This window comes from Chaetodon auriga, chromosome 7 (genome assembly GCF_051107435.1).
Source record: "Chaetodon auriga isolate fChaAug3 chromosome 7, fChaAug3.hap1, whole genome shotgun sequence".
Taxonomy (NCBI): Eukaryota; Metazoa; Chordata; class Actinopteri; order Chaetodontiformes; family Chaetodontidae; genus Chaetodon; species Chaetodon auriga.
Genome location: NC_135080.1, coordinates 7,948,417 through 8,361,309, shown reverse-complemented (window position 1 = coordinate 8,361,309; position 412,893 = coordinate 7,948,417). Strand labels below are relative to the sequence as shown.

Sequence of the window (412,893 nt, the reverse complement as noted above, 5' to 3'; positions counted from 1 at the left end):
AACAATGGAGCAAGGTGAGCTAACCATAAGCCCACCACCGAGAACCAAAGACACTTACAGGAATATTATAGTAATTTTCTTTTACGGTTATAGTCTGTTCATGCGTCTGAGACCAACTTATACTCAACTGGCTGCACCGAAGCTCAGTAATACTGAACTAAAACTGCATTTAGTTTATGATTATTGTGCACAGCAGTCAGAGCAACGGCGGTGTAAACTGCTGTTTGATTGTCAAACGGACTGTGTATGAAGAAATAATGCTGCTTCTTTTTTTTTTAACTTTTTATCAACATAATTTAAGTCAAGCTGTAACGTGCTGAGTTGAAATGCATCCACTGAGGCTTTGCGGCTTCACGTCGGTGTTTAAGCACGTGCAAAGCTGTGTTTAATTAAAGGAACGATCTGTAAAGTTTGGCGAAACTCCGTGTCTCCAGCCTCTTTGTTCAATGCCTACTCGAAGAGCGCCCCCTTTTCTTTGAATGGTGCATTACACTTTATAATTGCGGTTGACACTTGGTGCTGGAGAGGTGGCATGCTCCTCACGATTGGAAAAAAAAAAATCACATCAGAGTTTCACATTTTAAAATCACACTGCTTGAATGGAAATGAAATACTAGAGATTATTAATAAGTGTGACCAAGTGAACTCTCTCTTCCTCTCTCTGTGTGGGCTTTATTATATCCGGTAATGTTTCAACCCACCCACCCCCTCACACACCCAACACACACACACACACACACACACCCGAATCCACAAACTTATTCTCACCTGAAGAAGTACATTTGGAATATCTTATGGGAATCATAGAGCCACAGAGAACCGTGCATGACAACGTTGAATCTCATTTCCCTTTTTCATTGTGTCAAAACAGCACAAAGGCTGCTAATTGCACAATCTATTCTCTGAGCCTGCGTGTCAGTCCTCATTCCATGGATGAGTAGATAGCATTTAGAGCTTCACTCTAATGCTGCAGCCGTCCCTATCACTACAGATTGAATTCCACACATCAAATTTATTTCAGATGTTATTATCTGTGGCAGCTTGCCAGTTCTGCCTGCCACTCACACAATGTCTCCACAAGGTGTTTTCTCCTCACAGCACCGGCCAGGCTGCTTTATTTTCCAGCAGCATTGCTGGACATCAGTCAGCACCTGGTGGAGATGCAGTACACTCAATAAGTTATATTTCCACATTTTGTATTCCTGTTTTTCACATTTGTAACTTGGATCTGTAATAATTTCATTTCCAGTACGCTTAATTTCAGTTCTCGTGCACTCACACTCCCAACTTTTGTTTTCACTCCCTGGTGATTCACTGCACTATACTGCATGGCATTTCCTTTGCTCATGAGAATAGATGGGGTTCCTGGGTCTCTCTGAGAAGAGAAGCCCAGCGTCTCTGTCTCCCCGAGCGGGATGAATAATGGATGGGAATGGATCAGATGACTGAACTGCTTCATCTGGATCCTCTGTAGTAATGCCCAGTCATAGATTCTCAGTATGTCAGTGTATGGTAGTTTGTGCTTATGTGTGCTCAATCTGTGAGGAGTGGTCATGCGGCTCGCAAACAGTTAAGCAGTTTATTTAGTTTATGAGCTGGTCACACACTGAATACTGGTGGTGCCATTTAATGGGGCAGCCATCAGCATTTTATATTCAAATTAGTGGGGAAAATGGAAATAAAAGATTTTCGCCCAGGCCTCTTTCTCACTTAATGTTTGATTAGAAATGCAATGGTTTTAAATTAAGACACCCCCCCCCTTTGGTATGAAATCAATCAAATTAACGGAAATTGAATTATTTGAGATGGTAATCTATTTAAGCAAACCATTCACCATGAAAATGTTTTCCTCCTGTTGTGAACGGAAGAATAATTGAATCAGACCCTTGTAAGTGACCCCCAATGGCTGAGCAAGAACAAGGCTTATTGAAATGAAATGTAGTTTTTCTCATGCTGGGACCACATCAGTGAGCATGCAGAGGTATGTAAAACTCCATTTACCACACATAACACGTACATATTTTCACGTGTGGATGTATGTAATGTACAGTAGCAGGATAGAAACCAGAGTAGAATAATAAACCGTAATCGTGTGTGTGGAAATGTGTGTGTGTTTGCAAGCCTCCCTTGAAGCCCTGTCCATATATCCTCCAAAGCCATGTTCACTTTTTTAAACTTATTTTAGCACAACAGCATTTATAAAGTACAATAGTACTACTGCACATTTCCGCCCCCCCCCCCCTCCCATAGCAAATTATTACAGGAAATGATATTCCAAATATATCACCACAGGTCATCAATTCTTTATGCCTCGGAGGGATGAAACATGTGCGCTCAATTGGTTTCCTGCCTCTTTTTTGTCACACTTACATACATGTAGAAACTGCCTGTGAATTACATTTATACATGTTTCTCAGAAAGGAAATCCTGTATTTGCTACAAGCTGTAAGAGAATTGTATCTTGATGCTTTGGAATATTTTCTCGATCTATTTTCTGATCATTTAATAATTTAGTTACACTGAGTTCATTATTTGCCATTAATAAATAACAATTTGAGGGTGTTTTGTGGTCAATTCAGCTCACTTGTTTGCTAAAGAAAGCAAACAGACCTGCACAGAGACATACTGTATTCTGTCTGTCTGTTTATCCAGTGTTTTTAAAATCTCAGTAAGTGTCTGTAAGTGGCACACAGCACACCATCATTCACCTAAAACATGCAAATACTTAATGGTTAGACGCATGCTACACATTTTATCAGCCAATGCACGTACAGGCAATTTTGCACCCACCAAGCCCACAGACATACAGTATAGTAGGTGAATGTAATAAATCATGAGTCACATGGCACCTTACAGAGGCTTAATGGTAATAAATTTGTCAGGGTGTAGTGTATGTAAAGCTGGCTGGATGGGCCTGAGTGGTCCTTTATCAATACAGGTGGAGGAGAAATATTGTTCCAGTCCTCCCATTCATATAAGTCTGAACTCTGAAACACTCAGAGTGGTACTCTGCATTTTTTGGCCACTTCAACCCTTTTCAGAGCTTGAAAGGATGGTATTGACCCACTTCCACCTTTCTGCTTGCTTCAAGAGGTCCATCTAACCCTACATATATGGGGCATCTTATCTGTCTGATGTGCGCCACAGATCGTATGCACTTCATTATTATTTCAACCATTTATCCATTAAACATGCATAGTTCTATTGGTTTTCCATTAATTTTAACTATTTCAGCCATTTACTTTGAGCTAACTATTCATCCATTGCTTTTAGCTAGCTAATTCAACTGTTTATCCATTCCAGTATTTTGAGCATTTATCCATTACTTTTAGCAATTTGAACTGCTTACCTAACCATTTCAGCCATTTATCTATTACCTTTATCCCTCTATTTGAACCGTTTTTGAATATCATGATTATGGGTAGTAGAGACACACTCATCATCACACCAAAGAACCACCTCTGATATGAGCTTTAATTAAAAAATTAGCAGCACATGTTCGGTGTATTTTCTTCAAATTAGTACAAAAGCGTACAAAAAAAAACATATATCAAAGCTCTATGGTAATGTACTGGCATGGCAACTGCAGATGTATAGCTAGCTATGCTTTACTGCAATTATTAGCACAGCTGGAATGTCTGGTTGAAAATACCTATCTTATATACAGTAGACTGAACAGCATAATAGAGCCAGGGTCATTAGCATTAAACTGTCCATGACTATGCCTGCTGGGAGCCAAACGGCTGGTGGCTACCTGCTGTTAATGAAGAACACCATGCCTATAATTTTCCAAATTGGATTGGGAGTGAAATCAATAATGAAATACCAGTAGTATCACCATATCACTAAACCTATATGGAACCATATGTTTTTTTTTTTCCACTTAAAACCATGTTTAGCCATCAAAGAATGCAGCAAAACAACAGAATTTTAAGTGGGGATATGATACTGAAAATATAGACTGCATGGTGCTTCAAAGCACTAAAACAGATACGAACAGTTTATCTGATTCAGTCAGTTTGAGGACATTGCAGCACGTCTTCCAAATATGTAGCATTAAATCGCATAAGGATTAGGACACATTTGCATATTAATTAACCAGAAAAAATCCAATAAACACAGCATGTATCTTCTAAAATCCAGATGAATGATTAGACACATAATGCCAATTTGGTTTGTGGGACAAGTGTTTTTTTTATAGAGGCCATTTCATTCTGAAGACCTACAGTACATGGGTTTGAGCCCATGTCAGCAGCAGTCACCCAGAGGTAAATCCAAAAGTCCCAGAGGTGCTGTTCAGGGACTAAACCTGCCCGAGATTTAAGATCAGGGGTCGAACTCTTGATCTGCTTGTGTGGGCATTAGTTCATCTTGTCAGACACTTAAATCTCAACAATAAAGCAAAAAGCAAATTCATTATATGCTGTTTTTCACTATTCAAAACAAACTAAGCCAATGTTTTCCCAAGGTCTGTGCTGTTCAGTTCCAATGATTACACCACAAAATACACACCAAAGACCAACCGAGCAGGAATCAAACCTCAGAAAATCCAATAAAATGCTTTAACCTTGACAGTGCATGTAGCAATCATCTGTAATCCTATTGGAAACGCAAATTAGTCTCTAGACTATGCTTTCACACATCAAAATAATTTCATTTTTCAATTACTGAAATCAAAGAGACAATAATATGGCTTAGGAACATCCAATAACTTCTTAATATTTTTTTTTAAGCCGCAAATGCATTGGAAAACAGAGAGAGGTTAATGTCTTTCAACCTGATTTCTAGAACTGGTTGACTAGACACAGCAGATACTGGTAGAGTCAAACCGCTTGGTGAGTCGATTGAAAACAATTAAAAATATTCCTAAAAAACTGCCTGTTATCAACTGAGTGAGCAGCTTTGATTTACTGTAAAGAAACAAAAGGCTTTCAGCTGTAATTGACAAGAGAGATCCTATCGTTTTATCTGCTCCACTGGCTTGTCGTTGATTTCGTATGGATTTCACTGACTGCTATTGAAGCCATGACCGTCTGACCCCACATTACATTACAGCTATAATTGAACCTCAGATCCAGAAAGCCCTCAGGAAGATCTTCCTGCCCTAAAGACAAAGGTGATGGAGCATTTGCACTCGAGGGCCCTAAACTAAAGATAACCCATCTCAAAAGACAATCTCTGTATCCTCATTTAAGAATCAGAGTTGTTTTTGTCTTTTACATTTTGCTGAGTAGGCCTTATGAAAGCAGGAGTTATTGTTTCATCTTTCATTTGATGGCTTAATTAGATAGTTAGTGGCCTGTAAACTGTTAAGTGGGCTTTATAGTGTCCTAATTTGTATGTAAATTTTCATTGTTATGATAATACTACACAACAATGTCTTGTGCTGTCTCTGTTATGCTGAGCAGGCCGGAATTATAGGCTCTATTGTGCTTGATATTTTGGTGATATTAGCATATATCTTTTATTTTAGAATATTTGTTTTTACATTTTATGGTCATGTACCTTTTTTTATAGCCAGACGATCATTCATTAACCCTCGTTATCCATTCACTAGTCTTTCTGCTTGTTAAGCGCTGTCTCATATGTTGTCTTTGCGTATTTACCTGGTGTCATCGTGTTGCATTTTAAATGATCTATCGATCTATTTATCTATCACTCTGATTCCTTGTGATAGAGCCATGTATGTCAATGCATATGAGGTCAAAAAGTGCCAAAAACGCATGCTTTTTCACATGAGCACAATCTGTTGATTTTCCCTAGCTGAGATGGCAAATGAGCTGCAGCTAGATGCCCTGTGTTGCATTTTCTGTGTAACCATCCTTATCTGTACTGTGCTCATTAAATGAAGAAAAGTTTTTTTTTATCGTCGCATACAATTACATTAGCACAACATACTGAAATTTGTTTTCTGCATTTTAACCCCTCCCTGATGAGCAGCCACTGTGAGGCGCCCACCGACCAACTCCAGCTCTAAGCCGGTGCCGCGGTAAAGGGCACCGACAGGAGAAGTGACCTAAGATACATGTTTTGATAGTGGGGGAAACCAGAGCCCCCCGCAAGACGTCCAGGCAACCAGAGGGAACACATGCTCCACGCACAGGCCCTGCCCCAGCCTGGAATCGAACCATGCTGCCATAAATAAGCTAAAATATAAACAAACAAACAATATACAACCCAGTTTCAAGAATCCATCCCGTCCTATAAGGCTACTGTTGTTGGCTTTTTAAACCCGTTCCTTTATGTGGAGGACACAGCTCATCGAGCAACAGTCTAGGCATTACAGATTACTTTTCCTCCCCTGTGTTTAAAAAGTTCCCGTATTTAATAAATGAGTGCGAACTGCAGTGTGAGGGTCTTTATGAAAACAGACAGGATTTCTTCAGGTGTGAAAAGCAGTGTTTCAGCCACGTTTAATTGGCTCTCATATTTTTATTTCCCTCTCCCTCCCTCTCTTTCCCTCTCTCTCTTTGGTATAAAGCATTTAGGTTCACTGACTGAAGTGTCATTACTATTTTTTTATTTCAAAACTTACTAAAGCTACTCATGGTCAAAACCCTGAATGTGTCTATTTCCTTCCTCTCTACAGTAGAGCCGCTGTAATTTACCCAAACTATCATTATTTATTATTGGAACCAGAGCCAGAGGAGTGTTGAACAATAATACTCATATTATAATGATATCCATATTTGATTGTTCCCATGCTAAGACATGGAGTTTTAATTCTTCATGAGAAGGTCAGACATGCAGTGCAGTGCTGCAGTCACAAACAGGTATGTGCTCTTTCCAAGATGTCAACAGAATAACTGTAAGCTTTTGACACATTGATGATATATTGCATTTTTAGCTTCTTGGTTTATTTAATGACATTTCTGCTGCTGCCACACTGATCAATATTGGTCACTGTGCCTGTAAATTAGTGTAAGAGAAGCCATACTGAGGGATTTCTAAGGCATCAATAATAACTCATACCATAGGTCAGTGACATTATTATGCTTGTCGATAAATCTGAATGTAAATAAATTGTATAGCAGAGTAATGTTTGACATACTGTTTGTGGACTGGTGAAAATATTAGATGTAGAATAAGGATTCTGTGCTTGAATTTAAGAAGTAGTCAACAGACTTTAGATTACAATAGAGCAGATGTGATGCTGTTTAATGCATTTGATGTCCTGTAACTGAAGCTGTCACAACGTTTTATGAGTGAAAGAAGGTTTTTGGGATCAGAATCAGATTAAAAGGAATTTGCCCTGATGTTTTGGTGTGTAACAGCAAACATAGCAAGTAGAGAAATATAAAGAAAGATTAAAAAAAAAAGTAAGTACTTCAAGTCATGAAGATGTGCGCTGCAGTTGAAGGTAGTTTCGAGTGACCTTGGATAAAATGAAATCATTCTGTAGGATATTTAAGACGAGGCCTTGATCTTCAAAATGCTCAAATCTCCACTGAACAAAGACTGAATCAAGAGCAAGACTGAATGCCAGCACTTCTCTTCGCATTTGAAACTGATTTACCATTTTAAATCTACATTAAACTGACATCAGTGTATTTTGGGAGGATTTTCCCTTTTATTTGTTAAGCTGGATGAGTGACAGTCAAGAGCACCAGAAACACATGAGGACAGAGAGGAAAATGGCAACAAAAGTCTGTGCCAGATTTGAGCCACATCATAGTTAAGTGGCTTACAATTAAGATCTCAAGGCCACTGAGAAAACCACTGCTCATTTCGCATTGTGTTCATTTCTACAGATGCTCAAAGCACAGCCTTTGTGTCCTACCAATCAATGCTTTTCACAGCTCAGGAGTGCTGTACCATAAACAGTAGTTTTCCAATCACGGGACTCATCTCCGTCTCCACCGAGAACAGACGTTTTGTGGGATTTCTATTATCAGTACAGTGTAATTTTTCAAACTGAACATTTCAGCTAAATTATGTTTTTGACAGCATATACGGTCTTTCATTTATTTCAGAATTTCACACCTTTATCCAGAGTATCCACTCAAGATGAAACCTATTCAACTGGAGATGATGTGTCTTCAATTAAACTCACCGAGTTTACATTTACGGCATCAGCTAATGCAAGTGGACAATGTGAACTGTGGTTAAAGAGAATGAGGCCATTTTAAATGAAAGAGCTTCATTCCTTGACACTGCAGCACCTCAGATGCTGTTTTCATACTTTCGAACATTTTAAATAGAGTGGTGACGCATGGAAGAGCTGCTGCCACGCTGCTTTGCTGTCCTTGCTGTAAAGCTCCAAATAGGGAGACTAGTCCTAAAAGAATAGTCATTGCACTACAGTTGTCTCTCCATAGGCTGAACCCAGCAGGCTTGTGTGTCATTTGGCCCGCAGTGCACTGCAAAGAGGCACTGACGCATATTGTAAGCAAAGAGGATCCAGCAGCCAGCCCAAAGTAAGAGCAGCAAAATGTAGTGAATGAGTCAGCCCTTAGACAGTGGAGCAGTGTTGATGTTGTCATTTCACGCTGTGTACCGTGGGTAGTTTCCACAGGTGAATGGGCTCATCCTGATATGTATGTGTGAGCAAATATTCACTCTGCAGACCGAGTTCTGTAAAGCTTCTGTGCATGAGAACTGGATCATGAAAACCCACAATAAGTTGCTAACACCAAAAGTACAATGCTACACACTGTGCAATGAGCCAGACAGCAAATCATTGTAAATTAAAAGAGGCCACATTTGTGAAGAGATACAGCAGGATGAATCAGTGCAATTGGTTTCATTAACTAATTTGCATACGGAATTATTCAAATCGCAAACAGGGGAGACTGATGGCTTGTGTTTACACAGTGACCCTAATTATCAAAATAGTTCATTAGCAACATGCACTGTCCTGGTATGTTGGCCTCATAATGTTTGTCATGTCGGTAAGATAAACACTTGTGAGGCCTGTCAGAATAACATCATGTGGAATGCTCCAGTGTTTGACTGAGCACACACTAATTAAGCATCTTAAAATCGTGTTCACATATTTTCAGTATTCCCAAAACTCAGTCGTTTGGTCATAATCCCCTGGTAGACATCCACACATCATGGTGCTATAATGAAGACATAATATCATATTTAAACCTCTAAAGAATCTGTCTCTCTCTCTCAAACACGCAGTCAAACATAATGTATACGTGAGTGTAGAGACACACACAAACACACTGTGAAAGCCAGTTTGTCTAAAATTATGATGCAAGACATCTGTAATTAGCTGAATGAGCGAGCTCCTTTGCATAATATTAAAATCTTAACTGTTATTAGGCTGCTTGATACTGCAAAGGTTGTGCAAATGTAAGTATTAATTTAATTCTTTGACAAGATCTAATGATTGAGGTTTAATAACTAAAACACCAATGCATTTAAAAAAAAAAAAAAAAAATGAATGAAAACAATAAAAAATGAAGAAATCGAGGTCAAACTTTTAAGCAAACTTCTCCCATTCTTTACTCTCAATGTTCCAGCGTCTCAGTATACATTTTTAGGGTTTAACAACAGGCAAAAAAACCCACCCTGCTCATCTGTGTTGACATGAATGGTACAAAAAACATCCCAAATTCTTGTGACTCCATAAACATTATCATCAATATTAATAGAAAAACAATCTTTGCAGCTCCATTTATTAAGTGTAACTACAGTACAAAAGGAGGGGAAGGGGTTTCAAGTCTCTGACAAAATCCCTTTTTTGTTGTTGTTGTTTCATTGCTCAAAATTATTCTGTGCAGAATTTTAGTCTCAAACCTCCTAAATACTTAATTGTTGTTTTTCTGTGCTCATGAGTATTTCCCAAAACGCTTCCTTTTGAAGAATAAAAAACTCTGGAGCAAACATAAGGAGAGGCCATCTGCATTGTCAAAGTGAGACACGCTGGCCTCTGCTCAGTTCTCCGCCCTGCCCTCATCCTCACTGGCCTTCAGATACCGCCTCCGCCTGACCTTCAGTTCACTGTCTTCCAGCTGGATGTCCAGTGGCAGGCTTAAACTGTGAGATAAAGAAGTGGATGCTGCTGCAGGACATGAGTGAGGAGTATATCTTCTCAGGCCCTGCTTGCAATGCTGTAATGGAGGTTTGTGCAATTATTCCATTTCATCGTACTTTTCAGGTGAGTGGGATTGATCAGACATCAAGTGGATTCACACTGATGAGGTGCAAAGATACACTCCTGCAGTATGTTTTGGTAAAGATCATGATGAGTCACCATGAACGTAAGTCCAACTATTAAAATATGTATGAATACTGCTGCCGTATTAAAAAAGAAAATGACAGCGTTATATTGGTGAGTAATAGACATACAGTGACAGCAGTGCCGACCTTTACTTAATAAGAACAGCAACAATTAGCTGCTGTATAGGAAAAAGTATAAGAAGCACAATATCTTATCTATACCACTGACGATATGAGCACATCCAGAATATGTGACAGTGCCAAACAGTGTAGAAAGAGTCTAGAAAGTGCTTTGAGCTGAACGCTCACATACAACAGTGCTAACGTGCTGATCTTGAGCAGGTATACAGTAATATTTATCCCGTTGGTCATCTTAGTTTAGTTTTGTTAATGCTAACAGTTGCTAATGAGTGCTAAACACAAAGTACTGAGACTGGTGAGGATACCACTAGTTTTTCAGGTATTTGGTCATAAAACAAAGCGTCTGACAATGCTGCTGCATGTATGAGACAACGCGTAATAACACTGCTAGGTGAAAAGTCAAAAATTCAACTCAGCAATCCATATCATAGTTGTCGTTATGTTTCACTCAGAACCACAAATGCCAGCCTCAAGGTAATGAAGTCACATGCACAGCATGTCTGAAAACAACACTGCTTTCACATCTACAGGACTTGGCATCTTTCTTGTCCAGCTTTGTTTGTTATATTATTTCACCGTCAGTTTGCCTATAAGGTCTATGCCTCTGGATCTGACAAAGAGAAAATGAGCTAACCTGTTCTAATCTACACTAAGTGAGAAAATGGAATTTAATTAAATATGCTCTTCCCTCTTCAGTGGAACTTAATAAAACCCATCGCTATAGCTCACACGCCATCAATGAATGTTCAGCTGGGGATGTATTCTGCTTTATATTTCCTCTGTGTGAAATAACAGGTCACTGTGAGAAATAATGATGAAGGCAACATACCCATTTTATTCTCTGTTGAAACATGCACGCATCTGTCTTGGTTCATGGATGATTGATAAGCCAATTACTTAATATCTGCCTCAGAAGTTGCCCTTAAATACTACTTTGTATTAGTTGCTGTAACTATCTGTAAGTATCAGTGATCTCAGTGGCAAGTTAGAGATTCAGGCCTTTAGTGGCTTTATGTACAGTCAGCTTCACAGAATATCCACAACGCTAGACTACACTTTGCAAAACTGATCGTCACAAATCCCACATTATTATTCTGAAATGGTTTATATTCCTCCCGAGACACACTACAAAAGCTCTCAGGCTCTCGAAAGTATCTTTCATCCCTACACTGTGCTCAAAGATACTCCAAATTACTTTACAACGCAGGTTGCACTGAATGGCCAGAGTTACATGGGTACTTTACACGGCTTCAATGAGCCAGACCAGGACAGCTGGGTTATATCTGCGTTTCCTAAAGTGGGGGATCGGTCCCAAGATAAATCTGATGGGTAACAAGTAGAGAATAAAGAGAAGAAGAATTTCTGTTACACAACATTGTTTATCTATTCTGACTTACATTTTTTTCTTGAGAAATACCACATACTATCACCCCCTCAGGCCTTGAGAAATCCTTTCAATGAAAGAATGGAGGAAAAAATCCCTTTTTGATTAAACTTCTCAAGACTCATGTCCATACTAAGGCCATAACATGTGGTGAGTCACAAGTAGATATTGCTTTATTTCGAAGGAATGCTTTCACATTTTCAGAAATGTATTTATTTGCTTTCCTGGTGACAGTTAGATGAGAAAACTGATACCATCCTGTAAAATCTGCACCTTTAGTTTGGAGCTATAGCCAGCCAGCAATTTAGCTTAGCTTAGCACAAAGACTGGAGACAGGGGGAAACAGCTAGCCTCGCATTAAAGTAAAGCCGCCCCTGAAACTCACCCATTAAAATGCTGTTTGTTCGTGTGTAAAAGTGTAAAAATGCTAACAAGCTACTGGCTCATAATGACTGTGCAAACACGAGAGTGGTATCAATCTTCTCATGTAATAATAGGAAAAAGCGCATTTCCCAAAATATTAAACTATTCTTTTTAGGGGTGACAAGGAAAAATAGTTGGAAAAAGGAATAGGACTGGATATATTTCCTTGTGCTGCAATTATATTTCATGTATTACAGCAAAATAATGAATTTGCCGGCTCATTCATCCATTACAAAGGTGCTTGCAACAGACTGCAGGTATTATCACTTTATCTGAATGGCTGAATACCGACTAATATCAGATATCTGTATTAAAACATGTCCAGGTCTACAGTCCAGCACCTGCCTATTTAACAGTGACATGCTGTTCATTAAGTCTCCCTTTTTTCTGTCAGTCATATCTCACCCTGGCTATAACTCAGCTGGGGACATGACTGATAACAGCACCATCATGGCCCTTTTCAATTAGTTTCTGAGATGAAAAATATATAATCCTCATCCTTCATGCCAGGATGCTTTCCAGATTACAACACAGTCTGTATTAATCATAAAATTTATGAACGAGAAGTCTTTGCTTGCATAGCGCTACGAGTCATATTGTCTGGCTCTGGGCACCGATAACTACTCATGCACAAGCATAACAAAGACAATTAGGGAGTTTAAGTGTGTGTTTATGTGCTACTTGTTGTGGTCTTTTATTCTAAACAGAAGGACCTAAATACTAAAAATGTCTCATAGCACTCCAAGTCCTGGGGTTGTTGGCTAAAGACGTGCAGAAAATAAGAAGCTGCATTATGTTTGTTTATGCTAATTAATCTTCACTTGACTTAGCTAAAGGTAAAGGAATTTGACGACTGTACAAAAGAACAAGCCACACAGCCATATGAAAGAGCTCCATGATTATGGGATTTATTTCTTCTATGTTTGGAAATTGTCATGTAGCCTGATACCACTAAAAGAACAAGCAAACAGTCATACAACAAAGCCACGTAGCCCTTAGCTTGCTGAATCACGTTATAAGTCAGGCTCACATTAACAGTTTAAAAACAAATTGTCATTGTACTGCGAGGCTGTACATTAGCACCAGTCCATATATATGTACTGTTACCATATTCTCATTCCCAGAGCATCATATGCGGATGCTTTGTCACACCCTTCTACAGTGAGACACACCAGGCTTCCACATAACTCTGAATTAAACCCAGCGCCCAGTGCAACTTCTCCAGCTGCCGAACATGTTGTCATTCCAGGGATGCACAAAACCTACCTGCCTGAAAGCCTTTCTAACACATGGTTAATGCTGTGAAATGGTTGCAGTTTGGTTAGTATAGGCATTAAAACTACTTGGTTAGGTTTAGAAATTAAAACTATGTGGTTAGGTTAAGGAAAAGATGGCTCATTTTTGGCTTCCTGCAGGACACGAACCCCAGGCTGCCGGGTGAAAGCGGTGTGTTTGTTTGACCCATCCATCCACTCCACCTTCCTCCTCCCTTTGCAGACTTTCTTGCTCTTACACGACGTCGCCTTGCTCTGAACAGTTAATCTTGATGCAGAGGGGTTTACACTGGAGTCAGTTGAAAGCTTGGTGCAGTCTGTCTCTTCTGTCTCACACAGAACTTAAAGGGTACCTTGTGTGTCTGTATGAGACGCAGAGGGGCGTGACAAAGTGTTGGTATTTGACACTCTGGGAACAAGAGTCACATTGTATATCGCAGCTGATAATAAGGGCACACAGTATGCATGGATCAGAAAGACGCATAAATTAAAATAACACAGATGACATCTTATAGGAGGAGCAGCTCTGAAATGTCTTTATGTATCAGATTTACTGGCGCTCACTTTGTTATGTAATGCTCTTAAATTCTCTTGCATGTACTCACATAACAGTAGATGATTGAAACACCCCTGATTCACAGGTTATTTTGACAACTTTTCAGAAATTCACTTCACACAGCAGATTAACGCAGAGTTTCAAACTGTGAGGCCAACATCTCATGAGGGGTGGAGGGATGGTGGGGGGGGGGCAGAGACATGAGGCAAAAATACTGCTTGATGTGAAAGGCACAGGTGCATGATGGTGCTCTAAACACAGGAAGTTAGTTATTGTAGTGTGGCCCCCTGATTTAGCCCACTTATTAACATGGTCTACAGTTGCAGCAGCAGTGGCTGTGACACACAGCTGATGGAGACAATTCAGGCAATTTTCAACCCTCAGCTCCTGATTGCTGCAATTTTTGTAGAAAATGCTCAAAACTGTCAGAACTCAGTCAAATCTGAACACACAGACATGATGCACATATTTTTAGATTCAATGTGACTTACAGCTTTTCAAGGATATCCTTCTCTATGATGTCCATTGGGAATAATCCAGTGATAGCTCTCTGTGCATCAATGGGGACACTGCAAACAAGAAGTGCTAATAGCTAATTCAGTATACTTTTAATGGCGCCCATTTGACAAAATATAGACAGATAAAGGATAGAAAATAGGGCTACAGTTGTACTGTACAGGTTAACACACTGAATTCTTCCCACTTGTACCCCAAAGCATTAGGTGAACTGTGCATTTCCCTGCCTGCATTGGTAGTAAATAAGTGAGCAACACTGCATGATGGCTGTGGCTGGGTTAGTGAGTTTTTACCCCAGTGGTGACAAGTATCTGAACATAGCCGCTGCCACATTGTGATGGCATAATGAAATGGAGTGTCGTTGTCATCCGAGTTAAACACCTACACATACTGTCCCTTTGTTCCACTTTTTTGCAGAAATAAACATGACAGTTGCTTTCTGGCAGCTTCACCGGCTTTCACACGGAGCACAAAGATATAAAATAACGAAAAATAAGATGAGCATTGCTTTAAATGAACCTGAAACTAAAGCCTTTAATTAAGTTCAACATCATATAAAATGGATTGAACTGTGGCTCAATGTTTTTGCCACAGTTGCTACTTGGGAGATGAGTCTTCTGTATATTTTCTTTATTTGCAGCCAGTGGAATACATTCTCTCCAGCTTGACAGACAATCTCTGATTATTTTGTATTTATCTTTGAGACAAACAGATGCTTAACTCTGCAACTCTAATCAATCATCAGTGTAGAAGTCTCAGCTGTAAACTCTCACTATGGCAATGAGTTATAGATGTTGCTACTTATGTAAAGAGTGACAATCAGGCCGTTTTTTTTAATTGTCTTCCTATTTATATCAGGGGTCTGTGTGATCACACAGCTACTGAAGGTATCCTATGAGAATCTGATATGATACTGCACATGTTTACTGAACTTAAATGATTTGTTGCAGGAAAGCGGTCTTAAGTGGATATTTTGTAAGTGATGTGGCCCTGAACATGACAGCTCACATACCCTTGCAAAGGTTGCCTGTAAAATCAGGTTGGCCTTTTCTCTTTTAAAAAAAAAGAGACACTTGATTGAGTGATGGGCAGCACAAAACTATGCAACAGCTAAATTTAGGCCCGTCAGCTGGGTTATTTTTCACTTGACGTATTTCATGTCAGTCTCTGATCTGTTGTGTATTAAGCATGACTAAAATGTAACTATCTGGCAAACAGCACCCAATATGATAGTTCTGTCTTTTCCTCTGGTGATGAATTGAATTAGGCAGAAGCGGCATGCATATGAACGCTGTCTGAGCTCAGGCAGAAATTAGAGGCAAGAATGGAATTGATGAGGACTCACTAATTTCAACCCACGGCATCATCAAATGAGCTTAGTAAAAGAGCTCAGTATTGACTAGCTATTGCAGGGGTCATTTCATTTTTTTGATTTTTAAAAAATGCAATTTAATAGCTTAATGAGGGCAATCAATTTCAAGAAATGTCAGCAGAATGAATTGAGAAGTATATGTCCTGACATTTTTAATTGTGGAAATGGTGTGAAAAATCCGCTCCCTGAATTGAAAGTTAATGGGCCAGGTGGATCCATGCGGACAGCTGAGTCATCAGACAGTGCAATTAATTAGCAGACTGCATTTGCAGCCCTGTTTCTTCTCTGTCAAAAATGAGCAAAAGCATGACAGGAGGACATTTTTGCTGTATAAAATGGGTAGGAAGACAGATATCACACAACAGCAAACCAGGGGGATGCCACTGTTATGCACAGAGCCCCACGATCTCAGACCATGCTCCTGTCAAACTGGAAATGCAGCATAAGGATTCTACACAATATGTGCTGGATAACATGTTAATTAGTGAGCTTTAGAGATGCTGGCGTTTGGGCTTTGTTACATTTGTCTTAACTTAATTGTGCTTTTCCAACAACATTCAAAGAAGTTTAGTTTAGCTATGTAATTTCTTCAGGCACTTACAGGTTTGTAGTTTTGCATGTTGTCCCTAATTTCCCTAATGTGCCAGCAGCTACCAGTATTGACCACTTGTCGACACCACTCTGAAGGGCATGATCTTAGTTTTGTTTGGTCTCATCCACTTACTCTATCAAACCATGTCTTGCTGCATAGAATTGAAACACCATTGGAGGATGTGTTATATCTTGAAATAGCAGAGGAGGATTGGGTCGAGTGTTTGCATCAGGTTCACTCTTTTTTTCTCTGTGCTTGGCACAAGCTCGTACAGTGTAAGATTCTTCTCTGCTATCACTTCACCACAGTCAGGATCTTCATCCTGTCTGAGGTAGAGGTGGTCAGTTTTCTTCTGTCTATGTTCATATGTTCACAATTTGCACAATTTGTGGATTTATGGAATGCCCTCACACCTATGATAACAAATGATCTGATGAAACATTAATAGCTTTTGTAACTATTTAAGTTAGATGCCTGCATCTTATCAGCTGGAAATTTCCCTCTCCATCATTCTTTATAACAGACGTTTTCTATTTTGTTAAGCTTGAAAACATTTGATTTACATTAAAAGGATTTGCAAGTTTTTGGAGACTGTATACATACTGTATGCCAGTACCACTGTTTTTTTTAAGGCAATTTGAATTATTTTCTCTTATTGTTGAGCACTATATATGCAGATAAATGTATGTACACATAGATATATATTTCTGTACAACCCTGATTCCAAAAAGTTGGGATGCTGTGTACAACATAAATAAAAACTGAATGAAATCATTTGCAAACTACCAATGGATTTCCATTAAGTTTGACTCGGACATTCATGTTTTTGTTTTAACTGAACCTCCAGCAGCATCATCAGGTCACAAAGAGCTGCAAAAATATTGGCATTCTCATCATCCTCAGCTGGACTATTTAATTCAGTACTAATTAGCAAGAATTAGCATGCTAGCATGTTAGCATTGTCAATGTTTGCATGTTACCAATGTCATGTTTGCATTTAGCTCACACAGAGCTGCCAGCATGCCAGACTCTTATTCATGTTTCTCCTGTCCCTCTAACACAGAATAGCTATTTTACGGACAATAAAAACATAACAAAGCATCTCACATTGAGCAAACATGACTGGCTGGACCAACAAACACACTCAAACATAGCCATGACACATATAAATGACACATAAAGTGGAATTCAAAAATAAACTGATGGTTATGAGCTTATCTCAAGTGACACTTATTGGAGTAAAATATAACATGACCACTTCAAAGTGCAAAAGAAATAATGTTGTAAAGACGTTCTCTGTCTACTACCCTCTCACCACATGATAGAGGGTGTAATGAAGAATGGCATGAAAAATTTATGGAATCACTTCAAAGATAACATATGCTTTCATGATTTTCAAATGGTTCTTAGATAGGTTGAAAATTGATGGGACTGCTATATATCAACCAATTCAAGTCAAATCTCCATCAAAAGACTTCACGCTTTTTATCATATAAACACCAGATTGCTCACTTTTTTCACTGGTTGCTGGAGACTCATTTCCTGCGTTGGGCTTTAAATGCTGAAAATGACTCCAAGAAATTCTGTGACACTGAGGGTGTTGTTGAAATGCGTTGTAGTTTGGATATTGAACAAAAAAACGTAACATTTCTGAGCTCAGATTAAGGTGTGGGAGTAAAGTCGTTCAGGTTCTCGGCTTACTTTCACATGACAAGCAAAGGCAAGAAATGATTGAGAGGCTGTGGATTGTGAATGGGGTCAAAGGAAATGAGCAACGGGCAAAACTTCTTTGTTCTTTCACGCAATCAATAGAAGTGAAAAGGGGGAAAAAAAATGAACACCTCCCCTTCAAAGTCCATCTTATTCTGTTTGAAGTCCATAAGGTACCTCAAAATGAGAGTAATGCCAAAGGTACCACTCTGCCCTTAGCTCCTGTTAGACTCTGATTTAGAGTAATTTAATATTGTATTAGCACATGAAGAAACCTGCTTTTGAAATATAAAGAAAAACAAACAGCTCCTTATGGAGCAGTTACATTCCTCCAGTTTCTAAATATGATTAAATCGCATCTTTTCTTGTGATAATAAAAACACATAGTATGCCAGTTAAAAGGGTTTAGTTATGGATGATACATAAATGACAAATTGTGCAGTATGTTACGACAGTATTTGTTGCTGTGCAGACATGTAAATTGTGCTGATATACATATGGTTACAATTTATAGCTCCTTTGGCAGAGGAGTGGGTGGCTGGCTTTTTTCAAAACCAAGCACAGAGTACAGTCACTGAACACAGTATTAAACTTGTGTGTCTCCGTCAGCTGTGTCTTTCCCTTAGTAGCCTCCAAGCTAATGAGCAGTGCAGTTTTGAGTCCTCAAATCCAGACTTATTAAAATTCTTGAGCCATGATTTCCCTCAGTTGAAAGAAAATTAGGGTTTGAATGAAATTTGGTTAACATGTCATGAAGAAGAAAGCAAATATTTGACATTATTTGCTCTCTGGTTGAGAGTTAGATAAGGAGATTAATATCACTCTCACTAAGGTTGCAGCCAGGAGGCAGTTAGCATAGCTTAGCACAAAGACTAGAAATGGAGGGAAGCAGCTACAGCAACAGAGCACGGCTAGCTGTTTCCTCCTATTTCCAGTCTTTGCACTGAGCTAAGCTAACTGTCGGCTGGATGTAGCTTCATATTTGACGTACAGAGGCAAATAAATATCAGGCTTGAAGCTCATCCTTGCAATGCAAGCTGTAAATAGCTGTGTTTGAAATTCAACAAGGAAACACTACATAATAATTCAGAATGAATTAATTCCTGTGACCTTTTAAAAGTGCACTCTTTTTAATTCAATCGAAATAGATTTTTTGGTGTAGAACTCCAAATTTGCGTATTTTCCAATTTTGTTTTAGCAGATTAAGATTTGCTGGCACAGCACCATAGCCGAGCTTTGTGTTGGTGACACAAAAGCAGCTTTGTTGTATTTGAACTGGTGTCTGCCTGTGTTTTACACACACCTTATTTTCGGCATCAATCTGGGGCCACATTCAGAACCCCACTGAAGTTATAGCGGAGGTCGCAGCCAACGAACCGTGGCAGAGTTAACTTCCAGGTTGGCTTGCAGGATAACAGCCCTACTGAACTCGAGGCCATAACATTATTCACATAAACACTGCACATTGAAAAAACCTGTTGAGGACTGAATGAACAAACACGCTGAGCCCAGCTCTTTTTCTCTGGGCTCCTACTGTGGACACCTAATAACACCAATAGTCCCCAAGTAGGTAGTAACACATACAGTGAAAATAACACATTGCTTTTAAGGTGCAGCACTTATATGCAGGATGCACATAGAAGCAAAGCAATGACCTATTTTAGTTTAAATCAAATTACACTTCTACTACGCTGTATTCCCTGTAACCTCTTGAGGTATACTCAGTGTTTGTGCATTCATTTTGTTGATCTCATACTGTTCATGTAAAAGATTAACCTTTTGATCAATGGCACATTTCATGGATCTCTCATCTTTTGACTTGAACGTTCTTTGGTGTTTCAGTATAGCAGAGAGCGTCTTGAAGGCAGTGCGATGACTGAGAGCATTGTTCTGCATAGCCCGGGGTTTGAAATGAGGTTTGAGTATGTTAGAGGCTTGTCATACATCTTGAGTGAAATCCAAAGTGACAGGCTTCTTGAAAGACCGAGGATCTGATGCGAACTGTCACTGCACATTACAGAAGCTGGTCCGTGCTTAGCTCGGTTTATCGGATGTTTGAGTGCAGCGAAAGTCTTAAAATGAGTCTGTTACTCTAAGTGTTAATACCCTTTATAAATAATAACAAGTGCATTTGGAGAGGATGCTGTTTGATTGTCTTTTTGGTGGATTTAGAAAACTAGACAGCGCTTTGCCACCTGGGCTGAACTTATTTCAAGTCATTATCAGATTGTAATTTAGGTATATTTCAGGGATCTATTATTATGTGGTATGTAAATGAGGCATGGTGTCTGTGCAGGCTGATGGCGATGACAGTGAAGACTGTTTTTAGAGCATATCACATGACTACTGAGGTACTAAAAATAGAGTGAATTTTCATTTACTGATACAGTTATCACATATAATTGAAAATGTTACATTTAACACAAATACAGTGTAGAGTATTTTGTTTTATTGTCTTCACCAGTTTGGATTGGATTCAGACAAAATAAGTAATTAAAAAGTAAGAGATGGACATAAGTGATATTGGAAAATTTAAATGGAAATCCAGCTTTGAAAGCCTGCTTCAAACTGCCTTAAGACTGGGATTAGACAACTATTATTTGATAGAGCGCAAGTGAATGCAAACAGCCTCATGTACCTCTGATGCCAGTTTAGAATTAGTTAAATGTGTCTGCACAGTGAGAACCCCAAGATGCTGAGCGACGTGTGAAAAATAGTGTGAAAATATCACAAAATAAACCCTGAAAAAAAAATTATGCAAAGTCCTGAACTGTGAGGGTGAGATTTTTAAATATAACCAAGAGGAAACATTTGCCTACAAATAACATAGGAAGAAGAAAAAAACAAAACAGCAACCACACCAAATTCAGTAAATTTCATTTGGTTGCGTTTGCCTGTGCGGTAAAGCTCCCATCCAGCTGGAGTGTAGGGTCAGAATCAGACAGTCAGGTTGGGGCCAGACACCATGGGCACATGATGAAAATCTCTAATCTTCTATTTTCCAAATTACACCGCTTTTACAGTGGAAAAGTGATCAACATTAGTTCTCATTAGCTCTTAAGTGCATTTGTACACTGTCCATGCATGAATTATAAAAGCAGGAGGAGAATCTGCTGAGAGGATGCCATTTAAAGTAGAGATATGCTGCCCCCACATGTCAGACAGACCCCATTACGTGTAAAGTACGGCTTCAGGTTACGTTGCCATCTTGTGTACGGCTCCATTTCCATGCTGCAATGTTTTTACATCCCTAGGTGGCAGCAGATATCCAAGATATCCTCACAGTTACATCTGCTGGGTGAGGTTTGTTTGGCTCTGTTGGCTCTTAATTTGATTTAAACAGAACTTCAAAACCTGGAAGAATTAAGATCTTTTCAGAAGTGCACTTGTACTTGTTTTAGAACGTATTGCAGACAGGAGGTGAAGAAAATAACACTTGTGTAATCTAATGTGATAGAATGCATGGATTTATGAAGCACATGTGGTTTAATTGTGTTGAGACAGAGACAGAGAAAGGTGCGGTTCAACCCTAATTGGTGATGCTGCTGCAGTTTGTGGTTCTTGTATCTGGATTCCATTATTTCATCCAACAAGGCCAGAAATAATGTGTTTGGTTAACTTCACTTTGGCTCCAGCAGAAGGACATTTTAATATTTAAGCAACAAAAGTGTTAACAATGTCAACTGAGGGACTCTCAGTTAAGACAGTTTTCATTTGAAGAATTTATGTCTAATTTAAGTGAACTCTTTGTGTGACTCAGTTGACTCTGTCGCTGCATGGTCAGAGAACATTTTCCTCGCTCTCCTGGTTATGCCGATGAGGCAGAGGTAAGTGTTGTCACTGGTCTGGCAGTCAAACACTGAACTCAATCAGTGGAACTAAGCCTTCTTTGTGCTTGGTGATGATGAGCATTGCAATGACATCTTGCAATGACACCTTATGTCTACAGCGGTGACGACAAGCTTGTAGTCTGAATGTATTGTGTAAATCATCTCAAAAGAATGAAATCCTTATGATGGGGGAAGCTGTATTAGGACACTGCATCCTCTCTTTCTGCTGTTACATAATGAATATGCATATGGCTGAGTCTGTGTGTCTCTGTGTGTACTGATGTGTGTGGTTGTATGTGAGCTTAGTCAGACTCCTCCAGATCTCTGCCTACGCAGATTAATATCTGCAGTCCACAAAGGAGCCCTGTGTGCCTTGCAGGACAGACTCTCAGGACAATGAATCCACTGTCTGACAACACCGTCTCCCACTCAAGCAAACTGATACGGGCCTTTTAGTCCTCAGATGGAAGCTCAGTCTTTATGCACTAAAGGTGACACTGAATGACAGAGCCATGCTCCAAGCTTTCTCAAAGCTTTTCACCGACTCATTCATCTCAACTGCAGAACATTGAATTAGAGTCACCATTAATGTTGACACTTGTGCCTCCGCTTGTGACTTTTGAATAATGGTAGGCAACTTTCAAGGTTGAAATAAAACCCTGATTCCAAAAAAAAAAAAAAAATGAGATGCTATGTGAAACTTAAATAAAAACAGAGTGCAATCATTTGCAAACAAACTGGGTTTACTGACAACATGCAGTAATGTCCTTTATCCAATCATGTGATCACAAAGTGGTCAACCTCGCTCCATCCTTGCTTGTGAATGACTGAGCCTTTCCCGGATGCCCCTTTCATACCCAATCATGATACGATCACCCGTTTCCAATCAACCTGTTTACCTGTGGAATGTTCCAAACAGGTGTTCTTGGATCATTCCACATCTTTCCCAGTCTTTAGTTGCTCCTGTCCCAACTTGTTTGAAACGTGTTGCTGCACCAAATTCAGAATAAGCTGATATGAATGAAGCTGATGAAGGTAAAAAGCTAAGTATATTGTCTTTATAATGTTTTCAATTGAATATGTCAAAAACAATTAGCAAATTCTCACATTCTGTCATGTTTTACCAGCAGCATCTTTTTTGGAATCAAGGTTGCACTGGTTTCTTTTCGTTCCATTTCTTGAAAGGAAATACTGCACGTGCTATGCAGCAATAGAAAAATGTGCTTGATTCAAATCTGCTGTTTTTCCAGGCCGTTATGCTGCATTTCCACCAGCCTGCTAATCCACAAATAAGACCACACTGTGCTTTTGTTTGATTTTCTTTCGCCTGATTTGAAATTGATTATGTGATATACACTGCAGGAGTCAGTAAGAGGGAGAGGATCTTCCCCAAACAAAGCAAACCATTATGGCTTTCCTGTTTTTCTTCATTAGTCACCCTGAAATCCACTGAGATGTAGTAAACATACCCTCCCCCAACCCCCCACCCCTGCACAACTGACCTCTACTTTTCTCCCATGACCTGGAAATCAGTGTTCATACCAGCACTGTATGTTGCCTTCTGTTACAGTAGTGGAGGAGGTAAGGGAAGCTATTTTAAAACATCCTACAGTGGAGGATGTTCACAGGAAAAATGCTAACAGTATGGCCATCAGATGATAGAGAGATAGAGTTTGACGTGATAATTAATAGAAAAAGTAGTCAGTAGCAATCAGCTCTGAGAAACTAGATGTAAATGTGCTGCACGTGTGTGCGTGCATGTAGGCGTGAGCTCAAGAGAGTATGCATGTGTGGTCATGGCTCTTATGGGTGAAAGAGGATGAGAGGAGGCAGGAGAAAGAGGGCGAGATCTGCTGCACAGAGAGAAACAGAGAGATAGAGAGCACAAAATAACTTCAGGCAGGCTGGTGGGTAATGAAATGAACGTTTGAAGCTTCAGAGTGTGGTACATGTCTTTAAAATGACAGTATACTCACTGCTATGCTTCTCTGTAGACTGAGGACAAGGAAACAGACAGAGATTAAATTTATCAGCGTGTGCAGTCTTACTACTACTCCTGCTAGTACTATTATCATTGTATGTGACTGAACTTGAGGAAGAAAGCCAAAAAGATCTTTGCAAAGATTCAAAAGGGATTCTGGGTGATTTGAGTCGATGAAAGAACATAAGGAAAGAGCACATGGACAGCGTATTCAGTTAAGAATAATGCAGTTGACGGCTCATGGAGGACACATTAATACAGTTTGTTGATTGCAAAATTAGTTTTTAGAAAGAATATCAGGGCATGAGGCAGTCCATCTATACTGCTACACAATAGATGTTGTGCTACACAATAGATGGTGATGATAGATGATATGATTTTGTCATTTTTTTAATGCTGACTCCAGTTAAGCCTCTTATGAATTAGCACCAAGGAATTTGGCTGACAAGACCTGTGAGATTTAATAACCATAAATAATTACACTTGAGCGAAAGGATGTATACAGTTAACCTCATTTTTATCCTTTAAAAACTGACCACTTGAACATTTCTTGGAAATTCAAATGTTAGTGAGTGGCTACACTAACAAGATAATCTAAAAATAAAAACAAGCTACATCAGCTTTTCGGCTTCAGTGCACACTGAATAAAACACTACAGTATGTTTTGGAGGGCATTTATATGTATGAGTCATCAGCTGAGTCATACTTTTCCTATCTGTGATGCTGAAGCACAAACGCCAGTCGAACCTCCCTTCTCTCCCCCCTCCACCGTGCCCTAAACCCACCCTGTTTGCCTCTCTGCTCCCCTTCTCCCTCCTGCTTTCTCCAGTCACTGCTTAGCAGATGAGTGTTTAAAAGACGGAGGGAGGATAGGAGTGTCTGTGGACATTTTTCCGGCCACACTCCCTGTGGTGGTATGTTTGGAGGGAATCGCTGGAGAAAGATGGGTTGCAGAAAATGTGCAAGATTTGACCACAATACATTTTCAGCCAGTCCACAGATTGATTTGAGTTTATTAAATTTTGGCCCATTGCCTCTCTCTGCTGGCCAACAGTGCAAATCAAAGGCAAACCGCCCTCTCAGGGTGCCAAATGTTACGCTTCCTCCCTGCTGTGCAAGCAAACAGCATTTTCCTCCCTTGCATCCGTGTTCTCTCAGGTACTATTCACTTTGCAGCCTGAATGAAAGTGCATTGCACAAGGCTCTCTTTGGTCATTAATGGGGTTGAGGGGGTCAGGGGGAGTGACTGACTCACAGCAGTGCTTTTCAAAGGCATGAAGAGGCGATGACTGTGGTTTTTGTTTGTGCATTTTTTTAAGATTTACATACTGTATTTCAAATATAATGTGAGACTCTTTGACAGTATTTCATTATGAATTGCAGATTAAAGTGTATTACGGTTCATCTGTGATCTGACTCTGAGTTTCTGTTAAAGTACTTTACAAATCAGATTATGCAAAATGTAAAATCATGAATATTCAAGATAATAATTTATCTAAAAAAATGTAACTGGCACAACTGGCAATTCATGGTTGGAAAATGTTTTTACAGCGAATAGCATTTATCAATAGACTTGGCATCAGGGACACAGAGGTCACACCCACTTGTTTTTAGGAATGTGGAGGTTTTCACAAGTCTCCATTTTACAAAGAAACTGCACATGCACAAGCTGGAACTGACGAATTGATTAACAAACTGTTTCAGCTCTACTGCAACCCAAAAGTGGTTCTTATTAATGGTTTACAGCCGATCTGTAACTACAATTCTGAAGTACTTCACTTGAGTATTTACATTTTCTGCTGCTTAACACTTGTACCCCACTACATTTATTTGACATCTTAGTGACTTTTCAGATTTATATTAATAATACAAAATATAAGGAACATATAAATTATGATGCATTATTATGGATAAAGATAAATATTAGATACGCTACCAGGCAAAACACTGGGAAAAACAAGCTCCATCTTTACCGATTGCAACATTTAAGTACACATTAATGCATTGATAATTACAAAATAATAATAGAAAGTAAGACTGAATGAATAAACTGTAATGTATACAGGTTGTGCAGCAGTAAATGTATATGTTTAAAGACAACCAAGAAGAGGATGGTGACAGTTAATGCACAGAAATTTCTATATTGTTGTGATGGTTTAACTCCTTACAAACAGGCTGTAAACTCAATTGTGTATGTGTGTTATATATACACACATTATATAATATATGCATGTGTATATATATAGTGTGTGTGTGTGTACATGTATTTGTGCATACACTGTATGTTGTTCAGAAAAGGAAAATTATCTAATTATTATTTTCAACATACAGCATGGCAGAAGTACATTTTTGTTGCAGAAAATCCAGCTTTAAATGAATATCTCTTTTGAGCTTTAAGGTTAATTCTCTCCTTCTACAGTACCTCTTTTGTCTGCTACTGTCAAACAGATATATTAATCACGTGTAATACCATTATGCAAACCGTACTTAATCCATTTATTTTCATTACCACGATTATTTCAGGGGGTTTCCCCGTGACGCTGGTTCCCTTTGAGTCCCGCGCACTAGTTAACGGGAGCTCTGTCATTCCGCCTGTGCGGATTAATCCGTGTGTGTGAGAAGGCTCTGCTTGTCAGTCAGACTTTGAACGGGGCACTGGCGCTCATCAGTGCTAATCTCCGGCCGTTGCTTGTCATCAACGACGCCGCTGCTGACAGTTTCCACCGACCAACTCAGAAATACATAGATTAGGATGAACAGTTGCTGAAATAGGAAGGAAACCCGAGGGCGACACCGGAGGGACCGAGCGGAGATTAAACGTTAGCTGCGCCGTTTAACGTTCACCTTTCTCGGGAGTTGCGATGGTCCAGTTAAGGGATATTTTTCTAGCCTTGCTTCTCGTGGGCTGTACAGGTAAGACTCTCTTATTCAGCACTCCCACACGATTTCAGGATAGAAATTGCTTTATTTTCCTGTGAATATCCAATTCCTACCATTTCATAGTCATAAGCATCCACTCGCCTCCCGGTCGTCCCTCTCCCCCGCCCGCACGCGCGCTGCTTGGCAGGTGCAGCGGTAACGGTACTGCGACTGCTGCTAATTAGCTTACTGCGAGCTCGGTGATCTGTGTTTTAAGTAAAGGCAGCTTGCTGCTAATGTGTTTGGGAACCATTTTCTCTGGACACACACACACACACACACACACACACACACACACACACAGAGTAGGCTACACAACGCCGCTCTTTGCGTGACCAGCCTGTGGGCTGACTTGGCGTTGTTGTACATTAAATTAAACATGATGCTCAGGACGGAGAGGCTTTTTAAATGGCGTAAGTATGATTGTGGATGTTTTGTGAATGGAAACGTGGCTTGTGGATTTATTTTTTCCTCCATCTGTAGTCGTGCTGGCCGTCGGTCTCAGCCTGGATGGGACGTGTTTGTTGTTGATAGGGGGTGATGCTGGACTCACTGTATTTGTATACACGCATTCTCGCTCTCTCCCTCCCTCACACACACACACACACACACACACACACACACACACACACACACCCTGCTGGGTTGAGTCACGGTCTCCCAGTTAAAGGTACATTTTGCAAAATGAAACACGTGGCAAAGCCAAACGCACCTGTCAGTGTGCACAGGTGTGATGGCATTGAGGAGGGGTTCCTGATGCCTGATTGCATGCAGGGCATGGGGTGGTCTTCCATGGGTTATTTGGTCTCTCTGGCACACTGATGCATAGCAAGCACAACTTCTACTCTGAATCATCTGTTATGTAATCTGATGCTAGGATAAAGGCTTTGAAATGAGATCCTCTAAGTTGGTAAAATGTAGCGTTATGTAAGTCTAATTGAGAGAGTTTTGTGTCAAATTACATTTTTAATAGCCTTTGCACGCCCATTTTTTTGTGTGATTAAAATCAGTAATTCGACATGTGAGGCGCTTATGGCTGGAGTAGTACTCTCAGCTACAGTCAGGATCAGGGTTTTCGTGGGATAGCCTTTTAATCCTTCATGTACAATCCAATATGTGCAGGGGTGTTCCTCGGGCAGGAGAGAACGCAGAGGGAGTGGAGCCCTCACTGCATTGTAATGGTAATGCAATCTCTCTTGGGTTTATTGGAACATTATATGTAGAAATGGGAAGACCCTAATGATTGGATTCAGTCATTTCTCGTGCCATAATTTAACGCAGGCATCATCTAATGAATTTCACACATTTGTTCTGGTTAATTTCTGACGTATCGAGCAGTTACACTTAAATATATTATGTCGGAATACAGCCGAGTCAATTACTGGCTGCTTGTGACCATCGTGAGAAAACGCTCTCATTTAATGGAAGGATTAGATGAGATCTAAAATTAATAAAGAAGAAATGGAGCATCTAAGGCCTCTGAAAATTCTCTATTGTGTTTGAGAGAGAAGTCTTTGTGTCGTTTGTAATCTTTGTGGAACATCTGAAGCTCTAAGAACGTGGACTAGAGATATATACCACTCCAATTGAAGTTCATAATGCAGTTATGAACCAGTTATATAATTTAGCCATCCATCCTGTTTTTGAGGCTGATATTGATATTTGAGAGTTTTAAATTGCGACTGTGTGTCTACTGAACGGGACATTTTGTAGTTGGAAAAATAAACTTGCACAAACTATGTGATGGTGACGCTGTTTTCTAAATGTCCCCAAACATTTCTACACATTAGTTTCTTATTACTTATCAGCTTATACAAATCCTGGTTAATATATCAGCCCAAACAATTGAACTTTACACATATTTATGAGGAAAGAAGGAAGGAATTTGGGGTTTGATTTTGGTTTGAATCATATATGCAAGCATTGCCTTAAATGTACAATTATGTGTATATAATATTGGATAGTGTAGACAGTGATACAGTTATGTTGAATGCAGCTAGAACAGAGACAAGACTGCATGATTCTAGTGTTGTTGAGTCTATCATCCCCATTCTGATCTCGCATTAGGCAGACTACCTTTAATAAACTGATCACTTTCCTCACACAACTCGTGTGCCTTCACCGAAGCTAAAATGAAAATGTTTGTTTTGTCTTCCTTTATTGAATTTACAGTGTTTGCTATGCTCTGCACAAATGTCAGAAATAGCACTTCTGTAAATGTCACTTTTGTAGGTGAATACAAACCAAAGAAAAATGTGATCTTTTCGTAGATGATCATGTGGCATAGTTGCAGTATTTATGACTGAAGTGAGATCGGGGAGGGATTAAGCATCTTTGTTTTGCCTTTCCTCTCTGGCTCTGGATACCTACTCTATGGGCCTGTTGAGCCTCTTGACATAATTATTAATTCATCCTCTCAAGCTGATAGCTGGAATGTGGAAGGATTTTAAGGCTGCATTTCTGACAGAAATGAAATATGGCCTCCAGAAATCAGAGTGAGAGAAAAGAAGCAAAATTGGGCAAGATCAGCAATGAGTTCCAAATGTCCTCAACCAGTGGGACTGATGAATGAGTTGCAACTCTGCATCTCACCATATGGCTCTCTTGAACCGCAAAATGTGGCTCTCTAGTTTACATCAGGGTTGTTTCACTAGCCTGTGTTACATCATGAGTCAGATCACGTGGGGATGATGGCGTAGCTCCATGCTGCTCCATTTACAAAGATGGAAGCGTGGCTGTGACTGCAGGCCCGACTTACAAGAGCTTCAGACTTCTTTACGTCTGACTTAGCTTCATGAGGATGGAAATCAACATTGCCAAAAGCAATGGCTGCCAGTCCAACAGCTCCAACTTGATAAAACGATTATTTCAGAATAGTGTGTTCACATCATGTACTGCCAGCAGTGTTTCCCATATTTAGAATTTATTTGGGAGGTCCACCAAAATAGATATCCCTCCCCCAAAACAAGAAACAGCAAAGCCATGTAGAAAGTGACGCATTCTCTTCAGTCGCCTGCATGATCACAGCCAATCAGTTACACAATTACAAAGCTTGATTAAGTGCAGAGACCTTTTCAGTAAGTCCCTACCCTAATGAGACCAATAATGTGTCATTTCAACAAGGTCTGACCTTCCAGAGAGGCCACAGTGGAAATGCACATGATAAGAGCTGCTCTTACTGTGCGTTCACACCAAAAGAGGCAAAAGAGGCAAAAGAGGCAAGGACGCCGGAAGTTAATACATTTTCAATGAGAGCCCGGCGTCCTGAGCGGCCAAAGCGTAGCCGCCGTCAGCCGCGCGTCTAGAGCGTCCAAAGCGGCTAAAGCGTCCAAAGCGGCACCAGATGAAAAGTTGAAATTCGGTTAACTTTATGGTAATTAGCTATGACGCGGTTCAGCGGCAACCGGCGGCAACCAATCAGAGTAGAGGTGTCCTTCGCTCGAGCGAGCCCCAAAGAACAACGCATGTAACTTTGTTTCCTAGTTCCGTCATGGATGCCGAGAAATTGATCACTTGTGTGCGGGCACAGCACACATCACAGCGATGTCATCCAAATCCATGATGAGTCGATATGATTTTGAGGGTTAAACGCGCATATTTATAGTCGTCGCAGACCATGTTGATGATACAATAATAACAATTATGAGCGGGAGTTAATTTAATTCGCTAACGGCCTCACCCCATTTTCCCCGTTCTTCCAAAAAAGGAACACTCTTTGGCCACACACACACACACACACACACACACACACACACACACACACACACACACACACGAACTTGACGAACTTGTATGACACCAAACGAAAGACAAGCAGACAACACCACATGCGTAATTGTGCACAGAGATGCTGCAGCTGAGACGTAAGGAGCGCGCATTTGCACCCGTGTGTGTGTGTGTGTGTGTGTGTGTGTTAATTAATTAACACAAATGTGTGTGTGTGTGTTAATTAATTAATTAATTGCTTCCTCCTCAATACGTCAATCCGCTCGTGACTAGATGGTGATTTTGATTTATGTTCATGCTCAGAGATTTTTTTTTTCTTCTGTATTTAATGACACACAAAACCTCCCATGCAACTAGGCATGCTTTAAACTGAAGGTGAACAACAGCAAGCAGCACTATGCCGCTGTCAAGAAGTCTGCTTTGCGGCTCCTTTAAATGACTAGCGCGATTTAACTTTGACGTCAGTCACGTGAAGAGCGACCAAAGCGGCTAAAATATTTTGCCGCTTTGGAAGCTGTCCTGTTTCTCGCGCAGCCTCGGGCGTCCTTGCCTCTTTTGCCTCTTTTGCCTCTTTTGGTGTGAACGCACAGTTAAAGTTTATTTTTATTCACGATAAGTCTGTTATGATTTCTTTTTGCGCAACTAGCAGCCAAACCCGAAGATAATAGTTTACAGTTATATAAAACAGAGAAAAGAAAGCAGAAACCAGCAAATGGCATTGCTGCTTAATAAATGACTCAAACAAATAATTATCAGCGTTGTCAGTTTAAGTTTCGGTTGGTCAGTTCATCCTTTCAACACTACACATCATCACAGCTTGGAATGCCATGTGGCTGCTAAAGCGTGCTGTATTAGACAAGTAATGCAAAACATTTCAGCATTTGATTAAAACCACCACAGAGGGAAGGTGTTTTGTTGTGGGAACCAACCGTAATCTCTTATCAGAGCAGCGGCGGTGATGGTGGTGTCGAGTGCATTTGCAGACTTCGACTTTGAGTGTCAAGCAGTACTCTGGAAAATGGTATTAAAGTCAGACGTGTGCACATTTGAAGAAAAGTCCATTAGGCAGATCCAGCCAAAGCAGGTAAAGGCCTAGTGTATCTTTTCACCTCCATTTTCTGTGATTTTTGTTTTGTCTTATCAAATAACTAAACCTGCCAAGAGCAGCGCATCTACTGACAGGCCACTGCTAAGCTTTAGAGGATGTTTATTGAACCAGAATTTGTTTCAGAATGGAGCTGATGATGGAAAAAGACGACTGGTGTATTGGGAGACAGTTTCTGGGAAACAACTGTCAGCCATGCTTGTTTTAGCTATTGTATCTATTCAGACTAGTAATTTCAACAAATTCATAAGCTATCTTATCCATGAAACAGTCAGTGAAATACTCACTTTTTATAAATCAGACTGTGGACCCTATGAAGCTTTAAAGCTCCCATATCTCTTACACGTCTCTCTTTTTTTTTTTTTAAATCTCACACATGCTAAGGTTTTTGTCCAGTATTAGGGAGCAGACGTGAGAGAGAGGCTGTGTTCTAGCTGGGACTACTTGACTCTTTTGTGATGGAGAGTAGATCAGACAGATCCAGGTCTGGCAGAGTTGAGAGGAGATGCATTGCCTAAGGACGCTAAAAAGATGACATTACACATGCACGTGACCCCGTGAAGCACTGTGGGAGGAACATAAACATCCTTTCCGTAGGGTTTCTTCACAGAAGAGACACAGGCTTTGGGTTTAGTGGATGTTTTTTTGAGTGATTAGCTTCCGTGGTGGTAGCATCCTTATGGTTTAATATGGTTAGTATTAATCAGGTTTCATTTAAGAGTATGAAGCAGGTCAGACGCAGCACTGAACAGAGAGACATGGCGAAAAGCTTGTTTCCTGGACAAGAGCACTGAAAACTTTCTTCATATACATTCCTTTTTAGCAAAAGATTGCAATCCTGCTAACTACATACCACAGTATGAACATGCTAAGATCTCAGAGCTATCAGGAAATTAGAACAGTGTGTCCTTGTCATTCATCAAATTAAAAAAAAAGAGGCCAGCATTGTGAGCACAGGATCCCTGTGGACAGGGAACCCTAGATTGGCAAACCTTTAGGCATTATGTGTTCTCTTTGAAGCATTTCCTCTGTGGGACAAAAGAAACCTATGACAGGGTGTTGCAGACTTTATCAAAGTATTAATTATCTGATCGACACAGACGAGACTACTTGACACACTGATTGCACACTGAAGTGATGCTAAAAGCAGGAGATTTTATAAATATCTCTTTACAAACAGCTGAGTTTGTCTTTGATTAAAAGATTTTGGCATTTGGTCTCTAGTTCAGGCTACAGACTCCTCTTGACAATGGTGAAAACAACTTAGAGCCATTTCCACATGGCTGTTTTCTCTTTCATTCTCATTTTCCCTCACCAGCCACCTTCAGCTATGTAAATGCTCGGTGCACTGTGCAAAATGTACCACCTTTCCTCTCTCGGCTATTCACTTGCAAATAAAGACTGATTTCACCTTTTGCTTTGGCTGTTATGAACCGAGAGCACCTCCTCGCTCCCCTTTCTGCCTTTCTTGTGTGTCGTATTTGTCTTATTTGGGAGGCACAGGGAAAGACAGGTCTCCTGTGACCCAAAAATAAGTCATCACAGCCCTGTCTATGGTCCATGTAGTCCCTGAAAGAGGAAATGAGCTTACAGTCGTGCCACTGTCCATGCTGAAAAGAACTGTGTGCCATTTTACAAGAAATAAAATGATCCTTCTGAACTCAAACTCCTAAAAGCAAGCTTACAGTATGTCTGATTTTAGAAAATGAGTCCATGTGTCATCTTACTGTAATAAAGCAGTATGCTGCTGGCAAGGATTTAGCTCTCAACTTCTTTTATGCAGTGTGAAAGGAAGCAGTGTGTGTGTGTTCTCATGCATCCATGCACATCATGGTGCATTCATTATTGAAACACTATAGGATACATCACCATGCACAGAGCAGGGAAAATTTGGATTGCCATGCCGCAGGCTTTCTTTTTATGCAGTTACCATACTGTGTCACACTCTCAAACATTATACTTCTCTGCAGGCTTAGTCATTGCCTGGCAACTTAGAGATACCTATTCACACATTCATGACATGCATTGATATTATTCTGGAAAAAAATCAATTATTAAAGTAGTAAAATGACACTCATTCAGCAAAAAAAGCTGTTATTTTTAATCTCTAATTGGATCACACTAGGAAGGCACTATCTCCAGGGGAGCATTAACAGCTATAGCTGTGATCCATTCAATGTGCAGGATCCACTTTGAAATGATGTCAGTGATTCCCACAGATAGGCTGTACTTGGGCAGCCTGCAGAAGCGTTTTAACAGTCTCTTTAGTATATTTTAACCATTCAACTATTTAACATGTGAAAAGGTTTGTCTGATGTAATGCCAAGCAGTGGAAAGCAGTGCACTTTGAGTACTTTATATGTAACCCTGCACTGCACTGGTGACCCTCTCATTTTGCATACAAACTGCAAACTGTTTACTGAAAGACTCATTAATCAGAAAAAAATGGATATGCACAAAAAAGGTAATATATAATAATCACCTTTTTTAATATAAATTTGTGAGCCTACAGCTACAGAGATCTCTTACACTAAGTGTCACATTATTCTCAGGTTGATGATATTTTATGGGTACATGTCTCAGCATTAGGCTTTTTAGAGGACTAGAAGGAAAAGAAAAAATTAGAAAGTGATAGCACTGGGGATAGGAGTTAACCTCATTTCATCCTCAGTCAAGCAGAGTAATCTAAAATTATGTAATAGAAAAGTCCAAAGATAGAAAGAAACCTACATGGCAACATGGCACCTCTTTTAATTTTGCAGCAAAACTGTGTTGCTCCCACCAATACAAGTGCATGGATCGTTTTATAGGGTGTGCTAAATCTGAAATATTTAAAAATATTACTTTGCATAGTCTAATTGATCATTATTGCTGTATTTAGCTAGTGAACAATTGAGTTTGTTTTTTGATTAATTCCTTCAGCTTTCTTAACTACTCTTCTCAAGAACTTGCAATGATAACAATCAGCTGTTAAGGGTTTTTTTCTCATTAAAATTTGAACATCATACCAGGGTGATAATTCAGACACGGTGCAATCTGAGATCTTAACATCTATTTTGACCTTTTTTATCTGGACAGCACATGCAGGCCTGCGGTGATTGATCCCAATGAATAATGAATGAGTAATGGAACGGACATTACGCCATCCCTTAATGACAGTTGCCTCTGCAGTCCATGGAGAAATATTGCTGCTGTTAATGGACTTGTGACGGATGGCATTGTGACATTAATATTTTTTGCATGTCTGTAACTGCTAAGTGGATTGTATTTAGTCTGGTATTTCCTCTAATACACATGGAGTCACGACAACTCTTTTTTTTTTTTTGTTCCTTCGACAGAGTGTAGCTTCACCAGGAGGGTGTAACACACAGAGAGATTCACATTATCTACCACAGACCACATCTCTTTTCATACTCCCCAACCAATCAGATGTAACCACTGAAGCCTGTATGTGGAAGGAATTTTGAGAGGCTATAAAGGATAATTTGAAGATGTTTTCATTGAGGGCACTGCATGACTGCATTAACAGTCGATATTATCGAGAGTTAAACGCAGCACTTGGAATTCCTGAACCCAGCAGACACACCCACTGGACAGGGGGTGTAGCTAGAGGATTGGAGGGGATTAGAGTCCATCTCTGAGTCAGAGGTCACTGGAGTACTACAGTTAACTCCTCAGTGGTAGAGTGTCAGCAGTGGATGAGATTTGTTCTGAAAGGCTCAAGGCTTGTGAACAGTGCACGTTGTTTGGTACACCACACCACCTCCCCATTGCTGGGGTGTTTTCTGACTATTGTGTAAATGCACTGTTTAGTACCTCTTGAGACCCTATATCAAGTGGCTGGGAGGTAACTCCAACCTGTTGTTGAACCTCACATTCACCGTTGTGTGAAACAGTTGGCCAGTTGGACAGATTATTGAGGGAAAAGCTTATGACAGTGTTTGGTGATAGTAGCATGATGTTAGATTTACATCACAGAACTCAGGAGTTTACTGCTCAGGTTTCACCTTTGGTTACACGCTTTGGGTATTGATCCAAAGATGAAGTTTCTCTGCAGGGTGGCTGACTCACTCTCTGTGATACAATGACTTAAAAGGGTGTCTTCGCTTTGATCGATGGATCTCCCTGGCTGTCACACTGCATGGTTAACACACCTCAGTTACAACTTTTTTGCCCAGTTTGGCTACAATAACTGACAGATGTGACAGTGGAGTATAAACTCAAACAGCCTTAAAACATCCCTAAGGCTCAACTTAAGAAATATACTGAAGCACTGGGGTTTTGCTCCAGCTTGTTTGTGCATTCCATCAAACAGAAGCTGCATGTTTGCAGGTGGAAAACTGGGGAGGGTTTTCATCCTGATTGGTTGGAGTGCCTGTCCAGTGGAGGCGGAACTGGGAGGGACAGTGTAAACCTCCAATGCTGTACTGTTGAAGCGCATCAGTGCACATGTCTATCTGCACCTTTCCACAGGTTAAGAGTAGGGTTAGCACCGGGCATAGAGCTTTCCATAATAATATAAAAAAGGAAAATTCTCAAAGAAGGTTTATGTAGGCTTTTTAAAAATTCATTTCCCAAATCTTTCCACCACAAAACTGGTGAAATTCTTCATATTTCACTTCCATATGTGCAAAGTTCCCTGTACTTTGTTTGGATGACTGAACTGATGCCTCATAGATTACTGAGTGTTTGTCTGTGATTATGATTATTTATTATGGAACTGCTAAATATCGTGAACCCAATCTGTATGTACTGAACTGCTTAATGCAGGTAAAAGCGATTAGCTGTAAAAGCTGAATTGGAAAAAAACTGTTCACCTCTGAGATAATTGATATGAGACATCCCATATTTAATTGAATAGCCAGGTCTTTTAGATTGAATGAATTAAACTTTCAGATGAGTTGTAACAGTTCCCTTGAATTTCAGTATTTAGAGGAAGTATTGGTATTGATCCTGCCATTGATCCTACCTTTAAATTTTGACTACTACAATCTTAACAATAGCCATTCCTAGATAGTGTGCAATGGAGAGTAAGAAGGTAAAAGGGGAGGAAGGACAAGAGAAGACTATGAAGGTTACTACATATTGGTTGTATTTTAAGCTCAGCATCTCACTTTGTAAATCCCAGACTTTTCTGGTTTTCTTAAAAATAGCAGAATGAAATTTCAATATCCCAACAAAACTTTTGTATATAATACAGTGACATCTTTTTGAATCTAACTTTTCTGTGTACGCTGTATGTTTGGCATCTTGTCTGTCTCTCACATTCCTCCCCGAAGGATTTCCTCTCAGTATGACACACTGACTTCCACAGCCTGAAAGCCGTCTTGCTCTCTTTGCCAGCAGAAGCCGGATGTGTCATGAACCCCATTGTGCATCTTTTCCATGGATGTCATACAGTGCAAAGGCAGATGACAGGCCCTCTGAAGCAAATGAAACTATCTCACATCACCAGTCATCGTGACGAGTCCTGCATAGACAGAGGGTATCTATGCATCCTTCAAATGTTTGATATGGTAGCACAACATCTGGAAGAACCACCAATGAGAACCACTGCAGTTACCTTCACTGTTACCGTCATTCTAGGTGGTATTTACTCATTATTGCTAAACTGCAATCTGAAACAGTAGATTTGTGTTCATTGTTGTGGTCAAAATGCTCACAATGTGGTGAGCTAGTAGTTATAAATTACTCACCCAAACCATGGTACGCTTTCATGGTGCTTAGACCATATTCCTTACAGCTTCTTTCTGGTATCCAGCCTTTTTCAAGGTCATTTTGTAAAACATCCCTTACATTCTGTATTAACATTATTAGACACACAGTGCGTTCTGATCTCAAAATCTAAGTACTGCATGTACACTGTTCGCAAACAGTAATAATCTCCTGTATTCTCAATGGCATACTGGTGACTTGCTTACCTACTCCCACTGGAGATTGCTTCACAAACAACCACCATTAGTGGTGAGAGAAGATCTGTGAAGGGCTGTTCTCTGCCTTATGACAGCACATGGCCGCTCTCTCTGCCTGAGTGGCTCCAGTAACACGCAGTTAAAACACATTTTGACTGAACAGGGTCAGTGCGCTGTTTCACTAGCGGATGGAAACCACCATGGTGTAGCATTAAGGATGTTTGACATCAGTTGTTGTGGGGCTCAATATCATTTGTCTTTCTTACTATGCCATATTGGAAAATGTGTTCCCACAGAGTTTCTTGTGTATTGATACAATGGAGTGGCTGGGTGAGACATAGCAGCATCCACACATACCATATGTTCTATATTTTCTTGCATTGTTGGTTGTCTGGACACATGTCTGCATATTCATGGAAACGTGTCTTCCTGTTACTGTCTGTATACCTGATAGGGCTGAACAATTAATCAAAATATTATTGAAATCCCAATATGGCCAAGTGCCATATCCAAATCGCAAGAGGTGCATTTTTTTTTGAAAGAGGTAAAATGTGTCACACCATATCATTATAAATGAAGCAATGTGGTGCTACAGTAAGGTGGGTGACAAAGACAAACGCACTGCAACGGCCCAAAACATTTCCATTAGGAGAAATGTGCTGCAGCCTCATGAACGATGCCAATTCAGAAACACATACAGAAAAACCAAAACAAATACAACATCGGAAATGTGCTACACATGATAAAACATCCTGCAGAAAGCTAAAAACAAATACATTAACAACAAACACACGGGAAATGCAGAAACGATACACACAAACTCCAAAAACAAATGCAATGGAAAAACAACACAACGGAAGTGTGAGAGAGAGAGAGAGAGAGAGAGAGAGAGAGAGAGAGAGAAAGTGTTTTTGATGCAGGAAGAGAAAGACTAAGGCCAAATATAAAAAGCCGTATGTCAGTGTAAAGTCTTTATGTTGTCACCTTGTTGCTCCACTTTTTTCCCCTGCTGTTGCAGCGCGTCAGCGCTGCCGTACTACAGAGATGCACTGGCCTACAAATCATATTCTCTAGAAATAGGGGAACTTTGGTACAGACCCCAGCAATCATCATCATTTTTATGTTTTTTAAGTGAAAACGAAATGCAAAATTTTTCCATTCCTTAACGTAAATTGCGACGCATATCACAATCACAAGATCTGTCAAATGTAAATGTAATGACATTTTTTCCCTGTCTTTCCTGTATCTTTGCTGCATTTTGCACATAGCACTGGTGCTACAGAGTTTGAGAATTTTATAGCATAGGCCACAAAATTGTAGCACGAGTATAAAACATCTGTTGCCATCTCTAAAAGCAACCACAAGTAGTGCAGTTCATCGCTTAAACAGGTTCGTGACTGGCAAAGGACATTGATGTTGCATACATGGCACCATTCAAACCTTAATGAGAAATGTTCTCAGACAACGTTTGCCCATAACGGTAAATTTGAGGGACAAAACACCTCCTGCTGTAGAAAACGTCCATTTATTAAACTTAAAATTAGCGGTACAAATCTCAGTTAATTTCTGTCATCATTCAGTATCATTTATATTAAATTCATATTGATTATTGGTGATTTATACAAGCAGAGTTTGGAAACAATGAACAACTGAAAACTAGAATCAACAAGATTTCTTTGTTCTATAACAGAATGCAACAGATTCAAGTCACTGGCCACAACAAGGGTCTGTGAGCGGGCATCACTTAATTAAAGGACTTATTATATAAGGGTCGTCTCCTCGAATCATTTCTGGAGCCTCTCTTCATCAGCAGCAGAACAAGGGCTGCTGTTCCTCGTCAAACCCAGAGAAATCCTTCTTCACTTGATGTTTCGCCCTTACTTTCATCTGTTTCTTAATTTGCTTTTTCATTGTGATCTTTTTTGGGGTTTTGGCTCAAACCACTCAAAGCATTTTACATCACAAGCCAGCATTCATACACCGGTGGCAAGATGCCACCCGCTCGTCACGAGTAATAACCATTCACACACAGTCACTCCCTGATGGCATAGCATTGGGAGCCAGGATACTTCGATCCTTCATGTAGATTGCAGCACCAGGGATCGAACCACCGACCCTCTGATAAGTGGATGATCACTCTACCTCCTGAGCCACAGCCACCCCTAAGATAGATCTATACATAGATAGATATAAATGCATCTCTGCCGCCATCATCTTTCAGCAGTGTTCTGCCCTGTCCAAATAGTAGAAATTGCCAGACTTATGTCAGAGAAGATGAACTTTTTTATTTAAAGATATTAAGATGCTGAAAAATGATATTTATCAATCATCAGTCCTTTTATACATTAATGTGAGATTAGAGGTATGTTTCTATTGTTCATCTCCCGTGTTTAAGCAATCTTTCTTAAGTTGAAACTGTAAAATTGGTTTATCACAATGTCTAAGTGTATTTTGGTATGAAATCACACATTTTCAATTTCAACAAGTATCCTTTATCATAAATACACATCTGACATTTGCAACAGACCAAACTGCTGGAAAATCAGCAGAAAATCAAGCAAGTTATGATTCTGATTGTGCCTTGATTGATTTACATCCATTAGGAGGCATGCCTTCCCTGTACCAATATGGCGGTTGTGCACTTGGAATTGTGGGGATTGGTGCTCAGTTTTTGTACTCTGCATACAACATATATGTTGCACCAACTACTGGCTGAAATAATGGTTGTGACTGGCTACTTGTGAATGTAGTGTGCATTCCCTATCGATGAAGACAGAACAAGTCCAGCACCTTCAGGTACTGTATGTACTCTAAGGGAGTGCCCTCATCAGATCAGAGATTACTGTTTTAGTATTGATTTGTCTCCCTAAATGAAGACCACTAATTTAATATAGCAATGGTTATAGAAAAGAAGCATTTCAATTTCAGTTGGACTGCAGTATCTGCAGTATGTTCAAATCAGGACATTGTAATGTGTTGTGCAAAATATGCAACCATGTTTTCAAGATTATTTTCTTGAAGAACTTTATTAGAAAATTAGCTTGGAGGAGTGCACTGTTGAAAGTGTTTTGCAACATGAGACATTGTGATTGGAGGGTGTCATCTTAGAGCTGCCGTATTACCTTAGGTTTTCCCACAGTGCCAGCATGCTATATGCTGCGGCAACTATGGCTGGTTTGCAAGTGTTGTTCAAATGACTAGAGGAGAGTTTCTATTCTTAACAAGTGGCAACAGTGTGGAGGTGAAATGAATGCTGTGTTTATCTACACTGAATAATTGGGCTAAGGTCTTTTCAAGTGATCTGTTTACGTGCACCTTTTATAGTCTGTGACCATGTGTCTCTGTTGCCATCAGTAGACTAATATCTGCAGAGTAACGTCTACATACACAGTGGTGAGCATGAAAAAAGTGTAGCCACCAGCTTCCCAAGTTGTAGCACTAGCAAGTGTACTACTGAAGGAGACTTCACAAGTGGAATGTTATGGCTTGATTGAAGAGGAGTAGTTGAAGTAGTGGTAGTTGAAACAATTGTTACACTTGCAGTTGTGTCAATGGATGATTGTGGAAAGGTGTTAATACCAGGGGCATTCTATCATGCCAAGGTCAAAACGACTTCTTCATGCAGACTGATTCCTAATTTCCTGTGACTTTTTAAGTCTTGCTTTTGGAAGAGGTTCCTGTGTCCCTTGGAGAAATCATATATTCAAGTGGGAACTTGTTCAACATTTTTTTATTTTACAAATTGCAGCTGTCATATTGCTGGCAAAGAGGGCAAATTAAAATCTAGATGGCAAACTAAAATTATCCAGACATTCAGTCTACATTTTAAGAAATGTCTTCAATGTCCCTACTGCAGTTTGTCATTTACTCTCTGTGTAATGACCTTTTGGCATCAACTTGTTGTAGAGTTTTATATCTTGTGCACTGGTGACACATGTACATAAATGAGAACCTCCACTAAATGCGTTCCCCCTCTGAATTCAGTGTCCCAGTTTAAAAAAAGGAATTTCTCAAATGCCTTAAATCGACTTTCTCAGATGACTTGAAATTCTGACTTCTGAATTCCCCAGGTTTTTTTTTTTTTTTTTTTTTTTTTGCTCCTGACAAATTTATTCCAGTCGTGGAGCTCACAGGATTTGTAACAGAACATTAAACGAACTGCAGCTCAAACGTGCAGTGTATAATGCCTTGGATCTACCTCAGACTGAATTTAATGAATTTTAAGGCAGGTGAATCTGCAGTAATGAGCTGACTTGACTGGTTGTTATAATCTGAAGGTCAAACAAATGAGATCCATCAATAACCAACAATAAGAAATACCTAAAAACCACCAACAGTCAATGTGACCCTTAAATCTATGTACCACTGGTAATGAAATTAGTTTAGTCCACTTAACTGAAACTGGCATGTCCTCCTATATGTATATTGAGCAGCCATAAAATGAGAACAAAGGCAATACCCCACTCTAATACATCACAGGCCTGTTTTTAAGTCCCAAGATTAATGCCGATAGTCTTCACTCTCTGTAGATCTCTCCGGAGATTCTTAGCCCTGAGGAACAGAGTAGCCAACCCTCTGGAGGCTAGCCTTGTCCCAGTGTCTATTTTTACAGTCCAGCTTCTGATTGGCCAACAAGGTGTGTGTGTCTGGAAGCTCATGTTGTGTCATAAGGTGCCCCTGTGCCATCTGTCGCCCTCAGTGGAGCCGTTGTGAAGACAGACCACGCCTAGCAAGTCTGTCTCAGGGAATGCAAAACACAACCTTGGGCTTTCCTTGCTCTTTTGTACTGACAGCTATAGCAAGAACATGAAGGGAATGTGGGATCCAGCTTCCCAATTAGTGCTTTAAACGAAACTAAAAGTCTTTTGCAAGTGAAAAGGATTGCTTTTGTTATTTTTTCAACTGTATGTGATGCAATCATGCGCATTGAATTTTGATGCTTTGTATTTCTTGAATATGCAGTGGATTTGTGGAGAAAGGAACACCTCACATGAAACATATAGACATGAACAGATTTGCTTAGCAGGTGTAGTGACAGGCTGTTCATGAGTCATTGCTTGTCTAATCAGAGTATGAATTTGTTGTCTCACCAGAAGTGCTAACTGATTGAATCACAAGATTTGGCCGACTGAAAGATAACACAAAACAGCATTATTCTTCAGGTTGAATGAACTTTACTGCCCTTCTGTCTAAACCTTATGTTCAGTACATAGAATGTTTTCAACACTTTCATAACCCACCTGTCTGGGTTTCCTCTGGGTGTTGTGGTTTCTCACTGCACAATTCAGACTCTCTAAATTTTGCATAGGTGTGCGCATCCGACTGTGCTAACCCATTGATAGACTTGCCTGTCCTGGCCCTTTTGTCAGTGCATGTTGGGAAAGGCTTATTGAAGATTTTACAATACTGGTCTCTCTTTAAAGATGTCGAATACTCTCAAATGCCTTCCACAAGTGTCAATGTGAACAGGGCAACTTGATATTGATACACTCCACAGGTCACAACTGAACCAACACAAGTTGGTCTGAGAAGCTTGACTAATTTTACTCATACCCGTCTAGCCTGTCAGAAGCATTTCCAATTAGTCAACGGCAACTGTAAAAATTGTGGAAGAGCATGGCGCTGTTGCTTGAGAATGCAAATGGCCTGCTGTTATGGCTTAGCACAATTAGATGTGGCATGGATTAATGAGGGATATCAGCGATGGCCTTGAACAACACAAATAAACCGGAGTATGAAGCATGCACTTGTCTGGAGAGCATTTCCTGACCGTCAAAGAAACCTGACAATCTTCATTGAAAGTTTTTACTGTAAAGAGACTTGAGATGACAATTCGGAGTATGAAGCTGAGCACAAACATTTAAAGCACAGTGCTGCTAAAGTAATACATTTATACAATATGAATAGGAATTTTAAACTGAAGATGTTTTTAAGATCTCAAAGCTTGTTTCAAGCTACTCACGCAATCAACTGCTTACTCAAGTGTTTGCTTTATGTGAATGTGGTTGGCACTGCTGCCTCACAGTAAACAGTGTAGAGTTTTTATGTTTGAGTGTTTGCACAGTTTCCTCCGGGTGCTCTGGATTCCAACCCCAAAGACATGCACATTAGTTATTGTACGCTCCTGCTATTGCCCCTTCCCAAGGCGCTGGCCTCTGAAATGCATTTAGTCCCTAGGCACTGCATTGTGGGTACTCTGCACTCCTAAATAGGTAGGATGGGTAACAATGAGGGGACAAATTTCCCCATGGGGACTTCTAAAATATAACTAATGTTAAATAGGAAAAAGGAGCTTCTTAGTGAAGTATAGATGACTCTTTTGTTACAATCAAAGGGTTTTAGTCTCATATGGTTGGCAAGAGGCCGATTTTCCAGCAGGGAGATGCACTGCACGTACAGATCAGAAAGATGAATTGAACTGAAGGCATTTGATGATGGCACTTGTCTGGTTAGTTAGATAGAAAGAGATCCTGTGCATATAGATTCTCTAAGAGGCAGAAACTGTGGCAGAAATGCAGCATACTCCTCAGCCTGTGAGGTCAAATCAGTGTGCTATATTTTGCAAGAAGCATGGCCACTTGTATATAATTAACATTGAGTTATTTTGATGTTGTTTGGTGTTTTGAAATTACAATTGATTATAGTAGGGTCTGTGTGGTGTTGTGTGCTTCACTAATTTAAAATCAACATCTACAAAGCAAGAAAAAAAAAGTTTTTTTGCATTGCTATCACAAAAGCCTGAAATGTATGATTTTGTCTTTTACTTATTGAGCATATTGATATCAATACAATAAGGAGCACCAAACCATGTTTAAAAGTTCACCATCATCACACCTTTTGTCAAAAAGTTCTCAGACTGCAGGTAAGACTATTGCCGCCTATTGTTTTATGACCCGTCTGCTTGATGAGACCCTGAGCTGTAACACAGACATACTCATTTTTACTGCTGTTTCATGTTCTGTATTAAGTCTGGAACATTGTGAAAAATTCAGTGAAGAGATGAGAAGATAGAGGCTTTGATTTCAAAGTTGGTCTCTCAGTTCTACAAAAGATCTATTCGTTGTACTGGTAACTTGTATGTGGCTGTCTTTAAAGCAGTGTTAGGCTCGTAAGCCATTTGGTCAAATGGGAAATAACAGTTTAGCAGTTTCTTATAGAGCCAGAATAAGAGGCAGCTCATCAGAAACCAGTTTGATGCACAGCCACTGTTTTGCTTTGATTTGATTGGCTTACGGATAGAGAGAGTGTATAGTGGTCAGCAGGGACAGAATCTGTGGACAGGAAAAGACCAGCTGAGGCATCATCATCTTGGCCACTGTGGTGGGTGACCCTTGTTTATTTACTGGCAAAGGCAAATTTTACTGGCATTTGATACTTGGCAGGTGTTCATTTCAGACTCTGTTAGTATGGGAGGCGGGACATCAGTATGTGATTGACTGCTGGTGGATGATGTCCAAATGCTCAGCTGCAGCCGCCAACTGCTTCCATGCCAGCGAGCGAAAGGAAAAGAGATGGCCATGGTGAACATTGTTCAACACTTCTCCGGTCATAGGATAGGTTTGGGCTTCTGGCGACCGGTTTCTCTGCCTGCATTCAGCGCGTTCACACGATTATCTCTGTCAGCTTCGTAACCTTGACGGAGACACACTCATGCCAGTTTTTATTTTCATTAGTGGTTTAATCCAATTACTACTCCGTCTGCCCTAATCTCTGATGGGTCTGCATCGTCTTCCTCCATTCATAGACGACTCCAGAAGTGGCTGCACACACTGTGTCATCCTACACAACATAATGAGTACTCAAGTGCTGCTCTGCCTCTCTGCCCTGCCCCTGGCTCTGTCTGGCTGTATCTGAAATGGTGCATTCCCTCTTATTGATCCTCTTCCTGGTGGAGTCACGGGCAGGCTTATCCGGCTCGTCCCAGCTTGTCTGCCCTCTGAATGGACACACAGAGAGAGCTGTGTGCATGTGCCAGGCTTCGGGGTTCTGTGTAGTCCCAGGCAGCTTGTGGCTGAGTGGTCATTGTGGCTCCCTCCCTCCTGCCCTCCTGCCCTCCCGTCCCCCCTTTTCTGCCTCTTTGTCATTACAGTAATTATTAGAGATGCATGAAATTCTGCACAGCATTAGCGTATTATATTTCACTAAACCTTAATGGCTTTCTCGCTAGTGGCAAGAAGGCAGTTGCTTTGTGGGCTTTTTCATGGGAGCGTGTCGTGACTAGCAGTAACAGGGAAGCCACTGGAGAACCACTGTTATGATTAATCGGGAAGAAAGAGTGTTATTTTGCAACAGTCTGTGGTGATTCATTGTGTTCACAGAGATGTTACCATTTCAGTCATTGTTCATGCCACACAGACTCCCTATTCTTGTATGTAGCTGCCACATAGGATTCAAGTTGAGAATAAAAATCTATGCACGGTCCTGAGAATTCAGCCTCCAAGAATCTTTCCATTTCACTGATTATGCATGTCTTTTTTAGACATGGTGACAGACTGCTCTCTCTCATTCCTTGCACAGGTTGTACAGCTCTACTGGAGTCCTGAGCTGGATCAAAATCAAACCAGGATTTTTGGCGTAATTATTATTTCACAGCATCACATATCTGTTTGTCGTCAGTGACAAAACATATTTATCCTGGACTGCGGTAGTTCCAGCTTGTGTTCACAGAATTGCCATTATTATTATTATTGAATTATTTAATAAGCCACAATTAATCTCTTTCTTGTGATCTTCCAGAGGCTTTCTTTCCCCTATATTTTAAGTATCCCTGCCAGCACAATGTCTGCATTTTCAGCCTTCTAAATACTGACTCATTACAGGAGTACACAGCATGGCATGATGGACCACAGACACTCAGCTCTCCGCCTCCCTGGGCTTTTGTTGTGTGGTTGCACAGCTGAGGCAGATGCTGAGGGGCACTCACACTAAATTGCCTGAATGAGGGCAAATTCTGTTGGCCGCTGAAGTGGAGTGCACTGTAGCTCATTGAGTCACAGATTATCTTCAGGAAAGAGAGGAAGAGCAATGTAACTCACAGAGGCATATACCCATTAGGAAGTGTTCACTTTAACTCATATTTTGGCTTCAGTTTGAGTCATGATGTTACTTTAAAGATGTTATGGTGCTGTGGCAGTATTTCCCATTTGTAGAATGTATTTGAGAGACTCAGCCAAATATATTTATCACAGCTGAAAATTGCATGTGTGCTTTGTATTTTTCTTTTCAGTCCATAGAACTGCAGTTGAGGGTGCCAAGTCTGGGAGAATGGTGCATTCATGTGCAATTGCTTGGACTGGAAAATATCTTCCCTAATCTGAATTTAGCTTGTAAATGCAGTTTTGTTTTGTAGCAGACTCAAGTGAAGCACACTGGACTCACGCACCATGATTAAATTCTCAGGTTGTGAAGAATCTCCTAAATTCAGGTGACTGACACTATTCAACAGAAAATAAACCACTAAACTGTCTCGATACTCGAGGACCTGTTCTCTGTGCTCTGCTTTTAAGAAATGTTGCATTAGGGCTAGTGATTATTTTCAGTGTTGATTCATACAACAGTTATTATATTGGCTAATCAATCGTTTTATCTGTAAAATGTCAGAAAGTACTGACAAAAATCTGACATAATCAGATTGCTTTTTTTGTCTGACCAGCAGTCAAAGTCAGCATGTTATCGTGTAAGACAAAGAAAAAGAGCAATGAAGTAATAGGATAGTAGCAGATTCATTTTCTGCTGATCAGCTGAAGTAACTGATTGATCGTTTCACCTCTTGTCCACTTGCCATTGTTTGTCCAGTCACATCTGTCCCTGCTGACAGTATCAATAAAGTCTGCTCAGAGCGAAGCTAACACACTGAAGTGGCATGTGTTACACTGTGACTGGGGTTAAATGTATCAAAATCAAGTTTTGCAGTGGCCAGATTAATAGCCATTTTTTGTTACTGGATTCGAGACCTTTGATTTGGTTACGGCTTGGAATCTCGCACCTCTGGTGCACTGAGAAGATGATAAAAATTCCTGTATCATAGACAACTGAAAACAACAGGTCATCAAGAGCAATGTACAGGATAAGAGCTTCTGTTTTTAGCACCTGTGGTCGGGCTGCAACTAGTGTTGGGTGGTATGATGGTATACTGTGCGATGATAGAAATGTGTATCATTAGAGATTTGGCAATACTGTTTCCACCACGGGAGCTGTCCTGTCATTCAGTGTGTGCACTGCTCCACAGAGTCGTTGTCTTTTACTCGTACAGAAATATACTGCTTGCCTGTATATTGCTTTCCACTCTTTCGTTGATATTGTGTGTATGTCCAAATATATTTAGTACTGATGTGATATCAACGCTAAAACAAGGCCATGTTGCTCACCCCAAGTGTGAAAAGTGGTGAAAAACGTCCATTACTGTGTTTCCCAAAGCCCGAGATGTTTTGTCCACAACACAAAAATATTCAGTTTACTCTCATAGACAAGTCAAGGAACCATAAAATACCCACATTTAAGAGAATGAGATCAGAGAATTTTGATCTTTATTATTCATAGAAAATTATTCAAGCTGTGATCAAGATAGTTGGGGTCAGTTAAATCGTTGAAAGCTAATGGAGTAGCTGTTGTAGCTCTAGCCTGGCGGTTGTCTCTGAACATTTTCTCTCACTTCAGCTTTTGTTGCAAAGTTTGTTGTTGCTGTTTAATGCTGCTAGCTATTGGCAAACTCCTTGAACTCTGCGTTGTGTTGATTCTTTAGATGTTTTATCAAATTGCTTTTTAAAGGACCCTCTTTTCACTCTGTGTCTTGACAATTTAGAAAAGCATAGTTTGTAGTCTGCTCTAGTTTTGTCATCATATCTCCAAACTGCTGTCACATTGTTGCCACATTTTCATAAAGTGGTATCGGGTGCAGTTGTATTGGAGAAGTTTTGATTACAATTACGAGTAAGTAAGAGTCATGATATTGGACCTGATAACAGATACTGGTTTCTGTATCGGCGCATCCTTTGTCAATGTAAGACAGTTACAGATTTCAGTTTTTAAGATTAAAAAAGAAAAAAAAAAACAAAACACAGCCAGGTGTTTTACATGGGTTATAATTGACTTTAAGTTGTATTTATATACTTGATCTCAAAATAGTGATGTTTTGATTGGTGTGCTAAATTTTGTTTCTGAATTTTTGTGTTAAATCCCTTCTTACAGTGATGCACATCAAGCTGCACTGCATGGGACTAAAATGTTCCTTTTGGTTTATGACAAAATGATAAATGTAATATGGCATGAAATATGACATGTTTTATGATACTTCAGTATCGCAGCCAAACACCTTTCAAACGGCCACTTTCAACAACAGATAGAAGTCTGAATCATCTCCACCGTGGCAGCTCAGCTTCTGCTGCCTCGACCTCTTATTCTAATGTGTGCTGCCCTATTATGTAACCCATAAATATGACCATTACGTCAGTATTTGAAGTGATATTTTACACCCTCGTTTTTTAACATGTAACATTCTGCTGCCACGAAACCAACCCTGTTGTCTGCTGCCTGTGAGTGCAGAACGTTAATTTTCACATGTAATTAATCATCTATAACTTAAAAAAAGGATTTAGTGTAAGTACATATGAATTACATTGTAAGCCTCATTTTGTGGTGAAGATGCCACAGAGAGAAGATTTGGGATTAAGATTTTACAAGAGTAATTTGGACTGAAATACAGTAGATTGAAATAGATATAAAGGCAGTTTCTCTGTACTAGTTGTTCCTTTTGGTTTGGCACATTACATTTCTTTTGAACCTAATGCACAGAGATTTACTGTGAGCTTCCGGCCATCTGTTGTGCAGTCTTATCATGTTTGAAAAGCAATGCACAGATGAAATGCCCCAAGTGTTGAAAGCCTGGCAGATATTGATGCCTCAGCTTGGGGCTATAATAAGGGAAGCACCAGCTGAGTGTCAAATGAATTGTTAAAATGTGCTCTTTAAACATCACATGCTTTCACTGAATGATACTGCACCAGGCTTTCATTCATAGCTTTTATGTATATACAATATGTGGATAACTGGTGCAGACGTGAGGGCATCATACCACCGATCGCTCAGCCACTGAAGGCAATCGTGGTGATTGGTCGAGGTTGTGAACTGTGTTTTGACAACCTCTTCAATGTAAATAGTCACTCCTCGGAGGTTGTACTGCTGCATCCAATCAGACGGCCGTGAGAGCCAGAGAGAGAGCCAGAGAGAGAGACTAAGAGAGGTGATGTCAAAATATGGGGAGAGGGGAGCTGGGAAACACGTTTCCATAGCAACTGGTAGAAGTGAGTATAACTGTGGTTGAGAGGCATGAGCAGCAAGCAAATACTTGTTTCTTAAAAGTAGTGAGTCCTGAATACGACCACCTTGGGTATGCATTGTCCCTTTAAGACTGGGTTCTCAGTGTCCTGTTTGTTCTAAATTAAATGCTTTCTTGTTAATTTCTAGTCATAGTTTTTATTTCTAGTATGTAAGAATGGAAATGTGTAAGGCTCGTATGAGGCAAAACATCTGAATTATGTGTCTCTTTTTTAAGAAAAACATTTTAATATGCTTTAGATGTGCTTTTTTACTGTAGTTAAAGTCTTTTAATAGGCAAAGTTGGTGTAAGCTTGCCACAGTGATGAATATGTTTGTGTTCGTAATAATAAATCAGCGCAATAAATTGGTCTAAGTGGGGGAGTTATTGGCAGTTTTTCTTGGCGAGAGTGTGTGAGACAAATAACATTGTGATATATTGTGAGTCAGACTCTTGCAATACATTATAAACACACTGGCACCATTACTGATGCAGACACACTTCATTCCTACAGACATTTGAAGTCCAAACCGATTTGCTTTCAGGCAGTTCAGACACGACCAGTAAAGGCTGTTTGACATTGAAATAGGGGGTTATGTTGCTGTGTTTGTGTGTGTGTGTGTGTCCTCAGTCCTTAGTCATTTTGGTTCACACTTATTCATCTCAGCAGTCCATAAAACTCTATGAAACGGAAAATGTTTAATGCAGTGAGTAAAGTATAGCTTTGGCTCCTGCTATGGAAAGACTATATTTTTGCTGGTTATTATTTCTTTTTGGTTAGACAGATATCAGACATATCGTTACCATGGGCAAAATATAAATATATGTCAGGAGTTAGTCAGTGATTCCCAATACTAGTGGCTAGCAAACATTTCATCTGAAGGACAGATCAGATTCTTCTGTTTATTTTAGATTACAGATGGGGCCTAGTTAAGCAGAGGTTTATAAGTGTGACTGTCAATTTGGCAGGCTTAAAGTTTAAATGCTTGTGTGTGTGTGTGTGTGTGTGTGTGTGTGCGTGCGTGTGCGTGTTTTACACTGGCAGAATAGATAATGAGCATAATCCCGCATAGCAAGTGAAGCGAGTCATGGCTTGGGACGAGGCTTACTACAACATCCAATAGCGCACGCAGTAGCACCCGAGGTGTTGTTTTAAGGTAACCGCAGAGGCTGGAGGAAAGAGGCCGAGCCCCGCATAAATTCTCATTAATATGGTGTTGTTTCTCTTCATGTCTTATCAGTTACTTCCAACATAATGTAGAGAAGTCAGTGAATTCCCGTGGGGAACTTCAATTTATGATACAACCCAAGCTGGAGAAGATGGGTTTAGGCTACATGAGGCTATTTAAGGATCTCAAGCTGCAGCCACTGATTACTGTAGCCCAAGGACATCAATATACATCATTTTCATTCATGAAATAACCGCCTTCCACCACCATCACTACACAGAAAGACATTAACACACCAATACACGTGCATGCACATGTGTATGCAGTGGTATTAAGTAGGATAATCTCATTGCTGTACTGAAGAATTCATGAACATGACATGGAACATCAAGACAACTGTAGGCTGAATTGAAGAATTTGAAGTAATTCAAATAAATGGCACAAAATACTTAGCATTTTGCTGCATGATGCTGTGACCTGCATTGAGAAGCAGCAGAGACATAAACTCGTTACCATTGTAGTATTTTTACTCCATGATGCTCTGAATTTAGTTAGATTGCTCCAAGATGACAAACACTAAAGCTTCATCAGTGACCTATCAGAGAATTGAATTATTGACACTGCATGCTGTCTCCTATAGTCTTGATCAGCCTGCATCCGAGTATGACATTGTTCACAGCTACAGTGAATGTTATATCACAAATGAACTGCTAATGTCAGAGCCACAGTTTCTGTATTGAATTCAAATTCGCCTGGTGCTTTCCTCTTTACGGGCAGGAAAATAGACCAACAACTAGATTTATTGCTGGCTTATTCTTGGTATTTGTCTCGGTATTGTGGTAAAAATTTAGGCAGACCATGATTCTCTGCTCATATGTCATCTGTCAAGTTGAACACATGGTGCGATTGTGAATAAGACTTAATTTGCTGCTCAGATTTTGGGACAGACCGGCATTCTTCATCCATTTGTTGGCAGCTGATCTCGGAATTCCAACCATATTCTGCATCCATAAATGGCAATGTCTCGAAGACAGAGATTATAAAATCTAATTGTCCTCCTTGGTTTATGTCAGTATGTCTTTGCTCTTCAATCTGAAGAATGAAATTATTCGTGTGAAGTGGAATCTAAAGCTACTAGAGCCATACCTCGTCTCTGACTGTTTGTGGTCAGTCTCCTCACATTAGGTTGTTGATGGAAAATTCCACTTGGTCTTTTGTCCATGTCTCTAAGATTCTTCCAAGCGTCTTTGCATTCTAACTTCACATTCTGGGTTTCATTTATTGTTTTATAGGTGGTTTGGTTGGGGTTGATTTTGATGGAGAGGCGACTGAATTTTTTAATCTTGGTTCAGTTTTTGTCAAAACAGAATTTTGGGAGGAAGAGCTGAAGTCTGAAGAGGCATTTTAATATAAAATGTTAAGTTTAACTGCAGGGAGGTTTACCCTTATTTACCCAGAACTAGGTCGCACTTATCTACTCTGTTGGTCTCTCAACCTGTCTACTGTTGAGGGCTTTAACGACAAGGAAACACAGGTTTGGGCACATTACTCTTGTTTGCATGCAAGTTTTATAAGCCTGGGGTTTGGTTTGCCAATTAGTGGTACATAGCAACTTCTGATGCTCTTGGGCCCATCTTCCTTTACTTCCTTACTCATTTTTAAATCCTTGTTCCAGTTTTAATAAACAGTCATCCAGTGAGTGTTCTTTCATGGAACATTCTCTTAAGGTGTAAGGTAAGTTTACAGTAGGTTGAAGAGCTTGCACTCTATGATTAGCGGTTCACAGAAATAACTGCAGTTTATCTGCAGGGTTTTCAATATGACAGGAAAGAACAAATCTGAGAATATACTCAGCCTTTGAATCTTCGGCTTTTACGCAGCAGTTCATTATGAATTCAATTTGAAAACAGGTGTGTTTTTCCTGTGCAAATATGTTTTCAAACTTATTTATATTTCGGTCTAATTCTGCAAACTTACACTATTGCAGAAAGCAATGCATTATGGTACATTTTTTGGGCAGCAGATGGACACATGCTTGATATTGATTGACGTATGGAATCAATTGCTCATCAATTTTTCAGCAACACCATTAAGACTCTACATCCAGACAAACATCTTGTATCATTTGGATACACTGAGAACCATGAATGTCTGAAAAAATGTTTCTTGTTGGATAAGTGAAACCTTGTTGATGCCACTATAGTAGAAATGAGCAGGTAGTCAGTAGAATTGATCCTCTTTGGACCATGAATGTCTTCATGGTTTTCACTCTTCAGACCTCACGGCAGGCTGTTGTTGTTGGAGAGGAGAAATGCACAGTGACACTTTGCATCTACTTTTCTTTTGTTGGCAGCTGCCATGAGGCATTGATGTATTATCAACCACTACGTGTGTGTTGGGTTCAGGGACGACTTGGAAGACCGAGTTAGTCTGCTATTTTATGTTATTTTCTTTGGAAAACAGTGATTGTGTGTGTGTGTGTGTGTGTGTGTGTGTGTGTGTTTTTTTGTTTAATTTTTTTGTATATAAGAATTGCCTCAGGGGCTGGGTCAAATGGTCTTGCCGGCTATATACGGAGGTTGGAGTATCTCCACCTCTGGTCTACCCAGTAGTTGTTAATATAGTTCAGTCTGGACCAACAATGTTGGACAACTAACCAGTAGGCTACATTGCCATCCCTAGAAACATGCTGCTACCGTGAAAAAAATAAAATATGTAAACTTAAGAAGTAGATGATCCTCCTTCTTCTCAATTATTGTATTCTTCACTTATCCACAGTCCATGCTCCATTAACTTCTATGATGAGGAGACGTCATGTAGTCTCAGCCTACTTGGTCTCATGCAGATAGAATTTCTATGACACACAGTTGCTTCTTGTAATTTGGCTTCCCCCTTTTTGCCCTTTAACAGGGCTTGAGCTACAGTGGCTTGTTAGCCTCTTAAATACATGAAAAGTGAGCTGTTGGTTGGAGAGCAATTACCCTGTCTTGTTCATAACTATCTGCGAAGAGGAGCCACAGTTCTGCCTTCGATCTGAGAGAACCAATTAGTGCCTGGGCTACAGAATAGTTTATATTGGAAAACTCCCAGACTGTGCAGGTGTGTTGTGCTTGTATTCTAATATTCTACTGAATAAGGAGAAAAACACTTAGTGAGAGACAGAGAAGAAGATGAGGGATCATGTGATGGAAATTCCCTGTGGAACCTTCATCCCTCTGAATGTCAGCTTGCTTGGAGGAGGGATATGAGAACGGTTTTGCATTGTTGGTTTTAATATAGGAAAGGCAGTGTCGTGAAGTATACTGACAGGTTTTACGATCTGGCTTGCTGCTTTCTGACTTTGTGACATTAATTCAGTACACACAACTGATCCAGTTAGATGAAGGTTTTTGATCAGTCATGAATTTATAGTACCTGTTCCTCCATTATTTAGCCAGCACACTGTGGACTCAGTTTATGAGGTACACCCAGCTAAAACTAATGCAGTCCAATAAAACAGCCCGATAATAAATCATACTTTCATGAAGGTTATAATGTTCAGTTTTGTTGAAACTGTTTTAGAGAGGTGTTGATTTAATGTTATGGTCATTTTTGAGGTTGTAGTTTGCCCTGCTGTTGAATTGCATTGTGTTATTCTGAGAGGTGTTAAGTCTACCTTCATTGATATAAATGGGTTGGTAGGTGGGATTGATCACAGTGCTGCTTTTTTAGACTGTTAGTTTAAGCTAGGTGTACCTAATAAGTTGGCAACTACAGTGAGTGTGTAATATATACATAGTATTATTAGCCATCTAAATTCTTTGTTTTTGCATTTAATTTGCTCCTCAGATACAACGCTATGGCAAGTGTTCAGTATATTTCTGCAACATTTCTGCATTTTCGGTCATGTCACACAAGTTGCAGTAAATCCTGATCTAACCAGTCTTTCTATCTATGGATCTTCCCATCATAAGTGTCAAAGGAAATGAGCATTAGCTTTTATACTCCAGGATGATAAAATGCAGAGAAGCCAGCTATTTCAGTCAGTATGCATAGCACTATTCCACCCTGGCGCTCATCTGCCCCTCGTTTCACCTTTCTCCCTAATTGCCACTCCACCTCCCTGCCCCCTTGGAACAGAAAAGTATGAAGAGTTGATCCTGGATCTGTTCATGGCTTACTTAATTTGCCCTTCATTTAACCTTTCTACTTAATTGGACTTTCAAATTCACATTCTAAATCACTTTAGTGTTGAACTTATTGTATTACTGCTGCTGCTGTTGAACTGTGGTGTAAGGGTTGTATTTTGTGTTTCTATTACCACTTTCCGTTCCATTTTTTTTAATGTGCTTTGCATGTTTTGAGGATTTTTCTTGTCTTCTTGGATAGCTTTGGCAGGGTGGGGAACCACTGCTGACGAAAAGCTCTTTCAGACATTGAATGTGATAATGGGCTTTACAAATAAACTTCACTTGACTTGAATAATCGTCATCATCATCATGCCTGCTCTGCAAATGAGTTGCTTGTTAGTTTGACTAAATGAATACTAACCGTACTTATTTCCTCTGTCCAATTAAAACAAAATCCTTATCCATAAAATTAGCATAACATTGCTTCATGCAGTAGTTCATATGAAAATAAAATGAGTGGGGTTTTGATGCCTGGTTTTCATCTTCCTTCACTTTGAACATCAAATCCTGCTGACAAAATTAAAAAATTTGGCTCATTTAAAAATAAAACCTTCAAACAGCTGTCATGCACGCAATCAATTGTACTGTGCTTTGTGCTACTATTTCACAAAAATTAGGATAATCTGACAGCAGAGACTGCAAACTACAGTGATTTTCATAGCCCATATTCAGTTTCTAGGTAACACTGCCTTTCTGATGGGATGACGGCTCATACTCTGAACGCCTACTTAATATCAATCGCTGGAAGATAGAGAAAAGATTGTTTGGTGGATTCAAATTTGGATATACTGAGGAGGTTTTTCAGGGTTTAAACTCATAGGATCCTACCTCTGATAAAGCTAATATGAATGATGGGAACAGTAACTGCGCTTTTGTTTTCTGCTTGTTCTCATGAATCCCTTCTGCATTGATTGATAGTGACATCACCGATCCTAGAGAGTCAATAGAAATATAGAAAAGAAGGGTGACATTTTTACTTTGTTTTGTTCAGGTTTACCTTTTCAGTATCAGTAATTATGACCTTGTGTGTTTTGGTGAGATGTTGAAGTGATCAGTAAATTAGTCAGTCGAGAGAAAAATAATAATTGATCAGTTGTTGAAATCATTTTTTAAGCAAAAATCCCAAACATTCATTGTTCGAGCTCCTCAAATATCAATATTTACTGCTTACTTCGTCTTCTCTGATGGCTAACTGTATGGCTTTAAGATTTGGACCATTAGTCTAAGCATTAAATCATTTTAGTCAGTTTTTCTTTGTTTAAAACAAGCTAATCATTTCCAGCTATTTGTCCCTAGTTATATCCGTTAGTACTATCACTTTTAATGCCCAGTATATGAGCCCAGTAATTGTTCATCTTCGACACCTTTAGAAAGGTTTATTTACAGTTTATCAAGTGAATCCAAAAGGAGGAATTAGACAAGACTTCTCATTAAAAATCTAATTTATATTCTGATTAAACTCAGAGTAAAAAGATTGACAATGTGTAAGTAGTTACATGGGCTCATAAATTTTATAGCTCTGATCTACTACAATTAATCTGTTGTCTTCAAGTAAACAAACATGAAAGGAGAGAATGTTAGAAAGGGATTTGCCACATCATTTAACCTTTAACTGTATTTTGATTCAAAGGTTGAATTATTGTTACATTTTCACATTTGGGGGAATGTCACTTACAAACTGTGACCAAAAGCAGTCAGTCATTTCCTGCTCACTCCATGTGTTGGCATTACAGAGAGCATTCTGCCTATTCGCTCCAGTCCATCGTCACAAGACATCACCATCTTGTTTCCCTGTGTCCCTTGACAACACTGTGTGTCCACTTCTGCCCTGACCTCAAGTGTGCGCTTGCGCACTGATGGTGGTACATACACATTCGCACGGTCTCGCTCATGCGTAATATAGAGCTGGATTTTGGGCCAATTTAGTCACACTTCTTAGTCAACCACAGGAACCCTTCACTTCTCCCTTGGGAGATTCTGCAGGAAACAAGGGAAGCTTTGTTCTAATTAAGCACAAAGTGTTTCAGGCCATACTCCTGTCTGTCAAATAACAGGAATCTGTCTTTTTCATCTGGTCTTTCATTAAGTGCTCTGAGCGACTCACTGCGTTTATCTCTCTAGACAGACAGCATGATTTCTGAAAAGTTTTTAAAGCATCTTAAATGGAATTTCTCTCAAGGTATGTTGGCAGCACAGCATTGGTTCTTACAGCTGCTGAATGTTAACTGAGTAATTGCAGCGTTGGCTGGATGCTATATCTCTTGAAAGAACAGGAAGACTGCAGGCGAAAGAGGAACAGGAAGTGTCCATGTTTTTGGTAATAAGGCGGCGAGAGCCAAAACTGGCATAGTCAATTTCTTGATGTGCATTAGTTTCCACAGATTTCCTGTACCTGCTGCCTTTTTAGTTACAGTAAAAATACTGATGTACGTACGTACATGCAGATACTGTATGTGGGTGTCAAAACCTACAGGGAGGGGAGATAAAAGCTGCTGTAATTTGGACCACCTGCAGGAAATGAGTCACCTCGAGTTTTTCATTATCGTTTTAACTGCCGTTGACTTGATTTTGTGTTTAAAGTTTCATATTTAATAAATGTAGCAACTGTTAACTAAAATAAAGAAATCATAAAAACTAACAAACTCTGTGTCACGTCAACCTCCACTGGGTGTTCAATAATCAAATAGAAATACAATTCTGCTTGTGACTTTAAAACTGCAGTGAGGTTCTCAGTCCTGTGGGAAGAAAGACACATGATGAAATCATCGAAGTTCATGAAATACAAAACATGAAAAATCCTGCAGTTTGTAGCACTGATTGCCTGCGGGTGGCTGCCTCTTTCTTTGCCTGTAGATGGCACACATTGATATGTCTACATCTGCAGGTCTTAGTGTGCCGTCACAGTTTTCGGTGACATTTACAATTACTACAGTAACTGTAGTACCCGTTAAAGCCGAAGTAGTGCTGAGGATTTCTGCATTACTGCAGTGCTTCATTAATTGTTACCAAATTTCTGATTGTGTACTGATTGCTTTCTTTTTTCTGTTGCAGTTTCACTGGAAGTACAGATCACACCAAGTCAGGGTGAGATTAGTCTTGGAGAGTCCAAGTTCTTCATGTGTGAAGGTAACTTTACCAAACTGTCTTACATGTTTTACGTTCTTCTAAAGACATGGCCTAAAGTAACTGGAAAGAGAACGAGGTCAACAGAGACAGAGGTCTGCGTTTGTGTTTATATTCTCCTAAAAATAAGATAATAATAATATGTTCCGATATCAAATCAACAAAAGCAAAATTGGTACTTCTCAAAGGAAGTTGCCATGTTGGCAAAGTTGGCATAAGAGAATACAAGTACTTCCCATTACTATCCATGCCTCCTACTTATTGGTAGTATAGTGTAAAATGAGACTGCTTTGAAAGCCATCTTTTAAAACCATTTAGTTACGTCCTGGTGATTTAGAAGTCTTGGATGTATCGTGTATTAATGTGGCTGAAATGCTCTCCACATCTGTTCTGGACAAAACATGACATAGAAATTGAAGAAAAACTTTTGAGGACAACTATTGGCTGATATTTCGTCATTTTACTTTTACAATATTTTGATAGTGTCAAACAGCTAGAATGTATAAACCACAGGCCTCAGTCCATGCAGGCGTATGAGCAACCTACAATATTCAGTGTGTGGGCACTGGTGAACTTCACCGATGTGGAATGCATACATTTTAGATGACTTGTTTCTAACATACTGCTCTTTACTGTACTCTCAGTTGTAGGTGGTGCCAAGCAGATAGACTGGTTTGGACCAAACGGGGACAGGATAGAACCGAACAGACCAGACATAACAGTAACTCGTAATGATGAGTCATCTTCCACCCTCACGCTTTATAAAGCTGGCACTGAAAATGCAGGGACGTACAGGTGTGTCGCTACCAGCGGTGACCAGCAAGGGGAGTCAACCGTCAAAGTGAAAATCTTCCGTAAGTATTTTCCTCACTCTCCAAATTATTGAGTGGTATGAGCACAAAGGAAAAAAAATCCTGTTTATTGAACTCACAGTATTTTATTGACTGCTCAAGGGCAACACATTACTCTTTTTCTTTTCAAGTGAGGATGGATTTTTCATCAGTTCAATAAACGGTCGGAAGACCATTAGAGGGCTGCTTAATGATGCTGTCTGTTGTTCAGTTCTTGTGAGTAATGGCTTTTATTTCCCATGAATGCCAAGCATCAGCAAATGTCCATCAGAGATGAAATCCTTTGCCGAACACAACTTTTCCTGTTATTTCAGTTACTATTTGAGGCTATTATTAGAAGTGTTCACCCATGTAGACATGGCATATTAAAATCAATATACAGTGTCAAAGTGAGACTGCAGTTTCATTTTTCCCTTTGCAGTTTGTTAAGATGAGCATTCTTCTTGACTGAATGTTCAGGACATTGGAAAGCTGTGTTTTAAGAAGGGAAACTGAACTGTTCGTAGATGTGATGCACCTCGTCGAACTGGCTTGTAAACTCACAAACTCAAACATTCACATTAAGTAAGCTACTGTTATTTTAGGAGCTACATGCGAGCTGACGTCTGCCATCTACAGGAAAGCAGCAGCAGTTTAGCCGACGTAATGCAACGTCGCCCCCTGCAGTCAAAGAAAATGACAGCTGCTGCAAATTCAGTGCTTGTGATGAAGCTATTTATTATTGTTTTTGTGTGTTTTAAGTTTTTACATTCAAACTTTTAGCACTTGTTTCAAGAAATGAGCTGCACAGCATAGCTGAAAATGTCTTCATATGTTCGAATAGTGTAGTTTTATAGCCGGGAAGTATTGTAATGTTTGGTCTGGGTCAAGACTGTAAGGTAACGTTGGCGCTTCACTCCATGCGCTGTCGAACTTCTAGCAAATTCCATTCACCAGTTTGTTAGTTCAGAAATGCTTTAGTTCTGGTAACTTATAAAAAAAGTCAGTCCAGGGAGCTGCCTTAGAGTGATAATAAGCTTAAGGTAACATAAAGCACTGCCTGATAAAGGAAGTTTGAAGGAAAGAAGGTCCTTTTCGTTGCAGTTATAAGGAAGTTGGTGCAGCTCAGAATTTGATTGTGTTTTTTTCTTATGTATAAAAAGTGCTGATTGGTTAAATTGCCAAATTCTGTTTCAGCCTTGCCATCTTTTCACAAGAAAATTGGAGGAAATTGAAAAGAAATTGCTTGCTTGATATTGAAGATTATCTTGTTGTGTGTGGAACAATATTAAAAAGGAATTCTTATGAATGTCTACGTCTGTAATAGTGAATAGAAATATGTTCCTTCCCAATGGGCAAACTAAGTGAAGAAGATGGAGTTTTGATGAGATTCATACTTTAATACCAGTGGATGAATACGTGTTTTGTATGTTATGTTCCAGAAAGAATCACCTTCACGAATGCACCCTCACCCCAAGAGTTTACCGAAGGAGACAATGCCAACATTGTTTGTGATGTCATCAGTTCACCTCCACCCACTGTCCTCTGGAAATATAAAGGAGCAAAAATACAGATGGAGAAGGATGGTAAGAGTTCTCTGAACAGCACGGAGCGTGTTTCTGGTACTCTTGGTTTGGTGATTATCTCCTGTCATCTGTTTTAACTCAGCACATTCTTTATATTCCTGGTTGTGAGTGTTTTGTTCAACTGCAACTCTTTGACAGACATTAACTAATGAATGTAAATAGTTTTAAATATTTGTATTTGCACAGTCTAGTTCACACAATTGTTTGCATAAAATCACTTTGAGGTCCATATTAGAGGGGGGAAAAAAAATCAAAAAGCTGCTAGTACTAAATATTGTGTGTTCCTTGTTGCGTTGCTCTCCAAAGTGAAAACTGCAGTCTTAAGCTCAAAGATCAGGGAAGTATTTATTAATATTTATTATTTGATGTATAACTACCCATATTAATAATGTACAGACTCTTACAAGTTGATTTAATGCTTAGTCAAGTCAGGTTTGAAGTACAAACTTACATAAAGCCTTTTTTCAAACAAACTAAATCTGAAAATGTGATTCATTTATTCTAAATGTAATGAACATAAACTAGTGCATACTACAAGACTTCAGTGTTGAAACACAACCACAGACGCAGTGCTTTCCCAGTATTAGACACTAGATATTGTCGATGCCCTGCTTTTGTTGCCACCAGGGTTTATCCCGTGCTTCGAAAGGAAAAATTCATTTGGCTTTGAATTTGAAAATACAATTCATTCTCTGTTATTCACCCCTGACACTGAGCAATATCATAATGTGTATGGTACTGTTGGTATTGCTCTCTGGGAAAATAATAACACAAGCTCATGTGTGGGTTGTAATAGTATTTTGAATTACTACGTGATTAAATTTATTCGGGTCACATTTCATCTCAAACTGAGGGGGTTCTTATGGGCTTTGGTCCTATTCCTCTTCTTCTGGTGCTGGTAGAAGGAGTATTGGGCATGCTCACTGAGATGAATTTGACACAGTGGAAATTCCCTATAATCTGTTGTATTGTCAGTTGTTTTTTTTATGGTAACAGTATCCCCCAGACAGACAAAACGATTCCTAATGGAGCTTGAAGAAAATGCATAAATTCAACGTTACGTTTGTAATAACACTGCAGAGATTGCACTGCCTAAATCAGACACCAGTGTTAAAGTGTTGATAAGTTGTCAGCCAGATACATCAAAGTGAATCTCTGTCATGGTTGACTTAATCAGGCAAGTATATGTATGCAGATGTATATATGTATGTATAAAGCCTCTTCTTGGTAGCACAACAGCAGCTGTTTATCATCAAACACTTTTAAGTGAGTGATTTGTGCCTAATTCCAACTTGTCAAACGTATAACACACCTGAGAACGCATTTGTCTTCTGCTTCCTTTCAGTTCGGTTTAAGGTACTGAGCAACAATCACCTTCAGATCCGCGGCATAAAGAAGACAGACGAGGGCTCATACACCTGCGAGGGTCGCCTCATGGCTCGTGGCGAGATTGATCTGCGGGTCATCAGGGTCGTTGTGAATGGTTAGCAGGATTTCCTCTTTGCTTTTTGTTCCTGTGTGCATGTTTTCGTGCGGCAGGTGTCCCATGATGCTTAAATAAGCTGCAGCTCCTCAGAGGTGACCAGGCCCAGCATCAATATGGAAACAGTTGCCCAGAGCAACCGTGTATCAAAGATATTCCATGCTAATGAAGTCTGTTTCCTGCAACTTCTGAGCCTCGCAAATGAGTGAGCTTAAAATAAACGTTCTGAATTTGTCACGGCATCTTTCTCTGTTTTCCCTCCTACTGTCTGTCCCTGTGACATCTACGTATGTATGATCTTATCTACCAATTTATTTTTCTTTATATTGCATTATTTATCTGTTCCTCCGTGTCTCAGTGCTCCCGACCATCAGGGTATGGCAGTCAGAGGTGAATGCCACAGCAGATGTCGGGCAGCCTGCCATGTTGACTTGTGCTGTTGATGGCTATCCTGAACCCATGGTGACCTGGACAAGGTAAAACTCTGCTAGCAACTGGGGAGACAAATGCTTTCAACATTTGCAGCGGCACTTGTCAGATGCCAACACATCAGCCGAATGATTTGGACAATGTGTCTGTTAGTTTTCAGAATGAACTTTGCACCAGGCTAAACATATAGACTGAAAAAATAATTAAGATGCCAGACTTTATCTAATAATAACATGATTGCTGTTGTGTGTAACTTAGTCTTTTCACTTTTTATTTATTATTAGTAGTATTAGTATTATTAGTAGTATTATCCCAGTTGTTGTCAAGGCATTTCATTGTGAACCAGAAATGTCAACGAGCTGGTGGCACTAGAGTAAAAGTCAGAGGATCACCAAAGTCAATGCAGTTCAACCTTTCAGGGCAATCCATCCAATAGTGACTGACCAACAGAAAGACAGACCAACAACGCCATCCATTGAACCCCGCCGCTCATGTGGCTGAAAATGAGTGTTTAACAGTGTTAGTGCCAACTGTTGTTAACAGCTAAAGTGGTTGTTGGCACATAATGTCAGTAGTTTAGATTAGATTAGATTAGAACAGATTAGATTAGATTAGATTAAAGCTATCTGAGGAGATGCTGAGCCTCGCATTGTGCACGCACCGCCATCTTGGCATTATATCATTATGTCCGTATTGGTAAAAGCTGGCAGCAGCGGATTAAAGAAATGGGGTTAATTAGAAATAGTAAGCTGTATGGGTTGTACGTGTATCAGCTATATATGAGCTCATATCATCTTAAAAATGAGGCAGTGGTTCTCATACATGCTTAGATTTCCCTCTGGTAGTATTTACAGTAGTTTCACAGAATCACTGTCCTCCTGCATAAGAACTAAGTGTGAAGTTCATTATAGCCTATTAGATGTTTGTGTTATGAAGGTTGTAAATTTGTAAAGTACAGCAGGAAAATTTTACTCACCATCCATAAATGATAGCTGGCTTTGCATTATTTACATTATTATATAACATTATTCACACTATTATATATGGTACGTTATTATATATGATATTCTACGAGGATGTAAAGGGTTTTACTGAACAGAGCGCAGAAGACGATATTACGCCCTGTTTGCTCAGTTTGCTCTCAGAGGGAAGCATTCTGCGGCTCCTCAAGCAAAATGTTTTTGGACTGAATATCCTGTCCAGAGCTTGTCAAAATAAAGTGCCCACCAGACACTCTGGGAAATTAAGGACATTCTGCTAACTGGTTTCATTTCAACAGGATACTTAATCACAGGGTATCAGAGGTGCATGTAAACAGTGAAACCTGAAGACTGGGGTGTCATTAATAGCCACAGTATTCAGTGTATCTGAATACAGTCATTGATAGACTCCTGCTTTGTTAAACTGTTCCTGTTCCTGTTTCCAAGACAGCAGTTCGCTGAGTAGACATCTCAGAGTGGAGGGTGCAAACAGCTCCGGAGCCACTGTTGGCCTTGTTTTTTGTGTTTTGTTGCCCTTGAAATCATTTTTTTATACTTGTGCAGTTAGAGGGCACCTGCAACTTGTTGAGAGCTGTGTTGTGAGCAATCTCAGACAGTCAGAGGCCAGAGAGCATTATCTCCTCTACATGGCCGCAAGTGGTGGCAGACAATTTATACTGTATGTGGACAAAACGAAAATATGTGAGCCATTTTCGGTCAAATTGAGTCTTAACAGTGAATGTCAAAAGGCTTGAAGGAGAAAAACATCATTGCCCTCATTTTGTGAAACATTTTCTGCTCTGAGATTTTGAGCTTTCCCCTTTTTCTTTTTCATCATTATGCTTCCACTTGATCGTTTGATCTTTCTCACTCGACCATTCAAAGATATAGGAGAAGCACTGCTTATTTTCGATAGACCTAAGGGCAGCAAAGAGTTAACTTTTTAAAGAAAACCTTGTAACATGCCGCAGTGTCAGAATAATGATTGAAACTGATTTGGATAGATGGATATAATGTTCAACACTCACGTTTTCCACAGGAACGAAGTGGTTCTGGAGGCACGAGAGAAGTACAGCTTTAATGAAGATGGCTCCGAAATGACAATAATGGATGTGACCAAGCTGGATGAGGGAGAGTACACCTGCATTGCCAAGAACAAGGCTGGGGAAAGTGAGCAGGAGCTCAGTCTGAGAGTGTTTGGTAAGGCATATATGTACTAAAGTGACAATATAAATTGTTCCAAGTGCGTGGGAATGAGGTATACGAGCGCGTAGGTGGGGGAAGAACAATAGTATGGTTATGTGTCTGTTTTCTAAGGGATACAAGATGAGGTGTCGTTTCAGTGTGGGCTGCGGTTGTTTCATGTAAAGCTGAATCTTAAGGATTTAGAGAGCTGGCCTAGTGGGATGAGCTCAGCTGAACTCTTTGAAATCTTTTTCTTTTTTCCTGCACTTTCGCTCCGTAGACTGTTGTGTTTATTTTGTCACATAACAGCGAACATAATTCCAGTCACAATCACAATATCAGTTCACGCAGTCTCTCTGTCAATTAAATTTACAATGACTTAGCTGGTGCAGTTTAAATTTCCGAACAACAGAGGTGGCCAGGGCCTGATTCTTTAGAGCTCAACGGGTAAACAATTACCATTAAATTACTGAAGACAGCTTTCAAAGCACATTGCAATTTAGCAAGATTTACCTCATTATCTCAAAGATTTTCTCACACTCACCAAGCTTTGGTCTCCTTACATCAATGTGGGAACAGCTGCAATCATGCATATCCTTACAATCTCCCACTTCTACATATGAACGCCGTCTCAATGTGTTTACCAGATCGTGTTTTTTCCCTGATCCTCATTAGAGTGCTTGAATATTGATACCAAGTCTGATTAGGTGTTTATATATTCTTACATATTACAGCTGCACAGTGCAGCCTTAAAGCCCGTGAAGATGTTTCTCTATAACATTCACTAATCAATCAAAAATTAAATGTTATGTTCAGAGAAAAACAGTTGTAAGCTGCATTCGGACTGGGTTTATTTCTCTAGGGGAGGTGGGCTGATTTTAACTGCACTGGTCAGTGACTTTAATACCGTCCACAGCGAATATGTGGCAGATTTTTCACCCCCATCCCAGCTCCAGTAATAATTGTAGCCACAACTGCCCGCTGTCTTTCAGGGAACTCACCGGTCCTCCTTTAATTTAAATCCTGCCCGAAGTGATGTTCTTACCTATTAAAGTGGATCTGTGTTGTTTGTACATGACGAGCAGTTTGCCGCTCTACTCTTTTTTTTTATCAGCTTGGTATGAAATTTGACTTCTGTGTCAAAAGGGAGTAAGTTAAAAATGTTTTTGCTCATCGGATCGATGGAAATGTGCCAGCACAAACATACAGGCCTGTTGGGGAACCAAAATCATCGGAAACTGACCCTGTACAAGGTCATTGAATGGACCGCTGTAATGTCAGCTGCAGCTACTGGGATTGTCTTTGAGCGCTGCGTTTTTCAGCCTGTTGTTGTTTACATTTTTACATGTTTTACTTTTAATACACCACAAATATCAAAGTATGCGGTGTTAGCTGTCCATGTTGGCAGTGAACACATGAATATACAGACAAACGTAATTGGACGACTTTAATACTAAAGGAATCGTAAACATCTGAAAATCTCAGGCAAGTTTGGAAGTCCTTTTTTTCTATGACTGTCTTTGCGTCATGTCTCTCCCTCCACCCCTGAGGAGGCTTTTGGCTTCTGCAGAGTGTCCATGTCTCTACTACAGACTGCGTCCTGTAATGTCCTGATGGTCAAAATGTTGTCTGGAACGATGCGTTAAATTACTGAGGAGTGCCGTCTGAGTGAGGTTTAGGTACTATTAATCAAGAGTTTAACACTCAAAACCCGGCTTCATCAGAATTGCGTGGCTGTGTTTTGATCTGTTTGATTGACTGTGCTGGCGATATGCTGCTCAGAAGTATGTAACAACACTCTTCTGCTCCTGATTAACCTCATCCACTTCAACCCAGTGAGGAGAGTACAGACAAAAAAAAGAGAGAAATGCAGACATCACGTGAAATAACCAATAGTGTCCTATCTGTAGAAGAAGATTTTGTGTTCATGTGATCTCAAAGTCTGATGGAGAAAATTGATTTCCAGAGCCTTTGAATAGGGCTGCACTGAAATTGGTAGAGCAAATTCTTTGAACACTGAAAATAAGCATCACTGTCTTTGGAGAAAAGTCTGTGTGAGTGTCGGTGTGGAGCTGCAGTGGCAGCAAGGTTTAGGCAGGATTTCTTTCTTTCTTCTCTTTCTCTCCAGCATGAACAAAATACTGACGTTTAAATTCAGCTGTTAGACAGCAGCAGAGGCTTTTTAGAGGCTTCGTGCACCTGTGAAATACTCAAAGCAGCTCCACTCACTTCACCTGCTGACACACATCACCAGTATGCTTGCTGTTATTGTTAGACTATTGGTTTGTTTGTGCCCGTTTCAGGTCCAGTCGTTCACAGTGCTGGATCCTAGAAACTGGTTTTAACGATTAGAATGGATCCGAAAATGGATCAGGGTTAACATAACTAATATAATACATTTAAAAAAATAATCATCAGCTCTGATCCCAAGCCTGCCCGTCGGTTTTTGAGACCCCCGACTGTGAATCCAAATTGCTGGATGTTCAAATACTTTTAATTTAGTTCTAACAACATGACGATGCAGCTGCTCCTTTGTATATTTGATAATTATTGGTTAACAGAATTTTAATACAAGGTTGCAACTGTTTCCTTGTGCTAAAAAGTGTAAATTACATGTAGTATTAGAATAGGCTCACATTTAGCAAACGCATTGGTTGATCCATGCATTCACCCTTCATGGAGTGGAATGAAAAACAGATTAATGCTCAAGCTCATGCTTCAGAGGTAGCACTTCAATTCGCTCTGCTCATGTCACAGTTGTGGCACTCTGCTGTGCTTTCAGGTTAGCTTAGGTGTACTGTAACACGACAGTTCTCTCAAATGTAAACAAAAATGAAGACCGGCTCCTTTGAGATAGGCTAAATAAATTATTACATGAATTTAGTTTGGCTCCACACATGGTTATCACAACTTTGCTGCTGCTGCTGCTGCTGCTGCTGCTGCTGCTGCTGGGACTGGAAAAGCTTAAATACAGTTTTGCTGCCATAAGAATCCCACTCACCTGTCAAGCTACTGATCCTCATCCTCCCTTTGAACTCATCCCAAATCCACAGAGTTGCTCTTTCACTCATTGTACTTGTGCTACCGAACCACCTGGCCGTCTTGTTACGCTGGTGTGATGACTTTGTTTTTGTGTTTGCAGTCAAGCCTAAGATCACGTACATCGTAAACCAGAGCACTTCAGAAATGGAGGAACAGGTAACTCTGACGTGTGAGGCATCAGGTGATCCAACTCCCACCATCAACTGGAGCTACGGTGAGCGCGTCTTCACTGAAGGAGAGCAGGTAAAATAATAAAGGCAGTATGGATGACAGTAGCAATTAAATATCTGAATGCTAGGTATTCAAGGACGAGTGTCCTGTGAGTAATTATCCTCCTGGAGTTAATGAGTCACACCTTGTGCAAAGTAGATATTTTCTGTGTTCCACTTGCAGATTATGCACACATTGTCCCGTTTAACTAACTAGTACACAGTGGGAAAATGACATCCCAAAACCACTTGGTGGATGCAAGAAAATAAAGGTATTTATTGGCTCTGGCAGCACAGGAAATAATTAAAATAGGAATAAATCTATGAGGACTATTTCTAAAGTTACATTTTGACTGATTTCAATGACACTGGCTTCGAAATGTAAAAAAAGAAAAAGTACATTTCTTTCACTCTAACTTTCTTATAGTCGACTTTCTAATGCATTACTCTGTGATGTGGAATTGGGACACACTGACTAATAACCACCAGGGAGGAACACAAACCTGCAGGACACCGGTGTCTCAAGGAGAGGAATTGAATACCTTTAACCTAAATTCAGGAGGTATATTGATCATGTGCAGCTGGGGGGAATTCTGCAGTTTCATGGCGAAACACCCTCAACAAGGTTTCTGTACCACTGATTATTTCCCCTAAATTAGCAGCTCCTTCAAGATGACCCAGTGGATTTCATGTAATTAGCTCAGTGAAACTCAGCCAGTAAAGTAGAGTGCGCTCAGATTTGACTCAAGTTTTCCCAAAAGTCAAGAAAATCTGCATCAGAAACCCAATTAGAACATTCCCAAAATAAGCGTGCAATTTGAGGCGATAATTAAACTTTGTGTGCTTCTTATTGTACAGTGTTTGCTAGAATGAGCACTTGAATGATCAAGTGTTTGTTCAGCATTTTCAATCACCGTTATCATTATTCTGCTCATGCTGGTGATTGAAAAGTTTTGTATGAAAATGCTCTAATTTCTAAGGTTTTTGTCTGGAATCATCTTTAAAAGTTGTGTTGGCACTGCATTGGTTAAAAGCTAACCTCCTGCTTACCATTACATCCTTGATACTGTGTCCTCTCGGTAATGTCTCATACAATATTACATGCGCAAACCATCAAAAACCATGAATACCTGATCGGTATTCTCGTACATCTATTGCCCACATGGCCTGATTCTTCAAGGTCTTGGTGTCTTGCTACAGTTGAGAGGTAATGAGGGGGAAAATGCTTCAGAGAGATACTGTAGTTCACAGAGGAATACTGGAGCCAGTCCATTACATGCACTACATTTTCTTCCTACAGGCACATCTAAACAGGATCTATCAGGTATGAAATCCGTGTGGCACAGAAATGTACTGGAGTAGTGTTGCAAAATATGGCTCCAGATTTGACAAAACCCCCAACTGAAATCAAATAATCCCCTTTTCATTGAAAATTTCCCAGCTGTTTCTTGAAAACCCCAAGGAATGATCTCATCAGAGTTCATGAAATTGACTGGACTGCTGCATGCTTCCCAAATATAGCCTGCAAACTTCACTGATCTGGTGATAGAAAGCGTGTGGAGCTTATCCCACGAGATCAGATGAAGATTTTGTTAATAACGTGATAAAAGGGAAACGCCATTTCTGTGTCGCTGTTGCCTGATCATTTCAAACTTTCCATCACAGCATGAGGTTGCCTGGATTCAAGCCCAGCTCCGTCTGTCTGTCATCTCCATAGTTCTGTAGATTGTCTAACATTTACGTCTGTATCACTTGAGAACGGAGGGTAAAAGTGCTCCACTTAAAATCTATCTTTTGAGTCTCAAACACTCAGACAAAAATGAGAATGTGAGTGTGGGACTGATCATGGAGGTGGCCACTGGAGATGTGGATTATGCTGCAAAGAGAGGTTTAATGGCCATTTTTCCAACTGTGAGAACTGATCACCACTGAAATCCGTTGTAACTGACATGATTTCAAGCAGACTACAGCCACTGTGTTCCACGAAAATGGAGGTATAAACTTTTCACAGCCACCTGTCAAACATACAGGGCTGAGTGTTTGATACTGAAAAACAGATTTTGAGAGGAGCGTCACGTTGAGTGCAAAACACGCTACCACCATATGACGCACGTCGCAGCAGGCCTTTTTTTTTCTTCTTCTAAACCCACACACCCACAGTGGCAAGACGCACTGGCAAGACACACTGGCAGACATGGACACACAGCCCAGCAACAGTTTACACCTCTGTCCTATCATCCAGTGTCCCCTGAGAAGCAGCTTTTTTTGCAGAACACACCTCCCAGCTGCTCTACCTCGACTTCCTGTCAGTGACAGATTGCCTTCTTTTGTGGTCTTGCAGCTGTCATAATGGATGAGGAGAGACTCATCAGAGGGCTAGAGTCACACTCAGAGCTCTACATCCCAGTCTCACCATTATCGGTCATAAAAGACATTTGCTTGGCCAGTTATACTGTAGGTGTGAGGACTGACTGTGCAAGTGGGCGCAGAGGAAATAACACACACAGGCTTTTTGTTATTAAAAAGAAAACGGGCAACCACAATCTACAGTACCCACCCATTTCCTGCACCCTGGGGTCCTGTTGACGTGCTGCACCATGGCATGTCACGTGACACATGTCATGTGACGCACAGCTGTGCTGTGGTGGCACCGTGTTTTGCTCCTTAGTCTGCAGTATGCTTGGTGATCTGTGGCATCTCTTCACAGCTGTCAAAGAAATGATTAGCAGCCTCACTGAGTGACTGTCGACTACGGACAGAGTAGAAGCAGACTGCTTAGATATTCCTTTATAGTTCTGGTTATCAGCAAGGGAAATGGTTTCCATGCTGAGGCTCTAATGAATGCGTGAGGAAACGGCTGCTAATTGTTTAATTGTCTCGTTCTGTTTGTTCATCTGATGTCCGTCTGTCATGCTGTCTGTAATCATCATAACAGCTGTATTTCATCCAGGATGGGTGTGACAATTGAAACAACATTCGTTTGGGGTGGACATGGTGAAAAGTTTCAAAAAAGATATAATGCAGCTGTTACTTCACTGTTCCAGTTGTTGAACAAACTTTAAAAGGAAGTCACATGAAGGACTTTCCCATTTATGTTTGAATGTTAGAGTTCTGTTTTGGGCAGAGGACCAGTACAGATCCGCACTGTGCCGTCTTAGATGTGCGGCGGTGATGAATTGATGGAATTAATTAGCAGTATATTTAAATGTGTTGTTCAGTTCTTTGGCTTCCTACTTGGTCAGCTGCTTTCATTTCTTGTTTGAACAGTACTGTGCATCTAGTACATAGATGTTTTTCTGCAGAATCCTCTGATCATGAAAAGATTCCGTTTTATTCCCATACAGTACTTTGTCACACATATCAGTGATGCTTTGTTCATTGTTAGACAGGAAATTCAATGGCAGAAGAGCAGAGGATTATTGAGTGTAATAGTCCAAAGTTTTACAAAAACTCCACTTTGACAATACCATCGTTCCATGGTTCGATACTCAGCCCAAATATAATTAGAAAGGTACAGTCCAAACTTTGAGGAAAGCTTCAGAAGCAAAGCCTTCGCTCATGTTAATGATACCATTCAAAAGTTTGGAATCACCTGTTATATTTATATGTTTCTTCTTTCCTTCAATAGTGGCTATTTTAACAAAACACTATCATTTACACACTAAATGCATTATTTACATTTGAAATAGTTTTGGCCCCAAAAGATAATTGAATGTGTTGCATGACAGGGGAGAAGATTACTGTTGTCATCATTTTTCCCCCCAAACGCAAAAGATTATGAATTTGTTTTCCAGTCCAGAAAAGCGCAAGTGACCCTAGATCATTATGGAACTGCAACGCTGCAATCGGGCTCGAAACGTGATGGGAACATGTTTTTCTGCAGTCTGCTCAGGTGTTAGACTGAATAAGATTAAACTGTGATTTGTCAGTCGATAGTTTGTTCAGCTGACCTGACTAAACTAATCGTTTCAAGTTTTAAGAGTAGCTTGCTAAAGCCACACACCTGTTCATTCCAGCATGTTATAGGATTGTGCACTTGACACTGAAACAGGAAACTGTTCCTATTTAAATCTGCAGTTTCTTTCCCAGTGACTGGTGATTTCTTATATTCTTAATTAACTGTCACACAGAGGTATGTTTGTCTCTTTCTCTCCTCCAGTTGTCAGTCTGGTTGAGCCACTTCACAGCATTTTGTTTTCCGTGTACAAATTTTTTATTTTTATTTTTTGCAAACACTTCATACAAAATATAATCTATTTGTCAAGAGGACGCTACACAACCTGAAAGCACGAAAGCCCATTCAGAAAAATCGAGTCGTCCTCTCAGCCATCTGACTGAACCAAACAAGCTTTTGTGGCAGGTGACTCCAAACCTTTGAACACAAGTGTGTCATCTCTCAGGTTAGAGTGAAGCCTCAAACAACCCAAAAAAACTACATGGAAACAGTTTGTGTTTGCATGTAGTGCTAATCACCAAAATACATCGAGTGTGTCCTTGAGGTCTAACAAATGGGCTGAAGGTATTTCCCTCCTCATAAAATATTGGCAAACCTGCTTTGTTTACATCTATGTTTGCTTGCCAGCGGGCTTCTTCCTCCCTGCGGTTGCTGCCACGGCGTGAAACCATGGGTAGGAACATGTAAGACATCACCTGCATCAGCCGTGCGTGTTCAGGCGTGTGACAGCAAAATGTGGAACCATATGTAAAAACAGTGTTCTGTGGTGTTAGCAGTGGTCAGGAACTCCACAGGGTTCCTTTAAGCTAACATTTATACTTGCCTGTGAAGTTACTGTTATACATGTGAAAAGGAACAGAGAGGCAAGAAGTAAGGGTTTAATATGTTGTTTCATGTGTGAACTATGATGCAGCAGATGGAGGAGACAGCCTCTGTAGCTCAAGATACTGAATGACTGCAGTCTTTGAGCAGAAAGATCATATTATATTTTTATATTATAATATTATTATATTTTTAGAGACTGCGGACATAAGAAACCACAGCGGTTGACGTTCCAGCTGATATCACGCGACAGATTAGCCGCTCGTTGTCGGTTTGATGCCGAAGGAAATCTTGTGTGACTATGTTTGAATCCGATCCCTTTTCATTGTGGTTTTGGATGTTGAAAGGTTAACACGGGGAGAGACGGATTCATTCTGAATAACCTCTTACACACAGTTTTCAGCGTCAGCAGACAAAAGCTTTGCCTGATAACTGCGAGTAAAGGGGCGCACAATGCAAGGATTGAGGGAGATTACTGTATCGTACAATAGAAGAGCAGTGGTATGTTCAAAGAAATGTTGTACAGTCGTGGGTGTATGCCTTCTTAGAGTTATGTTTCAAATTCAAATGGGTACTTATCCGGGGATAGTTTTGTTTTTGTGTATAAGGCTATTAAAGTTAAGTATTTATATATTTATTTTCAAACTTTCATCAACTTCACGTGTGGTATTGGGTTGTTTCAGTCCTTTGAATGCGTTTGCTGCGAGTTGCTCAGATAAGTGTGTCTGTTTAATAACTGAAAATGTAAATGAAGTATTTATCCATGCTTTGTACATTATCTACATAATGAATGTTTTGCTTATTTGAATACATATTAAACATTCTGCTTGATGCAAAGAGTTTCCAAGCCGTAATTATCTGGAACTATTTTAAACTGAAGTTGAAGCGAAATAGGACTAATTATAAAACTTAAAAGCACATTAAAGTTGGTAGTTGATTGGCTGATGCCATTTTACGTCTCTAATCTGCGTTTTTATAAAGAAAATTCAAGTTTCGGGACATGAATCCGCTTTTGAGGCCTGCTCTGTCCAACATCCAGATTAGGAATTAAAGACCTGAGAAAAGAAACTCATGATTATTTCATAAGGAATGAGATGCTCAAAGAAAATATGTAATTAACGTTGTGTGGCAGCAGTTAAGGCAGAGCATCTAAAACAGAGGAATGCTTTAAGCGTTGGCGCGCCAGTGCAGAGAGACCATTGTTTTCTCAAAACACAAAAGACTACTCATTTACAACAGCACGCCTGCTAGCTCAGTAGTGGGGTGATGTAAGGGTTTCTTCTAAAATACTAGTCAGTTTTCTGTGATGTACTGGCAGAGGTTCTGAGGCTCAGCAGTTAATGACACAGGACAGTGACAATACGCATAATCATCGCTTTCAGTCAGGCGTCACCCAGTGAATGAAACACTGCCAGGGTTCTGTACATTTATGTGTTTAGTGTTTTTTTGTTGGTATGTCTCTCTCTCGCTCTCTGCGTTGGCCTCTTCATGCTGACATTACAATTCATGTCAGAATAAAGAGCAAGGATGATTCTCCATGGAAGGGAGTAACAATGGGCTGGAAAAGTGATAAGTCCCAAGGGAAGCCGCACCGCATTGTTCTGCGTGTTCACTCGGGGAAGTGATTGTGTTTTTGGCGCCTTCCGTTTTGCACGCTCACATCTGCTGCTGTTCATCGTCCTTTTGTCTTAAACAAACACCTGTCACAGATATTGACTGCGATACTTGTCAACTCACTCAGTGCAGAAGCAGCGCGGCAGATGAGCGTGTGGATGAGGTGGTGATGTTCCAGACTATTAGGTTGCCTGTTTTAATTGGACTCAGCACTGTGTTGATATGCAGCCGACTGCAGTTTGTAATGATGTACGGTGCACAGTGTGTTTTGCTGTGACAGTGGAGGACTTACGACGCTCTTAAGAACATGGTGAAATCATATTGCAGTAAGCTTTGCATATGATTTATCCAGTAAGTGTTTCACTGTCTCTTCTTTTTGCCTTCCTCATTTTTCTGGTCGTCATTAAATGGTGAATCTGGTTCGTGAGTGATATAAGGTCCCTGAATTTAAACATGCCTTTGTGTTGGCTATAAGCGACTCGTACTGATTCTGAGAGGCTAATAAAGGGGCCATTTTAGATGTGAAATAATTGATGGTTTGATTCACTGTTTTGACCTACAATTATTCCAGCAGATGGCTTTCATTTACTTGACATTTTCTTGCTGTTGCACCTGATGAAATAGCTGTTTATCATTTTGCTTATTACGCTTCAACACTTCTTCGCTATGTGGGCCATCACATCTCATTGTCATGCTTAACATTTTCTCCTCAGCTTCATGAAATCCATCGAGCATGCTTTCCAAAAAGCTTTTTGTCTCGTCGAGTTGGGCTTTTCAGTGTCATTGTGATTTAACTTGACATGTTGTGCGGTACAGTTCAAAGTATTTGTCTGTCATGCAGAGGTTTGATTTTATCTGTCATGATGTTAAATAATTCTGGATTCAGAAAGGAGGGAGATGTGACCAACATGATTATGAAAATTTTTGATATAATTATATGATTTTATTTGCTCAGGAACTCTAAATAACATGATAAAATGTCAGCACCATGGTGATCCCACTCAGTCAGTGAAAAATACACAGTATGTGCAATTATTTGAAATGCAACTGCATTAATTAGACATAAGAGCTGCACTGCCACGCCTCAACATGAGAATTTGTTCACTACATGATGGTATGGGGAGGCAATTACTGATAACATTCAACAATAACTCGGACTGTTGGTGGATCTGAGTGCATCCATTTTTAAAACAGAAATGAACATTTTAAAGCAAACCTGCCTGTAGATTTCCAATTGTCCTGACGGGGAGAGGTGCTATCGTATCTTTTTTTAAAGACACTAAAGTTCTGAAGATATGCAAATCACAGTTTTGTTTATTTTATCCTTGAATACAAAGCATATCAATGGTGGGACTTCATTTGAGACTGTAGTACAAGTAGTGTTAACATTCAAAGCGGAACATTTGACTTGCAAAATGACTCAACGTAATACAGACCACCTGTAGGCAAAGATTTATTTCCAGGTCTCGCATGGGGTGCAGGAACAGCTGCAGCAAAATAGCTTCTTTTAAACCCCATTGCTTATTGAACAACACAGCAAGTGCTGTTCAATGACTTGACGACTTGGGTACTTAATGTTGTTACTTGATGTAGGACGGACAGAGCGGTGCTCGACTAAGTTCAGTTTCATTGGGTTTTATATTCTCATTACCACTTTAATCCTAAAAAATGGATTGCGAGTCGATAATTGCTGCACTTCTTTTGCCAAACAGGCCGACATATCTCTGTTGTTGCACTGTAATGGAGTCACCTCTTCCCAATTAACCAATAAGCTCCTTATCTGTAAGCATTTGTGCTATCATGATGCCAATAGACTTACTCCTTTTGAGGCTAGAAGCAGTGTTCTTCCAATGTGCAGTGCAGAAAATAACGACAACAGTCCCCCAGAAATACATCTTTAAAAGAAAACTCCTATTATCACATTGTGAGGCTTCTCCGGAAGGGAAATCCAAAGCACACCTCTTATTGTATCTGCAGACGTTAAGCAAAACACAAGACATTCAGCTCAGGGACTGTCGATGTACGTGCATGCAATGTGCAGCATCCCAGCTTTGCCTGGATCAGGATTACCTTCTAAGAATTACTGCCTTTTGTTTGTTGTTGTGTCTCTGTCCTCTGCAGGCATCATGGACTCGGCCCGAGCAACATAAGGTATTCTAAATGCATGACTTTTTCCTACTACCCATCCATCTTTCATGTCAGGGAGGTCTAATACAATTCTGGATGGATGCAGATCAAAATTTGTGATCAAATAAGGGGTCAGGGAGAGTATAAACCCTGAGGAAGATGCAGAAGCCAGGCAGCCAGTGCAAGTCTGTTTTTATTTGTGTGGTTTCCATATACACTTAAGATGCAGCGGTCTGCTTCAGCCTGCTTTATTATTATTGTTTTCTTTCTTTAATCACAGTCACTACAAGACCTTTGCCTGCCCAAACATCATTTTATATTTACTTGATCATTTATAAATGTTACGCTGATTCTGTTACAAGCAGTTTGTCAACCTGTTTTCTCTGAAGAAACTGATTTTGTTGAGGTCTCTGTCCTCCCACCCACATCTGCACGTCTCTCTCAGTCCACAGCTGATTCCTGATTATAACTTCAGCGTGCATTTTTGACATGCTGCGGTTATCTATAGTTCTAATTTACTGGACCGAAGATGAATGAATATGGATGTAAGAGAAAATGAAAGACGTCTTTGTGCAGCAGCCCTGAGCATCAGAGCCAGGAACTGTTCCTGAAAGAAAGGGAAAATTGGCAAAAGAAGGAGCTGCCCACATAAGCTTTTTCTGCAACTTACTGCACTATCGAATATGTGTTTTACATATGTGAGAAAGTTGGTGAGAAATACCATGCTGTAATCTCCAGTATTAGTGCAGAGCGCATCATATTAGAGGACAAAACTGGTACAGATTCATCTTTTCAGCTTTCAAATGAACAGAAAGTTGTGCTCTCACGAAGATGCCATCGATAATCAGCCCATCACTGTTTCAGCTGCAGGATCAGAAAGTAGGGTTTCCATTGTTATATATACTTTTGTAGCATTTGACAAGAAATGAATATGTATTTTTAGACCATTTGGTTCCTCAAATAGCCTTTCTATTTTAAACTGCAGGGAGCTCTGCACATCAAGCGAATTGGTCTTTCCCTTTGACTCCAACCTGTGATGGTTTTTAGAATGGGTATTTTTTACATTCACTGTTTTCCCACAACCACTAAATATTGACATCTGACATGCATTCATTAATAACACCTGTGATTACAAACGTCTCGAATGAATAACCTTATCAGACACTCCTCGCTTCAGGCGGTGAGAAATAACCTTTCTCACCATGCACATGCTGACAGTAATTACTAGGTTTGTGTAAAACTGTGTGTTACACATGGTGGCACTTACACTTTTGTGCATCAGCAGTAAAAAGCTGTTGAAGTAAGTAGCATTGCACATTTTTGCTATATACTTTTAGCTAGAAATTGAGGCTAAAAGGTATTATTCTGGACATTTGAATGAGTGATCAGCTGCCCCAAAAAGCCCAAACAGTAGAAAATGTATCCCAGTTCCCTAAGCTGCTCTGTTTTTCAAGACGGATAAAGATAATCCAAAGCAAGTGCTACTTTTCTCTAAAACAAGCACACACAGCTTAAAAACACAGTTATGTCATGCTACTTTATTTTCTGAAACATGCATTAGTTAACTGTTTCTCAAATTCTATCATTTGTGTTTTCAGGCTGTGAGTGTTTTGGTTTCTATTAATGGATCAGGCAACAATAGTTTTCCCTTTCTGACATAAGTGTGTGGTTTTAAAGTCTACCTGCAGTCTGAATTGATCAGTGTGTCTCTGTGAGATATCCCATTACAAACCGCACAGAGGAGTATGAGCATGCTGAGCATGTTTGTTGCAAATGCGTAGGCAGCTGAGTGTTCATTTGAGAAGGCAGCGGAAGGGAAGGTACATTCAGGGGAAGGTGCATTTGTATGCTGGGCCAGTTAAGATTTGGTGAGACATGAGTGTAACATGTCCTCAGTGAATTCTCAGTGTTATGCTCTAATGTTCCATCAGTGTCTCTCTCTCTTCTGCTGGTAAAGCTGAAGAAGCTGTTTGGGAGCTCTGCTGTCATCCTGGTTTGATTTATTAGAGGGGCTTTGATCTGAAAGTCTTTATTTCCTTCCCTTATCTTATTCTGCACTAGCTTTTCACACAGACATGTAGAATGGTTCTGTATCTATATCTTAAAGACAGTAAAGTCAACAAATAATGACCTCGGGCAGACAGCCACTGTGGTGCATTATGCATTCATACTGAAAAACCATTGTTATAAAACATTAATGAATCATAATATTAAATGGCAGCGAACACATTTTCCCTCTGGTATGTATTCATTATGGTCTTCGGTGTGCGTCTGGAGCCTCTGAGAAGCTGTCCATGTGTGGTTCTGGCTTTGGTGACATTCTGACGCTGCATCCTCCAGAAAGCAGGAGCACAAAATCAAAAAGGGCTCAGTGTTGCAGCGTAGTGACTAACATGTTTGTACATGTGTGGCATGTTGCACAGACGCAGGAGTCAGAAGCAGTACCACAGGATGCTTCTGCACAGGGGTCAGAATAAAAGGGTAGAGTGTTATGTAAGTGTCTCCCTGGTCCTGCTACCCGCTATGCATAATGAATGCCCCAGACATGCTTTGTCCGTTGAATTTGAATACAAACTAACGAGGGTTTCTCTTACATGGCTGCCCAGACTGGGCCCTAATTCAATATGTGTAAAAGCATCCATGCCATTGTTTTGCCTGCAGCTTGGATCAAAGCCATGAAAGCAACCAATAGGGAGGGCATGGATACTCAGTTCTGCAGCACCTTGTAACAGGAAACACCAAAGCTTGTTGTATAAAAGGGTACAATATAAAAAGACTTGAATGTCCCAAATCCTAAAAATAAACTGCACCATTCTGATTGGTTTGAGACTCACTGAGTTTGAGATCTACTGTGATTGGCCAAATCTTCAGTCATGTTAGATTAAGATTTTTTTTTTTATTTTATTTTTTTTTTACAACTTCTATAATATATTTTAAGTTTTAATTCATAATATCCTGATGGGGAAATGGCGCCTTTTATAGGAGAAATGTGGTCTGTCTGAAACGTTACACCCACAGTTTAGTGTCACATGACAGCAGCAACCACAACAATACGGGAGTTGTTGACCCTGAAGGTCAGGAAGCCACTTATGGTCGGATGTTGTAACTCTGCATATTGAGTTAATGAAACCAGGTATCTCCAGAGCAGGAGGGTCATTTACACATCTCATTAGCCAGCTGTCTGTTGTTATATCCCTGGTTTCAAATGCTGCGTGACTTGGCATCTGCCCTTCATCACTCAAACCGGGGCATGTGCTGAATGTGCCGTCAGAGAGCACTGCGACCGAGCAGACCACAAATGATCCCAAGTGATTAACTTAAAATGTTATTTTGCTGAAAAAAAAAAAAAAAAAACATGATTGTGTGCGTTGACACTAAGCCTTAAGTGTCTTCAAGATGAAAGTGCAAGCTTGGCATGTAAGGTAATGCTCTGCAGTCTGGCGTCATGCATCAGCGTATTTCACAAGTTGCTAAGCCCTCCGTGTGAAAAGCTCGAGATGGTTTCTGGTGCCTTCTGTCATCAATTATTGATAAGCTCCCCTGTACTGTCAACTGTGCCCTTATGTTTCCCCCATCTTCACAGAGCAGCGCGCTGCCTTTTTCATTAATGTAATGTCTGCTCTGCTCATTAAAGACAAGCTTTTTTTTTTCTTCTCCTTCTTCTTCAGGTCACACATCTTTGCAGAAATGTGCTCTGATAATGTAAATGTGCAAATATGGCTGTGGAAACTAACTGATGCGAATGGGCTGTTTTTGCTAAACTAAGCTATTTCCTGCTCTCATTTAGAGTCTGGATGGAAATGTGGTGGTGAGGAGTGATGCTCGTGTGTCCTCCCTCACACTTAAGTATGTCAAGTACACAGACGCTGGTCAGTACCTCTGCACAGCACGCAGCGCCATTGGAGAGGATGCTCAGCCGGCGTATCTGGAGGTTCGCTGTAAGTATTTCCTTCTTTCTTAGAGGAAGCTGCTAATGCACCTTTTTAACAGAATAAAATGAGCAATTTCTGATCATATAAAGCTCTAAAATTCACTTTTAATTACAGAGCACAAAACCAAAAATGCTTTGGTAAAAACTTTGTACTGAACACTTTTTTTCTCCAGATGCCCCTAAGATCCACGGTGCAGTGGCAGTGTATACCTGGGAGGGAAATCCTGTCAATATCAGCTGTGAAGTCAAGGCTCATCCCAGTGATGTATCTATTGTGTGGCTGAGAGACGGACTGCAGCTTCCTAACTCAAACACCACCAACATTAAGATCTACAGAACGCCATCGTCCAGCTACCTTCAGGTACACTCACACATATACGCGTCAAACCAGGATTTACAGTCCCTAAAATAAACACACACGCGTGTGCACACACACACACGCCCCTTATGTCATCAAGATTTCATGAGCATAGACTTGAAGTGAAGGGTTTTCTTTCAGCTCCATTGTGGAAAAAAAAAAATCTGATGAATAATTCAGCTGCAGGAAAGCTCACAGCAACAAATAAAAATAGGCTGCTCTAATGGACAAACAAAAAGGTCACCTTCAGAGTGTTTGACACACAAGTTTGTTCATCTGTTTTGGTGTGCTGCCCTTCATATACTTGCTTCCTTTTTTTCCCCTCCTTCCTCCAGATAACCCCCGAGTCTGAAAATGACTTTGGGAGCTATAACTGCACTGCTTCGAATGAGATGGGTACAGAGTCCAAGGAGTTCCTCCTCATCCAGGCCGGTCAGTTGTGATTCATGGTGCCTTGCTGTTATTTGTGTGTGAGGGGTGTTGGTGATAGGATCACTGCTCATGTAGGGTGTACATTTTCGATAAATGCTCGGAACATTTATTTTAGTGATAATAAATAATCAGTAGTTATGGTAAATGTCAGTGCAGCACACAAATGAAATTGTGAGGAATGTGCTTGGCTCCAGGCTTCAGGAAGAGATTTTTCATTCATGTTCAAACCACATTAGACCAAAAACATCCACCACAATGTGAGATTACAGCATGCAGTGCTTGTTTAGATGGATGATACATTGAGATGAGAAGGAAATGGAACCAACATCAGATAATTTACATACCATCGCGCTGCTTGTTTAGAAAATCCACCAGCTCTGAGGATTTCACTTGAAATGTAAAACAGTATGTGTTATTGTACACGTCTAAGGTTTTAGTGTGTTTCTACTGTGAATTAAAAGACAATATGTCAAAGTAGCAACACTTCACTGCCAGCTGATACCACAGACTGAACATTCACCAGGACATTAGACAAATGGAACAGACAGCAGAGATAATGTTGCTTTTAAGCCACAAACTGAAGTAAATGAATTGAAAAGACCGCGTTCTTCCCTCAGAGCGGAACATGGGCGACCACACTAATCACAGTTTGCCTTTTCATTTCCAAGATGAAAGTGATGCAATACAGAACTGTGCTCACACCAGAGTGTGTGAAGTCAGAACAGCCACCAGTGTGAGGCCCACGTGGCCATTCTCAGTGGCTAAAATAGTTACGTGCACAGAGTATTCCCTTTTTGCCCTTATTACTATAATAAATAAGGTAAAATGATATTCCTACTGAGCTATTTACATCACTAATGAAAAGGAATATTTCACAAATATTTCCATTTACATGAAGCTGATGTTGTTTATCATGTCTAAATGTGTGTCACAACCTGCAATAAAAACCCCAATTGAGACTCTTATTGTGAATGTGCTGCATGCATGTCCAAAGAATGCTGCTAAAACCCGGAAAATGCTTTATTTGGAATATCCAAACGGAAAGTGCTGTTCATGTGACCCGTATCAAACTCGGAATATTGTCATAAATGTAGAAAATTAGTGTGCATGTAAACGTAGTCAGTGTCTTGACTAACGTGAAAGTTAACGAGGAATTGACTGTCAGCTGATTGTGTAGAATTTGGAATATTTAGGGATTGTAGTCATAAGTGTCTGATCTCATCTTGATTTCGCGTCTCCTTCAAAAGCAGCATTACTTAATGTTTCAGTATTCCATTGACTTGAAACATTCGGTTGAGCGTAGCCTGAAGTCTGTCTTTTTCCAGCTTAAAGGTTTACCAAAATCAAAACAAGCAGCTCACTGCTTTCTGCTGCTTTTTGGGCAATTATCATCACTGAACACTGACTTGGGATAGTACTTGTAGCAGAGCAGCATTTTGATGTTTTTCCTGCCTTTATTTTTCTTTTCTGAAATGACGTCAAGTGTGCAGCATTTAGTGCTGAGAAACTGAATTCATGTCACAAATCATAGATTTCTCTCAAAGCCGAAGCTGCTTTTAGATGCATTTTGGATCTGCGAGGAGCTGCGAGTTCAGTCTGTTAGCGTAATGGAACAATGAGTCTGACAGCGCTGCTGTGCTGCAATCTTACCGTTTTTGTTGTAATCACGCTGCATTTCCTCCCGTTACCAGAGGTGCCGTCAGCTCCATCCATCAGTGAGGTGAGACCCTTCTCCACCACAGCGCTGATCCAGTTTGAGGAGCCTGAATCCACTGGAGGTGTTCCGGTCCTGAAATACAGAGCAGAGTGGAGGATTCAGGGCAGGGGCGGCTGGGTGCACAGGGTCTATGAAGATGGTAAGAACACCAATCACAACAGGAACCATAGGAGCAACTTACAGTTAAAAGCAAAGAAAATGAGTTTTGTAAGGTTTTGTTTGACATGTCTTCAGGCTTTTGTCTCATGCAATGCATAATATTGGATTAGACATTTGGATTATTATATTTTGGCCATTTTCAATGTGATTTTTCATGTTTATTATATGCAGATAATTGTCAATATTGTCAAAATATCCATATTAATAACGTGATGGGTTTAAATCATATCTGCCATTCATACTTTTGTTGAAAGAGTACTACGTTTAAAAAGCATCACATTTAATTAAGAGTGCTGCGACCAATGAAATGTTCATAAAGCACTTTTGTTATGAGGTTTTACACGAGAGATAAAAAACAATAAATGAACGATAATAGTAATGTTATGTATGATATGCAGAAAGTAATCCTAGTCTCAGAAGTAATCCATGCGTGCAGGTTTAACGCTGAAAGATGGTGGCTTTAAAACAGCTGTCAGTTATTTCTGTTTCCGTGTATCTCTGGGTTTAGACCTTTTAGACCGTCTCTAAATAGATTTATCTGTTGTTTAAACATTGTCGGAATGAAACCAGAATTTAGCTAATCAGTGTTTACTCGCGACAGAATTAATTATGCATGTATTGTTTGAACAGGGGCCGTGTTTGTTTTACCCCTAATCAGAATGATCAAGGTGTTCTCATCTGGGATTGCTCTGCCTCTCGTCTGTTGTACCAGGCTCCATCAGCGAGGTGACTATCACAGGCCTGAAGCCAGAGACCAGCTACGAAGTGAAGTTGTCAGCCATCAACGGGAAGGGTGAAGGTGAAAGGAGCCCCGCTGAGTTCTTCAAGACGGAGCCTGTCCGTAAGTGGCACCTGTTGCACGGTTTACAGCGTGCTGCCGAGCTTTCATCTTTCCTTTTTGACCTTTGCCTTCACAAACATATTACCCAAAGTGCCGGTCCATCCCATAACTGATCTATAAAAACTCAGTGAAGAGAAGAGCCTGTCCGCTGCTGCACAGCAACACACAACTCAGCATTGAGGCTGTTTGGACAGCGACACAAAAGCTTCCAACTGTGTCTTTTCAGTCTCAGTCTGTCCTCTTCCAAGTTTGTCAAGGAGTAAAACTGACAAGAGGAACTGACTCACTGACCTGCTTGTTCTGTTTATTCAGTTTTGTTTCAGTGGAGGAACATTTAAATCTAAGAATTCAGGAAAACTTGTCATCATTTAGTCTGATTGGCTGAACACAGTCTTGCTAGTTTACACGTTAAATTGTGCTTTGATTTCATCACATAGGTCATTTATATCCAGTCACATGATCACTTAAAATGCAGTTTCACAGTATAGTGGTCTCATTATGAGCATGCAAACCATGAATTAGAGTATGAAACAGCTGTTCCTTGGTTCTTTAAATACCTGCCTTGGAGTGAATCTGGAACCCATTTTTTAGTTGCTAGCCCCCTCTGTTGGTGGGGGATGCATGTTTTTGGGAGGAGAAGCTGCTCTTCACACTGAATGTGCCTATTGACTCATAATTGATCCCATTTTCATTTTTGGACAGGATTCAATGTTGTCTGCATACTGATCATCTCCTCATATCCCAGTTTTATCATTTTAATCATGTACTTTCCATCCATTTGCTCATCTGTCTGTTGTATCCATCAGGCCACTCTTACAAAAGTAAGTGCCTCCTCTCTTTCTGCTCAGCTCTCATTTTAATGTCCACCTGCCATATGTTAGGCGCTTTAAAATGCTGTTCATCAGGATTCAGTTGGAAAAAGACTGCTAAAAACATCTTTTCTGTGATAAATTTAATCTCATTCAAATTACACATTATGGTCTTTTTAACAGTTTTCATTCATGTGCTTGTCTCACCCACTTCAGCTTTGCTTTGTCTTCTCTGTCTCTCTGCTGTTATTAACACATATTGTCCTAACCTGTTCGACAGATCCATAACATACTGCAGCAATGTCACAAATATGATGAAAATTAATGCCAAGGCACAATCAGTGCATCAGTGGCTTTTCTGTTAGTACGACCTCCATTATTTATTGACTTAACATTTTTCTTACTACAGACTGAGACAGCAGGCCAAATCCAAATGTTTTGTTACCATTTTGTAACACCAGTTTATTATTTGATATCCATTCAGTTAATAATGAAAGACTAATTAGAATAACTACGCTACATTTGCTGGAATATTCCCGTGAAATACACTTAAAAAACAATGTTCACGTCACGCCAGCTTTGGCACACTGTCTCATAACAGCCTTTCAGCTGGTGTGTGCTGCCCCTGTCTGATCCTAACCTTGTGGCAATTATGAAATAAAATGTTTCGTTTCCTTTTGCTTTTTACTGGTGCAGTCTGCCAGAAATGAGTCTTGCTAAATTCCTCAGTGAAGTGTCATTACTGAAATTCAGGTAGTCATTTGTGCACACAACTGATTCTGATTGCCTGATATCTTCTCTTTCATGTCCCTAGACGGCATTTTTCATTTTTTCTCTGAAGACACAGGTTTGTTCTGTAGTGAGGATAATAGATGATTAGATGTTACCGCTGTAGCTGTCTCTCTCCCTACAGGATAACCCCGTCATCCCTGCTGATTAGCTGCATTTGTGATAACTTTAAAGCATAGCAAAACGTCTACATTTTTCCTCCAAACTGTGACCTTGTATGGCCTGAGCGTCAGTGCAAACTGCTCTGTGTATGTTAACTGTAGATTTTACTTCACCCTCATTTCTCGAGATGACAGCAGAGTTATCCAAGTATGAATATCATTTTGATTTGTAGCTTATGAATTAACTGGCTAAATGGCAGTATTTTATGAATTAACGGTAAATCTCTGCATTTCAAATGCTACACATTCCCCGTCGGGCTCCAGCTTTTTTGGCGTAATTTGGGAATGTTTACATTTGGATTAGGCCCATCAGCATTGATTAATTAGTTACCTTGCAAACGATAAAGTCTGTAAAGTCAAGAGGATAAAGCTTTTAGACGTCTGCTGCACTTGTCACACCCAGAGGAACTCCTGTGCTCAGTTGTTGTGTTTATTAGCATGAAAAGCTTTGTTGTGATTCCATGTCATTATTTTTGTCCTCTACCTGTTTGTTTTGTCGTCTGTTCTGTCTTTCACGTCCGTCTCCCTCTTTCTACCTCTCACGTGTCATTTCATGTGACTGTTAATTGGCTTGCATGGTTCTGACGATCCCCCTCCACTATGCAGAAGGTAACCTTGATGCAGATTTCTGAAAGACAATCCCTAAATTTAACTGGAGAATTCCCCAGTTAAACAACACATTAATTGCTTCTATGCAGTCATGTAATGTATGTCTACCTCAATCCTTTTAATCAGTCATGTAGACATTTGCCTCAGCAGGATAAATGAGAGAGAGCCAGAGCTGTCTTCATGGTAATACATAACAGTCAAGAGTGTTTAATATCTGCATCACTCGGATAGTATTGATAGCTCACCTCCTGAAGGGATGTTACCTCTCCTCCTTATAGGATGTGTTACTATAAATCAAGGGTGTAATAAACACGGTTTCTTCTAATCACAGGAGAATTCTAATCAATGTCTACCCCACCTACCTGCAAAAAAACTGCTGCTTTTGTGTTTGCTCTGGTTCTTAATCAAGAGTGTTTAGTATTCATGCTGAGAGCAATTTGCTACCCTGTGCATTGTATCCTCCATATTGTTTAACACGTTTAACCCTAGCCTGACTTCCATGTTTTCAAGGCTAAATCAACTAACTTGGATTGATTTAACAAGGGGTTTGAATGCAAGCAATACTATGAGTCAGAGTATGAACACTAACCATTATGCACCTCCTTCTTGTTGTCTGTCAGTAAATTACTAAGTAATATTTTACTTATTCAGCACTTTTCTAAGGCAGGGTTAGAAAGTACTTTTATTTATTGACATGAGATGAGCAAAACAAGTCAAACAACAAGTCAGGGCAGAGAAGCATCAAATGCTTTTGTCTTGAAATTAGGTTTAAAACACTCAGAGTTTGCTGATCTGACCCCCAGAGGAGGCTTTTCCATGAACTGGGAGTCAGGACAGGAAGAGTTTGGTCATCATGACCAGTGGAGCCAAACTGAAACACCTTACAAGTAACTGGAAGGATTTGAATCGAATAGGAAGCCAGTGAACTGAGGCCAGCACTTACTCTATTTCTAATCATGGGCAGAATTTCAGACTATTTGTGGACGTGCAACAGCTTCTTGGCTTCAACAAGAATACAGTGCATTAAAATAATCAAGACTGGAGGAGAGAATACAATGAATGATTTCCCCAAGCTGTCGGAGAGGAGAAGCAGCGTACTTTGGAAGTGTTTCTTAATTAAGAAATAACAGGAATGAATAACTGACTTTAAATGTTTCTCGATTGGGAATAAAAAAAATGACCCCAAGGTTTCTGGAAACTAAGACGCGTGCAGTGAGTGCTGTGAAACTTTTGAAAAGTCTGATGTGTGGAAAAGACCAGAACTTTTCTTGTAATTTAATTGCAGAAAAGTAGGAGACATCCAGGCACTGATCTCATTAATACAAAGTAGCCAGATCTGAAAGTTTCCAGTGGGTTTCATGGACACATAAAGCTGGAAATCATCGACGTAGCAACGATGAGACGCAGCCAAAACTGAAGGGGAATGTGCCATAAAGGGCCCAGGATGGACCCTTGAGGAACCCCACAGGTCAGAGCAGCACAGTCAGTCTGTGATGGATACAAAGAACCAAAGACAGTGATCAGATAAATGAATCCGTCGTCTTACAGATGCCATCTTTCTACTTTACTTTGTTGTTGTGCATCGTTTAGGTGTTTAACATCAGTTCTGGAAATCAATCGAATGCGTTTGAGAAAGAGAGAATGTAGTTTAGCGAATTACAAGTAGGTTCTACTGCATAAACGTTCCAGCATGTGGTAATCTTTACAGGCAAACCCATTTATTATCCTGTGAAATGCAACAGAAACAGTGCAGTCAGCGAGAAAAAGCCCTTTTCCCTGAAGCCTTGAATGACACTGGGGGATGTCAGTCAGCAATTTTATGCTGATTGAACGTCACTCAGCAGCTCAGCCTGAATCAGATAAACACGTGGCTGTGTGTCATTTGGTAATTAGTCTGACTTGAGACATACCATCTTGAGGCGAGCGATTACGGAAGGGCAAGCGACTTAAAAGGACAACAACAAAGAGGCCAGTTTCAAACTGAAGACTTTCATTTCTAATCAAGGTTTTTGTATTTGGCTCGATCATTTTAAAGGTGGACTGACAGAATCTTCTCCCAATAAAATAACCCTGCAGACTTCTGCATCTTTGAAATGAGCCTGGAAATAACCTCCATCTTGCTCTCGCCTGCCTGTAGGGAATCCCAATCCTCCTAAACTCGAAGGGGCACTTCAACCCAAAGGCAACTCCCTCAAAGTCAGCTGGATCAAGCAGGACGACGGCGGCTCGCCCATTTTACATTATCTCGTCCGTTATAAACCAGTGAGTATGACAGAGCTCAAATGATTCGTAACCCATTAATCAATGAAGCCAGTCGAAAAAGACGAAGGACATTTTATCCCAGAAAATAAACTGTAGATGAATTGATAACCATTAGTTGCAGCCTTAAATGCCTGCGCTGTGTATCTGTGTGTGTGTGTGTGTGTGTGTGTGTGTGTGTGTGTGTGTGTGTGTACATAGCTACAGGCTCCAGAATGGAAACCAGAAATCCGGCTGCCCAGCGACAGCGAGTATGTGGTTCTCAGCGGTCTGGAATGGGACACGGAGTATGATGTCTACGTGGTGGCAGAAAATCAGAAGGGCAAGTCCCAGCCAGCAACCATGTCCTTCAGGACGTCCACAGAGCCAGACGCCATCCCAGGTACCCTCCCTCAGGGTCACTCACACTAAAGCTGGAACTAAACAGCCAGAGAAGTGAGGAGCCAAACTCAAAGCTCGAAACCACAATGGCACGTTCTATTTTTAACTCCCCAGCCCTGAAAGGTGAATGACAACTAAATAAATCTACAGAAAAAATAGATTTCCTGGACGGCAGCGAGCCAGAAATGATTTTCCGGCTGAATTTTCTCACTTGAAAGTTTTGACAGCCCTTGCTAAATGAGCTTGAGTTTGCGCTCACAGAACTGGGACAGGCTCTTTCCACAGAGGACGAAATGATTTCCTGTGAATAACTGTTGTTTGTCTTTAGCTTTGTTTACTGTTAAAATAGCAGCTAAAGTGGATAGTTTGTCCCTGTGTGGAAGCAGCCTTTAAATTGACCCTCAATAACCACTGATTAACTTGTACCTCGAGGTCTTAACTGCAGCTGAAGGTTTTTTAGCGAGCGTACGAAAGCCAAACAGCTCGTCAGATTCCCTTTAGGTGCTAGACAGTGCAGAGTGCTTTGCTGAAACATCCCAACAGACCATTATGTCTTCTCTCACTTCTTTTCTAATTCATTTTCCAATCTAAAACATCTCCCTCTCACCCACCACTGAGTCACCATCGAGCCAACACGGTGTAGTTTTCCCCTTTGTGCTGTGCTTTTTGCTTTGATGTGTTGCTGTATTTTTTCCTCCCTCAATATAAGAAATCGCTTTCTTTTTCTTTTTTTTTTTTTTACTTTTGGTTTTCAGACCTGACACATTTTCACTTTCTCTCCTCCTCTGTTTTCCCCACCCTTCTCTTTTTTTCCTCTTTGTTTCCCTTCATTTCCCCCCCTCCTCTTCCTTTTTTCTCTTCTCTCTTTATCCCCTCTCTCAATGTTCCTGCTCTCTTGCCTGGTCCCGGACATTGGTGTGGTGGACCACGTGAACATTTTCGTCTCGACCTGTGTGCATTTTGGTGTGTTCGGGGTTGTGCTGCTCCCCTCCCTCAGCCACTCAGGGCTGTTCATCTGTGACATGCACTTTGGCATCACTCATCTTGTCCCTCATCACTGTACTCCTGCTCTCATAGTTTTCGTGGGGAATTCACACCATAACTGTAGAGGAGAGCTTGCCTTTCTCTGGCCTGGCTGTCTCTCTGGACGCTTTCACTCCTTCAAACAGACTTTTTCCATGACAGACGTGTCTCTGTTATGGGTGAGAAAAGGGTGCTGTGTAGCTTCAGAGCAGACCAGACAGACGTGTTGAACCAAAGGCAGTGGAAATCCTCCGCCTCCTACAGATTCTCTCTGCTCAGCATTAGCACAGCTAGTCATCAGTACTAGACAACAGCGAGGAATACCAGTAATGAACAATAGTGGAATTGAAATGAGGTTATATTAAAAAATAGCACCTAGAACAGATTGAAGGCTGAGAGCTGGGCCTGTCCGTTTACATAAACACTGTATTATATCCTTTAATCGCTTACAAAATCATGCAGATGCTCTGTAAAGGTTTGTAACATTAACGTTTACATATTGAAAACAGAACCGCCTAACTGAAACCTGTTTGTAATAATAATATTGGCACACTTTGACAAGTTGTATACAGAATTATCATAAGGAAACTGTTATTTTTGTGCTTATTAAGACAAATGTTCAGATATTTCTCATGCATGTAATGTGTATCAGATATCACTCAAAAATACCTGTTTTTCTACATTTGTATTGGAGGGTGCTTTACTCAGCTGCATTTGATTCCCTAGCAGATCTTGATTACCTGTTAATTATTTGTATCAAAAGAGTTACATTCATCTAGAAACAGGACATTTTTCTGCAGTCAGCTGTTATTAAAACGGACTTCACACAAACGGTGGAGCTTCATCATAGCCTTTTGTGATATTTGGAAAAGCCTCGTGTCCACTTTGTCCACAGAATTTCTGGGTAACTAGCAACGCAGTGTAAGCTTTGGTTTGCTCGTCTTTCTAATACCAAATAAATGGGTTGAATACGTACTTTTTTTTTTCATGTCTTCTTAAGGGCAGCCGTTTGCTTACAAATTCCTCAACAGGCCTCATATTTAAAATGAAGTCATATTAATAATTGAGCACACAGCGGTCTACACAAACACCTCACACTGCAGCTAAACTCACGCTGAGCCAACTAGAACATATCAGTGCTCGTAACAGGTGAGTCGTTTCTGTTTTATGGAACTGTTTGTGCTGACAGTAGCATAGCAGCACTTTATTCAATTGTTCATGGCTGTTTCTATCAAGCTGTGTCACGCTACAGTTGTTCAGCACTCTCCCTCTCTTGTCTCTTGTCTGGCAGATTTGGGTGATGAGGCAGCGCTCTCCATGGGCATCATGCTCTGGGCAGGGATCCTTGTTGTAGTATTTGTGCTCCTGCTGCTGGCTGTGGATGTCACCTGTTACTTTGTCAACAAATGTGGCCTCATCATGTGCCTCTGCGGCAAATCCGCCACAGGGACCAAAGGACACAACTTGGAGGAGGGCAAGGCGGCGTTCATGTGAGTACTAGTGACAGCAGTTACATGCAGGTCAACAGTCTTTCAAACAATGAGCCCTGGCCAGATTAAAATGAGGATTTAATTATACTGTAGACCCAATTTCCTTTTTGAAACTCTTCATTTAAAGCTGCCCTCACTCTTCATACACAGAGAGGAGTATCTGAGGGGTGTGCTCGCTAGAATTAGTTACTTTCAGCTGCTTCGCCTTGACCACAGCTTCCTGTTAAATAAAGATCTAGGGGCCGTGACCCCAGGTTCCTGCCTTACAAGAGGAGAGGGACAAAGTCAGCCAGTACATCATCTGCTGTCTGCCGCTTTTCACACAAAACAACAGAATGTCGTTAAAAGATTAAGCGGTTTAAAAGACATTTTCCACAACAACAGACAAGCAGCACAGATGCCGTTAAAGTTGCAGTGACAAACTTATCTCTGCGGAGCTTTTCAGCAACTTTCTGATGATTTGTTTTTAGTTTTGTTTCAGTCTCGCTGCTGTCATCTCTGTTGTTTCTAGTACAGCCGTTTTCAGTAAACAAGCTCTGATAGAAACACTGCACAGTATTTCCCTGAGGAGGTCATGGGGAGCTTTTAGCGAGCGACTACTGTACATGTTTACAGCTGGCATTACCATGTGATCTGGATCAGGACAAATCAATTCATGCAAGTTCAAATATTCTAGTTCTGAAGAGCAATGACTAAATGTAGAAGATTTTGAGTAGACTTTGGTAGGAAATCACTCGAAGTAAAAAGCACACTCCCTCTTTGCGTTGTGAGTAATCAATCTGTGATGTTAAACGTCTTTCAGGCATCATTTTTCTAGATCTAAATTGTTGTAGTTTATCTTTTTGTTGTTTACATTTTGCCTTCATTCACTGCACTTGTTCTTAAATTAATGACTCACTAACATTGCCCAGAAGGCCTTTCAAGGACTGACTTTGAAGATGATAAACAATTTCAGCTGAAGGTTTTATGTTAAGGCTGATGAAGGAAGAGATAACTGGGGAAATGTTTCCATTAAGAAAAACAGAGCATTGTGCCTCTTGAGGAAAATCAACGTCTTGTGACTGCAGTGCATTATGGTCCACTTAGTCAGTATCTACAGGAACAGGAAAAATACACAAATCAATAAAATGGGTCCATAAATGAGATGAAGTTTTTAGAGTGGATTTCTCCTTCAGTGAAAGTATGAAGGATGCTCACTTTAAGTGGAGCATTGAACAAATACTCTCATGCGCACAATAAGGCAGTTTTGAATCAATTTGAGTGGGAGGTTGCATTGTGTATTGATTTACGCCACATTTCATGCTCCCGGTTTCACTAAGACCCCATTTACAGCCGATATTAAAATGTGACCTGTATCTGGACACCTTATCTGGATAAGGGAAAACACGTTACTGCAAGGTGTAAATACATTTTGATCGAAATGTGATCGATCTGGCCAACCACAGCAGGAGGAAGCCTGGCTGGCACTGTGTCAGATCTGTACAATCTGCTGGCATCTGTACACAACACAGCATTGATACAGATATCTGTTCTTAGGTAACATGAAATAGAGGTTGTAGTTCAAATTTAGAGAGCGAGCAAGCGAGAAGGCTGAGAGAGACATTCCTCTATATACTGATGATACATCTATTCTGTGCCAAAAGAGTGAAAATGGAAGAAATATGGGTGGGAAGTACATGATACACACAAAGAAATGTCTGCGATGGTGTGTGCTGCATTAATCTGTGCAGCTGAGCTGCTCTTGCACACATCTACGAACTGACACAATATTTTTTTATTAAAAGAAATAACTAAATGTAGCACATTTGCCGAATTTACAAGAGGAGACAAATAATCAAGATTTTTGTTGTTGACAGTGTTTCACTAAGTTTAGAAAGTTTCCACTAACTCAACAACTCAAAAATATACCTTTTTTAAAGGGAGTCTGGGGCTGATACGCCGTCACCTCAAATTATTGATGCACAGGTCTTGGTCTTGAGGACAGAGATTCAATCTTAATGAGGACAACTAGAACACGTAGTGTAAACACAAGAACTAGATCAGATCATTGATTGTTAATGCCAGGCGCAAATGATGTGTAAAAGACACATGTACTTCTTCATAAGTTGGCCGACTCCAGTATTGAGACTTGTGGCTCACACAAGTGCTCTGTCGCTGTTTTATAAAGATATCTGTCTCTCTGTTCAACAGGAAAGATGAGTCCAAAGAGCCAATAGTGGAAGTCAGAACAGAGGACGAGTGCACAGCCAATCACAACGCAGCAGGACCGACAGAACCCAACGAAACCACACCTCTCACAGAGCCAGAGTGAGTGAAACCCGACATACAGCACGCGGCCTTTTTACCGCTCAAGTCTTTTTAGCCGTTGTATACTGCACTCCACTTCAAAGAATAATTCTTATTCAACAGGACCAAATTTGACTCTTCATACTGAAAAGTTCAGGTCATTCTTGAGTGGAGTCCACTGAACTGTGTTGCTTTTCTGTTTTTATCCCCTTTGAGAGGGATTACTGCACTTTGTGTTTCTTCTCCAGCCTTTGGAGGTTTTCTGTCTCATTGTATCAAGGTTGAAGCAATACCAGTTAAAGACACAGAAAGGCTTTCGTCCTCTTGAGTGTGTTCAACTCACATGAAGCCATTTGACAACCTCAGCAAGCCCATCTCTCATATCAGCAGGCCGGAAATTAGATTACACAGTATGAGACTGTCACTGGTACTGTTTAACCCTTATAGGTGATCCTGCGTGGTGCTGTAGTGTTCTGCAGGAAGACTGGTGCTTTTTTTTTAGTACATTAGTTTTCCTAGTCAGCGTACTCCATGTTGGTGTGTGTATGGGATGTATCCTTTAATGTCCACTCACAGCATGACGCCCCCTCTTTTTCTTTCTTTCTTTTTCTCACTAGGCTTAATAGTTGTTGTTTTTAGTTGCTTTGTCTATGTTTGTGTGAATTTCTTGAGCCAACTAATCCCTCTGCATGCTCTCGTCCGGGCCACCCTTCCTCTGTCACAGTCACCCTGGTGTCTAGTCTGTGTGTCTCTGTTCTCTCCCTGCTCTCTCAGGCTGGCGGCTTACACTGCTGCTCTGGCACTGGACACCCTCTCCTCCGTAGCCACCAACTCTGACACAGCCACTGCAACAATTGACCCCGCTCAGGACAGCCCCTCTAGCGAGACCACTACCCTCACTTGTAGCCTGTCTACCCCAGCCAACGACCCATCAGACCCCTCACCCACCCCTGTCCCGGCCCCGACTCCAGAGTCGAACACCGCCCCGCCGACTCCCCTCATCTCCACCTCTGCCGTTGAAGCTAAAATGGCCCCGTTAGTAGAGCAAAGAGGAAGTAACGCCCCGGAAGAGCAGGAGAAAAAGACCACTCCTCCTAGTACCCCTGAACGGACTCGAGCTCAAAAATCTGGGACACCGATACCACCGAAGCGTAGACACTCTCCCAAACTCGCTGCTCTGAATGCTAAAGGTAGCCCCCCTGTATCTCCACTGGCTGCGCCTCCCTCATCGTCCTCTCCCATTCTTGACACCAAGAAACCTGCGCCGAGCCCACCGGTGACCAAGCTTCCTCTACTGCCACACGCCGTAGCCTTAGACACCGAGATACCAGCACAAACTGCCTTCACTCTAGCGACCACTGCCCGTCCAAAACCAGACCCTGATTCAAATCCAACGGCCCCAGATCTCAGCGGGCGTGGCCTTACAGCCTTTGACACGATTAATAAACCAGCTGACCAGACTGTTGATGATAACACACCCACTGCCAAAGATGCTGCAACTAGCTCTCCTTCAGTGATCTACGGTGCTCTTAAAGTCCAGGATGCTGAAGAATCTGCTCCTCTCGTTGCAGATGTCCCCTCTCCTTTACCTGTCACTCATATCACTTCTGCTCCGGCCCCCGCCCGTCATGAGGCACTGATCTCAAATGATCTCCTCACATCGCCGTCAGACACGTATGACTTATTAACCCCACGTGTGGGGCCCAAAAGTGCGGATTTAGAGTTAGAGCTGACGAACGGGACAGAAAGACCCTCCCTGCCCCCTACAGACCTTATTAGCTTAGAGAGCCCGCCCTCTGCCCCCTCTCTGCCCAATGGAGATGGAGCAGACCTCCCCCCCTCAGGCCCAGTTCTGGAGGCATCAGAGACTCTGGCCAAGACTGCTCCTCCTGTCAACGATGAGTACGGCTCCCTCTAGAGGTTTATCTGTATGTTTGTGTGTGTGCGTGTGTGCGCGCGAGTGTGTGACTTGTATGCCCATTCATTCACCACCGCATCTTGCCATTGATCACACAATATGAAATATTGTAATGGTAAACTGTGGTAATGACATTGGGATGATTACTAGTAAGATGTTGTGGATCGTGACAGTGGAGTGAGATGATGGTTCTGTTGTTTATGCTCGTGTGAAACCATTGTGGGGTCTCCAGTTTTGCAACATTCACCTCAAGAATAGTTAAGCCTCTTTCAGACATGCAGCCTGTTACATAAAAGTGACGAGAATTCAGCGTGCAGGAGTGTAAAACGGCGGCGACAGTATTACTGTCAGACCCAGAAACATTTCTGTCAAACGTCCAAGATGCCAAAGTCTGAATCGAATAAAAGCTGCCGGGACGCTTCATCAGAAGTCTTTGTCGGATTGTCAGACAATCCGACGTCCGCGCCCACTTTGTGCACTGATTGGCCAGGTGTGCAGAGGTGCAGAGGAAGCAAGCAGGGTTTCAACTTCTCTCTCTCTAGTTCTACTTAAAACCATTTCTGTCGCTTTGTGTTTACAAACGTGTGCATTGCTATAAACTGTCCTCCAGGAGAGACTCTCGCAGTGCTCTGCTGTGCCCATATTTATATGATTACTGTGCCTCATGCCCCTCTGTGACGGCCGGTTTTCCACCCCTCCTCTGAGTGTGGCTGTTCAGATTCAGAACAGGTAACTTTCTAACCTTCTAACGTCATACAAGCATAACCCAGCCTTAATGTAAAGTCTAGATCACTGTTAAATACAGAGAGACCAATTAGAGGCACATGTATCATTATGTACAAAGAAAGTTAAATCTGTTAAATAAAGCAGGAAACAGTGTAAAGCGGCTTTACGCTGTTGAACAGAGGAGATTTTTCTCCCTGCTGTGTGTTACAAAATCTTCGACCAACACTAATCAGACCCGCAGTCTCCCTTCCCATGTTTGACTTTCATTCATGTCCAGCTGCGTAGATAAAAATAGGAATATCCAGCAAACAGAGTCTGAACAAACAGCAGGCTAATTAAACAAGAGCCCCAACTTGACACGTTGACATTGGAAAATAGAGAGAATTCTCTAATAAGCGATGAAATTGACGGCATTTATCGAGCGTCCCTGTCGTTCACGATCATCATTAATAAAGACTTCGGGAGAAAAATATGTTTTAAAATCAATCAGTGATGCAGCCTGTCGACATCATTACTTTCCAGCTCAGCGGCGCCACTACTCCCTCTCATGCACCAGATGGCAATATCGCACAGGCATCGTGGCTGTTTCCAGAACAGCCCTGTCATGTCTGAATAAAGCCGCAGCACCTATGCATGTCTGAATGACAAAACACTCACTGCAACAGATCCGTGGAGCCAGTTAGCTACGTGTTCCATGTCTGAAAGGGGCTTTATTTTAATGACAAAATGTTTTGTCTCAGGCAGCAAGTGTGCCTGTGAATGTTGCCTAAATCCTCACCAACTGTGCAGCTCTGCTTAAGAGAACAGAGGCTAGACGACGGTGTTTTTGTGAACTGCAGAGAGGAGAGGAGCTGCAGGCGGGATCTAGATCCTGTGCTTCACTGCTTTAAGATGACATGGATATCAAAAGCCACAAGCCCTCATTGACTGCCTGTTTGACGCAGAGCCAAACTGATTAATTGATTACATTTGCTAAACAGATTGTGTTAGACCTGGAAGGCTACTGGATGAACTATGAGTTTGTCATTATCTGTTTAATTTTATTTGACTGTTGTCAAGGTGGTGAAGAAATATGTAAAAAGACCTCTGAGTCCCAACAGTGTCTTCTTACATATTGGGTGAAGACATCATTGAGAATAAATGGTTCAAACTGTGTTCAGCTAAAGTGTTTGTTTGCCGAGAACGTGTGTGTTCTCGCCACAGACGACCAGCTTTCTGAATGCGCACTCTCTCGTTTTCTTTCCGTTGCAGGAAGATTTTCTCTGATGAGAAAGGCAAACTGGACGAGGCAGAATTATCAAACGCCCTGACGGAGATCACTGCAGAACACAACAGTGTCATACAGACAAATACCACCGAGAGCAAAGCATGATGGGCCGGGGAAAACCCCAGCCCGACCCAAAACATTTTTTTGCAGCAGCAGCATCGAGCGAGAAACCCTGCAGGAGTTTTGATTTCCAGTGCCCTTAACTCCACATTTAACACAGCACACAGGTGTCAATTGGTTAGAGCGCACTTTGACTGTGCTTCATTTCTGGTTCCATTCATGAAATGTTTACTGCTACACCCGAGGAGTTGATCTTTAGGTCATAAGAGATTCATTTTATTTTTTTATTGTTATTTTATTTAACCAGTCAGGAGGATTAAGAATAATCTCTTATTATAATGATGATTGCTTGGTAAATATATGAAATTAGATTCTACTTTCTATTGTGCTTATAGTTTGAATTGCAAAAAGTATTGAATTATGAGAAAAGAAAAAAAAAAAACCTGACTATATATAGAAATTATTTTTCTTATTTTCATGTTCAACTGTTAAAATGTGAAAATGTTTGCTTTTTTTTTTTTCTTTTTTTAGTTTGGCCTTTTAATTTGTGGGCTAGTCTCATTAAATAGCTCATTCTGCATGTCTGACCTGCAAGTGGTTGTAAAGTTTTGTTTTCAAGGTTTATGGTTTCACTCTGTCCGTTCCAGGGATGTGTCATCTCTCACAGATACGCTGGCATTGATTAAACACAGGCCCGAGTTCAATGTCTGGATTATAACCGCATTTGCTACGGTTATAAAAATACAGGATCAACCCACAGCCAGCTGCAGGGGGAAAGAGGCCGACGGCGACGGTGTGCATGATCAGATCCGATTTGGCCCATTTTATGATCAGATGTTTTCAGTGTGCCACTGCCTGAGCACAGTGCGAGTTCCAAATATGCATTAATAAAATGTATTTGACTAAAAAAGGCAACTCAATGAATACAAACACAGAAAGATTAAAAAAAAAAAAGATGCCAGCAGAACTGCTGACTCTCAGCCAAGGGTTGAAGAACCGCGAGTCAAGCGAATGTCTTATGATGTTGCGCTAAATATACGCCACGTATTTGTTCGGGGGGGGCAACAACTATGATCGCTATTGTTTCTTCCTCACATTAAAGCAGATTAAAGGTCTGGCTTCGTACTTTGAGTTGTGCTTTCGGAGCAAAAAATAAATAAAAAAGCATTTTTGTACTATTTAAAAACTACAAAGATTTCTTTTCCATTTCCTGCCTGCAAGCTTGTGCACTGTGCCTGTGTGTCAATAGATTGTCTTGTCATCAGTTTCTATGATAATCTGCATAGCTTTGTCGTGAGAGATTTAGCCTATTCTTTTTATTTAATATATTGTATTACTAGAAGAAACGTATGATAAATGGACTAATGTGGTCATTATAACACGTGTAGTGTATAAAACTGTCCGTCTCTGGTCACAGCACTATATATTGCCAGCTAAAGTGAAGGGAGGTGTTTTGAACCTTGGCATGAATTCAGTCAGTACTTCTTAACGTATAACTACGAGGCAGATCGACGTGCCCGTGTTTGTTTGGGGAAAACAGCGCTCATGTTGAATTAATGAGTCGTACCTTTGGGGTTTGTTCTGGCATTACTACACATTGTTTTTATTTCCCTCCCCAGTTGTTATTCAAGTGTTCTGTAATGTGGTCTTTGACTTTTTTTTTTTGTTTTGTTTTTTTTTAGTTTTTGTCTTTTTGTACAAAAATCACTCACCAAGAGCGACTGCTTGACAAGATGAGGATGCCACAGGCAGGAAGCAAGGTGGTCCACCTGAAACAGGAGACCAAACTTTTTTTAGACCAAGATTTAGACAATAGATGTCACGTCGAGAGATGACTGACGTTCACGAGGACAAAACGAAAGACAAGCTTTACTCACCTTGTACTCCTCTGCTGTTGGGAGACCACCTTGCTCCCTTGTCTCTGGATGCTCCTTTTGGTTTTATTGGGTCAAACTCAGAAAATATCTGTTGTGTACAGTCTGAGTGCTAACCCATTTACAAAATAAAAAATGGTTTCCGAATCTAATTTTGTCCTGGCCCATTTTGTCATTAGTTTCAATTACTTTTTCCTTTTTTTTTTTCCTTTAAAGAAACCATGTCCAGTGTTTAATCCACCGCTTGTAGTGACATCATTTGAACAGTAGATGTCAGTATAGACCTACTTTTGTATTCCCTTTTGTTTTCGCCATGTCATGGACACACAGGGTTATTTACAGAAAGGTTACAGACCAAACAGGTTATGTTGGGGCTGGAAATTCCTCGGGTTACTTGTCCAGATAGATAGGGGAGCAAATAAACATGTGTTACATAATGCATGTTTGTGCGGGAGTAAAGTTAATACTTCCAGGCTAGGATGTCAAAATACTAAGTACCAGTGAGGGCTTGATATTTTCAGCTGTGGCATTCCTCCCTTCAGTACCTCTAATGTGACATGAACACGCAAACCGGTGCTGTGTCAACAGAGTGTCAACAACCACAGCGGCCAGCACTGACCCAGCATGGCATCCTGTTCCACTCACCTCCAGCTCCTTCTTACCTAATTTCATCTTCCTCTCAGTGTGACCTGTTAAATACTGATTTGATTTTTCTGTCCGCTGCGTTGAACAGTTTCTGCTTCTTATTTCAGGACAACAAACTGCTCCTAACCTGGCAGGCTGTCGGTAGTTCAGATGCCCTGTAGATGTCTCTGATTGCAGCCTTGACGAAGAGACGCGGAGCAGAGGGCGATCATTCAGAGCCGTGACGTCGCCCCGCTGATGATTTGCAGCCAGTCAAGTTCGCAGCAGGCAGGTATGATGATACCGGAAGCGTGGTGATGAGGCCTTCAAAGTACAAGCGTAAAAAAAACAAAAGTCAGTGCTAAGACGGAGAAATGTATAAAAGAACGGACTCCATGCTATATTATTATGACACTACTATTATTGATACAGCATCATATCAAACGTTTTAAATGTTGCACATGATCCACGTGGAACTAATTTTAACTTATGTCCTGTAGTTTAATGTTTATACACAAGAAGTTTCATTTCACAGTCATCATATCAGCTAAAAAGTAACTATGGCTGATGAAAGTAGTGAAATAAAAGTGTACAGTACTATATAAAATGAGTGGACTCAAGTGTCAGTCAGTATGTCAGTATGTAAGTATCTCAAAACTGAGTACATGTACTTTGTTACTTGGTTAATAAACAATGTAACATATGTAAAGTAAGGTTCAAACAGAGATCTGACTTGAAGAAAAAAAAACTAGCGAGGAAGTTCCTAATGCATCTTAAATATTTATTCAGTAACTATATATGCAGTAAAAATATGCAGCATACCAAAAGTTTTGCTTCCTGTTATTTCCAATACTGTAGGAAATCAAAGCTACATACAAATATAGCGAAACATTAACATTATTGACCAACACCATTTTGATTCCAAAGTCCATCTTTACTTTGATAGTCTTTATCTGACTATTAAATCAAGTTCTTGCACGCCAAATGAATGTTTTAAATACCCTTAGTTCATGAGTTTGGTTGCAGCATAGTCATTGATTAACTGGGCATCTCCTCTTCTAATCAATTAGTTAATGTAATGGTTCTTTTCTTGCTATCTTTAACACTCCACTTGGCAACCCTCGCCTCTTCACGCACATTTCAACACGTGGTTCCGAAGAGAGGTTTTATTTTGAAAGTTCTCCGCGGAAGTCCTGCGTTTCCCCCGCTGCTTTGACTGTCGCGGCTGGGTGATGATTTGCTTACTTGGAGCAGGACTGAGTTTGGAGCGGGTACTGTGAAATGTGTAACCATGATGTTGCCTGGATAATCAGCGGAGGACGTTAGGAGACAGAGGTAAGAAGAACTGTGACAGCCGCCACTTTTCTCATTCCCGCTGCTCATTTCAGTCTGCCCATTCCGCTCCGATTAACTTCTTTTCAGCCTCAGACTCATTTTAACAATTAATATTAGAAATAAGGGCAGTCTGCGGCGGGTTCTTAGAATTTGCTTTCACAGCACACATGTGGAAATGGACCCAAGTTTGGCCGCAGCCGGATTTGGGATTTTACAAACTTGATTAAGCTCAGGCTGTATCGCAGACTGTCCACTTCGCACAGACATCAGTGGACTATTTTTGGCTAAATTGGGTCTTTTATTTTCCGACAGCACTCGTCTCCTCAAACACCGAGCAGACCGCAAATAAGCGCGCGGAGAGCGTTCATTTGTCGCACCGTGTTTGGATAATAAAGGTGGATCTGTGCGTGTGCACCTGATGCGCTCTGATGTTGCGGTTAGTTGAGGATGCAGCCTGTCAGCATCACTCGAGGTGCTGCTGAGTGGTCCGACAGTACTGATCATCATACCGAGCCGTGTCATCACTCACGCCGTCATTTAGGTGTTTAAATGTGCTGGAGAAACGTGCGTCTGTGCCAGGCTCGCGCTTCCTTTTCATGCTTTCGTCTGTTTGATTGTTTTATAACTTATTTAGGGATTTTTAGCGGAGCCGCTTAATTGGCTTTAACGCATCTAATCATACACGTGCGCAGCCTAAATGGACTAATCAGCCTTTCAAGGCGTTTAATAGCAGGCCTACCTGTTGAGGACATGAGTGTGTGAGTGTGCGTGAGAGTGTGTGTGTGTGTGTGTGTGTGTGAGAGAGTTGAGAGAGAGAGAGAGAGAGAGAGAGAGAGAGAGAGAGAGAGAGAGAAGCTTGATAAATTGAACCGTCACCTCTCAGTATGCAGACGTTATTACAGCGACGTGACCGCTCTCAGAGACCTCAGACTAATCACCTGCAATGGAAACTGTTGCTTTGCGCTTATCGACCTGTTGTCTGTCTTTGGTTCTTAATTAAAATAAATAAACATGTTCAGTGCATGAAATAAAACCTCTGAAGAGATCACGAGGGGGGTTATGTTTCTCAGAATATATTTAAGTTGATATTTTTTTGATGTATATTATTTTTTTAAGTATTCCTCCTGGCTGACCATGGAGTGGACACTGGAGTATAATTAACTGCCTTTTATATCACATTGTGAGCCAGACGGGCACTAATGATCCTCTACCCTCCCCCTCCACCCAAACCGCAGACCCACAACCAGCTGAAGGCAAGTGAAGCAGGCAGGACAGCCACACCTCATGCGTGGGCTCCGCGAAGGTCCGAGTGGATACGGGTCTGACAAACATGGGTGTGCTCCAGCTCCACAATCCCACTCACCCCAGCACGCTTCTGCAGCGGGCCAATCAGATGCGTCTGACCGGCACCTTGTGTGATGTCATCATCACGGTGGACGGCCAGGAGTTCCCGGCGCACCGCACCGTCCTGGCCTGCACCAGCAAAATGTTCGAGATCTTGTTCCACCGCAGCAGCCTGCGCTACGCCCTGGACTTCCTGTCCCCCAAGACCTTCCAGCAGATCCTGGAGTACGCCTACACCGCCTCGCTCCAGGCCACAGCCGAGGACCTGGATGACCTGCTGTACGCCGCTGAGATCCTGGAGATCGAGTACCTGGAGGAGCAGTGCCTGAAGGTGCTGGAGACCATCCAGGCGGAGCAGAGCGAGGAGGTGGCAGTGAGGAATCACAGCTCCGGAGACCACGGTGACCACAGCCGGGCCAGACACTGGAGGCACATGTTGATGTCCAAGAAGCATTCCATACAGGATGGACCCACCCGCACCACTCCCACTGCGCTACACCACCTGGCGCTGTACCACATGACGGAGAGGAGCTCTCCTGGTCCAGAGCCCGAGGCGGCTCCTGAATCGAGCCCCAAGATGGACACGGAGGATGACATGGAGAGTTCCCAGCAGCCTCAGCACCACAGTGCAGAGTTATGCCAGGCCCCATCCCTGGATCCTGCCAGAAGTATAAAATCAGAGAACATGCAGGTGGATGATGCCAACGGCTGCGAGGGCAGGTCCTCCAGCACCGGGGAAGGAAGCTGCGTGTCAGACCAGCCCAGAGATGAGGACCCGGGGACGCCCCTTAGAGGCAGCGTGATCACCAGCGCTCGAGAGCTGCACACAAGCCCGGAAGACGGAGGACAAGTGGTGGGGAACTCTGTTGACTGTTTCCCCGGGATCGCTGAGAAGCATCTGGCCTCCATATACTCTGTGCCCTCCAACCACACGGGGGAGGGGATGCTGCCGGTGTCCGTTTCAGTGGCCCCGTCCCTGGGCGTGCCGCTGGACCCCAGGGCCTACAGCGGCCTGCTGCACCAAGGCTTGCTGCACAGGGAGCTCCTCAGCAGGCTGGGCCAGTTTGCTGCTGGGATGAGACATGAGGGCCAGGCTCAAGGCCAGCAGTGCTGTGGAGAGTGTGGGCTTCAGCTGCACAGCAGGCAGGCCATGGAGCAGCACAGGTAACAGGCACAAAAGATCCATCAACACACATTTGTAACGCTTTCCTGCAGCATTACAATATAGATTAAACTGTATTTCTATATCTCAAATAATGGAAATTTAAACAGAATGACAATGTGAATCTATGGGGGTCCAAAATCTAAGAATCACTTGTTAAAGCCTAAAGAGGGCAGACTTTTGGTGCCATTTTGCTGTAAAAAAAAAAACAAAAAAAAAACAACACTGCTACACTCGTTACGCAGCATTTTACTGAGAAACATGTTGCGTCTAATCAAAGATGTGAGGCATGTGCTCGTGTGGTGTGATGAATATAAGCCAAGCAGTTGATTATGCTGTAAGGAGAAGCGTCGGACATGTGTCCCTTGAGCTGAATACTTGGTCTTTATGATCCCCAGCCCCTCTATCATGTTACAATACTATGAGAGCTAAAAGCTGGAAGGAGCAACAGCAAATATGTTAATTTATTCTCAGGGACACCTGCACTCGTGTCTTAACAGTGAGACGTCTCGGGAAGGTTTGAATCGGGTCTTTGTGAGGGATTTGATATAAAGAGGCCTTGGTGTCGCGTAACGTCGGTATTTACAAAGCCTGATTTTCTAAATTCTGTTTGATTATTTGTGCAGAAGCGTGCCGCACACAACAGGCTGTCTCTCAGTCTTTTTGATGTGCATTCCTTTGCATCAGCAGAGAGGAGCCTCTCAGCGGGGACCAGGCTGGACGCTTCAGCTTCATGATGGATAACTTCTGTTTCACGACTCGCTCCGCTGTTTTCTGCTCATCTCTCCTTTATTTACGAGCTTGTCAGTTCAGATTGTGTCATTGTACACAAAAAGTTAGACTAGCTCAATGACAGCTCTCATTAGCTTGATTGCAGATGTTTATAACTGTGCGTGCTTGGCAGTGTTTGACTCATCACTAATCATTAGAAACAAGACAGTCTGTGAGCCAAAAGTCCCGATATGCAGCCAACTCATGATTAGGATCACAGTCTTTCTCTATCTGCGCCTGTGGCTGACATTCCAGCCCCGTGCCACTCCAGAGTTTTGTTGAAAGCGCCCGGTGAAACGAAGCATCCTGTGGGATATTTAGTGATTTCTTACTCATGGAGACAGGCGGATGTCCGCAGGTTGAAGGACTTGCATTGGTGGCGCTGCTTGAGGATGTGCTGAAGTTGCTGTAGGTCTGTAACCAGGTCACTGAGCATACACCTGGTCTGCAGATTGACATTTTCTAGTGTTGTTACACAAGTATCTCCTGGCACAATTTCACTATGAAGAGCGACAGAAATTTAACAGATTTGGTTTAGAATATTTGCTTCAGCAGTAAAGGAACAAAAAATAGAGAAAATATGTTGCAAAATTAGAAACATGCTGCATAAATATATATATTTTTTTATATTTGTATTTTTAATTTTATGTCAGCACAAAAAATTTAAACTACAGTTCAGGTAATTTTAAAGGTTGCTGAAACCTTTATATTAAGGTACACATATTCATCATTAGCTTGTTTCATATTAGCATGCATATTAGCAGCATACTGGCTCAATATAAAGCACTTATTAATGCCTAATTCCACATGACCATCTTCTACAAATACAGGTCGTTAGATAAGAGTTTTTCCTCAATAACCTCTTAATTACTGCTTACTGACAGTAAGTAAGAAAGAGTGATCTCAACAACCTAACACTTAATAAATCCATTAGACATTAATAGGTGATTTATAATGACTAATCAAGAGCCAATATGCTACTAATATACATAATAAACAAGTAGTTAATGCTGAATAAAAAGGGATATTTTGCATGTTTAAAGAATAAATTTTGCAGTTTTCAGTATTCTTAAATTAATAAACTTATTTTTTTTTTATTATTATCATTGTGTCCATTTCAGGAATGAAATTCATAATATCATTATTAATTCTATCTTTGTGGCATTTTCGTCTTTTAGAAGATTTTAAAATGTCTTTATTATTGTGTTTATTTTGGTAGAGACAGGAAATGAGGGCACTGGGGAATGAAATGCAGCAAACATCCCGAGCTGGACTCAATCTTTGTGATTATATGGTGAGCACCTTAAGCCTCTGGGCCACCAGGACGCGCTGTATTTTTCCTTTTTATTAAATAGACTGTGTGGAGAGAAGAAAGGAAACATATACATCATGGTTACAAGGTTGACACGTCAGACTGCTGGGCCATCCAAAGACCCAAAATAAAAGCTTTTTCGGTCTCAAATGAACTCTGAAGTAAATTATCGTCTTTAAAAGTCAGTCAAATCTTCAAACTTATAATAAAAAACCAAAAAAATTCGAGCTCCAAAATGACTCTTTCCCTTCATATGTTATTGTGGATCGCACATGTGTTAAATTCCATCTCGGGATTTGTTTTGACCACTGAGTGTGTTTCATCGCGGACTCTTCTGAGGCCATTTTCTCTGCTGTTCGCGGGGTGATGTAAGGATAACAGTACAGATGCCTTGCATGCTTGGATGTGTGTGATATGATATGATAGGTTTTGCTGCCGGCAGAGCTTCAGCGAATCATCTTCTTTTCTCCTTTTCATTGCAGGAGAAGTGTGTGTGCGTGCTGCTGTGAGATGTGAGTTTGCATGCACGTACTTGGTGTGTGCGTTTGTGTGTGCGTGCCCAGTGTCTTGCAATGCTGGCGGGTGGAGGCACGCGTATGTCTGCACTCTGAAATTAGCCAGATATCCTATTGTCTGTGTTCTTTTAGCATTCATGCGTCGTGATTCACAACTCCAAAGGCCTCTTACACTAATGATGTTGCATTCAGTGAGGGATTCTTGCCGGAATTAAAACATGCTCCTCTTGTTACGGGGACAATGATGCTTCTGGGTTTGGGAGACCTTACAGAGAAGGAGAAAAAAAAGCACAGAATCGAGATACTTTTATTATTACAAGTGCGTTTTTCGCTCTGTTCTCGTCTCCCTTAACATGCTCACATTAGTGTTTGTCTTTCCACAGGAGGCTGCATAATGAGGAGAAGGGCCACGGCTGTGAATACTGTGGCAAACACTTCCAGGACAGCATGCGGCTGCGGATGCACATGCTGTCTCATACAGGTACTTAGTAACTCTCGCACTCTCAGCTCAGAGTATTCAGTGCTTATGAAGCCTCTTGATAGTGCGGCCTTTCAAATGCACCTGTTCATACTACAACCCCCTTCCTCCTCCCCCTCCTCCTCTTCCTCCTCCCAGTTAGTGCTGCTCCGAATACTTGGATCATGCTTTCTTTTCCATGCTTAGGTCTGTGTACATCTCCCTCCCTCTCCTCTCCCTCTCTCTCCCTCTCTCTCCCTCTCTCTCCCTCCGTTTGAATCCTTTCTGTGTTTTTTCGGAGAGTCTGGCAGCTCGCCAGCTCTGCCCCTTCTGAGTGATGACATCATCAGCTGCCGGCAGGCCTGGGTGTTCTGCCAGTGTTCCGAAGCGTGTGTGATGGCTCGCTCGCAGATGTGTGTCCAGGAACACACTGTACCCAAATGCAGACTTAATCAGACCTGACTGCTCTCCCAGCTACTTTATCCAAAATAGAGAAAGAGGAGCAGAGGGGGAGGAGGGGGGTTGGAGGGGGGAGATCAGGGACTAAAAATGAAACTAAAACAGAAACCTCAGTTGGTATATGTGTATAGACAAGGCGAGGTCCCTGTCCTCTCCGCCTTCCCTCTGAGGATTGTTCTGGAATGACATACTGCTGACAGATGAGAGAGAACCTGCGTCTTTAAACTTCACCTGAGTCGTCCCTTTCTCCTCCTCTGTACCCTCCACATAACCCTAAACACGCGTGTTGTCTCGCACTGCTCCCAGACCCCGACAACACGCTTTGATTTTCAATTCGCAGCGACATCCACCACAGCGGCACCTTTAACCTAATTTGAATTTTTTGCATAAACTCTCCCCATCCCAATGTGTCAGCCCATAATACTACAAAAAAAAAAAAAAAAGAGAGAGATGTGGATCTCATTTCTTTGTCACTGTGTATTTCGGTATAGCAGCCTTAGATCCCACTGGTTGCTAAGGAGCGAGTGCTCCACTGCTCTAATGGGCTGATTTGGTATTCAGCTCGATGCTGGCTCTTATTTTGGTATGCCAGACAAAGTGTTTTGATGGAGGACGATTGCAGCCGCGTCTGGAGACAGTTTGATGGTTTATGGATGAGAGCACACTCCGTGCCTTTGACTGCACAAGACAATGCACTATGTTCTCTTCTTCCCTTATCACACAATCTCACACAACACAACACACCACACTGGACAGCGTCACACAACATCAGGATCTACAACATTGCTCTTGTGTTACTACTATATAAGACTACTCTCTACCAAGTTTTATTTTTTGCTCCGTGTAACAAAACGCACAGCTCCAAAACAGTCACAGTTTGTTTTCAAAAACTGTTGTTTTTAGAAATGAACAGATTGGGGCTTTTTTGTTATTTGTATGCAGCAAGAGGAACAGTGGCACAGTGTCTGTGTATAGAGGCATCGTAAGAGTTGAAAGAGGACCACATTTAGGCTGTAGCGCTCAGAGTTCCCAAAGCTTGTGGGTGTTTTAATGAGTCATTTTAACTTCATTTAAAGCCAGCTGAGCAGAAAATAGATCAGTGAATGAGCCCTGGGCCAGTATGGATCTGCAACCGATTTACATCTCTGTGAGAGCCAACCCACATCCAAACAGCTGTGTGTGTGCGTGTGTGTGAGACAGAATGTGTGTGTGTGTGTGTGTGTGTGTGTGCATATCTGTCCTATGTGCCTGTCTGTGCAGGTGTGAGGTGAGTGCAGAACGAGGATTGAACATTTCTGCAAGCAGTATGCATACTTGTCTCTTTCATGTCTTCATCACAATAGACAAGGGCATTCCAAAGGTGAACTGGGAACTGTAGTTACAGTGTATGCGATGGGATTTGGGGTGTTGACTCTGAACTGTTTTTTTTTGATAAAGGGATGTGCCGTAGGCGGGAAGCGTCTGCTGTAGAGAGAACACCCAGTCCTTCTGTGGCCTCTCAGGCAGACAGTCTGCTCACTGTTCAGAGACTGATAACAGGGCACGGTAAATAAAACTCTTCAGCTCGGCTCTTTTTTGTCAAGAAGAAGGGCCGTTGCACCCTGTCTGGTGCTTTTGTTTGTCCTGAGTTGTGTTTTTATGGCGCTTTCCTCTGCTCCATTGTACTCTGCGCATTTGCTTCCTTGTGTTAACACCTGAAAAGAGCAAGTGTGTGACAAGCGAGGCTCTTTGGTGACTTTTGAAATGGGGCGCCTTTGTTCCACTCTTGCTGCTTTTGCCACAGTTCCCTTTAAACGCTAAATTAACAGACTTATTCTGCAATTACAAACGCACCTGTTAATGTCTGATCGAGACACCGTCTTATAAATTTGATTTTATCCGCAGCTCCTGCAGAGGCGCTGGTGTGTGATCAGTGTGGAGCAACGTTCTCCTCAGAGGATGCTCTGGAAGCCCACAGGCAAACACACACAGGTACTTTACAAACATGTGCATGCACTAACGCGCCCTCCACACACACACCCTCATTATGTTTAACCTGGGCAGCATGCATTGAGCTGTCGAGTAAGCCGTGACTACAGTACTTGTGATCATGGCTCTAAACTTGCCTGTCATGCTGGCTGGGTTAAACTGTTCCTGTCATGATGCTCCATAATTTATCAACAGGGAGGTGGGAGGCCCTCTCACATATCACCCACTAATATCTCTTGGCATCCAGACCCACTGCATGCCACTTTGCCACAGCCGTAGCTTTACAGCTCCAGCATTACAGTTTCACAGACATACTATCCTCACCTCCCGCCTGAGAGCGCCTGTGGAATTATTTACACTTACACTCAACAACAAGATGGACACCTTTTGTTTTCCAGCGAGAAAATGGCATTACATTAAACTTTTTTTTTGTCCAATGAATGTCTGGTATTAACAGCAAACTTAACTCACGCGGCACGTTTCAAAACATACGCAAGTTACATAAACATACGCAAGTATTTTCTAGCAAGAGGAAGACAATATAGAAAACAAGGGAGATTAAGTTTATAACCTTTAACACAGAATCTAAAAAAATCAAGAAAACAGGTGCATGTCAAGAGTAGTATTTGTTTCCAAGTCATCAGCAATGACCTCATTGATGGTTAATAAGTAATTAATTCAAACTTCCCATCAACTTTAGCTTTATTATGCCAGCGGTGGAATTTGTAATGCAGTCAGCAGAAACACAACACACAGACTTAAACTGAAGATACATAAAACATAAAAAATTCCTAAAACTGAATAAAATATGTAAAACAAATGTTAACTCTCAACACACAAGTTTAGATAAAACTACGTACATCAAAGTGTCAGTAATAATCCATAAACATGAAGAAATATCAGGACATTTTGCGTCTTTTCTCTGTCAACATGGCTTCCTTTGTATTTTTAGCTCTTTGACTAATTAGGAAGAACTCTGCTGAATTGACCCCTGACACATTTTGAAAGAAAGCCTCAACGTGAGCAATAATAAGTAAATAAAACCTTTAATGATTTACAATATCATTTACAGCTAAGGCTGGTCAGTTTATTTTGTAGTAGCTAAACGATTAGTTGATTAATCAGTCGATTGACAGATCTGCAAAGGTTAAAACTATAGTAATTTTCTAAGCAAAAATGTTGTGTTTCCAGCCTCTGTAATGTCAATATTTGCTAGTAAAATTAATATTTTCAGTTTTTGGACTTTGAAAACATCACCCTAGGCTCTGGGGAACTATGAGAGACATTTTTCAGGAGTGATGGACCAAACGATTAATCGACTGATCAAGAAAAACAAAACAAAATAATGGTTAGCTGCAGCCCTATTTTAAAGCAGACAAATCTATGACCCAGTTATCAGATCTGTGAAAATACTAATAATATCACTCAGTTAATAACCTAGCTCAACACGGCTCTTTAAAGCGTTGAAAACTAGTGAACTGCCACTGATAAAATCATTACTGACAACCTCTAAAGCCTTTAGAAGTATGCCCTGTAGTGGCACTTTACTCTTATATATTACCCCATTAGCTTGAATTGAGAAAGATTTAACAACACGTGTTTGACTGTGAAAAAAAACGCTGTATTGTTGTCAGATGGTATATATACCTGACAGTGTCTGAATCCACACCTTTTCTGCTACTGTCAGAGAAAGGTGATAACCCTCTCCGGAGCATTGGCACGTAACTGTAACTCCAGGTGGCACACACAGTATGAATACTTAATGAATGTGGACATGGAGGGGGTGTTAACGATGCCCAGAAGTTTCTACCCTCATCTCCCCGAGTTGTAAACATCCAGAGCTCGGTTTCAGCTTGGCAGTGCATCCGGAGCAGGGTACAGGAGGGCATTACTCTCTCATTTTGTCGTGATCTCAGCTCGGTCTGCTGTGACGCATGACCCTTTTTTACTGACACTTATTGTAACTCTCGCAGCGGACACTGACATGAGTTACAGGTAATTTAATCAGCTGTGTTGAGGTTATGTGGGGAAACTATGACATGGCTCCAACTCCGTGCAAAGATTTACAACCTGCATTTCATTTCCCCTAAAAACACAGGATCTTTCAGTGCTGATCATGCAGTCTCAGCTTAATTTGCCATGTGGCATAACCAGTGAGCCAAATGAGTTTCCTCTTAGCAGATTAACACTTGTCAGACCTCAGCAGCTGCGACACTGCTGTCCACCTCCTCCAGAGGGGAAATAATACTACTTTTGGGGGACCTTACTCTGAAGCAATTTGGCAACGCTGACTACAGTGAAAGTCTCTAACCATTTTGATATGTCAGAGGTGAATGGCCGTGGGTTGCTGAAGTTAGAGATCAAAGAGGGGGATGGGGGGAAGGGGGGTTGGGGGTGGAGCGGACTGTGGGAAGGGAAGGGGGCAGGGGGTATGTGAGGACTTCCTGAGGGCAAAAGGATTGCTGCTGGTGTTAGATGCCAGGACTGAGAGGAAAACAACATCATGTGCTGCTGTTTACTCCTCACCACAGCACTGTCATAGTCTCCTCTGACCTACTTGTCAGTGCCCAAAATAAAAGAATGGAACTGTCTCCGAATTGCTCTCACAACAAAGGGGTTTGTTTCATCAGTGCAAGTCAAGGCTCTGGGGCACCAAGCTTTCAATTTTGGAAAACCCAGGATGGTAGCTTATCTACAGCACGCACAGAAATCGACTGTATTTGCTTCAAACCATGCTGGCCGACCATTCTGCCACCTTGCCTTCAAGGCAAAGGCCATAAGAGTGCTGCCTTTGTGTACTCACAGCAGCTGCACTGCTGTGGTTTCCACACATTACAGGCTGCTTCATCAAGTGAATAATATTACCTTCTGTCTGAGCCCTAATTAAACAGTCCTGTAGTCCATTCAGATACAGCTCAGGCTTTATAATGCAGCCCTCTTGATGCAGACCTTTTAGCTCGCCTAATTGCGTGTCCGTCATCATACTGCACCCGCCTGTTAATACAAGCCTTAAACTGAATTGAACTGTGCTCTGTTTGGCCACTGTGCCCCCAGTATTTATTTGCACTGACTGTCATGATACACAAAGCCCCAGGATGCCCTGTCATTTCAAGTAGAGCGAAATATAGTGGATAGAGAAAATATTGTCAACATTCTAGGAATCGAGGCGAATGAAACAGTGTGTGACCTCAATGAACCGATCCATGGAATGGTGGTTAAACACGAGCAACGTATCTCTTGTTGCATTAATTATTAAGTCGGTTGTTCCTCACTCGGGTAGATTAGCAGTCTACTGATGAGCGCCCGGGGTTGTTTAAGGTACTGTAGCTTTTGTGTGTGTGTACTTCTGGAGCTGCTACATCTACAGGGAGCTGTCTGCATGAACACTTACGGTAGCATGAATGCACAGGGTCATGTGAGGTCCAGCACATAATATAGCCTGCACAGCCCTGGTTAACAGAGTCATATCAGTGAGCGGGTAGATAGAGAGCACAAAGTATGTACACTGAGCAGGGCTTTAAAACATAGTTTACAGCGTATTTATAACGCATACTCTAGCTGGTGGACATGATCAACATTGATGAAATACTCTAAATTGTGAAATCTGTTTGAAACTCCTTCCACCTTTGATAGCCGCAGCAGATTTGTTTAGCCATCTACCAAAACAAATAACTCAATAGATCCATTTCCACAAGCATTTATTAAAATAATGCAAAGTAACACTTTATATTAAAGATACTCCCATTCTGCATCAACTAGTTGCTTATTATCATGCATATTAGCAGCATATTGGCTTTATTAGTCATTATGAAGCATTTTGCCTTATTCTCAGAGTTGGGGTTAGGTTATTTAAATCACTGATTAAAAAACACTTTCCTTACCATCACCGAGTAGCAATTATAAGGTTATTGAGGGTAAACTCTTATTTAATAGCCTAGTATCTGTAGAATGTGACCATGCAGAATAAGGTATTAATAAGTGTTTTATAATGACTAATAAAGAGACAATGTGCTGCTAATATACATGCTAATAAGCAACTAGTCACTGGTGAATGTGTGCACCTTAATATAAAGTGTACATTACATTAATTACAGTTAAAATTAAATGTTTTGTTTCCATATATTTCAGCAACTATAAAAGACAAATTATTCACAAATCAATCAGTTTAATTGGACACTGAAGTTAAGAATAACACAGAAGAAATTATACAGATTTGCCATCGTCTCTCAATACAATCTCTTGTTCAATTTGCAGTGGGTTTACTCCCAGATTCTCAGGGTGGGAAAACTTTTGTTTGCCGCTTGAAAAGAAACAGGCTGCGCTTATTTGTGAATGAAGGGATTAGCTTGAACACTTCACCCCAACAAGGACCATGATCCTATCTGGTTGCCTAGACACATGGTTTTGTTTCTTAGGCAGCGTGAGAGCGTGGCTGGCTCCCACCTCGGTTGGACTGAATAAGTGGCAGATGTATGAAGGCAGACCATGTTTAATCACATGAGTATACACATGGAGATATGATGAAATAGCATAACAACCTTGAACCGTCTTGAATTACCAGCCTCATTGTACATTACACAAGCAGCTCAGTAATGTAATGAACACGGTAAATGTTTATATTTTCTGCCTCATGGCCGAATTGCTTGAAAGTAAATCATTACTCCCACCGTTAAGGCTCCCTCCCACTAAACACAATGCTCAGTCAACTCTCCAGCCTTTGAGGAATACCATTGATTACATGGTATTTACCCCATTGAGGACCAAGGGTCAGGGGTCATCCTGTGCCTTAAAACCCAAATCCCAAGCCCATTGTCTGGTTAAGGGTGAGAAAGCAGGGGGCAATGACAGCCAACTTTAGGGCTTATTCTCTCATAAAGAAGCTCCTCTGCACTTATTACCAAAGCTTACTGGAAAACTCTACAACTGCAAATCCTTTTTGTTTGAAAAGTTAACAGAGCGCAGCAAGGCGAAATGCCACCACTAACACATACAAACACTTCCCTGCCTCCGAAGGTTCTTGTTTACACTTCAAGATATTATTTGTTATTTTTATTTTCAGCGTCGGCTGCGCAGAATAAAACCGAAAACGACTGCTGAGCTGTTGTCACCGTGTGTCAACCTGAGATCAAGAGTGAGATTCTTGTGACAGAATATTTGTCATATTTCTTTACTCAAGTTTCAGTATTGTTGGTGACAGAGGGATCAGGATATACATCTGTAAGAGTCTGCGAGTGTGTCAGGGAGTAAGGCTTTACCAGCACAAAGAAACTGGGATGTTAAAACTTTCAGAGCAGACAGAACAAAGTACGCAGGCTGCACTGAAACAAGCATTTACAATATATGATAGTTAATAAGGAGAGAGTGGAGAGAGGATTGATTTAAGTAGCTTTGAAGTATCTACAAGGTGGATAATATGTTATTCAGTTGGTTGAGGGCTCTGCCTGCAGCTGAACTAACCTGGACACATTGGTACAGAAAGCACTCCCCCTGCTGGCGGCAGCAAATATTACCAGAGAAACTGCTTGAAGTGGATCAAGGCTCCACACCACAGGTCATGCAGAGACTGCATTTTGTGCCTCTGAAATGTCTTTAGATAGATCATTATCCAGACTCCACTGTTGCACCGCACAGTGAACTGGCGTTAGTTAGGTATGACTCAGGCAGAAAGTGAAGCCGGTCAGACGGTGAAAGGATTTCCTGTATGGTCAGCGGATAAGGGGAGTGGGGAGGGCGCAGAGGCGTTGAGAATGGAGGGTCTTTTGTCTTCAACTAAAATATTGTGATCCGTGGGTGAGAAAGGGCCTTGGTCATTAGGCGACAGCATAAAGACAGGGATTGTAGGAGTTGCGTGAGGAGCCTATGACTAATGGGCTTGGTCAATGAGGGCCTGAACCTCATTGTGTGCCCTTTGTGCAAAAGTCCACAGGCTGAAGCCTCTGAACAGGTGCAGTTCATTACACCGGATCGCCTCCCTGCAGGATTGTTAAGATCAGGGAATGTCTTTCATCCTGTCTTCTTTCTGTTAATGATTACGAATGATCAGTTCTATTAGCGCTGCTTCAGGGGCAAATTTTCAAAAACTAGATTCAAAAAGGAGCACTATAATTTCAAAGAAAAGGCTTTGTGCTTCGATGCCAAATTGTACTTGTCCGTGAAATGTGAAGTCTAAAAAGGCGTCTTGCTTTGTTTGAGCAAACTGTGATACGTGGCTTAGTAAATACACAGTGAATGTTTCTGATTTATCCCTGAAAATGTGAATTTGCTTGATTTGTTTCTTTTTCTTTCTACTTTGAACAGGCTTGTCTGTTAACTTGATAGTACCTAAAGCAAGTGTCTGACACTCTTCCCTCTTAGTATGAGTGTGCTGTATCCCTTTCCCTGCGTTAATTCCAATTTAATTGCCAGTTGCCTCAAGGCACTTCAATAACAGTAACAAATGATTTGATTTAGTGGACCTCATCAGACTGCATTTTAAATGCGACACAGCAACCCCACTTGAATTCCAATGAAGTGCTGGCACAGTCCTCTGTTTACTAATGATCCTCCGCTGGAGATGTCTGATTGAATCTGAGTCAGGAGCAATGGGACCTGCTAGCATTGTAAATGATCTGCAACCTGAACAGACAGAGAAATAAGGACCTCATAATCTCACATTAAAGCCTCACTCTCCAGGACATGCAGTGTTATGTCCAATGCTGCTGATTAACCAGTCCCTCACTCTTACTACACATATGAATTTGCATCTGTGTGAATGCCAGAACGGATTTGAGTGCTGGCGTATGCAGCCTGTAGATCAAGTGTTGACTGTATGACAGCCAATGGATCTTCTTCACATAGCCATTTTGACTTGAGCTACCCTGCCAGCGTCTCCCTATCTGTATTCCTCTCCACACTCCGTGCAACAGGAAAGCAGCCCCGAAGAGATGCCAGGTCACACACAGGATTAAACTGGATTGTGTTTTTTCCTGCAGTCCTGCCTTTAATGGCTTGATATCACTACTTAACATTCTGCACAGAGCGCATAGTGTAGGCATCATTTAGGGTGGAGCTACTATCAGCCGCTCTTTGAGCACAGAGACAGAGGACTTCACAGGCTGGAGCTGACTCCTGATGGGGAATGAAGAGAATAATTACACATCTAACACACCAGGAAGGAGCCATTGATTGTGTGATTGGCATGCTGTGCATTGTGTGGGAAACTCTTAAAGAAAACAATGACTTTCATGGTTTAAAATAGAACGTATAAAGACTCACAGTTGAAAGTGCCTCTGGGCTTTTAGGGGAGTTAGTTTAGGTAGAGGCACTTGCTCTTTGAAAGAAGCTTTTCCCTCAGAGGACTCACACAAAGTTGAAGTGACCCAGTTTCCCCACTTAAGGCCCTGTCTGTGTATGGTACTGAAATAACTGTGTCTGTGTCTTGTGCGTTCTCCAGGGACTGACATGGCGGTGTTCTGTCTGCTGTGTGCAAAGCGCTTCCAGACCCAGAAGGCCCTGCAGCAGCACATGGAGGTCCACGCAGGCATGCACAGCTACATCTGTAGCCACTGTGAGCGCCCCTTCCCCAGCCACACTACCCTCAAAAGACACTTGCGCTCGCACACGGGTAAGAGACGGATCAGTTGCACCATTATCGCTATCTGTAGCGTTATCTCCTGTCACAAAACACAAACACATGGTGCCAAACGCATGCATATGTTGGAAAAGGGACACAGACGGCTGTATTTATTTTTGTATATGGGTTAATTTCCTTAGGTTACTGGCTTTAAGGTTTTAGTCAATTTGCATGCATCCTCTCCCACCCTCTTCTCCCTTCTCCATAAGATGACTCACCTCTCTGATGACAGCACTGTACCGTTATGGCCGGTGCATATTTTGGGCAATTTCATCCTGTTTATATTTTGGGTTCTTAGACAGCCTTTGGGCTTCTGCAATTCACGGCTGTCAGTTCTAGTGTGGTTCACCCAAAATGATAGAGGAAACCCAAATAAATATTGAAGGAAAAGCAAATGGAAATGACTTGTCTGTGTGTTCTACCGAGGGTGAGTCTTAGTGCCGCAGGAGACGGAGAGATATTTACTGAAAAGATGTCCCCCTTTCTTCTTTTACCTTAAATAACACTCCCAGCTGTCACGACTGCTTGATGTCTAGACAGGAGAAATACATAATTGATGTGAAGAGACAGAAGTGAAGGGAGTTTTGGCCATGGCAGCGTATCTTGTTTGTATGCCATTCTGCTTGGAAGTAACATTTTGTAAATGTCATCTGCTCCACAGTGGGGTGGGGGATTGGGGAGAATCGGCCTGTAATGAGGAGAGCAATGTATCCTCTGACTTGGCTGTTGCTGTGGACACTGAGATAATGAGGCACATAGGTCATTGGAGATGAGTCAAACCCTCAGCCTAGGAGAGAAATAGATTAACTACAGTATAGAGAACAGAGCAGCACATGCCTGGAGGACTTTTATTAGCTATTAGCAGACAGCCAAGAGGAGTGTCCTCATGTCATAACATTAGCAACGTCTGAAAGCACATCATTTCCCTGCTCGATATGCATGTGCAGAAAGGGCTCTGTGACTGTTTGACCTAAGCAGCTACATATGCACCATACCATGTCGTGCCAAGGATAAAGTTAGCCATTAATGCGATCTCATGATAATGGGCTGTGTTGGTGTTGTGGCTGCTGCTGTTGCGACACGGCTGTGCTTTCAGGCGATCACCCGTTTGAGTGTGAATTCTGCGGGAGCTGCTTCAGAGACGACGGCACGCTGAGGGGCCATAAACGCATCCACACAGGAGAGAAGCCTTATGAGTGCAACGGCTGCGGGAAGAGGTTCAGCCTCAAACACCAGCTAGAAACACACTACCGTGTACATACAGGTGAGGGCTCAGAGACGTGACGTGGTCCCCCACAGATCTATTTTTGTCTCCTGTTTGAGTAACATTTGCTCAAAAACTTTTTAGAAAATTACTTCTTTTTTTTTTTTTTTTTTGGAAAACTGCGACTATCTATTTATGACCTGTTTTTAAAGATTTATGTCTTCACACTGAACAAACTGGCTTGAGGCTGAGTGCCACAGACAAAGTAGTGAACTATAGTCAGACTGATGCATTTATGGCTTTGGTCTTTTCATGGGACTGTTGTGTGTCCTACATAAATATGTGAATATATGAATAACTGCATTTATGATAAAGGGTGTTAAGGATTTTGCTGAAATTGAGACTGAATCCACTAAATCCTAACCCACTAAATTTTGATGCTTTAACGGCTTCTGAAGTTATTTTATGGGAGAGGAAACTTACTGAGAGTCTTCATATTTAATTATTTTCTATATAAAATCGTTGAATGAAATCATTAAAATGCAAGTCTGCATTTTATTTCAGGTTACATTTTACTGACTGCTATCTGATTCCTTGCTGAGGTCAGAGACAAACCTCAGTCGTATTTGCAGCGCATGACGCCGACTGGCCAATATCTAATATCAAACTGAAGGCAAACCGATATAGGCCTGTTCCTCAAGCACAAACACACTACACCACAACGAGTACAGTGGACTGAAATCAAGGTGAATCCCGTTTCACCTGGCGGACCTCTGACTCCGGGTCTACAAGGTTAATGCTCTATTGTTGAATTTTTCAGGTGAGAAGCCATTCGAGTGTAAGCTGTGTCACCAACGGTCCAGAGACTACTCAGCTATGATCAAGCACCTGCGCACTCACAACGGAGCGTCTCCGTACCAGTGCACCATCTGCCAGGACTTCTGCCCGAGCCTGGCCGCCATGCAGAAGCACATGAAGGGCCACAAACCGGAGGACGTGCCGGCGGACTGGAGGATAGAAAAGACTTACTTGTATGTCTGTTACGTCTGAGCAGGACTTGGACCCCACGCACAGTCTGACACACACACGCACAGTCACTGCTGGGTGAAAACCTCGTAGCTCCAATGTTGCTGTTTTTTCATGCTGAAAGATTACATGTTTCTCTGTGGATTTAAAAAAAAATAAAAAATAAAAAATCAGACTCTTTTTGGATAAACTGAAAAATGCATTGTGGGAAGTTGCCATTTTGGGAGATACAAGGTTTTTACCTGACATCAGAGACATGCAAGCACGAATACAAATGTGTGTACACGCTACACTAGGGCTGCTACTAATGATTAGTTTCATCATCAATTAGATCCTTTTTACCACAAAGTGATAAATGGTTCAGTCTGAAACGTGTCAGAAAACAGTCACCAGCAGTTTGGTGACATCTTCAAATAACCGACCAACAGTCCCGCTCAAAGAGATTCAGTTTATAACGACATGAAACAGAAAAGCAGCAAATTCTCACATTTTGAGAGGCAGGAGGAAGCCAGGAATATTTCCCATTTTCCCCCCAAAACCCACTTAAATAAACCGATGATCAAAATTGCTGACAGCTCGTTTCCCGACGTCTTATTGTTTCAGCCCTAGTGAACACAAACATACACAGACACACACACGTTTTTGATAATAAGTGTATCTCTAATGGATCCACTGTGGTAAAATCAACGCCACGATGGCTGCAACTGCTGACCTGTATGTGTAGCAGGAGCTTTTTGTGATTGATTGCTAAACCATCAGGCAAACCTGAGTCGTCTCCTATGATTGTGCAGTAGACATTGAAAATAATTCCACGAAGGCTTGATTGGCTGAACTTTGCGACGTTTTCTCCTCTAAATTCCTGTGACTTCTCAGTTTTTTTTGTTTGTTTCTTTTTCCTGCTGTTGGATTTTTATTTTGGAGTTGTTTATTTTCTGCATGTTTTACTTGAATGGCTGCCACGTTTTGACCTCATAAGCTTGATCTCTTTAATTGCCTTGTCTTTCTTGCAGTGGGTGTTATTGTTTCGAGGTAGCTGGCTTACAATTTGAGTTTCTCTTGCAATGCAATAGGTTTTGCTATTTATATGTTGTTTATTTGTTACCAAATATGTGCTGGTCTTCATCACACAGTCGGCGTCTCTTGGGATGATTTCTAGTAGAGCGAGCTCTACCTCTCCTCACTTTTCACCATTTGTTTAAGACCTACTGCAAATTATTCATCCATTAGTAGTTTTAATTTTCTAACAAATACATCATACTTTAAATGGTCAAACAGTGTGTAAAAAAATGCGAACAGCCTCAACATGGCTTTTATGTGTAGTTTTTTATCATTAACTATATATAGATGTCTTATAAAAATCACAGAATCAGAATTTTCTAAGAGAAAACTGAAGAAAACATGAAAAGACGTTGTTGGGTTTGTTTTTTTTTGTTTTTTTACTAAACCTGAAAAGAAAATTCTGACATTGAATCACTATGAGCAGGTTATTGTCAGTTATAGTGTAGCTGTAATGTACAAACTGTCATGGTATGTTATTCCCTTATGTGAGCCTAACACAGGCCTTATAGATTTAAACATGTTGTATTTTTGTATTACAGTAATTTGCTATCTGTTTACATTTGGTATGATTTGAGAAACATCTTTATGTGTGTGTTTTATAAGTCTCTGATTTGATTAAGATCCCTCCCTTGTGCCTCTTTTATAAGTAGAGCATTGATGTGCTTGAGTACATGGGTCTGTGCTATTGGTAGTTGTTCCTGGGTGTTTGTTTATTGTTACTTAATTAAAGATAGACTGCCATGTAGATCCACTTTGTCTGAACATTGCAACTGGAAGCAACATACTGTGATAGTGGCTGATAAACTGAGACAAGCGTGTACTTTTACATCAAAACTTGCTTGGAACTTGCATCAAATTGTTCCCTTCAAAGTGACAATGGGCTGAGATCTTTGGATGAAAACAGTGTGTACAGCAAAACTTGGCGTCTGTGGGCATTACCAATGCCTTCTTAAGTAGCCAACAGCACTCAGTGCCATGAAAACACACATTCACTGTATCTATTCTACATGAACATGCACTATAACTGGATTTCCTTGGTGGACCAAAAGAAATAGAGCACTTTTGTTTGAAAAGGGTTTTTTCTTTGATCTTTCTATGTTGTGATAATGCAGATGTCCTTTTATTTGATGTGTCCTAGAAGGATGTGATTAGCATTGTTTAGATTATGTCAATGTCTGTCTACCTCAGGGCCAGATCAAAGCTCGAACTGGTATCCAATCAGGGTTGTTCTTCTTGCCATGTGTGCAGTAAAATCCCTCTTCATTACAGCTTTGTAACACAGTGTGTGAAAGTGTTTTCTCAGTGTGGATTCAGGCACAACTCTGTATGCGTCAGTGTTCGGTGGCATGGTTAAAAAAAGAATAAAACAAGTTACTATTTTATGCATCCTGTCTCATTTGCCTGTTGTTTCTGCTGTCTTCATTCAATGGTGGAACTCCTTATGGCAGAGCTCAGCAGCCCTGCTTGTCCCCCACAGCCCCCAACTCACCCCTTCACCTACACCAACATCATGGTCCACACGTGTTCATTTGAACTGATTTCGAACACAGTTGATTATATACACGTGTTTATGTAGAGGATAATTTTTCCATACAACTGAACTTTCCATGTGAGTTTGGTCTGGTCAAGTTTGCAGACTTCCAGCAGCTGAGGGTTTCAAACCATTTATCCATTACTTTTACCTATTTTGACCTCTAATCCATTACTTGTAGCTATCAATTTTAAGCTTTTATCCATCCATCACTGATTATATTATTTACTTAAGTATCAAATTGTTTTTTTTTACTGATACTTCGTACTATTGCACTATTGCATTATCCCCTTTGCAGCTTAACACCACAAATTTCCCCTTGTGGGATTAATAAAGGATTATCTAATTTTAACTAACAGTTTCAACTGTTTATGCATTACTTTTAGCTCACTACTGCAACTGTTATCCATTACTTTGGGCTATTTACTGTTTATCCAATACTTTCAGCTCGCTATTAAACTGCTTATCCATCCTTTTTAGCTAACTGTTCAGGCTTCCCTGCTCGCTCGCTTGCTTGCTAACTAAGTTAGTTTTCATGCAATATTAATCACTTGGTGCTCAGGTGTTAATGCTGACTCAATATATGGGTATGTTTTTTTTATTGTTTTTTCTAACATTAGTTTTTCCAAGTCCTCTCTATAGCCTTTGTGGTCTGAAATCAACCTGAATGTTTCACTTTTACAGTGATGCTATACCCCGGCCATCATCTGGACTTGGACAATGCTGCTGATCCCTCTTAACCGTTTATTGGCTCCTGCCACAAACCTTCACAGTCTCAAGCTGTTTATAGAGTTTATGTGTCATCTGGGCAACTCGCAAACAGCTGGAGTCACTCCAGGCTCTGTGGTGACCTCTGATGGCTCTCTGCCAGAGCCACAGCTGGCCTGTGGTTTATTCCAGATGTGAAAGGAGCTAAGAATCAGTATATCAAGTCTGCCACTGCACAGTGAAAGTGAGGCCTCTTAATTACAGGTACTGTCCACATTTACTGCACATTTTTTTGATGTTGGGTTTTTATGTCTGCCTGGTGCCTTCGGGATTTAACAGGTTTCAGCGCTGGTGCAGTGTTCCATCTCCTTCATTTTACCATAAAGTATCCTCTGAGTACACTGTGACTGTTTTATTGTTTAATCCATTTTCTAGTTATCCTGTCAGCTAAATTCTGGCCTGTAGTGTTTAGTTTCTCTCTTCACTGATCACGCGTTCTTGTTTGCCAGTGTTCTGTGATTTTAAAGCTCACTCAGTTTTGCCACAGGGATCCTTTACAGTATATGACTGCATTCACTTCTTCCCTCTAAACTCATGTCCACTCAACCAAAGCATAAACATTGTGAATATATGTGTAAATGCTATTAGATTAATAATCTTAAACACTGTTGACACCCAAAAGAAGATTCTGTAGACTGACCAGGTTATCTGGGAGATCATGAACACTTTCCAACCTGTGGCTTCAGGACCCCCCCAAGTGTTTGTCTGAGGGGTCACAAGATGATTAACCACACAACATAACAAAATGTGATTTCTGTGACATAAAATTTTGTGTATTTTGCTGTTTTTCTGGTGAAATATGAATAATTTTCCCCTTCTGGAAGATAAAAATCACTATTCACTTGTCGAGCTCACAACTTACAGACATATGAAACCGTTGAGTTGATTTGCTCAGGTCACAAACCAAAAAGGTTGGGAACTGCTGACATAAGCAATAAATGGTAGAAGATGAAAAGCACCAAACTCAAACTGCTGAACTTGTTGGCAGGGCAAACTCACAAGACATGATTCACTTCAACCTCGGGCTGTCAAAACTGGCTTTAAATTTGTTCAATTACTCCTTCATTTAAAAAAAAAAAAAAAAGAACAGTCCGTTCCACATGGCCTGGAAGATTTCAATGTCCTGGATGTTTTTGTGTCTGTGACTAATGGAGACAACAATCTTGGAAACTGGTCCAGTATTGAGCCACAGTGCTGCAGCTGGCAGCCATAAATGGGCTGCAACGTAATCCCTGCGTGCGTTTGCGCATCAACAATGCACATCCACTGCGGAGATACCTTTTAGAGTAAGATCGTTTTTGTTTAAACCAGAAACAGCTGCAATATCACTCCCGCCAAAGCCACCAGACTCCATTCACAGAAACAGTAATTTTATCATTGTAAAACACTTCATTCAAACTCCACAGAAACGAAATTAAACTCACCAAAACCTTCTTGGATCATCTTTCACTGTTCCAACAATCACCACCAACTCTGGTTTGGCTGATATAAACCCTTCATTCACCGAATCAGGAGAGGAGCGAGAGAGCGGGTGGACAGCAGGAAAAACAGCGTGTAGAGCCAGAATATTTTCATATCTAACTCAGGAATTAGTTTCACCAGACATTATGAGCAGAGAGATTGAAATATGTCGGACTTCAACAGATTTTCACGGTAAAAAAAACGGTAATTACTGGATAACGGAAAGTCTGGTTGTGTGACTCGTGTCCGTCACACAGTGCTTTCAGTGCAGCAGCCCAGGCCTACGCAAGACCAGCTGCTGCCGTAGTGCTGCCTTATTTTCATGACTGAATATTAATTTTCACAATAAATGTTTCTTTGTTTTTCTTAACAATTTGATACATATTCACATATTTGAATGCAGCATATTCATTGACAGCATGCTATATGAACCATCAACAAATTCAACCTCCAGTGAGCGCTCATCTTCGATATGACAACATATAAGCAAAGGTTGGACACCACAAGGACTCAGAGTGCCTGTTCATGCCTGGCATTAACATGCGTCCTGGGTGATCCCATCAAAAGTAGACACCTGTGCATGCACCCAAGATGCACTGAGGATGCAATGAGTAACTGCTCAGACCACAGAATGTGTCCTCGGCCACACTGAAGGACTGCCTACTCCACTGATGTCCTCTGTGTACGCAGAAGTACACACTCATACGTGCATCATGTTAAAGTGTGAAACTACAAGAAGTTTGACACTTTAACACAGTACGCAAAATGGCCCCTTGTGGATGGAGTACACACGAAGCGCGCTGTCTGATTTCCATTTGTTTTGATTTTGCACACCACGGCCTTTGCAAACTTCTTTTAATTTCCGGTACACTTGGCACAGGAAGTGCATCGCTGCCTCCCGCCAGTTAAAAACAAAGCATTTGGTTTTTGCCAGCGGAAATGATGTGCGTGTTTATTTGCATATAAAGCAGAGAAGTGAGATCTGATCACAAGTGGTCACTCAAGATGCATGTGGAGACACATTCTAATGTCAGGTGTGAACTGACGCACTTAAAGCTGTCGACTTGTGATTGGATCAGCCAAGAAGCCTGTTCATGCCATGTGTGAACAGGACCAGAGAGTGCTACACTGATGCTGGCAAATGGAAAACAGATATATTGGTAATTCAAACTGCAATTTCAGAGGAGATGACCCTGATTAATTTCCTGAGAAAAACAATTTGGTAAAATATGTTGTCGAATGAAGAAGTTTCAGGAAACCTGTTCTAATTGACTGAAATGATATAGTCTTTCATGATATAATCTCTTTATATTGTTTAATTGCTTTATTGTTAATTGTTCCATAATTAATTGCTTTATAACCGTCTACAAGACTGTCCAGGTTCATCAGGACTGTCTGAGAGCTTTACAGTAGATTCAGTGTCATATGTTGCTGACCACTGAATTCATAACCAGAGCAGATGGGGGTTGAGTGCCTTGCTCAAGGGCATTTAGAAAGGCAACAGCAGTTGTAAAGAAGATTTTTCTCGTGGATCCAACAATCTGGTCTGAAGCATTTCTTTCTAAGCTTCCCCAGCCGTCTTTCCCTCACAAAGAAATTAATTTATCTTTCAAGCAAAAATGTAATTCTGTGTCTGCCAAAAATGACAGTCACCTCTGTGACCCCGCCACCTCTGATCTCCAACCCCGCCGTCAGTGCACGGCCATGCTCAGTGGAGGAGCAGATTGAGTGGGAGCCAGTGTTAATGTAATCTCCTCTGTTTAATTAGAGTGAGCGTGGTGGGCAGCTAAAGCAAACCACATTACCCACCATCTGGTGGGGAGCAGCTCTGCTCTTACCCACCCTCACTATCATTAGCCTCTACAAGACAAGACACAAACACATACATGACAGCTATTTATTCATCCTGCCACTTTCAATATAGACACAACTGCATACCATTTAGTGGCTATGATGAGGCCATACTTGTGCTCAGACTTGTCACAAATGCATTGTTGGGTAATTACAATATGCCGCACACTGACATGTCCAAATTTAAATAGTTGTCAAAGACTTAGACTATAAAAGACACAAACTGTCCAACATGGGTGCCCTATAGAACAGTGTCTGGCTGTTTTTCTCACATTTCTGCCCCACTTATTCATCAACCGTGACCTCCAACAGCGGCTACAATACATTCATTATGATGGATTTTTATTTTGTAATATTTTGTGTTGCTAAAAAAGGACATAAAAAACGAATCCAGCTTTTAGTTGGTTGTCCTCAGCAGATCTTAAATGGAGGTCTTTGAGTCTACCACAAGAGGGCAGTATGCTACCACAGCTAACATCCAGTCCGGACTGCAAGCAGGCAGGACTCAAGCACAGAGGATTTACTGCTCCACAGAAGGCAGGGCTCACTGGCAGCCAGCAGAGAAATACAATTATTGAAGCACAGAGGGGAGAGCCTGGCAGTGTGACATAGTGCACGTGTGTGTGTGTGTGTGCGCGTCTGTGTGTGTGTGTGTGTGTGTGTGTGTGTGTGTGTGTGTGTGTGTGTGTGTGTGTGTACATGGTGAGATAGAGGGGGCGCAGATCAGTGGTTTCTGGCCTCACCCTGTGCTGTATCATGACCTGGACAGTTTACAGTGGGCTTTACTTCTTGAACACATGATTGTGTCATGACACTGCACACATGCTGAGCCAACAGCCTCAGCCATGCTTTGGTCCGTTCAATCATTCTGGAACATATAAATCTGAGGTACAGTATATTCAAATAACAGAGGCGTTAAGCTTCTAGGTAAAAATAAGCGTTTTATCCCCAGTCATATGGTTTGTCTGCGGCTGGAGGATTAAATCTGAACACAAACATGATATGCATAATTTTCGATTTAGTGTGACTTGTACTTTCTGAGGATATCATTATCATGTTCATGTTTATATTCACAGCAAATAAACATCCATAAATCCGCTTAGAAATCTTTGAGACTCTACTCATAACTCCAGAACTTGCCTGAGAATGATCATGTTTTTAAGCTTTCATCAGTATGAAAGTAATCCACTGACAGCTGGGCTAGTTAGGGACAGAAGTCACCGACAGCCCGCAACTCCCTGAATCCATGGCAGCATTATACTTCTTGTTTATATCCCCCAAAGCATCATGGGGTCACAGACAAAACAACTGAGCTAAAGCATACTACTCAACTTTCAGTCGTAACATTTTATTAGATCTAGCAAGCTTTTCTGTCCTATTTTCAAAATTGGAAAAGTAACACTTAGTTTGCCAATTTAGATTCTGCAATTTCAATTAAAATCTCTGAATAAAAAGGTGGCATTATGAGCTTTTGTGTGAAAGTAAAGACTTGCTCTGTTTGCAGTTATTACTGATGCAACCAAACCTTTAACAGCAACACTTGCTTATAGCAAAAGATCTATCATTTGTGTAATGATAAGTTTCACCTTTTTTGTTTAAATCTCTTTGTTGGGCAAACCTTTTGTCAAAATTAGGACACTGATTTTCTCCAAGAGGTACCATAAGGATACTTGTGCAGCAGTCAAAAAAGCACAAAAGTAGGTTTACGAACTGTGTGAGTATATCTATTGTCACAAAAACCATTAAGCTTCCAGCTATGACAGGCCAACTGCACAGGAAACACTTCTCACCAACATGAGTCAGTTTAACACCTGAACACCACATGCTGTGAATGAGAGCGCTCAAATTCATTAACGTGTGAGCAGAGAAGATGAAAGAGATTGCTGAAGGCAAGGGATAGATTGTTGAAATGTTTGCGAAGATGTAGTATGAATGCAAACTTGACAAAAACCCATTGAAGACAAAAAAAAAAGAAAGAAAGATGAAGTAGTTCATCTATGGGTTAAATATAAAGCTGGACCCAGCAGTCGGTTGGCTTAGTTTAGTGTAAAGGCTGCAATCAGGGGAAGCAGCTCCCCTGGATCTGTCCCATGGTGAAACAGTTCACCTACCAACACCACAAAAACCACAAATGTGCCATTTTCACCCATTTTTGTACAGATTACACAGATGAGGGATGTTAATTAGTGAGCTTCAGAGGTCCTGGTAGGTGGGTTTTGTCGCCTTTGGAGAGAACAAGGTTAGCTAACTGGCTGCTGATTGTAGCTTCATATCTAATGGACAAATATGAGAGTGGTATCATTTTTTTTTCCATTTAACTGTATTTCTCAAAATTTCTTTGAATAAGATTCAATTTAAAATTTATCCAAATGAACACATTTGGAGAAGGTGGTGTTAATGACGGGGTACTCTAACTCATCCGATAGGGCTGTGGTGCTACATCAGACAGGTAAAAAGAAGGGGGGGGCCACAGCATTTGGATAACATGCTGCACTCAGCCCTGCGTCTGTGGGTGCGCCAACCTTTAATGGCCATCTCTGCCGAGAGGCCACGGCCAACAGCATCAAATGGCACAACTCTCATGACGGCCCACACATCAGTGAATCAGTTTAAAATGCCTTGGTGGGCTGGACTTTGGCAAAAGCTATTCAGGCAAACACTGTCCAAACCTTTAAAAGAAGCTTGCCTCTCTTCAGTTCAGTCACAACCTACTGTGGGATTTCCAAGCGGGGACCAAGAGACCAGATCTGATGTTCAAGGTTTGGACTGAGAGTGGCACACATACTAATGGCCGAGATAAGAGCAGAGCTGATCAAATCTCACTGCACCAAAAAGGGAGAGTGCTTCCCCCTCAGAGCAGAGAGAGATCCAGCTCCAAACTGGGCTGCAGCCAGTCTCCTCACAGTGGAGCCTCGTACTGTGATACATGAATAAATGAATGAATGTAGTCCTCACCGGGGCGTCTGTGACACCCCCTGTGACTGCTATTGTTGTGCTCATGTTGGAGGGATTTACTCATGATCAAAAGATGAATGTAAGCCAAAGCCTAGTCAGTTACTCATTAAGATAAAGTACATTTACTTTAGTGATAGTGTACTGACTGACAGTTTTGTGGTTATTCATTATTATATTTTGCTTAATGAAGATGTCTAAGAAGCCGTGATACAAGACAGAGAACAGCTGCAAATCCTCTTATTTGAGAAGCTGGAAAGCAAATATTTGGGGTGTTTGCTTGACAAGCATCAAAACTGTTGCCAGTTGTTTTCTGTCGATGGATTAATTGATTAATCAATTAATTCTCTAAGCATGAAATATAACACAAAACAATTACACAGCACCACAAGCCACGCAGCCTCGAAAATGAGGGAGCTTTTTGTTGGACGCTCTATGAGAACAAATTAGTTTTAGGTTGGTGTATCTCAGAAAATAACAACTGACTGTAAAATACCTACATTATTAATGGACACCACTTCTTGAGTGAGGATTAAATAACTGGAGTTTTGAAATCATGGAGCACAATGTTGAAGAAATAATCCTAAAATGGGAAACTGACAAAACAAGGATGTATTTTTAAATTTTTTTATCTGAATCCTCATTAGCCACTACCAAGGAAGCAATTACTCTTCCTGAGGTCCACACGTAAACATTACATCATAATGTAAAAGAACTACATTATTAAAAATTAAAGACAAAGGGAAGAAAAAAATAAACTCAACACCACAAAAACATCAGCTAATGACGATAATAACAATGACAAGTCAGATAAATTATTATTTACTGCATATCCCTGAATGAAAATGGCGTTATTCAGCTTCAATGCAGTGAATGGCAGCTCTGTACATCACTGTTTACTCGGCTGTCTGAGAAAACAAATTTCACCAGAAGAGGGAGACATCAAATCCCTGTGAAAATTAGCAAACAGCAGCTCTGTTCTCCTTCTCCTCTGTTTGCCTCTGCAGGAGAACAATTCAGCGCTATGCTAATATTGTCAAACACCATTAACCTCACAACCCTTGCGATATGAATTTCAGCTGTTGCTCTATCGCATGCAATTTACGTCACTGCGGCGATGCTCATTACTCTGTGTTTGATTTCCAAATAAGTCCATATGACACCTGTTAGATGAACCAAATAGATCAGAGCCATTCCTTGGATTCGACCTCGACATTCAGACGAGGAGGAATTTTTCTCCTGGCAGTTGCTCCCTTCACCTGGACTCGGGTTAATCCCACGCCACACATACGGGAGATACATACAATGCTCTTTTACCTGCAAGGATCTGATTGGTAATTCTGTCTTCGATAAAAATACGTCTTCAGAGAAGTAACAGACTTTGATCTCCCTCAAACGATTTTCGCACTATTTTCAAAGAACACGCCTTCCTTATCTCCGTCCGTAATTATTCTCACAATTTTCAGAGTTGATGATTCCCTTTTGAAGCCACTCAAGTCACCTTTTCTACCGTACTAAAAACAAAGAAGATGTCTGAAATACAGAAACAAATTATTGTCAAAAGCAGTCGCTCTGTGGGCTTGTTTAAAGGGTGAGGAGAGAGGAGAAAGTCTCATCTGTCAGCAGGCGGACAGAACACACTTCATTTTGTTCTGGAGTGTCGGGAGATGATAGCTTTGGATTCCAAATGACGGGGGATTGACATGATATGAGACTTTTCAACAATCTGTAATAATGACCTTTTCTCAGAAGCTACAAGCTGTCAGGTAATAACATGTCTTGGGTGAAAATGGACAATCTTTTGGCACAGGTAAAAAGTGTTACCTAGCAACCGCCGGTGTCCTATCAATAGTCAGCGAGGAGGTATCTCTGGAGATGCTCCTGCCTACAAAGACCTGGTTCAGCTTGCTTCCACAGGCCCCATGACCCCCCTGGACAAACAACAGCCTCATTCTCTGCACCACTGCTGACCTCATTGTCTCTTTGTAAAGGGAAAGTCCAGAGTTGCATTCTGTTAAATGGCAAATGGTGCATCAACTGTGAGCGGGACGGACCTCTCTACCTCCAGCGCAGGCCTGCAGATGACACCGCTGCCTTTTCCTCAGGATTGCACGCAAGGAAAACATGGTAAGAAAGGGCGGCTAAATATTCGCTACACCTTGCTCCATCTGTCTAACAGCACCTCTCACACATTGTCACCTTCACTTGCACCCACACAATCTACAGAAACAGCTGCTGTTTACACATGTACTGTTCACTTCATACTTGTGTCACACTTGTTTCTGTCGTGTTCACTTATGTTTTGTTTTTGTTATAACTGATGTGCATCTTACGACCTGTGCTGTACAGCTGCACCAAATTTCCAAAGTGCTCTTGCGCTGTATGCAACTCATGCTAATTCCAAATCGAAAATTACATGTTTAGCAACACTCAAGTGCTACAGTAATACGAGAGAGCAGATGGTAGGGCATTTATTTGGATGGATTTTGTTCTGCAGTTGTATAATACTAGTCTGCATCTCACGTCTATGGAGAGCTTTATTATAATTACTGTAATGCTCTCGATATGTTGCTTACAGAAACAGCTGCTCCTTAACACAAACACTCCAGGGTGATAAAACTTTTCTGAGGACAGAGGCAGAAAAAGTGTTTTAACACATTTTGACTTAATTAAATGTGTTGCACAAGACACAAAACAGACATGCCAAGGCTTCAGATGCTTATTACACCTTGCACACTGAGGAGATAAACGGCACACACACCTGTACACACCTACAGCTCTGACTCTATACATCTGGACTGGTCAGTGGTGGATTGCTGTGCTCCTAATTAAATGTGACAGGGCCTGACAGGTGCACAGTTGCTGAGGATGCAGATGGTCAGCAGGTAGTTGTTGCAAGTAAGCAAACTTGCCAACATTTAATCAAACAGGAGCAGCCTGAAAATGAGGTCTGATGTGCCAACTATACTTTTTATAGAGTCTTGATGGAGACAGATTATCAGTGATTGAGAACCCGGCAGCTGTCAGCCATCCTTTTCATTCAGAGAAAACAGCAGGAGTCGCAGCAACCAAGGGAGTGCAGGGCTGGTTAAAAGGGATTCATTCTACTACCTACGGTAAGCTCCAATGGTGCAACACCTGACAGGCATCAAACATCAGGCTACGACATCAACCTTGCTTCACAAGTGCCAAAAACAACACAAGCTGTAAAACACACTGCTCTAAATGTAAAGAGTAAGCCCACATAAGACTGCACTGAATCAAACCAAACCAAACCATCAAACCATCAGTAAAGCAGTGCTCTCTTATAAAAATGTCACCATGTAGATTTGCTTTTCAGCTCTTTAGTGTCGTGCATGTCTTGAATATAGCTGATTAGTTCCTGACTTTGTCTCGGAGCTGTGTGTCAATGTACTGTACGTGTAACGGCTGACATTTAATAATTCTTCTCAGCTCATATCTGGGATCACAAGGCATTAACTCCAGTCATAATTGTTGCTTTAGCTCACAGACTGGTGAGGCTGCTGGCAGCAGTGTGTGCAGTTGGACTCCTGGGAGGCTTAGCCGTAGGTGTCTGGTTTCTAGGTGAGTCATTGTGTTGAGAAAGAATTGGTAAATTAGCTTCACAGTAACCAGGAACAGGGAGCAAATGTGAACGTTGTCTAGTTACAGCTGCTGCTACTCTATACAACAGAGCCCGACGGATGCTGGATTTTTGAGGCTAATACAGTAATGAAAGTTAGAACAATTACTGCCATTACTGATTAATCCGCCAAATATTTCCTCAATATATTGATTCATTATTTGTTCTATAGATCATCAGAAAACTACAAAATACACAGATGGAAAAGAAACTTGTCAGTGCTCTCTGTTGGACAATCAGTCAAAATATGTTGATCCTGAGATATTTTTGCTGCCTGGCTCACTGGCTGATTAACTTCTGTTTGTCTTTATCGACATATAGTCAAGCTTCTGCTGAGGCCGTCCTACTCCCAGAGTACAGTGGGACTCGGGGACACAAAGGAGACGCCTTTCTGCAATGTGACAGAGGATACATCTATCTCTGACCCCAGGAAAGGTCTGTGTTTCCTCCTGCCTCTGGTGTTTGTGGGAGGCAGGCATTTGTTTCACTGTTTTATGAATAAGCAAACAGTGAAGGATTGTGTGGTTGCGCATTGTTATGGGATTCATCATACTGGGTCATGGTTCAGCTCTGAAGTGATTTTTAGTTGAACAGTTGCAAAATTATCATTCAACAGCTGCTTCTTGTTGCCTTTTGTTCACTCGTGAGAGATGCCCATTGACATCCACGAAAACATCGCACATAATGATCTGTTTGTATTGACTACATTAGCATAGATACTTGTGTTTTTCCTAATCATTTTCCACTCATAGAAGAGGCTCATTCATTACTGCTGACTGAGAGCTTGTCTCTGGAGGGATTTTCAATCAATCAGGTTCAGTGTTTTACAGAATCAGCCCGGAGAACTCCCTCCTGGAGATCCAGCTGGGGAAGCTCCCCACCTGGTTGCCTGTGTGCTATGAGAGGTGGAACTCTTCACTGGGAACGCTGGTCTGCAGACAGCTGGGTTATTTAAGGTTTGCACCACAACATCAAACACCACCTCAGCCTTAAATCTGATAGATGCTGGAACACCCACTCCCTAACTCATAGTTTAATCTTCGCCTGCTTTGCTGAGGTTGAAGGCTCCTCTTATTTATGATCTTCTAATACCTCATCTGCAATCCTGCTTCACACCTTATGAGTCTGAATTATCTTAATACTCACTCCCATCCATTTTGCATATGTCCTCTTACCAGACTGACCGAGCATAAAGGAGTGAATCTAACGGATATTGGGCCAAACTATACCGATGGCTTTATACAAATTACCTCAGAGCACAAGAGCAATCTGGAAAATATGTGGCAACTCAGGTAAAGCAATTTGTCTGAGGACATCATACTCATAATGATGCAGAGAAAATTGTGTCTATGAACACATTAATTATGCATCATTAGTTACCCAATTCATTTTCATTTAGGGGGAGCTGTATCACAGGGAAGGTTATCGCTCTGCAATGTTTTGGTGAGTCAACTTTTTGTTTGACTTTGCACCCAACACCAAGCCCTGTAGTTCCTACATAGTTCCTCAGAAAAAACTTCATATCGGTGGCAGACAGCATGAGTGACGCCACTCGCTGCAGCACTTTCTGAACAGTCCAAGTCCTTTTTTGATGAATGGATCTCTGTGTAGAGTGTGGGACACGAGCGAAGCTGCCCAGGATAATCGGGGGAGTCGAGGCCACGCTGGGCAGGTGGCCCTGGCAGGTCAGCCTCTACTACAGCAATCGTCACACCTGCGGAGGCTCCATCATCACCAGTCAATGGGTAGTCACAGCTGCCCATTGTGTGCACAAGTAAGACTGCTGACCTTACCGGCACTAAAGGTCCAGACTCATGAAGGAGAATTATTAGTCATTAACAGCTCCACCACACTGGACACATGACAGTTGTCTCTTATCATTATCTACCATCTCTTTTCTTATCTAAAATGTCAGCTACAGGCTACCTCAGGTATCCAGCTGGGTGGTCTATGCCGGCATTGTCACCCGCAGCTCGGCTAAAATGGCTCAGCACACAGGATACGCTGTGGAGAAGATCATCTACAACAAGAACTACAACCACAGGAGCCACGACAGTGATATAGCTTTGATGAAACTGCGGACCCCGCTGAATTTCTCGGGTCAGTCAGGGAGCCTCAATGCAAGACAGCAGAACTCCATAAACACACAAAAAAATAATACTATGATCTCAGTTTACTGTTGTACTTTCTTATGCTGACATGTTCCAGCAAACCAGCCTTCATTAGACCACCACAAAAGTGGCATAACCACAGCACTGAATCCCTCTCAGCAACCGCGTCATATAGCCACAAGTTATTACACAAGTTCAAAAAAAGTTCAAGCTGTCCCTCTTTAGTTGATGAATGTGGAAAAAAGCCCTCTGGTATCATCATTCTGCACAGTGAAGGTCAAACAACAAAGTGAAGTAACAATAAGCAAAACAGTTTTGAGTGAAGGGGGGACTTAAGGGGCCTAATTAACGATGGCTTGTGAAGTCAACCATATTCAGAGTTCAGGTAAACTTGAGGGAGCCCATTACAAGGTAAAACCTCAACAGAGATTTAAAAAAAATGTGTACATTTGTCTCAAGCCTGAATAACTATAGAAAAACATCTGAATGAAAAATCATAATTTAATTCCACGTATCATGTCTGAATCTGACAGAATTATAATGTTAAAGGGATATTTATTTATTTCTGCTTTAACTAGATACAATCAGACCTGTCTGCTTGCCTCAGTACGACTACGATCTACCAGGAGGCACACAGTGCTGGATATCTGGATGGGGATACACACAGCCTGAGGGTGGTAAGATGCCACTGCACTGCTCCAAAACAAATTTACATCTGCTGCAAGTCTAATTCACACATGATGACAGAGTGCGCCACATGCATTGATGGAGCAGCGTTAAATGCGTGCCTTCTCTCTCAGTTCACTCACCTGACACCCTGAAAGAGGCGCCAGTTCCCATAATAAGCACAAAGAAATGCAACAGCTCCTGCATGTACAATGGCGAGATCACGCCTCGGATGCTTTGTGCCGGATATACAGAGGGAAAAGTGGATGCGTGTCAGGTCAGATGCATGTTTTTGCAGCGGCATTTTAAAGATTCATTTACTACTCTGTGATTTGTTAATGGTGAAATGCTGGCATAATGAAGGCTGGGTGAGTCTGTGGTGAGCAGTGTTTGTGCCTACCTCTCCAGGGAGACAGTGGGGGTCCTTTGGTTTGCCAGGATGAAAACGTGTGGAGGCTGGTAGGGGTCGTCAGCTGGGGGACAGGCTGTGCTGAGCCCAACCATCCTGGAGTTTACACCAAAGTGGCTGAATTCTTGGGCTGGATCTATGACATGATTGAGGTAAAGAGACATTTTAGATAGACTGTAGAAAATGTGCCAGGATATTACATAAATGTGATCACCTTACAGAATATGAGGCATTAGAGTAGAATAGAGAAGGCACTACTGACAACTAACTTCTGTTTTCATTCTGTATTAATCTGCCAATTATTATATTGATTAATCAAATAATCCTGAAGAAAAAAAAAATGTTATTTCCTTTCCTAAAAAGCAAGAAGCAGCAAGTGTTTGGCATCTTTGCTTCAGATATGAATGACAGACTATCCAAAGGTTGTCGATAAATTTCCTTTCAACAAATCGTTGCAGCTCTGCACTAGAGCACCAAGTGAAGTACAAAATGATCTTCACCTTGACTTACATTAAGAGGCTGCTTACAGAGCAAACGATGCATCAATAATAAAGATAATCCAATAATCAAACACTGATAGTGGTCATGCTGCTGCCTCATGAGTACTTTTACTTTTGATAGTACATTTTCCTGATAATGCCTCTCTTCTTCTGCTTCAGTAACTTTTTGAATGCAGGATTTTTACTTATACAGGTAAATGGTAAACGCTACTTTTACTTTCATTAAAGGAAGACAACATTTCTTACACCACGGCACATATTAAAACAAGTCCTAATGACTTTCACCAACAGCCACAGTCATCATTCTTCCATTATCAGCAGCAGGAAAGAATTGGAAACTGTACAATATAATATAAGACGAGTTTTTACATTGCTAATAATGACTGTTTCTCTTTGCAGAGCTACTGAGGAGGGCTCACGCAGCACAACAAGCAAAGGATAGAGGATGCTTCTGATATTACTGTTTGAGACTTTTGAAAATGACAGTTATTATTTTTACTTTAAATGTCTGTTAAATACTGTACACATGAAGACTGACTGGAGACATCAAAATGCATTTTTACGTTATATTTTTCCATGTACTGAGGATAACTTATGCCCCTTATTAAACTGTGTCCGGTGTGATCATTGAACTGCGGCTCTGCTTTTCACTGCCAGGTGGCATCTGTGTAACGTTCCCTTTTCTTGTTACCATAGCAGCTGACAACATTAGCTAAGCTAGCGTTGGATGTTAGTACAAATTGGCAGAAATTAACTAGTTTGTTATGTTTGTGTGATATTGCTCTATATTGCTTAACATTTAGCCTCTTTCAATAGCAGCACTAACTTTAGACAAGCTGCTTTTCTAACTTGAGCCCACAAACTTCAGCGTTTCTTTAGTTAAACTAGTTGTTTTCTTCTCAAACTGCTATAAGTTAACCTAGCTAACTAGCTAGCGGCTAACGTTTGCTAGCTAACGCCAACGTACGACAGTCACCTTAAAATGTTCTCCACTGGCCGCACAGAGGATGTTTTCAGTCAGGTCAACCACGTTTGGTCCATGCTGGATGATCTTTCTCAACATGACCCTGCAGCTTACTGCAGCTTCATTGAGAAACAGATGAAGGAAGGAGCAGAATTCAGTGCTCCACCTGAGCTGCACTCGTGTTTGTGTACTGGAATAGTGGTAAGTTAACTACGACGGTGGCAGCGACTTTATAAATGGTATCTAGTTAACTTTGCTTTGCTATCAAGCCTGCATAGACGTTTTCTCACAACAAACATTTCACGCACGTGGAAGCAGGGCACGTACAGGTGTGTGTCATCAAAGATGGCGCCGTCTCATTCAGGTAAGGAGACTCAGCACAGGTAAATTGTGACCCCAATGAGAGCGCGCATGCGGCCTGTGCAAACGTTTTGAGCAGTACTTTATGATACAGAGCACAGAATTTGGTGTAACATCCAGGCCCTGTCATTGGCACGAAAATGAAACTCAGCCGTTATTAATGACGTTAAGACTAACTAAATGCATTTAAAAATATATATATATATTATTATAATTATTATTAAGCAAAGACGTCCACTGTGACAAAAGTCTATCACATTGAGTTGAGTATTATCTACCAGTCAGTCTATTCAGATACATATTGTTTAATTTATTGATACTTCAGCAAATTATTTTCTTGATTAGTCACTTAGTCTTTAAAATGTCAGATACTGAAATTCATATACGGAAAAAATCCATCAGAAGCTCCCAAAGACCACTGTAACATATTCAGGTGTCTTGTTCTGTCAAACCAACAGTTTAAAACCTGAAACTATTCAGTTTACTGTCAAAGACGTCTGAGAAAATATTCACTTTTGAGAGGCTGAAATGTTTGCTTAAATATTTACTAAAATAATGGATTATCAACATTGTTGCCAGTCGTCTACCCCATAGTACAAAACGTCTGACTTTTAATACAAATAGTTAAGGTGCCACACCTGTTTCCATTTATAGGTCAGAGATAGGGTGTGTTTTGACTTTCTTTTTTGACAGATGGTCCATCTGTGTCCTCAACAGGAGCCCAAGAAAGGGTCGCTGTACATCAACATTTGCAGCTGGAAACGCGTGCCTGCACCTCAGGATCCCAGCAGGCCTTTACCTGTGTGTGCAGGAAAACTGGAAACAGACACAAATGAAGGTCAAGGTAGAAGACAAAGCTCCGCTGCATCACAAGCGACAGACCTGGCCTTTGTATTGCAGCATGTAAACAAGACAGTTAATAAATTGTTGTTGTTCCCGTGCAGGTTGGTACACAGTGTTGGACGTGGCATTAAACCCTGCAGTGCTACAGGACAGTGAGAAAGACAAAGCAGAGGTCTATATGCTGGCCCTGAGCTTTGCCCAGCAGCAGCTTGGGATGAGAGTATCTCAGCAGTACACTGTCATTAGCTGTAGCCCAAAAAGTAGCCCAGATGACTTGTATCGCCGCCTTGGCTTTCAGCAATGGCCCATCGCCTCCAAACAGCCAGATACAGGTAGAGTAATAAGTCTTATACCCCGACAAGCTGCTACATGCCCTTCACGTTGGAGCTATTTTCTTTTGCTGCCGCGGGTGTATCATCTTTCACCTTCAACCACTGTTTCTAATAATCTACAGTGTTCCTTTTTACAGCCAGTCAGACCCCAGCTGCCCTCCTGCAGCAGATCTCCTCTCTACGCTCAGAGAAACAAGACGAGGACACAGCCCAAATTATCTGTAGACCTGCGGAGCACAAAAAGAAGGATTTGATCCAGGTTATCTCCACCACATTTGTGCAGCCTCAGAAGCCAGAGTACCAGCTTGAGGTGAAGACTGATACAGCAGGAGTTCCTCGCAGCATGGAGCTGACAGTGGAGCTGCCAAAGGTTTGCTCCATGTCAGACTGCCAGCTGAGAATCTCCAAGGTTAGCAGTTACACACTCCTTTGAACAGTTATAATGAACCACTTTAGAATCCAGTGTGTGTCGGTGCATAGTTGGATGTCATAAAAAATACATAATTGGCCCCTTTCTACGTTTGAGAGTCTTACGGTGCGCTGAATCTGTTCTTCTCCACAGGAAGACGTCTTACTGGAAGTGGAGGATGTGTACTATTTACTTTTGGAATTCCCAAAAACCATAAATGAAGACACCGCATCTGCCATCTTTAACAAGAAGAAACAAAGGCTTACTTTGACAGTAGATCTTCCCTGACTCCTAATGAAGAAACAAATATGCACAGAGGTGATCAGACCTGCTGGGAATGGGCTGAAGGAACTTCTGACACCGAGAATACCTCAAAGTAAAAACAAACTCAACTCCTGCCATGCAATATGAAAAGCTGTGTGATTGTATTACGCAGGGACTCAAAATTTCAGCTAACAAACAGTTCCCCCGTAAACAGATGCTTTCCCAAAAGGATGTTTTTATTGAAACAAATATGCTGCTGTGTGGGTTCATCTGCAGCAGCAAATGTAATTCTTAACCCAAAAAAAATTAATTGACTTTAATGACCATCTGTGTGGTTTGTTTATTAATGTGTAGGTGTGTGAGTGGAGGTGTGTAATGGCCAGGAGCTGGTGTACAGTGTCATTACCGTACGAGTAATTGATAACAAAATGATCCATGCAATAATTCATGTTTATTAAAACATCAAAATTGATGCAGAACAACAACATCACTATTTGGCAATCTGGAACATGTGAAAAATGTCAGTAAACACTTTTTAAGGTTTGCATATTATGCAGTGATTACAGCTTTTCAGAGCACAGCTTGTAACATATTAAATATTGTAATTGACTTTCTTTAAGAATTCAGTTTCAAGTATCCCATTACTGACCTTTAATCTGGAGTCCCATATATTAATTTATCAGCTGCAAACAATGTCTAATATCCATTCCTTCAAAAAAAAAAAGAAAAAAAAAGGTGGTACCCAAATGTCAAGTCAAGTTCCCCGTATGAAACATTCACCTTTAAAACATGTTTTTTATCGAAATGGCGTTATATCTGTTGGTCCCAGTTAATGTTTTTATAACTTTTCTCTATTATGGCATCACAAGTATTTTCAGTGGAATCCTGGTCCAGTGGGAACAACTGAGGTTTGTAGTGGTGATCTCTGGTTTGTGGGCTCTACCTCCTCTCTCCGTGGTCCTCCTCCACCCACGCTACAATCTTCCCTTCCCAGCCGGGCACGACTGCTCCATCATGGAATACCTGCACAGCCAACGCCCAGCATTTACATATCCAAGAAACACTCACATCATACACAAACAGGATAGAAAGGGAAAATGACTACTCTGTGTAATCAGATTCCCTCAGATGGAAATCAGTCCTGCAGTGTTTTGAAGTACAGCACCGCCATGGCTATTATTAGAATATCTTACTCTATAACTGACATTTCATATTTGCCTGCTGAAGCTGATGTGAAAAGAAGCAGGGCCTGTAATTTTACTCCCACGCCTACCTCCTCCTTCACTGTGCCAAACTCAGGGTCGAGGGCCTTGAAGTGGTATCTGAAACTGCCTTGTCTGTCCACAGCGGCCTTGAAGTCTCGCAGTGTCACCTCACCCAGCCTGTAAGAGCACACTGCCTGTCATGATCTATGCTCACAGACACCCACGCAGACATTAAGCACGTCTAGGATAAACATTTAACCAGCACAGATACAGACGTCTATGTGCAGCTCAGCTTGTGCTTGAATCAAGCCATGTGTCCTCAGTGTGCAGCTCTAACCCAAACAGCAATTTGCTTAAAAATCATGCACACTACAATGGGGGAACAAACAATAACGCTGTTATATAAACCCACCATAAAGTGTTTTTATTTTCACCTTTTTGGGATGTTAATCAGGAACGGAGTGAGGGAGCGATCGGTGAAGTAGAGCACTTTAGTGGAGACGGCGGTGTCCAATCCCGGACTGCTGTGTGAGTGGGCCATTTCTGGAAATAATTACAAAAACAGCAGACTGTTTTTCACAACCAGAGTATAAAATGGCTCTAGCCTCGCAGACAATAATGCCCTCTCCATATACAGCAGTGTAATCGAACAGCACAATCTGATTTAACAGCCAGAGTTTGAGACGTTGCAGAGGATGACGGATCCTGAACTAAACAAAGATTCTGTTTGTCTCACTTGAGCTCGGTGGCCACGAGTCACGGTCTGTCGAGTTTGCTCTGCGTCCTGGTGATTTAAATTCCTCCTAGAAGAAGAAGCAATTACTCATGGTAAACAGTCGAATGTCACTTGTTGTTGACTCATCTTTCACCAGGTGACAGATGTGTTGCTACTGTGAAACAGTGTGTATGTACCCCTCTGTCCTGTCTGCGCTGGGTGTCCAAAGAGTGTAATCGGTCCATGAGACTGGACACACCCTGCTCCAGGGTGTCCAGGGTGTGATGTTGGGGGTCGTGGCCAGAAAAGCTGTCCCTCAAACTGCGCAGTGCCTCTCTCACCAGCTGCAGCTCTTCCCCCTTGTGACAAATAAAGTCTAGATACTCACACAGTTTCTGCAGATGTAGTTTTGTTTTTCATATGAATGTGAGAGGTATGGAAGCCCACTCACACCAAGACAAGAAAAAAATGCATAAAAAGTTGGCATAAAATAGTAAATTCAAATTAAAGATACTAAGTCAAATTTATGCGAATACGTACTGGTGCGCTGTGCTGGAATGCTGGAGGAGATGTCGAAGCCACTGAGTTACTGTAACCGCCACTTTCACCCCGAAATGGCTGCAAAATGCACAACAATACGTGTAAATAAGGCTGGATGGTTTTCATCTTTTAGAGAACGAGGCCGGTGATATTCTATAATCACGTTATTATCAACAACAGTCATGAAAAGAACAAAATCAGGCCTGTGGAGCCAAAGCCTGATCGCGCTTATTTCTCTGTGGTGCGAGCATCCACTGCCATCCAAAAACTATTTTAAACACATCAATGAGCCACTGAGTGACATGTTTCTTCATTATGATGAACACAGGCTCTGTGGTCTATTGAGTCAATCCCACACACACATACACACCATCCTGCTGCTGTAACAACTTGGCAAATGTGTATTAATCCACAGCTGAAAATAGTCCTCAACTAGCACACTATTTACTCTTGATTGAGTAAAGGTTTGTTAAAACTGCAGCACCCAGCTGTTTTGGAAAAGCCTTTACTGAGCCTTTAAAAATACAGACATTTGTAACCCCTTTTCCAAGATTACATACAGAGTAGGAACCAATGGGCTTTGAGCTGAGCGCCACAGAGAGGATGGAGTCATTGGAAAGGATAGATGAGCATCACGTTGTTGGCTGTGATCTAAAATGCACTTTTTATCAAAGAGTTTCATTGGTAACAGGTGATAGTATCATGGCTGGGTGTGAAAGCAGCATCCTTCAAAGGCTCAGTCGTTTGTGAAACAGATAAATGTATAAAGGACTTTACTACATGGGCTCGAAACACTTTGTAAAACCATTGTCAGTAAACACAGTTCGTTCGAAAATGAATTAATTCTGTTTTATTCATGCTTTACTCAGCATGCCAACTTTCTTGGAAGCAGGGTTGTACTTCCAAACATATCATTGAAATGCTTGAAACAAAACACGATCCCTACCCGTCCAAGGCCCACTTCATGTGTTTTATGTTGAGCTTCATCGAGCTTCTGCTGCTGCTGCTGCAGTATTCTGTCCTTCCTCCCGAGCTGCTGCTTTTGTGACGAGATAAAAATGGATGGCATAAGTCTGTGTATGCATGCATGTGTCCAACGAATGCACTGAAGCATAAATAATAAAGGACATTACCTCATATTCAGCAAGTAATTTGCTCCGTTCACTCAACTTGTGTTTGAGCTCTACCTGCAAACAGAAATACAGTATCAGCATGATACATGAGGGCTACATTGCGCTCACGTAAAGCTGCATCCGTGCCGGTCAAGCAGGTCAAATATTTTATCATGTCAAATGGAAACCATCACTTGTCTCACATTTTCCCCTTCCAGCTGATCTTTGGCCATGTTGCACCTCAGTAGTTCCTGCTTTAGCTGCAGCACAGCATCCTCCTGCACTGCCAGGCGCTGCTGCAGAGCATCCTAATGAGAGAGAGGGGGAGATCAAAGAAGAATCCAGAAAAGACCTGAATACAGATACACTGCATCCACCTGCCTTATTGACAGCATGCACCCACCTCTAAACTTTATGATCTTTACAAAGAAATGAAAATAATACAATGCATAATACACAATACAATATTGTGTGCACTAGGAACTAAAGAGTCATGACTTTGGGATAGCGAGAGTTGAAACAGATTTATATCCTTTAATCCCTTTTAATTCCCAAACAATTAACAAAGTTAGAGTGAAGGGTTTACCTTGATGGCCTGAAGGTGGCGTGCCTCCTGCTTGTGTCTCATGAGTTCCCTCTGAGAGTCACACAAATGAACAGAGACATTTAGAGAAAGGGACTCTTTACTTGTAAGGCAGCTCATCTAAATTAAAACTAATTACATTTACTTACTGTACCTTGAGATCAAGGGCTTCCTCCGTGCTTTGGTCCAGACGACTGCGGATGAGAACCTTCAAAGAGAGAGGGTGAGCAGTGCAATTAGAGAACGGAAAAATGTCAGAACGTATGACAGCGGGCCAGCAGATCAGAGATTCAATTGTGCTCTACAGTAGCCACTCTCGAGAGGAGTGACGGTGGCAAACATCATCGCAACAGAAGGGCTGACACTGACACTTCACGCAGAGTGCCGAGCAAGTGCTGTTTTCTCGAGTTAGCGGAGAGAGGGCACTGTACCAGCTGCTGTTCAGCGTTAGCCCGGTTATCTCCGAAGCTCACAGATCCATCCTGGTCCTCCTCGGGGAGGGAGCCATGGAGCAGCAAAGCCTGAGGACAAAAATACACACAAGGACACACAGAATGACGGCCTGAAAGCAGTCAAATTAAATATACATGCCAGAGAAGGCAGATTTATTTCTGTATTTTCGTGTGTAAATACAGCAGTTTGGGATGTTTATATTCGGCTGCACAACAAGTTTCCCTTTTCAGCTCATAAAGCCAGTGAATGACACCGAATTGAGCTGCATCACATTGAAATCTTAATGAAAACAGACAAGACACATACAGTACACATCTACATATTCATTACATTATTCATTCGTTGGTTAAAATATTAATAACCTCTTTTCAATAGCTACTGAATATTCACCGACGCCTGTTTGTTTGTCCACTTGCATTATTTTCTCATCATTGTCTTCTAACTGGCAGTGCATTTACCAGAGTTTTAAAATTGCTTTACATTTACTTTATTTCTATTTCTTTTGTTTTCTTACACGTCTAAATACACATGTCCATAGAAATCCTTGAGGGTCATTGTGGACCAGAGAAAAGTCTAAAATGTCCAAAAAAACGACTGGATTTTGTTTCATTCATTTGAACTACTGAACAAATCTGAGTTGTGGCGATTCAGAGGTCTGAAACCAGGCTACAGAAACTCAGAATCAAATATAGAAAATCACAAACATGTGTTGAACCAATCTGGACCCCACAAAAAGACAAACGGAAAGACAGAAGCATAAACCCTGCATTAGTTTTGGACATGTACACAATGACAGCACGGGCTGTGAAGTGGGCAGGAGAGGTTCTTTGTGTAACGTCTATTTTTAAGTACTGTACACTGTGTTGACTTGTAGCTGCACCACAAAGATGACAAAATATAGCTGAACAAAACGAATTACTCCACACAAGGCAATATATTGCCATTATTGCAAAACATTATGACTTATTTTTATATATTTAGATACCACATGGAGAAAATATGAAAATATACCATGTATAAACAGTAATAATAAAATCAATCAATAAATGCACCATAGGCTTATATAGTGATAAAGCTATAGAGCAAATGTAAGGTAGTACTTTCCGTTGATTTATTCTGTATTTCGCAAATTTAAACATCAAAAATCTATGTATGTTAATAAGTGAATACAATATCTTAGATCCCAGCAGATGAACATATATTTTCACTGCATTAGAGGCATCTGGTTCAATCATTGCAATCACAGAGATGCCTTATTCTTCATGACCATATTCAAAACTACCAGGCCAGTAACTAAGAGTTTTCCCTCAATAATCTCCTAATTACTGCTTATTGATAGTAAATAAACAAGTTGTACATGTATTACGACCTTAATAACCATCTAATCTCCAGAATAAGGCATTAATAATAAGTGCTTTATAATGGATAGAGCCAATATGTTAATAATATGCATGCTAATAAACAGCGAGTTAAGGCTGAATATGAGTATCTTAATACAAAGTGTGAGCATAGTGTCAAATTAAAGTGGGCAAATAGACTCTGGTGAGTCAGTCTGGTGATCATCAACTTTAACAGGGATGTTTCAGCAGAGCGAATCCGATGTTAAATAATAAATCTTAATAATGAGACTGAATTACCTTTTTGTTTTCACTTCATTATTTGGATCCATTTTCTATATCTTTTTTATTGAAATGGCTGAAAAACATGTAGAACTCTCTGGAACCAGGCTAAAACCTCCCTGCATGCTGAATTTGAGCTGCTGCCTTCCTCTGGAGCATCTGCAGTCTGTGTGCCCTCTGTCCATGTGTTCACAGCAGCGGTGCAGTTTGTTTTTGAAGTGTTTTATCACCAGGACTTACCTGTAGGCGGAACACCATCCTCCTGGCCTCCTGCATCTCCTTCTCCAGCTGCTCCTGGTGGGCGTCCAGCTGCTCCTCCCACGACTTCTCTTCCTCCAGCACATCGTGCCCGAGGGAGGGACATAATCCACACAGAGACACCTCCTCTGAAAGGAAGAGAGGCACAGGGGACATGAGACAAGGGAGCTCTTTATTTCTTTCTTTCTTTTTTTTTTTTTTTTTTTTTTTTGTTGCACAGATTCTTTGCATCACAACTTGCTCTACAAGAGTTGATGTGCAGCCAACCAACCTGTGACAGATTTCTTCTCTGTCAGCTCAGATTTGTCATCCAGAGGTTCCCCCTGGTCCTCAGACTGATCATGGACTGTCTCTTCTTTCGGGGTGTCAGTGGACTGGGTGATAACATACTCCTCTTTGGGGGAGTGAGCAGGGCTGGCTGAGCTGAGACTGGAACAGATGGTGGGCACAGGCAGGAATGAGTGTGTTTGCATCTCCTGCCAAATGAATGGCAATAAATAAACCTAGCTACATAAAAATGGAGATATACACTTAAATAACTCCACAGGGAGCACAGAAATGTGAATTAATCCCATCTGGGCAAAATATTTTAAACCATATCTGTTTTAAACACGTAGTGCCCACAGGAATACAGCGCATCACAGGCTATTTAACAATTAACAAAATGAGTGAACACACACCGCTGATTGAAGCCTGGTCAGAAAATACACAGCGGGAGCAGGAATACATGCAACTCTGTCATTTTTCCCACAGGAAATTCCTTACATAGCTTGCTCCGCCTTTGGCCATAAATTTCAAAACATAACCCTGGCATGGTTTCTGAATGGCTGGTTGCTGTGCAGCTTGTATGAATATGCGTTTGTGTTTCTGAAAGCATCTCCAGCAGCCCGAGGTACAGGCCGGCTGTCATCTTCACTCTTCTGTGTTTGCAGAAATAGGATACAGCTAGTGTGACCTGTGACCTATGGCATTATGCATGGTCCTTTAACAGGGAATTCCTTCTTTTCCCCTCTGTGTCTGCATGGGAAAACAGGCGTGCGTCTGCAGAAACAGATCTAAACTCTATGCCAGAGAAGGGAAGAGTAAAACATCACAATTCTTCACCCTGCTCCTGAGGCCAGAAAACAGAAGAGGGAAAAAATAACTGTGGACTTAAACTGTGGGATAAAACTGTTTACAAACCAAAGAACGTCCCCAGGGATTGTATTTGCGGAGTTAAACACGTCCTCCCCATACATATGCAGCAAGATTTAGATTGTAGTCAATGAGATTTTCTGCTTATCTAATAGCATTACTCAGCAGGAGCAAAAATCACAACAGACAGTAAACAGAAACGTTTGTATTATCTGTCACTTTGAGGTCACAGCCTCTTTATGGATTAATTGTGCGACTACTTACGACAATGTGCTCCTCGGTTCTGTCTGTCACACCAAACAAGTCATGTCAGTGGCTTTGTGAGGCTGTACTTCAGCACAACACTGAGCTAAATGCTGATGTCAGAATGATAAATGATTAACATGACAATCCTAACAGGGCAGCACCAAAAGATTATTTTCATCGTCGATTAATCTGTCAACTATTTTCTCAATTAATTGATTAGTTTGGTCTATAAAATGGTGTGAAATGTCAATCAGTGTTTCCCAAAGCTCAAGCTGACGTCCTCACGTCTTGTATTTAGTTCACTGTCACAGAGTTATATTCACATTTAAGAGGCTAGGATCAGAGTTTTTCCTTAAAACATTACTCAAACCAAAAAATTGTTTATTAAAATAGTTGTGGTGACATTTAGCTGGTATAATGTTTATCATGTTCCCCAGTTAATTTAGCAAGTTAGCATGCTAACATTTGTGAATAAGCATGAAACACAGCTGAGGCTGATGGGAAAGTTTTGAAGGTATTTTGTCATAAGGCAAAGTATTGGACAAATTTCATTTTTGACTTGATGATGGTGCGAGATGAAAAGTTATTTTAATTCATCCTGAACATGTGTGCAAACTGTCACGTGTCGACCTCATGGTGGCGCTAAGGTAAAGTCTGAGGATCAATTAAGTCATTATGATTAATCATCTGTGCACCACAGATACATGCAGGCTGCATTTCAGGACAATTTATTACATAACTGTTGAGATATTTCAGTCTCGGCCAAAGTGGTGAACCAACCAACATTAACATCCCAACACGAGCAACTTCAGGATTTTAGTCACATAAAAAACGTGTGATGACCACGTCACACTGACAGACTTCATATTATTTGGTCCGTCTAGTTCCTCAGGAAGAGAAAACTGCACCAGGTCCCATAAAGAACATGAAGTGAGCGTCTTATCAGAGGCTGCTGTGATCATCTCTGAGTGTTTCTGCAGGGGATCAAAGCAGCTGCCTCCAACTAATGTTCTCACTGCAGATGACGACATTGTCGAGATACCCTCTATCATTGTCTCAGGGTGCAGCAGTCCAGCAAACAAATCCATTTTTTAGGTGCTCCCTGCTGATCTGTTGCGCCAAAACAACACAAAACATGCACACAGATTTGGAACATACGTACGGGCAAAGCCAAAGATTAAGCGCTGGGATTTGCAGGAGATGAGCTTCAGATTAACATCGTTTGATCAGCAGTGGTGGAAAGTTACTAAACACATTTACTCCAGTACAGTATTTCAGTACAAGTTTGAGGGAGTATTTCTATTTTATGCTACATATACTTATTCGCTGCATTAATCTGACAGCTGGACTTCGTGGTTGCATTTGGAAATGCAACCACCATTAAGATTTTACATTAAAAAACATGCGATATAACAGGATTAAACTAGTGCTTCCAGTGAAAGCAGCAGTGTACGCTTCAGGCAGTGCTCCAGGCTTCCTGTCATGTTTCAGATGTCTCTGGATTGTTAGCAGTTCCACTAAAGAGAGATTTACCCTCTAAACTTCTCTCATGGTTTCATTTCGATACATTCTTGAGTATTATAAAAGTTCAGGTAAAACTATCCAACATTTGTCAAAATAGCACCGATTACAGAAAAGCCCTAAACATTAATACATACCTCAGGTTGTGACAAAACTCTATATACAATGCTGCTTACACACTGATGCATCAGTGTTAAAATAATAATAATGTAATAATGTTACATAAGTCACATCATACTTTTGTACTTTTGCTTGAGTAGGCAGGATTTTACTTGTAATGGGGCATTTATTACATTATAGTTTGGTACTTTTACTTAAGTATCCACCATCGGTGATCAGCACGAAGAGTCTACACATTATCCAGTCTGTAGACTTTTATTCAGAAGTTTATTTCAAAGGATTAGTTTGAGAGCAGCCTAAAGTTGGCTTGTTTGCTGGTTACTGTACCAAATCTAGGAACAGATGGTGGCCTTTTAAAATGTCTCCACAGGCCAAAAGTGAGCCTTACTTAACTGTGTCACCCACCCACACACACACACACACACACACACAAACATGTTGCTTCTGTTACTCTAATAAAACTTAAAATGCATAATCTTTATCCCAATCATGCGATGGAAGAGGCGCTGAGACTGCGGTTGCTAGGCAATAGCAGCTCAGCTCACACAGACACACAGAGGGACACACCCACATCCACTGCACTGTAAACACAGAACAATAACCTGCACGGCCAGGGGATCAAAGACACGTTACTGTGATTAAAAGCATTTCTAACACTGACACACACCCTCGTCGTAGAGATTCATGTCCACACAGCAGTCTCCCGAGCTGAGGCCTGATGTACCTCTGCTGCTGACACGCTGATGCAAAGCAGCCTGGATAGACATGATGTTAAAATGCTAATGAATAATAGCTCTTACCATTTCATCTGTTTGGCTCCCATGCTGGTGTTTATAGGCTTAACCTCCCAAACAGCCGCAGCCCCGCATCTGGGTGATGCCCTGCTTCTCAGTCAGGACCATAGCCCAAACACAGCCAGAGGCAGAGGGGAGGGGAACAGCCCTGAAAGCAGCAACCGGAGGAGCCTCCACGTCGCACACTGTGTTCAATCAGAAATAACAGCATGGTCAAATCCTCTCCAGCAGCATACTCCTGAAACATAAAGCTCCAAAATCCTAATCAAAAGCCCTGAACCCTTCCCCTAAATCATACCAAGGCTCAGTCCTCGCTGGCAGAGACAGACACAGACAGAGGCAGAGAGGATTGGTGCTCAGCAACACCAGCGACTGGAGTCTGCCTGCTTTCTCATTGCACTCGCCTTGTGCCTGAGCTCACCAGCTCCCATTCACGAACACAATGTTTTTTGTTCCTTGCCGACAAGAACTGATGCAGCCCTTGTGCATCTTTCTCGCCCTTTTTAGCATTTACTCCCTCCCTTCTTCCCCTCTTTCTCTTCTGCTCGGTCGCACTGGCTTTGTATCCTCCGTTCCTTCTTTCAGTGAGCAGGGATGTCAGACATGGCTCTGTCTGGGTGTGTTTACCCTCCCCCCTCTCCCTCATTCCTCCTCCCTCCTTCCCCTGCTGCTCTCTCCTTTCACGAGAAGGAGGAGGAGGAGGAGGAGGAGGAGGAGGAGGAGGGAGATTTTTCTCCTTCTCTCCCTTTAGCTTTTTGTGTACTGTATGTCACTGCGGCTAAAACAAGAAGCAGCATATAGACTGAAGAAGAGACAAAGAGAAATCACAACAACAACAGGCCGCACAAGCTGAAACATGTGAGAGGTTAATGATATATTTACACAGCCAGAGGAAGAGCGTAGTTAGGTGGAAGTAAACAAACTGAAAATGGCATTTCTGGAATGCACACATCAGCCTAAATTACAGCTATTTTCACATTATTCATTGTTGTGGACTGTAAGCAGGGAACATCATTTCCACCACGAATGTGACAGGAGGCCTTAAAAGAACAGCAGCTCCTCAGACAATGTCCAGAAACAGTCGAGGTATCAGACTGAACCAAAGGGCAAAACGTGATTTTTAATTTGAGCAGCAGAAACAGAAACAAAAGGTTTTCCATGACATGTGCTGCCACTGTTAAGCACCCCGTTGAAAGGCATTTTGGCCAAGCACTCACTGTTCGAAATGTTGCTGGTGTCATCAGTAAGAATGTGAAATAGGTCTCCACGTGGCAGCTCGCTGCTCTGCCCAGAACAAAAATACAGTGTCTTAAACTGTATGAGCACCGTCAACACAAGCTTCACTGTGGGGAGGTAACACAGAGGCATGAGAACGTCTGCAGGCCCGCACACTGATGCAGCATCGCTTCAGAAGTATTGGCATCAAAAAGTATTTAAAGTGCAAAAAGTACTCATCAGAAAGGCTCATTTCACAATAACGCACATGTTGTAACTATAGTAATTGTTTTAAGCATCACTTTAATGGTGTAGCCGGTAAACGCAGCGCTAATGTGACTACTTTTTATACTGTTGGGTAGTTTAATCTGTAATAATAGATCATAGTTAATTTGTTGGTGATATTTTGTGTTAATAATTTGATTCTGCAAAGTTATTAAAGCTTTAAAATATTACAATATTTCTCACTGAAATGTAGGGAAGCAGAAGCATAAAGGAGACGAGGGTAGTAATAGAATCAATGAAGACGAGCAATCATGTAAATAGATAACTTTTACATACAGTACACAGTGGGGTTTCACATGTTGTACAGATTTGAAATCCCCAAAGAAAAAGTGTGATTTTGGGCAACATAAATAAAACTGGTTCACAAATAATTCACACTGTGGGTACTAAAAAATCTGGTCTATCTACAAGCTGGATTACGGGACGTCCGTTATATACAAGCCTTCACTGAGCGAGTTAACGAAATGCTGATTAAGCCTGTCAGGTCAACCAACACATAGCCCAAATGCAGGACGTCAAAAAACACCCAGACGTCTGTATTCTGTCACATTTTGCAGTTCGCGAGCTAGCATGCTTTTTTAGCTACTCTGACCCACAATCCTCTGCACAGCAGAAGTCACATCCTTCCTGGCACCCGTTCCAAATTGCATACTTTTTCTTTTTGCTACAAATTTTGCGTTATAGACTGTGACAGATGTATGAGCAAGAGGGTTTAAGTTCACGCCACAATGTCATGACAAGTGAAGGCAGCTTAGGAGCATGATGGCGCATACAGCCTCATAAGCGCCTCAGCAGTGTTTGTGTAATTACTCTCACTGCCAGAAGGGGGAGACACCTGTAAAGTTCCGCTCTGCATGTTTAAATATTTTACACTTTAACTGCCAAGTAGTCTGTTTGTGGAATAGATTTGGCCAAAATTTGCAAACCTCTCAATAGGAACATGCAGGAAAATTTGGCTATGCTTTTATCTGTGCAAGCTAAAACCAGAAAGTTTTTCCAGGCAACCAGATGAAAGTGATATGCACGTCCTCCCATCTGATGGAAGGTTTTTGATATTGGGCAAAAGGAGCTGCTGGCAGAATATGGATATCAGTTTAATAATTCAGCAGTTTCCTGGAAAAAACTTTCCTGAAACAGCCTTCGTAAAGTTGCAACTGCTCCTTCGTGCACTCGCTCGTTTGAATCCCTTTGAATGTTTTTGCTCCAGCATTAAAAAGACAAGGACAAACTCAGGTTCAGAACAGACAGACGATGAAGATTTGGCACACCAAAATGTGACACAGGGACTTGGGGAAACAAAGTCTTTCTTGAATAGTAAATATTCTGTTGGAGCACGGATGGTGTATAAGGAGTGACTTTGCTGCTGAGAGTGTGGTTAGAAAGTCATTGGACCACCAGGGAGTCAGGAGGTAAGAAGAAAGCCGGTTTGCCACAGGGACAGCATGCAGTCGGCCAATTTGTAAATCAAATGAGTAGTTAAAATAGAACAGATTGTTTGCACGGTCGCCATGGATTCTGATTGGAAATTACTATTGTGCCTGCTATGAAACAAGAGTTACTCATCCTTTTCATTTCAGTGACCTTCAAACAGATATGCATGAAGCACCACGGCCTGATGAGATCTGGTGCCTGAGAATCACATCCATTTTTGTTGTCGAATGTAATTCAGAGAAGAAGTCTGTGGCTGCTTATGTTTACTGTTTGGGAGGAAACGCTGCAGAGAGTCAAGTCTGCGTCTGCCACCGCAAACCAGCCATCGTCCATCAAATCACTGCTGCAGTCGTTTGAAGAGAGCTGCACAGATTACAGAAAGTGTTTGGAACAGCTGAATTAATACTTTGCTTCATTCAATTAAGAGCAAGATCATTTAAATCGGTTCACGACTTTTTCACTTTCACTTCCATTTTCTTACTAATTGCTTCCTAACAAGCCAAAAAACAAATGTGATTGAAAAAAATGACCTCCAAAAATCCAAGTGACATTTTAACGTTGCAGCTGATTGCAAGCGAGCAAGTCTGAACTACTTTATTTACTGCTGGGCATCACATTTTATCAAACTTATAATAATATACATAATGTAATATAATCAATACTACCCGTGTCATGCAGTGGTGTGGAGGTACAAAGTGATATCAAATGGAAAAACTCTTTCAAAGTAAAAGTACCTGAAAACTGCATTGTACTTGTACTTTCCATCACAGATAAATGGACTCCTGCTATTTTAACACTCGTTCGACATGAATCGTCACGCTTGTCATCAAATGTTGACTTGTTTCAACAAACTAGTGCTCAAAGCCTCAAACGTTGTGCATGAATCTACTTTGACACAGCTGCTTCAAATCTGGTTGGACAAAGTGTGAACAAAGACTCAAAGCCCTGCTCCACTGAAGTTTGAACCAATGATCTATTCTGAGAGAAAATAACTAAAAAAAGATCCATTTTTCCTAAATAAGACAACGTTTTCTACGGCGCTTGTTTATCGCTCGCCTGTGCTTTGTGTCCACAGTGATCGTTGTCAGAACATGAAAAGCCAAAGCATCATCAATCACCTATTAAAAAAGTGACACGTGGATGAGGAGAAACAAACCAAATCCAACGAGGTCTGGCTCTTCATTCAAAAAGAGTCTGTTTGTCAGTGTGATGTTAAGGCTCAAGCAGCTCAGTCCAGTGAAGTCAGCGCAGCCTACTTACGCGACTGAGCAGCAGCTTCAAAGTAGTTCGCAGAAACTCACAACTCAAGTTCCAACACTCTTTATCTGCTATACAAGAGATGCACGAAGGCATAAAGCTCTCAGACTATTATCTAAAATTAGGTCGAATATAGGTTACATAGACTAAGATGAAACTTTTATTCCCACCGGATAATCTTGGGAGCACACAATCATCTTAGTGTGGTAATATGGAGCAGCTTCACACATGTAACCCTATAGACTACTTATTAAAACCACTAATTAGGCTCTCCCTTAATTGATCATCACGTACCTTCATCACAGTGTGCCTTTAAAATATTGGCTTGCATAATTACCAGGGTATTCTAGACAGACTTGAGCCTAATTAGTTATTACAAAGTGATCCATCTATCAGTATGCTGTACGTGTGTGGATATATTGCCAGACCTACATTACATCGTTCACAGAGGACGTCACAACCCGGATGGCTGATCTTGCGGCCCTTTGAGGACTTTACATCACTGGAACTGGGTATTTGGATCAGATATAAATCAGCATGTTTCAACAAGTTTAGCACAAAGCACAGAAACGGCAAGCAGGGAGGAAATACAGCATGTTTCTGTGAAGTCACATTACTTTTATCGTGCAGTTTCTTTTATCTAATTGTAACGATATTTATATTTTTATATTTGGGGGAAACAGCAGATTTATCATGACGCTTCAGACAACTCAAACACGGTTGTATTTACAGAGCATGTATTTCCATTTCCATGAATCTTGTGTAATTAATACATGCAGAGGCTGAAAATGAGACGTTATGTTCTCACTGGAGTTATTTCCAATGGTGGAAAGTAACAGCAAACATTTACTCAATTACTGTATAATTCAGGACAATAGCGTAACTGAACTTTTACTCCACTTCAATTTAGAGGCAAATATTGTACTTTTTACTCCACTATATAGTTAATAACCTTAGTTACCAATTACTTTGCAGGTTCAGATTAATATTAACAAACATAATCAACAAATAAATTTGAATTGTATTATATAAATAAGACTTTACTTATCCCTAGGGGGGATTCACAAGCTAGCCACCTATCTGGCCTTTATTTACCTGCCGCAACATTAAAGTGGTGTACACATTAATACACCAATAATCTTAGTCCTGCAAAATTTGTCGTTTTTCCTTTAACGCTTTCAAATATTTTGATGCAACTCATTTTTTAGTAAAAGTTTTAATGCATAACTTTTACAGGTGTAACAGTGTTTCTGCTCTGTGGTATTGCTGTTAGACATTAAGTCGCTACGGCTAAACTGTCAGCAAACAATTAGGCACTTACACATCCGGTAGAAACGAGAAACATCTTTCCCTTGGTCTCCATGTTCTCCTGTTCTTTCTTTTTTCTTCGTCTTCGTTCGACTTTGTTCATCAGTCACTCGTTTTTTGCCTTGGTTTGTTAGTCCAGCCAACCTGAACAAGTAGCTAGTGTCACTGGGAACATCAGCACTAGCATCCACTTTACATTACTGTGAGCCATCTGATTCAGTGTTGGTATAAAACATTTCTTACTGGCTGTCGATTTGTTGTCGTTTTAGTAAAGCTTAAGAAATATCAATTACAAAAGTCAATATTATCTTATTTTTCTGTCAAATGTCACTTGTTCTATAAATTAAAAGGTGGCTATAATTTTGCAGTTAAAGATATGCGGGGTTGAAAACCGATTACCTTGAACGTATCACAGGTTATACACTATGACTGACGGAGCATTTGACCAATCACAGTTCAGTCTTGCCAACATCCATTGACGTACCCTGCGCGACAACTTGACGTTAGCAAACCGGAAGTGCCGGTAAAGGCTGTGCACCGTGTTTTGTCCTTCTTGAATACTACTCGTTTTACAAAGGTACTGTTCGAACACATTGACCAAATGACGGTGAAGATGTAGTCATAGTAGTTTCGTTTTTATGTTAACAACCTATAAGGAATAGTTTTGAAACAGGTTATTCTTGTTAAATTGTAATCTTGTAACTGAATATCCACCAACATTAGCTAGCGAGCTAGGCTAACTGGTAATGTTGAGCGTTCATGTAATTACAGCCATTGCGTATTTGCACTTATAACTCCTCTCATCTCTCCGTTTTATCAACCAACGAACGGTTCTGACTGTCGGTGACTTTCATTTATCTCATGTCAGGTGTCATCATGTCCAAGCAGCCGTCGGGGCTGACATTGCTGAGGAATGTAATCCGCCACACAGATGCCCACAACAAGGTGCGTTTGAGTTCACGGTGTTTGTGTGAAAAATGGCCAGTTGATTAAGTACACCTAGCCAAAAGTAATGCAGCCCTATAGAACAATCCCACAATGAACCCTGCCTTCATGAAGGTTATAATGTCAGTTTGTTATAGAGAGCTGGTTATTCAACTTAAAGGTAATTTTGGAGGCTGTGTGGTGCCTTTGTTTCATGTATTCTTTCTACCCTCACTGAGAAGAAAATAGGGAAGAATGAGTTATCAGATAAACTAGATACTGAGTGTAGGCTGTGGTGGGAACCAGGACAACACTATCTTGTTTCCCTCCACACACTGGAAAACAGGAAAAACTTATTTCCCCCAAGTATAACCTTCCTTTATGAAACTCATTGCTGGGTAATCTGATAATTATTTTCTCAAATGAATTGTTCTGTAAAATGTCGGAAATGAATATAAAATGTATGAGACAAAGAAATGCAGCAAGTGTTCACATTGAGAGGGTTGGAACGAGGTACCGTTTAGTATTTATGCTTAAAAAACACTTAAATTATGTCTATTTTAATTATTTGAATAGTAGTTGTTTTTGACCGTTGCATAGATAAAGCATATGTAACATCTGACAATATATAAATCCTGTATACTTGCATGCTTTTGAGCAATTCAAAGCATTTAAAACGTGTGCATGAGATTTAGGGTGTTAGTGTGTGTGTGTGTCTGTGCAGTCTTTAAGTTACTTACGCTTGCTGACACTCTGCAGATCCAGGAGGAGATGGACATGTGGAAAATGCGAGGCTGGGAGGTCCAAATGTCCCACCACAAACACTTGTCCGAAACAGAGAGTGTGAGGTAGGAACAGTCCCACTTTAATCTGAGCCACCTGAACACCACTGACACCAAAGCTAATTTGGCACTATGTTTTACAATGTAGCTCTCAGTTTAGAGAGCTGTTACGGCGTGTTTCTGGTTTGTTTACTGATGTTGGTTGTTTTCCAGGGGGCGAATGCACTGTGATCGAGTGCCAGATCAGCCCAGAGAGCTGAGTCAAAGCAGAGTCTCTGAACATGATGACAGAGAGGCTCGATACTGGACTCGCAAACTGTATGAATTCGAGTCCAATGATCCCGACAGGTACAGTACATGACCAAATCCTCGTCTAATTATGTTTTAGCTTTTTGTACCTCTTGGGAACATCTCACAGGGGCTAATTTCTGAAAGATAAAAAGAAGAAACTGATTTGGTTTGTTTATCAGGGACAGCGCACAGTTATCCTCACTGTAATGTAAATGGAGGGGACTTAGACAAGAATGACAAGTTTACATCTTCATCTTATGTTCACATCACAGGTGGGGACACAGTGGCTTCAAGGAGCTTTATCCAGAAGAGTTTGATAGTGACGGGTAAGCAAAACTGCATTCAAAAAAAACAAGAGATTAGACCTAAGTTACGTATGAAACTCAGATTTAAAAGGGTACTACACAGATTTAGCACTGTACTGCCATAAAAGTGGCGGTTTGATGCTGCAGGGGTTGAGATACCCTGACTTTTAGTCCCTACAATCCAGCTACACCTCACATCAGCCAGTTTAATGCAAATTATGTTAGATGTATTTTAATCCTTACACAAACCCCAGAAGAGATCATTAAGTGTTTTCATAAGCCAGGTAGTTCCCCTTATGAGTAAACCGATGTTGATGTGTAAAATTGTTGGACTACCCCTCTAAGCATTATGTCATACCCAAAATCTTCTCATGCTCTGTCTGCTTACACTGACTCTGTTCCATTTGGTTTTTCGTCAGGGAAAAAAGTAGTACCACGAAGAAAATTGGGCGCCACAAAACGAAAAAGTCCAAGTCTGACACAGAAGCAAGCTTGGCCAAACGATCAAAAAAAAGAAAGAAGAAAAAGAAAAAGAAGAAGAAAGAGGAGGAGGACAAGCGTAAGAGAACGGAGAGCTCGAGCAGCAGCGATGACAGCGGTGCCACTAAAGAAAAGCAGAGGAGGAAGAGGACTAAAAGTCGGCATAAAAACAAGAAGAAGGCAAAAACCAGGGGGAGGGACAAGGACAGCAGCTCAGGGGACAGTAGCGACGAAGAAGAAAGGGAGAGACGGACTCACAGTCGCAAAAAGCGAAAGCAGGACTCCCACAGAGACTCAGACTCATGGCCGAACTCAAAGAAGAGGAGGAGGAAAAACTGGAAAGCCGTGGGTGAGGAGAGCTCGCACGATAGTTCTGGAGACTAAGACGTGCAGGCACGATCAGACCTGCAGCTCAGGTAGCGACCGGGAAAACTACAAATGATTCCTTTGTTCGCCTTAACTTCGCAGAGGGCTTTTCTCTGCAGGGCCGTTCTGTCTCGCACTTTGTTCGACATCAGCAAACCTGCGCCGTCGATCGTCTCTGTGGGCGTCGTGTGCAGCGATACCTCCCCCACCTCTGCGGAGGCTCGAGGCTGCACGGCAGAACAGGCAGCGTGGAGAGGGATGCTGAGGTACGCACCACCTGCCTCATGAAGAATTCTGCCGGCTGCAGGCTCATTGATTCCACTCTCGCCTCAGACTGTCTGCCTCACGAGGAGGCCTGTCCTGAGCCGACCGCTGCTTTTTGTAGTACATTTTATTTAAGGAGAAGAAAAGACAAATTTCACAACTTCCCTCAACGGTTATGCTACTGTGCATTTTCTTTTATTCACCTTTTTTTCAGTTTTGTAAATTTTAATATTTGTACACAGTATGTTGCCGTAGGTGAGGAACAAAATCTATTTTTAGACATATTTGTTATTTTAAAATTGTGGAAAATACATTTTTTTAAACAATAACTCTGTTGATACTTTGCTCATTGCCAACAAATCCCACTGAAAGACCAAAGCCAACAGTGAATGTATCGGACGATCAAGTGTTGTCTGTGTGGCCAAAGCTTGATGAAGCCCAGGGACTGTAGGTCATTACATCATTATACAAGTTAAAATTTTCCTTTTACTGATGGTAGTCCTGTTATTGTTTTAGAAGAATAAGGAGCTTTTTTTCAATTTATTTTCTATTTTATTTCAGTCACATAAAAAGGTCCATTTTTACTTGCGCCATGTTTCATTAATGTGCGGTGTGTTAGGGCTTTATTAATGGCACACATTAGAAGTTCCATTAAGACATTAAGTTTTAAATTGGAGGACACGATGAAACAAATTGCACCAATTTAAGGCTTATAGTATTTTGACATGTTGAGAGGGTTCTGCAGTTTTACCTAAGATCAAAGAATAATGACCCGAGGAGGGGCTCGCGTTTTGTGAAGTGATGTTCCTTATTGCTCCGTGCCATAGACCTCTATCATTCATAATTAGAAACGCATCAGTGTGTCTGGGTGACGTGTAAACAACAGAATATCACCGGCCTCATCCTTGAACCGAAAGAGTTACAGCCTCAATTCCGAAAATGTTGGGACGCTGTGTAAAAATAAAACAGAGTTCAGTCATTTGCAAACGAACTTCACTGTAATTTGCACTGTTTTCACAATGTCAAAAAGAATTAGCAGGTTTTCACATTCTGTTTTATTTTTGGTTCGCAGAGTGCGCCAGCTTTGTCAGAATCGCTCTCGTATGTTTTACTTTGTGTCACAGATCAGATTTCATGTGATTCCTGATCATTTCTGTGCCATAAACGTAGAAACCTCAGTCTCCACCCGTCTGATTCGATAACATTCACGTGTGTTTGCAGCCAAATACTGCAATGTGATGAGGTAGCAATGTAAATCTAGATAAGTGAGTTAATAATTCATACTTCAATACTTGGAAATAACCCTTTTTTTTGGCATCACGGCTCAAGTGGGATCATAGTTTCAGCATGCAGTCTTATTATAATACAGGACATCATAATAAGCTGCTAATCATGATCAAAGTGAATTAGTTTGCAGAAATGCTCTTTGACTGCTCGACTAGTCAAAGTTCAGCTCTGCATCGAGGAGCAGCAGGTTTCCGTCCCCCACAAGTTCTTATTGCTGAGTTAATGTAGTGCTTTGGTTGAATTTAAGGCTGAGAGCAACATCAAAAACAGCCCTGGACCACATTACCATGCTGCCCTGTGCTGCTGGTCAGTTTCCTCCCGTCAGTCTCATCAGGCTGCATTTGTATTTAACACTTTTTGAACAAAGCCCAAATAAACCTGGTAACAAGTAGGCCTGAGTCAACTGGGTATTTTTAGATAATCTGATGCTGAAGGAAGTGTTGGTAAACCATTTTGAAAGTGTGTGTGTGTGTGTGTGTGTGTGTGTGTGTGTGTGCGTGCTGGAAAAGCCCGAAGCACTTTGCTGAGTCTGTGTCAATAGGCTAAGTGTTCTCTCTAAGCAGCAGAGAGTGGGCTGTGTTCAGTTTGGCTGCAACTGCCCAAATCTTGGAAATGGAAAAAAGCAAACAGAATTCAGCTGGTCAAATCATTATTGACACAGATTTTTAAACATATTGTCAAGGTTAATAAGAATTTGGAAAGACGGCAAAAATCCCCAAATGTCTGTTTTACAGTTGAATGTGTCCAGTTTACACAACTTACCCACAAAATAATTATAAGCAGCAACTCTGTTCTTGCTGCATCATAAATGATGGAATATGTATGTGCACCTCACTCTGTCCAATCCATTCATCACTGCAGAGCGCGACTCTCTGCTAATGTCTGCAAGTCTCTGCAAATGCGTCAGAAGACAGAAGTCATTATGTTTCCACCGTTAATGAAACTCTCAGCCAAGGTTGAGTTTGGTCCTGATTATCTCAACATCTACTGGACGGACACCCATCCTGCCTTTGGTCCAGACCTGCATGGAGGATGACTTCAGTGATCCTCTGGCTTTTCCTCTAGCGCCACCATGAGGTTGGCACATACTTTTAACGGAAACACCCCAACAAATATTGGAAGGATTGCCCTGAAATTTTGTCATGATGAACTGCGATTGATTTTCAGGGCCATATAACCTCTGCTCAGTCTAAATGTTAGCATGCTAACATGCTAAATTAAGAGGTTAGCATGGAAACATCAGCATGTCACAGTATCATTTCGGATTTTTCCAAGGGCCTGGGCCGTCCAGATTTACAGTGTTTGATACAGAAACTGTATAAAATGTCTTTACTTACTCCATTTTCAGGAATTTCTAAATAAATAATTTAAAAGTGAAGTCTGTTAAAATCAGACAGAGATGCAAACATCACATGCAAGTTCGAGGCAACACAAGGATCCATTCGGCACCATCAAATCCATCAGTCACAGAAAAAGCTGCTACAAATTTTGCATCAGCATCTTGAGTTTCAGCACATTTGGAAAATGGTTTGTAATCTTGTAGAGCAGACAGCATGGCCGGCAAGGATAAGACTTTACGTACTGAACCATGTTCAAATTGGACTTTTCAAACACACATTACTATGCATTAAACATAAAATGGGATCTTCAGTGGGGGAAAAAATCACCCTCATCAACTTTTTTTTTTTTTTGCAGTCACTCAGAACTGCTGATGAGACACAACACACTTTGCTCCACTCCCAGTGTTTGCTGGTTTGGCTGCCCGGGCCAATTTTTAAGACTGGGTGAAATCTCAGCCTCCGCCTGCCTAAGCAGATTTCGTGTTGAATAATGGTCATAGATAGCAGCAGACAGAAATGCTTCTCCTGCTGTGAGAAATGGTCAGCAGCACATTTCCAGACTGGAAACCATCAGTATTTAATGAGGACATGGACACAGGTTGAAGAATGTGTGCGCCACACATTAATGGCTGAGCATTTAAACCTTAAAGTTAACTCTTCTTCTCGCTGAAAAAAACTGTAATTCAGGCTAGGTGAAAGGTTTTTGGCTGAAAAATGTGTTGAGGGAAATGGACGGGATGATCTTAGACTCAATCCTCTCCATCACTGAGGATGCAAATAGGAGGACCGAAAAGCTCCAGTGTGACTTATCTCTCTCTGCTCCACGTTTTATCTCTCTGCTGTCCATGCAGCTCCATTTCATCTCAGCATGTGCTAAGTAGCTGTAATCAGAAGGAGAGGGTGATTTCTGCAGCAGCGTACAAATATCCCTCATCCAGCCCGATCGAATCTTTTCCCGCTGTCACGCCTTGCTCGGTAACACCATATTTCACCCCTGTTTTCAGCATTTATATGCAGAATACAAGGATTGGTTTGTAACACATTCTAATATTCATGATTGATTTGTCAACTCTGACTCCTTATTAACGCCTCCTTATTAAGCTGTTAATGATTTACAATATAACAGTTGTGATAATACAAAAATGTCTTCATATATATTTTTTTATTTTGAGATATTAATTTAAATGTCCTCATCTCTGCTTATAGCTACATTATAACGTGTTATAAACCACTTATCAACGGTTGCCGCTTGTAAGCGCAAAACACGTTGCGTTTAAGTAGAGTGAGATCAAGATCTGAGCTTCCAGTCGGCTTGAGACGAAGCCGAACCTTAAAAACAGGCTTTGTGCTAGTTATTAGAACATCCTCACTGCAGTCTGCAGCTCAATGGGCACTTTACAGCCCTTTGTGTTGTCGCCCCCTAGTGGGAGCAGCAGATCTTACACCCTTGTTACTAACAGCTGGCTGCATTTGAATTCAGCATCACATCCACTTATCACGTCCCACACCCCACTCTGCTCCGTGTGCGTTGTGCAGCTTTCACAGAAGCCTTATAAATAGTCCTGGGAATCAAATATTTATCATGTCAATGCATGTGTCCTTCCCTGCAGTGGACACATACCGCTCCTCCTAAAGCACAAGAAGAAAACGCCACGGATACAGTTAACCCACACAAAAAATTTAATACCCTTCAAGAGGGGATAAATGGTCCAAACTTTGACATACTAAATAGGGAGAGGTGTGATGACACAGGTTTTTAATGTAAAAACTTGCAGCCAACACCCAAATGCTTTGTAAAAAGTCATGTGACATATGACTTACTTACTTACATAGTTAGTACACATACACCAATGTTTTAATATACTTATATATGTCTTGTTTGTCGTCTTTTTATCTAGACCAGCCAGATACAGAACCGATTAATATACAGTTACATCTGGAACAATACCTATTTAACATCATACAGTCCGACCATCAAGGAGGAATCCACGCTGGGTTTCCAGGTCCGTCCTCTCTATGCTAACATAAGAAATCGGCACGTGTAAAATCCTGTTCTTTTTTTTTTTTTCATTATTATTATTGTATAGACTGGTGGTGATACTTGTCCTTGTATCTCGTGTCTTCTGTGCAAAAGTTTTTTTTTTTTTTTTTTTGAAAGAACCCAAAACATGATTGACATAACAGGATACCTGGCTGTTTCACTTACAGTTATGATGAAGTTTTTTTTCTCGTTTTTTCTTTTTTAAAACAATTAAACAGTCACATCCAAATGCCACACTCCCTTGGCATGTCACGGGAAAAAGATGAAAATTAAAAATCCAAAGAGATGCTTCCTGTTATCAGGGCAAGAGGCAATGATAGAGAGGAAGGTTTATGACTACAGTGAGCAGCATCCTCCATTCGTACATTTTTTTGAGAATAAGGCACTGCTGCATAAAGAAAGGACATGGCCAACAAACCTCTGTGGGAGTATGATGGGGAGGCAGGATGAAGGGAGACTGTGTTCTTCTCCAGCAACTCACAGAAAGTTTGCATGTCTAAGTAAATGTGCTTGTGTTTATCATTTGCTGTGCGCAAGAGAAAAAGTGTGTGTCGTATGGCATGTAGACACATTTGTGTTTTTACATGTGTATGTTTGCGTGTGGCTGAGCGTTTTTTTTTGTTTGTTTGTTTCGTTTCTCCCCGGCTACACCGCTCTTCCTCAGACTGTGCTCTCAAGCATCCACTCGGTGCTGCTGAATGTAACTCTCCTGTTGGCGAGCGGTGAAGACTCCATGTTGAGCTGGTTGGTGGACTTGTGCCACCTCGTCCTCGCTCTGCGTGGGTAACTGTGACTCTGAAAAATGGAGTAATCCCCTCCGTCAAAAGAGAATCTGTGCCTAGTTCGTGCCAGCTCATTAGGGAGCAATCCCATGTTGGCCAGGGCACTTTTCTTGTCCTTGAGCCTGGGAGCCTCCTTGCTGCCAGCGTTGGGGCCTATGAGACAGAGGGACATGGTGGAGCCCGTCAGGCTACTGTCCGTCTGCGTGTCCTCAGATGGTGGGCCAGAGCGCTGTGCATCCAGACTGGTTCTTCTCTTCATCTTGTCTGCAGTCAGGGGAGGCAGCTCCACCTCCAGGATGGCAGTGGTGGCAGCTGGATCCTCCCTCTTCTCGCTGTCCACCCTCAGCACCAGCGCCATGCACTCTTTGGGCCCCTGGGCTTCACGCTGGCCCTCGTCGGAGGGCTGCTTGGAGGCCGAGCGCTGGAGCCGCTGCTGGCTGCCATTGGTCTGGGAGTGCATGCTGGAGCTGACCTTGGTCTTGCTGTCCTCCGGGCTGCTGTAGGCCTTGTAACGGATCATCAGGATGATAATGAAAACCAGCACTGAAGCAACAATTATACCACCAATAATGATGATCATAGTGCCTCCCAGGAACTGGCTGTGCATGAAGCGGCACTGGCTGACCTCACTGGCCGTGTGGAACTGCACACAGCCGACCACACGTGTGGCCGTTAATGATGTGATGCCGTCGTCGTAAACCGCCAGGACACAAAGGTCATACTCCCGGCCTGCAGCCAGATCATTGATTAAGAAGTTCTTGCTGGTAGATGGGATCATTCTGCAGAGAAAAGAAACACAGCTCTGTGGTGAAGATGTAGACGATTAATCATCGGAATTACAACGCCCACATTTACTGATTTGCATAAGGTGTATTAAATCACATAAAGGTGTCAGTTGCACACAACAAAAAGACAACAGGGCCATCGCAGCTCTGGCATTAAATATCACTCATTCTGGTAGACAAACATAAAGCACAACATTCATTAAAGTTGACTTATGAGAGAATATGTTATATTACAAAACAGCAGCGAGAAGTTGCTCCACTGGGTTTGTGTATGAAACGACAGCGAGGGTAAACTGCAAGGTGATAAACAAGGCGGAGGAGGTTCGCTGTCTAAAGAATATGCCACAACAGCTGCAGGCTGCAGGACAAGTGACGCATGATGTGCAGGCAGTTTTGATGTGTGAATACCTAAGGTCACATTTTGTTGGCAACTGGTAGATTACGCGCCTCTAAATACAACGGAGAAAGGCATTGTCTTCAGGTCAACATTGGTGTTAATATAATTAGAAGCTTGTTCCTTTTCCCTAAAGGGGGGCTTTGATGGTTATCATTTGTAGGTAATAATGTACCACCTAAAGACAAAACAACACTCAGCTCCATGCCTAAACTGGATGAGAAAATTATACAGGAGAGCGACTCATTATACCTGGTAAATTCTATGAAAAAAAAGTCGACCACTATTATTAACTCGCTCCATGAATACGTAAATCCTGCAATCCTTCTCGGTATACCAGATTCAGTTCATGTGCGTCACATAACGCAGAAGGAACACATTAAACTCATATTTAAAACTGTATTTTATGAGGTTCGCAAATGTTTTCACTCACTGCTTTGAAAAAGAGTGGGCTCATTTTGCATAACCATGAGCAGATTTTAATTGTAGCACAGGTGTATTGATTTTGGTTTTTTTTTTATATCTGCATTTTATACATTACACACTGCAGCTGAACATATACAGTATATTGACTTGGTGCTTCTGCAGTATTCCTGTTTTTTGCATCCGAGAAGTGGTGGAAAATAACTCAAGTGCTGTAAATTAATAGAGTTTTTGACGTATTTTCATAGCATGATACTTTATACTCCTTCAAGTTTACGAAACATACTGCAAAATATGATTATATATGTTAATAGTATAAATAATACCATATGCTCCATCTCAACTGCAACATTAAGATACTGCTGTTAATGCTTCAATACTAAAGATCATATCATAATAAAACTCTCTGAAAGGGCCTACGTTGGATGATGAGTAATTTTACTGCAGAACGAGTACTTTTACTTGCTGATAATACTTAATTGCGGGAGTTTTACTTATAATGGAGTATCTTTACAGTGTGCTTGTGGTAGTTTACCTCCAGTAAGGAAATGATCTGAATGCTTGTTCCACCACTGTGACCGAGCCTATCACGAAACAACCACATCTAATCACACTCTGTGTTTCAACCAATTAATCCAGACACTTGCTAATGATACAAATGGTTACATACAGTGAAGTAGCTGGCCCTCACAATATTGTTTATTGTCATATTATGTTTTAATGATGCTGAAAAGGCCCTTTGGTCCTTTAGAGAGTCGGACACCGCAGTCCATTCAGCTGATTGCAAATATCACAGATTGAAAATTGTTTACTGAATCTGTAAATATCACATAATGTGCTTTTTATGCAAATTACACGCATTTTAATTTATAGAAAATATTCTTCCTCAGATTACACTATAGGGGTTCTGCTTATTTTCGGACATACTTAATCACTTTGCATCTTTGGGATGTGCCGATCCGCCATTAATGTATGTACCGCTGTGTCATTCACCAGATGGTAGTTCCAGATGTCTCACCTTTCCTCATGTCCCAGCTCTACCACCCTCCCCTCCCTCCATCCAGCCACTCTCTCCACCATAACTCACCTGTACACCAGAGTATCATCTGCCGTGCTGTTGTACTGAATCTGGTACATCCTGATGCCGGGAATATGGCGCTCGGATGGCCAACGGATGACCGCGGAGGAGGAGGTCAGCTCGGTGACCATCACCCTCCTGTCCTGCTTGTCGTAGCCCTTGGTGTCATTGCCAGATTTGGAGGAGGTGGTGATGTCTGAGAGGCCGGGGTCCTCACGCATGTGGCCTGTGTTGTTAACAAACAAGGGTAAGGGGATCATGTTGATCTCAACAGCAGCTGTGGCGATGCCTGCGGCATTGGATGCCACACAATTAAATGCCCCGCTGTCCTTCAGTGTGGTGATGAGAATATCAAGAGTGCCATTATCATACAGGATGGTGCGCGAGTTATTATACACCAGCTTGCCATCTGGTGACCGCCAGTGAATATCTGGGTCTGGATCACCCACGGCTTTGCATTTAAGAGTCACACCCTGCCCTTCCATCACAAAGGGCTTTGTGGAAAGATGTTTGGTGATCAGCGGAGGCTCACAGATAAACTCCTCCTCTTGGATGGACCAGAAATACTTGTCCATGAGGTGCTCTGGTGAGGCGCACGTCTCCAGATCGTCCTCCCTGGTTAGCCTGCGGAGCCACAGCAGCTCACAGTTACAGTGGAGAGGGTTTCCGCCAAAGCTCACAGCCAGAGTGGAGGAGCTGGAGCCCTTGGCGTCCGACAGCACCTGTGCGTGCTGGAACAGGCTGTCTGGCGGAAGCTTCTGCAGCCTGTTGGAGGTCATGTCCAGGCGGACCAGCTTGGTGAGCAGCGTAAAAGTCCCTGCTCCGATGTGGTCAATCAGGTTGTGGTCTAGTGTGAGCGTGTTGATGTTGGTCATTCTGGCTATGGCTTCCCAGGGAAGGCTGCGCAGGTTGTTATTGGAAAGATCCAAGTCCTCAATGGTGGAGACAAACTCATCAAAGGAGGTGGGGGCCACCTGGTGGATCTGGTTGTTCCCAAGGATGAGGTGCCGCAGGTTGATGAGGCCTTTAAAATGGTCAGTCTTTATCACGCTGAGGCGGTTTCCATCCATGTGGAGCGCCCGCAAGGATCGCAGGCCCACAAAGGCGTGGGGGGTGATCTGGCTGATGGTGTTACGGGACAAGGTGAGGTGGACCAAACTAGTCATGTTGAAAAAGTCTTTCCTGCGGATGATGGTGATGAAGTTATCGGTGAGTCGCAGCTCAACCGTCTTGCGGTCAATGGTGGGGGGCACGAACAACAGACCGGTCTTAGCACAGAGCAGGGTCAGAGTGGGGGAGAGGTGCTGGCAGATGCAGCGGCCGGGGCAGCTGTAGCCCTTCACCAGAGCGGCGCACAGCAGCACGCACACAACCAGCCGCTCCATTGTTGATCCGTTTCCAGGTCCTGCACATGAGACAGACAAAGGGAAATAAGAGAGATGCTGTGTCAAAAAATAGAGATCTTTGAATTAATAAATAGCATCATAGCCTTTATGAGAGCCTGCTGCAAAAAATCCAGAGTCTGACCAAGATTGCTGAGACTACCAGCCAGGTATCAATCACGAAATGAAATGGAGCTTTTCTGAAATAATGGCACCTGGGATGATGAAAGGCTGCACCAACACTCAGAAGCCCATGCCTCTGTAGCCTTTTAATGGAAATAATAGAATGTTTTTGTGCTGCCATGGCTGCAGTACCACTGAACCATGTAATTTCTTGAATGATCAAGACAGTTTTCCTATATTAGGTAACTATATGCCATGTACATTTCCATCATAAAACAAGGCTTGTGTGTTTTTCTTGCTCTGAGTTTCCATGTCAGGATGGAGAATTAAAGGTAGGAAAGGGCACTTGTCAACAGCGCTCAAGGATTTTCATGACCTTTTCATGCTCTCTGCTCGCCCTATGCTTCGCAGATGTACTGCGAAATTAGACAGAAACCTGTCATGTAAATCACGGCAACAAAAAGTAAAGGTGAAAATGGCGGGAATACGGCTTGTTGTCGAGTCTGTCTGATGGGAGCGTTGAGGATGTTCTGATTCTCTGATTCCCATTTAGAGGTATTGATTTCAGTCTTGGAGAGAACACGCCTGTGGTGACAGGAGTAAAAAGTGATCCTTTGCTATAATAACCATAAGAGACCTCAGTGGAGCACAAACGGTGATATGCTGATGCTACATTGTCAGTGCTATTACCCTCCTTGGCATCCAGCTTGATTGCGAATGCCTTAAGCTTCACTGTTGATGAGAGAGCCTGTTAACGCTGATAAAGTAAAGGGATGACAACTGACTGCTCTTGTCTAGGTTTAGAGAATGACATCAGGGTTGCTACAGCCCACCACCCCATCCAACCCCACAGGGTGACAGTTCTGATCCCGAACATATCCAATGTGTCACTCAACAGGCGTCCAGCATTATGACTTTAATTCATACAGGAAAACTGCCTCTGGTTTTCACCATTTTTGATGCTTTAGAGCCTTTTTCTCTGTGCTTCTTCCACTATGTTGAGGTGGTGCTGATGTCTTTAATACCAGCAATTCTGTCCCCCATTGGGCCCAAAGCAAAAGCATCTAATTCTCGAAGCAGCAATAGTCCTAAATTAAATTTGATTAAAAAAAAAAAACCTAGAATATTTTAAATACCACATGTCAAATTTCTTAGCAGAAATAAAGTACAAGCCAAGCTCTCTTCCTCCTTCTCTCAAGCTTGAACTTATTCATATGCTTGGCACAAACACTTTTTTTAAACCATGTCGTCAACAAAACAAATTTGGGTCTGATAAGAGTTGTTATGCATGTTCGAGATAGTGAGAGGAGTGAGAAATGCTGCTGACATTTTACATCAACCTGCACTGCTTTTGTCAGCCAGCAGTGAAAATTCCCAGTTGCTTCTGCGTTTGTGCTCTCTGTGCACGGACACACACACACACACACACACACACACACACACACACACACACACACACACACACACACACACACACACACACACACACACACACTCTGCTGGCTGGCTACTATCTGACAGACAAGAGGGCACCTCGTTAAGTATGAATACTGTTGTCCAATCAGAGCTCTCATTAAAATCTGGGTCTGTCTGATGTCATTTTCTGAGGGAAGTGGAACAGCTTGAAGCACGAGTTCAAACCGGTGGGATAGTTTCTTAAAGCTGGTTGATAAAATTTAGTCAACGCTGACAGCTGTATGACTTCTACTCGATGCTATATTTCAGTCGATTTTTCAGCTGTACTTAAGAAAGACACTGAACCTGAACTGTTGCTTGTTTGCATCCACACTTTTCTACCTTTTTGTTCAGGCTCTCCATCTCTGAAACAGAACCACTTTAACTGTTTGAAATTGAAAAAAAAAAAAAAAAAAAAAAATTCTCTCATGCAATTTATTCAACAAAGAAAATACACGATAAACCATTTCCATCAGAAAGCACACACACAATAGGTTGCACACAGTAAGAAAAAAAAAAATCCAAACCCCCCAGACAGAATTTATTTATTCAACAATGCTCCTTTATTGTTGGCAGCTCGGTGCGTCTGCCTTGTCTAAATTAATTCCCCAGATTTCCTTTTTTAAAGACGCTGGGAAAGCTAAACAATTAAGTAAGCTACAGCAGTGCAGATCATACTTCCTGCTAAATAGGCTCCGACGTAAGAGCTGCAGTCCGGTGAGAGACTTTCATCAGAGCTCAGACTGGATTTAATATTGTGGCCCATGTTTCTAAATTTCAATATAATAGTGACCTTCCTTGATTGTGTTAGTTTTCAGATGCTAACTAGGCCACAAAGCTCATGGTTTCTCTGAGGACCATCTGTGCCAGAGCATTTCCTGCCACACCGTCGAGGATACTCTATTGATCTCTCAGCATCTCACGGAGGAGGGGAGGGACTTTGTTGCCACAGCAACTCTGCTGTAGAATGTAGGTCTTTGAATTGCATTAAGATGATGGTGAGCTGCCCGAAAAACAAGGCGTCAATCTCAATCCGTGCTGAGGAGGTAAGAGGGGACGTGAACAGATGTATGAATGACCAAGTGGAATTAAAAGAAAAGGGCAGCTCCGCCTCTCCTTTCTATTTTTGGTTTATTGCTTCATATTAGCAGCGGCCACCGAATCGATATGTAGACAACGGGGGGGGGGGGGGGGGGGGGACACAAGGTGAACTGGAGGAGCACAACCTCTCACAGGGGATTACTGAGATTGATTAGACACGTGCCTTTCTAATTGAGTTTGTGTTCACATTCGGACACATTCGGGAAATAAGTAAGAAAATAAAAATCAGACATTTACATACATACACCCATGCAAACCGTTCCATCTATGACACACAAACACATACAGTCATGCATGCATATATGCTTTATATATACGCATATGGAGCTGGGAAAAATCTGCATACCCTTCGGGTCTTTAGACAGCTTTAGCAACTGGTTGCACAGCGTAGCTCTAACTTTATTTACTCTAATTTAAGTCGATCCCTGCTTACGTCTGTACATAGTGAGATAAGCATTATAATTTGTTAAAGTATGAAGATGTGGACCCGCCCAAAGCCCTCCAGGAGCGAACGTGACATTCAACACGATGCTCAAGTTTTCTAAATTTGGATCCATCCCACAGCCCAAAATCCATCGAGCTTCCTCTGACATTTGTTGCCGCTGGCTGCAAAAGGCTGAATTTCTCTGAATGGTTGAAAAAGCCTGCAGAAAACGCCTGAATATGTGATCTGAGCTGCATATGAAAGATGTGGAATCTGGATCAAATTTTTTGGCCAGTGATCAAGAATCAGCACTGATAAAATGACATGGTCTGTTTTTGACAAATATGCCCCAAATAATTAAGATTTTTATTCTATTTTGTAATGAATTTCATCTATTATGAAATATTAATATTATATTATCTAGTCAGAGTTAAAGCCTTGAATGGGTCTTTGATTCCTGAGAAACATTCTGCAGAACAGAAATCTGTAGAAAGAAGTAAATCTCATTAATCCACAAATATATTTATACTTAGTATTGAACATCTGCTAATAACAAGTTTTATTTCATTTATCTTTTTTAATTTTGCTTCAACATAACAGCTTAAAATTCACATCAGACTTAGTACAGACATTTCAGATATATTTGAGAGCTAAGCAGCTCTCCCTGTGGACCCTAATGCGTGATGACTCTCATCTGTATTAGAGGTGTATTTGAGTGGGTGGGAAAACAAGCATGAATAAAAAAAAAAGTTAATTTAAATGCTGGAGGTTGTGGGAGATAACAAGCTGCTTTTTCCTCGGCGGTGACAGCAGGAAGAGAGGGAGGGCGTGCTGCTGGCTGTCGGTGAAGACGGCTTCATACTGCGGTCAGATACCTCCTTTAGGTGAGCAGTTCCTTCACTTTGGAGTGATTATACTTATCTAATACTGTGCATTGTGATGCTGAGCCATAAGGTGACCAGTGCTGCTTGTATGTGTTGTTGTAGGTTTGTTTTATCCATGCGTGCAGACGTACACTACATTCGTGGGAGGAGCCGGCCTTTAATCGACTGTGTGGGAGTTCTCTGTCCCATGGTGCCCATTCAGACCTTAACTGAATAGTTTATCTTGAATAAAGCTTGTAAATCTTTCTGCTTTACATCTGGCTGTGTGGAGATGATCCTCCTGGACCAAACTAGGTAAAAACTGTGACGCTAACTCGAGCTGAAAGTTAGTCAGTTAACTAATCAATTAGTCATATGACTGGAAAGAGCTTTGATAACCAGTTATTACGTTATGCACATTTTTGGTTCCAGTTTCTCATGATATATAGATTTTTTTGTTATTCCATTGTAAATAGAATATTTGGTGGTTTTGGGAGACCCTTTCTGGACAGCATAAGTGACTTAACGATTCTGCCTGAGCCTGAGTACAGCTGAGCTCCCTCCTGCTTCCTTCTCCTCTTCCTCTACCTTTTTAATATTACTTATTTGTTTATCTTTTGGGTTTCTGTATGTTTGTTCGTCTAACTGCAAACCGCTGCAGTATGGTGGGTAGTGGGTGGACTGTCGGCATGACTCGTTGGGTTGGTGGGTTCGGGTTTCATGAGTGAAAACTCATCGGCCCTGAGTTTGAGTTCATTGTGTTTGTATGCTTATAAACCTGCCCTTAAAAAGCAGTCAAGAGATTTGTTCACCTTGGGCTCAGGGAGACTGTGATCCCTATTTCCTGACATTTTAATTAAAAAATTAAAAAATAATAAATGAATTGATCAATAATGATAATAATCATTAATTGCAGCCCTAAATGGCATATAGCTGATCACAACAATCAGCTGGATCATTGTGATCCTGCTCCTGAACAAGGAATCTATTATCATATGTCATCCTTCACCAAACAAAAGAGAAAACACTGTATTTACATACAAGCACAGTTCTGCACAAGGCATGTACACGTGAGCACATTAAAGCAAACAGCCGCCCACACACACACACACACACACACACACACACACACACACACACACACACCAGAGAATATATACAGATACACACCTATATGTACACGTCCATGTGCTGTACCTGCACATTAACATACAGGCAAATATACTGAACAAAGACAGAGCGCAGTAAGAGCCCAAGAGGAGAAAACAAAGTAAGGAATAAATTAACTTAGTTTTCAGGGTCAGGTGTATGAGTGTGTGTACTCTCAAACACACTGACAGAAAACATGAGCAAAAGATAAAACTCCTCTTAAAAATGCTCTTACAGTTCACGAATTCACAATGGAGCTCTGGTAAGAGAGGACACACAAGTGAGTACTGCAAGTAAGTGCAATTTCTTAAATAATCAGCTACTCAAAGAAAGAGCTTAGAGAGCATCATAAACAATGCAGGAGGAATCAAACGAAAGCTGAAAGATGGCGTCTCAAACAGCTCGTGCTATTTCTGACTGGAACATCTTCCTGCTGCTGCAGTCTTAACACTCACTGTAGCATCCATGTTACACATTAGAGAGGACGAGCAGCCAGGATGATAATGCATCTTCATGACGTCAGAGATGAAGTCATGAAATCAGAAGTCAATCTATTCTAAACTGGAAAAAACAAGGAGGAAAAAAAACCCAAAACAGTTTGCTTTTTCACCTTCTCGGTTACACCCACGTCGTGTTGGGAGATTTTAATTAGGGTATCCGTGAATTCTCCAGGATATTCTCATAATTAAATAAGCAGAGAGAAGTGAGGGCTTCACAAATTCAACAGCTATTCAAGACAACTGAGAAATTCTGATAAATCACAGAACTGCCACAGAAGAAACACCACAGTTTACATGAATGTTGGCTGCCATATTAAAGTGTACAGGAATGTGCTATTATCCGCCATCTTGTATTCATTCAGAATGAAACATGACCTGCTTGGTGTAACCTTGACATCATGACGCGGTGACAGTAGCTTCCTTTAAGAGGGCAGCTTTCCACCGAACCACCACTGGCTAGTAAAACCTGACCTCATGTGAGATTACAGTTGAGCTGAAACGTTTACACTATTAACAGAAAATTAACCTGCAGCGATTTGGCTGATTGATTGATCTTTTTTTGGCATAAATGTACAATATCACCTTCACCTCAGCTGTGAGAACTCGCCACCTTTCTTGTCTCAAAATCAAATCAGATTTAAAAATGAATCAGCAACAGATTTCTTACTTGAATAGTGATTTGTGTCTTTTTTATTTGCTTTATCATGTATTATTGGATATGTTTAAGCATTGATTGGCATTTACTCTTTAAGGTGGACAGTAGAGACGTATTTTCTGTTTGTTTTTTGTCATCTATGCCAGTGAACTGAATATTTTGTCAAAACAAGCAATATGAATATGCCAGCTAAGGTTCTGGGAAATTATGGTGAGCATTTTCAGTATTTTATGGCATTTTAAAGAGCACACACTTACTGGTTAATTAAAAAACATAATCATCAGTTTAGCAATAATAAATGACCATTAGTGTCAGCCTTGGATTACAGTTCAAGTAGCTGAAGCTAAAGCACATTCTGAAAGTGACATTGACGACAGTGACTGAATACAAACAATGCCAGTGTGTCCTTTGCTCAGAAAAACATCTGCCCAGAGCCGCTGCGTTGTAAGGATGCTTTCTGGACATGACTTTGTCAGAGAACCGTAAACGCCAATTAGACGGCGCCGGCAGTGAACTGCTAGCTGCCCTTGTGCTACTCTTGTCAGGATGCTGGCATAATTATTGACAGACCGAGTTCATTGGAGTCAGCTCTGTCTCCACCAGTGGACGCCTAAACTGAGGATCCACCGCCCCGGGGATTTCTGGTCGCATCTCATCAAGGGGGATGGGGGGTGTCGTCGTAAACAGGAGGAGCATTTGCATATTATAATTATGTCTGCATGCAAAGCCGGTCTTCTCAATTACGTCCCATTTAAAACTTTCAATGAAGAGGAGTTGAGAAGCACAAACTATTGTGGCTCCATAAAATGTAATTGTAAGAGCTTCCCAAAGCAAGCCAGAGAACATTAGGGTTACATTTGTGCTGCGTAAGTATCGTCATGCACGTCACTTGTTGATTGAACACTTAGGTGATTGATTGTTAGCCTTTATCTGCTGCTCTACCTGTTCTTTTTAAATTGAATCCCTCCCCTCAGACACAAGCAACCCTCAAAAGACGCTGCCGCAGTTACAAATGACTGCGATGCTCTTTTTAAAATGAAGCTTTTAACGTTAAAATAACAAATGACTACTTCTCAAGTGCGCAACCTTGAATTTTAGCTGCTAATTGGTGAGTAACAAGCGTTCCTTCAAAAAGGAAATAACATGGAAATGTTAGTGTCACATAGTATTTACTTTGATAACTGGTGTACAGTCTTGGAGACTCTGGGCAAATTTGCAGCAATTCATCTGCTGATGAACTTTCTTGATTAATTAATCAATTGTCAGAAAATATTAAAAATTACACATCTTTCAGAGCCTAAGGTATTTGTATTGTTTGTTTTCTGTGAACAACAGTCCTACAAACACCTAATTTACCACCACAGAAGGCAAAGAAAACGGGAAAGTATTCAGGTGACGCGCTGAAAGCAGTTAATTTCCAGCAAAAATAATTGATCGACGGTCACGTCTGAATAATTTCATTTCAGCTCTGCCGTCTCGGCGGTCTATCTCACCATTCTTATTAAGAATTTATTTACATCAGACAACTTGCAGAAATAATCATACTATATAACACTCCATATGTCAGACCACTCCAATAATCAGAGAACTGATTTCCATGAAGGACATAGGAGCGCTTTGTCCGTGTGAAGTGATTGTTTCCTGCTCCACAAATACTACATTTCTGCGCAGAATCTTGATTGCTGTACATGCACTGAATTATTCACTAAAACAGCCTCATTAATCACGAGCACCGTTTGATGCATAATAGAATTATTAGATATGGTGCTGTCCCAGTCAATCCACTTGATGCACAAATTGCCTCCACAACTGAGCTAAAAAATCCTCTGATTGGATTCCATCTGTTAGCTGTCATGATTAATAGAATAAATAGGACAATGCGCTGCCCTCCATTTACAATGGCCACTTGCCTACTTTAGATCTGCTGCGAGAGGTTTTTCAGAGGTTCACACTCAGAGAGGAAGCTGTCCTTTTGAAGTTCGCACTTAATTCACACAGCAAGGCTCAGACAGGAAGTATGATAAAGATGAACTTTACTGTTTCTTGTTTAATAATATCAGTGGTGGAAGAAGCATTAAGATCTTTGACTAAAGTAAGAGGAGCAATGCCACAATTCAAAAATACTCCAGTAAAAGTCTGGGATTCAAAATATCACACAGGTATGAAACTATTATTGGGAGAATAATAGAAGCTCTGTCAGAGTTACACTCTTACATGTTATACTGCTGGATTATTGTAATCATTGATGTAAGCTGCTTGAATTTATTGTACAGAAATTGTATTTTAATGCTCATTATAGGTTTTTTAACATCTTCTAGAACTGCCAAATAAATGTAGCGAATAAAATATATAATATGGTAGATAATATAATATATATACATACATAGGGTCTGCCTGAAATTTTGTCAAAGTCAACTTTATTGTCGTCGATTACACCATATGTACAGAACATATAGAGGGACCGCAATAATGCTTCTCACATTCCCACAGTGTGTGCAAAAACTCTCCAAGTACAGTACTTGAGTAAATACACTTTCCACTACTGAATGATATGAATAACCTGCAAATGAAGTATAACACACCGACACATTTTCTTCATCGACACTGACTCTGCATCTTTAATTTAAGAGGTAGCATATCCCGACATCAACAAACACCTCAGCAGCACACAGTGTGGCGGTTGCTCTTTTCTTCATGCAGCAGCTTCACTGACACCTTCCAAGAGACTGCTGAAGTACACGCGATGTATTTGTCCAAAATAAAAAGGAAAAGCACAGACAAACAAGCCGCGATAAAAGCAGGAGCTGCTAGCAAACAATACGAAGACAGACAGTGATTCTGAGTGACACACAGCTTATGGGATTTCTATTTCAAGGCTTAGTTATTTTGAAATCCAGCTACAAGTATTGGTGACTTACAAGAACAGCATGATTGTCTCTTCTATATATCGGGTCTGCATGCGTTCCCATGTGATGACAGTTTTGTTATTTCCTCATTGTTTGTCCTCTACACATATCACTTTATTCACTGACTTGCTGCTTTATTTGAATCATGTCTTCTCGTCTCTTAGCATAGTGGCTCCATGCCTGCTCGCTCTGTGCAAACGAGCTGAATGTACCCTCTGAATTGGTGCCTTATGGTGCCACTTTGCGCAACAGTGATGCTGAGCAATCCACAGTTAGTTTCAAATCCTCCTCCAAAGGATCCTATACTGTATTGATCCCTTCTCTGTATGTACCCTTGCAAGGCACTATGTGTGCCTGCTATGTGCTTCACTGCCTCAACACACTATAGTGAAGAGCCGATTTACACAGCAGAAAATGTATCAAATGGCTGAACTTGAAACCTTTCCCTGTTGAAATTCAATGCAGTCATTTTTACAAGACAGCCACTGATCTATCATTAATATAAGCTTTTGTCATGCATTGAAGCTGGATTACCAACAGGCTTGTTACATAACAAAGGAGCCGTGTCTGAAGCAAACAATGTCCACCATCTGTTAATCGCACAATGGAAACACAAATAATGAATTCCTTTAAATCAGGTACAATAAGGCAAAGATCTGGATTTTCATACAACACAAAACATATGGCCGCACACACACAGACACGCACGCACTCACACTATGACGGAGGAATTGTGTTCTTACCATGAACGGTAAAGCTACTGAAACCACTTTGATGCAGTTTGAAATATCTACTGGATATCTGTTGGATGGATTGCAATAAAATTTAATTCAAACACTCGTGGTCCCCAGGGGATGATTTGTCTGACTTGTCTTCCAGCCCCATCATCAGATTGACATTTCTGGGTTTTAGTGAATCATCTCAACAACTATTGGATGGATTGCCATGAAATTAGGTCCAGAAATCCATTGTGTCCAGAGGATGAATCTTAATGACTCTGATGATCCCCTGATTTTCTCCTTCGTGCCACCAGCAGGTCAAAGTTTTCTAGTATCCAAGGAAATATCTCAACATTTACACACTGGATTGGGACAAAAGTGGGACTCTGCGCCACCATGAGGTCAACATTGATGACTTTGAGTGAAACCTGTTGGATGGACTGCAGTGAATCTGCGTGAACTGGAATAACATTTGTGTGACTTTTCATTTAGCAATATGTTACTTCAAGACCAAATACCTGCAAAACCAGTGTCATTCCTGTTTAGTGCAAATTAGCATGCTAATATGCTAAATTAAGATGGTGAACATGGTAAACATTATACCTATCAAACATCAGCATGTTAACATTATCACCGTGAGCATACCAGCATATGACGATGTTAGCATTTAGCTCATAGCACCGCTGTCTTGTTGAACTAGTGCACTGTGCCTCCTCCCAACCAACCACACCCTCCTAAATGCAGATGGTCCCATTCATCATTTTGTTTCTTGAGTCAAATACAAAGTAAACATCCAATGTCTACCTTCTCCTTTATGTCTACTCCATCATTTAATTAACAAAAACAATTGAGATTCATTACTAATGGGTTCCACATGAATACATTTATTGTGAAAACTGGACGAAGTAATGAGAAACTCACACAGCTCTAATTAATATAGAAGACAGTGGCCCAAATTCACTCAGGGCTGCAAAGCTCAGGAGTGTGTGTTACAACCTCAGAACAGACAACTACGACTGCATGTGATTCACTCAGCGCACATAAATAATAGAGCCCACAGCTTCAATTTGACACACTTCACAGGAAAGCCTGTGTAAAGCAGGTTTAGGCAGAACTTTTGTCAAACCTATATTGTGGTTATTATATTCATATATACTGCAGGCCGTCTGAGCTTCACTAATCCTGTCTCTGTGTCAAATAAAGCACCCTGCAATGTCAATACATACACGGTGGCAGTGGGGCAGTAAATACACATAAGGTGTGGATTTATCTACAGTTGGCTTTGTACCAAGAGAATGAAGTGAATTAAAGTGCGCACTGGCTGTTCCCCACAACATCATTTTATCACCAAGAGCCAGTCATTACGTCCCGCTCCCTTTGGCTGTTTACTGTGACTCTTGAATTCTGTGTACTAGTTGCTTTTGTAAAACTGTTAGTACTGGATTAGCATTTGCGTATGTGTATTTCTTCATTTGCATGTTTTGTATCATTCTGATCTTGTTTTATTTTTGTTTGGGATGCACCATGAAGAACTGGCATCACGCTGGTCTTTTCTTATGTACTCTTAAAATATAATCCTCAAAGGATTATTTCAGCCTGCAGCATTTCCCATGAATGTGACTATTGTGTCGATCCCAATGCAGTTACGCATAATGGCCGTTCCAGGCGTCTACTTTCTGTGTTTAATTGTAGTCAGCCTCAGAGACGAGAATTTGAAATGATTCACATCTGTTTGGAAAGATGTAGGAGGCTTGTGCAACTTGCCCCAATATATGGGGTTTTGCACAAATCCTCCTTTTCCCAAATCTACAACAGAGGTGGCCGGTGCAGAGTTAGCATAGAGACACATAGAGCCACATGTATGGGAAACATGCCAGGCTGAAATAACTCAAATTATCCTGAAACTACATTCAAATTCAAGCTACTCTGTGGAGTTTTTTCCATTTATGTTCTAAGTTTGCACAACCTATCTGTAAAGCTAATGCCAATCATTAGCTTAATTAAATGGGTCTGCACAACATACATGATAACAATTAATTGTTTAAATTTTGTATTAAATGTGTCAAAAGAAAAATCTAATTATGACCCAAGTCTGCATTTTTTATCTACATCCCAGGTTCAAATAGGCGGCATGCTTAAAAAGTCTGATATTCTTGAGCGAATTCAATCATTATTTGTCATTTGTGCCTTCAATTATAGCTATTTGGGGAAATGAGGGCAACACATTAAATCCATGACATAGCTGTATAATTAGCAATTATGTGAATGAAATGTTTAGGATGACTGCAGACAGGCTCATGCCACACTTTGTGAGTCCCTCGACACAAACCTGTCAGGCCTGTTATTTGAAGCTGAAAGGCATATTTAGCTGTCTCACCAGTCACATAATTATTTTTTAAATCTACACTCTGTTTTTCATCGCTGTGCACAAAGTTAATATATCTGAATCCGCGTGGAACATTTTACTTTCTCTTTAACGGAAAGTCGGTGTTGATTAACTGCCACGTAGAATTTTTGATGTCTTACAAACTCGCCAAAGGAAATAAAACTGATTAAAACTCATCTGACATTTGAACCTCCAGCCTCGTCTTCACAATACTTCAGCTTCTGTCTTAGTGTCACTTTAACTTGCACAGCTTCTTAACCTTGGACATACATTTGCTGTAACTCCAAAATAACAAAAAAGGTTAAGATGTATTGACTGAAATAATTGCACTGGTTGATGTTATTACACAGGAAACATGAAATACTGCACATGCAGTGACTTCACCAGCATTAATTCATTACAGGTCCTTGTGCTTGTGGCTGTACCATAAATAATTAGTTCCCAACCTATTTGATAGAGATGGCATTATCAGAAAGTGCTCTTTATTGTCTGTCTGTAGTTAATTAGTAAATTTGATAAATTAGCTGCTGAACTAAATTGCAGTCCAAAAGCTATCAAGTTAGGAACAAATCAAGCCTGAAAAATGAGGACATCAGAGAACATTTGGTAGGATTGAGCCTAAAGTGATTTTTTGGTGTTGTTCCCTTTTATTGGAGAAAACGTGAATTTCATTCAAAAATCCTACATCCAGCAATTTCTACATGTTCAGCATCTCCCAAATGAGTGCTGCTGCTACATTCAATGCAGACGCCTGCTCGGTTCAGAGAAGAGGTTTGTAAATAAAGCCGCTGCCTTGGATTTGAATGAATTCTCAAAGAAGACGTTATGATCGCATCCCAGGTTTGATGTGTGATCTGAAACAGGGAGGGCAGCGCAGGAGCTCGCGTATTTTTGTCTCTCGGTTTGATCCTCGGCCGTGGCCCTTTCTTCTGGAGAATGCTTATTTTCTCAGTGTTTGCGTGGGTGTTCTGCAGGTGCGTGACCTTTCATCTAAATGAATCACAAAGAAATGAACATATCACTTGCTAATTGGTGGAATACATAACAAAAGGCATCGCCGTTCAGAATTAGTTTCTTATTTGCTTCATGTACTCTGACTGATAGTTTTCATATGCCGCTGCCGACAGCTTCTGGGAATGAACTGAGAATAATGCAGCTATAAAGCATGCGACACCAATACTGAATGTGACTGGGATAGTTTCAAACACTACATTTCTCTAATTTACTCCCTGCACTAAAACAGACTATAATCTTGGACAGCAGGGCAACTTGCTTGGTGCCATTATTGCACTTTAATATAGCTCTGTCCATGCCACTTGTCCATAATACTACACCCAGGCAAGCTCATTGTGCTGCCAGGACCACTTATAACATCCCTGCCTCATGCGCAGCTCCACCTCCTCCTCACTCTCCTCTGCCTATGAGCCAATGCAAATTACAGTAACAGCTTGGACGTGAGTATAATCTCAAGTGGTGTGAGCTGGGCTCCATGGCGAGGCATGCAGGCAGATGGAAGCAGAGACTCTGCCAGGCCTCTTTAGGGGCTCCCACTCTTTCTCCAGCATGCTAGACAATGGAGGAGCTGTGGCTCATAACCAGCTACTCGTCTGCCACTATCATGCGGCCTACTCCCATACGCTGTGTTTGGTAAATGATATGAAAGAAAAGGGGGCTCCTGACACGGCCTTGTTTCGACCAGTGCACAGATACTGACATGGATACCGGCCATATTATTTCACCAAACACTGACAGAGCAGAGGGTGGAGACTTGAGGAAGGATGTTCAGGCATTCACATTTACAATGAAAGAGGAGTAAGGGGAGCACAGCAGGTGTGTTTCCGTTTATGTCCCTGCACAGCAGGTGGTAAAGGCATTGATCTGATACTCAGAAATAGCCTTTTAAATAAACAAACTCTATTTGCATAGAAGGCAATAATCAAATTCGGTGATAATTTATTTCAGCACCTTAAGAGAAAAGCTTTGAATCTCTTAAAAAAGCACCAATAATACAATATTCATACAACATACACGATGCAGCATAATTAACTTGAGCCTCGTCGAGATGTGTTGTAGGTCTGGGTTGCCCCAGGGGAATAATTTATTTTATTTTCAGTCTTTAAATGGGTGTTCCTAGTGCCTGAGCACACCTCTGTCTGGATCACAGAACTCTAAATAAGTGCAGTAACGTTTGTCTCTGATCACCACGACTTTGTCCTGCTCTGTAATTTGGGATGCTCTGCTGATCTCTGCAACAGTGAATGAAATGATAAATTTATAAACTGTGAGTAGAAAACTTTTCCGTGGTTACGGATACCTTTTTAGGTTAAGAGCTTGCCTCTTTGGATTCAAGCAGAGCAGTAAAAGTTGCATCAAAATGTAATGCACCTTTTATTTTGAATGAATGAGCTCCGGGCTTTACACTTGCATGACAACACAGATGAGAGGTTCTCTATTTTGCTGCTCGGGGAGACAAGCTTGTTCCTGCTCACAAACACTGTTTGTGCTATTCTTGGCCATTACTGTAAATGGATTCTTAAACTCAGTTGTGTTTCTGGTAACTACTAAGGATAAATGCAGTAAGGTTGCACCTCCACACGTCATTAACCATGCCTCTGAATTTTTAATTGTATAACATTGCTCCGAGACAAACATATGTGCTTCGAATGAGTTCAAACAATGGCCTCCCTCCTGTATATATACATAACAACAAACAGTACAAAAGAATATGATGTATGAAGAAATCAATAGACTGTGAGTCAGCTGTGTGTCAAGATGAGGCTGTTTAAGTGACTCAGTCTTCAATGTGTTTGCCAACCCTGAGTGCATCTGCACGAACAAAAAGATATTTGACTGAGAGGGAGAAAGAGAGAGACAGCACCAAGACGCTGAGCACACCTCCCCTGGAGCTACGCATCTATTGTATCTGACTTGTGCTCGCACGCACGCAGGTGTGTTTGATTTTACCATCCTTCCCTCCACCATTGTTTGAAACAGCTTCAGCTACACTGCTTCAAATCCACAAAGCCCTTGTTATTCTGAGAAGAGGTTGACGTGGAGTGGATAGCTTAATATCTGTAGATGATTAGAGCTGTGGTAACAAGAATCAGGTGCAGATGATAGCTCAACATGGCAACGTGCTGTAAACCTCAAGAACACCCCGAGCTGCTGCTCGACGCTGCCTGTCACTGCCTTCAGTACTTGGTATTCCAGGAAACACTGACTGCAAGACTCAGATTACTTTGACAAGAGAGGCAGACCACAGAACACAAGACAGGGAGGGGAGGCGCATATGCACACTGCCGCCACTAGAATTTTGAATATGTGAGGGTAATAACTTGACCTCCTCATCACTCTCCCCGCGATCCCTGATTAAAAACGTGCATTCACTATCTACTTACAGAGCACAGCTTTTCCGTTGTAGAACCATCATTTCGCTCAAGTTGAGATGAACTGGTGGGGAATCCTGTTGTTACGCCGCTTATCGCCCTCAAACTTGACAACCAGGATTAAACTACACTCGAAAGAACAGCTGGGCGAAGATGTCCAAAGAATATATATGGGCACAAATTACTTTTACTTGACAGGGAAGTGCGAATTCAATTCTCTCAAAAAGGATTAATCTAACGATGGGAATTATTTTCTTTTTTAGGACAGACACAGAACAGGATGTCTCACGGTGCACAAAATATGCAGAGTTATGCAGGGTGCATGACTGTTGTAGATGCTGCTTGTTAGGCGACGAGGGGGAGGGGGAACACTGAAGGGAACAGCAGTTATGTTCAATTCCGTAACACAAGATGGCTAATTAGCATTGCCCTGCCATTCCCTTTGAACTAGAGGAGGGCAAGTGGGAGCCATCATATTTCTTTGTTCTCAGCACTGTGTGATGCCCTCCTGACCGCAGAAACCACAGGGGTTCTGGCGGGTCAGAGGTAGGCAAAATAAGATCACCCCTGACCCCCCCTGCTTACTGAACTCCCCCAGGGGGAATTGCTCAGACCTTTTCCTAAAACTAAGCCCTCAGCAAAATACTCTTACTGGCAGCAGGCTGGATCAGATATAGCGCCTAGATGTGGTGCAATGACATTTTCAGGATGCAAACCTACTCTGAGTACAGCAGACAGATGTTAAGGGGATACAGGGACCTACTGCACTTCAGATGCACACAATTATTCTCGGCTGACTGCCCGCTGAAGATGCAGCACAGATCATTAACTCTATCCTCTCATGTACCGGACTGTAATTAATAGTTTCATGCTATATGATGTATGATTGAAACATGAAGCTGGGTTTATGTACTGCTGCAGAATTTCAAAGAGTATTTTATGGCTCATTTCAGGTTAGTTAGAGATGCAGTCAATTACACTCCAACTCCACACAGGACCTTTTTATACCACACATGGGTCAAATAATTTGAAATACTTGGCAAAGTTAGGCAAGTCAAGAGGTGCTTGATGGGTGGGCTTTGCCTTTCACTCTGTGTTTGGTAGTTGAGAAGTGTACACTGAACGGACAGTCAGGCCTGCAGAGAAGGTCATTGGTGCTAATCTGCTCAACCCAAATGCTTGTACACCTCCTAATTCAGGGAAATGAGCAGGTAAAATCACACCTCACACCCTGGACATGAAGTGTTCCATCACTGGCTCTCTGGCAGGTGATACAGAGGTCAGTGCACCAAAACGAACATGCACTCCATGGCAGAATTTCCAAAGAGAACGGGGTATTTTATTACTAAAATCTCTCTGAACAGTCAGTTCTTACTGTGCAGTTGTCAAAATTAAGATGAGAGAACGGAGCAGATGATAAAAATGGTGATGGGCTCAAAGCAATAAGCTCAAAGGAACAGCAGTGAGCAGTGGAGCAGGTGCTTTGTGGCTTTATTTGCCCCGTGTTTTGCCTTTCAGGCTAAATATATGTTCCTCTGTCTTATTGTTTGAGGTTGTGGGGGCTGTATGCAGTCTGAGAGAAAGACTGCAGGCACTGCTCAAGGCTGGAAAAAGTACTACTACCTCTGTCTGTCTGGAGGATAAAAAGTTATTCATTGTGGTTGTTGTTGTTATTCTACAACCATTATTATGGAAAGCATCATAGTCTGTTTCTACAGTAATTAATTGTTACAGTGACATAAATTTTTACAAATACTACTTTCTTTTGGCTGAAAAACCTCTCACTTCATTGTGTCCCTGCACTTCTAAAACCAAACTGACACAGTTTCTTTCCTCCCGTCATCGCCCTCATGAACTGTTAAATCAGACGTGTGCTGTCAGGAAAAACTCCCAGTACGTTAAGCCTGTAATATCAAAACATCTACTGTACTTACAAATAATGTGCATGACAGGGTTATATACAGACTGTGCAATAACATATACATATTATCCATTACTGTCAAATGTAAATCTATGCAGACTGTATATACTGTCCATAAACCACCTAATGTAGGCATATAAAGTTACTTACTACATTAGTCATGCAATATTTATCCTGTACACTCCCACACAGTATTTGTAACCCTGCAGACACTGCATGTTGTCGTCCATTTGTTGTTTGTATACGGCACATATTTCTCATATCTACTTGTCTGTACATAATAGCCATAGTTTTATGTTTGCTTATCTCTGTTAGATGTACAGTAAATGTAGCATTCTGTGCACTGTGTGTGAGAGCAGTGAGAGCTGCTGGAAACCTGAGTCAGAGCCTGCCTAAACATACCTGGCCTATAAAGCTGGTTCTGATTTGACGAGCTCCACCCATATGGCTGTTTAAACTGTGTACGACAAATGCTGCTGCTGCAAGAACGAAAGCGCATCTGCAAATCTGACCCAGTTCTGCTCTGCACCTGTAGTTTCTGTAGTCCTTTCTGTAACGAATTCCCAGAGGTGATCTACATAGTACTGCATCTTCAATCTGCTGATGCACCACTGCTAGCACAACAGTTTCAGCATAGTTACAGTGGAGCTGCCCCAGCTCAAGGTGGAGCTGCAACTGCTCACAGTCAATACGCAGTGACTTGGAAAACACGACAAACTCACCAGATATCAAGCCCCGGTCTCCATCGCGGGTTTCATATCAGCATCCCGATCAGCTGGCGGTCAGAGAGTCAGAGCTGAGGCAGGCGACTCCCACTGGCGTCACAGTGAAACACCACCTAGAGGATGAGAGATGTGTTTAGTCATTTTGTTAGAATTAGGACATGTTAGAGCCATTTTGGGATGTTTATCATTCACGTCTAGACGGTATTCTGAAGGAGGCAACATTCCTCAACACACAAGAGAAGCAGTCATACATTCATAATCTCATTGACTGAGCTTGCTCCTTTTTCCACTTGGCAGCTTTGGGTGCGATATGAACGCTGATCTGATTATGAAACAACAGGAAAGAAGCATAAGCAGCAGGAGAGGCACCAGAAAAACAGAGTTGGAGATACCATGACTATGAATGTGTGTCCTGTCATTAATATTTCACTGCATCATTGTAGCTAAAGGAGAACAAAGTGTAAAGGGGAGCATAATGAAAAATTTATCATATTTTGACACAGCTTTGGAATTTATCTGAGCAAAACAAAGAGCGGGCGAGTCTTCTGTGCTCGTGATGAGATTTTTGACTGAGAAAATAAGGTGATTTATGCATCTGAATAATTACCGCATGCCTTAGCATACGGTTATTGCCATTATTCACACATATTTCATAAAGACGGATGAGGATGAGGTTTTCTGACTCACTTAAGAGGCTATTTTTACTGCAAAATTTTTCTTTCATCCTTACTTTTTTTTCCCATCTGAAACAGGAGAGAGGAGACTGTCAAGGTCACAAGCCTTCAGTTTCTCACTTGTCCCTAAAATTCAAAACAAGCTACATGACAAGTCGCAGCTCTGCCTGCAGAACAGGAGCACGCAACCCATGAGAGATTACCATAACGCTCGCATTTGTCTGCAGAGAGCCTTCATGCATTAAAAAAACACAATTCTCCACTCAGGTTGTTCTTCCAGCTCTACTGTACATCAATTTGTATTCAGAGAGGGGCTTTAGGCTTGTCACCTTCAGCTATTCATCCAGCCAATGAAGTATTTATGGCGCAAGCTTTTGCTTTTTTGATAAGTCATTCCAGTCCTTTTTAATTCATCTCGCGCTTGAGTCAGTGCTGTCATGTCAGAGTTTAAGGAATGAAGGAGAGAAACAAAGTAAGAGTGTAGGTGTCATGAGTTTCACAGTCTATCATTTCACAGTCTATCATGCAATGCATATTAACCGCTTCTACTCGTGTGTACGGTAGCGCCGCTGCCCACTCCGACAGCCAATTTGACAGAGAAGTGGCGTGACTGCAATGTGACACTGAGCGACCACTGGGAGGTGCATAAAGTTGTAAATTTGCTTCGAACATAAAGACCTTCACCCGTCCACAATGGTCTAACAACTGATTTTTCGGTTTTATCTTCGTTTCCAAGCATCAAATCATCACCTGGCCTGGTGTGATAAGTCCAGTGTCAGCCCAGGACAAGTCGGTCTCACTTAATCTCCAACATGGCTCCCCTTCACTGTATCAAACACTCCACTTCCCTGCTCCATTTTGCTCTCGCAGCCACACAATCTCACCTCTCTCTTTCTCTCTCGTTTTCTCTCCAGGCCCTTACATGAAGTGAAAAGACGGAACAAAAATTTCCTCAGTGCCAGGCAACTTTGGCCAAAGGACATACTCCGTCAAGTCATTATCCATCACGGTGATTCCCTCCTATCGGGGCAAGACAAAGACAGTTGTTAGGGAGACACTCATCCTGCTGTGCTGCCAGCTTTGTTACTTAAAATACTCCCGTATGACAACAGCAGCAGCTGAGACTTCTTTACCTCACTACAGTTATATTCTGTCTGTCAATCCACACAGAGACGACCTGATGTGTGTGGAAGGCAGAAAAATGAATTCCGGTTGCACGAATGATAAAAAAAAAAAAAAAAAAATCTCGACCTTTTTCTTAAGAAAACAGCCTTAACCTTGAAATTCATCAACATGCTCACTGAAAGATAAGCAACACTGGCAGCAATATGTGTTTTATGGGCATAGTCTTTGATTGTAAATAGTCATGAATGCACGTACATGCAGTGAAAGCATTACCTGTCCAATTCCACAATTATCCTGCTTAGACAATCGTAGAGGCAGGTAAATATCATTTTATCAGAATGTGAAAGGGAGATATCTGAAGCAAACCTTATAAATGATGATTCTGAAACTCTGCCTACAGCAAGAATCGGGAAAAGCAGATCAGAGCAACATGGATTTATCTAAAGATTGGAATATAATGCAGTTCTTAGTTTATACCTTTTGTCCAGACACACAAGATTATAAATTACAGGTTTAGAAAACAATGTCAGAGTTATCTTTCTACTGGCTAAAAGAGAGGGAGGATTTTTTTTTCTTAGATATCAGCTCTGCAAAAGCAGCAAAAGAAAAAAAAACCTTCAGGCATCTCATTACATCACATCCTGGTGACCATCTAGGGAGACAAAAGCAAGCCTTGGAGCTTCAATCAATTATAGATCTGAGTAAATGCATTCATATTGGATATAGTCGCCTTTCTTTGTGCTCCATTCCACAGATATCGACAGAAGTGACGGCAATTCCTGAGTTTATCAGCCGATAAGCGAGAACCCAAATAATTTAATAGACGGCAGCAATGTGGAAAAATAATTCCACCATAGGCATGAAAGGAGGTGTTTGTGCATTTACTTTCCCTCTGGACACCATTGAGGAGGTGGGTGAGAGGAGGATGTTAGCCAAGCTGACATTGATCATGGACAACCCATCCCACCCCCTGCATGAGACAGTGGGGGGTTTAAGCAGCTCCTTCAGTAACAAACAGCTGCATCCAGTCTGTAAGAAAGAACGCTACCGCAGGTCCTTCATCCCAACAGCTGTCAGACTCCAGCATCATGTCATGTAGCACTGTGCTGATGCCGTCTCTCTCAATTCTACATCATACACCTGCTTGTGGTTTGCACTACTGTTCACGGCTGATATACGCTCTAATGCTAATACCTGCTCACATTTATCCATTTCACCTGGTGCAATTTCTAAATTTCTGAGCTGTATATTTCTCTCAACTGTGCAATAACACTATTTATTATCCACATTGGCAACTGTATTGTTAGAACCTGTTGTGCATATACATATACCTAGTATCTCCCAAGTGAAATAGTATTTTCTCCCGCGCAATAGCATTTCTCATAGTTGTTTTACTTCTATATTTTCTTTTCAACCTCTTTATGCCACTGTGCTTGCTTTTTCTAACTTGCTGACTGTAATGACTAAATTTCCCCGGTGTGGGATCAATAAAGTCCTATCTTATCTTATCTTATCTTTACTACGGACTTTAATTATTTTCAAATTGCCTGACTGGAGTAAACTGGGGGTTTTGGCTAGAATTGAATTTTTCAGCAAATGCCTCCTTTCCTTAGCTGCAGTGATCATAGTGCCTGTGATGAAGACATGCAGTAAAGCGGCCGCAGCTGTAACACGCTTATTAAAGGACACTCTCAATGTCATCATGACTCAGCAGTGGACTGACAGAGCCACTCGTTCAGGAAGACAGCGATGCTGTTCGGAGGTGTAGAGTAGCCTGATAGCTGTCATAACTGTGAGGTCAAACTCATCCTCAGCAGATCTGGGAAACCGAATGCCATCGGACCATTCCTCTTTTCCCCTGGCTTTACAGTAATTTACTCTTCATGTCAGCACTTTGATTAATGGAGTGATTTACACACTGGATCATATACGCTGCACAGCAATGTATCAATCATAGTGCTGTATGTATTCATGGCTTTTCAGTGACTGTGTTGTAACAGCCTAATTACAGCTATCTAATAGGGGTGTATGAACAGCAATGCCCTGAAACTGTGACTGTATGGACCTACTGCTTTTTATTACATCAGATTTATACAGTTTATTCACTGGATGCAGAATTCCAACAGTCAACTGCAGGCAAACCCCAAAAAGTGAGCTGATTCCTGAAGAGCAGCAGCTGTTCTTGTCTGAGCCGTTTCCACTGATCTAAAACACCTTCAGACTCTGAAGAACGCTCCTCTCCCACTGGCCCGACCCAAACCAAAGCTGAGCTCTTTACTCGCAATGAGACAAAAACAGATTCAAGGAAAATTGCTTGCAGGAGCAGTTTGATTGAATACTTAGCTTTTTATTAGCTTCTACAAACCTTTGGCATTAGAGGTCAAGAAAAGATGAATGGTGCGTGTATGTGTGTTCTCCAGCCAATCAATACTCATGAATTTGGTGCTGCTAGAGGGCAAAGTTACCAGCTAGAAGGCCTGGAACTGCAAGAGCAGGATGGGAACAAAAAACCCCATTTTCGGAGATAATTAGAACTTGTTGTACGACCGTGATTCTAAAAGAGTTGGGATGCCGTGTAAAACCAAAATAACCAGAATGCAACCGCTTGCAAACTGTGTTTACCGGCAGCGGTTTTATGATGTGACTGTGAGCTCATATCGTAATATCCTAACATGTATTATTATGTATTATGTTGAGGTCCTCTGTAACGCATTAGCTGCAGGCGCACATGAGACTTCATCCAATCACATCAACACGGGTTGAGTTACAGATCCGAACAAGCAATTGGATTTCGCTCATATTACTGTAAAATCCTCAGATCCAGATTTGGAGGGGGGTCTCTTTGCACTGTGATTGGAACTCTCTAATGCAGTTCAACGACAGTGCAACTAGCAAACTCATGATTATTTTCATTAGAGATAGAATTATAGCATTTATAATCACTATATAAACACTTGGTAAATTGCTTATTTTGCTATAATGTAGCTGCAAGCAGATCTGAGAAGGTGTGTCGTATCAACAGGTAATATATTATTACAATTATTAAAACAGTATAAAATTTACAAACTTCTTTACTTATGGTCATTTGCGAGCTTGTTTTTGCACACGCTGCTCTGTGGAAGATCTTTGAGATCATTTTGGCTCCGCTTAAATTAGAATATTTTGGGTAAGAACTGGACATGTTTTCAATATACGATCAGCCAAAATCTTGTAAAACCTCATAGTAGGTCATAGCTTACTAAACATCAAACATCCTAATATGTTATTAATCCAAAGCAACTGGCGAGGGATGAATCATTTAATCTAAGATTGCAGGGAGTCGATATGAATAATAAAGTTAATTTTGCCTTTGAGAGTGTGGGCATTTTCATGCTACAAAATGAAAGGGAAGAATGTGAAGTGCATTCGTAAGTCCTTTTTGCTCCTTCAGGAGACGAATTCCAAAGTAAGACATCAAGTTAACTCTTGATCTTGAAAACAGTATTTTGACCTGAACCTAAGGTTATTACCATCTTTACCGGCTTTTTCTGTAACTTTTACCGATGTCACACGGTCTTCACTTGCAGGGCTTCTTGTCTATCTTGGTCTCTACTGATTTCACACATCAAAGTCTGATTACAGGTCTTCAGGAGACCAGAATGTGTGGAATAAAGATGACAATATGTCTGGTTCTGCTTTCATGAGTACGACAGTTTTACAGGAGCCCAGTGCTAAACGGTGGAGTGAATACAAACACATGATACAGGTGAGAAAGCTTCTGTTATACCAGGGGATACTTTCACATCCTCACTTCTCATGTGCTGACAATAAATCAGTGTCTCAGTGTTTGCTATAAAAAAAAAATATCAAGCTATATTTTCCCCAAAGAACAAATTGCTCCGTAGGATTAGATTTCACATTTCCCTAATTCCCAAAGGATGCTTTTGCAATGTGGTTCCACCAATTACGTATGTAATCCTTCCACAGGCAGGTTTGTAAATCTTAACGCAGTGTGTGCAGGTTCTGGCACCACCATCAGACTGCATGGTGCAGTTTATGGAAATTTTCGGCAGTGTGACATGTTCATGACACATCAGCAGGACAGAATATTATGAGGGCTTAGGTACATAGCTGAACAGTAGCAGAGCCTACATGTGGCTGTGAGCGTACACAGGCACATGAGATTAATACGAAGTCCCACCGCACGAGCAGCTCTTATTAAAACCTAAAACAATAACTCATCGGAAGATTTTTTTTTTTCTGTTGTTTTCGCTGTGCCTTGTTCTGGACTTGCTTGGGTGAATATTCATATCTAACATCATTAACTCAGCAAATGTTGCAAACAGCAAGAATACAAAACAGCTCATGATGAAGAATGGTACAAATTTAGATCACCCGGTGCCTGTTTTTAAACAGCGCGATGTGCTATTGCTGTCTGCACGTCTCATGCCATTAGCATGCGCCATCACTTCGGTAATAGTGTCACTTTGATCATTTTGTGCAGCTATAATAAGAAAAGACAGGTCTGATATACTAAATGAAGGTTTTACAACTACCTCTCCTGCCCCATTGAGCTTTAACCTGAGAATGCAAATCAGCTTCATGAAAACCAAGTGATTTCATGGTTCACTGACTGCTACATAAGCATATGGTAGACTCCAGGAAAATGTATCATAGACGAAGGGGTTTACATATGAATCTTACCTTAATCCGTAACTGTTCATTTTGTAATCACTCAGTCATATTTAGTGCGCTGCACATCTGTGCTGCAGCGTTACTGTGTGCTGCATTGTACTCTCTGGCGTCATCTAAAAACTGGGAGGTGAATTCGAGCAACTTTTTCCACACGGCTACATTACGCCATCAGCGTTTACAGTATGCGATAAAGACATGGTCCTCTGTTCACAAATTCAAGCATGAAGATTACAAGGGCTTAGTACGACAAGCATTAGCATACTATGCTATTACATACAAGCCTCTAAGAAGGGCTGTGAAAGAGTAACAGAGCTGCCTTTAGCTGGTTGAAATTTTTGTACATTATAATTGAATACTGAAAAAAAGCTGCAATAAAGTGTTTGCACCTTTTGCTGTATAATCCTTTTGTAGAGATGAATGATTCGGAGGGGATTTGAGCAGGCTGCAAAATGAACTTTTTTGTCCACCGGCCAAATGACGAGTGAACATTTAAATTTCACCAGCCACTCAATGGATTTGCATCGGTTTTTTTGGCTGGTGAGTGAATCCACTTGCATATTTTACCAGCATTTGGATGGCGGCTGGCACTAATTTTGTGCCCTGACTCTGAGTCAACAATTTTGAAGGCTGAGGAGAGGAAAAAAAAGGTTTTATTATTTTTACTATCCCCTCTCACTCAATAAAGTGGGAGGGAAAAACCATTTTACAGAGCCCCAAGCACGAGCGTAATTTGCTAAATGAATGTGACAACTTGTCTGTAAACAAGAGCTGGAACTAACTATGAATCATACTGACTAGCCAGATATTTCTCCTTATTTACCATCTGCAAATAATGTCGGAGTTGTGCCCGCATGTCGCCAGAGCTGTCAGTTTGACAGGTTGTGGAGGTGGTGGCACAGCAACAAAACAGGTTAAAAAACAAGTGCTCTTCATTTCCTTCCCCTGGTGAAAACATCCCAATTCTCTCTGGTAAATACTCCAGCTTCTGTAATTTGTGTTTCATTCTTGAATTTATTGGCAACTGTAACAGGATTTGTCTGTCAGGAGGAGACTCAGATGAAGAGACCAAACGGGGGGAGAGGTTTGATAAGATTGTTTCCAATATGTCAAAGGAGAAATATGAAGAGCTTATCTGATTTCCTCGGCTGACTCTCATTTCACTGGTGCTGAATCCCAAAAATTCATTCATTTCATTGGTCTCATTGGCTTTCCTATAACACAAATGAAATGAACTAAGCAGCAGTATAAAAACACTGAAGGCTCAACTGCATTAGGTTGAGAGTTTGAGTTGTGCCTCTGCAGGCCATTTCATTTCACCTGTACATTGTCATTCACAGTAGTGATTTACATGTTAAACAGTGGCACATTGTTTCATATGTCATACTGACTACATTTATCAGCAGTTATTAGTTCTTCCTGCAGGCTTTAGTTTCTGTGCTGTTACTTTCCTGTGTCCTGACATCGCCACAGCAAACAGAAAGCTAGGCACTGATTTATCTTCCGACTAAAGCCAGAGCATTTGGTCAGAACCAACTCAGCTGGAGTCATGTGGGAGCTCAAAACCTGAGCTGTAACTTAAGTGTTATCAGATATGAACTGTGCTTTTAGCCATGCCAGCAGCATGGATCTGTCGGTCCAGCTTTGTGTTCTGGACTGAAATATCTATCCATGCTAGCATGTTGACATTAGCATTTAGCTGAGCATCAAGCACGGCCGCACAGAGCAGCTAGCATAGCTTAGCATAATATTAATTTCTTCAGTTTAATGTAATGTACACTCTGCTGTGACCCTTTCAGCGAAGGCAGCGATGACTTTAAGCACAAGAAATGTGTTTACCTTCTTAACATTTACCTGAAACCCCAATCTGTCTCCTTAGGTGCTTCTGTTGCCTAAATCTAACCACACTCTGGTGTCAAAGAGTTACCTGTGAGCATAATCCAGGCTGAATCCCATGAATGGAAATGTGAAACTGTTCACAAGCGTTCACATTGAAGTTAGAGTGATTCGTTTTTCACCTGCATTGAAACGCAGATAATTAAAACCCTTAATTTGCACTGTGTCTCCTGTGCTCGACTTTCTTGGTTCCTCATAAATACATGAGCACATTTTCACAGTCGTTCAACAAATGACACAGAACTGACACAGAAAAGAAACTTCTAGGAGGTTACAACAAAGTCTCACTGAGCGTCTTAGAAGTGGAAAAAACTCCCCAGTTTCTTAAAACAAATATGACAACCACCAGCCTCAACACATCAACTATTAATCACATTTGAAGCTGTGTGCTTAAAAGTGAAACACTCATAACACCTGACTGCCCCACATGGTCTTGAACTACACAATCAAAGGGAGCTTTCACACCAAAACAAAAATAAGAGTGAAGAGTTAAGTTCATTAAGAATTTAACAGGGGGCAGCTTTCACGTATTTCACCGTAATCTTAAATTGGGTTTCACTCCACGCATCAACAGTTTTTAGGTTTTAGACTGGAGCATTCAACCTCTGGAGCACATCAGGAACCGAGCACTTCCTGTCTTTCACTGCAGAAAAAACAGAAGATGACCTGATCCCCTCTACTCTCATATTACTGTTAACTCATTGTTAATTCACTGCATGTGGATTTTCATCATTTACCATTCCAAGGTTTCACTGATTACAGTTAAAACTGGCTGAACAGATGCTCCGTCAATCCATAAATAAAGCTGAATGTTCAATTTGCTTCAACTTTAAAATGCAATCATTTCTATTAAGTGTGCATTTCTGGAGAAAAGTGAAAGTGAATTTCCACCGGTCCATAACTGTAATGCATATTCTCGATGCTGGTTCCCATGTTTCTGATTCTATGCAGTCGGGTACATTTATCTCTGTATGTATTATTGATATACTTGGGAGATAATATTACAACAAGGTCTTCGGGATCCATCCGGCTCAGATGGATAGCTGTTTTTTCGTGACTCTCACTGAGTCCTCTTGGTGCATTTGACAGTTGTAAACATATGTATACTGCTGGCTTGGCTGAGCCAGCCATCTATAATGGATATGGAGTCGTGTGGAGTGGAGCAAGTCACCTCTGGTGAGATACTGGGACTCTATAAAATGTTAAAATAGGCCTCTCCAAATATGTTCTGTATTTCCATGAATAATATCCAGAGCGTAGGCTGTGAAAATGTCAATCGCTCTCTGCCAGGCCCTCAGAGATTTTATCGTGCAATGAGAAAATATGTCTTTCTTAAATGTATGTAACTTGCAGATCTTCTCCACCTTGGTGGAGTCAGTGAGTATTTAATAACCTGGACTAAATCGTCTTCAGAACTTCAAGATGTGCAGTATGCTACTGCTGACAATACAGCACTTTTTAATATATTTCATACAAACTGTATACATCTCTGAGGATTTGGAAAAAGCAGACTCCCCAAACTGCTGCCTTCTAGGAATAATAATGCGCAGAAAAGTTAAAGCTGGCTTTTAAGACGTTCCACGGCACACGGACGGTTTTCCTTGAGCTCCCCTTGTTGCTGTTTGTGCTTGTGATTGCTCTGTTTGAATCCTTTTGATCTCAGCGAGGCAGTTGACACCACAGACCAGGTCATCCTGCCTGAAAGCCTTGAAAAAGGGTTTATGTCACAGTTACAGCCCTTCAAACGGCCCAGACATGACTTGCTGATCATTTCCTGCTGCTGGAGGTAGAGCAACACCTCGACCTGATTTCATGTCTGGTGTTTCCCGTGGACTGAGTGCAGCTCCTTCCTCAATTAAAAAGCTTTAAAGTTTCAAAGAGGTGTGATTTATTAATTAGAAGAAGTGTTCTGCCAATACAATAAAGAAAGCCAATACCAAATGTTCAATAACACCGTGGACAGTGGGGTTAATCTATTAAACTAATAATAATGAATGAACCTCTGACTCTGCCTTCTATTTTTCAGACCACGCTGATTTCCACTCTATTTAAATCTACTCTGCCTCTGCATTATAATAATACTGCATGATCCAACTTGGTTATTCATTTGCAAACACCACATCTATTCCCCCAGTGCACACCCACTGGTTCCAGCCTTTAAAAACCATTGATATCATGTTTTAACATGTTCGCAAAAAGAAAGATGTTCACATTCATTCGGTAATGAAATTATTAGGCCTGAATCGTCTGTCAAATTATACCAGCAGATTCACCGAAATGATTGGCTTGCAGATATAAAGTACTATCTGCAAACTTTCTGTGAGTTAATGATGATGAATGTAGGTTTGCTGAATTCCACCCACTCGGCTCTATTAATCGGATTCAACAAAGAACAAAAAATCTGCAGCCTTTCTGGAAATGCATGTTGGGTCTGAGCATCAGAATCTCGTTGGGTTTTTTTTTTTTTTTTTGCTCAGATCTTTTTCTAAGATGAAGATGTAAGGGCTGTTCCCTCTTGCTTCCTCCAGTCAAAGTACTGATAAAATATGGACTTTCCAACCTTGAGAAAATTATCCATGCTTTTATTTAATCTCATTCTCATCACCACGACTATTAACGCCAGCTGGATATGTGAAGCCAATCTGAAGCCAGGCCAACTAAGCCAGGTTCATATTAACCTTAATTTAGTGAATTTGCAGTCGGGGTTCCTTAGTTTTGCGGCTGATCTGTGATTTTTCCCTTCAAGGCTCTCTGATTCTGAAACTTAGTGGAGGAGTTAGGATTTAAAAATTATCAACACCATTTAAAATATCTCAAAATACATTTTTCAGACAGGCATGTTGTACATAATTAGCTTCATCCTGACCTTCTTATCTTAAATAATTCTCATAAAATACCTCTTTATGAGTTCTTTATTGACTTGCATTGATTGTTTTAATGATTGTTTTGTATAATTAGGCGTTATTAGGGCTTGGCTGTGGCAGGAGGCAGAGCGGATCGTCAATTAAGGCTGTTCACTCCATGCGACACAATCCAATCCAAGCATCCCTGAGCTGGAATCACAGGCCTTGCACAGCAGCTCGGCCGCCATCGATGTGTGAGCGTGGGTGTAAATGGATGAACGAGGGTGATTTAGTTAGTGTTTTTTCACTATCAATTAACCTCTCCTGTTATTATTTGTACTAGGGAGGGGTGGGATAAACAATATAGAGAGTGTATTGGTGTGAATTTGATTTGAATTTTGAGGTATTGTACTCTACTTAAGTCATTTTATGCTGTTTTATACTTCTATATCTAGGAGGTAAATGTTGTACTTTTTACTCTTTTTACTTTGCAGATTATTCATACAAAATTAAAAGCAATTAAAATGAGCTTCACCTGCAGCTGCAACACTAAAGTGATGATGAAGACATTAATGCATTAATAATTACAATCCTGTGATATATTACTCTGAAATGGCCTCTGCATAATGACTGCTTTTACTTTTTGTACTTTATGTATATTTTGATGCTAACATGCACACTGAGATGCTGCAGAGTTATTTTGAACTATGCAGATGAAGCCATATCAATTCCTGCAATACTGTAACCGAAGCGGAGTTACTTACTTTGACCTAATTTTGCAGTTTGAGAGTTTCATTGCGTTTGAGTTGGTTGGGGGAAAGAAACCTCCTCTCCCACTGTACTTGAAGGCAACTTTTATTTTCACTTTGTGCGGAAGTTAGATTTTGTGTATTTTTCATTTATTGTTGCAGTTTTGAACAATAAATGTTCTGAAAATACTTCTATGTGACTTGGTCTTTATACATTTGCTTGCATCTTACTCTGACTAAACAGTATTTCAAACTCTCAGTTAAGCTGCAGCTCTTTCAAGTTTAAAGAGAGGTGTTAAAGGTAATGCTGTGCATCCTAAACAGACGTTAGGCGCTAAATCATATGTTATATTTCACTTATGGAGAAGCCAACGATCTTCGTTTGTGCAGGTGAGAGCTGCTGTTCTTCCTCTGGCCATTTGAAGTTTGCAGATTCAAAACTATCCAGGAGGAAAACAAATTTGTGGGAGCTGTGTGATTTGTTTTAAGTGGAAAGTGAATCCCATTTTCTTTTGTATTGTACATGCTACGATGATTTAAGAGTTTAGATTTTCCATTAAATGCTCGACCGAGTTCTGAAATATTCTGGAATAGTTGCTCAGTTTTGAGTTTGCTAACTTTATCTCACAAGCCTGGAAAAGCACAACACAGACTTTTTATATAGTATTTACTCTCACTGTTACTTTTCATCTTGAATTATATATGACATATTTGTGCCACTGATTTAGACAATGTGACAATCTGACTATTTCAACTAGGTTCAACGCAGCTTTCTGCATCTGGCGTCTGTGGTTTTGTGCCGTCTTGTAAGCCAGTACTGTCTGGGAACAGATGGATGCATGAAAAAATAATAAAAACCTCACTCATTCATTCATTGCCGTCAAATGTTTTAAAATCCGTGCCGCTCCTGAAGCTACTATATAAAGCCAGGCTAGCAGAGAAGCCCACACATAGACTTGCAGTGCTGCAGACTAGTGCGTGACTGTGAAACAGAGCTCAACGATCAGCCCGTCCACTGGGAAAGAAGTCAGAAAGCAATGCCTCGGAGTGATGATGAGTAAAATATGTGGATGGTGCAGTGAACCATCTCATACATGTCACCTGCTGTAATGGTATTCGCGTGATTAATTGAAGTTAACATGTCTGGTTCTTGAAACTTAAACACTCAGGTTTGCTCTGCATATCTGATGAAAGGTCAGCTCCCTTCAATTTATTTGCCAAAAGCAGAGGACACAGGGGAACAAGCACAGGCTGGGAATTTAATCAGAGAGCCACCCTGATGCTGAAACCTGGTTCTGCGCTGTAAGCGGCCTGCTTCACCATGACATGCACATCTGAATATGGGCAATGGCGCATGACTAATGATCTCTGACTGTGACAAAGAAACTCCGCTCGTAATCTTGTGACAAGTTTTGTTGACAAATGTGTTGTTAGGACAGACAATGCTGATTATACAGACTCGAGGTCATTTCAGTTGCTTTAAAAACACGTTTCAGGATTAATAATGACACAATACTTACTTATTATCCTGCTCCAATCTTCACACAGAGAGGTGTTTCTAAAAAAAAGAGGTGGCCTTTTCTCATTTTGGATTCAGGAAAAACAATTTTCAGACAGAATCAAAGTGGGAAAGTGATTAGAGGAGTTATTGATCCATTTATTTGGGTAGGGTCTCTGTTAAAAGTGAGTGGACTTGACCTCAATTTGGGTCTGTAAGTCCTGTGATGACTGCACGCACTTGGAGAACAATTAAATAGACAACAGACGTTAAAAAACGATTCCCCAACCTGCAGTCTGCCTTTGGACGGTACGTACACTTCGAGGCTGTGGCTGACTAAATGACTTACACTGCGACACATAAGGTTTAGAGTAGGAGGGGGATTAGGTTTCATTTCATTATTGATAATATTCTTAAGTCTCTCTTACTGAGTTGCTATAATGTTTCAATCCTGGTAAAAATGGGTGACTTTGAAAGAAGACAATTGTATTTAAGAAAAGATTTGTCACAGCGGACGCACTACATTTCCAAGAGATGTATTGTATTTCACATGATGCACTGCACAACACTTTTTACTATAGAAGTCTACATTTATTCATATAAGATTTAACTCGTAGCAAACACTTGATGAGCAACTTTGTCGCAACAGAAGAGCAACTGGTGTTCCTGTTTACAGTGCAGCCAAACAAACTCGCTTTGTTTTAATAAAGAATTTGGTCATTTGGGCGTTTTCCCATCACAGCGGGATGGGTTACCTTCTTGTACCGTAACTCTGTTATATTAAGGATAATCTATTGTGATAAGAAACACATGAAACGCTGCCAACTGAAAATAAAGGCACAGCGAGAGAGAAAATTTAGCAATATAACACAGAGATAAAAGGATTTCCCTTGGCTAATATTTGACGAGGAACAGTGGCTCTTGCTCTGTTGCAGTGCAGGAGGCTCCAAAAATGATCTGAGGAGGCGACCTTTAACTAATGAGTCCCTTTATTAGGTGATGTAAAGAAATCTTTTGGATTCCAGTTCTTAGCTGCACACCGTTTCACACGTTTATTGGTATAAATCACAACGAAGAGAACAAAAACACTTCACAGGTTTATACTGTATGATCAATATGGAGTTTATACGAATGAGACTGTATGATGATACAAATTAACTGAGATTTGTAAAGCTTATTTGAAGCATATTGTAGAGCAAGAGGTGTTATGTGCATGTTATGTGCTTCCTGCCTCATGAAAACTTCACCTTGTTAAACACATTTTTTTGTTTTATCTTCCTCGTCGGCCTGTTTTTACCTTTCCATTGTTGCACACACGGTGGAACTGTGAGAAACAATATTCCGATGCCTCTGTATGTCCTGTGGTTACAGCCAAATTGACAATAGAGTTGACTTTGATCTTCCTGGAAGTACAGTCTGGTTGGATTACATGCATGTATTGTTTTCCTATAATCATTTGTGGATGTGAGGACAATTTGAGTCCAGGACATGAATGGAAGACGCCGCAGCTAATAATAGAAACAACTAAATGGAGAGGTAATTACTGAATTTAAATACTATGAATGGCTATTTCTGGAAAATGCCCACCATTAAAAGCATGAAAAAAAGAGCGTTTGTTTTCATACACATGATGAGGATCATAACTCAAACTTACGTCTGCAGCGAGTGTCACAATCTGCAGAGGCAGCCTGATATCCTGCAAGGATTCATTGTCGTACGCCATTTTCCAGTGTCATGATCATACATCTGCAAAAAAATTGACTGAGCCCTCAAGCGGTGTGGACAGCTAGTCACGGAGATGTAAGCGTTAAAACCCTAAGAAATGCTTCACAGAGAGGGCATTCAACCATCTCCCTTTTTTCCTGGCAGTCACCACAGCAAACCTCACATCAGCATGAATGAAGGAACAGCAGAGTAGAAAAATGACAAGCTGTGCTGTCTGCAGAGAGATGTCCTTCATGGGCTACAATACAGCAAATGGGGTTATTATCTATGACCACTGCATTCTGTTATTCCTCTCTCACCTGCTGACACCGTGTTGAAGAAGGAGCCATATTTCACCTTGTTATTTACATATATCTGTAATAATCCTCTGTGTTCCTTCCCCTTCACATTCATTTTGATATTCTAATCTACACTATTTATGAATACGGGCTTTGCGGCGTATACCCAGGACAGGCGGAGGGTAATGAATAAATTAAGCATTAGAGTGAAGGCAGTCCTACACCGAGGTCACATGTATTTTGCTGCCATTTTAAAACAGGCAGATCACCGAGGAACAAGGCAGAAGACTACGTCCAGTCAGATGCAAGTGAGCGGCTGTAAATGGGCGGCCATCGGGGAGCACCTGAATAATTTATAGCTCTCCTGGCTTTGCTGCACAATCAGGGGAGGTTTATTTCAAACAAAGGGAACACCGCGTCTGTCATGATTTGCTGTTGTGCTTTGTCTCACCTTGTCGTGTTTGTACTCCACATTTTCATCCACATTAGATTTATTTTATTTGATCCATCAAACTGCCGACATGCGGTTGTAATTGATGCAGCTGTTTGTGCTTCCTGAGGCGTTTGCAAAATAGAAAAGGAAAATTAAGAAAGCGTTAGTGGGTGTTGGGATCAGAAAGCAGAAAGCTGCATTTCGGCGTGCTCTTAATCTAACTCTCATCTTCCTGCAGCCCGGGACGTCCCGCTAGCTCTGTCTCAGGAGATGCCAGGTCTCACTGACACAATTCTCCAGAGAAACTCACAGCGTGAACCGTTAAACATGGCACTTCTCTAAAGCATCACACTGAGAGGCTGTTTGCCTTTTCTTACCGAAACTCAACCAGCACATTTACAATATTCTCTCTGCTGCAGTGGCTACAACATGTTATAAAAAATATACATTTGAAAGGATATAAGCAAAGGAAAACTAAAACCGCTTCATACAGAATGACAGCAGCTGTTTTTTCCTGTCGCCACATCTCCCGCTGCGTACGGCAACGCATCGTATTTCACTGCGGTTTTGATCTTAATCTACGATCCCGTGTCAGTGGCTGCAAGCTCAAATTACTATCTGAGTTGTCCTTGTTGGACGGTAAAGAGAAAGAAAGAGAGACAAAGTAGCTATTAACAGCACTGATACAAACAGCAACAAGCAACGCTCGAGTGCCTTTATGTATCATTACTGTGACCGTCACGTCACGAAGAGCAGTTTTCTAACTTTGTGAAGTTTAGCATTTTGTTCTCACGGTCTGTTGTATGTGCTTGTATGTCTCTGTTCTGTAATAGTTGGACTAGATTTTAGCTGTGTCCTCCCATATGTGCTTTGATGTTGTTTCCTCTGTATTTGTTCCTTTTAATGTATAACATCAAACTGTCCAGGCACTGCAGATCATAATTAGCCTTTTTTTTGCCAAAATTGGAACATTAAAATCGTACTGATTTTAATTAATGAGTGTTATTCCTAATATACACAACCCTGAGTCCAAAAAAGTTGGGACGCTGGATAAAACATAACCAAAAACAGAATTCAATCAAGAGCAAACAAACTGTGTTTACTGACAACAGTTTCACAAAGTGTTCCTGAGTGCACGTCGTAAAATCCTTTATCCAATCATGTGTTCACAAAGTGGTGAACCTCGCTCTATCCTCGCTTGTGAACGACTGAGCCTTTCCAGGATGCCCCTTTCATACCCAATCATGATACTATCCCTTGTTACCAATCAACCTGTTTACCTGTGGAATGTTCCAAACAGGTGTTTTTGGATCATTCCACATCTTCCCAGTCTTTAGTTGCTCCTGTCTCAACTAGTTTGAAACATGTTTTACACTTTTTTTGGGGATCTATCAATCTTGAATATTATGCCTATTTGAAATTTATACAAAATCCTCAAAGTCATCCCTCCTTCTTTCTTGCACAATACCCAGAAGTCTCTGCAAACACTGCAAAATGTGACCCCTCCCATGCCACGATGCCACCCGGTTACAGTGCATTCATCCCAACTCTGTGGCTCTGAATCTAGATTTTAGCAGACTAACTTTAGTATTAAGTATATGACAAATGTACAACGTAATAATCTTCACCAACAGATGAAAAATCACTACCTTTGTGTGAACGGGAAAGGTCATTAGAAATAATGCACGTCCCCATAATTGACTGCCTAATCAGTAGCTACTTAGGTAGCTGCACTCGTTCGGAGCATGGCTGAAAGATAAAGGACAGGAACAACCAATGCAAGACAGAATTTAAGGAACATTACTGCACACACTACTATTTCCTTAAGCATTAACTACTGGAAATGTGACTGAATATGAATACATTATTCAGGTATGAAGAGAAAATGGGCCCAGAACAAGAGCTGGGCGGATAAATCAGCTGATATAAGCTTATTGTAGATATATCAATATACCGTTTATGTATATGGGTGCATATGTATATACTGGTTCATATGTTGACTGATAAACAACAAGAAATGACAAACAGATTTTTAAAACCCCGAATATTAATATCACTATGGCCTCAAAAACCCAGTATCAGTTGGGCTATACAAACAAACCACAGCTGACTTTGTGAAGTGATATTTGTTTGTTTCCACTCGAAAACCAGAAAGAAAACAGAGCAACAGAGACTCGTGAAATTTATGCTAATCTTTCTTCTGTTTCTCAAATGTTTGTCTTTTTCTGTGAAAAAACTGGATACCTCTTTAGACCTCAGAAAATCCTTCAAATGAAACAATTTATGAGGAAAGAAATACCTCTTTGGACTTAATTCACAGCTGCACAGCTTGCACGAGGGGTTGCAAACAGACACTGACTGCCAGTGTTGGCATCCAAAGTAAATCCCAGTGGGAATGAATCTGCTGTATAGATGGATGCAAACACATTTTTTGTTGAATAAACAGATACAGACAGCAACTTTGCCTTCAGAAATGTTACGCTGTAAACGCTCATTATTTCTTAATGCTCTCAGCTGAATATTGGATTCGAACAACCTCAGGTTTATTACAATAAAACCCTGCGTGTTATCTCACCTGAGAGCTGTTGTCAGAAAGGTTTCTAAATTTGGCGACACCTCCGTCGGAGGTGGGCCAACTAAAACCGAGCAAATACAGACTGCGGCTGAAGCAGAATCAGTGGGATTTTCACATGTCACGTTATAACAAGGAGGCTGAAAGAGGCTGCTGATCCTCTGATAATACAGACACATAAGACTCTTAAGAAGGCCTGTCTTTGGAATGTAAATGTATGTGCCTAAAAATACTGTACTAAACAACACTACAAAGACAGAATACATGTAAACATAAGAGTGATAATAAATTAGCATATTTATTTGATCTTTTATGGAAACACACGTTTTTATATTGACTTAAAATTGAGAGGACAGTTTTACTTTTCAGTGTTGTTTTTAACAAAGATCCAGGAGGATTAGGTCCTATTTGCAGCTCGTCTTTGAGGTGTTGTTGCACTGCACGTGTGGGCAGCTCATGAGAGGAAAGTTTGCTCACCTCTCCATCATAATCTGATGTTCATCAAAGAGATCTATTTTCTGCCCCCCTTTGTACATTTTCACTGGACTGCAAACTCTGACAAAGTGCCTGAGTCAGTGCCCTTTAATGATGATATATGAGCATCATCTGAGGATGTTGTCAGATCAGGGGACGTGCCGTAGGTGTAAACCTGGGTGGTGACACGTGGAGAGTAAATAAAAAACACGGTATTTTTTTCCATTAATCAAAAAGATTATTTGTCTTTTGATGGAGTGTCGCTCCCAGAACATCTGGAAAAAACTGAAAGAAGCTCAAGGTGCTTTAGCTATGCCAAATTGAACTCAACACCGACTATTAACCCCCATTTTCTAATGTGTTTATCTGTAATTGGGGATGTCATGACTTAAGCCATTACCAGCAGAAGCGATCAGAGCAGCGCAGTAAGTTTATCAGCTGCAGAGTCACAAGGAATGTGTACTCATAAGATCTGATTTTCAGGCTCTTGCATGTGATACTTAACTGTGATAAATACAAAATATGATGACACACAGTTGAACAAATTTTCCACAAACTGATTTCTGGTGCATTTTCCACCATCTTCGTTGCTGCTGTAATGAAGATTAATTCACAAAACCTCTCACACATACACTCCGAAAAAAAAAGAAAAGGATTCCATTGTGTGTTGCTGTTGTTCAACTTGTATTGCTTTGACACACAGTGCGTTTTCGCAACAGCCATTTCTCAAACTGACATAGAATAAAGAAGGGTTGTGGCCTCCTCCTGTTTAATTATAGCGCCCTGAGAAAAGCAGCAGATGCCAACAAAAGACATCAAAACAGCTATTTGCATGAAGAGAGTCTAATTTCAAAATGACTCAAAAATCTATACTTTGGTGTGCTGGTATTTTCAGCGTGCTGGTTGCGCTCTCGTGGTGAAAAACGGTTAATCCAAGAGCGCCGCACTTTCACAGGATATCAGACTCATGTCAATTGCTTTTACTTGCTGCACGATAACACGAGGAAAAAGCATACTTGCTGAAGAACATACGACTCAGCTACAACCGACTGTGAGGACTGAAATCTCACACAGTTTAATAAAAAGTAATAAATGATAAGGTGACAAAAACGTATCCCCTGCATTGCTGCTTATAATCAGTCATTTATGAAATACCTTGCTTTGGGCTAATTCATTTTTATTAAGAATTATGTTATTTATTCTGATTCTTTATAGAAGCCACTGGGTAGATTTCTAACCTGAGGTGATGCTTAAGAAAGCCTTTGTCAGACTTAAGGGAAGAAGAACGGTTAAATAAGCACTTTAACTGCATCCCAAAGTACCAGCGCTAATTAAATTACATGATATTTCATTATTTACTTGCGTGTTTATTTCTGCTTTTTCCATCAAGTGCATTTGAACTTTTTGTTCACGGTGTTCATTGTGGCTGTCAGCGAGCAGTGTCAGAGATTAAGGGATGCACAGGCAAGCCTGATTTGTTTTGACTGCTGAAAAACCTGACAGAAAAGAAATAAACGCATTTGTTTTATGTGTTTGCAGTCTGAGCAGGAGGGAATCTAATCAAAACGAGACGATTATCAGTGCATTTGGGAGGACTCACTTCTTTCTTCCTTTATACTTTTTTTGTGTTCTCTCGCCATCAGTATCCTCCACAGGTCTCTTTGCACTACTGCTTAGTCCCTTTTGAACCTTCACATGCAGCATTCAAACACTTACCGTGTACCTTTGTGCTAGTAAAGTCTAACAATGTTTGCAAATGTTTTTTCCCATAAAAAACGACTCCATAAAGCAGACACATTTGCACTAATATGGACAACAGGATGCTAACAAATGCATGAATCAGACCATGGAGAGACATGAATCTGTGCTCGCTCTGTGTTGAGCTCTGTCCCGTGCAGTCGTTCTATATAAAACAGCTGTTAGAGAAGTACATGGACCTCATGTGCAATAATATGTCTGACATGTCAAACTCATTTCCTGCACTCAGCTTCCGCCAAGAGACCACAACCACCTCCTCAAAGACGATAATTAATAATCTCATGATCGCTTCATCAACGTTTAATTCAACATCACACACTAAAATCTTATGTGGGGCTAATTTCTAAAAGCTTAATTAAAAAAAAAAAATCTAAATACCTAAATTAAGATGTTTCAAAGAATCTTAAGAATCAGATATTCAACCCAAACTGTCCTTGCTGATTATATTTTTGCTAATTTCATTTAAACAGAAGGAGCTTTGGACCCGCTTTTCATGTATTTCTTTGCCTTTGCCTTTACAAGGTTTGTTATTACTCACCAGACTATCAACTACCTATTTCTTCACAATTACCAAATGAGCTGATGCGGCCAGTTTCTGCTTCCCCGCACAGCGCTGAAGCCAGACTCTCTCCCTGTGCAGGAAAGCGTCCTGCAGGACTGCCAGTTCAAAGCAAGAAAAATCAATGTCCTCTCAGAGCACCACATTATGTAAACCCCAGCCACCTGAAAGGGATCAGGTTCCATCAGCAGCGTTTAGCAGCCATGCCTGCCATATGTTGATGTCTCTCATACATACTTTGATATGCTGTCTGTGCAGTGCTGTGATATTTCTCTCTTGTTGTTTCTACTCCTGCACGAGCACACATACAGCACATGTAATGCGGCGCCACAAATGTATTTTTACTACACAGCTGTGAGTATTTATTATATCCAAGATATAAAAACAATGTTTGTGCTTAAAGCGCTTTACAGAAAAGGATGTTTAAAGTAACATCCATCACTGCAAAGCCTTCCAGGCAGAGAAGATCTTGAAACTTTAATGATCGTAATAAATTACTCTTGACGCGTCAGACCACCAATAAGATAGCGCTGCTATCAGTGGGTGCAGCCCTACCTGGTGATTACTGTAAAACAGAAGAAAAGTAACCTAGCCATGGTATATCAAGTTACACAACTTCTTTGCGCTCACTTAATAACTTCTGTTTTAGAGCCTGGGAAAGCTGACACACAATTACCGCCATAGTGGCTTTTAGTGACAGTGATGAAGCTGTTAGCAGAGGGCTGGGTAAGCCACAAGTCAAATCCTTCAGTTCCATCACAGACTTCTTGCTGAGAAGCGAAAGAAAGAAATCTCGCAGGTTGTCAAAAATAAAGCAAATGGCAAAACAATAGGGGGAAAACTCCCAAAGTAGCATCGCAGCGTCAAGTCATTTATGAAAGTATGTCATTAAGGATATCCAGCTACTCTGTTCTCCGAAAGGTGATAACAAACTCTCGTAAGGCTTTCATCAAAAGGAGCACACATGTGGCACCAGTTCATGCCAGGTTTATGTCGTGTTAGAGTACAGCTGCGGAAGAGCTGCTTTTATCTTCCTGCAAACACAACGACAACTTTGTCATGGAATGTGATGCACGCAACGGCAGCAGCACACTATAGACATTTACCTACTGTGGATCCTGTTTAAGGCTCCATATGTCCTTGATAGCTGCTGCATAAATAACTGCTTCACCACTGGATTAATGGTGAAAAGACCTTCCCTTCCATGAATCATTATTTACAGTATAAAGCAAATAGCCCTGAACATCTATGACGAGCCAAAAATTCCTATGAGGAATATCAGTGCTATGCCGGTTCATAAGATTATCAAACCATCTATTGTATATATTCTCAATCCTTGTTCACAGCAGCCCAGGGTGTTTTCTGCTGTTCATCAGAGGGGCTGTTTTCCCTATTGAGATAAGAAATTAAATCTGCAGGAGCAGAGGATGCTGGGTTTGCTGCAGGGTGGCGAAGCAGTAGCTCTGATAATGGAGCAGACTCCCATTGTGCAGGCTATGAGGCAAACAGCCGTGGCGCCAGCCCAGCCCTGCCTATGTGAGAGGATAGCTAACAGTGTCACTCTGCAGAGTCTCGCTCTCCCTCTCTCTCTGTATGTGAACATGTGGTTAAATCTGCATGTGACAGAGAGGCGAGGAAAAGACCGAGATGCTGTGGTTTTTCCGATTCCTCTACGTCTCCTTTTGTGTTAATATATGTGGGGAAACAAGGATAGAAAAGGGGTAAAACTGCGGGGTTTGCCTGAGTGTTTAACGTAGTGAGAATGTGCATGCAGGGCGAGTCACACTGACCCTGTGGAGTAAAAACTGAGTGATTGATGGAGTCAGAGCAAGGAAACATCTGTTTTTTCAGCATATTGCTATCAAAACCTTTCAGTTTTATCCCTTTGCCCCATCCCCTTCTGCTCATGTTCACAGTCTTTGGGGTCATGTGTGCTGGTATATTATGCAAATATGAAGAGGGTTTTAATTTCAATTTGGGAACTCACCAGAATAGTGTGCTGTTTTGGATCCTCCTCACAGGGTTCACTTCAAAGCAGTCTGCGGAGAGAAATAAACGGTCACACCTTAATGTGCAAGTACAAATAACATGGGGGGGGGGGGCATATGGCACCGGCTGTAGTAGTGTCACAATCATAAAAAGGTTCAATTTATAGTTCAATCTTTGATTTCATCCTGGACTCAATACAAATGATTTGATATTTCTGCGGCAGTGGAATAATCATTTTCTGCCCGGAGCCTCTCCCCCAGATTCATCTTTAAAGATGATTTATGTTTTAGACGACCCGCTAACCCCGTCTATCATTCACTGGAAAAAAGACTGTTTGCATTACCAAAGAAAAGTGCAGTTTGCAGTGAGAGCGGGTGCAGATTTACCACTTGAAAACGGTTGCATCTTTGTAAACAACGGGTCCTTAATGACAAACAGATGTAGACAAAAGCAGGCCACTTCTTTCCAGCAGCAAGCGCCAATTTCGCTCGATAAAATGACAGCTGACATCAGCTGTCGCCAGCTAGCAAATCAAGCTAAGGTTAGCTCCAAGCGTTGGTTCAAAACGCTTTTTTTTTTTGCCATTATTACACAAGGTCAAAGGGTACATAAGCTTACACCTAAAGGAAGAGAGTAACAATGCAAAAAAACGTCATCATGTCTTTCATATCATGAGCCTTCGAGTGCATATTTCAGAAGAAGACTCATTTTAAATAAGGCCAGCAGGAAACATTACAAAGACTTTAAAGATCAATGCTACGAAGTGTGTTTGGCAATCTTTACGCTATCTTCGGTAACGCTAGCTGGTGTTGCTAGCTGCAAAGACACAGACATACTGAAGACATGAAGACTATTAAATAATGCTTGTTTTATGTTTTGGATTCTTGAACGTAGCTACTTTAACGATAGCTGTGCACACTTAAAATGATCTTAACCAGATTCATGAGGTGGCTGTCTTGAAGGAGTTCCCTTATACGCTGAGTACTTGTCGGCTGCCTTTCCTTCATTCTGTGATCCGGCTCATCCCAAACCATCTCATTTGGGTTTAGGTCTGATTGTGGAGGTCAGGCGCTCTGATAAAGCCCTCCATCACTCTCCTTCTTGATCAAATAGCGTTGACACAGCCATAAGGGTTCAGAGTGTCTTGAATTTTGAATAAATTGCCCACAGCGTCACCAGTAAAGTACCCCCCCACCATCACACCTCCTCCTCCTCCTCTTCCATCCTTCACAGTGGGAGCCACACAAGCAGATACAATCCGTTCTTTTGTGCGTCGCACAAAGACACAGTGGTTAGAAAAAATCTCAAATCTGGACTCATCAGACCAAAGTACAGATTTCCACTAGTCTACTGTCCTTTCCTTGTGTTTCCTGGCCCAAGCAATTCCCCTCTCCTTGCTGATCTCCCTCAGTAGTGTTTTTATTTATTTATTTATTTTTTGCAGCAATTCGACCATGAAGGCCTGATTCACACAGCCTCCTCCAAACAGTTGATGTTGTGTCTGCTGCTTGAACTCCTTCAAGCATTTATGTGGGCTCTAATCTGAGGTGCTGTTAATTGGCGGTTTCTGAGGCTTGTAACTGTAATGAACTTATCCTCTGCAGCACAGGTCTTCCCTTCCTGGGGCGGTTCTCATATGAGGCAGTTTCATCCTAGCTTTTGATGGTTCGACTGACTGGCCTTCATATCTTAGGTCTTGACCGCACGTATACAGATATTTTTTTAAAAAAATGTATTTTGTCCACATGTTCTTCGACTTCAAAATATCTCAGTACACACGAAAACACAAAAACAGCACTCCGAGGGGGCCAGTAGGTGGCGATAAAGTCTCCATCAACGATGTGTCACATGCAAAAGAAGGTCTGTGTGTAGTATGAGTAGTGATCTGATTTTCCAGTAGCTTATTATTTATTGTAGCTATTTAACACCTTTCTGGCGCACAGCCTAGCAGTGCTAACCAAACGTGACCTAACCACTTACACAAAGGAACAATGGCCATGCATGAGCTGACACATGGACACACAGAAACCGGTTTTGAAAAACTCTATAATACAATTACACTACTATAACACTGTTTGCATGTGAACGAGAGGTCCGAATGCAGACGAGAATGTTGCTTCTCTCTACTTAGCTGAGCGGATCTTGTCATTATATGGGTTACTACAATAGCTGAATAGAGATATTTACTATATACCGACATCACCTCTGCACAACACAACTGATGGTCTCACAATTCCACTACTGAAGTTTTGACAAGGCTCACCTGTTAATTGAAAAGCATTAAAATGTGACTACCTCCTCAAGCTGGTTGAAATGCTGCCAACAGTGTGCAAAGCTGTCATCAAAGCTGAAGGTGGCTACTTTGAAGATTACTCTTCTTCTTCTTTGTCTATTGTTTGCCACATAATTGTTATTTCATTTGTTGACGTGTTCAGTGTTAATGTACAATGCAGAAAATAATAAAAATAAAGAAAAACCATTGACTGAGAAGGTGTGTCCAAACGTTTGACTGTATGTTTTAATGACATAGTACACGAACAATCTTCTTGGAACTCATAAACTGCTGCAGCACTGTATATAGGTTAAAGCTATTCCAGGGGGCGATGCACAGCTACAGATGCACATGGAGCTATCACAGTTAATTGAAGCTTTTGTGGATGAAGAAAAAGGGACCACTTTCTACTTTTTTTTCCCCCTTTTCAGGAACGACGACAACAGAAGAATAGCTCTGATTCTCCACTGTCAGATTTAATTGCAAAAGCAGCAATCTTGATTAGGATCTCAGCAGTCCTTTTTATCAGCCCCGGCCAAAGCAACACAGGGTGTTTGTCCAAGCACGACATATTTACCCACCCGAACTCTCACTTCGACTAAGTGTAAACACGACAAGCCTCCACAAAAGATCCTGACATTGAGAGCAACCTTCAAAGGTTGTTCGGTAGCCATCAATTACATCCAAAAGACACATGCCTCTTTGTTTTCTTTAGTGTCATGTTTGCTTCTCACTCCCCTCCTACAAAAGCTCCCATAGCATGTAGGTGATGTATTGACATTCAGCTAAATCTCAACTCTTCCAAGTGTGATAAAGGAATCAGTGACATATCATTCAGTGTGGGTATTTTAAGTTTTTAATGCAATTTAAGCCCTTCACTTTCAAAATGCCATTACGTAAAGTCCAACAGCCAGCCTTCCGACTGACCAAAGACAGTGATGTGAGAAGTACAATTTCACGCATGACACACTCCACTGAGACGTCCATCCTATGTTCATGTTCCCTGAAGCATCCAACACTGAGGAATTGATTAGAACACACTGCACACACACTCAAACTGCAAATATCACCAGAGCTATTCATGCTGCTTTAGCTGTAATGCTACATATTGTGACTGCATGCTAACTGCTCCTCCATCTATTCATCAAACTCCCACGCAGACACATCAAACGCACACGCTGCGCGCACATCGACTTCAATTCAGTGCCAGTGGTTCGGCTTGTGAGAGGATTGTCTATTCTGCATTTTAGCTGCTGTTACTTTTCTAATTAAAACATTGGTGGTGGGATGTTGCAGAGGAGGGGGGGGAAAGGCTGCGCACTCAAAAACAAAAGCAGTTGTGCTTCAAAACATCTTTCAAACATCAAATGTTATTAGGCTCATACGCTGCCTCCAGCCACGTCTTCATTTGTGTTAATGCTACAGGATTAAAACAAAAGACTTACAGTTTTTAAATGATATTCAGCATAGTTATCAAAAATAAAGGGCTGCAACTAATGGTTGCTCTAGATCAATAAATGTTTTGAACGTAAAATGTCATTAAAAAAGAAAAATGTTCAAATTTCTTGTTTTTTTCTGATGAAAATCCAAAGATATTGGACAGATTCGTCATTATAACAAAGAAAAGCATCAAATCCTCACATCTGAGAAGCAGGAGCCAGAAAATGTTTGATGCATTTGCTTGGAAAAATGACTTAAAGTTGCCAATTAATGTTCTGCCAATTGACAAATCAATTAATCCGCCAACAGTTTCACATCTATGACAATATCACAGCTTTAGATCTGCACACATCTACCCAGATACGGTCTCATATATATAATTAGCATATAGAACTGATGATTTATACATGATCGATGATTCATCAGATAGTGGAACTGCAGCTGTCAGGGTGCTGCTTTGCTTTTTTCCTCTCTTTCTAAAGCAATGTAGCAACCCGGCCTCCTCATTTGTGGCCATCCTCAAGGACAAACAGCTATTTGTTCAGTGTTTCAGGACTTCACAGCGTCAGTACACAGGCTGAGGCAGGCATTCGGATAACTGTAAGCTTGGATTAGCTCTCCACATAGTGACAAAATGGATGCTTCATTTGACGTTTTTTCACTGACTTTGAAGTAGTTTTGCAGATAGAGGCTAAAATATTTTCACACTGAAAACTGAAACATGCTATTGCCTGTATTTTGCAGCACGTGTTAGTCTTTGGTGTGTGACTAGACCAGCGATGTCCATAGAAACATTATCGCCTCTCAGTCGAAACACCATCCAGAATTCTTAATGAAGAGTGAAAAGGAACCTGTCACAGGGCCTCTCTGTAGCAGTGTCCACACCATGTGTGAAAACGCTCCGCACACAGCACATCCACATTACTCTGCCTGACTTGCCACAAGGCTAAAATAAACATTTTGAGACCAGGACCTACATTACAATTATAAAACCTTCAATAAAAGGCAAATAAAAAAGCACAGGCCATGGTGAACTTAACCAGTTGGGTGAATTACAAATACTAGCCAACTGCTTCTTCTGCCCGTTGAAAATGCGTGGTGATGTTGAAACCAAGTGACGTGGTGAGAAGGGAGGGGATGCGAGAAACACCTGCTCGACTGTTTTCCTCTGTTGCGCATGTTGTCATTTTCATCAGATACCAAACAGCCGTGTTACGCTGGTGCCTCCGCTGAGTGCGACTTAACAGACAGCATATGGTTCACTTAGACTGCCCACACAGTTGGCACACTGACCATTACCAGTACCTCCAGGGCGGCCAATGTGACCTCCAGAGATGAGAGAGCTCCAGACAAAGGCATACAACCCAAGGCAAAGCACAGGCCTGTACTGTGGGCTGCACTGCAGAGAGATGGAACACATGAGTACACAGAGATAATGGTGGTGGCGGAGGTGTAAAATGATGAAGAGAAAATTGCGCTGATGTTTTACTATAACATTTACCATGACTAGGGTGTTGCGACTTTGTGGCTGGGAAGGAACTCTTGCTGTGGTGCAGACAGTGACCACGGTGACACACAGCAATAATACGCGTTGCCTGAGAGAATCAAATCAAATAATATACGCTCTACTAATTGCTCTGGTTATGCAGCTATTTTTAATAAAAAAAAACAAAAAACCACACAACTACATTTGCAAGTCTATGTGATCCTAAACCTTGTCCCACATATATAAGTCAGCGAACCAAGAGGAACAGAGTAATTGAATAATGAATAATTATGCAATAAGCACAACACAAAGTTGTGCACCAGTGGCCACAGAGGTCAGCGGGGTTACCCATGAGCCTCAAACATGCAGACTACGAGCGTGCAAGAGATCAGAGTTTCCCTCCGTTCTTGATGAGTCAGGGAGGATCGTCTCTGTTGCTCATGATCTGATGCTGTGGTAGTAAGCTCTTTCCCCTCCCCTTTCCCCCCTGTGAGCTGAAGCCTCTGATGATGTCCGTACTGCTATTTATACACTTAGCCATGCTCAGCACATTTACAAGTACCACATAAATAATCAGTAGGTATGAAAGACAGTGCGCAAGGAGGACTGGTTTGCTTTAACACAGCAACTTTCACAGGCTGTCTGCTCTCACAGAACGATGTACAACGTTCGCAGCATCGCAGTTCAAACTCCGTTTCTCTCGTCACTTGTCATGATTTATGAGGTGAATCCATCATTAATAGGCTACTACTGCATACATTTACCACCAAATGATTTCTTTTTGCTCTGCTCTTAAACAACACGTCTGTGTTCTAACATGCATGTTTCGGCACAGGGTTTTAATGGTAAATAGCTAAACTGTTTATTGTGTGAATATGCAGACCAAAACAAGGTGAAACATGCATGTATGCATGCACACAACAGCAGCAGAGGAGCAAACAGTGCATGCAATAAGAATCGTGTTCATGTGCCCAAAGCATGATCTGATGCTGAAAGTGATGTTTTTTTCCTTTTTGTATACTGTAGTTCCTGCTGACACTAGTATTGATATTCAAAACAAGACTTTGTATCTGTAGAATTGAAAATCACTCAGTATGCTGGAAAAAAACAACTCACAATGGGGTTTTATTTCTGTGAACTGGGTGCAAATCTGAGCATGATTGCAAACAAAAGGTGCAATCAGAGATGGGTGTGCCCAACAAATTTAAAATTCAATGTACAGCTTCTCTTCCAGAGTTTCTTGCATCAGGATTAGACTGAGCGTCTGATTGCACATTTCCAACCCTAGTTCACTCACTTTCACAAAAATGGATGAAGAAATGTACAGCAGGTGGGGTTGGGATAAGATTTGGTAATGGCAGATCATGTCAGCCACGTTCATCCCTTTTTAAAGCAGCAGACTGTTTCCTAATGGGCTGTGAGGAGAATCCAGTCTGGCTTCTTCTTCCTTTGAGTAAACCTTCCTGTGCAAGACGTGCCAAGACCCAAAGTACAAATATACAGCACCCCAAATACGATTATACAGCCCTGCAAATATTCTTCCACGGGTACAACATGTCCCTGTTTAAATTTAATTTGTGTTCAAGGAGACACCAAAATTGAGCATTCTTTCAGTGCAAGTGTGCATGTAGTTATTTACCAAACAATGAAACCTTTGCTGTTATAACACGCCAATAAAATGTGTGTTCACTTCTTCAATTTTCATGCCTGAATGCCTGAACACAGCACATGGGTATGTTTACATGTGGACATTTCTGCTGTTTGAAAGATCTTTGATGGAGCTCAGGACACTATACTTGGAGTCTGTGTGCTAGCTTACCAACCAGGGGCCAGTTGCATATAACTCTGTGCAATTCATGGCTAAAACTAAGACAAAAATAGGCATACACATTCTTCTCATTAGATTTATTAAGCCCTGTGTATGCTTGGTTCCTCTTAATGCACGAGTGGATGTAGAGACACTCTGAAACAGCATTTGCATATTGACACTTGTGCCAGCTCAATCATTCATAAGACCCATCAATGAAAAACAGCAAAGGAAAACATGCAATTTTACAGAATGCTGTATGGACTGTGTTTCACTATGAGGTCACATCTCTCACCTTATATTATCACAACACCAGCAGTTATCTCTAGAAAACTATGCCAGGCCTAAAGTATTCTTGAGGTATGCACATTCTCAACACACATTCATCTTTAAAGATACAAGTTTATGAGTGGGGGATGACGTTTGCATGTTTTTTGGCTCCCGAGGTTCAGAAAATCACAGAAATTGTTTGTGGAGTTCTTCTTCTTGTGTAATTAAGGGGACATTATGGGCAAAAATCAGCCCTTAATTAAATCTATTATAATTACAAATTATACACTTAATTCAATTACACTGAACTTTGGATGAACATCTCAAGTGAGATTAATTTTAATGTACTAGATGATAAATATTTATACAACTGAGACGGGGGGAAAAGTAAACATTCATGAAAGGGTTCGTCTCTGTGTCTGAGCCTTGACCAATGAAAGCCGTGAAAAAGTCTGCTGGCTGAATCTAGAGGCAGTCTGAGGACATGAATTCATAATTTTATGCCAAAATGGGTAACAAAAGGCTGCACCCCATGATCTGCATAAACACCACCTCAGCCTGCAGGCAGCACCTTTTAAAAGAGGTTTTTCATCGCTTATCCTTGGCACCGACGAGTCAAAACAGCTGTTTGAGGAAACCCGTGTCCCTTCACCTATCGTGGTGCAATCAAGCTTGATATGAGCCACAAAATTAGCACTAAAGGCATTTGCACAAAGCTCGAGCTAGCATTGTGCCACCTGCATGGAAAAAGAGCTGCATATCTTTTGTTACTGATGAGGTTTCAATAGATAAAGAAGAAAAAAGCGAAGTCAAGGCTATGGCTTTCCAAAGCAGCCACGAGGAAGCCATGATAAACAACTCGAGTTTTAAAGCCCGCTACATACAGGCAGATGCTGCACTGTGTTAGCCTTTTATTGTCGGATGTACCATTCAGTTAGGGAAAAAAAACAAGACTGAACACAAATCTGGAATGAAAGACTGATGAGAAGTAACATACAACACTGTCAAGGTTGGAAATGGAAAGCGAAAAGAGCTCTTTTAAAGTATGCTGGAGAGGCAAAGTGAAAAACACATCGAGGATAATTCTAAACCCAAATGGGCCCACTTCTAATTATCTGCTAATAATGTGAAAGATGATACAGTGCTTCAATTTTCAAAATGTATGAAACACTGCAAGCCATGTCCAAATAGCAAATTATTATGAAATGGGTCGAATTAAATGAAAACACATGCCTTCATATTACAGCATGAAGACATCCACGGCAGTCATCCGAAAATACAGCTTGATTTTTGACTTCTCTCTATTACTGTCCATTTGTACCAATATAGTGGAGCAGCTCACTCACATAAAAGCCAATCACATTTCAATTCCCGTGCATAACATTGTAGGAAATTCTGTTGAAATCTACAGTGGCTCCTTTAATTCAAATTGTGATTACAGTCAGTTTACTGTTTACCGCTTCAGTTTAAGCTAATTCAAAACTCAATAATTGCACTCAAACACAGCAGTTTTGAACTGAAGCCAACGCTGCTGATCAGGCTGTTTTTCTGGCTTCCACCCCATGCCTACCACTAGGTATATGGATTAAGCCTCAAGTCCATAAAATGGGTGCATGCATGGCTTCCATAATCAAATGCTCCATGTTCTCATTCTAATTCAAACTGCATTCAAAAATTTTAAAGCTTCAACTGATCAATGAAATCTTTATGAATACCTGGATTCTGCAGCCAAATGCAAAGCCCATAATAAGGTAAAGACGAGATACAATGAAACTATAATAAGAATATCCTCAAAAACACTGAATGCCATATGCAATGTGTTATGTGCTGGCTTTCAAATGCTTGGCAGTAGGATAAAGGAGCAAAAACAAAGCCATTTTCAACATTTAGCAACATCTGAATGTGTAACGTCAACAATTTGCCTGAAACCGCTTGCTCTGAAAGGCGATTGTTTTCATAGCTTTTTCAGACAGTCATGGTCAGCTGGACTTGGACAGCCTTGCTTAGTCACGCTGACAGAACAGTGCTTCCACAAAACACCAGAAAAGCCCTGTTATGATCCACAGTTACAGTCTCATTTGAACTAGGGCACCGAATGTGCAGAGTGCCATTGTTTGCTTAGCCCCTGAGATGTGCTTGAGTGTTAGCTTTGTGTGTCCAATTATTTACTTCAATATCTGCAGGCCCCATAAATGCCACAACATCGGGGTGCAAAGAATAAAACACATGGCGGGATCCTCCTGACGATACTTTATGAGACAGGACAGCGTTTCACCAACGGTTTAAATAAGTTTTGTCATCACAGAGTCAGTGGATCAACAGTAACATTTATATCACCGCAGCTGCTAATAATAGCAACCTGACAGCCACCACTGCAAACACTGTGATCGGAAACAACAGTAAGCCTGCAAAACTGATGTATCCTTCCCATTCATGTCAGCGTATTGACATCCTCACTGATATTGAAAGGGATTATGTGACTTAAGTCTGCATGTTTTGCATGCCTGAAGAAGTGTTCTACTTGGATGGAAGCTGATCTTGCCGTGCCAGTCAGCTCTGTCTGAATACTGACTTCCTCCTTCGCAGATAATCCCATGAAAAAGACAACTCTTTAATGCCTAACATCCTTAACACAGCTCTCTCAATTCCTTGAATCAGAATTAGCCACCATGGACGCCCAATCCATTTTGCGCCTCACCGTGGACCTTTTTCACATGTCACTGACGATGTGCCATGAACATGAATCAGGTTCAAAGTGATTGGGATAAAAAGGCATCCCTGATAAGGATGAACACGATGAACGTACAAGGCTGACGGAGGCCCTGTTTGTTGCTGTTACAATATTTAAAGCAGCTAGAATTCGCTCCTCTCGACTGTACGGCTGTGTTATTCTTCTCTATTCATCTTATGCTGGCTTCCATATGCAGCTCAAGCCTCTTCTGGTCCTCACTGCGAGATGATTTCCATTAAGATAAACTGGCAAATGCGCTGATGGAAAGGCCACACAAAACCCACTGTTTACTGCAGGGTTTCCTGAAAAGGCAATAAGCAATTTGTTTTTCGACAGTAATCCTGTTTCTTGGGCACTGCGAGCATAAACAGACCTCTTGCCACATTTACATGTTGAGTCTTCTTTGAGGGGTCAATACAGATTTGAACACTCTCAAATTCTTCCATGTTTCATTATGATTTTGTGGGGGGGGGGGCAAAAACCCATGTCCTCCTTTATATTTCAAATCCTCCATAAAATGTAAAGATGGGTCTGGTCAGGACATGATAATACAAGGTGTGCCTCACAGAAATGAAAGCAGGCTGAAGGGAAAGGAAGAGAAATATGAGCATGTGTCTGCAAGAGTAAATGACATTACTGGCCAAATGCTCTCAGCAGCATCCACCAGATTCTGAGGAGGGGCAGTGAGAGGCTGAGAGGATGATGAAACAGGGCTGCACTCAAACAGACCGCTTGCTAAGAAACGCCATCAACCTATTATGCCCTCGAGTGCAGGTGGAGCCAGCTCACCTGTGCAGAGTGCTCGCTTAGAGAATGGAGAGAAAATAAATACAGCACACTGGCACCACTTTTTATTATTTGTTTACATCTGAAGCTACATTACCTTATTATGAAGAGCTTTCAGCAACAACGTAACATTTATGAGTGCTGTTTTTGATGGCTTATCAGAAAGTCAGAAACCCGCGTTCTTTCATTCATGGTTTGCTTTAACGTTCGTAACTGCAGAATTTGTGGTTTATTACTTTTTATTAATGACTTACATTTATCAAGCTGGCAACCTCAAAGTTGGTCTCATAGATGATTCATAACTGATCTATCGAGCATGAGTAAATGATTTATTAACCATGATAAAGCCATTAATTACAACTTTACAAACCCTTTATGAATGGTCTTTTTTAAGAAGATGGTGCTACTTTTTAGTTGATTTCCAAGAAAAAATGTCAAACTATTCCTTTAACAAGGTGTCCTCTTCCCAGATATATTTGGGATTCCACAGTTTGGAGGCATGGCCGAGCAAAGCAAAATATCCAACAAAGGGCTTAAGTCAATGTGAAGACACGCAAAACGACAGGGTCCACCATCATTTACAGTTTTATACACGAGCTAAAAGACACATAAACTTGGGTCTAAAGGATAAAAAGGACTTCGGTTTGTTTGCAGAACATTCAAGATGACCCTTTTACATATGAACACACGACTGCGCACATTAATACTAAGTCAGCGAGCATTACATCTAGATAATGCATTCCACACTGTTCCGAGATGAAGGGCTAAGCCACGGCTGAACTGTGTGTTCTCTGCTTAACTAAAAGAAACTCCTACTTTCATCGTAAATAGAGGCGTCTTAACAATACCTTTCTGTAGAGTACTTTGAACCCTTTTTCGAAAGCAGTTAATTTTGTGTCTTCATGTGAAATGCCAGCACACGTAGCATTACTATATACTATGCCGTGCATGTACTCTGCCCTTTGAAAAGCTCTTGTGCAATTTCCCTGCTTTTCTACCATGTCCCAGTGTAAGACTGACGTAACCTCGCAATGGATTATCTCTTAATTTAGCTGCACTGTTGACATCTTTAGTGCTGCTTCTTGCACCATTTAATCATTTTGATGTAAGCATAAGGGAATGGTGACTAACATCAAATTACAATACAGTATGAATGTATTTTATCAGTCATATCAAGTCCAGCTAAACATCAGAATTTAACTCCAGCCAGCAGAATATGCATCTATGAATGCAGATTTTTTAATTATCCATATGCACATGCAGTGCAGGGTCTGAATCAATTTAAGTAACAATGAAAAGACAAATAGCAAATCACAGCTCCTTCTAAGAAAAAAAAAAAAAAAAACATCTTTAAGCCTCATGAAAACCCTTCTGGCACATTCACATAAATGAGGTCAAATGTGGTTACTAACAGTTCACTGAGCCCCCACATAAATGAACAAACACATGCTTTTCTGCACATTTTAGCCTCATAAATCCGAAATAGATGGCCTTGTATTCTGCTGCCTTTGACCACTGAGAACAAGAGATGAGAGTGTTGAGAAAAAAACAATTACTGTTGATTGTTACTGGCTCTGGGAGCAATGAGAGACAGAGCAATGAAAGGCTTTCTAATGTCTTGTTACACCATGAGAATGAGGCAGAGAGGAATGAAAGCGTTTTTGTTCTGCCAAGGTCAATTGTTCCACGTTGATTTTATTATGAAGTGGAAAAGAGCTTGATAATAAGCTTGCTTAATAGCTGTGTTTCAAAAGTTACTGGTGGGTTCAACAATAATAACTGAGAGTGTATTGTCTTTTAAGTGTAGGCGTGCAGGAAACCTATTTGATCTGTACTGCCAAAATAAGCAACATCTGGATAAAGCATGACTTGGTGCACAGGCCCAAAGTCATCGAGGCAGTGTTAGGTTGCAGTGAACTGGAGCTGTCCTTGGCAGCATCCATTATTTATAACAGCGCCCTCTTCATAGACACATTAATTAACATTGTTTGTCAAATGTTATTTTTTATGTTGCTGGAGGCATCTTGACCAGGCCGGCATACACCGAGCTATTTATCATTGATTTGTCATCATTTACATTTAGGTTGGAGAGAGGAATCTAATTACGTAACCTAAACCATGTCTCATCCCTTCTGGGAATAACCAGTGAAATAAGACTCACCCCGCAGAGTTTAAAGCTAGATTTCAGATTGGTGTCACTGGAGTTAATCCCATTACGGGGGCAAATAGGAGCCAGGGTGAAAGAACGGATATGTATACAGAGAAAATGGGATCAGTGCAGAGATTCAGCCAACCAAGCTATGTAGGGTGAACTCATGGTTTAATGGATTAAACCCAGTCAAGCCGTGATGATTAACCTGACCCCCTTTTTGGAGGGCTGCCCCCTTAGACCTCAAAGGTTGGGAAATATGTGTCTGTTCTCCATCCGGACCTTGGGCGGTTTGAATCCGAGCCGCCCTGCCATCGTGGCCACCAGACAAGGCCCTTGGACACCCCGCAGATCCATCTGTGAAAGGCAGATGACGGGGGAGTTTGACTCGTACAACACACCACGCCATGACTCACAGATGGGAGCCAGCTCAGGCAGGATTTGTCACCATAATGGGAACGGTGTCTGTATATGTGTACTGTATGTGCGCGCGTGTGCTCGCGTGCATGCATGTCTTGTAAGGGTGTCTGTGAGCACGTAAATATAGTGTGGTGAGACCGTGGTGTTGACTTTCAGCGGAAAGGGGGTGGACGGAGGAGAGGCGCTTTGACAAGTGCGTGATGCATGCTCCTGTGACGGCAGCAGCGATCAGAGAGCAGTGGGCTGTCAGAGACTGATAACCCGGACAGGAAGAGTTTACCACAACCTCTGTCACCGAGGCCTAATCCACAGTTCAGTACAGCCCTCCCTACATCGACTTTTAAATGTGTGACTTTTGGGATTTTTCAAAGCAGACTGAAGGACTTATTTAGAGCTACAACAATGCATAAACAACACAAGCCGTGCTTTTACCAAATCACAACTGCAGATGCTGCAAGCTGTGAATGCCGAACTCATTCAAGTTAATTCAAAGCAAACCTGTTTAAATGCACACTAACGCTGTCTAGTTTCGGCTTCCACTATCTGCATAAATATGACAAACAAGTACGTGCTATCAAGTTGAAGAGCATGTCTGAGGTAAAAAATGACAAACTCCAAACAGATGGACGCTGTTTTGGATGAGTTGAGTTGCAGTCCTGACAATTACCATCCTACCATGACCAGTGATGATAATTAGTGAGAGAAAATGGGCCTAATCTAATCTGTCAATTTCCTCCGTCCAAACAGACATCTGAATAGATGTAGGAAAAATACATTTATTTTCAGTTTCATGAGGGTCCATTCCTCCATTTTGCATCATTCTTCTCATATCCAAACTTTGCACAAACAACTGAGATATCCCTACTTAAACACTAGTTCAGTGATCTGTGAGATAGAGCTGTGCAGATATAATCTTGTAGCTGTTTTTGGAAAGGTATGAGGTAGAAATGCATAAATTACCAGCCAGTTTACAGCCGTGCAAATCTAACCAGACAAAGCCAGACTAGACATCCACTGACAAGAGCAATAAACATTTTGATATAACATTCAAGTTTCATCTTTGAGTTTTCTAAGTGACTTGTTTAGGTCATTGTTCTCAGGTGTTTCAGTCTCAATGAAGGAGAGAGAGCAAGCTCCTGTCTTCATTGACTTAGCCCTCCAGAGACACTGTGCACTTTTAGTCAAGTAAAAGAACGCTTCGATGCTTTCATTCGGCTCTAACAGCCCTCAGTGCTCATGGGAATAGTCAGGTAAAACCTTTACATTATCAGGTTTATCACTGCAAGAAACGTTAAGCATGAGCTCTGTAAATAAGTTTTTGTGTATATGTGGGTGTGTATACTTTGAGTACCCCGGGTCAAAATTTCTGTGAATAGCTAAGCGAGAAAAAGGTGACCTGATTTCCAAACAGCATAAAGTTGAAGATGACACATTTCATTAAAATTTCAAGTGAGAACTTTTGTTATTTCCAGTGTTTACAGTTTTCAAAACAATAAAAATGGAAAAGGGCTCAAAGCAAAGGTTCGGCACCCTGCACGGTCAGCACTTAGTAACTCCACATTTGGTGAGTATCACAGCTTGTAAAGGCTTTTTGTAGTCAGCTAAAAGACTGTCAATTCTTGTTTGGGGGATTTTTGCCCATTTTCCTTCAAAAGGTTTCCAGCTCTGTGAGATTCTTGAGTCTTGCATGCACTGCTCTTTTGAGGTCTATCCACAGATTTTCGATAATGTTCAGGTCGGGGGACTGTGAGGGCCATGGCAAAACCTTCAGCTTGTGCCTCCTGAGGTTATTCACAGTGCATTTTGAGGTGTGTTTAGTACCATTATCCCATTGTAGAAGATATTCTCTTTCCACCTTGATATTTTACAGGCGGTATGATGTTTGTATGTCCAGAATTTGCTGGAATTTCATTTAATCCCTTCTCGTCACTGCACAGTAACAGTGCACCACCCCTCTAGAGTCTGCCAAATCTTCCTGAAGGTATTTTTGCAGTCAGACAGGAAAGTTTGATTTGCTTTCTATTTTAATTTTCAGAGTGCCAGGCAGCTGCTTAGAGGAGCTCCTGGCTACTGATTGTTGGGATAAGGCTTGAGGAGTCGTATTATTCAGTCTTACATTTCTTAATTTGAAGGAATTCCCAACACACCACCACATCCGAGACTTGGTAACTTCAAACACTGTTTCTTTTCACGAGATTTCAGAAGATATGACTGGAGGTGTTTTGAAAAACGTAATGATGGCAATGTTTCATATTTAAAGGACGTTTGGCAGCCAACTCTCAACTCTCAGGTTGCAGTTTCTAACAAGCACATGAAGGCACAGCACAAACTTTTCAGATCAGCCCATTCTTCCATTAACCGTGCAATGAGACTGTGACTGAAAACACTTGAACAATGAATATGATGTTTACACCAGGGCTGAACAATAAATCTATTGTGATCGTTTATGTCAATAATGATGACAAACTTTGGACATTATTTACTGGATATGAATATATCACAGAGCAGAAATAAACATGACAACAGCCAGTCAGTCAGCAGTTTCTGGCTTATGCCAAAGTACCTCTGTGCTGCTTCCAACAACAAAGCATTGTTTGAGCGGTGAAGAAAGTGGATATCCTCTGAAAAGAGGAAAGAACGAGTGGAACCGAGGGACACACAAGCCACAGTGAAAGTTGACTTGTGTTTTCCTCCAAAGCTGAGGAACTTCTTGACAAAAAAAGGTAACACAACATCAGTTACATGGAAGCGGTTTGGATCTCAAAAGCAACGACAAAGCAAAATATGATGTTGTGTGGTGCCAATTATTTTATTAGGCAAGCTAACTTGTATTGTTAAGGTGAGAAGATATGTTCTTTTATTACAAAAATAGATTCTAAACCAAACACATTACGTTATTTTATTTCTTATGTTCATGAACTGTATTCTAAAGTTTAACAAATGAACCCTCATGATGAGGATGCTCTTCAAAGTGGCAGCATTATCAAATTATATTTTGTGATGAGCATCGAGTATCGAAATGGTGATCGTATTGTTTGTCATACTGCCCCGCCCTTGTTGACGAAGTGGTTTACCAATCTCAAGAAAGTTTTAAGTATTTGTAAATTAGTTTTACACTGTTTTGAAAGAGATTAAATTCAATTGGTTGGAAAGACAAATGGTTGGTAGTAATTCAGAGTAAATGTGATTTATTCTAAATGGACTTAAAAGTGCAGAAATGGCAATCTGGCCCTTTAAATGCTCAATTAGTCCATCAGGGCTACACTACGTGCAGGCCAGTAAGAGATGCCTGAGCAGGCCTTAAACTGCCTGACCTGAGCATCAGAGTTGAAATAATCAACAGAGACACTGGCTGAGCCCTGAAGCTTACAATCTACAGTTAACATGAACACGTGGAGTTCAGCAATGGCTTGAAAATCCTACAATGACTTGATATCCTAGCATACACTGTGCAGCTGCTTGCAAGCAGCATTAAAATGTTTAGATATTCAAGCAAATCTACAGAGTGCAACAGTGTTCTGTAAAAATAGGCATAAGTAGGATTAAAAAATGGGTATTATTACTGCTATTTTATTTACTTGAGTAGTTGTGCAAGAAAACCAGAAAGAGAGGTTTCAAAGCACACAAGCTGGATTTGCTACTGGATCCTCAAAACCAGAAATGGAAGCGGTAAAGGTCATTTCATGATTGTGTTGCTGACTTTCTGAGAGTAAGTGACAGCGAAAGGAGTTGAATGAATCAAGGTTCAACATAATCATACAGAACATTACTATTTATAGTGCATATACTCTTGACTCACAATAATGTGTGAAGAAAATGAGGGTCAGGGCTCCGCTCCTCAGTCACTCTTGTTCGCCTCTTCAAATTATTGTGTGTCCTCACCTAGCTAGTTTGTCACTGTATGGATGACAGATTATGTCAACCTTATGGCAAGGCATTATCTGATGATTAAGATAGCGGTGAAGCACCATTTGTCAAAATGGCTTATAGATGCACTTTAACAAATGTAAACCATTTAATGTCCCCTCTTACAATCATATGTGAGAAGTAACAGACGCTGCGTATTTATCCATATTTTGGTGTAAACGTGCCTGTTTGGAGCACGGGTTACGCTGCAGGAGTGTTTCGGGAACTGAGGAGGAATTAATTCAAAGCCACAAGGAATGCATCTTATCTAAAAACACAGGAAACACAGCCAAGGACTCTAAATTGCTGCTTTGATTGTGAGAATCTTGGCATCATCTAAATACAAATTGTCTTCTTTTTTACAGCAATACAGTGATCAGCTCCAAAGTTTATACATGGGGTAAATTTCAAATGAGCCCGGACTTGTTGCAATTACAACAGCTCCAGTCAAGCCAGCTTTGACTAACTTGATAGCTTGGGTCTGATCATTTATAATCAAATCCAGCTCTCGGCAACCTGCATACAAACAAGTGAGCCCAGGAAAATATCGACACAAGTTCAAACACTGCCACGATACAGAGAAATGCTTCTCAGCTTCATATTAAAGCACACAGACTTACAAGATCGAAGAGTCTGAATCGACATCAAAAAATATCTCACTGATATAAGTGACAAATTATTATGTGCGAATATATTTGACAAGGTGCTCTACTATGCAAAACAACTAAATACACTGCTACTATTAGAATGCATTGATTATTATATTGGTATAAGACTGAGTCGCCAGAGACAGATCCTGAAATTACTCTATCAAACCCTCATATTAAAGCTTATCCATGTTTAACTCGGTGAATCTGCTTGAGTGACACTTGCAGTTCACCTCAGCCTACTCAAGCAGACCTAATGTAAAAAGAACTGGCTCCTTTGAGTTCAGTTTATAAATTATGATCGCCGCCTGTTGAAGTTATTTCCATCTCTCTCTCTCGAGTGTCTCAGGCGGAGAATTCACCCTGAAAACCTTTTTACATTAAACTGCCATGTGTATTAAGGGACAGAGAGTCCAGTCAGACGAGGAAGTGAAGTAAAATAAACACGCGAAAGCTCTGCGAAGCTCTGAAAACATGCCATTGTCTGACCTGGGAGTTGACCTGAAGAGCATCCTGAGTGAATTTGTTGTTTTATTTATTCCATAGCCAGGCTACTGCTCCTACTGCAGTAAGTATTCATGCCTGATAAATGACTGCAGTTTGAATGGACTCAATACTTAATAAATCTTGAGCATTCCCTTGAAATCTGAGCGCTTTCACCAGACCGTAAACATCTTTTCACACAATGCCCTCCAAACTTTGGGAGAATGGCCAGCTTTGATTATATTGCATGTTTTGTTTGATGATTTTAACGCTCAACCTGAGGGCACACGCATCCCCACCCACAACAATACTGCACCTACACAGCCGGGAAGAATGCCGAATGTTCTCAACGCGGCCGCTGAGTTAAAATGTGGCTTAAAATATTTGAAAAATCCTCGTGCTTATTAAAATCAATTAAATCACTTGAGAAAAATCATACCAGATCACTTTTCACGAAATCATAAATGAAGCCTCGTTAGGTAGAAGGAAGACGTCAATCCTAGTATAAACTCATAGGATTGATCAAAAGGTGCATATGTGGCTTGGATATTCCGCCGGTCAAATCCCCATGAGATTGACTCTCAGGCTCACTTTGAATTTATGCTCTCAGCCAACATAGTGCCTCTCTGAGGGAAACTAAAAAGGGATGAAAGTTGGCATCTGTCTGCCGTGGAATCAAGATTCTCTGCCGCACTCCGACAGTGGCGCCGAAACGCCTGGGACGGCGAGGAATGAAACAATCATCTTTGACAATTCTGCCGCAGATTCCAGAGGAGCTGCTGCATATGCAAACAATTGCAGAAGCCATAAATGATACACCTTGCATGTCTGAGAAAAGAGCAGCGTGGGCGTAGCACTAATGGAGCACTCTTCTGACAGGCAGTTCTTTCAATTGTCTTATGAAAGCAAACCAGATCTTCGACAAAGGTGAATACAGCGGCGTGTTTGCAGAAAACATGAAAAGATCGAAGGCTTTTTTCCAAGAATCACTCCAGTTTGGTTTAAGGTTGTCTACATACAGTACAGCGTCTCTGGTCTCTGCTGGAGCTTCCATAACAAAACAGCTGAATGTTGGAGTAATCTACACACTTCAGTGGTAGCCACTTAACTGCTTCCTTCTTGTGACAGCGTTATTTTGAATATGACACTTCGCCATCCCTTGTCTAACACCACACACTGTCACAGTCACATGCAGCTCATTTCAACAGAGTAAGTCACACTTCCCATAAGCTTAGTGGCTGCAACCCCAGTGATGACTATGTGTGTTGAATGCAGATTAAACAATGACCACAACAAGGCAAATTAGTCCCTGAATCATCACTAAATACACCCATTTTTATTATCCTGCAGAAGTGGTCATGTTGTCACAGAGTCGAACTGAAAGCGCAGGACTATGTTGTGGCATGTCGGGTCTCGTCACTGACGGAGAAAGGCAGCTTCCCGCACAAAAAGAGACGAGTCGAAAACAGCCCGATGGGAAAATTAGTCTGCATATTTCTCAGAGAAAGCTGCGAATTTCTCTACATGCTTTTAATTAATGACAGTGAGGAAGTAGATGGGAGAGGATGGGAGAAGAGCGGCTGCAGACAATCAACAAATATCCAACAACGGGCTCTGAAGGGAATGTAACAGCAGGCACTGGAATGCCAGCCAAGGGTCTGATTAATGACGGCTCTGTAGTCTGGAGGTGGTTTTATTTGTAGCCATACAGCTCCCGCCTCGGCCCAGAGCGCATCAAAAGTAGATTACTCCTCTACAAATTCATTCATTATAAATCAAACAGGAAACACCATCTCCAGGACTATCCCTGCTTTACCTTAAACTCTGATGTAAAAACGGCACAAATCTGTACAACATACTGCAAGAAATGTTGAAGTGCACGTAAGACGAATTCGACTGATGGGTTGGCCTCTCTCTGCATGGTGGAGGATCAGATTCTTTACTTTACAATAATAATGCAATGCAAAAAATGAAGTATGTAAAAGTACAGAGGTATCATCAGGAAATAGTTTGCTTTAAGTGTCATAAGCACTTGCTAAGTAGGAAAATAGCCCCGTGCTATTATTTTGCATTATATTATTATAGCAGGTAATTATTTATGATGCAATAACATGTAAGCAGTATTTTTATGTTGTGCTTGCAAATCTAGCTGATTTTATCAATGTTCATGCTGTTGGCTAGTTTATTCTATAATGATTAATGATTATTAGGGCCACGGGGCAGCCACGAGCACTACTGCCTACAGCAAAGCTGTAGACAGTAGTGCTCGGGGCGAAGCCCCGAGCACTATTGTTATCCTGCGTGTTTTTTCTTCTTATTATTATTATTAGGGCCACGGGGCAAGCCACGAGCACTACTGCCTACAGCAAAGCTGTAGACAGTAGTGCTCGGGGCAAAGCCCCGAGCACTATTGTTATCCTGCGTGTTTTTTCTTCTTCTTCTTCTTCTTATTAGGGCCACGGGGCAGCCACGAGCACTACTGCCTACAGCAAAGCTGTAGACAGTAGTGCTCGGGGCGAAGCCCCGAGCACTATTGTTATCCTGCGTGTTTTTTCTTATTAGGGCCACGGGGCAAGCCACGAGCACTATTGTTATCCTGCGGGTTTTTTCTTATTATTATTAGGGCCACGGGGCAAGCCACGAGCACTACTGCCTACAGCAAAGCTGTAGACAGTAGTGCTCGGGGCAAAGCCCCGAGCACTATTGTTATCCTGCGTGTTTTTTCTTATTAGGGCCACGGGGCAAGCCACGAGCACTACTGCCTACAGCAAAGCTGTAGACAGTAGTGCTCGGGGCGAAGCCCCGAGCACTATTGTTATCCTGCGTGTTTTTTCTTATTATTCTTCCTCTTCCGTGTCAAATTTCGATTCGCTACTCCTCCTACAGTTTTGGGAGCAGCCACGCAAATGATATATCAAAACGTGCGTCTCGATCGGGATCGGCGTGCTATTATTTTTCTCTGTAGAATACGCGTTTTTCGCGACGTAAGTCGCGAAAAACGCGTATTCGTTTCCCATAAGAAATGAATGGGAGGCGGTAAAAATTGTCGCACTTTTTCTACTGGCTACTGCTCCGGCATACTTTCACCTAGAGACTCCATTTAAACTTTAAATTGTAGACACAAGTCTTGTCTATTCCTGTATTAAGCCACGTTTTGATAACTCATGTAGTTTTTGAATAATCCCTCATCAATGACCATGAGCGTTTTTGGAGAAATTCTCTGATTTCAATGGGTGTGTATTGCGTGGACAGTTAGAGGCTAGAGTGGGTGACATCATCGCTAGAGTGGGAGAGAGCCGGAAAAAACGCCTAGATTTTTGCTCTTTCCACGCTCCTCCTGGCCACAGTTTACACTCTACAGGCGTGATTTTTTCCACAGTTGTAGACAAACTTGTCCTCTCTCTCACAATGTGCTCAAAAAATCTGTGAGACTTACAGAATTTGAGTTAGCAGCCTCTAAGCGCGGCCACGTCTGTCTCTGCTCTCCATGCACTCCAATACAAAGATTTTCGGAGAGAAGCAGAAAGGAGCCCCGTTTTCAACTCGCGACTGTGTCCACAATATTTGCTGTAGAAACACAAAATTACACCAAATCGTTCAGGAAGTCCTCAAGGCGCCCACGGTGTTTTTGTTTTTCTGATAGGAGCTACCGTTCTCTCAGGAGAAGCCCAAACGTGAGAGGAGTGCAGAGGCAGAAAATCGCTCGTTTTCTCCGCGTTTCTGTCTGCCCCTGTCTGTCTGCCCCTGTCGTCATGGGCAACCGGCTTAAGTTGCCGTGACAACCACTGAGCCTCAGTAGTCAGAGTGGCAGAGAGCCTTTTTTTAACTCCAGATTTTCTGTCTTTCCAGGCTCCTCCCGGCCACAGTTTACACACTACAGGCATGATTTTTTCCACAGTTGCAGACAAACTTGTCCTCTCTCTCACAATGTGCTGGAAAAATGTGTGAGACTTACAGAATTTGAATTAGAGGCCTCTAAGCCCGGCCATGTCTGTCTCTGTCTCTTTTTCTCTCTCTGAGTGCATGTGTGCCTGAGTGCTGAGAGGGGGCGTGTGTGTGCGTGCGCAGCTGGGTCTCATAGAGCATGATTGGGAGGGGCTCTGAAGTTGCTGTGGCAACCTCTGAGGCTCAGTACCTCTGTGAGGACTTCTCTCTCATGCTCCCACACACAAATAAACAGACATATGGGCATATAATGTAATGTATATGTACGCGGTCGGGCAGTAGACCCCGTGGCCCTTTCAAAATTTCCCGCAGGGAAATTGTCTAGTTATTATTCTTCCTCTTCCGTGTCAAATTTCGATTCGCTACTCCTCCTACAGTTTTGGGAGCACCCACGCAAATGATATATCAAAACGTGCGTCTTGATCGGGATCGGCGTGCTATTACTTTTGGGAAATTTATCGCAGTTTTTCGCGACGTAAGTCGCGAAAAACTGCGATAAATTTCCCATAAGAAATGAATGGGAGGCGGTAAAAATTGTCGCACTTTTTCTACTGGCTACTGCTCCGGCATACTTTCACCTAGAGACTCCATTTAAACTTTAAATTGTAGTAACAAGTCTTGTCTATTGCTGTATTAAGCCACGTTTTGATAACTCATGTAGTTTTTGAATAATCCCTCATCAATGACCATGAGCGTTTTTGGAGAAATTCTCTGATTTCAATGGGTGTGTATTGCGCGGACAGTTAGAGGCTAGAGTGGGTGACATCATCGCTAGAGTGGGAGAGAGCCGATCAAAAACGTCTGGATTTTTGCTCTTTCCACGCTCCTCCCGGCCACAGTTTACACTCTACAGGCATGATTTTTTCCACAGTTGTAGACAAACTTGTCCTCTCTCTCACAATGTGATCGAAAAATCTGTGAGAGTTGCAGAATTTGAATTAGCAGCCTCTAAGCGCGGCCACGTCTGTCTCTGCTCTCCATGCACTCCAATACAAAGATTTTCGGAGAGAGCAGAAAGGAGCCCTGTTTTCAACTCGCGACTGTGTCCACAAAATATTCTGTAGAAACACAAAATTACACCAAATCGTTCAGGAAGTCCTCAAGGCGCTCACGGTGTCTTTGTTTTTCTGATAGGACCTACCGTTCTCTCAGGAGAAGCCCAAATGTGAGAGGAGTGCAGAGGCAGAAAATCGCTCGTTTTCTCCGCTTTTCTGTCGCCCCTCTCTGTCTGCCCTTATCGTCATGGGCAACCAGCTCAAGTTGCCGTGACAACCACTGAGCCTCAGTGCTCAGAGTGGCAGAGAGCCGTTTTTTAACTCCAGATTTGTTGTCTTTCCACACTCCTCCCAGCCACAATTTAAGCTCTAGACACATGATTTTTTCCACAGTTGTAGAGAAACTTGTCCTCTCTCACACAATGTGCTGGAAAAATGTGTGAGACTTACAGAATTTGAATTAGCTGCCTCTAAGCCCGGCCACTTCTGTCTCTGTCTCTTTTTCTCTCTCTGGGTGCATGTGTGCCTGAGTGCTGAGAGGGGGCGTGTGTGTGCGTGCGCAGCTGGGTCTCATAGAGCATGATTGGGAGGGGCTCTCAAGTTGCTGTGGCAACCTCTGAGGCTCAGTACCTCTGTGAGCACTTCTCTCTCATGCTCTCACATGGAAATAAACAGACATATGGGCATATAATGTAATGTATATGTACGCGGTCGGGCAGTAGACCCCGTGGCCCTTTCAAAATTTCCCGCAGGGAAATTGTCTAGTTATTATTAGGGCCACGGGGCAAGCCACGAGCACTACTGCCTACAGCAAAGCTGTAGACAGTAGTGCTCGGGGCGAAGCCCCGAGCACTATTGTTATCCTGCGTGTTTTTTCTTATTAGGGCCACGGGGCAGCCACGAGCACTACTGCCTACAGCAAAGCTGTAGACAGTAGTGCTCGGGGCGAAGCCCCGAGCACTATTGTTATCCTGCGTGTTTTTTCTTCTTATTAGGGCCACGGGGCAAGCCACGAGCACTACTGCCTACAGCAAAGCTGTAGACAGTAGTGCTCGGGGCGAAGCCCCGAGCACTATTGTTATCCTGCGGGTTTTTTCTTATTATTATTATTATTATTCTTCCTCTTCCGTGCTTTTTTCGATTCGCTACTCCTCCTACAGTTTTGGGAGCACCCACGCAAAAGTTATATCAAAACGTGCGTCTTGATCGGGATCGCTATGCTATTATTTTTCTTAAATTTATCGCAGTTTTTCGCGACGTAAGTCGCGAAAAACTGCGATAAATTTCCCATAAGAAATGAATGGGAGGCGGTAAAAATTGTCGCACTTTTTCTACTGGCTACTGCTCCGGCATACTTTCACCTAGAGACTCCATTTAAACTTTAAATTGTAGACACAAGTCTTGTCTATTAGTGTATTAAGCCACGTTTTGATAACTCATGTAGTTTTTGAATAATCCCTCATCAATGACCATGAGCGTTTTTGGAGAAATTCTCTGATTTCAATGGGTGTGTATTGCGCGGACAGTTAGAGGCTAGAGTGGGTGACATCATCGCTAGAGTGGGAGAGAGCCGATTAAAAACGACTAGGTTTTTGCTCTTTCCACGCTCCTCCCGGCCACAGTTTACACTCTACGGGCATGATTTTTTCCACAGTTGTAGACAAACTTGTCCTCTCTCTCACAATGTGCTCGAAAAATCTGTGAGACTTACAGAATTTGAATTAGCAGCCTCTAAGTGCGGCCACGTCTGTCTCTGCTCTCCATGCACTCCAATACAAAGATTTTCGGAGAGAGCAGAAAGGAGCCCCGTTTTCAACTCGCGACTGTGTCCACAATATATGCTGTAGAAGCATAAAATTACACCAAAACGTTCAGGAAGTCCTCAAGGCGCTCACGGTGTCTTTGTTTTTCTGATAGGAGCTTCCGTTCTCTCAGGAGAAGCCCAAATGTGAGAGGAGTGCAGAGGCAGAAAAATCGCTCGTTTTCTCCGCTTTTCTGTCGCCCCTCTCTGTCTGCCCCTATCGTCATGGGCAACCAAGCCAAATTGCCATGACAACCACTGGGCCTCAGTGGCAGAGAGCCTTTTTTTAACTCCAGATTTTCTGTCTTTCCACGCTCCTCCCGGCCACAGTTTACACACTACAGGCATGATTTTTTCCACAGTTGCAGACAAACTTGTCCTCTCTCTCACAATGTGCTGGAAAAATGTGTGAGACTTACAGAATTTGAATTAGAGGCCTCTAAGCCCGGCCATGTCTGTCTCTGTCTCTTTTTCTCTCTCTGAGTGCATGTGTGCCTGAGTGCTGAGAGGGGGCGTGTGTGTGCGTGCGCAGCTGGGTCTCATAGAGCATGATTGGGAGGGGCTCTGAAGTTGCTGTGGCAACCTGTGAGGCTCAGTACCTCTGTGAGCACTTCTCTCTCATGCTCCCTCACACACAGAGAGGAATAATGGGCATATAATGTAATGTATATGTACGCGGTCGGGCAGTAGACCCCGTGGCCCTTTCAAAATTTCCCGCAGGGAAATTGTCTAGTTATTATTATTATTATTATTATTCTTCCTCTTCCGTGTCAAATTTCGATTCGCTACTCCTCCTACAGTTTTGGGAGCACCCACGCAAATGTTATATCAAAACGTGCGTCTCGATCGGGATCGGCGTGCTATTATTTTTGGGAAATTTATCGCAGTTTTTCGCGACGTAAGTCGCGAAAAACTGCGATAAATTTCCCATAAGAAATGAATGGGAGGCCGTAAAAATTGTCGCACTTTTTCTACTGGCTACTGCTCCGGCATACTTTCACCTAGAGACTCCATTTAAACTTTAAATTGTAGACACAAGTCTTGTCTATTGCTGTATTAAGCCACGTTTTGATAACTCATGTAGTTTTTGAATAATCCCTCATCAATGACCATGAGCGTTTTTGGAGAAATTCTCAGATTTCAATGGGTGTGTATTGCGCGGACAGTTAGAGGCTAGAGTGGGTGACATCATCGCTAGAGTGGGAGAGAGCCGATTAAAAACGACTAGGTTTTTGCTCTTTCCACGCTCCTCCCGGCCACAGTTTACACTCTACAGGCATGATTTTTTCCACAGTTGTAGACAAACTTGTCCTCTCTCTCACAATGTGCTCGAAAAATCTGTGAGACAAACAGAATTTGAATTAGCAGCCTCTAAGCGCGGCCACGTCTGTCTCTGCTCTCCATGCACTCCAATACAAAGATTTTCGGAGAGAAGCAGAAAGGAGCCCTGTTTTCAACTCGCGACTGTGTCCACAAAATATTCTGTAGAAACACAAAATTACACCAAAACGTTCAGGAAGTCCTCAAGGCGCTCACGGTGTCTTTGTTTTTCTCATAGGAGCTTCCGTTCTCTCAGGAGAAGCCCAAATGCGAGAGGAGTGCAGAGGCAGAAAATCGCTCGTTTTCTCCGCTTTTCTGTCGCCCCTCTCTGTCTGCCCCTATCGTCATGGGCAACCAAGCCAAATTGCCGTGACAACCACTGAGCCTCAGTGGCAGAGAGCCTGAAAAAACCTCCAGATTTTCTGTCTTTCCACGCTCCTCCCGGCCACAGTTTACACACTACAGGCATGATTTTTTCCACAGTTGCAGACAAACTTGTCCTCTCTCTCACAATGTGCTGGAAAAATGTGTGAGACTTACAGAATTTGAATTAGAGGCCTCTAAGCCCGGCCATGTCTGTCTCTGTCTCTTTTTCTCTCTCTGAGTGCATGTGTGCCTGAGTGCTGAGAGGGGGCGTGTGTGTGCGTGCGCAGCTGGGTCTCATAGAGCATGATTGGGAGGGGCTCTGAAGTTGCTGTGGCAACCTCTGAGGCTCAGTACCTCTGTGAGCACCTCTCTCTCATGCTCCCTTACACAAATAAACAGACATATGGGCATATAATGTAATGTATATGTACGCGGTCGGGCAGTAGACCCCGTGGCCCTTTCAAAATTTCCCGCAGGGAAATTGTCTAGTTATTATTCTTCCTCTTCCGTGTCAAATTTCGATTCGCTACTCCTCCTACAGTTTTGGGAGCACCCACGCAAATGATATATCAAAACGTGCGTCTTGATCGGGATCGGCGTGCTATTACTTTTCTTGGATTTATCGCAGTTTTTCGCGACGTAAGTCGCGAAAAACTGCGATAAATTTCCCATAAGAAATGAATGGGAGGCGGTAAAAATTGTCGCACTTTTTCTACTGGCTACTGCTCCGGCATACTTTCACCTAGAGACTCCATTTAAACTTTAAATTGTAGACACAAGTCTTGGCTATTAGTGTATTAAGCCACGTTTTGATAACTCATGTAGTTTTTGAATAATCCCTCATCAATGATCATGAGCGTTTTTGGAGAAATTCTCTGATTTCAATGGGTGTGTATTGCGCGGACAGTTAGAGGCTAGAGTGGGTGACATCATCGCTAGAGTGGGAGAGAGCCGATTAAAAACGTCTAGGTTTTTGCTCTTTCCACGCTCCTCCCGGCCACAGTTTACACTCTACAGGCATGATTTTTTCCACAGTTGTAGACAAACTTGTCCTCTCTCTCACAATGTGCTCGAAAAATCTGTGAGACTTACAGAATTTGAATTAGCAGCCTCTAAGCGCGGCCACGTCTGTCTCTGCTCTCCATGCACTCCAATACAAAGATTTTCGGAGAGAAGCAGAAAGGAGCCCCGTTTTCAACTCGCGACTGTGTCCACAATATTTGCTGTAGAAACACAAAATTACACCAAATCGTTCAGGAAGTCCTCAAGGCGCCCACGGTGTTTTTGTTTTTCTGATAGGAGCTACCGTTCTCTCAGGAGAAGCCCAAACGTGAGAGGAGTGCAGAGGCAGAAAATCGCTCGTTTTCTCCGCGTTTCTGTCTGCCCCTCTCTGTCTGCCCCTGTCGTCAATGGCAACCGGCTTAAGTTGCCATGACAACCTCTGAGCCTAAGTAGTCAGAGTGGCAGAGAGCCTTTTTTTCACTCCAGATTTTCAGTCTTTCCACGCTCCTCCCGGCCACAGTTTACACACTACAGGCATGATTTTTTCCACAGTTGCAGACAAACTTGTCCTCTCTCTCACAATGTGCTGGAAAAATGTGTGAGACTTACAGAATTTGAATTAGAGGCCTCTAAGCCCGGCCATGTCTGTCTGTGTCTCTTTTTCTCTCTCTGAGTGCATGTGTGCCTGAGTGCTGAGAGGGGGCGTGTGTGTGCGTGCGCAGCTGTGTCTCATAGAGCATGATTGGGAGGGGCTCTGAAGTTGCTGTGGCAACCTCTGAGGCTCAGTACCTCTGTGAGCACTTCTCTCTCATGCTCCCTCACACACAGAGAGACATAATGGGCATATAATGTAATGTATATGTACGCGGTCGGGCAGTAGACCCCGTGGCCCTTTCAAAATTTCCCGCAGGGAAATTGTCTAGTTATTATTAGTGGGCAAGCTGAAGCTTGCACACTTATGTTCTTCCCACTATTTATTATTCTTATTATTATTAGTGGGCAAGCTGAAGCTTGCACACTTATGTTCTTCCCACTATTTATTATTCTTATTATTATTATTATTCCGCTCCTTTTTTGTCACCTATCTCCTCCTACAGTTCTTAACCTAAAAATTTAATTCAAACGTTAAAAAATGGAATTTTCTTTCCGGTAAGTTGCTATTACTTTTGGTGGTGGTATCTGGAATAGGTTTGGAATTATTCAAGTTTATTCCGACTTTTTCTCTATGGAAAATGAATTGGATGAAGTTTGAAAAATCAGTAATGGTTTAACATTTTTAACTCGTTCATAATTCTTGCCAGAAAGCTCAAGTAATTTTTTTCATGTTCCCCTTACCTCGCAAAATATTTCCACAATTCAACTTTGTGATATCGTTTGTACTTTTCCAATAATTAATTTTTATCCACAATATTTTTTGAATGGCAGTCAATGAGAGAGCCGTTTGGAAAGGCTCCAACCCAGCCCTCTTTGAACTCTAACTACTCCTTCATAATTTGAGCTACAAATTTCATTCAACCTTTAAATGGCTCACAACAAGTCCTACTTTAAAGGTTGTAAACATCGTGTAGGTATTTGTCATAGTTTCCGAGATATCATTTTTTAAGTTTTATGGTGTTTTTCGACCGTCCAATGAGTGTGTATGGCATCGATCGTTTCAGCTTGAGCGGATGACGTCATCTGTTAGAGTGGGAGAGAGACGAAAAACCTTTCAGATTTTCGCTCTTTCCACACTCCTCCCAGCCGCAGTTTACACTCTACGCGCATGATTTTTTCCACAGTTGTAGACACATGTGTTCTGTCTCTCACAATGTGCTTGGAAAATGTGAGAGATTTACCGAAGTTGAATTAGCAGCGTCGAAGTGCGGCCACGTCTGTCTCTTCTCCCCATTAACTCCAATACAAAGATTTTCTGAGACAAGCGGACCGGACTCCTGTTTTTAACTCGCAAGTGTCGACGATATATTTGGTGTAGAAACGCCGAACTAACGCCGAATTGTTCAGGAAGTCCTTAGAGCGATGATGGTCGGTGTATTTTTCTGATAAGAGCTACCGTTTTGTCAGAATCAGTTCATATGTGAGACCAGCGCAGGGGCAGCAAATCGCTGTGTTTCTCCGTCTGAATGCCTGTGTGTCTGCTCCGCTGAGCTGCCTGTGCACCCGTTTCAGTGTGTGTGTGTGTGTGTGTGTGTGTGTGTGTATGGTCGTTCACTGTACGATACTTCGTGAAGTCGTTCATATTTTAGACGAACGTGAATTGAACGCGCTGATGCACGTTATTTTGAACTCGTTCATCCTGGTATCTGTGAACTGGAACCGGACTCCTGTTTTTAACTCGCAAGTGTCGACGGAATATTTGGTGTAGAAACGCCGAACTAACGCCGAATTGTTCAGGAAGTCCTTAGAGCGATGATGGTCGGTGTATTTTTCTGATAGGAGCTACCGTTTTGTCAGAATCAGTTTAAATGTGAGACCAGCGCAGGGGCAGCAAATCGCTGTGTTTCTCCGTCTGAATGCCTGTGTGGCTGCTCCGCTGAGCTGCCTGTGCACCTGTTTGTGTGTGTGTGTGTGTGTGTGTGTGTGTGTGTGTGTGGTCGTTCACTGTACAATATTTCGTGAAGTCGTTCATATTTTAGACGAACGTGAATTGAACGCGCTGATGCACGTTATTTTGAACTCGTTCATTCTGGTGTCTGTGAACAGCGCGCTGTTTCAGTTTAACTTCGTTCAATAGCGTGCCAGATTTCTATAGCGCCTGTCAGGCGAGAAGCTGGCAAAACCACAGCGTAAACGGGGCTTAATGTGTAGCGATAAACACACCCTATTTCTCAACACCAGCAATCAGCTTGGCACCGCCGCGCGCGTCATGAAAACAGAATACGACAGCAGCGCGGAGCCGACAGAGCAACAAGGAGGCGTCGTATGATCATTTCAGCGAGTTTTATGACAAGGTCAGTGTTGTGCCTGAACGCGTTGATAGAACGATAGTTCGTGAAGGCGTTCATATTTTAGACGAACGTCAATTGAACGCGCTCATGCGCGTTATTATGAACTCGTTTATTCTGGTGTCTGTGAACTGCGCGCTGTTTTAGTTTAACTTCGTTCTATAGCGTGCCAGATTTCTATAGCGCTTGTCAGCCGAGAAGCCGGCAAAACCACAGCGTAAACGGGCCTTAATGTGTAGCGATAAACACACCCTATTTCTCAACACCAGCAATCAGCTTGGCACCGCCGCGCGCGTCATGAAAACAAAATACGACAGCAGCGCGGAGCCGACAGAGCAACAAGGAGGCGTCGTATGATCATTTCAGCGAGTTTTATGACAAGGTCAGTGTTGTGCCTGAACGCGTTGATAGAACGATAGTTCGTGAAGGCGTTCATATTTTAGATGAACGTGAATTGACCGCGCTGATGCAAGTTACTATGAACTCGTTCATTCTGGTGTCTGTGAACTGCGCGCTACAGTGTAAGTCCGTTCAATAGCGTGCCAGATTTCTATCGCGCTTTCCAGGCGAGTGGCCGGCAAAAACACAGCGTAAACTGGCCTTAATGTGAAGCGAAAAAAATACTTTATCTCTCAACACCAGCCGCGTGCGTCATATGGGGTGAAAGCTGCAGCTGTTAGTAATGTGGACTGATAGGACAGCAGCATTTAAAGCAGCAATGAGGACATGTTGTCCCCTAAATGTTATTGTAAATCATGGTTGGATAAGAATTCAAACGTGAAGATGAAGATGAAATCTGACGCATAGTTACAGTGGTAAAACTAATCAAATAAAAATGAATTATGTAATTGACACTGCCCCGCGTGCGTCACATGGGGTGAAAGCTGCAGCTGTTAATAGTGTGGACTGCATGGTATTCAACATTTAAAGCTGCAATGGGGAAATGTTTTCCCCTCAATGCTACTGTAAATCATGGTTGGATAAGAATTCAAACTTGAATATGAAGATGAAATCTGACGTGTAGTTACAGTGGTAAAACTGATCAAATAATTGCTGACATCCAGACAATGATGATCGACTTGTGTGAAGCCAATCATTTATTACGGTGCGGAGCCGGTATGTCTTTTGAGGCGACGAGGCACAGTGTTGCATTGCTTTCATATGTCCAACGGTCTAATCCTTGTGAAGTCTGTTCTCTGTTTTCGCCACCAGGTGGAGTTCCCCCTTTGTGACACAGTAGTTGAGTGAGTTCACTGTGTTTGTGCCAACTGAGGACTCTGTGTTGCTGCGGCTTCTGGCTGAAATTTTCTGCTTTCTTCAGCTTGCCCACGCATTTTCTTCAGGAAATGCAATCTTTCTAGTTATTATTATTATTCCATTCCTTTTTTGTCACCTATCTCCTCCTACAGTTCTTAACCTAAAAAATTAATTCAAACGTTAAAAAATTGAACTTTCTTTCCGGTAAGTTGCTATTACTTTTGGTGGTGGTATCTGGAATAGTTTTGGAATTATTCAAGTTTATTCCGACTTTTTCTCTATGGAAAATGAATTGGATGAAGTTTGAAAAATCAGTAATGGTCCAACATTTTTAACTCGTTCATAATTATTGCCAGAAACCTCAAGTAATTTTTTTAATGTTCCCCTTACCTCGCAAAATATTTCCACAATTCAACTTTGTGATATCGTTTGTACTTTTCCAATAATTAATTTTTATCTACAATATCTTTTGAATGGCAGTCAATGAGAGAGCCGTTTGGAAAAGCTCCAACCCAGCCCTCTTTGAACTCTAACTACTCCTTCATAATTTGAGCTACAAATTTCATTCAACCTTTAAATGGCTCACAACAAGTGCTACTTTAAAGGTTGTAAACACCGTGTGGGTATTTGTCATAGTTTCCGAGATATCATTTTTTAAGTTTTATCCTGTTTTTCGACCGTCCAATGAGTGTGTATGGCATCGATCGTTTCAGCTTGAGCGGGTGACGTCATCTGTTAGAGTGGGAGAGAGACGAAAAACCTTTCAGATTTTCGCTCTTTCCACACTCCTCCCAGCCGCAGTTTACACTCTACACGCATGATTTTTTCCACAGTTGTAGACACATGTGTTCTGTCTCTCACAATGTGCTTGAAAAATGTGAGAGATTTACCGAAGTTGAATTAGCAGCGTCGAAGTGCGGCCACGTCTGTCTCTTCTCCCCATTAACTCCAATACAAAGATTTTCTGAGACAAGCGGACCGGACTCCTGTTTTTAACTCGCAAGTGTCGACGAAATATTTGGTGTAGAAACGCCGAACTAACGCCGAATTGTTCAGGAAGTCCTTAGAGCGATGATGGTCGGTTTATTTTTCTGATAGGAGCTACCGTTTTGTCAGAATCAGTTTACATGTGAGACCAGCGCAGGGGCAGCAAAGCGCTGTGTTTCTCCGTCTGAATGCCTGTGTGTCTGCTCCGCTGAGCTGCCTGTGCACCTGTTTCAGTGTGTGTGTGTGTGTGTGTGTGTGTGTATGGTCGTTCACTGTACGATACTTCGTGAAGTCGTTCATATTTTAGACGAACGTGAATTGAACGCGCTGATGCACGTTATTTTGAACTCGTTCATCCTGGTGTCTGTGAACTGGAACCGGACTCCTGTTTTTAACTCGCAAGTGTCGACGAAATATTTGGTGTAGAAACGCCGAACTAACGCCGAATTGTTCAGGAAGTCCTTAGAGCGATGATGGTCGGTGTATTTTTCTGATAGGAGCTACCGTTTTGTCAGAATCAGTTTAAATGTGAGACCAGCGCAGGGGCAGCAAATCGCTGTGTTTCTCCGTCTGAATGCCTGTGTGTCTGCTCCGCTAAGCTCGCGCGCGCGTGCCTGTGCACCGATGTAGCGATAAAAACACAGCGGACAACGTCCCATGGCGGAGTGCGTCTTAAAAACAGAAGCAGACAGCAGCATGCGGATGACAAAGCAACAAGGACGCGTCGTATGATCATTTCAACGAGTTTCATGACAAGGTCAGTGTTGTGCCTCAACGCGTTCATAGAACGATAGTGCGTGAACTCGTTTATGTTTTAGACGAACGTGAAATGAACGCGCTGATGCACGTTATTATGAACTCGTTCATCCCGGTGTCTGTGAACTGCGCGCTGTTTCAGTTTAATTTCGTTCTATAGCGTGCCAGATTTCTATAGCGCTTGTCAGCCGAGAAGCCGGCAAAACCACAGCGTAAACGGGCCTCAATGTGTAGCGATAAACGCACCCTATTTCTCAACACCAGCAATCGTGCGTCATGAAAACAGAATACGACAGCAGCACGGAGCCGACAGAGCAACAAGGAGGCGGCGTATGATCATTTCAGCGAGCTTTATGACAAGGTCAGTGTTGTGCCTGAACGCGTTGATAGAACGATAGTTCGTGACGGCGTTCATATTTTAGATGAACGTGAATTGGCCGCGCTGATGCAAGTTACTATGAAGTCGTTCATTCTGGTGTCTGTGAACGGCGCTCTCTGTCCGGTTAACTTCGTTCAATAGCTAATGGCTGTTAAATACGTATTACTTAATTAATTTACAGCGTGGCACTGCCGCGTGCGTCACATGAGGTGAAAGCTGCAGCTGTTAGTAATGTGGACTGAATGGACAGCAGCATTTAAAGCAGCAATGAGGACATGTTGTCCCCTAAACTTTATTGTAAATCATGGTTGGATAAGAAGTCAAACGTGAACATGAAGATGAAATCTGACGCATAGTTACAGTGTTAAAACCGATCAAATACTAATTTATTATTTAATTAACACTGCCGCCGCGTGCGTCACATGGGGTGAAAGCTGCAGCTGTTAATAGTGTGGACTGAATGGACAGCAGCATTCAAAGCTGCAATTGGGAAATGTATTCCCCTCAATGCTACTGTAAATCATGGTTGGATAAGACTTCCAACTAGAATATGAAGATGAAATCTGACGCGTAGTTACAGTGTTAAAACTGATCAAATAATTGCTGTGTGTGGTTCTATAGACTGTGTCAATCATTTTGAAAAAATAATAGCTCACAGCAACATATGGAAAAAAAATAACTAGGAATTAATTCATTTGTACAACGGTGAACTTAGTTGAAAATGTTGACTTATGCATGATGAACTGAACTACTTCATTTTGCAATGTGTGAACTGAACTGTGCAGTAGTTCATGTAGACAGTGAACTTTCCCAACACTGGCTTCTTGTGTATAATGTCATAATGTCACTAGTATTAATTGTTTGACATTCCAGAAAGAGCAGATACTGTGTGTGGAGCGGACCAACCCGGACTCTTTGGTTATTGTCCTTGGGGACTTTAACAAAGGTAATCTCACCCACGCACTTCCAAAATACACACCGCTTATTAAACGCCCGCCCAGTGAGGAGAATATTCTGGATCGCTGTTACAGCACAATCAGAGATGTTTGTCACACCATCCCCCCGTGCTGCACTATCAAACCGTTGTACATATGAAATCGGCTTGTCTGACATCCAGAAAATGATGATCGCCTTGCGTTAAGACAACCACTTATGACGGTGCAGAGCCGGTATGTCTTTTGAGGCGACGAGGCGCAGTGTTGCATTGATTTTATATGTCCAACGGTCTAATCCTTGTGACATCTGTTCTCTGTTTTCGCCACAAGGTGGAGCTTCCCCTTGTGAGACGGGAGTTGAGTGAGTTCACTGTGTCTGTGCCAACTGAGGACTCTGTGTTGCTGCGGCTTCTGGCTGAAATTTTCTGCTTTCTTCAGCTTGCCCACGCATTTTCTTCAGGAAATGCAATCTTTCTAGTTATTATTCTTCCTCTTCCGGACGTTTTTCGATTCGCTACTCCTCCTACAGTTTTGGGAGCACCCACGCAAATGTTATATCAAAACGTGCGTCTCGATCGGGATCGTTATGCTATTATTTTTCTTAAATTTATCGCAGTTTTTCGCGACGTAAGTCGCGAAAAACTGCGATAAATTTCCCATAAGAAATGAATGGGAGGCCGTAAAAATTGTCGCACTTTTTCTACTGGCTACTGCTCCGGCATACTTTCACCTAGAGACTCCATTTAAACTTTAAATTGTAGACACAAGTCTTGTCTATTGGTGTATTAAGCCACGTTTTGATAACTTGTGTAGTTTTTGAGTAATCCCTCATCAATGACCATGAGCGTTTTTGGAGAAATTCTCTGATTTCAATGGGTGTGTATTGCGTGGACAGTTAGAGGCTAGAGTGGGTGACATCATCGCTAGAGTGGGAGAGAGCCGATTAAAAACGTCTGGATTTTTGCTCTTTCCACGCTCCTCCCGGCCACAGTTTACACTCTACAGGCATGATTTTTTCCACAGTTGTAGACAAACTTGTCCTCTCTCTCACAATGTGCTCGAAAGATCTGTGAGACGAACAGAATTTGAATTAGCAGCCTCTAAGCGCGGCCACGTCTGTCTCTGCTCTCCATGCACTCCAATACAAAGATTTTCGGAGAGAGCAGAAAGGAGCCCTGTTTTCAACTCGTGACTGTGTCCACAAAATATTCTGTAGAAACACAAAATTACACCAAAACGTTCAGGAAGTCCTCAAGGCGCTCACGGTGTCTTTGTTTTTCTGATAGGGGCTTCCGTTCTCTCAGGAGAAGCCCAAATGTGAGAGGAGTGCAGAGGCAGAAAATCGCTCGTTTTCTCCGCTTTTCTGTCGCCCCTCTCTGTCTGCCCCTATCGTCATGGGCAACCAAGCCAAATTGCCATGACAACCACTGGGCCTCAGTGGCAGAGAGCCTTTTTTTAACTCCAGATTTTCTGTCTTTCCACGCTCCTCCCGGCCACAGTTTACACACTACAGGCATGATTTTTTCCACAGTTGCAGACAAACTTGTCCTCTCTCTCACAATGTGCTGGAAAAATGTGTGAGACTTACAGAATTTGAATTAGAGGCCTCTAAGCCCGGCCATGTCTGTCTCTGTCTCTTTTTCTCTCTCTGAGTGCATGTGTGCCTGAGTGCTGAGAGGGGGCGTGTGTGTGCGTGCGCAGCTGGGTCTCATAGAGCATGATTGGGAGGGGCTCAGAAGTTGCTGTGGCAACCTCTGAGGCTCAGTACCTCTGTGAGCACTTCTCTCTCATGCTCCCTCACACACACAGAGACATAATGGGCATATAATGTAATGTATATGTACGCGGTCGGGCAGTAGACCCCGTGGCCCTTTCAAAATTTCCCGCAGGGAAATTGTCTAGTTATTATTATTATTATTATTCTTCCTCTTCCGTGTCAAATTTTGGACCGCTACTCCTCCTACAGTTTTGGGAGCACCCACGCAAATGTTATATCAAAACGTGCGTCTCGATCGGGATCGGCGTGCTATTATTTTTCTCTACAGAATACGCGTTTTTCGCGACGTAAGTCGCGAAAAACGCGTTTTCGTTTCCCATAAGAAATGAATGGGAGGAGCTCGAAAAACAAAATTTTTTTTTCCCTTTTTCTAATGGCTACTGCTCCGGCATACTTTCACCTAGAGACTCCATTTAAACTTTAAATTGTAGACACAAGTCTTGTCTATTGCTGTATTAAGCCACGTTTTGATAACTCATGTAGTTTTTGAATAATCCCTCATCAATGACCATGAGCGTTTTTGGAGAAATTCTCTGATTTCAATGGGTGTGTATTGCGCGGACAGTTAGAGGCTAGAGTGGGTGACATCATCGCTAGAGTGGGAGAGAGCCGATTAAAAACGTCTAGGTTTTTGCTCTTTCCACGCTCCTCCCGGCCACAGTTTACACTCTACAGGCATGATTTTTTCCACAGTTGTAGACAAACTTGTCCTCTCTCTCACAATGTGCTCGAAAAATCTGTGAGAGTTACAGAATTTGAATTAGCAGCCTCTAAGCGCGGCCACGTCTGTCTCTGCTCTCCATGCACTCCAATACAAAGATTTTTGGAGAGAGCAGAAAGGAGCCCCGTTTTCAACTCGCGACTGTGTCCACAAAATACTCTGTAGAAACACAAAATTACACCAAATCGTTCAGGAAGTCCTCAAGGCGCCCACGGTGTCTTTGTTTTTCTGATAGGGGCTACCGTTCTCTCAGGAGAAGCCCAAATGTGAGAGGAGTGCAGAGGCAGAAAATCGCTCGTTTTCTCCGCTTTTCTGTCGCCCCTCTCTGTCTGCCCCTATCGTCATGGGCAACCAAGCCAAATTGCCATGACAACCACTGGGCCTCAGTGGCAGAGAGCCTAAAAAAAACTCCAGATTTTCTGTCTTTCCAGGCTCCTCCCGGCCACAGTTTACACACTACAGGCATGATTTTTTCCACAGTTGCAGACAAACTTGTCCTCTCTCTCACAATGTGGTGGAAAAATGTGTGAGACTTACAGAATTTGAATTAGAGGCCTCTAAGCCCGGCCACGTCTGTCTGTGTCTCTTTTTCTCTCTCTGAGTGCATGTGTGCCTGAGTGCTGAGAGGGGGCGTGTGTGTGCGTGCGCAGCTGGGTCTCATAGAGCATGATTGGGAGGGGCTCTGAAGTTGCTGTGGCAACCTCTGAGGCTCAGTACCTCTGTGAGCACTTCTCTCTCATGCTCCCTCACACACAGAGAGACATAATGGGCATATAATGTAATGTATATGTACGCGGTCGGGCAGTAGACCCCGTGGCCCTTTCAAAATTTCCCGCAGGGAAATTGTCTAGTTATTATTATTCTTCCTCTTCCGTGTCAAATTTCGGACCGCTACTCCTCCTACAGTTTTGGGAGCACCCACGCAAATGTTATATCAAAACGTGCGTCTCGATCGGGATCGGCGTGCTATTACTTTTGGGAAATTTATCGCAGTTTTTCGCGACGTAAGTCGCGAAAAACTGCGATAAATTTCCCATAAGAAATGAATGGGAGGCGGTAAAAATTGTCGCACTTCTTCTACTGGCTACTGCTCCGGCATACTTTCACCTAGAGACTCCATTTAAACTTTAAATTGTAGACACAAGTCTTGTCTGTTGGTGTATTAAGCCACGTTTTGATAACTCATGTAGTTTTTGAATAATCCCTCATCAATGACCATGAGCGTTTTTGGAGAAATTCTCAGATTTCAATGGGTGTGTATTGCGTGGACAGTTAGAGGCTAGAGTGGGTGACATCATCGCTAGAGTGGGAGAGAGCCGATTAAAAACGTCTGGATTTTTGCTCTTTCCACGCTCCTCCCGGCCACAGTTTACACTCTACAGGCATGATTTTTTCCACAGTTGTAGACAAACTTGTCCTCTCTCTCACAATGTGCTCGAAAAATCTGTGAGACTTACAGAATTTGAATTAGCAGCCTCTAAGCGCGGCCACGTCTGTCTCTGCTCTCCATGCACTCCAATACAAAGATTTTCGGAGAGAGCAGAAAGGAGCCCCGTTTTCAACTCGCGACTGTGTCCACAAAATATTCTGTAGAAATACAAAATTACACCAAATCGTTCAGGAAGTCCTCAAGGCGCTCACGGTGTCTTTGTTTTTCTGATAGGAGGTACCGTTCTCTCAGGAGAAGCCCAAATGTGAGAGGAGTGCAGAGGCAGAAAATCGCTCGTTTTCTCCGCTTTTCTGTCGCCCCTGTCTGTCTGCCCTTATCGTCATGGGCAACCAGCTCAAGTTGCCGTGACAACCTCTGAGCCTAAGTACTCAGAGTGGCAGAGAGCCTTTTTTTAACTCCAGATTTTCTGTCTTTCCAGGCTCCTCCCGGCCACAGTTTACACACTACAGGCATGATTTTTTCCACAGTTGTAGACAAACTTGTCCTCTCTCTCACAATGTGCTGGAAAAATGTGTGAGACTTACAGAATTTGAATTAGCAGCCTCTAAGCCCGGCCACTTCTGTCTCTGTCTCTTTTTCTCTCTCTGAGTGCATGTGTGCCTGAGTGCTGAGAGGGGGCGTGTGTGTGCGTGCGCAGCTGTGTCTCATAGAGCATGATTGGGAGGGGCTCTCAAGTTGCTGTGGCAACCTCTGAGGCTCAGTACCTCTGTGAGCACTTCTCTCTCATGCTCCCACATGGAAATAAACAGACATATGGGCATATAATGTAATGTATATGTACGCGGTCGGGCAGTAGACCCCGTGGCCCTTTCAAAATTTCCCGCAGGGAAATTGTCTAGTTATTCTTCCTCTTCCGTGCTTTTTTCGATTCGCTACTCCTCCTACAGTTTTGGGAGCACCCACGCAAATGTTATATCAAAACGTGCGTCTTGATCGGGATCGCTATGCTATTATTTTTCTTAAATTTATCGCAGTTTTTCGCGACGTAAGTCGCGAAAAACTGCGATAAATTTCCCATAAGAAATGAATGGGAGGCGGTAAAAATTGTCGCACTTTTTCTACTGGCTACTGCTCCGGCATACTTTCACCTAGAGACTCCATTTAAACTTTAAATTGTAGACACAAGTCTTGTCTATTGCTGTATTAAGCCACGTTTTGATAACTCATGTAGTTTTTGAGTAATCCCTCATCAATGACCATGAGCGTTTTTGGGGAAATTCTCAGATTTCAATGGGTGTGTATTGCGTGGACAGTTAGAGGCTAGAGTGGGTGACATCATCGCTAGAGTGGGAGAGAGCCGATTAAAAACGACTAGGTTTTTGCTCTTTCCACGCTCCTCCCGGCCACAGTTTACACTCTACAGGCATGATTTTTTCCACAGTTGTAGACAAACTTGTCCTCTCTCTCACAATGTGCTCGAAAAATCTGTGAGATGAACAGAATTTGAATTAGCAGCCTCTAAGCGCGGCCACGTCTGTCTCTGCTCTCCATGCACTCCAATACAAAGATTTTCGGAGAGAGCAGAAAGGAGCCCTGTTTTCAACTCGCGACTGTGTCCGCAAAATATTCTGTAGAAACACAAAATTACACCAAAACGTTCAGGAAGTCCTCAAGGCGCTCACGGTGTCTTTGTTTTTCTGATAGGAGCTTCCGTTCTCTCAGGAGAAGCCCAAATGTGAGAGGAGTGCAGAGGCAGAAAATCGCTCGTTTTCTCCGCTTTTCTGTCGCCCCTCTCTGTCTGCCCCTATCGTCATGGGCAACCAAGCCAAATTGCCGTGACAACCACTGAGCCTCAGTGGCAGAGAGCCTTTTTTTAACTCCAGATTTTCTGTCTTTCCAGGCTCCTCCCGGCCACAGTTTACACACTACAGGCATGATTTTTTCCACAGTTGCAGACAAACTTGTCCTCTCTCTCACAATGTGCTGGAAAAATGTGTGAGACTTACAGAATTTGAATTAGAGGCCTCTAAGCCCGGCCATGTCTGTCTCTGTCTCTTTTTCTCTCTCTGAGTGCATGTGTGCCTGAGTGCTGAGAGGGGGCGTGTGTGTGCGTGCGCAGCTGGGTCTCATAGAGCATGATTGGGAGGGGCTCTGAAGTTGCTGTGGCAACCTCTGAGGCTCAGTACCTCTGTGAGCACTTCTCTCTCATGCTCCCTTACACAAATGAACAGACATATGGGCATATAATGTAATGTATATGTACGCGGTCGGGCAGTAGACCCCGTGGCCCTTTCAAAATTTCCCGCAGGGAAATTGTCTAGTTATTCTTCCTCTTCCGTGTCAAATTTCGATTCGCTACTCCTCCTACAGTTTTGGGAGCACCCACGCAAAAGTTATATCAAAACGTGCGTCTCGATCGGGATCGGCGTGCTATTATTTTTCTCTACAGAATACGCGTTTTTCGCGACGTAAGTCGCGAAAAACGCGTATTCGTTTCCCATAAGAAATGAATGGGAGGCGGTAAAAATTGTCGCACTTTTTCTACTGGCTACTGCTCCGGCATACTTTCACCTAGAGACTCCATTTAAACTTTAAATTGTAGACACAAGTCTTGTCTATTGCTGTATTAAGCCACGTTTTGATAACTCGTGTAGTTTTTGAATAATCCCTCATCAATGACCATGAGCGTTTTTGGAGAAATTCTCAGATTTCAATGGGTGTGTATTGCGCGGACAGTTAGAGGCTAGAGTGGGTGACATCATCGCTAGAGTGGGAGAGAGCCGAAAAAAACGCCTAGATTTTTGCTCTTTCCACGCTCCTCCTGGCCACAGTTTACGCTCTACAGGCGTGATTTTTTCCACAGTTGTAGACAAACTTGTCCTCTCTCTCACAATGTGCTGGAAAAATCTGTGAGACTTACAGAATTTGAGTTAGCAGCCTCTAAGCGCGGCCATGTCTGTCTCTGCTCCCCATGCACTCCAATACAAAGATTTTCGGAGAGAAGCAGAAAGGAGCCCCGTTTTCAACTCGCGACTGTGTCCACAATATTTGCTGTAGAAACACAAAATTACACCAAATCGTTCAGGAAGTCCTCAAGGCGCCCACGGTGTTTTTGTTTTTCTGATAGGAGCTACCGTTCTCTCAGGAGAAGCCCAAACGTGAGAGGAGTGCAGAGGCAGAAAATCGCTCGTTTTCTCCGCTTTTCTGTCTGCCCCAGTCTGTCTGCCCCTGTCGTCAACGGCAACCGGCTTAAGTTGCCATGACAACCTCTGAGCCTAAGTAGTCAGAGTGGCAGAGAGCCTTTTTTTAACTCCAGATTTTCTGTCTTTCCACGCTCCTCCCGGCCACAGTTTACACACTACAGGCATGATTTTTTCCACAGTTGCAGACAAACTTGTCCTCTCTCTCACAATGTGCTGGAAAAATGTGTGAGACTTACAGAATTTGAATTAGAGGCCTCTAAGCCCGGCCATGTCTGTCTCTGTCTCTTTTTCTCTCTCTGAGTGCATGTGTGCCTGAGTGCTGAGAGGGGGCGTGTGCGTGCGTGCGCAGCTGGGTCTCATAGAGCATGATTGGGAGGGGCTCTGAAGTTGCTGTGGCAACCTCTGAGGCTCAGTACCTCTGTGAGCACTTCTCTCTCATGCTCCCTCACACACAGAGAGGCATAATGGGCATATAATGTAATGTATATGTACGCGGTCGGGCAGTAGACCCCGTGGCCCTTTCAAAATTTCCCGCAGGGAAATTGTCTAGTTAGGGCCACGGGGCAAGCCACGAGCACTACTGCCTACAGCAAAGCTGTAGACAGTATTGTTATCCTGCGTGTTTTTTCTTCTTCTTCTTATTATTAGGGCCACGGGGCAAGCCACGAGCACTATTGTTATCCTGCGTGTTTTTTCTTATTATTAGTGGGCAAGCTGAAGCTTGCACACTTATGTTCTTCCCACTATTTATTATTCTTATTATTATTATTATTATTATTATTATTATTATAGCGCTGCTTTTTTGGAACCTATCTCCTCCTACAGTTCTTAACCTAAAAATTTAATTCAAGCGTTAAAAAATGGAACTTTCTTTCCGGTAAGTTGCTATTACTTTTGGTGGTGGTATCTGGAATAGTATTGGAATTATTCAAGTTTATTCCGACTTTTTCTCTATGGAAAATGAATTGGATGAAGTTTGAAAAATCAGTAATGGTCCAACATTTTTAACTCGTTCATAATTCTTGCCAGAAACCTCAAGTAATTTTTTTAATGTTCCCCTTACCTCGCAAAATATTTCCACAATTCAACTTTGTGATATCGTTTGCACTTTTTCAATAATTAATTTTTATCCACAATATTTTTTGAATGGCAGTCAATGAGAAAGCCGTTTGGAAAAGCTCCAACCCAGCCCTCTTTGAACTCTAACTACTCCTTCATAATTTGAGCTACAAATTTCATTCAACCTTTAAATGGCTTACAACAAGTGCTACTTTAAAGGTTGTAAACATCGTGTAGGTATGTGTCATAGTTTCCGAGATATCATTTTTTAAGTTTTATCCTGTTTTTCGACCGTCCAATGAGTGTGTATGGCATCGATCGTTTCAGCTTGAGCGGGTGACGTCATCTGTTAGAGTGGGAGAGAGACGAAAAAGCTTTCAGATTTTCGCTCTTTCCACACTCCTCCCAGCCGCAGTTTACACTCTACACGCATGATTTTTTCCACAGTTGTAGACACATGTGTTCTGTCTCTCACAATGTGCTTGAAAAATGTGAGAGATTTACCGAAGTTGAATTAGCAGCGTCGAAGTGCGGCCACGTCTGTCTCTTCTCCCCATTAACTCCAATACAAAGATTTTCTGAGACAAGCGGACCGGACTCCTGTTTTTAACTCGCAAGTGTCGACGAAATATTTGGTGTAGAAACGCCGAACTAACGCCGAATTGTTCAGGAAGTCCTTAGAGCGATGATGGTCGGTGTATTTTTCTGATAGGAGCTACCGTTTTGTCAGAATCAGTTTAAATGTGAGACCAGCGCAGGGGCAGCAAATCGCTGTGTTTCTCCGTCTGAATGCCTGTGTGTCTGCTCCGCTGAGCTGCCTGTGCACCTGTTTCAGTGTGTGCGTGTGTGTGTGTGTGTGTGTGTGTGTGTGTGTGTGTATGGTCGTTCACTGTACGATACTTCGTGAAGTCGTTCATATTTTAGACGAACGTGAATTGAACGCGCTGATGCACGTTATTTTGAACTCGTTCATCCTGGTGTCTGTGAACTGCGCGCTGTTTCAGTTTAACTTCGTGTAATAGCGTGCCAGATTTCTATAGCGCCTGTCAGGCGAGAAGCTGGCAAAACCACAGCGTAAACGGGGCTTAATGTGTAGCGATAAACACACCCTATTTCTCAACACCAGCAATCAGCGTGGCACCGCCGCATGCGTCATGAAAACAGAATACGACAGCAGCACGGAGCCGACAGAGCAACAAGGAGGCGGCGTATCATCATTTCAGCGAGTTTTATGACAAGGTCAGTGTTGTGCCTGAACGCGTTGATAGAACGATAGTTCGTGAAGGCGTTCATATTTTAGATGAACGTGAATTGGCCGCGCTGATGCACGTTCCTATGAACTCGTTCATTGCGGTGTCTGTGAACTGCGCGCTGTTTCAGTTTAATTTCGATCTATAGCGTGCCAGATTTCTATAGCGCTTTCCAGGCGAGAAGCCGGCAAAAGCACAGCGTAAACTGGCCTTAATGTGAAGCGAAAAAAATACTTTATCTCTCAGCACCAGCCGCGTGCGTCACATGGGGTGAAAGCTGCAGCTGTTAGTAATGTGGACTGAATGGACAGAAGCATTTAAAGCAGCAATGAGGACATGTTGTCCCTTAAATGTTATTGTAAATCATGATTGGATAAGAATTCAAACGTGAAGATGAAGATGAAATCTGACGCATAGTTACAGTGGTAAAACTGATCAAATAATTGCTGTCTGTGGTTCTATAGGCTGTGTCAATCATTTTGAAAAATAATAGCTCACAACAACATATGGAAAAAAAATAACTATGAATTAATTCATTTTTACAACGGTGAACTCAGTTGAAAATGTTGAATTATGAATTATGAACTGAACTACTTCATTTTGAAATGTGTGCACTGAACTGTGCAGTAGTTCATGTAGACAATGAACTTTCCCAACACTGGCTCCTTGTGTATAATGTCATAATGTCACTAGTACTAATTGTTTGACATTCCAGAAAGAGTAGATACTGTGTGTGGAGCGGACCAACCCGGACTCTTGAGTTATTGTCTTTGGGGACTTTAACAAAGGTAATCTCACCCACGCACTCCCTAAATACACACCGTTTATTAAACGGCCGTCCAGAGAGGAGAATATTCTGGATCGCTGTTACAGCACAATCAGAGATGTTTGTCAGGCCGTCCCCCCGTGCTGCACTATGAAACCGTTGTACATATGAAATCGGCTTGTCTGACATCCAGAAAATGATGATCGCCTTGCGTTAAGACAATCACTTATGACGGTGCAGAGCCGGTATGTCTTTTGAGGCGACGAGGCGCAGTGTTGCATTGACTACATATGTCCAACGGTCTAATCCTTGTGACATCTGTTCTCTGTTTTCGCCACAAGGTGGAGCTTCCCCTTGTGAGACGGGAGTTGAGTGAGTTCACTGTGTGTGTGTGCCAACTGAGGACTCTGTGTTGCTGCGGCTTTTGGCTGAAATTTTCTGCTTTCTTCAGCTTGCCCACGCATTTTCTTCAGGAAATGCAATCTTTCTAGTTAGGGCCACGGGGCAAGCCACGAGCACTATTGTTATCCTGCGTGTTTTTTCTTATTATTAGGGCCACGGGGCAAGCCACGAGCACTACTGCCTACAGCAAAGCTGTAGACAGTAGTGCTCGGGGCGAAGCCCCGAGCACTATTGTTATCCTGCGTGTTTTTTCTTATTATTCTTCCTCTTCCGTGTCAAATTTCGATTCGCTACTCCTCCTACAGTTTTGGGAGCAGCCACGCAAATGATATATCAAAACGTGCGTCTCGATCGGGATCGGCGTGCTATTATTTTTGGGAAATTTATCGCAGTTTTTCGCGACGTAAGTCGCGAAAAACTGCGATAAATTTTCCATAAGAAATGAATGGGAGGCCATAAAAATTGTCGCACTTTTTCTACTGGCTACTGCTCCGGCATACTTTCACCTAGAGACTCCATTTAAACTTTAAATTGTAGACACAAGTCTTGTCTATTGCTGTATTAAGCCACGTTTTGATAACTCATGTAGTTTTTGAATAATCCCTCATCAATGACCATGAGCGTTTTTGGAGAAATTCTCAGATTTCAATGGGTGTGTATTGCGCGGACAGTTAGAGGCTAGAGTGGGTGACATCATCGCTAGAGTGGGAGAGAGCTGATTAAAAAGTCTGGATTTTTGCTCTTTCCACGCTCCTCCCGGCCACAGTTTACACTCTACAGGCATGATTTTTTCCACAGTTGTAGACAAACTTGTCCTCTCTCTCACAATGTGCTCGAAAAATCTGTGAGAGTTACAGAATTTGAATTAGCAGCCTCTAAGCGCGGCCATGTCTGTCTCTGCTCCCCATGCACTCCAATACAAAGATTTTCGGAGAGAAGCAGAAAGGAGCCCCGTTTTCAACTCGCGACTGTGTCCACAAAATATTCTGTAGAAACACAAAATTACACCAAATCGTTCAGGAAGTCCTCAAGGCGCTCACGGTGTCTTTGTTTTTCTGATAGGAGCTACCGTTCTCTCAGGAGAAGCCCAAACGTGAGAGGAGTGCAGAGGCAGAAAATCGCTCGTTTCTGTCTGCCCCTGTCTGTCTGCCCCTGTCGTCATGGGCAACCGGCTTAAGTTGCCGTGACAACCACTGAGCCTCAGTAGTCAGAGTGGCAGAGAGCCTTTTTTTAACTCCAGATTTTCTGTCTTTCCAGGCTCCTCCCGGCCACAGTTTACACACTACAGGCATGATTTTTTCCACAGTTGCAGACAAACTTGTCCTCTCTCTCACAATGTGCTGGAAAAATGTGTGAGACTTACAGAATTTGAATTAGCGGCCTCTAAGCCCGGCAACTTCTGTCTCTGTCTCTTTTTCTCTCTCTGAGTGCATGTGTGCCTGAGTGCTGAGAGGGGGCGTGTGTGTGCGTGCGCAGCTGGGTCTCATAGAGCATGATTGGGAGGGGCTCTGAAGTTGCTGTGGCAACCTCTGAGGCTCAGTACCTCTGTGAGCACTTCTCTCTCATGCTCCCACATGGAAATAAACAGACATATGGGCATATAATGTAATGTATATGTACGCGGTCGGGCAGTAGACCCCGTGGCCCTTTCAAAATTTCCCGCAGGGAAATTGTCTAGTTATTATTATTATTCTTCCTCTTCCGTGTCAAATTTCGGACCGCTACTCCTCCTACAGTTTTGGGAGCACCCACGCAAATGTTATATCAAAACGTGCGTCTCGATCGGGATCGGCGTGCTATTATTTTTGGGAAATTTATCGCAGTTTTTCGCGACGTAAGTCGCGAAAAACTGCGATAAATTTCCCATAAGAAATGAATGGGAGGCGGTAAAAATTGTCGCACTTCTTCTACTGGCTACTGCTCCGGCATACTTTCACCTAGAGACTCCATTTAAACTTTAAATTGTAGACACAAGTCTTGTCTATTGCTGTATTAAGCCACGTTTTGATAACTCATGTAGTTTTTGAATAATCCCTCATCAATGACCATGAGCGTTTTTGGAGAAATTCTCAGATTTCAATGGGTGTGTATTGCGCGGACAGTTAGAGGCTAGAGTGGGTGACATCATCGCTAGAGTGGGAGAGAGCCGATTAAAAACGTCTGGATTTTTGCTCTTTCCACGCTCCTCCCGGCCACAGTTTACACTCTACAGGCATGATTTTTTCCACAGTTGTAGACAAACTTGTCCTCTCTCTCACAATGTGCTCGAAAAATCTGTGAGACTTACAGAATTTGAATTAGCAGCCTCTAAGCGCGGCCACGTCTGTCTCTGCTCTCCATGCACTCCAATACAAAGATTTTCGGAGAGACCAGAAAGGAGCCCTGTTTTCAACTCGCGACTGTGTCCACAAAATATTCTGTAGAAACACAAAATTACACCAAATCGTTCAGGAAGTCCTCAAGGCGCTCACGGTGTCTTTGTTTTTCTGATAGGAGCTACCGTTCTCTCAGGAGAAGCCCAAATGTGAGAGGAGTGCAGAGGCAGAAAATCGCTCGTTTTCTCCGCTTTTCTGTCGCCCCTGTCTGTCTGCCCTTATCGTCATGGGCAACCAGCTCAAGTTGCCGTGACAACCCCTGAGCCTAAGTAGTCAGAGTGGCAGAGAGCCTTTTTTTAACTCCAGATTTTCTGTCTTTCCACGCTCCTCCCGGCCACAGTTTACACACTACAGGCATGATTTTTTCCACAGTTGCAGACAAACTTGTCCTCTCTCTCACAATGTGCTGGAAAAATGTGTGAGACTTACAGAATTTGAATTAGCAGCCTCTAAGCCCGGCCACTTCTGTCTCTGTCTCTTTTTCTCTCTCTGAGTGCATGTGTGCCTGAGTGCTGAGAGGGGGCGTGTGTGTGCGTGCGCAGCTGGGTCTCATAGAGCATGATTGGGAGGGGCTCTGAAGTTGCTGTGGCAACCTCTGAGGCTCAGTACCTCTGTGAGCACTTCTCTCTCATGCTCCCTCACACACAGAGAGACATAATGGGCATATAATGTAATGTATATGTACGCGGTCGGGCAGTAGACCCCGTGGCCCTTTCAAAATTTCCCGCAGGGAAATTGTCTAGTTATTATTATTATTCTTCCTCTTCCGTGTCAAATTTCGGACCGCTACTCCTCCTACAGTTTTGGGAGCACCCACGCAAATGTTATATCAAAACGTGCGTCTCGATCGGGATCGGCGTGCTATTACTTTTGGGAAATTTATCGCAGTTTTTCGCGACGTAAGTCGCGAAAAACTGCGATAAATTTCCCATAAGAAATGAATGGGAGGCGGTAAAAATTGTCGCACTTCTTCTACTGGCTACTGCTCCGGCATACTTTCACCTAGAGACTCCATTTAAACTTTAAATTGTAGACACAAGTCTTGTCTGTTGGTGTATTAAGCCACGTTTTGATAACTCATGTAGTTTTTGAATAATCCCTCATCAATGACCATGAGCGTTTTTGGAGAAATTCTCAGATTTCAATGGGTGTGTATTGCGCGGACAGTTAGAGGCTAGAGTGGGTGACATCATCGCTAGAGTGGGAGAGAGCCGATTAAAAACGTCTGGATTTTTGCTCTTTCCACGCTCCTCCCGGCCACAGTTTACACTCTACAGGCATGATTTTTTCCACAGTTGTAGACAAACTTGTCCTCTCTCTCACAATGTGCTCGAAAAATCTGTGAGACTTACAGAATTTGAATTAGCAGCCTCTAAGCGCGGCCACGTCTGTCTCTGCTCTCCATGCACTCCAATACAAAGATTTTCGGAGAGAGCAGAAAGGAGCCCCGTTTTCAACTCGCGACTGTGTCCACAAAATATTCTGTAGAAACACAAAATTACACCAAATCGTTCAGGAAGTCCTCAAGGCGCTCACGGTGTCTTTGTTTTTCTGATAGGAGCTACCGTTCTCTCAGGAGAAGCCCAAATGTGAGAGGAGTGCAGAGGCAGAAAATCGCTCGTTTTCTCCGCTTTTCTGTCGCCCCTGTCTGTCTGCCCTTATCGTCATGGGCAACCAGCTCAAGTTGCCGTGACAACCTCTGAGCCTAAGTACTCAGAGTGGCAGAGAGCCTTTTTTTAACTCCAGATTTTCTGTCTTTCCAGGCTCCTCCCGGTCACAGTTTACACACTACAGGCATGATTTTTTCCACAGTTGCAGACAAACTTGTCCTCTCTCTCACAATGTGCTGGAAAAATGTGTGAGACTTACAGAATTTGAATTAGAGGCCTCTAAGCCCGGCCATGTCTGTCTCTGTCTCTTTTTCTCTCTCTGAGTGCATGTGTGCCTGAGTGCTTAGAGGGGGCGTGTGTGTGCGTGCGCAGCTGGGTCTCATAGAGCATGATTGGGAGGGGCTCTGAAGTTGCTGTGGCAACCTCTGAGGCTCAGTACCTCTGTGAGCACTTCTCTCTCATGCTCCCACATGGAAATAAACAGACATATGGGCATATAATGTAATGTATATGTACGCGGTCGGGCAGTAGACCCCGTGGCCCTTTCAAAATTTCCCGCAGGGAAATTGTCTAGTTATTATTCTTCCTCTTCCGTGTCAAATTTCGGACCGCTACTCCTCCTACAGTTTTGGGAGCACCCAGGCAAATGTTATATCAAAACGTGCGTCTCGATCGGGATCGGCGTGCTATTATTTTTCTTGAATTTATCGTAGTTTTTCGCGACGTAAGTCGCGAAAAACTGCGATAAATTTCCCATAAGAAATGAATGGGAGGCGGTAAAAATTGTCGCACTTTTTCTACTGGCTACTGCTCCTGCATACTTTCACCTAGAGACTCCATTTCAACTTTAAATTGTAGACACAAGTCTTGTCTATTGCTGTATTAAGCCACGTTTTGATAACTCCTGTAGTTTTTGAATAATCCCTCATCAATGACCATGAGCGTTTTTGGAGAAATTCTCAGATTTCAATGGGTGTGTATTGCGTGGACAGTTAGAGGCTAGAGTGGGTGACATCATCGCTAGAGTGGGAGAGAGCCGATTAAAAACGACTAGGTTTTTGCTCTTTCCATGCTCCTCCCGGCCACAGTTTATACTCTACAGGCATGATTTTTTCCACAGTTGTAGACAAACTTGTCCTCTCTCTCACAATGTGCTCGAAAAATCTGTGAGACAAACAGAATTTGAATTAGCAGCCTCTAAGCGCGGCCACGTCTGTCTCTGCTCTCCATGCACTCCAATACAAAGATTTTCGGAGAGAGCAGAAAGGAGCCCTGTTTTCAACTCGCGACTGTGTCCACAAAATATTCTGTAGAAACACAAAATTACACCAAAACGTTCAGGAAGTCCTCAAGGCGCTCACGGTGTCTTTGTTTTTCTGATAGGAGCTTCCGTTCTCTCAGGAGAAGCCCAAATGTGAGAGGAGTGCAGAGGCAGAAAATCGCTCGTTTTCTCCGCTTTTCTGTCGCCCCTCTCTGTCTGCCCCTATCGTCATGGGCAACCAAGCCAAATTGCCGTGACAACCACTGAGCCTCAGTGGCAGAGAGCCTAAAAAAAACTCCAGATTTTCTGTCTTTCCAGGCTCCTCCCGGCCACAGTTTACACACTACAGGCATGATTTTTTCCACAGTTGCAGACAAACTTGTCCTCTCTCTCACAATGTGCTGGAAAAATGTGTTAGACTTACAGAATTTGAATTAGAGGCCTCTAAGCCCGGCCATGTCTGTCTCTGTCTCTTTTTCTCTCTCTGAGTGCATGTGTGCCTGAGTGCTGAGAGGGGGCGTGTGTGTGCGTGCGCAGCTGGGTCTCATAGAGCATGATTGGGAGGGGCTCTGAAGTTGCTGTGGCAACCTCTGAGGCTCAGTACCTCTGTGAGCACTTCTCTCTCATGCTCCCACATGGAAATAAACAGACATATGGGCATATAATGTAATGTATATGTACGCGGTCGGGCAGTAGACCCCGTGGCCCTTTCAAAATTTCCCGCAGGGAAATTGTCTAGTTATTCTTCCTCTTCCGTGTCAAATTTCGATTCGCTACTCCTCCTACAGTTTTGGGAGCAGCCACGCAAATGATATATCAAAACGTGCGTCTCAATCGGGATCGGCGTGCTATTACTTTTCTTGGATTTATCGCAGTTTTTCGCGACGTAAGTCGCGAAAAACTGCGATAAATTTTCCATAAGAAATGAATGGGAGGCCGTAAAAATTGTCGCACTTTTTCTACTGGCTACTGCTCCGGCATACTTTCACCTAGAGACTCCATTTAAACTTTAAATTGTAGACACAAGTCTTGTCTATTGCTGTATTAAGCCACGTTTTGATAACTCATGTAGTTTTTGAATAATCCCTCATCAATGACCATGAGCGTTTTTGGAGAAATTCTCAGATTTCAATGGGTGTGTATTGCGCGGACAGTTAGAGGCTAGAGTGGGTGACATCATCGCTAGAGTGGGAGAGAGCCGAAAAAAACGCCTAGATTTTTGCTCTTTCCACGCTCCTCCTGGCCACAGTTTACGCTCTACAGGCGTGATTTTTTCCACAGTTGTAGACAACCTTGTCCTCTCTCTCACAATGTGCTCGAAAAATCTGTGAGACTTACAGAATTTGAATTAGCAGCCTCTAAGCGCGGCCACGTCTGTCTCTGCTCCCCATGCACTCCAATACAAAGATTTTCGGAGAGAAGCAGAAAGGAGCCCCGTTTTCAACTCGCGACTGTGTCCACAATATTTGCTGTAGAACCACAAAATTACACCAAATCGTTCAGGAAGTCCTCAAGGCGCCCACGGTGTTTTTGTTTTTCTGATAGGAGCTACCGTTCTCTCAGGAGAAGCCCAAACGTGAGAGGAGTGCAGAGGCAGAAAATCGCTCGTTTTCTCCGCGTTTCTGTCTGCCCCTCTCTGTCTGCCCCTGTCGTCAACGGCAACCAGCTTAAGTTGCCATGACAACCTCTGAGCCTAAGTAGTCAGAGTGGCAGAGAGCCTTTTTTTAACTCCAGATTTTCTGTCTTTCCACGCTCCTCCCGGCCACAGTTTCCACACTACAGGCATGATTTTTTCCACAGTTGCAGACAAACTTGTCCTCTCTCTCACAATGTGCTGGAAAAATGTGTGAGACTTACTGAATTTGAATTAGCAGCCTCTAAGCCCGGCCACTTCTGTCTCTGTCTCTTTTTCTCTCTCTGAGTGCATGTGTGCCTGAGTGCTGAGAGGGGGCGTGTGTGTGCGTGCGCAGCTGGGTCTCATAGAGCATGATTGGGAGGGGCTCTGAAGTTGCTGTGGCAACCTCTGAGGCTCAGTACCTCTGTGAGCACTTCTCTCTCATGCTCCCACATGGAAATAAACAGACATATGGGCATATAATGTAATGTATATGTACGCGGTCGGGCAGTAGACCCCGTGGCCCTTTCAAAATTTCCCGCAGGGAAATTGTCTAGTTATTATTCTTCCTCTTCCGTGTCAAATTTCGGACCGCTACTCCTCCTACAGTTTTGGGAGCACCCACGCAAATGTTATATCAAAACGTGCGTCTCGATCGGGATCGGCGTGCTATTACTTTTGGGAAATTTATCGCAGTTTTTCGCGACGTAAGTCGCGAAAAACTGCGATAAATTTCCCATAAGAAATGAATGGGAGGCGGTAAAAATTGTCGCACTTTTTCTACTGGCTACTGCTCCGGCATACTTTCACCTAGAGACTCCATTTAAACTTTAAATTGTAGACACAAGTCTTGTCTATTGCTGTATTAAGCCACGTTTTGATAACTCATGTAGTTTTTGAATAATCCCTCATCAATGACCATGAGCGTTTTTGGAGAAATTCTCTGATTTCAATGGGTGTGTATTGCGCGGACAGTTAGAGGCTAGAGTGGGTGACATCATCGCTAGAGTGGGAGAGAGCCGATTAAAAACGACTAGGTTTTTGCTCTTTCCACGCTCCTCCCGGCCACAGTTTACACTCTACAGGCATGATTTTTTCCACAGTTGTAGACAAACTTGTCCTCTCTCTCACAATGTGCTCGAAAAATCTGTGAGACAAACAGAATTTGAATTAGCAGCCTCTAAGCGCGGCCACGTCTGTCTCTGCTCTCCATGCACTCCAATACAAAGATTTTCGGAGAGAGCAGAAAGGAGCCCTGTTTTCAACTCGCGACTGTGTCCACAAAATATTCTGTAGAAACACAAAATTACACTAAAACGTTCAGGAAGTCCTCAAGGCGCTCACGGTGTCTTTGTTTTTCTGATAGGGGCTTCCGTTCTCTCAGGAGAAGCCCAAATGTGAGAGGAGTGCAGAGGCAGAAAATCGCTCGTTTTCTCCGCTTTTCTGTCGCCCCTCTCTGTCTGCCCCTATCGTCATGGGCAACCAAGCCAAATTGCCATGACAACCACTGGGCCTCAGTGGCAGAGAGCCTTTTTTAACTCCAGATTTTCTGTCTTTCCACGCTCCTCCCGGCCACAGTTTACACACTACAGGCATGATTTTTTCCACAGTTGCAGACAAACTTGTCCTCTCTCTCACAATGTGCTGGAAAAATGTGTTAGACTTACAGAATTTGAATTAGAGGCCTCTAAGCCCGGCCATGTCTGTCTCTGTCTCTTTTTCTCTCTCTGAGTGCATGTGTGCCTGAGTGCTGAGAGGGGGCGTGTGTGTGCGTGCGCAGCTGGGTCTCATAGAGCATGATTGGGAGGGGCTCTGAAGTTGCTGTGGCAACCTCTGAGGCTCAGTACCTCTGTGAGCACTTCTCTCTCATGCTCCCACATGGAAATAAACAGACATATGGGCATATAATGTAATGTATATGTACGCGGTCGGGCAGTAGACCCCGTGGCCCTTTCAAAATTTCCCGCAGGGAAATTGTCTAGTTTTATGGTATAATAGCTTTTATATTTATAGTCTCAAGCTTCAAAGTAAGTGGTGACTGTAGCTGTCAGTTTAATGCAGCGGAGTTCAGAGACGCAAAGTAGCATAAAGGAGCTGCTCATTGTACCTATATGTAATTGTACTTTGTTGCATCCAACCACAGATTCATAGTGATGGAATATGAAGCACAAACGTAAATAATAGGAAAACAGAAGGAAGAATGTGCACTAGCCAAAAACAGGGAAGAGCAGTCTGTCATGCACCCGGAATGGACGTGCACGTCCGGAGACAATAAACTGCACAAGACAGAAAAGGCTGCTGTGACAGAATCTTGGACGACAGGCTGCATTTTTAATCTTGGAACTGTTGTCTGTAATATAATATTAATCTCATATGAATGCTGAAATTGTAAAGACCGTTAAATGACTGCTCTCCCAGACTATACATCAGTTTGAGATGTCATGTGGATCACAATCATTTGTTTCGCAAATGTTGACGTTGTATTGTATCGTAAATGTATTCATGCTCTTGAATACATTTGCTGAAACTTGTTCTAACAGCACCAATGCTGGCAAAGGTTTTTCAGCATTCGTTATCGTTTTTCACACTTTGTCCTTTGGCTGTTGTTCGCACAATATTTCCAATAAAAACTGTTTTGTCTTTCAAACTGACAAACGTGCTCCTGTCTTACAGAATATACACCAAGACAGTGCAGAAGGCAGTTAACTCATACAGATTGTAGTTGAGATGAGTCGAATTTAAGGTGAAATTAATGAAAGCATAACGCACAAGTTAAAGAATCCATTTAATTTAACAATTACTGTGGAGCAGACATCCCCTCTGCAAAGCATGACTGATAACAATAAAAATAAATTAAAAATCTGCATGTAAAGTGCTGCTATAAACACCTGCTGAGGATCTTCACTTCAGTCTGTTATATTCTTACATTGTACCATTGCTCTTAATGTAAAAGGGATGTAATGTAGTGAGCAGCAGTGAGCAGACGCCTGCCCTCTGAATGTCCAAGAGACATATTCCTCTTTCACAGTGTTTGTTTGTTTTTAATCCAGCTGCTAAAACTTCATCACTGCTCTTAAGATAGCATCAGTGCTTACTGTCTATTGATCCACTCGACTTTGTCAGAGATGTAATTGTCTCAATTCAACATCAGCGATCGTAGCTGGCATTGTTCTGAGGTGGCTTCCTGCTGTATTCTGACAAATTTATTGTGAAGCGCATGCAGGAAATGTTAAGCTGGTATTGAGAGCAGAAAACAGGAAACAATGTCATTGACTATGCCATTTGTGTGACAGAATGATCTGGCAAATAATGATAAATGTAGCAATATTATTCCCAAGAGGACTGGTGGATTATTGAAAATTCAGGCGTGGCACACAGCCACGAGTCAATGAATGGAGCGGGGAAACTACATTAACATCATCACACCAGCAGAAAACGGTTTTGAAAGGGAAACATAATTCTATTCTAACTTCCTATGACATGAACACGCTCATTACCCTTCAAATGTGTAATATTTTACAGGCTTTATATTTTCACTTTCTAATCTAATGGAAATGCTGCTTGATGTTGGCCTCTGACTGAAAAATCCCAATTGGTTGCTTTTGGAAAATCAACTGAAGCACAGAATAAAAGACAAAAAGTCAAGGGGGCTGAGTATATTTTTATATGCAACACATGCTGTGCTCACAGCCCCGTCTTAAACGTTGCTTTCAGAGACACTGACAACTCTCTGTGCTCCTCTAAAGTCACAAAAGCCTCAGTTTATGTTTATTGTGATGAAGATGAAATTCAAGCACTGTGTTTGTAACATTCCCTCTCCATTAACACTTTGTACCATATGAGCGTATGTTACAGGGATTTTTTTTTTTTTTTGGCTCATTTCCCTTCATATCTTCATTTTGCATTATTCATAGGACATTTCACATTTTGTGATAGTTTTTTGCATTTATAGGTCAGAACCCTTAATTCTTCCATTAATTCACATAATTCATTTGCTGCTCAAATTAAGGAGCAAAATAAATATCAGTATGCGAACTGCAGCGTTTTGCAGCAACATCAGCTCCGAGGGTATAAAGGAACCTGAAAAGAAGTCTAAAAGTGATTTACAACCCAGATTCCACAGAAGTTGGAACTCAGGGTAAAAACGTAAAAAAAGCACAATGCAATGCTTTTCTACCCACATTTAACTGAACACAGTACAAAGACCATATATTTATGTCTGGCCTCATCAACATCATTGATTTTTGCAAATATCTGCGTATTCTGGATTCAATGAGATGATGAAGATGTGGAATTCTCCAAAAACACCTGTTTGGAACATTCCACAGGTAAACAGGTCCATTGGTCACAGGTGAGAGCATCATGGTTGGGTATGAAAGGGGCATCCTGGAAAGGCTCAGTCGTTCACAAGCGAGGATGGAGTGAGGTTCACCACTCTGTGAAAAAAGGACCATCTTTCTCAATGCTCAATTGTAATGAATTTCGGGATTTCATCATCTTCAATCCATAATATCATCAAAAGTTTGAGAGAATTCGGAGAAAAACAACATTGAATGCCTGTGAGCTTCGATCCAACACTCCGGAAAACCACTGTCAGTCAACACAGCTTGTTGCTGCTTCTACAAAGACTAAAGATTCTACCAATGGAAAGCGAAAACAATGTATAAACAACATCCAGTAACGCAGCCGACTTCTCAGTTTTTCTTAGATGGACTGAAGCAAATTGGATCTTGGTCTGAGGAGTCCACATTTCAGAGTGTTTTCAGACGTCATGGACATCATGTCCTCTGGGCTAAACAGGAAAGTGACCGTCCAGATTGTTACCAGTGTTCAAAAACCGGCATCATGCATCAAGCAAGAATGGGGAAGAATTTAATTTTAAAAAATTCAACAATTATTGTTCTCAGTTCCCAAACACTAACTGAGTGTTGTTACAAACAACAAAAGATGGTGTAACGCAGTGGTGAACATGGCCCTGTCCCAACGTTTTGGGGAATGAGAGTATATTCACAAAAAACAATAAAGCAGTTTTTGTACGGTTCAGTTGAAACAGGTTGAAAAGGGTTAACAAATCACTGCACTCTGTTTTTATTTTCAGTTATTTTGTAATCTGGGTTGTACCTATGAAATATCTACCAAAATAGTCCTGAATATATTCTGTAAGTAGTTCATTTAATGCTTAATTAAAAATTTTGTCTTCAAACAGCTAACACCAATGTGTCTGGCGGGGGCAGGCCTGTCGTGGGTCTCTTGAACCTGAAATGAGTTGCTGGAAGCAAAGTGTAGAAAGTGAAATACCGTCTCTCTCTGTCTCTCTCTCACACACACACACACACACACACACACACACACACAGCTGCAGACCTTCCCTGGTGCCATCACTCCACTCATTTAAATACTACATCCCAGAGTGCTCCTGCTTTGAACTTCCTCCACTCGTTTTCTCATATCTTGCTGTCGCCTGGCACCGAAATGCGTTTGTGTTTTGGAACCAATGAGTTTTGTTCCAAGTCACATGTTTCTCATGAGCAACAGGCCTATGCAATATTAAATGGGAACTGCTGTGCGTAGTGGTTTGGAGAACATCTGGCCAGATATGCTGCACAACATTCATTACTGTGGGACTAAATAATTTTGAAAGAGAGAGACCCAATTGCCTGCAGAGTTTGGACTGCACAGGTGGGTGCTCCTACCCGCTGGACATTTCTGCGTCAGACATGTTGCCTTGGGATCAGCTGCAGGGTCATTAGCCAGGACCAACGCTCATTGTTGCTTCGTACCGTTAACCCCAGCAACAGCTGTCTCGCTACCAGCTTCCTTCCTTGTGTGATGACGCCCAGTCTGTCCTTCCCCCTCAGTCACAGCCTAAATCTGCCCTTCTACACTTCCTCTGCAAGGTCTTTCGTTGGAGCTTCACCCAAGTTACACCTACGTCCCGGAGTGGCCGTGGTGTTGATGTGATGATGAAGCCCTGACAGCCTACTTCCGCTGGGCAGATGATGGTGGTCCAGCCTGCACTCGGCTGCCAGCTCTGAATATTTTAACATCTTGTGGTGATGAGAAGACCGGTCTTGGCAGCAGCACCGAGGTCGACCCTCATGTTTCATTCCCTGCCTGCAGAGACGAGTCTTGAAGAGCCTTGTGAAATGTTGTGTCTGGTGCTCTCTCCAGGCCTGATGAAGTGGATGATGTGTTTGTCAGCTGTGGGTTGGTTATTGCGCCATGTGTAGCGCCCCTGGGTCGGCGCAGCCTTGCTCCCTGATGGGATATGTCGGAGGTGAGCATTGGTGGTCTTGCAGAGAGGGCAGCCCTCTCCATTGCTGGATCTTTTTTGTGCTTGATGCAATTTCGGATCAGTGACCCTGAAAATGCTGCGTGTGAAAAATGCACAACTATCACAAACCCTCAGCTGACGTCTTTAATATCCTTAGCTGGGTGTGATTCTTCACTCAGAAAAACATGTCTACAGTAAATGTTCTCATTGACTTCCTTATAAATACCAATCACATGACGCCAAACTAAATGAAATGATTTTTATTTCATTTTTGATTTTAAGGTGTTAACGTCACATTTAAATATTTTGATGAAGGTAAGTTATTTTGGTTAATGATGGGATAAATTACTTTGTTCAGCCTTTGTTGAGTCCATAAATTGTCAGAAATACACAGCCAGACACACACAAACTATACCTAATCTTGTATGAATATTAAATGAATTCAACCAAATAAAACTGATAGATATAGCTGTAATATATAAATGTTTGTGACTGATTCAACCCTAAATGTCATTTTGCACAAGTCTGAGCTTACTGCATGACCACCTGCCACATGAGCCTTCATTATGTCTGCTTGTATGTTTAAAGGTTCTGTCCTTCAATGTAGCAGCAGTGTATTTTTACCCGACATGCAGACAATATTAAAGTTCTCAGTCATTTATTCCCTGCAGCGCACAGCAGAATCGATGCTGACTTGAAAGGACAGGAGTTAAGTGACGTCTGTTATATCTTCGCCTGTGACTGTTAAACATTTGATTGTATGTGCCTTCTGTCAGCAGCAACTCTTTCTCAAAAAAGGTAAGGATTTCTTGACATGATGATCCCCTCTCAAGCTGAAAGATTTTGTTTGACGATGATGGGAGATGTTGCCCCACTTTCTGCTTAGCCCCCTTGGGAACGGTCCTCACTCTTCCCTCCTCGCCCGGTTGAAAACAGAGAACCAGGCGCAGTGAAACAACTGCACTAAATACAGCCCTGCAGTTACCATAGAAACCAGTGCTGGTGCATCCCTGACTAGTCCTACTGTATTTCATTTTGCACTTGACCCAGAAAAACACTGGGAGGTTGATGTTTAGCTTCTTCTCAGTTAAACTTTTCAGAGTACAGGTGATATAACAGGCTGGAACAAAGAGCGACAACGTGAATGAGGAATAAGCAAAAACCCGGCGCTTTATAAAAGGAGGCAGAAGGCGAAGATGCAGCGGTGTGAAAAAGATAGAGACGTAAAAACGTGCACGCAGACTGATGATGCCAAAGGCGCTTCAGGCAGAGTGAATTTACAGTGACAAGTAAATTGAGTACCGCTGTAAGGCTGGACATAGCCACACTGGACAGGACAGCACATGATCGCATATGAAATATATCAAGCCTTACTTGTGCTGACACTTTTCTCAAGATAAAGGACGATGCAACTGTGATTTTATTCTTTTTTTAGGAGAAGTGTAGAAACACTGTTATTAAAGTTATATAATACAAGGTGCTGCATTGCATCAAAAAGCGCAGTTTTAAAGACAGCACTGCCCAGCTCTCCATAAAACTTCACACAGATTACATTTAAATCGATATGATCACAAAGTGTGTGGCGTCTTTAGGAAGAATACATCAACCTTGCACGTCAGGAGACACAAGTTAATTATCAGAAAGCTCAATTTTTAATTAACTTTTTTTTTGGTATGTTCCCTGTTCTATAAGCCCCCATAATGTCCAGGCATTTCACCATGTTAAGTCATTTTATACTGTACTCTCAGCTCCACTGGGACATCATTATAGTGTCCAAATAGGTCAGGAGCAGCGCATTATACTGCAAGCAGGCTTTATTCTACTGAACATGATAAAGCTTTTATGTCATTAACACCCCTTCTAACAACACCCCACTGTTCACATAAGTGTCCTTAATGTGATAATATTTCAAAAATATGTGATTTCACACAGTTATTACCAATGAATACCATTATAATGGAACTGAACACTTAATTGCGAAGAGAGTAGATGCGAATTGAGACCTATAGTATGTGAGGATTGTACACCAACAATTGCAATAAATGATGCAACTATATCATACACTGAACGGCAACTACATTTGGGCCGTGGGCGCTCTAAACATGTACAGAGTCCCGCTGCCGTCAAGCCAACACGTCACAGCTGATCTCTAAAGTCCTTGCACTTCAAAGGAATTACTGCTGCGACAATCCAATTTTGAGGCTTGTGGTTGGGCTATACTCTGCGTTTACAGAAAAAAATATGGTATTAGTAAGGGCTCGCTTTACAAAGAAGTTTTGCAGGCAGCAGATAGAATAAAAACAAAATTTCAATAAAGGAATCAGAGAAGAAAAATGGGCGACTGCTGAATGCATTTTCCATGATAAATGTTTAAAAGCAACAAATGGGTATTTGTGAGAACAATGGCTATATTTCACATTACAGCAAATCAGTAAGGCCTCTGTTTTATATACTATATACCACAGTGAATGTGTAGTTTCAATGCCTTTTATTCGAGGAACGTCTGCCAGGCTTGCAGGATATGCTCTTTTCCTGCAATGTCATGTTGAAAACACACAATACTAATATGTTTATGCTGTTTGATGTTGATTTAATCTTTAATATGTTTACTGTTTCTGACCTCTGGAGTGCCAGCTCTTCCCGACTTTTAGGCAGAGCATCCACTGGAGGTTCAGTGTAGATGTAACTTACCTATTTCCTCTTATACTACTAAAACTTACACTGATACTCTGATGAGATCTTTGCAGGGGAATATTCACATGCTACAGCAGCACAAAGACAACAGGAAGAGGTGAAAAACCTGAATCAAACAAGCAAAATAACATAAAATAACAAAGAAAGGACATGAAATAGGTATATATGAACAGGAAAATTTACAATGCTGTAGAATGTATACATAAATTGCAATAAAGTATAAATATTTGTGAGTGCAGTAACGTCAATAAACTAAGTCCTCATCGAACAGGAATGATCAACGAGTCGTTAGAATGTTACTTATTCTAATGCTGCTAATGTCACAGCTTGACGGCTCATGATTGTTTCCACTATTGATCTAATTAATCTGCAGATTATTTTCTCGATTACTTGATTAATCGTTTGGACATTTTCACAACTGGAAGGCTGGAACTAGGTTATGTTTGGCACTTTTGCTTCAAAAATGATTTAATGATATTTTGAATCCACCAGATAATTGATTAATCAACAAATTGTTGCATCACGGCATGACCTCATGGAGATATTCTATTTTCTCTTGTTCCTCTCTTTCAGAAGGGCAGCTATACAGAGGCGCCTTTACAGCTAATACATATTCAGCGTCCGTGGTCTCTCTTTCCACTGTCTTGCTCGACAGCACCTTCAGTAGCCGCTGAGGGAGAGGAAAAGGCTCCTCACTCACCTGTTTGCTCACAGCGTGGAGAATTTTAACCTTTAGCCTCCCGTCACCTTGTCATCCTTCAACTGAAAAAGGCAAATGACTATTATCCTATAAATGTCGTGGTCTGTTTTACCAGTAAAACCATCCAAATGGTCGACTCCTTAATGTAACAGCCAACCGGGCATTAAGCAGCATTAACAGGCAGGCTAAACAATCTAATGACTGGACAAATGCAGCGGCAAACTGGGCTGATTTTATGATTATATTTTTTTGCATTGAGCTGTGGTGCTCCATAATAACTGGCATTAGGTTGTACATTCCTGTTTTTTGTCTTTAATGGTAATTTGAATGGCAGTGGCAGCATATCAGCTTACGCTGCTGGATGGGGCTGAGCCGGTTCTCCAGTTGGGGCCTGGTGTCATCGTATTACACTGCTGGAAATCTACTAACTGTGAGCAGTATGGCACGACGCAACTGCGGTCTTTCTAAATGGTCTTTGTGAACGCTGTTAAAAAGAGCAGCACACGAGCCATAGACTACTAAAAAGTGTTTCACAGTGTGGGAGGGACACAAAGAAACTCATTTTATATGTGTAGGTGTAAGTATAAGTATATAAATGTAAGCACACTAGGTACTTCCACAATGGGTGAATTGTCACAAGCCATTTTAAAAAATCACCACCTGCCGCAGACAACCTGAACACAACCTAACACCTACAGTATATACTGTGTCAACTGGGAGAATGTAAACATGACTGTGCTTCAGACGTGTTGTGCCTTAGAGGAAAAACTGTGTGTACCGAATATATGTGTGTCTGTGTGGTTTCTTACACAGTAACAAAAGGAAGAAATACACAAGAAAGTGGAAAGACAAGCCTCGAATTGAATTTAAGTGAGACACGATGACAGGTCAGTATTATGTCTTAAGGCTTGAGTTAGTCAAAATCCTCTGCTGCTCACAAGAATAACAAGTAGACAAGAAGAAGGATGATACGACCCCGCAATGGCAGGACTTAAGAGATGATTAAAGGGAAATTACACCTCATTTTATGTGGATGTCCAATCAGTGTTGATAGCGTGTGCTACTGACCAACAAAGCTGAGTTCTCCTGCTTGCAGACCCGTGCTGGCAGTGCCTTCATGCACCAGGATGCATTGCATGCAAGCTAGCTGCTAGGTTCTGATCAAAGATACACAACAATGTGAAGCAAGCAAATCAATTTGTGCATTCTGACCATTTCTTTTCACACAGTTATACTGTTACCTTCGTGGCATGTCTACAAGTACCTTTACACTCACATACCGCCTAGGATCACAGAGATCAAAACTAACGCTAGCTGAGTGACGGCTGCAGTATGTGATTGGCATCAAAGCTACAGCTCCTTGTTATTGAGCTGGTTTCTAATGAGGCTTGACATTTACACATTTTCTCCAGACTGTCCCTCACTGTTACAACATTAGTCCATCATCGCCCCAGCCCGTGGGGGTATATATACTAGCCAAACAACATGCTAACACCAACTTCAAAAGGCTAATCTACAAAATTAACAGTAAAAAACATAAAACGCGCTTCCGCGCCTGAAGTTGGGTCATGGACAGCCAGTATTGATCCGCCCTTTAGCTTGTACCGTTGCTGGCCCTCGTTGAGAAAACATTACACAGTAAAATGTTCATTGCAGCTTTCTAGCATTTTGATCAAAAATAAAGCTGCCTCTTGACATCCTCAGAAGGAGGGAGAAGAGGATGACTTCTGTGTCGGTTCTTGCAGCCAACAACATAGCTACTGGAGTGCTTTGCTCATACCTTCAAAACCTTCAGAGTCAGCATTAGCTAATGGCATTTAACACACACCCTGGCTACTGAAAGGCGGCGTTGGTGTCAGAACAAAGGTTTTACTGCAAGAGAACGAAGCTTTCTCTGTAATTATAGCACGCACTGAGGAGCTTATTGTTCCAATTGACTATATTTACCATTAATTTTCCCGTGTGTAGGCTCAATTGGACAAGTAGAAAAACTTGTTTTTGTATTCTATAGTGATATACTGTTGAATCCCTTTGAAATTACTTTGCAGAAATCCAATAGAAAGTAAAAGAGTCATCAGGTTTACGTGAGGGTAAATCTTCATAAACGGGAATCAATAACAATCTGTAACATCTCTGTTTCAGCAAAAAAGTTGAGAATCCATCTGGCTGCAATCTTAGAATAAATGTTGGAAATTTTGAAATACATGATCTAATCTAATATTGTATCTTTCATTGAAAAGACTGATAGACAAAAGAATCTAAAGACTGTTCTTGAATGTTAGAGGGACTCATTTAACGAGGCGCTCTGTCAAAATAAATTGAAAAATTGAAAGTGAAAAACAGCTGTTGCTGTGGAGGAGCTCCGTCAAATGGGAGAAAATTAAGCCTTCACTTAAGTCTTGTCATCTTCAGTTCGGAGACTACAAATATGTGTTATGAACCGGAGGTGTGGAGTTTAAAGATGTGAGCATTTATCATCTAGTGATGATGAAAAGATGTTACTGGTTGCATTATGGTAAGTGTAGGATCTAGTCTAGCCTCTGCTGCATTGATTGTGACAGTTATATATGGTCTCCTCCACCATTATGGGAGTGCAGTATAAATTGCTGGATTACCCCTTAATATTTTATCTGTCTCTTAAAGGAATTACAAACAGGAGAAATCACAGTGCAAGAAACATTACACCTCAAACTATTTTAGAACCTAATCCAGGAGCATTAAAGGATATAAATGAGCTTATAAGTCCATTCTTTACTTTAGAAATAGCAGCTGACAAAGTAATCTCAACATGAAGTTCATTTGGTAGCTGTTCTTACTGTATTATACTCAGGTATTTTAAGAATATGATCACATCTTCAGTCAAATGTGCAGCTCATCAACGAACAGTAAAAGACCTGAACTGACAACACATGTACCATGATTATACAGTACGCATGAATCTGTGGCACAGATGAAAGCTGTTCATTGTTGGCCCCTGATGTACAGCATATGGACTCGCAGCAGACATCATTAACACGGGTGATTAACTGGCCAGGTTAAGTGTCTTGCACTTGAGGCCCTAACGATACTATCCGCCTCGAGGGATCAAGTCATCTGTATGGCAAATCCTGTTATTGCTAAAATCAGTGCGGCTGTGGGATGCCAGCTCTGGTGTTGTTGACACATCATAGGTATTTAGATGACTGTGTTTGTGGTTACACGATTGAATGTGAGAAACAATGAGGACGCGAGCCAGTGTCACCAGGGGAGTAAGACAGGGGGGATATGTGTCACAACAGAGCAACTGAGCGAAGCTGTGATGTTTCCTACTGGATTGAAACCCACCCATCGCACATTCAAATTTAATGAGAGCATGTTGGGAAAAGTCATAGAGGGGTTGGGGCAATGGTAATATGGTGGCAGCTCCAACCAATTAAGGCAACTTTAAGAAAATCTATTTTGAATCTCGAGTTCAAAGACATCTCAGTCAGTGGCTGACTGTGAGCTGCAACTGGGAGTTTCTCTCCTCACACTGCATCTTCTTTATGAGACACACAACACACATCAGGTGGCAGATGGTAGTTTTCTCCAGCTACCACGCAGTATTTGCTCGATTATATTTAGACTAATGACGTGTAATGAGCTGCATTTTTGACCTTTCTCTTCCTAAACTGCGCAAATGTCTAAGATAAAAGGATATTTCCTATTCGCACAGCGAGATCCTAAAAGTCTTTAAACCACCAGAGTCGGCAAAGTGCACTGCATTTACGGGTGAGAGGTCACAATGCTGCGAGAGTCCCTTTCCATTCTCCGAAGGCAGTCGTGGTTTGGCAGAGTAATTCAAGGCAGAGAAAAGGATGCTTCCACCATTAGATGTTGTTGTTCTTGTGCAATTCCTTTAGGGTCCATTGCTACCTTTAAGTGCCACAATAGGTTTTCAGTAAGCTGAAGTTTCACTGGAAAGGGAACTTCAGACTCCTACTTTCACTTCCTTCAACTCCCCAAATCCCTTTCTGCCTGCCGGTCAACTGACTCCTCGTTTTCACTCAGAGAGGCGGCCATGTCACGCTGCTGTGGATGGAAAAGTGGCACAATTTTAAGGCCAATGCCTCTGAGCTGTTGCATGACCGTTCCCCACTCACTCATGTTGTTCAACCACTGATATGCTGAAAGAGTGTAGACGGTAGCAAAGCGATGAATCCCTCTGTATCCAAATCCAACCTGTTCTCAGAAACAGCAGGGGGATGAATATATTACAGCATGACAATTCATTAGCTGAATGTCAGCCACTAAGTGTGCACTGACAAGGCCTTGCCTTTCAACCAGTTCACTACATGAAAGAAGACCTTTAGTTAGACTTGAGTCATCCCCAATAATTTAATAACTTACTATAATAGCTTTCTGTATTTCAATGAAGAATTTTCACTGAAACTTTATCTGTGAACCTTTGCCCTCTATAAAGTGATTTTTTTTTTTTTTTTTTACTGTGATAGCAGCTTTTCATTTTCTACTCTGAATACGAGTGAATATGGGCTTATGAGCAGCCACCTTCATATTAGCAGGACCAGGAATCCATGACCACCACAGACCAAAAAAAAAAAAAGAAAAATCAATGCTAAGTCGTGTGGACTTGCAAACCAGAAAAGATAGAAAAGATGATTTTGTGTGTAGACCACAGGACACAACAGACAATGTGAAGCATCAACTGAAGCTACTGGGCTCATCTGAAATTCTAGACTAGCAAACTAAAGAGGACGCTCAAGTACTAAGTATGTGACATTTTTAACATGTCCAAAACAGCAGTATGAACTCAAGAGTATGTGAGGCACATACTATTTCAGTATGCAAACACTGGACACTACATATATACATATCCCATAATGCAATGTGGCGCTGATGACAACAACGATGGCTAGAAACTACATATTAAAAAAACACTGGAGTAACATTAGTTGCTTACCTTTTCTAATAATTAAAGGATTATTTGGCAACAATGGTCCACAACGAGATGTTCCAACATATCTTCTAAATGCATATAAAGGATGTGTTTATGATTGTCATTATTATTATGATCACAGCTCAATAAGGGATTATTGCAAATGCCGGGAGAGGTTGGATACCAACGTGACGTGTCTCCAAGGAGGCTTGTGAAAACCAGCATGTACACCTCTTCCATGCTGACCAGTATGTTAGAAAAGATACATACTACTATTCATTTAACACCAACGTCCATTTAGTAGCTGTTCTGGAGCTTTCAATCATATGTTTATGTTTAAAGTCTTCCTGAGTTCTTAGCAACTACTTATTATTTTCAAGCTAGTGATTTATTAAATCAAGTTCAACCATTAAAATTTCAGCAATATCTTAGTTAGCTAAGACTTAAAATGTAAATAGGTTGCTAAGAAAAACCTGTATCCAATCAGAAGCAATTAGCCATTTAATTAGGGTCCAAACACTATATTAAATTTATTTGCCAGTGCTTTTTAAATAACTTTGTTTATGTCTGTGTACAGAGTTAGCAGTATGCCTGCAGTTTGAAGAGCATTATTTGGTCATTTAGTTCAACCTTATGGTGTAAAGTTTGGGAATTTGATGTATACTGTGTTTTAGTCTGAATTTAAAATATACAGTCAGACGAACTTCTTTAACTCTTTAATCTAAAATATTTTAACAAGCTAACAGTGGCACCTGCTCTTTTCTTGGTGTAAATACTTGGGGACAACTAATTTCTAAAGTGGTGCAAACTATTTTAATGTAGTGATGAATGAAATCTAGTTAGTAAAAACATATTCTACAACTAGGCTGAGTTTGAACTTATGAACAGCAGGAGCAACTAGCCCATATCATGGAGTTTGCCTTGTCATGTGACCGTAGATCCATTTTTTCCCAGCACTTTTAGGACTTCTCATTCATGTTGGATTAAAAGAATTAAACTGAAAAGTCCACAACAGCTAGTAAACGGATCTTGGGGTAAGACTGTTTTGTCAACTGCTGTTTCCAAGCTTTACTTACTGTGTCTGAAATACTCCTGCTAACATTAACTATTCTTTGTAATCTCAATGCAAACTTACATCAAACCAAATTCTTAAGGAGATTTGCTCTGTTAGCAGCGATGATAACACAGCGGCTCATACAATGTAAAGAAAGAGTTCAGCGAGGGGTTCAGTGAAGCTCCCCTCTTTTTCTACAGAGCCCTATTCAGAAAACAAGATAAGAAGATGAGGGTAAGAATATCAGCTTTAAAGCAATATCTTTATGTGTTTCAATGCAAACACTGTACAGCTTGAAATCCAGTCCAGCTAAATCCCCATAGCCATTCTGTGCAGTAGAAACATATGACCCCAGCATACAAAAAGAAAGGCCAGAATTCTGTTTTTAATACTTAATTTTGAAGTCACTGCCGGTAAGTGATCTTCGTGCTCTCTGCATACTAATTTGCACAGACGTCGTCCTTGAAAACCGTGTGATTAATAATGGATACAGTGTGACTATATGCCAATAGCTGGGGAGAGCTGTAGAGCAGTGAACTGCAACACTAGGTTTGAAAATGTGCCTCCTTGCATCCCCGCATCTCAAATGTTATGTATTTAAATCAAGCAAGACAATGAAGAGTTAAAGTTTGCCACGCTAAATTAATCCTCTCTTGCGGTTTTGCAGTAACCAGAAACAGGAAATCTGTGAAATCTGATCATGTAAGTCAGAGCCTGCCCTATAGCTGCACACCTGCATCACAGCTGTCTGCAGCATTTCTGAAGCTGCTTTCCACCGTAAGAATATGCATGTCATCCATATAAATATGAGCAAAATTTCCTCCATAATAAATGACATTATCCTTATTGTTTGGGGTATTATACTGGCAAATGTTCAACAGGACTACAGTGGATTAACACCACAGTAGATTTTAAGAGTGTCAAAGCTCAGCACAAAAGATTTCTCACGTTATTGTCATCTTATTATGACAAAATGTATGAAACAGCTGTCAAATTAGGATCCAAGATAGGGGAGATTCAGTCCAAACCCCCTTTTTCTCTGAATCTATCTGTTAGTGGATGTTTCTAAACTGAGATTACATGGCCCCGCTCCAAATTTAGATACATGCAGAAATACGTCTGCTGACAGCAACATCTGCGTCATTCCTCTTTTGGATGCGTTTTCATTTTTGGGTGAGACAGTGTTCTGAAAACATGTGCTTTTATTTTAGCCTCACTGTGATCTGAGAGACCCCAAGTCTGCAGAACAATGCCTGTTAACATGTAAATATTGCATACTGTGTGCACCACATGTAGAACAAATGCATTAGCCAGCTGTGGACTCATTCGCTAGGGCCCATTTCAGGGTCTCTTAACATAGCTAAAAGAGGAATCAAATAAGTTAAACATCCATAATTAAACACATTTAAACACTTTCTTAACATCTAGTTAAGAGGATCTGGGCCAAAGAATGTGCTAGAGTACTTGTTAACCTTTGGTGATGATGATGTGCTGCACCTTAAAACACACCTTAATAAACTTAGTGTATTAAATGAACTCCAGTGGTTCAGTGCATCCTTTGAGTTCAGTCCTTGTGAAAGGACCCACAGATCCCATTCTCTGCTACACTGTGAAGTGTATGAAGCGCACAAGATCCCCCTTTATATTTCCTTCAAATCCTATCCGGTTCTGTCATTAAAAGTGGGATTGAGAGTTTTTTGTGCTATATGAACTACTTTCAAAATGGATGCACAGATGGAGGTTTATTGTAATTCTAAAAAAAGATCTCAAGGGGAAATGGTGGGTGAAGAAACCTCCGCCTGAATTACAAAAGGGTACATTTATTGGCACTTAGCTGGTTACTATATGCAGTACATTGTAGTGATATGCACCATTTGCTCTAATGGTGGTAAAGCCTTAATTCTCTATATCCTGGAAATAGAAATGTTTACTATTCTTGTGCCGTTTAATAGAAAACTGTGTGTCGAATTACTTTTGCGATCGCGCTTATATGGGTTTTTATCGATGGAAACTGAACCTCTCCTGCAGCACCTTCCAGGTTTGTGACAGACCCAGTAGCCATTGGAAACAGTCTACTACACAGAGGACAAAGGCAAGCCTGAAGGATGGGACCTGCCAATGATTCCCCCTTGTGTGCAGCCACAAGACTCACAGGCCATGTTGATTTACTGACAAAAACAAGGTCCCCTTCTGTGTGAGTCAATGCCGGTGTGAAACACTGCTCAAACAGGATATTTCACTCTTTACTGGTTGCTCATCTCTCAAAGGTAATGGCTTGGAAAATCTGGATGTCTTTAAAAGGCAACGGGGACTACAAGGCCATTATACATTTCTTATCCTACTGCCATTGCCATCACAGCTTAAACAGGCTGACATAGAGGGTCACTCGCTTATTAATTTCTCATAAGTGGTGCAGTCCCAATGAAGGGGGAGCTATCATAAAGACTTCATCCAGTGGTGGTTGCCAGTGTAACCACGTGGCAGCTTGATTCAATGTCAATCCCAGCATTTACAGGATGTGGAACTGGGAGTCTTTGCAGTCACACGGGGTGACAGCTCAGCACTTCATGCGCTGTAATATTTCCAGTGGTACCTTTACGTCTTTATGATTTCAGGTTCAAAAAACACCGTAATCCGATAGACGATCGGGCCCCAGCAAACCAGCTATTAAAGGTGCTGAAAATATATATCCGTGCACTGCGAGAACATGTGGTCAATAGTTGGTGTACAAGACTTACCTCGCTAAGCCGGCTTATACTTTAGCTCATAGCACTTCTAAGCTTCTTAACGAGTAAGCTCAAACTGAGCTAATTATTCATGGACAGCCTTCGTCTCAGGGAACACTGCCAGGGATGAGTACCTAAAATCATGAATTCTGCACTGTAACATATGGAAACTGTTAATTACCAACGAACCCCGATTCCAAAACAGTTGGGACACTGTTAAACATTAAACAGCATGTGACGCTAATCCCTCTCGAAATGTACTCAACTGAAAACAGTACAAAGTTTTATCTCATCAACCTAATTGATTTTTGTACATAGAGGCCTTTTCTGAATTTGATGCCAGCAAACTGGGGACAGGAGCAACAAAGGACTGGGAAAGTTGTGGAATGCTGCTCTCTTCTATGCTTATTACTCTGAAAGGTAGTCTAACATCAGGCCTTTGTCGTGCACAATCCTTTGCTTCTGGCGTGGCTTAGTAAGCTCAAACTGTGTCGCAGATATGATATCCTGATATTCTAAATTAAAGCCATAAATCAGCCGGGGCTGTAATTTCTCTCTTGTTTTCTAATTCAAGGCAAGGTTTTGTCCCTAGAGATTTAAAAGCTGACTCATACTGTTAATTGTTATACATCTTAATATGGCTTTCCCATGTGCTTTTGTCATTTTAATTTCGCTACTTCAAAGTCAAAAGTCTCTTTCATGGTGCTTTTTGTTATGTTGCTCACTGTCACCAGAAAGAGAAGCATTTTGAGCATTAGGTTCGAGGAAGAATCTGCCATTTGTCAAGATTTAAAACTAATTATCCATTTCCTGACTACTAATATTATGCAAATTAGCAGTCCAATGTAAATTTCATGTAGCAGTCCACTGTAAAGAGCAAGCACTGTATATCTGTGAATATATTTCATGCAAAACATGACACCACGGTCATTTTCCCATGAGCATTTCCTTCTTATACATCCAATAAAGAGATGATGAAAATCATGTGCATCTGCTGAAATTCATTTGCATCTGAGATCCCAAAATAACAAAGGTATCAATGCCAATACTTCATTACATTTACACACTATACCCTGCTAAATCTTTCATTTTTCATGTCTACACTGATTTTCACATGTATGTAAATTGCCTGCGAAGGCACTTAATCAGCTCACTGACAGCATAACTTCATTCTGGTTATCAGCACATTACCTAAAAACTCATTTATGAGATACAATTGGATCACCTGCAAGGATCACTGTTGCGCAAAGTAAACATAATTGTCTATGTAAGATTTGACAGTAATCTGATCCATCTTGATTAACAGAGTTCCTAACAATGACAAACTCCAAATGAAACATATTACTGTGAAATAATCATTTGAATAATACTCGGATAGGCTATTGTATGGGAAGCATAATGAATTTCACTTCTACTTCTACTTATAAAGGGGTGGGCAGGGGGGATTGAAAACTGTGCATTAGGTGCTTTCTATAGACAATGACTAAAGGTACTGAAGGTGAGTACTGCAGCAACAAGGTACCAGTTTGTATGAATACATGTACTGTTAAATTATGATGTTATCAGTCACATTACATGCAAATGATATGCAAAATACCAAAGAGAGAAATCAGCATTGCCTTTCTGAGCAGCATGTCTGTGACTCAGGACAGGGCAATCATAATGTGAAAAGCCACAGTCAAGTCCTGAAAGCAGCTGAGGGTAATAATGTATGACCTGACTTCAGTGACTCAAGATACAAAAACAACTTTCAAACACAATATTGAAACTTTTCTAACATGCACAGCTGCAGTTTTAAATTAGCTCTGAACTATACATGATTTCAGCATCAACAGCAGGATGTGTCAACCTGACGCGCCACATGGTGCTTTACACAGAACCATTTGGGAAGTCATCCATGGAAACTGTCAGGAAAAGGGCAGGCACTTTCAAAAACACCTTGACAGGTGATTGGATGAACCATCTGTCTATCATAGTCTATCACAGGCTAACTTCAGTCAAGTTGATCAACGAACCATACGATGTAGTAGGAGATCAAAACTGTTGCAGAAGCCCGTCGGGAAAAGAGCAAAAACATCCTTTCCGTCCAGAGAAGGCTTCAGTGTTGTTCTTTGCCCTTTCAATGAATAAATACACTCCAGCGCTGATGTGACTGATGGTACAGCAGCATCTACACTCACCACCACTGTCATCAAACCTAGACCACACCTAAAGCTGCCAGCAGTCCCTTATCCACATCGCAGAGGATTTGTTGTGGTAAATTAGGCCCACTATGATGTACTTATAAACCATTTCCCTAATTGATAGAAAATTTAAATTACCAGAGTTGACGTTTCAAGACTTTTCATGTCCACTCGGCTGACTGTCGACTGTCACTTTTTCGGTCCACTGCTTTGGTAAACTTGAACATTTCAGCAACTATTAGAAAGACTGACATGAAATTTTGCACATTCTAGGTTCTAGAGACTGAATCCTAATAACTTTGGTGCTCCTCTGACTTTTGATCCAGCAGCAGGTCACAGTCTTCATTTAACAACATCTACTGCATGCATGGGCACAAAATTTGGTGAATACATTTATGGTTTCCAATTCCTCATGACAATGGCCTCACTTTAACATTTTTTACTTTACTGTTTTTTAGTGGATTGTCTTGACAACTTCTAGATGGACTGACATCATAACTGCAAGAGACATCTGGTCCCCAGAGGACGATATACACCATACCTGCTTCACATCACATTGAGGTTAGGATGCCTCAAAGAGCCACGGACGTGGCTGTGCAGTCTTACTTTTCTGACATTTAGCTTACTGGGTTTGCACACACTCCTCACCTCAGAGTTGAATGTGGTCAAACTATCGACATTAAGCACATAATTCCACAATATGAACTGCAAAAAATAAATATACTATTTACAGCCCTTAAATTCTATCTGCAGTCTCAGAACATGTTTTCTTTAAATGCCATGTAACAAGGTTTAAACAACCATTTAATTTGTGCTGAATATGAAATTACCTAAGAACAGTGTGATCTAAATTTTCACTCTTTGAACTCCTGGAGTAATCACAATTACGTTTTCTATTTCACAAAAAATGAAAAAGACTCGTTGGGAAAGCCATAAAATCTTGCACTTTAATGCTTCATAAGATTCTAGGCAATAAAAATAATGGCAAAATCGAGGCTGAGGACATCATAGGGACCATGACAACGGTGCTGTGGTGTATATGTCTCCTGTGAACTACGTGGTCACCAGCCATCTCTATCACACAAAACGTATTTCACCTGGAGCCAAATCATTTGGCGTCTATTAAGTGTGCCTGGACCAGAATGATAGAGCTGTAGGCTCATCGGCCATATGTTAGGCCACTGATTAGACTAGAGCCATGCTGAGGGAAACACTACCCCTCAAGTCAAACACAGAGGTGCATCTGTTTTGGATAAAGCTTGTTTTACATCTTCAAGTGTCTTTATGGCACTTGTAATTGAAAGGGACAGCTGATTTAAACTTTCATGCTTGCCAACACATAACCTGCTTTTAAAGGCAGGGCAGCGACTCCCATCAACATGTTCTCTAACAAACAAAATTTATGGCTTTCTGTCATAGGTTAAGATAAAGCACGATGAATCACAGCATTTCTGACAAATCATGCACAAAACGCCTTCTATATTTTCCCTATTGTTATGGTAAAATATAGAGCAGAAAGATGGAAAAGGTGGGAGAAAGAGAACAGAGTGATATGTAACAAAGTGTCCCTGCTGGATTCAAACGCAGCACATCTAGATCACACTTTATCCAGCTGAGCCACCAGGACACCACCAGCAGCACCACCCAACAGGTTAGAGGGATGTTTGCTACCATGACAATGCAGCAAATAACACTGATGTGTCCTATCAACAAGCCTACAAAGGGAAGAAAACCAAAGAGCTCGAGCCACAATGCCACATGAGTGAAATTCAAACAATGCCTGTAGTGATGGAAGAGGCTCAGGAAGAAAGTCTACTCAAAGCTCCATCATTCCTCATTATTGCAGTACGGCAGCGTTTGTATTTTTTTGCAGCAAAGCGAAACCGCATTGAGGCAAAATATCCGTAGTTCACTTGCCAGTGAATTTCGTCTCCATGCATTTCAAAAAGCTTCAGCAGACGTGGGATAATATTAGCATTTTAATCCCAATGATTTCTTAAATGTATGATTTAAAATTGAATTTCTTGTGGCTATGTGTAATGATCACAGGAGACATCATTGAAGACCGTAAAATGCACAACGGATTTCACTGTCTAATACGATGAAGTCTCTTCCCCAAAGCTACTCAAGTGACAGCCAGCTGCCAAGTGTCTTGCTTGCTCCGCTGTCTCCTCTAAAAATTACAGACATGTCAAAATTCAAAGACTTTCGAAGCTATTAAGACCAGGGGTGTAACAATACACAATATCCACGCTTCAGTGTGTACTTCAGTTCTGTGCATGTTTGGTATGGTGGAGAATTCAAAGGAAATGCTGAAATAACAATTTTGTGTTTACTTTGAAAACAGCAGTTCACTATAATTCTTACTGTTAAAGTTGTCTCAAGTAACTTAAATAAAAATTGTCCATTAAGACAAGTGCAGCAAGCTGCTAGAGGGTCTCTCAATGAAAACAAATAGAAAAAAGACAAAGTAGCACGGGATCATGGGAGTTGTCGTCATTGTTAAACAACCACCATTGCTGATGTAAATCCGTCTGACGTGGCTCAGGCAGAAACGTTCACATTCGAGGTAGTTTATTCTATTTATGTTATGTTTAGTGTGCCAGCATCCTTCATCAGTCACTCATCTGGTGTCTTCCATATCGCCACTGGCAGACGACCAAATAAAAACACCTTTAGTACACAACTCAACAAAATATAACACATAGGTATAGTCGTTTAGACATTTTAATGCAGAAAACTCACATATTTTGTGTTTAAATTGACCGTTCATTTTTTTCAGTTACAAGACAACGATTAAATCCAGCCGTGCAACTGAAGCTTTAAACCTTTGGTTCAATCTGAATCAAAGTCAACCAAGAGTCTTTTCAAGCTCCACTCCTTTATTTTCAGGTTTGTTTTCAGAAAGATTTGTTTGTCCACATTGTCCGGGGAGGGGACAGGTCTGCTGCACTAACAATGTCCCCATCCATTGAAAACACCCTCTCACTGGGGACACGGGGAGCTGCTGCAGCAAGGTAGCATTCTGCTAACATTGCAATATAAGATTACTTTGACTCATGAGTCTTCCACCACGCAACTGGGTTTCAATCCAGGGATATGTTTTCCTTTGCCAGGTACAATGCCACTTCTTCACTCACAAGCTGGGGCAAAGCACCATTTTCTGTGGCACCACCCTGCAGTGTGAAATAACAACAATTAGAGGGAAACTTAAAGACAGTGCAGGCATCATTGTTGCAGCAATATGTGTTTCATACAGTAAGCTTGATAAAATAAATGATACCTGCTCTACACTGGAGGATCTGATGTGAGAGGGACGCTCATTGTCTTATGGCAGGTGCTATGTGAGGGAAGGTCTGGACCACATGTTGCCCATTTGTTGATGAAGACTCGAAGTTCAGGGTCCGAGTATCTGTTTCACTTTTCTCACTGTCAGACCATCTCTGTCATTTGGTTCCATGGAGTGTGGTTTACAGACGCAGAACCCGTTAAAACTTAGTTTCAGAGGTCATCCTTGTTGTGAAAGATTTCATGGCTTTGAGGACATCGATCGCATCCTCTTCCAATCGACAAATTAAAGTCGTCTTTGTACTTTGAGTGCTTTTTCTGTCAACAATAACTGTTGCGCTATCAAAGGTTTTCGTGTGAAACGCGCTGTTCTGCATATGAGAGTGTGTAGACTTGAGTAGACACTAACTGGTTAGGTCACAGGGCGTACCGACCCAAGGAAGTTGCAAACCAAACCAAACGTCTTGTACTGAACAGCTTGAGTACACACATATTTATCAATACACCCCTAATTTATGAGGAATTCTTTAATGTCATGATTGACTTTGATGCTTAAGGCTGTAATGCTCTCCATATTTAGATTAACAAACGTTCATCCAGTGTCTTCTTGTTGATAGAAAATGCGATTAAGACCTCAAAGCGCTTTTATGCCATATTCAAAATACTGTCAGGCTGGTGGCAAAGACAGTACAGACATATATGGGCTGTATTTATGTAATCCCCTATTTGAATTTTACTGTTATTAAAATGCCTGTGTTGTCTAAATACAGGCAAGATACAATGGAAACACTTAACTGCTGAACGTCTTATCACAGTCACTCAATCGACTTCTCCTCCCCAACCGTGGATCAAAGAGGTATCCATCTGCTATTACTGAGCTAATGCCATGCGCTCTTTGAGTTAGAGGATTTCTCAGACGTTATCTCCTTTTCATCCTGAACCGGCGCTTTATTTCCTCTGAGACATGCATGCACAAAGCAGCACCCAATCATCCAGCAAAACAAACAAAGGATGAGACAAGGGCAATTGTTTTAAGTTTTATATCTCAATGTTTGTCATATTAACATGCAACATTTTACCAATTAGATAAAGGATCTATTTAATCTATGGATGCTTTATTAAAAAAGGGAAAGGTGACAGAGGCCAAGCTTAGTCAATAATTGTTGCGTATGAGATTCAAATCTTGCCTCACTGCTGAGCTCAAGCATGGAAATCCTGGCAAATCTTAGCTGCCTTTGGTTAGGAGGATTAATAATTAGAGATACTGACAGCAATATGTTCTCGAACTTAATGTCACATCATCTCTGCAGTGTGGTCTTGGACACTTTCGGTAAGATTTGTGTACATGAATAAGAATTTCCTAAAGCTATGAAAACTAAAGAGGCAGTTCTCTAATGTTTGAAATGACAGTTTCTTAAGTCACTTGTTATGAATAATTTGCTGAAGAATGAGACATCGGACTTGCTGAATATATAAAGAAATGTGACAGAGGTATCTGCATTTATACCTATAAATGACACTTATTATGTCCTGTGATATCCATCTAAAGGTAAGTACTACAGTCCATCTAAAGTTTTACTCTGTTCTACCGGTAGAGTTGACATTTAAGGGTAGAGATGAAACACTTAGTTTAACTAATTAGCAACAATCACATCTGATCTCTGGTTCTCACTTCTAAAATGTGAGAATTTGCGGTTTTGTATCATATTAAATTGTGTGTATTTGGGTTTTGGACTGCTGATTGAAAAGACCACTGATGAGTTCAAGACTCTGGGAAAACATGATGGACGTTTTTCAATGCTTTTCTCACCTTTTACAGACAAAACAATTGATGAAGTAGTCAAAACAATAATTGGCAGATTAATCAGTGAAAAGAATCATTAGCTGCAGCCCTGCTAGAAGCAATCTGGAAATACTTCATCGACAGGAAACCTCCCTGTATTAATTAATTCACCTCAGTAAAAGTACATGTTAAATAAAGCAGTAAAATGTACTGCAGCACCAAAGGTAAAAGCTCTCACTCTGAACCCTCTGGACTCTCAACAGTGGTGATTTAAGTGTCTGTTTTAAAGGTTTGTACCATCAGCCAAATGTAGCCCACAGCAAGTTCAATATTTCCCTTTGAAATGTAGTTTAATATACATTCATGCAGAATGGTAAACCAAAGATCAAGTGCACTGGCACTGGCCTTTACAGTAAATCAGTAAACATACTTCCCACCTCCACTAAGGTGACTGATATATGAAGCTCTGCAGACTAAGCCTGGACTCCTCAACCATCCGTCCATCCAAACATCCAGGAGGAGGCTGACACGCTTTATGAATGTCTTACATCACTAATCTTGGCCACCATAAATGAGGCCCTTTTAGTCAACAGACACCCAGATCACAACGACTACAGCCGGTCATCATCTATCAAGTCTCTCGATACAGAAAGTAGTTTGTCAGTGCGATCTAATGACCTGATCTTGCTGAAGCTCGTCAAAGAGCGTCATCAATAACTGTAAGCATCGATGGCTCTGAAAGGCCAAAAGCACGCAGCTATTCCCTGTTGGAGGACTATCACTCCTTAATGAGATTACCACTTTACATAGCTGGACACGTTTGTTTGCTGGTTTGCTACAAAGTGTATTGATGTTAGTATCAAACCATAAAGCCTTCATATCATTTCACATCTCAGCGCCGCTCATATGAGCATGATATACAGCTGACCTTCTACTGGGCACTGTTTTCTCTGACATGAGTTTGGTTGGCATGTCTCAATGCTTCTTGACAGACAGGTTTGCTGAGGGCTGAGGCTGTTACGCCATCGCTGTTTTTTCTTTCAACAGCAGCATTTGAGACTGTATAGCTTTTGTTTTGCCAGTTCATATCTCGTTGAAGTCAATGTCACCGACCTGCCCTCAGTGCAGGCCCTTACAGATGAATGTCTACATCACAATAGAATCAGTCAAGAGCATGGCATGCTAAACCACTCATCCTTCAGCTGATTCCTCTTATATAAGCAGCCAGTTTAGAAAATGGGCAGTTTGGAAAGAAAAGCAAAAACAGAGCTGTGGGTTAATTGGACGCTGGAGAGAGATTTCCACTTTTAAGATCGCAGTCTACTGGGTGAAGTATTACCTTTGCAATGGATGGCACCTGCACGTGTTTAATGGAGGAAAACCCTAATTTCTTTAAAAAATTCACAACTCACTCATTAGCATTTACATTTATGCATCTGGCAGACAGGCTTATCCAGAGCGACTCAGAGCACTGTTCGCTTTTCCTAATTAAGACAACAGCATCAACTGAAGACATTTGGCAGCGACCTGATCATCTCGGCTCTCGGCTGACCAGAACTGATGGATTTCCATTTATGTAGGACACAACAGGCAGACACACTTCACTTACTGCGATATAAGACACTGTCTTTACTGGAGAAAATGCGGATCAAAGTGCACACATTGTTAGCGTGGCAGTTTGCTTGCACTGAATGATAAAATAGTACTGTGTGTTGCATTGTTCTCTATATCAAATAGGCTTTCCGCAAGCTTTATGTGCATGTAAGGCACAGAGGTTCTGCCATTGCAGTCTATTATAGCCCATATTTGGCTGAAGCTGCATTGTGACTTGGCAGTATTGCGTGCACTCGAGCCCCTTCACACGAGGCTCTGCTCCAAAGGAAATAAAGATAGTTTTTGGGATATTGTCAGTGCCCCCCTAAAGGACAAGAGCATCTTCAAAAAGGTTTTGACAGAAATCCTCTTTGAGGCACTCAGTGTTTTTTTCTTTCTTCACATTTTCAGCGGCGTCACTGTTCGCTGTGTGGAAAATGGTGTAACGCCGGGGTTTTAATCACTGCACATTGTAGTGTTGAACACAATTAGACGCCAAATGTCTTGTCATTTAGCATTTGTCTTATAGATGTTTTTATGTCAACTTTCTCCTTGGTTGATCCCATCACTGGCTAAAGCAGGGTCTGGTAATATGTACAAATTGGCCAATGAGCCCAGAAAATCAGATAACAAAGAATAGGTTTAAGAGACAGTGACACCAAGGACAGACACACGTTTTGGGCATTTGGAGACATTATTCGGGACAATAGAAACTATTAAATACATTCTGCTAAAATAAAGACAAAAAAGTTAAATCCCGAATTTTAAGACAATTATACTGTAAGTATGTAATGTTTTCACTCTGGGAATGTGACAAAATTAAGCAAACTTAACACTTAAAAACATTACATTTTGGAGTGTTCTGCTGATCTACACAACAGAGCAGCAGCAAAAAGTATGAAACTTTTACAAAGACATTTTGCTTTCTTTTTGTCACGTTTAAAGTTTTGGTGGTGGCATTTTTAAGTCACACTTTATCACATATCGTATCACACTGTTAGTCAAAAAAGGTAGTGTTGGCGTCTCTTGCTCTAACTGCAAAATCAGTGCACTAAGACTTGTATATAGTATATACCGTAGACAATCAGTATGAAGTGTGGAAATGGGACACAAGTTTTATGCTGTGGTGCCTTGAGTTGACTTGTATGGATGCATGTATGGATGGATAGATGGATGGATGGATGGATCGATGGATACACACATTAGATGGATGGCTGGAAACATAGATGAAATCACATTGGCACAGTCATCGAAAGCACTGTGAATGGGTCACCCTGAAAAGACGCTCTAGTTGTATCATGTATTTTATGCTAATGTATGCTATACACACCCATTGAATGCATGCAACACATGAAAATTTTATGTACTGCAGGATTTATGCAGCTTACTAAACAGTCAGTCATTGTGTGTACACACAGGAGTTCCTGGGCACAATCCAGGGATACAAAAATCACCCCCCCCCCCCTCCAAAAAAAGCAGCCCATAAATATCACCAAAATGAAGTATTACTGAAATCAACTCACTGCTTGAAACAGTACATCAGTAACAGGTCCTGTAATTAATAGCTAAACATTAGCGAACAATTTGGAAACAAGCTTAGAGACATCCAGTAGATGTTGATCTGAGGGAAAGATTTTCTGAACCAGCTCTGTGTCAGCAAGAAATCCTCCCTGCTCAAGTGTCCTGCTGCTCATGTATGTGTAATAATATGCTGATCGATGTGTTATACTGCCTACTGAAGAAAAGCACAGCCAAACAGACCACACTGCACAAACTCTTCATGAAGCAGGTTATCAGCAGTCTTTTGACAAGCAATTTTTCTTAATTTCACATTAACATCGGCGAAGAAAATCAAAGACAGAATCAAACACTGTTTGTACCACATGCATTGTACCTGCAGTGACCATAATGAAGAGGTTCTACATCCATTATTCGGAGAAAACGCTGATCAATAATAATTTGTGCTACATTTCTTGAGAGACTGTTCTTAGCTGTACCTGAACTACTCCGAGGAGCTCAGTATTTCAGAGTTATAAAGTTCTCAAAGGTGCCAAAGACGAACAGAAATAATCTGTTTCTTTACACTCAGACAGTGCACCACACCTTGACAAAAACCTGCTCGTTGTCTTTGCTGCAAAAAAGCCCCAGGCAGTAAATTATCAGATTCTGTCTGGTGTGCATATTACATAAATATCAAATAACACATGCACCAAAGCCTGCAACAAAGTAGAACTTATTTCATGGATTTGGGCCAGTTGCGTGGCTCTTTTGCTGCTGCTGTGTCTTTGAAGCCCCTTAAGCTGTGAGTTTTTGTGATGATCAAGGATGATCAAGTCTCGTTAGACTATTATCAATGCAGCAGTGGTCCTCCGATGAAGTTCTCCTCACGGATATAGGGAGACTATTGGGGGAGATTTAATCAAGGTGAGTTGAATTTTTCCATTATCGTTTATCATTAATATGCCTGATTGTGAATGTGTCAGAACTGATCATGCTCCTTCATTAAGTATTAATATATTAGGACATATTAGCATGGAAAAAATACTATTAAAAAAATGATCAGATTAATCTTCCCTTTTATGTTATAAAAGACATGCTCATCATTAAACGGGATAACTGAAATATATCCAGTTCCCATAACTTTCCTGGAACAACACGCAGATAAAAATATGGTCAGTGACAAGATATTCACAGACTTTTAGTTTTTGCACTGTGGGTGCTAGATTATGCATGCGTCTCTATTAAAGCCAGACATTCAACCAAACAGAGAAAACAGAATGTGAAGGTTGAGGCTCTTAACCATTCACTTCACTAGAATAGTTAATGCTTCTGCAGTCTTCCAGCCTTTAATAGGCAGCAGAGTTAGACATCTCCAATGAGGCTGGTGCAGTCTGATGAAGAGCGCCCCATACAAGTTTCTGACAAACAAATCAATATGTGAGGACAGAATGATCTCTCATCGCAGTGGCATATTCAGCAAGAGTAATTCATGAAGGCATCATCTTTTTCCTAATGTCTCAGTCAGAGAATGAATAGTGGATTAAAAGCATTACATTTTGTCCAATACTTCTCAGTTCAGAGAAGAAAGTCTTAATAGGACTAGTAAGACCTGTGGAGGAAAGCGCTGCACAATAATATATTGTTCTAATGCATTATTTAATGAGACTGTGGGGAAGATAGTGTTTGTGTGCATTTCAAATTCTGTATGAGAGCATGTAGCTCTCTTAATTGGCTTTCTCAAGAGAACCAAAGGGAAATGCTGTTCTGGCAGAAGGTATTGATCAATATGACCAGATACAGCTACTGAAAGCATGATCTGAATCAATGTCACCTTCAGGTAAACAGTAGAAGACTAGAAGCTGCAGTGGAAGTTTGCTATCATGCTCCACTCGGCCGTTGTTTCTTGTTTACGTAATGATATCATATCACTTTATTTAAATGGCCACCTAAAGGTTCTGACATACAGTGTGAGGAACAGCAGTTCAAGCTGCCGCAGTTGCACGATGTCTGCGCACCCGTGGTTCTTGAGGAACACAGATGCCACCAATAATATTCCTATCTGAGTCAACAGAAGGAATGGACAACTGGCTGGTCTCATGCAATAGATCATGGGTACACAATGTGTTGCTCCTCTGCAGTTTAAATGCCATATGCTCTACAGGCTTTCCCAATTGAATTGTGATGTCAGGACTCTAGCTAGTCTTGACAGGTTGAATATGGTATGTTAGGATTATGATGGCAGTGTACCACTGGGCTCAGCTGGGTGTTCAATATCATTCCACATCCTTCACAGTATTCCTGAATGAATTAGCTCTGTAACCTCCATATGGATCTTTATGTGGATCTATATCCCTCTTTCAGACTGCTAGTCTCTAGAAAGGCCTCGCCACAGCTTCCGCTGGTAGCCCCCTACACCGAGCTCCCATTGTGCATTCTGGTCACAGCCTATTGCTCCATTTTACATGAGACACTCATCATGTGGCGCCGAGCAGGTCAGTCTTTAAGCAGCAGTGCTCCTTGCGCTCCCCCGTTTTATCAGTCATTGTCAGGAACAAACAACGACCACCATGGTTAACAGGCAATGCTCCAAGCACACGTTCATGATCTGTGGCAATAAATGACAGTTTTCCTTTTTCAGATGTGCGGCTCAGATGTTAGGGGCTAAAAGCCTCCAAGATAAAAGGAGCCATGCAGCAATTTCCAACGGTCACATTGTCAGAACACCAATGTTCTCCAGACTTACAAAACCATGACCAAAAATGATCTAATCCATCTACCCAGTTTCTTCACTTTTCAATTATATTTTTGGATGGATTTGGGGAGTTTTCTGCTGCTTGGCTTTAAATGCAGTTGTGGACAGTTAGATTCATCACTATTTATTGACTGGACATTTGCAAACAAGTATTTCTAGTGACATACACAACAGTGCAAGTCATTTACGACAAATAACGTAGCTCACTCATCACTTTTCAACACTGTTGGCCCTGTGCTGTCACACGGGGTAGCAGCCTATCCCAGCATGCAATGAGCAAGTGCCAAAGTACTCTGGACATGTCAGAGGTGTAAGGGCTAATACCTTCAAACAGACAACACAAAGTTTCCATCCCACATAGCATGCACATCTTTGGACTGTGCGTGGCATTATTATAGCCTGGTTCCCTCACACATGCACACTAGCAATCTGAGTTAATGAATGCATTCAAACCCATGAAACTCCTGCTGTGAGGCAACATCATTCCCAACACGCTGAACAAAACACATGCACCAACACCACAACCATTGTTATGTAATTCTTACTGATGAGTAAGAAGAAGCACTTTCTGAACTGGATAATCTATACACACTGTATCAAATATATCACACAAATGATCAATAGCGGTGTTTATGACTGTAAAATATCACTGCAGTAACCTTTTAGTGCAATATTTTAGTGCTGCTGCCTTTTGCTCCTATTGAAATTCATGATGCAGCAAAGTTGGAAAATGTTTTATGCCTCTTGAGGCCTGCATGTTATTTACCTGTGTTTCCTCCTGTGTTGAGTGCTAGGGGTGCACCACTGCGTTTTTCTGTCACTTTGTTACTCGCTAACCTTAAAAAATAAATTCCAAGGGTAGCTCGACTTTAATTGCTTCAGTGCTTTGGTGGCTACCCCTTTGATCTTTTTGGCTAGTTGTAATTACGCTATTCCTCAAATTTTTTCATGCATCTTGAGCACTAAATAACTTGACTTGCCTTGGGAGAAACATCCATCTCATTCTGTCGACTGATAACAACTTAATTGGTATTTACTTTTTCCTTTCTTAACTGGTTCTGCGTGCAGAGTCCAGAACTCAAAGAATTAAGATGTGCACTTACTGACATCACTTTTGCAATGTAATATCCTTTGATCCTTTGTCGTTTTATTTCCTTTTCTACAAAGGCAGCCTTAAAAGATATTTATTAAAGTGGAAAATTCATTCACAGAACAAGAACACTGGCCTTTCTCAGTTTCAACAACATACTTTTCTTTAATGTTGGCATCAGACTCCTATCTCTGCACCTCCAACCCTGCACATATTACTGTGATGTTGAACACAAATGTCTACAGGAAAATCATGCATGCCAGAAGTCAGTTACTGCATATGGTTTTGACATTTGGGTTATCTTAGAATGGCATGAAAAAAGTCATCTTTGGATCAAATAAGTGCATTTTGCAAATGTCAGTCAGCATGGCTCACTGTAAACGGCTATTTCAATCTGCCTTGTACACAGAACAAAAACAGGTTTACACAATCTGTTATGAAGTCTTTCATCCTCCCAAATACAGATCAATAGCTTGTGCTTGCAGTTATTCTCTCATTCCTGCAGTGGCTGATAACCCTCTACTGGTCCCGATTTCATAATGCTAACACATGACACCAGCACCACAAGCAGCTGCTGTAACACAATGCAACAGAATGGCAAGGAGGAGAGACCCCATTAATCTCACCCCACGGATCGTATACAGCAACCTAGAAAGCAGACATCTCCGCACACATGCCATTGTCACTATCTTTTTATGCATTACCTGCTGAGACATGAATTTGTTCTGCAGTCGTCGCCCGCCTGCAGTAGAATTGCTAAACATGGAAGTGCTGGCAATAATGCATGATAATGATAATGACCATCCTGCCTGATTTCATTAGGCAAACACATGACAGCAAGCGCTCTGAGCTTCTGCTGTAACATCCTGCAACACACTGACAAGCCAAAGACCTGATAATCACCACTTGCAACACACACAGCTAATAAAAAAGACATCTAAATACATAAGAGCACTGCTGCATGCACTGCTAATTCAAATTACAAATCCAATAAGGCTCAAGGGTATCAACCCTCCTAAGAAAAAACCTCATTAACCCCTATTTTTAGGGGTCTTTTCAAGTCCCTTATGTTCAAACCTGTATGATGCACAGCTTTAACCAAACATAATTTCAATTTGCTCCATTCACTCACAGTCACACACACAGGGTTCAGCTTTTACTGAAACACTTCACAATAGCAGTGAGCCAAGCCCCTGAGCTAGCTGCTTGTGCTTGCTTTTTTTTCACCATAAAAGCCTAATATGACGTGGACAGTATGTTTCTTTTTTTTTTTTCTTTTTTAATTTCTCTAAGACATAGGAGGCATCTGTCACAATATGGAACAATGCCAAGACCCTGTGACCACTTGCATTTATCATTTTGCTGCATAATTTCAGGAGACAGCTGCAAAGAGGTCGTGCTCTGCCATGTAGGAACATACGTACAGTCCTAAGGCTCACGAAGAGTAAAGGAGGGTGTATACAGTAGATGCAGCTGGTAGTCACTGTTTTCCAATACCACTGCAAGCTGCAGCAACACTCACTGCTGCACGCCCTGATGTAGCAACACAGCTGGCCAGTGCCTGCATCTTCCCCAGGGGATGTCTTGGAAGGTGTTATGCAGATAAAGCAGAGCTATATGAGGGATGTTCTCTTGACTTCGGTGTAAGCATATTGACATCTAACCCCAGCTCAATCTAATAGATTTACAGCCTCGCCACCTCCACGGAGGCACTCTGGACCCTCACGTCTCCCTTCTGTTGTTGCTGACGTCCTGTGGTGATGAACAGATATTTCCAAAGACCAGACACTGACCTCTCTGACCCTGCCCGCCAAAATTAGAAGAGCTGGAGTGTAACAAACTTCCTCCAAATGCTGAGTTGAATCTGAGTAGGCTGAGCTTATTGAGTAACTGGAAAATGATGAGCGGGGCTAAAAATTCCAGCTGCAGACATAATTGCCAGCATTCACTCACAGTGCCCATGAGATCATTATCATGCTGCATCAGTGCTCCTGTGTCCCTTTATCATCTGTAAACATGCTTAGCTGATTGTCAGGAATAAAGGTGATGTGCAGCCCTCGAACTCACAGTGCACACACACACTGCTGAGGCCTCAACTCACAAACAAATGAATCATCAGCCTTTTAAACTCAAGCAAAAAAGGGACACTATCAAGTTTTCCTCATCATGCAAACTGTGTTCTGCCTCAAGAACCAGCGCACCGTTTCCTTGATGGGAAAAATCAGTGCTGCTGCTAATTTATGAAAAGTCTTGGTCTCTGCGTCGTGCTGATGCAGACACGCCCGGACTGTTTCCACATGCACTCTCCAGTCTCTGGGAATTCAACTCATGTGTCACGGCTTAACCATCTTCATTGCACAGTTTGGGAGCCACAGTACAGCTTCCAATGACGGGGCTGGTTTTTTTTTTTGGGGGGGGGGGGGGGGGCGTCGGACAACCCTCTAACAGAACCAACACTATCAATGTAACTGCTCCCCCACGTGAGGACTGAATATTTCAAGTAGCCTGAACAAATCTCTGCGAGACGGACATCATGTTATCCAAAAGACTACTGAATGGCTGCCTTTAAAGTAGAGCAAAGATGCACATTATGCAAGCAAGACAGAGAAACAGATCCTGCTTAGATAGATAGATAGATAGATAGATAGATAGATAGATAGATAGATCATGTTTCAGGCCTGCTGTTTTACATTTAGTAGTTTACACTATCAATGCAGCACACCACATATTTGGAGCCTGTTCAGCTTCTCAGAGGCACAGATGTATCACACATGCATCAGGAGTGCAAAGTCCATTGCACATTTCTCACCAAGTCTGCCAAGTGACTTACCAGAAGTGAGACTAATAAAGCAAATGCCGAGACGTTGATCCTACTGCACATGATTTCCTCGTCTCGTTGGAAAAAATCTCAGCCGGTGACGGGAGTTCATTTATTCCATATTCACGCGTAAAGCCTTCTCATTAGGCTGGCATGGGTTTGTGGTGAGAAATCCAGCGGACGTGATGAGCGACAATCTGAAGTGTCATCAGCAACAGCCGGCGGGCTATCTCCCGATTACCTGCGTCGGGTTAAAAACCCCACCTTAAATCCCAATACGATCCGATCGAGGCGTTAAGGCGGAAAACGCGAAGCCGAAATCCCCCCCAAAAAATCCAAAAGCTCGGGAGAGTCCGAGGCTCGCGTCCGAGCCGCGTTCAAGGGGGTTAAAGCGTCAGGACGTGGTCGTATCAAGTCCCCCGCGTACGGGTTTGTGACAGGAACACGGTGGATTCAATTTAATAAACCTCACGCTTGTTATGAATTGCAGTGCAGATGGTGTCAGGACGGAAAACTGCAGTCCGGGGCTCTTTCCGAAGCGATGGGTTGCGCTCTTGGCGAGAAAAAAAAAGCCTCTGACGGTTGAAGGTTGGCGTCAAATTCAAGCTTCAAGTCCGTCAAAAAAAAATCACGAAGGTCGAAAACTCTCCTTCGTCACCAGTTTCCCAGTAACTACAGCACTACAGCGCCTGTTTCACACGCAGTTGTTTGCCATTACTGAAGCCATTTGTTGTCATAACTTCCCCTGTCTGAAGCGCAATGAAGGAATCCCACCCATGCGCTGACACCGAGGTGATTTTTTTCTTTCTTCTCTAATACTGTGCGTACCCATGCGAACAATTAGTTTTCATACACGACTTGGTCTGTCCGTTCCTTCAACATAGCAATGCGGTCGATTTCTCTCCGGCAGGGATGTGGTAAGAAACCTTGCTGTGTCCTGGAGAACAGGCAGCCGGAAAATGCGCCTCTACTCCTCCGTCTGCGTAATATGAGCCCGATATAAATGAATACATGTTGTCACGCCATGATGTCTGAAGCAGAGCAGAGCCAAGTGGCCGGTGGACAAATTCTTGCTATCAGAGGAAAACGACTGACACCTTTCATGGCCAGTGCAGCACTGCAGCAATGTGATGTCATTTGGGCTGCATTTAAAGCATATCCAAACTGAGAGTTTCTTTTTCTGTGGTGAAGAGGGGGAAAAAATGTTCGGTGGGTTCAAGCAGGGAGAGGAGGCGCTATGAGGTGTTTGTGATACTCCGGGATGGGCTGGTGGCTCACGGTCCAGCACAAGATGCTGCAAGGGTGGGGAGGGAGGTGGATGGAGGTGGCGTGTTGGGTCATTGCTGCACTTTCAAAAATCACATTCACGCCCCTGAAGGCGTCAGACGCGTTTACTGCTTTGTGTTCGGGCTGGGATGAATACGCTCTTATCCTCTCATCCTTCTCGATCTTCAGTGTCCACGATGATAAAGCAGAGGCACAAATAACTTGAACACCCACATGTATCAGACAGCACCTCATGCTTCCCTTTGCCGTGGGACAAGAGTACTCCTCTTGGCCCAGATCAATGGAAATGGGATATCCAGCATATAGAGAAATGAACATGAATATCCTCCCACCATAAAGAAAACAATGGGTAATCCTCTCAGAGTTGCTGAAGAAAGCCAGAGACAGACCATCCTTCATCATTCTGTGCAATACGCCTCTAAGAAGAGGATAACATGTCTTTTTTTGTGTTGTTTTTTGTGCATATTCATCCCCGAGTGCTTTGTCTGCTTGCATGGAGGCCACAGGACACGTGCAGAGAAAAGAAATTCTGTTGGACTTGACAAATCCTGTCAAATCTGATTCAACTGCAGGAGCGTCACACATATTGCGCTGCTATGCATTGCACTGTATATAAACTGGTGGATATCAGAGACCCCAGACATGCAGAGAGAGTCAGGAAAGTCTGACTTCACCTTTAAAGTGCAGTTGATTTAAGAGCAATATGCCTGCTGTGAGCTGAATTAATTAGCCAGAAAAAGTAGCTCATCACATAAGAAAATTTAAGATACAATGAAGACGTCACATATAACAGGTCCCAAATATAAGACTATAATAATGTTGGAATGTTAAGAAATAAAAGTACCATAAATAAAAAGGTTAGTGCTCATTAAAGAGTACTACAGGCACACTTTATGTGCTTAAAAAGAAAATTAGAATAATAATAAATCTTTGCAGGATTTTTTCACTTTCATATTGTTTTACAAATACACCCTCTTACCACTGCGGCTGTAAATCTCACATCATCTGAGTTTCACTGCTGCAACATGACAGGTGTCGCAATTATCTGATATGCAACTCTTGGTACAATAGCAGCAGCCTGTTGTAATTAAAGGCCAGTTCATAATGGGTGGAGCACCTCCGGGGCATTTTAAATGAGATGTGACACAAACTCATTTGCGTAGACTCATGCACTTGTAAATCACACTTCCTGTTTCCAAAACCAATAATTCTATCAAAAAAGTGCTACTTAATTGTAGCTTAACAAATATTCACCACAGGTATCTTGTTGAGAGCAGGTGAATTTACATTCAAATGCACTCTTAAACTAGTTTTGTGCTTTTTGAACAGACACCAATCCTCCAGAACTTCATTGTGCCGCAGAACGTGCTGCAGAACTTCAGCTTCATTATGTGAGTGCTGTGAGACCCGATCTGAATGAGCATGTTTGTTCATGTGGTGGGTGAGCGCATAGGACGCATGCAGCGAATACTGATGGAAATTGAAAAAGAGCCATGAAGGAAGCCAATCTGCTATTTATATCAGGCTGCACTCTATGGTGGAAAAAACTCCCTCTCAAAGTAATGCACTGTAAAAGTGATTGATTAGTGTGATATTGAGAGATTGTCCGTTTTAACTGTCTTCACTCGCCAAAGCGATGACATTACTGCATGCTAGTCTTTGAAAGCATAATAGCGGATTAGGTCAGTGTGATCCATCCACTCTAATGAGGAAACTTACCATTCGCTAAAGTGCCAAATATAAGAGGGAGGTCAGCACTCAGATCCAGTGCACACCACCCAGCCGCTGATGTCCTCAAAGGGTCTGCTTGATGACCTGGAACACATTACGCACTGAGTTTGCCCAATTTAGGTTCAGGTGTGCACAGTCTTTGTATGCTTCCACACGTCAAAAATGCCATTTTTGACACAACACAGTTGCCCTTGACGCTGTTTTTACAAATTGCTCAGATCAATTTCCATTAAGGGCAGTGAAATTCCCAATTTCTTCTCCCTGGCTGAGCCCAAAGGACCTATAATGCGACGCTCCATCAATTTGTGTCAGTGAATGGTCTCGCATGTGTGCACACTTTGAATTGGGATTAGAATTAGTGCAGTGACAGAGACAATAAAATGCTGTCTTCAGGAACAGCGACATCATTACAGCATATACAGTGCCCTACAGTGGATTACAGCAGTCTTGTTTACACCGTTAAATTACCGTGTACATTAGCACTCTCTCTCACGTTGAAAAAAGTTTCCCTTAATGTGCTTTAAACTCTGCATCTTACCATCGAATGCGGAAGCACTGTAAATGTGATTTCCACGATAAGGCTCCCTAATTGACATATCAGTGTAGCTTCTTTTTTTTTTAACAGGTAAGTGTAGGAAGCTGAATGCTTCAGCTGATGTCAGCCAGCATGGGGTTCATACAGTATGCGTGTGTATATGTGCCTCTTTGATTCAAGACGGCTTGTCCTAATCAAAAGAAAATGATGCAAAACTCAAAAGAAGAGCGTTCTTCCACTGGGTTACCATTAAATTACATGTATATTTTACAGCAAACCACGCTAACTGTTGGCTAAACATAAAAGTCAGGTCACTCTAATGGCACCTGTGTCACAAAGGTTATGCATCGTTCCACTGCTGCCACTTACTCAAAGTAGATACAGTCATGCTTTGGTGTTTGATATGTACTGTACGTCAGCCCGCGCTCCGCTAAATAACACAAGTGCTACCTGGACTTTGACTCCAGGTATTGAGCTTTAAGGGCTCTTCAGTATGTCCTTGTATGGAAAATCTTAAAAGTAGACACGGGCCATCTCACAAGTGATGCCCTGAGTTCGTCTTTGTGTCTGAAGGTATGAAACAGCTCCTGCTGCTCGTTAGGAAGAAAAGGCAAAGCTTGCAGTGTACAGACCAACATGCTTTAGCTGCAAGAGCTTTCACCAGTGTTACAAGATAACATATATAATTAATACTCAGGGGCATCTAAAATAGCTACTTAGATGGCAGTATTTAAAAACATTAAAAATGATATCACCAAGTGTAATAAAGGATGTGACACTGTACTATATTAAAACAGCTAGAGGATATGTTTAAATATCAGGTCCCCATTTATTCATTGTGGGTGTAGACTTTTAAAAAGGAGAGATCCAAAAGGTCTCTCTTTTTCTTTCTTTTCTAATGAAATTTAAATCACCTCCTCCTGGACCAAGAGACACCTTCTCAATGGCAATAAAAGAAAAAGCAGACATGGGATGTCTGGCCCCTTTAAAGCGGCTTTCTACATGATTTTCGACATCTTTTCTTTTAATGGAGCTCCTGCAGTAATTCAGTATTTCAAAGAGCACTCTGTTTCCACGGGAGCATGAAATCATCCATCACATCTGTTGTTTTACAGCTGATGACTCTCTGCATGCCTTCAATCTACAAGTCAGAAAAGTATTCTGTATTTCTTGTGTATGGTCAATTAAGGCTGTAGACATCTTGGATATCGCTGAATATTGTTGACTGCCAATTATCATGTGACCCAGATGAAGGCTGAGTGACATCAAAGATGTGTCTGTTATTTTTCAAGAGCAGCAGGAATTTTGATGTTGAACTTTTGGAGGAGCTGCAAGTTTTGTGACAGATGTGTTTTTAGCCTTTGAACATAAAGATACATGTCAGTTCTTACTTACTACTGACAGCAAGCGAGAATTCATGAAAGTAAACTTATACATCAGAGTGAAAAATACAAAATCCACATTTCACTGAGGTGTAACAACAATATGCATACTTTGGTAGGACTGCAATCTGTAACAGAGAGATCGGCAGCAGCAGTGCCGCTATCACAATTTCAGGATAATAATCTCAACAGTGTCACAGCGGTATTTTCCTTTTATACATTCAAAGCTGCATTAATTGATTTTTTGGCTTCTTGGGGGAGTCAGAACAAGGTGGAAACATTGCCATTGTCATCTTAAAGCTGTTAGCAGTTACCTATTTACATATTAGTGTTGGTCATTCTGACAAATGCAAGTTCTCCTTTTAGCTCTACTGGTCTCCACAAACTCTGGAGGGAAATATCTGACTCTTAAGCTGCTAAATGCTCTGCTATGTTCACAGGACAGGTAGCTTACAGTGGGTTTATCAAAGTTTTTCTGCTGAACACAGTTGCCTGTCCGGGCTGGAAACAGGGTTGATGGGAGCAGTGGGAGTGAAGCAAAACAGTAACGTTGCAGGTGATAAAATCAAAATAATGAGCTGAAAAACACAAAACCGGTCGTAGAGCTGAGGGAAACTGCAGAGTTAGGACAAACAACATCCATCATACTGATTGGATCGACTGTAAGTTCAAACATTTTGGTTACTGCAGCTTTAAAATACAACTTTGACTCAAGGCATTAATTATATTAAAACAACTGTGTGATTCAGTATTGATTATTAAATAATTAACTAGCTTATCTGCAGTCAAAACAAATGAAGACCGTATTTCTCAAATTTGATTCAGTGAACTCTTGATGGCTCAGACAGGAATATCTGGTCCAACATGAGGAAAGCATGTTGAGAGAAAGACTCGAAAGTTTGACTGAGAATTTCTATATAAAACCTGTAATGTTTGTTCTGTATATACCAGACATTACACTTGATGAGGTGACCATGATTTCAACCACTGCCCCTGATAGAGTTTCCACAGTCCTGCCGAGAGCAATTTCAGACCCCATATTTCTTAGTGTTGGTGTATGCGCTCAAACAGAATTAATCCAACAAAAAATCCAGCAGAAGGTGCTCAGCAGAACATTATTTCTTTTATTCCCTCGGTGTATGTTTTTCTTTTTTCCCCCAAACAATCTATTTTTACATTATGTACTAATTTTGTCTCAAATTGATCCGAAGTGGTTTTGTCTGTTAGGTAAGCAGACAGAAAAATGAGAATTGCTATCTCAGGAAGAAAAAGAAAAAAAAAAAAATCACAGCAGCAGATTTTTCAAGGTGCCATGGCAACAGTACACTCAAAAGAATTTTGATGAGAACAGCGGGCAAAGAGAGGCTGATTACAAGGGAGACAATTTGTTACTCCGATTGCAAGAGCGACACAGTATGATTGCACACACACCAGCATTGTGTTGTGTTCTTTATCCGGACCACTGTGCAGAAGCACTGTTCTTTTCTGTCCTATCAAGGCCCTTCAGTCAGACGGCTGCAGCGTCTTAGCGTGCAGATGAAGGGCTCCGCCGAGGCTGCACTTGCAACGAGGCTAGTTTAGCAGCTAAAGCGTTGGCATAGTGATGCGAGGTGGGCACGGCTTTGATTGACAGTGCAGCAGGATGAGCACCAGACAGCAGTGGGTGTAGACTTTTTAAACCTGAGAAACTCCATTTAAAATCACACGAGAGGAAGTGGCAATCAGCGCAGCTCTGCAGCTGTCTGTCCTGGGTGGCAATTCTCACTCCCCAATCTCCCTCTCCAGCGGCGGGCAAACAGACCACCGTCCTGACAAACATAATCACTCAAGGCCAAGATTCAGAGAGCATCTGTCAGCAGGAAAAAAAAAGATGAAAAAAGTCTGCATACACTCTCAGTTAAACACCTTTTGCGCTGAATACACAAGTCTCAGCAGCACATTATTCGGTGATGATTGTTCTATAAAAGGGCCTGTCATCATCAGGAGCTATGACAGAAGGCACTGAGTAGACTTTGGCAATGCTCATTTGTAAAGAAACTCAAAGAGAATCATTGATGCCATATGGGTTGAATGAATATTTATATCTGATGTTTTACATGAAAAATTAAGCCTTGTCCCATGTCACATGGATTTTAACTGTTAATTGAAAATCAATGTGGTCACATCCTGAAGCTCATATTGCTGTTGCTAAATTCGCCAGTTGTGTTTTCTCTGTTGATAAGAATCTCCAACCGACATGTCAATCAGGAGAGACCAGTGAACGAAGTAAAGATAATTACTTGTTATGACAGATGATCTGTGATAATTAAGTCTTGTAATCGAGGGGCATCATCCTGAGCAGTAGCAAGATAAATCCCCCCGTGGAGGCCAGACTTTGGTGTTGGGGTGGCTGATGATGATGATGAAGCTGAGGAATCTGCAAAGACTGGGTGGTGATGGGGAGGCGGAGGGGCGTGCAAAACAATAGCATGAAAGAACTGAGGCCGAGAGTGAGAATCATATTTGAAAAGACGGCAGCAAGATGATAGGCTCACAATGAAGGTGTGTCGCCGTGCGATTGGATGGATGTGACCAGCGTGTGAACAGCTGATATCTCAATTGACAGCCTCTGACAGTGACAGAAAAGAGAGGAGGGAGAGTGAGTGCAAGGTGGTATGAGAAATAAGCTCCAGACCTAAGCATGCTAAAGAATAGACTTCCTGAACATTCCTTAGAGCTTCATTTATTGGCATTTTAGAAATATGCATAATGTCTAACAACTTTCATAATGTATGACATCTTAATTAGGTTACAGAGGATATCATCGCAACTCAACTACAGCGCTGTCATTGCTGTTAACAAGAGTGATCCACCACTGTTCTATCTCAAGCAGAGTTCATCAAGGTCTCGAATGTAATTTTTTTTTTTTTTTCCCTATTATAGTGCTCAGCTGTGGAAAGTCATTACTAAAGAAATTAGTCAGCGATCAAAGTGACATTGTTGCTAGAGTCACAGCTGTTGTGAATGTACATGTCTGAAGTATTTCTTCTGAAGTCATGATGTAACCTAATCAAAATACCAGCATCCAATCAGAGTGAAGTTCCCCCCCCCCCCGCAGAATGAAGTGAATTGAGCTCAAGAGTCAGTGAAAGGACATCTGACTACATGGATCTGGGGGCTGCCATTGTGTGGGTTCATGTAGGTGAGATTCAAGGCTCCACACCACGGTTCTGTGCGGTAGAATAGATGAGTGTTAAGGTTCAGTGGGTGTACGGAATAGAGGCTACCAAGGCTGAGATAAAAGGAGGATGCCGGCTGACACACAGTGGATGGGTGGCAGTGACTAAAGGCCCTACCTGAGCACAGCAGTGCCACAGAGCAACCCTCATCTCCTCTTCTCCGGCTGACTCTGATAGAGTGTGTTATCAGTGCAGACAGGCAGGCTAAATCACTGGTTGAGTAAAGGTTAGAGCTACTGGTCTGTTACTTCGCCCATGAGGGCAGGCGGGTGAATGTCAAAGCAGCCTGAATCACAGGGGAACACTTCGGGGCGGAGGGTGAGTCAACCCCCGGGGCAGGCGCTGATTTATGCATTACTTGTGTTCAATGGTGCAACACCATATTAAGCAGCAGTTCACTGTTGAGCAATACCTAACAGCGATCACCGGGTGCGATCATATGCTTTTTTACATTCAGTACTGTGGGTATGGTTGAAGTTGTTCAAGAGGCTCTCACACTGAATGCCCCATATAGACTGAAGAAGCAGTGGAAGTGAAGTAGCCGGACGTGAAAGCGAACACATCTTGCAGTACCACCTTTGCCACTTCTCGCCCATTGCTGTGGGCTTGTCAGTGCTAGCAGGCTAGCTTCCCTCATTAGCAAACACCAACCAGCTGCAAATTAGCCTCCGCTAGACGCCCTACATACGTACATTACATCTGTTGCATGTCTTTTCTGTATGCATGTAACTATGTTTACATAAAACAGTAAATAAATGTGCAGCCTACAACTCTCTCCATCAGTCTATGTGACTCCGTGCCAACCAGCACTTCGGATCCCAAAACCTCTCCTCCACAGATCCACAGCAGGTAAGGGCAACTTTCTGACCCATAACAACAACCTTTTTGCATTGCTGGTCAGTCTTGTGTCTCCTGCTATGCTTTGGGAGGCAATTCACACACATCCCATAGAAAATGAATAGGGCCGCTTCTCGCTGCGCCACGCTCAGCAGGTCTTTCTTACATAGGAAACAATGGTTGCTGGTGTTTAAACACATATGACATGGGGTGATGTTGCCCTTGAGAACTTTTCCTTTGCCGCGCAGTTTTCCCAGCTCACTGTGTGCTTCATAAATTCATGACCACAACCTACAAAGTCATAGTGTATGCAGAGGACAGTGTTCGAACAGTCATTTGACTTGATTTTAATCTATTTTTTCTAATTTGGCCTCCTATGGCTCTCTATTTGCCTTTAGGCTCCACACTCAGTCCTCCTCCTGTGTTTTCTTGTTAAATCTCAGTAGAGAAATAAAATTGTAAATACACAATGTCTTGTTTCCACCTGGCACTTAGAGTAGATCTGGGACTTGGCTATAATTGAGAGTATGCAGGTTTCCATTAGTACAGCTGTCCAACAGGGAGGCAGCCTGTTCAGGCTTCTCTGTGTACTGTATCCAATATTAAAAAAGCTCTCAACATAGGAAACCTTGTTAAATATTATTGGTTTCAAGCTCCCTCTTCTTTCTCACAGGGCATGCTTTTGTTTGGGAATCTTGCTAGTTACGCAAAATGCAACTTTGAGAGCAGCTGCTTCGGCGGCGTACTCGGGCGTCATTTCATGTTGGAATAGCGAGCGTGGTGTATTCACAGGCTGACTGCAATGTCTGCTCTGCATCGACAGCCCTTTATCCGCAAATCCCTCAGTTGGACAATAGTGCTGCAGGTTAAACAGCTGTTGTTGCTCTTTCCACACAGGAGTCAAGAGCGTACACAGGAAGAGAGAGGGAGGAGGAGTCGAGCCTTGGGCACCTGCAGCTCTGCAACTTCAGTAGATAACACTAAGTATGCTCAGCGTTTTGGCCCACGGCTCCTTTTTTTAATTTTTTTTTCTCTTTCCTGCCACTGTCGTTTCAAACAGACTTGTGATAGAGCCCATTTGCTGTGATACACCATTAATTTCCCCAGGGGCTGATCATTCAATATTCAATAGCTACTGTTATGCAGCACCAACTGTGGGTAAAGCGACTGAGGCTGCTCTCCCTGACCAATATCATCAGAGCTCAAAACAATCTCTGCTAGGGGATCACAAGATCAGACTGAGACCCCCAAAAAATAAGCTTGTTTTGAAAATTTGTCTTATCTTCCTGCTGTCAGTTTGGCTGTAGACGGTGTTACATGCAAAATATATTCCAAGTTAATACACAAGGAGAAAAAATGTGAAGTAACTGCAGTGCTGGGTAAGATAGACAGGCTGTGACCCATTTTAATGGGCTGATCTTTCCCAATGCATATGTTTAGCAATGTGACATCTTTTACCTAAGTGCCACAGGAAACACTTTCATCACTTCTTAAACCAGGTCTATATTTTCACGTGTTCCAGAAAGGCTGCGGGTGGTAAAACAGCCCAAGAAAGACCCCACACAGCTGCCACTGTTAGCACTTACACAACTGAAGATGCTGAGTTTCAGTTACTCCTGACAGATTAATTTCTTATTGGGCTGCGTTCAGAAAAAATACCAGCCAAACTCTGCAGCTAAAAGAGAGTGTGAATAGTGGTAAGGACTCATGCTTGTTAGCGCCTTTACAGTATACATTCACTGGTAAAGGATGTCAGTGTAAAGCTTGAGGGGGAAGATCAATTGCCGTTTAATCCTGTTTTGGTTTAACTGCACAGGGACTCTTTTGAGCAATTAACTCTGGCAATGACGGGTGAGACAGCGTGACATCTCTGTACACACCATGACAGGAACGTAACTGTTGTGTGTGTCCAGAAATGCATGGATATGAAAACAATGGAAGCAACATGTAATTTGAAAGCCCAAAACATTCACACGACTTCTTGGAGGAAGAAGGGCAGCGTGCCAGAAGCAACCCAGTCTCCTGGATCTAACAAATGCTTCTGCCTAATATGTTTTCCTGACAGCTAAGTGGCTTTTTTTTCAGTCTAAGAGGTGAAGTGCTCTCATATCTATATGGAGCCCTCAAAAATTCTCAAATTGGAACGATGTGCCACATCTGATAGGTGAGAAAATTACAGTTGTTCACCTCTATACCTGTCAGCGATGACAGAAAATGAAAATAGCTGTTTCCACCCACGTATTCTTATGCACATGAACATGATCATTCCCAAATGATTGGAACCAAAACAAAACTGTCTTTTTTTTTACTCAACACTGCATTTCTTTAACCTAAAGGTGCCAGTATACTCAGTGAAAAGTGCTTGTTGGATGGTCCAGTGGCTTCAGACACCTGTTCTCTCATCACCTTTCCCACATCAGAAAAACTGTTTTTGATTTGAGCGGTTTTAGAAGAATTTGACAAATCGGGCTGCGGTCGGCTGCGTCAGATCTGGAAACGCTTCTGTGCATTGTTGTGGAGAACATGGTCAAACAATGCATTTTGTTGTTGAATTTGGAGGACTTGTCCCGGCATTATGCTTCTTTCAAAGTGCATTTGCTGCTGTAAGTTGGTAATATATAAAGAGTTTCTAGGAGACAGAGGCGTAAGAAAAAAAAGTTAATTTTAAGGATTATTTTAGCCTATTCTAGTTGGGGTTTTTTCTTCTCCCATAACACACTGCCCTATAATATTCTTTGAACTGAGTAATTTATAATCTTGTCACAGTGCTGTATCAGCTTAAAGAGCTTTGAATGTTTTTACCCAACATTTATCCATAATTTGCCTCTGCATCAAGCACAGGTTTATTTAATGAAAAATTCATCAGGAGAGCGTTAGGTTTACATCACAGTGAAACTACACACACTCACACTTTGTTCTCTTTGTGCCGTGAGTGTATTGATGTTACTCCCAGACCACAGATCTGCAGGGGAGAGCTTCATATGCAGCAAGACGACTGGCTCAAGGTCTGGCTCATGCAGCGCAATCATCAATTCCACATCTTATCTTGAAGAACTAAGGAATCCTTTCTAAATTCTTGCCATAGGTGACTATTGCTGCCACAAAAGGTGTTTACTTCGAGCAACAAAACAGAAAGCTCATAGGCTAAAATGGGGGAAATGTGAGAGGAAAACAGAGGATACAGGCTGTCAAGTACGTCTGTAGAGTATCTGAGTGAGTGACAGCGGCAGAGAGAAATGAAGAGACAGTTTTACAGCTCTGCCAGTCCTCGCTTGCACTTCACATATAAGACAACTTTACAACACCTTGACATGTTGACATTAAATCTAATGTTCTTGACAATGTTCTTGTCGCGTCCATAATTATAATCCTGCATGATGTTTCTCCATTTAGACAGAAAATAGCACCGCACTGTCTGATCATTAATGGTCTTCAATCAAGCTAACGAACAGCAGAACTTTCAGCTTATTCATTCTAAATGGTGTTATTTTCCAGAACAAGCCCATTAGATAAGGCCATAATGAATAAAATAATGTGTGACCCGGTGTGACCCACTTGTTAGTTTTTTTGTTCAGTTTGAAGAATTCAATTATATGAGTCATGTCTGAGTCAAGCAACTTTTTATCTGATTCTACAATAATTACAAACTCACCCCCTTGCTAACCAATTTGTTCAGTCTTGGAAACGTGGACGGCTCCTGGCAGCAGCCACTTCCACATCAAGCGTTCAACACAGAACAAGTCAGAGCGTTTCAGAGTTGGTTGAGTGATTAGGACCAGTTGCTGGAGAGGAGCCAGGATTGGAGTCATTGGGAGGGCAGGTAGGGTATAAATTGTCTTTGTTCGATTCAGACTTCTCCTCATTCTCGACCCCTCGAGTCAAGTGATTTCTCAATTTTCGTCAGTAGCTATGGGCTGTGTGAATAAAACAATGTCAAATCCAATAGAGAGTTCCAATTGCTACCTCATTTAGTCACTGACCAATCTCTTCTCATAGTGACTCAGTTACTCAGCAAAAACTGTACGATGCATGACAGCGCAAGAAGCTGAGAAAGTTTATGACCAGGAGTGGGATCACATATGCTTACAATGCAGAAACTGAAATTTCAATGCAGCCATCTTTGTGTCATTTAATTCCTCTTTCTATAATACATATACACACATATATGCACTTACATACTGTATATAGATACATACATATATGCATACATATACACTGTGTACACACAGCTCTATCGACTGTGGTTAACTCTTTGCCTCAGGTTACTCTAAATTACTTGAAAGGTGGTTTCAGTGACCCGCTGAAACAACTGAGACTCTTCACTAGTCAGTCAGAAGTGAAGAGGGGTGGAGAAATGTTTTCAAGTATGTACAACCAAGTCCAGATGTCCTAGATTCAACCCTCCTTGGATAGCAATGACAGAGAATCTTCACAGACATCTAGATGAGAAGAGTGATACCACTCTTGTATCTATCATTAAAATGAAGCTATGAAGGGTTATCTTAGCTTAGCATAAACTCTGAAAACAGGGAAACAGCTAGTGTGGATCTGTTCGAAGGTAAAACAAAAAATCCACCTATTAGCACCTCTAAAGCTTTTGTTACCATTGGACAGAGCAAGGCAAGCTGTTCATCCCTGTTTCTAATCTTTATGCTAAGCTAACCATTTCCTGGCTGTAGCTTCATATTTACAGATACGAAAGTGGTGTTGATCTTCTCATCTAACCCTTATCAAGGAAGCGAGCAAGCCAAAATGTCAAACTCTTCCTCTGTCAATAAAGAGGCTTCCATTCTGCTCCATATTTCTCTGACAATCAGACAGAAAACAAGCTGTAATCAAGCTTGAAATGTGTGAGAACTTCTTCATCACAACCAGATTCGTCTCCCTCTTTGCAACGGGTTTATCTCAAAAGCTGATGTCTCATGTTTACTTGCGATATTCCCAGCTGAAATGAATTTGAGGTTTACTGCAGCGGATAGAGGATGCCGAGCAGCTGAGCCCCATCCAACTTACAGCTGGAAACAGGTGCTCTGACAGCTTGTTCTTCTGAATTGATATGAGATGTAAAGATGGAAATTTTATGTGAGGCCCCTGAAGGGAGGCAAAAAGTATGCAAATAATTAGCAAAGGTTAACAAAACTCAGTGATGTAAAAAGTGGGATAGAATATTTATTCCTCCCTACTCCTTAAGAAGGAAATGACAATGTTTTTTAACTAAGCAGATAATCTTTAATAGTCTACTGTCAAAACAGAAAAAACACAGCTTAACTCTGGCTTTCATGAGGCCAAGTAGATACAGTTGGTGAAATCTGTGAGTGAAACTCTATTTATTTCAGCTGTCAAACAAATGAGTCAAGACAGTTGGAACGTCATTGTGGCCAAATAAACACAATGGGAGCCTTCTAGCAGGGTGGGATGATAGAAAATTAATTCTACATGAGTCCTCTTTCGTGGGAAGCAAATGACAGCCAAGGAAAGTGAAACAAATGCCAACACATGGGTAAAAATATCTGCGCAGTCAGATGTGGAAACATGATGAAAATACAGTATAATCGGCACTTTGTGTGGGTACGTTTTGTTTTTTTTACTGCATAATTGTGCTTTTTTAATTTTTAAACAGCAGGGAGTCACTCAGAAAAAGACTAATAAATGGACAAAAAGTGAAAAGATGTGAGGTCTGTCCACCACTACCGGAAAAGGAGGCTGTGCATGCGGAAAACAGATATGATAACATTGTTCCAAATGTCCCTGAGAAACCTGAAAATATGCAGTACAAAGCTGTGTTTAATTAGTTTACCAAAACAGCATCCACTGTAATGCTAGAGCTATTAAAAATTCCCCATCAGACATAGAAGCATCCATCAGTTCCAGCCACTTAATACCTGCGTAGTTATAAAAGTTCTGAACCTTCATTTTGATCCAATTTTAAGCTCTGTGTGAATCTAAATCTGAGCCACTGTAATTTAGTCAAGGTTGTTAATTGGGTGGATTCTGATTTGGTGGCTTTTGTCTTTTGTTAGACACAGATTTTCCTGCATCGGTCCTGCCAAAAATCTTAGAAATATGGCTTCACATCACACTCGCTGGATTTCATGGAACAAGAAGCCAAAAATCCTTAAGAGTTGCTTTTTATAATTCTGCAGTATTACCTTAACTACTGCTTTTATGTCATCCAAACGGTGCAGAATGAGAGCGGGGTGCATTGCAGGGAATTCAGTGACGTTATCATTTTCGTTAGTTATTTCAATTATATAAACAAATAGGAGAAGAAAATGTTCTGTCTTCTGCTGTTATTCAAACATTTTAGCTTGTAAGACTCTTCAGAGAGGTGATTCTGTGGTAAGTGGAGCATAATTATTTCCAATTTGCAGCTTACAGTTTTATGAACTGAGCGTGATTCAGATGAGTACGCACCGAGCTCTCACACTCTGCTTCTATCACTTTTCAGACCTCAGAGCAAAGCACTCAAAAAAGAAAGAGAAAAAAGAGGATTCTTTCTAAAATAAGTGCATCCCAGTTATTGAGTAATGATGGTAAATCCAGCGTATCCACAATCACTTTCACCTTTTTGCCTTTTTGGCCTCTTTCAGGAAGAGAGACAATAATAATAGTATCATTGCTTTTAACTTAAAATAATTGTATGCACATGTATGCGTGTTGGTTCATTTATTTCCCACCATTTAAAGGCTGGCTATCTTTTGATCATACATTTAGGAAGTTCTGCAGTGAATATTTCTCTTCAGATCGTTTCCTTCATAAAATGCGCATTTTACAAGAACAAAAAGACGAACCTTTTAATATGGATGCGACTGCCACCGCATGACAGACCCCCAAAAGGTAGGAGGGTGAGCCAGATGTCTCTAAATATCACTTAAATATGTAGGATTTCACTGACATTAGATCATGTACATCCAGATTTAAAGAAAAGATGTGGGATCAATCAAACTTTAAAGTGAAAAGGGAATTATTCATGTATCACAGATTATCACAGGCTCATCAAAGCATTTCATGGATGTGCGTATAAACTACATTACAACCTTGATTTATACTTAGTCTTGACTGAAAGTCCTGATCTGACCATTATTTTAATGGCAGACCTCTGCTGAACGTGTGAGTTAATACAGTTTCACATGACATTTAGTTGGACATTGGTTGTGAAGAAAACAGGGACCAGGTCAGGAGCCAGGTGCATAAAACCCTGTGTGGATTCACGACTAAAGCTTTGTGTGTGCACAAAGACTGAAATATGCATGCACCTTATTTTTGTGAGATTTATAAAGCCGTGCATATGCATGCCTCTGCTTTTTACATCTCAGTCATCATGGATCTGGGTGCACCCCGGCAGTAAGCCATGAAGGGACGTAAAAAAACCCTCAATCATCAGTTTATGTATCAGTATGTCTGTTTACCGATTGTGCCACATCTCTTTAAAATATGGCCTTTAGCCTGTGCTACAGCAGCATTACTTTCTTTGATAGATCCTGCAGAAGTAGCAGCTGAAGAGATGCGATGGTCAGCTTCCTCGATGGTTGGTCCAGAGGAGCTGCCGGCCAGGCCCTCTGACCCTGCCCACACATTAGTTCTGTGGCTATTTACAGTGCTCGTCCCATTCATTCGTTAGCAGTAGTGCAGCATTGTAGTTTATGTAGGAAATAGCATATGAATGGTCTTGTGCTTTGTAAAGTGTAAAACACAGAGCTTATGGCATAATATTTATCAGCCAGATCACAGTCACTTGACCACTGAGTGGATGTGAGAGTTCCTACTTGAAACAAGTAGCATCAAATTAGGCATGTTACATAAAGACAAGAGCCTTGGTGTGCAGATTTGACAGCCCACCCCAGAAACTGTGCAGCCAGCGTGCTGCAGAAGTGAAAAGAAAAATGTCAGGCTATAGATCTTTGGCATAACTGGATATCCAGTTGAGGTCTTCAGCGAATGGCACACTGACATTTGTTAGCTGCTTCTCTCTGTAAAACTGTCTCTGCCTTGCAGGTGACCTTCCAAGGTCTATTTTTGTCAGGTAATAACTGTCATTATCAATGCCTTTGCTTTACATTGCATCTGCTGCGGCATTCTCGCTCGGATAGAGACATTTAAACAACAACAGCGGCTCTGTGCTGATTGCAGTGAATCTGACCAGTAGCCATGGAATAGCTGATGGTTTGTCAGGTTTCCCACATCCTCGTTCAGAGAAGAGGTGGAGGTGCCGCCCTATCAGAGTGTGCTTCAGCGCCTCCAGCTCCCTCTTGATTGCCTGACATTCTTTATCAACAGTCAAGTAATTCAGTTCCCTTGGCAACAGCTTCCTGCTGATACAAAGAATCAGGTATCACCTTGAAAGTTGAAGAGTGTGGTTGGCAGCCTCAGTGTTTTCATTTGCGTGCAGCTGCACCATCACTTTCAGTAGGAAACTTGGGTTTAGCTCCATCCTCTCTCTGCATTGCCCTACATATGGGTCATGACTAGTCTATTTATTCCTCTTTACCACCAATGATCGGTCACTGCAGCACTACAGAGCTTCTGCACAGGGTTTTACTGTAGATCTACATCTGCTCTTTTTCAGAGGAAGGTCTCAATTATTCTCTGAAAGTATAGGATTATAAAGTAATTTAATTTACATTTCATACTACTGTGTAACTAGAGCGACTCTGAGATTAGGCTGAAAGGCGACGTTGAGATTAGGTTTTCTCAAGTGCGAGATTCCAGTACCGTTTTTGACCTTCTGAGGATTGAGATAGGAGATCACAAAATGTAATTCAAATCATGCTATTAACTCCCCGATGTGCAGCAGCCCTGAATTAAACAGAACAATGCCATATTCACTCGGGCAGCTCCTCATCAGCGCAGTGTTGATTAGGTGCAATATTTAATTTCACTTACATTTCCTCAACAGGAGAGGAGAGTGTCTCCTGTCAGAGATTATTTATTTGCTGGTAATTGTCTGGCCACGCAAGAATTTGTTCATCCTTATGAGTAACTAGCAGAAGGGAGATTATCTGCCGATCAAATGCAGCATTTTCGCCTAAAAATTCCTGCTTGTAAGTAAGATTTTTAATTGACTAATATATGTTTTGCTGGATAGCGTTCACATGGTTTTATGTCAGCTCGATCAGAAAGCAGCAATTTGATTTGTTTTGGCTTTTTTTTTTTCTTGAACATATAATTAAAGAGCTTGCAGCCAAAGAGGAGAGAAATAAAAACGTGCCACTGTCAGTCAGAAGTGTTGTGACGTTAGATTCACTAGATTTATTTTAACATGTCTTTTGAAGCACGAATCTGGAGGACATGACTCGCTATCTAAGGAATGTGTGTGAATGGGTTTTAATTGTAGCCTTTCTGTCAATCACTCTGGCAGAGTGCATAATTGAGGATATGAAACATGTCTTTTCTAACATTTGCCTTCAGTTACACGCAATTAAAACATTTATTTCAGTTTCAGTGTTAATTGGTAAACAAAAACTCAACATCCAAATGTGTGAAACGCTGCCATTGGACAGTGCTTGAAGAACCAGCATCTTGCCTTTCTCAACCCCTTCGTGTATGCTTTCATCTGGCATCTGAGTTCTTCTCAAGTCAAAGGTTAGCATGTGCCAGAAATTATGCAGGAAGGCAAACTGGCCACAGAAAGAAGAGATTTGAACATGAAAACTGGCTCACATGGCCGGCTGATCAACACGGGTCAAAGGCTTTGTAACGTTCACTTACATGCCTGCGATGCAGGCGCACTCATGTGCACGGAGTGAACAGTGAAAAGTCTGTAGCAACTGTCAAAATACAGAAAATGTGAGGAGACATGCAGCCATATTTTTAGGTCTGTGGGCTTTTGAAAATGGCTCAGGCTATAGCAGGATGTTTACGCTCGTTTGTAACAATATCCAACACTGAGTGGGTAGAGCAAAGTATTTATTTTTTGCCCACTGATTTACAAATAACTCCTCCAAAAATAAGACAAAAACAACTGCATCTTCACTGAAAACTATTTAAAATGACAGCAATGACAACAACGGCACAGCCAGTTTGGACTGCTCGTTCTTTTTGTTCGTATGCATTTGCTTTGCTTTGGAGTGAAAAGCAGATTTAACTTAACATTTTACACAACCACACATGGATGGATTATCGCTGATTGGACTGTCTAATAAGCCAAGACTGGTGGTACGTCAAGCTCTTCAACACAACAGAGGAAAGGAGTTATTGTCATTTGGATGGTGCTGAGTTTTGCCTAATTGAAAGAGAAAATAACATTATATAATACAAGAGTTTATAGACAGTAGGAAGAAGTGACTAATTAGTGAAGGACATCTGCATCTCACATTAGGAAGTTAGGTAAAGTTTTATTTTACCAATCTAGAATTTCTTTATCTATCATACTTCATATGTTGTCTTACATGCTTACCTGTAGCCAAATTGTACATGTTTACATGTTAAGCTGACCTATCATGATTAAAAGATTCTATGTTACTCTGGTAGTTGGTTGGTGTTCATTCATTGGAAGTGGACCAAATGACTTTTTCTGTAACTAGCACCAAATATATAGTGTCCATATGTAGGTAGATATGGGCTGTATGTTAATGATTTTTGTACATAGCACTGCTGCTACAGAGGTAAAAACACAAGTACTGCAGTTCAAACAGGCTCGTGACTGGCAAGGGATGTTAATGTTGCACACAGGCCGCCGTCCAAACCCTAATGACAAATGCTTTCAGACAAATGTTCTCTTTCTTTGCCCATAATGGTAAATTCCAAGGATGTAACACCTCTTGCTCTACAGATTGTTAGAGATCTACACAAACAAGGAGGAAGTGGTGTAACAACTAAAAACTAGAAACTGCAGGATGTGTTTGCTCTTTAACAGAATGCAACAGATTTGAGTCTCTTCTTTGTTCTCTGTTTCTTCCTTGCGGTTTTGTTCGGGATATTGGTTTTGATTGATAACTTGAAAACACTCCCTCATTTCCTCGTGTCATCTAGCTCAACTCGCTCATAAATATATACAGCAGATGATGCATACAGGCATCTCTGCTGTAGTCATCTCAAGGCAGGTTCTGACCTGAACAGTAATATGTTGAATTTGATATTAGACTCTGGACTCTGGACAACTACCAGGTAAATCTACCACCCCACACTCCAGTCCAGCAGGTAGTGGTAATGCACCTAGAAGCTGGTCGGCCATCAAAACTCAAGAAAGAGGAGGAAAAGCTACCAAGTAAAATAACGATGCACCGTCAACTTACCTCAGACAAACAGATTGTCTCACATTTAAAACTGTATCATGTGTTACTGCGGTTAAGTAATTCACTGTAGAGATAGATTTCTTTTGCAAGTGTGACATATATGTTGCACTGCATAGCCACACACACACACACACAGACACTATATTTTCCATGAGTGAAATGTGTGACAGATGGAGCGCAGCGAGGAGATATATGACATCCTTGGGTCAGTCTGTGAATACAGAGTGGATTATTTGTGTCACACGATGTGAAAAGGTTGTAAATGCGAGGCGGCGCTGGGTCACTGCGAGGGCCAGGGTGAGCGAATGCCCTTCAAGCACTTGAAAATATGATTCCCACTCTGGGGGAGATTTGTCAAGGCAGCATTAATTGGGGCTGTGGTGGGAAGGGTGACATGCACAAACATGCTGAAACAAGCATCTTCTCAGCCCAGAGGAGCAATACCAATATTTCATCCTGATCTCTTTCCAATAGGTAGCCACAACCACAAACATGAACACTCTTGATTTACTGCTGCTTAAAAATGTAATTGTAAGTCCTGACAAATAAAATCTCTCGTCTGATGATTTGGTCGGTGAGTGCGTTACGGGTAAAGATCCCTCACAGACAGTGGGAATTTTTCATTTTCTCTTTTTTCTATTAAGGATGTCACATTGATTATTGCGGATGTAATCAGCGGTCTTGGCAGCGTGATTAGTGACGACAAACCTCAATGCTTCGCTGCGCCGCCGTCTTCATTGTTTCTGGGCACCGCGGAGGGGATTCCATAAACAAAACAAGTGTGTGTGTGTTATAATGATGCGGTTTAGTTTATCAAATGATGTCACTGTGGTATCACACTTATAGCCCCTGTGGACTCCAGAAATAAGCCAGTGCTTCTTGCCAAGTGCTTCTTCATGAACCGTGCTGTATTTCCTGAAGAGTGAGCCGCACACAAAACCCTGCATGGTGACAGGTTATTTTTAATGACTTCGCACCATGCAAACAATGGAAACAAATGAGGAGAATACGTGAATGTGTAAAAACTGTAAAATGTGTGTGGTGTAAGCAGGCATGTTTTTCATTAACTACACCTTCTCTATTCAGATAGTCCTGCATGCTGTTTGTTTTCAAATAATCTTTCTCAGTTGGAGAGTTAATTCCTAATTATGGGAAATGCATTGCAACGTCGCCACAGTCAATTTAGACCAGGCTCATGTGACATTCGCTGTTTAGAAAACATATTTCTTCTCTTAGACCCAATGGATTGATATGCATGAGTGGAGCAATTAAATAGGAATATGTAGACAATTAAATTAAATGGCACTAATTGCTTCAATCATCAGTTCACCATTCATTTTTCCGCAGCACCACTGCATGTAAATGTATTCCTCTTCTGTTAAGGGTCCAACGGCAGCATAAAATTTCCATTAGCAGTGTCTCTGAGCCACAAAGTGTATTTTCAATGCTGCCTGTTTGCTTTTCTTCCTCTGTGCAGTCTTTTTTCTATGCCTGGCAAATATGAAGATATTGTGCATGCAAGGATCCACCACTAATGCATAAATGAAAAATAATAATGCTTAGACGGATGGCCCCATCAGTTTTAAAAGTTGCTGCAATCTACTATACACTCTACTTTATATTATCCAGGGTTCCCCTCAAAAAATTGTTTAGCTACCACTTTAGTAGCTGATGCCCAAGGTAGCTCTCACATCATCTCTCTGAGTTATATGAAAAGGTCAGAGAGTCATCACTGACGTCTGGAAGGACTCAGACTTTATTTCAGAAACACTGAACATCGTAGGTTGAGGTCGAAGAGAAAAACCATGACACCAGATCGCAGAATAGGTTAGCTTTAAAAGTCACTCATGCCACCTGTGAACTGCACTCAGCGACCTGCAAACAGCTTGAAGTTAGAGACTCAATTCATCTGAGAAATGAAGAAAATGTGTCAGATGTTACCGCACGTTTATACTGTGGTAGAGCTCCCTTCAACATCAAGAGGTAGGTAATGCCATTGGGACTAATATTGTAAACCATGTTAGACTTTGATGATTATTCAGCACCCATGCGATGGATTGACTGTTGGATTAGCCAAAAGTGGATGTTCCTGTCTGATCTTAAATGTGCCCTAATTTAAGCCACTTTCAACTCTAAATTAAAGACTCTTCCTCCACTGCACTCTTATTTCCTTTATTGAATTCAGGGCATCTTTTAAGTGCGTGATAACTTCTTGCTTTCAATAAAGCTCTCTGAATTGTGTTTGAAAGGTGCTATACAAATAAAGTTGCCCTGGCTTGATAATTTCATCCATCAATGCAGCATAGATGTACTATTGTAGCATGAAATTACATACACAGTGAAAGCTGACACGCCTCTGCTTTCAGTACTGTGTTATATACATATATGTAATATATTCTAACATGACCTCTCTTGCAGGGATTTATCTCAGGGTTAAATGTTAGGCTAATAGTAAAGCTTAAGTAACCAATACCCAGTGTGCAGTAACAATACATGAATCTAATACATAAAACTAGGGGACACGTGCATGTGGTGAGAGAACACGTGGCAAACATGTACAAAGGATTGCCACTGTAAACCCCTGTGAGCACAGTCAACCAGTATGTGAATTTCAGCATCACGGAGAGCAGTCAGCACACAAGCAGCTCTCTTGCCGCAGCCTGGGATGACAACTTAATGAAACCCACCTGGTGGTGATGAGGGCAGCCTGACCCCGTCTTTGATGAATCAAGCGCCTCAGCCTTTGCGGCGAGAATAAGGTTAGCTTTCCCTGTTCCTCCACTCTCAATTTTTACTTTACTCACACGGTCAGCATTTAAAATTATACTGAATGTGGTTTTTTTTTTTGTTTTTTCATTATCCTTGTCCTTTCATTTATCATTCATGTGATTTGGCTATTTCCTTTTATTTCATTCCTAAAATATAAATGAAATGCTGTGCAAGGGCGTCATGGTTCAGCAGCCCTGTGGATTGCAGCTTCGAGTCCAACGGCACATCCTGTCGGTTATCACAGCAGACATTAATCCCCTGAATTTCCGGGTCTCAAACCTCGCCTTGGACAAATGAAAGAACAGATGATAAGGATGTCCTGAGAGAATCTTCCTCACTCGGAGTCCTGCTTCACTCGCTGCCATTTTAACTTCACTAAATCAAATGCTGGCCTGAATTGACTGGGAAGAGTGGTTGTCTGAGTTTTTGGGCTCCCCCTGCCAATCAGCTACAGCCTAAAGATCCAGAACAGGGCAGACGAAGAAAACGGTTTTTACATGTCGACATAAACGTGTACTAAACTACTGACTGCTGGTATTTGTCTAAGGCTGATTGATGTTAATTAAAAGTTTTTTATTAATTATCTGTTAATCAGTTAATTGTTTGGAGCATATTGTGCCAAATATTCTCAAATATGAGAATTTGCTGCTTTGCTCTGTTTCATATTCATGTAAATTAACTATATTTCAGTTTTGGACTATTGGACAGACGAAAACAATGTGAGCATATCACATTTGTCTCTATTAAAAGTGTTTTCTCTATTTTCTGTCACTGGATAGGCTAAATCATTGCTTTCCAACATACGGTATTGGGTCTCATCCTCACAATGGGTTGCAAGATAAGTCAAAGGACTAAAAAAAAAAATGTCTGCTGCTATGGTGTTTTTTTTTCAGAAACCGTCAATTTTTGGTAGAGCTGGTCACAACTGGTGAGGAGGGGTCACAAGCTGGCATCACTTCTTGTCATCTTTCAGTCATGACCTGAGTTTCAATTGGTTTGAGCAGTGTCTGCTGGTGCCCCTCCTGCTGTAGATACTGTGCACCCCTGCCTGCAGGTCAGGATTCTTTTCACATCTGATAACAGCAAAGTCACAAGCTCTGTGGCGAAGAAGGTAAACCTGTGTGCACTCATACGACAGCAGTAGCCCCTTTAGCGTCCTGTTCAGTTGTCTACCCACGCAAAGTGAGATGCTGAAGAATGTCTTCTGGCAGGAAATAGGTTATAGCTGTAAATTCATGCACTGACAGTTTGAAACGCTAACGTGATGTAACTGTTTGAAAGGAAGTCAGAAATAATGCAGTGTGAAAGAAGTGAATTGCACACAGCATATTTGTGTTTACCACTCTGGTCTGTCTGAGAATTAGGATAAGGGAGGCAAGCAGCAGAAGAGTCTATTACTTCCTACTCTGCAGCGACAATCCATCACTATTGTTTGAGAGACAGGTTTGTGCTTCACTGTTGACGAAAGAATAAAAACAGCATCAACAGGTGTCAGGCGGCTCACGGTGGCCTGTAATTTACAGAAACAAGGTTACTTTTCCATTGCATATTACAAGAGGTAAAATACCCCTAATGATGCTAAATACTATAATGATGCTGTTTTTCTTTGCTTGCTGTTTTTGGCTTGACAACCCAATATCCTTCAAAGCCTGAGGTGCTGTGCTGAGAGGACTGTTCTACATCACAGGAAATCAGAGCAAGTGTGTGTGCGGTTGTGAGAGAGAGAGCATGTGTTAGTATTTTTTTCATGGTTGTGGAAGAAAACTTCTTAAAGTAAAAGACATCAGGGAAGTTAGTGCAATAACTTAGCATGAAGCCACTAACTCATTTTTGTGCTGTAGACTAGAGATGTCGCCAGCACTGCAGTTTTTCTCATTTTCGCTGACAGTGAAAGCAGACGTTTGGGTTAATCACAGTCGGCAACCGCCCCCTCCAACAGATGAAATTAGCCGATGTGCATGTGAAAGTTATGCAGCCTCAATACACTAGCGTTACATTAATTATGATGCAGGCGTTGGGGAAAACAAAAAAAAAAAAAAAAATGACACTTTTGTCCAACCTCCGCACTCTGGATGTGAAAATTATGTTGGGGTAAACTTCAACCAGCATTACTGAACTTGAACACACTTCCATGACATCTTGCATTGTGATTTACACACACACACACACACTATATATATATATATATATATATATATAAAAAATAGACTTTAAAAGAGGCAACCCCCCAGTACCCCCAAATGCGACATGAAATGCATGTCAGGGCAAACGAGATGGCAACAATACTATATCACTGTTTTTTCCAGGCAGGATCACGACCCACGGTCTTATCACAGTTCTTCTTCATGTTCATGTAATGTCAGAATTACATAATGTCGCTGAATCAGTTCCCTCTTTCCAGCACTTGTCCCGTCATACAGACTGCTTGTCTGACACGCTTTCATTAGAGTTGTTTGTTTTGGACTTGTAGCCTCTGGCTGTGTGGTTGTAGCTGATGCATTCGTGTGGGATCCTCTCCCTGTTTGACTGTCTGCGTACCGTTTCTGGAGCTTTCTTTTGAGGTGGTTAAACAGTTTTGTCATGGTTCCAGCCAACGTTTGGACCTCTCTGAAATCTTTGCAAACGACTGTCGCTAGCGCCGTGTTGGTTTTTGAAAATCCAAACCACTTCTGTATTAGGACCAACTCTTCCCACCTACTGTTTGCTAGTGTGACTAAGAAAACAGCCTTGGATGCATGTATGAGCCATAGAACTGCCACTGATAGATTGTGCACTGTAGACAATACGAACGGTCTCTCTGCAAAGGCCGATCGTGGAGTCATTTCAACCTTGCATGATCTAATAGCCTACATTCAAAACACTACTCAGCTACAGCATCAAACTGCGCCCCCCCTGACAAGCATCTGTTGTGGAAGAAAATCATCAGTTGTCTTCTTTCTTAGGTCTATGTATTCTAATATGTGCGATGCAATGACCTGGGCAAGTGGCCCCACGGGGTGAGGCAAGATGTAAGATATTCTGTGAAGGATAAACACAGGATGGAGGGCATATATGTGCTGTGGGTGTCCATATGGTAAGAAATATGAGACAGCGTGATCACAGCATGTTCAGAACACGAGTTTGTGGCAATTGGACAGACGTTGAGGAGCAGTTATTAATAAGCCAATGAAGCTGTGGTCAGTGCACGCACATGTTTGAGTTTGCTGCCTGCTGACTTTTCATGACCTAAGTTTTCATTAAGGTGCGTGTCCTTATTGTGGCTTCAACAATAATAATCTTGTTAATTTACAACCATCCGTGTGTTTGTGCATTATTTAATGTGTTTTTGAGTGCTTGTGAACAACCCCGTCAGGTAAGGAATGACAACTTGTAGAAAGCTACGGGTTTCATGGCAACTAGTGGCTCTTCGTGAGCTTCCCAGGGATTACGCTCTGTCATCACTGAGATGAAAAAGCCTCCACGGAAAAATGGAAAAACGGATAAATGGATCAACTCTTACTTAGGCAGACCTCGGGGGACGTATAAACATATCAGCCTTATCTGCAAAGAAGTGAATTCAGTGCTCAAGGAATTTAATGTTCAATCGCAAATCCTGTGACAAGTTCATGGGTTTTCCTGTGCTGCCCTCGATCCAGTGGCATTTTGATAGCTACGCAACAGGCTGTGGAGAATCTCCTGGACATATTTCTTGGCAAAAACTGGTCAAAAGCAATAAAATCTAAAATCCTTTACATACATTACAGCGTTTTTGCACTGATGGCATCTTGTTTACTAACACACATTTCATAATTGTGCGCATATGACGCATGAAATGATATCACTTCCTGTGGTTGGACACATTTGGCTGGCCTAGGCTACGATCCCGTCTCAGTGTATGAAATTAGAAATAATGGGCACTCACACACTGACTCAGTCTTTGTCTCAGTATGAGAAAGAATGATGAGATAATGGCCATCAGCCAGTGATCTTAAGCTCCACACCAAATCAATATTACATGGCCTAAAATGCAACTGGACAAAAACAGAAGACCATAAAATGATCCTGGCTCTGTGATCAACAGCACCACCATTAGCACCAGTACAACAAAACACTGCTCCTGAAGGAACAGGATCATTCACAGTATGGCTTTTTATATGAATTAGCTGGAAAAACGTTGATGGAGGATTGACAGTGAGCCTTCATGTGTTCAATCTGAGAGCGCCTGGATGAATTTATTTTCCATTAAAATCAAGTCGCCTTTTCTGCCCCATGATGCTTTTTGAAATAAGGGCCATTTCTTTTCTCTGTCTCTTAATCTCAATGGTGGATATCGTGGTCAGTGAGGGGAAACAATGACGGCTTTGTTATTGAGTTAAATCATTGTTTCTCGTCAGTAGTGGGATGAATGTCCGCGTGAACGGATGTGTGCTCACGGTGTCAAATCCCCCAAAGAAAGATTCTTCTGCCCCCATCAAAAGTGCTCCACGACCCCTGCTCCTTTCATCATAAATACCCCTCATGTCTCCTTTTTTTTTCTTTTTTTTTTTAAATTTAAATTGAATTTTATTCCCAGCTGTCACCCAGAACCATCTCAACTTTTCACCCTACTAGAGGCACCACCGCACTGTACAGTGAATCTGTGCAGTGTGTGCTCACTGGTTTCCCTTCATTGCAGCCCCTCACACAGGAGTGACATGCAAACCAGCTCCCATGCACATGTGTACACTTGTCAAATGTCCACCTGGAAGTGTTAATGCTGTGTAATTGTACCGGTGGAAGATAAGCTTACGACTATTCAGCTTCATGCAGATTTTATGTTGAGCCATGATAAGCCCCCCGCCTGTTTTTTATTGAATATTACAGCCGTCCTCAAGGGGAGAAAAAGAATTTCTTTTGGGCAAAGAAGGCAAATCTATGGCACCTCGTTTAACGGGCACTGCAGTCAGAATGTAATACTTCATTCATGGCTGTTTTTGAAGTTCTCTTCTTGCTCTAGAGAGGCCAGGCTGCAGGGTCAGAGTTTAATATTCTCGCTCAAGGAGACTTCAGCGAGGCAGATGCTCACCAGCACCACCAGGGTCTTCAACAGCTTTCTAAAACTGAAGGACAGTCCTCTCACTGTATTACCCTGCTGCCCATGAGGCACATGTGTCACACACTGGCTGCACTGGCTATAATTACTGAACACACGCGTGAGTTCAGATGCAAGTTTTCCCTCATTCACAATGAGCTGTCATGACCAATTACCACAGTGCCGTGTTACCAGTTAAAAGTTGGCTGCTTGGACCTCACGTTTCCTGGCAGGGTCCCGGTGTCAATTTGTGAAAAAACTCTGGCAGGTCTGGAGGAGCTCCTTGACTCACAACGATCCTAATCCAGGGCCTGGAGGGATAGCAGGGCGGGGATGAAGTGGGGCAAGGGGACACGGTGAATGGATGCTAGAGCGGACTTCAGTGAGAGGTCACAAAAACTGTTAACAGTCCAGGCACTTGGTTCGCTGCTGTATGTCATAGCGCTGTACCCACCACTGCAATTTTATTTCCCAGTGGCCTCAATTTGTCAAAAGGGATTCTGTGCATGTCAGGACTTCCCCTCATAACTAAGGGCAGTGTAGTTGTGAGAGAGAGAGGCCTAAACAGCTGCAGCGAAACTGTTCTAATGCTAACACCCCACTACTTAAGACAGAATAATCACTGTCAAACAACTGCGTATCCTCTGCCCCCTCCCTCTCCCACTCTCTGAGTTGCTTCAGGGGGTTGGTGTGTCATGCCCGGCATAAATAGAAAACAGCATTTCCATCTGCCTGGTAAACAAGCTGGCTAAGCTGTCACCTCTGTTCACCCATTCTGGATATTTCCCATAGATGAGGAGAATCAGATGCTTTCTGCCGCACACAAGCATTTATCAAATCAAGCCGCAGTGTTAATTTCGTCTAAAAGCACACGCTGTGTTTGTGCACCGTGTGTGTTAAATAGAACGGAGCGCGGCAGAGTGACAGAATTTAGGAAGGGGCAGACGCTATTCATTTTACTTGAATGGAAAGAGGAGGCTTTCATCGTTGATAGAAATAAAATTTTAAACCCAATGCAAACAACCACAATCAGCTCAGCTCACTTTTATGCCTTGCTTGTTTACTGCATCTTGAGAGGCTTTCAGTGATTTTTCTTTGATGGACTAAGTTGCTCATCTGTGAATGAAGAGGTGATAGACAGAGTTCAATATGAGCTCTACTAATTACTGTAATTATCGAAGCTCATCGTGAAGAAATAGCATGATAGAAATTGGAATACTTGACATGATGTTTGCAGATTTTGAGAACCACTAGCATCATTTCAGGTCACTTTTTTAAGCTCATCAACTCGGCACACAACAGGTTACTTCATGCCTGAAATATGGCCAATGGCCATAAATGCTGCAGCTACATCTCAAAAGTCCATCACTGCACCGAAACACCAGTAATTAGCCATTTTTTTCATTTTACAACAAACTCTCCAGTTAAAAATAGAGTAACACACTTCTAATTACAATTTACTACGACAAGAACGTGTCTTTGTTCTCATCTCTGCTGCACGGAGAAGTTAAAAATGGTGGAAGCGGAAGCCCAGCAAATTAGCTCACGCGCACAAATAACAAATATCACAAGAGAAAGGTTCAATCTAACTTGATTCAGTTTAATTTATGTGGCCATATTTTCTCAGCATCATCATACCTTTTGTTTCCTTTTTAATAGATGATCATGAAATTGAAAGTTATTCAGCACCTAAATAGGCTTCCAGCTGAGATGGGAGTCGGCCATGATTGGACTATTTATGCAACTTCCACCAGCTATTTGTCTCTATAATTGTGTGAATAAAAAAAAATAACCTTTGAATTATAACCGCTTGTTAGTCATTATTGAGATTAGCTGCCTTGTTGATGCTATGCATGCAACACAACTGGTTAAATGTGCATACAGAGCAATCATTAACTCCCGGCCATATTAATTGGAGACCCTCTCACCATGTTATTCTTTATCATCACAAATTCTTTAATTGAAGAAATTGTCAGGGAAATGTTTCATTCACCTACTCTGTTTCTGCTGTAGCCTGCATGTTTTGCCAAATTAAATCAGTCAGGATAGACTGCAGACTTTCCAAAAACTGAACACCTAATTGGACAAAAACCTGGTGTCAAATCTGTGACTAACAATGGGTATTTAATCCTGTGATCCCACGACCAGTCACTGTAACACTCATACATAATTCTGCACACTGCTTGCACACACACACACACACACACACAGACAGAATGACAGAGGCAGATACACACCTCTTGCCTCCTGTCAAATCAGTTTACAGCTTCATAAACAACGTGCAAATAAGCACTGATAGCAGCAACAAGAGCTGTAAAAACCGACAGCTGTGTTGATGTCTCCATCAGGAGGGATAGAGATGACTCTGCTACAGATATGACTCTCTTCTCTTTACACAACTTATTAGCCAAAGTAATCACTTAACAATGCTGCATGTAATCAGTGCAGACAGGATCATATGGCCACCCATTTCAGATGCTGTCTGCAGGGATATGACCTGAATTTTAAAATCCATCCGCATCAATGTATTGCCTCCACAAAACAGAACAACAGAACTGTTTGCTTTTGGGATACCAATTGTGTAATGCAAAGAGGAACTGATTTAATTTTGTTTGTTGGGGGAAAAAGCAGCATGTTGCGCGTGAATTTCCTCTCGACACCGGAGTAATTTTTGCCGTGTGAAATCAAATCTATTTCTCATTACAGAGACAGTGTTTGAAAGGCGCAATGTTGCATATCCAAGGGACAGCGTTGGACTGTTTTGAATAAAAGCCATTGTCTGATGTTTGCTCTCCGAGATAAAAACTAACTTCACAGAAGATTAACTTTTTGGACACCGAGCAGCACAGCCCCACTTTTCTTTGGTTAAATGACGTGAACAGACAAATATATGAGTTAAAGGCTTTGGATTGTTTTGCTTTAACAACACCACAACTGAGTTCAATCCCCGAACACCGAAAAAAAAGCATCAGTTTACTATTATAACTTCAGTGTTATCAGCCTGAAGAGGTTCTCCCCACCGGACCTGATTCATGGTAAGATTAATTCAGGATTTAAAATGGGCCTGAGGAATATTGGTATCCTGTCTTTTTTCCCTGTTTTGATCAAAGATGTTATATCCAGTCTAGACAGAACAGGCGCTCTCAGATGTCTCATGCTGAACAGCGAGGAAGGAAACCTGTGCAAAGCGACTCCTCCATCCCTCCCAAAATAGAAGATTTGCGGTTGCTGCAGATTAAGGTGTCACCCACTGAAAACAACGCACTCAATTTTGTTTCCATGGTGGCCCCGTATCTTCTGATAGAAACCATTTAGGGCCACTTCTTTTAACATCACATTTATTTATCCGCTGACCTTTCTCAAGGCAAGGATGACTTCTTGAGAGCAACTTTTGCTGTTGCAGCTGTAAATGTTTCCAGATGCTGCACTGTATTATCCATTAACTGCGTCTAGTAGTAAATGGTTAGTGCAGACATCCCATCAGCCCAAGGCTAAAATGAAACCAATGGCCTTGTTAGTGTCGATACTGACTGCAGTACCAAATAGCAAACACATCTGTATTTGGATTTTCCATCAGTTCCAAACGGCAAATAGCTTTTAGGTCAAGTGCAGAATGAGATGACAGAATTTATGAAGCAGCGTGCTTTGATCTTGTTGTGTTGTCCTCATTTTTTAATTTTTTTTTTTTTTTTTTATAGGAAACACCTGCCTCAAACACATTTAGGGAGATTAGGAGTGAGCTTGTTATCTTTCCACTCCATGTTTGTGTCTTTTACAGGACTGGAATTTCAATGCAGGACCAGACACTGTGAAACTGTTTCCACAGCCGGCAGAACACAGCCGTCGTTCATTTGTTGCTGAAATGTTGTTCAGCCACATCGACGACCATCACATTAATAAATCCTAGTTGTGATGCTTTCACATCTGATGAATCTTTAAATACCAACAGGTCAGTGGTACTTAGAGAGCAATTATAAAGCTGTATTATGTTCAAGCCGACAGGAACAAATAAAAATAACATGGATGTTTTTAAAGGTATTTTCTGGGTAAGGACACTGATTCTATGCAGTTTTATCAAAAAAAAAAAAAAAATTCAGCTTTGTGGCTCCAGCATTCATGTGTCACCTAAAAGAACTGAAAGAATGACAGACGTCACCAGTTTAATCTTCAAGAGATTCCCTGAATGCTCCGCAGCATATCTAGAGAGATGTTTTTCATTGGAAAAGAGCATTACTCCCTCACACAATAATAAATTGTGCACTGAATAAATACTTGGAGCTCGAAACATTGTCTTATTGATGTGCAGAATGTTCATGGGTAGGCGGCAAATCCCAAACCAAATTTCAGCGAGAGGGACTGTGGTCTCAGCGTCAGGGAGAGGCAATTGCTGAGATTGATTGAGCTGCGTCTTTCACCAAAAGTGTGTTTTCTTGGCAGCCCACATTGTGGATTTCTCATAGGAATATCACTGCTCTGAGAATAATACATCTGTGGCTGTGTACATTTGCTCCAGGCAAGTGTGTGCCAGCCAGCAATCTTTAAAGTGTATGGTGATGTTTAATAGTGATGGTTTGACAGTGATGCAGCTAAACTCACTGCCAAACTGCTGGCCTACCAAGCACACCGCCTGTTTGCTATCTGCCACTATCTTCCTGTAAATATACACACACCACACACACACCTCACATCACCAGCATGCAGAGTGTGAGCGAGTTGAGAAAGAGAAAATAAAAAGTACGAGAGGGACATAAACAATCAGCTATCTCATTTCTGCATCCTATCTGTCAGTCTTATCTGTCTCGTCCCACTACAACGACGTTAATTATATCTCACTGGACCCTGCCAACAGTCAGAGCACATCAGCCGAACCAGGCCCGGGCTTTGTAGATCTCATTTGATTTTCACTGCTGATAGTGGATGCGGCAATTTACGCCAGCGCTCATTCAAGTGGATGGAGATCAAAGAACCTCGTCCTACCCCTCCCCTCGCTCCCATCTCTGGTTTCATCAGATCTGCCTCCTTACAGAGGCTTCCTGATTCACCCACTGAATCAGAAGGGTCAAAATCCATTCCCGTAGAGCAAATGTGTACTGAAAATCTGGAGTTTAACAACGCCTCCGGAGAACTTTTCACGTAGTTACATGTTTATCAAGCATGGAAAAATGAGTTCTTCCTATCTTTCCCGATCAGGTGCGACTGTATTAAGAGAAAAATGCAGTGAGGTTTGGTCTTTTCCTCTCCAGAGCTAAAGACGACAGGCTGAGCGATGCTTATCATTTTCAGGTGTTGCTGAGCTGTATAAATGATTGCATCACTTCATACAGACACCCACAGCGCAACTATGAACAAGGTTGTTTAGCCTTAAATATCCATGGAGGTCAACAACTAATGCATTAAAAACCACATAAGGGAAAAATAAAACATTTTCAAATGATTTTTCTGTCTTCACGCTTCATTTATGAGTAACATCTATTTAAAATGGATTGTACACAACTTGGTATACCTTAGAAAATATGAACCAATTTGTTGCGCATTATCCCTGACGGTCTATGCATTGTTATTTTATCAATCCAGCTGCACTATAAGAAAATTAAAATATTACTACAAACAGCTTTAGTGAGTAGTTAAGAGCATGTCCTCTCCAAGTAACTGATGTGACACACTTTTAAGAGTCAGTATGACTCTTACATACTTTTTTCTTTAATGCAAACTAATATTCCTTTTGGAATAATGGGGTGCTGGACTCAAACAAGACTCAGACCAAATTTGATTACACCTGAAATAGGTTTGAATGATGGAGTGAGGATGCAATGTGAGGTAGAGTGTGCAGTATTGTGTGTAGCAAGGCACACGCTGTACACATTGTAAGGGACAAAACAAATGTTATCTATGACAACATTCATAGAGGGGTCATTAAACCCAAGTTCACAATAACAAAACAAGGCCAAAGATACAGAAACAGAATGTTCAACATTCGCCTAATTATTACTGAAAGTAATGCTTGTGGTGACTGCTGCTGTAATTTATTAATAACTGTAAAAATCTGCAGATGAATATTCATTAATTCCTTTGTGATGAAACACTAATAACATCTGTAAAATCCTTTACAGTCAGCCTCTGTTCTTCCTTGGAGCAGATGCTCAAGCAGTTTGGTCTGCAAAGCACACCTCTGAAAAGGAAGAAAACAAACAAAAACAAATGTGCCAAATGTTTATCTGAAATTCAGTCGGAGAGCTTATAGACAGGAGAGACTGCACCAGACAGCACGCAGTCAAAGTGTCTTATTGGACAGCGGAAAAGCTGCTCTAAGACTACCATGCACTGAGGTAATTCACAGGGCCGTGATGAAGACAAGGCACCGTGATTTAGCTTCCCATTAGCACACATATGCACACACCCACCGCACACCCACACCCCCCACCCCCCACCCCCCCACACAGCCATTGTTCAGCATCACTCCGTTGGAGAAATTGCAGCCTGAGCACACAACACAAAGCGTGCACTTTTTGATCCCTGTGAATGTGGCCATTCATGGCAGGTAATAGCATTGTTATTCAACTCTTCGCCAACACTTAATGGAGCACCTCTATCAAAAACTCCTTGATTTCTAAAAAAAACAAAAAAACAAAAAAACAACAATGTGCCTATATAAAAGAAAATGAAATTCCTATCAGCAATATGTACAGTAAACTGGTAACTCGGTGGTTATGCCTGATATAGTTGCAATATGGAGCAGAGCGACTCTGCTGCTTTCCAATTTCCACCGATGCCTCAGACTTATTGTTTTCTAGATACAAACTTTTCCATCTCACGCCGACAAACGTCTCAATGAAGACAGAAGATAAAACTTACTTTAAGCTGTGTGGCATGATGGAAACAACACAAAAAAAATGGAAGAAAGATTTACCCGTTTTTCATCTTTAAAGTTTGGAGAAAAGCCTGTGTTTGACTTTCAGGTCTTTCTCTTAACTTGTTCTGAGGCGTCATCTACAGCTCAACCTTTTCAAATGTCAGGTGTATCCTGCAGGCCACAGTAAAATAAGGATTCAGTGGCAGCACTGTTTTTCTCATACACTGTGAGCAGTTCTCGCCTCTAGTTCATCATGAATATGGCTTCTTATAATTAAAGTTGCACACAAAGTTTAAATTTTAGGTTTACTGTGATTGTTTTCATGAGCACATTACACATTGATCAACATTACCACGCTAGTGTTAGCCTCCTGCTCATTTTCAACTGTAGTCCTATGAGTAAGAAACAGCACAAAGCATGCAAACACAAACACAAACACAAACACACACACACACGTCAGTTGACCTATTCAAAAGGGTTAAATGTTTTAACTGGTTTTCATTAACTGTTGGATGTTCTGGCTTTTTAAACACCATCTCATAATGGTACATATTTCAAGGGCTGATGTGTAAGCACATCCTGGCGTGCTTACATTTTCTGTATTCAACCAAACCACAACCTTTGTCTACAACCTTCACCAAGCCGAGATCTTTCCCTTTTCCTCTTACTTAGAGTGTTATAGTGGCCTCAACCTAACCACCCAAGGGAGGTAGGATGCAAACCCCAGCCTCCTTTGTTAAATTTATCTGCTTTGTACACCCACTACTGATCCCAGCCACCATCGAACAACACTGTGGTATAAGAACGTAGCACTTCCTGGAAAAAGTACTGCCACTGAACAGTTTTTTAATCTAATATATGAATGTAAGAGGGGTTGTGATTGAGGGGAAAAAAACTGAGACAATAAGGAAAAAAAAAAAGAATGCAATAAAACCAGAATATAGATTTGCTTTATCAAGTCACTTTTGCTTTTTAATGCCAAAGATTCTACCTACAACAAAGTCATGAGTCAATTTTAGCATCAATCCAAACTTCAGCCACAAGCAGCAGTCGCTCATTCATAATTACGTCCACAGCTGTTCATGCTAGACTCCCCATACACAACCCTGTGGCATGTTGTCAACAAACCAGTATCTGAGGTCTCTGAAAATCTTACACTGTGCTATCCTCACACCTGCCAGAGGGCAAGCTGCAGCTGCAGAGGCAAGAGCCTCCGACCGCGTGCCACATTTTAAAGTAGGATACAAAGCAGGTGAATGAAGAGGGAGGTCTGTGGTCTCACTGTCAAGGTGCAGTGACCCGTAAAACGTGTATCATAACTGATTTTCCTCCTTTATCCTTTTGGTTATCCCTTCCTGAAAGCTGTAAATGATGTGTGGCCCAGAGCTTATCCTGAGCCACATCTAGGAGCCGGCCACTGCAACATGGCTTATGGAGATAGTCAAGGGTCTTGATTCACTAACACCACCTAGACTAAGCTTATCAGGCTCTGCAGATGCTGCTACCAAAAGCTATCATTCTTCCTTGGTCCTGTATCCATAGCAGGCTTTAAAGGGTGATGTAGTAATGAGGAACTTGACAGGAAAGGTTTATTTTACAGTCCAGATTACACCGGTTGTAAAAATCAGCATAGCCTCGCCAAGCTCAGTGATTTCATGGCAGGTGCAGGATTGGATTTCAAATAACACATTGTGTGCAGTTTGGTAAAGGAACAAACAATAATTCATTACAGACATCCCACTTAGCACAATCATATTTTATAGTCTTCTTTTATTTTGACATGCAGTGTATAATAGAGGTAATTATTCAGTTAAGTGCATCTGACACATTGAATTCTTTTCAGACTGAAGTTTAAATGAAATCAGAAATCCTCATGCATTCATACATTGAAATTAAATCGCCCTGCCAGCTGACGTACCACATGGGATTTAGGCTGTGTGTATAGTTAAAGGCCATTCATAATTTCCTTTGCTAACGTCTACACTGCTAATAATGCAACAGCAATTACAGTGAAACGCATTCATGCATTTGTTAAAAAAAAAAATAAAGAATGTGTTGACATCCACAGTAATGAGTCTCCTGCAGTTATGTAGAAGAATTGATAATAGTTGTTTTTGCAAAACGTTCAGAAACAAAAAAGCGCAAAGTGATTACGGTGCAACATAATTCAACTAATAAAACCTGCTACTTTGAATATTTTTGTTAATGTGAGAGCCAAAGGCCATTCTTCATCATGGATTCACTTGCAGCCCATTAGCATCCAGCCAGACTCTGCTTTGTTGTTCTTTGACCATCGTGCTGTAATTACTTTGTTGTGACTCTACACAAAAGAGACAAAACATTGAATTTGGGCACAAAAGTGTTACCTGTAGGTCAAATTATGTGGTAGCTGTCTACCTCCTGTTTTCAAGTGATTGGCATCAAAGCAAAGGAGCGCAGCATGTTGACATGAGTGATTTCTGGCTTTTTATCACTATAAAAAGCTTGGAGTGTTTGAAGAAAAGTGGCTCCCAGAGGTGTACTTTACTTCCCTTTTCCACTCCTTTGATTCTGCATAGTTGTTGCTCATTAATCACCAAGTTTAACTATTAGAAAATATATGTGATTGCTAGTGTATGCCAGTCTGTGAAAAGCTAAAATCTCTGTAATTAGTTCTCTTGTTAATTAAAAACCCATTTTGCACGAAGAACCCAATTACTAAATGTAAAAAAATAACGATGGCTGAGATAGATTTCAGGGTTCAATCACACAAGCACGGTAAGTCGAAACAATACATCCCTCTGCCAAGTAAAATCACACCCTCACAAAGCAAGGAGGAGATTGAGGCCAATAAGCACTTTGATTATAGCACCATAAAACTGAGAGAAGTGGTGATTATAAAGATCATATTTAAGAGTTTCACACTGTCTCAGAACTGCCTTGCTGACTGGACCTGTCCAAGTCACAACACAGCATTTGATCTTCCAGCCGAGGACTCGCAGTGGGCATTAGCAGTAGGCTATGATGTGAAAGTGCAGAGAAGAGAGAGGAAGGGGTAGAGGATGTGCACCACAGAAAAAATGCAAGATTGTTTAACTATTTAAGCACAACTGAAGCATGATAAATCAGTTTATTGCATTTCAGGATGGTGGTGTCCTCATGAAAAAAGTATCTCCCGAGTTGGAGATTTGTCTTTATCACACCGAAGGTTAACATCACCCAGTTAATTGCCTTGGGGCAGCGAGTTAAATTTGCTACAACAATGACACAAATTTTATAAAGGGTTCTGCGTGTAATCACTTTAATGAAAACATTAAATGGGAATGACATGAAGTCTGAGACTGGAGGCTCTAATGCCTCTGACTCACCGATGTAGACCAGGGCTCTGACTCCCTGAAGCTGTTTTGGTTCGCCCAAAAGTACAAAGTTTGGTAATCAAACACTGTTTTCTCTTTAGGTTTTGCATTTGAATCTTGAATGCATTAAAAATGTAGCTTGGACTATTTGAGTGGAGTATTTACAAGACAGGAACTTTTAATGCAACTCGGAAAATAAAGACAACATTCCAAGTTTAGACAAAGTTTTAGGTGAGCTTTTCACCAAAATTATACATAATTATTTGGTTCTCTCTCATGAAACAATTTACCATGCTCATTGAAGTCAGTATTACCACCTCTCAAATGATTTTGCCAAATCAGAAAGGCATTAAGTAATAATGATTTGAAAGAAAGTGCCCATTCAATCTAGCAACAACTGATGTACAACAAGAGAATCTGCAACCTGAAGATCCATAATGAGCAACGTGTCATTAATGAGCAACAAGTGCACTGACATGAAAAATCATTGCTAAAAAGGATCATTAAGTATCTGTGTTGCATGCTGATATTATTGTTCAGGAGATGTTTTAAGTCTCACATGGAATTATCCTGCCTCATTAGTAATGTCATTCCAATTAATCACTTTTTTTTTTTGCAGAATAACAACATTTTGAACAGTTTTCAGTCAGCTTTCAGAGCTCACCACAGCACAGAGAAGTGCCTCTTGAAGGTCCCCAGTGACCTACTTTTAACAGCTGATAGAGGTGATTGCACGGCCCTGATGCTTATAGATCATGTTTCATACTATTGATCAGGCCAGCCTTGTCTAGAAACATGGGTTGGTCTAAAGGGAGCTGGCCAACAGTAACCTGTGTAGCTGATTTTAACTGTGGTGTCCCCCAAGGGTCCATTCGTGTCCCTCTATTGTCCTCAAGGTACATGCTTCCTCTTCGCCACATCATCCAGAACAATGCTGTTTCCCATCAGTGTTATGCAGATGACACACAGCTTTATGTTCCTCTCTAATTTCCTTGCTTTCCTCAGTGATACAAAACTTTTTTAAAAAGTGAACGACGATAAATCTGAGGTCTCTGGTCAAACACAGCCCACCAGCCTGCTTCACTGTGAGCTTGCTTCACTGGATAAAAACATTAAGCCGGCTGCTAGAAATCCTGGAGTAATCTTTGATGCAGAGTCCTGGTTTGAGGCTCATATTAAGAATGCCGTCTTGCTTCTTTCAGCTTGCAAAAATGTCCAAAATCAGATCATTCCCATCTCCCACTGATCTGCACAGTTATCCTGTGCTTTTATTTTTTCATGCCCAGACTACTCTAATACACTTCGTGCTGGCATCAGAGCTTCCTTCACCAACTCCAACTGGTGCAGCTTTATATGGCCTCGATCTGAATTACATAAAAGATTTATTGACTCCCTGTGTGGCTGCCTGTTCTCTGAGAGTCTATTGAAATCAGACGGGCTACATCATTAGTATCTCTTAAAACTTTCTTTTACAGGAAGGCATTTTTGAATTCTTCAATATAAATTAATGAGTTTTATCATTCTATTGCTGCCATTTCACATTTTTTAACATCATTTCATTCCCCAATGTTTTTGATCCCTTTTATTTGGTTCATCTTTATCTGCTATCTATCTGTGTTGTTATATCTGCTATTTTTCTCTTTGTCTTTGAAGCAACTTCTAACCTTGTGAAGAAAAATGCTGTATAAATAAAGCTTATTATATATATTATAATTAGCTCATTGCTGGCTTCATAGTGCCTGTCGAACATTTAGTGAGATGATTATTATTCAAGCAGTCACCAAAATTCAAATTAAATGCAAAAATGAAAAAGACACAAATTTGTAGTCTAGTTCTGAACTGGTGTCAGGTGCTTTATTTGAGCACAGTTTTGTTATGAATTTAAATACAAATATGAATATTCAATTCTAGAAAATACTGATGGCTCTGGTGGCTCTGCACTAGAACGGGTTAGATTCTTGAGCTGTCTGGAGAATTAATGATCAAGTCAAGAAATCATGCATATATACTGAGCAGTCTATAATCACACGCCCCAGTAGAAAGGTGGGCAAGATGTGCAAGCAACATACTGTGTAGAACTCTAATCTGACTTAAAACAGAGTCCAAAATGCCTCCTAGACATTTTTCTCCATACGGCGACTTCACAGAATCAATATGCTAACTGAAATAATGATTGACCTTGCACTGTAGAAGATGGCTGGGCCAGAGTCATGTTAGCAAAGAGCACCATGCCGTGGGAAAGCGTTATGCAAGTCTTTCCAATATTCTGCCACACAGTATGTGTCTATATGTGTGCCATGTTTTGTGGATGGGCAGCTAGAAACCTAATTTTAGGGTTTAGGTTTTGTGCAAGGACCCTGTGATTTCACCTCTTCTCTGCACAAAACAGTGCAATGGAAATGCTGAGACAAGGATGAATGACCTAATCTCATTTCATTTTAAAAGGTTAGCCTTTTCCCCATCTCTTGGGCCCCTGGCCAGCTCTGGACCACCAGGTGTCCCATCTCCCCTTTCAAAGACAGGCAATGTGCCCTATTTTACAAGACATTTAGAAATGTCACAGTCATTAACGGTCGAAAATCTAACTGTTCTTCTGCAGGGGGACAAAAAAAAGAGAGCCTCGCACACAAGTGATATCGTAGATTTTACAGTACATTACTCAACACCCTCTTAATCCAGAATCTTCTAATTCATCTATAACAGCCATTATTAGCCATCTTTACACAGCATAAGCCATATCAAATCCAGCTTGGATAACATTGTAATTTGGCACAAGCCAGATTTACTTAGTGTTTTGGCAGAGGGCCAGCTCAAACCTATTTTTTGCTGAAGAATTCAATTTGGCATTATGCCACACATGAACACTGCCTGTGATTTACGGTGTCCTTCCCTTGAGTGCATGTATGAACACAATTATTTACAACTGCAAATGGCTTGCTGGTGACACATTTCCGACCATGAATTTTCTGCTATGATGTGGGTGTCTAATTCTCAGCTTTGTAAGGAAAGAAAAAAAAAAAAAAAAAAAAAGCCAATCGCTATTCATTTTCTCTGGGTAATAAAATTTCGTATCTCCCACATCCCCCCTGCTACTATTCCACACTAAAACTATCAAACATAAATTGTTACAGTGCCTTACTTAAAGGAGTGGTGATTCAATTTCATGCAAAAGGTTTCAGGACTAATATGTGGTGTGATACTTGTATATTTTCTGGTCCTACACTCACAAAAACATAGACAGAAGTCACATAACCATTATCTCTGTCTGAGGAAGGGAAGTGACCTTTGAAATTTGTCCTTATCGTGCACACAGATGAGAACGAGGAGCACAAATGCCTTCTTTTATCAATCAGATGTCCCCAGTGTTTGTAAGGACTCACTCACAGGGTAAATGTTTTAATAGGAAATGCTAAAAAAAAAAAAAAAAAGGTGAATGTTTTGAGCAAACGCTGCAACCCACGCCTAAAATAACTCATTTTGCCAGTAACTGTTTGCTAATTCGGAGACATGCGGTGGTCTAAATAATATTCTATCCAGAGGAATGTGGGGGACAGATACAGACCTAATGTGCATGCCAGAAAGAATAAAACCGATCAAAGTGAAACAGTCAAATCCCTGCATGAGGCTGCGGTGAGGATATGCTCACTCAAATGAATGTAAGTGAACTGCTGCCCTAAAAACCGTTTACCTTCTTCAGTTGCAACTGTCTTGCCATTTTTCCCATTTCCATTTAAGTCTCAGAGTTTCTACAGATCCCTGGTGAGGGTGAATATGGTGCACACTGAACAGGAATCCAAAAAGTGATATTTTCGAGCGTGAATCTTGAGGTTTCATCACCAATTAAAAGAAAATCAGCCTAAGCAGGGATATGCTGCATTTAATCAGCTGACTTGAAGGGCTGGTTGTTTTCAGTCGCAGCGGCAAGGCCAAGAGGTAATTTGACTAGACACACATAGACACATGCATGCTAATGACTGTCTGCGCTTCATTACCCAAGCCTGGGACTGCACTGTTGAAGAGAGTATTACTGAACAGATCTTTCTATCGTCCTACCTTTTGTATGATTTCTGCTCCCTCCTGCATCAACTTTCTCTTGGGTTTAGTGTATAATGCTGTTTGCATATCTGACTGAGAATGCCACTGCAATGTCATTACTACTGGCTTCCCACTTCATTTACCGAGCCCTGACTCGACAGTGATACGTTGGAATGAGAGTCCCTGCTGCTGAAGAGATGGAGATAACAGGATGATTCATAGTCTTTGAAAAGGGGTCACAGCTTCCTGTGCTTTTACGAATGGAATTTGGGATTCCCTCAGTGCACGCTGTCAAGGGCACCAAGCCAGACGTCCCAGTTGGCATACAAAATTAGCTGCGGTGTGGATAAGGAGCAAACACCTCGCAACTCATTATCCCAAACTGCAAATTCTTTTGATAAGCAAAGCATAAATGGAGTAAGTAGTCTTTTAGAAATCCACAAATGTTCAACTCTAAGCCTGTAATATTGGAGGTGTCATCACTAGCAGAACGTCAAAAATGACAAATGAACTATGATAGCAAATGCGTTTTTCTGTTTATATGCCATGTCCCGATGGACAACATCAGGGAGATTGCATAAAGCAAAAGGTAAGTTGTGCAGTAAGATTACTGAAATAGGATGTGGACATTTACTTCTAATAAAACAAGGGGATGTGAAGGTTAAATGCAAGTGCTTCTCTCCATCCTCCCTTTTTCTAATTACTGGGCAAGAGCGTGAGAGAGTCGCACTCCTGATTGCAGCTGCCTGGTGACTGCAGCAGAAACCAAATCTTGTCTGCCGTCTATTATAATGAAAGTGACCAGCCCCTGAGGCGCTCTGTCAGTGTTTCTGTAGGGGCGATTGGACTCTGTGACAGCTTCTAAGTTTAACCTACCTTTCCTAATGAATTAAACACTGTCTTTATTTCAAGATCATAAGCAAAGATAGCCATTAGGGTGTATTGTCATGTTGACAGTGTGTGAATATGCAGGGGTTGCACTCATGCACATCCTGACACTTGTAATAATACACAGACAAGATCATTAATTAAAGCTCCATTTTAATGAGACTGTCATTGTCTCCTGGCTACACAATTATCTACTGCATGATAGTTACATACTATTATCATTGGAAATTGCTGACCAATAAAACATAATGCTTCTGGTTTGTCACAACAGAGCGTGGTGTTGGGTTGGTGTCTAATTCAGAAATTGCTGGTTACTTGTTGTGGTAATTTACTCCAATAATTTTATACACTGCGACACAATAGCAGCTGCCCAATGGCAACGGCATGGAGTAACACAGTGTTTGGCCAGATATGAGAGATGTACATTTCTTCATGTCGTTCACCCATAACACAATGCATTCTCGCAGCAAAGCAGCTTAACACTGCAGCTTCATACATATTCTTGTCCTGAATGGCACAAATTTGTTATTAAAGGATGGATTTCAAAGGCAGATGCAAATCAAGAGCTTGCAGACACAGAAATGAAGCTGCTGGTTAAAATGTAATCTTATCAGATAAACTGAGGGCCGGGTTCATGCTTCACAAGGCTTTTCAGTCAATGTAATCAGTTTGTAACTCTTCAAATTGTCGTCGCATGAAGGTTAGCTGGGGTGTTGCGACACCACACACACACGCACAATTGTGGACATTACAGAGACTTAAATTGGTTTCCGGAAAACTTCCCCTAACTATAACCACCACTTGCTAAACCCTAACGCTAACATTCACCTTAAAATGTAATGATTTATGTTCTGGGGACTTGTGTTTTTGCACTCATCAGGAAGGAGAGTCCCCAAAATGTGATTGTGTAATTAATGTCCCCACAACATGAGTAATACACATCCACACACAAACACATACACACACAGTTATTTAAAAAGATATAACAATGTTTACCGTGGGGAATTCGTTTTTGTGCTTTTAATCGTTCTTTGAAAAATCATCATACTATCCTTTTCTTCAGTTTCAGTCTTTTTGCACCTCCTGTCAATCACAAACCATTCAAGTCAACAGAAAATTCAAAGTAAGGTGCCGCACACCTGTGAAAAATTAATTTAGGCAACTATCTGTGAATACCTACTTTTGACATGTATAGTTTGAAAGTAGATTCAAAAAGTGTGATAAAGTGGCACATTTTTCATAATGCGATAACACAGGAAATGTAAGCTGGTGTGAAACAGGAAGCATGTGAAGGAAATGAGCACAAACTCTAATCAAGCCTGAAGTGTCATTTAACATTCATTTTCCCCTCTGGCTTAATTGTTACCTCCTCATTAAAAGTTGCAAGACACAGTAAGTCCACCATGTAGCTGAAGCATACGAGATAATCATTCAAACATAAAGATACCCTGATAGATCTCACTGGAAACTAATCTAAAACGTCCCCAACATCTGAGTGAAGTTTAGAAAGACTGAAGAACACAGACATCAGACAGTATCGGCTGTTCCTCCTGTCCTCCGTCGTCCTCCCTCTGCTGATGTGAGCCTGCAGGTAGAGGGAGGAGGGGCTGCTTTGTCTCAGCCAGCAACTAAGTTGACAAGACAGAGCAGATTGAAATATTGCTTTCCTGCATATTTACATGTTTATGCTTGTTGAACAGGCGTATTGATAAAGTATTGGCTTTTTGTAGTGAATATTTCATTGCACTTACAGCAACGAGCGCAGATGGAGGAGCTCAGCCTCGACACAGAGAGCAGAGACGCTGCAGAGTGGTAACGACTTTAATGCCAAAACGTTAAAGAGGACAGATAAAAGAGCCAGTTTCATTCTCAAGATGCCTGATAAAATTTGGTGGCCACAGGGGGCCATCTACAGGGAAATTTGGTGGCCACAGAGTAACTTTTTGCAGCCACAGGCCACTGGGCTGCGTTTAATGTCGAATCCTGATAGAGCACTTCTAATCAAATCCAGCAGATAACAGTGTTGTTGGGACACTACAACATGTAAATTCCACACAAAAGAGGTCAGCGATAAGCACCACGCCTGCCCTGAGGCAGCTAGATATTGAGTCACGCTGACACTATCCCTTTAACTGGTACCATTTATCTGAAAACAGTCTGCCCATGTAAATATCTGTAGTTTGAATCTCAAACAGAAAGAGCATCGCGTTCAGGGTTAACTCACCGGGAGAGTCAATGAGTCAAATATAATCCCCTAGTCATGTCATGTACAGTATATATCTATACTGACACTGAATCATGTGACGAAACTGTCACATAGCCTATGTTTATGATGCCTATAATGATCAGTTTTTGACACTGTCATAAACAGCATAATATTCTATTATATGTTATAGCATTGAGGGCTTAGTTAGTGGTCGTGCTGAACTGGACTGCATTATATTCAGAGGTGTTTCAATTACTCTCATGCATGTAAATGAGAAGGACAAACAATTACAGATATCGCTGAGTACAATGTGGTTCAGTACAACACCTTTTACTATGACCTCAGTAATAAACATTTAATTGAATTTACACATTTCCAACAATTTCACCAAAAACAGAGCATCGTGAGCTTCAGAAAGATAGATGTTGCAGCAGGGCTGTTATATTGGATTGCATCAGATTGTACAGGTGTACCTAATAAAGTGGGCAGTGAGTATACACCCGACTTTGCAGCTCGATGCAGCTTTCGGCCTCTGTAAGCATACTGTTCTGGTTTCTGGACATACAAAACCAAAATAATGCCTCCTGGTATTAAACTGTGCAGCTCAGCAGGAGCTCAGACAAGCTAACTGTATGGTCTCTGGCACACACACATTTAGTTTGCCCTGTGGTGCTCAAAAATTGCATCACATTTTGTAAATGCAAAAAACAAAAAAACAACAGATAGTTATAAGATCGAATTCCTTTGAATTTCAGCACTGGACTACAACTAATCAGGACAACAATGATGCTTTTAACAAACTATCCGTGAAGAACAAAAACAGTGCGCCACAGTGTGATGCACTCCAGTCTGAGGCCATCACACAGTTGGTGTGCAATTGATTGAGACCCATTCGCTGCCAATCAGTGTGGTGGAGAGTGAAGCATTCAAAGAGCTAGCTCAGTACCTCAAGCCCAAATGAGTTATGCCATCAAGGGCTGCTGTGACCAAACACATTGCAAAACACTTTGAGCAGAAGAAGGATGAGCTAGAAGTCAAGCTAAGCAGGGCAGACAAGCTCGCTCTGACCACTGACTGCTGGACGGCTCTCACAAACAAAAGCTACGCCACAGCTACCTTCACTTCATCAGGGCTGACTGGGAGGAAGGTTTCTGTTATCTGGTTATTTCTGTTTTTTACCAGCAAACTCTTTTGAAGTCCAGCATATTTAAGTCTCTGCAGTCATGATGTTCAATGAAAATGATTCCCCAGTAAGATGCAAAAATATTCCGGCTCTACAAGCTGTTTTTCCACACACTGCTTCTCCTCATTTAGTGAATTAAGGGTTTCTTTCAACCAAACCACAGGTGGTGGTGATTGTGGGGGAGCAGTGTAAGGATGAACCAGGACTGTTTCAGGGAGTTTTATTTTGCTTCTGTTGAGTTTGAATGAAGTGTGTTTTCCAATGATAAAATCTCTGTTTCTGTAAATGGAGTCTGGTGGCTTTGGCCGGAGCGATATAGCAGATGTTTTCTGCAAAAAAAAAAAAAAAAAAAAAAGGTTCTTCTTCTTGTTTAACCAAAAGGTGTCTGAAGGGGAATCCTTTCTATAATGTTGTCGGATGCTTGTAATAAATGTCTGAGCCCGTCAGTGGCAAAACAAGCACTTTTAGTGGGAGTACATTGACGGTGTGCAAACACACGGAGGGATTACGTTGCAGCTCGTTCTGTGACTGCAGGCTGCAGCGCTCACGCTCAGTACTGGACCAGGCTCAAAAACTGCTGCCCCGATTTGTCACTTAGACACATAAAACATGGGAAAACACACAACCGACAGGGAGATGCAGTCTGACATGCTCCTCAGCATAAAATCAACAGGTTAGTTATTGATTAATCGCTGTTGGCCCACTGAAACCAAAATGAACCAAAACTGACATTCCTAGTCGAGACTCAGCGGTTTAGCTACACCTGACAGCATACATATTTTGAATATGGAGGGAACGTGGTCTGGAAGAGGTGTGAAGGAGGCTAAAAATAGAGAAAACATCCCTCAACAGAGGAAGAGGTTTACAACACCACTTATCCCCCACCAACAATGCTGTCCTTTCATCCCTTCCCAGGACGTCTATTTCACAGTTGGCCTCATGGGACAACTTCAAAGACTGCCGTTCACACTTGGCTTCGAGTGACTCCAATGACTCTAACAACTGCCGTTACACAGCCAGGAGCACTAATGACCCGAGTGGTATCAATTACCTTCATAATGACCCCACGGTGGTTAAATACCTGGGACTCCCCACCAATTAGTTAGAACTGAGGCAGCCCTTTGGATGAGAGGCGAAACCTTTTCAGGTCTCAGCCAAGTCCAGTTGCCCTAGATTCAACCCTCCTTGGATAATTTTAACAAACTCTTCACCCTCCGTCCACGTTAGGTAAATCGTGCAGGAAGATCTGCTACTCTTTTCGCAACAGACGGCCACATTATCTGTCACTCTTATCTCATGAACTGAGATCAAAGGATAAACTAAGGCTGCAATATCCTACATAATTCCACATGACTTGTTTAATTCAGCCAACAACTGACTTTCAGCTTTGATATACCAAAGTGAACAAAAACCACTCTCTCGCACACACACGAAAGTCCAATAAACTGAAAGACTGAGGAAAGTGTCCATCAGCTGGTTTCTTCTCTTGACACCGTCGAATAAGATCAGTGGAACTGTGTAATGCAGCTGAAATCAATATCACAGTATCAATAAAATATGTGTCTGATGTCACATCGCAGTATGATAAATGTATGAAAATATCACATAAAATAGATGATCTTCAAACAAATTTTGTCTGTTGGTGTTCAATTCAATGAACCGTATTCCACTGTAATACATTACATTAAAGGAAAACTTTCCACTCGCTTCTTTCCTGTTCTCTGTCCAACATGTCTGCATCTCATTCATGTACAAAAAATGATCTCCAGTCTCCAACACTCACACCAGCACACTGCACAACTGTATCTTCTTCACTGACACACAATCTTTGTTGTCATTCTTACAACATTAGCAATGTCCCAGCAAACATTTTCAGATGTATGACCTGTTTGTCCTGCATCATTTAAACACTGAACAACTGACACCGACAGTAAAGCTGAAAAGCAGACATTTGGAAGGAGTGCTTCTTTCATGTTTTAGTGAATCTGTATTTTGTCCTTCAATCAAAGACTGCTGCTGAGAACTCACTCTGTCGCCTAATTTTCAGCTCTAGAACCATCATATCTGTCCACACGTGGAGCATTGATTTGATATTCCATCACAGAAATGTTGTCTTTTGGCTCCCATGTCAAACATGAGAAAAGCAGGTTCAGCACATCATTTCTTTGAGGCTGTTTGTAGACCCTTGCGAGGCACACAATGCACTGACTCTGCTTTAATTCCTGGCTTGGGGGCAGGATGCACAGCATACGGCGTGCAGCACAGTGTCTCGTTATGGTTTGGGAGAACATGCCAATGAATCTCCAGCTCTCTTCGCTGGTAAATGATTTCTCAGAGCGGCCTGTGTTTGAAATCTTTGGAGATGGATTTTAATAAGTGGACTGTGGGCACATTTTCTCTCAGGAAGCCACTGAACAGGCAACACCTTCTTCAGTCTTTCCTCCATTTTCTTTCCATCAGAACTGTGTTTTTAAATAAACTCCCTTTTAATTTCTCAAGTTTCTAACCACTCACTTAATATATTTGTTATATTTCTCACTTGTCTGACCCCAAAGTAAATACTGCTAAGCATGTTGTTCTACATCTGGGTACAGCTGATTGCCGAAAGGAAAAATCCTTGGACGCAGCGGTGTTGCTTTTATTAGGAAGGTAATTCAACATGCAAAATAATGGAAATGATGAAGTCTTGCACTCTTGTATATTATACTGTTAAAATAACACGCAGCAAAGCAATCCATGTTCATAAAATAAACCTAGTTCTGTATTTTGCTTGTACATCTCACAGGGACATGTCTTCAGACACTGGACAGAATGGACATGGACTGTCATTTTCCTTCATTGATATGACATGGGGCAGTCAGTCATTGGCTACCCTTCAGCTACACTGTCAGGTCAATTTGAGCTTTGGCTGAACAAGACTTCTGGCTAATAACTCAGCCAGTAAGAAGGAGTTTATTCAGCAGTTCATATTTGTAGTCACATACTTATGTTTACTAAACATAAGCTGTGAAGCCTCAGACTTGGATTCTATTACTGTGAGAAGTTTCTAGGGACGATTTCTCAGTCGTCTTTGAACAGAGAAACCTCTTAGTCTGGCATACCAGGCAGCAGGGGAGGAGTTATTAACACAAAAATGTTGTAGAAGTATTCCCTTTAGTTCAACAGACACAGAATGGCAAACACGATAGGCTGCAGCACAGGAGCACCGTGGGGCTCAACGTCATCACTGCTGCAAACACGATCGAATCGAATGGAACAAACAGCTGATGTGACCTCCACATGCTAGAATTTGAAGTATTGAAGTTTTATCCTTTAACAGATCTTACAGGCCAGAGCGGTCAGTTGCTATATGGTAGCTTGTAGCTTGCTCATGAGCCAGATGATGGTCTGCTACAAATACTAATGTGGAAGCTGGTGCCATGAGATGGATTTGATATTTTCTGCATGTTTGAAAAATAGCCTCTACCCAGTCAGAAGGCATACACAGAAACATAAAGCACACTGTGGTGTCTCTTGGGAAAAATCTATAAAAAAATATTCACATTGGCAATATTAATCACTTTGATAGATTGCTGCCTTTCACTAGGCCTTTGTAAGAAAAAAAAAAAAACCTATAACTCTGCTGCTGCAGCATTTATTTCTGAACAGCAGATCTGCAATAACCTGCTACACCACACCTACTCATATCCATAATAGCCTACATAATTACACAATTCTCTTCTTTGTTCAGCTAATAGGTAAAACACAATAGTCCATCCTTTTTGCCAAGAACATTTGTTGCCACTGGTCCTGCCAGACCACAGGAGCAAGAGCTTGGCAGCTGGATGGGACTCACAGGGTGCCAGAGACATGTCATCACGCCAAGCCATAATGTGATCTTCTTTGCTTTGCCACACCTACTCTGCAGAGCCGCTGTGCAATTGTGTCTCCACCCATCTTGGCATTGCCTAATGTGCGGTTTCTAAAATTTTATTATGCCAAGAAATCACAAATTGCTGCATTGCAGCCACAGCCGCCCACAAATAAAGCATTAGCCATTTTCCAATTCTGTGCAAAGCAGAGCACAATCTAATATAGAAAACTGGCATTAAACAACAAAGATATAGTGCCATTTCCTTATTATGCTGCATATGCTATTCCATTTAGGACTTTTGGGAGTATTTTATTCTGGCTAATGAAGTTTCCTCAACAAACACCTGAATTAGTCCATATTCAGCTTTTTGTCCCTATTTGTTGTTTTTTGTTTGTTTGCTTGCTTTTGCAGTTTAGCATGTCCTCATTCTACATTTCAGTAATAACCACATCATTTAATACTGTGCTCTTCTACAAATGCTCAGTATTCATTGTGGCTGCCAAAAGGTCACTTTTATGATGTTACCTCAGGGCCAAAAATAGCTCCAAAGTTCCCTCTAATTGAGAAATGGAATTTAAATAAACCATTATGCAGCATTGTTCAAGCCTGTGCTGAACCTTTCTTTTTTTTTCTTTTTGCTTTGGAGGCACAGGATACCAATAAACCCAGAGCAGAAGAGGCTTTAAAACATCTGCAAAACATGTGCTCCCTCTACAAACAAACTGCCTATTCAGCCATTCTCAAACATACTTAAAACCCTGCTCTGAACCTCAACACAACCTGGGAATTTTTAGTGAGGCCATACTATGAAGACATAAGAAAGGACGAGGAGGAAAGATACTGAAGTGTCACAGTTCTCCTGCCTTCAATTCTGTGCTTCACACATGAAGACTTATATTACCTCCTGTGGTATCTTTTCATGCAGGCAAGTGTCAGTATAAGTTTTCTTGCTAGTAAGCGCTGAAACTAAATGGCAGCATTTCTGTCCTTATTCTGTCCCGGTGTCCTCCTGGATGATGACCTGACCCTTCACTTCACGTTAAATGTAACTGGGAACTGTAACCTTGGTAACAGTCTGAAAATTCAGCAACTGTAAAACTTCATTTAGATTTTATTGCCATATTCGCTGCTGTCTGGGAATCAAGTGTGCAGTTTGGTTAAAACATAGCCGAGAGGCCGACTGGAAACGACTGAAATGATTAAATTAACCGAATCCTGTGGACTCGACACCAGCTTCCGATTAAATATTGCACAGAATGCAGATGCACATGAAATATAAATCAGAGCTTTGCGTTGCCAAGGCATACATATAATGGATGATATGCTGCACCCTGACAAGCCTGCATGCGCTCTTAGATCCCATATTATTGATCTATTTGTAATTCCAATATTAACAAAAAACAATGCTAAACGTCTCCCGCAGAGCTTCCTCTTGTGAAGCAGTCCATCTTCACAATTCACAGTGTCCTTCTTCTTCTTTTTTTTTTTTATTTCAGTGGCCATTGAATTTTTTTTTTTTTTTTTTTTTAAATTGTATTCTTTAGTTTCTGTCCTGAAATATTATGCTGCAGTCTTCATATGGCCACAGCTTCCCCCTATACACAACCAGTAGCATAATGTCATTTGTTTTGTCTGAGCTCTGTTTCCATTTACTCAATGCACATAGTTTAGTCTATTACTCGAGTCTTTAGTTGCTTTGTTTAAAAGCTGGTTGGTGTTTTTGTGCTCACAGCTGTCACTTTGCACCGGTGAAAGTGTGATGCAATATAGACATACAGAGCTATGAAATGCAAACCTGCAAATTGGGGAATGCTATCTGCGACTGTATTTGCTAGTAAAATCTGAGCACTTTTCAGTGTTATCACAGATATAAATCATTATTTTTATAACATTAAAAGGACCAGTGTTTAGGATTTAGTGGCATCTAGAGGTGAGGTTGCAGACTGCAAGCAAATGAATACTCCATGCGTCACCTTCACCTATGACGGCTGCTAAAAATGCAAAAACGCGAAGGCCCCCTCCAGAGTTTGGTTTGTCCGTTCTGGGCTACTGTAGATGCATGGTGGTGTAATACAGTGGACTCCATAGAGGAGGACATTCATTCTTCATTCTAAGGTAACAAGAACACAATTCTTGTTTTCAGGTAATTACACACTAATGAAAATATAATATTGAATATTGTATTCCATTTCTGCAAATATATCTCCCTAAATCCTACACCCTGGACATTAAACATCTCTCTGCTCCCACCCCTGCACACCCACCAGACTCCCCAGGACTGTGTGGGACTGTGATTGGTTGACATCTCCCTCACTCACTGCTGAAACTGTTAGTGCTGGACCAAATTACACTGTGAAAGTTATTATTAGTCCACAGAGTGAGGTGACTTGACGTTATTCCTGCCCAGCATCCACCTGAGTGGAGGTCTAATCAGCCTGGGTAACTGAAAACGCCTGCATGGGTATGCAGAGCCTTTGAATGTTGAGGTGTTATAACTTCACTTGACAGTAATAGCCAAACTTACCTGACAACAGGCTTTTTTCACAGCAGACATTTTGACTTGTCATTGTAGGAAAAGCCCAGGCTTTATTAATAACATTGACGATGGCTCCTTTCTGTTATATTAAAGTTTTCCAGTGTGACAGCATGCGCAGGAGCGGCACCCTGGAATCAAAGCAGCTACATGGATTTCAGCTGTCATTAATTTTAGTATGCACACCTGTATTTTTCCTGTCAAAACATCTTCAGTGAAAAAGGCTTATATAGGCCAAAAACTCCAGAATCACCTCTGCTTTTCAGAAAAATGGATTAGTAGGAGACAAAGTAATTCAAAGTGGGGTGGGAACTCCTCTTCTTTTGTCTTTATGATAAAAGAATCATGACATCCTGCCATAATAGCAGCACAAGATCCATGCTCTGACTACCAGCTAAGTGGTTCCCCATTCTTATCCTTCACTATATTTTACTGGTGTGTCCAGATTTTCTGTGTGAAGTTTATGCACTACATAGTTCCCCCAGAAATCCCACAAATGCAGTGAAACAAGTGGTGTCCATTTTGTGGTTTGTAAATGTAGATGAGCCGTTTCATTGTGGAAGAAGATGTAAGAAATACTAAAATTATGATAGGACCACCTGGTGTTTGTCTTCAAAATTTTACTGAGCCATACCATGTCTGTGCGTCTCTTTTTTCACTTTACTGAAATTGAAAGTAGCTGACAGCAAATTTGTCTCTTAAACCAATTTACTCATCATGCTGGGATGTTGTACTGCTTTTTTTTTTTCCAGGTTTGCCTGAATAAGCCTCAGAAATATATCAACGGGAACACAGAGGTGTAAGAAACTATCCATGCCACAGAGTGACATGTGCAATACACAAATACATCAATCACCAAAAGAAAAACAAAGTGACATGCTAGACCTGTCAGCTATTAGGCTGCAATGTGATTAAATCTACTCTGCAATGTTTGGCTTTGAGGCAGGAACTCCATTATTAGACCCTCCCCTGTCCCCTGCAGCTGGTCAAGCTCATTCCCCAACATGTGTCACTCATGCACCACTCATGATGAGGCGCCTCACAGAATGGGCTTTGATGGTGTGTTTTTGCTGCATAGCTGGCACTGGTGTTATTTTTAAAATGTGTGTGTGTGTTTGTATCATACCTTATGTAGACAATGCATTTTGTGCATATTCGGACGGCAGTGCAGCTTTGACTATGCTAAGTAAGTTTGATTTGTCACATTTTCTGATCATACCTCATAGCAGCCTAGTGAACAAAAGGTAATCACACAAAAACTGTGAGCTAAAAGAACTCGCTGGCAGGCACACACAGCTCAAATATAAGGCAGATATGCTGTCAACAACTAATTCCAAAAAACAATCCTGAACCCACACAAACTGAACACAATCCAAAATGTGACCGCGCTCAACAATCAATAACCACAACTATAATGCTGATCAACAAACCAAATGGCTGCTAAAGCCACACGCGCATACACACACACACACACTGCACTCTCAATAAACAACAAGAGAATAAAACCAGCACACTGCCAAGCTAATGCTCAGTGCAGCAGAGCAATGCAAAATGTAATTTCAAAAGAATTACTTACCTCGTCCTCTGAATCCTTCACACATATTGCCAGAGGGGGTCAGGAGGATCCGAGTGGGCATCTATTCATCTCATCATATAGTAGACCTTCTTCAGTGTCTCATTATATAAATTGTCCATTATGTGCTGTGCAGCTCTGTGTTGTCTTCTTGTATTCTCCACAGTGCACGGCTGTAAAAGTGTGGTATTTATCTGACAATCAAGTCCATCACTCCTCAGGGATGAACAAACTTTAAGAAACTGTTACTCAAACCAGAGGAAAATCTCTTTTGTCCTCACATAGCTGCTCCAGACTGCCTCCAAAGTTAGTGCTTGAGCGCTAGCTTCCTGTCCTGTTATGCATGCTGGCTCACTGTCAGACTGTGGTGGTTGGTTTGGCTTATTAGGACATTTGAAAAGAACAGAACCATCGTCAACGTTATTAGTCACACCTGTGCTTTCCCTGCTATGACAAGTCAAAATGTCTGCTGTGAAAAAAGGCCTATAGCTCACTAAAATACCTTAATGAAGTAAAAAGGCCTGTTACCAAGCAAATGTTGTTTTACAGCACACCATGGTAGAGTAAAATCACTTCTGCATGATGGTAACAGAGCAGGTGTGAGGCGTGGTTTGTATGATTCATTTAGAGTCCAGATGATTTAGATGTTGTGCTCCACCATCATGTTTCCCTGAAAATTAAATGTGTCCACTGTGTAACAGAATGTTAAAAGGATGGAAAATGAATGCCTGAAAATGTCACTGGGTCCAAAAGGCGCCCATTGTGAGGAATGACTCTTACAGGAACGAGCTGGCAAGGCCTGCGCACTCCTTTCTCATTTGTACTTTTTCACTGCAACACACTGGTCAATGCAACTGTTGTACAACAGCATAATTAGTCACAGAGGGCAGGACTTATGCAATTGAATTTATCATTTATGCAATTATATGTTTTCCCTACCTTTTATCGATGATGCATGGGCCATTTTAGCAGCCATTGTGAAGGCTTATTATAAATAATAATTCCCCTCAAACAAACAATGGTTATCTATGATTACATCTGCGTTATCTGTAGTTCCATTACAATCCCGTTTATACAACCACATCATGACACCCATTACAACATTTTGATGTCAAATTACAGGATATGTGATATGCTCATATGGAAGGCTTCATGTACAATCAAACATCATCATCTGTCCACAGTATATCCCTGCATTATTTCCAGGCTGTTGGTTAATGACTTGGTGGGTTAATGCCTAGGATATGGCTGTTGTGTGTCATTTACACTGCAAGTCCATCAATCTGTTGGCTTAGTTGTAACATGCCCAGCACCCCCATTATTCCATCAACAACCTGTCAGTGCAGAGGAGAGTGAAAAACAGAGGCAGCAAGAGATTGCCCAGGAAAGACGCGAGCAGCTCCAAATTAGAATACTGATGCTTTTCTGTGGCAAAGGCCTCATATGAGTTCCTACAAGTCGGAGAGAACGGGAGTGCATTTGGATGTTAAATAGGGGGGAAAGGAAATATTGTGCTGTCAAAGGCTTGCTTCCAGGGAAACAAACATCAAACAGAAGCGTGTCACTGTGTGACAATGTACCTCCTAGGGGGGGGAATTGTGAGACTTTTAAGAACTGAAACTTTAATAACTCAGGAATTACTTACTTGGTTCTGACAAGAAGTGCCCTGCTTGAAAAGGTGTGACTCAAAACAGGCAAGAATGCTCCGATTCATGTTCAAGGTTGAAATGCAGCTGGATACATTTACTGACCAAAAATAACTCTCAGCTGCAGTGTTTCCTCTGTCACAGAAATGTATTCCTCCTCTCTGGGTGGATAAGAAGAATCATGTCTGGCTGTATGCATCTTGCAAGGATTTGAAATCAGTTTGATACGCCCTCCCCTGAATTAATGGCCTAGATACAGATGCATACTGCATCTCATGGTTGTTGAGTTCACAGTCTATATGGGTGTACATGCAGCCTGAAGCACAGACCGCAGAGAGTCAGTCGCTGTGCACCTTTTCAGTCTCAAACAAGACAAGTCTGTGCCAAGGCAAGCCCTTTTTAGGGCATTTGTTAGATTATGACCGGCAGATTATTTGGGAAAGTAATTGTCCCCAGGTGTTATAAACATTCCAAGCTTATTCTCCACCCCCATGATGCTCAACTGTAGAGATTAGGCTCAGAGGAAAATCTCTTCCCTCAATGGAGTGAAGGGAAAAAAGAGGTCCAAACAGGCACAAACACACTAAGTATGTGTAGCCAATCAGCTTTCTCCTTTGCTTCAGCTTGCTGTCCCTCTGGGCCCAATGATCCAGGCAAAGAAGAGTCCTCTTTTTCCCCCAGGACCTGTAATACCTGCATGATGAGCGCCACGGTGCAGCCAGCTGCAGCAGCCACACTCAATTCCACCATCTCAGCACACCACACACAGAGAACACACAGGCCTGAGAGCAGCCAGTGTGAAGCACTCTGAAGCTCTTTAGAGCCACCTGCTGTGCCTGATGTTGTACAGCATTTTGCACCGATGGAAACACTGCAGAACAAGAAATTAGTCTGTGTGCTGCTTTGTTAAAATAAATACACAGCTGACACGTGCATTACTTAGCTATATAATTGTAGACTGACTTGGAAACACTTAATTTTAAAAGTGTGTAATTTCCTCGTAAGGTCTTTTCCTGTAAAGAGCTATGTAATTTAGTACTATAAGGAAGAAGGTAGAGACACAAAAATGACAGTTTAGGCACTTGTGTTGAGTTTATAAGCAGTTGATGATTTGTGGTGTGATTTACTGGAAGAAACTTCTCTATTTAAACAACTAAATATTCATTATTACTTCACAACTTCAAATTGTAGTAATCTCCTTGATAGACTTGTGTTCAAAAAGTGGTGAACTTCGACTGGCTGAGCCTTTCCAGGATGCCCCTTTCATACCCAATCATGGTGCTATCACCTGTTACCAATGAACCTGGTTACCTGTGGAATGTTCCAAACAGGTGTTTTTGGATCATTCCGCATCTTTCCCAGTCTTTAGTTGTTCCTGTCCCACTGTGTTTGAAACATGTTGTTGGCAACAAATTCAGAATAAACAGATATTTACAAAAATCCATGAAGCTGATGAGGTAAAATGTCAAATATATTGTCTTTGTACTGTTTTCAATTGAGTGTAAGTGAAAAAGGATCAGCAAATGATCACATATTGTTTTACTGGAGCATTGCACAGTGTCCCAGCTTTTTTGGAATTGTATAATTGGGCTCATATGTTGAGTTGTAATCTTGCCTGTCAACAGTTGTTACATTTTTGCATGTTGAGCTGATCTTCTGTGCTCTGACTCTCTGTTACAACTGATTTGATTCATTGAAATGTGTTGATTGTACCATCTGAACCAATAATTACTACCAAATTGCACCTTACAATGAATTACAGATGCATATTATCATCATCATGTTTAGGAAATTATGGGAAACAATTGCTCCAATAGAAGCGATAGAAGTCTTAAAATGTGGTCCAAACACAAAAGCATATTATTATTGGATCTTGTCTGGATACCAGATTGTAGAGCACTGCACTGTGCTGGGAAATACAAGACAAAAGCCTTGAGCTGTCAAAGGGCTGAAATTGCTTGAGCAGAGGGTCCACAGTGCCGCCAACACCTTCAGTATGCGGGGCAGGTCACGTCTTCCAACATGGTAAATCTAACTTACTAGTTTAGTTTCTATAGTGGTGTAATGAAGTACACAAAGGTCAAAAGGTCAAAGGTCCTGACTTTGAATGCAGACTTTGATGCCACCTTGGAACTGCTTTTCAAATTATAGCAGCTTCATTAGTGGATGAGTGCTTGTCATGGATGATTTGCATCCTGCATATCAAATCGGCCATCTCAAGGAGAGAACAGCATGGCAGTGGTTCAGAGGATGAGCTGGGATCCATTCTCCATGCTTTCCCATTAACACTGAGACGGTTGTCTTTTGTGATTATTACTTAGTGCGTACAACAATTAGCAGTGTGGTCTCTCTTGTGTATTTTAATACACAATGCTGCTCACACACAGCAGTAAATGACTCCACCGTACAGGTACATTTTGCAATTAATCTTTGAATAGGTACTTGATAATCAGGTGGATGAAATCCTGTCTAGCATGGAACGTTTTCCACTGCCTTTGTGTTGTTTTGTAGTTTGTATTTGCAGTCATTCATGTTGTGATGTTTCTTGTTTGCCATTTCAGGGATGTGTCCCAGTGACAATGTCAAGAGAGCATTATTCTATCTAATTCTACATTTTGGTCTTGAATATAAAACTGTGCATGTTTTATCCCTGTACTTCATCATAACAGATGCAGCCAAAGAATTTGCAATCTATTGGTGAGAAATGTGTCTTCACATGTATCTATCTGCATATACTGTACTGTATTCTGAGTTTTGACTGAGCTTTTTTGTTTGTTTGTTTGTTTTACTTTGGACTGGCTCCTCTTTGCAGAGCTTTTCTGCTTTTTCTATTTTTGTCAGGCTCCAGAGGAAAAAATAAATAAATAAAACTCATAACGCTCTCTTTCTCCCATAATTCTTTCATTGATTAAGATTCATCAGTGCTAATTCAGTATGCTAATTTTGTCATTGAACTGCTGGAATGGACGATTGGTGCGTGTAGACTCCCAGCCTCCTTCAAATGTGCACAGCAGGAAGTAATGTAGAGCAACAAGATGCTTTTTTCCTTTAAGAGTCTGGGTCTTCTCAGCAAAATGAAATACCAAGTAAGACAGAAAGAAAGAAAGAAAGAAAGAAAGAAAGAAAGAAAGAAAGAAAGAAAGAAAGAAAGGCCAAACCTCTGGACTGAGGAAGGCTAAATTTGGAAGTGGAGAGAACAAAAGACAGATTTTGAGCAAAATAAGGTCCATTAATGTCTGGGCTTCATTATCTGCACTCTGATAATCCAGCTGCTTCACCTGCTGCTGACTAGTTCATGAAGGCCACATTTGATCCTTTACTTCAAAACTAATGAAGTCTGTTGACACTGGCTGCATGCATAATAATCTCACAGAAGAAAGCATAGATGGTTTTATGATGGAAGATGAAAACAAAGCAGCTGAATGATGTAGAATCTCAGCATTACTTTCTTGTACTAATAGTTGTGCAACATAACTCTTTGCATCTTTCCCTGCAATGAAACCAAACTAATCTGAGGATACAATCATTTCTACGCATGAAAACTATCTAGAGCAAACCCTCTCCTTTTCCACAAGAACAAGTAGCACATGCACCCACCTCTTACCCTTTCTAATCAGTCCCAGACTCAATGTGGGAAATAAAAATGAATACTGCAGACGTGCAGAACTTCCACACCTCTGTCACAAAAAGGAAACCTTGCCAGTATGTGTTCCACCTTCTCAGCACGTGACTGATGAACAACTCTATTATAATCATCTCAATTCACACTAGGACACTTACCCCTATCATCAGACAATTAAGCTGATTTAGTCTCACTTGAAAACACAGATGACGTGTGAGAGCCGCTCTCTGTAGACCACAGGTCGAAATAAGTTTCTTTAATTTGAGCATAAAGAACTTTGAGTGTACAAGATCAGTGAGATTATATATTGTCTCATCAGTGTTGTTTAGTACAATTGTTAAGACATGTACAGCAGGAATAAAATAAATAAGTACAGTGTAGTGCAGTGTAGGTTAATACAGCCAGACAGAGTGAACAAGACTTATTGTTCAGTTCAGTTCTAGTGTTAAAGAGATTAGCATTAAATATGCATTTAGCAGTTTCTTTCAGTCACTTATGTTTTGTTCTTCATTCCCACCAGGTGTCCATTCGCCGTACACGTACTCTCTGCTTATAGTGGTATTCTTTCAGGTGCTTTTTCAAAGCGTTTGGAATGGGAAGCATGTTAATGCCATCGTAGGTGGTGCAGCTGCTTATGGCGGCTCTGCAGATGTGCTGCAAGCTGAAGGGCTGTGTGCGGTGGATGGGGTTGGACAGCAGGGGCTCGAAGAACATGCAGGAGTTGGGGTCCTTGTAGTGCTCCAGCAATCCGGTGACAGTGGGAGCATGGAAGACACTGGGGTCGTGCACATCAAAGCTAAAATTGTGGTTCCACTGTTCAATGCGTGCATGTAGTGAGCGGCCGTAGCGGCGAAAGCTGACGGAGAAGAGGTAGTCTTCCTGGGCAGAGTCACGTAGGAGAAAGGTGCCTTCAGGCTTTCCCTCCAGCAGCGTCTCTGCCTCGTAGCGGTCCATGACCCCCCAGTAACACGGGAGGTTGGTGATCTGCAGCAGGTCTGGAACTAAACAGTGAATGTAATCAATCTGAGTGTGAATGCGGTAGCCATCGTGAGATGTGTGATGCTCAGCCTGAGGAAGTATGGCCCTTGAGGGCACGCTGGTCGCTGTAACCTCTGGATCAACCAGAGGATCAGAAATAGTATCAGACGTGTGGATAGAGGCAGAGGCAGAGGCTGAGGCAGAGGCCGAGGCAGAGGCTGAGGCAGAGGCCGAGGCCACCACCTCATCCAGAGTGTCCAAACAGCTCTGTAGTAGGAGCTGGTGCTGCTGCTGTCTTTGAAGTAGAAGCTGCTGTTGCTGATGAACAGACGCTCTGTCAGCCCCGGCTAACTCATTCATACCATGAGCCAGCTTAGGGCCATGCTTGTAGAGAGGGTTAATTTGGGCCGTTACCTCAAACGTGTGGATCTCTGCATTGGGTGGTGGCTCAACACCTTGTTCGATACTGATGCGCCTGCGCTCTCGCAACCTGTCATCTACGTCCTCCACCACAGTAGCCATGGCTGAAGTAGGGGCACTGCATACCACTGCAGAATCAAGCACGGGTGGCTGGGTAATGGGGGCCGTGTGTTGCTTAATGAGATACCATTTCTGAGCCAGCTCTGATCCTACAGGGAAAGGGCAGTCATCCAACATCAACTCACTGAGGTGGATCTTGCGCCTTGAGGAGGCACAGGCAGCTGATGATGAAAGAGCCTGTGGAGTTGGTGCTGGTGTAGCCGCAGTGTGTGTCTTTATTGGGAAACACTGTCCCATTGCATCTTGGATTTTTTGCCGGAGTGTGCGACTGCTGCTTGACCCCCTGCCCTCACCTTCACTGGGCGGAGACAACTCTGTAGCAGAGCTGACTGTTCCCAATCCTGGCCTGGCAGTTACCCGTTCTTGTCCTAGTAATGAGGCAGCGATTTCCAAACCCTGCCATCTCCAACTCTCCCTCAGAGGAGAGGAGGAAGACTGGTCCCTGGTCTCTAAGTCACTCAACAGCTCGCCGTACTCAAAGCCATCACTGACAGGCCTCTCAGCTGCTGGTTCATGAGAGGAGAGGCCTTTTTTCTTCACCTTTCCACCTTTCCGTCCACTGCCTGCATCTCGTCTCTCCTCTGACCGGCTCTGTCTCACCTTGGGACGAGCCCCCCTCTCTCTATCTTTCCCTCGGTTCCCAGACTCCTTTGGTAATGACATGATGGATTAGGTAGTGAAACAACAACGGTTGCAGCACTCCAGGGAGTGCCGAGGGATGACTTGTAATTGCAGTTAGCTTTTGGTAGGAAGTTTCCCATCCACATCCCTCGTTTGAGATGTCATTATCATTGTCCATGCATCGTAGCCACCGAGAGATAAAACGACCTGCAAAACAAATTGAGAGTATAATTAAGTTCTTGAGACAACATATTGTTATATTATATACACTCAATTGCTAGTTCATTGGATATTGAAAACTGATGTATACCAACACAGCGGCTCTGCTCAAATTTCTACCTTAATGAAGGTCTTTACATCCAGAACATAAACAAAAACGAACATCGCAATTTCCCTAAGACTAAGTTGCCATTGAGTTTAAAATGATATAAGATTCAGACAAAGATGAGAGAGATTCACATCTGAAAAGCTGGACCCAGTTCAATTTTTGTAATTTTGGCTTAAAAACATTTGCAGATCAATTGCTTAACAATTCAGCTTGATTTGATTCAACTTAATGGTAATTTTGGAGGCTGTTTTGTGGTGCTGTTAAAACGCATAGCTTTGTACCGAGAGGTGTTTCTAATGTTTAGGTATTTAGAAAGTCTTTAAGATAAGTTCATGCCAGAGTATACTTTAGATTCAAGGCGTATTAGGGAAGTGAAGGAAGCAAACAACACATTCAGTACAGGCCCAAGGTCCAGTTTGACTAATCATTGCCAAAGTGAAAGTTTAATCTAAGCTTTCAGCACAGTTGATACCATCAGTCTTCCTGATAACATAGTATATCCTGCCTATTTTATAAACAAAGAGCTGATAAACAGTTAGAAACAGGCAAACAGAAATCACGTTTGCCAAAAAAAAAAGATCTGCTTGACCACTAGTTAAACCGTCCACTTCCTCTAAAAGTGACATTAGCTGTGATGCTCTTTATTTATTTGATTTCCTACGATCTGAAGCACATTCTAACTTTATTTAAGTTACGTTATATCCTCAAATGTATAATTGAAACTACCGTACGTGACACACTCCCGATGACCAGCTACAGAGCAGTTAGTTAGCTTCCTGCAATTAAAAAAAAAAAAAAAAAAAAAGTTGACAAAACTATAGCGCTGATCTGCTGAAGTTTACTGTTTTAACCCAGTTGCTGTGTCAACCCAATAGCCTCTTTTTGTCCCGAAGGAGATCATGAACGCTTAGTCTCAGGGAAGGGGCTCCGTCCTCTCTCAAATCACGTCAACTATTATCGAGAGAAAGTGGATGGTCGATTTAGAAAAGAAATTTCTTAACTTTTTCCCACTAAAATTTAAGTTTACGTTAGCTAGCTTTACCTACTGGCAAGGCGTCAAATTCTTCAGGCAAATCGACGACTCGGTCGTCCCTTTACAATATAACATATAACGCGATAACGTTAACGTTAGCTAGCAAGCTAAAATCGTTAGCAAGCAGCTGTTTATGGTAGATAGGCTAGGTTAGCAGAGCAGCTAGCTATATGCTAACTTGGGTACTCTTTACTGTTGGAGAAAAGGATAAGTTGTATATATGTCAACTTATATCTAGCTTTCTCAACCATAACGCAACATGCGATCATACCTAAGCAGTTGTTGAAAAGTTTTCCGACGAAAGAGCTTCTGTTTCTTCTTTGTTAAACTAATGACGGTAACAAAAAGGCGGCTAGCTCACATTAGCTTGACAAATGAACTGCTGAAACGGTGCAACCCGGAAGTAAAAAGTAATTGGAGTAGCTAATTTCTTCGGTAACGTCGGAACATGTAATGACGTCTGTAACATGACAAGTGAGAGGAATTTAAAAAAAAAAATAGCTGACTTTTTTTCAGCTGCTAAAAAGCGTGTCCAATGTATGACCAAGCAAACAAACACAGACCACAAGTGAAGTTGCAAAAGAACTGAACCTCTTTATTTGGACTGTCAATGATCCGATGGATGCTGCACTTCAGACCATTCACACATATGAGTGGCAGTAAAAAAGTAGAGAGAAAGCATGGGATGCAAAAGGTTCATAAAATATTAGAAAATGTCTGGGGAGTCATTAGAATTAAATATAAATTGTACAAGACAATATATGCGATGTAGCCTACAGCTGGCTGCATTCATTCAAAAATTAAGCCTGGCAGGGACATTGACATGATCTCAGGACCACTTGGTAGAAGTCTCTTGATGACACAGGCTCTGTACCTCCTCGTAGATGCTTGGTATGTGAAAATACACAAGGCTGAACTTATGAGGTGCATTTCCCCAACTCACTTCATGCACCACTGGAACGTAAACATGGAGTAAACATATTCCTTGGCCTGTTATTAGTGTTCAGTTTACTCATAATCACATCATTGGTGGCTCAGATAGGCATTGTCATCCCCTGTTGCATCCTCACTATGCACAGACGCTTGCAGAAATCTGCTGCATTGTACCTCAGTGTCTAATTGCAGTCACACGCTGGCTGTCCAAAGCTACAGAGGCTATGAAAAGGATAATCTGAGCCATTTGTAACGTAACACATCTGATATACAGTATAGTGAATAGTCAAAAATGAGATAGCCGAGTCTTAAAGTTGTCAGCATTGTGAGCTCACAGAAGTCCTTTGAGGGCATGAGTGTGATGCTTTTAGTAAGTCAGATCAATCCAAGAGCCTGCTCTGAAGAAATCCATGACTAGAATACTACTCAAGACCATTAAATCAACATATTGAGGATGCTGGAGCTGTGCATTTCAGGCACCACATGAACAGTTTATCAGGACATGACAGCTAACAATTCAATCACAAGGCCAGGAAAGCTATTCTCTCTCGTCACTGCATGACTAGAAAAGCAGGCGTTACATGCCTCATACAGTTGTCACTTGAAAAATCTACTCATAGGGAGTCCATGGATTAGGTGATAGAAGGCTTTTGTTTTCAGGCTCTAGCCAGCCAGCTCATGTGCGAGAAGGCGTCAGTTCTTTAATGTGTTACACAGTGAGACAATGGAGTATTCATGACATCACACAACATGAATTGGGCGTTATCCCAGAGAGATGTAAACAGTGACATTTAGGCGATATAAACATACAACATTAGTTGCAAGATTTCTGCTCTCTAGCTGTTGGTGACTCTGGGCACCATCAACCATCATGTCCTCTATCTACAACAGTGCTGTATTAGTGTGGCAAAACATGCGATTATAGAAAATAAGCATAAGTTATCAATATCAAGGGAGAGTAAAAAATACAATTGGAAAAGATATCTGTAAATAACCATCTTTACTAGACAGACCTCCTATGGCTCCGCTGAAATAAAATGTGAATGGTTATCCCTGCCTTATGATGCAACCAAAAGTGATCCAAAAGTTAAGACCATATTACACACACATGCACCTCCGCTCTGCCACATTCAAAGACAGAGGCCGTATAAGACAGTTTTTGATTCAACACTGATACCACGTGATAATGTTAGGGTTCTGAGGCTGAAACACACTGAGACACAAACAGAAAGTATGGACATCGTCAAGCACCTTGAAAAGTATGATTCATCAAATCATCACGTTGGCCATTTGAGGAAGAGGGCACTGCGAGGGTGAGGCGCTGCGATCCGGAGAATTTATTACGAGATCAAGCTTCATTTTCCAAAGCCAATCATAAGGGGGCCAGAGGGTTGAGATGGGTTTCATTTAGTTTTCTCACCCAGTATTAGAGTGTAAATTGAAAACACTCTACCCTCCTCACTTTTATCAATTCAATATCAGATCAGCTCTCGCAGAGTACAAACCTCACCAGCCCTTATTCACCCCTCTGGGGATTCCTCGGCACAAAATGAGATTCATCATCATTTACGTAGTAGGGCATAAAATAACAGAGACAAATTGCAGCTGGCATAAATTCTTCAAACTGCTGTTCTTTTTTAAAAAAAAAAAAAAAAAAGTTATACCATTCTGTTGCATTTCACTACAAATATCCTTCTCAAACTAACAATCGCACAAACCTTCTCTTTGGCTTTGTAGACGTTTAGAGGAGGACAGTCACTTCTACTCTGATTAAGTGTTTGGGGAAAAACAACCACGACAAAAGGTGTGCCTGTGGTTGAATCATAAGCTTTTCCTCAATCCTTTTGCTCCTCCCTTCCTGCCTTGGCCAAAAAAAAAGGAAAAAAAAACTCTCTAGAGGATAAAAAGAATCAAGGAAAGCTGTTAAAGTTTCAACCAAAACAAGCCCTGACTAGCACCAGTAGAACAATTAGGGTGGCTAGGAAGTGTATTAATATCTGAATATCAACGCCTGTCTACAAGTGGAATCTCAGTGAATGAATTCTAGGGCCAATTACAGATTAGTGGCTGATATCAGAGATAACTGAATGAAAGTGCCTTACTTCTAAGCTGGGAATTTTCTGAATCGACACACTGTGTGGTGCAGGGGCTGTGGCTATCAGTGTGTTCTGGAAGGAAGCCTTGCTCCAAGGCAGGAGGAAAAGAAGAGTAACTCATAGGGAAGAACCCCTTTAAGACAGCACCAATCCACCGTTTTTCTCTCAGCCCACAGCAAACTGAGCCTCTGCACATCATGTCACAGTCCTGCAGGTGACACGGAGCAGTTTGCTTTTTTTTTTCTCCTCTGTCCTGCAATATAATAATCATCTGTATTCCATTTTTAATAAACTTAGTTGTATATAATAAAGTACAAAAATATTAGAGAACATATACACAGTTTTTTTGTCATTTTTTGTAGTGACTGCTTTGCCTGGTTTTCTTAAGCATACGTATATCTTTGTGCTGGGTGATGAGGAACTTAACAGGCCTCGACTGAAGTGTATTTTTCCTTTCTTCTTTTCATATTGTTGATGTCCGGTCTGTTCCATCTGAGGAGGAGATTGGAAATAAATATGTTTCAAGACATTTACGATCATAAAATACACCGCACCATTCACATTTCATTCTTAAAAGGCGTAGTTCAGTGTTTCCACCTTTCCCAGGGGCAGGAAAAGTTTCAGATGCCTTTTAAGAACATGTCCACGATTTCGGATATTGATGGCAGGCCATTCGTGCATTTTTATGGTATGCCAGCCATCAAACTTGCCATATCTTCTATTTCTATCTTCTTTATCAGATATATTTCTGGATAAGTAGCAGCTGCTTTCACAAGTTGCTGAATGAACATATATACACGATATCCTCACCATTACTTTGGAACTACTTTCTCCAGTATGCATTTGTTCATCTGCTGTGGCTGTGTATGTAAACTCGCTGTACAAAACATTTTCAGACTGTACACACAGACACAAAAAGACATCAGTAACTTTATCTGCCTCTCAGAAAGGAGGGGAAACAGTTTTAACTCCATCTAAGTCACAAAACAACTCAAGCAGAAGGGAAACCTTCCTACGTCACAGAATACTGGAGACACAGTAAATAATACAGAGCGTCTAAGCCTTAAACTCACTTGTCATTCAGCAGATGATGCACAGAGGTATGTCTGTCTTTCACTCCCCACAAGAGGAACATTACTGGAACTTGACTAATGATATTGTGTAATTCAGTACTATTAATAACACAAATATAACTATTAAAAAATGAGCTATGTAAGACTTCTTCATCTCTGCACAGAGGAAGTTGTGTGTGGACGACTTGGTACGTATTGCTTTCCCTGATGTCGACAAACTGTTCATACAATCCTCTCTCTCCCCCTCATTGCATAGTTATAATATAAAATAAGGTGTTGTTGTCTGGTTGGTCGTTGTGTGAGGTTTGCCAGCCAGTGGCCTATTTAGTACTGGGTTGCTGAGGACACTTACCCCCTAAGGCATGCTCTGTCATACTGAGGCACAGTGACTCCAGCGTGGGGTTGATCTCCAGGTCAGCGCCTGGAACTTGGCATTCTGTGGGAATGAGTAAAAACAGTCTCAGTTCACGGAAAGATTAAGGTTGATATTACCTTCAGGATTGCCATAGAGTCTATTCATTATCACAATCTAAATTTACAGGAAAGCAACTGTGTATTTTTCTCTAAATAGATGACGTCCAAGGCGAATGCATTGGCTGATTTCACTTTGAAACGAAAACAGAGTACGATTTACATAAGGGGAAATACACGGTTTATTTGTGCTGAAGAATAACTGCCATTATGTTAATGTGATGTTCAGATAATTCTTTGTCCTGATAATAATCTAAGGACCAGGTGATGTACACTAAATGCACTGAGTAGTTCTGTTCGAAGCCAAACAAACACAACAAGATTCAACATGTTCAATCTGCCACAAATCCAACTGAAGCCAACAGTGCTGACACACTGCAAAAACTACGAGCAACACTGCACATAGTTTGTACAGATAGTTTACAATATACGGTTTAATGACATTATTTTTCAATTAACTGTAAGTGGAAACATTGGTGGATGTTAAGCTATTATCCCTACTGTCTGTCATTAATGTCAATTAGAGTTCGACCTCTCAAAGTGACGCAGTTTTCCAATTCAGGCAATGATAGTAAAAGAACTTCAGGGAGGTTCACCTTTGTTTGAATTAAATGTGTGAAGGTGGAATTAGTTTGAAATGGTTTCATTATCACTTGTGTTGCTTGTTGTCATGGAATCTGTTGAATAGCATCAAAATGCTTAAAAAATGTTATTTCATTAGCCATTAAAATCACTATCAAAATGATTAAAAAAACACACCCACATTAACACACATACACACACAGTAACACATTAATGCTCCTTTAAGTGTGTCGAGCTCCCAGGGGCAAATGTCATTCTGAAAATCATTTTAATATTTCTTGTGCAGAACCCAACACATTAAAAACTTGCTGCACTGTTCACACATTCCCTTAAAATAAACGTGTCAGATGCAGTGGAAGTCAGGCTTTAATAATTTGCACTATGTGACATGAAGCTATCTGATGCAAATGCAGTCTGTCATTGAGGTGAGGAACCACATGTCTGTGCTGACGAACAAACACTTTAACTGAATAGAGAACAAAGAAATTACTGGAGATCATCCAAGTAAACTCCTTGCAGTATCTGCCTATTTTCTGGTCAACTTTCATGTGCTCTCTGTACACGCGAGCATGTTCACTTGCTTGGTTTGTAATGATCTGTTACAGAAAACCTGGAAAATCTGACATAGTTCTGTAATCCTAAACCTTATAATTAGATTTTACAAGAGAATTTGCAGTGGACGTCTATGATAGATTTACTAAAATCCATAACACTATGAAATACTTTAATTTTAAAAACCACTCAGTGTAGATCAAAAGTTCAGCCCAGTATTGTGGGGATTATTGAAGTGAATACAAACAGCAAGTGGTGCAGCGTGCATGTTGCACGTCATACCCTCCTCTCTCACCCTTGTTTTTATGCTGTCTTATCCAATAAAGTCAAAATGGCAAAAACCAAAAATCAAACACCTACACCGACATGGTGTCGGTGGCGTGCCGTGTGGGTGTTAGGCATGTCGGTTCAAGTAACTGAAGCACATTTTGCAGAGAAAGGTGTAATAAACAAAACATAATCCTATCAGAAACAGTCCTGTGGTTACAGTATGCCAGTGTTTTCCCCCACTGTTAGCTCAGTCAGTGGTCACTGCATTAAGAAGGATGATTTAAACGGCATACATAGCACTAACGGAACAAGCTCAGTAACAGTTCAGTCATACTGTCCACTGCCATTGTCTATGATCTTGTGAAGGTCTCTAGGTTTTAATTTGAAATGAAAAATGTCTAATATTTATGCCATTGGTTCTTTCAAAGATACATGCTTTTGGTTTTCGATACACAGACACTGTAACTTTGCTGGGGTCATTCATCTGTTTAAGGTATGAACTTCTGGCTTTCACACAGAATGGTCACTTATGGAAACATCCCATGATGACTCTATTGAAAAGTGGCAGGACCCTTACAGATGAATCTGCGATACTAGTGTGTGACATCTGGCACACGCGACAAGACAACCAAAAGGTTATGTATATTGTAAGAGGTGACAGATTGCTTACTGCAACATGCTGCTCAGATGTCTTATTATTTTGTCCTTGGCACAGAGGGAAGGCAGCTCTCAGTTTTGGCATCTGACCAATTGGCCCTTTTTTTTTTAACAAAAAGCAAATCTGCCACTTCTCTGTTTATGGAATAATCTCTATTCCTTTAACCATTTTCAGCTTACCTTAAATAAATAGTCATTATACTTTAAAATGAAAGGATCTCTGGATAAGTAACATGTAGTTTACGGCAGTGTGATCAAATGTAAGCAGGAGATTAAGTGAGGACAGACTGGCAGGTGCAGTTACATTTTGGCAAAGAATAAATTGAATCAAAAGGTAAACAAGGACAGGGATAGACCTTAAGTGAGTGCATACACCCATGTTAATGAAGAACAAAAGAGGCTTGACCTCGTGCAATACCTTGCTGCTGGAACATGAGCATGGTTTGTGGGGAAGTGTGGACAGGGAGCGAGTGGGTTCGCTGCACAGAGCTGCGACTCTGACTTGGCATGCTGTTACTGCCCCCAGGGTTGGCGAACCACAGGTTCTGCAGAGGAAAACACAAATTCTCATTATGTAAATGCCAGTCATCCTGGGAGGATGACATGCTTTGCTTATCTCTCAGCTAAGTCATTAAACAGAAGCTCTTCAAGCTATGATAATGATCACTTCATATCAAAACGTGATGCCCCTAACTAACCCCTTGTATTGTCTTGTGTGCTCTGATTAAACTCCTGTCAAAGTCTCCTGTTTTTTTTTTTTTTCACTTGTTTTACTTTCAGAAGAAATGTTTACTAAAATGTGCGACGGCTCCCTGGGCATGTCATCAAGCAGGTCAATACTTCAGACATGAATGGAGACTTGAAGAAAATTCTTGATGCTAAAAAGATGAAGTCAGGTTAAATTATCCTAAATAATTACTTAAAGCTGTGCAATCAGCTTTCAGCACAAACACATTTCCTTCATCTCCCATGATCAAAAAGAAAAAAACATGACATGAATGATAAATATGGTCCAGCCACAATTTAAGGCAAGCAACTTGTGTCATAAACTGGTGTTAACATGCTCATCCAATGACAGGAGTACTGACTTGTCTACCCTGGCCTGCCAGCGCAGGACTAGTGAGTGTGTGGCGTGGAGATGCTCCCCCAATCCCACTGGGACTCAGAAGACCCATGCGCCCGGTTTGGAGTCCACGAGGGGTCATCTGGAACTGCCTTTGGCCCCGCCGTGCTACTCCTCCACTCACAGAGCCTGCTGTGGGGAGGGAGTTGGACCCATAGGTCCAGCTGGAATAAAAAGAAACACAAACAAAAGGAACATGTGTCAGAAATCAATGAGAGTTAAGAGAGCTGCATGTTCAACTGCTGAAGCGACTTCTTATAAAATGGTAGTTATTATTTGAATGAGGTGAAAGAAAGTGAAAAGAAAAAGACGAAGGGAAAGAGAATCAAAGTAAAAGTTAGACAGCATGGTTGAGTGCAGGGAGAATATAACATTCAGCTGGTGTGACATCTCCCCAGCTAAAGAGGGAGATCAAAGGTAAAGAAGGCGAGCAGAGCCTCACCCTTTCTGTCGGTACACAGGCATGTCCAGCATAGCTTTCCGAGGGAACAGGCGGAGCAGTTTGAGGACCTGCTGCTTCCAGGAGACCAGCCTTTTCTTGTGAGTTTCTGAGAAAGCCTGACACATAGAAAGAGACAGCAGGAGAAAAAAGGCACCGGGTTTTCAAAGAGCATTAACAAGGTTTCAGCAGATGCTTTGGGAATTTGTGATTTTTTTAAAGAAAAGGCAAGTTTTACTATTTATTTCATGAGGGAAAAAAACTAGATGATTACAAGGTTCTATATAACTATCAATTCATGTAACTTTGTCTATGTGGTATTTTCATTATTTACTATTTACATAGTATTAATTTTGTACTGTAAGACTACCTACCATTAAGCACGTTTACAACAGTTCAAAAAGAATCTTAAGGTCTTCACCTCATGTGTCAGACACTTCTCAATGAGCTGAAGGTAACAGCTGATATTCTCTTCATCTGGCCTTGACACCAGCAGCTGGGTGCACACTGAAACAAAGAAAAAAAGCCAGGGCTTATATATTCATGTGCGTAGAGGAAATGGATATCTGTGGATATGGATCAAGTATCTATGTGTTTTATATTGAATACTGACATGTGTGCATGTGAGCAACATTTCAAGAGCACTTCCTATGAGGACAAATTATATAACTACCAATGCAGTCTAAAATCTACGTGTCATCACTTTCAATCTGGGAAGAATATCTTTCTCTCTCTCACCTTTACCCATGACACGGGTGAACTGTCCAGCAATGTCGCCGTCTGAGATAGGTGTGGCTGGGGAGTCCCCGTCACAGGGAGGTGGGTTGTGGGACTGGAAGCCCTCTGAGGCCGGCTCTTTGTCTGCTCCTGTTTTTGTGGCTTCTGAAGGGGGGTTGGCTGTGTCCGGGGCGGTGGCTGTGTCCAGGGCGGTCTGTGCTGCACTGGGCGGGCAGTAGGCCTTGATGGGTGTGATGATGATCTGTTGCAGCTCTTGGAGGGCGTTACGCAGGTTTCCTCCTTCCAAAATATCCTGCCATGAGATGACAACATCAGTGTCACATGCAGTATAAGCTACTCAGACGTATGCTTTGGGTTTAAGCGTGACGTTGTGAGCTACAGATCTGGATTTAAGCCTTAGCAAAACATCTGCCCTATTGAAGTATCTTAGAAGAAGACACAAAATCCCTACCAGTCCTGCCGTGTCTGTTTCTCAAAGGAACTAAATCAAGTGTCACATGATCATCAACGAGTACATACTGAAGTGCATTTGTGATTAGTGCACAATCCTCAAGACAAAACACCGTTGCCCCTTTTTTATCATGCGTGGAACATCATCCCATTTGAATTACCTTTTCTAAAGACTTGAGCACGCTCTGTCTCTCTCGCAGTTTCTGGATACTCAAGGCGATCTTATGCCGTGCTCCTTTAGTGACGTTCTAAAAAGGAGAGATAGAAAGTAACACAAAAGTCATGAGGAGCAAGCGAGACATTTCTTGTGGGATCACAGGCTAATTTATACAGTTACTAAATAACAAACCTAATCACCATTTGTTTCATTAAAGCCAAGGGGCAGAGGCGAAATCACACCATTTGTATGTGTGACTGCCTTGATATTAACTGTGGGGTGCGTTGCTTAATTTCATGCCTCATTGAGAGCTGATGTATCATCAGGTCTGAGGACAGTAATGTTCACAATTGATAAGGAGGGTGGAATAATCAAAGCCTGGCAGAGTGTTTGTAAAAGGGAGGCTTAAAAACCTGCGACTCCAGGTGCTGCTCTGTGAGAATCATCATCTCCTCGTAGGTCATCTGGGAGAAAAGTGATGCATATTTATGAAGGCGGAGACTCTTCAACCATGCGGGAACATCTAAAACAAATAAACACCAAGACACAAAAAAGCAACGTTACATTTCAGCTTATATCACCACAGCTGTTGGCTGCATGCGGCTTTTATCAGAGCCAAATGCCGAGAGCCACCTCGGCTCAGTTGGGTAACGAACTCTGACCTTTCATGCCACTGCCATCCTCCTGGAACGTGTTGCGACTGGAGCCCTGGTCTTCTGTCTGCTCACTACCAGAGGAGGCTACGCTGCTCTGGGGTGAAAGGGGTGCATGGTCTGTTGAAATGAAGTTCTGCCGGCCCCCTGCATCATCCTGGCTAATCCACTCAGAGCCACAAGCCTGGGGACTGGAAGGAATGACAGACATGGACTTCTTCAAAGGGCTGGGCTGCATCTGCCCACCCAAACCTGGCAAGGGAAAACAATTAACATATGAGGAACAACAGGAATTCTTTTAAGTCCTATGACAGAAATTAAAGAAATGTTAACAACACTTTGAGAAAGTGAAGAAGTTGTATACCATTTGCACAATATGGAGGATATGTCTAAAATGGCTCCATATATCTACCAAAAAAATTTCCTCTGAGTGAAAACCATTACCTGCATTATTGCTGTTGATGGGAGAGGACATCCCGCCTGGGAAAGGCATGTGTCCGTTCTGGCCTGCTGGAGACGTGGTGGATGAAGGGGACTTGTCGTGCCAGGCGTGGCCAGGGTCCAGGGCCTCAGCAGAGCTGGGCCATTCATCTGAGCCCTGGCGTGGGTGGTAGGGGCTGGATGGGGCCCGGGGTGCATAGCCACTAGATAGGTGCTCCTCTAGGTGGTTTAGCCACATGGCCAGAGAGGTGCGGTCATCCAGCGTGGTGGCAGGGTGGATGAGCGCGTAGGACAGCAGCTGTCTGCTTTCTTCCACAAACAGGCTACTCTCAATAGTGTGACTCAACACCTTCTGAAGCAGCTTCATGTACTCACATTTGGCCTCGCTGTTGCGAGGCTGCAGCAGAGGCAGATGGGACAGCAGCAAGGACACAACCTTCTCTTTTGGCTCCTGATGCCACTGGCTGACAATTGCTAATGACAAAGGGCAAAAAAAGAATTTCACCTGCAATTAATCTTTCACTACTGGTTTAATATACACCTTCTTCAATGTTAGGAAGGGATAGAACTGATAGTGTTTGATAATCAGAGGTGATTGATGACATATAAAAAATTAGTTAAAAAACTCTCAGCTACCTGCATTGTTGGCCTCAGCTTCTAGGATGTGGATCTCTGTGCAGTCTGCCAGCCAGTGTTCAAGGCAGATGTGTAAGAAGCGAGCCTGGGTGCGTGACACCCTCTTCAGGAGGGACAACAGTGCCACCGTCTGTTCACACTCATTCCAGCCCTTGAACCAATCTGTGAGGATACCTACCTGGTCTCGGAACATCATGGCGTGTCTCCTTGATGAGGAGAACAGGAATGTGCAAATGGGGAGGGGGGCACTGAAAGGACTGCTTCTCAGACGCAGACAGGATCAGTCTAACCCCGCACAGCGGGGTCGTATTTGTGACAGTCTTGGGATCCCCTCAGACTGGACCGAGGGGCCCTCACATGGTTCAGGTGCCCAAGGAACTACAGACAGGGTCGCCGTGTGGATTACTGGGAAGATGTCTTATGAAGCAATGCTGAAAGATTGCGTCAATTGTAGTTGGTAATGACACAAACAGGAAAAGCTTTTTTTTCACTCTGGCATGTTCAGGATCACATCATCCGTGCCCTAGTAAATCAACAAACAGACAGGGAAAAATCTCAGACACGCATTCACCATGACACCAACCACATTTCTCTACATAAACAAACATGCATGCTTTGAGAGATTGAGTCCATCTATTCATGCCCCAAACTTAGGACTGGAATATGTTCTTCTGATGTTTGACATCCTTGTTTAGATTTGGACACGTACATTTTTCTGCCCAAAAGCCACAAAACAAGAGTGATGATTTTGATAATGCAGATGGCTCATCGGCTTCAGTGAGCGGAAAATTGACAGTGAAGATACATAACGTACTATATAAAGAAATGTTTCTGCCACATGCAGGATGAACACAATGCTTAAATGTTTAGAGACATACAAATAATGGCAGTGATAAGGAACACGGCATCAAATCAGAGTTTCAGAACTTTTCCATAGTTTCAAAATGGGCTATGCATATTTCAAAACCACGTGAGATATGAGAAGTATCCAAACAAATCTTGCAAATCAAGTCCTGCAAAACTCAGAACTGACTTTGTTGTTTGAGGTAAGCCTTCACTAGTAAACTAATATAGTTATAGCATAACTATAAAGGTGCAAGTCGTTCACAAAAGGTGTGCCAAAGCCCTTATCCGAAAGATAAGAGTCCAGGTCATTAACGGTGGGAGTAATGCAGAAGGCATAACACGAAAATAGGCTTTTGTGCAAAGAATAAGGGCTGTCACCAGTGCCCTGTATTTACAACAGCTAGCTGTGATATATTAGTGTCTGAAGAAAAGTAAAACGCAACCATAATCAGACAACAGCAACAGTTACGTTGCTATTCACTGCCTCCACTGCAACCGGTACCACCTGTAACATGATTCGCTATAATTTTGATTAAAGACCGAACCTAGGTGTCTGGCTCTAAGCTCTGATCAGCAGGCTGATGTTGTGATTATCCCTGCGAGGTTTATCAAGTTGAATCAGGCTAAGTATTAGGTAGCGGTTAGCCACGGTTAGCTTGGTTCGCTTGGTTCAGTGATGTTACACTCGAAGCAGACCACTGGACATGAAATAGACCTTTCAAAGCACAAGTATCGCAGCAAGATGTTTCGATGCGTCGCCTCACCACGCCAAAAATCACGTGACCACACCAAACGAGGCCTCATCACAGAGGTGTCGCGTTGGTTTTGAACACGGGATGTTCTTGTCAATCTGACACTATTTAGCTGCACGCTGTGTTTAAAGTGGCCGGTTCTTACAGCACAGGCTTTGCTGAACAAAATAACAATAATGAACAATAAGTAGAGCCACTTGCATTATGCCTGTCTCGTCACGGTCTGATTTAATCCATCCACACAAATACAATACCAACGGTTTGGCCAGCAGATGTCGCCATTTTTAACTATCAAATGCTTTGAAACAGTAAACCATTTCCAACACAATTGCTTCATAGTGATTCAGTGCTTCAAAAAGCTTCGTTTCCCCCATCACTGGCTTAGTCGGCCTAGTTAATGATGAGGGGTTCAGAATTAATATTATATTTGGTTGACGCTGTCGCTGCCCCTTTCCTCCGTTTCGAAATGTTACTACGATCTTAGCGGTGCAAACAGGGAGGTTAAACGCAGTTTCAATCGACAGCAGGTTGTAGCTACTTGAGTAGACAAAGTTATGCGAGTTGCGATTTACAATAAACGGACACAAAAGGGTTGTTGTTTACCTTTGTCAGTTGTCACTGGATAGCGAGCTAGGCTAAAGTGCTAATGCATAGCTAGCTCGACGGTAGGGTAGGGATAGCTAACAGAAATGCTAGCGCTAGCTTCTTAGCTAGCAAGTTTTGCTAATAGATGCAATAACGTTAGCTTAGCTGAAAGAAGCGTAGATTTAGATCCCGTACGAGGTATTCCTTAAGGATATTCCTTTACAGCGGCAAGCTCCCGTGGTTTCAAACATACCATGTTAAAGAATGTATGTACAAAATGTTTATTGCAATGCTGAAAATAAAGAGTGTACGCCTGGAGAAATCTACTTCGATTTTGAGTTGACGTAAGACGTGCGTAATACGTCACACGTCTGGACGGTACGTCGCGTTTCGTTCCGCCCACACACTGGTAAATAAAAAGGCTCCCACCCCGAGAGGAAAACACATGTCATCTATGTATACCAAGCGAGGGTAACTTGGTGATATGGAATAAATGATAACCATGTTAACTAGAAGCCAGTTGTCTTACATTTACACATGTTATGATATATAATCTGTGGTGAGTCACTTGTCTTATTGTTACTCCTACTGCGCATATTTTTTTCTGATAATAATAATCGTAATCATCATTATCATAATAAATTATTGTCTAACATGTCAGAAAATGCTTCACTGCATGTTCCCAAAGCCCGAGGGGATGTCCTCAGATTGCTTGTTTTGTCTGATTTGCAACCAGAAACCTCAAGATATTTAATTTGCAATTATATAAAGCAGCAAATTTTCATTTTTGAGAAGCTACAAGAATTAAATTTCTGGGTTCATTGTCTTATTCAAGGCCAAGGGGATTGGACCACCAACTCTACATTTAATTGGTAACTACATGGGCAACAGCCATTACACTTGAAAAATTATTTCCATGCTTAATGGATTATTAATATTTATTGTCAGTTTATTTTCTGATCATTTAGTAATTTGCTAAATGTTTCACAGCACCAGAGTAAACATCAGAGTGTTTATTATGTAGGGAGTTGTGAGTGGGTGAATGAGTAAGTCATTTCAGACATATCTTAGACATAGTTTGAAATTATAGAAGGGAGAGAGAATTTCAGGATTAAGGATAAATATTCTCCATACAGAGGATGTTGAGGCTTCATCGACACCAGATAGCAGAATAGAAAAGTCTGTGCGTTGAAAGCACAACGTCTTCTGACTACAATCATTTCTTACAGCAGGTGTTTGCTCTCAGCTCTGGATGGCAAGACACACCACAGCAGACACACAAAGGAAAATGGCAAAGGACCTGTCCTAACATCGCTGATTGGGGTGGGGTCAGAGCTGCAACATGCCTTAACTTTCCACCAGTAGAGAGCAGTATACCAACTGCTTCCAACGTAATGCTATGCAATGCAGGAGGAGAACAAACCTGTCCCTCCAGTTTGAGAGTTTTTTTTCTTTCTGCATGACAGTTTGAAGCAGGCAGGGAAGTGACCCAAAATGCATCACACAGGTTTATACCTGCCACGATCACAAGCTGATCCACTTTACTAATATGATGCACTATGACCACAGGTGGCACGTGTAGTCTTACCATAAAGCAACAGTAACGTGATGCTGTGACAGGGACCTTCTCTTTCCAGAGACACTTTACCTTTAATGCCTAACTAGTCTACATTTTACTGCCTATATCTCTATACTTTTACTTTTAAGTTCAGTGTTATTCTATTGTGGTATTTAGTTTCTCTGCATGGCTGTATGGTAACAACAAGTAAAAGCAACCCTAATCACACTTGTGATGGCAATATTCAACATAGTGTAAAACTTTTTCTTTTTTTTTCAACTACAGATAATATGGATTTATTAAAGCCTCTACTGTCATACTAAGGTGAACAGATTTGTCCGTGCATTTTCCTCATAATGCATCACATGTGCATTCAAAGAGGGTCAGACTGTTTCACACAGCACTCGGCTGAGTTTGCACGCTGCATTCCTTGCGTTGTTGAAAACAGGAGGCCGGACGAACGCAGGCTGCAGCTTGCCATCTTAAAGAAGATCCTGACAGTCTGAGGGGAGCGCACAGCCAAACCTGTTTCACCGAGGCAGTGTCACCTGGAAGACAGGAAGACGGGAAGAAGTCCTTTGAGAATGGTAGGTGAAACTGATGCAATCGCTTGAAAGACGTTGCCTTTCCGTTGAAATTGACTGGATTTGATGAACTGTCATTCGCACGCATTTGTGTCGATATATATTTCTATTTTTACTTTGCCACCGCTACACAAGTCGACCATCCCCCGCGCGCTCTCACACAGGAAACTGCTCTCTTACATGTTCCAGCAGAAACATTTCCTGCCCTCAATATGTCAGAGTAGTGTTATGAATGTTTAATTCATCCATGCAAGGTGGATCGAGACCTCAGCATCTGAACACATCCAGCAGATGTCTCTTACCGTCTTTCTTTCTTTCTATCTGTTTCTCCTCTTAACGTTATGAGACGTAAAGGAGCATCAGGAGACACTTCAATATTTCTTACACTGACACAATTTGAGTGATTTTTGTTTTGTTTTTTTTTACACCCTTTTGCAGTCCTCCTCCCTGGTTGTGTGTGAAATGGATGAAAGTCTGAAAGCTAAACTGAAAAAGTTTAGATTTCGAAAAGAGACCAACAATGCTGCAATTTTGAGTAAGTAGCACGTACTAATGATGGATATTAGAGTTATCTTCACTGTAAACACGTTGGCAACATGATGGACGCAAATACAAATACGGTACCTAATAATATTGTATTTCTCAGTTAAAATAGACACGGAGAAACAAATTATTATCATTGAGGATGAATTCGAGGCAAGTAATTTAATGACAATTTAATGACTTTTTGTAATCACCCCCCCCCCCCCCCCCCCCCAAAGCCACTTACACTCAACTTTGTGTTTTAGGACATCTCAGTGGATGCGTTGAGAGGAGAGCTTCCAGAGCATCAACCCAGATATCCTGACTGAATGTCTCATGAATATAGCAAAATAAAGTGTAAAAAAAAAAAAAAACCACTGAAAAAGCTGAACTTCCTTGACAGTAGTGCACATTCATTGTCTACAGCTACAAATATGTCCATGATGATGGGAGGGTGTCTTACCCTCTGTGTTTCATATTCTCCAGTCCAATGGGTAAGTCGAGTATCTTCAACCAAAAGCAAGCTTTCTCCTTTAGCTATTGTTCTGCTCAACGACCACCTTAACAGGTATCTGCTCATCACTGAGATGTGCTGCAGGAACAAGGTTGCAGAAGTATGTTTAACTGGTCAAATTTCAGAATCCCTTGTCAATTTCATTTTAACAGGATGTAAGCCAGAGCTAATGATGATGTATGCAGGCAGCAAGACGAAACTGGTCCAAGATGCGGAGCTTACAAAGGTAATGATCTCCAGTTTCACGTGAGAAAAAAAAACCTGCTCTATGAACATTTATATTTCTTGTTTAGAGACGGGCCTTAAATGGTAAATGTGTCAGATATATACAGATGCTCAGTGCAAAATTCAGGCATTAAAATGGGACAATTATTGAATCTAGACCATAAATTGATTATATTTTCTAAGTTGACTGGCAACTTTTAGACCTCAGCAGGGTATTCCAAAAAAGCTGGGGCACTGTGTAAAACATAAATAACAGAACACCGTCATGTGTTTACAACAGTTTTCCGAAATGTTCCTGAGCCTCATGTTAACCTGTGGAATGTTCCAAACAGGTGTTTATTGCTAATGTCCTAACTTGTTTGAAACATGTTGCTGCATTAAATTCACAATAAGCCTACATGTACAAAAATCACTGAAGCTGATGAGGTAACACATGAACTATATCGTCTTTGTACTGTTTTCAATGGAGGCAAAAACGATCAAGAGATGATCACTATCTGTTTTACTACCTTACCCTTTTGGAATCAGAGTTGTACTTTTTGATGTCATTTGTTTGTTGATTCTTCTACCCCAGAATTTATTAGCAAACAGTTTGAGCACAGATGAGTTAATATCTCAGAGCTTCTTTACATTATGTTATTCAGATTTTGAATGTGACACTCTCTGCTTCGCTCTGTTAGGTCTTTGAAATAAGAAGTGGGGAGGAGTTGACAGAGGAATGGCTGAAAGGCCATCTGTCATTTTTTCACTGAACGTGCATCTCCAGCATTATCAGTCTTTGTCTTTGTGAAATACACTGTTCATTTTTCATTTTCAGTTGTTGTTCATGTTACTGCTATTAAATGATTTACTGTATTTAATCAAGTTGTCAGTTTTGCATTGAAATTGGTCATTTTCAACATGAGTAATTCTCTATTATTTCCAACAAAAATCTGAAAATGAAATGAAAAATGAAATTATTTTCCAATAGAGCACAGACATTCCCGCACTTCTAAAAATTAGCTGTTACATATATGGAATTATTTAGAAGTTAACTACATGCCTTAAAGAGGGAAAAACAACAACCTTTGACCACTCAGTTTCTTACAAAAAGTCACCTGCATTTTATTATCTGTTTCAAAGCTGTAACACAATGACATGTCGAAAGCTAAGAGAATAAAGACATTTTTACATGATCCTGCACTGAATATCTGACAGACAAGAAAAAAGTATGGTGTACAAATAGCTACTGATTAAATATCCAAAAACAAAAAGTGGACTGAAGAGAGATGTCCCCTGTCCAAATCCAGCATCTCTCACACAACATTTCTTTTCATATTTGCAATCATCAAGACACTATGGCCCCAGGCTAAGATCAGGGTCACTGACAGGTAACACTGCCATGTTTGGAGCTGAACATACAGGTAGGAAAGGTGGCCGTCACCTTGCAGTGCGGACCACACATCTTTATTCACTGTCACTGGCATCACTGGAATCTGAGACTCGCTCACTTCCACTTCCACTCTGAGCTCTCTCTGAGTGCTCGCTGCTGCGGTCACTGTGTGCTGGAGAGGCACTGCGACTCCTGCTGCCTCCTCGGTTCTCTCCCTCATCCTCGCTCCCACTACCCTCCTCCCCGCTGCTCCTGCCTGAGTTCTTGGGCTCGTTGTCGTCGCTGTCGTCGTCACTGCCGAAGATCTCTTCCTCATCTCGCATTTCTCTGGTCCTCTCCTCGCCGCTCTCGCTTCCGCTGCCGCTTGCCTTCCTCCTCCGCTTCGCTCTGTCGTCATCGTCTTCGTCTTCTTCGCCCCTTTGTTCCCGGTCATCATCTTCCCTCTCAGATTCGCTACCGGAGTTCTCTGCCTCACTGCCGCTGCCCTTCTCTTTATCATCACCTGGAGAAAACAATTGAAATATCAGACAGAAAAAGAAACAGATTAAAAAACAAACCTGCCAGATCAGATCGTAAATAACTTAGAAGACACGGCATTTCAACAGTGCAGCAGGTAGCCAAATCAGTAAAGTAGTGAGAATAAACGAAAACAGACCAGAGTCCTGTATGTCCTTGTCCATGTCCATGTCTTCCTCTTCGTCTTCTGGCTCATGGTTCTCCAGCTGAGCTTTACGTGCTTCCTAGAACCACAATGAAAGGGAATCAGTCACCAGTGTGTTACCAACAAGAATTCAACTTGTGATAGTTAATGCTCAACAGTTGGAGTCATTAGTTTTGATTAATTGAGCAATGCAGGAAAGCAGTGCTGTATATTTGGTGGAAGAACCAACTGAATGTAATCAACATGACATCTTTAATCTCAGATAAATCTGATTTCTAAAACGTTCATGTTTTTTTTTTTTTAATAAATATGAGGTATTCAAAGGACCAGTTCCCTTTAGTTACATAAGAAAATAATGATTCAGTCACTAATTTTAATCCAAAGTTTTCCTGCCAACTATTCGAAAAGTAGTACAAAGAAGTCGTACAAATACCTAAAGGATAAGTAAACAAAAAGTGTTAGGTGGCCTAGCATCAAGAAAAAGAGAAATGCAACAAGTATGCTAACCTGGGCTTCGAGTTCCTTCTCGTTCATGTCTCTGTGCTTACACACCAGCACAGCGTTTGTGGTCGACTGTGCTCCTGCCTTTGCTCTTCTCTTGCTCAGACGCACCCTGCAGGACAGAAGAAAGGCCGTCAGAGGACAAGGACTAGCAGTTTTATCGCAGTGAGGTACTAATTTACACCAACCTTTCTAAAGCAGAGCAATCGACACATAATGTGAGATACACCATCTGTAATTGTTCTCTTAAAAAACATACCTCTCTTTCTTTGTGCTGAAGTGCAACAACAAACAAGCCTCTTCTCTGCTCAATGACTTACCTTGTCTCGAGCTCATTGTAGTAAACACCATCTCCATCTCTGAAGATAAAGAAGTAGTTCTCCTCATAACCCTTGCTGGCTTTGTTCTTGACATTCCAGTTGTACTCCCTGGCGATCTTGTAATCATACCTGAGACACAGAAAATTAAATGCATTGTTACTTTTTTGCAAACAGAGGAAAGCAAAATAACAAGGTGATTCTTAAATGCAGCAAAAAAGATCCATGATGTTCTTGATGTAATATTTTCACTTACAGATCCTCAGGCATATAATCCATCCCTTCATCGCAGTCTCTCTTGCGCTTGCGAAGTGTTTCCTCGTTGGGCAGGAAGTAGGCCACAAACTGATTTCCTTCCTCATCCATCATACCTCTGTATTAAGGAGACCGGAAACATATAAATTAGCATATATGCAAACATGCTCCTGTCGTAACAAACATATGCACAACAGATATTTTGGAGATACCTGATCATGGCCTGAGACATCATTTCCACTCCTGCTGGTCCTGATATGTCTTTAGGTGCAGGATCAGAGTCAAAGATGACCTGAGCACATGGGTTGATCCACATCTGGGGAAAGAGAACAGGTACAAAAGATGACTATTTAAATCCATGGTTTGTTAGTTAAAGTACCTTAAACTGAAAAAAGCCACAAGAGATTTGTTTTTAACTGTTTCTTTCCCCCTTCCCTGCACTTCTCCAGCTACAGTGCCTGCAGGATGTAATTTCAAAGCATCTACAGGGACTCTGAAAGTCAATAAACAGAGTGAAATTATAGCTCACCTTGAAGTCGGGGAACACAGGTAGCACCTCCACAGGAGTAACTCTGGGTTTACTGTAGTGCTGATTAATCTGGACAGAAACAATACCATCATTTACAAACCACCGTTCATTTTTCAATTACCTAACCACAAACGCTGAACAAGAGCACCTTTGCATTTTGGGTTAATGTGCGGATTTGCATCTGACAGGTGACCAAAACAAACATCCTCCTACTGCACTGAGCAGCTCCACTGCAATAGCTGAAGATTGGCCAAAAGTGCCGTCCCATGGAGTCTTCTATATAACTACAGTATGTTCAAGCTACTCTCCATTTTACTCTTGAGTCGCTTGAAATATAAAAGATGTTTAACAGGGATTTGGGCAGACGTGTTACAGGGTCACTAACCGACTTCTGCGCATCCTCAAATGTCTTCTCAATAGCAGAAATCTGGCTGTCTCTGTCCTTGTAGATTTCTTCTTCTGTAAACTGCTGTTTGACAGATACACCGATCCTAAACACAAAACGTGTTTCAATCATACAAATGCATATAAGAAAATCACACACCTTTTAACTGTTAGGTAGTGAGTGAACACATTTTCTGGAGGTGACTTACTTGACTTCCACTTTCTCGTTGGAAACACCATATCTGTTAAACTCTGTGGAAATATATTCTGTCTTTCTCATCCACGGGACAACTTTTGCATGCTGCTGGGACCTGATGGGGAGGAGGAAAAGTCGTTAAACAAATTAACTCTTCACATGAATCTACAACATGAAGTCGCTTATTTAGCAGCCCTACCTCTTTGAACTGGATGGAGCCTGGATGTCCTCTTCCAGCAGTTTTTCATCAGCAGGGTCCAACAGTACTGACAAGTCAAAAGATTGGTTCAGTCTTAACAAGCATTTGATAAAGCAGAGTAGTCCATGATGAAGAATAGGATGGCACAACTGGTGACTTACTACTGGGGTCGATGCGGTAAGTGTCTGGGTTGATGAGATCAATGGTGACCCCAAGGTCTGGCTCGGTCAGGAGCTCATGCTTGTGCTGCTTCTCCAGAGAAGTGGCTTTATATTGTACAAACCTGCCACAACAAAAATCAAATGTCAAGTTCTGCCCATGTTCATCAGCGTGTGCTTCACGGATGGAGAAGTTGGATGTTTACCTGTGCTGATCAAATGGATATGTGATGAATTTGGGGTCAAAAGGGATGTCAGGCAGGCTGTTGCAATACTTTACTCGACAGACCACGCCTGACCTGTTATGGGCACAAAAGTACAGGACATACGCATTTTGGGTTACCAGACACTTCAATATATCCTGCCACTGTTAAGAAGCACACTACACATTCCTGCACATAACAATGAATATTTAATAGCACTAAATCTACTTACCTCTCTGGGACAGTTCGATGTGAGGACGGCCTACTTGAAGAGAAAACAGACGTTTGTTAGATTTGTAACCATTGCTCATAAACTCGTGCAACAGTGTGAAATAAATGCTTAAGTGACGTACTCTTCTCTTTAACTTTCTCTTACATTATGCTTGGATGGACAGATATGTTGTTCACAATTTTCACAAAGAATCACTGAGGAAATTGGGTATTTCTAATTTGTAGCTAGGGATGCACAGGTCCACTTTTTTTCATTCCCAATCTGATTCTGATACCTGAATTTGGTTATCTGCCAATATGGAGTACCAATCCAATACCGATTCTCATTAATATGCTGTATAGCAGAGACTAGGATCATTCTTTTATGTGTATTCCAGCTTCTTAAATGTGATTGCTTTTCTTCACTCCTCTGCGACAGTAAACTAAGAGCGCTGCATTTACTGACTGAATTCAACCCTGAAAACTGAGGGAGATGCAATGCTTAGCCTAGAACATAAGAGCAAGTTTACATAGAAAAATGCACACTTTAAGTCCCTATATGATTGCCATTGTCCCAGTCTTATAGTAGAAGTGGCAAGACACTGCTACAACTAATATGTACGAATTTGGTAAGGTAATACCTAAAGCTCTGCCAGATGTGTCATGTAATGCAATTCAACACAACTCTGCTGCCATAACTGACATAACCGTTACGTTATTGTTAGCATTTTGTCTGGCTAATCTTTGCTAGCTTACACTACGTTTAGCACAATGTTAGCAAAATTTTTAAGCTACCACGCCTGACGGGATAGATCCCATTTACTTATCCAAATTAGTTAATTAGCGCTAAATACTAAGGTTAATACCAAGTTACCAAGCAATAAGGTTATCGTAAGTTAAACTTACGTTGAGCTTAGCTAGCTAACTGACGTTCATGGCTAACGCTGCAATCTGACAAGTGAGCAATCTCACAAACTAATGGCGACGACTCGTAGCTCTTTACACATTAATTAGATAACATTATCGTTAACTTTAATTGTCAATGAAGACAACCAGCTGGACTAATAAACTTGTAAACGCATTTTAACTTACCTATGGCCGTCTTCCCGTTGAGCTTGTGTCTGAATCGTTGGAGCCATGCTTTTAACAAACTGCTTACAACCGAATGCAAAGTTATTTGTTCGCACAGATAATAAACACAAATACACCTGATGACAAACAAACCTCTTTGCCCAAGAAAATCTACATAGAACTATTCGGCCTAACTTCAATTACACTGTGTACTGCATTTTTATTTTTGCCCGGCAGGATAATTTCACGACCCGGAAGCGTTTCATGACTCCCAGGGCTCAAGAGGACTGCGTAAGTTGTGAGCGGCCCCTACAGTCCTGGCGTGTGAGGTATCAGGGTACTCAGCAAAAACTTGCACTTAAAAAAATACCTTAGATTTTTCAGCATTTTGTTACAAAGCAGCATTGACATTCTTTGCCTCAGTTACAAATAAAGACCAAAACTATGTGCTGATTTTGTTCAAAAATAAACCCTTTAATTGACAAAGAGGGGAAACAAAACTGTCTGATGATACATAAGTAATTACATGTGCTGGTGATGCCCTCAAGATATGGCTGAAAGCTCTGGAAATTTTTCAGGAAGTTTATAATAATTAACCCTAATAATGAACCTTCAAGCTCAAATAATGTGGTTCCTGTGAAAACTGAGCAGATTCTCTATGCTGTTCTTGTGTTTGACTTCCTGCCTGGCTCGATCTACTCTGGGCAGCTTGATGCAGCTTCTGTCAAAAACAAACAAGGTGTGTTTTCTCCAAGGGGCAGAGCATAGAGCTGCTTCTAGGGCGCTTCATAAGCATTGTCTGGAATGGCTGCGATCTCCGGCAGCTGCCTTGCAGCAGGAACGCAACACAGCCATGCCAGGTGGAATTAGCAGGTTATCTATTATCTGAACCAAGGTACATGGCTCCACCACCTCCAATATTCAAAATTAGCTCTTTGTTAACACTTGTGGCATCAAACACACATAAAAACACATTAAAACACAAAAATAGCTAATGACAGCAACAACTGTGGTTGCATAGAACGGCAGCATGATCGAAACACCATCTCAGTGCAAGCCTCAAAATGGAGTTAAAAGAAATACAAGAAAGATGCACCTCACTTCGTGAACCAAGCTACATTCATTCTGCTCCCCCAAAATCTTTAAGTGAAGCTAGAAATGTTACATTGGTGGGTGTGACACACATCAATCACTGAGGACCTCCCTCTACACCTTTGTTACGCCTTCACCCGTGCTGCGACTCTGCACCACCTCTTAGTGGCCTACATTTACCTATGTTAACAAGGACTGTGCACAACAGTGTGTGAGGCAGTCAGTGCAAAGGAAAAACAGCTACGGCTTTTCATTGTATGTTCTTCAGTCACATAACTGCAACAGCCCTCTACTGAGAGTCCTTTCAGTGGAGTTCTTGATCTTTTTCCATCTCAGGTCTGCATCTCTGTCTGCATATGGGTATCGACCCTGTGGAGAGAGACAAGAGATTCAACTTTGCACCTAAACACAGACAGCTCATATTTCAAACTGTTATATATTCAATTAATCAGGGTTAAAAAAAAAAAGTTCTTACCTGCTCAACATGTATATCATCTGTCCAGGATCATCTGCAAATACTCTACAACATGAAGAGAATGGTGCCATTAAAAAATGTACATATACAATATCATAACTAGAACAGGAAAAGCAGCTGTAAACAAAATAAATCATTTAAATGTGAGAATTACATTATATGAGTTTAGTTTAGGGTGAGTGTTTTTTTACTTTTTTGTTTGAACACATCTCTAAGAAACACATCTCGTACCCATCTCCCCAGTGGTAAAACGCCCGGTCCTGGTAGAACATGGACAGAAACAGCCAAATACTTATAGTCTCGACCCAGAAGATGACGAACAGGAACCATAATGATGACAGCAGGACTTCACACAACATCCTGATGGTCTGTGAAGACACCACACACACAGCAGAAATAAGTGAAGTCTTGTGTATACTGAGACTATAAAAAGCATTCACCTGTCCTCTTACTTGGTGCTGGCATTGTGCTCAAGTTCACTAGTTTCCTTTGAATGGAGTATTTCTGACCTGTGTATTAGAAAACTTTGTAGAGATACAGATACATAAAAACGACATACATACATATGAATACGAGTATAGTACGTCATAAAAAATACTGCTATGTTACGATGCTGTATTTAAGTAAAGCTGCGGATTTGGACATAATAATGTAAGTCAAAACAGCAAGTATTTTATGTTTGTAGCATGTCAATTGTATGTAAAATGTGATATTTACAACAGATATTTGATCAGTTGGCTGTCTTGTAAATTTAAACGTTAAGTCGTGTTTTGTTTTTTTTTGTTTTTTTTTTCTTAAACTTCTCACTTGGCTGATACAAGTTAACATCGATCAGCGTCGTAAGCATTTCAGCTAATGTTAATGGTCGACAATTAAGGACGTATTGTCACGCGACGTTAATGCTACTTAAATGTGTTTATCGTCATATGTATTGATACATAATTGTTGTTGCCGTGAACATATTTACGTTAGCATTACAAATATAATAACAATGGCTAGCTCGACTTTAGCTGCTAAGCTAACGTCGAGGTACAAGATGTGCCAGCCAGCTAGCCAACGTTAACTAACAGCTCCTCGTTTTAGTGTTTGTGTAGCTAATTGAGCTAATCATTACATTTGACTTTAACATTAACTGGCATACGATTACATGTGAACGTAATTAATTAATCGTCAATGCCAAATATCTCAAGAAATGACTATACGATAAAGTTGCACGAGAGTAGCTAACAAACTGGAGCAGCTAGTTCACTTTATAACGGCTAACGTGATATTTGTCACTCTATTGTTAACGGGGCCGACCCAAACGTGAGTAAATAATTATTGATTATTAGTATTTACTTACTCAATTCAAAGGCTGTTGAGACAGCATTCCTCTTCCACTCTAGCTAAACATGCACTTCTGTTTACAATGCTCGTCACACATCACCTTGCACGTACTTCCGGTTCTGGGACCAGTCCGAGCATTGGTTGGCCGATTCAGAAACTATGGCGCTCGGACTTTCAGAGGTCCTTGTCAGGTCTTTTCTCCCATCTCATCTAAGTAGCATCCACATCATGGCGTGTATGGCACAATACTCTTGTAAAGTGCCATACTCTTAGCAATCTAAAGCTGTCCACTTGAGGTTCAAAAAGGAAAGAATAAATAAAAAACACAAGACAAGTTATACTAAAATTACTTTATTACAGCTGATTTCTGTTCAATATCCCTCTGCCAACACAATGGTAAATATAATACAAACAAAATAGTAAATTTGATCCTATTTTTATTCTGTTTCATGAATCTTTTTACACAATTTAAATCCACTTTTAGTACTTTACCATCTCTTATGTAGTATCTTCATAATCTCTCTGACATTCAATAACATGTTCCACCATCTATACAGTTTAATACAGGTTATGAGTTGTAGTGGTAATGTGCCAAAGAAGAATACTGACATCTTCAAAGAAATGCTATCTCTTTTCATAATTTGCCTGTCACCACATCATCTTTTCAAGCCTTTTTACTTTGGCCACAAGAACCAGAACCAACTTGCTTTTTTGTTTCATACGTTTCATGCCGCCAGTCCAATGATAGGAAAAACCATGGAGATGAGACAATGCAGCAGTATCTGGTCTTGGCAACTCAGGTATGGCACAGTGTTTGACCATAGAAAGGATCACCATTTTCTGTTGCCGATTCTCACTCAGTATCCCACATGCTTTCAGTCAGTAGGACAAAATTTGACATCAAAGTTAAAGTTGAAAAAAGAAAGAAAGAAAGAAAGAAAGAAACTTAAAAAATAAAATAAAATCCAGGTGGTGGAAAGGTCTTATGACTGACAATGATTGACAACAATATCCAGACTCCCTCACACACAACATTGACATAAAAGTGAACAAAAATTGTGCATACAAACTTAAGGTTGGCATGTATGTGAGGTTTGATTGGCCTAACATTCAAACTCTTGGCCTTGGCTTTTGACTTAAGGTAAGATTCCGATCACGATAAATACATTCCCCTTTACTTTACCAAATATCAATAAATCAGAAATGATGAATAAACCTGCTGTGTTACAGTAGCTGCAACTAGTCACTTGGTGTTAAAAAAAAGAATGAGTTCTGGGACCAAACCATATGTAACTTCATATAACGCATATGTTCTAGGTAGGACTCTATACATGTAGAAAATTAAAATCCCACCTGGTTAAGAAAAAGACCCCAGCATTTTTTGTGTCCTCAAGTGTGATATAAACATATCACAGTTTGACATTCAGAAAGGGCCAGCATCTGAGAAGGTGGCTCTGAATCAAAGTGGAATGGGGACAAACGTGCAGTGGAGAACAAACTCGAATAAATGGCATTCAAAGGAGATGACAGCAAATACATGCATACGAGGAAACCTGTCTGTGTACACAAAACCAAGAAAGTCTTCCAATGAGCTATGTCCAGACAACTCAACACCACTTTCACTTTGAGAGTGAACAGTGAACTTACATCAGTGTGGTCCGTCAGTTAAATAAAGTTAGTTTTCAAATTATTTTCTTAACATGTGAGTTTAGTCTTTAAATGTTTTCTTTAATAAAACATATGTATGAACACTTAACTCCAGCTTTGTGATTCAGGGGAGTATATATATCCTAGTTATCTCTGGATCATCATCTCTAAAGGCCTTTTCTGTGTATGGAAATGGAAATCCTAACTTGAACAGAGAGGCCAATGAAACGTTACAAGGGCACCGACTTCTCCAATGACATTTCAACCACAAACCAGAAGGAAGGGAGCGAACAGAAATGGATCTTATTAGAGGAGCTGCTAGAGCTATCAAAGGAATATCTAAGTGCTTTCTGCCACATTTATGTCTGTATTTCACAGAGTGTGCATTGACTCAATTATACATTTACATGTATATGCAACAATGCCATCATGCGAGCATATGCTTCATTTAGCCACCCTTGTTCTTGGGTTCTGATGAGATGGTGAAACATTTGTAACCTTGCCCCTGTTAAATTTTAGTGTTATTACTTAACTGGGCCCCAATATCTTAAACAGTGTTGTAGTTTTCTTTGTAGTGCCAAGCCTGCTGTCATGGTCATGACAATTGCCTTGAGCTATCTGCCTGCACATAATGGACTCTTTTCAGCTCAGTTTGTTTTATGGAAACTGTAGCCAAAACATATGGAAAAAAGACTGCAGCATCCTCACATCTTCTATTCAATCAAACCTCAGCACAAACACACAGAGGAGGTAACCAACAGCTACAGTTTCACAACAGTAAAAGCTGCAGGAAGGGGGGGAAATGCTTTCACTCACATACTGTGTGCTGACATACATTTGGCCTTGTATGTACTTGGGAAATTGCTCCTAAAAATCACAGCACGGGTTAACTCAACTCCTCAGCTTAACGACATATGTACCGACAAAACACTCATCCACCAGGTGCTTTGCGAAAAGAAGTCAAATATTAATCTTACACATATTTTAGCTGTATAAAGTGCTTTAGAAAAGGCAGCAGTTTTAAAAAGGCACTAATAAACAAACAGATCAATACTGGGATTGTTTTTGAAGGCAAATTAGACCTTTTTCCCCCTCACAATTCCTCCTGTCAAAGTGTACAATGACATTCTCTGCAACATGTGCAAGTACCACCATTCTAAAGCCCTAAAGATGTAGTTACTGATACACGCAAGTAATCCTCTCTCTCTCACCTTTCATAAGACTAAAACCAACTTTACTGCATACACAGTGAATGTACTAATCTGAGAAAAGTACGTGGGACCTCTGGAACTAAAATCACAGGTGTTAAAATACACTGAACTAAACATAAACTGGCACCAATTTTAAACTGATAGTGAAGTAAAAACTATAAACATCTGAGACTGATTTCTGTAATCAAAGGTTAAAAGGCACTATCGTAGTGTTGTAGCATAAGCCTGTTAATATTAGTTTATTTGGCTCTGAATTTGTAAAGTCTTATTTTGGCTGATGACCAGGAAATCAGGTGAAGTAAAACTATGGAATAAAAGAAGCATCTAATTTAACATAATGACCATTACAGCAGGCTGGTATCACAACAGCCAAGCATCTCGAGTTCGGTCTGCTGCATTTCAAACCACCGTCAAAGAGTTGACCAGTGTCTGACGGAGTAGGAATCGGCAGAGTGAAGGAGGGGGAGTGCTAAATAAGAAAATCGGTTGACTGTGATTGTTTGATACCACATTTCTAAGGACATAGTTAACACACATCAAAGGCTTTTAAACAGTGTTTCATGTGCAAAATGAGAGCAATGGCTGTGAATAGCACGAAACATATATTTTTAAAATTCCGAAGGAGAGCTGTAAATAAAAACAAATGGGAGTATTATGTGTTGACACTCAAACTGCTTATGTAACATAAATTTAAGGATCTGTATGTGTGCCGATAAACTGCCGTGAGGACGGGCTGCATCTCTTCCAGCCCTTTTGACCTGAGCAACATTTATTTCATCACACATCCACATCTGTACACGGGGGAATCGGAGGCGAAGTGTCGCAGAGAGGGACAGAGCAGCCAATACTCTGCCCTGCTGTGTTTGTTGGATTCTACGTCTCCACCACACTCGACCTCTGACTCCGGGGCTGACAGGGGATCTATGTGTAGGAGAGGTGTGACCCGTTAGATATTTGAGAGGTGACACTGGTGCTCCTGCTCATGCCCTGCTCACTGCGCCCTCCTGAGGGTGTCCTCCCCATTGCTTGGGGGCTGTTCTGTACACCTCCACTGCTGCGGGAGACTGATGAGTGGCCCCATGGTGATGGACCTCCCTGCATGCCCTGCCCCCAGCCTTGCTGCATAGGCGCCCCTCCCGGACTGGAGTGATAGTGGTGATGGCCGCCGTGGTGACTCGACCCGGAGCTCAGGCTTCCACTGCCCCACTGTGGCCCTTGAGCGCTCCCGGATGGGTGCTGATGGTGACTCCAGCTTCCAGGAGCACCGGGAAAGCTATTGCTGAGGGCCTCTGGGGAGATGTTTGATAGCACCATGTTGCTGAAGCCCAGGCGCATACTCTCCGAGTCAAAAGCCTCGACTTCTCGGGCTTGGCGTTCCAGCAGGCTCCGGATTCGCTCCAAGCGTTCATTCTGCAAGGACATCATCTCCTCCTCAATCTACATAAAAACATAAAAAAAGTTAGTAAATAACAATGTTCATATATGTGCTTCACATTTCGCAGATATACTTAACAGTGTTCTATGGCATCCATCCAACCCATGACAAATTTTTTTCTGCTTTTGTATGGACATGACCTAATATCAGACAGTAGTGCTATTCACACACTGTTTCCTAAATGGACTGCAGATATCACTCATTAAACTCACATTCACAGTAAATCTGTTCACTCTGTCAAGAAAAAGCACAGGCGTAAATAAAATCAATGATGGCTGAATTCCATTCAGCTGCTTCAGTTTAAGGGTCCAGGTGTTCATGTGGGCTCTCACGCTGTCATGACTTACTGGGACAGATGAACACTAAAATCATTAACGCTATTTACACACCCATGGTACATATCCACAGGTGTTTTCACCTATTTTACCTAGTTAAACCTGTCCAGGTACTGATCTGACATGTACAGGCTGTGTTTGATTGATAGGTTTGCCCACCATCAACCGAAGCAGGTCTGAGTGGTGTGTGCAGGGCTTTTAAATTGAAAATACCTAATCTTGCCAATTATCCTGTCAGACCAATGTAAATCTCGCCATGAGAATAATTAATAGAGGAAAACCTTCTGTTCCAGCAGGGCCCTTCGGAGTGACACCCTCTGCTCCAGGTCCTTCCTCTCGCGGTCATGCTGGGCATCTGTCTGCATCTTGATCTTGCTCTGGTAGGCATTGAGAAGCTCCAGCTCCTGCTGTAGCTGCATTCGTAGGGCTTGGCACTGAGCCTCCTGAGTCTCATCCAGACGTAGCTAAGGACAGAGAGAAGATCATAATCAGGATCCAACTAGATCAAAAATAAAATAAATACACAACCATAACTGCTTTGGACTCATCGTTTAAAGGCAGTGCCTTCATGGTCTTATTTCATCACTTCAGGAGTCTACATTCCTGGCACTGCCACACTCACCGCCTGAGTGGAAAGCATCTCATTGATGGAGTGGTCATACTGCTCCGCCAAAATGGCAAGTTTGCGGTGCTGCTCCTGCTTCAGCCGTTTAAGGACAGCCTTGTGCTCTGACTTTGGTGTGGTCTCCAACAGATGGTTCCTCAGTGCTTTGTACTGCCTGGTCTGGATCTTACACGTGTCCTGGAACTGCTTCTTGATCTGTAGCTCTTTGGACTGGAGGAAATTACAAAATTATGTTTATCTTTATATTCAAATGTAAGCATTACTATACTATTACTATATTAGATGTGTACAATCACAATATTTTTGTGCTCAGACAAAGTAAGTAGAACTGGAAAACCACACATCACATGAAATGAAACAGGTCAGCTTCTATTCTCACTATTTGCAGAATAGGTCTGTCTGACAAATAGTGATTTGCATATTAGACAGAGCCTACGAGTACCAAGACCAACATTTTATTATCATTGAAATGAGTGTACCTAGTGAATATTCAAGGTGCATGCATGCTCACAAGCTGAGTTCTCACCTTGAGGCTCTTGGGTTGCTGGCGAACCTCCATGACGTGTTTACGTCGAAGTTCCCTCTCCCTCCTCTTGTTGTACTCCTGCTGATTGGTGAGCTCCGTCTGGTGCTGCAGGCGTATCAGCTCGGCTCTCGTCTTTTGGATGGTGTTGAGCTGGCGGAACTCCAGCTCTTGCATGGACTCATGGTGCCGCAGAAGCATGGCGTGTTCCAAGTCCTTCTGGGTCTGACGCTTGTTTAGCTCCTAATTACATGCACACGCAGAGACACACAACAGAGAGATGAGATTGTCAGACATCGAAGATAACTCAATTTTAGTTTGTTAATTAGTTAATTTCCCACGGGAGACAATAAAGGCTACTCTAAATCGAATCAATATTTGGAACATTTGAGACCCAGCGGTACAATGTAGGAGACAGAGTGCTTACCTCTCGCACTAAGTCCTGTTCAATATTGTGGCGAGCAATCAAGATCCTCCGTTTGAACCTGCGGCACTCCAGCTCCAGATACTGCCTCTGTCTGCGCTGTAAGTTGGCCTCTTCCTCTGCTTGGTAGTGTTGGAAGTTTTCCTTCTGCTTGGACAACCACTCCTGCTTTTCTTTCTTGGGTGTTGACTGGTTTTCATTCAACTCCTAAACAAAGGAAATATTGCAGGTCAACAGAAGAACAGACCTCACATTACTGATTGATGTCCATTTGCTGATAGTAAGTAAACTGAAAAGCAGACTAATGTACGGGACAAAAAGGCCTGGATGCCTCTACCTCTTTGAGTTGTTCCTTGCGAAGTTTGTACTCCCTCTTCTGTGATTCTAGGAAGCTGTTGAGCTCTTTCTTCTGCTGACTCTGAATATGTTGTTGGAACTTCTTTTCATCATTGCTAAACGTTTTTGCCTGATGGAGAAACACACATCATAAACACACCAAGAAAAATGAATCGGCAGTGTTTTCTAAATCTTGCGTGAGCAGATAAATGAGTGGAAAGCATACATCTTTCTCCATGGACGCCTGGTGCTTCTTGACCAGTTTCTCCATCTCCTGGGCAAAGCTATTCCTTTGGTTCTCCAGCTCCTTGTCCAGGCGGAGTCTGTGCTCATCCATCTCAGCCTTCAGCTTGTTCTCCAGGGCCATCAGCTGTTTCTGGTGCTGCCGCCTCATGCGCTTGTAGCCCAATATCTGCTCCCTCAACTCAGAATCCTGCTCGTGCTCCTTAATCTGCCGAGTGAGCTGGCAAACACAAGACACAGATTCTCTTTGTAGTGTTGAGGGTGGAGAGAACAAGTCTTTGAGAAAACAAAATATACGCGAGGCTACTACATGTTTTAAGTGAGGTATTTAAGACAACATGAGGGAAAACACACAATAATTGTGCATATCAAAGTGTTTAAATGTTTCAAGATGGTTCTACATTTAATTACACACACAATTACTTCGATCTAGCCTTTAAGCAAAAGCATTCAGTATTCATGAGGACAATATGTCAAACAATTTTTGCCTTTGAACAAGCTACTGATGTTGAAAATGCCCAGCAGGTATACAAGCAGATATTTTAGCTACCAATCAGTTGTTTTAGCCATCTTCTGATTTGATCTGCAAATTCAATAACTGTGTTATTACCACTGAGGCTGTGCGTATAGTAGCAAAGTGCTCGCGGTTCCGTTTGGGCCGTGGAGTGTGTGTAGGCGGGGACTGTTGCTCAGTTGGCCGGGTGTGAGGTTCTGACTCCTCATTATATGACTCTCCCTCCTGAAAGGTAGGCAAAAATGCACAGAACATGTAAACAGCAGAACGAGATACTGCAAAGAAACCAAAGTTATGTCTCATGTTGTAGTACCAACTTTTTTGCTGCATCAAATTCAGAATCATCAAAAATGTACAAAAATCAATGAAGTTGATGAGGTAAGAATGTATATATATTGTCTTTCTACTGATTTCAATTGAGCACATGTCCAAAAGGATTAGCAAACTATCACATTATTTTACTGTTTTACACAGCATTCACACGTTTTCAAAATCATGTAATAATAATGAATTGGTATAATCAATTTTAAACAGTGAACATCATTTAACAAGACATGGCTGCAGGTCAGACTGAAACCTGAACTTCTTACTGGTTTGAGGTGGATCACAGAGCTGTTGGACATGACTGTGTGGTCTCCCTCCATGTCCACCTCACTCTTGTCATCGCCTGCATCTGTTAGACTGTTGACAGAGCTGCTCTGGGAACTGGCACTGATTGACATGCTGGGTATGGACTGGTTGCTCCCCACACTGTTCACTGTACCCGTCCTGCCCACACTGTGTTCTGGCTCCTAAAAATAACACACAAGGCGGGCAGTACCAAGGTCACAACAATGCTCTCTAATGACATATGACACAGTACTGTAAAATACAACCTCCCAGAGACAGAGGCAAGATAGCAGCAGTTGAAACAATCACAGACCTCCTCTTCATCTTGTGCCTCAGTTGTGGGGCCATTGTGGGCTTCCTGAAACAAGATCTTCTTCATTTTACGATACTGCAGATTGTCCAGCTCCCGCACTGCATCCTTAGTCCGATTTATCAGGTCTATTAGAACTGATTCTGGTCGCTCACGCTGGACAAACGCATGCTGGAGGAAGAACGCAGAAAAGACCTTGTGTGTTAACACTGTGATTTTTATTGTGATTACAGGGATTGACCATAAAGTATAAAATAAATCTGTCACAGCCATTTTCTGATTCTTACCTTTAAGAGCTCCTCAGAGTTCGGCCTATCCTGGGGAAATTTCTGAAGGCAAGAATCTACAAAGTTTCGGAAATAATCCGTCCTAAAGTCGAGGGATGAAATGTGGAAAAGGGACATTGTACGTTGGATTATTTTAGTTTTGTTATTTAATGGACTCAGTTTGTTTAAGAAACAAGACACCAGCTCTTCTGAATGTCACTGTAAACTCACCATTCACTCGACTGCAGCGTGGGGCTCTCGTTCTGTGCTATATGGTATAAGGCACTCATTGCATTCATGTTGAACAGTGGAGGCTTCCTCTCAGCTGCAGAACCAGTGCCAGGTTACATCAAGGAGTCAGGATGTTGTGAAGAACAATGAAATTATGAGAGGAAGAAAGAGGAGCATTATTCAGTTACTGACTGCTTAAGTGAGCAAAATAGATGCTGGCTATGATATGTTTGTAAAAGTGCAAGAGACAGATGTGGATGCAACAACATAGAGGTCTAAATCTTAGATGTGAATCGCACCATAGAGAACAGTGACCGTACCTAATTCAATGCAGGTTATTCCCAAAGACCAAATGTCCACCTTTCCATCATACTGACCCTCATCCATCGCCAAAATTACTTCTGGGGCCATCCTGAGAAGACAAACACATTCAGCACGATAAAAATATGTTGAAGGCAATTAAACATAAAATCTGCAAATATGCTCCATAAGGAACCTTTAATATGCGTGTATTGTAGCATACCAATATGGAGTCCCAACAAAGGAGTTGGCAGGACAGGCGATGGAGGCAGAACCAAAGTCTGCTAGTTTCACTTGCCCTGGCTCTGTCAGCAAAACGTTTCCTGCCTTGATATCTCTGTGAAACACATAAGAGGAAATGATTACGGCACCACACGGAAGACAGAACGCCTGAGAGCAGAAGCGCTTGGTGCCCAGCAGGCTCCTAAACACTTGAAACACTCACCGGTGAATCATGTTGTGGGAGTGAAGATAAGCCAACCCTTGAAGAGCACCATGGGTGATTGCAGCTATTTCAACTTCTTGCAGAGGTTTCTTGTGAACTGGAGGGGATACAATCACCAACAGCGATGTAAATCAAGAAAAAATGACAACGATAACCTTAAGAAGATTTCCTTCTCTGCTTGAAGTCATGCAGCCTCATGCACAAGTTTTAAAGGTTTTCAACTCACCTTCTAACAAATCCGAAGCAGAGCCGAGACAATACTCCATTACCAGCTGCAATGAAACAGATAGTGTTGACTTTGCTTTGCTCTCTCTTGATCAATTTGTGTCTCATACGTATAAGCAGTCACTGATGCTCTCATATACAATCTTACCCAGGCAGTGTGCTCACGCAGGTAACATCCTTTGTACTCTATGCTGTTTGGGTGTTGTATTCTCCGCAGGAATTTCACCTCCTTGATTATGTCTTGCCATTTCTGTGAAAAGAGTAAGAACTGAGGACTAGAACAGCAAACAGAACAACATGATCATAATAAATGTGGTAACAATTGCCTGTTATCATGATATAGGTTAGTGGAAAACACCATACCTCAGTGGACTGCTTTCCACTATAAGACATCTTCTTGATGGCCACCACCTCATTTGTCCGCACATCCCGTGCCTGAATGATAAGAACATCATTTATTGGTGTGATTGTCATCTTCAGATGGGCTATACTAGAAGTACCAGTTCTATAAGATTTTGAGATCCATTATGGTTATTTTTCAGTTTTACTGGCCTGTAAAGCTTAAATTATGTCTTTTTGCATTATCAAATTAATAACAACTATTTGTGACCTCATTGCCTCAACCATCATCATAACCTCACTCAACAACATAGTCCAAAGTAGAATTCAGTACAATGTAGACTCACTGAGACACACAATAAATGCTTCTAAAATACACCATTTGCCTACACCAATTGCAAAATATCACTATAACTGATTTTTACTGTTTGTCTTTGCTTGCTCAGTAATTTGCTGAAAGTCAAACTGACACGACAGGCTAAAACGCATTCACACTGCACTGAACCAGGTTTAACTTTTCTGCCCTGACAACCCTTTATGTTTTTGCTAGACCGCTATGTGTCAAAACATTGGCCTCACTGAGATGAAAAAGAATGAATAAGGTTCTGACGTCAGCCTGAACATGACGTTAGGTTTGGACATCAGCCTCATATAGTGGAAAAACTCACAAAATACACAGCACCAAAGCTGCCATGTCCAATCTCACGCAGATCTGCATAGAGCTTTTCTGGATCCTCCTTGAAGAAGAGATCAGCAATTTCGGGGTCCTTCAGGCTCCCCGCCCGACTGCTGTTGGGCATAATGGGGAGTGGGGGGGCAATGCCGCTGCCGCCAGGAACTATCTGGGTCTGCGACAGCGACTTGGAAGCCCCCACCGATGGCTCATCTGCAGGACAGTGGTCTCATATGTGTTCAGAGCTAAAAGCACAAGGAAAAACAAGGATGAGAACACTGAAACAAACACAACAGCAGCAGTGTGGTAGCAGTGATATAACCTAACGATACATGTGCCCCCAATGTAAAATGCAGGGCTTCCTTATTAATACTGAATGGACAGCAGAGATGTACAATATGCTCCAAGAGTGGTTTAAGAAGTTCATTTGGATGTTTTGAGGTAAGATTCACATCTTCTCTACATTACTAATAATAATCACTAATAGGCAAGTGAAACATCTGTCACAGCTGTTCATATGTGATACCTGAGCCTATTAACCTAAGCAAGGGATGGCTGCACAACATATGAACTGAACCATAATGCCAAGTGCACAAGCAGAGAATGGCCACCCGGTCAGAAATCCTGAGGTAGCAAGCAATAGGTCTTGTGTTTCCATGGTGACAGCACCTACAGTGAGGAAATCAGTGGGCTGTGTCCTGACAACCACCCCTCACACCTTCAGTGACTGGTATGTCGACAAACAGATGTGTGGAGGATGCAAAGTGTCTCGCTGCTGACAATCTCCAGCTTGAACAAAGAGAGCGAGGTACCAACACACTGCCTCGCTGCGACAAAGACGCCTGACCTGACACAAAGCATTCCAACGATGGGACTACTTGTTAAACCTGTAAGCACTTGGTAAACACATGTTCTCAAACATCGTTCATATCACCTTCGTACATGTGATTAAAGGGTCTGTTCACCAAAATCAAACACCTATTCCCACTCATCGACAGAGGTTCTTGCCATGTTGCTAACAATTTGTTTGCGGTGCTCACAGTGTTGAAAAATTGCATATGAAAAACTTGAAAGCAACACGCCTTTCAAAAAAATAATGTCTTGTGTACTCTAATCCAACAACCTCACTGGACAGTTATTATGAATTGTGTTGCTGTGAATGTAAAGGAATATCGAAACCATCCACAGGGTGTGTGCATCAACCTTATCTGAAAAGCCCACACTGTAAAACCAAGACTACAGGCATGAATAGATACCACCAGAGGTATGAGGGAAGTTTTTCATTTGTTTTCTTTTTTTAATTTTAGGTGAACTCATCCTTCAAAATGAACAGAATATTGCATAGGTCCACAACTCCTCTATTTGCTGCTTATTAAATCGTTTGTTATACAACTGCACTCCTGTAATACAGATGTAGACTGTAAAAGATCACGGAGCAAAGTTTACTGAGTCCATGCGGCTCAGATGATTAGCTGCAAACAGATGCAGAGCTGACGCTAGAGTCACAAGACTTCTTTCCCAGCCTGGGAGAAACAGCCCCCAGTTCAAGCAGACATCTTTTGTCTCACAACAACACTGAACAACTCACTATTCCACACAGATGCAGCCACGGCCCTGAAATAAAGCCTCATTACCATGTGGGACTGTGCCTCTTTATTGTCATTGTCCCTTACTACATTGTTGCTCGTGAATGAGCCTTGTTGTCATATCTCATGATGGCATTTTCAACTGTTGACACGTGAGTGCAAAAGTGAGTGATGATAACTGATACCTTCATAAAACACCCTTGCTCTAACTAGCACACATGCACGCGCGCGCGCACGCACACACACACACACACTCTCACACACAAACACACACACACACACACACACAGAAGAATGCAGCAGGACAGGACAACAAAGCTGGAGGGCTGGAATTCCCGATGTATGTCCTCATTGCACTGCATTTCCTGTTCACACAGCTATAGGGAGGTAAGAAGGGGCCCTGGTGAGCACTTTGACTGGTGATTATCTGTCTGTCTTGACTTAACAGCAATGGCATGCTTTCAGACATGCTCTGTAATTGCAGACAGTGAAAGAGAGCGCTTCAAGCCTTCATATCACACAGATAATCTGTCTTTACAAAATGCAACTGCCATCACTTTTTAGAAATTGGTGCACAATACAAATTTATCAGTGATGTCGGTCAGTTAAGACTTGTCCTTTTGGCACTCCATTTCATGGCACAACAAACACATTATAGTCCAGTATCAACCACAGTGTTTGCTTTATCTTCACCACCCATGTCAAAGAGCAAAAGCCAAAGACTATAATCTGCTAATCAATGTTAGTTTATGTACAGGCCTACATTACAGAACATTAATTGGTGAGATAGCAATTGGGCCTAATGGAGTATGACTGTAGGGATGGGCAGACACTTGTAAATACAGCAGTGTTGTGACTCTGGTGTTAACTGACCAACTTTTCCTTACAACAAACCCGAAACTATGATTTCTAGGGTGAACTAGTAGCCCAAACGTATGTGCTGTGTTACATCCTAACTTACCTGTGGCTAGGTAATACCTCGCTGGAGTTGCGACACAAGTGGGATTAACAGAGAGCACTTAGTGGGATTTTCTGAAAGTTGTCACTTTCCACTAGCTGCTTCAGCTGTCGCACAAGCAAGTCAAACTAATCAAGTCTGAAATGTAAAGACCCGACACCACTCTGAAGCGTGCGCAAACAAATTCAGAGGTTTCAGGAGCTCACAAGTAGCCAACGCTGACTGTGATGTTAGCTACCCACCAAACTTAACGTTAGCTAAGCTAACATGAAGTTACGTGTCATATGATCACACCATCCAAGCATTATTCGCGACCTTTTAATTACGTGGACAGTTCAGTAACTACGTGAATGATGTGGAATTAAAACAACTTTAAGAGTCACTTGCCAGAAATTGCTAAATTAGCAAGCTAACCTAGGTGATGTTTGCTAAGTTAGCTTAGCCAGTTAGCTGAAACTCACCCTCTCCTGACAGGCCAGGTCTCAGCACTGTAGAGAATGTCGTGTATTTCAAAACAGTTTGGGATTATAAAAGTATTCTTCCTGTTTCATCCCCGGTGCGCTAAATTCATACGCTAAATCCTCGTGGCTCCTAACGCTGTCAGTCGATTATAACGCACAGATTTGTGAATTATTATAGGTTAAAAATCCCCACCCTCGAAGTAACTAGGGTGCCAGAACAGTCGAATCCCACTCCCAGGCAGGTCCAAAGATGGCTGCCGAGCGCTCCACCGCCGCCTCCCTTCGTGAAAATACGTTGGGGAGAATGTGAGGGAAGTTCAAACACCTCCAAAAAAACACCCAGAAACAAGCCGCGATAATGTCCGCGACGTCGTTAGAAAAGCTGGGGATTTAACCTAGCACACAGGCATATTAACAACTTGTTTAGTTAAGCAGTAACTCCGCCTGACTGTCCGTCTTCCTTCGACACAGTGCAAACAGCAGTTCCGCCCTGCCTGCTGTGGTTGCAGTAAACTCTCTCTGACCCAAAAACATCCAGAGGCGGAGACATAATTAAAAAACACTCAGTCTATAATATATAGGAGAGTAATTCAACTCTTACAAAACATTATTCATTTGTGGTTCCGTATCTCGTCATATGTTTTTGACTGAAAAGAATACACCATGGAATAGGTATGAAGTAAAAATAGAAAAATACATTAGCTCTGGATGAAAAATGCTTTTCCGAAAAGTACAATTGCTTTTGATTGTCGGGGTGAGGCAGCTGATCAAAACTTCTAAAGTTTTCACTGTCTTGAGTATATAAAAGGTGGCAGAAGAGTACAGTACACAGAGTGTCCAAAATTGAACATTTTCTCTTCCGGCCTTTGGAAGGCATGAACTTCATATTTCATGATAGTCTGACATCTTGGCTCATAAACATATTCTTCGAGCAGATTATTCCATATATTTTTAACTTAATGCTGGCCACAGGAAACTTCAGGGGACAATCAAAAGTCTTTAGGAATGGGGATCAATCATTTATATGCCAAGTTTCATGTCAGACTGGCCAACGTCGCCATCCAAAAACACATGAAAAAGAACTGACAGAAGTGTTACAGTAGATATCAGTTTATGACACTACCGGCAAAAAAAAGTCCATAAGCATATTTTTTGCTTTCATCCTGGCCTGACCCATAACAACACAATTCAAATTGCATGCACACACTCACATGATAATACTTTAATGCTCCACACCACACCAGGGACTAAACCAGTAAAAAAATACATGTATTCTACATAACACACACTGGAACTGTGTGTTATGTGTCTTGCCCTGGAGATCCTCTGCAGCAGGCTTGTTGTTGAAAGACCAGAGATTGTGTCTCTAGGCCCTCCACTGCACTTTTCCTGAGGATTTGAACCGGATACATGACAAAAATGTGATGTTAAGGTGGGGAAATATTGAAACAAAATAGTTGATTGTTTAATTTCTGAAAAGTTTAGGATAATTAGCTAAATAGATTTTATATAATTTCCTTTCATTTAATAACTACTATATGGGTGCATACAGATGCTGCTTACATCATATTTAAAGAATCCTTCATCAGCAGACCAACAGTATGCACTTTTCCCCTTCAGGCAGTGCATGATAGTCAGCCATTGTTTATTAATGCATTCTCTGGGCATGTGCATGATGTAACAGTGTACAGAGGAAACCCCTGTAGCCTCTCCTTCAAGTTCAAACTCTCTCTCTCTCTCTCTCTCTCTCTCTCTCTCTCTCTCTCTCTCTCTCCCCACAAGAATATCTGCATGGTAACTCAGCCTGTACAATAACTTGTCTGTTGCAAAGCCAACAAATGGCAAAGTTCTTACTCAAGCTGGCTCCTAGAGGGTTTTTGGATCAGCTTGAATGCGATTGGAGGGGGCTGCATGACTTTGACGTGCTTCTTCTTCAGAGGGTTCCACATGTGACTGGTGCTGCATGTGTGTTGCACAACTTGGAGCTGCTCCATGAAGAGAGGAGACCTTACAGGTGACAGCAGTAAATGTGGCTGTTTTGAGTCTGTGAAATTGCTTAACAGAAAGAAAGCAGAAAAGGTAGGTCTTACAAGGCTTTAACTGCAAACCAGTGAGTGGACTTCTAATTCTTTAAATCTCTTTCCACAACTTAACATAAGTATTCAAAATAAGCATTATTCAGTAAGTGCTAGAGAAACAAACAGCTAAGCACAACCTTATTACTCCAAATGGAAAATTCAAAATGATATTGATGATCATAAAGTTGGTGCTGACAATTAAATAAAGTGGATGTAAAAGAAGACTTCTTGTTTCATATGACACACCACTCATCTACGAGCAATGAATTGAACACAACTTTGTGGGAGACAGGTGGAAGTGCTGGGCCAAGGCAGTGGTCGTGTTAGAGAATGCTCTCAGGCTTAGTTACACTGCGTGAAGGTAAAACTGAAAGGACCCATCAACTTAAGGATGCTGGTATGGCAGAAACCTGCTCTCTGAATGAATGTCTGCAGGAACTGCCAGCACCAGTGTTGGCCAAGGTCATTGCATCAGGGGCTTTTTTAATTTTCTTTTCATGCCTCCATCTCTTCCCCCTACTCTTGTGAACTCTAACAATTGGAAAGAGGATGAATCATTATCAGATGATGAGAAATAGATTTAAATATCAAGGGATGAATAAAGAGTGGATGGATGAATCTTTTCAGAGGAGGTTTTGAGTAACTGTGGGTAGAAATATACAAAGCGCACGCATAATATACAATGTTATTTGTTGCAGGTATAATGTTTATTCTTACTTGTATGAATTTTATTGATAAGACAGACATTTACAGTTTTTAAAATCTTACCAACATTCTCTGTGAATGTGTCTGTGCTAAACTTTAGCAATGCTCTCTGTTGGATATTGTAATCTAATCTGGCACTCATATATTGGATGTGTTAGCACTGTATTTCCTTTTTTTATTCCGCTGCTTTCCTTGTCTTAAATCGTACGCAGTAAATACAGTAATATAATCCAGTATTAACTATTGCAAATTGGTGTGGAAAATCCATGTCACAACGTGAAGTTTACGGTCATAACCTAGGCTTTTATTCTGAAGAGGAAAAACTCTCCGGAAGTGTGACGACATGTCTCCGTCATGACGCCGCCGTGCGAGTGCGGAAGTAAATTCCCTGACGTACCCACATGGTGAAAATGGCTGCGAATGGGGAAAAACAGCAGGGCCACAGACCCGGCATATACAAACAGAAAAATAAAGGCCACAAACATGGCAAGCATCGGACGAAAGGTGAAATTGAGAGAGAAAACAAAGGTAAGCCATGTTCAGACATGAAGTGTTTCTTCACAACTGTTAGCTGTGTTGTGATCGCTTGTGGTTGTGCTCTGCAAACGCACGTGTGAGTTTTGTGGTGAATTCAGGGGTCGCATCAGGTCAGTGGAAAACGTGAAACATATTAAATCTCCTTACCTGTTTCTTGGCAAGAAACTGCACAAATCGCGCTTGGCGTTGTTAACTAAATGACTTTGGTCTCCCGTTGCCCGATGACATTTAAAGCTCGTGGCAGCTGATCAGCACCTCCACATATCAGGAGAGAAAGGGCAGCTGTCAGACCGTGTGAGATAATGTTGTCAAAATATTTATGGGAGGTTTTCATAACTCACAGCTTTACATGTGTTTTTTATCATCACATGATTAAATTAAAATTGCATCACTGTGCAGTGTAAATTAAATACCACACAGTACATTAGCACTGCAACTTTCATAAAGCAACATGACACACTGTCAACTGAGAAGCTGTTGTGATGGAATAACTCAAAGGACTATTTCATAGTTGTTGACATAGAGGTGTTAGAGTTTCATGCTGAAACAGAAACTTCGACATTATTTCAGAGTAGAGTTCTTATGTACAGAGGATCCCAATGAACAATGAACTGAGAGTCTGTCAGACAGATGGATGTTTTTAACATATTGTCCACCCATCATGTGTTTAAAGCAGCAAAGACACTGTATTGTTGAAATCAGTCATAGCTAGCCTACAGAAAGCCTTATATCTTGTTTGCACACCGTATTATAGGTTCACCTTATTCAAACCCAGCAAATACTATGAGGTTTGCCCATTAATGCATCCAAATCAGCCTTTGCAAGTGTGCGCCTACATGATATTTACCACTTCATTTTGGATCTTGCACCTCATTGTAATACATGTTTGTGTTGAACTGTCTCTCAGGGAGAGTGTCAGTGTTGACCCTCACCAAAAAACAGAGGAAGGAGCAAAAGAAGATGGACAGAAGGCACAAAGCCAACCAGCTACGAAGGAACAAGAAAGACATGGTGCATTTTTTATTTCAGATGAAGAATAGTTTTCTTTGAATTCCTGATTGGTGCTGCTGAACTTACATGTCTGTTGTCTCTTTAGGTCCTGACAGAAAAGCGACGTCTAGGCAGCCGGGACGGCCCCCCTCATTTGGTCGCTGTGGTGTCCCTCCATGCTGGCGTTGACGCTGGCGCTATTACCAAACTGCTACGTGGGGAGGGTGCTGGGGGCGTCGTACATCAGGAGCGGTGCGTCAGTGGCATCAGCGACAGTTTTGGGCTGATTCTACCTCGTTTTAAACAAAGGTTCACCTTTCTAAGCCACAGCACGGGTAAGTCACATTGACTGACACTCAACTGAAGTGAAATTAAAGTTAAATGCAGTTAATTCTTGCATGAATAGTGTTGCAGACTTCAGTGTTGTGACTAATAGATGTATTCATTACTTCTTCATTCATAAAAACAGAACAGAAGCTTTGAACAGTAACAGTCCCAGAGGCAGTGAAATCACACGTTTTACACTTAACACGAAGGTTGCGTATATTGGCATGGAATCCTTTGAACGGTGTAAAATCTCGTTATAGCTTGTGCTGCTTCGTATGCTTTTGTTGTGAGCGTTGTGTCGTCCCATTCTGAAGCTTCTCGGATGGTTTCTTTGGACAGCTGACATGCACGCCCTGCTGGATGTAGCCAAGATTGCAGATAGCCTTGTGTTTGTGCTGGACTCTACTGAAGGTTGGGACAGCTATGGAGACTACTGTCTCTCCTGCCTCTTTGCCCAGGGCCTCCCCAGCCATGGTGGGTATGAGCCTGAGCACACTGCTGGAGCTTTTAGGCTCCTCTGTTGACACTATGATAGACTGCCATTGCAGTAGATTGTATACATAAAAATCTGCTGTACATTTTCAAAGTCCTTTGTTTCTCTGTCCCTAAATTCACCCTGTGCAGCGCTGGTGTGTCAGGGTGTATCTGATCTTCCTGTGAAGAAGAGGGTCGAGTCCAGGAGGGCTCTGTCAAAGATCACTGAGATCCGTTTCCCTGATGCCCGTCTCTTCCCTCTGGATTCGGAGCAGGATGCCACTCTTCTTCTCAGACACCTGGGCACTCAGAGACAGAGAAAGCTTGGTTTCCGCTCCAGACGTTCCCATCTTTTGGCTCAGCATGTCACTTTTACGCCAAACAGACCTGCTGAGGGGACCGGTGGTGGACCCACTGGCCTGGGCACCCTCTGTGTCTCTGGGTATGTCCGTGGCCGTCCTCTCCGGGTTGACAGACTGGTGCACATCAGTGGGCTTGGAGACTTTCAGCTCAGTCAGATTGATGCTCCATCAGACCCTCTGCCCATCAACTTAACAGCCAGACCAGCAAAACCTGGCAAGGGAGGAGACGTTGACATGCTGGTAGGACAAAGTCATTGCTTTTATTGATCAAATTTCTTGAACTTCATCATGCAAAAGGTTGCCTTGCATGTGATTATTCGTGTTTATTGCTTATAAAGTCTTCTCGTCATAAGCTAACATGACAAACATGAAAGTACTGTAAATTACTCTCTGCTGTTCAGCTTCAAGAGAGATTTCTTCACAATCTCATATTAAAACTAGGTTGAACAGAAACCTACTAAATATTGAAATTAGAAGACCATACCAGTGTTTTTGTTGCAGTTTTTAGCCTATTTGCTACAAATTCTGTATACTTGTCATTACTTGCGACAAATTTGCACGTAGGTGTTGAAGACATTTGTTTTTCTCACTCAGAAAAAAGGAAGTTTAAGAGACTTGAAAGATTACAGGAAATTTCATGTCAGCCTCTAAAGGTCACGTTTTTTGATTATGTTAAATTTCCTGAGCAAGCAAGATACTTGTGCAAATTTAAGTACCGGATTTGCATGTTATATTTTAATGAATGCAAAGGTTGGCAGCAACAAGTCAAGAATGTAAAACCCTCCACTGTTGTGATAAGTCATGTAAATGTCACACCGTGTGAGTGGTAGTAAGTGGGCTGAGTTTGCCACTTACCCCAGTGTCTGTGTGTCCTGCAGGATGGAGCTGAAGATGAAGCTCCGGTGCGGGTGCTCATGAAAGCAGACCCATCCTGCAGGGAGAGTCTGCAGGCCGAGGCTGAGGTGGACCCCATGGACGGAGAGCAGACGTGGCCAACGGAATCAGAGCTGCTGGAAGCTGAAGGTGCACAGAGTTCATACGTGATGGCCTTTCAAGATGATACAGTTGATAAGATGAGGATGATATATTGTTGTAGCGGTCGACTCCTCACACTTGATTAGATGAAAGATTTGAGTGTAATCCAGTTTTGTTTCTTGGAGCAATCCCGTTATATTGGGATTAACACCAACTATGAGAGATGTCACCTTAGCAAATGACTGGAAATCATTTTAAAGAGGAAACTTTGCACAGTGAAGCCAATTTGCCAGGATGTTGTTGGCATTTGCCACATTTCCCCTGATTACAGCTCAAAGCAAAGTGGAACTATGAAGCAATATTTTTGCTTTTTGAGTTAATCATGAGGAACTTCAAACATGGTTTGATTTTTTTTTTTTAGGTTGGCTGTATGCAGTTAAACTTGCATGCAGCCACAGTAAGACAGGACTCAAGTTCTTCTTTGATGTTTCTCTCTGCTGTTCAGAGGCCAGGAAGAAAAAACGTGTGATGAAGGTCCCTAAAGGAACATCAGACTACCAGGCCACATGGATTGTCGATGAGAACGAGGAGGAGAATGGAGAGACGGATGAAGAGAGCAGTGACGATGACGACGACGACATGATGGACGAGGCCATGGAGGGAGAGGATGAGGAGAATAACTCTCAGGTACACGGTGAAAGTAATTTTAAGTATTTGAAGTCTTTCCAGACAGGACACACGTGACAGAAGGAAGCGATTATCAATCATTTTCTGGCATACTGTGGATCTCTATTTAAACATGTTGCTGAAGCATCCCTGAATGATGACAAAGCCCATTTGAACACCACCGCGACCTGCTTGGAGGCGGTCGGGCGTGCTTTGACCCGACTCCGGCGGTGGTCCACCTCGGGGGCTACTCAGCACGACTCAGTGCCTTTCAACTGGTAATGGAAACACAAATCAATGCGCTGAGGTTTGCCTGGAGTGCCAGTGGAAAAGCCCTACTTGAGGCTTGGTTTCTTAGTCCTTCTTGTTGTCATGGCAACAGCGTGGCCGCAGCCAGACGGTGTAATCTCACAGAGGATGATGAGGACAGTAATCTGTGCAGCAGCTCTGAAGCGTGAGCGTCGGCGGTTTCCGGGGCTGGAGCGGTGCATACGTGACCCGCGGTCAGTGCACCTCATAACTGAGAGGCACTGTTTGTTTTCTCAGTGTCTGTCTCTGGCCTGCAGTGCCAGGCTGCTCACCACAACAATAGTGTTTGGAGCAGGAGTCCCGAGAGAAGCCTCCTGTCTTCCTGTCCTGTGAACAGAACTTCCTGTCTGGACGAAGGGAGGGGTCGACCATTTATTTATTTCCAGCTCTGCATGAAAAGAAGTCGGGGAAACTCTCCTTATGTAATGGGTTCATTACGATCTGTAATTGTTATTAGCATGCGTTTGATGTCAAGGTTAGCGCACAGGAATACGCATTTAGGAGAGGTAACAATGGGGAAAAGGGTACTTCAAATGATAATGATTATTATTATTGCAGCAGGGATGTTGGAAAGGTTGTGAATCAACCCCATGCTGGGTGTTTTCCCTTCATATGTCTGGCTTTGCCTGTAATTTGCCAGTTGAGCGAGCACTGTAAAACATGCCGTCTTTGATGATTCATTTCCTTGTAAAAATATACTGCCCGGGGAAGTTAAATTTCTAGAAATTTTAAGAGCAAATGTGTGGAAACACAGAAGACGGTCGTTTGTGGACACACTGGGAAAGGCACAAAATTTAAATCTATGCAAACCAGGGATTCCCATAGTGACTCCTTTTCACATTCACATACAGACTATGCACAGTCCAAGTCTTCTCGACACACTGCTCTTATTGTGGCTGGGGTAGTTTTGTTCATGTTTGGCTATTGTACAATTACAATTTCTATATTTAGAATCTCTTTGACCGCACTTGTTCCCAGCATGTGCATCAGGTCATTGTTTATAAAGCATCGAAGCTGCAACCTGGAGAGTGGGGAGGCAAAAAGCAGCCGTGGTGAAGTAGAAAAAGAACTGTGCACATGTATAAATACTGCTTTGTAACAGGGGAGTATTACACAGAACAGCAAGAGAATACCACACACCTGTTTATCTACATTTGAGATATATTATAGAGTGTAGCACTGAGATGTCTGCTTCCCACCCTGATATGAGAGGGTGGAGGGTAGGAGGCACTTCAAATAAACTGAATTAACTTCCTTTGTTGAAGAGTGGCAGAAATCAGAGGTGGATGTATCAAAGCTCGGATAAATCAAACTCTGCAGGGCTAGATTTTTGGGTAAACAAAATGAATAGATTTTGTTTTGTAAAGTCAAAGTTTGATTCCTCTTGTGGCTTGAAGTTGTGACCATGCTATCTTATCTAAATCCCCCTTTTACCCCCAAAGATTTAGGGTGTTTTTGCTTTTAATAAGTAGCATATAATCAAGATGCAGACAGGAAATGTGGGGGAAAGGTGCTTCAGATGGGGACGTTGCAGAGGCCGTTGTGATTCCTCCGCTCAGGCCTTTAATATCAACAGGCCTCACTATATGCTGGTGCAAACTGTACTGTATCCTGTCTGCTCAGGAGCCAGGTTCAGGCTGTGCCTCAGAGGAAGAAGAAGAAGAAGAAGAAGAGGATGATGAGGAGGAGGAAGAGGTGTGCTCTACAGAGCGAACTGGAGCAGATCAGCGCTATGATGAGCACATCGATGAAGCCGCAGAAGAAGAAGGCCTCAAACGTTACCGTGAGGCTCGAGCCCATGAAATGTTTCCTGACGAGGTGGACACACCCCTCGACGTGGCAGCTCGAATCAGGTCAGTTCTGCTTCTTTAATGTAGGAATAAATATGCAATATGAATTTAGTTTGGTAGACGATTTTGCCGTTTGACGATCGCCACATTCGTTCCTGTTGCTGTCCTCTGTGTCCAGGTTCCAGCGCTATCGAGGCCTGAAAAGTTTCCGCTCCTCGCCATGGGACCCCATGGAGAACTTGCCTCTGAACTACTCGCGCATCTTCCAGTTCCAGAGCTTTGAGCGCACTCGCCGCCGCATCCTGGCTGAGGCTGCAGCTGAGGAAGACGGAGCCATGGTAAAGGAAGAGCGAGCGTCTTCTTCTGTCGATGGACGTTTGTTAGATCTGTGGATTCACTGACTCCGTCTGTTTCAGGTGGGCTGGTATGTCACGCTGCACGTCGTCGATGTGCCTTCGTCTGTGATGGAGAGCGTGCAGTCAGGCAGGCCTCTCATATTGGTGTCTCTCTTGCCCCACGAACAGAAGGTATGATCCACGGCTTTGACCTCTGGAAGTGTTTGTATCTGAATTTATAACATGCTGGTCACGCCGACAGCGCGGTATTATTGATTTTTCTGGCTGCATCATTTTTTTTTTCACCTGTGCACAGATGTCAGTGATGCACCTCCTCGTGAGGAGACACCCCAGCAATACAGAGCCGATCAAAAACAAAGAGGAGCTGGTGTTTCACTGTGGATTTCGGAGGTTCCGTGCCTCTCCGACCTTCTCCCAGCACACATCAGGTACTTAATCCAGCAAACATGCCCCCAAGCATACCACTCATTCAACCTTTCAACCAGGAGCACTTTGTGAAACTGTTGTCAGTAAACACAGTTTGTTTGTTGATTGCATTTAAAAACACATCACTTTATGGATTTTGCAGTCACTTCTATTCAAAACAGTGAATTAGCAGAGTGATTGTAGAAGCTAGTGGTCTGAAACAGGCTGAGCTGATGGATAGACGTCGTGTGTGAATGACTAAGCCTCGAACTCGGCCCTGCTCTTCTCCAGCTGACAAACACAAGATGGAGCGCTTCCTCAGGCCAGATGCCCCCACCGTGGTGTCGGTGTACGCTCCCATCACCTTCCCCCCTGCGGGAGTCCTGCTATTCAAACAAAGGAACGATGGTGAGATGAAAAGTCCCGTCTGTACTGTCTGTAAAAAAAAAAAAGTGGATTTCATTAGTGGTCTGGCTGCCTTGATTTTAAACTTTTGACCGACCGTTCTGTTGTCTGTTTAATTGTTTTATTCGATTATCCACTTAAGCTCATTCTGCACTGGTATTTGAGCTTGTGTTCTTGTTTCTGTGTCTTTCCAGGCATCCAGGACCTCGTGGCCACAGGCAGTCTGCTCAGTTGTGACCCTCAGCGTGTTATGCTGAAGAGGATCGTACTGAGCGGTCACCCGTTCAAAATTAACCGGCGCTCTGCGGTTGTCCGTTATATGTTCTTTAACAGAGGTGAGAAGCTGCTCTCAGGACAGGATAGTGTTTGATTTCTCTCTTTAAGCTTAAAGTTTACTGTTTCTTTCTGTGCCAGATGACATCATGTGGTTCAAGCCAGTGGAGCTGCGGACAAAATGGGGTCGGAGAGGTCACATCAAGGAGGCTTTAGGTGAGACAACTGAAAAACAAAACTCTGCAGCTTCTTTAAGCAGCGTCTGTTATCTCCCGTGAACCCTGGCTGCCATGTTTTTTTTGTTTTTTTTTTTCAGGAACACACGGTCACATGAAGTGTGTGTTTGACAATCAGCTGCGCTCTCAAGACACTGTCCTGATGAATTTGTACAAAAGAGTGTATCCTCGCTGGACGTACGACCCCTACGTGCCTTCGCCTTTACCGTGGGTCAAGAGGGAGGGCAGCGTGGAGATGGACGACCTGGACATGGAATAGAGGAGGGACGTGTATTAGCAGACATGCTTTACATCAGTGTGATCACAAGACATTTCCACAAGTGTTATGTGTATTAAGTAAAACTATTTTGATCCCATATATCTTCTGTTCTTCTTGTTCCATTTTGCTACAAAGCCTCCGACTTGCTGCAGAGTGTGTTTTGGCCACTAGATGGCAGCGATGAATAAGTGTTCGTAAAGCTCCTGCCGCTTTGTTGAGCAACACTCAACTTTGAAATGGCTCAAAAATATTTGAGTGACATCGGTTGTACAAATAGTTGTATGTGTTGAATGCTTTCTGATTAAACAGATAATGAGGGCCGTTACCACAGCAACTGGCAAGTCAATAATAGTTTTAACATTAGTCATGTACCAAGCCCATTACACTGGCAAGACTTTGAAGTCATGCAGATGTGGATTAAAGCCTGCGGCCACATTAAAATGTACCAAATGGGACAAAATAGATAATGTTTGGACTATTTGAGGAACTTTAATCAGGCTAAAGAACTCCCAAGTTGTACTTTTAAGCAAAAATTCTCAATGACTTGCGGCCTTTGAGATTTTGACAAATAGCAGCTGTCAGGTTCATTTATTTATATAATCATTTATCACAAACATGCCTTAATGGGCTGTACAAAAGAAAGGCTACCAAGACCTAATTAATCACCAGTCTTGGAATGAATTTAACCAACATGAAGCACAAAATGCAAGACCTCTTAACCCATTTAAGCTGCTTCATGCTACATAGCACCAACATTTTATCAGTGTAAGGGCGAGAGAGCAGCTTTAAAAATAATTATTCTCCAAACACGCTCTTGCTACACTTTCTGTGCTTTGTTATTCATAAATAATTTCCAAGTGGTGTGATGAACATCGACGAGTGGAGGTATTTATAGCACTTTGCTTACTACCAGCAGTATATACCCCTACACACAAACACACACACCCTGCTCTCTCTCTCCATGGTGGTCTTACCCTGACCTGAAGCCTCCTTTACAGCTCTTGTCAACACACACACACACACACACACACTCCCTGTCGCTCTCAAAGTGAAGCTGAAATGCTCCACAGCTCTGCGTCCTTCCCTGACCCAGTGCTCTCTTGCTTAGGAAAACACTGACTTATGAATTGCAATATTTATCATAAAACTGAGCTCTTGCATGCTTGC

General features: G+C 41.6%; 13 protein-coding genes and 1 long non-coding RNA gene across 36 annotated transcripts; 7 read left to right on the top strand and 7 right to left on the bottom strand.

The window, feature by feature from the left end:
* The first annotated feature begins 26,579 nt into the window (after nucleotides 1-26,579).
* Nucleotides 26,580-99,892, top strand: ncam1b (neural cell adhesion molecule 1b). 15 transcript variants are annotated; one of them, XM_076736001.1, is made up of 23 exons: nucleotides 26,584-26,865; nucleotides 58,317-58,391; nucleotides 59,033-59,242; nucleotides 60,661-60,804; nucleotides 62,150-62,287; nucleotides 62,646-62,763; nucleotides 64,736-64,896; nucleotides 68,024-68,166; nucleotides 69,433-69,456; nucleotides 76,645-76,674; nucleotides 80,438-80,588; nucleotides 80,755-80,942; nucleotides 81,275-81,371; nucleotides 83,063-83,227; nucleotides 83,960-84,088; nucleotides 84,895-84,909; nucleotides 85,712-85,744; nucleotides 88,594-88,718; nucleotides 88,917-89,097; nucleotides 91,411-91,609; nucleotides 93,800-93,916; nucleotides 94,670-95,797; nucleotides 97,791-99,892. In XM_076736001.1, the coding sequence occupies exons 1-23, from the start codon at nucleotides 26,814-26,816 to the stop codon at nucleotides 97,909-97,911; spliced, it is 3,744 nt and encodes a 1,247-aa protein (XP_076592116.1). In that variant the 5' UTR covers nucleotides 26,584-26,813; the 3' UTR covers nucleotides 97,912-99,892. The 15 variants fall into 15 exon arrangements, with proteins under 15 accessions (XP_076592127.1, XP_076592116.1, XP_076592123.1 ...); XM_076736008.1 differs by having other exon boundaries at nucleotides 94,670-95,823; XM_076736002.1 differs by lacking the exon at nucleotides 69,433-69,456.
* A 426-nt stretch (nucleotides 99,893-100,318) lies between these two features.
* Nucleotides 100,319-121,974, top strand: zbtb16b (zinc finger and BTB domain containing 16b). Of its 3 annotated transcripts, none has more exons than XM_076736018.1 (8): nucleotides 100,319-100,656; nucleotides 101,524-101,699; nucleotides 102,935-104,207; nucleotides 107,187-107,284; nucleotides 109,604-109,690; nucleotides 117,120-117,290; nucleotides 118,396-118,563; nucleotides 119,324-121,974. In XM_076736018.1, exons 3-8 carry the CDS (start codon nucleotides 103,030-103,032, stop codon nucleotides 119,551-119,553), a joined length of 1,932 nt encoding a protein of 643 aa, XP_076592133.1. In that variant the 5' UTR covers nucleotides 100,319-100,656; nucleotides 101,524-101,699; nucleotides 102,935-103,029; the 3' UTR covers nucleotides 119,554-121,974. The 3 variants fall into 3 exon arrangements, with proteins under 3 accessions (XP_076592133.1, XP_076592132.1, XP_076592134.1); XM_076736017.1 differs by lacking the exon at nucleotides 100,319-100,656 and adding an exon at nucleotides 109,157-109,264 and having other exon boundaries at nucleotides 101,600-101,699; XM_076736019.1 differs by lacking the exons at nucleotides 100,319-100,656; nucleotides 109,604-109,690 and having other exon boundaries at nucleotides 101,600-101,699.
* A 9,167-nt stretch (nucleotides 121,975-131,141) lies between these two features.
* tmprss5 (transmembrane serine protease 5) lies at nucleotides 131,142-137,110 on the top strand. 3 transcript variants are annotated; one of them, XM_076735994.1, is made up of 13 exons: nucleotides 131,142-131,278; nucleotides 132,129-132,267; nucleotides 132,656-132,736; nucleotides 133,116-133,229; nucleotides 133,615-133,750; nucleotides 133,973-134,086; nucleotides 134,194-134,237; nucleotides 134,406-134,568; nucleotides 134,710-134,894; nucleotides 135,484-135,582; nucleotides 135,706-135,848; nucleotides 135,980-136,132; nucleotides 136,880-137,110. In XM_076735994.1, the coding sequence occupies exons 1-13, from the start codon at nucleotides 131,276-131,278 to the stop codon at nucleotides 136,886-136,888; spliced, it is 1,383 nt and encodes a 460-aa protein (XP_076592109.1). In that variant the 5' UTR covers nucleotides 131,142-131,275; the 3' UTR covers nucleotides 136,889-137,110. The 3 variants fall into 3 exon arrangements, with proteins under 3 accessions (XP_076592109.1, XP_076592108.1, XP_076592107.1); XM_076735993.1 differs by having other exon boundaries at nucleotides 133,609-133,750; XM_076735992.1 differs by lacking the exon at nucleotides 136,880-137,110 and having other exon boundaries at nucleotides 135,980-136,308.
* Nucleotides 137,111-137,169: 59 nt separating this feature from the next.
* On the top strand, nucleotides 137,170-139,972 carry pih1d2 (PIH1 domain containing 2). 3 transcript variants are annotated; one of them, XM_076736000.1, is made up of 5 exons: nucleotides 137,170-137,645; nucleotides 138,522-138,648; nucleotides 138,749-138,979; nucleotides 139,117-139,388; nucleotides 139,542-139,972. In XM_076736000.1, the coding sequence occupies exons 1-5, from the start codon at nucleotides 137,463-137,465 to the stop codon at nucleotides 139,674-139,676; spliced, it is 948 nt and encodes a 315-aa protein (XP_076592115.1). In that variant the 5' UTR covers nucleotides 137,170-137,462; the 3' UTR covers nucleotides 139,677-139,972. The 3 variants fall into 3 exon arrangements, with proteins under 3 accessions (XP_076592115.1, XP_076592113.1, XP_076592114.1); XM_076735998.1 differs by having other exon boundaries at nucleotides 137,185-137,645; nucleotides 139,102-139,388; XM_076735999.1 differs by having other exon boundaries at nucleotides 137,325-137,645; nucleotides 138,522-138,642; nucleotides 139,102-139,388; nucleotides 139,542-139,815.
* A 112-nt stretch (nucleotides 139,973-140,084) lies between these two features.
* dixdc1a (DIX domain containing 1a) lies at nucleotides 140,085-150,628 on the bottom strand. Of its 2 annotated transcripts, none has more exons than XM_076735995.1 (16): nucleotides 150,251-150,628; nucleotides 149,959-150,137; nucleotides 146,409-146,566; nucleotides 146,120-146,265; nucleotides 144,239-144,328; nucleotides 143,962-144,015; nucleotides 143,811-143,861; nucleotides 143,428-143,532; nucleotides 143,246-143,299; nucleotides 143,059-143,151; nucleotides 142,113-142,190; nucleotides 141,770-141,931; nucleotides 141,594-141,660; nucleotides 141,292-141,400; nucleotides 140,926-141,034; nucleotides 140,085-140,675 (listed from the first exon to the last, which is right to left on the bottom strand). In XM_076735995.1, exons 2-16 carry the CDS (start codon nucleotides 149,979-149,981, stop codon nucleotides 140,592-140,594), a joined length of 1,383 nt encoding a protein of 460 aa, XP_076592110.1. In that variant the 5' UTR covers nucleotides 149,982-150,137; nucleotides 150,251-150,628; the 3' UTR covers nucleotides 140,085-140,591. The 2 variants fall into 2 exon arrangements, with proteins under 2 accessions (XP_076592110.1, XP_076592111.1); XM_076735996.1 differs by having other exon boundaries at nucleotides 143,059-143,148; nucleotides 150,251-150,605.
* A 5,334-nt stretch (nucleotides 150,629-155,962) lies between these two features.
* On the top strand, nucleotides 155,963-160,531 carry nkapd1 (NKAP domain containing 1). Its single transcript, XM_076735991.1, has 6 exons — nucleotides 155,963-156,025; nucleotides 156,317-156,393; nucleotides 157,132-157,220; nucleotides 157,368-157,502; nucleotides 157,718-157,771; nucleotides 158,170-160,531. The coding sequence occupies exons 2-6, from the start codon at nucleotides 156,325-156,327 to the stop codon at nucleotides 158,612-158,614; spliced, it is 792 nt and encodes a 263-aa protein (XP_076592106.1). The 5' UTR covers nucleotides 155,963-156,025; nucleotides 156,317-156,324; the 3' UTR covers nucleotides 158,615-160,531.
* Nucleotides 160,532-163,149: 2,618 nt separating this feature from the next.
* lrfn1 (leucine rich repeat and fibronectin type III domain containing 1) lies at nucleotides 163,150-299,025 on the bottom strand. Its single transcript, XM_076735761.1, has 5 exons — nucleotides 297,823-299,025; nucleotides 209,928-209,979; nucleotides 186,683-186,798; nucleotides 167,000-168,395; nucleotides 163,150-165,089 (listed from the first exon to the last, which is right to left on the bottom strand). The coding sequence occupies exons 4-5, from the start codon at nucleotides 168,373-168,375 to the stop codon at nucleotides 164,189-164,191; spliced, it is 2,277 nt and encodes a 758-aa protein (XP_076591876.1). The 5' UTR covers nucleotides 168,376-168,395; nucleotides 186,683-186,798; nucleotides 209,928-209,979; nucleotides 297,823-299,025; the 3' UTR covers nucleotides 163,150-164,188.
* Nucleotides 299,026-357,818: 58,793 nt separating this feature from the next.
* On the bottom strand, nucleotides 357,819-361,463 carry socs9 (suppressor of cytokine signaling 9). Its single transcript, XM_076736113.1, has 2 exons — nucleotides 361,349-361,463; nucleotides 357,819-359,923 (listed from the first exon to the last, which is right to left on the bottom strand). Exon 2 carries the CDS (start codon nucleotides 359,756-359,758, stop codon nucleotides 358,085-358,087), a length of 1,674 nt encoding a protein of 557 aa, XP_076592228.1. The 5' UTR covers nucleotides 359,759-359,923; nucleotides 361,349-361,463; the 3' UTR covers nucleotides 357,819-358,084.
* A 183-nt stretch (nucleotides 361,464-361,646) lies between these two features.
* On the bottom strand, nucleotides 361,647-374,888 carry samd4b (sterile alpha motif domain containing 4B). The gene is made up of 13 exons (XM_076734767.1): nucleotides 374,550-374,888; nucleotides 372,349-372,871; nucleotides 371,716-372,186; nucleotides 371,281-371,523; nucleotides 371,032-371,141; nucleotides 370,623-370,709; nucleotides 370,012-370,303; nucleotides 369,695-369,780; nucleotides 369,277-369,392; nucleotides 368,800-368,998; nucleotides 368,130-368,256; nucleotides 365,532-365,615; nucleotides 361,647-364,598 (listed from the first exon to the last, which is right to left on the bottom strand). Exons 2-13 carry the CDS (start codon nucleotides 372,542-372,544, stop codon nucleotides 364,570-364,572), a joined length of 2,040 nt encoding a protein of 679 aa, XP_076590882.1. The 5' UTR covers nucleotides 372,545-372,871; nucleotides 374,550-374,888; the 3' UTR covers nucleotides 361,647-364,569.
* A 1,695-nt stretch (nucleotides 374,889-376,583) lies between these two features.
* On the top strand, nucleotides 376,584-378,698 carry gmfg (glia maturation factor, gamma). The gene is made up of 7 exons (XM_076735523.1): nucleotides 376,584-376,676; nucleotides 377,112-377,208; nucleotides 377,320-377,369; nucleotides 377,462-377,513; nucleotides 377,609-377,689; nucleotides 377,862-377,935; nucleotides 378,615-378,698. Exons 1-7 carry the CDS (start codon nucleotides 376,674-376,676, stop codon nucleotides 378,684-378,686), a joined length of 429 nt encoding a protein of 142 aa, XP_076591638.1. The 5' UTR covers nucleotides 376,584-376,673; the 3' UTR covers nucleotides 378,687-378,698.
* A 311-nt stretch (nucleotides 378,699-379,009) lies between these two features.
* paf1 (PAF1 homolog, Paf1/RNA polymerase II complex component) lies at nucleotides 379,010-384,233 on the bottom strand. 2 transcript variants are annotated; one of them, XM_076735934.1, is made up of 14 exons: nucleotides 384,012-384,233; nucleotides 382,942-382,974; nucleotides 382,713-382,805; nucleotides 382,510-382,631; nucleotides 382,349-382,415; nucleotides 382,163-382,264; nucleotides 381,955-382,060; nucleotides 381,570-381,638; nucleotides 381,253-381,356; nucleotides 381,042-381,158; nucleotides 380,789-380,917; nucleotides 380,475-380,580; nucleotides 379,962-380,046; nucleotides 379,010-379,808 (listed from the first exon to the last, which is right to left on the bottom strand). In XM_076735934.1, the coding sequence occupies exons 1-14, from the start codon at nucleotides 384,056-384,058 to the stop codon at nucleotides 379,381-379,383; spliced, it is 1,608 nt and encodes a 535-aa protein (XP_076592049.1). In that variant the 5' UTR covers nucleotides 384,059-384,233; the 3' UTR covers nucleotides 379,010-379,380. The 2 variants fall into 2 exon arrangements, with proteins under 2 accessions (XP_076592049.1, XP_076592050.1); XM_076735935.1 differs by having other exon boundaries at nucleotides 382,942-382,971; nucleotides 384,012-384,210.
* Nucleotides 384,234-384,440: 207 nt separating this feature from the next.
* LOC143322945 (uncharacterized) lies at nucleotides 384,441-387,000 on the bottom strand. The gene is made up of 4 exons (XR_013077367.1): nucleotides 386,900-387,000; nucleotides 385,789-385,925; nucleotides 385,558-385,602; nucleotides 384,441-385,451 (listed from the first exon to the last, which is right to left on the bottom strand). It is a non-coding gene; the product is annotated as an uncharacterized LOC143322945 (long non-coding RNA).
* Nucleotides 387,001-387,218: 218 nt separating this feature from the next.
* taok1a (TAO kinase 1a) lies at nucleotides 387,219-400,835 on the bottom strand. The gene is made up of 20 exons (XM_076734904.1): nucleotides 400,580-400,835; nucleotides 397,570-397,819; nucleotides 396,926-396,997; nucleotides 396,711-396,812; nucleotides 396,564-396,609; nucleotides 396,338-396,434; nucleotides 396,116-396,229; nucleotides 395,913-396,004; nucleotides 395,593-395,686; nucleotides 395,383-395,464; nucleotides 395,099-395,266; nucleotides 394,767-394,967; nucleotides 394,273-394,401; nucleotides 393,646-393,882; nucleotides 393,421-393,549; nucleotides 393,087-393,290; nucleotides 392,663-392,902; nucleotides 392,134-392,346; nucleotides 391,793-391,975; nucleotides 387,219-391,178 (listed from the first exon to the last, which is right to left on the bottom strand). The coding sequence occupies exons 2-20, from the start codon at nucleotides 397,699-397,701 to the stop codon at nucleotides 390,663-390,665; spliced, it is 3,051 nt and encodes a 1,016-aa protein (XP_076591019.1). The 5' UTR covers nucleotides 397,702-397,819; nucleotides 400,580-400,835; the 3' UTR covers nucleotides 387,219-390,662.
* Nucleotides 400,836-403,758: 2,923 nt separating this feature from the next.
* tsr1 (TSR1 ribosome maturation factor) lies at nucleotides 403,759-411,824 on the top strand. The gene is made up of 15 exons (XM_076734303.1): nucleotides 403,759-403,890; nucleotides 404,807-404,910; nucleotides 404,996-405,224; nucleotides 405,556-405,690; nucleotides 405,841-406,292; nucleotides 406,931-407,075; nucleotides 407,533-407,714; nucleotides 409,626-409,855; nucleotides 409,971-410,130; nucleotides 410,209-410,319; nucleotides 410,444-410,576; nucleotides 410,845-410,961; nucleotides 411,153-411,293; nucleotides 411,373-411,447; nucleotides 411,548-411,824. The coding sequence occupies exons 1-15, from the start codon at nucleotides 403,764-403,766 to the stop codon at nucleotides 411,724-411,726; spliced, it is 2,520 nt and encodes an 839-aa protein (XP_076590418.1). The 5' UTR covers nucleotides 403,759-403,763; the 3' UTR covers nucleotides 411,727-411,824.
* Nucleotides 411,825-412,893: the final 1,069 nt, after the last annotated feature.

Bases quoted from the DNA above. Each gene is read 5' to 3' on its own strand.
- tsr1 (XM_076734303.1), top strand. From the start codon at position 403,764: ATGGTGAAAATGGCTGCGAATGGGGAAAAACAGCAGGGCCACAGACCC. The intron at 407,715-409,625 runs GTACACGGTGAA...CTGTCTGCTCAG, and splicing joins ATGAGGAGAATAACTCTCAG to GAGCCAGGTTCAGGCTGTGC. The intron at 410,577-410,844 runs GTACTTAATCCA...GCTCTTCTCCAG, and splicing joins CTTCTCCCAGCACACATCAG to CTGACAAACACAAGATGGAG.
- taok1a (XM_076734904.1), bottom strand. From the start codon at position 397,701: ATGCCCAACAGCAGTCGGGCGGGGAGCCTGAAGGACCCCGAAATTGCT. The intron at 396,005-396,115 runs GTATGCTACAAT...TTGTCTTCTCAG, and splicing joins TTTGTTGGGACTCCATATTG to GATGGCCCCAGAAGTAATTT. The intron at 393,550-393,645 runs GTATGCTTTCCA...TTTCTCCATCAG, and splicing joins AGGCGTCCATGGAGAAAGAT to GCAAAAACGTTTAGCAATGA.
- paf1 (XM_076735934.1), bottom strand. From the start codon at position 384,058: ATGGCTCCAACGATTCAGACACAAGCTCAACGGGAAGACGGCCATAG. The intron at 380,047-380,474 runs GTTAGCATACTT...TTGTGGTTCTAG, and splicing joins AGAAGGAACTCGAAGCCCAG to GAAGCACGTAAAGCTCAGCT. The intron at 379,809-379,961 runs GTCTGTTTTCGT...TGTTTTCTCCAG, and splicing joins CAAGGACATACAGGACTCTG to GTGATGATAAAGAGAAGGGC.
- nkapd1 (XM_076735991.1), top strand. From the start codon at position 156,325: ATGTCCAAGCAGCCGTCGGGGCTGACATTGCTGAGGAATGTAATCCGC. The intron at 157,503-157,717 runs GTACAGTACATG...TTCACATCACAG, and splicing joins GAGTCCAATGATCCCGACAG to GTGGGGACACAGTGGCTTCA. The intron at 157,772-158,169 runs GTAAGCAAAACT...GTTTTTCGTCAG, and splicing joins GAAGAGTTTGATAGTGACGG to GGAAAAAAGTAGTACCACGA.
- lrfn1 (XM_076735761.1), bottom strand. From the start codon at position 168,375: ATGGAGCGGCTGGTTGTGTGCGTGCTGCTGTGCGCCGCTCTGGTGAAG. The intron at 165,090-166,999 runs GTGAGTTATGGT...TTTTCTCTGCAG, and splicing joins GATGATACTCTGGTGTACAG to AATGATCCCATCTACCAGCA.
- tmprss5 (XM_076735992.1), top strand. The intron at 132,268-132,655 runs GTAAGCTCCAAT...TTGTTGCTTTAG, and splicing joins GATTCATTCTACTACCTACG to CTCACAGACTGGTGAGGCTG. The intron at 134,895-135,483 runs GTCAGTCAGGGA...TGCTTTAACTAG, and splicing joins GACCCCGCTGAATTTCTCGG to ATACAATCAGACCTGTCTGC.
- ncam1b (XM_076736001.1), top strand. From the start codon at position 26,814: ATGGTCCAGTTAAGGGATATTTTTCTAGCCTTGCTTCTCGTGGGCTGT. The intron at 76,675-80,437 runs GTATTCTAAATG...GCTCTCATTTAG, and splicing joins CTCGGCCCGAGCAACATAAG to AGTCTGGATGGAAATGTGGT. The intron at 89,098-91,410 runs GTACCCTCCCTC...CTTGTCTGGCAG, and splicing joins AGAGCCAGACGCCATCCCAG to ATTTGGGTGATGAGGCAGCG.
- dixdc1a (XM_076735995.1), bottom strand. From the start codon at position 149,981: ATGGGAGCCAAACAGATGAAATG. The intron at 146,567-149,958 runs GTAAGAGCTATT...CATCTGTTCCAG, and splicing joins GGAGCCAAACAGATGAAATG to TCTCAGCTCAGCCAGCCCTG. The intron at 143,862-143,961 runs GTACAGTAAGTA...TGTGACTCTCAG, and splicing joins AGGAAGCCCTTGATCTCAAG to AGGGAACTCATGAGACACAA.
- pih1d2 (XM_076735998.1), top strand. From the start codon at position 137,463: ATGTTCTCCACTGGCCGCACAGAGGATGTTTTCAGTCAGGTCAACCAC. The intron at 137,646-138,521 runs GTAAGTTAACTA...TGTCCTCAACAG, and splicing joins GTTTGTGTACTGGAATAGTG to GAGCCCAAGAAAGGGTCGCT. The intron at 139,389-139,541 runs GTTAGCAGTTAC...TCTTCTCCACAG, and splicing joins GCCAGCTGAGAATCTCCAAG to GAAGACGTCTTACTGGAAGT.
- samd4b (XM_076734767.1), bottom strand. From the start codon at position 372,544: ATGATGTTCCGAGACCAGGTAGGTATCCTCACAGATTGGTTCAAGGGC. The intron at 371,142-371,280 runs GTCAGAGTTCGT...TATTTGTTTTAG, and splicing joins GGATGGCAGTGGCATGAAAG to ATGTTCCCGCATGGTTGAAG. The intron at 369,781-370,011 runs GTGAGAGAGAGA...TCTTTGTTTCAG, and splicing joins CACCCGTGTCATGGGTAAAG to TGTGCACCCAGCTGCTGGTG.
- zbtb16b (XM_076736017.1), top strand. From the start codon at position 103,030: ATGGGTGTGCTCCAGCTCCACAATCCCACTCACCCCAGCACGCTTCTG. The intron at 109,691-117,119 runs GTACTTTACAAA...TGCGTTCTCCAG, and splicing joins CCACAGGCAAACACACACAG to GGACTGACATGGCGGTGTTC. The intron at 118,564-119,323 runs GTGAGGGCTCAG...TGAATTTTTCAG, and splicing joins ACACTACCGTGTACATACAG to GTGAGAAGCCATTCGAGTGT.
- gmfg (XM_076735523.1), top strand. The intron at 377,209-377,319 runs GTAAGTAGCACG...TGTATTTCTCAG, and splicing joins CAACAATGCTGCAATTTTGA to TTAAAATAGACACGGAGAAA. The intron at 377,514-377,608 runs ATCCTGACTGAA...AGTAGTGCACAT, and splicing joins TCCAGAGCATCAACCCAGAT to TCATTGTCTACAGCTACAAA.
- socs9 (XM_076736113.1), bottom strand. From the start codon at position 359,758: ATGTCATTACCAAAGGAGTCTGGGAACCGAGGGAAAGATAGAGAGAGG.